The 471,895-nt window shown below is 54.7% G+C and overlaps 21 protein-coding genes, 1 long non-coding RNA gene and 2 other non-coding genes across 39 annotated transcripts; 13 read left to right on the top strand and 11 right to left on the bottom strand.

Annotated features, from left to right (window-relative positions):
* The first annotated feature begins 2,113 nt into the window (after positions 1-2,113).
* On the top strand, positions 2,114-35,344 carry DVL3 (dishevelled segment polarity protein 3). Of its 3 annotated transcripts, XM_062005548.1 has the most exons (17): positions 2,114-2,331; positions 22,593-22,662; positions 26,526-26,647; positions 27,038-27,144; positions 27,727-27,862; positions 28,127-28,220; positions 28,628-28,697; positions 28,985-29,124; positions 29,323-29,399; positions 29,824-29,891; positions 30,248-30,298; positions 30,420-30,569; positions 31,382-31,513; positions 31,757-31,924; positions 32,527-32,739; positions 32,985-33,383; positions 33,854-35,344. In XM_062005548.1, the coding sequence occupies exons 1-17, from the start codon at positions 2,165-2,167 to the stop codon at positions 33,883-33,885; spliced, it is 2,196 nt and encodes a 731-aa protein (XP_061861532.1). In that variant the 5' UTR covers positions 2,114-2,164; the 3' UTR covers positions 33,886-35,344. The 3 variants fall into 3 exon arrangements, with proteins under 3 accessions (XP_061861532.1, XP_061861533.1, XP_061861534.1); XM_062005549.1 differs by lacking the exon at positions 30,248-30,298; XM_062005550.1 differs by lacking the exon at positions 30,248-30,298 and having other exon boundaries at positions 32,985-35,344.
* A 538-nt stretch (positions 35,345-35,882) lies between these two features.
* Positions 35,883-64,393, top strand: AP2M1 (adaptor related protein complex 2 subunit mu 1). 2 transcript variants are annotated; one of them, XM_062006086.1, is made up of 11 exons: positions 35,883-35,951; positions 47,847-47,959; positions 53,298-53,563; positions 54,755-54,837; positions 58,911-59,046; positions 59,142-59,283; positions 61,320-61,439; positions 61,954-62,089; positions 62,672-62,769; positions 62,902-63,013; positions 63,293-64,393. In XM_062006086.1, exons 2-11 carry the CDS (start codon positions 47,886-47,888, stop codon positions 63,425-63,427), a joined length of 1,302 nt encoding a protein of 433 aa, XP_061862070.1. In that variant the 5' UTR covers positions 35,883-35,951; positions 47,847-47,885; the 3' UTR covers positions 63,428-64,393. The 2 variants fall into 2 exon arrangements, with proteins under 2 accessions (XP_061862070.1, XP_061862068.1); XM_062006084.1 differs by lacking the exon at positions 35,883-35,951 and adding an exon at positions 47,135-47,696.
* A 734-nt stretch (positions 64,394-65,127) lies between these two features.
* On the top strand, positions 65,128-76,672 carry ABCF3 (ATP binding cassette subfamily F member 3). Of its 2 annotated transcripts, XM_062005536.1 has the most exons (21): positions 65,128-65,367; positions 65,528-65,675; positions 65,757-65,836; positions 66,188-66,243; positions 67,955-68,052; positions 68,169-68,291; positions 69,038-69,304; positions 69,463-69,543; positions 70,191-70,250; positions 70,560-70,616; positions 70,829-70,851; positions 71,459-71,514; positions 71,663-71,863; positions 72,014-72,090; positions 72,285-72,329; positions 72,686-72,818; positions 73,573-73,661; positions 73,846-73,937; positions 74,451-74,583; positions 74,911-74,998; positions 75,781-76,672. In XM_062005536.1, the coding sequence occupies exons 1-21, from the start codon at positions 65,295-65,297 to the stop codon at positions 75,937-75,939; spliced, it is 2,139 nt and encodes a 712-aa protein (XP_061861520.1). In that variant the 5' UTR covers positions 65,128-65,294; the 3' UTR covers positions 75,940-76,672. The 2 variants fall into 2 exon arrangements, with proteins under 2 accessions (XP_061861520.1, XP_061861521.1); XM_062005537.1 differs by lacking the exon at positions 70,191-70,250.
* Positions 76,673-77,059: 387 nt separating this feature from the next.
* Positions 77,060-82,942, top strand: LOC104563054 (PHD finger protein 13). The gene is made up of 5 exons (XM_062005752.1): positions 77,060-77,285; positions 79,133-79,225; positions 79,411-80,026; positions 80,311-80,349; positions 80,446-82,942. Exons 1-5 carry the CDS (start codon positions 77,154-77,156, stop codon positions 80,670-80,672), a joined length of 1,107 nt encoding a protein of 368 aa, XP_061861736.1. The 5' UTR covers positions 77,060-77,153; the 3' UTR covers positions 80,673-82,942.
* LOC133626438 (uncharacterized) lies at positions 82,249-86,323 on the bottom strand. 2 transcript variants are annotated; one of them, XM_062005751.1, is made up of 2 exons: positions 86,123-86,323; positions 82,249-84,939 (listed from the first exon to the last, which is right to left on the bottom strand). In XM_062005751.1, the coding sequence occupies exon 2, from the start codon at positions 84,914-84,916 to the stop codon at positions 83,789-83,791; it is 1,128 nt and encodes a 375-aa protein (XP_061861735.1). In that variant the 5' UTR covers positions 84,917-84,939; positions 86,123-86,323; the 3' UTR covers positions 82,249-83,788. The 2 variants fall into 2 exon arrangements, with proteins under 2 accessions (XP_061861735.1, XP_061861734.1); XM_062005750.1 differs by lacking the exon at positions 86,123-86,323 and adding an exon at positions 85,757-85,882.
* Positions 86,324-92,694: 6,371 nt separating this feature from the next.
* VWA5B2 (von Willebrand factor A domain containing 5B2) lies at positions 92,695-100,871 on the top strand. Its single transcript, XM_062005890.1, has 21 exons — positions 92,695-92,833; positions 93,240-93,401; positions 93,708-93,933; positions 94,038-94,192; positions 94,628-94,759; positions 94,881-95,005; positions 95,127-95,303; positions 95,387-95,497; positions 95,611-95,810; positions 96,031-96,145; positions 96,220-96,405; positions 96,500-96,659; positions 96,736-97,025; positions 98,105-98,330; positions 98,423-98,767; positions 98,845-98,982; positions 99,060-99,176; positions 99,399-99,476; positions 99,665-99,734; positions 99,947-100,049; positions 100,263-100,871. Exons 1-21 carry the CDS (start codon positions 92,695-92,697, stop codon positions 100,869-100,871), a joined length of 3,864 nt encoding a protein of 1,287 aa, XP_061861874.1.
* A 339-nt stretch (positions 100,872-101,210) lies between these two features.
* On the bottom strand, positions 101,211-104,051 carry ALG3 (ALG3 alpha-1,3- mannosyltransferase). The gene is made up of 9 exons (XM_062005803.1): positions 103,904-104,051; positions 103,559-103,658; positions 103,327-103,474; positions 102,997-103,157; positions 102,772-102,892; positions 102,278-102,483; positions 102,000-102,076; positions 101,673-101,817; positions 101,211-101,584 (listed from the first exon to the last, which is right to left on the bottom strand). The coding sequence occupies exons 1-9, from the start codon at positions 104,037-104,039 to the stop codon at positions 101,395-101,397; spliced, it is 1,284 nt and encodes a 427-aa protein (XP_061861787.1). The 5' UTR covers positions 104,040-104,051; the 3' UTR covers positions 101,211-101,394.
* Positions 104,052-104,145: 94 nt separating this feature from the next.
* On the top strand, positions 104,146-108,099 carry EEF1AKMT4 (EEF1A lysine methyltransferase 4). Its single transcript, XM_062005971.1, has 3 exons — positions 104,146-104,317; positions 105,037-105,320; positions 107,526-108,099. Exons 1-3 carry the CDS (start codon positions 104,146-104,148, stop codon positions 107,826-107,828), a joined length of 759 nt encoding a protein of 252 aa, XP_061861955.1. The 3' UTR covers positions 107,829-108,099.
* An 821-nt stretch (positions 108,100-108,920) lies between these two features.
* On the bottom strand, positions 108,921-112,866 carry CAMK2N2 (calcium/calmodulin dependent protein kinase II inhibitor 2). Its single transcript, XM_062005732.1, has 2 exons — positions 112,640-112,866; positions 108,921-110,248 (listed from the first exon to the last, which is right to left on the bottom strand). Exons 1-2 carry the CDS (start codon positions 112,806-112,808, stop codon positions 110,178-110,180), a joined length of 240 nt encoding a protein of 79 aa, XP_061861716.1. The 5' UTR covers positions 112,809-112,866; the 3' UTR covers positions 108,921-110,177.
* Positions 112,867-117,973: 5,107 nt separating this feature from the next.
* On the bottom strand, positions 117,974-120,562 carry LOC133626445 (mitochondrial ubiquitin ligase activator of nfkb 1-A-like). The gene is made up of 5 exons (XM_062005817.1): positions 120,481-120,562; positions 119,994-120,132; positions 119,667-119,754; positions 119,470-119,611; positions 117,974-119,296 (listed from the first exon to the last, which is right to left on the bottom strand). The coding sequence occupies exons 2-5, from the start codon at positions 120,108-120,110 to the stop codon at positions 118,603-118,605; spliced, it is 1,041 nt and encodes a 346-aa protein (XP_061861801.1). The 5' UTR covers positions 120,111-120,132; positions 120,481-120,562; the 3' UTR covers positions 117,974-118,602.
* Positions 120,563-121,734: 1,172 nt separating this feature from the next.
* ECE2 (endothelin converting enzyme 2) lies at positions 121,735-130,008 on the bottom strand. Its single transcript, XM_062005473.1, has 19 exons — positions 129,928-130,008; positions 128,134-128,220; positions 127,607-127,751; positions 127,255-127,470; positions 127,055-127,179; positions 126,760-126,906; positions 126,617-126,682; positions 126,230-126,418; positions 125,714-125,856; positions 125,461-125,575; positions 125,093-125,203; positions 124,786-124,884; positions 124,619-124,696; positions 124,317-124,420; positions 123,838-123,948; positions 123,448-123,515; positions 122,676-122,866; positions 122,498-122,593; positions 121,735-122,409 (listed from the first exon to the last, which is right to left on the bottom strand). The coding sequence occupies exons 1-19, from the start codon at positions 129,967-129,969 to the stop codon at positions 122,233-122,235; spliced, it is 2,310 nt and encodes a 769-aa protein (XP_061861457.1). The 5' UTR covers positions 129,970-130,008; the 3' UTR covers positions 121,735-122,232.
* A 1,440-nt stretch (positions 130,009-131,448) lies between these two features.
* Positions 131,449-138,612, top strand: PSMD2 (proteasome 26S subunit ubiquitin receptor, non-ATPase 2). The gene is made up of 21 exons (XM_062005973.1): positions 131,449-131,604; positions 132,273-132,329; positions 132,736-132,900; positions 133,103-133,224; positions 133,602-133,826; positions 133,929-134,087; positions 134,375-134,519; positions 134,724-134,784; positions 135,077-135,223; positions 135,395-135,501; positions 135,849-135,976; positions 136,054-136,141; positions 136,454-136,616; positions 136,712-136,813; positions 136,899-137,044; positions 137,261-137,344; positions 137,476-137,644; positions 137,747-137,841; positions 138,005-138,131; positions 138,213-138,331; positions 138,419-138,612. The coding sequence occupies exons 1-21, from the start codon at positions 131,470-131,472 to the stop codon at positions 138,599-138,601; spliced, it is 2,727 nt and encodes a 908-aa protein (XP_061861957.1). The 5' UTR covers positions 131,449-131,469; the 3' UTR covers positions 138,602-138,612.
* Positions 138,613-139,381: 769 nt separating this feature from the next.
* On the top strand, positions 139,382-157,576 carry EIF4G1 (eukaryotic translation initiation factor 4 gamma 1). 6 transcript variants are annotated; one of them, XM_062006259.1, is made up of 33 exons: positions 139,409-139,469; positions 140,612-140,672; positions 141,917-142,025; positions 142,125-142,211; positions 143,721-143,894; positions 144,236-144,335; positions 146,080-146,192; positions 147,255-147,347; positions 147,432-147,498; positions 147,781-148,686; positions 149,747-149,835; positions 150,029-150,215; positions 150,445-150,578; positions 150,811-150,930; positions 151,123-151,296; positions 151,372-151,569; positions 151,807-151,953; positions 152,045-152,281; positions 152,358-152,462; positions 152,865-153,018; positions 153,126-153,226; positions 153,323-153,425; positions 153,538-153,640; positions 154,232-154,488; positions 154,567-154,682; positions 154,851-155,023; positions 155,194-155,319; positions 155,403-155,484; positions 155,693-155,791; positions 155,918-156,052; positions 156,134-156,215; positions 156,304-156,444; positions 156,540-157,576. In XM_062006259.1, the coding sequence occupies exons 3-33, from the start codon at positions 141,951-141,953 to the stop codon at positions 156,719-156,721; spliced, it is 4,860 nt and encodes a 1,619-aa protein (XP_061862243.1). In that variant the 5' UTR covers positions 139,409-139,469; positions 140,612-140,672; positions 141,917-141,950; the 3' UTR covers positions 156,722-157,576. The 6 variants fall into 6 exon arrangements, with proteins under 6 accessions (XP_061862239.1, XP_061862243.1, XP_061862241.1 ...); XM_062006257.1 differs by having other exon boundaries at positions 139,425-139,469; positions 150,793-150,930; positions 153,550-153,640; XM_062006254.1 differs by having other exon boundaries at positions 139,425-139,469; positions 150,793-150,930.
* On the top strand, positions 149,882-149,958 carry LOC133626546 (small nucleolar RNA SNORD66). The gene has a single exon (XR_009819619.1). It is a non-coding gene; the product is annotated as a small nucleolar RNA SNORD66 (small nucleolar RNA).
* LOC133626547 (small nucleolar RNA SNORD66) lies at positions 150,975-151,047 on the top strand. Its single transcript, XR_009819620.1, has one exon. It is a non-coding gene; the product is annotated as a small nucleolar RNA SNORD66 (small nucleolar RNA).
* Positions 157,577-160,149: 2,573 nt separating the features above from the next.
* Positions 160,150-164,322, top strand: FAM131A (family with sequence similarity 131 member A). The gene is given in 7 exon segments (XM_062006020.1): positions 160,150-160,205; positions 160,207-160,250; positions 161,830-161,954; positions 162,656-162,749; positions 163,033-163,215; positions 163,438-163,566; positions 163,865-164,322. Coding segments are annotated over 7 exon segments (1,089 nt in total).
* Positions 164,323-166,083: 1,761 nt separating this feature from the next.
* On the top strand, positions 166,084-167,579 carry LOC104553678 (heat shock protein beta-7-like). Its single transcript, XM_062006210.1, has 3 exons — positions 166,084-166,203; positions 166,881-167,032; positions 167,339-167,579. The coding sequence occupies exons 1-3, from the start codon at positions 166,086-166,088 to the stop codon at positions 167,525-167,527; spliced, it is 459 nt and encodes a 152-aa protein (XP_061862194.1). The 5' UTR covers positions 166,084-166,085; the 3' UTR covers positions 167,528-167,579.
* Positions 167,580-168,015: 436 nt separating this feature from the next.
* CLCN2 (chloride voltage-gated channel 2) lies at positions 168,016-181,639 on the bottom strand. Its single transcript, XM_062006019.1, is given in 28 exon segments — positions 168,016-168,225; positions 168,308-168,394; positions 168,468-168,572; positions 168,707-168,745; positions 170,087-170,137; positions 170,579-170,649; positions 170,717-170,822; positions 170,904-171,055; positions 171,152-171,285; positions 171,371-171,584; positions 171,789-171,899; positions 172,067-172,136; positions 172,549-172,704; positions 172,783-172,867; positions 172,951-173,052; positions 173,231-173,315; positions 173,387-173,512; positions 174,052-174,130; positions 174,240-174,317; positions 174,395-174,523; positions 175,059-175,192; positions 175,294-175,425; positions 175,816-175,972; positions 180,420-180,483; positions 180,485-180,555; positions 180,557-180,688; positions 181,056-181,261; positions 181,597-181,639. Coding segments are annotated over 28 exon segments (3,129 nt in total).
* A 1,044-nt stretch (positions 181,640-182,683) lies between these two features.
* On the bottom strand, positions 182,684-190,262 carry CHRD (chordin). Its single transcript, XM_062005783.1, has 23 exons — positions 190,127-190,262; positions 189,738-189,841; positions 189,076-189,202; positions 188,534-188,680; positions 188,334-188,451; positions 187,386-187,482; positions 187,142-187,283; positions 186,928-187,068; positions 186,347-186,429; positions 186,114-186,261; positions 185,910-186,016; positions 185,708-185,824; positions 185,455-185,611; positions 185,125-185,366; positions 184,925-185,038; positions 184,609-184,803; positions 184,429-184,522; positions 184,262-184,318; positions 184,058-184,161; positions 183,804-183,906; positions 183,530-183,684; positions 183,287-183,380; positions 182,684-183,164 (listed from the first exon to the last, which is right to left on the bottom strand). The coding sequence occupies exons 1-23, from the start codon at positions 190,242-190,244 to the stop codon at positions 183,097-183,099; spliced, it is 2,832 nt and encodes a 943-aa protein (XP_061861767.1). The 5' UTR covers positions 190,245-190,262; the 3' UTR covers positions 182,684-183,096.
* Positions 190,263-197,303: 7,041 nt separating this feature from the next.
* THPO (thrombopoietin) lies at positions 197,304-199,049 on the top strand. The gene is made up of 5 exons (XM_010205324.2): positions 197,304-197,481; positions 197,940-198,067; positions 198,157-198,243; positions 198,466-198,630; positions 198,721-199,049. The coding sequence occupies exons 1-5, from the start codon at positions 197,442-197,444 to the stop codon at positions 198,889-198,891; spliced, it is 591 nt and encodes a 196-aa protein (XP_010203626.2). The 5' UTR covers positions 197,304-197,441; the 3' UTR covers positions 198,892-199,049.
* Positions 199,050-199,384: 335 nt separating this feature from the next.
* POLR2H (RNA polymerase II, I and III subunit H) lies at positions 199,385-201,569 on the bottom strand. 2 transcript variants are annotated; one of them, XM_062005800.1, is made up of 5 exons: positions 201,441-201,569; positions 201,013-201,096; positions 200,192-200,285; positions 199,980-200,063; positions 199,385-199,855 (listed from the first exon to the last, which is right to left on the bottom strand). In XM_062005800.1, the coding sequence occupies exons 1-5, from the start codon at positions 201,511-201,513 to the stop codon at positions 199,738-199,740; spliced, it is 453 nt and encodes a 150-aa protein (XP_061861784.1). In that variant the 5' UTR covers positions 201,514-201,569; the 3' UTR covers positions 199,385-199,737. The 2 variants fall into 2 exon arrangements, with proteins under 2 accessions (XP_061861784.1, XP_061861786.1); XM_062005802.1 differs by lacking the exons at positions 199,980-200,063; positions 200,192-200,285 and having other exon boundaries at positions 199,758-199,855.
* A 21,497-nt stretch (positions 201,570-223,066) lies between these two features.
* EPHB3 (EPH receptor B3) lies at positions 223,067-250,514 on the bottom strand. Of its 3 annotated transcripts, none has more exons than XM_062005272.1 (16): positions 250,359-250,514; positions 237,095-237,159; positions 236,065-236,737; positions 228,866-229,021; positions 228,405-228,740; positions 227,472-227,596; positions 227,141-227,309; positions 226,941-227,046; positions 226,476-226,573; positions 226,171-226,293; positions 225,824-226,071; positions 225,402-225,617; positions 225,161-225,310; positions 224,885-225,078; positions 224,586-224,741; positions 223,067-224,305 (listed from the first exon to the last, which is right to left on the bottom strand). In XM_062005272.1, exons 1-16 carry the CDS (start codon positions 250,453-250,455, stop codon positions 224,197-224,199), a joined length of 3,021 nt encoding a protein of 1,006 aa, XP_061861256.1. In that variant the 5' UTR covers positions 250,456-250,514; the 3' UTR covers positions 223,067-224,196. The 3 variants fall into 3 exon arrangements, with proteins under 3 accessions (XP_061861256.1, XP_061861257.1, XP_061861259.1); XM_062005273.1 differs by having other exon boundaries at positions 226,476-226,528; XM_062005275.1 differs by lacking the exon at positions 250,359-250,514 and adding an exon at positions 237,262-237,281.
* A 114,857-nt stretch (positions 250,515-365,371) lies between these two features.
* LOC133626436 (uncharacterized) lies at positions 365,372-369,036 on the bottom strand. The gene is made up of 2 exons (XR_009819519.1): positions 367,613-369,036; positions 365,372-365,852 (listed from the first exon to the last, which is right to left on the bottom strand). It is a non-coding gene; the product is annotated as an uncharacterized LOC133626436 (long non-coding RNA).
* Positions 369,037-384,207: 15,171 nt separating this feature from the next.
* On the bottom strand, positions 384,208-405,901 carry SENP5 (SUMO specific peptidase 5). Of its 3 annotated transcripts, none has more exons than XM_062005582.1 (9): positions 405,827-405,901; positions 399,604-399,858; positions 394,524-394,671; positions 393,884-393,931; positions 391,917-391,994; positions 389,120-389,257; positions 387,358-387,441; positions 385,403-385,453; positions 384,208-385,312 (listed from the first exon to the last, which is right to left on the bottom strand). In XM_062005582.1, exons 2-9 carry the CDS (start codon positions 399,825-399,827, stop codon positions 385,202-385,204), a joined length of 882 nt encoding a protein of 293 aa, XP_061861566.1. In that variant the 5' UTR covers positions 399,828-399,858; positions 405,827-405,901; the 3' UTR covers positions 384,208-385,201. The 3 variants fall into 3 exon arrangements, with proteins under 3 accessions (XP_061861566.1, XP_010206177.1, XP_061861567.1); XM_010207875.2 differs by lacking the exon at positions 405,827-405,901 and adding an exon at positions 394,822-394,927 and having other exon boundaries at positions 398,285-399,693; XM_062005583.1 differs by lacking the exon at positions 405,827-405,901 and adding an exon at positions 394,822-394,927 and having other exon boundaries at positions 399,604-399,693.
* Positions 405,902-471,895: the final 65,994 nt, after the last annotated feature.

The raw sequence follows: 471,895 nt of genomic DNA, 5'->3' as shown, positions 1-471,895 counted from the left end.
TTACAGCTGCCTCACATCCCTAGGGGTATGTGGCACCCCCTCTCTGGGTCACATCAGCTCCCTTGGGTGCTCAGCACCTCAGAAAACAGCTCTTTTGGTAACAAAAGTGTCAAAGATGTACAGTACAGGCTCTGAGGTGCATCTACAACTGTGCTGGGAGGTGGCCAAGATAGTGGCCCTGCCAGGGAAAGACTATAATTCGTTCAGATGGGCCCAGCTTTTGAAGCAGGAAGGTGTTGCAAAAAGACTTTAAGATCATCTGTTACGGTTGACATAAGCAGCTTAAACTAAACCTTCCCTTTCCTGACCTGGATTCTGATATGCCAGCTTTTGCCCTAGAGCTCTGAGCATGAGGAAGTGACAGTCTTCCAAGAGCTTGATGTGGAAACATGGGAGAGCCTCATGCCTCTTGCAACTTGTGTTGACCTGAGGTCTCCCCATGATTGTTTTTTGTGGTGCTTGTTGTTATTTTTTAACGTCAGATTCTTCACTCAGTCTAGTAATCCTGCTCAGGTAATTGCCAGTAACACCTACAGGACTCTTTGATGCATGAGGAGGCTCTTTAGCTCACTCCTGCCTGCCAGCCTGAGGAGCTTGGCTATGTTCCCCATAAGATCTCTGGCTCCTCTTCCTACAGCAGGTGAGTCTGGTGCTGAGGGCTGGTGATTTAGCCTCATGTCCTGAGCAGGCCCATGGTGTGGTTCTTCCTCTGCGTTTACTCTTTCTAATCCAAGACGACGCAAGGCGGTTCTTGCTCTTCCTGACAGTGGGTGTTCCCCAAGCTCCATCCACCCTATTTTTGCTCTCAGCCACAGCTCCAGGAAACTGCTGATGGAGACGGTTCCTTGGTGCCCTTTTGTTGCTGGTGAGGTGTCCAGAGGGGAAGCCAGCCAGCCCAACACTGCTGTGGCACAGAGGCAAGTCCTAGGGGCTGGGGTCACAGGGCTGGTGACTAGGTAAGAGAGGGATAGGGTTCAGGGAGAGAGAGGATGAGGAAACCATGGAGCCAAGGGGTGGTTGGAGCCAATGTGCACACAGTGGCAGAGGCCACAGTATGTGGAAAGGAGAATGCTCAAGAAAAGCAGAGGAGGGAGTCTGCTTGGTGAGGAAATGAGGCTGGGGAACTTCAAGGGATCCTGTGGTATCCAATGCCTGAATATCAGGGTCAGTTGTTGGATGGTGACAAAGGTAGTGTGTTGATCTTGTGCAACAGAGTCCCTGTGGGGGATGACCAGCAGAGACAGAGTATGGGGAGTCCAAATGTGTCTGGACATGGGAGGACAGGGTGGATAGAATAGGATATGCCTCATGTTCTGTAAACTGTATTTAAGGGGCATTAGCTGTGTGGGAAGTGTGAGGAAGGCTGAGAGGTGTGTGAAAAAGGACTAGGGCTGCAGAGAAGGAAGGGAAGGCATGGGGAAGAAGTGGAGAAGCATTGAAAATGGCGGGATGCAGGGATGACCATGTGCAAAGCAGCATCAGTAGGATGAAAGCAGAAATGAGGGAGCCTGCCAGGGGTATGCCAGCTAAAGCTGGGGCTGTGGGTGTATGGGGGGTACTAGGCTGTTTATAAGCGAGTGTCAATGTAAGGATCCAAACTCCTTTCCCGGGGGTGGGGCTGTGTGTGGCCAGGGAGGTGATGAGGGTGCAGGTCCCGGGGGGCACGCAGCTCGCTGGGCGCAGCAGGGGCGGAGGTGGATGGGTGCGGGTTGAGGGGCTGATGGACGGAGGGCTCTGATATCAGTGCGCGACCCAGCTCGGCGCGGCGGGGGCCCTGGTCGAGGACGTGCCGGCTGAACCCCAGACCCGGTCCCGGTCCGTCCCGGGGTACCGGCTTCGGGCTGGGGCTGGGGCTCGGTCCGCCGCGCGGCCCCTGCGGGGCGCCGGTTCCGGTTCCGGCGGAGCCGGGGCGGCGGGCGGGCGGGGGAGGAGTCGGCGGAGCCCGAGCGTGCGCTCTGGAGCCGGGCGGCGCTGGGACCCGCAGAACAAGGGGCGCGGGGGGCCTGGGCGCGCGGAGGCCGCAGCCGGGCCGGGGCGCGGGCGGGGGGCCGGGCCGGGAGGGGCTGAGGCCGAGGCGGCGGCCGGGGGCCGCGGGCCGGGGCCGGGGCCGCGGCGGCGGGAGAGCGGCGGAGAGGCGGCGGCCGGGCGGCCGGGCCGGGGCGCCATGGCGGCGGCCGAGACGAAGATCATTTACCACCTGGACGAGCAGGAGACGCCGTACCTGGTGAAGCTGCCGATCCCGGCCGAGCGCGTCACCCTCGGCGACTTCAAGGGCCTCCTCAACCGCCCCAGCTACAAGTTCTACTTCAAGTCCATGGATGACGACTTCGGGTGAGCCCGGGCTCGGCCCGAGGACCGCCGCGGGGTGGGAGGGAGTCCCCCGAGTCCCTGGGGGGAGGGGGCGGCCTCCCTGGGGAGCCGCGGCGGGCCCCGCGCGGGCCGAGCGCTGCTGGAGGGGCTCGGGCTGCGTGTGTCGGCCCTTCCTCTCCCGCCCGGGGATGGTCCCTCCGGTGCAGCCGGGGCAGGGGCCCTTTTGGGGCTGGCGACCCGTCTCGTGCCTCGGCAGAGGAGGGGAACCCACATCCACGTTTTCCACACCCCCACTGCCCTGCCGCGGAGGGGAGCAGGGATGGTGTTCCCGTTGTGCTCGGAGTGGGGGGTAAGGCCCTTGTGTGCTCGCCATCTAGGGGCACGTGGACCCCTGGTAATCGGGAGGAGGGGAGCTGGTAATGATACCCCCCTCTTGTGCCTTCTCTGGGGCTTTTGGCCCCTGTGTGCTGCCTCTGCGAACAGCCCCCTGTACTTCTCTTCCTCTGTCGGCTCTAAGGAAAGCTTCCCCCAGCTAAATTCTCAGTGGGGAAGCTGGTGGTATCCTCTGTGCACCTTCTCTAGGGTGGCACCTCAGTATCTGCTAGAGGCATCTCAGAGGACACCATTGTCCAATCTGAGGATTATCCCCTCCCCGTGCCTGTAATGCTTGGGCAGTACCTTGCCTGAGAGAGTACCCCTCAGTGCAGCCCACCTCGGGGGCATATAGGGGTGGCACCCCCCACATATCCTTCTTGGTATTGTCATTCCCCATTTGAATGGCCTGGCCATCTCCTGCTGTGCCTGCCTGGAGATGGTGCCCCTTCCATCCGCCCTTCCCAGGGAGCAGACGTGGGGATGGTTTCATTCTCCTGCCATCCATTTTGGGGAGGGTCGTCCATCTTGGCAGCTTTGTCCTTCGCATCTCATCTTTGGGAAGAATGGGTAAAGTGAAACAGCTTTCTTCCCCCTTGCCTCCATGGAGAGGAATGAGAGCTCTCTGTGTACTGCCTGTCTCTGAGCACAGGATGTGTACAAGACCTGCTGTACTCACATATATGACCCATACTCAGTAAAAGGTGTTCTGTGTTCAGTCTCTGGGATGGGTCTGTACAGAAGAGGGTTGCAACCCTGCCTCATTGGCAGCTCTCTTCCAACATCACTATTTTCATCACTTCTTTTGTGATACACTTTGGTTCTTTCCATCATGTGTGGCTGTTTAGAGGTGAGGAGGTATATTCTGTCCCTTGTTTGCATGGCTGTACTGACTGATCTTCTGAGGATCCCTTTCTGTCTCCTACCTTTGTAAAGCTGCTGACTTTTCTGGGGCATGAAGGAACCAGTGAAGCCAGTGCTCTGTAAGAGCCTTCACCCCCACTCTGTTTTGTCCTGAGTCTTCCTACGCGTGACTGTCCTCTAGCCTTTTCGAAGACCTCTTGTTCCCACCCTGGGAATGTAGCTTCTCTTGGCTTCCACAGTGTGTGACCCTTTACCATTCCTAGTGCTTTGGTATTTGAAAGAGCTACATGATCATCCTTCCTCTGGATTTTCCCCCCCCACCCTCCCTGTGTAGATGTAGTGTTTGCAGTAGGTCTTATGTATGGAGGCTGGGACTGTAAAGAGCTTTTAGTTCTATAGTCTTCCAAGTGTCTTCTTATTGTGGCAAATAGCTCCCTAGGCTGTGATCTTGGCTCATATGCTGTGTTGAACAGGGCTGGGCCTGTTTGGGGCTTGGATAGAGATCGGTGTGGCTGCCTCAGCAGGGGTGCTTGCCCCTGTGCAGCCAAGTTATCCCAGTGCCCAGGTTCCCGTTAGCTCGGGAGGTGCCAGCTCTCAGATGAGGCTTGAAGTTTGGAGTCAATCCTTTGACCGCAGGCTGGGATGCTTTGCCTCCCTAAATTCCTCCTGGCCCAGCGGAGAGCTTTAGTCCTCAGAAGCTTCCTCCTTCTCTCTAGACAAACACAGTCTCCAGCCCTCATTTTCCATACATTTCCTCAGCAATATCAGTTGTCTGCAGATCGTTTCCTGTCCCTCAGCTGTTGAGTAGCGTTGGGTGCTACGAAACAGCTGCCTTTCCCCATCTCAGAGGGGACACGTTCATTGGTGGGAGAAGTGAATTCTCCCTGCATGCTGTTTGTAAACAAATGCCTTGGGATCCTTTGAAATGTTGTTCTTGAAGTGATTTCAAACTTGTCTTGAATGAAACATTGCCATGTGGGTGGGAGAGTGTCTGCGTAACTATAAACAAAGTTTAGTAATAAATAGCAGCATCTCATGATGGAAAGAGGGGTCTGGTGGCAGCAAAGTTCTGTACTGTGCCTTTTAATCCTCCTCTGTTTCTTTAAGGCTCCATGAGAGGAGGCAGATGGCAGATTAATGAAACTCAATGATAAAACAGCATGGAGAGTTGTTGTGGATGCTAGCAGGGAGAGAGGAGAATCACCCAGGGAGCTGTGGGAAGTTCAGTTGCATCAGAAATACATGGGGTGAAATTTTTGTTGGGAGCAATTCAGGTAGTTCTTTAAAGAGTGAACCTCTGGAAGAGAAGGTGCAGCTGAGAGGAGTCAGAGGCTGCATGTAGGTAGCCTATTCCTTGGCCAAGTCCTATATAGTTGGAGCAGCATGTGGCAAGGTCTTGTATGGAACAGAGAGGAGAAAGGCTCTCATGGTGCCACCATGGATCCCCACTGGGAAAGGTATCTTTGATCCTTTCCAGAGTGTTGGAGAATGTGCTGGTGGCAGCACTGGAGCATGGTGCAGTTCATCTGCAGCCTTGTCTCTGCAAAGCCCTGGAGCCCCACACCCCACTCACAATTACAGATTTGTAGAATTATTTGTTAGAGAAAACCTTTAAGATCATTGAGTCCAACAAAATGTTTTGTCATTCCTGGTAATGGATGTCCAGGAGAAAGCAAGCCATTGGTGTGCAGGCAGAGATGGGGATGCAAGGGCAGGAGGTACCTCAGCTGCTTGACTGTGAAAGCAATTAGTGAAAACCAGGAGGAGATTAACGATGGCTATATTCAGAAGCTGTGTCAAGGAAAGATGTTGCACTCTCATATGTGTATCCCTCTCTGTCCTTTCCCCCAAGATGCTCTCTGCCCAGCCAGGAGGATGGCCTGACTTGTGCTGACAGTTTCTGAGCTGGACTGGTTGTTTTCAGTTGGGCAGTGTCCGGAAGCGGTACCCAGAGTAAAGCCCCTCTGTGAAAGGGTGAGCTGTTAACAGTGGAGGGCTTTATGGCACTGATCAACAAGGAGGAGACCTGCAGATCTGGTGGCTCATGCTTTTTGCCTGTGATTGGACCTTTTTCAGGATCCTTGTGGCATAAGGCTTAAGTTCTCCTGTCATCTTTTGTTGGGAATGGAAGTATCTTAACTTCCAGGGTCAGCAGTCCAGTGTTTTCTGTCACCTCTGTTGCTCAGATTGAATCAGTTTCTCTTTCTTCTTTTTCCAGGCTGTGTATCTCTAGCCTGGCATTCCCTCAGCTCACCCCAGCCCCAGAGCAGTGTTACAGCCGTAGTCTTGGTGTGTGGGATTTTTCGTTCTTTTGTTTATCTTGTTAATATTTGTTTGCTCTGAGAATCAGGGCAGTGATGGAGCAGCTTCAGTGTTTACATCTCCTTGGAAATGTGAAGTGAGGCTCCCCTGGGTGGCTGTGGAGTTGTGGGGCTATGCCAGGAGTTAATCCTGGTCAAAGCACTGAGCCCCAAATTAAGAAGACCCCAGAAAGGTGTCACCTCTGGGTGGAAAGGAGGAGAAAGGAGATTTTGTGCACCCAGTCCTGGGGGTAAGAGCTTTGAGCAGCAGGAAGGCTGCAGGGTTTTGTTGCCTGATCTCCAAGGATGCAGCAGGAATCCAGCCTGAGCCCCGTGGTGCAGAGCAGGGATGCAGGGTGCAGAGACTTGTGCCCCTGTTGACTTTGTGTGTCGCTGATACTGGAACTGGAGACGTGTGGAAGAACTAAGCAGAATGATGGTGCAGGTATGGCTGTGTGTAGGTGGGCTAAGACTTTGTGTGGATGTGTGTCTGAAGTACCTTTAGCCTGCAAATTTTGCCCTCATTAAAAAAGAAAGAGATTATTTTTCTCTACAGCTTGAATCTTCAGGTAAGATCTGTGTTCTGGTCAGCAGGACAGAGCCTTAGATCAGTGCAGTTACTATGACAGCTTGTGACATCCGTGTTATCCATCAAACCACCCACAGGATTTTCACGGGCTTTTGAACAGTCTGATTTTTGTTCCTAATCTGTAAAATGGAAATTCTGACAGTGCTACTGACACTTGACATTGTGATCTTCTCAGGCAAACATTTGCGTGGATCTTAACAGGACAGAGCTCTCAGTTCCATAGAGGTGCTGCAAGAACAGGCATGGTACATCCTCCTGGGGCCCTGTGCAGTTGGGAACAGTCACATCTGTGGTAGTTTGTGGCTTGTTGGGATTTGGGTTTCAGTGACACGTAAAGTGCTGCCTCCTGCCCAAGGGTGTTGTGAGAAGTGCACCTGTCTCTGGGCAACATGGATCTTCTCAGCAGCCAGGTTGTGTGTGTATCTGCCCCAGCTGAACTCCAGGACTGATTTTTCATCTGGTAGGATGACTGGTACCGTTCTGAGGATATTCTTATATCTGTGGAAATGGGGTTTCTTTGGACTCACTTTTTGCTTGTAAGTGATACTGGTCGTTTTCTGTCAGTTGAAAGGTGTTTCCGCAGGGCTATGCTAAAGTTGAACTTTTCAAAGTGTTTTCAGTTACATGAGTGCAGTTTGTGTGTCCAGGTAAGTCTTCAGCTCATCACCTGAAGTTCCACCTCACCATTCCAAAATTCTGGAGTGCCTGAAAGTTTACATTTTGTCTGCATGTGGAGAAAGCACTTGGGTGATCGTCTTGCCCTCTCCCTCACTAGGCCACCTCTCTTTTTCCAGGCTGGAGAGCAGAAATGACCACTTCTGCTGGGGGTTAATCGCTCCCTCCCTCCCCTACTTGTTCTGCATTGCCTGGATGACACTACCAGTTTGAGGTGCAGTGGTGGGATGGTGCTACTTCTCCCACTGCTGCTGGTTTCTCTCTCTTATAGGTCTCAATTCCAATTTTAATTTCAGAGCTGTGGTGAGTGATTCCTGGGCCTCAACTGTCAAGTGAAAATTGGTATCCAACTAGCTGCTAGCCTAGTATCTAATCCAGACCTGCTTAATTATCACCTGCTCTCCAAAGACGGGTACAAGGCGATGAGGGCGATGCTCTGGAGGCAGAACAAAGCGGGCGCTGCCGGAATTCCCAGAGCAGGGGTCAGATGCCATCTGTATTTGGCAACCTCATCTCCTGCACATGTGCATGGGGAAATGCATTGATGCTCACTGAAAGGCTGAGTGATTTATTTTTATTGCAGGGTTTTTTTGAAATTGATGCCAGCAGTGACTGTCCTTCTGGCTGGAAGTGTTTGGAGCCAGGGAGGGGATCCTAAACTTAATAAGCAGTGTCAGTCCCCAAGCAGTGGTGAGCTGCTGGCATGGTTCCCACGCCTTTCCTGGCAACTCTTTGGAGCGTGAGCTGGGGGAGTTGTTTTATTTTGATTTTGGGAACTTGATTTTTTTTAAATTGGGAATTGGAAACTTTGCTGTCTGCAGAAGACCTTTCCCTGTGCCATGCCACTGGTGGAGGGTGCTTCCATGTCAGCATGGATCTCATGCAGAGAGAGGCTGGCAAGAGGTCTGTGAGCGACAGGGCCTCCAAAACTGCGTGTGACCCCTTGCACGCTCACGTCCTTTGTGATGCTCTTGTCCAAATGACAGCATTGCCCTGCCTGTGAGGTGGCCAGCACCTTTCTTCATCATCTTGCCAGTCTCTCCTTTCTATGTGGAAGGCAGCACTTAGCCATGTGAGAGGTCACAGCACCACCCCATCTCTTGTGCTCCCCGCTCCGGAGAGTGTGTGGTTCCCTGCCTGCTCACGTGAGGTATAACTGCCCCAGTTAGCAAGGGAGGTAATTTTTGCATGTAGGTTACTGAAGCCTGTGTCTCTGTCTACTGGACTGCTGAGGATTTGGCAGGGAGCTGCTAACCACTGTCTGCACTTGTGGTGGGAAGTTCCTGTAATGCTGCCCATGCTGAGGGGTGGCCCATTGACACTGGCGCTGGTCCTGGCTGTCGTGGCAGGGGTGGAGGGGGGCTGCAGCAGTGCCAGGGCCAAGGTGCAGATGGAGAGGGTTAGTTGGTGGTATTCACTCCTTCCCTGGGTTACATTGTCTGCTCCTGGCAGCGTGTGTCCTGCTGTTCAGACCCAGCTATTACTGACTCTGTAGGTGTCCAGCTTTGTCTGTTGTGGTTGGAGCTGTGCTCCGAAGGCCACATTGGATGGCAGTCATAGCCTGGTTTCTTTGCCCAGGGGTGGTGTTTGGAAAGCCAAGTTAGCCAAATCAGGCTGTAGACCAATTTCCCCAAGGCCTTGTCTGTACTATGCAAACAATGAAGCTTTACAACAGCTATTGAACTTGTTTGCAGCTAGAGCTGGTCAGGATTTTTTTTTGACTGAATGCATTTTCTCCCAAAATATGGTGTTCTGTTGGAGCCAGCATTTTGCTTGGAGAGGTATTGTTTTCCATTATGTTTTTAATGGGAATGTTTCTTAAAATTAAGCCTCTTATCATCTTTGAAAATAAAGGTCAATAAACCTTTGCTCATCCATGAGAATGCAACTGTTTTGGTGCAGTTCTGTATCTTGAAATAATCTGGAGGACTTTGCTCCTCCAAATTCCTGCACAGAGCAAAAGCCTACCTCCATATCTCAGAGACTGCCACGAAGTAAATGCACGTGCGCTGCCTGTCTGTGGTGCAGCCAATCTCCAGCAAGGCTCAGGCTCTGAGGTCGAGGCCAAATGCCATTGAAAATGCCTCACAAACCACTGTAGTCTGGGTCATGACCTGAGCGTTGTTTGTTGTTATGGGATGATAGTGGTGTCTCCAACTGCTCAGTGTTCTGATTTGTGCTGAAATACGACTTCTGAGAGTTTCATCTGAAACTTGGCCTTTCCAAAATCCCAGACCTTGGTTCACCTGCAGAAGTGAGTACTGGATCTTGTGGCCTGTGTGCTCAGAGCACTGAACCTTCAGTAAGTCCTTCTCCAACATGCTCCTGTCCTCCTTCACCTGGGCTTTCCCTACGTGGTCTCCCAGTAGGCAAAGACATTTGAGTCTGGAGCCCTGTGGCCTGAACTCTTCAAGGTAGAGGTAGTTACCCACCACTCTGTCTGAGGATGTCTGCTGCACAGATGGTTTTGGCTTCAGTCCTCTCTCAGGATAGCATTAGGCTCCCCATCTAGACTTGAAGGCTGTAAATATAGAGGTGTAGGGAGCACAGTTAAAATTCCTCAAGTCCTTTCTGAGCTCCTGGTATTTAGAAAGTGGTGGGAAGCCTCTTGCATGTCAGCAGTTACCGAACTGTTCTGAGCTGAGGGTGTGCTGTAATGAAGTGCTACTCCTTCACCCTTGACTGCATCCAAACAGATACAACAATGTTGTGGTTTAGGATGTTTAAGCTGTGTAAAAGCCAATGGAGGAGAGCCGGGCTTGCAGAACATAGCCGAGACTGCGCCTCCAGGAAATTGCCTTCATGTTGTCGCACCAGCTTTGCATCATGCACATCTGATGAGGCAGCAGTCAGGGCTGTGTGTTTTTCTTGTTTCCTATTGATTTCCTCTTCTTTCCATCCCTTGCTTGTTATTCAGAGCCTGCCCTTCTGACCTGTGCTGGCTGGATGGTGGTTTTCCAGAAGGGGGATGTGGCACCACGTGGCTTTGTTACTGTTTGTCCTGATGGTGTGGGCTTGTTAGGCAGCAGCTGGCAAGTTAAGTAAAACTTAATCCTGCTGTTGGGAATTTTTGAACCAAATCCTTTTGTGAAAGCTTTTTGGAAGGCGTTGAAGTAAGGTACAAATCTGGGAATTAGTGTAATCTCTGTGACTTTGTCTGCTTTGTCCCTCTGCTTATCTTTGTAATGCCGTGGTGGCTATAGGAGAGTATGTGAGCTCTTGGGCTGTGCGTATCACTGGCTCCAAGGACTATGTTAGCTTGCAGAGATGGAGTATTAGTATCTCCCTGAGCCCCTGCTCTGAAGCTGTTGGTTTCACTTTTTTTCCACTGCTGTGTTGTCACCACTGTAGCACTAACATTGAGCCTGTCCAGGAATGGGCTGGAATGCTCTGGAGACTGGCAGGCATAGCTGCCTGGTGCTGACCTTCCTGTGCCATGCAATCCTGTATTGCAGTGGAGGGTTGGGACTGTTGTGGTTGTTGTATCATTTATTGAAGGAGACATGCCAGAGGCATTGTTTTTTCAGTCACAGATAGCTACTGAAGGCAGCAGAAGCAGCATTTGGGTACTCTGCTCCACTAAGTCTCTGTGTGGGTTCTGCCCTCACTGGGGCATGTGTCCAAGTGTCTTGTTGGATAAAATTTGCTATCTTGCGAGAAGTGGAGGAAAAGAAGATACAGTGAGTGGTGACTGAATTTCTGCAGTGCAAGTGTGTGCTTCTGGTTCTGGCTGAAGAGGGGAAGGCTTCTCTTCACATGACTTGGAGCAGGGACCCATTTATGGGAGAGCTGGCACCGTCCACTGTGTGGGAAGATCTTTTCTCTGCTGGTTTTTGACCTGCCCCTAGGGTTTCGGAGAGGAATTTATTTGCTACGTGGCCCCTCTGATTGCTGGCAGCTGTCTCTGTGATAGGCTGGGAATTCAGGGTCTGGGTAGCAGAGACTGTGGGATTTTCCTTGTTTTCTGGTAGCTGGCAGCTCCTGCCATTTGCAGGCTCGTTCTGAGGACACTGAGCATCTGCCAGAGGGGTCTATGTTTTGGGAGCCCTGGCTCTGCATAGGTTATCATAGTGGAGGAAGTCGATGCTAGCATGTTAGCCTGGGCTTCAACTTTTTCTCTAAGAATTGCTCTGACCTACCCTGACCTGCTTGAGATTCATGGTTCTTTTGTCTCTCACTGTCTGTGAGCAAACAGCATTGTCCCCTGTACTCTGCACTGTGCCATGCTGCTGGTGCTGACAACCAGAACAGCATCAGGAGTGCGGTGACCAACCTGGCTTTGTGACCTGACAGGCTGAGCAGGGCAGGGGAGGGGTGGGAGGGAGGAGGCTGCTGCTGGGCTGATGGATGTTAGCTGGATTGACCCCAGGGCACAGCAGCTTCTCAAATTGAAGCTTTTTTCAGAAGCTGTGATGGATATGCAAACTCCATACTTCTGTTTGCAAATGGCTAACGAGCTGTCCCAGTTCGTTCAGCCCTGCCTAGCTCAACCAGTATTTTAGTGCCATTTGTAGAGACTTGCCTGTAGGCCCAGCTGAAGCTGTGCTATACTGGAAGCCGATATAGGGGCTTAATGCAGGAAGTCTTGCCATTGCATGGTGTTCATTTGAATTTTTTCTTATTGGTTTTGTAGCTCTGAGAAGGGTGAATTTTCATGGATGTAGCTGCACAGCTGAGTCCCTTACAGCAGACTCCCTAGTTGACCTGGAGCTGATAAATACACTTTTAGGTCCTGAAGGTGCAATGGATCTTCTTTTCTGACTGAAAATATTTCATTTCATCTGGGGACAAAAAGTGGCTTAGTTTGCAAAAACTCTTATGATTATTCCTGGAAGCAACAGAGGAGTTTTGGGGTGGCAACATCTGCTTCAGCTTGGGGTATGCACTGTCTGAGTTTCCTTGGGGCAGCCTTGACTTACTACAGAGGTCTGTAACATCTATACAGAGTGTGCACCTTGAGTCTGATGTGTCTAAGCTGGGTCAGACTCATGCAACACATGTCTCTGCTTCTGAACTGCCATGCAGAAACACAAGAGCCTACTACAGCAGGGGATTTTTGTGTTGCCAATGTGGAACACTAAAAATCTTTGGTGCTTTCATAGGCCATTACCTTTGGTGCAGTTGGTACCTGCACTCTCGCAATAGGAAGCTGCATGGCACACATGCTCTTCTCTGTAGCGAGATGTGGAGACTGAGTCTGGCTGTGTTACTTGTAGGGATCAGATGAGCTCCTGGTTGGCCAATACAGGGTGCTGGCACAAAGTGTTAATGGTGACTAAAGGAGTGATATTTTGTGGGAATTTGATGTTAGTAACACAGATCATTAGGAAGCTCAAAATCAGGGTCTTGTTGTAACTTGGCTTATCAGCAGATCCAGACACAGGATATGGCCATATTGCAGTAACAACATGTGATGAGTCTTTCTGGGCTACCACTGCGAGTAGTTAATGTGCATAGGGACCAGCTCACAGTTACAAAGCTCCTGGGATATGTACAGACTGCAGGTAGGTTGTGCTGCCTTCTACTGCACTACACCATCATCAAAGGACCTGGCAGTTGGCTGTGGCTTTGAGACCCTCCACAAGAACATTTCACACCACATGTAATGATGACTTCAGGATGTCTCTGACAGTTACCCAGCCTTTGGTGCAGTTGTTGGAGTTGGCAGGTGGGAAGATTTTGAGTGGTATGTGACAGGGTCAGGCCCAGGAGTTCACAGTGTCAAAGAAAAGCAGCAGCTCTCATTTGGACAAAGCACCACCCTCTTCTGAACTGTGGGGAAATGCACCCTCTTGTTGAAATGACTGCTGATGCAGGATCTGGACTGAGTTCTGTACATGGCACCTCACACAGGCTACAGACTTCAGTCAGACAGTGTTTAAAGCTGGGCTGCAGAAACAGAAAAGCCTATCTGCTTGCAGAAAACACCTTCTTTCCAGATTGAGAGTGTGGCCTGTGCTGTGTTTCAGTAAATGTGATGTTCCTTTGGTGGAGCTGTTCTCAATGGTGTCCAATGATAGGACAAGGGGCAACAAGTACAGCTGGAACAAAAGAGGTTCCAAAGAAGTACCAGGAATAATTTCTTCACTGTGAGGGTGAGGGAACACTGGAGCAGGCTGCCCAGATGAGCTGTGGAGTTTTCTCCTCTGAGGACATTCAAAACTCACCTGGATCAGTTCTAGTGTGACCTGCTCTAGGTGATCCTGCTCTGGCAGGGAGAGTGGACTGGATGAACTTTCAAGGTCCCTTCCAGCTCGTGAGATTCTGTGACTTCTAGGCAACTGATGATCTTCTGACTGCCTAGATACTGCTTTGTCCAGTGAACCACCCATCAGGTGTCAGGAGTCCTGTGGACTTTCATAAAGGAAGGAAAAATAAGTGAGTATTTTCATTACTGAGAGTAAACCAACAGCACAGTGGAGACAGTTCACATTTTTCTTGCTTCTTGGCTAATCAGATTCCTTTTAATTTACAATAATTTATTTGCTTCTGCTTTGTGGCTCTCATTCATTTTCTGGACCTCTAGTTAAGCCAGTTGTGTATCAGCACATGCTTGATTTGGTTAGGACTGGAGCATCTTTTCTCTTTCTGTTTCAGTATCTGCTCATTTGCTGGGTGATGTCTGGAGAGCAAGTTTGATTGGCCTGGTAAAGGATGCTTACTGGGACATTTCTCATTGTGTTGTTCAAGGGTTTGGCCCTGTGTCTTGAAAGGAGTTTGGTGAATATGACTATTACTAGCTGAAATAAATGAAATCAATAAAAGGCTACTAAAATGTATTCTATTTACTGTCAGTACAGGTCATTGCTTGTACCAACCCCTGTACTGACACCATTATAAGCGAGAGACCAGGTGAAACAGCTAGGGTTCCTCTGCCTTTGATTGCTATCAGCTCCTAGGTAGAAGTTGACAATTTAAACCATTGTGTTTCTCTTGAGTTCTTTCTTGCCTGCTGACAATTTCCTGAGAGTGAAGTGAGCATTTTCTGTTTTGCGAAAAATTATCCATGGCCCAAAGGTGAGGAAGGAATAGAACATGCACCTTGTCCTAGCGATGGTCAAAACCAATCATTACGAGTGTTCGGACCCTTTATTCTGTCTGTTGCCTACTGCATTTTAGGACCAGAGGGGTGTAATATCACCATTTGCCCTTTTCTCAGAGTGCTGAAATAGTCTGGGATCGAGGACAAAGTTCTTTCTTTGTCACCAGGCAGCTGTTGTGACTCTGAAAGGCTTTTCTTTGCGTGAGTCCTTCTCATTGTCTTTGGCAAATATTTTGTGGTGGAACTTTTTTTTGAGCTTTATTAACTCCCTGATGATTTTATAGGAGTTCTCTGTATGCCTCATGGGCCTAGTTAGCAGAGATATTGCTGATGGTAGCCCAGCTGGACGTGAAGAGTAGGTGTAGTTATCTAAAGCTTGTTACATTTCAAGTCCCCTTATCACTAGGTTGGAGATTGAGTTGGTTTCTTTGGGAGACTCTTGCAAAGTTGTTTGTGCTAGGAAGAGAATAATGTGAGCTGGTCAGTGTCTTGAGGGCAGGACACGTGTGGAGGCTGCTTTGGCATCTGCTGGTGCAGCTCTGTCGTTAAATTAATTGTTAATTGAAATGAGCCTCATTCTTCCTTCCCACAAACATCTGCCCTGGTCTGTGCCTTTTCAGACCTACTCTGGAGGTGGCCAGCAGAAAGGTGCTCCAAGAACAGAGGGCTGGTGCTGTGCAGAGCAGAGGGTTGGTGCTGGGCAGGGCTGCTGTGCTGGCAGCCTGGGCCAAGGGGGTGCTGGCGAGCAGACTGTGCTGTGGCAGCTCCCCACTTCCCCAGGTGTGAGTCCAAGCTTTCAGACTTTGTTTCCCACCCTCCCCCTCTTCCCGTTTTCCTCCTCTTCTCCTCTCGTTGCTCTCCCGCTGAGTTGATGCTTTTCCAGGAATGAGCTGTACTGCTGGCCCAGCACATTCCACAGCAGCAGCACTTTCTTGGCAGGAGCCTCACTTGCTGTTAAGAAAAAGCAGGACTGACTTGGCGCCCGTCAGCTGAGGGCCAGAAAAGGAAGGCCAGGTCCTGTCTTCCTCACAGTGCATGCAGAGCCTTCACGGACATGCTGCCCTCTCCCTTGGCTGTTGTGTATATGCTAACATCACACCATCCCCCCCAGCAGCCCTTGGAACCTGCTCACTGTCATCTTAGTCAGCATGAAGTCCCTGGGCATGGCAAGGGAGGCTGCTGTTTTTCTAGCCAGCCTAGAAACGGGTGAGCGATTTCTGTGGAGAGTTGCAAGGAGTTCCCTGTGGGGTCCAGACACCGTTCATAAGCTTCTTGGTAAAGTGGTGTTGTGCCCTTTGTGTTTTGCTACCAGCAGTAGCTGGATAAACTCTCTTTCCGCCTCTGCACAGTCCCACTCTGTCTGTGTTGCAGCTCTGTGTTGTGAGCTCTTCTGCTGTCTGTGTCCAGACAGTTAAGTGTTGCAGCAGGCCAAGCCTCCTCTGGTTTGCTTACTGTCTCAACATTAATATGAACCATAGCAACTGCATCAGAATTTTACCTTGTCTCATACCTGTGTATCTCTTCATCTGGGCCTCTTTGAGCCTGTTTCCTATGCTACCTTGAGTACAAGCCCAGCTTTTGGTCATTGTTACGTCTGTGGTTTTGTCTCAGTTTCCTGAAGGTCATTTCTGCAGACACTTAACCTCAAACCTTTCTTTCTCACAATGAGTCCTTGCACTTGTCTTGTATCCTTTTGTTGGGCTGTGCAAGCTCTTGGAGTTGTTCAGTAGCTGAAATTGAGCTACCAGGGCGAAGAGCCTGACTGGGCTTCTGCTGGGTGTTCCCATTTGTCCTGATTTCCAATTCAAAGAGACTGAAAGTGTCACTGAACCTTCTGGGGCCTGGAGAATGCTTCCTTTGATGATGTCTCTAAATGTCCTTCTGGGAGTTGAAAGCATCATTTGGGCAGGGCAGGATTAATTATCGTGGAGGTACCTCCTGCAGTCCCTGTGCAGCTTCCTTCCTCCGACGGTGGGTCGTGGGACAGGCCTGTTGGACTTGTTTGCAGAGCAGTGCTGCAACCAGATGGTCACTCTGGAGATCAAGATGGGAGGAGCCGTCGGGGCTCTTAGGCTTACTTTGAAATCAAAGTCTGTAGTTTTGCTTTGATAAGTGCTGCTCCTGGGCAGGCCTGTGAGGTTGGGTGGGTCGTTCCTAAATGCCATTCCTTTTCCAGTCTTTGGACTAAATGAACAAGAGGTCTGTCCTCTGTCATCTCTCGCCCAGCAATGCCTGTAGGACTGAGCACAAGTCCAGCTGGAGCCAAGCGTCTCCCAGATAGAAGGGCTGTGGTTGTCCTGGTGTATGTCCAGTGAAAGTGATTGCACATGTGTTGATGAGAGGTCCTTGGGGAAAACAATTCCCGTATTAGATATCTGTTCAGCCCATGCCTGAGCCACTGTGGGGGGAAAGCATAGCAAGCAGTGAGATGTGTGGGGAGGCTGTGGGGCAGCAGAGGTGAGCACAGTTGAGGGAGGCTGTAGAGATTAGAATCTGAAAATGAAGGAGGCTGTTCCTGTGCTTCAGCTCATGGCCCCAATGTCCCTGCTCCTGAGGAGAGTGAGTAGTAGTTTGAAATGGCTACTAAATTCTCCTCAAAGAATCTTTGTAAAGCTCCCTTGATTTATTAGGGGAGCAGAGGTGGCCTCTCCTACTCAGATGCAGAACTGTGGTATTATTGTGTTAGCAGGACAGCTGGTTTGTGCTTCTTGATTCTTAAAAAACAGCTCAGGTAATGAGTGCTGTAAGGGAGCTCACATTCACATGGAGTGCAGGGACAGACTGGAGGGCAGCAGCTGCTCTGGGGAGGAGGGCCTGACAGAGCTGAACTACTCACAGACCTGGGTTTCCTGTCAGGCCGTGCTACAGCGCAGAGGAACAGTGGAGAATACCCTGTCCAGGGGCTCAGGAGAGGAATGAAATGGGAGAACAACCATCTCTGTTTACACTCGAGAACCCTTCTTACCTCAGTGCACTGTGCAATTTGTACCTTCTGTACTTCTCCTCCTCACCCAGGAGGTAAAAATATAGTGAGGAAGACCCGAAGGGTGCCTGGGATCACGGACAGACAGCTCAAATCCTCTAATCTTGTTTGGTGTGTGCTGTTTGCCTGGAGAGCCCAAAGTCCTGCTGATACAGGTGTGTATCTTTGGTTGGGCCTGTAGCCCTTGGGGGCATTGTATCCCTATGGGAAGCACTCATGTCATGTTTGGACTTAGTCAAACAGGAATTTCCCATCTGAAATCCCAGCTCTGTCAGAGAATTGCCCCGTTCGATTTTTCTTCTGGTGACATGACTTGACAGAGTTCATCTCTGTGGCACAAGCATTTAATCTTGAAGGGAGGAGGATTTTGCTCTAGAGATAGGAGATACTTATAGTTGGATAGTAACACATGAAGGTGCTTCCTTTTACTATGCAGCATTAATCTATACAATCATTTGGCCACAAGACATCCCTGCCCTAAGGGGTATGTACTGCAGATCACATTTCTGGTGTACAACTCCCTGGAGCTTGTACTATTGGGTAGAAATGTCTCCCGATGTTTTTTGTTTGTAGGGTTGTTTTTTTCTTCTTTTGCAGGATGTAGGAGATGGGGACTGTTAAGATCAGAAGAATGACCTACCTAATCTGTCCAATTTGGGAAATTAACACTGAATTTCTCAGCTTTGCAATGTTGGGAAAAATATTTCTGTTCTGGGAGTGTATTTTCTGTCAATAATTAAAGTAAATGAAGGAAAAGTTCTTTTTCTCATCTGCTCTACTATCTTTTCATCTTTTTAGTGTGAAGTTATCACTGCTCAGCTGTCTTCTCAATCTTTGCACTTCCCCTAATAAGACTCCTTTTCATGCTGGTCATTGAGCTGTCTAACATGCTTGAGGGGTTTTGGAAGTGATCCTTCCAACTCCAGGTTCAGCTTTTCTGGTCACCACTGCATCCCATGATCTCTTCTCTCTAAGTGTCCTCACCATTGTGAGCCCATAGATAGATAAATTGGGGACAGGACTGCCAGAGACAAGCAGTGATTGCTGCTGGGCTCCAGTCTGCATCCACACCTGAGGTTCAAAACCACCTGCCAGAGCCTTTGTCTGTGCCTTTTGAATTTCTTGTTTCGCTGGGCTTGCGTTACTCCATCCAAATTCTTCTTTGGGACCTCGCTGTGGCTAGTGGGTCCTGCTCAGGAGGGACCAGAGCTGGCTGAAGCTAGAAACTCCCTTGTATCCGCAGCCTCGCCCTGGCTGGAGGCCACGGAGGGGAAGCAGTGGTGGGGAGGGAGCACAGCAGCTGCGCTGGTAACGGCTGCACAGCCCGGCCTCTCTGACACGGCACAGCCGGCTCTGAGCCTTGGGCTCTATGGCCTCCTTTCTCTCCTGTGCATGCTCTCTTGTTCCCCACCTTCCTTTCATTCCTAGGACATGACTCCGTGATATAAAATACCCTCTAATTTCCTGAGCCAGGCTGGGGCTCCCTGGAGAAAGCAGCGTCTGCCCGCCTGCCCCTCGCTCGCCTCCTCATCCTGTTCCAGGCTGCCAGCTGCTCCCTGAGGCAGGGTGCGGGAGGGGAGCTGGGAATGTGGCATCTTCCCAGGCCATGCATGGGGAGAGGGTCTACCAGCTCTTCTGGAGAAGCTGGTGGGAGGGGAGGGACAGAGCCAGGGTTGGAGCTGGGTTTTCTCCACTCCCCTCTGCTGCCGGGGCTGCCCCTTCCCCTCCCCCAGCTGCATGGGAGCAGATGTGCTGCTTGTGTCAGCTTTGGCAGCCCCCTCTGCACACCCCAGCCCGGTTCCTGTGGCAGCCAGAGCCTTGTCCCCTCCTCCTCCTCCCTGGCTTGGCCTCATGTCGAAGGGGATGGTGGTTGAATCATCCGCCCACTCGGCCTGCCTCCCCTGTAACCCTCCCTCCCTCCTTCCTCCCTCCTGCAGGTCTCTTTGTTGGAAAATTCAAGGCAGATGAGTGCTGGAGAGCGCTGGGCCTGCAGTCCAGGCACTGAGCCCGCAGCACATTGGCTGGCCCTGGGGACAGGACAGGAGAGGGGTCAGTGAGCACCCGTCTGCAGGGTGATTCTTTGTGCAAAACATCAGTGCTGAGGCTGGACCCACGCTTGCCTGGGCAAGGCTTGGGCTGCTTCTCTTAGAAAGAGCTTTTCCTGGCCATGGTTCTTGCCTATGTTGTGCCCAGCCCCCAGTAAGAGCATGGGAAAATCTGAAACCAGACTGCCCTGATGGACAGTAAACTAAAAGCAGTCCCTTTGAAATCAGCCTTGGGCAGATGTTTTCCCTGGGCTGAGGTGGTTCCTGCCAAAAAGAAAGGCTTTTAGACAACTGAGAGAGCCTGAGCTACTTCTGGGTCTGCTCTTTCAGATTCTATTGGCTGTGGGCTCTTCCCAGTGTATTCAGAGGATGGTTTTCCCTCCCTGCACATCCACAGGACAGTTTCATCTCATGGCTGCCTCCCCATGCAATTGTGGAGGAGAAACGTGGCACTGCTCACAGCTCCCCCAGAGGCTGCTTGGTTGGTGGCTTCTGACGTGAACCTGCAGTCTTGTTTGTGTGAGAAGTGCCACTTGAAGAGGGTGGTGAGAGGTGGGGGAAGGAAGGCTACAGCTCAGGGCTGAGGCTGGAGAGGAATGCAGGGCATGAATAGCTGGGACAGTGCAAGGGGTGACAGACATGAGCAGGACTGCAGAGATATTCCTGCTCGGCATGTGCTCCACTCCAGCACTATCGGTTTTTGCTTAGTAGAGTCTATATGTGTAATCTGTTGTGCTCTGGCATCTGTGTGATAAATAGTAATAAATAATGTAGTGGCTGGGGAAGGAGGGAGAAAACTGCTGCGGGGTGGAGCTGACCCCTGGGATGTCTGGGGCAGCAGCAGGGTAGTAGGAGCAATGAGGGATCAGCTTTTGGGACAGAGGGAGCTTGTTCTCCATCAGGCATTGCAGTTGAGTGTGGGGGGTGGTTCTTGGGGGTTGTTTGTGAGATAGCTCATCTGTGCTGAGTGCTTGGTCACCTTGACCTTACAAATATATCACCCTGTCCCTTCACCCACAGGCAGGGCTCTGTGTCCCTGAGCAGGCAGCGTGCAGCACTGAAAATTGGCTCTGCCTGAAGTTCTCTCTAGGAATTGGATGAAGGCCAGACTGCTGGCGACAGTATAAATGAATGCTAGTGCAGCCAGGCCAGGGGAGCGTGCGTGTGAGCTTGGAAGTGAGACAGTCACTTGCCCACGTCAGGGAGGGTTGGCATGGGCACTGAATGGGACAGGTCCTGGGGAAGACTGCCTGTGTTTGACACACATCCTGCTCTGCAGAGGCTTTGGAAAGAGGCTGGCACCGGGCATGCTGAAAAGCATGAAGCCAGCTGGGTCTTAATTTTCCTCACTGCTCCTTTCCTGCTTTTTCCTGCTGCTCCATCTGTGCAAGAGGCATTAGCGCACATCCTGGGAGTGGATTAGACTGCTCAAACTGTGACCTCCTCAATTATGCCTTCTGGGAATGGGTAGTGTTTGTCCAGTTCCTTTGCTGACTGAGTTTGCTTGCCCAAACTCTCAAGTTTGGGCAAGGATTGTGAGTGCCAGCTGCTAGCAAAGACATGGCAATGTGCTGCCTTTCACCCCGTGGGACAGTCCTTTGGTGAGAGTGCATGACACTGGAACAACCAGCACGGCCAGCAGGGTGGAGTGAGCTTGCTCCCCGGGTTCTGGTCTTCCAGCACTGTTCATTTGCCTGTTGCTGATGCCTTGTTGGCTAGCCTTTCCAGCCTGTTTTCAGCACCGGTTTGGGCAGCTGTTGGCACAGGGAGCACAGCCAGGAGCCAGCAGTACATGTTTCTGAGAGCCCCGACGTGCTGCACCTCAATGGCAGCGCCTGGGCTGCGTGGCACTCTGGGGCAATGGGGCACAGCTCCGTGTCCCACACTTGCATCTTCTTCAGTTCTCCATGAATTGGGGACTAGCATGGGGACCCTTCAGAACTGTTGATGGGATTCCACCTCTGTGTACTCTTAGTTACTTATATAATGAAAAGGAGAAGCCTTTCTCATGAGGAAAGACTGGAGCTGTTTAGCCTAGTAAAGAGAAAACTCAGCAGGGATCTCATCAACACTCATGAGTACCTAAAGGGTGGGTGTTAGGAGGATGGGGTGACACTTTTTATCTGCAGTGCCCTGTGACAGGACAAAGGGTAATGGACATAAGCTGGAACACAAAAAGTTCCACATACACAAGGAAAAACTTCTTTACTGTAAGAGTGAGGGAGCCCTGGCACAGGCTGCACAGGGAGGGTGTGAAGACTCCTTTTCTGCAGGTTTCCAAACCCACGTGGACACGTTCCTGTGTGACCTGATTGAGGGGAACCTGCTTTAGCAGGGGGTTGGGCTGGATGAGCTCTAGAGGTCCCTTCCACCTCCCACCGTTCTGTGATAATTTTTCTGGGTTTCACATTCATTCTTTTGTTCTTTTTCTGTTGGATTCTTTTTCCCTTCAAATATAATATATTCACTGTTTAGTTACTACATTGTTTTTGAAGCAGAATATATGTCAAGCTACCTTAGATATAGCTTGGAAGGGGAAATTAGTATCACAAACTACTTCTAAGATGTCTTTATATTACGTAAAAGTGCCTAAAGTATTATCATTGAGAAGGAAAGAAAATGAGCTTGTTAAAGCCTATTTTGCCCTTAAATTTGTTTTATAAAAAGTATTACTTGAAACTGATGAATTTACAAGTTGTTTTGATTGCAGGCTCACTGTGGAAAAAAAACAAAACCATTTAGGTGTCTAGTGATATTTAAAATTGAAAGAATATGTTTTCTCTCCAAAGAAAACTGCTTTTACTGTTGGGGGGGAAAAAAATTAATCATTGCTCCCTCCACTATGAAAACTTGATAATGCAGCTGTTTGTGTAACACAGGAGCATGACATTGTGGCACAACTATAAAGCTTGAAGTGATGTTGAAATATTAGGTACATCATGAAAAGGCAACAGTAACATTTGGGAAGCAGCATGTTTAATGTGTTTCACTTTCATATATTAGGAATCTCTGGCATAGGCTGTGTTTCTTTCAGGTCATTATAAAGGGGTTTAAATAATGTATTTCTTTAGAAATAAGCAGACTGGTGGGTTTCTTTAGAAGTAAGCAAGCTGATGGAAGTATGCATCTGATTTATTTTGTTTTTCTTTACACTGATTAAAATGTGATTCTGGGGCAAAACGTCTGAATGTACATGGGGAGGCCTCTTCTGCCCTTGTTTTCTCCAGCCTGACAGTCCTGGCCATGAGCATAGGAAGCTGTAGCCTGGCAGCAGGAAGGAGCTGCTAGTCCTGTCTCTGACCCTTCCCAAGTCTGGGCTGCCTGTTGCTGGGTGCAGACATCCACCTGGAAAAGTTTCCTTTTGCTCTGAAATCCTGGACCCAGTTCTGACTGCCTTCTCTCCCCTCTGCAGGGTGGTGAAAGAAGAGATCTCGGATGACAATGCCAAGCTTCCCTGCTTCAACGGCCGGGTGGTGTCATGGGTAAGGAAGCCCCTTGCTTTAGTATCTCACTGCCTGTTTCTTCCTCTCTGAAAATGACCATTTGGTTGCCTGGTGCCAAGTGAGGCACAGGGACTGCTCTGTACTGCCGATGTGCCGACTTCTAATGAAGCTCATGATCTGGATTACCATGCTCCAGTCCCTCACCTGGAGTGGGGGCTGCATGATACCAGGTCCCCCGTGCCGGGGAAGATGTGGGATGACTCTGTGGAGAGCTCACGGTAGCTGATGCCTGGCAGAGGTGGTGGCCTGGGCCTGTCTGCAGTGTAACCCGTGTGCCCCTATGGCAGGGTCACCTTCCCAAGGAAAGCCCCGCTCTGGTGACTGGCGCAAAGGGCTTAAGTGACTTTAGTGCTGGAGAAGCGGACTGGATTTGACTGCCCTGAAGACTAAAGGTACTGCCTGGGCAGCTGCAGGACAAGCTTCTCCCTCTGTGCCATGCCATGCACATGCTCTGTCCCCTGCCCGCATGCCTCTGCCCCCAAGAGGACCCTGTGTTTGTGGGAGGAGAGAGCATTCAGTCTCCATAGCCTGTCATCTTTTTTTTCCCCCTCTGCTGAGCTGCAGTTTGTGCTGATGAGTGTGTGTGCATCTACACCAGGAGCAGAACTGAGACCCAAGGCCAACAGGCAACCCCTAAACTGTGAAAATCCTCAACAAATTGGGCTAGATCAGACCTAACACCTCTTATCCCTGCACCAAACAGCTGGGCCTCTGAGAGGGTGGACAATGAAGCGACTGCTTTTTGGGAGGGAGAGTGGGGGTGCCAGGACCGGGCTGGCGGGTGCCCCGCTGCCGGGCTGGCTCCTGCTGGGATGCTGTCCAGGTTTGCTGCAGCCAGGGTGGGAGCTGCAGCCAGAGTGGGTCCTGCCCTCAGCCCACACCGGGAGGAGAGGGGGCGCTGGGCTGGTGCAGCCGGAGCCGCAGGCCCGGTGGCCACCACCAGCCTCCCTCTAGCGGTTAGCCGGCCCTTCGGCAGCCAGCCCATCCACGCCTGCTGTATCTGCCTTGAGACAGCTCCCCACCTCTCCCTTTCATGCCACCTTTTGTTTCTACCTGCCTTGGGGGGAGTCCCAGAACCCTTTCCATTGCTCTGTTCTTTTTCACGTGGCGAGCTTTAATCTGTGATCCACGCAGCGGCTGGCTTTCCTTCTGGGGCTCTCTGGTTGCTCAGTGTGAGTGGCACGAATCCGGTGTGACTTTGTCTAGCGTGACCAGGGCACTATGCTGCTGCTCTGGTGTGCTGACTCCTTGCAGGGATCTTGTGCCTGGAGTTAGCACTGCTACCAGCTCTTGTGCACAAAGTGGGGGGATGGCAGTGTCAGAGTCTTTTATGCACAGCCAAGGATCCCAGAATCGTTTAGGTTGGAAAATACCTTAAAGATCATAGAGTCCAACCCTAAACCTAACACTGCCAAGCCCACCACTAAGCCATATCCCTTTTTCTCTCTCTGCGAAGTCTCCTTGTCCATGTGTGGTTTGGGGGCTGCAGCAGGGGAGCACTTGCTTTGCTGCTTCTGCTAGACAGGCTGGAATGAGGCTGATTTAGGAACTTATTGCTAATTTCAGCTAGAGGGAAACATGGGCACTTGTATCCAAGTGAGTATTTCCTGACAGTGCAAGAGGCAAGAGAAGTGGAGGATGGTTATTGAAACCTTCTCTGGAGGAAATCCCAGCCCCAGAAGTTTTAAGAGGGAAGGCAATATCAGTTTCTCTGCTTGGGAACACTCCACTCCTCTCCTCTTCCCAGATCTATTTGATTGGCCTTGCCTTGAGATCTTCAAGCACAGACCATTTTCCTAGGCAATGACAACCCCTTCCAGCATCTTCTTCCTTGTGCTCCTGGGCAGTGGCTGCCAGAGCAGAGATGTGGCCCTCAGGGAGTGGGATGTGTCCTGGGAAGACAAGTCACTTGGGAAGGTGCCTGGAGTAGAGCTGGCCTTGTGCCTGAGGCTTGCTGAAGGGAGGGAAGCTGACATAAGTGTGAGACAAAAGCTGGTTAGACAGCTGTGAGAGCAAGAGCCACTGGGCTTGTCCTGGGGCTTGTGAGACAGGATCTGCAGCTTTTGACACCCCAGGGTGCTCTCTGCCCTGTCTGCTGCCTCAGCTGAGGCTCATTCAGGGCTGTTCTGTCTTTATGCCAGCTGCATCCCAACCTCTGTTCCCAGTGCCTCTCTGGCAGCAGACCTCTGCCCACTTGCCCTAATGATGATCTGTGGAGTCCAACCCCCCTCCCTTATCATGGTTTCCCCAGTTCTTAAAGGTAGACGGGGCACAGTTCTGTGTTTCATCAATGATGCTGGGACGCTTTCGAGGCCTATGTAAATGGGCTGTGCCTCCAGCACCTGGATTGGCATCCATCTGCTCCTGCCTCCAGGCAGATGTGGTCCCCTCAGCATCGAGCAGTACAGCTGCCTCTGCATTTACACTGAGCATTGTGGTTTGGGCAGCAGCTATCAGCTCCTTTCCAGACCATATTTCACGGTCTTTCTGCCCTGGCCCACAGTGGGTCATCCCTCACCTCTGTTAAATCAGACCTCTCCTATGATGGCTGATGGCTTGCCAGTGGATTCAAGTGCGTAGACTGAGGCTTGATTCTATCTTCATCACCTCCCCAGACTGGCTCCAGGGTGACCCGCAGCCTGTTTCATCTGGGGCAGATCAAGGCATTGGGCCCTACAGGAGAGAGACAAGCCTCTTGTGTGCCCATGTCATGCAGGAAACAGGCATGGGGCAGATGTAAAGAGCACATTGGAAGGTCCTTAAAAAGGGAAATGGATCTTCCCTTGCTTGTAAGCTGTAGCCTGTCCCTGGGGACTGGGATAGTTCCCCCTGGCCAAGGGGTAGCTCTTTTCTGGACTCTGTCACCTCTGTTTTGGGAGTCCCTGAATGTTTCTTGCAAGAAAAAAGCTTTCTGTTGCTTTTCTGCCTGGCCTGTCTCCCTCAGTGCAGGGAGAGCATAAACCTGAGTAAGGAATAATGTTAAGGAAACCACTTTGTATTGAGCTATCCTCCGTTTCATCCCACTGGTGAGTTTGTTCCTCCCAGCAGAGGCTCTGCTTCATTCCCTGAGCCCTGAAATTAGTGGTTTATCTTCCAGACAGAGACACAGATGTAAGTGTGCCTGGACTGCCCCAAAGCAGCGCTGGTATAATGTACATTGTTTTAATATGTATATATTTGACTCTTTCTTGAATTACTGCACTGAGGAAGCTGTTGAGCCTCCCAGAGGCTGGCTGGAGGCTGTGGCCAAGCCAATTAGCTGGGCACAAACTGAAAGTTTGCGAAGTACATGTGAAAGCCAGAAAAAGAGCATGTTGGAGTCTGTTTCAAAGCCAGCCTCAGCCATGAGCTCTCTTACCCCCAGCTTTCATGGGCTGGGAAGGTGAAAGTCCTGCTGGTTCCCACAGCTTGAAGGTAGAGGTGTAGAGATTCTGTCAAAACAGAGAAAAGAAATGACTGGTAACTGCCTCTTCTGATGCAACGACAGCTAGGGGAATCTACTTCTTGCTACAAGACATGTGCTAAAGGTTACTTGAGTGTACAGTTTGTGCGGCTGGTGTGTGCAGATGATGTCAGTTTCCAGTCAGGGCTGTGAGCCACCTCGACTTTGCCACTGGGTCAGGAACTCCTGAGCCACAAACAGCCGGTGTCTGGGAAGGCATTGAGAGGGAGTGTTGCTACATGCTTGGCCTGTTCCAAACCTGCTCCTGGGCATCTGCTGTTGTCCACCATCAGAGATGAGGTCCTGGGCCAGGTAGGCTTTGGGCCAGCTTGTTTGGCCACTCTTGTAAATGTTTTCCCAGTGCCTCAGCCTTTTCACTCATGCTCTCTCATGCTTCCAGCTGGTGTCTGCAGAGGGTTCCCATTCAGATGCTGGCTCGGTCTGTGCCGATAACCAAACAGAGCTGCCACCCTCCATGGAGCGCACGGGAGGAATTGGAGACTCCAGGCCCCCTTCCTTCCAGTAAGTTACCTGGACTTCTATTCTGATTTTCAAGGCAACCATAGTGATCTTACTGTAAATGCAGACCAGGAGCTGGGACACTCCTACCCAAATTGGCAGAGATCACAGCCAGACAGAGGAGAGGAGGATTGGGCTGAGTGCAGATTCAGAGTGGAGCTGCATTATCCAGCAAGCAAGGGCATGCTGAAAATAACGCAGGGAAGCTGGCAAAGAGCAGGCAGAGCTTCCCTGAGTCATAGATGTCCTATGGTTGTTCCCCACCACCTCTGCTCCTGTTCCTTCAGGAGGAGACGGATGATGGCTGGAGGCTCGTGCTGGCCAGCATAGTGGTAGAGAGAGTCTCCTTAGTAATTCCCTATTGGAGATATTTGTTCCTTTATCCCATCACAGCCCTAACACTGGGGGGAGTCGAGAAAACTTGGACAATGAGACAGAGACAGACTCGGTGGTGTCGTCGCAAAGGGAGCGACCTCGTCGGAAAGATGGGCCTGAACATGGTGAGTGTTGGTAACTTTGCAAGAACTCTGCAAGGCACAGCCAGGGCATGGCAGGGGCACCAGCTGCAGATGTGGGGTGGCTCTGTCTGCACTGCAGAGCCTTTCCAGCTCAGAATGACTATTCAGTTGTCTGAGGCCATAACCTCACGCTGGAAGCAGGAGCTAACCCCTGTGTTGAATCAGAGCTTGGTGATGAAACCTTTGGGGGCAAAGGAGATGTCTACTGTAGAAGCCACAACAGGAGGAGAGAGAAGCAGCAGCGGTTTGGTCCTCCTTAGTTGAGAAACAGAACATGCAGTAACCTTGGCACCTTGTGTTCCTCCTTGTCTGCCAAGAAACAAGCTGCAACAATCTCCCATGGCTTTAGCAACATTGTTCCTAGTAGCCCATCAGCTTCATCCCAGTCCTCAAGTAGGGTAGAAGAAGTATCTTTTCCCAGAGTAGACTCAGAGCTGGCTGGCAGTAGATAGGATTGTCTGATGGCCAGAATCATTCCAAGAAGGTTGCTGGGAGCCCTGCATGGGGTAAGGAGGTGTTTACCTATGGCCTGTCTGAAGCATACTGAACCTTGTCTTCCCACAGCACCCAGGGTGAATGGTACAGTGAAGGGGGAGCGGCGCAGAGACCTGGGCGGGTACGAGAGCTCCTCCACACTCATGAGCAGTGAGCTGGAGACCACCAGCTTCTTTGATTCAGATGAAGATGACTCCACCAGCAGGTAGGAAAGCCTTGGTACTGGAGAGCACTGTCCTCTCCCAGCACAGAGATATGTTTGGAGGGCACAGTAATCCCAGGCTGCAGGTCCTTCTTCAGACCTGCCTCTATCTCAAGTCTCACACAGCAGCCCCGCTGCTCTTATCTGTGCCCCACATGCATGTTCTGCCTCTGCAATCCTCTGTTGCCTGTGCTGTTTCTGTGACTCTCTTGCTGTCAGACCCACCAGCCTGGCAGCAGCAGAGCTGACTCGTGCTTTTGCCTCTAGGTTTAGCAGTTCGACAGAGCAAAGCAGCGCTTCCCGTCTGATGAGGAGGCACAAGCGACGCCGGCGGAAACAGAAGGCCCCACGCATCGAGCGGGTACCACAGACTGGGTGTCCTGGGAGGGCAGTGCAGGGCATGGGAGGCTGCCTGGTGGATCTCTCCACTTGGTGCTCCAAGGCTGGACAGGGATTGAGCTGTGTTTGCTGTCAGCACAGCTGAGGACAGGTGTTGTCCCAGCACTGAGAATTCATAAAGTTCCATAAACCTTCCAAAGCCAACGTAGTCTCAAGAGCTGGGAGCACAGACCTTGTCCTGGCTGTAGAGAGGTCATAAGGACTGTGGCTGATGCCCTTTGGCTCTGCAAAGCTCCCAGCATAAGGCTGGAGTTGTGGGTGGTGGCCGTGGTGCCACGGGAGAGCGGCAGCAAGCAAAAGTGGAGGGAGCTGGGGCTGGAAATGTTGCTGAGGCACAGAAGGACATCTCATCTCTTGCTCCTGTTGCAGTCATCATCGTTCAGCAGCATCACAGACTCCACCATGTCCCTGAACATCATTACAGTCACGCTGAACATGGGTGAGTGGGAGTGTGCATGGAGCCTGCAGTCCTGCGAGACTGCATGGTGGAAAGGGAACTGCGGAGGGGGCAAAGAGAACACACATGTGGAGGGGTGAAGAGATGGATTCTGTAGGAAGTGGCTTGTCTTGAACCACTGGTCTCTCAAGAGTTTATCTGCATCCCAGGAAATCTCTCTGGGACAGGAGTTCAAGTGACCATCATTAGCATGTGGTTTGTCTGAGGTTAGGGCTGCTTGAGCCTGCTGTTTTATAGTGTCTTACTTCCTTCTCTTTTCATCCCTGCAGAAAAATACAATTTCCTGGGCATTTCTATTGTGGGACAGAGCAATGAGCGTGGGGATGGAGGCATTTACATTGGCTCTATCATGAAGGGTGGTGCTGTGGCAGCTGATGGAAGGATTGAGCCAGGAGACATGCTCTTGCAGGTACTTCACACCCACATACCTCTGGTTTTGGGCCTGGGAAAACAGTAAGAAAAGACCCAGAAGCCTCCCTGTGCACTTTGGCAGACTGAAACCCAGGAAGCTGTGCTTGAAAGAGGGAAGCTGTTTCACTGCTGAGCTGAGTGGGAAGCTCAGGCTCTGGTCACATCTCTGGGACTCACCTCTTTGCGTTGTTTGCAGGTAAATGACATCAACTTTGAGAACATGAGCAACGATGATGCTGTGCGGGTGCTAAGGGAGATTGTGCACAAGCCAGGGTAAGTACTCAAGGGTGTTGCTTAGCTGCAGGGGCAGCTGTACAGTGTGTGCTTGAGGCATGTGGGTTGTGTCTTTCAGCCACCTCTGCCGGTGGCTCTGATGAAGCTTAGAACTTAGGGTTTGGATGTTAGAGTTTCACACCCAAAGCAACAATTGCAGTTAACAGAGTGGTGGTGATTTGGGATCTGTGCCCACTTTTTTTGTGGGGATACCGTGTCCCGAGGGTCATCAGCAACCCTCAGTGAGGTTGTGGTATTTTGCCTTACATGTGCCATTAAGGAAACTGTCCCTGGAGGGTAACAAGGGTGCTTCACTGGCAGCCTTTCCATGTCTTTCAGGAAAGAGCCAGCATACAGCATCTGTCCATCATGCAGAAGTGTGTGCCACTGGGCTCTTGTTCTAACTGTTGCCTTTTTGTTGCAGGCCCATCACCCTGACGGTGGCCAAGTGCTGGGACCCCAGCCCCCGGGGCTGCTTCTCATTACCCAGGAGTAAGTGGATAGCTGACCCACCCCTAATGCTGGTGCCCAGCTCACTTGAGAGCCCTGCCTTAAGCACTTAGTTGTTGTCTCGTTCCTCTCTTGTATGTGTGACTCCATGTGGCACTGAATTGGGGTTTGATGGGGTTTCAGTCCTCCTGTTAGGAGGCTGCTAAGTCCTATGCCCAGGCCAAAATGCCCACAAGCCCAGCCCTCTTTCCCACATCACGCTGGGGACGCGTTTCACTGGGGCAGGGAGGTCACTTGCTCGGGGCGCCAGAGGAAAGAGAAACCCCTCCTTGAGCTATAGGGGGATCTCTCACTCTGCACCTCTCCTGCTGACCCTCCCTCTCTTCTTTCTCTCCCAGTTGCTCCCCAGCGGATCTGGGCTGGGCCAGACTCTCCATGCTCCGATCCGGGTGAGTCCCGGCAGACGCTGGGGATGGAATGGGCTGTGCTGAGTCCCCGTCCCTCCCCAGAGGTTGATTTGATGAAGTGATCATTTCTTACAGCTACTGACTGCCTCTTTCTTCTGTGCAGGTGAGCCCATCCGGCCCATCGACCCGGCAGCCTGGGTGTCTCACACGGCAGCGATGACTGGCACCTACCCAGCGTACGGTATGAGTCCATCCATGAGCACAATCACTTCCACCAGCTCCTCCATCACCAGCTCCATCCCAGAGACTGAACGTAAGTCCTTGTGCCTCCGTGCTCCACCCACTGCACAGCTTCCTCGCCTTCACTGTGCTGTAAAGGGAGCAATACATCTGCCTGGGGACACCTGGGATGGGCGAGATCTGCCTTGGGGGGAGGCAGCTCTCACCAGACAGGCTCTTGGATCAATTGAGTTCTGCCTGAGGGAATTAATACCACCTTTTTCAGCTCTTCTGCCTAAGGAGAGTAGAAGAGCCTGAGTGCAGGTACCAATGAAAGGCTCAGAGGAGTCAGGGGCTACTGGCTAAGAGTATCGTACAAGAGGGATTCAACTTGTCCCAGGAGCAGTTGCCCTACCAGAGAGCGGATAAGGGAGGATGGAGGAGGCAACTGGGAGCAAAGACCCTTGCAGTGGGGCAGAGTCCTGCTGAGCATAGGTCTCTCTTGGTTGCTTTCTGAATGTTTTGGGCAGTTCTAGTCACAGAGCCCTTGAAGCCAGGGTCTGGCTCAGACAGGGCAAAAAGTCAGGAGGTTGTTGTAGGTTTGTGAAGAGCAGAGAATTCCCTTGCTGAGCCACATGTGCTCAGTTGGCAGCTTTTGGATCTCAGCTGCTTGGGACTGACTGGAAGAAAGGAGACTCTAGCCTGGGTTTTGTACAGAAGGAAGTGGCCGACATGTGAAGGGTAACGTGGGAAGGCTGGAAGTGAGGGTTACACAGCATGCACCCCGAGGCTGTCTGCAATGTATTGTTCCCTGGCCCATCCCTCCTGTGTGTGATGTTCCTTGTGGTCCTGTTGTCTTTTCTGTCCTCCCTCATTTCTACCTCCCTTCCTTCATCCACTCCACAGGCCTCGATGACTTTCACCTGTCCATCCACAGTGACATGGCCACCATTGTCAAAGCCATGGCCTCACCAGAGTCGGGCCTGGAGGTCCGTGACCGCATGTGGCTGAAGATCACCATCCCCAATGCTTTCATCGGTAAGAGTCTGTGCTGCCTGCAGAGGCCAGGGACTGGGTGGCCTGTTTACCAAGCAGATGCCCACGGAAGCATCTCTGCCACCATAAACTGTTGACCAGGCCAGGATCACAAATTGAATATTTGGCTTATACAGTCCCTTTTTGCCTTTTGTCCCACTTTGTCTTGGCTGAAGTGTCCTCACTGCCTCAAGGGCAACAGTCTCCCTCTCTCTTGCTGTATTTAACTGTGATGTTTGGTGGCAGGTTCGGATGTGGTGGATTGGCTCTATCACCACGTGGAGGGCTTTACAGACCGTCGTGAATCCCGCAAATATGCCAGCAATCTGCTGAAGGCTGGCTACATCCGGCATACCGTGAACAAGATCACCTTCTCAGAGCAGTGCTATTACATCTTCGGGGACCTCTGTGGAAGTATGGCGCTTGGCACGGCTGGGAGGGAGAGGATGGAGGGGTAGAGATCCTGCAGGGCCCTGCTGACAGCAAGGGGACATAGCTAGGCCACTGCCATCAGCCTGAGCCCCTAATGACCCTATTTAGAGAGTCACAAAGAATATCCCAGCTCCCTTGTTTTGCTGCTGGGATGGTGAAGTTAGAAGCAGTTGTCACCTACTATGTGATCTTCTCTCCTACGCAACCATAACAGAGTCTTAGTCTTTACTGATATTGTCTCTAGGCTCTGAACTTCCAGTGCTGGCAAGGGGAGTGCAGCTCAGGCAACCAGGTTCTGCTCAAATAATAGAGATGGGGAAAGTGTTTGACAGAGTGAGCTGTAGCTCTGGTGTGATCCTTTCCCACCAGGCTGGTCTCTGTGGCAACTCGGACTCGCACAGCCTGGCTGTCGTTCAGCCAGGAAGCACAAATGCTTGTATTGACTAGCAAGGAGAGAGCATCAGCTTCTTGTGTCTCCTTATGTACCCCATCCTTGTCCATCAGCAAGGGTGGACAGGGAGCTGCTTCATCACAGGTGGTTGTCTTTCTGCTTTAATTAACCCCTCTTTTCTACTTCTTTGCAGACATGGCTAATCTGTCTCTTCATGATCATGATGGTTCCAGCGGGGCCTCCGATCAGGACACTTTGGCCCCGCTCCCCCACCCAGGAGCCGCTCCCTGGCCTATGGCCTTCCCCTATCAGTATCCACCACCTCATCCTTACAACCCCCACCCCGGCTTCCCTGACCCAAGCTACAGCTACGGAGGGGGCAGTGCAGGCAGCCAGCACAGTGAAGGTGAGTAACAAGGGCTGGAAGATGCCTGCAGGTCAGCACAGGGGCGCAGCAGAAAAAGGCTGCTCAGGCAAGGCCTTACACGTGTGGGGAGCCAGAGCAAAAGCTATCTCAAAAGGGTTGTGGGACTTGGAGCTGAGAGGAGACTGAGCTGCAGCGTGCTGTAGTTGTGTCCTGGCTCGAGGAGCATCCCTTCTCCCTGGCTTGCCTGAGCTCTCACCTATAACCTCTCCCCGTGTGCTTCGCAGGGAGCCGGAGCAGTGGTTCCAATCGCAGCGGCAGCGAGAGGAGGAAGGAGAGAGAGAAGACCGGGGAGTCCAAGTCCGGCGGCAGCGGGAGCGAGTCGGACCACACCACGAGGAGCAGCATGCGGCGCGAGCGTGCGGCCAGCGAGCGCTCGGTGCCGGCCAGCCAGCACAGCCAGCGCAGCCAGCACTCCCTGGCTCACAGCATCCGCAGCCACCACAGCCAGCAGTCCTACGGGCCGCCCGGCCTCCCCCCTCTCTTCAGCCCCCCCATGTTGCTGATGCCTCCACCGCCTTCAGCCATGGGCCCCCCCGGGGCGCCGCCGGGCCGTGACCTGGCCTCTGTGCCCCCCGAACTGACGGCCAGTAGACAGTCCTTCCGAATGGCCATGGGCAACCCCAGTGAGTTCTTTGTGGATGTAATGTGAAGCGCCCGTCCCCTGTCTGTCTGCTGCCCCTCCTCTCCCCCTCCATCCCCGTCGTTTGTCTCCTAGGACCAGCCCTGGCTTCACCCCTTGTTTTATGGGATTTATTTTTTGGTTGGTTGTTTTTGGTTTTTTTTTTGGTCTTGATAACGAAAAGAGAAAAAAAAAAAAGGGAAAAAAATAATAAATGGAACTAAACCTTGATTCTAATCCCTCCTCGAGCGGGGTGGACGGGCCTGGCAGGCCTGCTGGGTGCTGCCAACCCATCCCGCCACCAGACTTGTTCTTGCCAATGGTAATTCCCTCCTGCCGTCCTCTCTAACCCCATTAATCCGCACCCGTCCCAGCGCCCTGTGCTGCCTGCCCGTGTGTTGCTGCTGCCTCGGTCCTTCCACCCTAAATATCTCTTCTTTCTTTTCACCCTTTTGTGTTTCTTCTATCAAGCAGCAAAGAATTACGGGGTGTTTGACTTTCTCTGAGCCTGCCGCCCGTGGGGGGGAGAGCTGGAGCATGGCGTGGCCCGACAGGAGGACACGGAGCTCCCAGGGCGCTGGGCACGCATGGCGCTGAAGATGGCTGCTTTCCTCTCCCTTGTGGAAGATGCCCTGCCCTTCCCGCAGCCCTGGGAGGGGAGCAGGGACCAGCCTTATCTATGCGTTTTAAATCCCATTGTAGTTGCCTTTTGGCTAAATGCATGAATGTTCCAGGGCTTCAGTGCCTCCAGAGAGGGGAGAGATGCTGCCACTTCCCTCTCCCGCCTCTCACCCCCACCTATTGGGCCAAATCTGAGCCTGACACTGCCCCAGGGCGGGAGCCCCCTTCACTTTGCCCAAGCCACAAGTTTCAGGGCTGGGGCTGTACCTCTATTCATCCCAGAGCAGCAGTGAGTGCCAGGGTCTTGTGCGACTCGGGGCCCTGCACATACCCTTGGATACTGGGGGAGGGTTTAAGGGTAGAGTTCTACTCCCTCTGTCCTGCTCTTTGCCCTCCTGGCTGTGACACGTTGCTGCCTGTCCTGTTTCTAAGGGCTGTCTAGTGCCTGGGGGCTGGTGGTGGCAGCTGTGGCCTTCTCCCTCCTGCTGCCATGTTGCTGCTCAGTTGTGGAGTATTTTCAAGGGTCTGGATGGAGTTAGGAGGTGAGGGAGAGGCACAACTGTTTCACACTTTTGGGAAATTGTTCTTGCCCTATGAAGGGCCCCAGTCTCTGTCCCCCTGTGCCCAGCACCACGTGTGCTGCTGACCTGTCTGCTGGGATGGACGAGGCTGTGGGACGAAGCTGGGACAGCCCCACTCCCTCTGCCTGTGCATGATGCGTGGCAGCAACACTGAGCCCTCGGGGGAGGAAGGCTGCAGCCTTAAGTGTTGTCCCTGGTTTCAGTGCCTGCAGATGGGCTAGGACAGTTGAGTCCATTTGCTCTGGTGCTCCCTGCCCTTTTTCCTTCATCCTCTGTTTACTTGGAGACATGCCTCGGGCTGGGGGCAGCCCCCTTCCCCCTGCCCAGGGCCAAGCACGGTACAGACACTCGACCTTGCTCCCAGGGGTGCTGGTTCCCCGGTGCCCTTTTCTCCTCCCACACCGTGGCTTTCTCTGCAAGCATCACCTCCCTTTGTCTGTCTTGTTTGCAGTTTTTATACGCTGGAGATGAAATGTATTTTGCTCCTCCGGGGTCAGTGATGTTCCTGTGACCCCTCTGCCAGCTCTCACGTGCCTCCCTAAAGCCTCTCCTTTCCCTCTGCCTGCCTCAGTCCGCCTGCCCCATGCCCACTCTCTGCCATCCTCCTGTCTCATCTTGGCACCAGGAAGCTGCTGCCTGTCCCCCTCCTCTCCTGCGGCCACGGAGCAGCCTCCCTGGCCACTGCTCACACCCTTCCCCTTCCCTGCCAGCTGGGTTTTATAAAAATGAAACCAATCTCCTTGTTTTTATTTATAAACATAGTTTTATTGGACTCCTGCCTTGTGTTGGGTTTTTTTTTCAGCTTCCTTTTCCGCTCTCCTGCTTCTTGCTCCGCAGCAAGATCCCAGGGGGAGGAGGGCAGCCTGTGCCGGGATGCGCCGCCCGTTTTCCACCTGCCTCTTCCCGGCGTGGCAAGGGCTGCTGTGGGTGCCTCCACTGGGGTGCAAGGCTCCGGCTCCCCTCGCTCTCTGGTGCGGGCTCTCTGTGCTCCCCGGGGCTTCCATTACCACCAGCCGCAGTGGAGTGAGCGCCGGCCGCGGCTGTAGCGGCAGGGGCCGGCCTGGCGCTGGGTGCAGCGGGGCGAGGACGGGGCCAGCCGCCCCGGGGAGCAGCCCGGTGGATTCGGCCCCCACGGGGCGTGGAGAGCAGCCCGTGCCCCGCGGGCGGCCCGGGCCGGGGGAGGCGAGGCCTGGCGCGCTGTCCCGCCCGCGCCGTCCCCGCGCCCGCCCCTCCCGGCAGGCCCCGCGCGGGCGGGGCGGGGCGGCGCATGCGCGGCGGCGGCGCTGCAGTGGTAGGGGGGGCGCGGGGGAAGGGGGGGCGGCGGCCGCCATCTTGGGCGCTGGGCAGCGAGCGGCGGCGGGCAGCGGCAGGTGAGGTGCCCGGGGCCGCGCTCCCGCTCCGCGGCTTGGGCTGTGCGGCCGGTTGTCTTCTCCAGCCGGCATCGTGCTGCGGGACTCGCTCTGCGGCCTCGCCTGGGCGGCGGCCTCGCCGCCGCGGGTGGCGGCTCCCTCGGCGCCGGCCGGGGGTGGGGGTCCGCGGGCCTACCCCGCGGGGTGCGGCGGAGCCCTGACAGGAGGGCAGCGATGAGGCCGGGTCCTCCCGAGCTGCGCTCGAGGAGGGGCGCGGGAGTGCCCCCCGCAGCCGGGCTGTCCTCTGCGGAGCCGTGTGGGAGGGAAGCGGGGCTCCCCAGGGAGAGCTTTTCCTCAGCCCGCTGTGAGGGAGTGCTGGGCGACCCCAGCTCCTCACCCGCTCACACGTTGCTTGAGGTTGAGAGGGTTTATTAATTGGTTCGGTTCATTAACTATCTGTCTAGAACGGCTGGGGCGGCAGTCCAGTGGTGCTGAACCGGGTCAGGGTGGGGACAGAGTCAAGCTGTGTGTGGTACCGGCCGCCTACGGAAGGCCTGCGCCGAAGTGCTGGGTCAGCCTGAGCAAAGGTCTTGTGGTTGGATTGGGCCGGAACTTCTCCTAAAATTACTTGCCTGTGCGACTGATACAAATGTGAATTAGCTGGGTCGTGTCTTGCACCCTTTAGCTTCCTCCCAAGAAAACCTGCTGAGGTAGAACATAGTGCTACTGATGCTAAACTGTGCTTGTTCTGAGGCTTAAAATGGGCTGTAATCCAACAGCTCTTCTAGATGCATTTCCATTCTTCCCTGGGCTAGGTTTTTGGCTTCAGTAAAGCTGCAGGAAATGCAGCCTGTTTATCGCCTAGTGCAGTTGACTTCTCTCCCCACTAGGAAATGACTTGGTTTAGATCTAGTCTTCTCTCTATAAGGGGTGTGATTCCAGGATCTGTTTTCAGTTTGCTTTAGTATGACAAAGCTGCTGTCAAGTTTTAGCCTTGGGCTGCCAAAATCTGAGCCTGGAACTTTCCCAGATAGGTGAGTCTTGATGGCTTCTGTGGCTTGGAAGCCTGAGTATTGCAGGTTTCTGATTGCTCGTGTGGTGTCTTGTCAGGCAATACTGGCTTGAATGCTATCAGAGCTGTAGCTGCTCTTTCTTTCCCGTGGCAAAAGCTGTACTTGTCTCTTTGAATTTTGCTTGCAGGGACAATCTGTAATCTGACATGGTGCTGCTGAGCTGCCCACTTCCATATTTTCCCTGTCAGAAGGGAATCATCATTTTTTTTCTGTAGGAACTGCCATGTTAGTGACATCTAGTGACAAGGATACCTGACATTCTTGTGGCCTGTGAACTGGCCGTTTTCTTCCAGGGAGAGTACTTGAGATATCCTTGAAGGGCATTATGGCCGGTGTTCTCCTCTTCCTGAGAGAGCACAGTTCTGGCCTTCAAAGAGTTGAGTTTTGAAGCTGTGAAGGATTACATCTTGGGCTCTTTCAAGCAGAGATGACTGGAAATGCACTCTGGTTTGATAGTATCTCGTTTTTGATGGAATGGGAACAATCACTAAACAAAATAGTCTTTGTAAAGGAACTTCCTGTGAGCCTGGTTAAACTTTCCTTGTCTTATTCCTGCATCAAAAAGGAATAAAGCCAAGACTGTCTTTTGCAGCATGACATCTTGCACTATGAGTTTATACTAGTAAAGGCCATTAGAGTATTTGAAAGCTGTTCTGGAGGTTAACTGGTGCGTGGACAGAGGTACAGCCTAGGGTGCCAAAATACAATTGGTCTTTTTGGCAGAGTCAGCTGCTTTTCCTTCCTGAATGTCTTACAGAGTCAAAAGTAACTAGCAAGCCATACATTATTTTGATCTCGTTAGGAGTTTTGGCAGCTCAGCTAAAAGCTTGCAGGCTGAGGCACAGAATTGAGATACAGTTATCTGCTCCACAGCAATAGTAGAAAGAGAAGCCCTGGCAAGTCAAGGCACTCAGACCATTCCTGATCTGCAGAATATAAGCTCTTACTCAGAGTGCAGTCTGTGCCTGTAACCTCTTCTGTCAGAACGTGAATAAAATGCAAGTCACTGTTCAGGTTCTTAGCTCAAGAGTGAAAAATTAGTTGAAGTTGTTTCAAACTGACTTTAAGACTTTTAAGCCGTGGAAGAGTGTGTTGGAGCTGTTCAGGTAAGACTGGACTCGAAACAAGGTAGAGACATGAGTTAAATACTGTTTCTGTGATGTTTTACCAGAGTAAGGGAGCTTCTTGGTTTCCCTGTGTCAGTATTTAGCTGCTGTTACTCTTTAGAGTGGCTGCTTTGCAATATGGCACACAGAAGTAGACTGTAGGAGGAGAACCTGGTTGAACCTACTTCTCTTCCTGCCCACTGGTTATGGGGATTTATGGGATTTGGTTTAAAATAGTAACAGTTTCTCTGAAACTGATGGGTTTATCTCAGTAGCTCTTTAGCTCACGATATTCCTCTTAATTTAATTATGCAGCTCACCTTCCCTAGGATGAAGTGATTTTAGCTACTGTTGTTTAAAACCAAGTGCAGTCCCCGGCCTCTTGGAACGTGGTTAATACAGCCCTGTAAGTGAAGCTTAAATGATGGGGTGATGACATCCTTGGAAGCCATGAGCCTTTTGGTTTGGTAATGGTCAGTACTAGCCCAAACTGATTGGTTTTCTGAATTGCTCCAGTTTTTCAGAGTAGCCTGATTAATCCCCCTCCTGCTTCAACTGTTGTCACTTGTCCAAGACCATACTGATTTCTGGAATGCAGAAATTGTGACTGTTTACTCTCATCCCTCTAGGTGAAGGCTGCAGTGCCTCTCCTTGTTCCTCCTGCATGAGAACTCTGGCAGCTAATGTATCTTGACCTGCTTAGTTAGATAAGCACATTAATGCACAGAAGTCTTATTTACTCTTAAGTCAGAACCCAAACTTTCTTTTAATAGAATACTAAATTAAATGGGTTGGTTGCTTTACAGCAGCTTATTAGCTGACTTGGGATTGCTGTTTCCTAGTTGTGCTGTGTAGATTAGAGAAATGAGCATTACTGTTTTCATTCAAACTAAGGGTTGTCTGTGCTGTGGGAAGCTGCAGGCCTCTTGATGGGAGTGACAAAGCCCAGAGTAGCTGGCTCTTGGGCTGACTACTGATCATCTTGTGTTATTCATACTCTCTGCTTGATGGCATGGGAAACTTAACACATCCAGCAGCTTGTCTCACAGTGGGGCTGTGGCCAAAATGGCTTTGTGGGTGAGCAGGAGTCCCCTCAGCTCAGCTGGTTAGGTCTCACTGGCTTGCTCTGTCAGGGGCCAAGCTGAAGGCAACCAGCAGAACATCTCATGTACTTATTTTCACCGCTTCTTAGTGCCAGGCTCTTTTCTGGAGAGGTATATCTGTAGTGAGAATAGCACTTGTGCAGCTGGTGTAGTGAAGAAATACAACCAATCCCAGAGGTGTGCTCTGAAATCAATGGATAAATGCCCTCAGTGCTATTGGGGTGCTGCTGACACTCACCAGATCCTGAGGCGGCTGCTGCTTGGCTGGTAACGTGAAACTGTAGTGTTAGTGGCAGGGTGAGGACTCCTGTCCCTGCAGCTACTGTGTTACCACAGCACCTCTGAAGAGAGAACATGGGGGATTTTCTGAGCAGACCTGCCATGAGGGTAGCTATGCCTGGCTCAAGAGTTCAGCAGATTCTGCCTGTACTGAACTTGGAGAAACTAGTGTGGGAGGATACAGACAACTGCCTTTGCTCTTTCTTGAGGCAAAAATATCAATATACGCCAAAAGCTTATGGTGGCTCCAGTACTGTTGGGCTTGTAGGCACATTGCTAATGACACATCTCCTCCAGACAGTACCTTGTTCTCTTAGAGCTAGAACAAGCAACTCTTGCCTGACTGTGAAGCTGCAGTTACTGCAGAAAACTGGCTAACAAGTCACGATTCCTCCTAAGCAGACAATTTTAGATGATTCTTTGTTTTGTTTTCATTTGTGCAAACTCAGTCACAGAAGGCAGACAACTGTGTTCCAATCTGGGGTGTAGGTTGAAGCTAGCCCTGTTCATGCTGGTGCAGGGAAGGATTCATGGTTTACGTGATGTCACCTGAAAGACTTCAGCTTGTGGGACAAATGTACTGGAGAAAATCACTCGTTTGAACATCAGTATGTCTGGGATTTAGTCTAGAATTCAGCTTTGTCTTTCAGACTTTCATGACTGTGGTACTGCAGTGGTTACTGCAGTGTAACTGATGTGATGCCGTGGCTTCTCAAGGAGAGAGACCATGGAAGGCAAATGCACTGCACAAAGACTGGAGAGTTGGGGAGTTAGCTGTGGTGTTTCTGGAAAAGTTGTTGTAGGTACAGACCTCCACAGAGGAAACAGATTGTGCTTGTTAGCCTTGTAGTTCTTTACAAAAGCTCAGTGCTGTACATTGTTCACTTTTCCAGAGTTGTTCTAGGTCAGAATCCACAACAAGGCACTAGGCTTGTACATGCTGCAGGAGGGAGCTGCCAAATCTTCAGTTGCTAAATGTAGGTTTAGTCTATCATTTAGCCAAGTAGCTCCAAGTTCAGCCACTTGATGCTTCGTTGAATAAGTGAAGCTACTGACAGCCCAGCAACAAGATCCTGCTGCCCTAGCCCAAACTCCTGATTGCACCGAGGTGTTCAACGTGTGGCACAATGTAGACCTAAAAGGGCAAAGTCTGACTGCTTTTTGAGAATCACCTGTCTTGAGGTCAGACTTAGTAAACAGAGCATTTTCTGTCTGTGACAGAATCAGTGGACAAAAGCAGCTTTTGAGATACTATACTTTATTGCATCTTTATCTTTCTCTGGACTGCCTTGGTTATGGTATGCAGCTGATCTGCTGCAGACTGGCTTCTGGGGCTTCATCTAATATGTCCTGATGGTGTGAGAGGGGGATACTCCTTAATGCACGTTCACTGAAATAAGTATGTTTGATTCTTTTCTATGGGATGCCTGTTACCATGTCAGTCATTCTAAGTCCAGCTAATCCTGGTGCTTTTCCTTTATGTAACTACTGAAATGTGTTCAAATCCTCACCCTAGCATTCAATTTATAGGTGTTGTTCTTCTGTGTCTATCTGTCGTAACTTTGCTACACTTGCAACATTATATAAAGGTCTATCTTAATGCTTTCATTTTTCACCTGAGTGAAAAGACATCCTGGAAAGGCATTTCCATGTAGCCTTAACTCCTAGTGGGTTTATAAGCACATGTAAGTATGTAGTGTGTCTGATGCTCTTCATGATTCTTTCCCTTTCTGTTTATGGGTTGAAAAAGAAGTATATGGGAATGAGTACTTGGCAGCAGAGTAGGAAGAGTAACTGGCCTTAGGTATTTGTGGGAGCAGCATTCAAATGTTAGATCTCACTCGTGCCCCAGCAGCTAACTGCTTGAAGAATGCAAAGTGTGTTGGGAAAGGACTGTTGTTCCTAAATTAAGGTGCTTAGTCACAAGCTGGTGTGAATTCAGCATACATGTAGACCTTCTCTGTACCTTAACTAGAATAAATCCATCCATACTGTAAACTAGAGAAGAGGGCTGTAGCTAGCAGTGTGGAGCAGGCTGCCATATGTTCAAGCCCATGAAACATAAGGAGCAGAGCTGCAAAGCTCTGAAAATGCAGTTGATGGACCATTAACCCAAAGGCTTCAGCTGAAGTCATCTTGGTTTCCAGGCACATTGAAGAAGCAATGGGCTTTTCTCGTCAACTGTGCCTTGCTATTAGCCTGAGGAAACTCAAAAACAGTGTAGGGCGAGCTCCCTAGAAAAGGCTGACTGAGGAGAGGAGCAGAGTGAGTCACTGAAAGCTGATTGAGCAATGCTGGGAAGCTTTCTGAGTCAGGTCTCATGCACAGTGAGCAGATGAACCCATCTCCTGTGGTGGATTTCTTATTCTGGGGCCTTCTGATTCCAGCAGCTGTGAGTCACTGAATGTCAGTCTCAAATTAATTAGAGCCTTGTTCCCTGAAGTTCTTAACCATTAAAGATGTGGGAAAGATCATACCAAGCCTGAACTACACCACTAAAAACCTCATTCTGGTTGCAATGTAACCTTGAAATAGTTGGAACAAGTATCTCTACTGAAACACAAATGAGGAACAAAACAAAGCAGGCTTATTTTCACTGCAGCCACTTCAAGCAGAGCCATTGTCATCTTAAAGAGCCATTCTTCTTGCTAAGCTTTAAGCAACTTTATTTTCTATGCTGCCCTTTGTGTAGCTTTCCCCTCATCTGTTTATACATCTCGGGGCTAGTCATTCCACCTCTTGAGTTTCCAGCTGTGTGGACCTTCCCTCCTGGAAGTAACTGTAGTGGGGAGGGATCACTCTGCTCTGGTGTCTGGGTGGCATGTAATTCAAGGCTTGAGCCAAAGACTGGGATGTTGTCAGTGTTCCCTGAACTTCCATCATGGGCAAACTTGGAGAAGGCTGGGTGAGAGAAGAGCACTGCATCAAACCAGACTTGCTGCAGGCTGTATCGGTGCCCTTGTGCTGTCCGCTTGTGATGCTTGGAACTCTTCAAGATGCTGTACTGCAGAAGTCAAGCAGTGGAAGGAAGAGCTGCTTATAATTGCATTCAATACCTTGTGTGCATGAGACCTCTTTGATCCCTGATGTCATTAGATGGGAGGGCAGCAAGAGATTTATATCACGTGTGTGTCCTTCAGCTGCCACAGAAACCTGGTGGGTAGCTGGGACAGTTGGGTTAGTCATCTACAGGTTTTCCTTGTTTTCACCGTCCTTAGCCTATGTGGCTTTGTTTGGTACCTGGCAACAGTTTGCATTTTATCTGACTCGTGTCAGACAACTGGCACACATGAATTCAGGTTGAATCTCTAGAGCTCTACATCTGTGAGTCTTTTTCAGGCTCTAGGAGAATCCATAAATGGTATGGAGACAAGCTGCTACTGCATGTGAAGTAATGCTAGTGCATCTCCCTCAGGTTTTTGTGCTGGTAGGCTGCCATTGTGAAACAGCCTGGCAGAATGGTCCTGATCCTGCAGCTAAACCTGGAGTAAGTGAAACTACTGCCTCCGGTTGTAACCAGGGGTTCATGTAGCAGAGCCAATCCCTTTAAGCAAGTTGCTTAATGTTGAGTTGCATTACTGGTGTAGCATGGCTAGTACCTGGCACCTGGTTGGTGGCCAATCTCTCTGCATGCTGTGAGGTTGTAGCAAAGAGCAATCCTGGTCAGTAGTCATGGCAGCAGAGGAGGTGTAGATGTGAGGGTGTTCAGAGTAGTAAAGGCAAAGCAGATCAAGAACAGCGTAGAGGTGCAGTGATGGGGCTATGAAATGACACACTGAATTCAAGGTACATAAATGTCCAGTGGTGCATACAACAGGGAGGTGGATTAGGGAGCAAAGGCAATTTGGGCTTCACCTCTAATGCAGTTAATCACCTGAAAGACCAAATTCGATGTGTTCTGGAGTTATGATAGATGAATAAATGGTGACTTCTTGCTGAGTGGTGGCTTAAACGTAAGTCAAATACTGAGAACTTTCTAGGAAAAGATCAAAGCAGGACGTGTGTGATTGTTGTTTTGTCTATATCATGGTTTGCTTACATTTTAAATACCTTGTGCAGTTTTGTGCTATTTCTAGAAGGAAAATGTGTAGAGGAAGGAACTGAGAAAGACCAAAGCATAAATAAATTTCTGTGTGAAGAGCAACTGAGGAAGGTGGGAACGTTTCTGGGAAAGGGGTGATGAAGGCAGTGGAGAAGATCTGCAAGATCCTGAGTGAGCTGCAGATAGAGTGGAGGGGTTAAGTTCTTCATTGCCCCTTCCTGCACTTGATCTGGAGGCCATTCAACAAAGTTGGGAGAAGGAAGAGAAAAGAGGATGTTTTATACAGGAGTTATAAAACTGTAGACTGGGGTGGGTTTTTTTGTCATTCGTGACTGTCTGCAGAGATTCTAGAGGAAACTGGGCAAATACTTTAAAGAGATCCATTGTAAAATAAACAAGCCATTACAGGGGAATCTCCTGGAGAGTGTTTGTTCTTGACCTGTCCTTACTGTTCTCTGACTGCCCTTTCAATGTGGGAGACTAACAGCTTTGCAGTGTGAGCAGCAGGGCTCTGCACCACACAGGTGAAGCTCTGTAGGTTGGGAGCCAACTGTGTGTGGAAAGCTCAGAGCTTGAACCCTGCTCCTGCAATATCTGTATAAGGAAGAAGCCTGGCATTTTTTGCACTGACAAAGAGTTTTTTAAGGACTAAAAGCACATGAATCATGCTGTATCTGCTCTCCATCCAGTGTGTTCTTACCAACATAGCAGATAAGCAAGTACTTCACTCTGCTGCCTAGTACTGTGATGCAATTAAAAATGCTGGTGTTTTTGCCTGTAACTTCCGTGAAGCTATTAAAGAATATGTCCTAACCTAATGAGTGAGAAACAATAGCCTCGTTATCTCAATCAACATTCAAAGTTTGCAGAACTCCTAAGACAACTAAGCTTTTCATTTCTCACACAAAACTTGGTCAGCAGTCATCTACGTGTTGTACAGTATCATAGCGAATATGCAGATCAAGGCTTTTCCGGGAAGTGATTGGCTTGTCATGCTAGCAGGATGCTTTGTCTTGTCTATGCTGTGTGTCTGATTCTGTTGCCCATTGAAGCAGGTGTTTCCTTTGTGCTAAAAATAGGGAAACAACTTAAGCAGCATTAAAACCCAAGAGGGAGATTATATCTTCTTTTTAAGACTGGGATGTGCTTTCTAGGAATCTTCTGGAAAGGGCTTGTGGGATTGGTATGATCCAGCTTTGACCAGTTGCATAAGCTTCCAGGAAACTATTCTATACAACATAAGTCTTAAAGAGGATGCAGGAACTATTCTTCACCTTTGATAGCAATACTCCATATCCAAATGTGGAAGCCAGCACTGTAGCAGTCTGAGAAAACATCCTTGCTCTTATCTGGAGTGAAAAAATAATGAGGAAGGAATTTCCTAGGGCAGACAACACGTTGCTTTCATTGTAGTAATGGTTGCTTTTTTTTTTTTAACTCCTTTGGTCTGTGTGAGTGACCTTTCAAATGTTAACTGAATTACAGCTTCAGCATCTGCCAGACTTATTGGGCAACTGTATTCAAACAGGTGTTCTTAGTGTTTTGTGTTCTAGCCTTGCCCTGCATGCTACCTTCTGGGGGCATCCTGCATGCCTGTTGGGGCCATGTGTGTTTCACATAAATAGCCATGGGTAGAGCCACCCCCTTACATTTGAGAACTTGGTTTTATTCTGTTGAACTACAGGATTGATCTATCTTCTGGTGTGGGGCTGTTGGCCTTACTACCAGCTGCACTGTGTAGCCTCAGTTCCCCTACATGGGATGGGGAGCAGCTACAGAAGGCTATTCCTAGTCTGTAACTGCATGAGAGTCTAAGACTGTGTGCTGCCTCTGTCTTAAAATTGATTACAGAGTCTTATCCTTGAAGTAAATGAAATACTTGTATCTTCAAATTATAAAGTGTCACTAATGGGCATGGAAGAAAAATATTCTGGAAAACTTTTTTCTGTGCTAGATGGACACTTCAAACATAGAAAATGTTGATGATGGTGCCACTTGAAGCCACTGATGTGTGGCAGGAGACAGCCTGTTAATAGCCACAGACAACCAACCAACAGAATGTCAGAGCAAAGGCCAGGAAGCTCACTGTTGAGCTTTGAAAAAACTGCTTATCTGTGTCTTTCACTATTTTCACTTAACAACTGACTTTTTGAATCTTTTATTTCCTTTCAATGAGCAGGAGCAGCCATCTGGTAGCTGAAGACCCATACCAGAGAAGTATGTGTGCTAGTACTCAGAGGACTTGTTAGGTGTAGCTAAAAATGTTGGTGGAAAGACTTGTGACATTTAAAGTTTCTATTCCATCTTTCTGAAATTAAAAGTAGTGGCTGCATGATGTATAAACCTTGTTGTAGCACAGAACTGGCATCAGCAGTAGTTTCTTCCAGTGGGCAGCTACTTTAGTTTCTTGAACATAACTTCTAGAGCATGTGTTACTATTAATACTCCCAGCTTCTACCCTGGAAGTCCTTTGTCCCTCTTGTTTATGCATTACTTTTGTTTGTGTGGTTTTTTTCCTGACCTTGATGTGGTCTGAGGCTGGGTCACTGTAGCTTCGTTTTTGTTTTGTTCCTCAGCAAACACATATCACTTCACTGTCAGCAGTTGTCTGTAGGTTCACCTCTCCCTATCCTTTCCTCCCACCCCAGCCAAGTGGGTGTAGGCTAACTCACTCACACAGGGCTGTGGAGATGGCTGGTTATCTTATTCTCTGCAGTGCCAAAGATGAGAAGTGCCTATGCAGTTGTCTCAAGACCAGTCACGAGGCTTGTCCTGTCGCATTTGTAACACTCTTCCCTGCGCTAAGCCAGCTGAGCAGTTGCTAGAGTGGATATTGTGACTTGAACCTGAATGACTGCAGGAATGGGATCTGGTGAAGTACCTGTGTATTTTAAAGAAAAAGTCTTCTGCCTAAGAGATGTAGCTCTTTTCAAAACAATCTTCCTGTGAAGAAAGAGAAAATTAGCAGTTTAAGAGGTTAACTTCTGAGGCACTAGCCCCTAATTAAGGGGTTGTGGCTGAGATCTCCCTCTCCAATGGCGTGTTGTGGTCCAGCTGCTCTCAGTCTGGGCTCTGAAGTGTTGCTCAGTACTACTGCTAGGGATCAGCAAAGGCTGTAACACTGTGTAAATACTGTGTAAAAGCAGCAATAAACCACCTTGTACTTGCTGCTAAGAACCCTCTGCTGTACAGTGATAGGACTGGTGACATCTCAAACTCTTGTATGAGCTGCATGCAAAAAGACTTAACTACTGATTGCATCTGACTTGTACCTCGGTCACTGGGGAAATAAATACTATGTAGTTGAAATAAAGGGTCCTTTGATTTGCTTGCAGTTCCAGGCCTGTGTTTTTTACCCTTGCATTCACCAGATATGTACTGCTAATACTGGAGGCTTGATTCATCCACACTGATGAATGGAATGAGAAGTAAGCCTGCATCTATTTCAGTGCTAACTTTAAGCTTCAGTCATAGCTACAAATTGCAGTCAGATTCAGAGCCTCGTGTGTTACAGGATGCATGGTAGCTGCAGGTACTTGTGTCAGACAAGCTCAGGAAGTTGCCTAGCTGGGCCTCTGTTGGGATTCCTTTAGTGGCTCCTTAACTCTGGAACAAAGCTGTTCGTTCCCAATGGGTTTCTTTGTTGTATCCTTGTTAAAGTGTGCTTCTGAGGGGCAGTTCTGCAGCAAACATGAGGGAATGCACATCTGGAGAGACTGGCACGTAGCTAGGCCATAGGTCTGTTGTGGTACATGCGGTCTGTACTGTGCATTGGCAACATGCATTTTTACATATAAAATCCCAGCAGATCTAAAAGTATAATCTGTAACCACAGCAATAAGACTCTTTCTCTACTCTCCAAAGTAAAACACTATTTCTAGTAGTACTTTATAAGTAAGGACCTCTGTATTTTCCTGCTCAGGATGTAAGCATGGGTCAGGCAGTCACTTCCAGCATCTGAGCAGCTCCTGAGTCTCTAGCTGCTGTGCTGGGCCTCAGCCATGCACTAGCTTGGCCAACTATGGCAAGATGCATGAGGTGAAGTAGTCCACATCATCAGAATATTTCTGAGCGTGCCCTGCACTTATCCCTCCTTGCAACCTGCTGCTGTACTACACTCCTGTGGCATCAAGATGTGTGCTCTCGGGTCCTCACCACCGCAGGTACAGTAAGAATTATGTTGTGGTTGTGGTTGAGGGTGTGTGTGACAAAAGGTGCCTGCCATGGCTAATAGCCAGCAAATGTCAAAGCCTGTGCCTGCTCTACTGCTTGTGGCCATGCAGCCTACTGATACATGCCTTCTCTTGCTTCAGGTCTTAAGCAACATGGGAAGAGAAGACTAAAGTTCCATCATGATCGGAGGCTTATTCATCTATAATCACAAAGGAGAGGTTTTAATCTCTCGAGTCTACCGGGATGACATTGGGTAAGTGTTTCTGTTGCATCCCTGGTCTTTGCTTTTCTGTCTTTTTGGTGCAGACAACAACCCAGAGCTGCTTTGTTCTGCATTAGCTGTGCATGCATGTAAGACTGCAACTCAACGTGCTGCTCTAGGCTTAGTTCAGAAAACAAAAAAAGAGTTTAAGACTTGGTCACCTACAGATGGGAGTAAAGGATGCTGTGCAGGAAAACCTGGGACTTTGTCTTAGGTAACAGATCTGTCTGTTACTCCAAATTATTGGGCAGCGTGGACTGGCACTGCAGGAGCCTTCCAGCTTCAGCATAAGCAGTAAAACCTTATGGGATCAATCATGTGGGAACTGTCTGCCACACACTATAGCCAGGGCTCTGAATTGGTTTCAAACACAGATGTCTAGCATCAGGTGCAGGCATGGAGAAGACTATCTGTGGTCTTGCAAACTTAAGTCTGCAAACAGGCTCATGGTTGTACACTTAAAGCTGGCATCTGTCCCCCAACTTTATATGGCAGCCTTGTATGTGAAAAGCTTAAATTCCTTGAGTAACTAAAGTTGTGAGAAACACTGAAAGCTGTCAGTATATTGTAGGTGTCTTGTTGCACTTCACAGAAGTGTGATGATGCTCACTTAGACTGGATCTGTATGATTCTTAGGCTGCTAGTTTCCAGAAAGTACCTTACTAAAAAAAGTCGTGGCAGTGGATAGTGCTATAACAAACCTCATGCCGAGTGCTGATGCTTGGGCTGAAAACCTTAAGTGGCTTTCTTGTACAAAACCTTCCTTGTGGGTTTTCACTAGTGTTAGGCATTAGGTGGATGTTAGTAACTGAAGTTAAAATATAGCTAATGTAAACAGGGCTGTGGTAGCTGTTAATTCAAAGCTCAGTGAGACAGATCCTTCTGACCAGTTCAGGAATAAACAGTTTGTACCAAGTCTTCCCAGTGACCAACACAGGATATGCTGGGAAAGAACTTGTTGCCATAAATTCGAAGCAAAATCTCAAGCCAGTCTGCCTTCAGATTGCTCTGGTCTAAAGATTGTGTCCCTTCTGGTAATGGATTGTCCAGTGGAGGTTAGAAGTTGAGGTAGAACTAGTAGCTGCTAGTCAAACCTTACACTCCTTGGGTGAGAGAGTAGCAATCAATGGAGTCTCTGTTATAACACTTCACCCAGTGACTTTCTTGGCTTGTTCCAAGTCAACTAAGGCAAAGTAGCAGTTCTAAAGTTGACTTTGTAATTCCAGGACTTCCACACAGAGCTGAGCCAAGGAAGCATTGTGTTTCCGAAGCAGAAAGCTACCAACTACAAAGTTTTTCCTCTCCTGTACTGTAGTAACTCATTTAAGACTTGAATATTTGTTACCTGAAGCTCTTCAGAGCAATTCATATGCCAGATCTAACTTTGTGAATTTCACCTGAGGAATAGGTATCTATTCATCTATCTAGACAGTGACTGAGTCAAGCTGATCTGCCTCATAGATAAATTTTGAGAATATGTTGAGAAGGGAGGACTACAGACACTTACTGCAGTTTCTGGCAGAAGTGTTTTCTTTTGTTCCTTACAAACTGAAAGCACTTAAAGGTAGCATTGTGCTCAAACTCATGTTTATTCAAGAAGACCTTTAAAGTGCATTCTGGCTTTGGAGATCTAAACTGGAGAGGGAAGTAGTTATTTTTAATGTAGTGATCCTCTATTGCTTTTTATCTTGGCTCATTCCTCTTAGAGTGACTTGTGTTCAATATGTGATAAGTACTTTCTGCTGGCTGCCCAGGCAAAACTAGAAAATGGGATTTCCTGCCTGATCCTATCTTTAATTTTTCATTTGGCAGAAGGTGCCAAAAAGATTCTAATGTTTTCTCAAAGACTTGAGGAGCTGGTGTTCCCTTGAGTGAAATCTTCCATCAAGTTCCTGTGAAAGTATCGGTCTTGTGACTTGCATGGAGCTAGTGCTGGCCATTAACCCAGCTTGCTCCCCAAGGTGTTGGATTAGTTCTGAAACAAGTTGTCAGACCTTGTTTGGAATTTTTAGACCTGTAACCTTATAAAAGAAGTTGTCTTAAAATGGTTACGTCTCATCTTGTAGTGTAATCAAGTAACTGAGAATCTTGCCATTTCCTGATTTGAACATTGGCATCAATACCAGGTCTACCTAAAAGCTTTTAGCATCCTAACCTTTAGAGAGAGGTAGGGAAAGGAATAGCCTTGATACTGTAGCTTGTACTTGGGTCTGTAGGACTTCTGTCTCTAACCAGCCAGGTAATACAGTGCTAGAACACTGTATGGTTCTTAATTCACTAATGATAGATCTGAAGTGCTGAGCGTTGAGCCCATCCAGCTTGCTGGGAGCTAGGTTGAATGGGAAGTGAGCATAGCTGCTGCATCTCTTCATGAGTGAGTGACCCTTAAGACTCCTTGGTCTTGGCACTTGCCTTTGTCATTCTACAACCTGAACCTACTTGTTGGGAGAGATTAAAGGTTGTCTGTGGTTATGAGAACCCCTCACCTTTCACAGTTCAAGGCTCTAAATAAGCACATGCTAGCTCAAATGTTAATGAGCAAAGTGACCATCAACCAAGAAGCTCTTCACTTGACTTCATCAAAGGCAGAAGTACCAGAAAACTTGAACTTTCTTTGCTTGCTACTTAGAATGGCTTTAGTGCATGTAGTGCATCTGTCCATACAGCAGCTAGCTGCATGCATAAGCAGCCCCTTTAAAAAGCAAAGCATTATGTATTTAATTCAGAATACCATAGAGGGCTCTACTGTTATCTTCAAGTGCCTTGTTCTTCAGTGACATAGTCATTGGGAGAACCATCCTGCATCTAATAATGTAGCTAATTAATAAAAATAAGCTATTTGAAATTAAGCAGCTTACATGACAAACTGCATGCACTTTAAATGTAACAGGCATTTGGGTTCTGAGCTTTAATACATCACTTCAGCTTCATGGCTCTTGATCCTTAAGGAAAAAGTGCAAGCTGGATAGAGCAGTGTCTGAATCTGCAGGACATGCCCTGTCTCTCCAGATGTGCTCCAGCTCTATCGACCTTGCTGTTATTTCCTGTTGGCTGGACCAAGCCAGAAAGCATCAGTCCCAACAGCTTCAAAGTAGAAGTGCTGCCATAGAAATGCCCCCGTAGACTTGCAGCCCTGTTCTGAGGCGGGCTGGGAAGAAGATATGATACCCATCAGTCCCCGGGCAATGCCTCAGATTGTGGCTTTGGGGTTTTTCTTATCCAAGGCCTGCTACACGTGTTAGCAGCGCAGTCTGGGTATCACTGATGTGATACAGATGTAGCTCATCTGGACTGAATGCCCAGTTAGCCCTCAAGTTCAGCCAGACACGAGTCTGTCCACGCTGGCAGCCTGACCACGGCACGTCAGTGTTGGGCCTTGTGAGGGCTTCATTGCTGCCACAGCTTGTTACTGTCCATCCAATACCACCTTGGCCTTTTGTGCCCAGGGATAGGGGGAGGGGGTACTGTTTGGTCTCTTCTTATCTCTTTGGATTCATTGTGCCTTGTGTGTGTGTTTCTAACCCTTTCTCTTGTTGCTGTCACTCCTCCTTTCTCCGCTGGCGCCATTTCTGTCCATCCCATCTCATTGGCTGCTGTAGCAATAGGTAAGAGACGCGTGGTAGGCCACGACTGGCACTGCACGATGGGCGACTGCTGTGTTAGAAAAGCTTCACCAACCTGAGGCTTCTCCTCTAGCGTGCACCAGTCTGATTGCTGGTTCTAGTACTAGTTCTAGTGGGTTAGTACTTGAGGCTGGGAGGGCTAGTGCTCCAGAACGAGCTGAGCTTCCCTTGCAAGGCTTAGTGGTGGGGAAGAATGGGGCTTTTAGATATTATTGTATAGTAGATTGAATTACTTTCTTATGGAAAAACAAAGGCAGAAATTAAATACTGCTTTAACACAAACCTTCTAGAGCAATAAAACCTCAGAAGTATTTGAAGGCCAGAATTTTGCTTATGGGGGAGGGTGTTTACTGATGAGGCTTCTGCACTTGTGCCCAGACCTTCAAGGAGCAAACACCTGCTGTTGTGGCATATGTTCCTTTGAATAGCCTTTGTGTGCTAACTTGGAACTGTCTGCTGGATTGTTGACAACTCTCAGTGCTTCTGAGCATTTGTACACCTGTATCCTTGCTTGTGAGGATGTTGTTAGTCTGCTCTCAAACATGGTTCTGCATAATCAGTACCGTGGCCTTGATGCTGCAGTCAGAAGACTCTCTGTTCTCTGAAGTGTCTGAGAGTATGAGGAATAAAGCACAACTAGATGAGTCTTCACTCGGTGTGTGGACTATTGCTTTGAGTCTTTTTCTTGTCATATGAAGCACTCGGTCTTCCTTCCTGTCTTCTTAGGACCGATGAACTTTAACTGAATTTGGGTAGTTAATCCTGACTTGTAGCTGTGGGATAGGGGAACTCTAATGTGGAAGAGCTGGCATCCAGAATGCCACTCGGACATCCCTGCTTACCCAGCAGGGATTTGTTCCCTGTCACTAGTGTACAGACAATTTGGATTAAAGATGACAGCAGCTAGTAGAAGCTTGCACAGCTTTTCAGCCTTGTGCAGAACTTCTTTAGCATAAATGATACTGGACCATCCGAGTGCATGTAATGCAGTGCAACTGGCACATTGCACTGTGGGGACCCTAAGTCCATGTGCAGGAGATCTGTTCTGAAGCCTGGCAGGCTTGAGAGGGCAGGACATGTGTAACTGGAAAGCCGTAAATATTCCTAGTCCTGCTTGCTGCTTGGAGCCCGCCCTCCGTGGTGCCTGGGGTAAGGAGGTGAGGTGGGTCTGAGAAATAAAACTACTTTTTGTGATGTACCTGGGCACTGACTTGATGGGGTTTTTTTCTCTGTGGTACATCAACAAATACCTTGGGAGACAACAGCTTGCTGTGGGGCAAGAGTGTGAAGGCCTGGGCATGCAGAGTAGACAGTAACTAGGTGTTTGGTCAAAACTGGGTTTTCCTTTGAGCCATAAGCTGCTACCATGTTTGTTCCCAGCTATGGCCATCAATCAGGAGAGCTAGCAAAATTAACCAAAGGGAAAGTTCCTTTGCCATGCCTCCAGAGAGAGGTTGGCTTCTCCTTCTGACTACAGCCGCACTGTAATCCAAAGCACCTTAGAGGCCAGTAGCTCTCCGTCCCTCCTTTAGTTTGTGTGGAATTTACCGTCTAACTCTGCTCAGAGCCTTCGCTTGCCCCTCTTAGAGACATCCCCAGGCGCCCTCCGCAGCGAGCTCGGTGTGTGAGCGGCGGCAGAGCAGCGCCGCGCAGACGGCCCGTTGCCACGTGCGGGGCACTGATGTGTCTGTGGCGCTGCCCCGCAGGCGCAACGCCGTGGACGCCTTCCGCGTCAATGTCATCCACGCACGGCAGCAGGTGCGCTCGCCCGTCACCAACATCGCCCGCACCAGCTTCTTCCACGTCAAGCGCTCCAACATCTGGCTGGCTGCCGTCACCAAGCAGAATGTCAACGCTGCCATGGTGTTCGAGTTCCTCTACAAGATGTGCGACGTGATGACTGCCTATTTCGGGAAGATCAGCGAGGAGAACATAAAGAACAACTTTGTGCTGATCTATGAGCTGCTGGATGGTGAGATGTTTCTCTCGGCTGCTGTGTGATGTTGCACTCGGTCATTCTAAAACACTTCCCTTAGTTTGATCTAGTAATAATCCTTGAGGTATTTTTGACATGCGTGACTGAGTTCAAAAGTCCTTATTCTGCTTTCTAATGCAGGTGGATAACACCCCAAGCCTGTAGCCTTCTGTTGGTCATGGCTCACCTCAGTGAAGTGTGCAGAGCTCTGTGCTTCTAGAAATTAGGCAGCTGATACTGGACCCCAACTTCAGTATAAAGAGAGCTACCATCAGCATCTCTAAGGCCAGCCATCCCACCTAGTGCCCAGGTGGCTCTAGTCCTACCTCCCACACTGATACAGCTCCAAATTTCACCACAGAATAATAAAGTGTCTCTTCAGCTGCACGTGATATCAGCCTGCCTGCAGACATTGCCCTTGAACTGGCTATGTTTTACATAACATGACCACTTTGTATTAGTTATACTTCATTTTGTTTTGCAGACAAAGCACCACACATGTGTCCTGGGATTCTTAGCCAAGGATCACAGTGACTGGTGGTTCCTCTGTTTCTCTGCTTTGGTCAGCCACTGCTGTCCCTAGTAGGCACAGTGAGATCAAAACCTGCCCATGTGGTGTTACTCAATATTCATGTTAGTGGTCTCTTCTCTCCTCTAGATCACTTATGGGTTGTTCCCTTTGTCTTTGAGGAGAGTGGATGTTAAACGCACTGTCTGTAGTTAACACCTGTTTGTCTCCAGCACTGATCATCCTGCAGTGACACTACTCTACTGTTGGGTTTTTTTGTAGGTTTTGATTTTTATTACATCTTTTCATAAGGAAATGCTGCAAAGATAGATTGTTCTGCTGTTAGATGAGCCCTTCTTACCTGCTCATGGATGTTATTGTTAAAACTCCTCAGTGTGCTCTGTGCACATGACTAAATTAGTTGATATTTAGTCCTGAAGTGCAGTTGTATTTAAAAACATGCAAATTCATCAGTTGGGCAGCTTTCCATCACCCTCCCTCTCTAAAATATTGCACAGGGAAGTCAAAATTTAGCAAGGCTGTCTCTTTTTTGTTACCCGGAAATGTAATGTGTAAGCAGTGTCTGTACATTAATTGGTACTCTCCGTGTAGGAATGGTTAGCAGGGTTGGCGTGGTTTATACCTTGCAGCTCAGATAACCTTCTTTTACCCTTCCGTAGAAATCCTGGACTTTGGCTATCCTCAGAACTCTGAAACAGGGGCCCTGAAGACTTTCATCACTCAGCAAGGCATCAAGAGTCAGGTAAGCAGAGGAATTTGGGGTACAGCACTGCTCTGCTGGTTCATTTTCTGTAAGCCTGTTCAGGAGAGTGTGGTCTTAATTAACAATTAACCATTTGACCTGTGCTGAGTGGAGGTACCTGAGTAGATTGAGGACACCCTGGCAAGGATGTAGCTCAGTGGCATCTCCTCCTTGTCTCTGCACTTGTGTGACCTCATGTTACCTGGTGCATGGTAAGATGTGGGAGAAAGGGCCCTGAGCTAGGATAATGCCAGTCCCTTGCATGTAAATGGCTGCTGGCTTCAGGCTCTGCTTTGTGTCAGCTCCGGACAGAGGATAAACAAATCTACCTGCTGAACCAGAAATAGCTCTTCTGTGTGTGACTCTTGCTGAGCAAGTCTGTTCTCCACCAGCCTTCGGTGCTTTGAGCTGCCAGGCTTCCATGCCTGCCATGCAATGAAATATTCTTCAGCATTGTGAGTCTTGCTGTCAGTCAGAAAGCTGATGTTAATTCTATTGCTGTCTGTAACATCTTTGCAGATCAGCATCAGTACAGTGTGAGCATTCTCTTGTTGGAGGTCAGAATCTCTCTACTGTGCATTTGGCACAGAGTTAACCCCTGCCACAAAGTTTATGTGGAGGCAGAAGTAGAAGGTAAAGGGCACCTGAGGAAAAAGACACTCAAACTGACTGTTCTTAGGAATGAGTTTTTAAACTAGCTCTAATCCTGCTCCAGACTAATCTCTCAATACCAGGCTTCCCATCTTGGATAGCTTATGCTCAACCTATGAAACAGACAGTGACTGTAAGAGTCCTTTACTCATGTCCTCATGAGGACAATATTGTTTACCTTGTCTAACACAGCTATGCAGGCTTGCCTCTGTGTAGCAGGCAAGTCAGAAAGAACTGTAGGGATCTGTTTATGTTGAAGCTGTACACAGCAAGTATCTGGGTAAAGCTTCAGCCCCAAGGTACAAACAGGAGCCCAGTGCTAAACAAGAGGCTGCCTACTAACTGCTCTTGTTCAGGATAAGCAGAGGTTGATGTCTCTAGAGGCTCTGTTTTAACTCCATTCATCTGCACTGACTTCCTAAGAACTCCTTTTTAAACTTATAATTTACTAGTAGCAGGAGTAGATGCACCTTAGTAAGGAGGTGAGAGAGAAGCTGCCCCTGAGTAACACATTTCCTGCTGGAACAGCAGCGTTTTGCAAGAGGGCATGCATGTATCAGTGGCCAGATGTGAGTGCATCCGGCCTGTCCCCATCCCAAGCCCCAGTGTAAATCACTCTGGCCTTCTGCAGCCTGACATTTTGGGCAGTCAGCACTCAAGATAGCTGAGTCAGCTCCTGTTCCTAGGGAAATTCAAAACTAACCGCCACCCTCACTTCCTTCCCTAACTTTTTTTGCTTCTGTTTGTTTTAACAAACTCCTGTGCTGCTGTTGTGCAAACCACTGTTGTGCATCTTCATTCAACAGCAGGTTTAGAACTTCCCTTACAAAGAGGAGTTTGGACTTCAGCTTAGATAAGTAAGCAGTTATTTTGCTCTGTGTTGGAGTTTTGTGCAGCCCAGTTAAAAAAGCAGAAGTAATCCTTTCCAAGCACAGGGTGGCAAGGGCAGCAATTGAAACTGCTTGCCATATTTCCTTTTCTGCTCACTGCTCTGGTACATCTAGCCTCCAACTCCTCCTTCACTTAAAAGCCAGCTTCTAGCAGCTACCTTGGACCAAAATCTGGGGCTGGGTGGCCTGTCCCTTGTGTTCCCTTAGCCCTGCGTAGTCCCTGATGTGCTTTCCTTGGACTGAGGAGTCCTACTGAATTTAAGGAGCAAAATGCCCTGATGTCAGACCTTCCGAACAAGAATTTGAGGCATGCTGAGCTGCCACACTCCGAATGCCCACTCTGTATGGCTACAGTGGTCTTTCTAGGGCTGATGATCCTGGAACAGGATCGAGTTTCTGGTTTTATTTTGGAAAGTGGGTCTGATACTGCTGTGTGGCTTGCCAAGGGAAGTACCCCTGCCCTCTGGGAATGGGGTGATGTGGCACACAGGTTTTAAAAGGTGATGATGTGCAACATGGTTTCATTTCCAGTGCCTGCTGCTCAAATAGCCAGACTGCAGGCTGTGCTGGCATCCTGTATCAGAACTGATGCAGACATTGGCTCCGGCAGCAGCTAATCGAGCTTTTACAGCTTGAGGTGAAGCTGTGCTCCATGTACTTGGTTCTCACCCTTGAGATGCAGTCTGCATCTGTCCAGACTTCATTAACTAGATGAATGCTGACATTTTCTTCCCCTCCTTTTGGGGAGTGTGAGTTGGCCAACTCTTAGTTACAATGTTTCCCCAAACCTTAGAGATACTTTAGTATAAAATGCTAGTGTTTCTTTTTGAAAGTGAGGCGAAGGCTGCCACCAGCAGCAGGGGTCTGTGAAACCTGAAGGTAGCTGTCTGCTTTTCACCTAGTCACCGTGCTGGCAGCTCAGTGCAACAAGTTGGATATTCCTGTCCTGTTTTAGCTGTCTCATTTGTTCAGCTCAGGGAAGCTCCCAGACCTTAGAAGTTTTCAGACCTGGGTGCCTTCAGTCCTTCTGTTAGGGAAGACTCATGCTGCTGCTGGGTGATCTTGGCTTCATTGTTCCCCAGGCATCTGCTTCCAGACCCATCCAGTCACTTTCTGTAGCAACCAGTAGAGAGAGGCTCATGGCACTGATGCTGCTGCAGGAGACAGGAATGTCAGCACATCAGCACTGTCCCTTTGGAGGACAGAGAATGGGGTATTATATCTACATGTGCCTCCTGTTCCTCTGAAGTCTGAACAAATTATTGAACAAGGCAGGTAAGGAGGCTTTCCCTAAGTGGGACAGACAAGGGAGATACTTAGTACTGCACTGAGCACTTCCTGAGGCAGTTCCCAGGGGAGTATTAAACTCGGTCTCTTAGATGTTACAATAAGGGCTCTGCTTGCTGAAGGAGTGACCGTGTCTGTGGCAAGAGCACGTGTGCAACCAGACCACTGCTGATTTAAAGCTGAGATCAGGTACTGCCACCCTGTGGGCCCAGTGCAAGGCAGTTGCCACAGGACCCACTTCTGTCTTCTGCTGTCGTGGTGGAAGAGGCAGAATTGACATGGATATAACTTTATACAGGACCTAGACTGAAGAGTGCCTGATACTTCCCATAGTCTGGGCATCTGTGCCATGATAAACATCCAGGGCTTGCTTTAGGAACTGCAATGTGTAGGAACATTCCTGGGAGTGGTATTTGGCCTGTCTGTCACCCCCTCTCCCCTGCCTTATATTCGGGTGGTGCAGAATGATTCTGAAAAGCCATTTCACTGCTAAGAGTGCTGGTTTTCCTGAGAGGAGCTAAAGGTCAAAGCCCCTCATCTTATTTGTGCTCATTAACTATTAACTAATTAAGAATTAATGATGAGCTGGCCTGCTTTATTCCTGTCCTGAGGTAGCCTTAAGCCTAACCTGCCTCTTTCTCCCTTCCTCCCTTTTCTTACAATTGACCTGCTTGCCTGTTAACCCTTTGTGCACCACACTTGCTGCTATACATCTACTTCTTGGCTTTCTGCGTGTGACTGGATCCCGCCTGTAGCATCAGGTAGGAAACCTCCCTGTGCCTCTCAGTGCAATCCTTAAGGGCTTTTGGGAGGCTCAGAGCCTGGGTGCTGTTAGATGCATCTTAGGTTGGGGTTGATATATAACTCAGTCACTGCAGTCATTAAGCAGTCCCTGGGGACTAGCTGTCCTTGGCCTAAGGGTTTCACATTGGATATGGGTGTGACCTGGCCTGTCAGCTGCTTCTCTGCTTAACAGGGATTGATGTGACAGTCTGGGACGTGATTTGAATGTCATAAATGGAAGAACCTTTGCTGCTGTCATTACAACCAATTTTTGGTTGGCCATAGGGTTTGCTGTGTTGAGGAAAGGTTGACCAGATCATGGGAGGTGTGACAACACCTGTATCTAAGTGTCACAAGCAGTTGTGTGGAATAGACAGCAAGGGATTGCTCTTAAATTTTAGGGCAAGGTTTTTTAGTCTTTCAGTTCATCTAGAGACCTAAGATGCGCTTTCTTCCCTTCAGACTAAGGAAGAGCAGTCCCAGATCACCAGCCAGGTGACTGGACAGATTGGATGGAGACGTGAAGGGATCAAATATCGCCGCAATGAACTCTTTCTTGATGTACTGGAGAGTGTGAACCTCTTGATGTCCCCCCAGGGTAAGTAGGAGATGTTGAGCTGGCATCTTTTTTCCCTTCAAGATTTAAGTGGGGACTTGCTTAAGTGTTCTGAACTGCACTCTTCTCTACACCAGGTCAGGTTTTGAGTGCCCACGTCTCTGGCAGAGTGGTGATGAAGAGTTATCTGAGTGGGATGCCAGAGTGCAAGTTTGGAATGAACGACAAGATTGTCATCGAAAAACAGGGCAAAGGGACTGCAGATGAAACAGGGAAAAGGTGAGGAGTATTGGGCTGAAAGCCACTTGCCACCAGTGGCCCTTATGAAAGGGCAGTGCTCAATAGCTTTTCTGAACAGACCAACAAGGTTGTTCTCTTCCCTTCAGGTATTTCCTCTGAGTAGGTCAGTTGCTGTGTACGTTCCCAGCCTGAGGGCCTCAATGCAGAGGGATTCTCTACAGCTTTCCAAGTATTAAGATTCCACACAGTGTGACGTGTGGAGTTCTTGCAACTGGAAATGCTTCCCCAGGATAGACTCTTTTTTTCCCCAAATGTTTGTCTCCAGCAGTTCTAGTCAGTGCAAAGTCTCCTTGGTAGGATGCAGTAGTGCCCCCAAGGAACAGTGAAGGAAGCCCTCTGACTGTAGGCTGCTCCACCTGGCCTGTTCCCAGTATAACACTGAGTGAGCCTCTCCTGCTGACATACAGGTGGTCAGTGGCCATGTGGGTTGGAGACTCATCCCTCCCAGGAGCCCAGCTGTACCTCAGTCGGGACCCATATTGAAGCAGAAAACAGATCTTTTTCCTCTTCCAGCCTTCCTGTTTGGGGTGAAGAGATAGAAGCAAAGGGACTGCCACTTTTCTCTCACTAACCATTTGCAACTCAACTATGTTTCTCTTGGTTGTTTGTTTTTTTGCTGACCCCCAGTGAATTGGGAAGGTAGATAATCTGCTTCAGCTGTATGTGCACTCTGCTCTCCCTCTGTCTCTTGCTTCCTATGTCTTGTGCATGTAACTTGGGTCTTGGACACTTTCCATGATGGTTCCTGTAAACGGAGCTGAGCTGCTATTTGCCTGTTCTCTCAGAACCAAGCCAAGAGCTATCCCATCACTGTCACCTTTAAGCCATCTTCCCTGAATCCAACTAGCAAAATGGATGAGCTTCAGGTGGCTGCCCAGTGAGAATGTCCTCTAGTGAAAATGTCATCTGCATAAACCTCTGAAAAGTCAGTAACGCTGTCCCAAACTGAGTAACGCTGCCTGAGACTTGGAGCAGTAGGCAGCAGGGTTTTCCCAGCAGTTTTCCAAAGAACTAGTCAGCTAACACTGACTGTGACCTGGGCAACAGACCAGGAAAAACCAGTCCCCACTTAGGAAGCACAGAGTACACCAGTGGGTTGTGTCACTTAACAGCTGGTCGGTATGGGGTCAGTCTGTGTCCCGTTTGTACAGGTGATGACGGTTCCCAGGCCAGCAGAACCTGCCCCTAGTGCTTGCACTGACTGGGCACACGTGCACAGCTGCCCTGTTGCTCCCAGCAGTTGTGGCAGTCTGGGTATTGCAGTGCTAAACTGCTGCACCTTCCCTATGCTACTGCCTCCTCATTTTCTGGTCCCTCTTGGAAGCTGAGAGCCCTTGGCTGACCTCAGGACCTGTAGCAAGGTCGACATTCTCAGCCAGTAGAACTCAGCACAAGGTCAGTGCTGGCAGGTGAGGCTGATGCACCTGGGTGGGCAGATGTGTAGATTTCTAGGAGTGATAAAGACTTCAGTGGCATGATATTGAGGTCTTTGGCAAATGGGTTTGGAATCAAACCGCCTGCTAGGCAGTGTGGAAATGAACAGCTGGCAAGAGACTTCTGAAGAGGAGGCCCCCAAACCTGGCATCTGCTGGCTGTGTGGCAGTGGGATAGCTTTGTGGGCAGGAAAGTGTCTTCTCTCCTTTGAACTGTGCTGTGAGGAGACTTGGGCTAGCAGAATTGCCTTTGCAGTAGCGAGGTGCTGCTGGCAGGCAGGCCCAAGCATCGTGTCGCTGGCTGTGACAGAGGGATGCTCCTCTAATCTCTCTTCTCTTTGGGGAGAGGAGGGAGAGATTTTTTTTCAAACCAGCTTCTTGAAATAACGATTTGTGTGGTGGCAAAACAAAGTCTGAGCCCAGAGGTTGCTGCTCCCTAAACCTCTCCCTGCCTCCCCATTCCCTGGACACCTGCGATGGCAACATGCTCTGTAGAGTAGTTCCTGCCTGGGCAGCCTTGGACAGCGCCAGGATCCCAGGGCTGCAGCTGGCGCTTGTTTAACCATGTCTCGTGTTTTTTAGCGGCAAACAGTCGATCGCCATCGATGACTGCACCTTCCACCAGTGCGTGAGGCTCAGCAAGTTTGATTCCGAGAGGAGCATCAGCTTCATTCCACCTGATGGAGAGTTTGAGCTCATGAGGTACTGTGCTGGGGGATGAGCAGGCTGCTGCTGGCATCTGCTGCTGCTGCAGTAGTGTCACTGCTCTTGGGCAGGCTTGCAGCCCTCGGGCACCCAACGAACAAGCAGTTGTCACCTTTCCAGAGTGGAGTCTGCAGGATGTCCTACAAATCCTACTGTTAGAAATGTGGTAGAAGCCCAGCTGCGTGGTTTTCTTTGTCACATCCATAGGGTTGGGTGTGGGTTTCCTTACCCTTTAGCTCGCTCTGTCTGGGTTTTTTAGTGCCTAAAACTGGTGTCCTTGAACAGGGCCTTGGCAGGAACCAGATATAAAACCTGGGTCTCAAGAAACCATCACTTCCCTATGACAGCACAGATCTTACTGCTGCATCCTTCTGGGATGGCTCCCTTTCTGGCCACTGTTTGTAAGCTGTTGCCAGCATGCAGAGGCTCCTTCTTTAGGAAAGTGGTACGATTTGAGACTGTGAGGGAGTTAACTCCTCCTCAGAGCTGGCTGTTGCTTCCCTTCCTGCAGATACCGCACCACTAAGGACATCATCCTTCCCTTCCGTGTCATCCCCCTGGTGCGGGAGGTGGGTCGGACCAAGCTGGAAGTGAAAGTGGTGATCAAATCAAATTTCAAACCTTCTTTGCTGGCCCAGAAGATAGAGGTAAGATAATAAAAACCTATGGTCTCTAGTGGCAGGGAGGTGGAAGTTGTTTTCAGTTGCACAGCCACCTTGGCAACTGAAAGCAACTGTTCACTTCATGTCTTGGCCACTGTGAAGGGTTTGAATTGTCCTGTCTGCATGACCTGACAGTATGTCAGCCAGCAGGCTATGAGGTGTGTAAGAGAGTCTAGGGGTGGCTTTGCAGCTTAGTCCCCTTCTGGAAAAGGCTTATTGCTGCCTTAAGGCTGGGCTCTCTAGAGCCTGGTGCAAGCAGACCTCTCAGACTGGTCTGGCATTCCTCCTGAGTTCATCTGCCAACTCTAGGCAGGTTTCCTGCAGCCTGGGGTGACATGTCCTGTTCCTCACCGACTGTTGTGGATGTGAAAATGTGTTTGAGCCTTTACTTCAAAGCAAGAAACCAGAGAGCTAGGCTAGAATGCCTTTTGGTAACTGATGTTCTCTGGGCCCTGAGATGGGAGGGAAAAGGCCAAGGGATCCAGGGCAAGTGTTCTTCCCCTGAGACTACCCAGAGTGCCCAGGCTGTGGCCTCCTTCCCCCTGCTCACCAGACTCTGCCCTCCAGGTCCGGATCCCAACACCCCTCAACACCAGTGGAGTGCAAGTCATCTGTATGAAAGGGAAGGCAAAATACAAGGCCAGTGAGAATGCCATTGTCTGGAAGTAAGTGAGGGTGTTGAGTCTGGGGTGCTGCAGGAGGCAGAGTGGGCTCAGGGCTCCTCTCTGCCCTGAGCACATGTAGCAAAGGGGAGAATGAACTTGGGCACCTTCTCACTTCTGGGCTGTGTCTGACAGGATAAAACGCATGGCTGGCATGAAGGAATCCCAGATCAGCGCGGAGATTGAGCTGCTGCCCACCAACGACAAGAAGAAGTGGGCTCGGCCCCCCATCTCCATGAACTTTGAGGTGAGTCCCTGTCTGCCAGGCAGGGTGCAGGTAACTGTAGAGAAGCTTTGTTGCCCGCCTGCCCTCACTGGAACTGCACAGTTTGAATGATCCTTGTCCCAAGCTGACGTGTGACTCTTCCGTTCCCTTTGCCACCTGGCTGCCCTTGTGTTGGGAAAAGCCCAGAGCCTGTCACCGTGTGTGTAGGGAACAGTAGCCCAGAGTTCCTCTGGCATTTGTGCATATGGAGAGCATCTTACCCCTCTGTTCCAACTCTGCTGCTTTTCCCTTTCTCTGCAGGTCCCATTTGCACCCTCTGGGCTGAAGGTGCGCTACCTGAAAGTCTTTGAGCCAAAGCTGAACTACAGTGACCACGATGTGATAAAATGGGTGAGGTACATCGGCAGGAGCGGGATCTATGAGACCAGATGCTAGCCCCAGCGGGCTGGCGGGCTCCCTCTTCTCCAAGCCATCCTCCGCCTCTCCTCAGTCTTCAACTACATTCAGAGAAAACATCTGCCTGGCCCCTGTATGCAGAGTGAAAGGCCCTGTGGCTCAGCTCGGGAGCAGACTCGCCTGCCTGTGCTCAGTTACCACCCACGCTGCAGATGAAGTTGGGAGCCCCGTCGCGCGCAGGGGTGCAGTCAGCCTCCTGCTCCCCGTCCCAGGGTGGGGAAGGGCTAGTCTAACTCCCATCCTCTCGTGATCTTTCTAGGGAACGTCCACCATTAAACTCCTCTTCTGTTGGTGTCTCACTACTTGCATCATATCCTAGTATTTTGGAAGTTCTTGTGCATATGTACTCTTAGAATAGACCTAAACATAGACTGGACAAATCTGAGTTGAAGTTACCCTGGCTTCTGTACTAGCTATTGCTGTTGTGGTAGATGTTGCTGGCCAGTCCGAGATGCCTGGGGTGGTGAGTTGGTCGGGCCTCCACCAGAGCAGATGGTGGGGCTCACCAGATCTCACCACCTATTTCTTGCAAAATCGTCAGTATAGAGTCCTGCCGTGGGAAGGTTTGTGACCAAAAAGGATGAGGGTTTAGGCTCTTTGCTGGTGTGTATGTGGGTGGCGCAGCATTCCGGGTCCTTGGAGCACTTACCCCCACCCACTGCTGGCTTGAGCCAGTCTGTCCTTTCCAAACCGGTTGGAAACATGGCCCCTGTGTCCCAGGGAGTGCGGGTCAGCTGAGCTCTGTCAGGATGTGCACAGGGTCTGTCCTCGGGGAATCTAAAATGCCCCTGCCCCAGCCTGCCCTCTCCACACTTCCACCCAACGCTTCTGGGCCATAGGAACGCTGCTGCTACCCACAACCCTGCTTCTGGTAGTGTGGTCTCCATTTTGTACACTTCGTGATTTGTCCAGCTCTGACTCTAATAAAGTATGTAGAACGGAGAAGGCTCCCTGTGCTGCTGTTGGACTTGGGCTGTGTTCTGGGCCTGTGCCGAGCATCTGGGGGCTGCCTGGGGCTGAGCAGCCGAGAACAAGTGCTGTGTTTGTTTCCAGCAGCTGCTGCAGCTCCCTGGGGAAAGGAGGATGCTGTGGGGACTGGCTCCCCAGTACCTGCAGCTGGGCTGTCTTGATCCTGCTTTCTCTGCAGGTATCCTGGCTTTTCTGCCTAACCCTTGCCTAAGCTGAGCTTTGGTGGCTCTTTGCAGCAGCTGGAGAAAAGGACTGTTTTGCCTGTTGCCTTTTGGAGGCAATGCAGCTGAAGGGTGCCAGGTCTAGGACCTGCAATGTGAGCAGCACTGGGCGTTCTATTAGGGTAAGACAGCCCCAGCACCCGAGAAGAAAAACCCTTGAAGATCTATTTTTAGAAAGCTTCGACAACCCAAACCCCACACCCGCTCTCGGAGCTGTCAAAAAGTTTCCGCGCTGCATTTACACCCGAGTTACAGGGTTACCGCGATTGGTCAGCGATTAGCATACGATTATAATAACGGTTTACGTTATGATTTGCTACCTGGGCGCTGCCACGTGCCGCGGCGAGCGGCCCCACCGGGGCAACGGCCCCTACCGGGGCCGTTGCCCCGGGGGGGGCCGCTCGCCGCGGCACGTGGCAGCGCCGTCCCCGGTCCCGCACTGCGCACGCGCTGCCCCCGCCCCGCTCCGTCCCGGCCCCGTCCTGCGCTTCCCGGCGGTCCCCTCGCGTATGGCGGCCTCCCGCCTCCTTCCCGGCAGCCCCGTCCTTCCGTGCCTCGGCTCCCACCGGGCTCGCTGAGGCTCGGCGACAGCAGCGGTCCCCCGCACCGCGGGTGCCGGGGGTGGGGAGGGGGCAGCGCTTTTACACGCCTCCGATATGGCTTCCTGCGCCGACATCCTCCGCAGCGAATTCCCGGACTTGGACGGCGAAGTCTTCGCTTACGTGACGGGTGAGAGGGGCTTTCGCCCTTCCCGGTCGGCTCGGCAGCGCGATGTCGCGATAGCCTTCCCGCTGTCGCGATAGGCGGCCGCGCCCGGGTGTCGGCTGGGTGTTGGGGGGCGGGAGGGTGCCCCCTGTCGGTGAGCGCGACCGGCGGCGTGTGCCCGCAGGGATCCTGCACGGCAGCGGGGCCGACTTCGAGTCGGTGGACGAGCTGGTGGAGGCGGTGGGAGAGCTGCTGCGGGAGGTGTCGCAGGACGCCAAGGACGACGGCGCCATCCGGGAGATCTGCCAGCGCCTCTTCAACACCCTCCAGCTGTAAGGGTCGCCCCCCTCAAGCCTTCCTCACCCTTCTCACCCCCATCCCCTCACCCTCCTCCTCCTCCTCCTCTCTTGCAGGGAGGAGGGCCAAGCCCAGCGCTGCAGCCAGGTGCTGCTGGACGCCCCGATCCAGCTCTCCCAGATCACCGATGGATACAGTGAGTAGAGGCTGTGGGGAACCCCTGCACACGCCTGTCACCCGCACAGCTCCTGCCCCGCCATCGCCAGGGCGCCACAAGGGCAGACCTGGGGCATTGAGCCTGCACACGCCTGCCCTTGGGGACCGTGGCCCCTGTGCATCTCGGGCTCCCCCTCGCAGATGCAGCCCCTCTTTCTCTTCCTACTGCTGGGCTGTGGCTGCCTGCAGGGTGAGCTGGGGTGGAAGGAGATGAGCCACTCTCTGGTCCCTTCATCCTCCTGGGAGAGGGAACAGCAGTGCCTGGTCACAGGCAGCACTCTGTGGAGCTCCCCTGGAGCACATCCTCACCAGCCCGACCGTCTCCTTACAGCTGATGCCAGCGTGGACCTGCTGCCGGGGCTGTTGCTGAAGAGAGGCCAGACCTCGGTAAGTGAAGGGGCTGTGCCTTCATTCCTAAACCAGCAGGCCCAGTGGGAGCAGAAGATGCGTGGGGCTGCAGCCTCCTGCCCTGCTCTGCTCACCTGCCCCTCAGAGAGCAGAGGACAGGCACCCAGCCTGGTCAGAGGCGCAGCTGCAGGGCGACTGCTCCTCCTTCCCAGGTTCTCTGTGGGTTGGGAAACTCTTGACCTTGGTCTGGTAAAGAGGCTCAACAGGAGTGAGCAGCTCTGTTTTGCCACAATGTAATGAGCTTCAAAGCCTGGTTGGTACAGTGGTTGGTGGTGCTCAGACCACAGCTTCTCTGACTTTCATGGGGACCTTTGGCTTCTACAGCACAACCTTCCATTGAGAAACAGGATGTACCAGGATGACATCTTGCCATATTCAGTGAGAGAGAAAATCCTGGCTAAAGGCTGGAGGTTGGGATGTTTCAGATGGGGAGATAGCAGGGAGCAGCTCTTTTCCAGAGAGCTGCTGCAGGGAGGTCATAAGCCCAGCTTTAGCAGTGGCTGTGGGTTGTGGTGACAGGAGAAAGAGGAGCGTGAGCAGAGAAGTGTGGAAGCAGTTATGGCCCAAGGAGGAAAGGGGAACACCTTTACCTTTATGACTGCTCAGGAGCAACTTGGCTTGCTCCCTGCTTTGGCTGTGCCCAAATTTGAGTACAGGGGAGGAGTGGTTGTGCACTGCAAAGTGAGGACAGCGGTTGCTGTACAGGCTGGGCAGTCTCTGCCAGGCTGGTCTCTTGTGGAGCCCTCCCTTCCTGGGGTAACATTGAGGGTCAGAACTCCTCACTTGGAGGCCGAGACCTAATGTGTTCCCTGCATGTCTGAATGGGCGTCTTAAGTGAAAGCTGACAGCTGTTGCTGGGTTTTGGCACTGGAGATGCTGCTGGGTTCACTCTCTGGCTCTCCTGTCCACAACTTGGACAGAAAACTTGGAGACAATTCAGGGGAAGCCTGGGGAGGCCTCCCAAGTTTTGGAGGACATGTCTTACAGGGAGATCAAGGGAGTTTACAGAGTGACTCGACCTGTCTGTGGGTATGCAGTCACAGCTCCAGTGACAAGACACCCTTCAGTCTGGTGTGCAGGTCTGTAACGTGCTCCGGTGCCTGCAGAGTTGCCTAGAAATATCCCAAAGTGTTCTCGATGAGAAACAAAGATTTGACTTGACACAGGGGTAAGCTGGGGTGGGCTGAGAGCCTGCCCTAGACCAAAGGCCAGGTTAAAGAAAACACTTGTCTCCTCCTTGCCTTCAGGTTTAGTTAAATGCATTTTGTCCGTGTTGTGGTTGATCTGCTGTGTAAGCCGAGTTTGTTCTGGGCTGGCTCCAGTGTAACGTGTCGGGAAGGGAAGCGCCACGTGGGCCGGGGCCAGGGAGGGTGCAGGGGTAGCTGGTTGCTGCTGTTGAGGGACTTGGTTGATCAAGGTCCCTGGGATGACAGACACTGCCCGTTTGTTAGGGTCAACTGAACTCTCAGCCTGGCTGAGGCTGAACTGTTGTGGATGAGCTGCTGATTTAGGAGTTCATTCCTGAAGTGATTTCCTGGCCTGATTGGCTTCCTCAAAATGCACTCGAATCTGTCCCAGTTCCCCTGCCCTACCTCCCTCCCTTCCAGACATTGATCTCTTTTCTCCTGGAGTTGGGCTTTTGGGACTTTTCCTGAAGATCCTCCTTTAAACTCGCTGCTTTGTGCCCCAGATGGTGAATGCCAAGAAACTGGAGAAGGCAGAAGCCAGGCTGAAAGCCAAGCAGGATAAGAGGATGGAGCGGGATTCCTTGAAGTCATCTGGCCCTCTGTGAGTATGGAAGGTGCCTCAAACGTCCCTGTCTCATCTTGCTGAGCATGGCTGGGATCTGGCTGTACCAGAGCTTTTCTCTTGAGCCCCCTTCTCTGTTTTCTGGGTGCCTGCAGGGTCCTTGAGGAGGCATCTGCCAGCCAAGCTGCCAGCAAGAAGGAGACTCGCATGGAGTCATCAGGCAAGAACAAGTCGTATGATGTGCGCATCGAGAACTTCGATGTGTCCTTCGGTGAGCGGTGAGTGCACGGGGAAAGTGGGACACAACCCCCTGGAGTTTTGGGCCATGGGGCATTGAGACTGGATTGGAGAGTGGCTGGGAAATTACAGAGGCTACAGGAAAGGTCTGAGGGCAAGGTGGGTGTCTGACTCAGTTGGCTTTCATACAGTCACAGAGTCGTGGGGACTGGAAGAGAGGGACCTCTAGAGCTCATCCAGCCCAACCCCCTGCTAAAGCAGGTTCTCCTCAGTCAGGTCACACAGGAACGTGTCCAGGTGGGTTTGGAAACCCCCAGAGAAGGAGCCTCCACACCCTCCCTGGGCAGCCTGTGCCAGGGCTCCCTCATTTCAGCAGCAAAGAAGTTTTTCCTTGTTTAGGTGGAACTTTTTGTGTTCCAGCTCATGCCCATTACCCCTTGTCCTGTCACTGGGCACTGCAGAAAAAAGTGTCACCCCATCCTCCTGACACCCACCCTTTAGGTACTTGTCAGTGTTGATGAGGTCTCCCCCAGGTTCCACAGCCTTTCCTCATAAGAAGGGTGCTCCAATCCCCTGATCATCTTTGGAGCCCTGCACTGGCCTCTCTCTAAGGAGTTGCCTGTCCCTCTTGAGCTGGGGAGCCCAGAACTGGCTGCTCTGGGCAGGAGCAGTTAGTGATGGCTGCTTGGCTCCAGCACAGCCCGAGATACGCTGGGGGCAGGTGACAGCCGGTTCTCCCCGTCCATGGGGCATTCTGAGCGGGTACCAGCCCGTCCTCTTGCTTTAGCGTCCTGCTGGCGGGAGCAGACCTGAACCTGGCGTTCGGCCGGCGCTACGGGCTGGTGGGCAGGAACGGGCTGGGGAAGACCACGCTGCTGAAGATGGTGGCCAGCCGGAGCCTGCGCATCCCCGCGCACATCAGCATCCTGCACGTGGAGCAGGAGGTGGCGGGGGACGAGACGCCGGCGCTGCAGAGCGTGCTGGAGTGCGACACGGCGCGCGAGGCCCTGCTGCGCGAGGAGAGGCAGCTGGCGGCCCGGCTCAGCAACGGCAGGTGAGGCGCTGAGCGCCAGGGCTCCTCTGGGGCCTCTCCCTTCAGAGCAAGGGCTCTGGCAGAGCTGGGCTGCGTCGTGCCTGCTTTAGTCCTGCCTCCCCCCGCGCTCAAAGCCGGACCCTGCGCCATCCCACACACCCCTCTTTGTCCTGCGCCAGGGGAGAAGGGACAGAAGGTGCCAGGCTGTCGGAGATCTACGCAAAGCTGGAGGAGATTGAGGCAGACAAGGCCCCAGCAAGGTGAGACTGCCCTGTGGGCTCTCCTGTCTGTTGGCATGGCTCGAGTTGGGCAGCGATATGTGGCGTGGAAGATGGTACTGTGACCCTGTGATCCAGCATGTGGGTACGAAGGACTTTCCCTGCTGCTCTTGCCTCCTCCTGCCACAGCTCTGCTGGGTTAGGAGCAGTAAGGCTTCCTCTTAAAACTGGAGGGATGCTTTTTTGCCTCAAATGGCTTGCACTGTTGCTGCTGCTCCTCTTGGCCCTCCCTAGGTTCCTGGTGTCTGGGGCATGTTTCTGGGATGGTGGTGGCCGGGACTCTCTTCCTGGCCAAAATGCTGAAAACTTCTTGCAAACCTCCTGGGGCTCCCTGTGGATGCTGTGCCCAGCTGGCTGCATCTCCCAGCCAAGCACTGCTCTTGGGTGTGCAGGGAACACTTCCTGCACCAGAACAGCTTTAAACCGTGCAGCAGACCCTTGGTGGCTGTGGGTCCGAGACCTCGGGCTGTGGGGATGCCATGGGGTGCTGTAGGGATGCCACGGGGTGCTGTGGGGATGCCATGGGATGCTGTGGGGATGCCATGGGGTGCTGTAGGGATGCCATGGGGTGCTGTGGGGATGCCATGGGATGCTGTAGCTGCATTCCAGTTCTCTCCCCTTTCCCCCAGGGCGTCCGTCATTCTCGCTGGGCTGGGCTTTAATGCAAAGATGCAACAACAGACAACCAAGTAAGTCTCCAAGCTCTGGGCATGGGACAGAAATGGGTCTGGGGAGATGTTGTTCCTTAGAAAACCCCCAGGCAAAAGAGAGCCCTGTGGGAGAGTGAGGGCTTATTATTGCCCATTTGATGTGGTCTCCTGCCCTGGGGGTGCCAACCCACCTGCTTGCTGGGCTGTGGATCTTGCCCTGTACCCAAGATCTCCTCAGGGATAAGCTGTCTCTGGGTGACAGCAGAGCTGGAAGGGCTGCAGGGAGCCTGGCAAGTAGGCAAAGGCAGCGGTGTTCTGTGTTAACTCTGCAACCTCTTCTCTCCTCAGAGAGTTTTCCGGAGGCTGGAGGATGAGATTGGCCTTAGCCAGAGCCCTGTTTGCCAGGTTGGTGTCCTGATCTTCATACCATGGGCTTAGCTCTCCTTGCTGGGAGGTGCAGGGATGCTGCCTGGGGGTCCTCTTGACTCAGGCTTTCAGGGTGGGGAGCACTGGAGGTGTCACAGCTCTTTGTGTATAGCGAAACATATTTGTGTATAGCTTTGCACTGTCTCTCCACTCATTTTTCCCTTCTGATACCTGTGTCTTGTTCCATCTAGGCCAGATCTCCTTCTGCTGGATGGTAAGTCGATACTGCAAGTCCCCTCTGACACCACTGCTGGGCCTGCCCGTGCCCTTGCCAGGGCTGGGATCATGCCGTGGCCTTTAGCTGCCTGCTCAAAATAGCCCTGTGTGATGGGGCAGGGCTGACAGGGCTGCTGGTGCCTCCCTGGCACGGGGGGCAGGGCTGCTGATGCCTCCCTGGCATGGCAGGCAGGGCTGGCAGTGCTGCTGGTGCCTCCCTGGCATGGCAGGCAGGGCTGCTGATGCCTCCCTGGCACGGCAGGCAGGGCTGGCAGTGCTGCAGGCAGTCTGCTGGAGCGGCTGTTTTCACTGTGCTCAGCAGAGCCCTGCCCTGTGCCCCAGCCGGGTGGTCTGCGTGCCATCCTGCCCCAAGCTGTCCCTGTCACACGCCCCGGCTGCCAGCCCTTCAGCGCAGGGGCTGACCCTGTGGCCAGGAGGTGCCCAGCTTGGCGGGGGGATCTGGGTGAGATGCTGCTGCTGTGTGTTGGGGTCTGGGTACTGGTGTGGAATGCGAGGAGTGTCCCTGTTGAGCCTCGGCCCCTGTGCCCACACCCCATCAAACCCATGAGCCCTCCTGACCTTTGTGCCTCTTTCCCTTCCCTCAGAGCCAACAAACATGCTGGACGTGAGGGCTATTTTGTGGCTGGAGACCTACCTGCAGGTAGGAAGCGGCAGGAGGCCCTGAGACAGAGTGAGAGCTAGGGATGGAGACATCCCTCAGGCTCGTGTCTCACCTCACTGGGCAGTGGGACCGAGCACTGGGCTCTGGCTTGATGGTGCTCAGGCCTCCCTCTCGCTGTCTCCTCCAGACCTGGCAGTCGACCATCCTCGTGGTGTCCCACGACAGGAACTTCCTGAACGCGGTGGCCACGGACATCATCCACCTGCACTCGCAGCGCCTGGACACCTACCGCGGGGACTTCGAGAACTTCATGAAGATCAAGGAGGAGCGGCTGAAGAACCAGCAGCGGGAGTATGAAGCGCAGCAGCAGTACCGAGAGCACATCCAGGTACTGGGAGAAGCCGGTAATGCCGGGGCACACTTCTGCCAGCCTCGTCCCTTCCTTCTAGACGCAGGGATGTGGCTGCGTTGCTGCAGGAGGTTTGGCATCAGAGGCTGAAGGGGACCTTGGGCTCTCTGATGCTTTTCTCTCTTGTAGGTTTTCATCGACCGCTTTCGCTACAATGCCAACCGGGCATCCCAAGTGCAGAGCAAGCTCAAGCTGCTGGAGAAGCTGTGAGTGCCTGTCCTGCTTCTCTCTGGAGGTGGGGAAGGCACAGAGGTTCCCAGGCTGCCTGGGAGATCCAGGGGTAGTTTGGGCTTTGGCTAGAATGAAGTGTCGCAGAGCTGGAGACTCTTCCTGGGTTTCTGGTGTGGGAACCAGATGCCCAATGCAAGGCACTTTAGTTATGTGTCTCCTCTTCTTGCAGGCCAGAGCTGAAACCCGTGGACAAGGAGTCTGAGGTGATCATGAAGTAAGTGTCTCCTGAGCCTTTGTTTGAAGGGTGCTTGGCTCTGTTTGCGACATGAGCTCCTCCTGGGTCCTGTCCCGACTGGGACAACCAACCCTTCCTGCAGGAGAGCCTTACTCTGACAGGGGGCCCAGACAGGCCCCTGTGACCAGTCCAGGTTCCTTTTTGGGACCAAGGCTCTAGATCCATGCCCCCTTATTGTGACCATCCTTCCTGGAGGCCCTGCGTGGTAGGGAAGCCTTCCTTGCCACCTGGAGGGCTTCAGAGGAGCAGGGAGTTGGTGCCTCTGGGAGTTGGTGTTGCTGGGAGCAGGGTCTCTGAAGTTTCTGGCCATCCCTCATCTCTTCCTGCCCTCCCAGGTTCCCTGATGGCTTTGAGAAGTTCTCCCCCCCAATCCTGCAGCTGGATGAAGTAGACTTCTATTATGACCCAAGTCACTACATCTTCCGTTCCCTCTCTGTCTCTGCTGACCTCGAGTCCCGCATCTGTGTGGTACGTGGGCCTGTGGACTAACACGGAGGCCCCTGCTCAGAGCAGGGACAGCTTTCATGTCAGGTCAGGTTGCTCAGGTCCTTACTCAGTTGAATTCTGGGAATTGTAGAGGCACTTTGGTTGGAAAACACCTTTAAGATCATCAGCCCCGACCACTCCCCTCACACTGCCATCACTAACCCATGTCCCTCAGCACCTCATCTCTGCATCTTTTGAATATCTCCAGGGACAGGGACTCCACCTCCCTGGGCAGCCTGGGACTGTGTTTAGATCTCCAGTGAGGACTCTTTCTCCCATTCCTCTGAGTCCCAGTGCAGCTTTTGATCATATTAATTTTGAGGAACATTGGAACGTTTTTCCTAACACCAGTTAGATTTTGTGGCTTGTGACCCTTCCCTTCATCCTTCCACAGGCGCCTCAGAGAAGAGACCCTGGGTCCATCTTCTCTGTAACTTGCCATTAGCTAAGGGCAGCAATGTGTGCTGGGGCTCCTGCCACATGGGATGGGGCAGCAGAGATGCTGTGTGCTTGCAGACGAGGCTGGGGAGGAAACATCCCCTGGCATGGCTGCCTGTGCCGCTCATCAGTGGTAGAAGTGCAGCTTCCAGGCAGCTGGAGTTGCTGGTTAGACTCTCACCTTGCCCTGCTCTGCTGTGGGATCATCCAAGAGAGATGAAATTCCCTGATCACTGTGCCCCTCTCCAAAGCACCTTCCTGGGTTTCACACTCTCCAATGCTGCTGCTGCTTCTCTAGGTTGGAGAAAACGGAGCTGGCAAGTCGACCATGCTAAAGATCTTAATGGGAGAGCTGGCACCAGTCAGAGGGATCAGACATGCTCACAGGTACCTGGTTGGAAGGGCTGAGGGACTGGGAGGAATGGTGCAGCTGGAAGGCTGCTGGGCTGCTCAGGTGGTGGGAGTGAGCCCTGCACACCCATGCACAAGCCATCCTTCTTGTAGCTGCAGTTGTGAGCACCGTGGTTGCAGGGCCTGGTACCAGCTCCTCATCTCTCTTCTCACTCTGCAGAAACCTAAAGATCGGTTATTTCAGCCAGCACCATGTGGATCAACTGGACTTGAACATCAGTGCTGTAGAGTTACTGGCAAGGAAGTTCCCAGGTGAGTTTTGGAGATCTCAGGAGATCTGGGCCACTGAGGTCTCCTTTGGAGCAGCACTGATGTGTCCCCTGGCCCTGGGCAGAAGGCTCTGTCATGTCAGTGCTTAAGGGACGCCACTTGCTCTGGGTTAACTCCCCACCCCGGCTGTGAGAAGCAGGGGAAGCTGGCTGGCTGCAGGCCTCAGGCCTCCGGGACAGAGGAGCCACTTTCCTGCTGGGCACAGGATGAGTGCCAGCATCCTCTTCCCCAGCCACCAGAACTCTCATCTCCCTTCTCCACCACTGGACCTTGCGGTGCCAGTGCCGGGGAACCGGGAGCAGCGTCTCTGGGAGCCAGTCACCAGCCCACAGCCCCCGCTTATGTCTGTCGGGTTTTCCCTGCAAACCTCCTGCTTGGCAGGGAATTGCCTGGCAGTGGCTACTGAATTCTCTCCCTTGCCGTGCCAGCCTGGCACAGACTGCCCAGCCTCATGATCACCCGTGTGCCATAGCCGTGTCGTGACACATCCCGCAGGGAAGACGGAGGAGGAGTACCGGCACCAGCTGGGCAGCTACGGCGTGTCGGGGGAGCTGGCCGTGCGGCCCGTGGCCAGCCTGTCTGGAGGCCAGAAGAGTCGTGTGGCCTTCGCCCAGATGACAATGTCCTGGTAATTCTCTCCCAGGTGCTGTTTGGTTTTGTCTGGCTCCATCCCTGGAGCCTTCCCCAGGACAACGGTGGGCACCCGCAGACTTTCCGCTGCCCCGTCCTTGGGACTTTGGTGGGGAGGGAGGTTGTCACTGTGGGGATCTGTGTGGAAGGAAGGAGGGGGCTTCTCCCCCTGCTTTGGGCTCACAGGGATAAGAGGAGATGCTGCTCTGGGAGCCAGGCCCGTGTCAGTGGCTGTGGCTGAAGCAGCAGTGTGGTGGAGGTTGCTGGGGTATGGGCGCAGCCCAGGCCTGTTCCAGCACATGCTCAGGGCTGCCTTCTCTTCCAGCCCAAACTTCTACATCCTGGATGAGCCAACAAACCACCTGGACATGGAGACCATCGAGGCACTGGCAAAGGCACTGAATAAGTTCCGGGTAAGGTTCCCTTGGCAAGATCTCCTGTTTTTCTGACGCTTCCTGCAGCCTCCAGCTCAAGTTACCTGGTATCTCAGCCAGAGGTGGCTGGTTGAATACCAGTGGGGGCTTCTCCAGGACAGAATTTGGGAAGTTGGTGACATTTCTGCCTTAGTTGTCCATCCTGGTGGTTTGTCTCACTGGCTTTGGCTACGAGTGGCTGGGAGAGGCAGCAGCAGCCCATAGAGCACCTTGTGCCCCATCTTGAGCAGTCACTTACACCCCATGACTTCTCAGGTGCTGCATGCAGCACTCAGCCCTGCCTCAGGGCCACGCCACGTTTCACAGCTGATGTCCAAAGACTCAGCCTCCAGATACCGCTGCGATCAGCCTGGTTCCTGCTGTTTCACGGTTGCTCACGTTGGGGCAGTTTTCCTGTCAGAAGCTTAACTGGGGTTGCTTGGGGCCTTGCCTGGACGCCTTTTGACTGTCAGTGGCTCTACCTGGAATCTCCATCCTCGAAGTTGTGGGAGACATGGAGAGCCAGGTACAGACCCTGCGCTTGCCTTCCGAGAGGAGAGGCTAAATACGGTACTGCTGCGTGAGCTGCCTCCAAAGGTGATCTGTCTGGCCTCCTGAAGGAAGGAAAGGCTGGGACTAGGTCCCTGCCTGTGAAACTTCAGTTTCTCCTGGAGCAGATGGAAACTTGAGGGCCTATGTCCAGGGGTACAGGACAGGATCTCCATGCCCCCAGCCCTGAGCCCCCGCTAAGTTCCCTCTCTCCCCTCCTTGTGTGTTGGCAGGGTGGCATAATCCTGGTGTCCCACGACGAGCGCTTCATCCGCCTGGTGTGCCAGGAGCTGTGGGTGTGTGAGAAGGCCACCGTCACCCGCATCGAGGGTGGCTTTGACCAGTACAGAGACATCCTGAAGGAGCAGTTCCGGAAGGAGGGCTTCCTATGAGGGAGGCGGGAGCCGGACTGTGCCGGAGGCGGGAGCGCGGAGCTCAGCCGCCTCGGCCTCCATCCCAACTGTGCCTGGCAGAGTGCCGAGGATGCTTCTGCCCACATGGACCTTCAGCCGTGCCCTCCAGCTGCCCCCTGACCTGCTGTCCGCTCCGGGGGCCGGGCGGGAGGACAGCGAGCAGCAGGAGCCCGGCACTGTGTGTGGCCCAGGGCCTCTGCTGCTGGCCAGGGCTGTGCCCGCTGCCGGGCACGCTGGAGCGACTGTGCCTGGAGCTAGTGCTCTGCCACGACGAGGGAAGGAGGTGTCCCGACACAGCACCCCCCCTCGTCCTGACACCTCCCCCCTTTAACTCCGTGCTCTGGAGGGCAGGGGAGGAGCTGTTCTCCATGTTTCTTTGCTTCCCTCTCTGCCCCTTTCTTTTTAACTGGCTGAACACTAGTCCGGCTCCATCACATACCATCGTCCCCTCTGCTGCCCTGGAGGGAAATGAGGCCTTTGCTGCTAAAAGTGACCCCCGCCTCTTCCCCCAGCCCCTGGAAGCTGGGGCTCGCTTGGTCTGGAGTGCTGAGGGAGGAAGAGCCTGTCTCTGCCCAGGCCCCACTCCTCTCCCTGCACTGTGCCGGTGCCACCTCACCTCGCTGCCCGCCTTCCCGTGCAAACCGGCCCCGGGGGGCTGCCCAGCACCCCTCCATGCCCGCCTGCACTGAGGTTTGCAGTGTAAATAAACGCAGGACACAGCGGGTGCAGCGCTGGCCTTTCCTTGGGGAATATGGGGTGAGGGGGGATGGGGGTCCTTGTCCCCCCGGGGGCCACGGAGCCGGGGCATGGCCGGTGATGGGTGGTGGCTCAGGGTTGCGGTTTGGGGGTCTACAAGGAGGCGGGGCTGACGGGCAGCGGGAGGAGCGGCAGCCCGGGGCCCCGGGCGGGGAGTGCCCGGCGCTGTGGCGGTGCCGGCGGCCGGCCGCGTCCCGGGGCTGTGCCAGCCCTCCCCGTGCACCCGCGCCGGTGGAGGCGGACACCCCCCCCCCCGCCCCGCATCGGGGCGCGAGGCCCCGCCCCCGCCTTCCCCGCCACCAGGTGGTCCCGCCCCTGCGGCCGGGGCGGCGCTCGAGCCTCGCTGCGACCGGCGGCGGGCACCCACCGCACCGCACCGCGCCGGTCAGGGCCGCAGCGCACCGCGCAGCGTACGGCAGGGCGGGCTCGGCGGCGGTATGAGCGCCGGCGGGGAGGCGGCAGGTGAGGGCCGCGAGGCCGCCGCCCCCGGAGCACCGTTCCCCCGCGGCGGGCCGCGCTCAGCGGGGAGCAGCCCAGTGCCCAGCCCCGGCTCCCCCGGGCCCGAGGAGGTGAGCGGGGCGGCCGGCGAGGGGCCAAGAGGCTATGTGCGGGTGCTCGGGGCCATCACGAGTTGCGGGGGTGCCCGCGGAGGGGGAGAGGGAGGAGGTCGCCCGTGAGTGTCGGCGCGGGGGGTGCTCGTGTGTGTGTGTGTGTGTGTGTGTGTGTGTGTGTGTGTGTGTGTGTGCGCGCAAGCGGGGGAAAAGATCCTCTGCGCGCGGCCGGCGGGGGGGGGTCGCGTGGCGGGGAGGGGGTCGTGTGTGTGTGCACTGGGGGGAGGGTCGTGTGTCGAGGACGGCTTTGCGGGAGGGAGCGCGGGGGGTGCTCTGTGTGTGCTTGAGGGGGAGCGCTCTGTGTGTGGGGTGTGTGTGCGCGGGAGGGGGGGAGGCTCCGTGTGTGTGTTTGCGTGTGCCCGCGGGGGGGTGGCTCTGTGCGTGTGCCCGCGGCTGTGGGGGGTGTGTGCGCTCCTGGGGTGGGGGGTGGCTCTGCGTGTGGCTGTGGGGGCTGTGTGTGTGCTCCTGGGGTGGGGGGTGGCTCTGTGCGTGTGGCTGTGGGGGGTGTCTGTGTGTGCTCCCGGGGGGGTAGCTCTGTGCGTGTGCCCGCGGCTGTGGGGGGTGTGTGTGTGTGCTCCTGGGCGGGGGGGGTCTGGCTCTGTGTGTGTGCCCGTGGCCGTGGGGGGTGTCTGGGGGGGGAGGGGGCCGGCTGGCTCTGTGTGTGTGCCACAGGGGGAAAAGTCTGCGTGTGCCCCGGGGGGGGTCGGTTCCGTGTGTCCGCGGGTGTGGGGGTCTGTGTGTGTGTGTGCCCGTGTGTGGGGGGGTCGGTGCGTGCGCCCGCGGGGAGGGTTGCGTGTGTGCGAGGAGCCCTCGGGGGCAGCGGCACGGGCGGGGGATGGTGCACGGGGGCGGCGGCGGCCGGGGACCTGCGTGGCCCGGCTGTGCCGCGGCGTGTCCGTGCCGGAGCGGGCCCCGGGTGCCGGGCTGCGCGTGAGCGGGGGGAGGCGGGGGTGTTGTGTGCCGGTTCCGGGGGTGGGGGTCCCGTGCCGGGGCGAGTGTTTGCTCTCGCAGAGAATGTCCGTGGGGGGGGGGATGGGGTCGCCCCCCGCCCCCGGCGGCCGCTCGGGGCAGGACCGGGAGCGCGGCGCCATCTTGGGAGCCATCAGGTGCCCGGCGCGGGGACGGGCGGCGGCCGGGGCTCCCCCCCCTCCGCTCCTCTCCGCTGCCGTTCCCGGCGGGCCGAGGCTGCTTTACCGCGGGGGGAGCCGTGCGGCCGGGCCGCAGGGTCTCCGCTCGGTGCCCTGGGCGGCGGTGAGGGGGGTGTCCGCTCCTCCGGCCCTGGCTCGCGGGGCACCGCGCCGGGCTGGCTCCGCCGCCCGCCCCCGGCTCTTCCCGGCGGTCCCGCCCCCGGCGCCGCGGCTCCCAGCGCTCCGTCGGTGGGACGGTGTCCCGAGCGGCGCCGGACGCTTCCGGGAGCCGCCGGGGAAGCCCAAATCGCCGGGTGCCCTCCCAGCCCGGGCGTCTTCTCTCTCTCTGCTCCTGAATCGGCGGGCCGTGGGCGGCCGTCCCCGGCACCGGAGCTCCCGAGCCTCTGACTCACTCCTGGCAGGGCGGCTGCTCTGCTCTCTGGCTGTCCCACCGTGTCGTCATTGTGTGTGTCCCTCCATCCCCCCCGCAGGGATCTGGGTTTTAAGGGCCCAGATGATGCAGATGGGTTGCAGGAAGGATGGATGTTTGAGTGACCTATATATTAGGTGCTTGTATAAGTGCCTGTCGGGCCAGGGCTGGCTGCCAGGGTCAGCTATGGTACTCGGCTCAGGTAGGGGTGTCCAGGAAGTTTAATTGACACATGGTGTTTGTTACAGCCGTTGCAGAAACGACAGAGAACTGTGGAGGATTTCAACCAGTTCTGCACCTTCGTTTTGGCCTACGCAGGCTACATCCCCTACCCTGAAGAGGTAAGTGGGCTTGTGGGATGTTCTTGTACAGAAAGGCTGCTTCCTCCTGAGTGCCCCACCACGTGTAGACTCAGCTCCTAATTCTTCTCCTGCAGAGTCATTCTCCTCCCCCAGCCCCTTTCTCCTTACCCTGAACGTCTGTGTTGACATCTCCTGTGCTAGCCCCACATCTTTCCCTCTTGCAGAATGAGCCCTGGACCCATGGAGGCAGCATGAGTCCCCAGAACAGCACAGGGAGCACTCAGGACAGTGATAGCTGGGCCTCGTCCCACTCCTCTGACTGCCACGTCCCAACAGACAACGGGAGGAGCAGGAATGCCATGGCCAGGGGGGCTGTGGACAACAGCCTGCTCATGAGCTGCCCTGCCTTCCCCACTGGCTTCTACGACATCCGGCCCCAGCAAACCAAACGGAAGAAACCGCCAGCAAAGAAACTCATTTTGGAGCAGGAGGTGGAGAAGAGGGTGCCTCTGAGCGCTAGGAAGGGCTTTGGGGCAGAGCAGGATGAGGTGAAGGAGCTGGCCGCGCTGAAGGGACAGATGCCTCCCATGAAAGAGCAGCTCTTGGAGCCTTCCCTCAACCCAGCTGGGGACCCCCAGCCCAACTCCCTCCTGGAGGAGCTAATGAAGGAGGAGAAGGACTGGATGCATGGAGTGCAGGAGACTGAGAAACCATCAGATGATGATCCTCAGCTAAAGGAGCACGACCCCTGCTCCGGAGGGAGGAAAAGCCCCAGTTCTTGTAGTACTTTGGACCAAAGCGAAGGGGAAGATGCAAGCAGAGGGAGCTCCCAGCTTAGCGGTGAGTGTCTGAGGGAGTGCAGAGTTGTGCTGCAGACAGTGCTGAATGTTGTCCCTCCCTCATCTTGAGCCACCCATGGCCCGAGCCTCTCCCAGCAAGGGGAGTAGCATGGGGGTCTGGGAGCAAGGAGGAGCAGAGGGCCGGGAGCTGGCTTGCCCCTTGGTAACTGTTCTGCAGAGCAAGCAGCGCAGACCTGAAATGTGGCTGAGGAGGGCTGTAGGGCCTCACTGCTCATCTCCTCTTTGTTTTTTTTCTCTCTCCCCCCGACCCTTTTGCAACTTCAGGAGTCGAATTCTCAGCAGCTCCCAACACCAAAGCAGAAGGTGAGTGTGGGCTGAGCCATTTGCCACCCGTGGGGCTGGCTGGGCCGGAGGCAGCCGGTAAGGCGGTTTCTGACCGGTGTCTCTCTCCCCGACCAGACGACGACGCCTGGGATCTGATCACCTGCTTCTGCCTGAAGCCCTTCGCAGGAAGGCCCATGATTGAGTGTAACGAGTGCGCTACCTGGATCCACCTCTCTTGTGCCAAGATCCGCAAATCCAACGTGCCTGAGGTTTTCATCTGCCAGCGGTGCCGTGACGCCAAGCAGGAGATCCGCCGCTCGAACCGAGCTCGGACGGTGCCCCGCAAGCGCTTCTGTGACTGAAGCTCCTGCAGAGCAGGGAGCCCGGGGGTCCTCTTTTTAAACTGAAGACTGTAGCCCGGTTTGGCTAGACAATCAATGCACAGTAATGGCAGGGGAGGGGTGGGGCCTGACTGTCCCCCTTCCACTTCTGACTCCTGGAAGCTGCCACGCGTGTCCTCCCTGGGGATGGCGTTGGCCACGGAGATGGGTTAGCCCAGAGGTGTGGGGGGGAGAGGAGAGTGGTCCAGCCGTGCACTAGGTCGCTCGGAAACATCTCTGTCCTCACGTCAATCTGGCTCAGTGCCTTTCCCCCAGGGCAGCCGAGGAGAATCTAGGCCAAGTAGTGTTTCTGTAGTGTGGTGGAAGCTTACACTTACCCCGAGATGTGACTCCCCTTCCTCCTTTTTCCTCACCATTTTCCTTTCCTTGCCTCAGACTTTTGGGTGGGCTGTGACGGCAGAGCCCCGGTGACCCAAGTTCTCCTCCAGCAGGTCGGTGCAGCCCAGCCGAGCTCCCTCCGTGTCGTGTGCCGCTCTCTGGGGCATCAGGGGAAGGGACGTGGGTGCTGCTGACACCCAAAGCAGGCTGAGGCTCTGCATCGTGGGGGTGCTGGTGGAGCTGTCCATCTCTATCTCATCAGCCTTGTAGGCTGCACAGGGGAGGTCCTTCCCCTGGCTCGTGGTGCTCCTGATTTCATTTGCTGTGCCCTCAGCTCCAGGACAGTTCTGTTGGGTCAGGAGCAGCAAAGGCATCCTCTGGTAGGTGATTGCAAAGGCTGTTCTTGGTGAGCAGCCCTCCTTGGCTCATGTTCTCCAGATGCACTGAGGTCTCCTGTGTAAAGGAGGGGTGAGATTCCTGGTAGGAGACTGTTGTGGCATTATTTGATTTAATGCACTGTGCAGCCATTCACTCACTCACTCCTCCCACTGTTGGTGGGATGGAGAATTGGGGAAAAGAAACAACAAAAAACAGGTAAAACTTGTAGGATAAGAACTGTTTAATAATTGAAATAATAATGAAAAGGAGGATAACAAAATGAGAGATAAGTAAAACCTAAAACAGACAATGATGCACAATGCAGTTGCTCACCACCTGCTGGCCAGTCCCCCAAGCAGTGATCAGCCCCTCCCAGCCCACTCCCCAGTTTCTGTACTGGGAATGACATTCGGTGGTATGGAATAGCCCTTTGGCTAGTTCGGGTCAGCCGTCCTGGCCATGCTCCCTCCCAGCTTCTTGTGCACCTCCTTACAGGCAGATCATGGGAGACTGAAAAGTCCTTGACTTAGGATAAGTGCTACTTAGCAACAACTAAAACACCAGTGCATTATCAATGTTTTTCTCCTTCTAAATCCAAAACATGGTGCTGTACCAGCTACTAGGAAGAACATTAACTCTGTCGCAGCCGAAACCAGGATGGACACTGAAGGTATTGTCAGCTGGGGGGCAAGGCTGGGAGCCCTTTGACAGGGGAAGAGAGTGCTCTGGTTAACCTTCCTGTATTTTCCACCTCTGGAATAACAGAAGCTTGTACTCTGTGGCTGCAGGCCTGTCTGGTGGAGCACCTGCTTCAGCACCAGCTGGGTGTTGAGACTGAGCTTGGATGGAGCCAGGAGCTGGGAGGGCCTTTCTTCCCAGCACTCTCTCCATTGCAGAAGTTGGTGTTCGTTTCCTGGACACGTAGGGTAAAACCTACTGCCTTGTCAAGAGCAGGCCCTGAGCCCCTTCTGCTATGCAACTGCTGCTCCAGACACACAGGATGTGCCCTCTCCAGGCCCCGCTTCAGTTTGGCAGTGGAAGGCTTTTCCCCACACTCCATGTCCCCAGTGTGTATGTGTGTGATACGATGGGGCCCTGCGTGCACTAACCATTGGATCCCACCTCCTCCTCACAGCCCCTCCAAAGAGCCTGGCCCACGTGCCTTCTGCACTTTCCCTGGGGGCTGCAGACCCTGCTTCTGGCCCAAGGACCCCTGGCTCGGTCCGTGGGGTGGGGGAGCAGGACAGCCCCCACTTGCCAGTCCCTATGACTTTTCTTAACCGGGTTCTTTCCTACTTGCACATCTGGTTACTGTGGGACCACAGCTGCGGGAGGGTTTGGGGCAGCCCTTGTCACTCAGCAGCCCCCAGGCTCGTCCCTGTGCCTCTCTCCTCCTGTGGAAAGCCTGGGCCCCAAAAGTGCTTTATGTTTTTATAGTTACTTTGTATTGATATGTAAAATAGCAAATTCTGGTCCTTGCCCTGTGGAGTGTGGCTGGAGTCTTATGTATATAATAAAGTACTTTTGCCATAATGGTGGTGGCTTTGGAGTAGTTCAGTGGCCTTGGGTCTCCTGTCGCTCTGGGACCCCAGTGCTCCCCTTCTGAGGAGGGGACCTGGTGGGTGAATCTCACACAACCCTTCTCCCTTCCACCACAAGAGCACAGAACACAAGGGCCACTGTGTCTTGCATTTAAGAGAGAGATGTCCACCTTCCTGCCCTGCCAAGGGGCTCTACAGGAACATCTTCTGGGCTTGGGAACAACCTCTTCAATGGGCAGAGTCTTCCCAAGGCTTCAGCCAACTAGTCATGAGCCTCAGGGGTTACTCCAAAGAAGGAGTAGGTCTGATGGCTTGGTGAGGAAGGGTGTCCCATGCACCCTCACTACAATTCTTAAGGCACATCAGTACTTGGCTCAAAGGCTGTGTTTTGCTCTTGGACTCTGACAAGCCTGCCCTGGCTCTGTCTCCACTCTGGAGTGCAGTTGTGATTTAGTCCTGAGAGTAGTAGCTGAGGTGCCAAAGGATCCAGTTGTCTTGACAAGCTAAGTCTGTTATTCCAGCACAGAGGTATCAGTGGCTCCCCCCGCAGATCCAGCGTGCCTGCATCCATCAGGCAGTGCTGCTGGGCCAAATTGGGGACAGACACAGTGAGGGGGGGAGGAACCAAGTGGCTTGGGCAGGAGCCCCTTGCTGTTTGTGGGGCCTTTACCAAGGCAGGGTTGTGCTGGTACAGTGGGTCAGTCCCGAGGCAGCTGCATCAGGGCAGAGGCAGTGAACAGTCCAAGAAGAGCAGCCAAACCAAGCGGAATTCCTATGCTAGGGGACTGAAGCTGGCTCTGTGCAGCTGAGCGAGCATCCAGGCGAGTGAGGCCAGGGAGTCTACTCCTCCTTGGCCCAGACAGAGCTGCCTGCCTTCCCCTCCAGGTGGGGAATCACCGCCTGGGTGTAAAACTTCTCCAGCTTGGGCACCGTCTGCCCCCAGAACTGGGAGTCAAACTCCACGGGGACCACAGCCGTCTCCTTGGTGGTATGCACCACAAAGTCGGCGTGCTGCAAGCCAGCAGCCGCCAGCTGGCACTGGACCTGGGTGAAGTAGGCATGATTCTTCTTCAGGGTGTAAGAGCCCCTGTCTACCTCCAGACAGAAGTCCTTGTCCTTGCAGGCCTCACTCACCGTCTTGTTCCTGTGTTTGTAGGGGCACTTCACCTCCAGCAGCCCCAGGGCCTTCCCCGTGGCCTCCTCCGTGATGATGCCGTCCGGGCTGGCGGCAAGCCACTCCTTGTCCGGGTGAATGAAGAGGCCACACTCCTCCACCCGCACCGGCTTGCCCACGGCCCGCGACTTCAGCTGCTCGTAGGCCCGCACGGCTGCCTTCTCGTTGCGGACCCCCCAGGACATGGCTGGCGTCTGCACCTGGGGGCTGGAGCCCACCACTGCTTTCAGGTAGGACTGGGGCACCTCGGACGTCTTGCCGTTGGCAAACTTGCTGTTGGCAATCTTGGGGGCCACGGAGGCTGTGATGCGGTTCTCACGCCACTCGTACCACTTGGGGTTGGTCCGCTGGCCCCGGGTCTCCTTCTCTACCCACGGGATGTCCTGGCTGCTCACAGGGCACAGGAATCGGCTCCAGGCCCCGCTCGGGTCAGCCTCAGGCTGCTGCTTCTGCTGACTGCGGTCAGGTCTGGCGGCTCCTCTGGCATCAGGCAGCTTCTTCTGGGTTCCAGAGCGACTCCTGGCAGACGCTGTGCGTTGCTGGTCCCCTGCATCTCCTTGTGCCCCACGGGATGCTGTGGATTTCGGCTGAGAGCAGCCTGGCTTTGCCCCTCGCCTCGGGCTGGGGCCGGCAGCCCCAGCAGCCGGAGCGCTCCGGGATCGGCTGCCCGTGGCCGCAGCCTTGGCGCGGGTGGCTGAGGCAGAAGGTGGTGGCGCGGCAGGGGAGGTTTTGGGGGCAGCTGTAGCTGGCTGAGGGGATGGTCCGCTGGTGGGTTCCTTCCTGGGTCTCCCCATTGCTGCTGTCAGGGGGTCTCACGCTGTGGGTATTGAACAAAATCAAACTCATTTCCCAAAACACAAGTTTCCCTTTCTCTGGTCTTCCCTGCGCAGGGCAGCTCACGCCTGGGGTGGTGGGGGGAACCATGGTGACAGATCGGCCGGCTCAGCGGTGCTGGAGTGGCCGACCTCGCCCCCAGCGCGCACCCTGCGTGCGGTCGGGACCAGGTGGGGGGACAGCAGGGTGTCCCCGGGGCCACCTCCGCAGGGCCCGTCACCCGGCCAGCCTGGGAGCTGGAAACGCGTGGGAACACCCGCGCAGCACCGGCTCGGCCGGGACCCCCGCGCCGTGGCGCCGCGGGCTCCCCCCGCAGCGCCGCCGCCGCCCCGGAAGCGCGTCCCGCCCGCACCACGTGCCCGCGGGGGCGGCCCCGGGACGCGGCGGGCGGGGGTCCGGCCGAGCCCCCGCCGGTCCCCGCTAGAGGGAAGCAGCCGCCCGGCCAGGGACCTGCCCGGACATGTCCGCTCCCCGGCCCGCCACCCCGTTACCCGCTCCCCGCGCTGCCCTCAGCCCCGACAGCGTTTTCCCGTGGGCTGGAGACAAGCCCCTGCAGCTCCCTCCGCGCCCTGCCCGCCCCCCATTCCTTTCACCCCGGCTCTTTCGGGACGGTTTCTCCAACAGCTCCCTTTCTCCCGGCCCCTTCTCCCCCGCCCAACTCCTCGGTGGGGCTCCAGCCCCGCGTACCCCAGCGCTGCCCGCGGGCGGGGGGCGAGCCCGCCAGGGAATCGGGCCAGCGCTGCCCGGCACCCAGCCCCCAGCTCAGCCCCTCGGGCTGCCGTGCGAAGGGACAGGCTGACCTGACGCGACTCCGCCGTGCCGCTGAGCCCCGCGGTCGCTGCCGGCACCGTGGCGGCCGCAGCCGATCCGCGCCGGCAGGGCCGCGGGAGACGGCCGGCAGCGGGCAGCCGGAGCGATGAGTCGCGGCCTGCGGCACGCCGCGGCCCGGCCGTGCTGCCGTGCGCGGAGAGCCCGGCGCTCGGAGCCTCGCCCGCTGTGCAGGAAGCAGAGAGGCGGGCGTCAGCAGCGGGGCGAGTTTCGGTTCCTGAAACCCGGCCAGTTTCGCTTCCAGCAGCGAGCCCGCTGCCTCGGCGAAAGCTGCGCGGAGGCGGCCGCTGGGTAAACCCACCTGCCCCGTGCCCACCCCACGGCTGCCCCGTGCCTACCCCACCGCTGCCCCGGCTGTTTTCAGCTGTGGAAATGAAACGCGGCGGCTATCAGCGCTCGTTCGAGGTCTGTGTCAGAGCCACACACGCTTCCAGCCCCACTTGCCTTCGCCAGCATCCTGGGAGGTTCTTGGTTAAGTCTGGGCAGGAGTGCTGGCGGCTTTCCCAGCTCATCTCCCCCGGGGTCCCTGATGTCTCCAGGAGCCGTCTCTATCTCTGCAAGGTTTCATTTCCTGCTGCCTTCTCCCTCCAGCCCCTCTGTACCTCCCTGCAGCCGAGCAGGCCAATACTGGACAGGTTAAACCAATGTGTGCCCCATTTTGACCAAAACCAACACTGGCGTTCCCTTCCTCCTCCATGGCTACCCCTCCTCCGGATCTGGTTTCATTCATGCCGATTTAGGAGCAGCAGACAGCTGAACAGTTCACTTCTGCCCCTCTCCCTGCAGACAGAGCCCCTGCCTGGATCTGCTGAGCGCAGTCACTCCCAGCCTGACACCAACCTGTTATCTCCTCAGGCTTCAGGTTATTTCCTCCCATAGCACTAAATCATCTTATCAGTGACTGAGAACCCGAGAGTATCTGTAAGAGCTCTCTGTGTCCCTGCTCCCTCCAGGCAGCCCTATCTCTGGGTGATAATTCAACTCAATCAAGCCAGGACAAGGTACAGGTGATTGGGGGATAAATACCCGGAAGGTGCCAGCAGCTGCTGGTGTGGGCTGTATGGGGTCCTGAATGGCAGCTGGGACTGTGTTTGCAGGGTTTAACACATGCCTTAGCTCTGCTGAAAGGCAACGCTGAGCACTCGGGGCTCTGTCTGTGGCTGTGATGTGCAGAGTGAGGACACGCATGCCTGTTGTCTGACGTGAGTGTGAGCGCTGTATGGAGCGAGATGGAGCCCGGCTGCATCTCCCAAGACTGGTGGGGCTGGGGGAGGCTCAGCCACATTGCCAGTGCTGCTGGGGGGGGGGGCTCAGCTGTGTCCCCAGTGCTGCTCATGCCGGGGTTATTCACCTGCTGTTATGCTGGGTCCACAGATGGTGCCTGACGCTGTGGGCTGGCAGAGCCCCATCCCCCTGGCTGCTGGCACCCACCCAGCGCTCGCATTTGGATGCTTTTCTTCACCTCAGCTTGGCCTAGAAACAATATCTCAGGGAAAAATCAAAGCTTGCGGGTTTTTCTTCCTGGGGCTGGAGCAGCTGCGGCGCTCACGGTGAGGATGGGAGCGGGAGGCCCGTGCCCACTGCAGGCTGCGTGGATGTGCGGCGGCGCGCGCCCTGCCTCTGGCAGCCCGCTGAGCTGGCATGTCAGGGGGTGATATATGGGTTAGCATCCTTTCCCCGCGGTCATAAATGACAGGGAAGGAGAGCAGCTGCATGCTTTAGCTCTCCTCTCTCTGTGCAGCACAAGGAGGCGAAGCGGCATGCCGTGGGGCATCTTGCACGAGGAGAGGGAATGGCTCGGCGTACTCTTGCGGGCACCCCAGGGACACACAGAGTGCCTCTCGGCCAGATAATTGTGTGGGCTGAAGCGCAGGGTGAGGGGTCGTGAGGGAGGAGCGTGCCTCGTGCTACCACATGCAGCAAAGGGTGTCTTCTGCTGAGATTTTCTTCCTTTGCTCCTGCCATCAACTATGAAGCCCGCGCTGAGCAGCTGAAGCTGTAGTGACACGTGAGTCAGCTTAGAGGTGAGATCTGTTGGGGAGATGGGATGATACTGCTCTGCCAGGCCTCGTTGCTCTGGCACTGCTCCAAACTCACCTGCCTGTGCCTGTGTGGCAGGGCTGGCTCCGGGGTCAGTGGGACTGCGGCAGTGGGGATGGTGGTGCAGGGGAGAGGGTGGCTTCCCTCTGCTCGCTCTATAAAAAGAGCTGCAGGGGCACAGCTCTATCTATAGCACAGTGAGGGAGCTCCTGGGGAGAAGCAGGGCAGGGACGAACCTCACGTCTGTGGGGTTTCTCTGGGCCTGCTGGGGAATGCCGGGCTGGCAGCAGCGCATGAGGGATTCCCAGCGTGGCCCGGGCTCTGAGATCTCCCTGCCAGCAGACGTGTCCTGGCTCTGCTGGGACGTCCTGACCATCTGCACCCTCCTCAAGGGGCCTTGTTGTCACCAAAGGCTGGACTCTTCCCAGATGCCCCCTCTTTCCTGCCCTTCAGGACTGGGATTTCACTGCAGCACGTGGAGGCTAATGAGGACGGTCCTGGGGGGACCCCAAGGGCATCTGGGTTTGAGGTGAGTGCTCAGCATCTGCCCATGTCCAGTCCTCTTGTTGTGGTCTCAGGGAAGCTGAGACCTTTCTTAGTGAAGCTGGTTGTGACACTTGTGGTCCACAGTATTTGTACTGGAGAGTTCATCTGGCTGATGGGGGAGTGTGTTTTGCCTCATGCTTTGTTTGGGGGGAGACACATGGGACGGCTACATGTCCCAGACAGCCAAACCCCATGTTTGTGGGTGCCACAGCATCACCCTGAGGTCTCACCAACACCTAAGTTTGTCTGGCCATCACATGCTGTGGGTGCTGAGCTGCCCACAGCAGTGGGCTCTGCTCTTGGCCAGTGCCTGTCACTCTCCAGGGGTGTTGGTTGTCCCCTGAGACCCCCAGCGCCATCCGTGAGAGCATCCTCAGCCCTCCCCGAGGCGGAGGTACCAGGGAGTGTGTCTCTTTAATGAGGCTGGGCTTGGAGCAGCTCTGCTGCTGGCACAGAGAGTGAGGGACAGAGCGAGGGCGGTGAAGGAGCCAGTGCCAGAGAGGGAGCCTGCAGCAGGGAGAGGCGGGGTAAGACCTGCTCATCCCCCCTGGGTACTGCAGCCCCCCAGCCAGAGGGGCAGGGAAACCCACCCCCAGGGCAGAGAACTCTGCAGAGGGCAGGGACCCAGCAGGAGCTGAGCTGAGCCTGCAACCCCTGTGTCATCCTCCTCCTCATTCTCCTCCAGGTAAGGGCCAGGGCGGCAGGGCGGGGGGAGCCTGGGACCCTGCGGGTCTCCTGCAATTTCTGGGTGCCCCAGCGCCACACACTTGCTGTCAGGGCAGCCCCAAGTCGTGGGAGGGGTGTGAGGTGGGAGATGAGACAGCAGGGCCACAAAAGTGCTGAAATCACTGTCTGGCATGGACCTGACAGGGCTGGCTCTCAGAACTGCTGGGAACATGCCCCAGGGCATCAGCAAATGGTCCCTGGCCCACACCATGAATGTCCTGTGGCCAGAGGAGCAGTGAGACCCTTCTGCAGGGCTGCTGGGTTGTGATGTGCCTGGGACATTTTGGGGGAGGGAGGGAGGTGTCTGTATTAGGGTGCATGGAGAGCAAGTGACTCCTGTTCCCTGTCCCAGGGCTGGGCTCTTTCAGAGTGTTTTTCAGTGGTTTTAGTGGCCCTGGGGAGGTGGGAGCAGCAGCCCAGGTGCTGAGTGCAGTGGTCTGGGATGCGGTGTGTGTGCTGGGGCGTGTGTGCACGTGCAGGGGTGCAGCACACTCTCCTCTCTTTTTCAACTCCCCAGTGGATGAAGCAGCAGTGCCAGCCAGGAGACTGCCCCACAGGCTGGAGGCTCAGGCCAGGGGCAACCATCCCCTTCCCCTGCAGCTGCCAGGGAAGTCCCTTTCCCCTCTGCTCCTCCTCTGTGGGCTTTGCAAAGAATCGTGCCCCGTGAGCCCAGGGCAGCAGCAGCGTTGTCTCCTGTCTCCACGGCCTCCTCCCTGCTCCAGGAGCAGGGATAGATCCTGCTGTCCTGCCCTTGTGCCCTGTCCCAGCAGAGAGATGCAGAGGTGTCCCATGGGAAAGGGAAGTGAGGGAAAGAGGGGTAACACAGCAGGAGTGATTCCTCTTTGCTCTGGGTGCTGCCGTGGAGGCTTGGGCTCCTGTCCTTCCATTCTTCTCTTGTACTGGCCTGTGTATCTGTCAGCAGTGGAAATTTCCTCTGGGTTTACCTGTGCTGGGCTTGGTCTCAGCCTACCCCAGCACTGTGCTGCACCCCAGCACTGTGCTGCACCCTGATGCTGTTGCTGCAGCAAGTGAAACTCTTGACAACTTTGCAGCGGCTGAGGAGGGTCTGCTGGGCTCAGACACCTGGCTTGCTGCAACCAGAAAACTCACCCCGCCCACGGGTGAGAAGCCTCAAGTTATTCTGACCTAGAGAAGAGAGAGCTCCTCCTCGCCTTCACTGAGGGCTTTTTGCCACCTCCGGCCCCGCTCTGACTGCGGCCCCCTCCGTGCTGGGAATGCTGCTGGTTAAACCAGCTCCTGCAGGCAGCAGGTGGGAAGGGAGGCAGAGGAGGGGGCTGCAAAGGCACGGGTGGCCATGGCAGGGGTGGGGAGGAGGCCAGGGACGTGTTGGCGATGCCACGCTGGCACCTGAGGACAATTTGCTGCCTCGGGAGGATGCAGAGGCCGGGATGAGGACCATCACGTCTGGTTTTATTCATTACCACGAGGCTTAGCGCAGCCGGCACGAAGCGTGACAGGGCCAGATGGGGCCTGTTTACTCTGCGAGGGTAAATGGAAAGAGAAGTGATAAAAAGCAGCCGGGATGGCTTCTGCAGTAAGTCCCTGGTAAACAAGCTGGCAGTGCCCTGGCCAGCGGGCAGCACGGCAAATAGCAGCCACGTTGCTGAGCATTGAGCCAGCTGCCTTGGGAACAAATGGAAGGGCTTTGGGGTGAAATCCGTCTTGAATGGCTCAGTGTGGCTGGGCTGGGGGAGTCCTGACCCCCCGGAGTGTCACTGGGTGCTGTGGTCAGGGCAGGACCTGGCTGGTGACGATCCCAGTGGTGGTGTGACTGGTGTGGAGGAAAACGGGGCTGTGCAGGGCCCCTGTGAGGCGTGGGGTGTTGGCAGAGCAGTCTGAGGGGCCTCAGCAGCGGGTGCTGCATCCTGCACCCAGGGTGGAGGGTTGGTGATGGATGGTGGGGGAATGGTTGGGTGCCAGCATATCCCTGTGATGCTGATTGAGGAGGTAATAAGTCCAGCATAATGGACTTATTTTCCTGGGCTGCAGCCACGTTGCTAATGCACTTGTGCACTTCTCAGGAGCTCTCTGCCCTGTGCCAGCCACGGGCTCAGTCCTGGCTGCCCTGAGGATGTGGCCCATCTCCACTGTCAGGGATGCTCTGGGAGAGGCACTCTGTGAACGCGTGCAGAGCGCATCCCGAGCCTCCTGTTGCTGTACAAGCTGTTCTGGGGACTAAGGCCACTGGAGTGGGGGGACCAGATGGTTCACTTGTACCTGTCCTTGTCCTCACCCCAGGCACATCACACGCTGGAGCAGCAGCACACGGTGTGACGCGGGGGCCTCGCTGCTGCTGGGTCACAGGCACTGGGGAGGGCAGGGGCTCCACAGCTCAGACAGGGAGCTGCTGGAGAGAGGCCAGTGCAGGGCCATCAAGATGATCAGGGGACTGGAGCATCTTCTTTATGAGGAAAGGCTGCGGGAACCGGAGCTGTTTAGTCAGTAGAAGACTGATGAGAGACCTCATCAACTTTGGTGTTCAGAGGAGGGAGCCGTGGCACAGGCTGCCCAGGGAGCGTGTGGAGTCTCCTTCTCTGGAGGTTTCCAAACCCACCTGGACACGTTCCTGTGCGACCTGATCGAGGGGAACCTGCTGTAGCAGGGGGGGTGGGCTGGATGATCTCTAGAGGTCCCTTCTAACCTCGACCATTCTGTGATACAGTGCAGAGGTGCAGACCCACACCTGGAGTGGGACCCATGCAGAGGCAGGGCTAAGGCTGACATGAATATTTTACATGAATATTTGATGGCATGTGGTGGGCTGTAGGTAGACAGATGCCTTGGCTCCAAGCAGTCACTCAGGATGCTGCCCCTGGCTGGTTTTCCCAAGGGGAAGAGACATGTGGGGTGGCATGGTGTCCTGGCTGGAAGGCATCCCCAGACACCTCTCTTCCTGCTGCTGGAGGGTGGGATGCTGGCCACATCCCTCTCTTGCCCTGAGGTAGAGAGCATCGTTCCCTGAGCCAGGCTTCCCCCTGCAGCGCCTTCCTCTCTGTGCTGCTCTTCAGTGCAGCACTGACCTTGTTGTTAATTATTAAACCCCCAGCAAACAGTGCTCGCTGCTTTGTCCTAGTTACACTATGGGCTTCTCACCCTTTTTTTTTTTTTACCCTGGTAACCCCTGCAGCAGATGCTCCTCTCCCATCCAGTGCAGGAGATGATCTGGGCAGGCTCTGGAGCCTCTCAGCTGCTGGGGGTTGCTGAGGGATGGGCTGCGTGTGGTTGGCTGTGCCTGTCCTGCCTAGGAGTCCCTGCTTGTAGGTAACTGCTGCTGCCCTGGGAGTTGTTTTGCTGCCTGGCAGACAGGTTCATTTACCTGTGATGTGGAAGAGCTCTCTGTGGGCTCCTATGGCTCCAGACCAAGTTTGCAGGTGGGCTGGGGTCTGAGCAGAGGCTTGGGTACAGGCCTATGTGCTTTATGGGTAGTGCAGAGCAGCATCCCTGGGATGAGGAGGGCTGGAGAACCTGTTTCCCCCTTTCAGGCTGGGCAGCTGGAAGCAGTTTGCACAAGCCCCTTCCCGGCAGACCCTCCCCCAGTGCCTGCTCCCCTCTGTCCACAGCTACCTGTTGAGGGACCATGCCAGGCCTGTACTCCCTCTCGTCCTGGGAGTCTCTGCCCTTGAAGAGCTCCAGGGTGAAGGCTTGTGCCAACGGGTACTCCCTGAGCATCACCGCTCACCTCGTGTACACCAATCCCTCCCAGGAGCCTGTGGAAGGTAAGGTGGAGCTGTCGGGGCTTGCAGGGACCTGGGTTCCCTGCACAGCCCCATAAAAGCCCCTGTGCTGGAGAGCATCCCTCCTTCAGCCCACATGTAACCCAGTCCCCAAACTTCACTTGGTTAGGGGTGCCCCCACCACCACTGACACGCAGCAGTGCCCTGCGGCAGGAAAAGAGGGAGGCAGAGAAAAAAACCCATTCCCACTGCTGAGGGAGAGGGAGTTTCCATCCTCCCTTCCAGCCCCTGGGCTAGGGAGGCTCCACATGCTTCCTGTGTGTTGCCCTGCTCTTGTGCATGTAAATTGCTCTGAGTCAGACAGCTCAGAGCGGTGCTGCCGTGGGCCATGCTGTGCCACAGCACTGCCCGTGCCGGGATCTGCCTCTGAGCTCTCTCCTGCCCACAGGCATCTTCATCTACCCACTGGAGGAGTCAGAGGTGGTGGCTGGCTTTGAGGCAGCGGTGGGCAGCCGGCGAGTGACCTTCCACGTCCAGAACCGGCACCGGGCGCAGGACTGCTGCCTGCAGTGCGGGCCCAATGCCGGGCGGCCGCGCCGCTGCACCGCCGGTAAGTGCCGGGGGGCTGGGGGCTTCTGGAGCCCTCCTGGCCAGGAGGCTCAGAGCCAGCAGGGCTGAGGGGTGGGGGGATACGAGGGGCTGAGAGCCCCTGCCAGGCCACCCTGGTACCTTGGAGAGGTCTCTGGGGCTGGAGATCTCAGCCTCCCCTTGCCTCTCCCTCCACCTCTCCTGAGGGCTTTACCCATCCCCTGTTACACCTGCACTCATCTCCTTTGAGACTAATTAACACAATTAACACCCTCTCCCTCCACTCTCACCTGCTCCACTGACCCCTCACCATTCCTCCCCGGCCCAGGCCACCTTGTCCTGGACGAAGATGTGGAGCATTCCACGTTCATCATCGTCACAGGCACGCTGTGCCCTGCGGAGAGCCTGGCGGTCACGCTGCGCACGGCACAGGAGCTGCCCACACTGCCCGACGGGGCCCTGCGCCTCCTCCTGCCTCCCCTCCTCACGCCCCGCGTCCCCGCCGACCCCGAGGCTGAGCCGGCAAGCTTGTGTGACGACAGGTTGGCTCTATGGTGATTTTCATGGCTTCCTCAGTCTCCACTGTCCCGGGGGGAGGACGTTGATGCTGGGTGAGCAGGGAGCAGGGCGGGAGCCATCACTGCCTCTCCCCTCACAGCCCCACCAGCTGTTTCGGGGGGCCAGGGGCCCGCAGCCAGCCACCCCCCACAGTGCCTGTGGAGAACGTGGACATCTTTCGGGGACGGCCCTGCAACCCTTTTCCTTACGAATTTGCCTTCGAGCTGCTGGTGAAGGGCCCGTGCCTGCTGGCAGGTATGGGGGGTGGCTCTGGCACTGTGGGTTCATTGGGCAAAACCTCCCCAAAATATGAGCAGTGTCCTCCCAGGATGGTGTCCCACCAATCCCTCCATTTTTCTAGGAAGACGCAAGTCCCCTTCCCCAGGCATCCTCTTGCACTCCCTACATGCAAAGAAGGGGTTTCCCCATCCCACCCCCGGGGCTGGAACATCCCCAAGTCATGTGTAGCTCTGGGTCAGCAACCGCCTCCCCCAGGGAGATGCGATGGATGGGGGAGATGCAATGGACGGGCAAGGAAGGGATGTGGGTTGGTGGGGACGTGCTCCCCGCCACTGGCCCAGTTAATGCCATTAGAGCTGGCAGGAAGCAGCCACCACCATGCAGCCCTGTGGGTGGAGGAGCTGAGGCAAAAGGTGTGAGGGGCTGTCCCAGTGTGACCTCCTCACGCAGGGCTGGAGAGCCCGTCCCACGCCCTGCGAGCTGACGCCGAGCCCTGGGCGAGCTCTGCGGCCACCACCTGTGTCACCCTGGCCGAGCCCCACCGCTACGACAGGGACCTGGAGATCATCCTCTACCCCTGCGGTGAGTGAGGACCCTGCTCTCGGCAGGTTTGGGGCAGATGGGGCATTGCCCCAAAAGCATCCAGAGCATCCCCCAGGCTCCTGTGGCACAGGATGGCTCCAAACACGCCTGTGTCCCCCAGAGCCCCACCACCCGCACCTGGTGATGGAGGTCGGCACCATGACGTACCCCGAGTACGAGGCTCACGTCCGGAGCCGCCAGGATTTCACGCGGATTGCCAGGAAGGACGGCAGCGGTGACAGACAGGTGACAGGGCACAGCCGCTGCTGGCCTGGCCGGGAGGAGGGGGAGACGGGGGTGGGATGGGGATGAGTGTGAGCGAGGGCCTGAGGGGTGTGAGCAGGCCCCTGGCACACCTGGCTTGCAGGTGGCTTTCGTGCAGAAGCGTTTCCACAAAGACATCTTCCCCAACCCTGTGCTGATGCTGAACTTCTGCCCGGCGCCGGAGGCCATCCCCGGGGACCTGCAGAGCGTCACCCGTGAGATCCTCTTCCTCGTCGACCGCAGCAGCACCATGAGCGGCCCCGACCTTGACAAGGTCAAGGTGAGGCACGGCCGCGGGGCCAGGGCTGCTCTCTGGGGGGGCCGGTCCTTAGCACCCCTCTGCAGCCCCCACTGTCACCTCAGGAGGCTTTGCTGGTGGCCCTGAGGAGTCTTCCATCGGGGACATTGCTCAACATGGCCAGCTTCGGTGCGGACATCCAGCCGCTCTTCCCATCCAGCCGCCTCTGCAGCAATGTGAGTGCCGCCACGCAAAGCTCCCCCCGGCCCCTCTCCATCCCCCTCCCCACTCCCTGCCGGGGGGCCAGCGATCCGGGGACCGCTGCGAGCCCGGCTCTCCATGCGGGCAGGAGACGCTGCAGCGTGCCTGCCAGCACCTCGGTGGGCTACAGGCAGAGGAGGGGAGCACCAACCTGCTGGCAGCGCTGGGCTGGGCGCTGGCGCAGCCCCCCCACCACGGCTACCCCCGCCAGCTCTTCCTCTTCACCGCAGCGGCGGGCAACGCGGGCAGGATCCTGCGGCTGGTGCGCAGGCATGCCAGCACCCTCAGGTATGGCCCCAGCGCTGCAGGCATGGGGCTCTCCACGTCCCCTGGGCCCTTCCCGCCGCTTCCTCCTTCTGCAGCCCCAAATCTCACCTCCACCACCCCCATCACATCCCCCACCAGCTTGGCTTCCCCTGGGGCACCGCAACCTGGCACGCAGCTGGGGCAGCATCTCTAGCCGGGGTAGCATCCCCCTGGCACGGCCCAGCCTGGCTCTCTCCTGCAGGTGCTTCAGCTTCGGCATGGGCCCGCGGGCGTGCCGGCGGCTGCTGCAGGGCATGGCCAAGCTGAGCCACGGCCGCGCCGAGTTCCTGAGCCCAGCCGAGCGGCTGCAGCCCAAGGTAACGCCCGGGCGCGGACGGGACGGCACGGCACCCGCTGTGGTGTGTGACACGGGTCCCTCTCCCCACCCCAGCTGATCAGGTCCCTGAAGAAGGCGATCGAGCCGGCTGTCAGCGACATCACCATCGACTGGTATGTCCCCGACAGCATGGAGGCTCTGCTCTCGCCCACCGAGCTCCCGGCCCTCTACCCCGGCGACCGCCTCGTCAGCTACTGCGTCCTCTACAGCATCGCCCGCTTCCGCGACAAGCGGCCGCCGGTACCCTGGCGGGGGTCGGGGGGGACAGCACGTACCCGCTGTCGGGGCTTCTCCCCGCCGACGGGGGCTGACGGCTGCCACCTCTCTCTGCCAGGGCCGGGAAGGGGCTCACCGGGGCTCTCGGGGCTCAGCTTTCCCCTCCCAGGAGGAGGTGCCCAGCCCTGGGGAGAGCCGCCAGCCACCCCACAGCGCCCCGGGCTCTGGGGACGCCTCCCTGGAGCTCTCCGTCGGGGGCACGGAGGTGTCGGAGCGCAGTGAGTGGGGCGAGCTGGGGGCGGGGGGCAGGCGTGGGGGCCAGGGGCTGACGGCGTGTGTGTGCTCGCCGGGCAGGTGCGGAGCCCGTTTCGGGGGGAGACATCTGGAAGCGGATTTACCAGCCCTCCTACATCCAAGAGCAGTACATCCTGACACACTGCTCCGTCAGCACCGACCGCAGCCGGGGGCTGCTCTCCCGCAGCTCCACCAGCAGCGAGTCCACCGGCTCCCGAGACGTGGCCCCTGAGGGCGGCTCCTCGGGCCCTGGCGCCGATGCCACCTCCCAGCAGGGCCAGAAGAGCTTGTCCCTCTGCGAGTCCTCCACCAAGTCTGCCCCACTGCCCTCCACCCTAGCTGGCACCAAGGTAAGGATGCCAACGAGGTGCACAGGCTCGCACATGAGGGGCTGCTCCTGGCTTAGCCAGGGTCTCGCTGCCTCATTGTGCCTGGGTGTGTGGCTGCTGGGCTGTAAACAAGTGTTGTAGCCTCGATTTTAAGCAAGGATCAGCTGTGGGTGCCATGAGGAGGCTCTTCAGGGGGTTTTGCCCTACTGGAACAGAGCAGCTGGGGACCAAGCAGATGGTCCCCCAGCTTCCCGGGCCAGTAGTCAGCTGGGTGGCTAGCAGCCCCCCTCGCCAGCTCAGCTCCTTGTTGACTTCTCAGCCGGCATCAGGTAAGGAGCCTGCCAAGCTGGAGAGGAGAGAGGGGGCTGGCTTGAGCTCCTGTCTGGCTCCTTCAGCCCTCAGCCAACGCCATCAGACACTTTGTTAGCAAAGAAGCCAGAGCAACACGGCCTGTACTTGGGTTGAAAACCCAGGCACGTGGCTGGGATGGGGAGCCGCAGCTCCTCTGGTGCTGACAGCCCTGAGGCCGGGTGAGGACACTGTCCCCTGGCTCCAGGACATGCTCCTTCCCCATGGTACGGGCTCAGTAACCTGTTCCCACTTCACAGCAGCACAGCTGGTGGCCTTTGCTGCCGAAATGTCAAGCATAAGTGATTTCCCTGCAGCGTAAATGATCCCTGCTGCCGGGGCGAGAGGCGGCGCGGGCGCTGCTTCCCGACATAGCTTTGAGGTGTGGGGCCACCACTGTGTGGTGGGGACTGCACCCCCCTGTAACATCATCCAGCCTCAGCAGCTGTGCTGAGCTCTCCCGTCCCTGCACACATACACGTCTCCGCCAGCTCCTCCTGCCTGGGCGCAGCCTGAGTCATCCCCGGGGCTGTTTGCAAACTCCCTTCTCGGTGCCATTGGTCCTTCCCACGTGTGACAGGAGCCTGGCAAGCATTGCCCATCGCCCTGGGAGGCTGCCGGGTGCCAGCCCCACGGGGCTGGGCCTCAGCCAGCGGCTCGGGGTTGGCTGCAGGTGGCCCGTCCCGGCTCAGCGCGGTCCAGGCTGAGTGCCGCTGCCTTGGCCGGGCTCCCGTCAGCCTCCCCCGGTGCAGGTGCCGGCGGCCCTGAGCACGGAGGAGCTGGCGCAGCGGAAGACGACGCTGGCCCGTGCCGCGCTAGCTGGCCGCAGCTTTTCCTCGCCACATGGGGAGCTGGACGCCCACCGGCTCCGACGGGCGCTGGAGAAGGTGTCGCAGAAGAGGAACCAGTCCCTAGAGGCGCGGCTGGACGAGCTGGGACCCCAGGGACGGCGGCTGCAGCCCAGCGCGGTGGAATCGAGTGTGTGCTGGCTCTGGGGAATGAGGGCAGGGGGAATGGAGCCTAATTGCTAAACCCCCTAATTGCTAAACCTCTGTCTTGCCGTTGCCCAGATAACCTCCTCTCGCCCACCCACCTGGACTGGGACATGCTGGTGGAGCCTTCCTACCTCTTCAGCTCCTCGCCTGCGCCCGAGACGGTGCCACCCAGCCTGGGGGCCGCCAGCTTGCCCCTGCGCTGCCAGGTGGTGATCCACGCGCTGCGTGCCGGCAGGCCCGTGTCCTGGGAGGTGACGGCATCGCTGGAACCGCTGCTGCAGCCCCGGGAGGGGTCAGGCAGGGAAGCCCCCCCACGCCGGACGGGCAAGGCCTGGGACAAGCCCCTGCACCGCTTGGCAGCGCGTTCTGTCGTCCGCGACAACGAGAACGCAGCGCAGCGTGAAGCCGAGCTGGAGCAGGGTGGGTGCTGGTGCGTGTCCTCCCCTCCCTGGCACAGTCCTGGCACCCCCAGCCTGTAACAGCCTCCCTCCGGGCAGGTTTCTCCCGCCGGTTCCGCCTGAAAGCTGTGCAAACCAGCAAAGCCTGCAATGTGCCTTCTCTCTACACCCGCCTGGTGCCCGTGGATGGGGTCACGCAGGCGGCTCTGCCCCTGGCCCCCGAGCTGTGGGGCACAGGTATGGCTGCAGCGCCCGGCGAGCTGGGGAGGGGGCATTGAGGGCACGAGGGGGCTGAGGTGTCACTGTCCTTGCAGCTGGCTCAGCCAGCCGACGAGCCCCCGCAGCAGGGAACTGGCAGCACCGGAGCTCCTCGGCGGGTCTGGCCCTGCAGCGGGATGTAGAGGAGCAGGATGAGGCCCTTGTCACTGCAGGTACCAATCCACAGGCCCTTACACCTGCTTATGGTCCCCAAGGACCTGTCTGGGGCCTCAGGGGACCCTCAGCTCATGGCCACAGGAGGCTGCAGTGGTGTGGGGATGCCTCTTCCCCAGCATACCCACCGGGCGGGGAAGGGGGGGGCATGGATGGCATGGCAGCCCCTGGCAGCTACAGCCCATGAGGGTCCTGAGAGCCCAGGGACATCTCTCTTGCAGGGCGAGATGAGACCCCCGGGTCTCCAGCCAGCATCTCCTCCCCTACATCTGGCTGGGAAAAGCAGAACTGCTCCAATGGTGCGTCCAGGGTGGGGAGGGGGCTAAGGGCTGGGGGTAGGGGGATGCCTCCCTCAGCACCCTGTCGCTGGCAGCTGAGAGCTGTAGCATCTCCTGTGCCCTTGCTGCCCAGGCAGGTGCTCAGGCACGGGCTGCACCTTTGGGTGCATCGTGCCTCCCCCATGCTCAGCTCTGCCTGCCCCTTGCAGGTCCTCCAACCAGCCCCTCCACCACCTCCATGGGCTCCCAAAAATCCACAGAGAGCATCATTGGCTCCAGGTGAGGCTGCGGGGTGGGAGGCCGGGAGGGCTCACATGTTGTGAGGTGAGGGGGAAAGTGCCACTTCTGGGGGGCTGCAGCTCCCAAGCCCCATGACTGCTTCTAAGGCGAGGAGGGCTGTGGTGCTCCAGCCCCTTCCCTGCAGCAGGCTGGGCCGCAGCTGCCCCTGGGGCCTTGCCCCAGCCCCGGTAAGTGGCCCGTTTGCCTCGCAGGTTCAACCTGAGCCGGCGCCGGGGGCTGGCGCTGCGCCCACCCTGCCTCAGCCCCGGCAGCGAGCGCTCCAGCACCTGCGCCAGCCACGACTACCTGCCGCTGGTAAGGACCCCCGGGCCCAGCACCACCTTCCCCCCAGCGCGGCGGGCGCCTGCACAGCCCCGCGGGGCTTCGCTGCCTTTGCGGGGGACGGCGGGGGATGCGCAGTCCCGATGGGACACGTCCCCACGGACGTTCCTGCAGGACCCCCCCACTTGCAGGAGGCGGCGGTGGGTCCGTGCCCCCGCAGCCACCCCCCTCTCTCTCTCCCCGCAGGTGCAGCTGCAGCAAGCCCAGGGCCCCTTCCAGCTCACCGAGAGCTTCTCCGAAGTGGTGCAGATCCCCCTGGACCGCCTGCGCCGGGCCTCCCCGTACGCCTCCCACCGCGCCAGCCTCAGCCCCACCTCCCCGGGGGCGAGGAGCAGCCCCGAGGCCCAGGCTGGGGGCCAGGAGGGCGAGGAGCCCCCCGCAGCCCCCCTGCCCGACTCGCCCCCGTCCCGCAGCACGTGCTCCGAGGTGGCCAGCTCGGCCGCGTGGGCACAGGCCGACAGTGGGCACGGCTCCGAGTCCGACACCGGCGCCCACTCCGCCGCCCCCTCCGAGGCCGGTGCCAGCTGGCACGACGTGGGGCCGGAGGACCTGGAGAGTGCCAGCTGGGCCACGGCCGTGGCCTTGGCGTGGCTGGAGCACCGCTGCGCCGGCTTCTTCGAGGAGTGGGAGCTGGTGGCGGCCAAGGCGGACGCGTGGCTGCGGGCGCAGCGCCTGCCCGAGGGGGTGGCCGTGGGCTGCCTCAAAGGGGCTGCCCGGCACTTGTTCCTGCTCCTGCGGCACTGGGACGAGAACATTAAGCTGAACATGCTCTGCTACAACCCCGGCAACGTCTGACGCGGCCGCGGGGGCCAATAAAGGCGCCTGGCTCCGCCTCGCCTGCACCCGCCTCTCTCACGGGCAGGGAGCCTCGGGCTGTGCTGCGGCTCAGCCCCTTCCCAGCCCCCTCCCCTGGCAGGGAGTGGACCGGGGTACTCGACAGAGCCGTCGAGTGAGGGAGGGAGCCTTGGGTAGCATCAAGGTGATGCAAACCTCGAGGCAAAGTGCTTTTGCACATCCTCTGTCTTAACCTGAGGCCGGAGGCTGCTCTGCGGCCCCAAGGGCCAGGAGGGGAGGGAAGGGAGCTGCCCCTGCAGCAGCTCTGCCTCCCCAACTGCCCAGACACCATCACCAGGCTCCTGGGGCATAGAAGGCCACACAAAGCCCCCTTTATTGGTGAAGTCCTGCCTGTTGGGAGGTCGCCCTTGCACAGTTCCAGAGCTCCTGGACCTCCTGGCATCCTGGGACAACCTGGCACCAGGGTGGGAAAAAGGAAGGGTAGTCCCAGAGGCCAGTTCCCATCTTCTGGCTCCCCACACGCTCACTGGGTCTTCCTGGAGATGGCTGTGGGCTTCCTGCTCGGTTGGGAGGGATGTAGCACTGGCAGGGGAGCCGTGCCAGACCAGAGCTGGAGCAGGATGAGTCCATGGCAGATATGGAGGGAGAGTGAGCTGCAGATGGTGGAGGGGTAGGTGTTCCAACAGAGCTCAATCACACCCAGCAGCAGCACCCTGCAGGAGGGAAAGCAGGGGGTCAGCATGGGAGCGGGGCACAGCAGCCCCCCCAGCAGCCCCCGGGCTCCTCCCCAGCAGCACGCACTTGGGCATGTGGGCCAGCTTGGTGGTGGGGGTGCACCAGAGTAAGTAGGGCAGCGTGTGGAAGTACCAGACGTAGAACTGGTAGTGGAGGGAGCGGCTGCAGCAGAGGCCCAGGAAGTTGGAGGAGAAGAGGACGAAGACGATCTGTGCACTGGCGTTAAGGGACAGAGGTGGGAGGGGCGGCCCCACACCCCCTCCCCGCCGCGCCACACAGCTCCTCCCCGTCCTGAGAGCACCGCGGGACCAGGAGCCTGTCCAGCCTGAGCCCAATGTCTGCTCTGCCCTGCCTTCCCTCCTCCTCCTCCCCGCCCACCCGGCCAAAGGATATTGTTGACTGTCAAGGGAGGAGGAGGCGGTTTCCTTTCAGCGGGGTCCCTCAGCAGAGAAAAGATGCTCTCTTCGGACCTGAGGGAGAAACACAAACCTCAATCTCAGCTACACAAAGTCTCTCCCACCCCAACCTTCCCCTCTGAGCCACATTGTCTGGGCAGCACGCTCCCCAAAACCCAGCAGTACCTCCCTCCCCTTCACTGCAACCCCGGAACTGCAGGGGCAGGGGGGGTCACAGACCACGGGATCGGTGCTGGTGAGGAAGCCAGGTCTCACCTGCACCAGCGGCGCGCTGCAAAGAGCCCCAGGCCGGCCAGGTGAGCCAGCAGCAGTGCGACGTGGAAAGCCCGGCTCTGGAAAACCTCTTCTGGCAGGAAGCGCCAGTTCACCGTCCATTTGAACTGGAACTGGCGGCCCAGGTCAAAGGAGCGAGTCAGGTACCCCACAGGGTTGACCAGCAGGAAGGGCAGCCCCAGCACCACCTGCCAGAGACACATCAGCACCCTGGCAGCAGCCGCCAGCCACCTCTGCCATCCTTGCCACCTCTTGGGAACCTCAGCACTGTGTGGGGTGACAGGGATCACTGGCCATAGACCGGAGCCCCACAAACTATTTATCAGCCTCCAGCTCACTGTGTGGGGCCAACTCAGATGCTGATGCCTCTGTACACCCACCCCGAGGGCTCCAGCCCCCAGGACAGCCAGGCAGGGTGCTGTGGTGCCTGCTACCCACTGCCGATGGCACCGGGGCTGATACCAACAGAGACCCACCTGGAGCAGCGCACAGATGCAGAGCTTGGGGATACAGCCCAGGAGCCCGAATCGTTGGAGGAGGAGGAACAGCAGTCCAGGTGCAAAGAGCAGGATGTTCATCTTCACAGACACAGCCAGGCTGAGCGGAAAGCCACGTTACCTCCCTGCCTCGCTAGAGCTCAGGCAGCATGCCATGGTCAGCATACCAGGGTCAAGGGCCCCCACATACCCCTAGACCCTCACCTGAAGAGGAGGCAGCCCCAGGACCAGCAGTCCTCCAGGAAGAGGTTGATGGCGAGGAAGAGGATGACCATGGCGACCGGGTCATTAAAGAGCCGCAGGACAAAGATGGAGTGGATGCGGTAGGAGGCACAGCACATGAAGAAGAACACATACGGGGGAACCTTGGAGGGGACAGAGAGACAGGAGGACAGTCAGCAGCCTGGTCCACATCTCCTGCTGCCACCAAGCCTCTCCAGCCCGCAGCCCCCTGACCCTGCCGTCCTGCCCAGCCCCTTTCAGCAGGGTGGACAGGCCCCGAGGTGGGCAGTGAGCCCCCCGGCTCCGGAGTACCTTGTTGGTTCGGCAGTAGATGCGGAAGACGAGGAGGAGGTTGAGGAGGTAGAGGCCAGCAAAGAGGTACTGGGCCAGGCGGATGTCGGCTCCGCGGCCTGTGGCGTGGTACAGCCCCAGGAAGATGTAGACAAAGCCAGCGGGGTAGCTGCGGGGAGACGGGAGTGAGGGGCCGGGTCCCCCCATCCCCCCGCGACGCCCCAGGCAGGGGCAGCTCGGCCGTGTCACTCACACCAGCGGCCCCGTGCCACCCTGCAGCCGCGTGTAGTCGAGGGTCCCGTTGGCGAAGCCCTCCACCTCCTCCATGTAGGCCTTCCAGTCGATCTCGGTGTCTGCGGGCGGCGGGAAGGGGTCAGGCGGGGACACGCGCACGCTGCGGGGAGGCTCCCGCCCCCCGCCCCCGCAGCCCTGCCCCGTGCCCCCCGCCGCCACTCCGGCCCCGGGATGCTGCCCCCGCTCCAGGCCCGGAGCGGCCCCGCCAGCGGGATCCCGCCCCCTCCCCCCCCCGCTCCGGGCGACGAGCCGTTCCTGCCCTCGGGACCTCCCCTCGCCGCCCCGGGCAGCCCCCGGCACTCACAGGGGACCCTGCGGATGACCCAGAGGTTGAGGCCGCCCTCGGCCAGGCAGAGGCAGGCGGCCACCAGCGGGGTGTAGCGCGGCTCCAGCAGCACGGCGCGCCGCTCCCGCCACGCCCGCCGCAGCCCCGCCGCCATGGCCGCCCCGGGCCGCTCCGCGCCGCTGTTTCCGGCCGGAGCGCTTTAGGCCGAGGCACCGGCTGCAGCCGGAAGCCGCACGTGGGCGCGCGGTGCCCGCCCCGGCATGGAGCGGCGGCGCGCGCCCGCCGCCAACCGCCGATACCGGCAGCGCCGCTTCTGGGACGCGCTGTACCGGCAGGAGGGCGCCGAGCCCCGCGAGTGGCTGGGGGGGCTGTCCCGCTTCCTGCCGCAGCTGCGGGCCGAGCTGCGCCCCGGGGACCGCATCCTCGTCCTCGGTACGGTGCGCGGGGCGGCGCGGGCGGCAGGGGGCAGTGCGGCACTGGGCCGCTACCGGGGCATCGCGGCGGGGGGTAGGGCCGCCGGTAATCCCACCCGCGGGATCAGGCGGGTGTAATCACCGATCCTGTTAACGGATCAGCCGCCGCCAGCTGCGCGCCACAGCCCCCAGATCCGCCCGGCCCCCCCCGCGGCCCCGACCGCCGCGGAGCCCCGACCGGGCCGGGAAGAGGGAAGGAGGGAGCTTCTCCCCATGCCCGGGCACCGCGTCCTGCTGGGGCCGGCTCGGCGCCGGCGCCAGCTGGGGAGGGGGCTGTTCCACTCAGCCCCGCGTCTGTCCCTCCCTCCCTTTGGCTTAAGCCCCCTCGGATGCCACATGCTGCCCTAATTTGCCGCTGGCCCCCTCCCTTCTCCCAGGAGGCTCTTGGGGAGTCCAGTCTCCCCACGGGAGAGGGCTGGGGACCCCCCTCCTAACCCCCTGCCCCCCCCCCCCATTGCCTCCAGCATCCCACCCCGGGGTGGGGGGACACGAGGCGGGGGGCCTGCCCTTCACCCCACCTTCCCACGGGGCCGGAGGCCCCAGCATCCCTCTCTTAGGAAGGAGGTGGTTAAGATCTCCCTAATTAGCCTCGAGGTGACAACCCCTCCTGGCTTTGAAGAGAGGGGGTTGTGGTGGGGGTGCCCACCCCCAGCCCGCCCTGAGCCGTGCCCCACACAGGCTGCGGCAACAGCGCCCTGAGCCACGACCTGCACGAGCTGGGCTACACCGACGTGACCAGCATCGACTTCTCGGGCGCCTGCATCGCGGCGCAGCGCGCCCGCTACGCACACTGCCCCGGCCTGCGCTGGGCACGCATGGACATGCGCGCCCTCGCCTTCCCCGACGCCGCCTTCGACGTGGTGCTGGAGAAGGGAACCCTCGATGTCCTCATGGTGGAGGAGACCGACCCCTGGCACGTCTCGCCCCGCGCGGCTGCCGAGATGCGCCGGGTGCTGATGGAGGTACGGGAGGGAGTGGGCAGAGGGTGGACTCTGTCCCCACGTTTGGGGTGGGTGAAGGGCTAAAGTGTTCCCTCGCTCCCCCTGCTTCCCTGGGGGTGCCCTGGCCAGTGCCGCTGCCCCCTCCCCTACCCTGCAAGGGGGCACCCGGGGGGCTCCCAGCACCCTTGGGGTTCTAGGCCCCCTCCTCTCCCACCCCATCGCCTTCTCCCCCTGAGGCAGATGGAGCAGGGGCAGCTGGGACACTCTCTGCACCATCCATATGAAAGGGTGAGTAACGGGGCGTGAGTGGCTGTAGGGACACCCGAGGGGACCTGAGGCGGGCAGGGGGTGGTGTTGCCCGCCCAGGCCGAGGTGGGGACTGCAAGGCTGACCCAAGCTCTGGCTCCCCTCCGCCTCCAGCTTCGATCTCATTACCCGGGGTCCCCATCGCCGTCTGCTCCGCGGTTGCCATGGCAACCCCCGTCAGCATCGACAGTTGCCACGGGGACAGGCAATGCCTCGGGGCCCCGATTAATTGGCGGTGGTTGAGGCGAGGGCCAGACTGAACCTTCCCCGGGGGGACAGGGGGGCCCTTGGCAGCCTCCCCCGCCCCGCAGCAACAACTGCAGGGATAATTAACTGCCTTGGGTGCAGAGCAGGGTGCTGGGAGGGGGCTGGTGGGTGTTGACCCCCACTAAGCCTGAGAAGGAGCAGGACCCTGGGGCTGCCCCTGCCATCCAGGCTGTGCCCTGCAGGCACTGCTGCCTGTCCTTGTCATTTGGCCAACGATGAGGATTTAGTTCATTTCTCTTTTTTTTTCCCTTTTTAATCCCCCTGCTCAATCCCTGCCCCCCCCAGCACTGCTGGGCACCGGCCTGTGCCCGCGGCCGCTCCGCTGTCCTCGACCCTGGGGGCATCTGTGGGACCTTCCCATGCACTTGCTGGTCCCATCACAGGGGTCTGGCTCCCCCTCCTCATGGCAGGGGCTTGGGGTTTTCACAGCCTCTGTCTCCCTGTCCCTGGCTCGGGGGGGTACGTCAGGCCCCGCCAGATGCACAATGCCTGTGGAGGTGCCTTGAGGACGTCCCTGTGCCAGTGATCCAGGGGCAATGGTGGGGGGGAGCAGCCCCCTGTGCCCCCTCCCTGTGCTGGCTGTGGAGTGGGATTCCTGTGCCTGTCTCTAGGCAACGGCTGTCAGAGCTCTGTTAAGGAGGGATGGGCTGTGGGATGCCTGGCAGGCTCCAGCCGGAGGGAGATCCCTGCCTGCCCCCAGCCCTGGGGACCCCCGCCTGTCACTTGAGAAGCGGTGGAGTCTTTCCAGGAAGGATGCATCTGGTGCTTTGCAGGAGACCCGGGAAGGAGGAGGATACAGGGACCTGCCTTCCCCTTCTCCTGACAAAAGACTAATATGATTTGGTACAAAAACCATTGCTGTGGTGGGGAAGACACACACACACACACACACACACACACGGGCTGCCTGTCCCATCTTCATCCCAGGCCCCTGCCAGCGCTGAGCCCTGGAGCTTCCCAAGGGGATTCAACCAGAGCTTGGGGAACGGCCCCCTTGGCTCCCTGCCCTCTCCCCTGCCACAGGGGCTCTCTGTCTTTGCCAGGGGTCTGTGGGTGTTCAGGCTGCTGGGGGGCTGGCTGCCCTCCCTGCCCCTGGGCACTGCCTTTGCATGCTGAGCACGCGAGCGCTGGCCGTAAAAGCCTTTTGACATTGGATAAAGCCAAGCAAGAAAATTGATGTTCTTTTCCATCCTGTTAGCGGGGGCTTAGTGCGAGCGGGGAGAAAGTGGTGATTAAAAGGGTCGAATCCTTTCTTATCCAAACCCCTGCTCCCTCCCTCCACCCACACCTTGGATGCTGGAGAATGGCATGAGGAGGTGCCCAGAGGAGGGGTGAGTGGGACGGGGGGGCCTGTCAGGAGGGCCTGTGCCCAGGAGGGTGAGGATTTCCCCTGTGTCAGGATTGAGTCTCTGTGCTGTGTGTTCCTCACTGCCCCCAGGCTTGGGGCAGACGGGGATCTCTGGGCTGGCGTGGGTGTCTCTGGGGTGGGGGGAGAAGTTTGGCCGGGAGATTTGGGCGTGTAATGGGAGATGCTGTGGGCAGGGAGTCTGGCTGGTGGCCATGGATCTCCCTGGGGACGGAGCTGTCCCTGCCAGAGCGGGTGAACCTCACCCTGTACCCCCCTCCCCCATCCGGGGGCTTCTCCTGCCGCAGGTGAGCCGGGTGCTGCGCCCTGGGGGCCGCTTCATCTCCATCACGTTTGCGCAGCCCCACTTCCGCAAGCCCCACTACGCGCAGGAGGCGTTCGGCTGGTCCCTGCGCCACGCTGCCTGCGCGGGCCCCGACGCCGGCACCTTCCACTATTTCCTCTACGTCATGCACAAGGGGCAGCCCCTGGACCCCCCCGACCTGGCCCTGGGGCTCCGGCTGCTGCAGCCTCCCCCACCCCCCGCCCCGCCGCCGCCTGCCGCCCCCCTGGATGACGACGAGGACTATCTCTTTGCCATCCAGCTGTGACCCGGGGGGGGGGCTTCCCCATCCTCCCCCCACCCAATAAAGCCTTAAGCTGCTCCACCCTCACAGGTTGGGGCTGGAGAACCAGCGCATCCCCCTACAAGCAGCCTGGTGATGTGAGTGAGAAGAGGCGAGGGAAGGGGGTTGGGGGGTGCTTGGCCTCGTCCTGAGGGGCAGTGGGTGCTTCTGTGCTCCCTCCCAGCCCCACATTCGCATGGGCTCTGGGCTCTGCGGCCAGCAAGGAAACCAAGGCAGGTTTAATTCCACCTGTCCCTGTCCCCCCTAGCCCTGCCACTCGCCCCTGGCATGGGCAGCTGAGCTGGGTACAGATTGGGTGTGCCTTGGGAGGGACGATGCCTGCTTCCTCCCCCATCCTGCACCAGGACCCCTGGCCCAGCCCCCTCGGGCATGGGAGTGTACAAGGGCGCTATGTCCTTGTCACCCCTCAACCCCACCTGGGCAACGCAGGAGGGAGCTGGGGGCACGTCTGCCCCTGTGTCCTCTCCATCTCCATCCCTGCTCCTGGCCATGATGACAGCCCCAGCGTGCCACACACACAGCTAAGATCTGCCTGGGGCTGGTGGCACAGGGACATGCATGGGACAGGGCTGGGACAGGCATGCCACGCGTGTAAAACAGGGCTGGGACAGGCATGCCACGTGTGGGACAGGGCTGGGACAGGCATGCCACATGTGTAAAACAGGGCTGGGACAGGCATGCCACGCGTGGGACAGGGCTGGGACAGGCACGCCGCTGAGGGCCAGGGCGGGTGCATGCACAGTACCAGGAGTGTCCTCAGGGGCTGTATGGGCACCAAACTTCCCCCTCCCCCAGCTGAGCAGCGGCAGGGGGCACAGAGGGGACCCCTCCCCAGAGGGCTGGCGGGGACACACGGCAGAGGCGCGAGCTGCCGGCTGCTATTTCTGGCGGAAGGCGTAAGTGGGTCAGCCGGTGGCTCCCCCCGCGCCGGGAGCCGCCGAAGGACTCCGGGGTCACCCCCCCCCCGGCCCCACTGTGCCACCCCATCCCACGGGCATCCCACAAACCAGCCGGCGCCCTGAGGGACAGAAAGGAGCAGGCTGCTGCCGGCCTCGCCTCGGTACATGAATGTATTTTATTCATCGCATTTGGTTCACCAGTACAGTGAAAAATGGCATTTCAATTTACAATGGATCATCCGTAGAACATCATGACACAAGTATCTCCTTTTTTTTTTTTTCCTTTTCTTTTTTTTTTCTGTTTTTTTTCTCGGTTTTGTTTTTTGGTTGTTGTTGTTGCTGTTGTCGTGGGGTTGGGGTTTGGGGTTTTTTTGCGTCGTCTCCATAAATGCCACTCGTAGGTTATTGAAAAAGATGACGAGTTTCTCATGCACATCAGAACCCCCCGAGAAGCTTCTTAAAAAATAAAATTAACTTAAAGTACAAAATTAAAAACAACGACTCAGGCCTGTCCCTGCCCTCCCCCTTCCCCCCCACCAGCCTCTGGAGCGAGGGGCAGGCCCGGGACCCCCCTCCGGCACCCGCAGCCGCCCCGCTGGGCTCTGCCCCGGGAGGGCTCTCCGGCAGCCCACATTGCTGCCAACCCCTCCGGCCAGACCTGCTGATGGCCTGGGGAGGGGGGGTCAGGCCGAGGGTCCCCTCTCCCCTCCCCACGCCTTTGGCTTTCCTGACGCTCCCTCCATCACTCTCACAGCCCCCTCTCCCCCTTTTTATGGGTTTCTTTTTTCCCCCCTCCCCTTGGTTTGTTTTTTTATTTCTTCTTTTTTTGTCTTTTTTTTTTCTTATGGAAAAAAATATGAACCGTTTGGTTGGTTGGTTTGGTTTCTTTCCTCCCCGATGCGGTTACTTCGACATCTCAACGTCAGCAGATCGTTTTTAACAAAGATTCGGATATAAAAATACAAATATGAGGAGTTTTCTGTTTAAAAAGAAGCGTGTGCCGGAGTGGTGGGGCTGACCCTCGGCCCCAGGACCGGGTGCCCGGGCCACCAAGCTCATGCAAAAAACGATGGAGCAAAAAATGTCTCTGGACAGCAGCGCTTCCCCCCCCGGCTCGTGCGGCCGCGGCCGCCCCGGGATTCGGGGACCCCCCCTGCCAAGGAGGGGAGGGGGGGTCTTTGCCCAGGGCGGGGGGCTCGGTGGGTTCTCCCACCCCCGGGGGAGGCGGAGGGGTAAAGTGCATGGCGCGGGGGGGGGGCGGTGGTGGTGGCGGCCGCAGAGCTCCCCCCCTCCCCGGGCCGGGGTCGGGAGGGGGCACTGGCACGGCCTTCCCCCCCCTCCTCGTCGGCGGTCCAGCCAGCATGCAGGGCCGGGAGCAGGGCTCGGCCCGCGGGTCCTGGCGACGGGTCCCGGCTTACACCCCCGGCGGCGACTTCTCCGTCATGCCCTTGAGCACCTCGTCTATCCGGTCATCCTCGATCACCACTGCGGGGACAGGCGGGGGGCGCGTGGGTGCGGGGACGCGGCCGCACGTTGTCCCCCAGCCCCGCATCGCGCCCCGCTCGCCACCCCGGGAGGGATCGAGATGCTCCCCCCGCAGGCGCTGCGGGTGCAGGGGGAGGCAATGGGGCGGGGGGAGGTGGCGGGGAGGGGGATCGCCCCCCCATCCCTGCCCGACTGGGGTCGAGGCAGCCAGCCGGCCGCCTCTGGATGGGGCGGTTTGGGAAGAGGGGGCAGCAGCAGACCAGGAAGGACCCCCCCCTCCTCTCTGCGGCAGGCGCTGATGAGAGCAACAGGACTGGAATGGGTAATGACCCAGCGGGGGGAGGGGGGCACCGCCAGCTCGGCGGGGGTGGCAGCCAGACCCCCGTCAGCATCACCCGCTGTGCAGGACACCCCCCCCCCATATATCGGCATCAGCTCCGGGGGAGACACAGCCCCCTGTCAGTGTGGCGGGCTGCATGGAGCCCCACATCAGCATCAGCCAGCTCCCTTCATCAGCATCACCCCCACCACAGTCCCCTGTCAGCATCACCCACTGGGCAGCCCCCCACCAATAGGCATCACTAGACAGACATCCCCCCCTCCCATCAGGAGGGTACACAAACACATCCCCCCCATCACCACCGAGGCTGGAAGAGACCCCCTTCCCCTGCCAACATCACTACCAGGGTGGCCAGAAGCCCCCCTCACCACCCCGGGGGTGGATTGGCCAGTCGCCCCCCCTCAGCTCCATCACCAGCATCACTGGGAGAGAAACAGACACCCACCACCACCGAGGGAGAACCAGTCCCCCCCATCATCCCCAGCGGGGGTCTGCTGGACCCAGCCACCACAACTGCAAAGGGGGAACGGGGGGGGCAGGCACTGGTTTGTCCCCTCTCAGGGTTGGGAGGGATTTTGCTGGGGGGGGGGGGGGAGGGGGCTCTGTTTCCCCTCGATTTTGCCCCTGCAGCTCAAGGGGCAGGGGGTTTGCCCATGGAGGTATCCCAGGCAGGGGGGAGGGGCAGGGGGGTTGCTACATGGAAGGTTGAGGCTGTTCTCAGGGGTCCCCAAGGCATCGGGAGGATGGATGGTGACAGATCAGGGTGCAGGGAAGGGGGCATTTCTTTGGGTGCCGATGGAAGCAGGGGAGCTGCTGATGGGGGGCTCTGCGGCAGGCTGTAAAGTGGGGGGGGGAGGAACAACATAGGTTCATGGAGTCCTGGGGGGGACAATAAACCGGGGGGGCTTGGAGGGGTGTTTGTTCATCAGCATCACCAGCGACTGCTGATGGGGGACTCTGCGGCAAGCAGGAATGTGGAGGGAGGGAGAAAGGGAGAGAGGGTTTTGGGGCTGGGGGAGCTTCTCCTGGGGATGCTGGGGGGAGGGTGCTTGTAGGGAATGGGGGGGGGGGGGCAGTCTGAGGGGACATGGAGGCAATCCCAGGGGTCCTGAGGAGCAGTTCCAGGGGGTCCTGGAGACACTTGCAGAGGTGCTGGGGGGCAGCCCCAGGGATGCTTTAGGACAGTTCCACAGGCAGTCCCAGGGATGCTGCAGGGTAGTCCCGGGGGGAGCCCCGGGCTGCGGGGAGTGTGGGGCAGTGCTGGGGGGCACAGTGCTGGTGTCTGGAGCTGCAGACAGGGGGAGGGGGGGCCTGTGGTTTTGGGGCAGTGCCGGGTGCCAGTCGCAGAGCTCAGGGTCCCGGGGATGTTGGGGGGCAGTGCTGGGGATGATATGGGGCAGCGCTGGCTATGGGGCAGTGCCAGGGGTGCCGGGGCACAGTACCGGGGATGGAAGGCAGAGACAGTGCCGCAGGGACGCTGTGGGGCAGCGCCGGGGGTGTCACAGCAGCACTGCCGGTACCGGGGATGCTGTGGGGCAGTGCCGGGGATGTCACAGCCAGCGCCGCCGGTACCGGGGATGCTGTGGGGCAGTACCGGGGATGTCACAGCCAGCGCTGCCGGTACCGGGGATGCTGTGAGGCAGTGCCGGGGATGCTGTGGGGCAGCGCCCGGGATGTCACGGCCAGTGCCGGCTGCAGGGCAGTGCCGCAGGTGCAGCGGCAGAGCCGGGAGCTGCAGGGCAGATCCGAGGGACGCCATGGGGCAGAGCCGGGGATGCAGGCAGATCCGGGGAGAATGCTGTGGGGCGGCGCTGGGGACGCGAAAGCCAGCGCCGAGGATGTCGGGGGACAGCGCCGGGGATCCCGCAAGGCAGATCCGGGGGGTCCCGGGGCAGAGCCGGTGATGCACAGACAGATCCCGGGGGTCCCGGTTATGCCGTGGGGCACCGCCGGGGGCCGCCGGAGCCAGTGTCGGGGCTGCCGGGGGAAACGCCGCGGCAGATTGCGGGGGGGTCCCGCGGGCCGAGGCGCGGGGGGGGGTCGGGCGGTACCTCTCTTGGCGCGGCCGATCTGTCCCAGCTTGGGGGGCCGCTTGCCCTGGTTGCCCCCGAAGAAGGCGTTGGTGTCCTGCAGGCGGCAGCTGAAGGGCAGCTCCCCCGCCTCGGGCTCGGTGCCGTAGCGGCCCACCTTGTCCTCGCCGTAGGGCAGCACCTGCGACATGGCGGGGCCGAGCGGGCCGAGCCGCGCCGCGCCGAGCCGGGAGCCGGTCTGCGGCGGCGGCGGCGGCGGCGGGGAGGAAACCCGGGCGGAAGGATGAAGTCATGCATCCGGGGGGAGCGGGGACCCCCCCGGCGGGGGGCGGCTCCGGAGCGCCGCGGCCCGGCCCGCCACGGCCGGGACAGGGACAGGGACCCCCGCCCATGGTGCCTGGCGGCCGCCCGGCTGGGATGGGGACATCCCCCACCTCGCACCCCCCCGCAACCGCAGCCCCAGCGCAGGGTGTTTCTCCTCGGCAGAGCCTTGCCGGGGCGCTCGCCCCGATTCGGGGGTGCCCCCAAACACCGGGAAGCCCCTGTGGAGCTGGGAGCCCTCGGCACTGCTGCGTACCCCCGGCTCAGGCAGCCGAGGACCACCAGACACACAAAGTGATATCAAAGGGACTCCCCATCGCCCTACACCAGTACCCAGACCCCTCTGCACCCAGCTACCAACATCCCAGAGCCCACCAGGCTGAAGCCCCCTAGAACCCTCAGGCTGGGTCCCACCTCGGGTCTTCACAGCCAGGTTGTCCCCACCCTCAACTCTTGCCCAGCACCCGTCCAGGTACTCCCTCTCATAGCCCCCCACAATGATGGAGACCGTACTTGGAGCCACCTAATCCTACCCCAGCTCCTGCCAGTCCTCCTGGCCCCCCGTGTGTGGGTCCCTGCACATATGTTTGCACCTGTGTGCAGGTGCCCATGAGCATGGTCCATGTGGAGACCGTGCCCTAGGACACTCATTGGCTCATGGTTTGGCCCTTCTCTGGGGGCTCTCTGCGAACAACGGGCCATCCCCTGTGGGGACCCCTCATGGGGCAGCAAGGAGAGACCTGTGAGAGTGACCCCAGTATTGCCACTGTTAGTGTTCTCTCTGGCCCAGACCCAGCCTGACCCTTTCTACTACCAGGCTAGTGACTGCACTAATTGTTATCAGTGCCCTAAGCAGCCCAACCTGCAACTCCACTCCTGCTCACCTGGGGCTGGGGGAGCTTATTAAAACTCAGGCTGGGGCAGCTGCTTCTTGCCTGAGCTCTGGGTGCAGCCCTGGGCCCTGGATCTGAGACTGATGCTGGTTGAAGATGATGATGGCAGTGGTGGTAGCAGTGGCTGGTTGGAGAGGACCACCTTGTCACGGAGTAGCCCTGTTCCTGCTGTTCCCTTGCATCCAGGCCACACTGCTCACGTGGGTGTGCTGCCTTGCACAGCCCCATACCAGCTTCATGAGATTCTCCCTCTGGGGAAGTGTTTACAGACAGCCCTGTGGTCCATCTCTCCACACCAGCATCCCCATGGCCTGAGATCCTGTTTAAAGGTACTGCAGAAGAGCATCAGCTGGGCTGGTCCATGCAAGATGGCAGGTACTTCTATTTTGGGAAGGCTCAGCCCTGCCTTTCCCTTTGTGCCTGGCTCTGCAGCACGCTGGTCCTTCTTCCCCGTTCCAGCGCAGGGCTGGGGCAGTGGTGCCCGCTCTCCTGGCAGGCAGTGCCTTTATTCCTGCCTTTGCCGGGGAACCAGCTTGAACTTTTTCATGTGATGGCTTCTGCTCCTGCAAAAAGCGCCCGGGGAAAATAGGCAAGAGGCCCACGCTGAGATGTGGCCTGCTTTTCCCATCGCCCAGCCCACGTGCCACTGCCCGTGGGCAGGGACAGGCCGTGGCACGCGCGGGGCCGGGGGCAGTGAGGAGAGGAGCAGATGGGCTGTGTGGGATGCAAGTGGGGCTGGTGCTGCAGTCAGGGAGGATTTCCAGCCTGGTGGGCTCCTGGGGAGAGGCTTGAGAGGGGTCACCCCGGGAATGGCTCTGCTTGTCCCACATCTGTGCCTAGTATCTGTGCCCTTGCACCCAGGGGTGCTGCCTGGCCTGGCTGCGGGGTGAGGGGTGGGCTCTGTGGGGCTGGCTGGGGTTTGGGGGGCTGGGAGGGCCGGGTTCCTGCCGGCACAGCTGGGCTGTAGGTGGGACAGGGCAGCTCTGGCTCTGTGCACTGTATCTCCTTGGGACATCGCCGGTTTCTGGCTGCCCACGGGTGCAGCGCGTTCTGTGTCCCCGGGGGAGAAGGTACCAGGGGCCTGACTGTGGGTAAGGGGCGTGCAGGGGGACCCCACCCCCACCCTCTGCCAGCGCAGCTCGCACATCCCTGCAGCGATCGGGACTGCGCGTCCTTCCCCGGTCTCTCATCTCGCCTCCCTTATCCGCCTTTTAGCAGCCACTTAATCTTCTTTCTCGCTTCCTTTGCAGCCTTTTGTCCGACACAAAAGCAGCTCCAGCGAGAAGAAGGGAGCAGGAAGCGGGCGGTTCTTCCTGCCCTGCCTCCTTAAACCTGTGCCACAGCCGCGGGAGCTGCGACACCGGGGAGGTGATGCGAGGGCTGGGGGCCAGCCGCGACCCCCGGGGGTGGGTATGGGGCCGGGCAGCGGGCACACAGCCCCACAGCTGGATGCTGCCTCAGCCCTGCACCCTGGATGGGGATTCAGGGACCGGCTCTATGTGCTGTGAGGGAGGTGAGGGGTTTCCCTGCAGGCACTGGTGCTTTGAGTGATTTTACAGTGAAGAAACACCCTGTGTGTGTGTGTGTGTGTGTCGGCATGGAGTCATAGTTTCATTTTGGTTCGAAAAGACCTTTAAGATCAAGTCTAACCACTCATCTCACACTGCCATCACTAACCCCTGTCCCTCAGCACTTCATCTATCCATCTTTTAAGTCTTTCCAGGGATGGGGCCTCCCCCACCTCCCTGGGCAGCCTGGGACAGTGTCTGACGACCCTTTCAGTGACAAAGTTCTTCCTAATCTCCAATCTAAACCTTCCCTGGTGCAACTTGGGGCTGTTTCCTCTTGTCCTGTCGTTCTTTACACCCGACTCCCACCTCACTACAACTCCCTTTCAGGTGGCCTTGGCATGTCCAGTGGGAACTGGCTGGACTGACAGCACTTGGTGGTCCCCAAGGGCTGGAATGGCTTTGGTGGCCCAACAGGCAGCAGCTGGACAACGAGAGGCTGGGAAGAGACAGAGGCACCAGCCACCAGACGTGGGGCTTTCTCTGCAGCAGCTGTGGGAGTCCAAGGCCAGTGGCCTGGGACTGGAGGCTGTGGAGGCGTCCCTGGGGGCTAGCTCAGGGGCCTCCATCTGTGCTGCTTCCAGCCCTGCCAAGAAACGTGAAATGCCACTTCTGCTCGGTGGCGGTGTCAGGCGTGGCCCGGGTGGCCTCACTGAGTGCCAGCTCCCTGCTGTCAGTGCTGCTCCCCCACTGGCACTCCCAAAGGCCACTGGCTAGGTCGGGGCTGTGCCCATCCGTGGCTATTGCCCCTGGTCCCTGGTAGGTGCAGCCAGGGCAGGGATGGCGCTGTGATGCTGCCTGTGCCACGGCCAGGCAGCCCCTGCGCACGGGCACTTTGGGTCAGTGGGACACGCAGCTGGGCCGGGCGCAGGGCAGAGGGCACGGCCATGCCCGCCCACAGCCGTGCCAGCCCTCGTCACGGCAGCGAGGGGCTGTCGGGCGCCAGGCAGCCAGCTCAGCGGCTGTGCCGCGGCGAGCCCGGACTGAGTGTGCCACAGCAGCAGCTTCCCGGCCCTGCGGCTGCTGATGCGGGAGGCAGGACCAGGAAGGTGTCCCCAGGGGCACTGTGGCTCCCCCGGGGAGGCAGGGCTCAAGCCCTCAGAGGACAGTGGGGACAGGCAGCGAGCAGCTTGTCACTGGTGAGATGAGTTTGTCTGCCTCAGCACACAGCCCAGTTTTGGGAGGAGGGGGCTCCCGAGGGGACTTTGAGGGTGAGGCTGGGTGGGTGCAAGGGGAGGGTGGCACTGTCCCCCTGCCTCACACGAGCTGCCCGGGGCACAGCCGCGGTCCCAGCGATGCCAGGGCTGCATCTGAGCTCCATCCTGGCTGTCACTACATCTCTGGTCACCATGACAACAGACGGGGAGGCAGGTGGGGGCGGGGTGGCAGGCCAGAGGGGGGCTGGTGGGGGCTGTGGGCATCGGCTGGCACCCACGGGGGCCCTGTGGGGCACCGGTGGGGGGCGGCAGCTGTCAGGATGGCAGGGCCCCTCCTGGGACCCGCGGGTGGGAGGGATGTGGGCTGAGCTCCCCACTGAAAATCTCGAGGGGGGTGGGGGGGACATGGGGCGCTTCCAGGGGTGCGGGCGCTGCGGCACTTCGGTTTGGCACAGCAGGGCTCTGGCTCGCGGTGAGCTGCGCGGGTGAGTCACGCTGCTGCCCGCAGAGGTGCCAGGCAGGGCACCGCGGGGGCTGGTGGCCTCCTCTGGGGGGGCCGAGAGCCGCGAGGGGGGCACAGGGCAGGGACATGGCCCAGGATGCACTCCCCGTGTCGGCACCCTCCCCGTGTGCCGGCAGCGCCGGGAATGTGCCCCCTGCCCCCGCGTGGCTGCGGGTCCCTCTGACCGTTCCTGTCCTCGGCTGGCTGCCAGGGAACGAGGCGAGCAGTCTGCGGGAGCACGGGCACCCCCCGCCCTCCCCAGCCCACGTGCCCACTCGTGCCAGCAGCTCTTGGCACACGGCGAGTATGTTCCTGGCAGCCCGGCCCGCTCCCATCTGGTATTTATCTCCTTCCCGAAATCCCTCCTGCTGCGGGGGGGAAGCCCGGTGCCGCGGAGGGGGGCACCCGGCCCCACTGCTCACTCTGCAGCGTGGCACTCGCTGTCCTGGCACGGGGCTGGAAGACGGGTGAGTGCAGGGGGAGGAAGGGGCCACCTCCACTCCAACAACCCATCGCCTCCCAGCCCCAAACCGGCACTAGTGGGGGAGCTGCTGTCCTGGGGAGGGGGGCACTTCCCCTCCCACCCCTAAAACAATGCTGTCTGGATGCCCCCCCCTTCCCCCCCCACCCCAAATGGTGGGTGCCCCAAAGCCGCAGGAGCCAGCAGAGCCCGTGGGTTGCCCGGGTAACTGCAGCCAGGCAGTGATGGGGGGCGGTCCAGGGGAGTGGTTGCCATGGAGACCGGAGGAGTGCGATCGCCTTGGCAACAAGTCTCTTCCTCCCCCCCGATACCCCCCCGCTGCGGCGGGGGTCCCCAGCTCGATCCACCATCAGCGTCTGCCTGGGGCAGCTCCCCGTGCCGCTGCCAGCCTAGGGGCCAGCACCCCGGCGCAAAGGAAGAGGCGAGGCCCAGCTCAGCTCATCGGCTTTATCACTCCACACGCCATCGCAGCTCCCCGGGCCGGGGGGCGGGCAGGAAAGCTGAGCACAGCGGGGCCGGGCCTGGGCTGGCTCCGGGAGAGCAGAAAGGGACAGAGCCACACTGTCCCCCTCCCCGGGAGGCAGAGGGGCATTCTGCACTGCTGCCAGCCCCTGGCTGTCCCCACACGCCCTGGGCAGTGGATTGTTGGCACCAAGGTGTGTTACTGCAGTGGCCCGGCAGGGGCTCGGGGCTCAGTCAGCCCGCTGCATCCCGCCAGCCCCTGGTTTTTGGCCCTGCCATCCTCCACATAAAGCCACACGCTGGCAAAGCAAAACAAGAAAGTCCTCTGTGGCTTCTGGAGAGGGAAAGAGGCCTGGTTCACCTGGTGTGGGCCTGGGGGCTCAGCTCCTTGGCACAGGCACTATGTTTCCAAGGCTTCATCTTCAGGGGAGAGGCCCCACTCTGGCAGACAGAGAATGAGGAGGCTCTACCTTCCCCCTGCCTCCCAAAACCAGGTGAGTGGGCACACCAGAACCCCTCCCTCCACACAGGAAGCCCAGAGCTGAGCCTCTGGCTCCAGGCCCAGCTGTGTCTGCGCCGTGCCCTCCCCGGGCAGCCCGCTCAGGCCTGGTAGAGCGGCACCACGCGGTCGATGTGCCCGCGGCAGATGGGGCAGAGGCGGGTGGGCAGCGCCTGGAAGCAGCTGAAGCAGCAGCAGATGTGGCCACAGCCCAAGAGGACGCACTCGCGGGGCCGCGTCAGGCAGATCACGCAGCAGCCCTCGGGCTCCTCGGCCTCGGGCTCTTCGCTGCTGGCTGTCTCCTCCTTGTCCCCAGGTGCCCGTGCCTGGCAGCAGGCGCGGTGCAGGACGTGCAGGAGCAGGGCCAGGCCCGCCACAGCACACAACACGGCCGCCCCCCGCCACAGCCTGCCCACCGCCTCCAGCTCTGCCAGCTCCTCCTGCCAGTCCCCCTGGCACAGCAAGTACTCGGCGCCGTGGGCCGGTGGCTGGAGGTGCAGCGAGCCGTCGGGGTGCAGGGCCAGCTCCCCGATGCCCGTCAGCCCAGCGCCCACCCGCAGCATCTCCTCCGTCTCCAGGATGCCCTTGGGCTTCTCCCCGCTCAGGTAGTGGCCCAGGAGGTCTCCGAAACCGTGTGCCGGCTGCTGGAAGCGCTCGTACACGGTCTCCAGTGGCAGGCGGGCGGCCTGCAGCGGGCTCTCCACGCTCACCCGTGCTGCCGCCACGCCGCCCGCCGGGGCCAGCACGAAGGGCACGCTGTACACCTGCTCTGACAGCACCCGCTCACTCTCGCTCCTGCAGGCGAGAGGACAGCGCTGGCACAAGGGCAATGCAGAGAGACCCCCAGCTCCCGGTGCTGAGCTGGCGTCCTCTAAGGCGGCCGTCTCCCGCCTCCCAGCTAGCCCCAGAGACAGGGAGTCTGGACCCATAGTGAGAGCCCACCCCTGCTGTTCCCTCCCATCGCTCACCAGCTCCGGGCCAAGCTGTTCCAGATGAGGCGATGCTCCTTCAGCAGCAGTCTCTGGATCACGCCCTGCAGCCCCTCATGGTAGTGGCTGGTCAGCGCAGCCTTGGCCGGCAGCACGATGCCTAAGGACCGATGCAGCAGGGCTGAAGGAGGAGTGCCCGGCCCCTGTTCCCGTGTGGGGCCACAGCATCTCCTTACCTTCCAGGGCCACATAAGGCAGGCATCCCCCATCAGCTGCAGACACCAGTGCTGGTAGATCATCATCAACCTGGAGCTTTGGGGCCTCCTGAAAGAGCAGGGATTCGGTGTGAACAGGGGCAGGGGCTGAGGCTGACTCAGTCATGGCTTTGTGAGGATCTCTGGTGGGATGTGACCTGCTTGGTCCTGAGCACTGTGACATTGGTAGAGGATGCAGCAGGCTGCAGCCATCAGTGAGATGCACCCAAAGCAAAGGCTCTGGGCCAGGCAGCACAGGGCAGCAGGGAAGGGACAGTGGGCAGGAGAGCACCTGACGGACAGAGCTACCTGTATGTGTGCCGCGGCTCTGGCTTTCCTCCTGTACAGGTAGTAGAAGAGGCCGGAGAAGGCGAGGCTGGAGCCCAGGCACAGCAGCTCGGCGGGCGTGATGGGTGGCATGTCCATGGTGCCAGGCCCCAGCGGCACCCTGCAAGAAGAGCACGATGCTGGGGACAGGGCTCTGTGTGTGGATGCCCCGGTTCCTCTGTCCCCACGGCAGGGACACTTCACAGCCCCCGGCTCCAGGGCGCGGCCGCCCGACGGCCAAGTCCGCCCGTGGCCCCGGCCCGGGGCCCTCAGCTCCAGCCCCCGCAGCCGACGCAGCCCGGCCCGGCCCGGCCTGGGGCCAGGGGTGCCCCGCCCTGCGCCTAGGCCCGGGCCGAAGCCCGGCACCCGTGCCCCAGCCCGGGCCCTGCGCCCAGGCTCCCACCGAGGCCCAGCCCCCTAGCCCAGTCCGTGCCCCAGCGCTGTGGCCCGGCCCGACCCCGCCGCTCACTTCGGCCCGGCTCGGCCCCGCTGCCCCCCGCAGCCCCAGGCCCAGACGCCGGCCTCGCCGCGCTGCCCGCTGGGAGATGGAGTGCGGCCCCGGAACTACCGCTCCCGCCGGGCGCCGCGCCCGCCGCTGCCGGGACTACAACTCCCAGCGGCCTGTGCGCCACCCCCAGCGGCCGTGCCGGCGGGTCCCGGTGCAGCGGCGGTGTGGGGGGAACAGCCCCGTACGGGGCTGCGGCGCGGCGCGGGGGCAGGTCCCGGTTGGAGCCCTGCCGAGGCGGTCCGCCACCCCCGCCCGCGGGCAATGGGACCACTGGGCCGGGGAAAGAGGCTCCTACCCACTGGGGCCGGGGCTGCGGGGCTGCCCCAGCCCGGCTCCTGCCTTCCCCCCGCCCCAGCCTCCTCCCGGCCGCCCCCGGCGTCCCTCCGGCTCCCGGCCCGGCGCTGGGGAGTGACCCGCCACCCGACCCTGCCCGGGATGCCGGCCCTGCGCCTGCCGCTCTTTCCCCGCACCTCTGCGTCCCTCCCTCCGGCCCTCAGGACATCTCCCCGCGCTCCCCTCCCTTGTCCAGAGGGATGTTCCATCTCCCACAGCCGCCGCCTGTTGAGTCACTGCCTCCGACATCCCACCTCACCCCGACATCCCACCTCTGCCCCTCACCCCGACATCCCACCTCACCCCGACATCCCACCTCTGCCCCTCACCCCGACATCCCACCTCACCCCGACATTCCACCTCTGCCCCTCACCCCGACATCCCACCTCACCCCGACATCCCACCTCTGCCCCTCACCCCGACATCCCACCTCACCCCGACATTCCACCTCTGCCCCTCACCCCGACATCCCACCTCACCCCGACATCCCACCTCTGCCCCTCACCCCGACATCCCACCTCTGCCCCTCACCCCGACATCCCACCTCACCCCGACATCCCACCTCTGCCCCTCACCCTGACATCCCACCTCACCCCGACATCCCACCTCTCCCCTCACCCTGACATCCCACCTCTGCCCCTCACCCCGACATCCCACTTCACCCTGACATCCCTCCTCTGCCCCTCATCCCGACATCCCACCTCTCCCCTCACCCCGACATCCCACCTCTCCCCGCACCGTCCCGCCGCGAAGGACCCGGCGCCGCCGGAGTACGTGGAAATTGCTTTTAATCGTTAAATAAATTCAGCGACAGCCACCCGCAGCTGAAGGCACGAGAGTCCCCGCTGCCGCCCGCTGGTCCCAGCAGAGGTGGACGGGGAAGCCAAGCCGGATCGCGGCGCGGGAGGGGGACGAGCGGAGCCGGGTGGTCGCCAGCCTCCATCTCCGACAGGCTGGGGGGCTGGAGCAGGGGGTGGGCTCGGCTCTAGCGCTCTCCCTGGGACCCCTCCGACCTGCCCGCCCAGGGGGGGGATGTGGCGCTGGGGGTGCCGAGCCGTGCCAATCTCTATCACGTCAGCGTTGAGGGGCAGAGCTGCGTTTTGGGGGTGCTACAGCTTCTCTGCCGGCCGTGCCGGGCCCCAGTGCTGTAGACGGGGGCTGCGGTGGGTGCCCGGCGCGGGGACGTGTGTGCTGGGGAGGGGGGCGGAGGTGGGGGCGAGGCGGCGTGCGGTGTGTGCACGGGGAGGAGACTGCAACAGAGGGTGACCCTGCGGGTGGCCCCACTCTCTGCCCGCGGGCCAGCTCTGGCAGCCGGCAAGGGCTGGGGGTGGGGGACGCAGCAGAGCGACGTCTCCTCTGTCCCCAGCACCCTCCCCATCCCTACCACACCTCACAGTGCTTGCCAGGGTTCATGGGGGAGCCCAGGGGGCAGCCGAAATGTTCAACAAAGTCCCGGGAGTTGCTGAGGGTGCCGATGACGCGGTATCTGTCAGGGCTGTGGGGGTCAGTCACCAGCCCTTCGTGGGAGCTCTCGGGTGTCCGGACGGAGCACCACACCTGCCAGAGCCAGAGCAGCCTCAGGGCCCTGCCCTCAGGTGGGGCTGTGGGATGGCCCTGGGGGGCTGGGGAACCCACCATCCCATACCTGTGCAAAGCCCACGAAGAAGAGCTGATGGTTGGTGAGCCCCAGGGCTGGTAGGCGCTTCTCCTCCCCGTTCTTCTGCAGCCAGGACTTGTACGCCTGTGGGAGAGGTGTCCTGAAGCCCTGGGGATGGACCAAGAGACATGGGGGGGCCACTTCCCCCGGGGACTGCAGCACTCACGTTGTAGGCTGCCTTGAGGCCACCGTTGTCGGCGATGTTCTCGCCCAGCGTCTGCTGGCCATTGACCTTCTCGCGGTGGACGGTGTAGCGGCCATACTGCTCCATCATGCAGGCCGTCCGGTTCTTGAAGGCTTCCAGGGAGGAGTTCTGCCACCATGGCCGCAGGTTGCCCTCCTTGTCATATTCCCTCCCTGCAGGACCGAGTGGCAGGGTGGGACCGGGTCCGCTGCCCCCCTGCAGACCCCTGAAGCGGGGCGGGGTGTGGTAGGGACAGCCCCAGGGGACACCAGGAGCACCTGGTGCCTTGGGGAGACAGTGTCCCCCAGCCTCTGCTCTGGGCGGGCTGTGGCTGCTGCTCAGCCGGGCTCTCGTGTCCCCAGCCATCCCTGGGGGCACTCCTGCTGTCCCACACTGGAATTGTCACTTCAAATTCCCCCATTGACCCCATCTCAGCTCCGGGGCTGCAGTGAAGGCGCAAAGCAGAGCGGATGCAAGAGGGACCCACCCCGTGCCCCGAGGGGAGGAGGATGTGGAGGGGCCGGGGCTGCAGACACCATGTCCTCACCAAGCAGATGGAGCGAAAGCTGCACAGAGAAGCCGGGGGGAGGTGTCGGCGCGTGCCACCTGGGGAGACAGGACGATAGAAGGGGGGCAGCCAGAGGGGGCACGAGCACGCATGATGCGATGGATGGCGAAGCGGGACCCCTGCGTGCCCGCCACACCCCGTCCCCACGCCGAGGGCAGGGCTGGGAGGGGGCTGGTCAGTGCTCACCTTGATCGTCGAAGGCGTGGGTCAGCTCATGCCCCATCACCACGCCGATGCCGCCAAAATTAAGGGCTCTGTGGGACCATAGGAGTATGGGAGCTAGGTGAGTGCAGGGAGTTAAAGCCCACCCCTGGCCCAGACACCCTCTCTGCAGCCTGGGCACTCTGTCCATGTCCGAGGCACCTGCTGAGACTCTATTCTGTAGGCACTCAGCTGGGAACGAGTCTGGCTGGGGACAAGTGGCTGTCATGGCTGCAAGATGGAAAGCCTTGAGGGACCCTCGAGCCCCAGCAGGGCTTTGTTTCGTGACTGCAGGGGTCTCTGTGGGGTGCTGGCCCTGACCCAGCCCATGTCCCCACCCCAAAGAGATGCCCCCTGTCCCCATGCCAGGCTCACTTGGGGTGGTTGCGGGCATAGAAGGGAGCCTGCAGGATGCCAGCAGGGAAGACGATCCCGTTCTTGGTGGGCAGGTAGTAGGCATTGACGGTCTGCGGGGTCATGCTCCACCTGTGGCAGGTTGGTGGGACAGGCGACAGGTGGGGATGTGTCCCCTCTGTCCCCCTGCCCCTTCACCCTCTTGTGCTGCGTCCCACCGAGGGTTTCCTGTGCTTCCCTGTGCAGGGCTGGCACTGTGACCCCCTGCCCTGTGACCCTGTCCTGGGGACAAGCCAGAACCACCCGGGGTGACACACAGCACTGTGCTACCTCATGGGGGGACCTTCTCCCCAGAGAGCTGCTGCCACCCAGGCCCTGCTGGGGACAGTGCTGTGACACCAGACACATCCCCTGCACTGCTGCCACCCAGGCCCTGCTGGGGACAGTGCTGCGACACCAGACATATCCCTTGCCCCACTCCCAGGACCTCCCCCTCTTACTGGTCACGGTTGGGGGGCTTCCGGAGCTGATCAGCCATCACTTTGGCAGAGAAATTGTAGAAGTTGAGCATGTTCTGGAAGAAGGAGTCCTCCGAGACCTCATACTGGTGAGGAAGAGGAGGGATGAGGGAGGGGTCTATTGTGGTGTTTCCCCCACCCTGGCCAGGATGTGCTTGGTACTATGAAACACCCTGTCCCAAATGGGCCCCCCAAAGAGGGACACTGCCCCACCACAGGAACCCTCAGGGCTTGGTGTAAGCAGGGACCAGACCCCCTCCCCAGCCATCCAGGTGCCCCCCTACCCCATCATAAACATCGTCCAGCTCCTTGTTGTCCAAGATGAAGTCAGGGAAGCCGATCATGTCGTAGATGGCGTCTGCCTGCATGGGAAAGGCCGGGAAGTCAGATGGGGTGTGTGTGCTTACAGGGATGGGGGAGGTCTCCCACCTACTGCCCTCCTCATGGTCACCTTCTCCTTTGCAGCCTGCCTGGTTTTCTCATCCATCCAGTCCAGCTGGTCCAAGGACATCTCAAAGGCCGTCCGGATCTCGCTGATCATCTCCTCAGCCTGGGGAGAGGAAGGAATGAAGCCCCTCTGCCCCCTGCAGCACCTCAGGCAGGGACAGGGTGGGCAGGGTGCGACTTCCCCGGGGCTGGAGGTCCCATTTCCCTGCTCCCCACCTTCCAGCCCTGAGGTTTGGGTGGGAAAGGGTGTGTGTGGGGGGTGGCTCCTGCGGATGATGATGCAGAGGGGATGGGGGCAGAAGTGTCCTCACAATGGCCTTGCTGTCCCGGTCGAAGGTGGCTTTGACAAAGAGGGAGCCCAGGGCAAAGCCCAGTGTGTCATCCGTGTTGGAGATGCAGGTTTGCCAGCGGGGCGTACAGGACTGTGGGAGCAAGATGGGGGTCTGTGAGACCCTTGGTCCCCTCCTTCCCCTTCCCCCCGCTCAGCTGTGCCTCTTCCCCAGCGGAAAGATGCTCAGCAGCTTAACTCCCATCCCAAAAGTTGATCCCTGTGATCCTTCTGCAGCGTCCAGGACTCAGCATCCCAAGGGCATCCCAAGGGTATCCCAAGGGCAGAGGTGGCCCCGGGCTGCTTGTAGGCTGTGGACAGATGGGGCTGGTCCCACAGCTCCCCTGTTACCTTCCTGGTGCCATAGAGTGTTTCCAGCAGCCTCTCCTGGGCTGTCTCAAAGCGCTGATCCAGACTGGAGGCCGTTTTCTGCACCAGGTTCCAGATCAGGTAGTTGTTCAGGATGCTGCGGGGACAGAGAGCCTGCAGCTCACCCCAATGCATGGGGATGCGTCAGCCTCTGGGCCACTGCCGAGCCCAAAACACGTCAATGCCACGGAGCTGCTCCAGAGGGGGCAAGGCCGGGGGCTTGTGGACCCCTCACCTCCGGTCGGTGCTGTTGATGAGATCAGAGACCTGCTGGAGGTAGGTGTCTCCATACACCACCACGGGCTCCGTGTCTGCCAGCTCCAGCGGGGCCAGGGCGTAGGACAGGTAATCCAGCCAGTCAATGGTGGGTGCCAGGGCCTGCAGGGAACGTGAACGTGGGGCACCTGGGTGCTTGGCATGGCTCTGAGGGGGCTGTGCTCCCCAGGAAGGTCCCTCACCACACCACATCCCTTCTCTGCCCCTGGGCACCCTTCCCTGCTGCTCTCAATGCTGCAGGACAAGGAGGGGACACCAGGACCCTCCCGTGTGGGGTAGCAGCTCCCTCCGAATCCTAATGACTGGGCAGATGAGTACCTCACTCCAGCACCCAACACACGTCCCAGAAGGGATGGGGCTGCCAGGGGTGTCCTGGGGAGGGGTAGCAGCGAGCGTGGACCCCTCAGTGTCCTGCTGGACAACCCCCCTTCGTTCCCCCAGAAGGTTTTCCCAGGCTGTTGTGGGCTGTGCCCACCTGAAGCTCAGCGATGCTCATCTTGTGGTAGATCTTCTCATCGTCCCTCCGCTCGGCCTGGGGCACGGTGATGTTGGCCAGCTGGGTTTCGAAGTCCAGCACCTGCTGCATCTGGAGGCGTGTGGGCTCCGGGACCCCCCCCAGCAGCGTGCCCAGCTCCACCATGTAGTCCAGGTACGCTGCCAGGACCTGGTGGGACCCCGAGCCCAGGCTCAGTGCTGGCTGCAGCTTGTCCCACCTCCCCTGGGCGTTCCACCCTGCTGCCTGGCCACCGTCCCACATGGCGAGCAGGGTGCGGGTGCCAGCTGTGCCCCAGCGCTGCTCGTGCCCCATTGCCGTGGGGTGGCCCCGGCTGCTGCCAGCAGCGTGCCCGCTGCCCAGCCTCACCCTCTCGTTGGCGGTCCTGTTCAGGTAGTAATCCCGGGATGGGAGGAAGAGCCCCGACTGGTCTACCTGGGGGGCAGAGAAAGGAGCGTGGGCTGCCCGCTGCTCCCCTGGTGCCTGCTGCCCCTCGGTGCCAAGGTGCCAACCTGGATGATGTTGCTGTTGGAGCTCTTGGAGTCTGCACCCACGTACACTGTGAAGAAGGGGGTTGCCCGATACGTGCCCGACACCATCTTGAGGACCTCCATGAAGCTGGTCTGGTTCCAGGAGCCAGTGATATTCCACCCCCCAATCTGCCGACAGATGAACCCGGCACCTCAAGGAGGGATGAGGTCCATCCTCCAGAGCTGCCTCCCCTTGCTCTGGTTACATGAAGAGCCCAGTGGAGGACATGATGGGCTGAGCCCGGACAGCTCAGCTCACGTGTGGGTGGCTGCCCACCTTGTCGATGAGCTCCATGAGAGGCTGGGAGCCCAGCTCCTCTATCCTCTGCTCCTTGAGGCAGGACAGGTAGTACCGCTGGGTCTTCCTCTCTGCCTCGCTGCTGGAGTTGAAGGTGGTGTTCTCTGCGGGAGGCTGTGGGTCAGCCCCAGGGATGCCAGGGCTCTGCCTCTCGCTGCTGTGACCCCCCCAGTGCCCACCTAGGAGATGCTTCATGATGGCCTGGTTCTGGTCCCAGATGCTGTTGAAGGTGCTCCATTTGGAGCGCCCGTTGGGGAGTGGGTTCCTCTTGATCCAGCCCCCACACGAGTACTGGTAGAAATCTTGGCATGGGTCCATCTCTGCGTCCAGAGCCTCCAGGATCTTGCTGGCCACTCGGACACAGGCATCCGTCAGGCAGGTGCTGTGAGAGGGATCTGGCAGGAAAGGCATGCCTGGGGCTGTGCTGAGGGCAACTGAGGCACGGAGCAGGAGCCCCGGGGCTGACCTGTCCCCCCCCCCATCCTGCCATGTCCCCCCAGGGTGCAGCGATGCCTCCATGCCCCTCCCTACCTCTGCGATACTGGATGGCCAGGGCGATGACGGCGATGCCGAGCAGCAGGGCCAGGGAGATGGTGACGGCGCAGAGCAGCAGCTCCAGCTGGCTGCGGGCAGCCAGGCGGCTCAGCAGCGGCCCTGGCCCCTTCCGAAACCCCACCTGGGTGGGAGCAGGACGTGCCATCGCACCTCAGGGACACCAAACCTCATCGCTCCCCCTTCCCTCCCCTACTGCTCCCCGGTGCCTGGGTCAGCTGCACGAGCTGGTGGGGACCTCCACGGGTGCCCAGGGCACCAGCCCTAACGAACCAGTCGTGGGTCCTGGCGGCCCTCCCAGCTGTAAGGAAGGATGATGGCCCAGGCACACACTCTGCCGCATTTTGGCTGCCTCCCAGCACATCCCTGGGGACAGCCAGGGCTGGCTGGGTTCCCAGTCCGCTTCCCACTGCCCTTCCGGCTTCAGGCAGGCTCTGGCTGAGGGTGACGAAGGGGGCTGGGGAGGATGGAGAGGGAAAGGATGGCAGGGTCCGGGGAGATCTCACCTCCACGCTGTCAGGAGAGGCGCTGCTGTCCCCCGCTGGCTCCGGCCCCTCATCGTCCTGCAGCGTGGCACGCTTGTAATCGGGCATCTGCTGAGAGAAGGAGCGGGCTGAGACGAGGGCACTGGGGTGGCTGCACCCCCACCCTGCTGTGCCCTCCAGCTCTCACAGCAGCAGCTGGCATCCACTCAGAAGGTGCACTTAGGAGGACGGGCAGCCCCTGGACCCCCTTGGTGCACCTGGGCCTGCCCCAGAGGCTGGGGACAGCCCCGGGTGGCCCCACGGAGCACGGGGAGAACTGCTGGCAGGGGGCTCAGGGGCCTGTGCTGGAGCATCCCTCTGTGTCGCCATGGCAGCTGTAGCATCAGCCCTGCTGACAGGTGCCACATCGCCACGGAGACGTGGTCCGTGTTACCAGGCAACCGTTGCCTAGTGCTGCTGCCTCACCCCTCCTCTCCCGCCTGGAACTTTCCATGCAGATGTGCACTGGTCCGAAACATCTGGAAGCGGCTCCTGCCTCATCCTGGCCCCAGGGGTGCCCGGGGTGCAGGGATGAGCTCCTGCAGGCACAGCATTGCAGAGGGAGCAGAGGTGCTACATGGGATGCCAGGCAGACCAGGACCCCCTCACCCCTGGCCTTGCAGGACAGCCTGGCAAGGGCTGCTTGCACCAACCCAGCTGCAAGGGCTGCCAAAGACTCATCCAAGAGGGAGGTGGTGGAGCTGAGCCAGCAGCTGGAAGACAAAGCTGGAGGCATTGGTGGAAGAGAATCAGTAATGCTGCTGGTCACGAGCCATCCTTAGGCTTCAGAGTTAACGCCTGGGTGGTTTGCAGCTCGCCAGATGGTGCTGCAGACTCTGGTGGATGACCTGGGGCTGCCTGCAGAGCTAGTGTTGGGGGCCAGGAAGGAGCCAAGGTGGGAAGGATGATGGGCAGGGGGTGAAGCAGAGCAAGTTCCCCATACCCAGCTCTGCCCAGTGCCACACTGCTGGCAGAGGGAAGGAGCTTCTCCAGGAGGTGGCATGGCAGGAAGGCATGAGGCTGGGATCGATAGTTGGCAGGAGCCCCCCCAGTGGGTGGGTTCCCAGGAGCCACGGGTATTAGGAGGGATGGTTTGGCATTCTGCAGAAGCTTGGCCAGCCGGGCACCCCCCACTGACTGAGGTCCCTTCCAACCCTTAAGATTCTGTGTGACATGCTCCTCTCACCTCCCAGATGGTCCTCACTTTCCTGGACACCAGCCAGCAGCAACCCCTCCCCAGCATCTCCTGGCACCCTTGAGGAATGAACGGGACCCGGTCCCGGGGCTCCTCCCACCCCCTCTGTGGGGCTCAGACCAGTGAGGACTGTCCTCTCTGTTCCATCCAGGGCTCATGCCTTGGGGGCCCCCCTCCATGCAGTGTCACTGTACCCCAGGTGGGCTCCGTGCCGACAATGCAGGGTCTGTGGGGCTGTCTCTGAACCACTCCAGCCCCCTCTGCCCATCCCCAGGCAGGCCTTTGGGGTTTTTTCCTCTCCCTTCTTCCCCCCACAGTGGGGGATGGGAACCACGCAGCTCCTTCAGCCCCGACCCCGCGCAGCCCCCTGCATCCCTCAGGCTCTTTTCTCCCTGTCTATCCCGGGTCCTCCCCCAGCCCTTCCTCTCGCAGCCTCCCAGCCCTTCCAGCTCCTCGTGCCCTCCAGCCCCTGGCTGCTGCCCCGGTCCCCTCCTGTCCCCCGAGTCACCCCCTCTGCCCCCCGTCCCCACCCCTCGTCCTGCCACCCTCCCCGCCCGTTGCCCTCTGCCCTGGGCACTCACGGCGTGTCCGATCTCCTGGAGGGCCACGTTCATCCTGGCCATCCCGGGCCGCCTCCCGCCTAGCTCCGCTCCCCGCCCGGGCCGCGCCGGGCCCCCGCCGCCGCCGCAGCGCCGCCTGCCTCCGCCGCCGCCATGGCCCGCACCGGGCGCCGCGCCGCCGGCAGCAGCGGGACCGGGACCCGCAGGGACGGGACCGCGCCGGAGGGATGATGGAGCTGCGGGGCTGGCACCGGCAGGGCGCGGCCCGCGGGCACCGGGCGGGGGCGGGAGGGGCCGGCGCCCCGGGGGGTGGCTGGAGAGGCGGCAGCGATGCACAGCCCGGTCGCACCGCTGCAACCGGCCCGGCCCCGCCAACAAGGTGACCGCTGTGCACACGGGAGGAGCCCCGCGCCGGAGTTGCACCGGGAGCCGCACCGGCACCGGGAGACGCACCGGCACCGGGAGCCGCACCGGCACCCTCGCCAGCGAGGGAGGCACATCGGCACCGGTACCCACACTCCCTCCGGCACCGGTACCGTGACCAGCACTCGGGCTCACACAACAGGCACCGGCACACTGATGTATGTACCAGCGCCGTGCTTCAGCACCCGGAGATGCATACCGACGCTACACGGCACCGGTACCGGCACTGGGCTACACGCTCAGCTGGATGCACCCGCGCTGACTGACACTCTGCCCCGGTACCCCGAGGTCACCCGCAGGTCCGTGCCACCGAGCACGCTGTGACACGGCTGCAGACACACGGGTGTGCACAGCCACAGTCGCCGCCGCGCTGCTGGGTGAGGAGGAGGCCGCAGCTGCACGCACGGCCTCACACCCCGTGCCATCTCCCAGCTCTGTGTGACCACATCCTCGGGACAGGGTGCCACTGCAACTCACGCACCCGGTGCCCAGGGTGCGGCCGGGGCGCGCAGAGTGTGCGGGTGCCTGGGTGCAGGTAGCCGGGTAGGTTCCCCCTCCCCCTGGGGTGGAGGTGTGCAGCAGCAATGTGGGTGCCCGGGTATGCACAGCAGTCACGCCTCGAAAAGCATCGACGGCAGATGCCTGGCACCGCAGCCGCGACTCGGAGGGTCGTCGGGAGCACAGCCCCGGGTGCTGCCCGGCGGACGACACACGGTGCCCCGCGGGGCTGGGCGAGGCAGTGCGGGGGGCATGTGTGCGCAGGAAGGGGAGATGTTGTGTGCAGGAAGGGGAGATGTGTGCGCAGACACAGCTGTAGCGGGCACAGGGGTGCCCGCGGGTGTCCGTGGCGTGCCGGCTCTCCACAGAGCCTGTCTGCCCCGGGCACGATCCCGTCCCTTGTCGGGGTCGGGTGCCAGGGGTGGTGGAGCCCCGCGCTGCCGGGCGGTGCCGGAGCCCCGGGCCGCACCGTCCCCCGTCCCCCGCCGCTCGCCGGTGCCGGTGCCGCGGCCACGCGCGCACCCAACCCGGCGCCGTCCCGGCGCGCGGCGGTGTCGTCACGGCGGGGGCGGGCGGCGATTGGCGGCGGCGGAGCGGCGGCGCTTGCGCAGGCGCAGGGCGGCGGGTGGCGGCGGAGCGGCCATGGACGCGGGCGGCGGCGGCGGACAGAGCCGGGTGCAGGGCGGCCCCGGGGCGGGCGGCGACGAGAAGCCCACCCCGCCCTGGGGTCGGGACCGCCGGGAGCCTCCCGCGGGGCCCGAGAAGGAGCAGGAGCTGGTGAGCACCGCCGCGCCGCGGCCCGGCCGCTGAGTCACGGCCCGGCCGCGCTCGGCGTCACCCGTGCGGCGGGACGTCACCGCACGTCACCGGGGCGGACGGTGCCCCTCGGGGGGGGCTCCCGTGACGTGGCCGGGACTCCCTGCGGTGGGGCGCGTGACGTCACGGAGGCGAGGGCTCCCTCCGGAGAGGGGCCGTGGCGGCGGGGGGATGCCCCGAGACGCGGCCGAGGGCTCCCTGCCCTGCGGGGGTGTGTGATGGGGTGCGGGGAACGTCACCGGAGCAGGGTGAGGGGAGCCGCGGGGTGACGGGGGTGAATGTGGGACAGCAGAGGCTATGGAGGGGTCCTCCCTTTCGTCGGGGAGGTGGGTCTCCGTGGGGCAGCGAGGGGCTGCCTCTGGGTGGGAGGGCTGCTGTCCCCACAGTGCCCCTCTCTGTGGGGGTGTTTCTGTAGGGCACGGGGTAGTGGTGGAAGGAGTGATCCCGGGGGGGTGGGACGTATCTTAAATAGTGACCCCCAGCAGCACAGGGGCAGGATGGTGCCCTGGTGAGGGGGATCTCTGTGTCCCAGTCTCCCTGCAGCTGGGGTGACACCTCCGGCCCTGTCACATGGGAGGTTTCTGTGCTGGGTGCCCTCAAACTCTGCTTTTTCTGGGGTGTTTTGGCAGTCAGAGGAAGACAAGCAGCTGCAGGATGAGCTGGAGATGCTGGTGGAACGCCTGGGGGTAAGTCTGTGCTGTGCCCCTCGGTGAGGAGCTGGGGAGGAGCAGAGCCCCAAATGGGACTTGCATCCGTCTATCCCTAGTTTGTGGTTGTTCCTTGTGCAGTGGAGATGGGGAGAGGAGGTTCACTTTGAGTGGAGCCTCTCCTTTTCCACTGTGGGCCATCCCCCAGCCCTGATACCTGTCTGACCTCTGTCCGCTGCACTCTCCTTCTTGTGGGGTAGCCATCTACCGTGCTGTGCTGTCCCTCCGCAGCCTTTGGGCTGAATGAGGCAGTCCAGGGCAGGGACATTGCTCTGCTCACAGCCATAGATGTCTTTGAGGAGGGCTGATGGAGTGGTGGTGGCACAAGAACCAGCCCCCTGTTCCCTGACACAGTAACCAGCAGCTCCTCTGCTTCCCTCTGCAGGAAAAAGATACGTCCCTGTACCGCCCAGCTCTGGAGGAGCTGAGGAGGCAGATCCGCTCTTCCACCACCTCCATGACCTCCGTTCCCAAACCCCTCAAGTTCCTAAGGCCCCATTACGGCAAACTGAAGGAGATCTATGAGAACATGGCTCCAGGAGAGAACAAGGTAAAGGCTTTTGGCCTTACTGTCTCACATGGCTGGGGGAATGGTGCTGGGGCAGGTGATGGCAGAGCCCTCTGGACCCCATGTTCTAATACCAGGTTTGTGCCTGTGATGGCTCATGAGCACAGGGAGGGTGTTGTGTCCCTGGCTGCCCCTGCTGTCCCATGCCCTTTGTGTGTCTGAGCCCCCAGCACTCTCTCCCCAGCGCTTTGCAGCAGACATCATTTCTGTTCTGGCCATGACCATGAGCGGGGAGCGTGAGTGCCTGAAGTACCGGCTGGTGGGTTCCCAGGAGGAGCTGGCATCTTGGGGGCACGAATACGTCAGGTAAGCCTGTGTGGGTGCAGGGCTGGAGAAGGACAAGGGCTCGGGGGTATTTCCCTGGACTCTTTGACTAGCCCTCCTTGGGAGGTGTTGTGACTTGCTGGGCTTATGCCAAGCTGCCCCTGTCACGTCTGCAAGTGTGTTGCCTCATTCTGTCTTCACAGTGATTTAGCGGCTGCAGAGATCTTGCTGCTGTGGCTTCTCTAATTTCTGCTCTTAACCCTATTCTATTCCCTGAGCTTGTCTTCCATAAACTCTAATGGGAATGTGTAGCCTCTGTAAACAGTCCATAACCTTGGCTAACTGGTAGCAGCTGCTCCCCATCTTTGGGGCTGGGTGAAGCTGGTTTCTGTGGCAGTGATGTCTCTTTGTCCTTGCAGGCATCTGGCAGGAGAGGTGGCCAAGGAGTGGCAGGAGATTGATGAGGCTGACAAGGCTCAGAGGGACACACTCCTCACCCTGGTCAAGGAGATTGTCCCCTACAACATGGCCCACAACGCAGAGCATGAGGCCTGTGACCTGCTCATGGAGATCGAGCAGATGGACATGCTGGAGAAGTACATTGATGACAATGCCTACTCCAAAGTGTGCCTCTACCTGACAAGGTAGGGACCTCAGCAGTCTCAGGTGCTGGAAGAGGCCTGGTCCCTGGTGTGCCGAGGCTGTCTGACACAGTTGTCACCCTCGTGTCTGTTTCTTCCTTTGAGCTGTGTGAGCTATGTCCCGGAGCCCGAGAACTCAGCTCTCCTGCGCTGTGCCCTGGGCATCTTCCGCAAGTTCAACCGCTACCCTGAAGCCCTGCGCCTGGCTCTGATGCTCAATGACGTGGAGCTGGTGGAAGACATCTTCACTTCCTGCAAAGATGTGTAAGAGAGAGACTTGTTCCCCACCCTCTGGGGCTTTTGCACATTGTGGTGGGGCACGACTTCCCATCTGGGCAGAGTTGGGTTGGAGCCTGCAGCCACCGGAGGTCTCTGGGGGTTCGAACTGAGACTCTTGTCCCTGAAATCAAGATGGGCAAGAGCGGGCCATCTCTGGGCTGCTCTTGTGTGCCCCTGGAGCAGGGAAGATTGGCTTACCATTACATGCATGTGCGTTTGTGCTGAAGCTGTCTGAGGTTTGGGCACGTGTGAAACCTCTTCCCTTTGTTCAGCGTTGTCCAGAAGCAGATGGCTTTTATGCTGGGCCGCCACGGGGTCTTCCTGGAGCTGAATGAGGATGTGGAGGAGTACGAGGACCTGACCGAGATCATGTCCAATGTCCAGCTCAACAGCAACTTTCTGGCCTTGGCCAGAGAGGTGAGTGCCCCAAGCTACTAAAAAAGCCCTGGACTGCCCCAAGCTGTGGCTGCCTCAGCTGCTGAGCTCTGTGGCAAGATCTGGGAAGAGATTCTTCGTCCCTGCACGCTTGGCCAGGCACCTCCTGGAGAGGCTGCCATTGTAGGGCAGCTGCCTTGGGATGTGCTGGCTGGGAGATAACTCCCTTCTGCCTTGTCTCTGCAGCTGGACATCATGGAGCCCAAAGTGCCAGATGACATTTACAAAACCCACCTGGAAAATAACCGTAAGGGCTTGTGTTAATGGCCTCTGCTGTCCTTGTCTGTGGGGAATTCCTGGGCCTGCAAGGCACCCTGGGGGCCAGCACAGTCAGCTGTGTGTCCTGAGGTGGGCAGGTGGTCTGCCCACTGTCTCTGTCCTGATGTGAAGCAGACCCAGCTGGCTGCTGTGGATTCGGGCTTCTCCTTTCTGCTGGTGGTGGGACAGGTCCTTGTGCCACCACGGCGTGGGATGGCTGCACGGTGGAGGGCTGGCGGGGTTTCTCTTGCTGCCTGGCTCACCCTGACACCATTCCCCAGGGTTTGGGGGAAGCGGTTCACAAGTGGACTCAGCTCGGATGAATTTGGCCTCCTCCTTTGTGAACGGCTTCGTGAACGCTGCGTTCGGGCAGGACAAGCTGCTGACGGATGATGGCAATAAATGGTTGTACAAGAACAAGGACCATGGTGAGGGAGCTAGCTGGGCAGGGGCTGGAGGTGTCCTGGCCGTGGGGTTGCTGCCTTGTCCCTTTTGGGGGGCTGCAGAGCACGGCCGCCCTATGTCCTTGTCCGCCACCTGCCCCAGGTGGGGGACATCGATTCGTGGCTGAAGTGGGCCCTTCTCCCCTGGGACTGCAGGGATGCTGAGTGCTGCAGCCTCGCTGGGCACGATACTGCTGTGGGACGTGGATGGGGGGCTCACGCAGATCGACAAGTACCTCTACTCCTCAGAGGATTACATCAAGGTTGGTGGCACTGATCCTGGCGTGGGCTCCGTGGCTCTGTGGGGCATCTGGGCATGTGGCTGGCTCAGGGAATGGGTGACCTTGCCTTGGTCTGCTGTGTGGCTCAGCTCCTTCCCTGCATCCCAGGTTGCTGAGCAGATCTCCCCAAGGTGGGGAGCTCTTGGGGATCTTTTGGGTCCCCTTGTCACAGAGCTATGAGCTTTGGACTGCTCAGAGTGGCATTGCTCACTTGGTGCCAACTTGCTCATCACGGGGAGCAGATGTAATGTATGGGGTAACGTTAGTCACTGGCTGGCAGGGAGCTTGTACATTGATGGCCTGTTTGTCATGGTGCTTTTGCCTTGCAGTCTGGAGCCCTCTTGGCTTGTGGCATTGTCAACGCAGGGGTGAGGAATGAATGTGACCCTGCCCTGGCTCTCCTGTCCGACTATGTCCTCCACAACAGCAACACTATGAGGATTGGAGCCATTTTTGGGTAAGGGCTTGGGCCCAGCCTCTCCGTGCTGCCTGATGGTGCAGTTCCCTCCTCATGCTCCCCTGGGCTCTCCACAGGCTGGGGCTGGCATATGCGGGTTCCAACCGGGAGGATGTCCTGACTTTGCTGCTACCTGTGATGGGAGACTCCAAGTCCAGCATGGAGGTAGGGAGCGAGGCAGGTTTTACCTGGCGTTCTTACTTCCCTGCCTGGTCCCCTGCAGCCCCTGGGAATAGGGGCTCTTAGTGCTGTTCTGGAAGAGTGTGACCCTGTTTTCCCTATTTGGGCTGCTCTCGGGATTGCAGCAGATGTGGGAGGGTAGGAAGCCATCAGGTCTCCCAGTAGTCCAGATTTGTGCATGAAGCAGGGACTGAGGGGAGCCAATGCTCTGTCAGGCTGCACATTCCCTGCCCTGAGTTGTGGCCCAGCCCACTGTGCTGTCCCCAGGTGTGACAGGCACCTTTCCTCCTTCACCAGGTGGCTGGTGTGACCGCCCTGGCCTGTGGAATGATTTCGGTGGGCTCTTGCAATGGGGATGTCACCTCAACCATCCTCCAGACCATCATGGAGAAATCTGAGACGGAGCTGAAGGACACGTATGCCCGGTGGCTGCCGCTCGGCCTGGGCTTGAACCACTTGGGTAAGGCTGGGCAGTGCCACCAGCTTAGGGCTTGGGGAAAGGGGTGGGAGTGTCTCTCCGCTGTTGTCCTCTAACCACTGCACCTTTCTTGTCAGGGAAGGGAGAGGCAATTGAGGCCATCTTGGCAGCACTGGAGGTGGTGTCGGAGCCGTTCCGCAGCTTTGCCAACACACTGGTGGACATCTGTGCCTATGCAGGTGAGTTAGGCTGATGGAGGCTGGGGAGGCAGGAGTGAGTCTGGGCCCTCCACCTGCTGATCGTGGCCCTCTGCTCTTACCCCAGGCTCGGGGAATGTCCTGAAGGTACAACAGCTCCTCCACATCTGCAGTGAGCACTTCGACTCTAAGGAGAAAGAGGAGGACAAGGACAAAAAGGACAAGAAAGAGAAGGAGAAGAAAGAGAGCTCAGCTGACATGGGGGCTCACCAGGTAGGGAAAAGAGGGCTGGGATCTGTGTTCCTGGGGCCAGAGCTGGCTTTGTGGGTGTGCCCAAGGCACTTGTGGGATCAGAGCTGGAGAAAAAGGGCTCCTAGCAGCAACCCATGATCTCCCTGTCCTTGACTCAGGGCGGGCACAGAGGCCATTAGAACTTGGGTTTCTGGCTGGGTGCTCCCTGCCCAGCACTCAGTGCCTGTGTCCCCACAGGGTGTAGCAGTGCTGGGGATCGCGCTCATTGCCATGGGCGAGGAGATTGGCGCCGAGATGGCCCTGCGCACCTTTGGCCACCTGGTGAGTGAAATGGGAAGGGAAAACACAGAGCTGGGCAGGGACCTGGGCATGGAGGCCAGGTCTTGCCTCTCATTTCTGTAGACCTCCCTGCCCCCGGTAAGCTGGGTCTAACACACCTCCCCTCTGTGCAGCTACGGTATGGGGAGCCCACCCTCCGCCGAGCTGTGCCCCTGGCCCTGGCCCTGATCTCAGTCTCCAACCCCCGGCTTAACATCCTTGACACCCTCAGCAAGTTCTCCCATGATGCTGACCCCGAAGTCTCCTACAACTCCATCTTTGCCATGGGCATGGTGGGCAGCGGTAAGCTCTCTAGGGGACAGCCTGGTTTGGGGCTGGTGTAAGGGGAAGGTGGGAGACCCGAGCCATGTACCCTGCTCTCTACCTGCACCCCCTCTTCCCCAGGTACCAACAATGCCCGTCTGGCAGCGATGCTGCGGCAGCTCGCCCAGTACCATGCCAAGGACCCCAACAACCTCTTCATGGTGCGGTTAGCCCAGGTGATGATGTGGTGTGTGGCAGGAAAGGGGCAGGCTGGGGCCGCTGCTCCCCTGCGCGTGGGAGGGGAGTGGTGACCCAGGGCCATCGCCCTACTGATAGGCAGGGCTGGGAGGTCCTAGGCATTGTCTTACGTCTCTCATGTGCTTTTCTCTGCCACACCAGGGCCTGACCCACCTGGGCAAAGGAACCCTCACCCTGTGCCCCTACCACAGCGATCGCCAGCTCATGAGCCAGGTGGCTGTGGCTGGGCTGCTGACTGTCCTCGTGTCCTTCCTGGATGTGCGCAACAGTGAGTACTGCAGGCTCGGCTCCCCCAGCCCTGCTGTCCCCCGTGGTGGCCGTTGCTCAGCCCGATTTCTCTCTCCTCTAGTTATCCTGGGCAAGTCCCACTATGTTCTCTACGGCCTCGTTGCTGCCATGCAGCCCCGCATGCTAGTCACCTTCGATGAGGAGCTGCGGCCTCTACCCGTGTCGGTTCGGGTCGGACAGGTAAGGAAGGGGCCAGCCAGAGCTGGGGACGGGGTGCTCCGGCGTCCCTTGCCTTACCTTGGCATTTACCTTGCCCTTCCCTTGCAGGCTGTGGATGTGGTGGGCCAGGCGGGCAAGCCCAAAACCATCACCGGCTTCCAGACTCACACGACACCGGTCCTGCTGGCCCACGGTGAGCGGGCCGAGCTGGCCACGGAGGAGCACGTGCCTGTGACACCCATCCTGGAGGGATTTGTTATCCTACGCAAGAACCCCAACTATGACATTTGAGCCGGGGGGGGCTGGGGGTGGGAAGGGGGCTTGGGAGGGGAATACCTTAGTTTATTTGTTTGTTTTTGTTACCGAGAGTCAAGGAAATAAACTATGTGGAGACTCAAGTGCTGCCCTTCTTGTGCTGGGGCTGGGGGCTGGGCTGGGAGTCCCCCAAGGGGGCCTGCTGCCTGTGGGGGCTGGGCATGCTGTGGGCCCCCAGAAGCAGGGGCTGAACACAGAGTTGGGTGGTGCCACAGGTGTTCCTGCTCCTCTGTGGAGGCTCTTCCCGAGGTGGGACGGCTTTCCTGGGGGGTGCTCAAGTGGTGACTGCGGGGCTGCAGCTGCCTCTCCCACGGCGTGGTGCGCTGGGCTCTACCCTGGTCTGTTCCTAAGACAGGCACGGTCGTGCCCTGCCTGGGGGAGCTGTCGGAGGCTGCAGCCGGGCGCGCGTGGGGTGCTGGATGGAGACTGGAAGGGACACAGAGTGCTGAGTCCCAACGGGAGGAGGATGGGCTCAGGCTCAGCGGAGAGGGCCCGGTGCTGGGGGGTGCAGGATGAGGGCCCGTGTCGGCGCGGGTGCCAGGTGCGGGAGGCGCCGGTGCCGGTGCCGGCACGTGCTGCCGCGCGGGGCGGGGCGGGGCGGGGTCCCGCCGGCAGGGGGCGTTCCGCGCCGCCTCCCGCCCCGCCCCGTCACGTGACAGCGGCGGCGGCAGGGGCGCGGCGCCGGCGTCACGTGCCGCCGGGCGGCTTCCTGCGTCCCGCCCCCGCGCGCCCCTCCCCCGCGGCGGCGCGCGGCCCCGCCCCTGCGCGCGGCGCGGCTCCGGAAATGGTCGTGCTGCGCTGCGCTGCGGCTGCGTCGGGCCGCGCGCGCTGAAGGAGACTGAAGGTAACGGGCGGGGGCGGGGCGGGCGCGCGCCGCGGGGGGGCGAGCGGGGGGGGGGAGGGGGGGGGGTGTACCGGTACCGGGCCGCGCGCCGCCTCGCCGGGCCTCGCGCCGCCGGGCCTCCGCCGCGCCGCCGCCACCACGTGGGCGCCGCCCCGCCGCCGCCGCCGGCCGCTTTCCCTACGCTCCGCTGCCCTACCGCCGCCTTTCCCCATTCTCCGTCCCGCTCCGCTCCCCGCCGGGACCGCACCGGTCCTGCCGCACCCGGTGGTCCCGCGCGCGCCGCCCAGCGCCCACGTGCCGGCCGGTGCGCCCCGCCGCCGCCGCCGCGCACGTGCTCCCGCCGCCGCGCCCGCCTAGGCCCGCCGCCGCACGTGGTGCGTGCCCCGCCGCCCCCACCCCACCCGCCCGCGCCGGTTGCCGGCGGGGCCGCGGGCCATGGCGGCGGCCGGCAGTGACACGTGTCCTTGGCAGAGGCCGCCGCCGCCGCCGCGGGGGAGGGCGCGGGGGGGGGAAGGTGGGAGGAGGGGAGCGAGGGCGCCGGATGCCGCCCCGGGCCCCCCGCCGCCCCGGCTCCCCCCTACCGGCGGCCTCCCCCCCGCCTCCCCCTCCCGCCGCCAAGATGGTGCCGGCGCCTCGGGCCTGTTGGCCGTCCCGGGACTGAGCCCTCCGCGCCGGGCGGCCGGGCCGCCGCCTCGGCCTGGGGGTGAGGCCGGGCTCGGGCCTGGCGGGACCGGCTGCTCCTGGGCCGGCGCCGCGGCCTAGGCCGGCCCCGCGCCGCCGGGGACACCCGCTCTCCCCCGGCGGGCGGCCGGCGAGTCAGCCGCCGCCGAGGCCTGCCTCCTGGCCCCCGGCTCGGACGGAGCCCCGCCGCCTCGACTCGGGCAGAGACCCCGCGCCCCGGCTGCGGGCCCAGCGCAGGCCGCGGGCCCGGCCCATCCCAGCGCGGGGGAGGCAGCGGCCGCGGCGGCTCCTCCTGTTACAAAACCCCCAAGCGCTTCCCCATCCCAGCCCCCGGGACGGGGCCTGCCTCAGCCCGGGCAGCACCGGGCTAGCCGGGGAGGGGGCGGTGCAGGCTCGGGGTGGTGCCCCCCCCGGAGGAGCCAGGGCTGATCTCTCTCTCCCCCATTCCTCCTCTTTCCAAGTCAGTCGGATGAACGGTCTCTGCAGGCCCGCTCAGCCGGCCCAGGTTTTTCCCGCGGGGGGGTGAGTATCCTGCTCGCTCCCGGTCCTCCAGGTGGTGGGGGCCTGGGCTGTCCCCGGGTGTCCCTTTCCCCTCTGTGACACGCTACTCCTTCCTCCCCCTCTTTTTTTGTTTTGAGTGACTGATGCCAAGGCCCAGCTCAGATGACCCAGGCCACCATGTCCCGTGGCTGGGCAGGGTAGTGCTCTGGTGTTTAGGTGGCTGGGGGGTGCAGCCCAGCCTCTGCCCCCTCGGAAACCCCAGCAGGACCCATCTTTACTGCCAGGACCCCTGTGATGGGGTAGCACAGTCCTAGGGGGGGGGTCTGGGCACCCCGTGCCCCGGGTGGGCCGGCATGGCCTGGTGTTGGTAGAACGTGCCTGGCAGCGTCCCACAGCGGGGCCGGGGGCCGGCGGTGCTGACGCAGTCTCGGGTCAAGTTACAGGAGGTACCGTGGCTGCTCCCTCGGGTGCCCTGGCCGGCAGCAGGCTTGCTGGGTGCCATGGGGTGCAGGGGAACCCATCGGGCTGCATGGTGGGGGGCACTGCCTCTCTTTCCTGCCCCGGTGGCCTTTGCACTGGGGCGGGGAGAGCGGCACCGGCTGCCAAGTCTCTCCCAGGACAGCTGTGAGGGTGCTGGTGCTGGCAGGGGGCTGTGGGTTCCCCCAGGCAGGGGGCAGGAGCGTCGGCAGCGCAGGGAGATGCGGGAGCTGCTCCCTGCCCTCCCCGGGAGGCGTTTGCGGGTACGCCGGGGACCCGGCACCGCCGGCAGGAACAGGTTTGGCCGGCCAGGGGAAGCTCTTAGTAGGTCAGCTGGGGTGGAGCTGGGCATGGCTGACGCCAGAGTGCCTCTGGCCCACCCAGCCCCCTGGAATTGGTGGTGGTGGTGGTGGCCTGGGTGCTGGTGGCAGGTCACGGGCACCAGTACCTGCTTGTGTGGGGCACCTGGCTGGGTTCTGCGGGGTCACCTCAGGAGAGGCAGCCTTGCTGATGGGTGCAGCTGGGTTTGGGCAGCAAGAGACTTCTTTTTGCAAGGTGCACGGCCCTGCCCAGGCTGGGTATCCTGGTGGTGGTCATACTCTCCCTGTTCCCCAGCGGAGTGGGAACGGGTGGTTGGGAGTCCATGCCCTGGTGTCATACCATCCATGGGGCAGGACCGGTGTCTGGCTTTGTGCAGATCCACTGTTTGGGGGCTGTATGTGGACAGGAGACTTATGCCCGGGGTGCTGCCTGCCTCCGGCTTACGCCTGCTGTCCCTTTCCCTGCAGATAGCGAGGGGATCCTTATGCACAACCCCATGAAATGAACAAAGCTCCACAGCCCACAGGAGGAGCCCCGACAGCCCCACACCCTGCCCCTTCTCCCGGACTGCCGCAGGTAAGCGGCTCCTGTGGGGTGGGGGGATGCCCAGTTTTGCCTCCCCAGTGTAGGCTGGGGACGGCGGTGCCATCTCTTCCCCTCCCTGCCTCCCTCCAGCCGACGTTCCCACCTGGTCAGACGGCACCTGTGGTTTTTAACCCGGCACCGACCTCACAAATGAATACGCCTTCTCAGCCGCGCCAGGTAAGGGCTTTGCCTGGGGTTGGAGGGGGCGATGCAGGGGGATCCAGCAGCTTTCTGTCTGCTGGCTGAGCAGCCCCCACTGCTGCGGGGAATGGGGGCATGAGGAGCCCCATGGTGCCCCTCAGGGCTGCCCTGCGCCTGCGATCCGCATCGTGACTGTTGCCGGGGGACCTCCAGGCTCGGGGGGCACATGCCTCCAGCTGGGGATGCCCACCAAGTGACTGCTCTTCTCTCCTTCCTCCCCTGCCCCAAACCTCCCTCTCGCCCTCTCTCAGTTTCCAGCAGGGCCTCGGGCTATTCACCAGCAGGTACTAACCCGCTCCCCCCAGCCCGCATGCTGAGCTCCCTGCCCTGACACTGCACAGAAACACACGCCCGGGGCACGAAGGGGCTGGGGAGCACCTGGGGAACAGGCTGGTTTGGCAAAAAGGGAGACACCCGTTTGATTTTGGCAGGGGGAGGTGGTTTCCCTGCAGTGTCTCCCCAGTTTCCTCCTTGCATGAAGCCTGCAGCATGTGGCTGTGCCTGTGCTAACCCCAGCCCAGGCTGGTGCTTCTGCCTGTGTCCTTCCTCATTCTCTTCTTCTTCCCCACCTTGTGGGAGTCTATCAAGGCCCTGTGGTGCCCTGCAAAGCTCTGGACCTCCATCAGCCCTCTTGTGTGGAGGTGCTGCTGGGCACAGATCTGGTGACGTCCCCGGCTGTGCTGCCTGGGAGCCCCTCAAACCCTTCCCTGCCCCTTTGGGAGGTCCCTACAGGGGACCTTGGTATATTTGGGATGTGGGCACTGGACAAAAGGGCTCCTCAGCCTCCCGTCCCCTCCTCTGCCAGCCACCCTGCATCCAAGCCCTCCTCCCAATGCGGATAATTCCTGTCTCTCTCTTTCCCCTTTTCCCTCTATACGCGTGCGCTTGCTATCAGGGAGGATTCAGGTCTCTTCAGGTAACGCTTTCTCCTTGCCCCGGGTTGTGTGTATGGACCTTTCCTTGCCCACTCGCTGCTGGGCTTGAGCTGCTGCTCCCAGGGACACCTCTCCCGGCAGCAGAGAAGCTGTGCTGGGCTGGGCTTGGCTGCCTGGTGTGGGCCAGGGTTTCCATGGCTGGCCTTGCACGTCCCGGCCCCGGCGTGGCTCGGCACTGCGGGACTACAGGTCCCAGCATTCCATGCGAGCGCCGGGAAGCCGAGCGAGGGACGCTGGGACCGGCTGCCGCCGAGCTGCGTGTGGCCGTGGCCGGCCCCGGGCGCTGGAGCTGCCGGGCCCCCTCGGGCTGGGAGGGGGCCGTGCCGGGCATGAGCTGGGTCGGGTGGACCCAGGTGGGCCCGCAGGTGCGTGGGGATGGGGTGGTGCTGGGATTGGGGGGTGGCACCTCCGGGGAGCGTGGGGTGGGAGGAGGGGGCGTTGCATCCTGGGAGGGGGGGGTCTCCCTGCTGCTTGCGCCGGTGCCGGTGGCGATGCCGTGTTGTGCCTGACGCCGTGCTGCACCTGATGCCGTGCCCCGTCTCTCCCCAAGCATTTCTACCAGAACAGGGCGCAGCCTCCCACCAGCGCGTCCCGTGTGCAGACTAACACGACGGCCCGCCCCGGCCCCCCTGCCCATGTGTACCCAGCTGCTTCCCAGGTGATGATGATACCCTCCCAGATATCCTACACACCTTCCCAAGGAGCCTATTACATTCCCGGACAGGTGAGGCCGTGCCCCAGGCTCTGCGGGAGGGGGCTGGGATGGGTGCTGGTGGGTGGTGTTGCCTGGGATTGGAGCCCAGGTCTGTTTTGGGAGGGTGGAGGGGGTCCCTCAGGCTCTCTGAGCACCCACCGATTTGAGCAGGGTCTTGTCCCGGGGTCTCTTGCTGATTCCCCTTGCCAGCAGTCCCCCAAGGTAGCTGATGCCCGCTTTGTCTGTGTCCTGCTCCCTGCCCTGGCGTCCATCTGGTTCACAGACAGGTTTTGGGGTACATCTGCAGTTCAAGAGTATATCCCCATCCCAAAGGGGAAGTAACTGACCTTTCTTCTTCTCCCTCGTTGCAGGGTCGCTCCACGTACGTTGTCCCAACCCAACAGTACCCGGTCCAGCCTGGTGCCCCTAGTTTTTACCCTGGAGCCAGCCCCACAGAGTTTGGGACTTACGGTACAGATTGGGGGGGATTGCTGTGCTCCCCTCTGCTCTTCCAGCCCCAACACTGCTCCCTTTACTTTGGTCCCCTGCCTCTTCCCCTCCCTCTGTGCCCTACCCTCAGTAGCTGAGAACAGACCTTCTGCCAGTTCTGCAGGACCCTCTCATTACAGACTGAGTTGGGGCGGAAAGGGTGTTTCCTGTCCCCCAGCAGCACCAAGGGCTGTGTATTGTGTCCCGCCAGTCCCTCCACCCCTGCTCTTTTCCAAATCAGGGCTGTTTAATGTTTAACTCTCCTGGCAGGTGACCTGGACAGACTTTATCCCCTGCTCCCCTTCCCTGGCCACCAAAGTGGGGAGCAGTTTTGTACTTGCTGCCCCTGCTGCCCCTGCAGCTCCCTGAGGAGCTGGGGCCGCTCCGTGCCTGCCCTCTCTCGGTGCTGGGGAGCGATGTGAGCAGCCCCCCTTTCTCCCCCCCACTTGCATGTGGCCACCCCGGCTGTGACTATATTTAGGCTTGGTCGGTCCTGGGAGGCCCGGCAGACACAGAAATGTGAGCCGAGGCCCCTGGCCTGGCCCCGGCACCGCAGCAAAGCGTAAGCAGGGCAGAGATGGGCTTCTCCTGAGCCAGGTACGTGCCCGTCCTCCCTCCCTCTTGTCCCGGGGCCCAGTTGGCCCCTTGGAGGAGGGAGGTGGCCCCTGGCAGTGGCCAGCTCCTGGGCCAGGGCATGGCCAGTCATTTGTGACTGGCACTGGGGTGTTCCCTGGGCGTCTGCAGGGTCCTGGGATGGGTTTGCCCCCAGCCTCTGTTTTGGGACTATAGCTGTTCCTAGGGGCAGTGTGCCCCATGCCCACCAGACATGGTGGCTGGCCTGGCGTGGCATCCGCTTTGATGGGCCAGATGAACCAGCCCTCCTGGTCCCTAGGGCTGGGCAGCATGGAGTCTTCCTTGCTTGTGCCTGACCCATCTCATGGTATGAGGCCAATCCTGTTCCCCTGCATCTCCCTTGGGCAGGGGTCGGGGTCCCTGGCTCAAGGATGAGGCAATCATCAGTGCACCTTGCGCAAATTCCAGACTCAGCACAGCTGGGGAGGTGTCGAAGCTGGAGGAGGTCAGGGCCTAGCTGTGCGTGTCCCCCCTCCTGCGCCTGGCTCACTGAGGCACCGCTCTGGGGGTGATGCTGGCAGATGTCCTGGGAGGAGCAGAGTGCCTCAGGGGCCGTGCCAGCTCTGGATGGGGTCTAGCTCTGCCTCCAGCCCACTGCACAGCTCCCTCCTCTGCGCTGGGCTTGCTGGAGACTCGGCCTGCGTCCGCGTCTGAGCCCCTCGGCCTGGGTGTGAATGGAGGGCGCGGACAGGGCAGCGCGGTGCCGCCCTTGGGCTGCTGCTGGCCCTGGGGAGATAAGGGCGAGGGCAGGAAGGCGGCCGCCCGCGGAGCCGGGCTGCCGGTGCCTGCCATGGCCGATCGTGCCGGCAGGGCTGGCGGTGGCGTGGAGCCGGCGGTGGGCACGGCGGGCGCCCGCGGGGCCCGGCTGGGCGTGGGGGTGGCGCGGGGACGCTCTGCTTCACAGGGAAGGAATTTGGTCAGGCCTGTCGGGCGGGTTGGGACGATCCAGGCCGGATGCAATGGGGGTTCGCCACAGAGCAGCACGAGCTCCCCAGGCTCCTGACAGACCCCTCTCCTTGGGCTACCGAGGGGTCCCCAGCACGGGCATCGAGGATCTGCGCTGGCCGGTCTGACGTGGTCTTGTCTCCCTCAGCGGGTGCTTATTACCCAGCGCAGGGGGTGCAGCAGTTCCCGGCGGGGGTCCCCACCGCCCAGGTCATTGTGAGCCAGCAGCCGCCCATCCCCCCGAAACGAGAGCGGAAGACGGTAAGGAGGGAGCTGTGGAGGAGGGAGCCATCACCTCCGGGCACAGAGGGGCCGGTGCCAGCCCCGCTGCCCCCCGGCGTGCGGCATGGGCCGTGGTGCAGCACACCGGGGAAGGGGAGGCGGCAGCGGTGGCGTGGGGCCACGTCTTCCCCTCAGGCTGGGGTCTGGGTGAGGGGCCCGGGCGACCTTGGGCGTCCCGGCGGGCAGGGATGTGCTGAGTCACGGCTCCCGGGGGGCGGGGGTGCCGTGGCTGCCAACTGCTGTCTGCTCCCGGAGATGCCGGCGCTCGGAGGCCTCACACGGGGCCTATTTATAGCGGGGAGCCGGGCGGCTGCCGGCACAGCCCTGCAGCAGGGGGCAGGGGCTGGCACCGGGCTGGGAGCAATGCTGCCATTTCCTCAGCAAAGGAGCCTCGATGCCCCTTGGGCTCTGATCTAGCTGTCGTTGAAGCAGATCGTGTTTGGAGGTGGGGAGAACGACCCATGGTAGTGGTGTTCCCCTTGCCAGTATCCCAGACCCCTGTGTCCTGTCCCCCCACAACCCAGCAGAGTGTCTCTTGGCTCTGGCTGCACCCCCAGGGCCACTGAGGCTGCGGGCATATAAGGGGTGGTACAGAGCATGCCACAACTCTTTGTGTGCCGAGACCAGTCTCCCATGCTGTCCCTGAGGCAGAGTGGGGTCCCCACCCACACCCCTGTGCTGGTGTGGGGATGCTTTAGGATCGTTGGAGATGGGCACTGGCCTAGGGACACGCTGCTAGCCCTTGTTGTCTGTCACCATGGCTTGCAAGGCTTGCCCTGCCCCACGCTGTCCATGCCCATCAGGCAGCAGGACAGGTTGGTGTCTGTGGGCTGCTGTGCCCCATGGAGAGGGGAGGTGACACCTTCCCCTCCCCGAGCTTCATGTGGCCAGGGCAGGCACAGTGCTGAATGAGCCTCTTGCCTCTCCTCTTGGAGAAGGAGATGTTCTGGGGATGTTAGACCCAGGGAAAGGAGATGGCCTGTGTGTTGTGTCCATCACCTTCCTGACAGCTTCTCTTTCTCTGTCCTAACCCATGGGCAGATCCGGATACGAGACCCTAACCAAGGCGGCAAAGACATCACTGAAGAAATCATGTCTGGAGCAAGGACCTCATCCACACCCACCCCTCCACAGGTAAGGAGACCGCCAGATTCCCTGCTCAGGGCACTGGGATGTGCATGGGGCCCCGCTGAACTCCCTCTTTGTCCCCCCCTGCAGGCTGGAAGCAGTTTGGAGCCCCAGGCCAATGGAGAGACCCCCCATGTAGCAGTTATTGTCCGGCCAGGTAAGTGCCATGCCAGCAGTATGTGTTGCCAGCTGGCACGTTTCCTTGGTTCACCTGGGGCTCGTGGGGTTAAATGCATTTCCTGTGTACCATGGGACCTATGTCTCTGTGTTGGGGCCAGTGGCTGGCTGCTCATCCCATCTCTTCACTGGTCATTGGAGGACCTTTGTTGTCACCCATTTGTGATCCTTGTGCCAGCTGAGGGATGTTGGGGGTGACAAGGGGCAGGTTGTGGTGAGCAGGGGATCGGAGAGCCCTCCATTAACGCTACCTGCCTTGCAGATGACCGCCCGAAGCCCGCGCTGGTGGTGAGCAAGCCCGTCTCCCTGGAGCCCAGCAAGTCAACGTCCCCGTCACCTCCCCCTCCCCTCATCCCCGAGGTGGAGCCCGTGGTGCTCCCAACCGTGACGCTGGTGCCAATGGAGCCTCCCGTGGACACGGACACTAAAGCGGAGCTGGGCGAGGCGCCGCCCGACACACACAAGACGTTAAGCGCCGACACTACAGTGCCAGGGGCTGCGGAGCCGGCCCTCGGGCCCGCGCCCGACATGAACACGGTGGCCGTGGAGGAGGAGGAGGAGGAAGAGGTCACCATTCCCCTCCCAGAGCCCACCCCGCAGGCACCTGTGCCCCCTGAGACACTGCCGGTGCCCGTTGTCCCCCTGATGCCAGCCGTGCCCGTGGTACCGGCTGCGCCGTCGCCACCACCTGTTGCGCCACTGGCCCCCGAAGCATCCGCCAAACCTGCCTCCCCCAGCCCCCCGCCGCCCCGGGAAGAGCCCTGCCCCGAGCCCGCCGTTGAGCCCGCCGCCGAGGCTGCTGCCGAGCCCAACGGTGTCTTAGAGGAGGTGCCTGAGCCGGTCCCTGAGGCACCCGTGTGCCAGCCGGTGCCGGTGCTGGTGCCCGCACCAGTGCCTGTGCCCACCCTGGACTCCCCCATCGCCCAACCTGAAGAGCTGCCCCTACCCAATGGGGTGGAGGGCACCAACAAAACAGAGCTGAGTGAGGAGCAGCTCGAGTCAGACATCAGCCCCATCTCGGAGCCTGAGGAGCCAGCCCAGCCCGGCACCCCTGCCTCCCCTCCGGCAGAGGAGGAGGAGGAGGAGAGCGAAGGCCCTGGCGAGGCCCAGGAGCGGAGCTCAAGCCCGACCCCTGCCCCTTCGCAGACCTCGGAGGCGACCGCGCAAGGTTGGGGCTGCTGGGCTGGGGCTGCGAGGTGCCCTGGGGTGGGTGCTTGGGCATGAGGGGTTGCCTGGGTACAGTGCCAGGCACAGGGTGTGAGCAGGTGTCAGAGGACAGAGCTGCGAGACACAGGACACATGGGTGTAGGGTGTTGGCAGGGTCGAGGTGCCTGTGGATGGTGAGGTGGGTGGTCATGTCTGGGGAGTGCCACTGCATGGAGGTGGGTGTAGAGCTGGGTGTGTGGGGGTGCCATGAGAAAAGTGTGTTTTGTGTGGGGTTGTAGAGTGGGGGTGTCTGGGGGCTGTCACCAGCCCTGCATGTGGAGGGGTGGCAGGGCAGATGGGAACTGTGGGACTGTAGCTCTGTAGGGCACCCTGTGTGCAGGTACAGAGGGATGCCCGGGAAAAGCAGGATGCCCTGGGATGGACTGGGGTGAAGATACATCTCTCTTCTTTAAGCACCCTGCAGAGGAGCGTGGGGATTGCACGTTCACATGCAGCACCCTGTGCAGAGATACAGGGGGGGCTATAGGAGGATGACCTGGGGCCAGATGTGCTTCTAAGGTGCCTCTCTGTTGGGTGGTGTGTTGAGATGCCAGGGAGGGGAATGTATATGGGGGGAGAGTGTGTTCAGGGGTGTCCCCATAAGGGCTGCTCTGCAGAGGCGTTTGGGTGCTTTCAGGCATCCCCTGAGGAGGATGAGGAGCACTGTGCTGGGGAGGAGGTGTGGATGGGGAGCTTTGGAGAGGCACAGGGTAAAAGGAGGTCTAGCAGCTGGATGAGGGAGAGGTGCCACTGTGTAAGATGTATTCTGGAGTGCATACTTAATGAGTGGGATGCCTTGGTAGGCTGTGTGTAGGATCTGTGAGTCTGCAGCTGCCCAGGTGGATAGATGGCACATTTGGGGCCAGGGTCTGTGCTGGGGTGACAGGACCCTGTTCCTCTGGCTCCCCATGGCCCCATCCTGAAGCTCAACTGGTGTTACTGAGGCCTAGCTGGTGTTCCCCAGCTGGTATTGGGGTACACAGGAGGATTCCTGTCCTTCACCTCTTTACCTCTCCTCCCAGTCGCCGTGTCAGTGCCAAAGAAGAAGCGAAGGATGAAGGAGCTGAACAAGAAGGAAGCAGTAGGCGATTTGCTGGATGCCTTTAAAGAGGTGAGCGTCCCAGGGGTGTCGGGGGTATCACCCTGTGTTCCGCCTCCTCCTGTGATGAACTCTGCTTTGTGCCATCGTGTCTGGGCCACTGATGCTCTGTGATGGTAATGAGGATCTGAGGGGGGTCGGCTGCTTGTCTGTGGGACAGAGGGGGCAGGGCCGGGGGTGACCATCCCTGTCCCTCCCGACACAGTCTCAGATCAGTGACAGTGCCTCAGAGGTGGAGAACAAACCCCCTGCATCTGCCCCGGCCCACGAAGTGGAGGACACAGCCTCTGCCCGGCCCCAGGAGGAGTCGGAGGAGACGTGGGAGGAGAAGGAGGACAAGCTGGCCCCAGAGAAGGGCAAGGCTGCTGACCAGAAGTACCGCTACAAGGAAGGTGAGCCATGCCTTGCTCTAGCTGTCCTAAACCTCACACTCACACTGTTTTGTCCCCAGGCCTGACACAGGGTAGGGGACAGAGGGCCCAGTATGAGAGTCCTGGCAGGAGAAAGCACTAGGTCTCTTCCCAGCTTGCTAGTCCCTGGGTGGGCCCAGACCTGCCACGTCTCGAGGTGGAGGATACAGGATAGCTTACATCAGGGTCTGCCTCTTGCCTCCCACTGCAGAGCAATGGAAGCCACTGAACCCTGAAGAGAAGAAGCGATATGACCGAGAGTTCTTGCTGGGCTTTCAGTTCATCTTTGCCAGCATGCAGAAACCTGAGGGGCTGCCCCAGATCACAGAAGTGGTGCTGGACAAGGTTGGTGCGGCCCTGGAAGAGAGGGGAGTGTGGGTGATGTCAGGGCAGGGACTTCCCTGCTGGGCTCAAGGTCCTGTTGCAGCATCTGCCATGAGCCTCGAGCCTGGGGTCGGTGTTGGGGAGCACCTCTGGGGCCTTCTTTCCAGTTCTTTGTCCCGGCGCTGAGGCTGGGGGATAGATCCGTCCCGCTCCTCTGCCCCCCGGGCATCCTCAGCCCTGTGTACCTTTGCAGGCCAACAAGACCCCGCTGCGGGCACTCGACCCCATCCGCCTCAGCGGCATGAACTGCAGCCCCGACTTCACCCCCTCCTTTGCCAACCTTGGCCGGCCCGTCATGGGCAACCGAGGCCTGGTGAGTATCCTCTGGCTTCAGCCACACCACTCCCCTTTGCCTCTCTGTGATGATCAAGCCTTCGAGCCGCTGTGTCTGGGCCACTGATGTCCGTGATGGAGCTGAGGATCTGAGCAGGCGTTTGGGGCCCCCCCAGCAGCCGGCCCGGCTGGTCCCACGGCAGAGAGCTGAGTTTCTTCTCCCCCGTGTCAGCCCTCAGGGATGGGTCCCCGCCGCTCCCAGCAGAACCAGAGGAAGGAGCCCCGGAAAATCATTGCCACTGTGTCCCTCAACGAGGATGTTAAGCTGAACAAGGCCGAGAAGGCCTGGAAACCCAGCAGCAAGCGTGCCTCTGAGGAGGAGGACCCTGAGAACATCAAGACGCAGGTGGGAGCGCGGGCGGGTGGATGGGGGGGGCGGAGGGGAGGTGCCTGGCTCTCACTGACCCCGCTGCCCTCACAGGAGCTGTTCCGCCGCGTCCGCAGCATCCTCAACAAGCTGACGCCCCAGATGTTCCAGCAGCTGATGAAGCAGGTGATGGAGTTGTCCATCGACACGGAGGAGCGGCTCAAGGGTGTCATCGACCTCGTCTTCGAGAAGGCCATCTCAGAGCCAAACTTCTCTGTTGCCTATGCTAACATGTGCCGTTGCCTTATGGGGGTGAGCAGGAGCTGGGGGGTGTGCTGCCAACCTGACGGGGGGGAACAGGCCTTGACAGAGCTCAGGGGGAGGTGGGTAAACAAGGGTGTGTGGATGGAGGACCGAGTCCTTAGCAAGACGTCTCAAGGGTGTAGGGTGGCTTTTCCCTGGTTTGAGCAGCTCCTGGGCCTCAGCTGACCAGCTTTTGGAAGGAGATATGACTCATGCTCCTTGCCTGGGTCGTACCTCTCCCTGCAGCTCAAAGTGCCCACAACAGACAAGCCCACGGTGACTGTGAACTTCCGCAAGCTGCTGCTCAACCGCTGCCAGAAGGAGTTTGAGAAGGACAAGGACGACGACGAGATCTTTGAGAAGCGGCAGAAGGAGATGGACGATGCCAGCGCTGTGAGTTGGGGTGGGAGGCTGTGTCAGAGGCCTGGCATGGGCATCCTTGAGGCTCCGGGCTCTGAGCTGCCCTGCTGTGCCCTCCCCACAGCCCGAGGAGAAGGCACGCATGAAGGACGAGCTGGAGGAGGCGCGGGACAAGGCCCGCCGGAGATCCCTGGGCAACATCAAGTTTATTGGAGAGCTGTTCAAGCTGAAGATGTTGACAGAGGCCATCATGCATGACTGTGTGGTGAAGCTGCTCAAAAATCATGATGAGGAGTCTCTTGAGTGCCTTTGCCGCCTGCTCACCACCATTGGCAAGGACTTGGACTTTGAGAAGGCCAAGGTACCCCCTGCCCAGCCTTGCCTTGCCCTGCCTTTGCCTTTGGGAGGGATGTGACCATGACTCTGTCCCTCTGTAGCCCAGGATGGACCAGTACTTCAATCAGATGGAGAAGATCATCAAAGAGAAGAAGACATCATCCCGAATCCGTTTCATGCTGCAAGATGTGATTGACCTCAGACGGGTAAGATGCTGCCTTGCTTTTGCCCAGGGACTGTCCTCTGGCCTCTGCTTGGTCCTGTGGAGCTGCTGGCCTGTGTTCTCTGAGTGCCAGCAGTCCCTATGTCCTTGGGATGGGAGAGCTGGGTACGGAAGCTGTGGCTGGCCCCAGAGACACCATGCTAGCCCTCAGCCCTTGGTTAGTGTGGTAGCGGCAGTGGGCACACAGTAACTGGCAGCTGTTTAATGCAGGGGGGCTCCAGAAACCGAGCCCTTTTGTGCCAAAAGCTGCCACAGCACATGGGAAGCTGTTGTGGCCAAGGCAGGAGACCTGCCTGAGGATGGGGTGGCTGGGATGGGGGAATGTCTCTGCCCCCATCTTTCAGCCAGCTCAGTCTCCTCTTCCCTCCTCCACTCCCCTCTGCAGAATAGCTGGGTGCCGCGACGAGGAGACCAGGGCCCCAAAACCATTGACCAGATCCACAAGGAAGCGGAGATGGAGGAGCATCGGGAACACATCAAAGTGCAGCAGCTCATGTCAAAGGACAAGAGGAGAGGGCCCTCCGGACCATCGTCCAGCAGTGAGTGCCCAGGCTTGGGGGCTCCTGGTGCTGTCTGGGGTGGGTTTCTCCTGCTGGGTACGACTCGAGGCTGGGTCATGCCTTATGCCTGTCCTCCTCTTGCCCAGGCGGGCGTGGGAGCCTGGTGGCAGATGATGGCTGGAACACGGTGCCCATCAGCAAGGGCAACCGGCCTATTGACACCATCCGGCTCACGAAGATCACCAAGGTGAGGCTGGGGGGGCCAGTCCAGGTAGCTGAGCTGGCTGCCCAGACTCTGCCCAGGCAGGGAATTGACAGCTGTCTCTTTCCTCTCCATCTGTAGCCTGGATCCATCGACTCCAACAACCAGCTCTTTGCACCGGGCGGGCGGCTGAGCTGGGGCAAAGGCAGCAGCGGAGGGTCTGGGGCGAAGCCTGCAGATTCAGGTGGGCAGCGTGGGGTGGACTGGGTGCCCCTGGCGGGAGGGGGGATCCTTCCCTGGCAGTTCCTGTCCTGGGGAGGTGCCGAGCTCTGAAGCTCCCCTCTTTTCACGCCCAGCATCTGATTCAGGGCGACCAGCCACCAGCACCTTGAACCGCTTCTCGGCGCTCCAGCAGTCAACTCCGGCAGAGAGCGTGGAGTCCCTGCGCGTGGTGCAGAGGTGAGGGCCAGCCCTGCCCTGGGGTGGGGGGAGCTGCACCCTGGGGAGGTCCCTCCCTGAACTGGACACCTGGGTCTGGGCTGGAATCATCACCCAGCTCAGGATAGGGCCTTGGAATTGGTGGCCAGTCCTCGTGGCCAAGAATGATGACCTCACCTTGGGCTTCTTACCTGCTATTCACTTGGGGACCACACGTGGGTGCTGGGGCTGGTCTGGGGGTCCCAGGACCAAAGGGACAATGATGGGCTGGAGGGAGTCCCATGGAATTTGGAGCAGGAGGTCACTGAGGAGAGTTGAAGTTGGATTTGGTCAAGAGAAGAGGAAAACAAAGGGGGATCTCACCATAGTCTGCAGTACAGCGAAGGTGTGGGCTGTGTGAGGCCGAGCTGCGGCTCAGTTGTGCCAAGGCACAGGGAAAGGCAGAGGGCATGAGCTGGAACAGGGAGGAGTATTTTGACAGTGGTCAAAAGTGCTAGAAGATATCCTGACAGGGACTGGGATTGGAGTGATGCAGTCTCAGCTGGCAGAGCTCTGTAGGCCAGGCTCAGGGTGAGTGCTGACAGGCTCTTACAGTGTCTCTCTTCCACCCAGGAGCAGCTCCAGCCGCGACAGGTCAGAGAAGGCTGGGGACAGAGGGGAGCGGGAGTCGCGGTCGGAGAAGGGCAGCGACCGCCTGGAGCGGCCTGACCGGGGGGAGCGGGCAGACAGGAACAGGTCTGCCGTCACCAAGAGGAGCTTCAGCAAAGAGACGGAGGACAGGAGCCGAGAGAGGGAGAAGCAGGGCGGCCCCGAGGCTGTGCGCAAGGCTGCCAGCATGAGTGAGGAACGGGACAGGAGCAGAGAGAGCGGTGAGTGGGGCAGGAGCAGTGTCCTGGGGCTCTGCCTGTGACCCGGGGCCCTGCTTGATCCCTGTTCTTTCCCTGCAGTTAAACAAGAGCCAACACCTCCCGCAGCATCCCCCAAGCCCATGCTGTCAGAAGAGGAGCTGGAGAAGAAATCCAAGGCGATCATAGAGGAATACCTGCACATCAATGACATGAAGGTGAGAGGAGGGGGTGGCCAAATCTGGCACCATCTGCCCCCCATAGCCACCATCCTGTCCTCTAGGCAGTAGCTCTCTTGGGGCAGGGTCCTGGCAGTGCCTAGATGAGGAAGTGGGGAGCTGGGGCTGGCCCTGGGACAGGGCTGAACCTCCTTTTTTCCCCCACAGGAGGCCCTGCAGTGTGTGCAGGAGCTGGGCAGCCCCTCCTCGCTCTACATCTTTGTACAGAACGGCATCGAGTCCACGCTGGAGAGGAGCACCATCTCCCGTGAGCACATGGGGGTTCTACTGTGCCAGCTGGTGAAGGCAGGCACGCTCTCCAAGGAGCAGTACTATAAAGGGTGAGGAAACAGGGCAGCCTGACCTCCAGCTGTTACTTGCCTGGCTTTGAACCCAGCCCTGCCTTAAGCAGGGCTCTGCCCTGCTTAAGCAGGGCTCGTCACCGGGAGCTCTGGAGGGTCCTGCTGGCCGGGGGCTGCCAGCTGCCAACAGCCCCTCTCTGCCCTGGCAGGCTGCGAGAGATCCTGGAGATTGCAGAAGACATGGAGATCGACATCCCACACATCTGGCTGTACCTGGCTGAGCTCATCACCCCCATCCTGCAGGAGGAAGGCATCCCCATGGCCGAGCTGTTTAGGTGAGGGCAGTGCTCCTCCCTGGGACTGCCCTAGGGGGCTCCTGGGGGGCAGGTATGTCAACTGGCTCTCTTGTACCCTGCAGGGAAATAACGAAGCCCCTGGTGCCTATCGGGAAGGCCCCTACGCTGCTGGTCGAGGTGCTGGGCTTGTTATGCAAGGGCATGGTGAGTGCCTGGGGCTCGTGTAGCTGCTGGCCACTGCCTCGGGGACTGCCAGCCTGCTCAGGGGGGTCAAGTTGGCACGTGGGGATTGAACCCCTCTGTCACACACCTTGCTGTGTCTGGGTTGTGGGGGTGGCATGAGCAAGCTGCAGTATCCCCCTCCCTGGAGATGAAGGGTAGGGGGTGCTGATGCTGACTGACTGTCTTGCAGAGCCAGAAGACCGCAGGCAAGCTGTGGCGGGATGGGGGCCTGAGCTGGAAGGAATTCCTGCCTGAGGACCAGGATGTCAACAAATTTGTCACAGAGCAGGTGGGAGCTCGATGGCAGTGAGAGGCAGAGGGGGTTTGTGGGGGAACCTGGGAGGGGGTCCCACTGCCTGGAGCGTGGTGTTCCCCCACACTGCCCTGAACAACTGGTCTCTGCCTGCCCCCCCAGAAGTTGGAGTACACAATGGGGGACAGCTCGGACACGCCGAGCCGCAAGGAGCTGACCTCAGAGGAGCTGTGCAAGCAGATGGACAAACTGCTGAAGGAGAACCCCAACAACCAAAGAATACACGACTGGATCGAGGTGAGGTTGTGGGCACAGCACCTGTGGGGCTGGGGGCTCCTTCCCTGCTCCCCACCTAACAGGCCTCCTCCCCTCCTCTAGGCTAACCTGAGTGAGCAGCAGGTCTCGTCCAACACGTTTATCAGGGCCCTGATGACATCCGTGTGCCACTCGGCCATTGTCTGTGAGTAGTGGGGGAGAGGCAGGGGTTGGGGGCTCCCCCTGCCCCCCCAGGCCCCTCTCACCCCCCCCTTCCTCCCCATCCCCTGCAGTTGAGAACCCGTACCGCGTGGACACCCTGGTGATCCGGAACCACGCCAAGCTGCTGCAGAAGTACCTGCGGGACGAGCAGAAGGAGCTGCAGGCGCTCTATGCCCTGCAGGCCTTGGTGGTGAAGCTGGACCAGCCTCCCAGTGAGTGTGGTGGGATGGGGGACTGAGGAGAGGGCTGCCAGGTGCAGGGCAATGAGGCCAGGGAATGAGGCTCCTTTTTGTCCCCCCACCACCAGACCTCCTGCGGATGTTCTTTGATGCCCTTTACGACGAGGATGTCATCAAGGAGGAGGCTTTCTACAAGTGGGAGTCCAGCAAGGACCCAGCCGAGCAGCAGGGCAAAGGGGTGGCTCTCAAATCCGTGACAGCCTTTTTCACCTGGCTTCGGGAAGCTGAGGATGAGTCGGACAACAACTGAGCAACTGTGAGGAAGAGGAGGAGGAGGAGGAAGGGGAGGGAGAGAGAGCAGAGTCCCTGGGGGAGCAACTCCATCCCCTCCCACCCATGGCCCCCCTGGACTTGCTGACACCAGGGCCAAAGGACCTGCTGTGCCCCCCTGTAGCCCCTCTCTTCAGTTCTCCTCCTCCTCCCCCTCCTCCCCTGGGCCCGGTTCTGCGTGCAAGGCTTGTACCTGTGTGTCATGCTGAGACTAACAGCACGGGGCTGGGGGCGGCTGTGGCCGTGGGTCCCCTGGGGCCCCTCCTCTCCCCTCTCCCAGCACAGACACACTAGGTCTCGGGCAGTGGGGCAGAGCACCCCAGACACATGTCAGGGGGAGGGGGGAGGGGATGGGGATATATCTCTCCCCTCCTCTCCCCCCTCCTCTTCTTCCTCCCCACTTCTTGCTGAAATATAGAGAGATTATATATATATAAACTTATTAAATTTGGTTTGGGGACAGGAGCGTGATTTCTCCCCCTCCCCTGTCCTCTCTCTGTTCCTCCATCACTGCCTGGACCCTCCCTCCCCCACCTCCCATGGGTTTTTATGTTAAATCTAAATCATTCCCCCTCCAGCTTCTGCTCTGACACCCGGGGAAGGGTGCCGGGGAGGAGGGGGGTGGGGGGTGGGGTTGACCCCCTTCTCTCTGGGCCAGGCTCAGTCCTCTCCTCCCCTCTCCCCCAAGTCCCCATCTTCCTCCCAAACGTTTGAGGCCACGATTGGGCAGCGCCGGGGCGGCCCCATCCGCGTCCCCTGTATTTATAGAGTGCCGGATGTGTCGGAGCCGCACGTGTAATTATTAAAGCAAGGATTCAATTACTGGTCACGTCAATTTGTAAATAATCTTTTCTTTTTTTTTTTTTGCTTTATTTTTTTTTCTTTATGGAGTATTTAATTGAAGATTTAAAGGCATCTTTTCACCTTAAAACTGGAAATAAAAGAACATTGCTAAATAATGCCCCGTGTGCCGCTGTTGCCGCCCCCACCCCCCACCCCATCCCACGTCCCTGGTGCCTGGGCTGGTGTGGGGGTGCCAGCCTCCAGCCCTGGCAGGGGACAGACTCCCCTGCAGCTCAAGGTAGGTATGTACCCCCCTCCTCAGGGCTGGGAGGGTGGCTGGGATGGACACCAGGTCGGTGGTAGAGCAGAGCCCCGCTGTTCCTCTTTCCTATGGGCCCAGGAGTTGGTAGGACCTGGGCAGGAGCTACAGCTTGGGGCTTCCCTCTTGGTGGGGAGATTTTTTGCTGTCACCCTATCTTGGCTGGCAGGTGGAGATGGGGCACCATGGCTGTGGCTTGGCTGGGGCTGGAGCCTGCCCCCCTCTCAGTGGCACTGGCTGTGCCTCTTGCTGAGTCACCCTGGCCATGGCCCAGAGGGTACAGAATAATTAACCAGAGGCTGTTCCCCAGATTAGAGGCTGATCTGTCTGAGCTGCAGCCCTGGCAGAGCTGATGCTGGGAAGTAGTTGGCAGGGAATGGACAGCAGGGCCTTGGGGTGGGGCCGGTCCCCCTTTCCTGGGAGTAAATGAGTAAAGAGGGAGGGCCTTGGGCTGCTCCAGGGCTCTGCTTGCCAAGGAGGGGGTTGCAGCCTGGCAGTGCCCTCCTGTGCCTGTCTGTGCCAGGGAAAAGGTGCTGCAGTATTAATTGCCATTATTAGGTTTCAGAATGAACAGACAGCTTTGGCTGCACATTAACCCCTCAGCCTGGCACCCATCCGGGTACAAATCTACTCAGGGGGAGGTCAGATCTCATCCTAAAGCCTGCACCTGCCTCTCTCCAACCCTGTGTGCTGAGGCAGGACCCGTAGCCCCTTGGAATGGGGAAGGGGGCTGGCTCTGGCAGCATCTGTCACTCTGAGTGTGGGGGAGGCTGGGCCAGTGCCCTGGAGGTGGGCAGCGTGGGGCTGGGGAGACTGTGTCCAGGGGCCCTGTCTGTGTCCTGTCCCTGTGCAGGGGAGCTGTGTCGGTGTGGGGGGCTGTGCTGAGGGGCTCTGTCCATGTCCAGGGAAGCTGTGTCGGTGTGGGGGGCTGTGCCGAGGGGCTCTGTCCGTGTCCAAGGGAGCTGTGTCGGTGTGGGGGGCTGTGCCGAGGGGCTCTGTCCGTGTCCAGGGGAGCTGTGTCGGTGTGGGGGGCTGTGCCGAGGGGCTCTGTCCGTGTCCAGGGGAGCTGTGTCGGTGTGGGGGGCTGTGCTGAGGGGCTCTGTCCATGTCCAGGGAAGCTGTGTCGGTGTGGGGGGCTGTGCCGAGGGGCTCTGTCCGTGTCCAAGGGAGCTGTGTCGGTGTGGGGGGCTGTGCCGAGGGGCTCTGTCCGTGTCCAGGGGAGCTGTGTCGGTGTGGGGGGCTGTGCCGAGGGGCTCTGTCCGTGTCCAGGGGAGCTGTGTCGGTGTGGGGGGCTGTGCCGAGGGGCTCTGTCCGTGTCCAGGGGGGCTGTGTCGGTGTGGGGGGCTGTGCCGAGGGGCTCTGTCCGTGTCCAGGGGGGCTGTGTCGGTGTGGGGGGCTGTGTCGGTGTGGGGGGCTGTGCCGAGGGGCTCTGTCCGTGTCCAGGGGGGCTGTGTCGGTGTGGGGGGCTGTGTCGGTGTGGGGGGCTGTGCCGAGGGGCTCTGTCCGTGTCCAGGGGAGCTGTGTCGGTGTGGAGGGCTGTTCCGAGGGGCTCTGTCTGTGTCCAGGGGAGCTGTGTCGGTGTGGGGGGCTGTGTCGGTGTGGGGGGCTGTGTCGGTGTGGGGGGCTGTGCTGAGGGGCTCTGTCCGTGTCCAGGGGAGCTGTGTCGGTGTGGGGGGCTGTGTCGGTGTGGGGGGCTGTGCTGAGGGGCTCTGTCCGTGTCCAGGGGAGCTGTGTCAGTGTGGGGGGCTGTGTCGGTGTGGAGGGCTGTTCCGAGGGGCCCGTCCGGTGCCCCCGCGGGGTTGGGGGGGCGGCGCTGTCCGCGGTGCTGGCCCGACGCTCTCCGCGCTGTCCGGCCTTCCTCTCCTCCCCCTCCTCCTCAGCCCCCTCCTCTTCCTCCGTCCATCCTCCTCCTCTCCGCGCCCCCCTCCTCTTCCTCCGTCCCCCTCTTCCTCTTCCTTCATCCTCCCCAGCTGTCTTCACCCCCCTTCTCTCCGCATCTCACCTTTCTCCCAGCCCCCTTCTCCCTCCCCTATCCTCCCCTTCCTTCTTTCCTCATCCTTCATCTCCCCTTCCTCTTCCCCAGCCTTTCTCCCACCTTTCCGTCCTCCTCCTCTTCCTCCCCATCTCCATCCCCCCCCCGCTCCCGCCTCCCCCTCTCCCTCCTCTTCCTCCCCCAGCAGTGACGTCTCTGGACGTGCTGCTCCCCGGCCCGGCGCAGGCAGCGCTCGGGGCTCCGGCGGCGCTCGGGGCCCGGCCCGGCCCGGGAGCAGCCCTCGGTGGGTCGCGGGCGCTGCCCGGGGCCGCCGATGCGGCCGGGGGGCGATGCGGACGGCGCGGAGCCGGCGGTAGTGCCCGCACCGGGTCCCCCCCGGGAGCATGGGCTGCATCGGCTCCAAAACCACCATCGGTGGGTGAGCGGCACCGGGCGGGCACCGGGGAGGAGGGGGTCAGGGCAGGGACGGCATCACGGGCCGCGGGGGGATGCAGGAAGGGTGTCGGGGCTAGGGGGAATGGGAGATGTGGGGTGGGGGGGCTGCGATGGGGGGAGCTGAGGGAGTCAGGGAATGGAGAGGTGGTGTGTGGGGTGTTCTATGGGGCACTTGAGGAAATGAGAGATATGGGGAGGTGGGCACAGGATTGCGGGAGGGGGGGTACGGGAAGCCTGAGGGCTGGCTCTGGAGGAGCTGAGTGCACACAGGGGGTGGGGGCGATGGATGGATGGATGGACAGATGGATGGGGGCTGAGGGCCTGGGGATGCTGCTCTGGGGCAGCCCAGGGGGAGCGGGGGGATATGGGGGTGAGGATGGATAGGGATTTGGATGATTGGAGGGGCTGGAGTTCAGCTTTTGGGGGAATTGGGAGAGGGTGAGGGGGTGGGGAGGGAGCGTGGGATTGCTGGTCAAAGGCCTGGAAGGGTATGGGGGTGCTATGTGGGGGACAGGGGTGTTTGGGGGCTATTGAAGGGGCTATGGGAGCTGGCAGGGATGTGCTCCAGGGTGGGGTGTCGCAGGTGTGCTGTGGGGGTGTCACAGATGTCCTGGGGGTGCTGCAGGGAGGATGGGGGCTGTGGTTATGATTCGAAGGTGTTCTGGGGGCTGGGGCTGTGATCTGGGGGTGTGCTGGGGGCCGGGCCAGCGCTGGGGGTGTTGCAGACACTCGGGAGGGGGGGGTCTAGGGTTTTATTGGGAGGAGCAGGCAGGGGTGTTGATGTTGGGGCATCACCACGGGATGCCTCCGTCCACAGCCGGGGGAGTGGCGATGCTGTCGGCAGTTTCTCAGCAACCAGGGCTATCCCCAGATGAGGGCTGTGGGGAGCACTGCCTGGCCCCCCACATCTCACCTCGCTGCTGGTTTTACATCAGCTGGGGCCACCTTGGTGCAGGGGGAATGAGACGCCTTGGGGACATCCTGTCCCGGCTCCTTGAGGTGCTGGTCTGACCCGGGCCCCACAGTGACAGGGTACCCCCAGTGCCCGAGGGAGTGGGGACCCTTGCCTTTGAGGGGGCTGGTGCAGGAGATCAGGCTGCTGTGGCGAAGGATGAGTGTGAGTGCTTTTATCACCTCATCTCTTTTTGCTCCATTCCCTCCTGTCCCAGAGATGGGGACCTGGGGAGGGGGATACTGAAGATGGTGGAGGAGCACCAGCCACCACAGCCCAGCTCAGCGCCTCCTCCCTCCATGCACCCAGCGCCTGGCCCAGTCCGTTCCCTCCAGCCTGGTCCAGCTGCCCCCACCTCCCCGAAACAGCTGCCAGGCCGGGCCGGGCGCCCAGTGCCCGGTGCCAGGCTGGAGCCGTGCGTTACCGCTGACACAGGTGGAAGGACTGCCCGGCCATGAGTCACCCGTGCCGCAGCACCTGGCCGTGCTGGAGCACCCCTGCAACGAGTTGTGTCTGGTCTCAAAGCGGGCCAAAAGCTGATGGGGGTGGTGAGGGAACTGCCGGGGGGGATGGAGGTGCTGACGTCGGCCACGGCTCTTCCCTCAGTGGCCGTGGACACGACGCTGTGTGTGGAGTGGAAGGAGGTGAAAGCGCTGTCGCCGCTGAGTGCCACCCACCCGCTGCCCCGCCTGGTGCGCCAGGCCTCCTTCGACAGCCAGGACTTCCTCCAGGTACCGCCGTGCCCATGTGCCGCGACCCACGACGGGACAGCCGGCCTGGCTGTGCCCGGGGGTGTGTGGGGCTCTGTTGCCTGCCACCCCGCCAGCTTGCAGCCGGCTCTGGGGCTGCTCTGACGTCAGCTGCGAGCCGGGCTGTATCCTGGGAGAAATCAGTCCACGGTGCCTTGTTGCCATGGCAATGCAATTTGTTGCGCGCCTCCAAATCCTGCATCGCTTCCCCCGTGGCTGTGGGCTCTGGGCCTGGCGTGGCCGGGACACGGCGGACGGGGACAGGCAGTGGGAGGTGTGAGGGAGTGGGCACTGGGGAGCCTGGCCATGGGGGCCTTGCACATGCGTGTGTGTGTGTGCATGTGTGTCTCTGTGTGTGTGCATACGCTGGGGAGGACACTTGGTGGCAGCAGCAAGGACAGGACAAGCACACACGTGTATATGTGCGTGTGTGTGCACGGGACATGCACCATGGAGTGTGCACGGTGAGCACACATGTGCATGCAGGGAGCTCCATGTGTGCATGGCGAGGAGCACACACGTGTGAGCGCGTGTGTGTGCCTGTAACACACACATGTACATAGACACTCCTGCCCCGTGGGGTGGGCACCGAGCGGGGCTCAGCCCCCTCCCAGGGCAGTGGGCCTGTGGGTGGGAGCAGTGTCAGGAGTCGGGGGCCACAACCTCCCTGCCCGCTCTGCCAGGTCCATGTTGAGGACACTGTCGAGATGCTGCCCAAGTCGCGGCGTGCGCTGACCATCCAGGAGATCGCTGCCCTGGCCCGCTCCTCGCTGCACGGTAACCGCCCACCTGGCTCGCGATACGGGCTGCCCGGGGGGGATGCTCGGGGAAGGGAATGCTCTCCTGATGGTTGAGGGAGCTGGGCCTCGGGGAGATAAGGGCGTTGTAGTCACCCTTCTGGGGTTTGTGGGGGCTCACAATATCCCTGGGGTACCCAAGAGGTGTGGAGGTGCAAGATCTCAAGATCTTGAGGAAGGAGGTGCCGGATCCCAAGGGCACAGTGTCTGTGGAGGGGACTCAGGGTGCCCAGAGGGAGCTGACACAGGGGCCCATCTCGCAGGCATCTCGCAGGTGGTGAAGGAGCACGTGACGAAGCCGACGGCCATGGCGCAGGGCCGTGTCGCCCACCTCATCGAGTGGAAGGGCTGGTGTAAGCCGGTGGAGCCACCTGCCGCCTTGGAGAGCGCTTTCAGCTCCTACTGCCACCTGAGTGAGGGCGAGCAGGAGGCACGCTTCGCTGCCGGTGGGCACCATGCAGGGCACCATGCAGGGCACAGCAGGGGCGGGCTGTCCACCCATCCACCCACCTGTCCACCTGTCTGTCCACCCGTCTGTCCACCCACCCACCCATCCATTATTGCAAACATCCATTGGTGCCCTGGCACTCTGGACACAGAGGGGCCGGGGCAGAGGGATTTGGAGGTGCTTCCTGGGGTGTGTGTGACCCGTGCCTGTCCCATGCCAGGCGTGGCGGAGCAGTTTGCCATCGCTGAGGCCAAGCTGCGAGCCTGGTCCTCGGTGGATGGGGACGACTCCAACGATGAGTCCTACGACGAGGACTTCATGCCCTCCACGGAGAGTTCCCAGCCCACTGGTAAGCCCACAGGGAGCGGGCACCCATCAGTCCTGGTGCCAAGGGTTGAAGGAGCAAGGTGCCCAATGTCAGGCCACATTCCCCACCTGGCCACCTCTTTACGGGGCAGCGCCACAGTGTATTTTGCTTTTCCTTTGATGGTCACCAGTGCCACGCATAAAATAATTTGTTAGAAAAAGGGGGTGTGGGGCCTGGCATGGGGCAGCTCCCATCCTGTGGGGTATGGAGCTGGGAGGCAGCTGGAAGCCCCCAGTGCCACCAGCCCCGGGCTGATCCCAGGCATTCCGCTTTCCCCCAGTGCTGCCCGGCACGGTGCCCACCGGCGCGCTGCTGCGAGACCTGCTGCAGGGCCACCTGTGCCAGCTGGGCGTGCGGCACGGCTCCTGCGAGCCCGAGAGCGACTCCTCGCACACCCTTTCTCCTGAGACCCTCTGCTCCAGCCTCTGCAGCCTGGAGATGGTGTCCCCCTCTGAACTCACTGCCAAACTACTGGGCTCCCTGGGGGGTGAGGACCTCCTGCTGCCCAAGCTGCCCCCCCCGGCCAGCCAAAGTGCCTTGCGGGGCCTGGCACGGCTCCGGTGCCAGGACTCCCTCTACACCATGTCCTACGCCGACGCCTGCCTCTCACCCGCCGAGGAAGAGGTGGTGCTGAGCAAGGATTTCCCACTCCACCGGAAAATCTCCGATGTCGCCTCCTCTGGGGTGGCGTCGCTGGAGGAGGAGGAGGAGGAGGAGGAGGAGGCTGAAGAGCCCTGATGCCCCTCCGGGGTGCCCTGCCTCTCCCGGTGGGGGTCCAGCCTCCCCCCACTGCCACCCTCTGGCAGGACCCCACGCTGGGCAGGGGCCCTGCCGCTGCTCCCCCTCGCTAGCCGAGTGCAGGGGGGTAGTTTCAGGGGCTGCTGCAGCCCCTCCTGGCCAGTATGGTCCCCCCTCACCATGCCCTCACCCTGCTTGGCCACATCGTTGCCCTCCTGGATGTTTTGCATGAAAGCGGGGAAAGGGGCACAGGGAAGGGCTCCGGGGGACTCCCCGCCCTGATGCCCAGATGTGCCCCCCAAAACTGTCAGAACTGAATCAGTGGGGCTGGTTGTTCGCATGTTCCCCCCTGAACTGCCCCGGACTCCCGTTTTGGGCACAGCCTTCTCCCCATTGGCATGGCTGAACCTCTCCGAGCATCCCACGATGCCCCCGCCCCGTGCCCAGCAGCCTCGACTCAGGGTGGCAGGGGGAGGACTTGGGGAGCCGTGGGAGGGCTTTTCCCCTTGTCCCCGGACAGCTTTTATCGGACCGAGTTTTAAACTGTGAACTGCTGCCTCGGGGGCTGGTGGAGGGAAGGTGTGGGGGGGCCGGGGGTGACCCGCGGTGCTGGGGGGGTTTCTATTTTTTTGTACGTGTGTGGGGTCGGCACGGGGAGGCTGCGGGGCCGGGATGGGCATGGACCCCCGGGCTGGGGGCCACCAGCGACAGCATCCCCTAAGTCAGTACCGTGGTGGGGGTATCGGCCAGGCCGGGGCCCCCTCGAGTGTGCCGTGGGCAACGTGGGGTGGAGAGAGGGCAGAGGAGGCGAGACCGAGGTCTCTGTCTCCGACTCACTCACCCCAGCAGGGAACTAAGTGCCTACACGAAGGGCGACCAGCGCCCCGGGCCAACCGGGGATGGCACCCCCGCTCGGGGCCTCACCCCGGGGCCATGTCGGGGGTCCAGGCACGCCGTTTCGGGGGGAGGAAAACCAGTTTTTGCCAACGCTTGCGCCCCTCTTCCCGCATGGCACGTGTTCTCGTGGGGCCACTTGCCCGCTGCATGCTGCTCCTCGCCCACCCTGCCCATGGCCCCCCGCGCCCGCTCCGCTCCCACGCACCCTCCCGCATCAGCCTCCGCCTGGCACGGCACCCCTTGTCCCTCTCCGCCGGAGGCTGCCCGGTGCGGGGCTGGCTGCCCTCTCCCTGCATGGCCAAGTTGTGAGAGGGGGAGGTCTATGTGTGCGGGCCAGCAGACCTGATGCCACGCCGATGGGCTCCCTGCCACCCCCACCACCCCCCTCCTTTTCAGGGACAGCAGATGCTCCCCTCGGCGCCGGGATGGGCTGGGGGGGTACGGGAGTGCCTGCGGAGTAGGGGGAGCTTTGCTCTGCATGTGTGCGTGTGTGTGCGTGTGCGTGTGTGTGTGTGTGTTCACACCTGGGAGCGGCTGTGCATGTGCACACGTGTGCTGACCCCACACCCCGCGGGGTACCCACAGCCCCGCACACCCCGCTCCATCCCGCCAGGTCTCCAATAAATCCATCGTGAGAGTGCTGCACCGGGCAACTCTTCTTGTGGGTGCGGGAGGGGGCAGCGGGGGGTGACGGGCGGCCAGTGGCAGTGACGTGTCCCCTGCCGGGGCCCTGAGTGCTGCCGGTGAGGCCTCGGCCCTTATCTAGCATTCCTGGCGCCGGGTGCCTAATTATGGGCATCTGGCAGTGGCAGCAGCCGGCCCCCTCCCCACGGCCGGGCCCGCGGGGGGCACAGGCGGCAGGAGCCATGGCCGGCACGTACCGCAGCGGGGCCTACGGCCAAGGGCAGGCTGAGCCCCACTTCGAGGGTGAGCGGCGGCACAATCCCTTCGGGACACGGGCACACGAGGCCTTCGGGTACCCAGGTACTGGGGGTGTGGGGGTGGGGGGGCCTCCCCGGCAATGGTTCTGCTTGCACACAGCACGGGACCCCCAGCTGCTCCCGGGTGCCCTCTGGACTGGCTTCTTGTCCTCCTGCCAAGTCCCTTTGTGCCTCCCCATCCCGCTGAGGTCAACGATACCCTCAGTGTCCCCAGATCTACTGTGCCCCCACCTCTTTCCTCCTCAGACCCTTCTGAGCCTCCCAGTATCCGCAGCCCTCCCCTGCCACATCCTTTCCCATCCCTGAGACCTTCCTGGCTGCCCTTGTTCTCAGCCTCGCTATGCCCCAAACCCCTCGATGCCCCTCATAGCACCCCACTTTCCTGTACACCCCTAGAGCTCACCAGTGCTCTCCCAAAACTCCTCCCTCAGACTTTCCTGATCATCTTCTGTGTCCCCTGCCTGCTGTCCCCAGGTACCCTCAGACAACCCAACAGTGCTTCCTGCTACCCCTAGACACCCACCCCCGACTGCCCAGTATCTCCCATACCCCTGGGACCTCCAGGTCCTCCTGCAACCTCCCAGCACTCCCAACACCCCCAAACCCCCAGTGCCACCACAGCACCACTCCCTCCACCCAGTCACCAGCTTCTTGCACCCCACCATGCCCCTGCTCCTGGGTGTCCTGCCCCCATGCCTGGCAGCCCACTGATGCCCACAGGATCCCCGAGTGCCGTGTACCCCTGCAGCCTGGGCACCTGGGTGCGTGCCCAAGGTGACACCTACCAGGTGGTGGCTGATGTCAGCCAGTTTGACCCCCCCGACATCGTGGTGACCACCTCCAACTGCCACGTCGCCATCCAGGCTGAGAAGGTGAGAGTCGTGGGGGTGCAGCATTCCCACCCCCTGGCTGTGGAGCGATGGGGGTCTGCCCCATGGCACCCCCTCCATGGGGGGAGGGGAGCACTGGAAATGGCCCCTGTTGGCACTATGGTAACTGGGAATTACACCTGAGTCACCAGGGAACTGGGACATGACCTGTTGAGCTCCCAGCTGGAGCTGAAGTGACTGGGAGCTGCTCCATCACTAGCACCAGGGTAACTGGGAATGTGTTGTGGAATGCCATGCCATGCCATGCCATGCCATGCCAGTTCCCACTGCCTTGGTGCTTCCCCATAGGTGGCAGAGGATGGCACTGTCTGCGACACTTTCACCCACAAGTACAAGCTGCCTGAGGACACAGACCCGCTGTCAGTGAGCTGTGCCCTCACCAAGACTGGCATGCTGGTGATCACGGCCCAGCGCCGTGCCAGCACCCGCCCCGGTGAGCCCCTGCATCCGCTGTACCGCAGCGAGGCCACGCTGTGAGTGGCTTCTTGCCCAAAGTGATGCCAATCCTGGCACTGTGGCGGGGCTTGGCCAGTGCCCACTGGCTGTGCCCCCTCCCCACCTCCAGCTCCTCAGTGCTCTGGCTCCATTTATAAAGTCCTTTAATTAAATTAATATAAAAATCTCTGTATTTACACAGAAGGGGTGCACAGCAGAGAGGCGACAGGACATCCCCCTTCCCAGCCATGAGGTGCTGAGGAAGGGGACAGTGCCCACTTGGGTCTCTGTGGGCACCCTGACCTGATGCCCCTGTGATACCCATTCGTGGGTGGAGGGTGAGGCCAGTGGCCGTGTCAGGGGGCACCGGGATCTGGCGGGGTGCAGAGGTAGCAAAGTGGGAAGCCCCAAGAGCCGGCAGGGAGGTGGGAGGCACAGGAGCAGGCAGCAGCACTGGATTGAGGGTGCCCACCCCGATGCCAAGCCCTGCAGCGCGCGGGGACGGGGACGCCCCGCCTCGCCAGGCGCCCTCACGGAGACACCTTGGGGGTGTCGTCGGGGTCGTTGCCCGCGGGACTGGCCTCGCGGGGCATGGAGTGGTGCTGGTGGCGGTCCCAGAGCTGGTGCAGGGCTGTGGTGTCGGGCTCGCCTGCGCTTGTCGTGCTGTCGCGGAAGCTGGCAAGCGGTGGGCGCACCTTCACCCCCTTGGCCGTCAGCGAGCCCTCGATGGCCTTGCGCAGCTGCGGGCACCCCGAATGCATGGGCAGGCAGCTCCGCGTGCCCATGTGCCCCATGCTCCTCAAAGCCCACCCTCCCGCTCACCTCCTTGAGGGACACCATGCCCACCAGGCGCCCAATGCTGGTGACGTACGCGTGGTCCAGGCCCAGCAGCGAGAAGATGGTGTGGGTCTGCGGGACGAGGGGGCTGAGCTGGGGGACGGGGGTGGGGTGGGGACAGGGGGCCGATGGCACACGGGCGCACCTTGTGCAGTGAGGTGTGTTCCACCAGCTGGAAGGGTGCGGGGTCGATCTTGGCACTACTGAAGTCCACCGGCTCCTCCAGCTGCTGCTCCTCCCACTCCAGGATCTGAGCCAGGGGGGTGTCATGGGGCAGGGTGAGGGGGTGCAGCCCTCCCATCCCAGGGTGCTGGCGATCCCGTCGGGATCTCCTGCGTCCCCATGGGCGGGGGGGGTGCTGCCCGCCCCTGATCACTCCCTCACCTCTGCTGGGGTCATCCTGTTCCCCAGATCCATCTCCTCCTGAGGAAAACGCAGCTGTGAGTGGGCGGCGGGTGATGGGCAGTGCACAAAGGTGTGAGTAGGCAGAGGGTGATGGGCAGTGCGCAGGGGTGTGAGCAGGTGATGGGCAGTGCGCGGGGTGTGAGTGGGTGACAAGCAGCGGGTGAGGGGCAGCGGGCGATGGGCAGTGCGCAGGGCTGTGAGCGGGGGCAGGCAGTGGGTAGTGCGCAGGGTGTGAGTGGTTGACAGGCAGCGGGTGACGGGCAGTGCGCAGGGTGTGAGTGGTTGACAGGCAGCGGGTGACGGGCAGTGCGCAGGGTATGAGTGGTTGACAGGCAGTGGGTGGAGGGCAGTGCACCGGCTGTGAGCAGGTGATGGGCAACGGGCAGTGCACACAGTGTGAGCAGGTGATGGGCAGCGGGTGGTGGGCAGTGCACAGGCTGTGAGTAGGTGACAGGCAGTGGGTGGCAGGCAGTGAGCAGGCTGTGAGCAGGTGATGGGCAGCGGGCAGTGCGCAGGGTGTGAGTGGTTGACAGGCAGCGGGTAGTGGTCAGTGCACCAGCTGTGAGCAGGTGATGGGCAGTGGGCTGTGCACAGGCTGTGAGCAGGTGATGGGCAGCGGGTAGTGGGCAGTGCACCAGCTGTGAGCAGGTGATGGGCAGCGGGCTGTGCACAGGCTGTGAGCAGGTGATGGGCAGTGGGTGGCAGGCAGTGCACAGGCTGTGAGCAGGTGATGGGCAGCAGGCTGTGCGCAGGCTGTGAGCAGGTGATGGGCAGCGGGCTGTGCGCAGGCTGTGAGCAGGTGATGGGCAGTGGGTGGCAGGCAGTGCACAGGCTGTGAGCAGGTGATGGGCAGCGGGCTGTGCGCAGGCTGTGAGCAGGTGATGGGCAGCGGGCTGTGCGCAGGCTGTGAGCAGGTGATGGGCAGCAGGCTGTGCGCAGGCAGCGGGGTGCCACGGGGTGCAGGCAGCACATGGGCTGGGTGCGCATGGGGCAAGGTGATTGGTTGAAAGGAAGTAGGTCACATAATGATTGGCCAAAGTGAGAGAAGCCAGGCTTGTGGTTGGTGCAGAGCATGCACGCTGCGCTGTGATTGGATGGGCAAGGCCGGGCAGATCCCGCGGCTGTGATGGGCGGGAGAGTGGGATCACGCTGTGATTCGCCGGGAAGGCTGGGGTTGGGCGGACGCACACCGTGATTGGCTGAGCAGAATCGGGGCAGCCTGAGATTGGCTGCACACGCAGGCTAAAGATGATTGGCCAAGCAGAATCTCGCCAGGCCCTTGATTGGTTCAGAGAATCCATGCTGGGCTCCAATTGGCTAAGAGGAGCTGTGCCCAGCCTGGGATTGGCTGCAGCTTACCGCGATGGAAATGCGGACACGCTTGGCATTGTGAGAGGCCGAGCCCGGCGCCTGGCACGGCGGGAGAACGGCGTTAGGGCGCGGGCACGGGCAGCGCGGGCGGGTGTGGGTGGGCAGGAACAAGCACGGGGGGCACGGGCAGGCAGGGGTGGGAAAGGATGGAAAGGGTTGGGCAGAGATGGGACAAGAACGGGCAGGGAAGGGGTGGGCAGGGATGGGCAAGGGTCTGGCACAGAGGGGAAAGGATGGAAAGGGATGTGGAGGGACGGGCAGGGATGGGAAGGAGTGGGCAGGAAGGGACAGGGATGGTGAACGGGATGGGATAGAGATGGGCAGCGGTGGGCAGGGCAGGGGTGGGAGGAGGTGGTCAGAGACGGGCAGGAGTGGCTGGGAAGGTGCAGGGATGGGCAGGTGTAGGGAGGGATGGGCAGGGGATCAGTGAGGGGAAAGAGTGGCAGAGGGCAGAGGGGCCTGGGGAGCACCGGCACTCACCTCGGTGGGCTCCGCGGCGTTGGCACAGAACAGGCTCTTGAGGGCGATGGTGGTGTGGTCGGTGGTGCCAGCTGTGGGCAGGCAGCGTTGTGAACGGAGAGGGGGGCAGCGGGGCTGGGGATCCGGGCACACACTCACCTGGGGGGCTGTCAGCCGGGCTGCTGGGCATCCGCTTCAGCGCTGGCTTGAGGGGCTTGCGGAGGGCATGGCGGGCAGCGGGTGTTGAGGAGGCCTCCGTGCTGATCTGTGGGGAACGGGGCTCATGAGGGGGCGGTGAGGGGAGGCTGCACAGGCCGGGCACCCCCCAGGGCAGCTGTCCCCTCACCTGGAAGCGGATGGCGGCGTCAGAGAGCCGGTGCCCATCCTCAGGCGTTGCTTTGTGCCGCAGGGCCTGGAGCCGGCGCCGGGCGCTGAGCTGGTGGCTGAGCAGGGCCCCAACCTGCGCCCGCTCGATGGAGCCCAGCAGGATCATGGACTCTGCCGGCGGCAGCAAGCGCCCGCGTTGGCTCCCACACCGGCCCCCACTGCCCACCCCTCACCGTGCCCCCGGGCAGCCCCCTGCCTGCCACTCACCGCTCGATTCCACCAGTGGCAGGCTCTTCAGCTTGGTGCCCTGCAGCACCCGCTGCAGCTCGCGGTACTTGCAGTTGAGGGTGATGTAGCGGATGTCCCGCACCATGATGTCCTCCACACGCACGTTGTATTTCCTGCCCGGGGCAGGGAGCGGTGCCCTCAGAGCGATGCCACCCACCCCCTCCCCTTCTCTGCCTGGGGCCGGGGCTGCACACTCACTCGTGGTGGCCCCAGCCCAGCTCAGGGAGGTAGGGCAGCTTCTTGATGCGGATAATGCTGTCATAGAGGGAGGGCTGGAGGCTCTGGGCCACGGCGTTGGCCAGGATGACGGCAATCATGACGGGCAGGATGTGCGAGATCTGCCCCGTCAGCTCGAAGACGATGACGGCCGTGGACACCGTGTGGGTGACGGCACCCGACAGCGCAGCCGCCCCTGCGGGAGACACAGCCCTCGGGTGCTGGGTGCCCGTCCCTGGGGCATCCCCCACACCCCAGCCCTTGGCACCTCCTGGGACACCCCCCCCATGGCAATGTCACCCCCAGTCCCTGGAGACATCGTCCCCTCAGCCCTGGGGAACCCACTAGAGCACTTCCAAGCGATGCCCCCCGCAGTGCCCCCAGTGCCCCCAGTGCTTACCCACCACGGCGTAGCCCCCTGGCACGATGCGGTAGGTGTTGCTGTCGGTGTGGATGCCGTCAGGGAACCAGGCTGCCATGCTCTCACCCACCAGCCGCCCAAAGGCTGCCCCTGTGCACAGAAAGGGGCTGCCGGCGGGCATAGGGGCTCTCCCAGCTCCCAACTCGCCTCCCCAACTGCTCCCTCACATCCTCTCTCCTGCAGCAGTGCTGCTGGGGAAAGGGACACCTGGGGACACCACCAAGCTCCTCCCGCCACCACGGAGCTTGGGCTCTCACCAATGACGAAGACTGGCATGAAGGCTCCACAGGGCACTGGGATGGTAGTGGCCAGGGCTGACATCCAGAACTGTGTGGGGGATGCAGACACACATTAGTTGTCTCCTGCAGCCCAGCTCTGCCTCCTGCCCCACAGGCAGCTGCCAGGGAGCAGCATGTGGGCTCTGCACCATGCCACGGGGCAGCCTCACTCCTCCCAGGGGCATGTAGCCAGCACCTCCTTGGTGGCACCTGGGAGCAGCCAGGCAGCACGTCACTGGTGGCGCTTGGTGACACCTGGCCAGCACTTCCATGGTGGCACCTTGGATCCCAGCCAAGATCTCTTTGATGGCATGTTGACAGCACCCAGCCAACACCTTGGTGGCCCCTGGGAGCAGCCAGCCAGTGCCACCTTGCTGGCAACCTCCCTGGTGGCAGCCAGGAGCCCCTCTCCAGAGCATTCCAGCGGCACCCCAGCGCTGGTAGGGGTGGGAGACACTTACCTTCATGAGGATGAACACAACAAGGGTGACAAAGATGTTGGAGCGAGGGTGTCGCCAGGCCTCCAGGATGCCCAAGTACTCGAACTCGTCGCTGAGCCCCTGCGTGGCCCACGTCTGGTTGTCGAAGAGTGTCACCAGGGTGTCCTTCTGTGTGAGCTGGCAATGGGGCAGGGGTCAGGCGGGGCTGGTGCTGACCCCAGGGTAGGGAGCGGTGTGCCAGCCTACGGCAGGTACCTGGCCAGCCATGAACTGTCCGAAGCCAGGTGGGAAGGTCAGTGTGGAGATGAACAGGGTCACCAGGGCAGGGAAGAGCAGGCGTCTGGCAGGGTGACATGGGCCGGAGGTGACACTGCTGCAGCCCCCGCACCACCGCCCCCATGCCAGAGACCCCTGGGCACCTACTTCTTCATGAGGAAGCGGTTGATAGTCTTCTGGCGACGCATGAACTGCACGATCTTGCGGTTGAGGTAGACGAAGAGAGCACCTCCAAAGCCACTGGCGATCCTGGAGAGACCCACGTGTCATGCTGCTCCCAGCGTCATGCCACCGCCACTATCACTGCCACTGCCACTGCCTCCACTGCCACCACTGCCACTACCACCACTGCCATCACAGCCGCCCCCATCCCCTCAGCATGGCCACTGGTGCTGGGGGGGCCGTGGGCCGGGGCGCCGGCACTCACCCGATGACGGCGAAGGCGGGCAGCTCCTGCAGGTCGAAGGGGAAGTCGACACGGAAGCGGGTTTTGAACAGCGCCGTGATGGTCTCTGCGGGACGGGGAGGGGGTCAGTGGGGCAGGGCCAGGGCACCCCTGTGCCCCCCAGCCCACCACAGGCACCTTCGTCCTTGTTCCAGACGGCAAGGACACGGAAGATGAAGGCGCTGAAGGTGGCGGCAAAGAAGCCGCGCCAGTAGTTGCGGACGGCGAAGAAGGTGGAGGTGACCTCGATGCTGAAGAGGACGCCTGGCACCGGGGACAAGCACAAGAGGGAGGCGGCGAAACCCAGGCGGGCCCTGGCGTGCCGCCCACCCCAAGCCCACAGCCTGGATGGCCCCACAATCACACTATGGGGTGGTGAAAGGGGCTCCCTGGCAAAGCGGGCGGCTGGTGTCGCCATCCGCACGGAGCAGCACGAGCGAGAGGGCAGCGCGGGGATATGAGTAGAAATGTGGCGGATGGACAAGGATGGAGGGACAGACAGACAGGACAGAGTGGCAGGCAGAGGGCAAGGAAAGAGTTAGACATGTCACCAACCTACGGGCAGGGCTCAGCGGGGCTGGAGCAGGGGCTCCCTGGAGCGCAGGGCAGCAGGGGAGAGGACGAGAGCAGATGTTACACCTCTGGGACGATGGTGCCCACTCCTCCCTTCCCCCTCCCTGCCAAGCAGCACTACCCTCTCCCATGCCAGCCGTCCTGGGGTCCTGCTCGCTTTGCCTCACTGGCTGGAGCCCTGTGCCCAGGCAGGGGGTGCGTGGGAGTGCAGGGGCCCAGGCTGACCCTACCTCCGATGGGAGCAGCAAAGCAGCAGCCCACACCGACCGCGCAGGCGGCCGCCAACATCTCGATGTTCCTGGCCTCATTCTGCAGGCAAGTCAGCTGTGAGTGGGCACCGCTCCTCCCATGCTGGGCATTGCCAAGCCTGCTGGGGGGCACAGGCAGTGCCCCCGTGGAACCAGCCCACCCTGCTCACCTTGTAGATGCCCCCAAAGAGGGAGAGGAAGCGGCAGAGCAGGGCAGCACACATGCTGGCGATGTGGACAAAGGGACCCTGCAGGAACAGCCAGAGGGCTGAAAAAAGTGCCCCTTAGAGCCCCCTGCCTGCCCTGGCCTGGGAAATGGCCTCACCTCTTTGCCCAGAGGCATGCCGCTGCCCAGGGCACATGTCAGCCCGATCACCTTGGCCACGAAGGTCTTGAAGGTGAGGTATTCCTTGAGCACAACACCGCGCAGGATGGTCTTCATCTCGGGGGATCCCTGAGCCTGGCAACCACAGGGACAGTGCTGACACACAGCCGTGGAGGAGACATTGAGGACCTCCTGCCCCATAGTTTTGGGGGGGATCCTTGGTGCTCTGCAACACCCCACTGCCATAGGCAGACCCCAGAGACATCTCTGCCCCCAGTACAGACAGCAGGAAGAGCCCCAGAGCCATGTAGGGACAGCTGAACTTGTAGCCCTGTGGGGAGACCAATTCTGCAGCCAATCACAGCCCCTCTGAAGACCATTCTGTAGCCCTTAGAGGAACCTCAGCCCCACAGCTCAGGAGGACACCCACCCCACAGACCCTTTGAAGCCCATGTCCCTTGGAGGAACCCTAGGACCCCCAACCTTCCAGCCCAGGAGGTCATCCAACACATAGCTTGCAGGAGATCCTCTGAAGACCAGTCTGTAGCCCTTGGAAGATCTCCAAGACCCTCAACCCCATAACCCGGGAGGACACCCAGACAGTCCCATCCCACAGCCCTGGGGAGAGGACACCCCGTTTAGGTGCAGGCAGCCCCCTTGGTGCCCTACCCACAGCCTGGGGGGCGAGGATCTGGGTGAATCCAGCCGAGAAAGTGATGAGCACGGTGGGGTAGGTGACCCAGGCCAGGTACTGCAGCAGCACGTTGCTGTCCAGGCCCCCATACATCCACTTCTGGGCTGTGGGCACAGGCAGCCAGGTGAGTCATAGGTGGCAGGGGGCATGGCACAGCTACCTCGTGCCCCACCATGACCGCAGCATCCCACCAGTGCCCATTCACCTTGGAGGCAGGTGGCGATGGCAAAGTCCATGGCCCAGCTGACCAGAGCCATGACCAGTCCCAGGAGGATGAGGAAGACCCAGTCCTCGCCCACTTTTGAGATGAGGAAGCGCCGGCATTGCAAGGCACAGACTGCGGGCACAAGCACAGGCTCAGGGGCACAGGGACACAGGCGGCAGATGCACTGGGCAGTATGGGGGGCAGAACAGCAGGCGCCGGCTCACACGGTGCTGCCAGGCAGGTGCCTTCTGCCAGCACGGCCCCCCTGGCATGGCCCCAGGCACAGGAGCTGGAGGCCCTCGCTCCCTGCGGCAGCATCCAGCTATTTTGGGCCATTGTGTCCCCGCTGCCCAGCGGGCAGGTGCCATTGTCCTCAGCACCGGTGTCCCATGACAGCCAGAGAAACCCTACCCGCTGTCACTGTGCAGGGTGGGCAGTCGTGCCCAGACCAAGTGCCGCTGTGGGGCCGTGCCCACCGCAGTGCCCCCTCTGCCCCATGTCCCCATCCCTGGTGCCCCTTACCACGGCAAGGGGCACAGCGGCCCTGGGTGTACTCCAGCAGCTCGGAGGGGCGGCGGGGGCGGGGAGTGTCCCCCTCCTCCTGCCCCTGCTGCAGCCGCAGCCGGGCTGCCTCGTCCTTGGCAAAGGTGCCCAAGTCCTGCGTGTAGCGGCCATACATCTGCGGGACAAGGAGTGGGGGGGATGTCACAGGGGGTGGGCACTCCTCCAGCTCAGGAGAGGAAATCGAGGCAAAGGGAGCAGTGGGCACGTGACGTGGTCTCCCAGCACTGGGATGAGGACAGGTGGCCATGGCATCCCCAGGGGAAGGGGCAGTGGTGACTGGGGCCCCCGGCTGCCAGCCCGGATATGGGAAGGAGCCAGGCTGATAAGGAGTGCTGGGATCGATGGCACCACCAGTATCAGGGCCCTGCCCTGCCCAGGCATCGGGCTGGGCTGGCAGAGGGTGGAGAAGGGCCAGTGGCCGTGGGAGCACAGCCAGGCTGGCCAGGAGTCTGAGGGCTGGTATTAGGGTGTGGTACCGCCCCTTGGCAGCAAGAAAAGCAGAGCTGGGGTACCCTCTGGAGGTAGCCTGGGCCGGCCACATGTGGCATGAGCTGGCCAGTCTCAGCCACACAGGAGGGAAGCAGGGGGCAGGGCATACCCCTGGTCCCAGGGGAGAGGAGGGCACAAGAAGGGGGTTTGGGGAGCAAGCAAGAGGCAATCCATGTAAGGGACATGCCCTCCTCCTTGGGTGCCTCCTGCCTGGTCGTGGCACGTGGCTCGACCCTGGCAGAGGGGTGGCCCTGGCAGTGCCCCCCATGCCGGCCAGGAGCTCTTTGTGCCCGTCCTCCCCGCTGAGCCGGGGGCATTTGTCCCGCGCTGGCGGGCACTGCCAAGGACTCAGTTGCTTGGTTTCCGCCTCGTTCCCTCCAGCACGACTTGAATGCCAAGCGACAGAGGTTGGCTCGGCACAAAGGGAGGCTTCAGGGCCGCGGGGGCCCTGCCAGGCTCCCACGTCGGGGCGACGTGAGCACCATGCCGATGGCGTGCCCACCCGCCGGGCTGTGCCAGTACAGCGCGTGGCCGCCCCGCCGGGGCACAGTCGCCCTCCTCCCCGGCACGCCTCGTGCCGGCGCCCGGCGAAGGGGCAACGCCACGGGTGGGCATCGCGCTTGGCACGCGGGCGGCCCGGCCCCGGCTGCCGGCCGCGGTGCCCACCGCGCTCGCCTGGGCCCCGTTCACAACCCCTGGCCCGCTGGCACGTGCCAGCTCCCCGTGGGGACGGCGCGAAGGTGTGTTTCTCACGGGGCATCGCTCCTGCCCAGGTCTCTTTGGCAGGGAGCAGAAAGCAGCCAGAGCGGCGCCGGGTGGATTCTCTGCTGTCTAATACCTAGGTTGTGCTCGGCAGCGGGAAGGAGGGTGGGAAGGCAGGCGCAGGGTGGGGGGGGGGGGGGGGGGACGGACGACATTCATTCCATCGCTGACCCCCTCCTGGCACAGATTTCTCCCCGAACTCCTGCTGAGCTGGGGCTCAGCGGCTCGTTTCGGGCCGGAGGTGCCGGCACGGCCGCCCTGGGGGGCCGCATCCTGCCCGGCTGCCGGTGGAGGGTCCCAGCCCCGCACGGGTCGGCGCTCAAAGGCTCCCCCGGGAAGAGATCGTTTCCTTTGGAAGATGAATAGGCACCCTGAGGAGTCCTGTCCCTCTGCCAAGTGTTTGCCTGCCCCAGCCCCACTGCTGCCCCACGTCTGGCCGCGGCCGGGACAGGGGCACCCCCAGGCTGAGTGCCCCCCGAAATGGCTCCGTGCCCACCTCCTGGGGCTCAGCCTTCAGGATGCTGGGGCACCTGGTGCAATGACCAGCCCTCAGGGACCCATCCCGGTTGGGAGGAGGAAGGATTTTGCTCCCCTTTGCTCTCCATTTGCAGCCAACCCACTTGCAACAACGGAGATGCGAGCGAGGGCACCGTGCCATCCTGCTGCCCCCCCGTGCCACCTCTCTGCCCCGAGCCATGGCCCCGCAGACCCCAGGGGTGCCCGAGCCCTGGCAGCCTCTGCTCCTGCAGCCCCGGGCAGGGCTGTGGGGCCGCGGAGACGGCCACGGGTGGGCTCTGTCCTTCCTCCTCCTCCTCCTCCTCCTCCTCCTCCTCCTCCCGCGCGAGTTATTTTTCCACAAAGGCCTTTTGAAACACAAACAGCCCCGGGACTCCGGCCTCCGCCGCGAAGCAGCTGAACAATCACAGTGCCGGGCGCGCAGGGAGCGGGCACGGGGCCGGGGGGGCTGGCGGGGGGCACGCGGGGACACGGGCATCGGCCAGAGCTGCCGCGTCGGACCCGGGCTCCTGCATGAGGGCAGCGGCCGTGCCGCAGCCCCCGGCAGTGCCTGTCTGTGGTGCCCGCCGTGCCCGGGGGATGCTGTGCCCGGGGCGGGCGCTGGCATCTGTCATGGCCGTGTCCCCGTGCCACCCTGTCCCATAGCACCGAGCTTGCCTGGTAGCGGTGCCCACCTCTGCACGGCCGATGCCAGCCGACTTCCCCCCCCACACACCACGATCCCGAGGAGGACATTTAAACGTGGGGGGAGCTGGGGGGTCCCGCAGGCTGGCAGCGGGCAGGCGGGGCCGGGAGGTGTCACGCTGCCCGTCTTAGCCGGGCTCTAATCGCCCTGAGCGGCTCCACAGTGAACAAGGGCAGTTTGTCAAACTTAATCCCTCCTTCTCGTGGGGCCCTTTGCTCCCTGCCATGGCAGCCTGGCATGCGGGGGGCAGTGGGGCTGCCATGCAGTCCGGCATCCTTGGCACAGCAAGGGGTTCTCACGGGCACCTGCCCTGCGTGGGGTCCCCTGGGAGGAACACGGTGGCCTGGGGAGACCTTTGGGGCTGGGGCTGTGCCAGCCTCCCGCAGCCCCATGGCCATGGCACCTCAGGGCTGCTGAAATACGACACACAGTTTGGGGACAGGGCTGTTCGGGCACAGCCTTGCAGCCTGACTGCGATGCCTCGGCTGTGGGCATGGGCAGCAAGAGCTGTCCCTAGGGCTGTCCGTCTCAGACCAGCCTATGCCAGGCTCTGGCAGGATCCTGACCCTCCAAGCAGGTGCTGACAGGAGCTGGTGGTGGCTCAGATGCACCGGGAAGGGCTGGGCACCCCTCCTGCCTGGCATGTGCCCAGGCAGCTCCCAAAAGCCAAGTGTGAGGCTGTGGGACAGGAGCTCATACCCAGCCTCACCCACGAGCCCCAGGGGATTTCACAAGCCTCACCAAAGCCTAGAGGCCATGGGGATGGGCAGCTTGGGGCTCCCAGGGCACAGGTGCCACCCTGCCCTGAGGAAAGGAGGGCAAAGTCTGCCGGTACCACGCAAGGCTGCCCTGATGCCAGCCCAGCATGACTCTCCGCTCCTGTGCTGGCCACAGGTTCCTCCGCCCTGCTGTGCCTGGCTGGGCTGGCCTCTCTGCCACCGGCCAGCATGTGCCACCATGTGCCACCACGGGCACAGCACTGAGGGGCAGACTGGGTCTGGGGGAAGGGGCAGCTCACATCAGACGCTGCCGTGCAGCCCTGCTTGTGCCCCTGGCTGCTCCCCAGCTCAGCCCTGCCAAGGAGAGCACCACGGGGCCAATAAGACCGTGGGGATGCTGGCAGAGACAGGGCTCCCATGGCCGGCAAGTGCCCTGCAGCCACCCAGCAGTGATAGGGAAAGGGCAGCATAGGGTGGGCACTGAGGGACACCCCCAGACAAGGGCTTTAGGTGCTTGGAAAGCTGGTGTCGAGGGTGCTCGGCACAGCAGTGCCCTGATGCTGCCCCATGCCCATGTGTCGGATGGGCAAGCCTCAGCAGGGCTGGCCCTGCTCACAGCAACTGGCTCTGGCTCTCAGCAAACACGGGCAGTCGTGGGCATGGGCACCCTGCAGTGGCTCAGCCCCCACCGCCTGGCCCACCCACCAGCCCTGCCTGTCTGTATGCCTTTGCCAGGGCAAAGTACCGCTTTGCTGAGCTGTCCTGGGCACCATCCCAGGTGCAGGCCGTGGAGAGGCACCTTTGCCCAGGATGTCAGAGGGCTGGGGGCAGCGGAGGGCACATGGCAGCGGTGAGGCTGTCACAGAGGGGACAGAGTGGTAAACAGGGCTAAGGTTGCAGGTGGGGGAGATACGCTATCTTGGAGGCAGAGGGCTGTGGGCACAGTACACGGAGTGAAGGGTGCCTGGGCAGTGCCTTTGAGGTGGGCATCACCTGCCCAATGGTGAGGGGTCATTTTAGAGGGGTGAGAGGGAATGGGGTGTGTGCAAAAGTCCTGTCCTGGGGAGGGGGGCTCAACTGGGCTCCTCCATTACTGTAGGGGGCTATGGGGTGTCACTCCTGCCCCCCCTGCAGTGCCCTGCTCAGCCACAGCCTGGAAATGGCACCCCAAACCAGGTACCCCAAATCGGGTGCCTCAAACCGCATACCCCAAACAGGGCACGTCAAACCAGGCACGGGGGAGCTCAGCAGCACTAATCACCGTGAATGGGGTCAGCACCTCCAAACCGCTCACACCCACCAGGTAATTCGCCGCGCCAGGTGCCCCTCGGGTGCCCGATGCCCCCCGGGTGTCTGGTGCCCGGAGCCCCCCCGTTGCCGGCCGCACTCACCAGAGTTTGCTCATACTGCAGCGCCCGTTGCGCCTCGCTGTCGGAGGCCATGGTGCTCCTGCTGGTGCCGGTGCCGGTGCCCGCGGCGGCGGCGGCTCCTCCCGGGCCGTGCGGGGCGGGCCCGGGGCAGTGCCCGGAGGGAGGGACCGGCCGCGCTCCGCCTCCGCCCGCAGCGCCCGGCACCGGCAGCCAGCTCCCGGCGGCGGGCAGGGGCTGGGGGGCCGGCGCGGGACGGGATGGGCCCTTCCACCCCTGGGCTGTGCCCATAGCTGAGCATGGGTGCAGGGGGGTGTGTGGGGCTGGTAAAAGCGGGCGGGGGGTGCCCGCGGATACAGCTCCCCGTGGGAGACATTGCTCCTTCTTCCCACGCAGAAGGGGCTGGTGTGGGGCTGGCACTGCCACTGGGCCCTGTGCCCACGGGGTTTCTCCCCGGCGGGATGTGGGCAGAGGGGATCGTGCTGGGAGCAGCCAGCCCCCAGGCTCATGGCCATGCCTGGCTAGGGGGCAGATTTGTGGGAGCACAGTGCCCGAAGGCTTGCCATTGAGGGCACAGGGGGACCCTTAGATGCCCACAGGTGGCAGGGTCCCCAGCGCTGAGGGGGGGTCCCCTAAAGCTGGTGGGGAGCACATCCTTACCGTGGTGTTGCTCAGCGTCCCAGGCCCGCCAGCCCCAGGGAAGGGAGGTGGGCTCCACTCTTCGCTGCCAAAGGCGCTGGGCAGCAGGGGCTCAGCCCTCTCCAGAGGGGTACACGGGCAGAACTTGGCACCGGCAATCCTCGGGCAAGGCGCTCCGGCATGGCAGGCTGGCTGCTGGCACCTCTGCTCGCTGCCGCCACAGGCAGCTGGGGCAAATGGCAGGGGCAAACTCGCCCTCCTCTCTGGGGCACAGCGTGGCACTTGTGTGGCAAGAACTGGGTGCAGGGAGAGAGGGAGCCGTGGCACTGCTGTGCTGGCACTGAGGGACTGGGAATGGGCTAGTTCTCACCGCCTGGGTGCCACCCTCTGCTTTGACGTTGGCACCCCCAAGGGTGGGTAATGATGGCCAGGCTGGGGGCTGGGATATGCCCTGCGCCAGCTGGGGAAGGTTCATCGCCGGACACGAACCGGTTTGTGGCAGGGAGGAGGTAAAATGGGCTGCCCGCTCATTGTGTCCCTGGGCACGGAGCTCCCTCCTCACTCGTCAGCTCCTGGCACTGCCCCATGGCAGCCAGCGTGTTCATCCGGAGGGGCAGTCCCGTGCCAGGACACACGCTCTGCCCGCTGCCACCCGTGTGCCCAACTGCAGGCCACCAGCACACTGCAAGACCACTGTGGGTGCTGTCACCCAAGTGGCACGGGCACCCACAGAGGCATGGGCATGCATGGGGCAGGACAGGCGGCTCAGCACCTAGGGTTCTGTGCCAGTCTGACATGACCCAGCACCATCCCTCTCTTGCTCTACCACTACCCTAGTGTCACCTCTAGTGCAGTCCCAGTGCAGGTGGACACTGTCCCACTATGGCAGTGGTGTGCCAGGATGCTTCCATGCTCTCCCAGTAGAGTCCACTGTCACTTCCCTTACAGCTCTCGCACCACTCCGGTATAGCCCAGTATAGCTCTGGTGCTGTCCCAGCCCTCCCAGTACAGCACAGGCATGTCCCCAGAATTGCCCCAGTCCCTCACACTGAAGACCAAAGGGCTAGTGGCAGCACTGGGGCTTCCATGAGTCGTGGGAGCTCTGTGAGGCCTCAGTCCAGTGCAGCTGGACTGGGGTAACTGGAAGAGTGTTGTCCCAGAGCCTGTGCCAGTCTTCCCTGGCACCAGTACGGGTGGCTGTGTGGCACACCCAGCCGGTGGCACTTGGCTAGCTGTGGGTTCTGTGGGCGGGCATATCTGTGGGTGGCACCTGGTCTAAGGCCCTGTCTATGTGCCACCATGGAGGTGCTGGGGACACAGTTCTGCTGTCTCTCTGCTGGTGGGCATCGTCCCCAGGTGCTGCACCCATAGCCCCTGCCATGGGTATAGCCAGGGCTGGCAGTGTGGCCCCAGCCATGGGCACTGGACCCTGCTATGGTCCTGTCCAGTGTCACTCTACAAGTACTACCCCATGGCCTCTATCCTGGTACTGTCTCCGAGGCCCCATGCCCCCAGCTCTCCCCTTAGCATACAACCCCCAAACTCAACAAGGCCAGAGCCTCCAACTCCCCCTGTTGCTGGGGGGGCTGCAGGGCACAGCCCTGCTCCTGTGAGGAAGAGACGGGGAGGCAGGTGGGCAATAGCTCTGGGTTTAATAAATATATCGGGACCCCCATCCACAGGCACCATAAATTATGTGACGAGCCCAGCTGAGCCGAGGTGGGCACAGCAAGATGGGGGCTGGAGGGATTTTACACTATGTACAAGGTGGGCACGATGCCCACCGCACGCGCCCACGGGCCAGGGGGGCTCGGAGCAGGAGGGCAACGGGTGCCCTGGGCTCCGGCAGCCTGGCCGCTGCCTGCTGGCAGGAGCGGGCAGGGCAGCCCGGGCACCGTGGCCACACCGAGACGGGGTGCCCAGGCTGGGCGCCTGGCCGCCTTCACTCTGCCGTGCTCCTCTGTGCCCCCACGCTGGGGGGCTGGGCGGCGGGGCACCCCCAGCCGCCCGGCCCGGCTGCACCGTCGCCCGGCTGCGCTCCGCTCCGGGCAGCCCTCGCTGCTCAGCGGCTCCACGCCTCCGGGCCGCCGGCCGACACCTTCTCCCGCACGTCCGGGGGCACGTCTGGGGCTGTGCGGGGAAAGAGGCGCTGAGAGACGGGCGGAGCGGGTGCCAGGAGGGTGCTGGGGTCGGTCCCGGACTCGGTTTGGGCTCAAGGGGGCGGGGGAGGTCGGGGGAGCCCTGGCACTCACGGCGGCACTTGGCGCAGCACGGGTTGTCCCTCCTGGCAGGGCTGGCGCAGGCGGCCGGCGGGCACTCCTGGCGCTGGCAGTGCGTCTCCCCCGACTGCGGGGCGGAAAGCGGGGCTCAGCACGGGGGTGGGGGGCTGAGCACGGCCGGCGGGGGGTGGCAGCTCCCCGGGGTACGGTAGGTCCCCGGAGTGCCCCCTCAGGCTGCTCTCCCACCCGTCCCGGCACGCGTCCCGGCACACTCACCACACACCAGCACAGGATACACTTCATTTCGCCGAAGGGTGGCACGGAGGGGTGCCAGCTCTCGTTGTTGAGGTACCAGCGGCGCCCGAAGCGGCACGCCCGCGGCCCGTCCGCCTGCATGCTGTCGGCCAGCTCGGGGATGCTCCTCTCCGGGGCTGCGGGGGAGGGCACGGGGAAGGGGCGGCACGCAGCCGGGCACCGGCGGCGGCGGCACCGGGGGGCGCAGGGGCCGGGGGGGTGGCGCCGGGAGAGCAGGGGGCGGGGGAGCCGGTACCTGGGCACTGCTTGCAGCAGTCGGAGGGGCTGGCGCGCACGGGGTTGGCGCAGGTGAGCCGCGGGCACTGCACCTTCTCACAGTGCACTTCGCCCGTGGTGCCCTGTGGGGAGCGCAGGGGGCTCGGCAGGGGGGGCACGAGGCACGGGTCCCCCTCCCGGGCTTGAGCTACAGTGCCCGGCAGCTCAGGGCAGCCAGCATGGGTGCTGGGGCAGGGTGGAGGTCTGGAGGGGAGAATTAGGAGCTACACTCACTTTGCAGGTGCAAATGGCACATTTGATGAGGCCAAAGGGGGGCACGACAGGGTGCCAGCGTGTGCCAGAGCCTCGCCATGTCTTGTCCCCGTCAAAGTAGCAGCCTGGGAAAGGAGAAGGAGGGGGAGTACAGCCCCCGTAGGGGAAGGTGGGGAGGCCAGGGGAGCAGACCTGGCCCCTCAGCCCATGCCTGCTGGGACTCACCCTCGCTACTATCCCGTGCCTTTTCCAGCTTCAGCTCCTCCTGCTCCATCTTCTTGTCTGCAAGGAAAAGAGGGAGGTGCAGAGGCTCAGAGTGGGATCTTCCCCTACTCATGGGGAATCCCCCTGCTCCCCTGGCCCCCTGCCTGGGAACCCTGGCCCCCAAGTACCCTCGCAGATTGGGCAGCAGAGATCCTCAGGGTGCACCTGGCGGGTACAGTTGAGGGGCTGGCACAGGATGGGGTCACAGATCACCGTGCGCTTCTGGGGGTGAGAGGGACAGGGCTCATTACAGGTGTGCGCTGCTGGTGGGTGCTGCTCTCCAGCTTGCTCCCCACCCCGGGCCATGCCTGGCAGCTGCAGATGGAGCATTTCTTGTCATAGTCAGGTGCCCAGCGGGTGCCATGTGCCCGGTGCTGCCCCTCGAAGAAGCAGGAGTTGGGGTCCTTCTGCAGCTGCTCCAGGTCCTTGCTCTTGAGGCCCTGCTCAGCCTCCTCTGGGGCCAGGCGGGTCCCTCCTGCGTGGCACTGGTTGGGGATGTGCACCTGGATGGGGGCATGGAGCAGGAGGGTTGGCACCAGCAGGGACCCAGCTTCCCCTACTCAGGGCTGGTGGAGGGGGCAACCATGACCACAGCACATCCCACGTGGGGCTGCTGGGACCTACCCGTCCCCGCATCTCGCCATGGGGATGGGCTTTGGTGCTGACTTGCAGGAAAGCGGTGCCCTGGGCCAGGTGCTGCAGCAGGTCGGTATCCAGGTCCTTCACCACCCCCTGAGCCTGTCAGGGTGAGATCAGCACCGGGGTGGGTGTGAGGGCTGGCCCGGTGCCCACTGTGGGACATCCTGAGTGGGTGCCCCCCTCACCTCGGTGCTGTAGAAACCCTTGAGCAGGCGCTTGTGCTGGTGGGGCCGGGCGCCCAGCTCGCCCAGCTCGGCCACTCCGTGCAGGTGGGCGCTCACGGTGCCGTCGGTCGGGCGGCCCAGCCCCGCCACCGAGATCTCGTAATGCAGGTGACAGTGCTCGTCCAGTGAGAGCCAGGCATGGCCCCCGGCCCCGCTGCTCACCGGGGGGGACACCAGCTGCCCCGCCAGCGCCACAGGCATCTCTGCACACAGACAGGGGCCATGAGAGGGGGCGGGAGGGAGCTGTGCCCCGCTGTCCCCCCTCTCCACCTCTGGTGCTCCCCAAGGTACCTGTGTAGCGGGCAAGCAGCCCGCTGTAGGGCAGGGAGATGATCTGGCCCCGCAGCTCACCCTCAGCCCAGTCCTTGGTGGCCACGTTGAGGAAGAGCTCGTTCTGCAGCAGCATGTGGGCATCGCGGGCGCTGGGGCTCTGCCAGGCACCTTGTGCCTGCCGCCAGTAGGACACCATGGGGTTTGGGACAAGGTCTCAAAGTGCCATTCCCCACCCAGTGCCATTCCCCACCCAGTGCCACCCAGCACTCACCAGCCCGTCCCTGTAGCTGGGTGTCATGTCGAACAGGACATTCCTCTTGCTCTTCCGCCGGGGTTTGGTCTCCAGCGTGATGCTCACCACCTCGCTGGCAGTGCCTACAACCTGCACCTACAAGAAGGGTGCTGAGGGGCAGCACCAGTGGGGAAGACACCCCTAGGGACCCCTGGGAGAGAGATCTGTGCCCCTCACTTACCTGGTACTCCAGGGTGCCATTCTCATGAAGTGCCAGCTTGGCCGAGCCCACGGCCCCTGTCTTGGTGGGCAGCAACGCGTCTGCTCCACACAGCACACTCTGGATGGCTTCAGCCCGGGGAGAGAGGCACGAGAGGGGGGAGAGGTTGGCATGGGGAAGCACAGCCACCCCCCCTGCACCCCGGGGTGCCCGGCGTGTGCTCACTGTCACAGCTGCGGCGGGTGGTGATGGTGCCCATGAGCTGGCGCGCATGCCGCCCCTCTGTCTCAGCCATGATGCGGAGCTGCCCCTGCACCAGCCACTGCAGCTCGTGGGCAGACAGCTCGCTCAGCACCTCTGCGAAGTCGGGGTCCTGCCAGGGAGGGCACGGTGCCACAGCTCAGCCCAGCACAGCGGGCGCTGCGGCTGGCGAGGCACGGGGGGAGCGACGGCTTTACCTCCGCAGTGATGTTGGCATGGATCTCCCGCAGCGTCTGGTCCTGGTGCAGGATGCGGACCCGCAGGGGCACCCGGGGTGATTCTGGCCATGGCACAGAGGGTTGGACTCGCTGGACCAGAGTTCTGTGAGCACCAGCCCTCTGCCTCCCAAACCCACCCATGTGCCTACCGCTCCCAAAACCCCTGCACCCAATCCCTCACTCTCTTGCCAGCTGCCAGTCCCATCCTGTGTGCCCACACACTGTTCCCCACTGCACCCCCAAATCCCTGCACAACCCACATCCCAAACTGGCACACTGGCCCCCACAGCCTATGAGCCGTCCAGCATCCTCTCACCCCACACCCCCCTGGAGGTACACATCCCTCTCCCATCCTTGCACACTCCAACCAGTGCAACAACCCCTGAGCACGCCCCCATCCCATGCCATGCACAGCCCCTATACCCACAAACCCAGCCCATGCTCCAATGCCCACCCCACAGATGCTGACCTATGCATGCTGAGCCACCCAGCTGCCCTCTCGCCCTACACAGTTCCCTGGGCAGTGCCAGGCTCCGTGGGATGCTCGTGCCCACCCTCACCCCCAGAGCCAGGCTCCAGCAGCCCCCGGGCCATGAGGATGAAGTGCAGGTTGTTCTCAGTGTCGCTCAGCGTCAGCATGGCCATGCCCCCAGCGCCCAGGTGTCCAGGGTCTGACGAGGTCAGGATGGCACCAAAAGTCTCTATGTGAGGAGAGGGGCCGTGAGGGGCATCGTGGGGGCACCTGCTGGGCGGGCATGCGGGAGCCAGACTCACCTGCAAAGAGTGCCCGGTGCTTGAGGATGTGCCCGTGGACCTCTCCGGATGGCTGTGCCCGTGTGATGAGGGACACGCGGAGCTGCTCCCCACGCAGAAGCTGCACATTGGCCTTGGACACTGTCCTCCACATCCCGCAGAGCTACAGGAGAGGGCAAGGATGGGCAGGGGCTGGGGGCCACTGCAGGCCCGGGAAAGGGAGAAAGGGAGGCCGTGCCCCCCATAGCCCCCCTATCCCTCTCACCATGCCGTCCTCGGGGGCAGCGCTCTTCTGCACGGGGTGTTCGAAAAGCACATTGCCCTCAGGGTCACTGAAACGCACCCGGCTCGGTCGCCCCAGCCTGTGGGCACCCAGGGAGTGAGCAAGGACCCCCTGCCCGGCCCCCCACCTCCTGGCACTGCTCAGCACCGGGCACAGGGGTGTGTTGGAGAGGGCACAAGGGGGTCACTCAATGATTTGGGGTGGGAAAGAGAAGGGTGATGTCCCCCTGGAGTGTGAGCTGCAGTCCCAGTGGGCACTGGCTCGGCACGGGTGCTCTGGGCTCCCCTACCCCAGGGCAGTGCCAAAGTGGCACTGAGCAGGCAGGGGGATCTCTGCTGGGAGAGTCGACAGGGCAGGACCCGCCGGGAGCCAAGCGCTCGGGCCTGGCTGTAAATAAGGAGCATTTTCGGCTCCGTTTGGCTCCCTCGGTTGGAGCTGGAAATTAGTCACCACTTTACTATGCAAAGGGGCCTGGAAGCGAGGAAGAGCAGAAGGAACTGGAGCGGGAAGGAGGGAGGGAGGGAGAGCAGAGGCTCCGCCAGTGGCGGGCATCCGGGGAGGGCAGGGCGAGGACGGGGGACCCCGGCGCAGCGCCCGCCGGTGCCCGCTGGTGCCAGCCCGGCGCCTGTGTCCCGCTGTACCCACGTCCCCCACGCAGCCCTGGAGCCGTTCCCGCGCCTTCCCGCTCCAGACCTGGAGGGAAGGGGCGAGGCCGCCCCGGCGCCGCGGCTGTGCCGCAATCCCGGCTGTTCCCCCGGGCTGCACCCCCAGCACATCTCCCCCTCCAAATCTCTCACCCTGCCGATGCCAGGCTGTGGCAGCACGGCGGGTGGGGGGCATGGGAGGGGAAATGGAAGCACGAGCACTGCAGCATCCCCCCGCCTTTCCCAAGGGGGTGCCCGCGATGCCAGCCTGCGGGGCGCGACTCACCGCTCGTAGCTGATGGAGAAGAGCAGGTAGGAGCGCAGCAGGGTGAAGCGAGCCTTGGCCACCGCGCTCGACGTGGGGTGCCAGGGCTCCGGGCCACTCGTCAGCAAGGCCACGAACTCTGGGGAGGGGATGCCAATGGTGGTGGGGGAGCACGGGAGAGTGCCCAGCCCCGCAGTGGCCCGTCCGGGCGGGCAGCTCACCTGTGCGGGCATCGTCACGGGCCAGTCCCTCGGAGCTGAGGTAGGAGCGGTCATTGTAGGCTTTGTCCAGGTCGTCACCCTTGTCCTGGAAGTACTCAAAGGTGTCGAAGTGGGGTGCAGCACTTTTCTCCGGGGGGCTCGGCAAGGCTGGCATGGGGTAGGCACAAAGGGAAGACCGTTGCACCAGGCTGCTCGTGCCCAAGAGCTGGGGGCAGTAATTAGTCCTCCCTCTCCCAAGGTAGACTGCGAAGTGCCCTGTGAGTCCCTGTGGGACCCTGTGTGGGGGGCAGGGGCCATGCTGGGCACAGGCAGGGGGACAGGTAGGGTGTTTAGCCCTGTGCACCCTCTCTGCACCCTCCCAGGGATGGCTGTGCTCACCCGGGCTTCCCCCTGCCCAGTACCTCATGGCAGCCAGAGGGCACTGGCAACCTCGGTAACAAAGCCAGCAGCCCTTTTTGGGGAGCATGTGCCCCCTCTTCCCACCCCCACGCGGGACCCTGTGTGCGGGGGGCTCCCCGCAGGGCAGTGCCCGCCGGCCTCACCTTTGGGGCAGGTGTGGCAGCAGTGCCCGGGCAGCAGCGTGGCCCGAGGGCAGGCGGGCACGGGGCAGTCCTGCTTCATGTTCTTGCAGTTCACTTTCCCCGCTGGCTTCCCTCGGCGGTTCCGCTGCTGCGAGGGGCGTGAAGAGCCCGGGAGAGCCGTGCCAAAGTGAGCCAAGGCTTACCAAGCTGTGCCAAAGCGTGCCAAGGTGCTCTGCCCCCCGGCATAGCCTGGCTCCCCCGATCCCGGCCCATCTGGAGCCCTCCCAAGCAGCCCGGACACCTTGCACAGCCCCCAGCTGCCTGTACGGCAGCCAAGGCTGGGCCCCCTCCCCACGGCCCCCAGCCGCCTGCCCAGCTGTGTGCGGCCCCGCCAGCCCCGGCCTCGGGGGGCTGCTCGGAGCCGGGGAGGGGGGAAGGGGGGACCCGGGGGCCATTCCCGAGGAGAGGGAGGAAGAATGAAGCCTAATCTTTTAAACCCTCCTTCTCCTCCCCGCTGCTGCGGCGGGGGGACCGCACACATCCAGGTGTCCGGCTGGCTGGAGGGACCCGAGGGGGGTGTGTTTGGAATGAAGGGGTCGGACTCCCCCCCTGCCAGCCCCCTCCCTAGCGGTGCCGGATCCTGGGGGATGCCCTGGGGGTGGGGGGGCTGCGGGGGCACTCACCGGCTCGCAGTGGCAGATGACGCAGCGCATGACCCCGAAGGGCTCCCCCAGGTCCGGGTGCCACGTCTCCTCCAGGGCATAGAATTGCCCCCCGAAAGCGCAACCTGCGGAGACGCCCCCCCGACCCCATCCCACCCACCGCCGGAGCTCCAGTCAGCTCCGGGCCGCGGGCACCCCCCTGCCTCAGCCCCGGCCGCTCCCGCCGCCGGTGCCAGTCCCGGGGGGGCGGGATGCGGGGCCCAAGAAGGTGGGGGGGGGGGGCTGTGGGGTTGAAGGACGGAGGTGCGGGTGGCAGGGACGGGAGCGCACGAAGCGGGGGTGCGGCAGCGGCTGGGATAGGACGGGGGGTGCCCGGAGGGAGGGGAGGAGGAAGGGGGTATCGCTCCTACCTGCCACCCCCCCGGCGGGCAGCGGGTCCGTGTCGGGCCGGATGGGCAGGGCGAGCTTGGGGCGGGCGGCGCGGCCGGGCAACAGCAGGGCGAGCAGCAGGAGCAGCGCGGCGAGCATGGTGCCGGCCGGCCGGGGCAGGCAGGCGGCCGGGGGCGGGGAGGGGGGGCCGGGCGCTGCCGGTCGCTGCCGCCGCCTCTGCCCGGCCGCCGGCTCCGGCTCCGCTTTATAGGCGGCGGCATGGGCAAGCGGGAGCTGCGAGCCCTGTGCAAACAAAGGCCCCGCTAATGAGGCGCAGGCAGCGGCCGGGCGGGGGGGGGGGGGACGCGCCCCCGCCGCGCTCCGACACCCCTCAACGCCCCCCCCCCTCCGCCCCCCGGGCCCCGCCGCCCCCCGCCGGGCACGGGCAGGCCCGCGGCACCCCGGGGCACGCAGCTGCTCTACCGGGCGTGAGGGACCGCCGGGCGCGGGGTGTCCTCTGGATCCCCCCCATGCGTTGTCTCCACCCCTCGGGTATGGGGACCCCCGGGCGCACAGCATCCCCGCCTGAGTGCCAGCCCCAAGGTGTGGGGTACCCGAGCGATGCCTTCATCACATGCCATCCCTCGGGCTGGGCGTCTTGGGGATACCCCCACTCCCCCCCAGTCCAGACAACATGCAGCGGGACGCAGGGCATTGTGGCGACACCACCACCACCCTCCACATCCCTTTCCCGGAGCTTGGGGTGCTCCTGGGCACTGGACATCCTGGATACACCCTCATCCTTGTACCTCTCCAGGACATGAGCCCCCTCGCCTCCCCAGGGAGTCCCCCACCCACATAAGTTTCCCCGGGAATAAGGCATTCAAATATCCTCCTCTATCCATGTACTCTCTCCTGGCGTGGAGCATTTCCTGGGCACGGGGCATCCCTGTCCACGCAGCCCACCTTCAGGCATGAGCCCTCCCAGGTCGTCCCCCCTCCCAGCGCCGCACATCCTGGGGACTCCTACATCCATGCAGCCCCCTCCCAGGCTACTTGCCACCCCACAACATGGGGCACTGCAGGGACCGGCCATCCACACAGTCCCTTGTGGGGGACACACCTCTCGCCCACAGCCAGCCCTTCCCAAGGACATACCGATCCTCCATCCACTCAGAACTCCTAGGCATTTACCCCCAAAGCATGTCCCCAGCTCCCCCCTAATCCACATTTCACTCTGCAAAGTTGCACACACCCCACATTGTGTGCCCCTGACACCCACGAATCTCTCTGGCTGCTGCCCACCCTGAGTAGATGAAGGCTCCAGAGTGGGACCACTGGCTCCTACACACCAGTGCCAGTGGCTGCAGGGGCACAGGAGCCCGGGTGACTGGATTCCCAAGCCGGGGGAGAGGAAGGGGCAGCCATGGAGGAGGCTGAGAGCAGCACCCAGCAGTCCCGCCCTTCACCCATGTGTGCCCAGGCTGGTGAGGGTGGTGGCAGTGGGCAGTGAGCAGAGACCATGGAAATGCATCATCCAGCTGGGGAAACTGAGGCACGTATCACGGGGAGGGGGGCTGGAGGGGAGGGGCTGCCAGCGGGGATGGGGTGCCACTCGTGTCCCTTGGCATCCCCACCGAGGGTGGCAGGGAGGGGTGGTGGGTGCGTGGCAGGCGGGCTCCCGTGCAGGGGAAGGCGGGTGGGAAGGGGAGGAGGGGGAAGCGCTGGGCTGCCAAAATCAACTCCGGGCGGTACAAACACCCGGCCAGCTGTGCGGTGTAGCCAGGGAAACACGGCACAGCTGGAGCACAACAGGCCCCTGCCTCCCCAGAAGGCTCCTCCTGGGCCTCCCCGTAGCCCGGCGAGCGGCTGGGGGGGCTGCAGCCCACCGCCCCATGCCCTCGATGCCAGCCCACGGGGCATTGCCCATCCCTGACTTGCCCACGGCCGCCCCAGCCCGTCCCCTGCCCTGGTCTGGCGCGTGTCCCCACGCAGCGGGCACTTCTCCCGGGGCACAGGGGCTTGGCCGTGCCAGGGCCTTGCCCAGTGGAAGGAGTTGGAGCTGGCGGCAAGGGCAGGATGGCATGCTGGCATCACCAGGGCTGGGACAGTGCCAGGGCCCTGGGCATCCCCTGGACACACCCCATGCCCGAAGCTCTGCTCCTTGCATGCATGTTCTGCAAGCGGGGACCATGCCCGGCAGCATGGCACCCCCCAGCCTAGTGCCCTCCCTGCTGTCCCTGGCAGTGCCACCAACCTGTCCCCTCTCTCTCCCAGTGTCCCCACTGTCCCCGGGTCCTGCAGCACGGCGGGCAGCGGCAGGCTGGGGTCTGCACGGCTATGCCAGTATCCCCACGCCATGCCCGCTGTGGTGCGGCAGCAGCCCTCAGCGGTGGCAGGATGAGAGCAGGGAGGAGGCAGGCAATGGCTCCCGGCTGCCACGCCGGTGCCAGGAATCCGGTGCTGGCTCCGCACACCCAGAGCTCGTCACAGCCTCCCAGCTCAGCCGTGGGATGCAGGGAAGCAGCCGGGGATGCTCCCTCCCCTTTCCTGGGAAGAGGAAGCAGAGACAAGGAACTCACCTGGCCACAGCCCTGGGCACAGGGGAAACTGAGGCACGGGGTGGCAGCATGGATGGATGGGAGCCAGGTTGAAGGCTGGCATGGGGCCTGGTGAGGCAGGAGGGTGCTGGGCATTCCTGCCCAAGGTGGGGGCATTGCCACTGCAGTGGGGGCATGTGGGCAGGGAGGGCACAGATATCCCAGCTGTGCCCAGGCATGCCTCACCCCCAGCCCAGGCTGCCCTGGAAACGTGCCCTAAGCCAAAGGGCAGAGCACGGCTTCAGTGCCTCAGGGATCTCTGTGCCGCTGGGGAGGGGGTGGCACTGGGAACGGGCCCCAGTCCCACCAGCTGCTTCCCAGCACCCACACATGTGTGCCGGCAGCGCCCTACACAAAGGCAGGAGCCAGGCCTGGCGTGGGCACAGCCCCAACAGGGCTACGGGCTGCGGGCAGCTGCAGCTGCATGGGGCCGGAGCCGGCCGGCCGCTGGCAACCCCGGGCACCCTGCCGGGCACCCGCATCCATCCAGCACCCTGAGCCAGAGCAGGCGCCCGGCGCAGCCCCAGGCGGAGAGGTGGTGGCCCTGTGGGGTGGGACGCCCCGATGCCGCCCTCCAAAGCAGCCTGCTGTGCCAACGAGGCATCGTGGGCACGTGCCCTGTCCAGCGGTGAGGGTCCCGCAGAGGGTCCCGGAGGGCCGCGGTGCCGAGGCCGTGGCGTGCCTGGCGTGGGGGTGTCAGGGCAGGCTCTGCCAGCGTTCCTGCCCCACGCAGCTCCCTATTGTCTGGCCTCATTAGCTGCTGCCTGCTCACGGCTTTGAACATGAGCTGGGCTCGGGGCGGCAGGAAGGAGCCTCTGCTCCCCAGGGATGGGGGTGAAGCGAAACCGTATGCCCTGGCCCCCCATCCCACGGCCTCCCACCGCCTCCCAGGCACCCCAACCCCCTCTCCTCATCCCCGTGCCAGGCGTGAGTCTGGAGCCGAGATGGCACAGGGGCAGCCCCTCTCTCCAAAAAGCCCCCCCTTGCCTGCCCCGCCTTGGTGCGGGGCGCAGGGAGCCCGTGGCCTCCCCAAAGCTTTGTGCTTCCCCGTGACTAATCCCCCCCCGGGCTCGCACACACGCGGCAGGGCGGGGGGGGGGCGGGGGGGCTGTCGTAATGGGTGGAAATATCTCATAATTCACGTTGGACACGGGGATTACAGCTGTTCCGGCAATATTTGCACAACTGGTAGGCGGCTTGCAGGGCTGGGCTGCCCCAGATGAGGGCCAGGGGGGTCTGGGGATGGGAGGACATTTTGGGGTTGGCAGATTTGGGGCAGAGGATGCAGCTTTCAGGGTGGGGGGTGATGGAAGGGGGAGCAAAGTGGCTGTTTTCTCTCTGCAGGCACGTGGAGTTTATTACTGAGAGCGTGTTGCGGCCTGGCAGGGTTGGCTGGGGCTCCCACCTCCAGCCTGGTCCACCACGGTGGGCACAGCTCCGGGAGTGGGATGGGGATCCCACAGCATCCTCTGCCCCACCAAGCAGATCCCAGCCGTGCCTCGGGGCACGGTGCCCGCTCCCAGCACCCTATCAATGCCATAGAGTTCCCTGCTTATAGGAGCACCCAAAGGCGCCTGTGTGACCCTGGCCCCAAGTGTCCCTTCCTCAAGGGCCCTGCATGGTGAGGGAGCGGGAGGAAGGCGGGGGGCATGCAGGGCATGGAGGGCCGTATTTGGCATGGGGATTAGCAAGCTCCCAGAGTGATGGTGGTCTCCCCCTCTTCCCACCGGACATGCAGGCAAATATTTGTGCCCAGACTTCGCAGGACAGCGAGAAGGAATTTCATTCTTGCGCCCACCTGCGGCTTGGCTGCCTGGCATTAACCCCTTCACTGCCTCATGGGATGGAGGGAGTGACGCCCTCCTGGGACCCCCCCGTGCCTCCTATGGGGTGGGGAGCTGGGTCGAGGAGCAGGATGGGGAAAGGGAGCCCTGCTACAGGGCAGCGCTGGAGGGTTTGCCCGTGGGCATCCTCTGGGCAGCACCCTGGGCTTTGTACCAGGGTGCCGGGCAGTGCATTGCCTGCCAGTTTGGGAAAGGTGGGGAGAACCCTGCCAGCCTTCACCCCCCACGCTGTGACATCCTGGCCGAGGTGCCCCTTGCAAGCCCGTTGGCCCAGCAGCACCAGGGTGTGTTTCTGAGGTGGGCTGTGGGGAGCAGAGCAGGGTGCTGAAGCCAGTGTGGAGCAAGACTTGCCCACGGATGTTTATTGGTGATTTTCAAATGTAAGAACAGGCCCGGAGGGGTTAGTGGGCACCCAGCTCCTGGGGGCTGCCCGTGCTCAGGGAGGGGGCCAACCTGGACAGAGGGTCCCCCACTGCCTGGCACCCCCAGAGCCCCGCTGTGCTCCTTTCCCTGGCCCTGGGGCCAGCTGTGCCCTGAGCAAACGGGGCTGTTTGCTCACGCCGGATTAGCCGCTCTCTTTGTTCCTTTGACTTTCTCCTCCCTTTATGATGGACTCTTTTATGGGGGCTTCAAAGTAGGGACCAGGACCCCCCCTTCCTGCCCCTGGAAGCTCAGGTTTGCTTCCCATCCCCCGCCTTCCCCCACCCTGCACTGACATCCTGGAGATGCCCACGGAGAACATCTGGGTGGCCTGAGGGGACTGCAGCTGTGCCACCCATCCACGGTGTCCCCCTCTTTCCCCCTCCCCTCCACTATTGCCTGGCACCTCCGGCTGCTCTTGACACCTCGGCGAAGTGGGTGCGAACGGTTGCCCTCCTCCCTGCCCTCCCCCCAGCAGGATTCCCGGCACTTTGCACCCTGTAAGGAGAGGTGGGAAACTTGGCACCAGGATCCGGCCAGCTGCACAGCCCCTCGGCCCCCGACCGGCTTCCTGCCCCCTGGCACGAGCAGCGAATGCTGTTGCATTGCCCTTTCCAGCAGCAGAATACCAGGCTGCCCACAGGCGTGGGCTCCCATGGCCCACCAGCTTCTGGCACGGCTCAAAGGGAGCGTTTTGGAGTGAAGGGACTAGTTCAGACACCTTGAGGTGCCTCAGTGCCTGCTGGGGTCAAGCATACCTCTGGTTTCCAGCTGCCTTCTGGTTCCCCTTGATGGGTTCGTTTGGTTCGTGATGAGGGCGAGTAGGGAGCACGGCCACCGCAGCTCTCCAGCCTGGCACGGGCAGCAGCTTTGCATGCAGGGAGGCATGAGGACCTGGGCACGGCAGGGACTGGCGTGGGGGGCGGTGGCGGGAGCAAGGCCAGCACCGGCAGAGGGGCTGAGGGAGCTGACAGTCGCGTTTGCAGCTTGTCACGTCCGCAGAGACAGGGCACGGCCATGCAAGGGAAGCCTGGAGGTGTTTGACCCCGCTGCTGCGTCTCCCATGTCTCCTGCGTCTCACAGCCGCGCCCCGGGCGACTTGGACCGTGGCCTCACCCCCTGGAACAGTGGCACCCGCTGAACCCCACCGGCCGGGCACCCCACAACCTGCAAGGTGGGCTGCCAGGGGCTGAGCGGGACACAGGGCAGGCGAGCGGGGCCGTGATGTTTACTTGGACTGCTGTCACCCAGCCAGGCGCTGCCGGGAATCGCCGGCTGCAGGGACAGGGTGGGAGCGTGCAGGAGTGGGGCTGCGAGCAGGAAGCACAAGGGTTGTGGGGAGACCAAGGGTGAGAGGATGTGAGCTTGGGGAGGGTGTCCCCACTAAAGGGAAGCGGCCCCAGGGGTTATCGGAGTGTGTGCCCCGATCTGTGCCGCAGGAAGCGTGTGTGTGTGCACAGGTCTGAGTGTGCACAGGGTGGGTGTGTACACGTGTGCCAGACAGACACACACGTGCAAGTACATAGGGATGTGGGGCTGTGCCCTCCTGGCAGCCAGACTAGGTGGCAGCTGGCTTTACCTGGGGAGGTGTCACAGCCATGCCAGGCCCTGGTGCTGGACACACCTCCAGTGTTTCTTCTACCCAGGGAAGGGACATCCCCACCTTGCCCCAGCAAACAATGCACCAGGTAAAACAGCCCCAGGGAGTTCTTGGCAGTCCAGTCCTCCCGTGCTCCATCACCCTCCCCAGCTCGGAGGGGTCCCTGTGCACTGCTGTCACATCTGGCATCTCCACCTCTATGAGCCATCTCTGAGTGGCAGATGCAGGGATTGGAGCTCACCTCTGAGTGAGGGTCACTGGGGTTGGGGCCCACCTCTGGGTGAGGGTCAAGAGGGATGAGGTCCACCTCTGGGAAGGGGTAACTGCTTGGTTTCAACCTCTGGCTGAAGCTGACCAGGGATGGTGTCCATCACGCATCTGGGTGAGGGTTTCCGGTGCCCTTCCTGCCTGGCTGCCACCGTCAGGAGCAGGGTCCTGGCAGGGCTAGCGGTGCTGCAGCCACCCTGCGTGCCACCACCGCTGCCATCTCTTCTGGCAGGTCTGCCTTCACTCCCTGGACGGGCACAGCCGAGGCGGCGACCGCTGGGCACTCAGGCCCCGGGGCAGGTGAGCAGCCCCGGCGGGTGCCTGGGGACGCCCTTCCAGCGCCTGAGCCAAGGGAGGAAGCGGCCGGAGGCAGGAAGCCGTCCCCCGGGCCCAGGGCCCCCGCTACGGTTTTGCTCGAAGGTCATCGGCGACACAACAGGAAATCGCGCTGCCTCGGCTGGGCGGCCGGGCCGGGGCCGCAGCACCGCGTCGCGCCGTCCCGGGGCTGCTCCCGGCCCCCGGCCCCCCGTCCCGGCTGGGCAGCTCGCGGGGGGCCCGCGGCACTGCTGCCCTCCATGGAAGGGGGACGGGAGCCGGGGAGCAGCCGCTGGCCCCAGGGTGGAAGATGCAGGGCCGAAGCCCCCAGCTGAGCATGGAGCTGAACAGTGAGTGTGCGGCTGACGGGGGACAGGAGCGAGCAGGAAGGGCTCCACACCCGGCCCCGGGAGACAGGCTGCGCCCAGGGCTCTGGGGACAGGTGGAGTGCCGAGCTGGGCGGCCGGGCAGGTGGATGCAGAGAGATGCCCATTGCCAGCATGGGCACACACCGAGCACAGGGGTGTGCGGGGCGGCAGTGTGGCAGAGGGCAGCACAGGCAGGCGAGCTGCAAGACTGTGCAGCCCCTTGGCATACACCACTGGCCTTTTAGCACGGTGGGGAAACCTCAGCTCTCCCCAGTGAGCACTGGGCCCCTGCGCTGACTGACCCCAGGGCAGTGCCAGGCAGTCCTCAGGTCCCCGAGACCTCCCCCTGCACCTCCAGGCCCCACTCAGCTGCGGCAGGGGGTTTCACTGCAGGTATGGCCCTGGGCAGGAGTTGCTCAAGGTAACCCCATCTCACCCAGGACTGCTCCTCCTCACATCCTTTCTCCTGAATATGGAAGAGGGTCACGCCAGCCCAACCCGGCTGGTCTGTGACAACAGACTCATCCAGAAGTACATCGGGGAAGCCAAGGACATGGAGAAGAGAGTGGTGAGGAGACAGTTCTACCCGAAAACTACATGACCAGGGACAAACACAGCTCCTGCTAATCTCACCTTGGCATCTCTTCTGCCCCCCAGGACCAGTGCCAGGCCCTGCCTATGCTCAGCTGCCCCGTGGTCCTGCCCTTGGTGGACTTCAGCCTCCAGCAGTGGAAATCTCAATCGGTGAGAGGGGCTGGGAGGATGGTGCTGGCACCAGGGCACACATGGGGCTGGAGAAGGAGCCTCCAGGGATAGCACAGGCATCCGAAATACTGAAGGACATGTCTGTGGGCATACTTAGCAACACAGAGGTGGGGAAAGAAGGGTCGGATCCATCCAGACCTAGGGCGGGCAGAGGAACACATCAGGCCCGGGGCACAGCCCACTCTCTGCCTGCTCCCCTAGAACGAGAGCAAGCGGCAGGAGATCCTCTGCGACCTGTCCCTGCTGGTGGCTGCAGTGGCCGGGGCACAGAGGCAGGTGCCCCACGAGTGTGGGAACAGGCAGCTGAGCCAGCTTTACCGACACGCCAGCTCCTTCCTCCTGCTCCTGCAGACCTTCAGCTGGGAGGTGAGGCCTCCCCAGCCCAAGCCGGGCTGCCCTGCTGCAGGTGCCAGCTGGGCTGCATGTGATGGCTTTGTCACCCCTGTCACCTCTCAGGCAGGGCCCTGGGAGCCAGGCTGCTCCCCACGCTCCGTGGAGCAGATGCACGTCAGCGGCATCTTCCTCACCTACCGGCAGCTGGTGCAGGGCAAGCTGCGCTTCTTCTTCCACCACCTGGCCAAGGACTTGTGCACACGAGGCCAGGGGGGTGGCAGAGAGCCTCGCTGAGGCCTCGCCCCCGGCCCCAGGTCAGAGCAATCCTGCTGGGCAAGCTGTGCTCTGGGAAAGGGTTGGCTCCTGTTACTCCAGCCACCTCCGAGGCAGGCGGCAGCAGCACCCCGCACCAGCTGGCACAGGCCGTGCTCCCACGCGGGCAGGCACCTCTACTGTGAATGCTTTACTATTAAAGAGCTATTTTTCTAAAGGGCTGTGTCCTCCTTTCCCCACCCCCCACCCTGCTGTGGGAGGCCGCTGTGCGAGGCAGCCCCTCGGGAAACAGCTCCCTCCCGCGGCCACTGACAGCTCTGCAGGACCCAAGGGCTCTGTCAGGCAGCAGGACAGCAGCTCCCATCCCTCACCCACCTGTCCCTGCCCAGCCCCAGCACAATCCCTGCCAGGGGAGGTGACAGAGTCCGGGGCAGGTCTGGGCTGCCCATCCTTTGCCCTGCGCAGGGGTACCCGCTCCCCACCAGCCTCGACTCCCAGCCAGCAGAGACAGACCTAGAAAACACATCTCAGTTTAATAAAGAACAAGGCCAGCCTGGTTCTGGGAGCAGCACCCAGTCCCGGGGCTGACAGGTAGCCATCCTACCACAGAGCCAGGGCTGTACCCACTTCTGATGTCCGGGCAGGCAGGACCACAGAGCACCCAGCATGGTCTCTAGTCAGTCATTGGGCACCTCTCCTCATGAGAGGGGGCTGTGGGTCCCAGCAGGAGTCAGGAGAGGCCAGGATGAGAAAGGGAGACTGGCCCTTCCTCCCCCAGCGTGGGTGCTGGGACAGGATTCGGGGTCAGAGGGCTGGTGTTTGCTGTCCAGGAGGTCTCTGGGGCAGCCCGTGGAGGTGGGAGGTGTCCTAGAAGGCCAACTTCTTCATCAGCAGGTAAACTCGAGAGTCCACTTCAAAGCCATGCAGGTTGTTTGCATCCCCCTGCAGCCGCATGAGCAGTCCCCCGTAGGACACGTAGGCAGAGCTGGGGCGGGAGCAGAGGGGCAGTGAGCCAGAGCAGCCCCCAGGAGCCCTGGGCTGTAAGCTTGGGGCCTACCCCACACCAAACCAGGGCAGCAGTGCCCCCCAGCCCGCCCACAGGCACTCACAGGCGCGTGGCTGCCTCCGTGGAGGTCTCATCCCCCTCGATCCGGTACACCTTGCCATACATCACGTACTCAAACTGGTCTGCCCTGGAACAGGACGGGGAACTCAGAGAAAAGCCAAACCCGGGGGTTCCCCAGCTGAGTGTCCTTTGGGAGGAGGTACCCCACAGGCACTTGAACTTCTCCCTCAGCCCCTGCCCCATGGGTCCCGGTACCTGGAGGGCCTGTCGTCTGTGGGGTTGTACTCGCCATCATCCAGCGTGCCGTCCTCGTACAAGGTGCTGGCGATGACCAGGCGGAATTTGTCCCCTGCAGGAGAGGTCAGAGGGGCACTGAGAAGGGGGAGGGAACTGCCAGAGCAGCAGCTGCCACAGCAGATCTTGGGGTGGGAGTAAGGAGCGGTCCCAGTGGGTTTGGCACAAACCCCATTCCTGCCTTCAGGCCTTCAAGGGGATGGGGGGAAACAGGAGGTCACAGTGGCTCCTCTGTCTCCCCATTCCCTACAGACACTAGTCACTGCCACAAAGGGAGACCAGAGCCACCATGACACCACTTCTGGTGTTTTCCTGAGACACAGCAGGAGATGCATGGGGAGAGTCCTAGAGAGCTTGGCTGGATGCTGGGAAGGTACACAAGACCCTGCAGCACCAGATCCAGCCCCTTTACATTTCCTTGAGGGCAAGATACCCTTTTCCACATGTTTAGCATATTTAGCTACGGAAGCTTATTTCAAAAGGTCTCCCTTAAAGCTTGGTGGCCACCAGCTGAGGCAGTTTCCTTAGCCAGCATCTCCAGCCAGAGATAAGCACAAGCAAATACAGAGTGGGGAGAAACAGAACTCAGTTCAGCCCCAGCACAGAGAGTGCCCAGTGCCTCCTGTGACCCAAGGACAGCACCAGGGCCTGAGCAAGTCTGAGACTGCACATCCCTTGTCGACAGCAACCACAGTCTCCCTCCACCCAGCACCACTAGGCACCTCTCTAACCTCACTCACCCAAGCTGGCAGTGGCTCAGGCCTGGCAGCCTGCTGGCTTACCGAGGTCCACGGGGTAGATCTGGATGTTCACGTCCAGGATGAGGTCCATCTTGAAGGACTCGCTCTCACAGTGCAGGCGGGACACTGGGGAGAGCAGCAGTGTCAGCGACAAGTGCAGGGAAGCTCGCCAGGGCCTAGGTGGGAGCAGGGTCCCGGGGCCGGGGAGTTCGTGTTCCCAGCCCAGGCAACTGGAGGCGAAGCGGCGGCCGGGGTTCGGAGCTGCGTGCCGGAGCCGGGGCGCTGAGCGAGGCGTGCGCGGGGAGCGCGGCAGGGGGAGGGCTGGAGCGTCCCGGGCGCCGCGGAGAGGCTGAGGGAGCGGGGCGGGTGCCAGGCGATGGCGCCGGGCCGGGGCACGGGGGCCAGCGCTGGCGGGAGGGGCACGGACGGGTGACGGGGGGCGGCGGGAAGGCGGCGCCCTCGGGACTCACCACGGTCGAACTTCTTCCCCTCGGGGTCGATGTCCTTCACGTCGAAGATGTCCTCGAACAGGATCCCGGCCATGGCGCCGGCGCCGCGCCGCTTCCGCCGGCCAGCCGCGCGCCTCCGCGGCCCGGAAGTGGCCTCTCGGGTGGGCGGGGCGATCCCCGCGCCTGCGCGCTGCTGCCGCCCGCCGCAGGGCTCCGCGCGGTCCTAGCGCCCGCCGGTCCCGAGACGGCCCTCCCTTCCCCTCCCGCCGCGCTGGGCATCGCGGTGTGGGGGTCACTGCAGCGGGGGTGCACTGCAGAGGGGGTGCACAGCAGTGGGAAGTGCATTGCCGGGGGAGTGCACTGCAGCGGGGGTACACAGCAGTGGGGGTGCACAGCAGTGTGGGGGTCACTGCAGCGGGGGTGCACTGCAGAGGGGGTGCATAGCAGTGGGAGGTGCATTGCCGGGGGAGTGCACTGCAGCAGGGGTGCACAGCAGTGGGGAGGTCACTGCAGCGGGGGTGCACAGCAGTGGGGGTGCACAGCAGTGGGGAGGTCACTGCAGCGGGGGTGCACTGCAGCGGGGTGCACAGCAGTGGGGGTGCACAGCAGTGGGGTGCACAGCAATGGGGGTGCACAGCAGTGGGGTGGCGGTGCATTGCCAGGGGTGCTGCATTGCCGGGGCGGTTGCGCTGCAGAGGGAAAGCACACCGTGTTGAGGGCCCGCCAGCGTCCCCGGCGTGGCTGTCCCCGGAGGATCCCGCAGAGCCTGTCGTGGTGGCGGTGGGAGGGGGGGGATAAAGGGGTTGGACCCCTCGGGGGACAGTTCCGGAGGGGTGGGGAGGGGGCCTGCCCGGCCGGCCAGTACCGGCAGAGGGAGCTGCGAGGCCGCGGATGGCACCGCGCGGAGCCGCGCACGCCACGACGTCGCCCGCGGCAACGAACGGGCCCCGGCCAGCGACCCACGCGTGGGGAGGTCCGAGCTGCCCCATGGAGACGTCGCAACCCGCGTGTCCCGTAGTCCCCACTCCCTCTCGCCCTCGTCTCGAGGCGTAGAGCGGCTTTCCCCGAGCCTCCCGGCTGGGCATCGGTGCCGTGAGCTGCGCAGACTCAGCCAGCGACGGGGCCCGGGGGCTTCAGCCCCCGCCAGCTCCTTCCTCCTCCCACGCCACACACGCAGGGGAGGGACGGGACAGGTGACGACCGTCACCCGTGTCCTGCCGATGAACCATGAGGGAGCGCGGGGCGGTCTCGCACGTCGGGGGGCCACGGGGCGCTCGCTCGCCTGGCATCTGCTCGGGAGCCGCCGGCGCGGGGTCGAGAGTTCATCCTTGAGCCCCCCCCAGCCCCCAAATGCCACCGCCAGTCTGCATTAACTGATTCTTCCCTGGCTCGGGTGAGATGGGGCAGCGAAGACCCTGGGCCCCGTTGGGCACGGGGTGTCCGCCCGGACGCGACACGGAGATGGGCACGGAGTACAGGGCAAATGTAGGGGACGGAGCAGGGGAAGGCGGGTGGCACCACGCTATGTGTGTGGCACATGCCAGCAGCTCGCTGGGGCCCGCGGTGCTGTGCCGGCGGATCTCTATGGGACGTGGGTCCCAGTGGGTGGCCTCAGTGCCCGCAGGGAGGTGGCAGCGCGGTGACACAGCCCACGCTGTCCCTGGGAGCCCCACAGCTCCGGGGGCTCGGCGGCACTCGGAGCCGAGGTGCTCCTGCCCGTCACGAGATGTCTGTGGTACCCAGAGCCACCCAGGTGTGACCTCTCCACGGCATGACCCCCCCCGTGACACAGTGCCAGCGCATGACACGCAGCGGGGGCGCTGGCGTGCGGGGGTCGTGCTGTGCCGGGGGGCCCTTGAGGGGATGTGCGGGCGGTTCACGACGGGGTCACCCCGCCGCGGTGGCACTCAGCGGGGACAGCCTTAATGCGCTGCGACGTAACCGCAGCTCCTTCTAATGATCGTCTGGGCGGATGACCCCCCCTCCCCAGACCCGCGTCCCCTCCCCACGCTGCCCACCCGGGCTTTGGAAGGCAGGCACAAACCTCCATGCCTGAGTGCGGAGCCCATGCCCTGGCACCCCGCGCGGTGCAGAGGGTGAGGTGTGGACAACCCCTGATCTCCCTGACAGCCCGCACCCCGCAGTGCCCCTTCCCGTTGCGGGGCTGGGCTGCGGGGGGCCCGGGGCTGTGCGCATTGCCAGCGGGTGGCAGCAGCACACCGAGCATTGGCAGAGCACCCCCGGGGCCGTGCTGCGTGGGGGACTCCGACCCCGGCCAGACTCACCAGTCTGGCCAGTTGCCCCCTCCAGCATCCCTAGGATGACATCTTAGTGGGATGTGACCCACTAGGCACGGACCAGACATCTGGGGAAGGGTGGCACGGGACCCAGGGCTGTTTCTTGGGGAGGGGCCAGTGTGCCAGCCCCTCCATGCTCAGTAGTAACCCCAGGGAACTCAATGTGATTCAGGCTGGAGGGGGGCCTGGCACGCCTGTGCCTCCCCCTTGGACGCTCTCAGTGCCACAGCTGACTGACATCAAAGGCTTATCCCACCCGTTTGTCCTTGGCTGCCCCCGCTGAGAGCTGGCACAGGGGGTGCGGGCGGGCAGGCAGCTGGGGCCCGTGCTCGCCAGTCGGCCAGGCAGCCCCCGGGATGCTGCTGCCCGCAGCCCCCGCCAGCCGGCACTGCCGTCTGTCTCCCTGCCCTTGCGGGACCGGGGCACAGCTGAGCCCCGACCCCGGGTGCGGGTGGGCACGGCCCCGTGCGGGGGTCCTGGGCACACAGCCACCTGCAAGGCCAGCTGGTTGGGGAGGGGAGGGAAAGGTTTCCAGCTGCCCCCCAGAAGCCATGGGGCTGGGGTGGCAGCCTGGCATGGCCCCAAAATGCTGGACACTGGCTCTGTGACATGGCCACAGTGCCAAGCCGCCACCTCAACTGCAAGCTCAGGCAGCCTATGGGGCAGGATCATCCAGGGGGTGTCTGGCCCTGGTGTGAATCTGTCTGGGGTTGGCAGAGGATGGGGCACCATGCTTTCCCCTGCACTACATCCCCATCTGCCCTGGCTGTGCCCATGTGCCTGCTGCCTCGCTGACCCTGTGCCACGCTGTACCATGCTGTGCTGTGCTGTGACACATGTGAGTGGGTAACCAGAGAGACCCATGTGTCTGCTTAATGCCAGTCCCGTGCTGTAGGGGCAAGCACAGTCCTGGTGTAGGTGGCCGGAGTGGGTTGGCACTGCCTCTGGTGCCGTTGCCTCGGGAGTGCCTGTTTGCCAGCCAGGTGCCTGGCGTCACCTCCTTATCTGGGATTAAACAAACCTCCCCCAGATCCGGCGCCAGGTGCTGCCCCTGTGCCGGTGGGACCAGCCTTACCCTAGGGTCTCCCCATGCCTGCTGCCTGCAACACCCATGCTGGATTGTTGGGGGGCACCCAGGCCATGAGTCTCTGGGGTGAAGAGCCCCCCAAAAGCTGAGCCTGGGCTCCCATCTGGTTGTGCTGTGGTCCCTGCGGTCTCTATGAATCGGTGCAGCCAGGGCAGGCATACCCCAGTGGGGAGAGATACCCAGCCAATGCCTCCAGAGCAGGGCACAGTGGGCACCGTCTCTGCCCCTCACCTTGGGGGATCCCTAAAATCTCTCAGCACAGGGGGGGCTCACTGGGGGGGTCTGCCTTCCCCACTGTGGCCACTCTGGTGCCTGTACCCCTCGTGTGGCATAGCCTGGCCGCTCTGGTGCCCACGGTGCCAGGCTGCCCAGAGTGGGGGTGCAGCCCTCCCTCCATTAACCACTTGGCTCTTATCTCCTACCAATAAACTCACAGCCTCCGCTCCTTTCCTTTGAGAGGCGGCCAGGTCTCCCTCTGCGGGCGGCCTTTGAGGACCTGCCGCCAGCCATCGCCGGGTGGGCTGCCTCCAGATGCCTTTGCTGGGCACAGGGATGGGGTTTTGGGCACTGCACTGGTGAGGGGGTACTGGGGACAAATTCCAGCACTGCAAAATGGACCTGAGGGTAAATGCAGAGGAGCAGTGGGTCTGGAAACCCGCCTGGACCCATGCCCATACCCACTGCTGCAACCCTGTCTGTACCACCACACATACCCCTTGCCTGCTGCCATGCCCCTGCATGCCACCCTGCCTGTGCCCCTTGCTCCCACCCCTAGCTTGCAGCGCTGCTGGAACTCCTGCCCGCTGCCCGCTTTGGGGTGCCCGGGCTGCCGGCCGGTGCTTCAGAGGCGGCGGCCGCCCCTGTTATCTGCTGGCACAAAGGAGCCGAGGCGCTGCCGCCGTTATGGGAGCAAACAAGGGCAGGGTGAGGCCTGGAGGCTGGGAAACGGCCGGCACCTGTGGGCACCCGCGCTGGTGGCATCACTGAGAGGGACAGGGTGGCACTGTCCCCATGCCCAGGGATCCCCCCTGTGCACCCTGATGCTGGGGAGCCAAGGCCGTGCGGGCTGCCCAGGGCAGTGGTGCCCACCAGAGTGTGTTGCACACACGTGTGCTCTCCCACCAGCTCCGTGAGTGCCCCCATGAGGTGCAGCGGCCTGGCCTCGAGGTGTCCATCCCTGCACCCCACTGAGTCAGTCCCTGCTTGGGCTGGGGGTTGAGCAGGAAGAGACAAAGTCAAGATGAAGCTGTTAAAGAGCTTGTCTGTCACTAGGGCAGCAATTACCAGGCTGGGAATGAGGGGATGATGGTGGTGCCATGGCTGGGGGAGGGTCGCCAGCATGGGGGTGACTAGGGGGTTGTCACCATGTCTCAACAGCTTCCCCATCACTATCCACTACTGGCCCCTGCAGGGACCAGCCAGCCCTGTCTGTTGAGGAAGAAGACAGAGGGGATCAAGGAGTGGTGGGGCGCTGGGATCTCAGGGGAAGCAGGGATTAACCCCTTCCCCCCAAGCTGAGTCCCAGGAGATAAAAATGAGCATCTGGGGAAATAAACCCCAACCACAGTCCCTGCCTGGCACATGGGCCGTCACCAGTGTCACCAGCTGGCTGTTCTCTGCATGGAGCCACCCCAGCCAAGCCTCACCAGGTGACCACCCCTGGGTGATTTTTTTGGGAACCCCATCTGAGCCCCGCTGAGCACAGCCACCCTGACTGAGCTGTCAGGTGACCACTCTGTGGTGGTTGTTTGGCCTCCCCACCTGAGCATGCCAGGGTGGTTGTTTGGCCACCCTGGCCAAGCCTCACTAAGAGACCACCTGGGGTAGTCATTAGGCTACCATGGAGGAGTTTTGCTGGGCAACCACCCCTGGGGTCATCCTTTAGCCACCCTGGGTGACTGTCACCAGGTGGTACCCTGGGACGGTCATTTTGGCCATCCCACTTGGGCCTTTCTGACTGACCACCTCAGGCTGGTCAGTGTGGCTGAAGCTCTCATCAACCATCAATAGTCACCTGGCAAGCTTCATCCTGGGTAGCCAAATGACCACCCCAGCCTGCCAGCCTGCAAGGTTCAGCTGTGGTGGCTGGTTGACCAGTCCAGGGTGAGCAGCTGATTCTGGGATGGGAGTCATTAGGCTGAGGGGCTGAGCTGATGGTGATCAAGTTCCTGCTGGGTGAGGCTGACATCACTTTTTCCACCACAGCCCCAGGGGGTGGAAAGGCCATCTCCCCCAGCTGTCATCTCGCCTGCCTGTCCCTGCGATGGCTGTTAGTGGCACTGAGCCCCAGGATGGCCCTGAGGGCTGCTGTAGCCAGGGCTGGCAGCCTGTTCCCTCAGTGGTGGCCTGGGGCTCCACACTGGGCATGGGCAGCGTTGGGCAGCTGCCCGCCATGCCACTGCCAGAGCTGCCAACAGAACCCACTGGAGCCAGAGCGAGGGCTGGGATCAGAGTGGGGGATTTTGCAAGGCTCCGAGTTTTGGAAGACAACAGATTAAGGAGAGGTGAGGATCAGCTAAATTGGAAGCAGAGGCAGGTGTCTCCTCTGTGCCCAAACCCACTCCCCTGCCAGGCCAGGGTGCCTCCATGGGGTCCCTGTGGCCCCTGCTGCTGGTCAAGTGGCAGGGCTGGTCAGGGCAGACTCTTCCCTCCACTCAGGGTCTTGGCCGTATGTCAGCAGCCTCCAGGTGTTGCTGCCTCCCCCTTCCATTTCCCTGCCTGTCCCTTCAGCGCTCCCAGTGTCCTCTCTCCCTGTCCTCCACTTCCCCAGCACCCCATGTCCCCACCTGCATCCTGGCTGTGTCCCCTGTGAGCCACGAGGCTGCTGCTGCCAAAACAAGTAGTCCCCAAATAAGCTTTCTCCTGAGGCCTCATAAATCTGAGCAAAGCATCACATTGTGGAGGGCAGTCCAGCAGCCCTCTTTGCTGGTGGGATGCCATGCCCACTCCCCAAACCTCCACCCTGGCACCCCAGGAGGATTTGGGGTTGCATTGCCATCCCGATAGCATCAGGTCTTGGGGCAGTCCAGCTCACTGGAGATCATATCACCAGTAATGAACAACATCTGGGTATGGGGGCTGGGGACAGAGGGGACAGAGAGGAAGAAGGGGACAGCCCTGTCCCCCTCCAGCAGCCAGGCACATCTCTGGGGGAATTGGGCAGCACCAGATGCCTGTTTTGGGGTGACACCTCCATAATAGGACCCTCCGTCCCATTTGTGACCGGATCCCAGTGGGTCTCAGCCAGGCTGTGGCAGTGCAGTGGGGAGGGGACACCAGGCCAGGGTAGCCTGGGGGTCCCTGAGGAGGAGGGGGCTGCGGTGAGGAAGGCCGGGTGTGGGTAACAGCGTCCTGCTGCTGCAGCCCCCCCGGCGCCCCCGGCCCCCTCCCACCACCGCTTCCTGCGCAGGCGGCCCGGGGAGGCGATGAAAGCAGCCCCAGCAGATGTTTCTGGCTTGTTTTCATCTCGTTAACCGTTTCCTCTTTTATTATGGGATAAATTATTAATTGTTCAGCGCGAGGAAGAAAGGAAAGAGAAATCCTGACGGAGGAGCCGCGGGCCTCGGGGAGGGCAGTGGGCAGGGGCTGGCACAGCCCAGGGCAAGGCGAGGGCAGGGGGGGAATCTGAGGTCCCTGGGGTGGAAGCAGTCACTTGCAGTGCCACCAACCCCCTGCATCCTGCCCCCAAAAAAGTGGGGCAATGTGGGGTGCTGGGGGCTCTCCAGGAGCGGGGCACGGGTGGGCTGCACAGGGGCTGCTGGCACCAGGCCTCCATCAGCAGCTGGTGGAAGTAACCGGGGCAGACAGGGTGATGGTGAGGCTGAGAACCCAGACCACAGGGGACCCAGAGTACCGGGCACCCGTCCAAAGACCCCCCAACCTCTCCTTCCTGCTCACTCTGTCTCTCAGAGGGCTGAGAACATACACACTTGCTCCACCTCCCAGGATGGGGCTCAGCCCCAGCCCTGCTGCTCCCCCCACAGCTCCCTGACCCCTGCACCCCTGAAATATTCATGGCCCGTGATGATGGGTTAATTTAATTGCCCTGATGAGGAGCTGAATAATTTACGCTTTTTGTGAGCAGGTTGAGACACATCATTAGCAGCTGATCTCTGAGCAGCCAGGGGAAGCAGCTGAGCCCCCACCCCACGGCTCAGGGACACCAGGTGGGCGATGGGGACCCAAAAGTACCCCCATCCTGTTGTCCCCGTGGCTGGGTGGCAAGTGGGGAGGTCCCAAGAACCAAGCCCCCTTCCCACCCCCTGGCTCCTGGCACTGCGGGGGCAGGCGGGCCCCAGCCCGGCGGGCTCCGAGGCACAGCCTCTCTCCATCCCCAGCGCTGCTGCTTTGGTCGGCGGCCAGCGCCGATGGCTGGGATGAAATACGGCGGGGAGAAGGGGCCCACGAGCTCCGGATTCCTGAGATAAGGGGGACAGGCGGGACAGGGACCTTTATTTACATTTTTTCCTTGAAATTTCAGCCTCTCTTTGGTGAGACCCCATCCGGCTGCCATAAAGATAAGAGGGACTGGCAAGGGGGCTGTTAGGAGTCAGGATGTGCTCAGGGGGGCTTATTCTCCCCCATACCCCAGTGTTTGCCCCAATCCATGCACTCTGTGTGGGTGAGGGGCACAGCCGAGCATCGAAGGACTGGCTCCTTCCCCATCAAAATCCACATTTCTTCCTTTGCACTGTGGTGAGGGGGGCTTGATCCACTCCATCCCCTCAGCCCCAGGGGGCAGAGGGAAAGCTATGTTTCCTGCCAGCTTACCCTCTCCTCAGCAGCGAAGGTAAAGCCCAGGGTAACACTGCTGTGATGGCCACGCCAGGAAATTTCGGGCCAGAGGCCGTGGCTGAGGTGGGGGCTGCAGTCAGCTGCCCGAGAACGCCTGGATTTCCTCCCGGCACTGCCCAGCATCCGGCTCAGGGAAGGGCTGCAGTGTGGGGGCTCCCCAGCTGCAGCCCCCTGAACCCCAGCAGGAACAGCCCCAGCTGCCCCAAGGCCCTGGAGGGTACAGAGGAACCCTGTGGGGTCTGGTACTCCAGCAGTGCCAGGGCCTCCAGGCTGTGCCCCTTGGGCAGTGCAGGGAAGGGCTGCTGTGACCTGCAGGTGCCTCCTGCACCTGGAGCCCCGCGGGTCCTGCTCCTGCTGCCACCCCACACACAGTGCTGGACCCCACGGGGTCACCCAGGGGAGGCTCCCTGGGAGGTCGGGCACCGCTGGGGCCAGGGGGCACAGCTGAGAGCTGCTGCAGCCACCGCTGATGCCAGAGCACACTGGGGGGGTGCATGATGGTATCCCCACACCTTTGTTCACACAGACAGTCACATATACACCCCCCTGCACGTGTGCAGCACTGACATCCCACACACAGACACACACCCCTCAACCTGTGCAGGCACAGACAGGCTCATACCTCTGTGTTTGCACACACGTGCACCTCTGCACACCCCTGCACACGTATATGAACAGGCAGTGTTCACACTAGCAGACATGGCAGTGTGCACATATACACTTGCACACACACACACACACACACACACACACACACACACACACACACACAGAGTCCCTCTGCCGCCCGGGGTGCTGGTGGGTGCTCCCCACGCAGCCGCTGCCCCCCTCCAGCTGCCCTCGGGAGTTTAAGAGCGCAGAGGAATGTTAAATGCATTGACCCGTGACCCGGGGCTGCCTGAGAGGGGAAGCCAGACCCCGGGCTGCCCCAGCCGGATGGGGCCAGAGACTGGGGGGCATGCTGAGCCATCGAAGCCCTGCAGTGGGCAAGGGGGAGCATCCTGCTTTGCCCCACTTTTCCTGCTGCCTTCATCACCATCAAGGGTCACCCCGAAACCTTGCTGCCCGCGGCACTCATGGCTTGGGGACACCGCAGCTGAGTGCCCACACCGTGCAGGGGGTGCTCAGGATGCCCCCGCCATGCCCTCTGCAAGGGGTCCCAGGCCTGTTCCCCGCTGCTGGCCGGCTGCCTTGGCCCCTGCCTGGCGCGTGAGGGGCTGCGGGAATGGCGCTGTAATTAAAAACGCAATTAAGCGCTGCCACTTAGCAGAAAAGTCATCCAGTTTGAGGATAATTATCTGACAATGTAACAAGTTGCCCAACATTAATCAGGCACTGATCTGCTCCGGCAGCTGCGCTCCCTGCGCCGGCCGCTCCCTCACTGGCATCCTTCAGGAGACAGTGATAAATCAGGCCCTTTCCAGGGCCATGGGCCGGCACGTCAACCCCTGCCTGCAGCTGGGGGGTTTGGGGTGCTAAAGCAGCATCCTCCCTGCCCAGACCTGGGGTGTTTCTCTCCTGCCTATGGAGGCTGAGAGCCACCCAGGGCTGTGAAGCTGTTCCCAGAGGGTCAATCCTCACCCCAAGGTCAGGGGCTGGTGGAGAACCCCTGAAAGGAGACCTCTGGAGGGGTCTGGCTGTGCCTGAGGGAGAAGCCCTAGGCAGTAGGCTGCCTGTTCTTCAATGCTGAGGGGCAGCCAGCACCCCGTGCCCCCCCTCCCCAGGGGAGGGGCTGGAAAAGGGTTTCCTGGCGTTTAGGAGACACGGGGTGGGATGGGGGCACACCAGCTGAGCCCACCACTGATGTGAAGAAATTATATTCCTGGCTCATATTTGCCCGTGTCGATGAAGTCTTCGCACTGGAATAATAACGACTCTGAAGCAGAGGCTGGTCCTCCCACTGTATCCCCCCCAGCATGTCCCTGGGACCCTCCCCATGCCAGGGCAGCTCCAGCCCTTACACCATCCTAGATGCCTTCCCAGTGCTGTGCCCTGGCTTGGGTGCTGAGGGGTCCAGTGCCAGCGGGACTCCTTGGTGCCACATTTCCCTCCCTGTCCTAGTGATGGGCCCTTTTGCCCCAAATTTGCTGCCACAGTCAACACGGCAGTAAACGTGTTTGCAACTGGATCCTCCCATGCTCCTTTCTGGCAGCCCCGGGCTCTGCCTGTCCCTGTCCCCATCCCTATCCCTGTCCCAGCCTGCCCGTTTCTGGGGAGGATCCAGCCCTGTACAGCTCCAACTTCTAAGAGCCAGAGATAAAAGCGGAGCTCCTTGCCTTTGTTTGGGCTCTGGCCGGCGTGGGCCGGGGAGGGGGAACCCGCCAGAAAGAAACCAGCAGCTTAACACATTCACTTCGCCCCTAATTTGCCGGTTCTGCCACAAAATCCCATTACAAAGGGCTTAGTGGCTGTGCCCAGGAAGAGGTCACCGCCGGGGGCCCCCGAGGAGATTTACGAGCCACAAAAAGCACGAGAAAAGAGCAGCCCCGGCTTCCCCGAGCGCTGCCCGGCGTGGCAAGGGACGGGCGCCCTGTCCCCTGCCCGTCCCCTCCACCCTGCACCTGGCAGCGAGGCAGAGCAGTTTCCAAGGCGCAGATGGGTTAATCCACCTTTACAGCAGCTCCCAAAGCAAATAAATCTCGGCTCGGCATTGATCTGGGAGCGTTGAGCAGGGCCATAAAGCACTGCTGGTAGCTAACGGGCAGTGCCTGAGTGCCAGCCGTGCCGCACCGGGCCGGCTCCTGGCGACTGCGCGGGGATGTGCCTGCGGTGGCCTCCCAAAACGCAGAGGGGACGGGGTGACCCCACCACTGGGTACTCGGGGAGGCTGCTGGGAGCCGTGGGGAGCCCAGAGCCACTGGGCATCCCTGTGCTGTGGGCACTGGCTGTGCCAGGCTGCCTGTCAGCCCTGGGCACGTCGCTTAGCTGAGGTTGGGGCATTTGGGGAGCCCGAGGGCATGGCTGCAGTTGGTGTGTGTGGGTGTGCAAGGGCAGTTGAAGCCAGGGTGGGTGTGCACACCTCTGAGCATGAACAGACATGGGAACCCTTGGTGGGTTTTGCAGGGCCCAGGAAAGCTCAGCTCAGCAGCTATCCCGTGGGAGAGAGGCACACAGACTGGCATGGAGTGCTGATGGTGCAGGTGTGACCCCAGACGGGGCGAGGGCACGGCTGCGCACTTGGCACCGTTTTTGCCAGGCTGTGGCACACCAGCTGAGCTGTGAGCGAGACGCTCCAACGCTGAAAGGAGCGGGTGAGCGCCCGGGCGGGATGGAAATGAGTCCCTGGGGGTCCTCTCGGCACAAAGGCTCCTGCTGGGGTGGGCCGAGACCTTCCCAGCCCCTCGCCACAATGTTTGCAAATACCGGAGGCCACTTACGGCGAGGCCGCTGGCGGGGGAGGGCGAGGGGGGCTCCTGGCAGTCCCCTCCAGCCATGGGCTCCCAGAGCACCGCAGGCCTGGGCATGGAGCCTGGCCCCAGGCCTGGCAGTGCCCCATAGATGCCCCATGGCACTCCAGATGGTGGGGCGAGGCGGGCAGGGGCTGCCCATGGCCTTTGTGGGCAGCTCCGGCGCGGGAGCCAGGGGAGCAGGGAGCGGTGGGCAGGAATGTCCCCGCTCAATGCCCACCATGCCGGGGCTGACAGGCCTGAAATCGGGCTGTCACATCCCGTCTGGGCAGCCCTTCACCTCCGTTTGTGGGGGCCTTGTTCGGCTCCAGCCGCATTCAGCCAACACAAACACGGCACTTAACCCTTCGGCTCCCACTGTCCCAGGGTGTGGGGCCGGATGGCGCCGGGCAACATGTCAGGCACCACCGGGATGTGCCGCTGCCATCCTGCTGCAGCATCCACAGGGATGAGGTGGGATGCCCCATGGGGCCAGGCTCTCTGTAAGGCTCTCCCCAGGACCCCACAAAGGATGCCCTGAGCTGAGACCCACTGCCCGCCTCAGGCTGGAGGAGCTCACACCAACACCTGCGACACATCACGCTCCTCCACTGCCACCCACCTCCAGACCCCACGGCCATCCCAGAGCCCTTCCCACCCCCCTGCGGGGACACCCACCCAGCAGCAGCCCCGGCCACTGATGAAAGAGGGAGCGGGGAGCCTTTCCTTTGACACAATTAAGCAGCCCGGGGTCCCAGCGCCTCGGCTCGCCGCAGTGTGTTAAATTAATGTAGCAGAAAAAATCATTATGCGGGGACACAGATGGAAGTGACCAAGCAGAAAATGCGATGTGCAGCGGCGGAGGACCCCTCTTACCCGTGTAAACACCACGGGGAAGGACAGGTTTCCCAGCTCCCAGGCGAGGAGGTGACTGCAGCCTGCTGGGGGGCTTCCCCCCACGGCTTGCTTCTGGGGCAGAGCCCGGATGAGGCAGATGTGGGGGTCCCCGGTGGGTGAGGCGAGCGGATGGTGGGACCCCCCGGGCTGTGGCTAACCCGGGTGTGGATGGTGAGCGGGGCTGTGCGTGTGGCCGGACCTCTGCTCACAATTACCATGTCATTATGTGCCAGCACAGCCATGGCTAACGGAGCAGAAAAGTGGCCCCTGCTCAGCAACAGCAGAGAAGGGGGTGAGGGGGTCCTGGGGGAGCCCACGGGAGCACCCAGATACATGTGTGGATGCACCCACTCAACACGTGCCCCCCAGGGCGCTCACTCTCTGAGCACCACCAACACTTCCTGAGTGCATACCCCCATCTATCCTGCTTTTGTGGTCCCAAGGGATCTGCACCCAACCTGGGGACACCCTCAGCCCCCAAGGGAGCTGCCTCAGAGAGGGTTTCTTCTCACTGGAGAGTTAAGCCCAGAGCAGACAAGGCCCTGGGCCTCGGCACTGAGCTACATAGCGAGCACTGAGAGCTGTGGGGCTGCTTCCTGAGACCTTGCACACTAGTAACCCCAAATATTGAACAAAGGCAGGCTGGAGGGTCCTCATGCCAGGACCCAGCATGGGGCACAGTTGGTTACAAAGGGGATGGAAAGGTGCTGAGCATGCAGGCAACATGGGATGTGATGCCATCAAGACAAACATCCTCTCCCACCAGATTCTACTCACCGCTTGGACAGGACCTGGGGCCTCCTAGTTTCCAAACCAGGGGTGGTTTGTAGGGCTCGGGCTGCCTCTGCACAGGAGCTGTTGCAGAGGCTCCCCTCACTGTCCCTAGACAGCCCAACTCCCCTTCTGGCTGAGCAGACCTTACATTCTAGGGCTTCCTTCAGCCCAAATTTCCCCCCAGCTGGTTGCTCTGTGGTAAACAAGGATGAGTTACACATGTGCCCTTGTTTGCTGGAAGCTCTTCCCTTGCCACCTCCTTCTGGGACTCAAGGTGGTAGGACTTGGGGACAGATAGGGGGTCAAGGGGGCGGCCGGGGGCTGCCAGGGGTTATCGTGCTGGGGCAGTGTGTGATGATAACCAGAGCTCCCTCCTGTCACCACCGTGGGGTGTGAGAGTGGGATGGGGACAGGGACGGTCCTTAAACCCCACCACTCACCTCAGGGCCACCCCAGGATGGTGGGTACCCACTCCCCACTGCCTCCCCAGCTGCCTTTGTTTCCACGGGGCCACGTTCCCACCCGCCCAATATTCATGTGGGCCCCTTCCCTCCCCAGGGGGCTGCTAATCCCCCCCCGAAACGGGCCGGGGGATTGTTGACCAAGCTGCCATATCCCTTGAACAAGCAAGCCTGGGCCCGCAGCTGCCGCCGGATTAAGAGACACCCTTTCACTGCCGTAGCCCCCGCGCCAAAGCCCCCTGCCGCCCCCCGACTGCCCTGGCCCCCCTCACACAGTGCTCGGGGAGGAGCAAGCCTAAGGGGTGGTTGCTTGGGCCTCCCCTGCAGTGAGAGCTCACAGGTTCAGCGTGGTTCTCCTGGCACCCCAAGTGCCTGATGTGCCAGGCCTGGCTGTTTGCTGTGCTGGCGATGGTGGGGCAGGAGAGGCCAGCAGCGTGCAGCCGGAGGGTGGCACCGGCGCTGGCATCCGTGGCAATGCAGCCTGTTCCCTCCCTGCCGCCACCAGCCATGGCACGGGCAGAGCCGGGCACGGCGATGGCAGAGGGTGAGGAGCAGCTCTCACGCTCCGGAATTGTGGGTCATCGGAATTAGATTAATTAGCGTGTGCTAATGGAAGCTAATTAGCACCCGGCCTTGCTGATGCAGAGCTTGCTAAGCCAGGCACCTGACCCATGCCCTGCTGCCTCAGTTTACCCACCTACAGCATGGGTGAGCCCAGCACCCGGCTCTCTGTGATGCCAGGGGAGAACAAACCGACAGGGAGGTCTGGTGGCAGGGACAGGGGCCCAGCTGCCTGCCGGGCTGTTAGCGAGGAGGCCCCGCCAAGTGCCCCTGGCCAGGGCAGCCGCTGGCTATCTCCTTATCTCAAGAGCTCGTTCTGGGTCGGGGTGGGCACGTCTGCACGTAGAAGTAGGTGTTGCTGGATGCCCCAAGCCACCCTGCCCTGAGCACCCAGGGATGTCTCAAGGGAGTGGAAAAGGGTGGGAAGGGCAAAGCACTGTGCCTCTGCGGGGAAGGACAGCCCTTGGCAAGGGGAGGCGAGCACCCATGGGTGCTATAGGTGTACCCAGAGAGATGACAGAAAACCTTTTGGCTCCACTGACAAGCCCCCAGAACCCCACAGCCCTGTTCGTCCTGGTTAAGTGCACAGGACAGATGAAGGGTCCTCAAGAGTCCCCAAGGAGCTGGCTGAGATGTTCACTGTCTCCAGAGTGCATTTTAGGGGGGGCAAATGCCCTGTCCCTCCCTTGCAGGGACCCCCTGAGTCCCACAGCTGCCTCAGCAGTGGTGCTGAGCCCCTGTCAAGCTGCCTGGGGGATCGTGGACTTGAGGGGAAAAGCCCTTTCCCCAAACTGTGTCCATCCCAGCTGCCCCTGGACAACCCTTGCCTCCAGGTGACATGTGGCCTTTGCTGGAGACACCAGCTCGAGAGTGAGCTCTGCTCCTGAAGCAGCTGGTGCAATGGCTGCCATCCCCTGGGAGGTGGGCTTGATCCTCCCCAGTCCTGCAGGGACGTCCTGGGGGCTACACCAGCAGCTCATCCCAGCTCCATGGGACATGGAGGTTTGCCCACTGCTGGCATTTTGGGTCATTTTTGGAGCACTTGGGGACATTTTGGGGCCAGCCAAGGGGGTGGCATGTGGAGAAAGGTCGCTTCAGAAATTGCAAATGCCAGCACAAGCCGTCCTGCCTTCGATGCGAGTGGCAAGTGTGAAGTTAAGAGATAAAGAGGGAATTAGGAGATAAAGTCTGCGTAATCCCAGTTGCTCCATGCAATTAAAATGAGCTTCACCCCGCTGTAATTGGCTGGAAGCTGCCTGCCAGTGTCAGTGCGAGCCGCAGCATCGGGCGGCAGGCACGGCGGATTGGCCGCGCCGCCACACCGGCTCATCTGCCCACCGGGAGAGCCCTGGCACGAGCAGCTGCACGTCAGGAGATGAGGGTGGAAAGCCTGGCACAGAGGATTAGCTCCTGGCCTGCTCCGCCACCAGCCCGAGCTTCCCTGGGAAGGCTTTCCTCGCACCCTGGCTGCGCCCTGCCTGAGCCCGCTGCTCGGAGGAAGAGTGTACTCAGAGCAGTGAGATTTGGTTGTTCCTCATTGGTGTGACCCCTTGGTGGGCACCATCTCTCCCCCCTCCATCACATCCCTGCCCTAGCGCCCAGTTCCCCCCACACCAGAGGGTCTCTGCACAAGACCATCCCAAACAGCATTTACAGCTGCTGGTATTAAGCAGGAAAAAAACCCCTGAGTGCAGATTAAAAGGACACTGATGAAATGCCAGGAGAAGAATTACAGCCCTAATAAACCACTGCCTTCTGCTGGGGGTGGGCGATGGGGAGGGGGGGTTTACGAGGCCATTTAAACTGCACTGTCAGAAAGGTGTATTAAAGCCATAAAGGCCCCGCTGCCTCTGCTGTCCCCTGGATGCCAGAGCACGGCTGCGGCCATAAATCCACCTGCTCACAGCCTGGGGCAAGGGGCCCAAAGCCCCCCATCCCTGGGAAAAGCCGGGAGAAGCAGCGAGGCCCCCTTGGCCGGGGTCTCGGAGGATGACGTCAGCCCTGGCGTGAGATAAACGCGGGCGCTGGGCCGGCGCAGCTCCTGGGGACGGGATTATCTCGGTGCGGAGGCTGAGCCGGGCCTCGTCCATCACCCATCGCCCACCCTCCGGCAGCGTGGGAAGGGGAGCCCGTGCCCCTGGTGCCTGGGCCCGAGGGTCATGGGGACGTGGGCTGGGACCATCAGGCTTGCAGAGACAGGCCCAGACGTGCTGTGCTGTGGATCTATCACCTGAGTCCTTGTCCCCATGAGCCCCAGAGCTGGGGCTCTCGCCCATCCCTGTGCAGCACCGGGGCTTTGTTTGCACAGGGCTGATGACTCTGGCTCAAACACCTCGGTGCTCCCGCCCCGTGCCTGGCTCATCCTCCCAGTCCCCTTCCTGCAAGGCTCAGCTGTGGATGGAAACACAGGAGCTTTTCACCTCCCTCCCCTCTGCCAGTGGCTCCTGTGCGGTGGCACTGCAGGACAGGGCTGGGGCTTGGGGCCGGGGCTAGGGCCAAGGATGGGGCCAGGGCTGGAAGGTGCTTTCCAGCACAAGCCACCCAGCACAACGTGAGTCATGGCCCCTGGGATGGGTCATGGTTTCAGCTTCCTTCTCCCGGGGTGCAGCCCTGGCTCCCTGCCTGGGTGACGATGGGGACAGCAGAAGGGGGAAACCTGCACCGAGAGAGGTGGCAGAGGCTGAGCTGCCCTGGAGGGTAGTGACATGGTGCATCCATCGCTCAGGGCACCAGCATGGGGCTGCTGGGGTTGTGGAGGTGTGCTGGGGGTTAGTGGGGCTCCCCAAGAGCGGGCAGGGCCCAGTAGGCGAGTAGGTTGAGTGGTGGTGTTACAAATCTGCTGGGAAGAAAACGTTGAGGTTTTATACTTTCTGTAACAGTGGGTGACTCCCCATATTCCATGGTGGGAGTTTGTGCTCACCTCCTCCACTGTCCTAGTTTGGGGGCCCTCAGCCCCTGTCACTTCCCACATGGGCTCATTAGCAAGTTCAGAGGGAGGAAACCCTTTAATGGCACAAAGTGACTGCAGGCTGCGGGGAGCACATGGGGAGCTGAGCCCAAACCCTCACGCTGAGCAGGGCCTGCTGCTTTTCCCTTTCCCTTTGAACTTCCCCATCTGCCCGGAGCTGCGGTTCCCCTGAGCATAGACAGGGGCAGCTGGGGCACAGAGGGGTGCAGCACCCAGACCCCCTACCCTGCGCTGTGCCCACCCCCTCCTCGACCTCAGCAGCCTCAGGGCAGCTCCTGTGTTCCAGCGTCTGGCTCTTGCACAGGGATGGGTCACTGGAGTTTGGGTTTTGCCGGGCTCCTGGTCACACCGTGCCCAGGCAAAGAGGTGTGGAGGGGGTGCTGCCAAGGGTCTGACGAGCACCGGGCTGGCGGGTGAAGTGCGTGTGCCGGGAGGTGGCCCACGGCTGCTGTGACTCAGCCGGCCTCGGCAGAGGTGGGGTAGCGATACTGAAGCTAAAAAAAACCCGTCCAAGCACCGGGGAGAGGAAATTTCTCATTAGCCAGAAATGTGTGGCTGAACCTGTCTGACACCCGGGGAGGCCCCTGGCCCCCGGCGCTGATACCGGGCACAGCTTCGAGGGAGATCAAAGCGGGAGCGGAGGCAGTAACGGGGGTCAGCAGCTGACTGAGCTGTGGCTGTGGAGGGGAGCAGCGCAGGGGGGAAGGGGTCTCCCCGTTTTCCCCCAGTGCTGCTCTAGGAGAGGCCAGGTTTGGGTGGCAGGAGGGGCTGGGTGGGCAGCAGCACAGGGCATGGGCAGCGGTACCCGTTGCAGGAGTGGTCTGTGTGGACCAGTCCCCGGGGGTGATGGTCAGTGAAACACGGGCGAGGCAATATAACAGGGGCATCTTGTAGCAGCCCCTCTGCTGCCCCCATTTCCAAAGGAGGCATTTCCAGCCTCTCCCCAACAGCACATCACGTCAAGCCACTTGTCTTGTTGAATAGCCCAAAGCCGCTTCTCGCCTCCTGGCCCAGCGTCGGGCTGGGCTGTGCTCCTCGAACATGGCAGGCAGGCGCGGGGTGATTGATGCGGGTGCGATGGCTTTGAGGGCTGCCAAAGAAGATGTCAGCTCCCAGGCATCCGGGGGAGAGCTGCCTCCTGCTCCCCGAGGCAGCCCCCCAGCCCCCGGATTCCCTTTTTGGGAGCATCCCGAGCTGGCAGGCAGCTCCTGGGCAGCACTTGAGAGGCTCTCGTCCCCCATGGTCCCTGTGTGGGGACACTCAGCCCTGCCTGGCAGCGGCGGGGAGGACAGGCACCATGTGCAAGCCTCCCACTAGCTACCAAAGGAGACTGGAAGGAAGGAGTGGGAAGAAAATGATTAAAACAATTTATCTCTCTCTTTTTTTCCCCTTTAATAATAACCCCCCTCTCTGGGAAAAAGGCGCGCGGGGTCCTGGCATGGGAACAGAGTCTGGGCACGCTCTGAAACATCACCAGTAAATAATCTTAACGGGAAACAGAAGGAGCAGCGCCGGGGTGTTCGTGGGTGTCTCACGGCTCTCTGCGAGCATGGGAAAACCCGCCGGGTCCCGTCCCTCGCTCTGCGGGGACAGCCCCTCCCGGCCCCGAAGCAACGACCCGCCGGGCCGGCGGCCGCCCGCTCCCCGGCCGGGCACGGGTGCGGGTGCGGGTGCGGGTGCGGGATGCGGCTCAGCCCTGGGCGCGGGGCGGCAGCGGGGCAGAGGCGCCGGGGAGGTCATGGGGGTGCCCGTGTCCCCGTGCCCCGGGTCGGCCTGCCGGGTCGCGGCCGTGCCGAACCGTGCCGAGATCCCTTCCAGCTGTGCCGGCCCCAGGCGGCTGACGGGGCTGCGGGATCCGTTCCCTGCCAAATCGCCGAGGTGTCAGCCAAGAGTTAGCAGGGAAAATGCCAAGCAGCCGGCGAGCCGGCCAGCAACATCATCCCCAGCCTTCTTCCTCCTCCTCCGCTGCTGCGGAGAGCCTCCCGCCAGACCCCCGACCCCCCTCCCAGCCCCCGCCACCCCATCTCGCCGTGTGCCTTCGCCCAGCCGTGCCCCCGGGACCTCCCACCTCCGCTTCCAGCGTGTTCCCCCTCCCGGCCCCTCCACCTGGGGCATTCGTCCCCCTCCTCTGGGTCTGTCTGGAAAGGGACAGTCCTCTCTCTCCGAACTTTCCAGCTCTCTGCAGAGCGGGAACAATCGTAGCCTTTGTCTTCTCTTAATCTCCTGGTTAGGAATTAAAAGGGGGGAAAAAACCCAGCAGCACAAAAGACTCTTTTGCATGGGCTGGGAGGGGGGGAAGCGCAGGGTGCAGGCAGGGTTTGCCTTCCCCCCGCCCCAGCCTGGCCACCATACTCCCTCCCAGGGCTACCTCGAGCTTTCCCCATCCTCACTGCCCCAGGACACCCCCGCAACGGCACCTAAGGGCTGGCGGCTCCTCGGGCAGCATCACCTGCTCTCCTCAGTCCCCCCAAGCTCCTGCCCCCCCGGCTGCCCTGAGAGGTGGTGGGGAGAATCTCGGGGAGGCTCAGGCTGGGCTCGCACCCATTCGGGGCCACATCCCTCCTGCTCATTGCCAGGGTGCTCATTGCCATGACCCGCTTTTACACGCACAAATGGCCAAACACACCCGCTCCCACCCCGTGCAGGTCTCCCTGCCACGCAGAGTCCCCCAAGAACCATGCAGGCACTGCAGACCTCTGTAAAATTCCTTAAATAATTTAATTGAAAAAAAAAGTCTTTCTGTTAGAAAATATTTTTACAAACACACACTGGCCTGGATTTCCCTCAGCTCGCTGCTGCTCTGCACCGCTGCTCTCCTTGCACCTCGGGAGGCAGCTTTCCCCCTCTACCCCCGCGATACAAGGGAAGGTGGCAGGTACAGCACGTGAAGAGCTGCTGGGTGCAGCCCTGGGTGCAAGGAGGCAGTGTGGGGGGGCTGAGGCTGGGAGGAGAGCCACAGGGATGCTGCATCCTGCCCCGTGCACGGCAGTCACAGAAAAGGCTGGGAGAAGGGACTTCTTGTGCGTTTGCTGTTTAAAATGAGATCCCTGGCCCAAACCAAAGCTAGGCCTGGATGGAGAGTTGAGGTGGGGATGGCTGGGAATGCACAGGGGCTGGTGAGACTCCAAATCTCATAGTACCAGGGTTAGGAGAGCGTGGTGGGGCAGCCCATGAGCCCCACAGCGCTTCCAGCCCGTGGAGCTGAAGGGGTTAGGAAGCCCAAAACAGGCTCTGACATCTATTTGGCCACCTGCTCTTGAAGGTCCCCCAAAGTCAGGTTGCTTTGCCTGACCCAGGAGAAGCGGTAAGGCTGCCCAGCACTGCTGTTTGAGGTTCTACTATGGCAGGGGCTGGGCAGCAGCCAGGATGGGGAACAAGACAGGGTAGGCAGGGCTGGGAGACCCCAGTGAAGCGGGGCAGCACCCCTTGTGCATCCACGCAGGAGGGACAGTGGGACAGCAGGATCCTGTTCCCCGGCGCAGGGCCTGCTGCCAGCCACCCTCCTGGCCTTGTTTACCCTTCCCTTGGGAAGTGGACAGGGTTAATGAGAAATTCAAGGGTAGGCTGAATTTCAAAGAAAGGGGAAAACCAGCACCTGCTGGGTCAGCCTGGGGAAGAGGGGAGAGGAACAAGCGAGCATAGGGGGAGCACAGGGGAGCACTCACACTTCAGGGAGCTCCCGCTTGTGTCTCTACTCCTCTGGCAAAGCAGCCCTGCAAGCGAGGTGCACTGCAGCCAAGGGGGTGTCAGGTCCTGACACCCTCCCGAGCACGAGCAACCCCAGGTCCCCATCAGCTACCAGGAAGAAATCTTCCCTGGGCTGAGAGCATGGGGACTCCCAGGGACAGCAGCCCCTAGGGTGTTACCTTGATGCCCGCACCTGACTCAGCAGCTGCCCTTTTGAGGCAAGGAGGAGCAAGGCTGGTGATTCAGGGGTGATGCTGGTGGCTGTTGGAACACTCCTGCCCAGGACTCTGCCAGGGGAGAGCAGAGGACCCCCAATCTTTGAAGCCCCGGAGGTGTGGGGAGCTACTGGCAGTGGGATGGGCAGCAAGTCCCAGCTGCTCCCCGCTTGTCTTTTGTGCACTGAGGTGGTTCCAGCTTGATTTGAGGAAAGGGATGGTGAGGGGTGGAAAAAGATGAGCATCTCTGAGAGCATGAGATGGAGTTTCACAGTTGGCTCTGCCCTGGCACTTGTAAGCTCCACCCTACACACCCTGCAGGGTGCCCAGGCACTGCAGCATGGCTACAGCAGCGCTGCCCGGGCAGGACTACCTGAATACGTGACAGCAAGAGAAGGGCGAGCAGAAAGGAGCACAGAGCCAGCCTGTGGCCGGCCAAGAGGAGGAGGAGCCGGCGCCCGGTGGGCAGCGGCAGCCGGGCACAGCCAGTGAGAGCGCGGTCGAGCAAAGGAAACTCCGGTAAAATTCTTATTGCCTTTATTCTGCCCATTGCCTCACACAGTCCTGCCGGCCAGCACACACCCACGCACGCATGCACACACTCACGCACACTCAGGCACGCTGGGGAGTCTCCCCCTCGGCTTGGAGGAACCAGGCTGCAGTGAATCCTCAGGGAAAGGTGAGTGAGTCTTTTGGCAGCAATCACAGCGTGTGTCAGGAGCGGGGCGGCTGCGCCGGCGGCACCCGCTCCTTCTGCATAAAAGAGGAGGCCGGGGGAGGCGGGGCTCGGGCTCGGCTCGGCCCCTGCTCCCCGGCCCTCGGGGGAGCGCGGCTGCCGTCGGTCCGGGGGCGCAGGGTCCCTGTGCAAACGTGCTGACGGCCTCGCTCTGCAGTCCAGAGCCGGCCGGGAGAACCAAGAGGGTAAGAGATGCGGAGCCGGGCGCCTGGTCCCCCTCCCTCCTCTTTCTGCTCCCTCTTAATATATATCTTTTTTTTTTCCTTTTTTTTTTTTTGTTTTTTTGCCTAACTCCCTGCATAGTAAATCTCACGGGGTTCTGGCGTGCAAAGCCAAGAAAGAGAGCGAAGCCTTCCCTTGGGACACGTTCCAGTGCAGACCCTCGGGCGGAGGGGCCGCCAGGGCTAGAGGAGAGGAGTGATTGTCTGGGGCGACGGCCCCGGCCCTGTCGCTGGCTCGGGCTCCCCCGGCTGCTTCCACGCGGGGACCAGACTTGGGGAAGGCTTCGGACGTGTCTGATAGACTCAGCGGACGGGTCAACAGTCTGTGGCCTCGGGGAGGGGAGTGAAGACTTTAGGGGGAAAACAGGGTGAAAAGAAATCCAAGAAGCAGAACAACTCTTCAAACCGATGAGCACCGAGACAGGGCGGGAAGCGGGATGTGCCATCTCTGTCCGATAATCCATCTTCAATATGAAGATGCGTTGCTGCCTCGCCGCTCCAGGACACGGGCCGAAAAGCTGGGCTCCCTCTCGGCACGAGTGCCTCTGCTCCAGGGAAGGGCGGCCCGGCCCTGGCCACCGTCCGAGGCAGAGGAGCGCCGTGTGAAGGGGGGGTCGGGAAGCCGGGCTGCACCGCACACTGAACCCGGGTGGCAGGTTCCCTCGGTCCGTTCCAATACAGAGTCCCCTGTGGTCAAACCTGCACCGGGAGCGTCTGGTTCATCTGCAGCCTCATGTCCTGAATGCTGCTCAGGATCTTCTTCTGGTGCCCTGCTAACGTCACCCCTATCCTCAGCAGGTCTCTGCAAAGAGAAGGTGAAGCCTCAGCCCCCTGCCAGCAGCAACATCAGCACCCTGGATCTGCCTCATCTAGCTGCTGCCAAGTAACCCATCCATCCTCATTACAGCCCTCTGCCAGCCTCCCGTGTCCCTCTAACCACAGGGGAACAGACGTTGAATCCCAGAACTTAACTCCCTTGGTAACCATCCATCCCTCTCTTCCCCCCTGGCCCCAGAGAGGGAGAGACTATGTGCAGCAGCCCCAGTCTCAGCTTTCTGCCTCCCTTGCAAGCTGGGACTTACTCTGCAGTCATCTGTGCCACCAGGTCAAAGGAGGCAAAGCCGGCATTGACAAAGTTCTCCTTGTACCGTCCCATCTTGATGGCATCCAGCCAGTCTCCCACAGTGGTGAAGGTGGTGTAATCCGGCACGGTGCGGTCCAGGAGCGGCTGCGAGATGCTAAAGGGCAAGAGAGCCACCGGTCACAGCGAGCAGGGCACAGAGAGGTGTCACTGGAAATGGGGAAGCTCTCTTACCCCTGCCCTCCCACATCTCTAGTCCCACCCAGCCCAGCGTTCCCCAGGCCCGGGGAGGCCACTGACCCCGACTGGACGCTGGCGATGACTTTGAGGCTGGCGGCGTTGCGGATCAGCTTGTCCAGCGTGTTGACGATCTGTGCAAACTTGGGCCGCAGGTTGCGGTCCCGTACCCAGCAGTCCAGCATCAGCTGGTGCAGCGCCGTGGGGCAGTCCATGGGGGGTGGCAGGCGGTAATCCTGCTCCACCGCGTTGATCACCTGCAGAGAGACGCCCCGGGAGACAGGCTGTGAGCCACCCGCACTCCCACGGGCAGCCCGCAGCTCCCCGGGCAGCACTTACGTCCTGGTTGGACATGTCCCAGTAGGGCCGCTCCCCGTAGGACATCACTTCCCACATGACGATGCCGTAGCTCCACACGTCGCTGGCTGACGTGAACTTGCGGTAGGCGATGGCCTCAGGAGCCGTCCACCTGATCGGGATCTTGCCCCCCTGCAGAGATACACAGCTCTGTGGTGTAGCACATACCCGGGGTGGCTCCCCCCAATCCCAGATCGGTGGGTCCCCCACGAGGGTCCCATACCAGGGAGCTGGTGTAGGTGGGGTCGGCCGGGTCGTCCTCCAGAAAGCGAGAGAGCCCAAAGTCGGACACTTTGCAGACCAAGTTGCTGTTGACCAGGATGTTGCGGGCAGCCAGATCCCGGTGCACGTAGTTCATCTCCGAAAGGTACTTCATGCCGGCGGCGATGCCCCGCAGCATTCCCACCAGCTGGATGACCGTGAACTGCCCGTCGTTCAGCTGCAGGAGGAGAGATCAAGGGGTTTGCGATACCCCAAATGGAGTGGGGAAGGATCTCAATGTGCTACCACCACCTTCCTCCTCCTCTTCTACTCCCCCATGATGTCTATGCACAGCTTAGCCCTGGGGATCCCCTGGAGGGCTCGGAGCTGCTGTCCCCCCAGTGCTGCAGGCCCGGCCCAGGGCAGGAGGGGATGGATGCTTACCCGGAGGAAGGAGTCGAGCGCACAGTTCTCCATGAACTCTGTGATGATCATGACGGGGCGGCTCTTGGTCACCACCCCTTCCAGGTGGATGATGTTGGGGTGGTCGAACTGGCCCATGATGCTGGCCTCGCTCAGGAAGTCCCGCCGCTGCCGCTCGGTGTAGCCCACCTTCAGCGTCTTGATGGCCACGAAGATCTCGCGGCGGCCAGGCAGCTTCAGGCGCCCGCGGCACACCTCGCCGAACTCCCCTGCGGTGGGTGAGGGCAGAAGAGGGTGGCACGGTGAGCCATGTGGCAGGCTGAGAGGCACTGGTCTCAGCAGCTGCTGTGCCCAGCCCCGGGACTTGCCTGCTCCAATGACCTCCTCGATTTTGACACAGGAGATGTCGATCTCTTTGGCAAATTCCCGGACGGCTTCATTGGGGTCCTCGTAGGTGAAGGGGTCAATGTAGACCTTCACCCCAGGGGCGACTACAAGGGCAGAGGAGTCATCACCAGGAGGGACACAACACGGGTGACAGATACCACGCCAGCTTTGCCGGCTGCCAGCCCACCCATCCCAGTTGGCCAGCAAAAGCCACCCCTGGGCTTGCGCATGGGGCAGGAGCTGGGGGAGGGCAGGCGGGGCCCATTTCCTGGGCTGTCACACTCACCATATTGCTGCAGCTTCTCTGTGTACTCGGGATCTGTGCTGTTGCGCTGCTTCCTGCCCAAAGGAGACGAGAGGAGGTGTTCAGTAACCATCCCTTTCCTGATGGGGCAAAGACATTCACTGCCAGCTTCCAAATCCCAGCACTGACAGCCTACGCCAGAGTTTCCCCTCCGGCAGCCCGCATGCAGAGCCATCTCTGCGCCTGAGGTGCGCTGGGAGAAGATGGCCTAGTTGTGCAGAGAGGATGGCAGGAGCCTGGGCAGAGCCCAGGATGGTGCTGGGGAGACAATGATGCGCAGTCTTTCCCCAGGACCTGTGATCTGGTACCCACATGCGGCAGGTCCAGGCCTTCACCCTGAGACTGGAGCTGCCAGAGCTCTACTCACAGGCAACGGGCAAAACTCTGGGGCAGACAGGAGCAACCCCAAAAGCCAGTTCTGAACCCCTGTTCCCGCAAATCCAGTACCTGAAGCAGACGATAGCGATGATCACGACGACGATGACAAACAGCAGCCCTGCAGTGGCTGAGCCCACGATGAGAGGCAGCTCCTGGAAAGTCTTGCCGGTGGAGCCTGATGGAGGCAAAGGCAGGACCCAAAGTCAAGAAGGGGAAGGAGCAGGGGTAGGAGGGCTGTGGGCCGGAGGCAGCACAGTGCCAGTACCTACCGTCCTCAGCAGTTGTCTGGAACTCAGTGGGCAGGCTGTAGCGGCCGTACCCCGCCACGGTGCGTGCCCGGACCTGCACCATGTACCGAGCGTTGGCCTTCAGCCCGTCCAGCCGCACAGAGTTCTTCTGGCTGGTGACAGTGTTGGCGATGCCATCGCTCTGGCCTTGCTGTACGAGAGACATGTGGGTGTCACCTCTGAGAAGTAATTCCCCCTTTGCTGGCTCCCACATCCCTTGGGCACCGCCTCTGCAGGGACCCCTTTGACACAGTGCTGAGGGCCAGTCAGAAGGGCTGGGGGAGGGGAAAGGCTGCTCTGCCTCCTGCTTTACCTTCTCAGAGTACTTGATCTCATAGTCAAGAATGATGCCGTTGGGTCTTTCTGGGGGAGTCCACGACAATGTCATGCTGTTGCCGGTGCTGCTGTGCAGGTGCATCGTGGGCACAGCCGATGGGGCTGGGAAGGAGGGAAAGGGAGGAATGAGCCATCTGTGCCTGACTCCCCCCTCCACCATCCCACATCCAGGGGAGAGATTCTCTGCCTTGGACCTGCTTGGATAATCTTGGTGGAAAGGCATGGAGAAGTCTTGAGACTGGCAACCCACAGGTCTCTGTGGGGAGGGGTGATTTCAATGTCTCACAACAAAGGTGACAAAGGACCGAGGGAGCCTCAGAAATCTCAGTAGAGCTAACGCTTCACCCTGTGCCTAGCTGCAAACTCCTCTGGGGAAGGGCCCTGCCAGCCCAAACCAGGACTCACTCCCCTCGCCAGGAGCTCCGTGCTCCACCCCACTGGTGAGACCTGTGAAATCAGATCAGAGCACAGTGGCTGGAGATTACCAGCACGCTGGAGCTAGGCCAGCACGGAAGGAAGGAGGGAACAGCCAAGCACTCGGCTGGCTGTGAAGGTTTGTGCTGCTGCTGAGCCTTCTCAGGCCCATGGGGGAGAAATCTGATTTCCTTCCTCCTCCCTTCGCAGCAGGCACATCTCTGGGGTAGGTCTAGGAGATCCAGAGCTCTCTGGAGCAGCTGCCAACCCTGCCCTTCTCCGCTCACACGCTTTCTGATCTCATCTCCTCCAGGGACACGCGTTCAATGGAGAGGAGAACTTACCCAGGGGATTAGATGCGGGCACGGGGAGCCAGTAATGTGGCAGCACAAAGGACTGCAGCCTCTGAGGCTGTCAGCAAGAAACCCCGGCTCTGCTCCTCTCTGCTCTGCGGCGCAGAGCCAGCCCCTGCTCTCCCGCAGCTCCACTCACTCACCTGCCTGGTTGGTGGTGATGTTGACAGAGGCGAAATGGGGAGGGTAGGGGCTCTTGCTGGAGATGCCGTTCACGGCCTGGATCTCGAAGGTGTACTGGGTGTGGGCCATCAAGTTGCTGATGTAGATGCGGCGCTCAGTGAGGCCGAGCTGGCGAGGCACGAACTCCACGTTGTCGTCGCAGCGGGTGCAGAGGCGCCGCTCCACGCGGCACTTCTTGCAGATGACGTTGTAGAGCAGGTCATCCCGCCCGCCCGCATCCTGCGGCTCGCTCCATTCCAGCACCAGTGACGTCTCGTTCACGTTGGAGATGACGCTGCGCGGGGCAGAGGGGACGCCTGCGGGAGGAGGGGGGGGTCAGGGACCGCACGAGTCACCTCCGGCACAGGCACAGGCGCTCCCCCCGCCCCAGGCGCAGAGCCTGGCTGCCTGCGCCTCCCCTCTCGGCCGGGGCAGGACTCACTGGTGCAGGCGCTGTCTGCAGGGTCCGTGTCTGATCGGAAAAAGCCATTTCGACACGTGCAGACTGTCGCTGCTCCGGAGGTGGTCCGGCTGTTGGGAGGGCAGGGAGAGCAGGGACCCTCCCCCTGCTTGGACTTGAAGGTTCCTGGGCCACATGCTAGAGGAAGGGAAAACAGCCCCAAGTTATAAAGTGCACCCAGAAAACATCCATCATCCCCCTCCAGGCCCAGCAGATCCTTCCTTGATGCCTTGCCAAACCTCCCATCAGCGGCTGTACTCCAGCAGCCGAGCCAGGGCAGATGGAGGTGGGAAGAGCTGGTTGCCACCAGCAGTATGGGAATCAGGGCAGGTCCTTCATGTTCCCAGTTTTGCTGCTTTTCTGTTTGGCTCCCAGGCCCAGCACCCTCTATAGGATCAGCAATCCATTCTCGGAGGAAATAGGGCTGGGAAGGAAAGGGATCCCTCAGGTCTGCCCACAGCAGCCCCTATGAGAGGCCTCTCCTGCCCAAAATGCAGCCACTCAGCCCCAAATCTTCAGTCTCTGGCTCTTCAGCCACTTCTGAGCCCCGGGGCGGTGGCACCTCCCGAGGCAGGCTCAAGTGGAGTGCTGAGTGAGATTAAAACATTCCTGCAGGTCCTTGTTTAAAGAGCATTGCTGCCACCTCCCAGTCCTGCTTCCGATCAGGCTCCTTCAAGGAGCCACAAGTCCCGAGATCCGGCCCGGCCGGCACCACGGCGTGCTCAGGCCTAACAAGGGTCATGTGAAGGGATGAAAGGCACTTGGGGTGAGAGGCAGAGCCACCTCAGGGACAGCCTGCACTTTGGAACAGCTCGATTTATTGCAGTGCTGCCCAAGGAAGCGGGTCCTGTGCTCTGCGTTCACAGGTGAAGGTGGCGGCCAGAGACTCACCAGTGCTTTGGCATCACCATTTGCCGCAGCTGAGGTGGCACCAGCAGCCTCGGAGGAGGCCGCATCCTCCTGGCTCGGCTGGGCTTAGGGCAGCTCCTGAGGGTGCGGAACCCTCCAGGCAGCCCTGTCCCACCTCCCTCATCTGTCACACATCACCCTGTAAACAGGAGGAGGTTTCCGGGTGCTTCACTGGGCTGTGGCAAGCGGAAGTTTCCTGCCATGAGGCATCTCTCAGCAGCCTCGGTGGAAGTTTTCTCAGCAGCCCCATGCGTGGGGTGTGGAGTGCTGCTGAGTCACACACTGCCGGGCTGGCCCCACACACGGCTCTGGGCTGCTGTCCTGGCCCCCCAGCTTGCCCAGGCACCAAGCACCAGCAGCCCCAGGGGAGAAACCCTGTTCCACCACGGTGCTACTGGGCACTTGGCAGCACCAAGTGCTGCCTCAGAGGAGGACCATTCCAGTCCCCCTGCCTGGATGGGCTGCAGGAGCTGCTTCCTGCTCCCAGGGCATGAGCCTTCTGGCAAGGAGACTTGTCTTTGGTCAAAACAGGATTGACCGCATGGCTTGACTTGCTCCAGCTCCTTGACCTGAGTTCACCCAGCCTCTGGGCCTTCCCTTTGGAAATGAAAGCCCATCCCAACTGTGCAGGCTGGAGGGCAAAGGAGTGTGCAGATTGGCTGCTCTGTGAGTGATGGGAGCTCCCAGCCAGATCCTGGGCTCCCGACCCCCCAGCCCGGGCCACTCTGCCCAGCACAAAACACAAAGAGGTGGATAGCAGATGCTCAGAAGTAGCAGAAGTGGCCTCGGCACAGGCAGAGCCACCCCAGCCAGAGCCCTGGCTGGTTCAAACTGGGTGGATGCAGATTCACACATAAGGAGCCAGATTGCTGAGGAATGAGAGATGACTGAAACCTCTTGGACAGGAACGCTCTGGGCTCAGAAAGCTGCCAAACATGCTTTGGTTATGGACAGGAGCCCAGATCCATCAGGGACATACTCTCCCCCCTGAAGTAACAGGCTCGTTGCGGGGAGAGGGATGCTGGAGCAACCAAAGCTTTGAGAAGCCAGCAGTCCAAGTGTGGCATGGTGGCTGGAGACAGTGAAGTGTTCTGCAAAGCATGCAGGAGGGATGATGGCCCTTGGCCTCCAGTCGGAGTCCAGTGGGTTGTGGGCAGGGAAGGGATGGCAGCTCCCTTGCATGGGAGAAAGGGACCAGCAGAGTTGTCCTTGGGCAGCACGGGCTCAAGGGATGAAGGTTGTTTCTTTGTATCCCCACACCATCCTGGCAGGAGGGGGATGAGCCATCCTTGCCCACTTAAGCAGGGGAAGAGCAGGAGAGGGACCAGCTTGCACTCCAGTGCTTAAGTTTCCAACTCCGCGTAATAAATCAGAGCATAAAGACCTCGGTGGCAGCGTGACAGCTCTCAGCCGCCACATTTGAAGGCTGTAACCAAGCTGAAAGCTGATCCCAGGTCCCTAGTGGATAAGCCGCTGTGTCATCTCTTCTCTGCAAGAAACTGCCTGTACAACCAGCACTGTCTCAGCCAGCACTGGGGAATGAGCCCGGGAGCTCCAGAGCGGGAACGTGACTCCGGGCAGCCGGAGCCAGGGAGCTGGGCTCCCTTCTCCACAATGAGCTTTGCATAAGCACTTTTCCTGCTGAAGCGTCCTTAAATAAAACAACAACCCTGAACCTCTGCACACAGATCACATCTCCTGGTGCTGGGCTGCAGTCACCTCCAGGGAGAACATGACAGCCACTGACAGCCACGGGATAACAGGTCAGGGAACCGAAGCGGAGCTCCCCGGGCTAGAGAGGAGCTGCTGGCTGGATGGGAGGGAGAGGCAGCCGGGCCTGACAGCAGCATCAGCTGCCCAGGGGATTTATGTGGGGAGAGGGGGGAGCAGTGCAGTAATGCAGCCCTGGGGCTGCTGCAAAACTGCCTCTATACCCTCTGCAGGGCATCACCCACCTGGCACGGTATGGCATGGCATGGTACAGCACCCACTGCCGGCCATCTGGACACTTCTGGGATCCTCATCTGTTACCCACCTCCAGGGCCCGATCCTGCCTTGCAGAGCTGCAGCACAGGGCTGGGAAGAGGACGACACTCTTCTCAAACACAATCCCCACCCTGGTGAATGAAGTCCAAGGGAGGGAGCCGAAAAAAACCACCGAAATAAAACCCTCCTGGCAGCAGCAGAGAGCAGTGACTCATCCCATAGGCAGCCACCATTGCTGCAAGGGATGCAGGCAAGCACCAGAGAACCCCAAATGCATCCCCAAAACTTGGGGGTCCCCTCCCTTGGGAGAGGGAGGGATAGCCCCACGGCACAGCTGGAAATACCAGCCCCACACTACCCTGTTTCAAGTCCTGATTGCTTTCCCATCCACACGATGCTACTCCAGCGTGGGCAGCATCATCCCAGCCATTTCTGTCCCCATAGGACCGGAAGCAGAACACTTTGGTTTAGTCTAGATAAATTAAACCAATCACATCCCTTTGTCCAGGAACCTTGTAATTTCTTTAAAGGCAGCAATGGAGTTTGCCTGGGCCGATCTGTGCTTTACAAGCCTGCATGGCTCGCGCTCTTCCCACTTTCGTAAGCAGCTGCTAATGGATTAGGGCTGTGGAAGCAACAGCCTGGCTACAGCCGAGCTGGTAACTCTCTGTTTAATTCTCTCTTAAAAGATACTTGTTTTTAAAGAAATAAATCACCCTTTGGGTAGAAATACTTCACACTAGCACAGTCCAAAGTGAATGGAGTACATTTGAAGGGAAGAGAGGGAAGGAGCCCTTAGAGGTGTGAACAGTGGCATCCAAAGAACAGGTGGGAAACCCATTTGGTTTTTTTTAAAGAAGGGGGAAAAACCCATTTCAATAAGCAAAGCTGCCTCTCAAGCCGCAGCAGGTCACAGGCAGGATGGCAGGGGCAGATTTTCTCGGCCGTGTTACAAGTAACCCATTGTGGAGCTGCCTGGCTGCAAACCGGCAGCTCTCCCCTGCCCGCGCTGCTGAGCTGCCTTTGATCTGGAAGCCCAGGCAATTAATAGCAGGCAGTTTCACTTCCTGGGTTTCATGCAGCAAGCCCGTGTTGCAATGCAAAGCTGCAAACAGTTGGCAAGTGCAATGCTTGCTTGGCATTTTTATTTTATGATTTTTTTTAATTGGGGGTGATGCTCCTATTAGTCACTGATTGCAAGGGAAATTTGTTTTCTCAAAAATGCCGGTTTTGGCCTCAGCCTGACCTGCTGTCGCCTACTGACTAGGTCAAAAACGATGGTGCCTGGTGCCATCAGAAAAGGGACATCAAAAAGGCTGAGAAACGGGTCTGAGAGTGTGGCTTCACGCTGCACACCGTGTGCACAGGTGCTTTCATGGTTTGGGTGTCCATTGGCTGCACCACACAGCCTCAGTCCCCACCCTGACCAGGACATGGGGGCACTGTGGCTGCTCTCTGAGATGCTCCCACAGAGGCCAGCCGGATCCCAAACCTCTCTGTCTTTGGGGGAAGACAGCAACACGAGGGGTCCCAACCCTGAACGTGCAGGGAGCACGTGTCCAGGAGCATTTCTGGGGAAGTGCCGTGCCCTGAGCTGCTCTGCTCCAGGAACCTCGTGGTGCCTGAAGGAATCCCACCAAAAATTCCCCTGTGCAATGTGGACAGTACCTTGACACCAAACATCCCCAACCCTTTGGGTGCTTGCAAGTCTAAAGGAGAAGGGCTGGGAGAAGGGCTGAATCCACTGTGGGGGCTGCAGGTCTCAAGTTGCAAGGAGGTGAGGGCAGGACACCCCTGTCTGTGAAGGCATGTGGGAGCCTTCATCCTCCTCCCGGGCCAGCAGCTCTTCTTCATCCTGCAAGAGCTGTCTCTGCAGCTCTGTGTGGCAAGGAGCGTGTGGGAAGCGGCACAACCCCCAGAAGGGCCGTGTGCTAATTAAATAAAGATAATGAGGCTGAGAATGAGATGCCAAATCAATGCTGTGGCAACTCAGGACTAGAGCGCCAGATACCAGCCTGGCGTATCGCATTACAAAGCATGCCAAAGAAAGTGCCTTCAGCCCCGTAGGATGAGCCCTCGGCTCCCGAGGGGACTGGGATACAAGCTGCATTGTAACAGGTCTGAATGCGAGGTCTAATCCTGGCTCTGGATGGAGATAAAGAAGGGGAGGAGGAGGAGGAGATCTTCAAAGGCCGCTGAAAGTCTGGGGAAAGGGGGAGATTTACAACAGGGCTTATCCCATCTAAGCGGTAACCGGGTATTGTTATTTATTAAAATGCCATCTGGCACTCTGAGCGCTCCTCACCCGTGCGGGGATGAGATGGGATGGGTTGGGATGGGACGCGACAGGACGGCTCGGCGGCTCCCCAGGGCGTCAGTGCCGAAACGCCGGCACTGCGGGGCGGCATCCGCGCCTCTCCCCTCGCCACGGGGGCCCAGAGCCTTCCTGGCACTGCCAAGCTGCCGAAACGGGGTAAGGGAACATCCAACCGAGAGAAGAAAAGGAAGCTGTAGCTCTGACTTTTCTCCCAGCCCTTCTTCAGCTGTTTTCACTTAAAACAGATGATCATATGCTGGAAAATGTGATCCTACAAGCACAGCACAACTTTCCCAGAGAAACGTGAGGACATGGATGCTTCAGCCCAGCAAGACGGCAGGCTGCCTGATGGAGACGTGCCCGTGGCCCTGGGATGCTGCCTCCGGCCCTGGGGAATCAGCCAGGGCGTGAGGGGAGGAAATCAAAGGCATTGAGAGAGCTGCTGGGTGTCCACCCGGGTGGGGGGATGTAGAGAGGGGACTTTGCCTCAGGCTGCAGCGATGCCCTGAGGAGCCCTCGGTCCTGCCTTGGGATGCCCCAGCTCAGCACAGCCAGGATGCTGTGCCCAAACCTCAATGGGAAAGAGCGAACACCTCCTATGGTTTAAGATCTCCCAGCCCAAGCAAGATGGAAACCAGCTCCCCAGGAGTGTGGACCCCAGAGCACACTTTGAAGTGTGGGCTACTTGCCCAGCACTGGATGCCTGGTATCGGTAACCTGCTGCCCCAGGAGGTGTCAGATTGGCTGCAGCACCAATGTAGGGGGCTGGGGCCACAAGCAACCTGCCCCCAAAGGTGAGACCATGCTGGCACCAACAGTGCCCGACACTCTGGTTGCCCAGCAGAGCTGTGGCCCCACGGGGGCTGAGCTCTCGCCGACCAGCCACAGTGGCACAGCCAACAGCTACACTGCTCCCAAAGCCAACGGAGAGGCTGGCCTGGCCTGAGCCTTATGTCACCAAATAGCTGTCCCAAATCACATTGCCCCTGCCAAGAGCAAAGGGCCGGCGCCAAGCATCCTGTCATCAGCAAGCCCGAGGCACCCAACACCAGGGGCCCAGCCAGTGTCCCGCTCCCTGTGCAATGCCTCCAGCCAAGGGGAATAATGACCTCTCTGCCCTAAACCCCAGCCACCCTGGGGCAGGGTCCTGCATGCTAGAGATGGATCCCAAGGACCAAATCGTGCCAAGGGAGAGCGACATCCATCTATTCAGATTTTTCCCTATCAACACATGCAGCCTAGTGTGAAACAGCAATACCAAAGCTGCTGTGGGAGAGCATGGCAGCTGTAGGATTCACACAGGGAAGCTCTCCATCCCCAAATCTCCACGTGCAGGATGTTTTTCCCTCCTGTCCAAGCAGGAACAGGGGGCTCCAGCTCCCCTGCCTTCGTGCCTCTTCCCATCCTCCCCGCCACAAGCCCTCAGCACTGGCAGGAGGAGTGTGCACCCGGATCCCTCTGCATGGCCTCTCCCGCAGCCAGCCCAGCAGGACTGGGCTCACGCCGGTGCTGTCGAGAGCTCTGAGCAAGCAGCGTGAGATCCTGCACACCGGCAACAACTGCTCACCCCAGGCATGAGCACTGCAGGAGGCACGGATGGAGGGGAGATGCTGTCAGCAAGGGAGGCTTTGGTAATGCTCGGGGGCTGAATCCCTGCTGAGGACCATGCCTTGAGCCACGGCTGCTGGTGATGAGATGCACCCCACAAAGGTGGCACCAGCTGGCACTAACCAGACTGTCACAGCACACAGTGCACCAACCTGGACCACAAAGGCTTTAAGGGTTCCAGATACAGAGTCGAACGGCAGACCAGTCCTCTGGTACAGACCACACCACCCTGTTCCCTCCTCAGGGACATTTCCCAGCTCCCAGTCCTCCAAAATCAGACCAAGCTCACTGCAAAATTGCCTCCTCGGCATCACCACATCTGCAGTGACAAGAGCCATGGCCCGCCCCACCACACGCGTACCTTGGCACTGTGTATCCTTCATGGTGGGCTCGTATCCAGCAGCACACGTACACGCTCCCACAGGTACCATCCACTCGCCGTCGCCATTGCAGTACAGCTTCAGGGGCACAGACACCTCCACTGCGTTAGGGATGCAGGTGCCTGGCGCGATGACCAGAGAAGTGGGCTCAGCCCCTGTTAAAGTCTCCGGAAAGACAGCAAAGCCAGCAATTGTGTTGGAGCATTTCTTGTAGAAAGCCCGGACAGAGATGAGGGACATGCAGGCTCCCAGGTCCTGGAAGGCCAAGTAAAAGCCATTCTTGGAGAGAGGGCCAAAGCTGCGCACCTTGGTGTTCACACGGCCAGACTCCAGCTTGGAGAAGCTCTCGTCTGGGGCAATTGTATCCACTTTGATATAGGGGTTCTCCATCCAGAAAGGGCTGTTTGCAGAGGCAGAATCCGTATCTGACTCGTAATAGAAGAGGTTGAAGGTCTCTTTGCAGGAGCCAGGGATGTTGGGGATGCTGTTGCAGTCCCGCACTGTGAACTTCAGCTCCACGTAGACGCGCTGGACATCCTGGCGCTGGATGAACTTGGTGCGGAGCCAGTTGTTCTGGTTGGTCTCCCGCACGTTGCACACCTGGTACGTGCGGATGGGGTTCATGGCCTCGTCATAACCGCTGACTTCTTCCCACTGCGAGAGAGAGGGGAGTGGGTTAGACCCCCAGTCGCTGAGATCACCGCCACGGGCATATCATGCACAGCACGGGGTGGGGGGGAACTGGGCAACAGTCAACAGGGAAGAGCAGCAGCTGCATCTCCACCCATCCCAACCCTCCTGGTCATCAAGGTGACTAAGAGCAACCTGGGCCAGGGACCACGGCGCTCCTGCTCCACCAGTGCAGAGTCAGGAGGAGATGGATAAGCACTAGAGGGAAGGGCGAAGATGCAGCCAGCTCCACAAAGGAGCTGGCGAGCAGCCCTGGCTCCCGTGGGACCAGGGCCAGTCGTGCCCTTTGGAGGTCAGGACCTGAGCTGGCTCCAGACTTACCCCTGTCTCTGGATGAGTTGTCCATGCCAACTCAGAGGTCACCCACTTCGTGTCCATCAGGGTCTCTGGAGAAAGAGTGAGGAGAAAAAGAAGTAATTGGAGATGAAGGCCAAGATTAGAAGGAAAAAAAGCCCGGAGGAGTGGGGGAGAGGAGTGCCAAGCCTGACATTTCTGCAGAAAACAGCAACTTGGGGGGTGAGATGTGGTGGGAGGAGAGGGGAGCAGCACAGACAGACTCCAGATTTCTCATCTTCCGTCAGGAGAACAGGAAGAGCAAAGCGTCCCCGGAGAGCCACACCAGAGCAGGGGAGCGGCAGCACGCAGAGCTAGCCAGGTGGCGAGGGGGCAACAGGGCTGGGCCGGACCCCCGGCCACCTGCCCTGCCAGCCGTGCCTCCTGGCCAGCGCAGGGGGTGCCAGGGGACAGAGGCCGGGTGTCCCCCCCTCCCGGCTTTGGCAAGGAACGTATTTACTGTGGCTGGGGTTGAAAGGGCCCGTTCCCATGACAGGGCGGTGCGGGCCAGGCAGGTTTATCCAGAGGAGGAGGGACGGCAGGCTGCTCTCCCAGAGACGCCCCACATCACTCATTTTACAAGAGGGGAGAAGAATTTGACCGTCTGGCCAACATTCCTGGAGCAGACTACAAGACAAACCACCCCGGCAGCATTCCCCAAACAGCCCCAGCCCCAGCCTTGGGGGAGCGAGACGCTTGTCTGGGAAGAGCTGCAATCGCAGGCAGCTGTCCCTAATCCCGGGCAGAGCCCGCGTGAGCACCACGCGCAGACTCGGGGAGCCAAATGCGAGGACGAGAACGACGATGTGTGCTGGGGTTGCTGCCAACAGCCCCTCCATGGGCTGCTGACTCTGCGGCCCCTGCTCTAGGGATGGTCCCATGGGCTGTTTGGAGTGGAGCAGGCACTCCTGGAGTCCTCTAGCCCCTCTCCTGCCCAGCAGGGTTTTGGGGCAAGGGGAGGGCAATAGCCCTCTGCAGACCCAAACAAGGTCCAGGACTAGCTCTGAAACACCTCACCATGAAGGGCATCCCCCTCTCATGGCCCCATCCCCGACCCCGCACAGCTCCCCAGTGACTGTCCATCCATCTGTCCATGCATCCCTCAGTCCATCCAGCCCCAAGATACAGGGCAAGGAGCCACGGCTCTCCAGCCCCCAGACCTGGAAGTGGCCTGGATGTCACTTGCTCTCAACAGTCAGGACATAGGACGTGCCAGGACAGCTCGGCCATACCAGGCACTACAGCTCAGCCCCAGAAGTGAGAGGCAGTTTCAGCTTTTTTCTCTCCACCCCAGGAAAACCACAGGCTGACCCAGCGAGGAAGCGTGGAGGAGGAAGGAAACATTCACGTGTCACAGGGTTTTGGACAAAGCCTGGCTGGAGGTAAACACCTTCCGCCCACCTCCCATCCCAGGGGATCTGCCAGCAGCTCCCCAGCCAGCACCCATGGACAGGACAGTTTGCCAGCATCCCAGCACGGCTGGCGAGTCTGCTTCTTGCCCAGGCTGTGTGTGTGGAGCAAACACAGTCCTAACATGGGCTGGTGGCACTGTTTGAGGACACAGTACCAGGATCAGAGCGAGAAAGACCCCTCCACCCTGCCAGCTCCCTGGTTGAGAAAGAGTTGGGGAGAGGCACCTGCAACAGGAAGGACAAACCAATGCCAGCTTTTCTTTGCAAACAGAAGTGCAGAGGTGGTTATTGGGCAGTGGTTATCTGCTGCTTCTCAAAAACACAAACTAGGGGTATGCAGCAAAAATAAAAGGAGAGAAGGAAGAAGTCCTTCACCAAGTGGGTAATGCAGGGGGGACTCGTGACAGGGATACCAGGAGGGGTTAGGCACAGGATGTGCAGGACAGGTCTGGGCACCCATGGGGCAGCCTCTGCCCCATCCCAAGAGATTCCTACCTAGGGCATGCAGCAAACTGTCATCCCTCTCCCCTCCCCATAGCACCAGCTACGGACCACTGGCAGTAGCCCAAGCGCAGTTCCACACCGCCCAAGACCTCCCCAAGACGCTGCTGTGCTGCCCAGACCCCTGCAGTGGGGTGGCTCCCAGGGCTGGCAGCCAGTGCCAGACCACGGGAGCAGGTTGCAGAGTGGGGCTGCCTGCACCTCTCTGAGGGACAGACCCTGTGCTGGCTGCCCTAATAAGGGCACAGCAGTGCTGTGTGAGGGCCCCGTGCACCGCACTATCGGCAGAGCGGAGCCAAGCGTGTGCTCGGCGCCGACAGTGTGCCGGGCTGCCAAGTCCCAGTGCAAGGACCCCACATGGTCTGGCCAGAGAAGGATCCTGCTGCCGGTGCAGGCAGCTGAAGGGGGTGTTTCTGCAGGAGGGAAAGTCGGGCCAGGGACATAGGGGTTGAGGTGGCAGGGTGCATCCATGAGCATCCCTGCTTCTGGGGCCAGAATGGAGCTTTGTTACCCAAACCCACCTAGGGTGTGCAAGAACTGCCCTGCATTGCCAGTAGCCCCCACACAGGCAGCCCTTGCCATGTTGGCGCAGTCCCAGGACAGGGCATGTGGGCAGCCATCCCCTCCAGCAGCAGCCTGCCCCAGGAGCGTTGGCCTGGGGCAGAGACGCGTCTCGGACAGGAGGCTTGCTGCCTGCATCCTAATTTGGCAGCGTCTGCCAGCTGACCGGCACAAGAGGGGAAAAAATCTGACAGAGCCAAGCCAGTCGCTGGCGTGAGAGCCACGTAAACCACACAGACAGAGCAGAGGGAGGGGAAATAATAAAAAGAAAATCACTGAGCGACTCAGCTGAAGGAAACGGGCCGAGTGTGGAGGGCAGCAGGGGTTTCCTGCAGCCACGGGAGCAAGCACGGCCACGTGGGGCCAGGGGAGCTCCCCAGTCCTCGCAGCCCAGCCTGCCCCTGCGAAGGTCAGGGCTGTTCCCATGGGCTGCTGTGCTGCATGGGCTGCGGGCTGTGGCATCATGCTGAGCCCTGCCGGTCGCAGCCCAGCTGCAGCAACTGCTCTCTGCCCTTAAAGCTGCTGCAGAGATCTCGTGGCAGCCTGGCACTCAACCCATGTCCATCCTCCAGCAAACACCGGGGTGTCCGAAGCACCGGCTCCCCAAGGAGCAAGGGCGTGTGCTAGCATCCAGGCAAACACTGGGCTTCAGTGCTTTGGGAGCAGCTGGCTACTCTTTCCCTCTGGCACACAGCACCAGAGGTGGGCTCAGAGGTAGCACCGGTTGTTTCCCGTCTCAGTTCAGGTTTGCAGGCACTTCAGAGAGACGTGAGCAGTGTCAGGACTGGCTGAGCTGCGAGTCAAAGCCACCTCAATCCTGTGTGCACCACAGCAAGAGTGTCATCCCATTAGTCAATGGGAAATTGGCTCCCAATTTCACCAGCTTGGGGAAGTCACCCTAAGGCTTTCTTTATCATTGTCTGCAGCGCTGGGGAGTTGTCCTCTCCTCATCTTCAGTGGGGCAAAGGCAGGAGTCTCGCTATGCACAGTGAGTACAGAACATGGTCAATCCCATGTAAAAGCAGGATTTCCATGGCAGGATGAGATCCCAGGGCAGGGAAAGAGCCCCACTCCTTGGACAAGGCTGTGAGCATCGCTCCAGCTGCCTCCTCCTCACCCTGCAGAAATCTCCTCCTAGGCACATCCCAAGCTGCAAAGACCAAGGGTCTCCCATCAGCAGCCCTCCTGTCACCTCCACAGAGTCCCCAGCAGCTCTCTGTGTGTTTGAAGCCCTGGCGAGGACCCATCTGGAGCCAGGGACCTCTTCCTCCCCACGCAGGGGCTGAGGAATGCGGTGTGCATGGTCTGAGGCCAGTGAAAATGTTTGAACTCCCCCCGTAAGAGGCCCAGAGAGCCTGTCTCGCACTGCTGAGCGGCAGTGATGGCTGAGCCAGAAAGGGGGAGAAAAAAGTTAAATCAAGATTCTTTCAAGATGAAGCTGCTGGGGAAGACTCAATCGTCTCCACCAACCGGCTCTGATTCGAACGCTCTCGCCTTTGAACACAAGGACTGACAGTGTTTATTGGGATGCGCTGGCAAGGTAGGGTGCCAGCTCCTCGCCCCACTGAGGAGAAGGCAGCTCGCACAAGTCCAGAGCATCCTGGAAGAAGGCAAGGGAGGAAAGTTAGTAAAGACACCCACGCAGCCTTGCCGCAAACAGAGGAACCTGTTCTGCAACGTGCCCATGCTCTCTGGGAGCCATGCGCAGCGTGGTACCATGTCTGCGGGAGCGTGGCATGGGGTGAGCGTTTGCCCCATGCTGGGCTCCTGCAGCCCCATTTGCCCCAAGACACAGCTTGGCTTCCACCGTGGTGGCTGCTCACGGTGGTGCCAGATGCCTCCTCCCCTCGCTGCCGTGCTGTGATCCTCTGGAAGGAAAGGAGGCTTGTTTAGGGATGCACATTGAATCTTGGTGGCTGCCTGATAGTTAAAAAGCCACCAAAAGGGGCATCTCCCTGCGTATTTTAATTTCCTCCTCAGTTTTGAAGATAATTACGGCAGGAGCAAGCGGCCTTGTGCGCTCCCCATTCAAGCACCTATCGGAACAATTAATCCCTGCACCGTTCTGAGCAGCGGCACAAAGGGCCTTTGGTGTAAGGTCCTTTATCTGGGAACAAAGAGCTGCCTGTGGGAGAGAACCTGAGGTTGCACTTTTCCCGCTGATGAGCGTTTCTGTACACAAAAGCCCAGCCACGCAGAGTGCCCTGTGCACATGTTAGGTCTGGGAGACCCCACCATACATTCTCCTGGAGTGTACCGCCCACCTGGATCCCTCCTCCTCCTCCGAGGAGAAGGACTCTTCCCCACTAAATGGAAGGTCCTTCCAGTTAGACCCCAGCCAAACCCCATGGTCATCCAGCTTCTGGGTAGCAAATGGCCCTGCTCCAGGGCCAGGGGACTCCACACCTGCCTGCAAGGGAAAAACACTCCCATCCTGCTCAGCCTAAGGCAAACCACGAGCTCGATGGATGAAGCATCCCACAGACCAGGGCTATTGTGGGCACGGGAGGTTGCGTGCCAGGAAGTTTTGGCTCTCAGCAACCCCTCATGCCTGAGATGCTCTGTGGGGAAGGGAGGCCCTTGCTGATGCAACCAAGAGCCAGAAGAGCAGCAAGAGAGGGGGTTAGGGCACCCGTGGGTCTGGCAGCACCTAGAGCAGGCTGGGGGTTTCCATGGCAGAGGTGCCAGGCATGGTGTTTGGGAGCCTGGCAAAGGTGCTGGCAGACGTTGTCTCCCAGCTCCCTCTGCAGGGAACAGGGCTGGCAGCAGTGCTGACATGCTGCACGGCCCACGCAGCCTCATCCTCCCCAGGGAATCCCATCTCTCCTGGGGACCCTTCCTGCACGCTCGGCTGCCCAAGTGCCTGGTGCGAGGCTAGGGAGCTGTGTGGGCTCCCACCCTCACCCTCTGTGGCTGCTGGGCCGGGTAGACCAGGGGTGGTGCGGTTCAGCCCAAGGGAAGGGCTGGAGCTCTCCCTATCACCACCCACGCTGGGAACCCGTCCTCATGCCGAGCAGGGCGCCTGCTGCTTCCCAGCGCCGAGGGGGCAGATGTGGGGCCACCGTGGGAACTGGTCCCCATCCCTGTCCCTCTCTGGGGGTGGGTGAGGGCTCAGATCGCCCGTACCCACCACTGCGCGCTTGCCCTGGGACTGGGGCGAGCTGAGGACTTGCCAATGAACTGGGAACAAAGGGAAGAGAGGAGGAGGAAAAAAAGCAAGCAAAAAAAAAAAAAAATGGGGCCTGTATCACAGCTGTGGCCCTTCATGCCAAGGGCGTTTGGCCCATCATCAAAGAGGATCGGATTTGCTGAGGCAAATGATGACACATCCACTTCAAGCGGGGCAGGTTCTGCCTGCTGCTGGAGGCGAGCCACCAGAGTGAAGAAGTACTGTGGGCACTTAATAATAGACTCATTATTTCTGCATTATGGCAGGGCCCAGAGGCCCCAACTGAGATTAAGGCCCCTTTGTACACACCACACACGCACACACAAGGGCAGGCAGTCCCTGCCTTGAAAAGCCTGGCCAAGGATGGTCAGCACCACTGACCTGGGTACCACTGCTGGTTCTGGCACCATGGTCAGTCCTGGCCTTGCCAGCACCACGGTCAGCTTGCACCAGAACCCAAGATGTCAATTCCAAGGATGCATCCTCTACTTCCCAATCTACACCTGCACCAGAGTACAACCACCTCTCATGGGGAGCCAGTCTCATATCTCCAAACTCATCACCTGGCTGCTTCTCCCTCACAGTCCCTCCATCCGACCCCAATGCCCTGCGCCTTCTGGATGGGCCAGATCTAGCTCCCAGATGATGGGATGGAGGGGGATGGGAGCAATTCTTCCCTCCCGCCCTGCCCTGTCACCCACCCGCCAGTCACTAACTGGCTGAAGAGGGTTTTCCGGCCGCGTGCTCCTCGCCAGGAGCTGTTTCCTGATGGCTGTGAGACAGACTGAAGCATGTGAGAGGGGACAGGTGCCAGCTCTGTGAAAAGCAGATCAAGTGGCAGCGCCCGGGATGCAGGGAGGGACGAGTGTTCGTTTCCTCCCAGTCACGCACTGGGTGGCCAAGCCAGGGAGAGCAGATTTCTGCCATTTTACGAGCAGGGCTAGGCCAAGCTGGGCTCTAGCACCCACCAGCATCCACAGTGCGCCCTCCCTCCAAAGCACAGTACTCAAAGCCCAGGCCTTCTGCAGGCTAGCAGGCTCCTGCCTCACAATTGCACACCAAGGACACGTGCAGTCCGCTGCCTGAGTCCTGCCAGGTCCCGCTGCCAGGCCCCAGTCCTGTAGAAAGGCCATACTAATGCTGGGAGAGGACGTGAGCCAGCTGCCTGAGTCCAGCCCTGCACTGCAATTACCGTTCTATTAATATCGTGGGGATTTCGGATGTCAGTGTGCCACGCTGGGGTCAGCTCAACCAGGGAAGAGCTGCCATCCCTGGCCACGTGGTGCATGCACCCCAGTGCTTGCTACTTTGGCTCACCCAGAGGGAAAAGTTGCTCTCGGTCTGCCAGGCTGAGGGCAAGGGGAATGGACAGCGCCCATGGACAGCCTCTCAGCCCCGCATGCTGCCAGGCATATTGCTAGCCTCAAAATGACTGCTGCCTGCTTGAGACGGGCACATCCTTGCTTGGCCCAAGGGAGAGAGCTGCACGCTAGGGCTCCCTACCACAGGGACAATGTGACCAGCCACACTGGGCAGGCAGGAGAGATTTATAGGTCACCATCCTCAGCAGGAATGGCCACGCAGCCGCCCTTCACTGCCACAGAAATAACTCATCTGATCGGAAGACACCAGACCTGCTCGAGCCATGAATGCCATCAACCAGGACGTAGGCAGCAAGTCAGCCCACAAAGCCGCCCTCATTTCCAGGTCCTGTTGTGATGGAGACACTCCTGCCACTTCCCTCTGTGGCCCCATCACCCTGTGGCTGTGGCCTCATGGGGCAGATAGCCCGAAAAGGGCCCGAGCCGAGCTGGCAGGGATGGATGGAGAACCCAGAAGTCCCTAGGGGAAGGAAGAGAAGATGGTCGGTGCTGCAGGTCTGCCTCCGCAGGGCAACCATTTGCGTCAGGCTGAGATCCAAAAGGCCCCTCTCCCCCCTCCAGGTCCATTTTTTTCCAGGTTGTACTTTTGGAAAGGGCCCAGGGAAGGAGTAATGATATTAAAAAAAAATAATAAAAGAAAAAAAAATATCAAACCAACAACCCCATCTCCTCCCCCTAAAAAGGTTACTCGCCCCACAGACGGGGCGGCTCAGCTGCCAAGCTCCATCCCATCCCGGCAGTGAGGAGCAGGAGTTTCTGCCAAGATCTCCCTCCTCTCTCCTGCCTGGGGCAGTTACCCAAATCTCCACGCTGCTCTCCACTCGCTTCCTCGGCTCTCCTGGAGCACCGAGCCCATCTGGAACTGCTTAAACCCAAATATCACCCCCCCCTCCCCCTTCCCACCTCCCCCACCCCCGAAGTCAGATTCTTCCAGAGTTAAAACAAGCACAGAGTCAGGAGGGGGTGCCGGGCCGGGCTGGCTCGCTCCTTCATTTCAGTTTAATTTCTGGGGAACTAGAATAAATCTGTTCCTGGCGATCGTTCAAGCCCTGCACATTTTTCTCATTAATAAAAAAAGGCCTTGGATCGCACGCCGTGTGTGCGTGCGCGCCCGCCGAGTGCCCCCCTCCCCGCTCGCCCCGCGGGGTCCCTCCTGCGCCCCAGCCCTCGCCGGGCAGGCGGCTGAGCACCCAAGGGACAAGCAGGACTGGTCGGGGCTTCCCTCCCCAGGACAGGGACGGGTTTTGACAGCCCTGTGTGATGGCCACACCTCCGAGAGCAACAGGGAGGCTGAAATCCTTCCCCTCTCTCCACAGCTGCCAAGGGGCAGGAAAGCCCTGGGGGAGGGCTCCCCTGGGAGAGGGCATCCCTACTCCTTTCCTCTAGCACTGCGGTCTACAGGGCCCCGGGGGCATTCCTGGGGAGGGGGCTGGGAAACAGGTGTTTGTCAACAGCTCCTGCCACATGCGTGAGAAACACCAGACCCCAGCAGCGTGGAGCTTAGCGGTGGGCAAAAATAAATTAAAAAAGCCCCCCCCCCCTCCCCAGCCTCCCCCAGGCTGGGACCCCCGGCTGGCACGCGCGGCCACGCGCAGGGAGAGCGGCCATGGGGCTGGCGCGCGGCCCAGCCACCCCACGCCTGTCTCTTCCCAAGATGGCTCCCTTTCCTCTTCAGAGGGGCGGCCATGCGAAGCCGGCTCTGGGCTCAGCTCCCTCCCACCTCGGGGAGCATGGGCTGGAGGGCTTGGCTGCACTGAGGGGGAAGCGAGAGCCAGGGGAGGGGCTGTGGCCTCTGTGGAAATGGTGGCCTTGCAGGCAGGGGACACAGCTCTGCTCTCAAGCTCAGCCCCACAAGGCCTCGATGGCCCTACAAGGACTCCACAGCCGTGGCAATGGCAAGTAATTGCGAAGACCAAGCATGAGAAGACAAGGGCTCACTGAGAGCCCCGGGCCTGGCCGTCTGCAGGCAGGCCGCCCACCCGCCCTACAAAATGGCTCCTGTTAGGCTTCCCTTGGAGCCTGCACTGGGCTCAGCTTTGTGCGGGGACAGCCCGTGCCCCGCCAGCAGTCCCGCCCCAGCCAGCGCACAGGACTGGTTTTTGAGCAACAACAGGAAAAAAAACAAACCAAAACCAAGCCCAACAAAAAACCAAAACACAAATTCAAATGGGACTGTTCCCAGGCAGGTGGGAGTGCCACTGCCAAAGGCTGCCTGGCCCTCAAGATGGCAGCCTGTCCCCAGGGCTGCGCCTGGCTCCCTGCAAGGAGCTTCCTGACCATGGAGGGGGCACCCTCATCCCCATCACCCCCCAAAATGTGATGGCTGAGGAACACGCCCAAACCAGAAACAATGCCAACTCCTTATGGCTTCAATCCAGGGGAAGCTCAGGGCGACGGCAGCCATTGGCTCCACTGCAGCCCACAGAGACAGTCTTCTTATCCCGGGGTTCTCCTGAGGGGAGGCTGGCACCCACTCCACCACCACCTCTGCCGCCCGGGAACGGGGATCCCGACCCCAGGGCCGCCCCAGCACCCTTCCCCCAGCGCAGCTCCCAGGCAGAGACGCTTAATCCCGACAAACCAGTTTGACTCAGCACAACAAGAACAGCTACAATTTTAAAAACATGCAAGTCTGTGATTCAGATTGCTCGGGCTGTTTTAATTAAACACCAAGCTCCCCTGCTCCAGTGGCAGCAGCAAACGGCTCACGGAAAGAAAATGCAACAAACTGGTTTCCCCAAATATCTCTTGCAGTAAGTCATCACAACAAAACAAGGAGTTTCGGTTCATTCCTTAAAAACCAGAGGCCGCTATTCCCAATCGCCAGGGCTGGGCAGACACGGCCCCGAAGCCCCTCCAGCTGAGCCACACACCGGGGGGAGAAACGCAGGGCTGCAAACGGATCCCAGTACCGCAAGTTTTCCCTCTCCGCATGCTCTGCTTGACACAAAGAAAAGCCCTTCTCCTCCCCGCCTCGGGAGCACGGACAGGGCGGGTTTCCTCAAGCAGAGCTTTTAGGGAGGAATGGGAGATTTAATGAATCCCGTGAACGCTGCGGAGCCCCACAACCCGCTTTCCCTCGTAGCCCTATCCCAAGTGTCAATAAAACAGCGGGGCTAACTTCTCCCCCATCACCCTGCTGAGAAACATGCCATTTCAGTGAAAAGTAATTAAACAGAAAGCAAATCTCCCTGCCAAGAAAATACCTGGCAGTTCCAGTACACGGGTCAATTAAATAGGGGTTTGCCGGTGCAGAAAGAAGAGTATTCTGCCTGCGTAACACCCAGCTGGGGTCTGGGAGCTGCCAACGGGCAGAATTCAGACGAGGAAAGTCCCCCCTAGAAATCCACCTGCTTAGAGGGAGTTTGGGTGTTTTGCTAGAGCCTGAGTTGGCTCCAGGCTACGCACAACAACGCTGTGCCTCTACATGGGGGCTTGCGGAAGAACACGTGGGAAACCCCAACTTCAAACAGAGTCCTGTGCTGCTCAGGACAGGAGCTGCCTGGGAGAGCAGTTCTTTGGGAGAATATGTCCTGGTCCCAGCCCACCCGCAGCCCTGAGGAGATGGGCAGACCAAGCCTGTGGCCCTCCAAGCTCTCCTGGGGCCACGGTGTTTTGAAGTCTGGGGTCTTATTCCTGGACACCCGCAAGGGCCTTGAACGCAGCGCATTCCCTACACTGTTTCACCATGTCTGCTCCCCACAGAGCCTCTGCTCCCACAGCCCTGCTGGGACGAACTCCTCGGCTCCAACCCCTGCACCAGAGAAAGGATCCGCTGTTGCCCCTGGATAGAGCATTCCTTCTGCAGCCGGCCTGGGGACTGCTGAACCGGAGAAGAAAAACACATTGTGACTTCAAACAGACCCAGCGCACTTACAGGATCTGGAGAGAAACCATTTTCTCCTCAGCAGCACAAAGCCCTCACTGAGCTGCTGCCGAGCGTGGCTTTTCCCCTCCACCCCCATGGGGCCTTGTAAAGAAACTCAACTCCCTGCCACCCCCCCCCCGGGAACGGGCAGTGCCGTCCAACCCCGAAGCCCCCTGCCCTCCCAGTCGGGCACCAGCTGCAAGCTCAGCCCCTCTGAGGGGATGGCAAGGTGGCCAGGTCTGGGGACCGCTCGCAGCCGCTGTCGCCTGCAGAACGTGCGCACAGATTTATGGCCACGCCAGATTTACGATCGGCACTAAAATACCCAGCTGAATGCGCACGCCAGATTTACAGTAACCGCTCCAACGCGCCGGTCCCCATCAGGAAGCAGCATCGCGAGTGTCCAGAAATGTCCAGTGCAGCAGAAGTGTGGGAGCTCACCAACACCACAGCGAGCAACAGCTTCCTAACACTGGGCAAGGCTGAAACCTCTTATGGCCCAGCTACAACTTTCCCTCCAGCTCAGACAAGAATGAAGGGGAGGGAAAAAAAAAATCTAAAGGAAATCCCATGGGGAATCGGGGCCAGCCCTCAAAATGCTGGGCGGCTGCCAGCCAGCCCCAAAGCGGTCCCATCGAGCTGCACCCAGCTGGGCCCTGACCTCCTCGGGTGGCGTGTTCGGCCCCTCACCCCTCTGCACGCTTGGGAATCTGAGCAAATCCAGCGACTCCTCATCAGGAACTGTTTTATTTTCTTTCCATCCGGCTCTTCACACCGTTCCATCCCCAGACGGCAGCAGGGGAGAGCCCGGGGTTCCCTGCCTCCCCAGGCGATGCCCGCCGGTGCTGCCAGCCCCCACGCCAGCTTGCTTTCCCCGTGTTCTCAAATCACTGATGGGAAGTGGGTTCTGAGGGGTTGCCTGCAGGCGTGGGGCCCTGCCAGGCTCCCTGCTCCACAGCTTCACCTTCCTGCACTTCTCCAACTGCCAGGGCTCCCCAGGGCTGGGTGCTCGGGAGCCTCCATCCCGAGAGGGCTGGGTGCAGGCAGGCAGAATTCTCCCTTCCGCTCCTGCTGTTCAGCCCAGAGCTCACGGACCGAGCAGGCCCACGGCTCCGTTTCCTACAGCGTACAGAGCAGAATGTTTTTTTAAAACTGTTTTCCCCTTTAAAGGAAAAAAAAAAAAAAATTAAAAATCGCAAGCAGGAAGGATGAAAAGAAACATGAGCCACAAGCACCCCTAAACTTTCTACAAAGCCCTGAGCTGGAGGAAACGTATCTCCGTGGTACGAAAAGGCTCATGCCCACGATCACCCTGCGCTGCCGCAGCACATACCCCGCGAGTGATGGCCGCGGCAGCCCGAGCGCAAAACTGCCTCCGAGAACACAAAAGCCCCCACGGAGGCACCAACCGCTCCTCTGCGCCCGGGGTTTCTCCCTTCCCTCCCCAGCCTCCTCCAGCGGCTCCGGCAGCGGGCTCGGTTACCGGACACCGGAGCGTCGCCGCCCCCGGCCAGAGCCGCGCACACTTTGTGCCGAGACAAAAACCCGCCCGGGCCCCCTTCTCGTCCTCGGTGCTTCCTCTCCCGCCCCGGGATCCCCCGGTCCCCCAGCGGGACCAGGGGCCGATTTTCTCGCTCAAATCCATGTCGGAGACGGGGAAGGAACGAGATAGGGCTGCCTCACGGACCGGGATTCACCCTCCAAGAACGAGACAATTAACCTTTTTATCCCCAACTCCACCGGGGTGCGGGGGCTTGCCCTCCTCCCCGCTTTCTCTTCCCCGGCGCGGCGAGCCGCGGAGCGTGGCCCCCGGTCGGGGATGGCTGCGGCACGCGCGGCCGCCCGCCGCGGCGGTCCCCCGCCGGAGCCTCGGGGGTTAAGGCAGCGGGCGCGGCGAGCCCTGCCGGGGAACGGACGGAGCCGGACGCGGCACACGGACACTCCTCCGGCGGCCCCACCAGTTCTGGCACGCCGCGAGCTTCCACTGAAAGAAATATTAATTTTCCAGCCCTCTCGGTCGTGGCGAAAAGCCTCGGAACGTGAACCGAGTGTCCAACGAGGCGCCGTTCCCCGCCATCGCTGCCAGCGGCCGCCGACCGCGGCTGCCGTGCCGGGCTCGGTTCCACGGGGCGTTGACTCTGAAACCTACTGAGGGCGGCGAAGCGCCGGGAGCGGAGCCGGGGCGCGCTGCGGCGGCGAGCTCCGCGCGAGGACAACGAGGCGCCCGCGACGCGACGGGTCGAGCCGGCGACGGCCGCCGCCGAGGCCCGGGACACCCCGGTGGGTGCGGGTGCGTGTGCGCGCGCGGTCGCACGGGCCCCGGTGCGGCGGAGCGGGCACACGCCCGCCCGGTACTCACCCTCCAGAGCGCGGCGGCCACCGGGGAGCAGCAGGAGCAGCAGGAGGGGAAGCAGCGGCGGCGGCGGCGGGGGGGCCCCCGGGCGTGCCGCGGCCATAGCGGGGGGCGGTGCGGGCGGCCCCGCCGGGCAGTCCCGAGCTCGGCGCCACGCGCGGCTCCTCTCGCCGCCGCGCCACGCTCGCGCTCTGGCGCCGCCGCCGCCGCTGCCGCCGCTGAGCCGCGCGGGGCGGGGCCGGCGCGCCAATCGGCCCGCCCCTGGCAACCCGGCGCCGCGGGCGTCGGCGAGCGCGGCGCCCATTGGCCGGCGCTGCGAGCGGGGGCGGAGCCTCCGCGGAAAGATGAATTGGAAGGGGCGGGCGCTGCCCGGCGCGCCCCCGCTGGCCCCGCCCCCGGCGCGGGAGGCGCAGGGCGGGGAGCGCGCCCCACCCAGCGGCCGCCCGTGGAACTGGGCTCTTAAAGGGGCCGCGCTCACGGCCTGCCCGCAGCCCCAGGCCCGCCCTGCCCTGCCCCCCACCGAGCGCGATTGAGCGCCTCAGCATCTCGCTCAGTGTGTCTGTGTCCGCGTGTGTGTGTTGATGGCCCCGTGGTCACCCTGTGTGTCCCACCACTGGCAGCTCGGTTTACCTGTGCCACCCATTGCCTTCCATCCTCTACAGTCCCATCCCATCGTCTCGCACATTCCACACTGTACCGTCTCACCTCACTCCATCCCAATCCTGTCCCATCACATTCCATCCCACCCCATCCCTGTCACACCATGATTCCGACCACTGGGACAGGGCTGAGAGCTGAGATCCAAAGTGACACCATGCAGAAAGCACCCTGCAGTGACCTCTCAGCACTCCTGTCTCCCATACTGAGGGTGTCTCCACTTTGTGAGAGATAGTGTTGGCTACAGGACGTGCAGCTGCAGCCTGTAAGAGACACAGTCTTCTCCTCATTCTCTCCCCTCCATTGCCATGGGGAGGTTTTGAGGCACTGTGTGTGACAGACTCTCTCCCTCACAGTGGTGCTCACCACTGTCCTCATAGGTGAAGCCACAGCTGGAGCCAGTGCAACATCCTTTGGGACAGATCCCCCACTATACTGGGCATGGGACCTGTCCCGGCCCTCTGTGCTGCACCACAAGTCTCCTCCTTGGATGCTTAGAGAGACTGGGCTTGGGCTTAGCAAAACCCTTCAAGTCCCTGCTTTTGGGGCATGTTGATACCCCTGGTCCCCAGGGCGACTGGGAGCATTGTTAGGTCTGGGGTAGGGAGTGCATGACTATGTGCCTCTCCCCAGGCAGCCTTGCCCCGGTGCAGCCATCTGGGCTGCCTCAGCCGCCTGCCATCTGCAAACGGCACCTCATTGCAGCGTTTCCCGCCCCAGAAACCTGCCCCAGAAAATCCCTCACTGTGCAGCTCTGGTCCCAGCCTCACACCAGAGCAATGGAGCAGCCACGAGCCCACACTGCTGCCTACCTTCCCCCAGAGTGGGAATTTGGGACGTTGTCAGGGCTGGATGTAGTCAGACTTTCTGCTGTGCAGATGGATGCAGAACGGACCCATATCACCTCCTTCTGCTTCACAAACCCACTCTGGTCATGGCTGGGCGTTTTCCTTCCTTCTCCCAGAAGGATTCAGTTTCCCAAGCCCTGGCCAGAGAGGTCAACATGGCTCTGTCTGGGTAGCTGAAAATTTGGAGGTTCCTGATGCAGGAATGCTGGAATTCCCTGGGAGCTGCCGGAGGCTGGCCAGGATGCTGTGCTTGGGGGCTGCCACAGCACCCCAGCACCTCTGGGCACAGCTCCCACAGGGAAAAGCCCTGCTTGAGAGAGCCAATGTGCTAATTTAAGATAGGATGTAACATATGGCTGTGATAAATCTCTGCAAAGGACAGGAGTAGCAGCAAGTGGTGTGTTGTGCTCTCCAGGTAAAAAGGAAGTGGCTGGGGAGCAAAGCAGCAGAAAGAGGGTTCCCCCAGTGGAAAATACCAAAGTTTGAGCAAAGAAACAGAACTTGTGGGTTGGGATATGCTGTCACTTGAGCTGATGAGCAGCAGAGAAGCGAGTGATGAGGTGAGCACCATTAGCACATACGTGGGGGTACAGTGGGAGAACACTGAGGCACCCAGAAACTCCACCAAGGGTCAGGCTTGGGGTGGGAAGACTTGCTGTCTGCCCACGAAGTCACTCCCAGGAAATCCATCCTGCTGGAGACAGTGTACCAACACCCCCAGCCAGAGCCTGCCTGGCTTAGGGAGATGCACAAACCTCGTTTATTCTGCGATTCCAGAGGTCTGAGCTACCCAAGCACAAAATTTCTGAACGGAGCACATGGGGAAATTGCTTATTCACACTTGAATAACTCAAAAATGGCTGAACCAATTTTACTTAAACTTTCCCCAAGAATTCCCCTTGGAGCAAAGCCATGCCTGGCAAATTTCATTCCGAAAGGAATTTATTTCAGAAAAGGATGAGAAACTGGAGCAAGGAGCAGGGGGGAGGATGCTCCATATAATCTCCTCTCTCCCCACATGCTGTAATTAATGACCCCCCCCTCCTTGCTCCTGCTGGGCTGGTGCTGGCAGCTGTCCTCTCCCCAGGGCCTCCCGCGTCCTGGGTGCAGGCAGGCACAGCGCTGTGGTCCCAGCTGGAGGCTGAGGGTTTTGGGGAGTGGAGCAGGTAGCTGGCTGGAGCCCCGAGTCACTGCCTGGGTGTCACGGCCGGCAGGCGGCCTGGGGCACAGTGCTGGCAGGGCTCTGGTGTCTGCACAATAGGAAATAACTGTGGTAACTGTGGTATTTGCTGGCAGAGGCTGGCTCTGTAACACCAACCCTGCTGCTTGTGCAGGGACTCGGTGCTCAGGACAGTGCTGCTGTGGTCTCCCAGGGATGAGATGACATTTCGGCTGGAGGACATGCACATGTGTAGAAACATAGGCATCTCCTGGCCCTGTAGTGTTCCCTGCACACATGCACCCAGCACCACCCTCCACTGACACCTCCCAGGGTGACAGCTGGAGCTGGACAGGGCTGTATTAGGGCCCGTGTTGGCATGACGTGGGCAAAGGTGGGCTGAGAGGTAATGTGGGGTGTGCAGGGTAGCATGCCTGCAGCACTGACCTGAGAGAGTGATGCTCAGCCCTCGAACCTGAAAAGCGATGCTGCAGTGCCCATGGTGTCCCTGGGAGGCATTCCCACGCAGACTGGGAGCAGCAGGACGGCAGGACCTGCTGAAAAGAGATGAAAGGAAAAGCCTGAAAAGGTAGTAACAGCCATGGGCTTTCAGAGCAAAAACCTCCCAGCCCAGCTCTCTCTCCATGAGAAATTTCCCGCCCAGAGGGACCATCCCTCTGGAGCAAGCCTGACTTTCCTCACTTCCAAACGCAACCCTGACATGCTCCAGTGATGGGTTAACACCACATGGGCCCAGGCGTGGTGTACGTCAGCCTACGGCCATGCAGGCGGGTGCCCCCATGCACTCTGCCTGCTGCCCCAGCTACTCACCCTGGCCTCCCTGGCATGCAGCAGCCATAGCTGCAGCTTAATGAGAAGGTGATTAGGGAACAATTATTTCTGTTTTCTCAGAAGATCTAAGGGGCATCAAATGAAATTACCCAGCAAGAGTTTTAAAACAAACAGAAGGGAGTGCACGGCTGGCCAGGCAGCCAGCCAGGAGATAGGTATGGGGATGTGTCTTTGAAGGGTGGCACTGAGTGGACGGGAGAATAAAACTCTGCAAAAGAGGACTCCATAGCCTGCTCACCGTGAGTGCAGCTGTGCCAGGGCTGTGGGGAGCTGGTGTGGGGGGATCCCCTGTGTTTCTGGGCTGGGTACCACTGCAGCGGGGCCGCTGTGGCATCTCCATATCCCCTGTCCAAGGACAGTAGTCAGAGTGGCAATACCCAAGTGGGCACCTGGGGCAGATATGTGGTTTCTGGAGGGTCCCTTGTGCCATCACCAGCACAAAGTGGGCCCAGGAGTCCCTGTCACCCTGTTCCCAGGGCGGGGAGTGCTGCCGCGTGCCAGCTCACCCCGCCGGCGCGTTTCCCGCCGGGTCAGTGCTGGCTCCAGCCTGTCTCCTTCCCAGGCTCCCCATGTGCTCGCCCCTCCGGGCACTCCTCCCCATGCTGCCGGGTGCTTGGTGCTGGCAGCAGGATCGGGGTGACTGGCAACACCCGTGCCAGCCCTGCTGGGCCCCAGCGAGGCGGCCTTCTCCTGCCGCTCCTGGTCCCCACTTCAAAACCCTCTCCTGTCCCACCCACATCCACCACCCCTCACCTCTGGCAGCTTCAGGATGCAGTTAAACACTTCAGCACTTAAAATTTCAGGTGCTAATTGCTTAGTAATGAAAACTTTAATCACAGGGCAATTAAAACCTTAAGTAGCTGTGGGAGATCCATTCCATGTCAACAAAAAAGGAGTGCTGTCACTGCTGTGGCACCACCCTGGCACTGAGTGGTATGTCACAGCCCGGAGAGCCCAGCCTGCAGTCCCCGCTGCCCCCTGCTCTGGGGATCTGGGGAGCCCCCTGCTTCCCATGCTGAGTGGGAGGTGGCCAAGGAATGATCAGCTCCTGCCGTAAAACTTAAAACCCAGCTAATTTTGGATTAAGTGCCATATGAAAGGGTTTTGTTATTTTAAATCTTCTACTTTCCAAATTCCCAGGATTAAAATTCTCTGCATTTATTTTAACCACATAACATTTGCAGACAAATCACTTCTCCCAGTGCAAAGTTTGAAGGAGGCTTAGGATGTAAGGCCCAGCCACAAGCTTCGGGGTGGAATCGCTGCAAACACTTGCCTGTGGCCACCAGCCCTGTTTGCTGGCACCCGCTAGCAGGAGAGCTTGGCCACCATTTCTGCAGGGGAAAAGGGTCCAGTCTCCTGGGTGCTGGAGCCCTGAGAGGCAATATGAGGAGGAAGGGTGGCTGGAAACCTGGTTCCTGAGTTGATTCCTGCACTGGGGATGAGCCCTTGGGAAAAAATCTATTGAGGTTTCTGTTTTTGCAGAGCTGGCCCTGTCAGACTGCTGCAGGATGCACGTTGCAACCATGCTGATACTGTCCAGATGACACTGTCCACTTCTGTATTAGTCCTTTCTCATCAGATGCTGGCAGATGCTACACAAAAAAACCCCACAATAAAAGCCCCACAGTGTTTGTGCCCTGTTTCCCCTGCTCAACAGCCCCCTGGTCCCACAGGGAAGGAGGCGCCCAGCCCCGCGCAGCTGCAGCTCTGCCAGGCTCGCACTGGGGAGGCAGGGGAGAAAGGCTCCAGGGCTGGGGGGACGAGTCTCAGTCCCAGCTGCTGGGAGGTGTGGGAAACATGGGTGCCTGCGGGCAGTGAACTGCCCCCCACTCTTTATCAAAAGCAGCATCGGTGTCTGGCTAATGTCACTGTCCTGTGTGCTTCCCAGCTGGGAGGTCTGTTTCCTCCCGCCGCCTCCCATCGCCCCTTCCCCTCGCCGCCTCCTGGCCCCCCGGCGGGATGGGGCATGGGGGGATGGGGCACAGAGGGCTGGAGGAGGGCAAAGCAAAGACGTCAGTCAGTGATACTCCGTGGTGGGGGCCTTTCCCAGCCCAGTACCCGCTCAGACACCTTTGCTGACCAGGCAATTGGCAGTGTGGCCCCATTAGTGACATTTTAGTGGGCTGCAGCTGAAATGATGGTGCAAATGCTCTTTGCATGCCCAGCCCAGAGCTGGGGGCAGCCCGGTGCCCAGCTTAGTCACAGGAAGCAGATGCCCTCCAAACACAGAAGATTTAGGGGCTGAATCCTGCCCTGGCCCCAGCCTGACCCCACAGAGCCATTCTTAAGTGGATGTTAGTGACCCCCAAGCAGGGTGACAGGATATTTGGGGTTCACGGTCATATTGGAAGCATGAAGAGATGCTCAGCAGACTTTCCTGCCTGCAAAAAGCCAAGAAGCCTCACTTAACACTGCACACCCCGTGGAGTCGGTCACTCTCTGGACTGAACATGCAGGCCCTGACACCTTGTCCCGCTGGGGTGCCTGGGAGCAGCTGGGAGTGGTGGGGGCCAGTGGGCACACTGAAGCTGTGGCAGGGCCAAGTCCTGAGCCTGGATTCTGCCTGCCCAGTCCTCCTGGTGCTGTGGGCCAGGAGCAGCCCTCAGAGCAGGAGGGCTTTCCTAGACTCCAAACCCAAGCTTTGACATCCTCCAGCCTCAGGGTACCCTGGTCCTGCCTCCCAGCCCACCTGGAGCATCCCTTGCCCAAAGCCAACTCTGGATCCTGCGCTTCCTGTCGCCATGGCAACCCCCATCCTTGCCGGGTTGCCATGGCTCCCCGGCCCCCAGCCGCAGCCGCATCTTCAGCATGGAGAAGACCCAGTGTTTTGGGTCCTCAGGCTGCCACCATGGGGGATGCTGCGTGAAGCCTGGAAACAGAGGGACTGGCTGGAGTCAGGAGGAGAGTGGCTGCATGTTGATATCTCCACATCACCGTTCTACCATGTGAGAATATGCTCTGGGACCACCCAGGACCTTGAGGGGCTGGAGGGGATGAGGTCCCTCAGGAGCATCACTGATGGCAAGGAAGTGGCATACCTTCAAGGGCCACCCTCACGCTGTCCAAGCCTGTCTCCTTCCCCCCAGGGTTTCTTCGCTTGGCACAGCTGCCCTGGCTCCGCAGGGCTGTGTTGGTGGGAAGACAGACAGGTGCCGAAGCCCTTTGGTGTGGCTGCATGATGGCAACATCAACAGCACCAAGTACGCGTGGCCACCCTCTTGGGCCTCCTGTGGGCTCTTGCCCACTGTCCCCTTGATACACAGTCCCATCCATTGTCAACACCCCGCCAGGCACTCGGGGAAACCTTGGCACGGGACTCCCGTTGCTGCACTTGCCATACCGGGGTTACGGCTGTGCTTGGCAGCAGCGTGTGAGCCCGCCAGGCTCTGAGCTATAGCCGTGCTAAACAAACACAGCCACCGTGAGAAAAAGGCAGCCAAGAATAAATAGTCAAACAAAATAATAAGCTGGAGGAATAAACAAAGTGGGGACGTGCCCAGGCACAGCACAAGCCTCCGACGTAGTGCTTCCAAACCAGGCTGCAGCCCAGCCCGGTGCCCCGAGGGTGATGGAGCTCAGCCCGCTGGCAGCCTGGGCTGGCTGCACCCCCCCACCCCCGGCTGCAGGGATCCCCCCAGCCGCCGCCACGCCACATTCCTGGGGTGCCCTAGGAGCGGGGTGCAAACGCCCTGAGAGAGGTTCCAGGCAGCGCCTGGCCTGCCCAGGATTGGCATCCACTGCCCTGGTGCTCAGCTCCCAGTTCTTCACCAGTTTTGCTGTAGCCTTTTCCCACACTAACTGGGATCAAGGGAGCTGCATGACCCCCATCTTCTCTCTCTCCGCCACTGCTTGGGAGGTTTCATGGTTTAAAATGTTTGCTGCGAAGCAGATGATGGGAGGATGGGAAAGGGGTCTGCAGTTGAGGGGGCTGGCAGGGGCCTCCCGGGTCGTGATACAGTGGGGGGACCCACCATCAGGCTGCAAAGCTGGGGTTCAGACCCAGGGCTGGTCGCCAGGATGAGGTTTGAGTGGTGGTGGTGCAGGGGGTCAGTGAAGAACCTGCAAAGTCAGTGCTTCCCTGGGAAAAGCCACAGCACTGGACATTGGTGGTAGTGAGGGAGAGGGCAGCTCAAAGGACTTGGGGTGTAACATGCTGTCCCTGTCACCACAAACCTCCTTTAAACCTCTCCGCAGGGCCCTGACACTTCACCCCACTCCCTCTCCAGCTGGCAGCCAGCGGCAAGCAGCTGGCGAACAAAGGAACATGGTTTAAAGTAGCCAGTTATTTTAAGAGCCTGCACTGGCAGTAACAGGCAAAAAATAGAAAGAAAATCAGAATAAGTGACAAAAGAGCATTCCCCAATACATACTTTCGCAGCAGTGCTTCCATGCATTCGGTGTAAAAATCTGTTACAGGCAAAAAAAAAAGATGTCAATGAAAGGAGAAGGGCTGCAAAGCCCATCAGCACAGCAGCTGTGTCCCGGCGGGGCGGGACAGCCGTGCCCCCGCGCTGCCAGCGGCCGATGTGGACTGTGCACGTAAACTTCTCATCTGCAGGTTTCCCTTGGCTTTTGCAGCCTGGAAGTGAGAGCACAAAACAAATTGCTGGTATGCCGTGCTGTTCTCCAGCGGCTGGGCAGACGGAGCTGCCGGGGCCCAGGCACAGCCCAGCTTGCCCCAGGAGCCAGTGACGGCAGAGCTGCAGCTTTGGCTTGGCCCGGACATCCTTTGTGTCCTCTGGCACAATTTTGCTGAGATTTCTAAGCAAGCTTTGTTTGATCTTTGCCTCCACACGTCTGGAGGAGCAGCCTAGCTTCTCCCTTTCTGTGGCAGGATGCTTTCCCATGCCGCTCAGCAGTGCAGCTCCAGGGACTCATCTTGCTGTGAAGAGATTGGCAACAGAAGATTAATCCCCTTGTGAGCACTATATTCCTAAAGAGAGCCTGTCACGGTGCAGGCACATACCAGCTGGGATGCTGGCCATCCTGGTTCTCCTGATGTGGGAAATGCCCCCAAAGCTGGCAGCAGCATGGACTTCTGCTGAAAGCATTTCTACGTACCTTTACTTCAGCAAAAATCCCCCGAGGAGGGGTAGAGGAATGTGGGATGTGTTGCTCCACCATACTCCAGGGTGCCAGGGCCAGTTTGGCGGGCCTGTGGCTGGATGACCGTGGCATGCCCCTGCCTGCCACCTCCGCAGGAGCCTGGTGGGATGGGGAGGAGCAGGGTGAGGAGGGAGGACCTGCCTGCCCCACAGCAGCCAGGGAGAGCAGACAGGCAGAGTGACGCAGCTGGGACTGCACTAAGTGCTTGGGCAACTCAAATGTCCCTGGGCTGAGAGCTGATGGCCCTGCTGCAGGAGGGACCTGCTGGCTTCTGGCAGACAGATGAATCTGGACCCCTTGGACACCATGCAGGGCAGGGGAGGTTGCCACAGTTCGGCTGGGGGCCAGGCGTGATCCCCAAATCAGCTGCTCCCTACCAGAAAGCAATGGCTCCTGACCCAGCCAGGTACTGCCTCTTCCCCTTGCCCAGGATGCTGTGACATATCCCTGAAGCCCTCAGGACAGCACAGTTTTCTTCCTCCTAAGTGCTTACTGGGCCCTGAAACACCACAAAAAACATCCCTCGCTGAGCTGCTGGGATGCCATCAGGCTGGGCCAGCAGGAACAGCCCCAATCACCTCTTGCTAGGGTCCCAAACTGCCCCACACTCGGCACCGTTCTCACCCACAGTGGGGATGGAGCCATAGGAATCAGGGCTGGGGGCCAGGGAGGGGACACTGACTCCAACCTTCTTCCTTGGCACCCACAGAGACCCCTGAGTGATACTCTGAACGTAAAGGTCAGGCTGGAGGAGTGGTGGGCACAGGCCCCAGGACAAGCAGCACCCACTCACACTGTTTGGGGCAAGGACCCCCGGTGTGTTAATGCCTCCTCAGCCAGGGGCTCGGCAGGTGCAGCCACGGGTGCCCCACGTTCCCCTCCTGGTTCCTGGACTCCATCAGAGCATTCAGGGGGAGGTCAAGCGTTTTTCTTCTTTCTCTCCCCCCTCCCTTTCCAAGATGAAGAATTTAATTTTAGTTTTTACAGCTCCTTCTAGGTGGATAAATCCCTTCCTGGCGAGTCCAAGCCCTGGAAAATCTTGTGAATCTAACGCTGGCCCTTCTGGCAGCCACTGCAGCAATTCCTGTTTCTCTCCAGCCGCACTCTGTAAAGTTTTATAGTTTCCTGGTTGTAGCTGCAAGGCCTCAGCCGTGCCGAGGAGGGTGGTGGGGGGAGAGCCCGGCACTCAGGAAACTTGAGCCCAGAGAGGTGAAGCAGGGAGCTGTGACCAGGGGGGAAGTGCCAGGGAGCCAGGGAGCTGCCAGGTCCCTCCCCAGGTCCCCCAGGGCAGGGAACTCCTGCGTGTGGGGTGGCACAGTCCTGCACGTGGGGACTTGGTCAACTGCAGCCATCACCCTGTGCCAAGGCGGATCTGGGCAGCTCTGCCTGTGTGCCATGGGCAATGGTGGGGAGACGCCATCCATCCCTTGGTGGGGGGCACATGGCTGGGAGTGGGCAGAGCCGCCGGTGCCACAGCCCCAGCAGATGTGAGTGGGGCCCCGCGGTAAGACCCAGTGCTCCTCTGAGACAGCTCCCTAATGAAAATCAGCTTTATATCTGCCTCATATCTATCAGCTCAGTGCTGCTCCACCCCTGGGGGGGATGAGGAACGTGGATGGCAAGCAATGCCACAGCACTGCCCAGCCCCTTCCTCATCCCCATCGGCCACATGACATGCTGGAGTCTCCATCCCTAGAGATATTTGTGACCTGATCTAGGTGAACCTGCTTCTGCAGGGGGGTTGGACTAGATGATCTCTAAAGGTCCCTTCCAATCCCTACCATTCTGTGAGTCTACAAGGGCCTGAGAAATATGGTTTAGTTTAGTGATGGGCCTGGCAACGTGAGGTGAGTGGTTGGACTCGATGATCTTAAAGGTCTTTTCCAACCGTAATATTTCTGTGATTCTTTGATCGCTGGAGGAGTAACGCTGCAGGCAGGAAAGCAAGGCATGGAGGTGTTCTAAGCTTCATCTTAGTGTAAAATGGGGCACTTCACTGGCCAAGTGATAGGGGAACCCTCTTTGCTCACTTGCTGTACCTCTGGCTTGGCAGTAGCAGCAGACGCACAGAGCTGTGCTCCCCATGGTGATCTGCTCCCCTGGGGGCTGCAGGCATCTGTGCACAGGGCAGCTGAAGCACCACACCACCAAACCTCTTGATTTTCTTTCTGAGCCTTACCTGTATTTGGCAAGTTGTGATGGAAAATCCGGTGCACAGCGAGGTCAAGGGTGAGAGAAGCAGTCTGGCAGCTGTGGGAGGCAGTGAGAAGCCTCTGCTAAATGCACTGCTGAGGCAAAAAATGATGGCTGATGTTAGGCTGTATTAGAGAAGCCGTGAGAGAGATGAGTACCAATATTGTAATGCCATCAGCTCTGTTAATGCTTATGCTCTGCCTTTGAACACTAAAGTCACCGTGCTCAGCTCTGGCTGCTTTGTCGCCAAAAGGATACTGTAAAAATAGCCCAGAGAGAAGCAGAGAGCGTGATGGGCAGGAAGGTGATTTCTGGAGGAAAAGAGAGAGGATTAGTGTAGAGAGGAGAGGAAGGAGAGAGATGTGACAGCAGTAAGTAGCCTCCTGCGCCAGCCCGGTGCCCTACCACCGGGTCACTTAGGGCTGCGAAGGCATCACATGAACCAGGACATTGCAACTGGGATAAGGAGGACTGGGTGGGAAACAGCATTTCCTCTGCTGACCCTGCACAGGGGCTTTCCCACAACCTCTCTGGTCACCCAGCAGCAGGGGACTAGAGGGTGTGTGTGGGTGCTGGGGCACCCATGGGTGCTGGGACAGGCTGTGGCACAAGGAGGACCCGGGGATGGGAGTGCTCTTGAGTGCATGTTGAGTGGGGAAATCTCTCAAACCTTCCTGCAGCAGCCGGACTGGGACGTTCCTGTCCCCTCCACCAGTGCCGTGTCGCCGAGGGACATCACGGGTCACCGACAGCACAGAGACCTGTCTCACACTTCGCACCCTTCCCAGGAACAAGGGGCCCGGGGCAGGCGGCGAGGGGGGCTGTAAACTCTGCATTACCACTAATTAAGCACTTGGCTGTCACCGAGGCTTCCCAACACGCCTCTTTCTCTGACACTTTTACTGTTTGGGGAAATGGCGTCTCGGGTCTTTGATGAACTCGCTATGAAGTTGAAAGGAGCTCGTGGCATGGTGCCAGGGCCCGTCGCAATTGTCTCTCAGGCTGGGGATGGGAAATGACCCATTTATAAAAAGTGAGGTGATAAATTAGACCTGGGAAATGGCAGCCAGGGATAAAAGGCAGGATGGGCCAAACCAGCCGCCGGATGCTCCTGCGTGGCCCAGCCCCAGTGAGCACAGATACAGCTGAGCTGGGGGAAACCTTGCCCCGTCAGTCCCTGCTTCAGTGAGGGCAAGAGTTGGCAGGGAAAGTGGCAGACAGTGGGCAGGGAGGACTCCAGTGGGAGGATATAAGAGGATATTTTTGGGGTGAAGCAGGTTCAAAAGCTGGAAAGCCAGGGAAGAGGCAATGAAGAGGAAAATGCCCCACTCTTGGGCTGTGAGGAGGAGCAGCCGCAGTAGGTGTCCTGCCATGATCACAGCTATCAGAGCCCCTGTGTATTGCCAAAGTACCACCTGGACACTGGGGGAGGCATAGGGACAGATGGCAGCAAGGAAGCCAGGAATCCCTTCTGTCCCTGTGTAGGGACTCCTCACACTCCACCCAAACAGACCCTTAAGTTAAAAGGGGGCCAAGTCCACCCTTTGGGTCAGGGTGAGTCATGGGGGTCTACAAATTCATTTTATGCAACTTGAGCCAACGCTGTGAGAGACTCTCAGGCTCTCCACATCCCAAGCAAGTGAAGGTGTGACCGTACTGATGCCCAAGCTCTGAAGTCACCACCTGTAGCTACATCCCCAGCCACCTTTGAGGTGCTCCCTGCCCCCTGCATCCGCCCTTGTCCTACCTCTCTCTGGCCATGAGCCATGGCTCCGCACCGGCGCTGGAAAAGCAGCTGAGGGACTGCACTGCACGATCACTCCAAGTTAGCTCAGGGCAACTCCTGGAAGGCACCTGGTTCCCTACAGCTCCAGTGCCTGACATAAGGGAGCTGGTACTGCAGGAAGGCAGCAGCAGCTGTACCTGTCCCCATCCCTGCCCCCTACAGTGTGACAATGCTGAGGGACCCAGTATGGGTCAGGAGGCCACCAGTTCTGGCGGCAGCTTTTTTGCAGTGGGCTCTCTAGGAAGGCTAATGACTGCCAATTAGTGCTTGTCAGGCCTGGCTGCCAGCTGGGAGGCCCAATGCAGCAGGTGATGGGCTTTGCCATGGAGCTGGAGGGGAAGTCCCTGGATTTTACACATCCACACACAATACAGACACTTGTTGGCTGGCTGTGGATGGCCTAGCCTTTGTGTGTGCCAGCAGCTCAACCTTGCACAGAGGCAGTAGCACCCGTGCAGGGCTTGAACTGTTGCTGCTCAGGAGGGTTTTGTCAAGGTTGCCCCGGTCTCAAAGATGCTGCTTCTCATCCTTCCTTGGGCTTCACCTCTCACCACAGCACAGGTGCCCAGAGGGACCAGCCTCTTCTCTAGAGTGGCACAGGAGCAGGTCTCAGTGTCACCCTGTCCTCGAAGGAGCGCAGCCCTGCACATCTCCAGGGAGGAGCTGAGGAAGATGCTGCTGCCTGACCCCAAGGGCTCTGCAGGACAGCCTGCTTGGGCTTTCCCTCTGTAGGAGACAGCATCTATATCCCACCCTCTGTATCCCCCTAAAACCCTCCATCTGCCTTTTAGGGCTATCCCCTGTGCTCCTGCCCTTTGCCCCACATTTTCATGGCTGCTGTACTGCCACATCCCAAATACATTTGAGCCTTAATTATTTGTAACACTATATATGTGTGTGTGTGTCTGAGTGTATGTATACATATATATTCATCTTATCCTCCCTGCATTGTGTTTCTCATTAATTATTCACATCTCATGAAATAGGAATGAAAACAGATTGCACGATGCTGGCCAGAGTCTGGCAGGAGGGAAATCAGCCCAAGGATTTCCTGCACTCACTGCTGGCCTCGGGCGTGAAATCCTTTGCCCCGGGGCACAGGTGACCTAGTGGGGTCCCCTGCTGAGCATCACAGCACCCAGGGAAAGGGACTCAGGCTGGAGAAAGGCTGTGGGAGCCCCTCTGCCATGTGGGTGGGGGATGCAGAGCTCTCCCACCCCCAGTGAGCTCCCACTGTGCTGCCAGACCCACTCCAGCCCCCAGCCGTTGGGTTTCATTACGTGTTTTTGACTGAAAGATATCCCTTCCCCACGGAGGGACGTGCTGACTGCGATGGAGTCACATCCTAACCTCGTCTGCCATAGACTAAATAGAGAGGGCCTGCCCCAGCCTCCCACTCTAAAGAAGTTTCCCATATTCCTAAGCCTTCTCCAGTTCTTTCACGTACTTTCTTGAGCCAGGATGCAGCATCTGCTCCTGATCTCACCTGCTGGATACAAAGCTGGGCACATCCTTCTCCTTTTCCTCACCTTTTCTCCTCGGGCATGCCCTGGGGTCACTGCCCTACACAGACAGCCACTGCTGCTTCTGCGTCACCCAAATAGCACTTGCTTTTTAAAATAGCTCTTTTTTTTTCTTCTTCTGTCCTTTGTTATTTAAAAATCTGCTGAATATGCTTGATCTTTCCCACTTTTAAGGGGTTATCAGGAAGAGAGAATGGAAGCAGGTCCCTGTCTGTGCCCTGTTAGTCTCTCACCACACCACCCCGTGCCCATCACCCTCGCCCTCTGCTCCTCCCCGTGCTGGCAGAGCCGTGTTGATTTAAGCAGAGACACTGCAATATTTCCACCGCTTTGCTGTCTGCTCTCTGCCTATTGTAATCTTTTCTTTGCTCTTTTGACCATCAGCATATATTGAATAAGAGCTCTTAATTGAGCTGTCTTCATTGACACGTTGGGCTTGTACTTAGTGGCTGTAATTAATTTAGGACAATATATGTGAATTATCTTGATTAGTCTATCCAAGATGCATCATCTCGCTCGGGCTCATGGTGAATGTCATATATCTTCATGCAGCCCTTTCCCACAGCAGTGGAGTCCTTCAGCCTTAACTAATCTAAATATGTCACGTTCTTGCTAACACGCTGCCTTCTCCACACCATTACTGACCGTCACAAACCACACCGATGCTAACGCTCAGCAGCCTGCCTGGCCCTCCGCTAACCTCCTGCCACGGGGAGCAGGCACTCTGTTCCCACAGCCTGCAGGTAGAAACCAGGGCCTGGGAGGTGCCTGTAGAGATGCTGAGATAGGGGTGGCTTTGTGCAGTGGGTGCTACTGAGGGCTTTCTCACCTCCCTGTTGAGTTGGCCAATGGAGAAACCAGCCTTTGAAAGCTTCAGCTGGGTCTCTGCTGTGGGCTGTGCTATGGCCAGCACACAAACGTTGAGATGCATGGCCATGTTTGCATTTCTTTGTTGTCTTTTTGTTGGTCTTCCACGACCAGGGAAATGTGATGGTGGTGCATCCGCTCAGCCCTGCTCCTGTTGTCTCCCTTGCCTCTCCAAAGCCATGTTTTGGCTAAGTCTTTTCACACTCACCACTTGCTCCCTGCAGAAAGCCCTTCCTGGGGCTCTCCTGGGAGTGCTGAGTGATGTCAGAGCCTGTTTTCAGGCACGGCAGGCGATCCCTCGCTCCGGTGGGAATGCTGGCATGCCTCCGGAGCCACCACCGGTAGGACTGGTTATGCTTATGGGGACATGTAGTGGCTCGACCTGGAGAAGGGCTGGTGCTGGCTCCAGGGCAGGCCCTTTTTTAGAAGCGGTGTGCATCACCCCTGAGACCTCCTTTGATAGTTGTACTACAAACAAACACACAAACAAACCAACCAACCCTTCAGATATCACTCAGGCAGAGAAATACAATTACAGGGCTCAGGTTTCCAGCATCAACCTCCCCCTGGCGCTTTGGAGAGCCCTGAAACCGGCAACTGCTTAACTCTGCACCCATTTGCAGGTCTCTGAATTTCCCAAAGGCTGCAGAGGTATTACCCAGTGCAACAGCGCACCGAGATGGAGGAACCTCGGCGTCCTCAGGGACGGCTGATCCCCAGGCAGCAGGGAGCTGCGGCACACAAACCTCGGCACGCCGGCAGCCTGACCTTGCCCAAACAACCACACGCTGCAGGATCCTGTTTGGGACAGACAGAGCAAGACAGGGGAGATGTTTAGGCTAAGTCCTCGGTATTTAGCCGTTGGAATTTAACCCCGCTGGTTCTGATTATGGCTCAAGAAGTTCAGTTTCCATCCCAGACCACCGGTTTTGCCCACTTAAGAGCAGTCGGTATCACCTCTGACCCCCCGGCAAGCTTTATTGCTGCAGCCCGTGAGGAAGCAGCCGCATCGGCTGCCTCGTAAAGCCCAGGGCTGGGGAGTGCTGGTCCCAGCAAATAAAACCCTCGCAGATGCCCTCAGCCCCTGTGCACTCCCTGGGGTCCCCCAGGGCCACCCAGCATCACTGACCTCATCACAGGGTCCCCTGCGGGCACATGGCAGAGGGAAGGGCGGCAGGCGGGCTGAGCCACTCAGTAGTGTGGCAACTGGTCCCTGGGGGAGGTTCCTGCAGGGACAGCGTGTCCCTTCTCCCATGGGGACAATCCTCACTGGAACAGGGCTGGAATGGCACTTGCTCACAGCCATGAGAGAGCCTTTCCATGTCTCATGTGGTTGATGCATGGGGGATGTCGCACTCCTCATCTTCTCCCTGGCCCTTGGCTGAATTACTGACACCCAGCAGGGGTGTGAGAAGGCCCAGCCCCAGAAGCAGCACACCCCTTCCCTGCTTTGACGGTCCCTCATCTCAGGAGATGCTCACTTGCAGCCTTATTGGGGGCATGTGGGCAACAGAGAGGAGCAGCCCCATTCCATCGAGTCTCTTTCCTACTGCCTGATGAACTGAGGACTGGGAAGGTGGTCCCAAATGGTCCTCAGCCCCACTGGGGTCTTTCTTCTGTGTCCTGAGGCTTGCTTAGCCCTGTCCCAGCTGCTCTTCTCCTCAGAGCTTCTCCTAGGCATATGTGGTCCCAGGTGCTGTCTGTCCCTGGGTACTTAGCTCAGGGGTTTCTCCCACTGTCCTGGGACTTCAGTGAGAGCATCACAGCCAGCACCCAACCCACTCCCAGCACACAGGACACCATGAGCCTCTCCAGCATCTCCTCCTCTGTGCCCAGATATTCCCAGCTGCATCTGCTCCTCCTGCCATAGCCTGGGGGTCAGGGACTGGCACTGGTGGCTCCTTGGCTCCTGTCTCCGGTCACCCTTGTCCTGGTTGCAATGGTGCTGGAGATCCTCATCTCGACAAGCTTAAGGAAGACCTCCAGGAGCCTTCCTGTTTCTGTGCAGTGAACCAGGGCTTGGGATTTGTTTTGGAATCTGTCCCAGGGGAGGCTTTTTGGCTTGAGGTTGGTTTGTTTTCCCTCAGATGGGTGAGGTATGCCTGGTTTGGACTCCTTGGTCCTTCCCAGAGTGGCTTTGGGTTTCTCCCAGGATGGTGAATAAAGTGCATCGAGACAAAACCGCACACCCAGCCTGGCTTGCAGGTCCCCTCCAAGGTGCCATACACAGCCAGCAGCCTCCAGGAGAGATGAAGCTCACATTGCTAACATACACAGTAAGTAAATTAAGAAAAGGTAGTCTTCCAGCTCTCCTCACACCTCATACAGCACCACAAAAAGGGCACCTACCTGCAGTTCCCTTTTTCCAGGCCATCCCTGGAGATGGTGCCTGGTGCTGACCCCCTGCATGCTTCCTAGCACCCAATGCTGCCCTAAATAGGGTGTGATAGCCCTGATTCACTGCAGCTGCCATCCCCACCCCACTGGGGTGAGGAGGCTGCATCTTTCCCTGAATGAGAGCCAGGGGATAGAGACATCTTGGGGTGATTGAGGAAGGAGGCAAACCCACTGGCTGCTACCCAAAGCCCCCTCGGGATGCTCAGTGCCTGGACTGCACCCTCCATCCTCATCTCACAGCTTGTTAGGAGGAAGGCTGTTTTGCCATGAGAGTCTTTTTTTGTTTTCAGAGGAGAAAAGAGATAATTTAGTCTGAGCTGGAGTTCCCCACTTCCAAACCACTGCATGTACACAACAGGGATATGTGGGGGCAGAGCTGACCCCAGAGACACTCTCCTCAGGGCCACATTGCTGATGCTGATGCTCAAGACACTTCAAACAGCACAGGCCAAAGCCCCTGAGAGCAGACTGCCTCAGGGCTGCTGGCGCCGGCCCCAGACGGGTTCCTTGGGTCCAAGGAGGGCTGTGAGCACTCGCCTCTCTATTTACATTACCAGGAATGCACAAAACAGGGGGGCACAGGCTGAGAGGGGGGGTATTGGCTGATTGTTCCCAGGATCCCCTTGTCAGAAACCCTCCCTTCTCCGTTAGTGTCTCTTGATATATGGCTTGCATTAGGGGATGAAAGTGAGGCATAGCTTGGGGTTTTGGCACGACAAACCCCATTAAACTCTCTCTGGGAAAATGAGTCCAAAAAAGCATTTTGGGGGGTTGAGTCCCCGACAGAGCTGTGAGCGGCATTTACCCAGCACCTCTGCCAGCCCAGCCTGAGAACCCAGCCAGAGCAAGAGAGGGCAGGGTGCTGTGGGCACTGGGTGCTAGCTAGGAGATACAGGATCCTTCTTCTCTTGCTACCCCTCAGAACCCATCATCCTGCTGGGGAACCTCAAAGTGCTGCCAGAAGCAGGGCAGCTGGGCCCAGCCCTCCCAGGGGTGCTGGTCCCAAATCCTGGCACCCCTCTGCCACGTGGTAATTTGGGGCTGGGTGGAGGAATCGTAAGGCCAGGGGTCTTCCCTGCTCTTCCAAAGCTGCTTTTCAGGAGGGGATAGGGACAAACTCTTCCCCACCATGGCAGCCTGACCTGGGGGTCACCCCATGGCCTCCTCCCTGGAGTGCTCCATGGGCAGCAGGACGCACCCTCCTGGCACCACACTTCCCTGACTGCTCTGCATTTCCTCAGGGACAGCAGGACAAACCAGAGGGGACTCAGATCAGCCTCTCTGGGGAGCGCTGGGGGCCTCAGTCTGTCGCTGCCCAGAGATCGGGTGGAGCAGGAGTGAGCCGCAATGGGGGAGGGTAGTGGGGGTTCTTATGGCCTAAGCTGCTGGGTGAAATCCTCCTCTTCCTCCCCAGCAGCCAAGGAATCAAAGCCAGGTAGGGAAGAGGGAGTGTCAGTGCAGCCATAAGCGCCCTGGCCCCTTTGCCTGTTGTTCCCAGCCTGGGGGAGCCCAGGCAGCACAGACACCTGCCTGCACCTTCCAGCCCTACAAAGGCCACTCTGCAGGTGATCTGCTCCAGGGCGAGGGGAGGGGGCTGCCCAAAACTTTCCATCACCTGGTGAGGGAGCAGGAAAATCCCCACAGAGGCTGAGGCAGGAGTCAAAGCAGTGGTGGGGACAGCTGAGCACTGGGGAATGGAGAAGACAGTCCCCTCCACAGCCAGCTCCTCTGCCTCCTCCAGCCCTCCTCGCCCTCCCCATCCATGCTGCTCTCCATAATGAGAGGTCACATGAATCCCTAAGTGCCAATTGTGCAGAAGCTGGAACATGCCTGACCACAGATCCCAAAAGCAACTAAACAGGAGGGGTGGGAAGAAGGGTAGTGAGGAGTAGCAGGCACCTCTTTTTGCCCACCTGCCCCCACCCCTGGTTTCCATATGAAGGGACCAGGAATTTCCTCGAGACCAGGAACAATGGGCAAAAGCAGAGCAGGGTGGGAGGCAGTACAGCAGCTGCTGTGGTGAGCATCACAAAAAGCCTCTGGCTGCTGCCACACTGGGCTCCCAAGGCCCCTTCCTGGAGGAAAAGGCGGGGATCCTGGCCCCAGCCCCTCAGCGCTTCCCATGTTCCATGGATCCAGGGACAGCAGCCCAGGACAGGCAGCCCAAAGGCACCTGGGGACTGTGACTGACACTTGGGTTGCCATCCTGTGGGATATCAAGCCCTTGTCTTCCGTGGGCTGCCATCCCAGGCAGGGTGACGGCACATGGCGCCCATGGCATGCTCAGCCTAGGCCCTGGAGGGGAGGGGGCAGCCCTCAGGAATGAGAAGCCAGGCCCTGGAAGATGGCCAGCTCTCTTTTAATTAACCTGAGCGAGCCAGAGCTTAAGTTTCTGAGCCAAGCTGAAGTCTCCCTGTCAGGAAAAGCCTGCAGTACCTGGCAGTAATTTAATAACTCTCATTTTGAGCTCTCTAATAGCAGTGCTGTGGAATGGCTCCAAACCCGCTGCTCTCCCTGCCTTTCCACAATCAAGTTACCTTTATTGCTTTATAGCAACATTAACAGAGATACCAGTGTTAATGCCCCACCTCAAACTCAGATGGCAGGGGTCTGGCACGGGCCAGAGGAAACCTGGCAGCACGTGGTGGGGCCTGGCTGGCTGACTCCTGGCACCTACCCCAGACCCCAGCCAGGGGAACATGCTGCTGTACCCCGGGGCTGAGCAGGTGGAGGGGTGAGCTGTCAGACCTCAGGGATGATGGCTCAGAGGTACCCCAGAATGCCAGTCCTTGGGGGTGGCCAGCTGGGCAGCACACACCATCACCCTGGGACTCAGCCCTTTTTGGAGAGATGGTTGCTTCGCTGCAGGGGTACAGGATCCAGCCCTTTCCCAGTCACCACAGGAGCTGGCAGGATCCATGGTGGACATGGCACCAGCCCTCTCACCCCAGCAGGCTCATTCCCTGCCCCACAACAGGAGCTGGAGTGTCCTGTGGGCAGGGTCTGCCTGCGTATCTCTGTCAGGGCTGCACCAACCTAGAGGAGAGCTGCATGGCTTGATGCACTTCAGAAATACTCCTCCCCCAGGGAAGGCAGGATGCCTTTCACCCTTCGAACTCACATGCAGGAGGAAGACAGGAGGAGCAGATAGGCAACAAGTGCCTCTTTCTCTTCCATCCCAAACCTCACTGCTATCAGTGAAACATCCAGTCTCACGGCTGGAGGCATGTGAGTTATTTACAGGAGCCCCTGCTCCTCCATCACTCCTCGGGCTTCCCCTGGCTTTGGTCTTCCCCAGCTGAACCCTATCACCCTGTGGCTGATGCTTTGGAAGGGTCCCCTTGGCACCCCCAGCTCTGCTGCAGGCTGGTGACACGGCCTTTGTTCTCACAGAGCACGTTGGCAGGGGCTGCTTCCTCTTCACTTAACAGAAAGCATTTCCTAAAACACAGCCCTGATGCAGGGGAGTACTGCAAGGTGTGTGTGGGATCACCTTGCCTTCCTTGGTCTCCCCTCAGCTGTGGAGAGAGGCTCACTAGCCCAGGTGGCAAGTGGCAGGTTTGCCACCTCTGCCATGAGCACCAGGCTGCAGTGGGGAGGAAGAAGGAGCTGGTGTGCAGTGTCTTGGGCACCTCCAAGCCTTTGTCATGCCATGAGCAGAGTGGAGTGCTAGCATGGACGAGGCACAGGTCACAGCACCACATCTTCTGCGGGAGAAGGACTATGTGGCCCCTGGCATAGCAGCTAACAGAGCAGCACTGCTCCAGTTTGTGAGACTGGAGAGAGCTGCTGGTGGGACATGGACAACCTGCAGTGGCAGGGAGAGGATGGGCTGCCCATGGGGACAGGCTGGGGCAGCGAGGGCTCCCAGACCAGTCGTGCTTTCCTCCTGCATCTCCCAGTTTCTCCCCAAGCTGGAGGAGTGGAGCTGAGTGTCAGTCTGTGTGCAGAGCTGCTGCTAATACCTTCTTTGCTATTTTTAGCTCAGCAGCCTCGTGCTGTTGGTTTCAGCGTATTTTTTTTCCCCCTCCCAGTAAATTCCAAATCTTTTCCCTCTTTCACCTTCTATTCCGGGATGCTGCCTGCACCATTCGGCTTTGATCTGCACTGATGCCAAGTGTGTTTTGAAACTCTAAGTATAGCACATCCCTTGAATTTCTCTTATCTAGAAAAGCAGTAATATCCTCAAAAAGCTTCAGCAGGCTGGTTAAAAACCTGACATCACATGGCTCAGTCCACACTGGCTACTCCTCAGCCTGGTTCCCAGGCATCCTCCCCTCCAGAGCATTCTGTGGGCTCATGACCTGGCCTGTGCTTTGCTGGTGCTGTCTCAAAGTTGCTGTCAATCTTATTTTACAGCTCAGAGGGTGAAAAGGGCACCTGAAAACACAGAAGGCCAATACTTCCTTTTATTTTCTCCTTTTTTTTCCCTCTCCCACTTATGCCTGAATTCACTCCCTACTTTTGCATCTGTAAAATGACTGCAGATAAAATAACAGTATTTAGGACTCCAAAATAACCAGCTTTGCAAGGTGGGCAGGTAACCAGAGAGCCAAACACAGTGGCTTGCGACTTGCAGCGGATTGCAAGGGCAAAGATCTGAAGGCTGCTCTTCAACCCGTCCCCAAAATGTCTAAGTGCTCCATACACAAATGCTGTAACAAATTAATCTCAGATGCTCCCCTTGGTATAATTAGACAGGATTTAGAATGGCAGAGCCAGCAAATTGCTACAATTTACGTGAAGTCCCTTCCCAGAACTCTGCGTTCGCCACAGCTGAAGAGTCATTCACAGGTTGGACGCTCAGGCTCAGTCCTTCGGGCCACTCTGCTGGGGAAAGCCAGGAGCTTTGCACCATTCAGCCCCAGATTTGGTCGCTGGATGGGGCCCTGATGCCCACTCCTTGAGATGCCCTTTAGGGTGTGAGGTATTGGTGGGAACTAGCAGTGCTGATGAAACTCAATATAACCCGTGAAAGACCCCTACAGCATCTGGAGCCAGAGCGCTAGGAAGCACCAACCTTGTGAGCAAAACCCTTTCCTCCTTTTTCCAACACACAGTATGAATTAAAACACACACACACAAAAAAGAAGAAAAAAAAAAAGAAATTAAAAGAGCCCTCATTCCCTCGTTCTCATTAGAAGATAAAACCGATCTGGCCTCAGCCAAGCGCTGGCAGCGGCGGGCGTGTGAGCGGTGCGACTCTGCTCCAAAGTGGAACCAGCCCCCAGCCCCATGCTTCAGGAAACATCTCATCCAGAGAACCTCGTATTTTTCCCACAAACTCCCCTCGAGCTGTAAAGCACATCTGGATAATTTTAGGCAGAAAGGGATTTTCCCAGAAAGTTGGAGGGGGAGGATGGGGGAGGAGGAGGGGATGGTTATGTTTGGAAACCTCTTTTAAGCACGGAGACCCCATCGCGGCTGCGGCATCGTGGGGCGATGCAGAGCAGTGCGGTGCAGCACGGCGGCTGTTGCACCAGCATGGAGAAATGTCTCTGGCAGCAACTTGTGGCTGCGGGTGGGTTTTGTTCCCTGCAGCTGAGTTTTGGGGTGTGATGCTGCTTCACCTCCCTTGGCTGCCCTGGGATGAAGCAGGGACCTGGTAACATCCTCCGGAGACTTGGTCCAGTGGCTCTGGACATGACATTGCTCAAAAGCAATGGAAAGGCAAAAAAAAAAAGCCATTTTGAACAGACAAAAGTGGCCTGAAGGCCTCAGGGCCCAGCCAAGCGTTGCTCAGAGGGGCTGGGGTTGAGGGTAAGAGGAGGCAGCTCATCAAGGCCTTATTAGCACAGGAACTGCCGAGTGCGAATTAACGTGCCTGACTCCGGCGCGTCCCAGTCGTACGGTGAGCACCGCGTGTAGCCACGCTGAGCAGTTTAATCAACTCAGAAAGCAATTTGTTCTCTCTCTGTTTATAACCTTGACAAGCTAGAGGACTATTTTTAAGCACACTGGCAAAGGCGATTCCCAGCCGGGTGGTAGCTGGCAGGCAGTCCCCTGCCAGCCCCTCACCGCAGCCTTGGGGCATCTGCCCAGTGCTGAGCAGGCAAAACCCTTCCCCAAGCTCCAATCCCTTTGCACACCCAGGTGAGTGGCATCTTGCCGTGGGCACGGCCCATTGCCCTGGGCCAATGTGATGCTCTGATGCCATTGCCCTGGGGACACATGCTCACCCCATTTTCTTTGGGTTGTGAAGGTCAGAGGAGGTGAGGTGGGCACAAAGCTCACTAACTGAGCAAGAACCACTCAGTATCTCCCCTGAGGGTGGTTGAGTAATTGAGGGGAATTGTTGTAGTGTCATTGCCCTACCTAATCCCTTCTGCCTGGATAAGGCTGTCCCTGGGAAGGGAAGGAAGCAGGAGACGGTGCCGTGGCACAGCAGAGCCTCTCTCCCCCTGTGGCACGCACCCCACTGCCCAGCCTACTCGTTCACCTCTTGCACCTGATCTCCTTGTGAAGAAGGGCAGATGTTTTGCTGGGCATGGTGCCCACTGTGCAGAGTTCCCAAGGTCACCCATGCACTGATGCCAGTGCAGCAACCCACCTTTCAGCCAGGGCATCTCCCTCTCTCCCCGCCGCAGCATCTCTCTCCTGCCAAAACACTGGCCAGGTTTTTCTTGCAAAGCCTCCTTCCTTCCAGAGGCCAACCAGACCCACACAGTGAGAGAAGAGAGACCTGGAAACCTGAGAGCAGACACAGCTGCCTCCTGTGCTCCCTGTCCTCGGGCGCTGGGCCGTGTTTGCTTTGGCCTGCTGCTGCCCCAGCAGCTGCTCAGATGTGCTGCTGATAACACGATTAGCAGCTAATTGGTTAATGCTTTCCCAGTGAGCAGGATGAGGCCATCTCCCCCACCTCGACCACCCTGGTCCTCTCAGTCCCAGAGGTGCTGGGTGCTCTCATGGACAATGCTCCCATGCACGTTTTCCCCTGGCTGGGAGCTGGAGAGGACCTGGGGAGAGGGACTTGTTCCCCAGTGACTGTATGGTTCAGCGCCTGCTCTTCCAGCTGATTTAAAGCAATGCCCAAGTTTATAGAGAATTAGCCAGACTAAGGAACATTATTTTTCTTTATTAGGTTAAAGGGTAAGCAAATACAATCAATCTTGTCACGTATCACAAGATGTCAGCAACTTCCCACCTCAGCCAGAAAATTACCGGCTCCTAAGCGGGTTGTGGAATTACGCTCAGAACCGCAGAAAACAAATATATACACGGGCATTCTAATGAAAACACTGAAGGTCACTGCACCAGATCATCATCACAAATAGGTTACTTCTGAGCTCATTTAGTCAACAGCCAAACCCAGGCTGTGGAGGAATCCCCACTTGGGAGCTGCTGCCCGGCCCCAGCCCTGCACCAGCCAGGCTCAGCCGCAGCACCTTGGCCTATCTTGCACTGCCTCAGCCCAAGCTCAGTTTGGTTTCTTAATTTAACTGCTTCCTAACTCAGTTGTGCTTTTCCCCACCCTTCCCTTGCTGTTGCTGGTGCAGATAACCTTGCCGAGCTCCTCTGGGAGATTTACCAGCAGGAGGGAGCCTGTTAACTGATCTGAGCTCCAGAGTCGCTAATCAAAGCTAATGAATTAACCAAGCGGGTGTTGGTTTCCAATCTGAACCTTTGGGAGGAGGGCCAGGATCTCCTCTTCCCTCCACCCATCTCCTCCATGCCGCTGTGGTCCCGTGCCCTGGCAGCATAAGGTGCTCCTCACTCCCATTGCTCTGTGCTCAGCCACACCTGGCTGGGGGCCAGCTGGGAGCGAGGCAAGAGCAGAGCCCATTCGAGCTGAGAAAACAAAAAGAATCATTGTAATAGTGGCTGGTAAGACCCCGAGCTGCTCGCCAAGATCACGAGCTGCTCAGAGAGCCCGAAGAGCAGCAAGGCTGGAAATCAGCTGGCGAGCACAGGGCTGCCCTCAGCAGTGGTGGGGCAGAGGGCAGGGGACACGGAGAGGCGAGGAGGAGCATGGAGCTGAAGGCTTTCCTGCCTGGCAGGATGAGGGATGTGGCCCAGCAGGGCCAGTCTCACCGGTGCAGGCACCATGCCATGAAGGAAGCTGTGTGTGTCGGCTGGCGCTGCCGGAGGGCTGCTGCTGCCCTGCCCCAGCCATAACCCTGCTTGCCCCACGCTCAGTGCCGCAGGGGCGGCTGCACAATGCTTTATCCAGTACCACGTTGTTTCTGTTGTTAAACACAAATGGGTGCTCTGTTTGGGGAACATGGCACAAGACCGAATCACTCCCTTGGCAGCACTGGGCTGGGTCTCATTGGCAGCTCTAAGGATCCAGCTCTGCTGTGCCCACACATCAGAGGCAAATCCAAAAGCAATAATGTTAGGTGACACTCAGCAATGGCCCTCAGCCTGAAGGCAGCAGGAGGAGGGGACAGCCCAGGTAAGCTCAGCTGTCCTCATGCAGGGAAGGGACATATCCCACTCCAGAGCAGTGCACTCTTCAAGAGCCGGTGTGCAGGGCTGGTGATGATGGCAATGCTGCCTCTGCCACTGTGGTGTTGTGGCTGAGCTGGCTGGTGCCAAGGTGGAGCAGGATCAAGCCTTGCCCCAGAGATGCTTGTGGGAATGTGGTCTTGGATGTACATCCTTCCTGGAGATGGCTTGCACACAAGCTGGCAGTGCCCAGTGTCCCCAGGCAGGTCACTGTGTCTGCGTCTGCCTGCAGAGCCGTGCTGCAAGCTCTGTGTCACCGCCATCACCCACAGGCAGGCACCATGTCTCCCAGCCTGCAGGCAGCAGCGTTTCCCAGCAGCTACTCCCCAAACCTGCCTGAACCCTGGGGGTCACGCAGGCAGTTTGAGCCCTGGCTGGCCGAGCCACTGCTGCACATCAAGCCCCGGCCAGCACCAAGACTGTGGTGACAGGTTCCATAGAACCCGCCTGTGCAGGCTGATGCATGGCAGTGCCAAGGCTGCCTCGCTGGCTGCCTGCTGCCTCCCTACCAGAGCATTTTCCTTGCTCCAGAAAGGGATGGTAGTTGCCCTGCCTGCCCAGGGCTCCTCTGGCAGAGGTGGGAGCTCTGGCACAGTGTTGGTGAATTGCAGGGACACGGCAGCAGCTCTGAGCTGTGGGCACAGCCCTATGTTGCTGAGGTTGCCTAACATGCCACTTGCCTGGCTGCTGTGGACTGGCGGCCACTGGGCACACGCTGAGGCTGGCCAGGGCCTGCAGTAGGGTGCTGGCCTTGTCCCCTGCATCACCATTGCTCACTGCCCGTCACCCACTGGCAGCTCAGGTGTGCCAAGTCCAGGGCAGGTGTGTGCACCAGCAGCACATGGTCACACCGAGCAGCGTGCCAGGAGGAGCTGAAACGTGTGCAGGCACAGGCACATGCGGTGTGTAGTTCCCTTCATAGAATCACAGAATGGTGGGGGTTGGAAGGGACCTCTAGAGATCACCCAGCCCAATTCCCAGCTAAAGCAGCTTCCCCTTGATCAGGTCACACAGGAATGTGTCCAGGTGCTCTTGAAAATCTCCAGAGGAGCCTCCACACCCTCCCTGGGCAGCCTGTGCCAGGGCTCACTCACCTCAACACCAAAGAAGTTTTCCCTTGTGTTTAAGTGGAACTTTTTGTGTCCCAGCTTATGTCCATTACCCCTTGTCCTGTCACTGGGTACTGCAGAAAAAGTGTCATCCCATCCTCCTCACACCCACCCTTTAGGTACTTATCAGTCTTCTCTGGGCTGAACAGCTCCAAGTCCTGTAGCCTTTCCTCATAAGAAAGATGTTCCAGTCCCCTGATCACCTTGGTAGCCCTCAGACCCCTAGCATCACACCAGACTCCTCCACCTCAGCCCAGTGCTTTCAGTTGAACTCAAATACCCTTAAAAAAAAGCTAATAACAAAGGTCAGCATGTCTTTTTCAGCAGGGCAGAGGGACGTGTGCATGGACAAAGGATGTGAGCATGGACAGGGAGTGCGATGAGCTGTCTGTGCCCGGCACCGCGGGCACCCTGCGCTCGCAGCTGTGGCTGCTGCCTCTGCACAGGGGTAGGCAGCCCCAGCCCGCCCTGATTTATCTCCCCTCCAAATTGTGAATGAACGAACTTTCTCCCAGAAAAAATAACAATCGCTCGAAAGTTATTTTAGGGCTGGTCTCGGTCGCTGGAGTTTCCGCGCCTGCCGAGGCCCATCACATTGTTTTCTGCTGCTTTGCTTGGCACGGCCCCAATTCAGGGTTCAGAAGTTATTACTATAAAAGTCAAATTGCTTTGGGGGGGGGGGGGTTGGGAGGCTAGAGGAGGCAGGGTCGAAGGAGAGAGAGGGGATGGGATTCCTGGAAAGTCTCCAGCTGGGGATAATTGGAGCTGTGAGGGGTTGGACTGGTCCTCACTGTGCCCAGGGAGCCTTCACCTGGCCTGTGGCCAGCTGGAACTGGGGCAAGGAAGAGGGCTGGGGTGCTGCAGCTGCATCCCCCTGGCAAGTTGGGTGCTGGAGGGACCCCTTGACTCTCCTTGTCATCTCTTGGAGAGCCCCTGCCCATCCTCCTCACACCCCTTCAATTTGCCCTTGCCGCCATTTAACACTGGTAATTTCCCCATCCTCAGCAGTAATTACTTCCCTGCCTTGGCACCGAGAATTGCTTTAATCTCTGAGGCATTAATGTTTTATTTCCCTTCTAAAGCTTCCTCTTTCAGTGTTTCCCGCTACAACTCTCAGTAAATTTTGGCCATCCCTGAAAGCAAATGCCCTGCCCCTTCACACCAGGCACCACACTTGGTTGCAGTAAAGCTGGTGTCAAGTTGTCAGCCCCCATCCCACACTGAGCAGATTCTCTCTCCATCCTGCAGGCCTGTTCCCCACCCCCTCTGCAGCCAGAACTTGCCTTTGACCTTCCCCAGCACAGCGGGACAGGAGCAGCTCATGTGAACGGGACCTCGGGGAGGACAAGACACAGTCCACCTCTGTGACCCTGTGGGACTGTGCCCTGGCTGCTGTTTCCCACATCCTAAACTTGATGCTGTATATTTTCTCTTTTTACATGATTTCTGTGAAAGAGTTATGCTGAGGCATCCATGCAACCTCATTAGGATTCAGTTTGCTCTCTCCTTCCTGCCAGGCTGCCTTATTTTTATAATTCCCATTATTTAGGCCTGACCTTACAGCAATGACCAGCATCCTCCTGGCAGAGGGGGCCCTGCTGTGCCAGCCCCTCTGACCTGCCCCACAGTGACCTTCCCTGGGGCTCCTCTCCCCTAAAACTGGCACCTCGAATCCACTGCGACACGTGGTGCTGGGGATCCGTGGCAAACGCCCCACAGCCAGGGCTCCCAGGCTGGGAGCAGGCAGGAACACAGCCAGTAGAGAAGATGTGGCTCAGCTTTGATACGAGCAGCTCGTACGCCTGGAGCAAAATCATCAAATGCAGGTACGTCCTCGGCAAAACAGCTGGGCAGAGCTGGGCAGCAAAGCTTTGGGGGAGAGGAAGCAGCAATAGGAGTTACCTGGCAGTGGGACAGAGCAGCAGATGTGACCTGCAGAGCACTTCAGAGAGGAGATTTTCATGGCATCACTGCCAGGAAGAGCCTAGAGCTGCTCTCTGAGTTTTGGTCCTGCTGGTGCTGCAGCTCGGTTCAGCCACCCTGGCATGGGACACATACCCAGCCCCTGCCTTCCCTGTCGCCTGCTGGGGTGAGGGAATGCTGTGCCTCTCCTGATGCTCAGCATAAGCAAATGTAAAAGCATTAACCACGTGTAAAGAAAAATGTGAGGAAAAGAGCAAGCAGGGTGAGCCTCAGCTGCTGTGGCAGCTGGGAGACGGGCAGGGCACCCTGCCCCACACCACAGACTCTCTGCCCCATGGGATGTGGGAAAGCCCCTGCCCAGGGCTGAGAGGCTGGTGTTCCACACATGCAGCTCCCCTGTGCAACCTCCCGGGCATAGCTGCTGGGGAAAGGCAGCTTAAAAGCCAGCAGCAAGCATCCCCTGGGTTGCAGCAAGCATTCCCAGGGCTGCATTCAGCTGGGCTGGTGGGTGAGGTGGGCTCCCGGCTCCTACAGATGCTTTTTCCACCTAACTCTCCCTTTTAATCCCCGACTGACAGCCCGTACTACCCCGGCAGCCCCTCCACCACCCCTCTCCCATGACAGGCCTTCACCAGGCAAGGCTGGCTCTGTTCCTAACAGATCCGGCAGCTGCCGCTCGCGCTGAGCCGGGGTTCGGTTTCCCCATGCTGAGTGTGCTGCAGCGCAAGAGCCGGGGCTGCAGAGCCAGAACTGAGGCTGCAGAGCCAGAGCTGGGGCTGCAGAGCCAGAGCTGGGGTTGAAGAGCCAGAACCGAGGCTGCAGAGCCAGAGCCAGGGCTGCAGAGCCAGAGCTGGCGCTGCAGAGCCAGAGCCGGGGCCGCAGAGCCAGAGCCAAGGCTGCAGAGCCAGAGCTGGGGTCGAAGAGTCAGAGCCGAGGCTGCAGAGCCAGAGCCGGGGCCGCAGAGTGAGAGTCGAGGCTGCAGAGCCAGAGCCGGGGCCGCAGAGTGAGAGTCGAGGCTGCAGAGCCAGAGCCGGGGCCGCAGAGTGAGAGTCGAGGCTGCAGAGCCAGAGCTGGGGCCGCAGAGCCAGAGCCGGGGCTGCAGAGCCAGAGCCGGGGCCGCAGAGTGAGAGTCGAGGCTGCAGAGCCAGAGCCGGGGCTGCAGAGCCAGAGCCGGGGCTGCAGAGCCAGAGCTCAGGCCGAAGAGCCAGAGCCGGGGCTGCAGAGCCAGAGCCGGGGCTGGCCGCTCCGCTGGTCCTGGCATGGCCGCCTGCCTGTGGCCTCATCCTGCCCGTGCCCTGGCCGGCACCCCCCGCCGGCACCCCAGCAAGGGGAAGGAAGAAATAGAGTCGCAGGAATCAGATTGTGAACTGAGTCGTATCACATGCGGAAGAGCCCGGGGGAAGGGGCTTCCAGGGCTATTTGCGCCCAACGAAAGTTGCAATTAATTTGCAAAGGAAGTAGCTCGACATTAAGAAACCCTCCGGGCAGAACCCGGACTCGGGGACACATATCACATTATTTTCTCGTTTAAAAACCATCGCGGTGGTGAAGGAGGCTGCTCCCCCCGGGCTGGCGCTAGCGGGGAGCCGGGGGTGGGGGTGTCTGGGGAAGGGGGGAGGCAGCGCCGGAGGGGCAGGCATGTTTGGAGAGAGAGAGGGAGCAGAAATTAACCTTGGAAAGCATTCAAATTAGACTGTGTAATAAGAGACCCACTTCTCTGGGTAAATTTGTTAGGATTAGGGCTCACTGAGCTGTTGAGGAGAATTCGGTGTGGCTCGGAGCCAGGGCGAAATGAAGCTCCTGGCTTGGGCGGCTGCGGGAAAGTCCAGGCTAATGGGCTTTGGTTCAAACTTTGATAGGAAAAAAATCCAGGAACAAAGGCACTAATTCTTCCCAAAGCCCCAAAATCTCAGTTTATACATTTCTGTTTATGTTCATTCATAATAGATATACACAGCTGTTCTTATCATTCATATTCAAATTCCATATGCATCCTTAGCAGTTAGTACTCCTGCCTCAAAACCAAAGAAAAGGAAAAAAACAGCAATGTGGAAGATTAAAAAAACCTCAAAACCAACCTGCCTTGGGGTGGGAATTCTCCCAGTATCTGTGTCTGAGTTCAGGTTTGCACTGGGGTCCAGCCTTTGGGCAGGAGAGGAACCCACTGCCAGCCTGGGCTGGACATTTAGGGGCTTATTTGAGGCTGAGCTCCCTCTGCCCTATGGAGGAAGGTGACTGCTTGGGGTTCACCGAGCACCGTTGCTCCCGGCACCCACCAGCCAGGGCACGGCTTCCTCTGGCTGCGCTCCACAGACCACAGAGGAGTGGACCAACCTGACCTGCTCCCCAGGGCTGGGGCAGCTGTGCTTACACCACCCTGGGTGACTAGAAGGAAACTTTTCCAAATTCACTGGCTTTACGTTTAAAAAAATAATTACATAATTGTGCTTTTCTTTTATTTGGTCTCTTCTTTTAGAAAAGTTTCTCTGTCTCACGTTCTGATGAACCTTTCCTTGCTTTCTTTTAAACTCCTCCGTGGACTCCAGGCTAAGGAACAAAAAGAAGGCCTTTAAATCTGGATATCTTACAGAATATTTGCATCTTTAGACCTTACTCCTTGATCCCTAGAAGTTGTTCTTACCGACAGGTATAGTGCTCTTGAGTAAAGCTCATTAGTAAGAGCTAGCCGCTAGAATGAGAAGCAGGAACACAGATAGCACAGATACTTAGTTTTGTCACTAGGTTTCAGAGTTAATCCTGCTTGAGAAGTTCCTTTGACTCCGAGCTGTTGTTCTGCACATCCAGGGTGGCTAGAGACGCTGCTATTGATTCTCGGGATTATGAGGGGATGGCTGAGTCTTCATCTCTCAGTGACCTGTGGTACTCCACTGAGGAGAGCAGGAGCAGCATTAGTGCAACGGGTTTGCTGCAACAGTCCCTGACCTTCCTGCCTCTCCCCTCTGTGCCAGGCCCATGGGAGACATGGGCTCATCCGTCCCCGTGGCAGGGACGAGGTGCGAGTGGCCGCAGACAGCTCTCGCCCTGATCCCAGGGCTGGGATGGGGGTGATGTGTCCTGAGGAGCAGTTTGCTGCTGCCATATTTACATTCCAGCCTAAATTGGCTTCTTCTCTTGTCTCTCCTCTTGTCTCATCCCCATCCCCGTCCCCTCCTGCTGTGTGTTTCCCCAACTGCCACAGCCCTTCCGTCTGGTTGAAATATTCTTTAATTGGGAGCTCATGTATTCCAGCTGCAGCATCAGCCTGGGGACAGGGGACCACTCCAGCTCGCCCAGCCAGGGACCCTGTGCACCTCTACATGCGGTGCCCCAGCATGGTCCTTAGTGCCCATGGGCTGGACAGGGAGGTATCAACACCTACCTCCTCCTCACCCTCGGCCCGAAGCCGCTTTGCTCCCATCACCCAGGGAACTGATTTAACATCTGGTTGGGACACATCTCACAGGAACATCACCCCATGCAGACGTGTCCCATGCTCACAGTTCCCTGTGTGTTTGGGTGCCTGTGAGATGTGAAGGGAGCCTTCATACCAAGGCCAAAGGACCCCCTTTGGGCTGCAGGAGGGGAGGCTGCAAGAGTGAGCAGCAGGCTCACCCAGACGTCTTTCATTTAATGAACAAACACACAAAGACCTGGAAGCAATAAATCCAGAGCCTGGACTACAAATCCAAACATGGCTGCAGCTCCCCCTTGGAATGGAGGAGCAACAGGGAGAGGGCAGACACAGAGTCAGCTAGGGAGCACAGGCATTGTGTCCCTTCCTGCAACCACCCCTGGCAGTGGGGCTGTGTGCTCAGTAGCCAAGTGGCTTTAATGGGGCCTAATCTGGGTGCACTGGCCAAAAAGCATTCCTAAAAAGCTCTCTGTGCTGGTTCTTTCAGGCTGTCAGTCACTGTGCCCGAGGGATGCACAGAACATCCTTGGAAGCAGCCTGGATTGGCAGGTCCCAGGGAGAGCAGCTACCTCTTGCCCTCCTGGGAACAGCAGGAGCAGAGTCTGGGGGTGGAGTGGGGGTGGGGGGAGGATGCACACCCTGTAGGTCCCTGGCATGGCCACACTGGAGGCGCCAGACCCACCTTCCCCCTTCCAAAGCTGGGGCCACGTGTGCCTTACCAGCAGGGTGTCAGGCTACTGCCCCAACATAGGGCTGCCTGTGGGTGCTGCTGTGGGATGGGGCTGCCCCTAGCTGCTCTGCCCCGCATTCCCCACCTCCCAGTGCCCCACAGAACCGCTGGGATCTGCCATATCCCACTACTGTGGGCTCCCCTCAGCTCTCTCCACCCGGGCTCTCTCCCACTCCCTTGCACGGGGAGCTGTGCTTCCTGCTGTTCTGGCCCCGCAGAGACCCTTGGACTCATCTCCACCTTCCCACACAGCAGGGCCTGCCGTTGGGATCCCCAGGCTCTGGGGATTGCCCCAAGCAGACACAGCTCACTTTAAGAAGCGTGGATTCCTGTGCAGAAGGAGACATCCCACCCAGAGCCCTGGGGAGTCCTGCTCACACTGGGATGGAGACCAAGGGAGGACGAGGCTGGAGGTGCAACAGCTCAACTGATGGGCAGCTATGGGTTCCCTGACCAAGCCTCCACCTCCCCATGGCCACCCTGCAGCAGTCCCAGCTTTCCCCACAACCACTCTGGGTGCTAGGGAAGGCTGAGCACCCCCTCACCTCCCTCCCAGGACCCCTCTCACCTGGCTGCCAGCCTGCCTGGAGCACCTGGGCATCTCCCCTCCCTGCCGGTGAAGCCACAGCACACTGGAGCCGCCACCATCTTCCAGCGCTCAGGCAAACTGCTATTTGTAAAGGCAAGGTGAAAACATCAAATCAAATGGATGAGTCAGAGGAGAAGTTCAAAAAAGGGGAGCACAGGGAGGGGCAGAAGCAGGATCTCCCCTCCCACCCGCAGCCAGCACACCTCTGCTCCTCAGCAGCCCAGCACCGCTCGGGAGTGCAGGGGGATCTGGCAGCACCCAGTGTGAGTGGAGATGGCTCCTGATAAGCTGACGTGTGAACTCCCAGGTTTAAATTAACTAATGACTTCAGATGCTGCCGATAGTCTGCAGGGGATGGGGAGGAGTGATTTATGGGGGAAGATTAAGCAGACTAATTAGGCCAGCTTCACCGCTTAGGAGTTTCCCAGCCAGGCGGGGGCTGTGCCAGGGAGAACCTGCTGTGCCCCAGCCTGGTGGGAAGGGGTGGGGAGCAGCCCCAGCCTCCCACGGCCACAGGCATGCTGGCAGTCTCCTCACCCAGGAGCATCGCTGCCACATGCACTAGCAGAGGGGATCCCCCCCTGCACCCCAGCCCTCACCCACAGCTGCCCACTGTTGGGTGCAAACATGGGAGGCCTGTGGGCTGTCCCCCTGCTGCGGGCCTTGCGCTTCCCCTTGCTCCCCAGCCAGCACGGGGGGCTGGGCCTCTGCTCAGCCCACGCCAGGCTGCTTTATGGCCTCTGTAAATCACAGCCTGGCTTCCTACCCGAGCTAAGCACCTCTAGTCTCCTAGGTGCTTTTCCTATTAGCGGATGTTTTTTATTGTTCCTAGACAACAGCCTGCTGCTGCTAAAACACAGTCAGGGCACGTGTGCGGCTCTGCCCTGCTCTTACCTGCTGCGGGGGCACAGGGAAGGACATGCCCACCACCCACCCTCCCCTTGTGATGCTCCCCACAATCACCATGCACAGCGGGTAGCAGGCACAGCAGCTGCTAGGTCTCTGTGAGGAGTACAAAGTCAACAGGACTCGTAACAAAGCTCTTCCAAATCCCAGTGACATACCCCCCAAGAACCAATGATTTCCAGTGGCTGGGAAGTGCTGAGCTCAGCCCCGTGCTGCTCTGACTCACCGCTCTCACGTGTCACAAGTTGCTGTGGTCTCAGCCAGGAGAGCTTTTTATCACGTTATGGGAAAGCACTTGCAGTTTCCTTTTCCAGGAGCCCTGGATATAATAAAAAGGCCTCCTCAGGCTTCAAAGCAGGAGGATTTTCACTGCTTCCCGGGCTGAGAACAAAGCACTATTGAGCATGGCCGGCAGTTTGTTGTCTCTGTCCCTTGATGTGCATCAAGTATCCCATCCTCAGGGCTTCAGCAGCAGCATGGAGGGCTGAGTTCACAGGGATGGACACTGGTTCATCTTGCCCTTGCACTGGACCAGGAGCAATCTGAGATTAGTTTGCCCTCCTTGAATCACCCAGATTTCATCATGAGCTACCAGGGTGGCCGTGGGCAAGGCAGAAGGAGTGCTGGTGGCCTGACCCGGGGGCTGGCATCACCTCCCCACGTGCCTGCGAGACAGAGGGCGGCTGCCACAGTGAGTAACGCTGCGTTCAGCAGGGATTGTGTGCATGACTGTGTAAATAACACAGTTAGAGTTACCATGAAACCGGCTGTTTCCATGTTAAAATGGGAATTTAATAGAGTGACAAGCAGGAGCTGCGGGGGATGCTGCGCTGGCTTCCTCCAGGAGCCCACCCGAGCCGCAGCTTAACAGTGGGGCACTAGCCCCCTGTCCTGCTCGGAGCTCAGCCCTTGAGTGATGCTTGTCTGGAGCTGTGCAGGGGTGTGGGGGCTTCCTGCTCCTGGCCCCGGCGTGCCTGTGGGAGCCACAGCCCCGCTCACAGCCCACTGCTCCCGCCACGCGCCAGCGACAAACAGGCAGCCGGGGATGTTTCCCAGACCTCTTTGGAGAAACAGAATTTGGTTGTCTCTGCTCTCGGCGTGGGGCTCCTGGGGCTTTTTTCTGCCTATGGCTGAGTCTGGAGTGGGATGCCTGGAGCCCTTTGTCACCAGCACATGAGAACTGGCTGTGGAGGGCTCTATCTGGCATGGTGCCACCAGGCCCATCGCTGGAAATGGGGTTTTGGGGGCAGGAGCTGCTGCTGTCCCCTCGGCCCCTCCTCTCCCTCGTGCAATGCAAAGATCTGTGCAGATCTGTGCTGTGGTGCTCCTGTCTGCTCCCCATGTCCTGTGCTACCAGCCCACACTCCAGTCCTACCACCTTGCCCCACTGCCCTGGGAAACAAAAGGCCTCGAGTTTGCATGGAGCCAGAGGCAGGAAAGTTCACATGGAAAAGAAAGAAAGAAAAAAAAAAAGGAATGAAAAAAAACTTCTCAGAGGAAGCAGTCTGCACTGTGCTGCTGCAGCAAGGCCACGCTGCTGCGGCCACCCCTGACCTGCCCCAGCAATGCACAGCGTCCTTGGCAAGCAATTACTCACTGCACAGTGTTTTTGTTTCCCCAAACCATTAATGAATTATTTAGGCATCTCTAGGAATTACAGGCAGGATGAGCAACTGCTGCTCATCCAGGGCTGTAAGCGTGGGCTGCTTAGCACCTGCTGGGGAGCAGCTCTTGGGAAGAGCATCCCCTTGCCCATGGCACTTGGCCTGCCCAAGCACAGCCACAGCTGGGCAAAGTACCACCACCTCTCCCTGCAAAGGCTATCACACCAGGAGCATGAGCTTTTCTCCTGAGATGGAAGAGTGAAGTTCACCTGCTCTGTTTCTGCCACCTCCCCCCAAGCCTTTTCCTCCCCGCTCCTCCCCCTCCCTGCAACGTGCTCCAGGCACCTGCCTAGTGCCAAAACCATTGAGGAGGAATTCGGCACTGATTTGTAATGCGTGAAGGTAATCCGCTGCTGGAACAAACCACCACATCACATCATGGGCTAACCTTGGCTATCTGCTAACGAACACAGGGCTGAGATATGTAAAAGCTGTGAAGAAAGCCCAGGCCATGGTTAACAGCACCAAAACTTGAGGTGTTTCATCGACTCAGCCCAGCTTCCCCAAGCAAGGTACTACTCAGCATACCATGCCAGGGTTAATGGGTGTGAGCTGAAGGCTCCTGAGCCTAGGCAAGCTCTTGGTGGGTGAGAAGATTTTCCCAACTACTCCAAATAGCATCTTTAATCCTACTTGCAGATAAACAGAAGTTCACAAATCCTTTCATAAAATCACCCTTCCCTGCTAGGAAGGCAGACGGTGAGGATGGACTGCTGCTGCTTCTGTGCTGGGTAAGGCTTCTGAGGTGCTCTCCTCAGGCCTGTCCAGCGCCTGGTTACTGAAGGGTGTGAGTTCTAACGGGACAGCTGAGAAGCTGGTGCTGGCAGGGCTGCAGAGCTCTCTGCCCCAGAGCTAAGGAAGAAGGTCGTGTCTTAAAGCCAGAATGCCTAGTAAAATATGGGAAGTCCTGCTCCTGGCTTTCCCCTTCCTGTCGGTACAGCCACCAGGTTGCTGGTGCCAGGAGAGACACTGTGCCCATGGGACAACAGAGGAGCCCCTGGGGCTTTCAGCCATCCATAAAACACTCTCATCTCTTCCTTCTCTCTCCCCTCACTGTGCTCTCACACCGAGTTTACAATCTCCACCACAAACCCATCCTTGGTCTCATCCTGGCCAGCCTCCAGGCTGCACAGAGGCCCTGGTGGGGGTCAGCCTCACTGGCTACCAGGGACCACCTCTCTCTCCCCTCTGGCCTCAGCATCCCTCCCAGTGGTCCCAAGTCTGGTTGGCCACAGGTCTTTCCCAACACTTTGCCCTCTCCCCTTTCCCCAGCTCAGCGCCCTGTGTGGTTTCTGTAACCAACAATGGCTTGCACCACTCCCAGCCTCTACCTGATGGAAGGAAGCCTGCAGTCACTTGCAACACCCTTCTCAGACCTGGGGATCATCACCAGCCTCCCCTTCTTCCAGCATCTGAATAATTTCCAAATCCTCTTTCTCATGGCTTTGCAGCTGCCTAATGTCTCTACTGTACTGACCCCAGCCTGTCGAGTTCACTGCACACCCAGTCAGTGGGCAGTGCCTCCTTCTGTCTCCTTCTCCATGGGAAGACAGGGTATTCCGAGACAAAAGTTTTCATCTTTTCCCACCTTTTCTAGTGTTTCCTGCTCCAGGGCAGCCCCTGTTACCACTTCACCACTCTTACAGCCCCTTGCTACTGCAGTGGCAACATCTGCAGTGGTGAATCCCATGCCCAGGGACACCCCATGAGCCTGGTACACCCCTGGCCTGAGGCATCCACTTTAACCTCTGCCAATAGGTGGGGCAGAAAGAGCTGAGGGGTGTGGGCAAAGATGGAGCAGTGAGCCTGAGGCTGGATACCAATGCCTGGGTGCTCAACCTCTGTGATTCCCACAGGACAGTCCCTTCCACGGGGAAAGCAGTGCTCTCCATTTGTCTGCTGCTCAGTTTGGCTGAGCACCTCACCCAGGCTTGATGGTTTGGTCAATTAGACCTTTTCAGAGCGCCACAGCTTCCTCCTCACTGGTCCCTCTGATGTCTCAGCGATGAAAGCAGAGATGAGACTTGGAGGGAGGGACCCCCTGTAAGCGAGAGGGAGTCCACAGACATCACAGTATCTCCGGCCTCCCCTCCTTCGTCCCCAGCCCCGCTGTGCGCCATGCGGCTTGCGCCTGCGGCAGGGCCTCAAACTAGAGAAACACTCCCTTTTTGGTCAGGGCTGATCTCCTCATGTTTATTTCCCTTTGCCGCGAGAACAATTTCCCCTTCCCACCCAGGGAGCGGTGGCCCTTCGCCGTACGGAACGCGGCCGTGGGGATGGGGCTGGCCCTTCCCCGCGCCCCGAGCCAGGGCCGCGCGGCTGCCTCTCCTCTGCCAGCACGCAGCACACGCCGGGCCTGCAGGAAACATATGTCACTGGTTAAACACATCGTGAAAGCTTCAATCACTTCCTTCTGGCGGAGCTAGCCTGAATTCGTACCAGCAGCCTGCGGCTCCTGCACCTCTTCCTGTGAGCGGGACTGGCCCTCGCCTCCGTGGGGTTCTCCCCTGCTTGGTGCTCCTCTCACCCCATGGAGACGGGGCAGCCCTCTGCAGAGCTGTGAAATACAATCTAGGAAGATAAAGTGGTTCTTGTCAGCGCCTTATTATCTCTCTAAGATGCTCCCCGCTGCCTGCAAACCCAGCCCTCAGGTATCTCGGGGATGGACTGGCCATGCCCAGGCTCCTTCCAGCAAATAAAGTGCCGAGCCTTACACACAGCTGCTGCCAGAGCCCAGTAACAGCCTTGCTAGTCCCCAACCCCTCACTGACCCCTGGGGAATACCCAGATTTGCCTATCCTGGGGAGCTTCATGCAAAGCTTTCTCAGAGCGTCTCTGTGGATCAGCAGCATTTCCTGGAGCAATCTGCTCCGGAGGGATTTTAATCACACTGTCTCCTGCTCCACTGATGGGGTTATGAAAACTCCCAATGCCATTAAAGCAGATGGCCCTGCCTTTCCCCCCCTCCTCCATCCCCTGCAGCCAGGGGTCTGGAGCTGCCCGGCCAGGACGTCTGCCCAGGCAGGTCCCTCCTCCTGCAGACGAGAGTAGGTGTCAGTGAGATGATGCATCATCATCGCAGCCTCTCCGCCATTACACTCAGCTTTCTCCCGTGGGCTGGAAGTTGCTTTTTTTGGAAGAGGCAAGCAGGAAAGCTCACGTGGGCTTTGGTGATGAGACTGGCAACTGACATTGTCTGAGCCTGGCAGCAGGGAGAAGCTGCTGGGCCAGGCCAGACTGGCTATGGGTGCTGTGGTGATGGCAGACCGAGTGCTAAAGAACTTCCCTGGCTCCTCTGCCACCACCCTGCCTTGCCCAGGGCTACCACACCTCCCTCTCCACCTCCCTGCAGCGTGGCCTCCAGCCACCTCCACAGCACCACTCCCCCTGGATGGAGAGCAGCACTTGACAATAACATCTTCCTTATGTGCCTGAAACAGGCGCCAAAATCCCAGGCCTTTCCTGGGATTGCATTTCAGTGGAATCCCCACACCCTCACAAAAGGGCAGAGTAAGACAACAGTGTTATTTCTGCAAATGCAAACACCCAGAGAGATCCCTGCCTGAGCCAGGCACCGGAGATGAAGGCAGGCAGGCTGGTTGCAGCTCCCTGAGCTCTGCTCACCAAGACATCACCTCTTGTAACAACCAGTTTGCTTGGGACGGTTCTCCTGCCTCCCCACTTCGATACAGCATCAGTCCCAGCACTGCACCGTTGAGAGCACCCACTCATCATCTCCAGCTCCTCACTGAGGGATCATGTCTGGAGATCTGGCTCTCCCTCCATATCAACTCTGTGCTACCATTTTCCTTAGCTTCTGCACAACAGCAGCTAGCTGGGTTGTCCCCTCTCCTTGTGAAGGACAAAGACTAAAGCCCTTGGTCTCACCAGTGCGATCTGTCTGGGTGCCTCTGTCCCAGAGCAGTGGAGGTAGTGAGTAGGAGTGGGCAGTGAGTCTGCATCTCCTCTTCCCCTCAAAATTGGTGCAACTTGCACAAACTACCTGTTGACCTAGGAACTTGAGCCCAGTAGGTAAGAGGTGCTGCAGCGGGGAGGTGTCTCCCAAGCACTGGAAATAAGAGGGAGCAGATGAAGTGGAGTGAAGGTGTGTTGTTCCTCAGGAGCACTGATCAGGGTGTTAGCAGCCCCAGTTCTCTTAGTACTGGCAAATTCAGTCCCAGTGGAGTGGTGCATCCTGCCAGCTTATTAACAAAGGGAGTACACACAGAAACCTCCCTCGCCACCCCTGCGAGTTGCCTCTGGGATGCTCTCCTCACCCAGCTGCTTTCTAACATCCCCCATGCAGCCCCAGCCTCACGTGAAGGATGGGAACCACCAAGGCTCTGCCAGCTCCCACACCTACCCCAGGCGAGAGGCAGCATGGCTGCAGCCCTCTTCTGCTCCTGCACACCCATCCCCAACCCCAAACTCCTTGGATGGGGTTTGCCTCCCGCCCACGTCTGATGCTTCGTTGGCTGCCGAGTGAGCGCTGCGGAGGTGTCTGGCTGTGTCCCAGCAGGAAGGGTTTGGTGGAGGATCGTGCCAAGGCACAAGGCAGTTCATCTGGCCAGTTCCTGCCTCCTTGATCAGTGATCCTGACGAACACATGCCTTTTCTCCACTTCATCTGCTCCCTCTTATTTCCAGTGCTCGGGAGACAACTCCCCACCAGAGCGCCTCTTATCTCCTGGGGTTGAGTTCCTGGCTGCACTGGTAGTTTGTACTAATTACACCAACTTTAAGGTGAAGAAAAGATGCAGATTCACTACCTATACACAGTTACATGCTCTAGGATCTCAAACCACATAGCTCCTCATGGTTGTAAATGACTCCCGTTGCTGCTTCCCAGCCCGTGTTTCCAAAAGACTTTCCAGGATGGACCCTCCATCCCTCCCCATCTGCCCCCAGCTCTAGACCCTGGAATTTACCAACACTTAAAAATATTTTATGCATCCATGTAAAATCACACACATTTAAAGCCAGTTAAGGCCTGAATTATGTTTTAAGATGTTGTCCAATTTGTAAGCACCATAAAAACCTGAAATAAGTTATCTTAGAAATAACCACAGGGAAATTACAGTCCCGACTTGCAGCTGAGGAGGCCATGACCCAGGTCTATGAGCAAACAGCTCTCCCTGCGACTAACACAGGCAACGAGCAGGAGGGCTGCCAGGGCTTGCGGGGGCTGTATTTCAGCCATCAAATTTGCCATAACCCTGGGCAGTTTTAGAGCAATCGTTACTTAGTTCACCTCCTGCCACAAGAGCTTGGTTTTTCTCTGAGCACACACTTGTCACCAGCATAGGCAGAGGTGAGTCATCCTGTGGGTTCAGCAGCAGTGAGGGATGAGATGAGGAGCCCAAGGAGGTGGGTGCCAAGACCATCCACTGCCCTGGACCTGTTTGGGAGCATGAAGGCAAGCAGTTTGAGGTGATAGGTTTGGTTTGGGGTTTTTTTTCTCCCCCAAATATTACTCAGTGAGCCATGCAGGGCAGGATCTTGCCCATGCAAAATTTTGCTGCCAAGTCCTACTAGGGCTCAGTCTTATTCATTCCATCTCATTGCATTCTACCAGCATAGGGAGAGGTTGGGAAGGGGGCTGTAGCCCCTCAGCAGCACGAAGCATCAGCCAGTAAACAGAAAGGCTGCTGGCTCCCAAATCTTCTCCAATTCATCTCTGCAAAGGAACATTTCCCTCTGCTACACGACTGTTTTCTCCATCTTGCTTCCTTTCCAGCAAGCACCCTGCTATGTTTTGATTTTTCTCTGTGGACCCTAGTTTTTGTTGCTAGCTTCCAGAGAGGGAGAGGCACCTTTGAAGCAGAATGCACTCACTTTCCTCAACACAGGGACACCTGACTGAGCTCTTGACTACCATGAAGGCCTGTCTGGGCCATCAGCTTTCCACCACATTCGTGCAGGGGTGAACTAAAGGTGGGTCATAAAACTAAGCCTCCTAGAATAAGACATGGATGCCCATGGGTGAGCCAGCCCCGGCACGGTGGGAGCAACCGGCTGCCTTCCCTGCATTTTGCACTCTCCATCTGTCTCCAATGCAAGGCAGGAGCCCAGCTTAGAAACCCGCTGATTCTTTCCAGAGCTGCAAAATGAAGCTTTTTCATCCCAAGGACGTGGGCTGCTCTGCATGCTGCCCTCCTGCCTCCCTAAACTCCAACCAGATTTCATGCTGAGCCTTCAAAGGAAAGGAGCCGGAGCAGCATCCCTGGCAGGCGGCACCATGGGGACCAGCCAGCCGAGCCTCTCAGGGATCCTGGGAGGAACCAGGGGGCCACAGGTTCTCAGGGCAGGGTGGCAGGTTCCCATGACAGAAAGGTGTTAACGAAGGCTGACCAAGCTGGCTGCAGCTCAGCTGCTGGCAGGGAATCAGAGAGTCCAGGTCTGTCTTGCTGCCAGGTTATCAGTGGATCCATCAAGTGATGCCTGCAAGACGCCAAATCTCTCAGCTCTCCCATATGGATGCCATCCACGCTGAGCCATTTCCTGCCTAATCGGTATCAGCTCCATTCCTCCCTGCCCAATATTGTTCTTTACAGCCTGCTGCAACTCTACAAATATTTTTACAGCAGGTAAAAAAAGAGGCCCTGAGCACATCCACCCCCTAAACCTCCCCCGGGGATGCTCGCTGGGCACCACTGCAGTGACAACTGGGATACCATCCTCAGGATCTAACATCGCTTTGCACTCTGAATTTTCACCGTGGCTCTGCGCACACCCCGGCAGGTGCTAGAGGCCTCACGGGTACCCAGGAACAGAGGGTGACACAGGGCTGGATGGGACCTACCCTGGGTAGTCTTGGCCAGGGTGTGCCTTATTTACCTGCAGAGAGGAGTTTACCTTCTGAAGGTTTCTGTGCCTGATAGCCTGGGATTATTTTGGCTTTCATGTGGTCTCTAATGAAAGGGAGTCTGGAACAGATGCAGATTTGAAAGAAAATAGGAGGAGGAGGAAATTTCTTAGCATAGGGTTTCGGTTCCCCTGCCTATAAACAGTGCTGACAGCGAGAGGCGGCTGTGATAAACACCGAGATAAGAGCCCAGCTAGACGGGTAATTTGGCACGAAAGGTTTGTCTGGTGAAGCTTGGGCAGAAGTCGCCACACGCTGTTTAAAAAACACAAAACCTCAAGCCCTGGCCAGGGTGGGCGGCTGTGCCAGGGAATTCCCCCGGCTGCTCCGGCACGGGGTACCCTGGCAGGACGGGGGTTGTTTACCCCGTTGTTAAGCGTGGCTGGTTTTCCTGCCTGGCAGCTGCCCAGGGCTGCTGCGGGAACTCCAGGCAGAGGGGCTGCTCTTGGGGAAGGTACTTGACATTCCCTCCACTGCCCCAAAATCTTCTTGCTTCCTCATCTGATGAGCTGTCACATATTCTTAGAGTTAAATGTCTTCACCAGCACGTGCTATTTGGGGAAATAATTCCTCCTGTTTAAAGATTCATGGATATTGCTCTTGGAGAAAAAAAGAGCGGTTTCCCCCTTCTTTGTGGTCAGAAATCGCCGTGGGGCAGGATTGTTTCTGATAGCAATAAATAGCGTCCTGGCCCTGGGATCATCCCACCAGCAGTACTATTCCCAGGGTCCCAGGTGAAGGCAGCGTAAATCCTAAAGCCTTGAATGAAGAGCGTAAATGCTTTAAGGCAGGAGCAGCACATATAAATTGTGCAGAACTTTATAAACCCCCAGGAAATACAGCCCCTGCCGCGCGAGTGGCGGAATCCTCTCACAAGAGGCAGGATGATTCATGGGAGCAAAGAAGCATGAATCACGTGGTGAAGGCCAAACAGGTTCCTACTCTGCACCTTTCCTGCAGAGACGGCCCGACTTGGCCTGGATCTTATCGGCCCCATCCTCCTCCCTCGGCACTGGCGCGTGACTCGACTTGCCGGCATCGCCGGGCCACGGTGGGAAGAGCCAGGGCAGGCAAAGGCATTGCAGAAGAGCTGAGGAGGGTTTCTTTTAAACCAGCTGGTGCCTAGCAGGAATGGCAGGGAGATGCTATTATTTTCAGGTGATAACAATGAAATATTTCTACAAAGAGCGATGCCAAAGGAGCAGAGATTCTACGAGTCCATTCTGCACAAAGCTTCTGGAGTTGAAAGGGAAACACCCAAAGGCTCTGACAGCTCTCACTCGCTGAGTGACCTGGCTGCTAACAAAAGAGCCAGAGAGGGAAATGGTCTGATCTCTGGCAGGCGTAGACACACGTCTCTTTTTAAGGCTACAGAATTGAATCGGTGGTTGGAGATGAAGGTGATCATAAGAAGCTGAATTTTAAAACCCATAAATTAACTAAGTAAGAGGGGGGCGAGCTGTCCTGGCATCCTGAAAAGAAGTTCATGCCTCTAATCTGCTAGGATGCTTTCTCCCATCATCAGGAGGGCGAAGTAAGGAGAACTACTTGACATAATGTGTTTGGGATTTCAAAGCTCTTTGACAAGGTCCCTTACGAGAGGCTATTAAAGGAATTAAAATGCTTGCAAAGCAAATGGAAAAAGTAACTCTAATGGTTGGAAACGGAGACACAAACCAGCGTATATTAACGAGGGCTACCTTGCAGAAGGCTACAGAACTCACAGGGAGGCTCCCCAAGTTTTTGTGTTTGTACTGCTGGTTAAAGAGATGCCTTAATGATCTGGAAAAAGGGAATGAGAAATATCGTAAGAAAAATCTGGCAGAGGACCCGAATTGCACAGAGCGTTCAGAACAAGAGAAGACTACGGGGAACTTCAAACGGTCCGAAGAGAGCTTGATGGATGGGCCAGTCAATGGCGGATGAAATCCAAAGTAGACAAATGCATAGTCATGCACGCTGCGAGGAACAGGCCCCACTAATTCAAACAAAATGTTGAAGCGCAAGGGAGCGGGAGAGATAACAGGGGAAACGCTCTGGTGCCAATACCTCCATCAATAGCACCCCTTCAGCCAGGATGGCATGCTCGGCCCCGACTGCTTTGCACTTTTAAGCTGCTCTTTCCCCTGGCAGGAGCCACACAAGCCCTGGGGGATTGTGCCCATAATAGGTACTGGGGCCAGTGCAGACGGAGAAGTTCCATCAGGTGAGGCCGGGCACCTCCTCCAACAGGAAATGCTGAGCAAGAGCCTGATTTTGGGCATTGGAATTTCCCCAGTTTGGATATTGGGATTGCCCCTGAAGGACCCTTCCAATTGCCCAGAGGAAGAGCCCAGCAAGACCTGTCAGCTATTTATCTGGCCAACTAACCTCCAGCCAGCAAGTTAAGGTGAATCCCCACACTTCCCTCCCCGGGGAGCAGTCGTCCCAGAGGACAACTGCTCTGAAAGGGCCCAGGAAGGTGGGAATTCCCACACAGAGCCCAGATCTGACAGGATCAGGCAGTCTGGCAAAATCCACTGTGCCTGACCCTGATGCTATCTCTTTCCTGGAACAGGGGTTGTTACTTGTTTGCTTAGCTGAGGTGGTCCTGGCCTCACCCCACTCCTCTTGGTACTTCTGAAACCAGCACAGAGAAGCCAGGGCTGGACTTCACAATAACTGGTCAACAATAACTCGTCCCATCAGCGGGTGCCAGAAAGTTATAAAGATCTACAGTGCCTTTGAAACAGATACAGATGTTGAAGGGCAGTTACTGAGAGGTGCAGGATAGGTGGGGGGCCAGGGGCCAGATGCCAGCAGGGTCCTGCAGGTGTCCCAGTGGGCATCACAGTTTTGCCACTTCAAAGATACCAGGTTTTGGTCAGGGCTTTGCTGCATAGCCCTGCCCCAGTGGTGGCTTTGACAAGTTCACCCTTGCAGACTGGGGGTGGGAGGGTGGGGAGGTGGATGTAAAGCCCGAAGAATCACAGTTGGACAGTCTGGGGTGAGGAAGGATCTCATAAGGAGCAGATGGGGAAGGTATGGTGGAAACAATACTGAGGAGGCAATGTGTACACATGGAGGAGTGGGCATGGGGGTGGGGGTGCTTGTCACTGCAGAGGAGAGTGAGCAAAGGTGCCCAAAGTGCCCCCCCAGGTTTTTCAGCTACTCACAGCTTTGTCAATGGATACTTTTCCACAAATAAATTCAATATTTATTTCCAACAAGTGGCTGTTGGGAAGTAAAGGAAGGAAAGACACATTGAATAATTGCACAACCCTCAAGAAAAGCCATAAATTATCCAGCTCTATCTGTCACTATAATTTCCAGCCAAAGTCCTAATGAATCTTTCTCAACAATAGTGTAAGGACAGGTCTGAAAGTGTATTGAACCGTCTAAGCACTTGGGTAAGCAAAGTGGAGACATTAATAACCTCCATGAGACAGCCCACACTGCAGCAGGGATGGAGTGTCTCTGGCCACCTTTGCTCCACGGCCTCTGCCATGGCTGCTGCTGCCCTGGCACAAAGTGAGGGTGGCTCTAGGGGTCACTAGCCCAAAAGAGCAACAGGAGGCTTAAATGGTTCAGGGGGTTTGATAATTATAGGCATGGAGACTCGGCAGCAGAAAGGCATCACTAATAGAAACCACTGCCTGAGGCAGGTCTGTTTATGGGCAGCAGAGAGGTGACAGCTTTGCTGCTTGGCCCTGTAGTTTTGACCCACAAAGCAATGGAATACAAGAGGTTTGTCCACACATATGAACCATTTCTCACCTATAGGCTTCAGTCCAGCACGTTAACGTAAGGGCAGATAAAAAATATGAGCAATCTTTTGCCAGACAATAACAAAATAAAGTAAAAATTCCTTCTGTTAACTGCCTCTCCAAGAAGTGTTTCTTAAATACATCTTTTTGCTTTTTCTCCTGCAACTCTTCTAGCAACTGTCATAAGAGAAGGTTAAAAAAATAATAAAAATAAAGTACTCTGTCAGTTGCAGGTGAGGTGGGCAAACCCCAGCTCTCACCGGGCTTATACGCACCCCAGCACACCAGTTGCCATGGGCTGCTGGGGCCAGGGCAGCCAACACCTCCTGTCTGTCAGACAGACCCTTTCCAGAGCTGCCAAGCACTGGGCTACGAGTCCAGTCGTGCTCCCAAGTCCCCAGTATGCCGTATGCTTTCACTTCACGTTTCACTTTTGCACTTCAAATGCTATTCCCACAGTGAAGATTTACTGCTGCTGGGTTTGCAGGCAGCCCACTGCTGCATATCACGTAATGCCATCTCCAATCGGCCTGCACGGCTCTCTCCAGTGCTTACAGGACCCCCATTACTCTGATATCCGAGTACTTCACAAACCTTAATGGATTTAAGCCTGCAACCTCCAGCTGAAGCAGGGAAGAGTTATTACTCCTGTTTACAGAGAGGGAACCACGGCACGGCAGGGCTGGCTTGCCCAAATCCGTGGTGAAATCTGTAGCGAACCAGGGCGAGGAGATGTGGTTTCTTGTCTCCTGGATTAGCATCCTAATGCTGAATCCATGGTTCCCTTCCCGTTCCCATGAATGGCCCTCCTCCACGGGGATTTTGGCTGTTAACTGCCTGCCCAGCAACGTCAGACCTTTAAAGAGAGAGGGAAGTGTCCCAGCCTTGCTCCTGTGGGAGACAATGGGCCAGCTCTCAGGACCCTGGGGGGGTGTAGCTGGGGAAGGGGCATCCCATGGGAGTCTGTAGCCACCCAGGAGCAGACAGATTAACGTTTCAACTTGGCTTGGTGTGACATTTCCATCTGGTTTGACAAACTAAACATTTGAGTTTGCAAATGTCAAAGTATTTCCATCAAAAATGTCGGTAGCAAAGTCTGACATTTCTTAATCTTTTTTTTGTTCCTGTTTTGTGAACATTTTTGATATTTCAACTTTGTCTTGATTTGAGAGGGAAAATACTGCAATTTTTGACTGGTTTAAGTGACGACAAATCTTTAACCCAAGCCATTAGCTGGGTCCTGTGAGCTATTCCTGCTGGGAACAGACATCAGTGGTGGCACCAGGCAGTCCGGGCTGTTTTACAGAGCGGGTCCAAAGTCACACAGCCCAGAGCATGCCAGGAAGCATGTGGCTGAAGTTCCTTGCTCCAGGCTCCAAGCCACATCCAAACAGTCCTTCACCTCCAAATTCTTGCTCAGCTTTTTCATGGGATCACACTGAACTCCATCTCCAGGGGCCTGGGCAAAGGGCTTTCCACTATCTCCCAGTGCATTAGTGGAAGAAGGAGCAGGAAAGTCAACGTGAAAGAGCACGTACCATACAGAAATCTATAGTCAGCTGCATTTTGATACAGTCCCCAAAGTACCTAATTATGCAGCTCAGATTTCTCCCTGTTCCTCATTCCAGTGATAGCTCACCCTGAATCTTTATCAGGCCTTTGGGCTTCGCAGACATAAAGGAGACGTTTGTCTCTCCCATCTTCCCAGCAGGATGAGAGGGCAGAGGTAGAAGGGTGACATACTGCTCTTGTCAGGTTTGCAGAAAGCAGTGTCAGGGAGCAGGCTTCTAAGTGCATATGACACCTAAATAAATGCCTGGCTTCCCCACCGTGTTCAGGCTCTGCTGGGGAGGGATGGTGTGGAGCCAAGCAGACAGCTGCAGCAGAACAGGAACACGCTCTGAGGGGGTCTTAGAGGGATTTGGGAGAGGGAGAGTGTGCATGACAATTGCATCAGAGTGAGAGCTAATTGCCAAGATTAACAGGCTCCAACAAGTGAAGGGTGAGCACTTGAAGTAAGAAGTGTCAACTGAGATGTGAGCATTACCCACAGAGCCAAGCAGGGCTGACGTGGAGAGGGGCAGAGCTATTTTGGAGAGGCAAGTGGGCTACACAGCCCCATCTATTCCCTGTTCCCAGGGGGCAAGCAGAGGGACTGAGTGTCCAACTAGCTCTAAGGCACACCAGGGAGGATGACTTTGGGTCATAAGGCTCCAGGTGGGCAGATATAAGGCAGCCACGTGCCCTCACTGCAGGGGTTTGCATATCAGTGATTTCCCTAAGATGAAGCCAAGGACAGGCAGGAGCTCTGCCAAGATGCCACTGGTTGTTGTCCATCTCATGTCTTCACCGTTACATCCCAAGAAAGACACAGAAATGCTATTTGAAATTATGAACTGTTGACCTAACTAAAGTGGCTCAAGCCACCAGGAGGGAGCAGACAGCGGGGTTCAGGCGGATGCCTGCTTGGAAAACTAGGGCAAGCTGCAAGAAAAAGAAATAAAACCAGCCAGTTCTGATGCTCAGCCAACCCAGGGACACATTAACTGCACAGCTGGGGAGAATTGTGAGGTGGCTGGACGAATTGGACAGCTCATGAGATGAATGAACACCATGGCTGGGAGAACTCATTGGTGTTTAAATTAAATGAGGATGGACACAGAGATACTCTGGCTTTGACAGAAACACCTGGGACTGCCTACCTAGCGCAAGGCAGAGGCTGAGGATGGTGGTGCACTGCAAGAGGAGATGAACTGCACATGGGAGAGGGGAAGAAATACCACCACTGCCTCTGTGGCAGTGAGGAGGGATCACAGAATAGTGGGGGTTGGAAGAGACTCCTAGAGATCATCTAGTCCAAATCCCCCGTTAAAGCAGGTCCACGTAGATCAGGTCACACAGGAACACACCCAGGCAGGTTTGGAAACCTCTAGAGAAGGAGACTCCACACCCTCCCTGGGCAGCCTGTGCCAGGGCTCCCTCACCCTTACAGTAAAGAAGTTTTTCCTTCAGTTTAAGTGGATGGCCAGGGTGAGGGCTGCAGCCCAAGTCCAGAAGCAGCTTTGCAACAAGATGTTGCCAAGATGAGAGAGGAGTTGGACAAGAACTACCTGGGAGCACAAGGCAGGTTGCAGAGCACACACTGGCCTTGCAAAGGCAAAGCTGCAGCAAAAGGATCCAAGGGAAATGCTGAGATACAGAAGCATACGATACAGAAACCCAAAGGAGAAGCTTCAGGGAGTGTCTTGTCCCCCAAACAGGGGTGATGGGAGTGAAGAAGGTGTCTAGCCCTGCACCAAGCTCCCAAGCATCATTTTAAGACACAGGCTGTCCTGGCATATGCCGTAAGTTGCCGATACCACAGAGGGGTCATGAGAGCTGATCATGAAAGACCTTGCAGAAGGATGGTGCCTGCATGAATTTGCACCTCTGGGCTCCAGATGTGGGGCACACAGAGCCCTGCCAGACTGGGGCTCTCCTGCCTAACCCCCCCCCCCCCCCCCCCCCCAAGAAAAAGAGAGGGACGAGTCAAAAAGGCAGGGATGCTGGGGAGGAGGATGATGTGACTCACACCAAGTCTCTCAGGAAGTCAGCACGGGAGCCGGGAGCAAGGCCTTGTTTCCCCAGCTGGCTGGCAGCACGGTACAAAGCAACCCCCCTCCCTCCTCACCAGTACGTCCCTTCAAACCAGGTTTGGGGCAGGCATGATTCATGGACTAAAGAGAGATAAACTTCTAACAAATATTATTTGCAAACATATCATTCAGGCAGCCCTGTTTCTAGGTTACGCAGCTGACAATTTTGTAATGCAGAAAGGGAAAAAAGATCAAAACCAGCCGACATGTCAAGGAACATAAGCCACAGAAGACAAAACACAGGGGGCGGGAAAAAAAAAACCAGACTGGTTTTCAAAGAGGAAAAAGAAAAAAAAAGGTTAAACCATGGGGTGCCCAGAGATCTCCACCAGAAACAGGCCTGTCTCCCTCTCTCCCAGGGCTGGGGAAATGGGTTAATGGAGGGTAGGGAATGCAGTGTGGGGCTGGAGATGGACCCTATCCTGGCTGGGCCCCAGCACAGAGGAGAGCGCTGTTTAACTATCACTTGATGTGGGGATGTCCTGGGCTGTTTGTACACAATAAATGGTTTGAATGCAGCTGAGGTGAAAAGAAAAACACCTGAACATCACTGCAGATAATCCCCCACATGTGTCTGTGCATCATGCAGCAGCATTCAAAATCCAGATAAAACATTAAGGAACATATAAAGGGTGGGATAGAAAACATTATTATATAAACCTGTCTTCGCATCAAGACTGGGGGGCCTCTCCAAAAAGATACACTTCAGCCAAACAAATTACAGAGCTCGGTACGGGGATAACCGGATGAAGTTTAATGGCCTGTAATACGCAGGAGGTCAGGCTAAGTGAGCCAATAGTTTCTCCTGGCCTTAAAGCCTATGAATGTATGAATAAATCAAGGGAATACTTGTTTAGTTCCAGTCTCCTGGACTGCAAAAATATGATGCTGTGGGAGGAGAGGGAAACTAGAGACAGGCAACGGAAGCAGCACGGGAAGGTGAAGGGGGATGAGGGGGGCCCGGACAAACCCAAAAGCCACCAATTAAGATGCTGGGTTTTGCACAGTGTGTGACCAACCTTGGAACTGGTGGCTGGGAGAAATTGCTGAAGTGATTTGCAGAAGTAAGGGGACAGCAGGTAAGGAGTGGTGGTTGCTGGGGCTGGAGGGAACATCTGCCTTGGGCCAGGATCAGCCATGCAGGCCCTGAGACTCGGCGGGAGATGTAAGGTGGAAGCATGAGGCATTAGAAGAGGCAACGTGACTCCTTGTCCCCTAATGCCTGCACATGGAAAAAGAAGTCCTACTGCCAAATACTGCATCCTTGGGTGGGTTGGGGCTGAGAAACCATAGAATATAGTCAGTGAGAAAAGGGGCAGCACCAGAACCATGGAGGTGAAGCAGGTCAAGCCACAGGGATGGCAGCTGATGGTTGGAATAAGTTAGAGCTGATAAAATGTTGCGGGGAATACGAAGGGCTTTTAAAGACATCAGGGAAAAGAAGTGCTAGTGAAACAGAAGGATAATAATAAATGAGAAAGGGGCTGGAAGGAACGAAGAGCTTTAAAATGGCTGTTGCTGAATTGCTTTTTTAAATTGCTCTTTAAGGCGATAACTAAAGAGAAGAGGCATGGTCAATTAGGAAGTAATGAAGACCTTGTAAATACACTTACTGATAAAAAGCATGTAAGGGAACGCTTGACAAACCCAACAGACACAAATCAGCCGGGGCGAGCAACATGCGTTGTGAATCATTAAGGGAATTTGCTAAGGAACTTAGCTAGCCTCTGCCACTTCAAACCCCACCATCAGCAACAGAAACAAACCCACAGTCAGCCAAATTCCGAGCTGGCGTAACAAATCGATGGAGGGCTCGGGGGGGGGATATGGGGACTGGCAGGGAAGGAAACAAACACAAAGCAAAATTAAAAAGAAACACAACAAAAACGGGGGACTAGAAAAGGAGACTGACAATTAGTAGCCAGGAAATTTGTTTCATCCACCAGGCAAAGAACGCCACAAAAATCGGGGATTAAGGAAAAGCCATTTGCCTGCTCCCAGAGGAGAGCAAAGCCACGAGCGATGCAGAGGAAGAATTTATTAAGGACGAACCGTGGCGGTCAAAACCAACCGGTATTTTACAGGAGATCACACCCTCTCTAGAGCCAGGGACTGGCTGATGAAGCCTAGCAGGACACAGTGCATTTTACCCCTTGCCTCAGAGATCTTGGAGGAATTAATTGGCTTGTAAGCACAGCCAGCCCAGGAGCCTGCGTGGCAGCTGGCTTGGGAACCAGCGCTAGGCCCGGGCTTGTTGGGGTGAGCATTAATGATCAAGAAGATAAATGACAAAGTAATTGCATTTGCAGATGATGCCTAATTAGGTCACACTGTGAATAGAAATAACACAACAGGAGCCATGATGGTTTGAAATACGGGTGGAACCGGGTGAGTGATGGTCCCGGAAGGGTTGAGATCTCGGGGGAAGAAGGTGTCCTCAACACAGGTGGTGGGGACAAGCTGGGAGACAGCCCCAGGACAAGAGGCGAGTGAAAGCAGCAGCTTAGGTGGGGTTTCTCAGTGCATCTGTTCTGCACTCAGTGCTCTGACAAACCACTGGCTTGGAAGGGTTTTCCCAGGCATTTTGCAGCACAAGGAGGTGTCTTGCCTAAAGGTTCTGGTGCAGAAAGGGTAGATTTGGGGACCAAGAGAAAGTTGATCCCTTGACTCCAGGGGGCTGGTGCACTGGCTGCCTCCTGAGGTACGTTGAGGGCTGGTCAGATGCCCGAGGGAAATCACATATCTGCCTTGAGAAAGGGCATACAGATTTATCCAGTGTGGGAGGAAACCCCCTCTCGCCAATCTTCAAATAGGTCTGGGAGAAATAAAAGCAAGGAGCCCCATCAGACCGGGTGTTATTTGGGAGAGCTGTCAGAGCGCTCGCTCCCGGGGCATCTCTGCTTCTCATCCGCCTGATGGAAGCTGACGTTGTGTGAACCTTTCTGAGCAAACCCAAATTATTTTAATTTCTAAATCCAAACAGCTCCAATTATATCATTTCCCCCGTGCAAAACTGGGTAATACTCTCCCTCTGTTTGCCTGGTAGGGCTATGGCAGCCCAGAGCACCAGCAGTGTCAGGAGTCGGAGGTGGGGGAAAGGAGAGGTGGAGGGCTTGGGACTGGTTTGGGGGAACAAGAGCTCCTACTCTCCCATGGCAGGCTCTGGGTGGATTTCACTTTAAGAATGAGCAACAAACAATTTGATAGTTACAGAAATAGAGGGGGGAAGAAAAACATGTTGAGGAAACATTTCCTAAAGAGCTCTGATTAACTAATTAACTGAGTTTCTTCATATACCAGCCTTTGCCTCAAAGCTTCAGTGCCATCCATTTGCAGAGAGTATATGCACTAACACTTAACATATCATAATTGTAATTATACACCTCCAGCTGCCTTTGGTAATTTTTTTCCTCCCATGAGCAGTCTTCCCCCTTTTCTCTAGGGCTGCCACAGCACTGTCTTCCCCACCATTATTTTAACCACAGCCTGGGCAGGGCAAGCAGAGCGAAGCCTGGACGAAGCTCCTGCTTTTCACCCCCAGCCTCTCCTGGCTTTTTTGACCTCCACCCCCAAACTGCATTGTCTTCAGCATCACATCTTTCTCCTCTTTCCCTTACTACCTGCTCCTCCCTTTCTCCCTATGCTATTTTTAACAGCCTCAAGTTCTCTGCTTCCAGCAGCTCACAAAGCCTCTTGTCTGCTTGAGCCATGCACAAATCCAGGCATATCCCCTTCTGTACACTCGCTCTCAGTTCCCCAAACCAGCACAGAGCTTCTGCTGAGCCACCCCCAGCCCCTCTGGCGCCACAGAGCCCGAGCAAACCTGGTCTGCCATGGACAAGACATCCTGGAGCTGTCACACACAGAGGATGCTGACCCACCTCTACCATCCATCCCTCAGCCCCGCACTCCCTGCCTTTTAGCACCTCTGGTCCTGCTCCAGCATCACCTGGAGGCAGCAGCACCTGAGTCCCCCCACCTGCACACAGTTGGGGGTATGGCAGGGGCTCATTTATTCCCACCTGGAAGCCCTTTGCTCTGGGAACCAGACTTTTCCAGCACTATCTCTCTCCTAGGCTCCACTGGAGTTAGCTGGAGCACCCAAACACCTCCCCCCCCACCCCAAGCCCCTCCATTTCTGCTTTAAATTCCCAGCCCCTTATCATATTACAAAGTAACCAGGGCGCCTTTGTGCTTCTCTAAACTTAAACACCTTTTATTCTCATTAAAGAGGTCTGTGCCTCTCTCCTGCTTCTCTATCTCCCAGTTAAAAGCTAATTAATGACCATTGACTTCCCCAGCAGATGTTCTCGCTTCGGCGCTGGTCGGAAACACCGGGATTTGCGAACCGCAGGGCTCCGGCATGGAGAAGCGAAGACCAGGGCACGTGGGCCAGCAGGGAGAGCAGCTCTTCCCAGCCAGCCCTGCTTCTGAAAAGGGAGAGAAAGTGGCTGTTTATGAGAAAGGCACTGGTTGTTTTTCTTGGAAAGAAGCAAAATCCTCAGATAGGGCTAAAATCCTGATTCCACAGAAAATTAAGCAGTGTGGATTTCAGTTGGGTCTGGTCAGAGGTTTATTTCCCCTCTACAAGAAACCTCTCATAAATCACTTCTCTCTCTAAGGACTTTTCAAAGCGGTGATGCAAAACAGAACTGCACTGTCCGCGAAAGGATAACCGGCCCCAGTGAGCACTGGGGAAGTGAGAAGGGGTGGGCAGTCATCTCCACGGTCCCAACAAGCACTGGGGAAGGGGTGGGCAGCTATCTCCATGGCCCCAGTGAGCACTGGGGAAGCTAGAAGGGGTGGGCAGCCATCTCCGTGGCCCCACTACCCTGCTGCTGCCATGCTCCCTACCACCCTGCATCCCTCCACCTGCCTCTGTGGCTCACAAAATGCTAGGAAAGGGTGAGTGGAGATGAAGTGAGTGTTGGCAAGAGGAGATGTGTGTCAGAGATGGACCAGGGAGGACGATTTGGCAGCATGCTGTGTGCTCCGTGGCAGGAAAAGGGCAACAGCAGTTGCTGAGGCGGGTACCGTTGCCATGGGGTGTTACAGATGTCGGGGGGGTATAGGCATTTCAGTGGTCATGGGCATCCCGACAGGCATCCCAGAAGGTGTTCCCATGAGATAGGCATCCTAGAAGGCATTGACACTCCTGCAGCACCCTCAGTGTAGAGTGGAACACAGGGTTACCAAGCCCCTGCCAACAGTGTACAAGTGGAAGACACCTTCTGCAAAACTGCTGCAGAAAACCCTGCAGAGCAGCGAAGCTCCTGGGCTAACAGCCGTGCAAATCCCCCTGATGATTACAGTGACTTTCTAATATCGACAGAAACCTCTGTGCTAATGAAATGCACTGAAGTTAAGCAGCCGTGGAAATGCCAGTGTGAAGGAGAAAGGCCACCAAACAGGCACTAATGGAAACCCAAATCCCCAGAACTAACAGGCCACGCTTGGAGGAGGGGGCAGGGAGCAGGGGTCTCCTGTGCGATTGTCCCTGGACAGTAGTGTGACCTTCTCCAGCATCAACTGCTTGGTGCCATCATCCCCAGAGGAGAGAGACTGCTGGGTGAGGGCATTAGCAGATGAATCAGAGCACTGGGGGTAGAAGCTATCAAGATATGGAGGAGTTTATCCCTTTGGATGTCAGCTCTGGCACTGTTGAGGTGCTTTTCCTTTGCAGGGGGCCTCCAGTGAGGCTGGGAAGAGCTGACTGTGGAGTGGGCACCTACTGAACACAGCCCTGCCTGGCCTTGACAGACTGTTTCCCATCGAGCTGCGGGTAGAAAATGGGATTTCAGCTTTTCCTTTTCATGGTAAATGTTTCTGATTCTGCAGGCTGATGTGTTCACCTCTTGAGTTAATAGGCAATAAGCAAAGCGGTGTCGTTCTTGTTAAGGAGACAGAAAGGGCTCCATTTAAATGCAATGTGCAGGGTGACATAAGCTGGGCTGGGAGAATAGCCCATGTCTCCCTGCAGTGGTTTGGGGAACCAGGTAGGGCTGTTTGCATTTTCTCCAACAGCAGAGACAGGCTGGGCACATGGCTGGAATACACCAGTGCCAAAAATAGGGCCTTTTGTCATCTTCCCATCAGTGCTTCCAGCGTTTGAATCAACAGTGACTTCAGACTCAGTTCCCCCAGCCCATGCCCTCCCTGGCTGTCAGGACAGACATCCTCTCCCAGCCCCACTCTGCCCTGCTTTCCTCTGCTCCCTCCAGCATTGCAAGGAATTCTGACTTGCATCTTGCCTGAGAGGCAAGAAATAGGGGCTGAACCCCTTCAAATGCCGTCCATCTCCCCCCACAGGCTACAAGGTTCCGGTAGTGCAGGAAAACCTGAGTGCCAGGTGCTGGTAGTATATTTGCTGTCGAATGCTTACTGGGAATTACATTAAAAACCTCATGTTAAGATGAGGGTAAAGGCACCCGGGCTGGCAGCAGGAACACTCTCAGACTAACTACAAAAAAAACATTGCTGATAGGGCCCACTCTTTAAATAACAAGTGTTGGATTCTTCTTGCTTGATAAAATTGCATTTAAAGGAGAAATTACAAAAGCTTTGTGGCTCCTTTGATCTTTTGTAAGGTTCCTTTCCAGTGCAGGGGAGAGATAGTGGCTCAGGGAGGAGGGGAAGCGTCCTGAGTGGAGGGAGGTCCTCAGTGGGGCCACTGCTGGCCAGGCTCTCCTTGCCTGGAGATATCCCTCAGCCATGTGAAGAGTGCTGCTGGCCACCACAGCCATGTTCCCAGAGCCCAGAATTGCTACTGCCATGTTCCTGGCCCCTGGGACAGACTGATGAAAAGGGAAGAGAAATCCTGGGGGCGAGGCTGTGACCAGGGGGTTTGCTGGCCATTACGCATGATGTCCCCGTTATCTTGGAGAGAACCTTGCTTCTTGCTCTTCAAAGTTAACAAGGAGCAAAATTTGAGTCCCAGCCCTGCCCCCAGCCACGGCATGGTGTTTGTGTGATGGGAACGGGGCAGCATACATGGAGGCTGGCTTGCCACTGCCCAAGGTGGTGCTGGCATCACCACACACCTCCCTGGTGATGCCAGGACTTTTCTGGCAGAGCCACTGCTGAGGACACACAAGGTTGCCACTAAAAGCCTTCTCATTGCCGTGGCACCTGGGGGACTGGTGTCCCTACAGCCATGCATGTCCTTTGGCTTAAACCAAAGCCCTGGCAGTCAAAACTGTTTTTCTTTTCTGTCTTTATACCGAAGGACAGAATGTGTAGGGGAGGGAACGGCAGCTGGGTGTATTCTAATGAACTCTGATTTTCTAGCAAAGCCTTTAATAGTATCTCTGTCTTGTGGTATCTTGCTTGAAAAATTAATTCAAATTGGTTTGGGTATAAGCCTTTTCACAGGGGCTGGGAACAAGCTGAAGGATCTGAAACAAAAGGGAACAATAATATCTTGAGCTGGAAGCCGCTGTTCAGACCCAGCAAGGATTGGTGTTAGGCCTAGTTTTATCTAACACCTTCAATTAATTATCTAGTAGAGGGAACAAACAGCACCTTAATTAAATCTTCAGATGACATTACAGTGAAAAGGTGTTAGACACCAGCAGGGACGTGCAAAGGGGATGGGGAAGGCAGCGGTGCAGTGAGGAGAGAGCCAGGCAGACTCATCCGTGCTGCTTGGATTCAGGATGTGGGGCAAACTGGGGTCTCCTGGCACCCCTTTCCCCCCCTCTGTCTCGTGCTGCATCTGTGGAGGTGAATGGTGTGTGCTCAGCCTGCCAGCTCTGGCCCCCGCATCCTATTACTCCCAGATTCCCATCACTGCCCTCACAGTCATGCCAGCTCCATCCACGCTGGACTGTGGAGGACTCGCACCTCTTTGAGCAGCTTTGAAGCTGCCTTCTGGGCTGGGTCTGCTCCGAAGAAAGCCAAAACCCTTAAAACAAGATGTTTTATGTGGTGGAAGCCAAGTGAACTTAGGAGAGGTGCAGTCGTGGTCTTAACTGGAAATGCTAGGTATATTAACAAAGAAACGGAGCAAAGAAAGTTCTGGACAGAAAGTTAATTAACTAAAACTCGAACTTCCAGAGGAAGTTACATAAACATTTGAGTGAAAAAAAATAAACACACAGAATGTTTCCAAGAGAATTAAGAAGAGCTATAACTATTTGAGCCTAGAAATGAGAAGCTAATATTGTGAACATAAAGATTTAAGTTCCTTTGCAGTTCATACATTTTATAACAGAAATCCAGACATCTAAAAACCAAAATAAAACACTCCAATAACAATCATAACTCTGACTCTCTCTTTTTCTTCTTTCCTGGCACCCAGACAATGGCTCAGAAATGCTTCTCATAACTTGAGCTTGGTGCCGGAAGTGACTTCTAAAAAGTGGGATGATTAAGCAAGAGTAACGTGTTATTTTAGAAATTACATCCTCGCCATAACAGGCTGGAGAAGGATGTCGGGTGGCTGTGGGCTGGGCCTGCTGCTCGACATGCAGTGGCACCCTCAGCCCCGAAGCCATCGGCACCCGTGGGGGGGAGGTTGCCAGCGGGTGGCTGTGTATTCATGCTTCACCTTCGGAAAGAGGTAGTCTTTAAATTGCATTTAACTCCCAGCTGCTCTGCTGCTGGGGAGGGCGGAGGTCAAAGCAAGGCTGCTCCTGGCAGGCTGATTGATTCATGCTGCAAGGAGCAGGGCTGTGGTGCTCTGGGATGACAAGCACTGACATCTCCCCGTGCCTTATTCTGCTGCACCGAGACTGTTTTTTTTGCATCTCATAACATGCATCAGATGTTTTTGGTGCTGTGTGGCTAATAAACCAGCAACTGCCAGTTCTCACTCCCCTGCTTATTTAGTGCTGGGGCTATTGTTCCTCCTTTACATCTCAGGGTTTATTTTCCCCTACAGTTTAAATTAGCTTTAACTTCAGGTGGACACCAGGCTTTTCTCCAGGAAAAAAAAAAAATCCATCCCACGAGCAGCCAGATCTAACTACGTCTTGCAAGCACCTCTAAATATTTAATGGAGAGAGGCTGTCAGGGTTGCAGGGGAGAGGCTCTGATCTGTGCTCATTCATAGTTTAGCACATCCTCCGCCTCCTCCCACCTTCACAAGCGATTGTGCCTGAGCTCAAACACACACACACCTTCCTTATGCTGAAAACATGTCGGCAGCTTCCCGCGAGGAACCAGGCCAGCTGGGGCTGCCAGCCTGGCTGCCTCATCCCATCTTGGGGTAGAGGAGCAGGAGGAGAACCGCTGCCTCCAATTAATCCTGAGCAAAGTCCCAGCACAGCCAGAGAGAGCTCAGATTTATCTCCTGGCTGCCTGACTTGGCTCCTCTCCCCCAAAACATTTGGCAGCGGCGGCTGAGACACAGCGGCTGGTGGAAACCCACAAGGGTCCTCTGGGGCTCGAGCCGCTTCAAGGAACCTGCTGAGGGTCACCGTGTGGGGACCGGACCCTCAGGATGCCCCAGGGTAGGAAGTGCCTGCCCTGCCATGCTGTGCTCCTACAGCCTGGTGCCTCCTTGCCCCATGCCTCTTGTCTGTGGCCAGCAGCACCGCCGGTCACCGTGGGCACACAGGAGTGCAGCCCCGGCTGGGACCCAAGCCAGAGCTCGGGCAGAAATGCTGCAGGGAAGGCAACCTGCAGCCAGTGCCTAACAGAAAGGACGAACTGGCTGGTTAAAGAGGTGTGAAAATAACATTTTGTTGGGTTGTTATGTTTTGTTTTGTTTTGTTTTGTTTCCCCAGTCCTATTAAAAGAAGTGATTGGTGAAATCCCTGCAGCCAGGGCAGAGCCAGCCACGCTGGCAGATGCCTCCAACCTTAATGCAAGGATGGAGGCAAGCGGTGCCTGGGAGCGAAGCCGAGGTGCTTCTTAACCTTGGAGGTGACCCATCTGCCCAGGCAGCTTTCTCCCACCCCGCTGCGTGGGCACAGAGGGATAAAAGGATTCATGCCGCCAGCACAGAGCAGTAAGTCATGCTGAAAAAAGAAAAGGAGGAGCAGCAAGGGCAGAGGAAGATCGAAAAAGGGATGGAATAAACCCTGCGAAGAGGGAAAGGTGAAGGAGCATTTGGGTCCAGTGCTGCCCGGGGAGGCTGAGCAGCCTGAGCAAGCCCACACCCTCCGCTGTTCGATTCCCCTGTGCCAAGAGGAACAGGATATTGCACATCGTTTGTAAATAAACCCCCAGCATCAAAGGAACCGTCATCTCCGGCCCCGTGCACCCATCCTGCCCACGGCGCTGGGGGAACATAGCAGCAGTCCTGCGGATGGAGCACAGGCAGGCACTAGAGGTTTTGGAGCTCTGTTCATCTGCTGCACGTCAAGGCGGGTTACCAAGGCATCCAGAAAAGGGACATGTTGAGGGAGTGGGTAAAGAGCCCCTGTCCCTATCCCTGCATCCCTGAGCAGTGGTCACAAGCTCCCTTGAGGGGTGCTGAGCTTCCCTGAGGGGTTATGGCTTCATGAGACCCTCCACAGGGTGACGACCCGGGGTGAGACCTGGCTTGTGGGTGCTGCATGCCCTCCTCATGGCCCTCCTGCCACTGCCTCTGCCCTGGCGCACGAACCCGCCAGGGAATAAGAGCTGCCTCGGCTCTCCGACTTCAAAGCTGTGAGGGGAACATAATGATGTGCGAAACGCTGAGCTGCCAGCTCCCCGTGGCTGGCCCCACGTTTCCTTTGGAGTAAATAATGCTGTCTAACGAGAGGGTTTAATTGTGTCACGCTAATTCCACGTGAAAGGAGACAAGATTGAGGATGTGCGCAGTCACGGTGGGTGCAGGACCCCAGCCCCTGGTGTGTCCCCGGCCTCGCAGTGGCCTGGTCACAGCAGCGCTGCCATGGGATGTTCAGCCTGAGTGTGAGCAGCAGCGACCGCTCCAGAGGCATCGGGGTGACTGTTGCAGCTGCCTTGTGCAGACAGCTCAGCTGCTCCAGGGCATCCTGGGGTGCACATGGGTGGGTGGCAGAGAGATGCTGGGTGCTGGGCAGTTCAAGGGAGCAAGGGAAGGTGCTACCACACACTATGATCCTTAGCTCATGCCATGAGGGTCCATGCATGGGGCTGGGGTGCTGTGAGCTCTTCCAGCCTGGGAAGCTGTGGAGTGAAGCCACAGCTCTGGCAGCGTGGAGGAGACTGTCCATGACCTGAGTTTGTCCAGGCTCCACGGCACTCCTACACGAGTCTTTGATTGCAGTGGCTCAGGGAAATATGTTGGTTGGCTTTGCCTGCCACTGAAGCCGTCTGCCAATACTCCAAGGCCAACCCAGGAGATGGCTGCAAGCGAATGCCAGCTGTGGAGCTGGGAAGCCCTGGCAGCAGGACATGCCATGCCCAGGGCACAGTCATGTTCCCTGTGATGAGCCAGGCTGCTGACAGGCTGAGTGGGGCCATGAGCACCTCCTGGCTCCCACTTTGCAGGGCCAGGCTCACTTTTGCTGGAGCAGCTCACATCCAACCTGGTTTCATCCCCTTCTAGTTCTTAAATTGAACTGAGAGGACAAAGAACATGACGAGGAGAAATGTGTACAATGGGTAAACCAGTCCCCCCGTGAGCCCAAGTCTGGTGACTGGATGTATGAGGTGATGGTCCCCAGTTGCCATCCCCACGGCACAGGGGCTGGTCTGGCAGCAGGCCCCGCTGCCCTGTGCAGGCACATGTTGCCGTACTCCCGGGGGGGTTCGTGGCTGCTCTTCCTCCTGTAGAGTAGCATTTTCTTATTGTCTCCAGGCAGCCTGACCCTGCACTCCACACCAGGGCTCCTGGCCCCCCGAGCCCCCAAGGCATGACTTCAACCATAGGGCACGTGTGTCGAGCAGCCAAGAAGCCAACACCTGGGCTCATGGTGTGCCTGGCTGCCCCGGCCACTGTGGGCTCTTTCCAGGACATAAACCCTTGTTTTTCAAGGCTGTTTTCTCACCAGATGAATGAAATAAACCAATGATTAAAAGGAAAAGTAGGAAAATAAATTGCACCATGTGCAGTCGTTTGGACACCCCAGATGGCTTGTCAGCAGGGTTTGACTTTCAGGTCTACAGCACAGATGGCTACCTCTGAAGCTGAGGGAAGAGCTGTTACCCACCGTGTGTGGCAGCCCCTGACCCTCATGGTACTTCTCCTCAGAGACTGGGGGCCATGGTTCAGCCCCATGGCAGCCCTGGGGTCTCGGCTCCGTTTGCATGACTGTGACACTGGATGGGTGCCACTGTGCCAATGCTCTCGCCTGCTGCCTCTCAAGCAGGTCTGTTTGCACTGGGTGATGCCAAAACACTTCAAGAAGAAACTCAGCTAGGCACCACGCCAAGGGCAGGATGCAAGGGCTGACCTCAGGCAGGGAGCACGGTGCCAATGAGGGGACATAGTGTGTGGGGGAGGCCAGGGCAGGTCAGGGCAGCTCAGCGGCCACGCTTGCCCCTCAATCCCACGCAGTGGTGCCGGGCAGCCTGCCTCTCCTTCGGGAGCCTGTGGCCCTCAGAGCTCCCTCCCTCCTTCTCCTCACAGATATATGGCGTAATTTGGAGCAGCAGTGCCTTGGAGCAGGGGTTGCATCAGTCTCTGCCTGGAACTGCCAGACACGTCGGTGTGGTGGCATCGGCACATAAGAGTAGCAATAATCATTAGCATGGGGACCGAGGGGACTCTGAGCTGGCAGTGATGGAGCATTTCCATTAGGAGCCCCACGCTGCTCCATTACGATGGTGTTAGCAGGAGCACTGCTGCTGCCGTGGCAGCCGTGGGAGTGGGAGAGGATGTGACTGCCATGTGTGGGGCAGCTAAACCTCCCTGCTCTGTCCCCAGCCAGGAGGCAGTGGCAATGTTCACAGCATCACCCGAGTCCCGTCCCCCATCACTGATGGGTCATCCTGTTGCACAGAGTGGTCTGTCCTGATGTTTTGGTATTTGGTTTTGTTTCCTTTTTCTTTTTTTTTTACTCCCAGCTCTCTGGTTTTTATCGTAAAGCTCCAAACTTTCCCCTTCACTTCGCTGCGTGCAACAACATTTCCAACCCTCCCCTCCTTGGAGACTCTTGAAGGCTCCAGGAAGAGGGAGGTTTGCAATAAACAGATGGGAAATAGGGAAAATAGTCAAACAAAGAGAGGAATGAGAAGGAGAAGAGAACAAGGTGCAGATTCCTGGCCACTGCAGCGGGAGGGGGAAGCGGGAGGATTATTACGTTAGGAGCAGCTTCAAACTCCCAATTCTCAGGGCACAAAACCTGCACAATTTAAAGTAGTCAAAACAAACCCTTTGCCGCTATTTATACTTGAGCTGCCTGCAGGCGGCAAAACCTTGACTCCATATTCCAGGCCTAATAGATTCCAGGTGCTTTCCAATAAACTCCCCTCCTCCAGAGAGAAGCCTGAATAAGCTCCTGGCACCTTTCGGTCCTTCGCCCCCTTGGTGAGGCCAGAGGGAAGAGGCTGGCCCTGGAGGTGACTGGCCCAGCAGCCCCTGCAGTGCAGTGAGGCATCTCCTGCCTCCGTTGCTGGGGCTAGAAATGCAGCTGCGAGCCAGGGCTGCTGCTGCAAGGGGGGCTGTCCTTACTGAGTGGCGTGGGGCAGGTATGGGAGTTACCTCACTGGAGCTGGGTGGGCTCCCATGGGGGGCACCCCCAAGTGCGAGTGGGGAGCGGGTGTTGCATGGGACCAGCAATAGGCTGGGAGATGGGGGCTGCAGAAGGGGAAGCTATTCATGCTCGCTACATCCCCATCTCCCCTTCCCCATGTGGATGTGGTTCATCATGGGAGCTCTGCTATTGCCAGCTGTGGAGGGGTCCAGCTTAGCTGCAATGCCCCATGGTGCAGTCCTTGAGTGCAGCTCCAGCACCTTCAGCCACCCACACTCTGAGTCTCTGCCATGGTAACACCTTGACGTGGTGCTGAGCACAGAGTGGCCCAGAGAACACCAAGGCAGCCCAGGGACAGAACATCTACTTGTCCCTTTGCCTGCAGCCCTGCTCCTGGAGGATGCTTAGCTCCTGAGGAGCTGGAAACTCTCTGTTTTGAAGCAGCCAAAGAAGTGGTAAGACACGGTCAGCGTCAGACAGCTTGGCTGTGACAAGCACCTGGCACAGGCTGTGTGTTTCCCTCTGCTTTCCTGCTGTTCTCCAGAGGGTGGTGGGCACAGCCCCTTCACCCTCCCAGCCCACTGCAGCTCTGCTGGCAACATGTTTTACAGCTCAGCTGCTATTCCCTATGGGCTGAGTGCGGTTTGTTTGCAGCTCCCCAGGAAAAGGAGCAGGCCAGGCTGAAAACAAGGCATGCTTCAGAAATGACTTGTGTGGGATGAAGTCTAACCCCGGGTGCCTTATCAGATTTACCCTGCTCTCTGGCAGGAGGGCACTGGGACACAGGTATGGGCAGGCTGAGCCATGGAGACACGCTGCAAATGCTGCTCCTACCCCCTTCATCTCTAAAGAAATGTGAGCAAAAGAGCTGGGAACTGGTTTTATTTTATTCATGTTTCAGAGCCAGAGGAGGCCACAGGCATTAGCACTGCATTGCACGTGGCAGAGAAAACCCCCCATCAGTTCCTTTGCCATGTGTAGGAAATTAGACCTCACATCTGAGCAACACCCACAGTTTTAAGGACCCCATACCTGAGGAACCCGCAGCATCCTCTTGCCGCAGTGGTTAATTCCTGTCCCAAATAAATATTTGTGCCTCACTTTTTTTTTTCCTCCTTTGAAACCTCCATCTGTGGCATCCTGCTTTACCTGCTAAGCTGGAGAAGCCACTGCTATCAGATATCTTCCCCTGGTGCAGCTCAGGTCTCCTCTCCTTTGATCAGCTGATTGGGATCCTTAAATTTCTCACGGTAAGCAGGTCTTGCAGCTCAGCCTCGCCACGTATCTCTGCCTGTTTCTGATCTTGTTACTGTTTTCCAATAGGTTTTGCAGGAATGAGGTCACCAAAATGGGACCCCTCTGCTCTCATGCTTACCCCTGAGGCAGCAGCCACAGGCAGCACGTGTGGCACTGCCATCATCCCTGTGGGCAGCAGTCCCTGCTCTGCAGCAGCCCCTGTGCTCAGAGACTGGCCAAACACAAGCCAGGGCTGGAGCAGAAGCCTCAGCACCCTCCAGCAGTGCTTGTGCTGGCGAGGCTGTGAGTCTGCTCCTGTAACAAGCCAAGGTGGTGGTTGTATTTAGGGTCAGGTTAGATTTACCTCTTTTTACAGGTCAAAGGAGCAGATTTGCAGCCAAGTGGGGTCAGCAGCACTCAGGGCTGCTTGTGAGGGATGGGACAGGGTCAGTGCATGAGGCTGGTGCTTATGGCAGAGAAACCATCCCCTCTCCTGAGAAGGAAAGGGGAAGAGCTGAGCCCTTGGAGTCATTTGAAATGAAATGACTGAAAAGAAAGCCTGGCAGTAAAGACAAAGGGTTTTCAGGCACAATGCTGGCATTTTGGCCTAATGACTGATTAATCTAAAGCGGAGTCTCGTTACAGATTCATGGGTGTCGATGGGATCAGATTGTTAATTCCAGCATCCACTGGCCGTGATTAGCAATCCAAAGCAGCAGAGCCTGTGGGGGAAAAGGATTAAAGGCTCAAGCCAGGAAGAGGGAGCAAGACAGCAGGGAAATGGGAAGGCATTGTCAGGGAAAAAGTAGTGGGAGGAGGGTCAGGGAAACCATTATCCCTTCGAGAAGAGGAATACGGGGTGGTCACCAAAACAGCTGCTGTTGCAGTCCCAGGACTGAGTTGCTCTGCAGTGGTGAGAAAGCATCTCCTCATCAGGAATGAAGATCAGCAAACAGCCTCAGGGAATTTTGACTGTATCCCAGCTGTGCTCAGGGTGACCACACTGAAAGAGAGACCCCGATAATAGAACTGGCAGGAAACATTACCCCTCGCCACCAGCAAAACTCCTGGAGTCCCTGAGGAGACACTCAGTAGGTGTCAAGTGCCACCCAACCAAAATCCTGCCAGGACCATGGTCTTCTTCCAGGACCAAGACACTTCTTCCATCTGCCAGGCAGAGAGGGTCTGAAGGGTCCTTGGAAGAGCAGGCTCAGCCCTATACCATCTTGTCTGCAAGCAAACTGGGCCGTGTGGTGTAAATGAATGTCCTGGTACACGGGAGTAATTTTGCTGTCACCTTTCTCAGGAGCTTGACCTATGGCCATGGTGCTCTTTGTTGCACAGCACTGCTCAAGCAGCTCTCTGTGCAACGGGGCAGCCCCTGGGATGCCTCTGATGGGCCCTCATGGGCTGTCAGCACACAAAGGAGAGCGCGGCATAGCCGTGTCCTGTCCGGGCTGTGTGACAGCAGCATTGGGCTGACCCAGAGCAGACCCCGGCCCCAAAACCAGAGGCAGAAGCGCTTGTCTGGGTCCAGCATTGCCAGTCAGAGAAGGCAGACATAAGAGCAATTGCCATCTGCTCTTCAGCTGTCGGATATCAACTGATTAATTTTGCCTGGGATTAATTAAGACACAGCCAGCGACCGCTGTGCAGACGGAGGGGGCCGCGGTGACCTCCCTGCGTCAGGCAGCGGTGGGAAGCCGGGGTCAGCGACCTCCTCACTGGACACAGCCACTGCCAGGTCGAGACCTGACCCCTGAGCACTGACCCCGGCGGGGCAGGGTGGCATGAGCCCGGTGTCTGTCCAGGGCCAAGGCTCACTCTGCCAGGAGCGGCGTGTGGGAGCGTGGCTGCTTCTGGTGGGTTTCCCTCCACCCCGGGGATGGTTTTATGGCAAATTGTTTTGCAAGGTTCTGTGGCAGTGGGCTCTGCTGCCCAGCTGGGATGGCTGCACGCAGGGAGATGTCTTGAATGAAAGCACTGAGGTTTAGGCAGACTTGGTGGCAAGCTGACCTCAGAGATAGTGAGAGGCAACTGGCTGAGCAAAAGCTGTAGCAGGATGTGCTGTGCTGGCACACGCACTCCATGGCAGAAGCGCAGGGGAAACCCCGTGAGCTCAGTGCTCTCAGTGCTGATGTTCCCCTCTCAGCCTCCACAGGAAGATGCAGCAGATGCTCCCTGAGGAGTGGTGGGTCCCAGCAGACCTTCCTGCCAAGAGGGGTGAGGATGGCCATGGCAGCCAGCCCTGGGGCCACACCGTGGCAAAGCTGGAGCTGCTTTCCCCCTGGGTGCAGCCAGCCCAGCCAGGAGCTCACCCAGCCTGCTTCTCTGCCTCTGCCTCGGCTGCGAGGGGGTGGATAATGACAGGCTGCTGTTTCATGTGGATGCAAACACCTGAGAGCTGCTCAGGGATGGAATCTGGAAGATGAATCACTGTGAAAGCCGGTCCAGCAGTCCCCAGGAGGAGCTAAACTCCTAGGTGGTGTTTCACAGGCACAGGGGGTTCAAGTGACCATTGAGGATGAATATGACATGCACCTTCGCTGTACTCCCAGCAGATGTGTCCTCACACCTACTGACAGAGAACTCCCCAGCCCCCACCTCTGATGGAGCTGGAAAGCACAAGGGGCGCTGCTGTCTCCTGACCAAAAAGCTGAAGGTTGTAGCAGCAAACCCAGGCTGCTAGAGATCAACCCATTGCAGCCCCCCAGGACCCCCCGGACTCCCGTTTCTCTCCTGGAATCATCCTGCAGAGCAGCCTGGCTCGTGTTCATAGCCATCCCAGGCGAGACCCTTGTCCCTCTCCGAAAACCTCCCAGCACAACAACTTGGAGCAAAGTCAGAGGAAAGAAACTGTCTCCCAGGCCCCTGGCACTTGGTCTCAAGGGATGTGCATCAAAAGTGGTTACAGGAAAATGAGTTTCATGGCACCAGCCAAGGCGTGGATGCTTGGAACCACTCTGGTGGGAGCAGCCCCATCAAACTGCAACTGGAGTCAGGATACGATCCCACTTCCCCTCCCCAACACTGTGCCCAGCTGCAAGAGGACACCAACCAGCATGTGTCAGTCCCTGGACTGTTCCCCAGAGCAGGTAAGGGGGCAGAGGGCCTGCACTGCCGGTGGTCCCTGGGCCAGTGGGCAGGCGCTGCACAGGGTGGCAGCGAGGGCTATCGCTTACAGGAGGCGGGTGCACAGGGTGTCTTGGGGCTCGCCGGCTCCTCTGCAGAGCCACCACAGCATAGGAAGGAGAAAAGGAAAAGGGGGGACAGAAAGGAAAAAAAATCCCCACTGTAGGGAAGATTTGCTCTGACTCCACAGCTGGGGCATTACCACCGCTATTGCAAGAGAGCCCTGTCAGAGTTTTACAAAGAAAAACTACCAGGAGAAATACATAACCTTTTCTTAACATCAGCAGCTCAATTAACTAATGACAGCAAAGCATTCTCCAGTGTCACCAGCCCCGCTCGCCGTGAGGAGGTGGGGGCGACGGGGGCCGCCATGTATTTATACAGCTGCGCCCGGCCTTTGGCTGCGGCTGGCTACTTACTTTTTATCTCTGGCAGGATCTCTCCTGCCTCTCGCACGCCTGCGCACACACATGCTTTCTAGAAGCGAGCTCCACTCTGCATGAGAAGGTTAACAAATACCAGACTGCCTCTAAAAATACCTCCCCAATCGATGCCGAGCATACGCCAGCCCAAAGTGCCAAAAGCTGCGAGAAGAGATGTTTGTTCCCTGCAGGATAACCCCTTCCCATCTCCCCTCCGTGCTGGTGGGAGCTCTGGATCTGTCCTGGCTGCCTATCCGCTCGTCCCCACCTGAACACCTCTAAAAGGCTGATCTCTCTCCTTCCACTCCCACAAATGCTTCCCATATTAAATCATTTGTCTGTGCCGATTGATTCAATATTGAGACGCAACTTGTAGCCACTTGTATCTAAATAGAATCTAAATTGTTATTACGGCTCTTTAGTCGCGGCTTCTTCAGCGTCGCTCCTCGTCTTGCCAGCTCCACTCCGCTCTAATTGCCTTCAGCGCACTGAAAACATGAACGTGTACAATTTGCAGGGAAAAAATTATCATCACATCTCCTTTCAGATCTTGCTAAATGCTGTTGTGTTTATTCATTCACCCTGCGATTGCTCCGGGGGGCAGATAGCAGCAGGCAGGCTAATAACAGGCAGATAGCGTGCACTTCTGAGCAGAGGCCAAGAGGAGCATTAAAAAAGAGGGAAATCCATTGCTGCACATGCCTCAGGGACAGCCCCCAGGGCTCAGTGGCTCCGGGTACCCTCAAGCACCAGCCGGCTCCATCCCACCTGCAGCACACCAGGGCCAGCTGCTCTGGGGGCACTGGAACCCTCCCTAGCATCGGCTGTGTTGGGCACTGGACGCTACAGAGCCACAAATCATCTGGTGATGAGGAAACAGAGGCAGGGAGGGCAGGTGACACAGGGAGTGCTGCTCCTGTATAGCAGTACAAGGCAAGTTCTCCCCCAGTGCTGAGCCAGGGTGGCACTGTCCTTTCTGAACGGCTCTTTCTGGGGGGAAGGCTGCAGAAACACTCAAGGTGTCCCCTCCCTCCAGGGAGCAGAGCTTGTTGGCACAGCCTGCCATCCCTCCTGCCAGTGCTTGGCAAGTGTCACGGTGCTGGGCAGCTCTGGCAGCAGCCCCACGGAGGGGGCATGGGCACAAGCTGGCCATAAATCACACGCCACGTGTGAGTCCCTCGGCTCTGACCTCGGCGGGGTGAGATTAATGGACTATCCGTTTAACCCCACTAGCCCTTAACTAGCCGTGAAGCGCAGGAACAGCTCACCAGCGGCACCGGCGGGAGCAGCCCCGCTCTGTGGGTGGCTGGTGTGGACAGCATGAAGAGCCCTTATTTTTCGGAGGGAAGCTGCCTGGGAAAGTCATTCTCTCTGAGCAGGGGGGAGCAGCCCTGCCCCTTCGCAGGACATTTTTCATAATTACAAGGAAGAGTTCAGTCACAACGGCTCAACACAGCTGCAATTAATACCTAGCTCATTGCTGGCTTTTGCAGCCAGTCTCTGCTCCACCTTCCGATAGGGAGACAGGCAGAGGTAAGGGCATCTGCCCTGGGCAGTGTTTCCCATGCTCACTGCATAAGCTATGTGCCAGGAGCCCGGGCAGACAGGTAGTGCCAGCCTCTCTGGGGGGGTCCATGCAGAGCCCTGTGTGGTGGGGGTGAAGGCATCCAGCTTTTGTGGAAGCAACAGGAAGGAAATGTGTGTAGCTTTGTCCCCACGCCCCAGTAGCAAGGGACAGCCACCTTCCCACTGCCCTTTCCTCTCTTCTGATGGCTGCTCATCTTCTGTTGCCCAGTATCATCGCTGAGTGGGTTTGGTGTTTCCCACCGGTTTACCTCCTGGCCGCTCTGCCAGTGTATCTCTGGCCCTGGCAGCACCCAGCCATAGGGTGTCTTTGCACTACAGGGGGAGGTTTTGCAGCAGAACAAAGACCCTGAGGCAAAGCCAAGACACCTTTGCAACTCCTGGCTCTGTGTTGTGGCATAGCCCCCCTGAAACAAGGAGCTGCTCTGCGTCTCCAGCCCCAGCATGGCCCCTGTCTCCTTCCACCATCAATCCACCCTGCACACCTGCATTATCCCACGGCACAAGAGGTACCAGATACCCCAGGGCAGTGTACCACGGCATTTTGCCCATTTTCAGCCTCCCCTGGCTCATCTCGTGGTCCTCTGACACCTTCTGAAACCTGTTTGGGGTTTTTGAGACAACTGCTTTTCGGCTGCAAACACTGCAGGAGGCGAATGCAATGTCATCATCAGTGTTAAGAACCGAGTGCTGCTCCCAGTTGAGGAAGGCAGAGGTGCTGTACTTTGTGCTCTGTTCTACTTTCCTCTCCAGTCTCAGGAAGATCTGGAGGGTGATGGTCACCCAGCAGCATGGCACTGCTGGAGGCTGTGAGCGCCAGCTCCCCTCTGCATGAGGCAGCTGAGAATGAGTGCAGGAGTCAGATGTCCCCAAAGCATCAGTGCTCACTCTTTCAATATTGTTATACAGGAAAATGGAGAGTAAATACAAATGAATTCAATATTAACTGTGTGAGATAGGATGCTGTATATTCACGCCGTTAAGTAAAAGAAAGTAAATGGAAATCTTTATCACTATAGACTGCTGAATATTAATAGTTATTGTTTGAGTCACTGCAGCGTGGAAAAGTCAATTATAACCTAAGTGTAAAGATGTCCTGAATTATAGATAAACTAGGCAAGGAAAGAGGCAAATCTTCACCACACAATGCAAAAACCATGATGGAAGAAGAAACAAATGCGATAAGAACTTTAAAACAGTGGCTGTCAAAATGCACCCAACCATTCTTTATATTAGGCAATACTGTGTATACACTGAGGTCTGGAAAGGGTTAAATGCCTGCATGTTAAAACTTGCTTGATTTCTGCAGCCTACACAGAGACACAGGTAAGGGAGGGGAACTAACATGTTTGCTTCTTCAGCAACAAAGCCCCAGTTTTCCAAATAGCTCAGCCCCCACTTGGGGCTGGGGTTTTCCAGCACCCTTTCAAGGACCAAAATAAATGGTCATGTTTCCTAGTGTTTTCAAGAACTGAGAGCTAGAAATGTGAGGGCACGTGCCTTGGTGGTGGCTGTCATGCCCCAAGCACCTGAGGAGGCCTTGCCCTTGACCCCTGCCAAGAGCACCATCCCTCTGTTCTTGCTCAGGCAGACACCGCCTTTGAGATATTGACAATCACTGACTGCGAGGCTGGGAGGTGAAACAAAGCTGCTGCAGCCCCAGTTCCTCCTCAAAGTCACACTCTTGACATCATTTCTGGCAGTGAAAAAATTAAGATACATGTCACGAGCACACTCCTAAGATCCCGAGGAGGCCTGGAAGGGGCTTGCTGCACCCCACGTCCCTTTCTGATGAGGAAATCACTCCTTTCTTTCATTTAATTCCAAAAGAAATGGATATGTGTCCCTGGGAGGTGACTCCGCTTTCTTTAGGGACAGCCTAAAGCTGGCTGAGGTCTGACGAGGTTGGTGTGACATGGAGCTCTGCACAGCGTGCTAGGTAGGAGGGGTTGCCATTCCTCACTCACCCCAGCACTGCTCCAGCTGTGAACGAGAGAGATCCCTTTGCCATCATTTCCCATGTCAGTCCCTGGCAGCGTGCAGGCACAGAAGGAGGTCATACCTTCCCTCTGTGTCTGCCATTATCCCAGTCTGCCTCTCTGATGGCAGTGCTCTTGGCTGGTGCCCTCCAGCCCTGCAGTTCTATTATTCAACCACTTTTCCAACCTGAATTTCCATAGCCACAAGCAAGCCTTTTGCTGGACACGTGGCCCAGAAAGCTCAGATGCCTTTGTGGCAGGATAGAGGATGAGCCACGCGATCCCTGGGCCCTCGAAGGGCCAATATCATCCCAAACAGAGGTTTCTAAATCACATTAGCTCCACACGTCATTACTCCCAGGCAGTGCCAAGTGACCCCTTTTAGCAGGAATAATAACAGCAGATTTCTAGAACGAGAAGGTTTAACCCAATACCAAAGGTGACGTGCTTCCTCTTCAGTAATTAATCCATCCTGCTCCCACCCCTAGCTAACGCCGTGTCATTATTGTGCAATCTGGATCCTTCAAACAAGTATCTCTGCAGGTTGGCAGCTCTCACTGGCAGCGTTTATCCCTGGAGAGAAGCGCTGGAGTTTATTGTACTGCTGTTCACAGCTGAGAACTGCTTCCCTGGAGGAGAGGAGAGGAGAGGAGAGGAGAGGAGAGGAGAGGAGAGGAGAGGAGAGGAGAGGAGAGGAGAGGAGAGGAGAGGAGAGGCTCTTCCTCTGCCCAGGGCATGAGCTGAGCAGGGCAAGCTGTGCCACCTTCATGCTGGGACTTGCCATGCTAATCCCAGTACAAAATTACAGGCTCTCCCCACTCCTCCATCCAGAGGTGCTGGGTGCCCGGCTGCACATCCTGCCAGCAGTGATGAGGGACTCGAGGCCATTTATGTTTTTGTCTGCAGCATCAATGAGGCAAAGCTCTATCTCTGGACGGAGAGAGCCAGAGATGTGGTGGGTAGAAATGAGGAGCATTCCCCCTGCCAGCCTCAGCCCTGCTCTCCAGGAGCCTCCCACAAGCCAGCAGCCATGGCCACTAAGCCCTCGCTGTCCTCCCGTCACCATCCTCTCCTCAGATCTGCCTGCACATACCAAACCCCACTGCTGAGATTGCACAACTATTTCCATTAGAAGCCATAATTAGGGTCACAAACTATTTCTATTATAACCCTGCTTTACTCACTCGGAGCTGCTTGAAAAATTCTCCTTTTGCTCTCATTTTTTCCATGCTCTAAGCCCAGAGGCAAATTGGGAGTTAATGCTTAAATTAAGCCTATTGAGGAGCATCAGAGAAACGGGAGAAGCACACCGTCCTTCTCCTGCCACTGCTCTGGAAAGAGCCCATGCCGGAGCAGGGCCCTCCCTGCATCTGAGCACACGAGAAAGCTGATTAGTATTAAGCTGATTAATATGGGACTATTGTTTAGAGATACCCCACAGAGTATTTATATTAACTCCACCCCAGCGCCTCGCTGTGACCCCTTTGCACCGTGCTCACCCGCAGATGTTACTGGAGCCTGGATATTAAAACCATTTCAAAACAACGACATTTTGGCCACAGCCAAGATCAGAGTGGCGGCGGCCGCTGGGCCCAGGCCCCTGCCCGTGCCGTGAGCTGACGTCTTTGCTCCGCACAGTTAACCATCCGCAGCCAAAAGATGAACCAGCACAGAAACAATGCGGTCTCAAAGCAGGCCTAAGTGTTTCGGTCTGGCAGATCACCCGCTGCAGGTCCTTCAGGGCTATGGGGCGGGAGGAGAGCTGGAGGAAGGTTACTGTCATCGGGAGCAGATATTTGGGGAGATCCTATCGCATCTGCTCTCTGCAGAGACACGGGGGTTGTTGCAATTAGCGTAATTTCCTTTAGGAATCTAAGAAAACACCAGTTCTCCAAATCTGCTGAAATTCCTACCCTTCCAGAAAGGCAGGTTAGCAGCAGCCAGCCGGCACCTCCAAACCACCTCTGCTCACAGACAGAATTTGTGACTCATTAAGGCAACAAATATGAACAAGATCAATATCACCTTCTCGAACAACTCCAGGTATCATTGGCTCAGAAAAAAATCATCTGATTTGAGCTTTGGGAGAGGAGAAACATGCTCTGGGGCAAGACCCTGCAGGTATTCTGCCAGTACTGGGCAGAGAGGCAAAGAAGAGTTGATGTAAAGGTTTTTTGGAGAAGGTCTCTATTTCAAGGGTAGTTTCTCGACATAGAGAGGCTGCTCAGGGGTGTCAGGTTCTGTGCAGGGACCAGGAGCCAAGCAGCCTGGTCTTATGTGCATTAATCGCCTCCGTCTGCTCGCCATACGGGCTGCCACGGTGGCTCCGGCGGGGACAGGAATGCTTTTGTTAGCCCAGCAGCCTTGGCAGCCAGGAGGGATGGCTGGAAAGCAAAGCGGGCACTTAACGAGCCGCATCCTTCCATTATAATTAAAGCGAGACCCAGAAATCAAAGCTGTTATCTGCCTGCCCACACGACAGGCTGCCCTCGGTCACTGCCAAGGCGGGGTCTGAGCAGGCCCATGGGATCTCTGTCTGGGGGAGGGCTGTGGATGCAGGCCAGGGCTGTGGCCAGCCCCCAGCCCCCAGCACCAGCTGGTTTAATTTACAGGTAACCCATCTCCAGCCCCTGAGAGTGGCTGCAGGGCCGAGAGAGACCTCCGGCTGTCAGAGATCAATAGTGACAAGCTCTCCCCTTTTTCCTCTCAAGACTTTGGATGCAGGGTCACCTTCAGCTGGGAGGAAAGCGGTGGATTTTGGTAGCAGTTCCTTGAATAAGAGGTGTGAGCCTGGCTGCTCACTTGCTGCCTCATCACCCGCCACAGCAGGGCAGTGGGGCAAGCACAAGGGATGGGGCTGAGTTTTACCTTGCTCTGGGTGGGTAGCAGTAGTCTGGGTGCTCAAGGGCAGCTTCACAGAAAATTTTCACCCTGATAGCCTCAGAAGTTGCATGTACAAGCATGGGATGAGGGGAGAGTGGAATTAGCAGGGAGGACCACCTTGCCCAGCATCCCAGGCCATCCTGGGCAATCAGCACAGCATGCCCACAGCGTGAGGGAAGGCTGTGAGACCTGGGGCTGTTTAGCTTAGAAACCAGAAGACTGAGGGAGGACCTCATCAACACTGATAAGTACCTAAAGGGTGGGTGTCAGGAGGATGGGGTGACACTTTTTTCTGCAGTGCCCAGTGACAGGACAAGGGGTAAAGGACATAGGCTGGAGCACAAAAAGTTCCACTTAAACACAAGGAAAAACTTCTTTAGTGTTGAGGTGAGGGAGCCATGGCACAGGCTGCCCAGGGGTGTTGTGGAGCCTCTTCCTCTGGAGGTTTCCAAACTCACTTGGATATGTTCCCATGTGACTGGATCGAGGGGAACCTGTTTCAGCAGGGCGTTGGACTGGATGATCTCTACAGGTCACTTCCGACCCCAACCATTCTGTGATTCTACGATTCCATCCCCCTCCCCGCCAGGCCAGGATGGCTCCTTGCACTGGGCTGGCGTCTCTGTGGCTGCTGTTACAGAGGCCAGAGGCATCAGGACCCTTATTGTTGGATCAATGTCTAATGGCCATGCTGGGGGGAACAGCCGAGCTGGGGACTGAGGGGTGAAAGGGCAATGACTGATTCACAAACCACCCAGCCACCAGAACAAAATTCCCCTTCTAACAAGGCATGGAGCAAACAAATTATCTTTGTTGTTACGAAATCTGTAAGCACTTATCGTTATAATTACCATCTGTGGTTTTGCCATTCAGGTAAAGTAGCAGCAGCAGCTCTGATATGGGTTAGGCTGAGCCCCGCAAGCTGCTAATCAAAACCAACCCATTTGCCTTTAGGTTGAAGATGATGTCAAACTTGATTGAACGTCCACCTTTGATGGCTTTACCTGAGACCTAACAACATCTGTGTCCTACTCACAGTAGCTCTGAAAGGTGATACGTGTGGAAGAGAGAAGCCGCCTGCCATCCGCACCCAGAAAGGGAGCAGCGAGCTCCCACCAAAACATCACAGCTTCAGGAATCAATAAAACACAATTTAAAAAAAAGCAAGAGAAGTGTAAACAACAGAGACCAAAGCCCAAAGAGCTGGTCAGAAGATTTATATGCAGCTTAGTTCAAATTTCTGTAATCTATTTAAATTAATAACCACGTCCCATGCTAAATTGCTTCCAGAGACCAGCAGCTTTGGAGGGTGAGCTCAGAGGAGGACCTGACCATGGGCTCAGCAATGTGGTGCAACTCATCCTCTGAGGGCTGAAGCTCAGGTGTGCAATAGCCTGGACACGGTGGTGAGTTGGATCGGTCTCCCCTGGCCACTGCCCAGCGCCTCCCTGCAGAGAAAGGCACTGGGAAGCAGGTTTGGGGTTGTTATACCCCATGATTTGTTGTGCTTGGTCAAGGTGGGGATGAGAGCATCCTTCCATGCCCAGACCTCACCTGTGCCATGCCCAGCTGAGAGCAGCAACCAGCAGCATGAGGGAGCCTGGTCCCACTGGGAAGGCTCCTCACTGTGCCATGCATCTCAGTGCTACCCAGGCTTGCCCAACATTTTCCATTTTAACATCTTCCCTCAATTCCTTATAACCATGCCAGCATTTAGCTGGAGGTTTCAAAAAGAAGAAAATCCCCTGGAGCTGGGAACACAACCTGGGCCAGGAAGATTTCAGTCAATGTGCTGAATGAGGTCCTGGAAAACAAAGATGGCCAAATGGAGAAATTCTTGCAGCAGCTTCACGGGGAAGCTCAAATGCCTCCGTGTTTGTGGCAGAGAGATGAATTTCCCTGGGGTGCCGCAGCAATTTTCCCAGTGATAATTCTTCCAAGTTGTGCAATATTTTAAGCTTCTGAAACTCCCGGGTCGCCCCTGCCGAGTGAGGAGCTCGTGTTTGCTGACTGGCAACTCCGAGGATTTATCCCAATCCCAAACTGGGGATGTGGGCAGGGGGAGCTGAGCTCTTGCTGCACTTGCACCTCACAGCAGCCAAGGGGACTCACCTTGCCTGGTGCAAACTCTCCCATTCCAGGCAGGAAGCAAAGGGAAAGGGAGGAATGTACTGAAATCAGTCTGAGGGAGGGCTCAGGCTGTGAGGGGGAAGGCAGGTGGGGGCAGGAGGGGTGCTGCAGAAGTGCTTGGGCTGGATCACAGGATCCTCAGCCTCTCACAGCACGAAGGCAAGGCCATTTGTCAAATACCACCTCTTACTGGTGCTAGGAAGAAATACTTAACTCCCCGTGGGTGAAATGCCTGATGTCAGCACATACAACTTGCATGGAATGGAGTAGTGTCAGACTACCAAGATCAAAACCTGCACCCAGCTTTCACCCTGCATCTGCAAGCTCTCAGGAAGAAAGGTGCTCACAAAAATAACAATTTAGAAAGGCAGAAGGCTTCTCCTCCTTCTCTCCACCACACACTTGGTATCTCCACACAGAACCCTGCCTGAGCAGGGTTTGATTTTAACACATTCTCCCTACCACATCCCACCTCTGGCAGAAACCAAACCCTGGGAATGAGAGTCCCAAAAGCAGAAAGCAGGAAAATCTCCTGGAAACCATTACACAACCCAGCACTGTTACGACATGTCTGAGGGATAATAAACAAGGTGCTTGACATACCAGCAATACCATCCTTTTGCCCTGCGTCACTGCCACCCACTTGCTAGAGACTCTTCTTGTCTGTCCCCAAACCTCTCCTGAGCCTCAAGAGCCAGGCTGAAATCCTGCCTCAATGCTATCATGGTCACCCAACCCCAAGAAACCCCATCCTCAGAGGGAGGTAACGGCTCTGGGTAAATGCTGTTGTGTGTGGATTTATTTTGTAGCGTAGCCTACTCATTGGGGTGAGACAACTGCTGAGATTTTACTGATATCATTTCTGTCTTGTTGCAAATGGTAGAAGACCCTTCCCTGCACCTTGCCTGCTCTGGGGAGCGTGGAGTCAAATATAGTGCCTGCAAAACTCTACACCCCACAGCATCTCTCTCCCTATGGCCTGGGAGTACAAAACAACTTCTCTCTGAGGACAGAGAGGTTACCCCCTCCCAACACAGCTGCTCTAAATAAACCACGTCCCACAGACTATCATCTGAGGGCAATATTTTAACCACAAACTATTATTAGTTATCTTTTATAGAGACAGGCAGATGCGGGAGGCACTTTACAGTGAGTCATGACTGTGTAAGTTATGGCTGGGGGGATCAAGGTGCTCAGTGGCACTGAGAACTGACATTACTCTTCGGTGTTACCTGGAAATCTCCTGCACAGAACCTTCCTTCAGTTTCTCTCTGCTCTCCCCTCAGCCTTTTAAGAAGCCCTTACACTAGGCACAGCTTCTCCTCTTGCTTCTCACTGGCACTCTCTGGAAGGAGCTCTCCAGCCCCAGCCACTCCCCAGCTTTGGTGGCCATCACCTCAGGAAGGATCGGGTCCTGGAGCCCCCAGAGGAACAGGCAGCTCACAGGCAGCAGCCTGCCAGCTTTGCAGTCCTTTTCCAGGCACCGCCATCCCTGGCGATATGGAATGCTGCAACTTCCCAAACCAAATGTGCAGCAAAGTGGGTGGGCACTGACCTGTCATGCCAGGCTGGATGGCGAAACCAGCCTCTGGGCATCTCAGCTGAGGTGAAGCAGGGTGAGCAGATGCTTCAGCATCCTGGCCTGTTGCTGGTACCAGTTCACTTGGGGAAGGGAGGTTTTGGGATGAATGGATGGTCTGGCAGCCAGCCCTGTGCCAGTCACATTCCATCTTCCACAGTCCCAGACACTGGCAAGTTTGGTCCTGGAAATACTTGTAAAATGTGGGCAACATTTTTAATAACTTCCACATGACATTAAAAAAAAACCCAAACAAACCCAAGAAAACCCATAACCAACAGTGTCAACATTTCCCTTAAATTAGTATGCTAATGCCAAACTGCAGCCAGCGGCAGACAATGGTGGATTTACAGCAGAGGCACGAGGTGAAGCACCCAAACCCCTGGGTTTTGATCCCAGCTCTGCTGCAGACTCACCTGCATTGAAGGGCATGTCTGTGCTCACATCCCCACCACCCTATGCCTCAGTTTCCCCAACCAAAACAGGAGAAGAGAGGCCCGGAAGTCTGTCCATAATACCCACCAAGAGCTGGTGGAGAGATGAGCAAGGAAAAAGCATATTATTGATGAACTACCCAGTGATGTGTGCAAGCTCAAGCAAAAGCCACACTGGCAGCAAGATGTCTGGGAGAAAGCCAGCACCACCATGCACAGGTCCTGGGCTCAGTCAGGGTCTGATGCCTTATGAGGGACTCTAGGAGGCTGCAGAAAGCTGTCTGGAGAGATAATTCCTAGTGCTTGCACCTGGACAAGAGGAGCTATTTCAGTCTCCTTTATCAGCCTGGAGAAAATCACGCGAGCAGCAGAGTCTCCTTCATGGCTTCCCCAGCCTCGTTACCGCTGATCAGCTCTGCCTGGTGCTTGTTCAACATGCAACATTCCTCTCTGGCCAATACACACAGCATCCCTCCCGGCCCTGAAGGACCAGGGGAGGAAGATACTCAGTCAAGCTCATCCCGAGGGGCTCAGCCTCTCTCGCAGACATTTGCTCTACTGAGCAATGGGGGATAAGGTTCAATCCCCAAATAGGATCCTCCAGGGAGCAATCAGGAAAAGGCTTATGTGCTCAGCCTCTGACACTGGGTGTCCAAAATCCCACAGTGCAAACACCACCATCCCTTTTCCTCCCTGAGGCTTTTCACACCACACACCTCCTTGCACATTATGGCAGTGCCACAAGCCACTGTCCCCCTGGTCACTAAAACCATGCTGAGGGATGAGTGCAGCCGACAGCTCCGGGGTGGAGCAAGACAGACTCAGGTCTTTCACCCCACTGTTCTCCCACCTTCTACAGGGTCTGACTGCAGTCCTGGAATGGTGCAGTGCACCCTGCCACGATGGCTTTCTCCTGCTCAGGGAGTGTTTACTGGAGATAACGTGATGGTGCTGCTGGGCTCCCAGACCCCAAGATTTGCACGACTGACAACTTGCGTTTGGGAAGGACAATTTGCATTTGGGAATGACAATTTACATTCAGGAATGGCAACACTTTGCTATTTCCAATATTTTGGTACTGTAAAGCAAGCACATCTGACGTGGAGTCATTAATATGTAATAAATGCAATCACTTTGACAGCCGCAGTTTTTCAGCAGAGAATGACTCTTCTGAACAGATTTTCAACACAAACAAGCTTTTTCCTGGCAGCTGCCAGAAACCAGGGTTTTAAGAGGCTTCACTGCCTCACAAGACTTCAGGAGTGCCTTTGCCAAGGAGACATCCGCCCTCAGACCTCTACAAAAGCACAAGCGAGTCCCACAGCGCTCGGGGGGCACAACTGGGATGGAAGGCAGCATGGTGGGAGCATATAGATGGGTGAGCAGGCTTGGAGGGGAGGGGGTTTTCACTCCACAGACCCCTCTATGTGGGCCGGTGGCCTTGGGAAAAAGGAGTCTTGTAGCCTGGGTGGCACCACTCCCCAGCCTGGGCATCCAGTGGGATTGTGCTTGGGATGCTGCTGCAGGGTTGGATCTTTATTCCTTGGCTTCTTTTTTCCATTCCAGAGACCTGCATTGAGTCTGTGGGCTGACACTGGTTTTCAGTGCAGACATCAGACAGCGCAGCTCTTCCCGCATCAGCTCACACCTGCTCTGCAAAGCTGCTCTCCATCCAACACACACAGCCTGTTTGCAAGCTATGTGTATGTTTGCGTAACCTCAGGGTTTTTTTGGCCGGAAACCAGGCTTTGGGGAGGATTTCTCAGGCTTTCAAAACCCATCGTGGTGCCGGGGCTGTGAGTACATGTACTCTAACCACACAATGTGACGGGCAAGGGGAAGGAGCGGCAGCTGCAGGAAGGAAAGATGGGTCCATCCAAGCTGCAAAAGCAGACTTTTTGGGATCACACCTTGCTTCCCCCTCCCCCCGATCCCTGGAGATATTTCCTTTCAAACATCATAAAAAGGTATTGGGTATTCTTTCAAAGATACCCAGGAGAGTGAGCAGAAGGAAAGGCAGCCTGCACTGCGACCCTGCGGATAACTGATTGCTTTGCTCATTTTGGTCTGATCCAGAACAAATATGTTTCATTTTTCCAATGAGCTGGCTTAAAAAAAAAAAAATACAGTCCCTTTATTTCCAGTTTACTTCGAGCTTGTTTTGTTTTTTAAAAAAATTTGTTTTATTCCCTTTTTAACGCAGGGCAATTGCAGAACAAAATGCCAAAATAGAGGCTTGAAAAATAACTCTTTAGGGTTTTCTTACTCTTGTCAATACAATTTTCCCCGCTCAGTCTGATTTCACAAATCATTTCAATCACTTTGAAACGCCTGGTTTTTTTTTGGCCCTTTCTCTGCTCCCTGCATCCATCCTGCCCAGCTGCGGTGCCCAGCGCAGCCCCGCACAGCATCCCCCGCGCAGGATGCTCCCTCCCCTCCGCGCCGGGGCCGCGCCGCCTGCTCGCCTCCACGCCGTTTCCCTGGCGAAAGACGCTTCAGACTAACGCCGAGACGCCGTTTGCCAAAATATTTGACAACACGAAGCGCTGCCTGGCCCGGCGCCAGCAGCCCCGTTTGAAAAGTGAAATTCGGCATGCTCCAGCCCCGGGAGCTGTTCCCACGCAGCCGGGAAGGGCGACGGCAGCACCCGCGGATGGGGATGAGAATGTGGCAGAGGGCCCATCGTCTTCCCATTTCAACCCTGGTTGAGGATGAGCATCCCAACAGCCCCTGGAGCCGTGGGAGGCAGGCTGAACCTCTCCTGCTCAAGACGACAGGGTTGGGGTGCTGCAAGCAGCTGAGCACCCTCTGGCAGGCACGGGGAGCTTGCCTGAGACAGGAGATGGCTATGGGGTAGCCTTCCCTCCTCCAGCACAGCTCCCAGCTGCAAACCCACCCTGACTGCCAGGTCCCAGGGGCTCTGGCACAGCCTGCAGCTGAGCTGCAGTGGGATGGGCGAACAAGCCCTCGCTGAATGCCAACGTTTTCCCCTCACACCTCGGAGGTGGCTCAGGAGGGCTGTGCCAGGCTGTCAAATGGTCCTGGCACTGCACCATTCACTGATCCCCGTTCAGGAGCTGTGTGCCATATGCCCTCCTCTTTCACAGGACACCTACTTGCCAGAAACGATGGCTTGGGTGAGAAGGAGAGCTTGTCAAGCAGCACGGCTGCCACAGGGCAGGAAAACCCTCTGACCTCGCTAGGAAAGGGTAGAAGTGGCCTAAAGTCTCTGTGGCAGCAAGGCAGGAGAAAGGCCAGGGCACAGTCATTCTGCTTCTCTTGTTTGTGACTTGGTCAAGATTTAATGGTGGGTAAATCTGTCGCATGGACCTCATCTTTCCCCTTGCACTGTAAAGTGCTGAGCACACATCAGGGTGCTGTAAAACTAACTCATAATAAAAAATAAGGTCTTCCAGGATGGAAGACTAACACATTATCCTCAGCACAGGGAGAAGCGTGATACAGGTAAGCAATATATTTGGGAGGCATTGCTGCCTTACCCACACTTTCTCCTCCCGCCCTCGCTGTAGGGTGTTGGGGACGCTTTGGGTGCTCTCCTGCTCTGTTCAGGCTGCCGTCCTTCACTCACAGCCCCCGTGGGATGCCCAGAGCCACAGCAGCTGCACAGGGAGCTGCTGCCCATCGCCCTCCCCCCGCCCCAGACTCTGCTCTTGGAGTGGCCAGGGTTTGTTTGCAACCCAAATGATCCTGCCTTCATTTGCATCACTTCGCCTTTGCGCCAGAAAGAGAACAACGAAATTAAAGAGCAAAGCACCGTAGTAAATAAAAAGCTCAGAGCGTCTCGTAGCACTCCCGGCAGCAGTAACACATGTCCAGGAACTCCAAATCCCGGCACAGAAAGACGGCGCTTCTGGAAAGAGGTAGCAGAAAGTCTTCTCTGAGGTCCCCGAAGCATAAATCCCCAATTTGAGGTATGAAGTAGAGCATTAAGATGGGGGGAAAAAAAAGCCAAAAAAAAAAGCCTGACCCTTTGCCAGCATGCTGATGTTCATGAAAGGAATGAATATCTGGAAGGAGAGCGGCTGCTATTGCTGGAATAACACAATCACAAAGGAACACACCGCAAAGAATTACACTGGAACTAAGAGGGGTGGGCGCTGACTCTGTACGCAATTAGGCACAGCTACGAGGCAGGGAAACACACATTCTTCTGGAAGCATTGCACATCTCCGTGGCACAGAAACCACCTCCTGGACAGCAGGATAAAGTTTGAATAAAAAAAATGACAAAAAGGAAAGAAAAAAGGGAAGAGAAATCTGCAGCATCATAACCGAAATCACAGATCAATGTGTTTGCCCTAGGAAATGAACAGATACAAATCAAGACTCGGCAGCTGAAGGAGTCTCCAAAACAAAGCAGAAACAGCTCAAAAGGGAAAGAACAAAACTGAGAGAGAGAGGGAGGGGAGAGGGCTCTGGAGCAGACACCATCAATCTGCACATGTGGAGAAGGAGTCAGAAGCGGTACCTGCCTCCGACCAGCAAAGGCTGCACATGTAAAGAGGGAGGACAAACAGCCCTGAGAAAATACAGATGATTTGCTTCCAAGGGCTTTCTCTTGCCAAAATTTACAGGCCTGCAGTTCTCAGTTAATAGATGGAGCTCCCCTTAGAGCTTCTCATGGAAGAGGCTGAAATGAAAACCACCCCCTCCCCGAGGGAGAGGTGGGTCAGATCCAACAGCCTGTGCAAATGTGTTCTGCATCATCTCTGCTGGGACAGAACCCTGGACACCTCATCACATGCCCTGAGATAACGAGCTATGTGGAAGTGGGAATGTGGATTTTTAAATTAAAAAATGAAGAAGAAATCACCTAGCACAAAGGGATCCCCAGCAGCAGAGCACAGAGGAAATCTCAGCCTCCTGGCGTGCCCCGGGTGTGTGTGGGGAGGGTTGCCTCATCCCCCCAGGAGCCCCCCTGCCTGACCACTGGTGCATCCTGTGGGATTTCTGTGCCTCATCTGCCTGCGGGGTGGAGAGGATAAATCCATTAGTGCTGTGTATGTTGGGCTGTGCCTCGCCGCAACACAGAGCGGCACACGCCACAATTCACCTGAGGCTTTAGCCTTCCAGCTTCCCTCCCCAGCAAAGTGGTTTCACTGACTATATTAAAAGGAGGGAAAAAGGGGGAATAAATCTATTGGCACAGAGAGCTGCTCACATTTTCCTTGGGTTCCCACTGAAAAGAGGAGGGAAGGCAGAGCGCTTCCAGACTCCCTGGGGCACCTTCCACGGGGCGATGCTGTGCCGGGCGGGCAGGGGCCATGGCCAGTGGGCACTGTGTCTGCTGCAGCTTGGCATGTGCTGCCAGTTTGGAGGGTGCACCCACAGCCAGCAGCTACCACAAACACACTGTAAGCAATAACTCTGCCTGGATGGAGATGCTCTCCCAGACCTGCATAGCTTGGCAAGCAGCAAATGACATGATGATACAAAGAGGGACCCGCAACAGCTATTAAACACAATAGGCAGCAAACTCCTCCATCGATATTCTGGACACACAAACTAACTCTTGCCATAAATCACTCTCCATAACACAGAGAATACAACCTTTGCAGAATTGGCCTGTTGTTGTGCATCTCGACAGGCAGGTGTTAAATGCAAACCGTTTAATTAACACAATTACATATTTGCAGTTCACTTGCATCAGCCCCATGCTCCCAAACATCCGAGGCAGGATGCAGCAGGGCCTCAGCACCATGCAGGGCCCCAGCAGATGCAAAGTGGCCATGAAAAACCAAGCAAGGCAGTATGAAGGAGCAAGGAGACCAAAAACAGAGCAAAGCCCAGCTGGCCCATCAGCCAGCCTGCAAACAGAGTGTGAAGGGACTGATCCTGCCCCTTGCACACTCAGACCCTCCTATCGCCTCCAGCCTTCCTAACCTCCTCTGCCAGCCCTCTCTCCTCTGTATCTGATGAGCTGCTGAGCTGGAGAGAGGAAAGACAGAGTGATCTTCACTGTTGGCTCCTAGGGGACAAGGTGGCCATAAAGGTGGTTGATTCACCAGGCCAAAGGCAGGAGAGCTCTCACTGAATCAGGAATATACAGCATTGTACCACTGGGAAAGACCCAGTGTAACCCAGGAGCAAAACCAGCACGAGGGACCTGAGGGCACGTCACGCAGTAAAGGCACAAGCAACCACATATACAGTATGGTACGTGCATATTTAATGTATTTGCTTGGCAGATGGAATAACTTTGTTAACAGACTATTTAAATTCCTGAGGGGGTACCTGCAACTATTAGAAATTGATTTTATGAGCCTGTTATACAAACATTACTCTTCAAGGTCTAAAGCATATTGAAATTCTTCCTGTTCTCCCTCAAACAGATGGTGCTAGGAATTTTTCTGAACCTACTCATATCCATAAATACTACCCGCCAATCCCTCCTGCAAGACAGAAACGATCCTAATTAGAACGGTGAGCCCTCACCATCTTTTCCTCATTTCACAGTTACTATAAAAACGCTCCAGAATAGGATGGTTTTGGCAAACTCCTCCTCAGGCGAGCAACCGTGAGTATTCCTCTACGTTTGTCATGATTAGAGTAAGAAAAAGCTTTGGTGCTGTTCACCAGCCCTGGAAACAAGGCAGAGCGGGTGCGTGGGATGGCAGCGGGAGCAGGCGGCGTCTTCCTGGGCTGCGGGAACAGAGGGTGAGAGCTGGGTAGGGATGGAGATGCGATGCTGACCCCAGGCTCAGGAACACACCTGGTGCTTCACAGCACACCACATTGCTGAGAAATTTGTGTGTGTGTGGGGGGGGGAAATCCACTATGACAGATTAAAGGACTTGAAGGATTGATAACTAAGGAAAAATTGAAAGAACTCAATCTGTCAAGCTTGACTAGGCATCAGCCAGGAGCAGGCACTGGGGTCAAGGAGCTCACTGGGGAGCCATGGGAGCCCAGGGTGTTTGCACATCTCCAGGAGCTGCCTTGCAGGCCATTGTAAACAAGGGGGAAGGGATCAGATGCAGGTTTGCAGTGTAGACGCAGCCCTGAGCCCCTTTGGGTGCCACAGCTGGCTCAGGGGATGTTCAACCAGAAATGAAACCTTGCTCACCAAGAGATCTTTCAGGGCTGGCAACAGATTCATTTAATCAAGCGGCCAGATTTGTTGCAGGATGAAATTAATTTTGTTCTGGGTAGAAGTGGAGGTAGTTGAGAGAGATGAGGGCTCCTATTCACAGAGAGAAACAATAGAGGGTGTGATAAGGTGCCCAGCCTCGCAGCATGAATAGCAAAACCCTGCAGCTCACATAGGCCACCGGATATTTTTTTTCTCATGCTGCCATTCATGACCAAGCCCCAGCTCAACCACGGTCATAAAGAGCATTCACTGAATGGAAAAAAAATCATTAAAAGTTGTGGTCTCTTCCTGGACAACTCAGTAACAGCAAGTGCCAGCTACGTTTGTGGAATAAATTGCTTGCAGGGAATAGTTTTTACTAGCTCTAAATGGGATGAAATTAAGTGTAGGGGGATGAATGCCAAGTACCGCAAAACTGTTCCTGGGTGTGATGGGGGGAGCAGCCTCGGCAGGCTGACCTCAATGAAAAGCTGTGTCCAGGCCCTGGTACCCAACTCTGCCTCCCCCACTCCCACTATCCCGATTTGGGGCTGCCTGGTCTGGATCTGGCACTTCCAGGTCTCAGCAGCAGAGGGCAGGGGCTGGCCACAGAGCCAGCAACTACGCTGGACAAGAGGTCAAGAGTCTTTGGGAGCCCCTGAAGGCCCCTCAACAGCTTGGCAGAATATTTGCCAGCTTGTCTCCCCACCAGTCCCAGCCCAGTGTGAAGACAGCAATGGATTGCTTGGATTTTGGAAGATGAGGGAGCTCAGCTGCCTAACCAAATCCTGATGTTTTCTCTGTTCCCCAGCCACAGTGACCCTCCCCAGGCTCCCAGTCCCCAGTCCAGCCTCAGCACTGCCTTCCAGCCCCTTCCTCTGCCCTGAGCCTGAGGGTCCCCAAGGGAAGCACCACTGCACCAAAAGCAGAGGCAGACACCACACCAGTAACAGATAAAGTTTTCCAACCAGTTATTTTCTAGGGCTTCAAGGCAGGGAAGAGAAGAGGTTCTTATCAAAGAAGAGAAAAAGCAAAAATCCCCAAATGCTTGGTTTATTCCATCTCCTGTCTTGTCTGGTTGTCTCAAAGCAGGGGCTGTGGCAGGCTGAGGGCTGGTACCTATCAAGTAGCTGTTGTAAGGATATTTTACAAACTTCATACACCATAGAGGAGAAAGCAGGGTTTCTTTTTCCCTTTAACAGCTGTTAAAGCAGAGAGCAGTTCAGGGCAGGATGCCTGCAGAGCCCCTGGCACCCTGAGCAGGGATCCCCGTGCCTCAGTAGAGCAGTAACTGAAGGACTCTCCAGTCTCTTCCTGGCCAAACCTCAGCCCCATCAGCACCTCCAGGACAGGAACACACTAAGTGAAGTACCTGCAAGTGTTCTCCAAGCTTTGGCCCCTGGTGAAAGGCATCTGTGTGGCTCAAAGGGAGCAACTTGCCCTGGGGCAATGGTGTGTAGCAAATTGCCACAGACAGGAGACTGTAATGGAACCCAGCAGCAGCAAAGAGAGCCAGCATCGTTCTTGGCTGAATGCACAAACACCCTGTGCCATGGAGCAGGGAGGAGACAAACCCTCTGGAGGTGACACGTCAGTCCAGGCACCCCACTGCAGGGAAGGGAAGCTCAAGAGAGGACCAGGCAAATCAGCCTCAAGATCTTGAGGACCGAAAGTAAGAGGAGCACAGCAGCGCTGATCCAGTGCCACCCTGCCTTCTATGGCCAGTTTGCAGGAACAGGGACTGGGAGTCCCTTGGGAAGCAGCTGGAGGAGGATGTGTGCGAAGGAGGGTCAGAAGACCTTGAGGTGACAGCTCACCTTGACTCATTTTGGGCTTTTTGACTGGACGTGGGTCCTGGCTGCCTTTCAGGGCCACGGAGTATCTTGGAGCACCCACACAACCTAAGTAGCCAAGGCAAGGAATTTGGACAGCTAGAGAGCTTCATAGAGTATCTCAGATGTCCTTGATGCAAGGATTTCAGTGGTTTCATATCCAAGAAGCACCTCCCTTCACAAAATCAATTAACCACCGGTCACATCATGCCCAGATAAAAATCAGGCTGAAATTGTGAGTCTTGCTGCCCATCCCCAAATCTTACTTCTTCCTTGGCTGGAACAAGACCCCAACAGCAGGAGGTTCCTACCTGCAGCCACCTCCGTGCGCCTCTGAGCCAGGATTGCCCCATGGCTGGGGGACACTGATGGGAGATGCTATGAAAACTCAGGATAAAAGAACAGCTCTGTATCTAAAAAAACTTCCAAGGAATCAGGCTGAGTGGCGAGGGACATTCTGTGTAGGAGATCGTGGAGCTGAGAAAAGCACCCAGGTGCTTCCTTGCCAGCCCCGTAGAACAGGGAGGTGAGTGCTGAGCATTTCCAACACGCTGCCACGGCAATTACAGAATCAGCCAAATGGTTAAAGAGGCTGGAGGGTTTGATTTAAATAAATAATAATAATAATTTAGCTTCCAAATTGCTCCCACATTGAGGTGCTTCAGGCTTCGTGCAATGTAATAAAAACCATCTCAAAAAAATACCCCCCAAAACAACAAAAGCATGCTAAAATGTTATCAGACAAACACTACTCATTAAAATTAACAATTAAAACAAATTAGAAAGGCTCCACTGACACGGAGGGAGAGGAACAGCATCCAAACGAGGAGAAATGCCTGCTAATTTTTAGTCACTGATAAGTAAAAGAATGGTCTCATTTAGTACTGATTACCTAGAATTATTTAATTTTACTTAAAATTATTCAATTTTTGGTCTAAGTTACCTAGCAATTTTTAATTACCGATACATAATGCGATGACAAATGACTCCTATTTGCTCTGTCTGCACAGAAGCGTGCAAGAAATCAATAGGCATTTCTGGCGAATTCTTAAGCGACTGGATGAAATGACAGGAATGTTTTCCCATTAGCGCGAATTGCTGAGCCCCAGCCCGGGATGAGCTCCGGGGCCGGGCACGGGGTGAGAGAGGAGGAGAAGGCAGAGCGGCTCTAAGGCGGGGAGACCCGGAGGGGAGTCCCAGAGCACAGTGCAGGACAGGCGGCTTTCGGGAAGCGATGGGGTCGGGAGAAGGCACCAGCCCCCCTCCCCGCCCCCGCTCAGGAAAGCGGCGTTCGGTCCATTTTTAGCAGGGAGCAGCCTCAGCCACAGACTCTTGGCTGCCTCATTGATTTTTTTTTCCCCCCCTTCCTAATGGAAACAACCTGCAGGACTGAAAATATTTGCAAACTGCTCAGGTCAAAAAAGGGAGCAGCAATAACAACAGGGGCGGAAAGGAGGCTCTTCCAGGGCAGAGTCGTGCTGTGCCCCCATCCCAGTGTCTACGTAGGGTGTTTTGTTTTCCCTGGGCACGATGCCTGTCCTTATGGGGTTTTTTTTTTTACCCGCAAGAGCATTTCCTAGGTAGTTGCCCCTCGTGGACCAGCTTTGTTAAAGAGATGAAGGTGGAAAGGGTCAGAGGAGTGAGGAACCGTCTCTGTCCTTAATTTGCACATGGCTTTAAACGGCCAAAAAACCCTCCACGTTACCTCTCATCACCTACTGGAGAGCTCATGCCTCGTGTCATTGCCAGGCCTGCTCAGGCAGTGCCGCGAGGAAGGATTAGAGCTCAAAACTATCTTGATAAATCGGAGACAGAGCCAGGAAAAACAAGAGGGTGTTCACCAAGGCAAGTGCAAGGTTCAACCGAGCAAATACAGGGCAGAGAGGGGAAGCCTAAATAAATACAGGGAGAAGCTGGCAAGGCAGCTGCTCTGCAGGAGGGAGACGGGGGATGCACCAGATCACAGGCTGAACGCGAGGCAGGAGTGTTGTACTGCAGCAAATATAAAATATTGAAAAAGGAGCAAAGTTGAGAGATGTAGAAAGAACATCTCACCTCCAGCACCCTCCCCAGCCCTGGCACAGTCTTGCCTGTGAATATCCCCGGTTTGGGTGAAGCCGTCTGACAGAGGTGGGAAATAAAGGACGAGATCACAGCCAAGGGCAGCAGATCCTGCCAGAGAGCTGCAAAGCTGTTCGGAGTGGCTGGGGCCGGCCCCCTCCTGGGAGAGAGGCCAGAGGAAGATGCCCAGACCCCTTGGGTGAAGAGATGCTGCAGGGAGGAAGGGGCTTGTTTGTGCTGAGAGAGAAACAACGGGCTGAAGCTGCAGGGAGGAGAAACTCAGTTTGGATGCAACACTCTCAGCAGCAAAAGTCCATGAGGAAACCCATCTTCACCCTGGAGGGGCTGAGAAACCTCTACAGGCAGCTGCGTCTGAGCTGGAACCTTGGGGCCCCTCGGAGTCCCGAGAGCTACCGCTGCTCCACAAGAGCCTGAGAAAGGGATGGTACATCCCCGCCTCGTCGTCCCCCCAGCACATCCCTCCCTGCCAGGACAGCTCGACTACTGGAGTGTTTGCAGTGGTCGTTCCTAGATTCATATTTTTTTAAATGAAAGAAATAGCTGTGAAACACTTGATAAAAATCTATAGCTCTCCCCACTGGCTTGTGGATAGAGTCACACGACTGTTCACATTGGAAATTCAATTCCAATCAGTGTATTGGCAGGAAAGGATTAGGGTCAGTGCCAAAACGTGCTCAACCTGGCCAGGGTTTTCCTGAGGCTCAGCATGATCCACCAGCTGCTCTCTACCTGTCGAGGGCCCATCTCGGGAGCCCGCTGCTGGAAAAGCTCCACGTGGGGCTCAGCTCATGCTAGCACCCCGTGATGTGCCCCATCCAGGGTGTAGGAACATTCCTCAGTGATGCCTCCACATGCCCGGGCTGTGCCCGCCTCCCTCCTTCCCTGCAACACTCCCATGCTTGGCTGCCTGGAGGTCAGCGAGCCTTGAGGCGACTGCTCTGTTCCTCTGCTGCACAAGCAATGGGGCCTGGTGAGGAAAACCTTCAACACTCCTTCAAACACTGTCTTCCAATAGCCCAGCCCCTCACCCCAGAATCACCCCCACCTCTTGCAAGGAGCAGCCCCTTTATCAAGAGCCATAGCGATCATCTAAAACATGGTAACCAGGATTCTGCACATAGTGGGGGCTCTGGGAGTGGAGAGGGGCTTCAGCCCATTGTTTCTGTCTTAGTACAGACAAGCCCCTTCCTCCCTGCAGTATCTCTCCACCCAAAGGGTCTCCACTGTGCACAAAATCCTGGTAACTGTGTGTTAGATGGTCACTATGGATCTTAAGGAGGTCTTCTAGCAGTTGTGGGGCATTGCCCCATCAAGTCTCCCAGTGGCAGCCCAAGCTGCTCAAGACCTCCAGCACACAGCTTGGTGGTCAAGGCACAGAGTTGCCTTTGGGCATGTGATGGATGGCCCGGGGAGCACCGTGCCAGGCGAAGTCAGTACAGCACAGCACATCTCATTGGGTTCAGTCACCTCACTGCAAAGGAGGTATCGGAAATAGAGTCAGGAGTGGAAGATTTCAAGCCATTGGGTTTTTTAGGAGCCTGGAGATAAAGCTGAATAAAAATGAGTAAGGTAGAGGCATTACCCACAGGGCCTTATCTGATCTGGCATCCAAACCTGCTATTGCCTCCACTTCCCTATCTTGAGGAGTTTTTTAAATGTGCAGAGCTACAAATCACCCCCTTCCAGTTTAAGTGTCAAATTAAATCAAGACAAACGTTCCCCTGTTCCACATTTCCTTTGGTCCTTGGCTAAGCCTTGCAGCCCTTTCCCAAACCTCCACCTCCCACAACCTGGCACAACCCCAAGCCTTTGCCTTGGGAGACATCTTCAGCCTGAACTTCCCATCCCTCTGGCGTGCCGAGCTGCTCTGCCGCCAGCCCCTCTTTTCAGCAGGGAAGTTGCTGAAGACTTTTTGCAACAGGAGGTTTGCTGTCAAGCTCTTCCAGTCACTGGCTTTAAGTCCATTACCAGAAAATGTCAGGCAAAAAACAGAGCTTGTCTGGGCACCCAGCTCACTCTGTATCAGGGATGGCCACTTGTAGGTGTGACAGAGAAAGCTCTACCAGGGCAGATGGCTAAATCCAAAGACTGAAAGCTAAAAACTGATAAGAAACTCATTTTTACACCAGCACATGATTAATGTGTGGAACTCATTGCTGTAAGATACAACGAGGCAGAGAGTTTTGTAAGATTTTAAAGAAGATCTGACATTTATGCAGTTAATAGAAGTTTCTGTAGCTCCATGAGTCAAGGTAGATAAAAGGAAGATGCCTGGAGGGGAGATAAGGCCATGTGCTTCGGAGCATAAGCTAATGACTAATAGCAAAAGACAAAGAAGAAAGCACCCCGGGAGGCTGGGTTTTTCCTGTGTACCAGGTGTTTGCTTGTACCTTCTCTGAAGGTCCTGGCACATGTTACTGCAAGATCGGATACGCGACGAGCTGCATCCTGGGCTTGCCCCAGGACAGCAACTCCCCTGCTCCTAAATTTCTATGTTTTGTTTTGGTTTTAAATTAGACCCAGATCTCTTAAAGCCTTGAGAAGCCTCTACCATTAATCCTACTGACACACAACCTGGCCACATGCACTGGAAATCATTGCTCAGGGGTTGGCAGGGCTCCAGACAGAGGGGACCGTGCTGACTCACAGGGGCCCCAGGGATGCTGATGCTGCGGGCAGGTATCAAGGATGTCAGCTTAGCTGCGCCTGCTCTGGTGGCCACCCCCCACCCAGCAACACATTGCACAGAAAGATTTTGTCTGAGCAAGAGTGTGATGCTGCTCAGACTCTGTTAGCTGCTGGAAAGACATGGGTGCTGCTGGTGGGACGGATGGGTGCATTGCTGGCCCTGTCTCCACACAGCAGGCCACAGACCTGTGTGCACTCAGGTTCCCTCATTTTAGTGGTAGCTGCAAAGCACAAGGCCAACATGGTACAGCTCAGGAGGTGCAGCGGGGACTCACCAGCCTCTCCTCCACACCAGAGGTAGGAAAGAGAGCAGATATCCCAGGCTGGAGACAAATCACAGGCACAACTGTGCAAATATGCTCATTCTGAGCCTGGTGGCACAGGGTCATTGTGTGTGCTCACAGCCATGTGCCCCCAATCCCATCCCATCCAGTGCACAGCACCACAGTCACATATCTGCCTCCTGCCTGCACAGGCTGTGCTGCTTCATCCTGTCCCTTTTTAAGCATCTTGCATCTGTGTACATACATCCAGAATAGTTACTGGGCACCTGACAGCATGGCTTTGTGCCTTGGTCCAACATCTCTTACCTTTGTTGAATTTACATGATCTCAGCCTAACCCTCCTTTGTTTTGCTCACAGGCTTTGCCCTGCCTTTCACCACACAGAGCTCTTTACACGGCTACTGTCCTCCAAGATACAGATGTTTAGATCCCAGTACCCAACCCCTTCCCTTCCATCCCTTCATTCAATCACTATTCCAATGCACAGCTCTGGGACCATTAACACCACCTGGGGGCCTTACCTTGAGGTTTAGGGGCCCAAAAGCTCCGTATCTCCAGTTCAACCATTTGCACACAGAAGTAGACCCCTTCTCTGTGACTACTCCATTGCTGATAGGCACCTCTCTCAGCTGCAAGACAGACATGGAGATGAGACCACTGGAGGCTGTTGATTTCTTGCATTTTGCCTTGTAAATGCCCCCTCTCCAGGCTTATTGCTTTCTAAAGGTACCAAAGCCATTGTGTTTCTCCAACATGAGTTATAAAGGCCTTTCCATTTCCACCCCAAAGTGCTCATTGCTAAGCCTCTCACCTGGCAGACCTCCACTCTTCACTCCCACACCTCCTCAAAAACACTTGTAGAGGGGCTGAAAGTTGGCCCCACACAAGCTCTTACACATCCCACCCTGTGCCATGGCCCTTCCCCGTGGCAAAGCTCCCAGAGCCTTGACTGGCCTCTTCACACCTTCCTGCTCCTTTTCACATTTGCCCCAAAACCCTGCTGCCAAGTGTGTTTGCTCAGACCCACCACATTCTTTGCCTTTGTTACAAGCCATGGCTACTTACCCACATCCACTTTTGCCTTGTAGTGGGTGGCTTAACCCACCCTCCAACCCCACACTGCCTTTCTTCCCCTGCTCAGCACAGCCAGAGTCCTCATGCTTACCCTGCCAGGGGGGCTGCTCCCACCACAGTTCCTGGGCAGGGCTGACCTCCCCCAAGACTCTCTGGGCAGGGCTGGCCTCCCTGAGCCCCGCTGGGCAGCGGGCAAGTTCAACTGTAGCACTCCTAGTCCAGACAAAGACATGCATGCCCTGCTCTGACCTCCTCCTCCTGGTGCTCACCACCCCACACGCTCATTTGTGTCTCTCCCTGTGATAGTCTGTCATTTACTGACAGTGCTTCAGCCTCCCTCATTTTAGAGCCAGGGAATCTCCAGGGAAAAAGAGCTTTCTTTGAATTACATATGTATATGCATGCAAAAGGCCTGGTCAGGGTGCCTGAGATGAGCAGGCACTGGCTCCAACTCACCATTGCTTCATTCCATCAGTTGCACAGCCACAGATCAGCACCAAGCCTGCGTTGCCAAGAGCTCTGAACACAAGAGAAGAGTGAGACCCTAAAACGCTCTGCAGGAAGCCACCTGCACCCACAACCACTAGGGAAGCCCCTGCCATCCTTCGTTGGTCTTTAAAAAGGCTCAGCTGGTGCCTCCCTGCCAAGCACCAGCTGTGAGGGGCTGGCAGCCTCTTAGCATCCCCGCAGGTCTGCAGCAGGTGGGTGCCATTTGCTCAGTCCTGCTTTAGCAGAAAGTTCTAGCTGTGAGTAGTGCTCCAGCGTTTGTTACAAAGCACCTCTATGCTCCTCCCCTCCCACCTTTTTTTCCCCCCAAATTAAAAGCAAAGTATTTGCTTAAAGCAGCATTGAGCAGAGGGCTGTGGTAGCTGCTGTCCCTGCTGCCTGCAGCCCTAGCTGAGCCGTGCCCATGGCCTTGCTGCCATCTTCAGGGCATCTCCCACTGGCTCCCGCACGCCTGGGGTCCTGGCTGGCTCTGTGGGAGGCCATTCCTCGCGGTGGCTCCTCTGAGACCAAAAGCTGAGGGGAAAAAAGCCAACAGGCAGGTTCTGGAGGACTTTCCACAGCACGATCCAAGAATTAAAAAAAGCTAAACAGATTTTACATATTAAGGCTACAACCCTTTAGTGCGACATTAAAGACTGTTTACATAAGAGGCCGTGGATGTTACACTGGGAGGTTTTCCCTTCCACAGATCCTCTGAGCAGTGATGGCAAAAGACTGCGACCAGCAAAAAGACTGCTGCAGCCAAAACTGCTCGTTATCCGCTGAAAGCAGAGGCCTGCCAGCGCGGTGGTGATGGGCAGCCTGTCCCTGCATCCTGCCTGCAGATACTTTCTTGCTCCCCAGGGCAGCCCTGGGACCATCACCAGCAAGTCACTGCCCTTACAGTTATTTACAGAGCCAGGGCCAAGAGGCAACCTGGAAGCGCATCCATAAATCCTATCCCATGCCATTATCCCAACGTGGCAGCGCCTGACCTTTCCCTCCTCCCTCACAGCTTCTCTCCTCTAGGTACCTCTTGGAAAAGATGAAGGAATTAGGGATTAACAGAGAAAAATATTTCACCTAATCAAAAAATTGATATAATCAGGAGTGCTCGTTTCAAGCCCAGAAACCTGATGGGCTTTAAAGCTTCAAATTTAGCCTCCTGACCGCAGGGAGCCGTTCCCGCTCCTCGGTTGGAGGGGAAAAGAGAGCTCATGCCTTCTGCTAAATCCAGATAACCCCCTTCATCTTCCGCGGCGGATCTGAGCCGCGGTTCCTGGAGTGGCGACAGGCGCTGGGGAGTCCAGGCCTCACCTCCAGCCCGCTCCGGGGCCACCTGTACCGGTGCCGGTGCGGCCGCGCCAGCCCTGTGCTGCCTCCCGAGCCTGTGCTGTGGTTTCCTCCCATCCCAGACGGCGCTCCTGGAGCTCTATCTCCGATTCATTACGCTAATTGGGAGGAACCGGAAAGCCAGACTCCAGGTCAGCAGATTTTTGCTGGGGGAAAAAAATAGAAAGGAGCTGTTTTGGCTCTCTCTAGCCAAGCTTCATGCTGCAAGAAACTGCAAGGAACCCCAGTGGGGCTGAAAGAACCGTTTTGCCCCAGTTTTTGGATTGCTCTGCTCTGTCCAGGCCTGTACCCGCCTTGGACCCGGGGATGTCTCTCATGGTTTTCAAAAGTTACGACCACCTGAAATTGTGTTGAGATGAGAATAGCAGCTTTCATTAATGTGTAACACGTCCCCTGTGTGCTCAAAAAGCTCAGCAAGGCGAAGAAAAATTAAAAGTCATAATGTATTTCTTTATTCTTATTGATTTTTAAGCCTATCTCGTTCTGGGGACCTGGCTCGTAATTTTGGAGCGCTTGTGGGATAGTATAAGTTCCTGAGGCCTCACGGTAGGATTGTACAAAGACTTTTCCTTGTGTTTTATTTCTCGGTAACCTTGCTAGCTAAACCCAGCCTTGTGGAGAAGAGTCTTTAATATGCAGGCTGACAAAAACAATGACTTTTTAGTATTATGCTGTAAACCACCTCACGGGGCCACAGCACTGGAGTTGATGTGGGCAAGCTGGCCAGGGCAGATCTCTGTCTGAGCATGGGCAGCGGCCACCTCACCCCTGGGCTTCCCTGCTTTTCCTTGGCTGCTATTGCACCATCCTGGGATAAACAGCAGAAAGCTGGGAGCGCCAGGGTGCTCTGGCATCTCCTGGTGTTCTTGTGGAGGCTGGGCTAGCTGAGCAGGGCATGCTATGAGCCCAGAGGCTCCTTGGGCACATCCTTGCTCGGGATAGTTGTGCTTTAATCAATGCTCCGGGATCTTTCCCTCGGCCACCCGGGGTGGGGGAGAGGGGATTTTAACGCTAAACACATTAGCGTGCGAGATTGGAAGGTAACGTGTCCTCCCGGGGCCACGGAGCACCGGAAAGGAGCCTGGGTTTCATTTGCACAAAGCGTGCAGTGGGAATTTCCCTAATCAAATAAAAAGAAAATGAAAAACTCACTCTCTCCAAAAGTTTAATTCTCTTAATTACATTAATTGGAGAAACATAGGAGCCTCCTTTGAGTGCTTTTCTTCACTGTGGAAGGGCTGCAGGAAAGGGCTTCTTTTGCACGGTGATGTGGGCTGACCCCGAGCTGCCTGGCAGGATGGGATGGAGGAGGCACAGCAGGGATGCCTTGTGGTCATCCTTGCTCCAAAAACGGGGTTCCTCTGGCTGTCGTCTGCTCCAAATTCTCATCAGGTGTCCAAAGGGAGATGGGGAGCGAACCAAAGGCCGGGTTGCAGTGTGGCTCACATCTCCAAGGTGTTTTGGTGGCTGGGAAGCGGCATGTGGTCCTGGTGAGGGCTGCACCATGGACTGAGATTGTGTACCAGCCACCTGTGTGGCCTGGCCCCCCATCACTAGCACACAGGCTCCTTTAATATGTCTGCAGGGAAAATGGAGAGGTGACATCATGGCGAGCAACAGTGAAGAGCGAGGAACTGCCTCTGCCCTGCTCTGCACAGCCATGGCCTCCCAACAACCCCCTGAGGTTCAGCTCCTTTAAAAGGCTTTAACCCCTTTTCTACCAGAAGGAATGGGAGAACTTGCAAAATTATCTGCCACAGCACTGGATGTGTGTGCTGCCTGTCCCCAGTGCTGGCCATCCTGAGCCAAGAAAGATGCTCACAAGATGCCTTTGCCAGTGAGAACCAGTCTCCTCCAGCCAGGAGGCGACAAGAGGCAACAGTGTAAATACATAAAAAAATAACTGCAAATGTGTATTTACCAGCCCTGCTTGGAAATCAGTGCCCCTGAGAAATCTGGGAGGAAAAGGGGTTTTGAACTTGAACCTACACAAGGCTTAGGTTAGAGAGTAGTCCACCCCCAGACCTTCTGCCTCCTGGCTTGCTTTAGGAAAACAAACACTAAAGCAGGAACATGCATTGCTCTGCTCTTGGGCAAAATGCCTTCTTCAAAAGGTCGCAATTCAGGATTCCTGGGGCACCTGAAGGGCCCTGTGGAGGGTGAGTGTTTGGGTGAGCTGGGGAAAACCGAGCTGGGTCAGACGGCAGCAGCCCCTCCTGCACGCCAGCTCCCTGGAGGTCGGCCAGAGGCCTTCTCCCTACTGACACTGCAGCAGGAAAGGTGACTCTAGAACTATAATTTAAATATATAATGGGAAAAATCTGTGTTTGCTGTATGCTCTCTCCAAAAAAAAAAAAATTAAAAAAATAGGGAAAAAAATGGACACAGACAGGTCATTTGGTTGAATGCTTTCATTTGGGGGAAAGAAAGGAAGAGAGGAGAGGAGAGGAGAGGAGAGGAGAGGAGAGGAGAGGAAAAAGAAAAGAAAAGAAAAGAAAAGAAAAGAAAAGAAAAGAAAAGAAAAGAAAAGAAAAGAAAAGAAAAGAAAAGAAAAGAAAAGAAAAGAAAAGAAAAGAAAAGAAAAGAAAAGAAAAGAAAAGAAAAGAAAAGAAAAGAAAAGAAAAGAAAAGAAAGAAAAGAAAAGAAAAGAGAAGAGAGAAAAGAGAAGAGAAGAGAAGAGAAGAGAAAAGAAAAGAAAAGAAAAGAAAAGAAAAGAAAAGAAAAGAAAAGAAAAGAAAAGAAAAGAAAAGAGCCAACTTTGTAGGGAGTTCACATCTGGAAAATTCCATCTGAAATGACATAAGTTATGAGCAATTGAAGATTGGGATTAGAAAGGAACTGAGCACAAAACCTCTCTCCTGCTTGTGGGTCCCATCGCCTGCACAGGAGTGGCAGTCAGGTTAGGGCCTGGGGAGGGGAGAAGAGGGAACCTGCTGGGTCACCAGCCCTGCCTGAGGGTGCTGGTAGAGCAGGAGAGCAGGGTGGAGCTGGGTAGCTCCAGAACCTTCCCCTTATGCTGTGAGTAGCAGCTAAGACCTGTTCTAAGGAGATGTAAATTACTTGCAGCAAACCCCTTCACCTCAAACACCTCCTGTTCTCTTCTACCATCTCAGGGCAAGGTTTGAGGCTATGGCTCAACCTCAGGCTTCATGCAAAGCTGAACCTATTGAACTCTCGCTATTTCATGCTGCCTTAGCTGAGCTGGGGCAGCTTTGTGCCAGAATTCTCCTCAGTGAATTTACTCCTGGCTTGTGGTGGGTCAAGCTGTGCCAAGAAATGCACAGGTGCAAATGAAATCAGTGTACCTGGCGCGGGGGTGGCGGGGGGTTTCTGCGGAAGGGTTTGCAGAGCTTTTACCAGATTTGCTTCAAAGCCAAGCGAAGCTGAAGCGCTGCAACTTCCATCTCCAACCAGCCAGGCCTCAGCAGAGTGCACAGCTGCACCTCCCCAGTGAGGGCTGGGGATGCAGCAGGAGCAGCCCCCTCCATGTCCCTGCTCCCAGGGCACTGGGGATGCCTCTTGCATGTCACAGACCTCCGAGCGCACTGGCAACTCCGTTGGCCCTGGCTTTATCCCCGCTAATGCAGAGCATGAGGCAGCCCTGGACAGGCAGCAACAACCCTGAGCTGAGCTCTCCCAGGGCACTACAGGATGCTGTGGCTGCATCCATGGTAATTACTAAACTGGTGCTAGACAGTAGGAGGTTGTTAGCATAACTTTGGGCTGGGCTTGGTAGCTCTGCTAAACGTGGCTTGGGGTGGTGCAGGGCAGAGACCCTTCCCATTTGTCCTATCTGGGATGCTATACTGTGAGAGTTTGGTGCCCTGGGGCACCATGGTCTGTGCTCCTCAGCTTCATCAGCTTCTCCAGACACACTGTGGAAAACAGCCAGAAGGCATCCAAGTCTCTGCATCTGATCCACTCAGACCGGTACCTACACCACGTATAGCTGGTATAGCTTCAGAGGATGCTATTCAGCTGCCCAAATGCAGCATTTCCAGCTGAGGTGGGTGTCAATGCTGCTTTCACAGCCCCTTCACAGGAATTAGCTTGCCTGCAACACTATGCCCTAAGGCAGAAAGATACCCATGGTAAGAGTTATCCGGTTCCCAGGCCCTGACAGGACAAGGAGTGGAGATGCTGTGTGTCAAGCAAGGGTGCAGAGACCTCAGCTGAGAGACAGCTCTTGGTCTGGGAGTCAATGAGCCCAGCCACAGCCTATCCCCAATTTATTCTACGATTATCTACGTTATTTATGGGCACACAGACACGGCCTCGACAGTGGGATGGGACATTGCACCACCCCAGCAGCGTTGTGCACCCCCTGGATCAGCCCCAAGAGGCCAGGGGAGGAGGGAATCCATGGACAGCATCACCCTCCCTTAGTGAGGACTGAGAGAAAGGCAGGACCAGTGGTGTTATTTTACTTAATTTATGACTAAATGCCCCCAGAAGAGTTTAGCCCTTATTACCGAGATATAATGGCCTATTAAGGGAGCAGCATTCCCTGGAAAGCAGCCCAGTGTCAGTGACTCCTTATTGCGATAAGGACTTAATAATCACACGTGGGGTGAGGACAGGAGGAAGCCCACAGCCTGCCCACAGCCGCAGCCCAGGGCTCCTGCCCGCCTGGGGAAGGAGGAGGGGGTGGGAAGCCCCACTGGGGACTCTGCTGATTGAGGAGGAAACCCCTGTGCTTGTAAATCTGTAATTCCTCACTAAATGCTTCGGAACAACAACAAACGTAAAGTAGTGTCAGAAACCTCTCGTTTTCTTTTATGGTCAAGTCATGTCCTGAAGCCAAAGAAAGAATCCAGAGAAAAAACCCCACCTGCTTGCTCAATGCTTAGAACATGCCCATCTCCAGTGTCTTTGCAGCTTCTTCTACCTGTCTTCCATGTCACCCTGTGGGCAGGGAGGAGAGCTTGAGCCCAGAGTCTCTCCCAGCCTTGTGATCAATTAATTTGGAATGGAGCTTCCAGAAGAAAGGACAACTCCCCTGCCCACCCCCATTTCTCAGCACATTGCTCCTAAGTGTGATGATCTTTTTTGCTTCTGGGTTTGTTATTGAACAGGGAACATTTTCTCAGCAAAATGTAAGGCTGAGCGATAAGGACTGGGCAGGAACTGATAGAGACTTTGCAGATCGAATATGATGTTGTTTATTTGACTATGATGTATATTTAAAGGTCTCAGTTACAATTGGCCCCAGGCAATCTCTAATGAGCAGCAGCTGCCTGGACTCTCATTAGCTTTAATGACATCTTCTCAGTACATTTTTCTTGGGGTAAGACCTTGTCCTCTCTACGGTTGTGCACACACTAAAACCAAGAGACATCTCACCCTAAAAGGGCAGCCAACTCAAAACAGTGGAGCAATGATAAATGATGCAAGTGCCCAGAAGAGACAAACCTTTCCTGGAAGAGTCATTGTTTATTTAAGGCAAACTAAATGTAATTTACTTTGGCACGCCTTAGAATTAGACCGGGAGGTATTTGCACGGAGGCTCAAAAACTCGCTAACAAAGTCAGCGTGTGTGTGTGTGCGGCGGCGGCAAAGATCAATTTGCAATTTCCCTGAGTTTTTGCCATTCGTCTTACTCAATGGACAACCATCCTCCTTCCCGAGAGCCACTTTCTGAGGCAAGAAAGCAGCAAGAAAAAAGCCTGGCTTAGCGGAGGAGGTGAGAGGAGCAAACACAAGCCCCAGTGTTAGGCAGCAGCTCCCCGGTCCTGCACCGGGCTCCTGCCCATTGATCCTGCCCCTCTGTGAGGAGCCCTGGCCTCTTTTTTTCATTTGCTCCGGGTATGTCTTCTGGTGCTCTGCCCCTACCGCCAGCAGAGGCCTTATCCGACTTCCATCTTTTCTTCAGAGAATTGAGGGAGCAGTCATTAATCATCCGAGCTGTCCCCTCTGTGGGAGCACAATGGCCTTCTTTATCCTGCACTTCAACAGCCCTGACATGTACAATAACAATCAGCCTTGATGTATTTGTATTGCACCAAAGAGACTTACTCAAAAGATTCTTTTGCAACATTTCGGGTCGTCCTTAGAATGTGTTGGTTTGTTGTCAGGCGAGCGGTACCGGTGGTATCGGGGATGGATACGGGTTTCCAGGTAGCGGCCCAGCATCTCACAAACATTTGTCTGGCTGCGCTGCTCACCCAGCTCCTCTGGGCAGCTGAGGTACAGCTGGTTGTTTTGGGGAAGGTGATACGTGCTTTCAGGGGGTGGTTTTCCATGCTGACTGTTTTCTCAGGGAATCTTTCTACTGGGGAAATTTGGCTGCTTCTCGCTGAAACGTGTGGAGCTTAGGAAATTCTTTTCCCCAGATGAGCGCTGCTCCCAACACGCGATGGGAAGTTAAGTCAGGGAACCCAGAGAGGAATCAGATGAAACCTATATCTTCCAACCGATGTCTTCAAACCAGTGCTGCAGCTGGGGATTTCTCCTCTATGGTGAAACCCTGTGGAAATTCACCCCCTTAAACTCCTAGCAGAGAAGCAGAAGTCTGCAGGAGCTGCTCAGAGGACTTCTCTGAGGGAGCATTTGGACCTCACCACCATCAGCACACCTGTGTACAAAGTGTCCACGGTACTTCCATGGACACGGGGTGGGAGAGGACAAGCAAGGTACCCCAACCCCTGGGCATGCGGGGAACAAGGTCAGGAAAGGGGAAGGGAAAAACAAAGGACAGCAGAAATGCAAACTAAAAAAGCGTCGAGCTACCTTTACCCATGTTTAACCAGCTGAAAGCTACATTAGGAATTTCTAAGCCCTCCTTAAATTCCTGGGCTTCAAAATGCCATTGAACTAGCAGAGGTATTTCGGGACAAGTTGCAGGAGCTCCCAAATAACCAGGGAACACTTAAAAAAATAAAGCAAGGCAGGGGTGGGGGGAAATAAAAACAGGAAACAGGTGGGATTTACTTTTCCCTTTTTGCCCCCCTCATTGCCTCAGTGCTTTTTGCCGGGCCAAGCTGTACTTCTGAAGCTCAGATTAAATAGTTTGCCTCAAAATAAAAATGCAACTGAGTTAACAAGCTCTGAGATTTAGGGAGCCGTCACTCCGGGAGATACGCGAGTAGGTCATGGGGGCATTCCTCAGCTGTCTAGACCCTGTAGCTAACTGCTTTGCCCCTTCCAACACCAGTGAAACCTAAGCCCATGGTTTATTCGCAGCCAGGCAAGCTGCTTTCGTTCAGCCGGCCTGGCAGCCAGGCTTCGATTCCGCCTCACCGAATCAAAGCCCTGGGAGCAGCCAGGGCTTAAACAGCAGTGGTTAACAGAGCAAATACTAGGACTATTTCAGATCAAGGGCCTTTCTTGAAATTGCAAACTGGTTTCAGTCCGCTGTATTGGATGAAAGGGTCAGCAAAGTGGAGCTGGGGGAGTAGCGGGAGGTGAAGCTGTCCCCGGGGCTCACAGGCTGTCCCCACAGAGCCTCTGACCTGCTCCCTGTGCTGGCAGACACGGCATCCTTGACACCAAGCACACTGTGCACACGTTGCCTTTTTGGTCTTTTCCAGGATCCTGTAGATTTTAAACACATATTTTCTGCTGGCTGCCTGCCATGGACCGTTAGGGTCTTTTTTTTTTCTTCTTCTTTTTTCTTTCTATTTCATTTTCTGACATTTTTAGAGAAGAAATGCAGGAAGGAAAAAAGGAAGCAAATCCCAAACCAGGCTGTTTTCACTGCTTACAGCACACAATGACCTGGGAAGCACAGTGCTGCCAGCGCTAGGCCCAGTACAGACAGAGCTCTGCGGTGGCAGTGGTGCAGGAGCAACACTGGGTGCTGGGAGATGTGCTCTGTGTGCTACCAGCCCCTTGGCAGCTCCAGCAGCAACAACAGGGTGGCTCACCCCTGGCCACATGGCATCGTCCCCCTGCCCCAAGCAGGAGTAGGCATTTCAAATCTGAGGATGGCATTTCAACCATGAGGAAGAAGATGGGCCAAGAGCCCCAGCAGCACTGAGAATGGGTTGAAAGGACTAATTGGCTCTTTCCTCCTGTCTGCATTGAGCTGTGGACCCAAGTGCAGATATTTCAGCTAGTGGGGACTTGCACATCAACATATCCATCCCTCCAGGTTTTGCTTTCCAGCTTTTCCCCAAACAAAGGCTCGTGCTGCTCTGCAATGAGCTCTGGCCCCAGGCTTTTTATTATTTCCAAGGTCGTATGCTCTGCAGCAGGGCTGAAAAGCAGAATTGCCTTTCTTACGCTGTTTATGTCTACCAGATACACACTACTTGCTTTTTCATTTGGATTCATTTTCTGTGCTGTCCTGAGAGAAAGGAGCAAAGCAATTTTCTATTTACTGCAAAATTCCAAGTGAGCAATTTTGTGGATCTGGAGATTGTCAGGAAGAGGTTACTGGACTGTGTACATGCAGGAGGAGGAGAGCAGAAGTGATAGGAGAAGCGCACGGAGCAGGAGAGGTGACGGCTAAAGCTTTTGCAATCCCGTCGCCGTCTCAAGAAACCTTTGCCTAAACACCCAAGACTGGTAACTATTACTGGATGTGTGAGTAATTCATAGATAATTTTTTAAGCATTTGGAAAAAAACAATGCATAATGAAAACATTACGCTATTGTCGTGCTGCTGACACTGTTGGCCAGATTCTCAGCTGCTGTGAATCATGCTCTTGCCTTTGACTTGAGCAGAATTATGCCTTATTTATCCCAGCTGAGGATCAAATGCATCGGCCAGCACTCATACCACCTTTGCTTCGCAGGTCAGAGCAAAACTCTACCTAAAAAGCTGGTAAATGTGACGATGCCTGCCCATGGCCGTGCTCTGAACTGCTGCCAAGACTGCAAAGCCCTGGCTACAGCTGGTTGCTGTTGCCTCCAGCCTAGCCCTAACGTGGTGAGCTTTATGCACATCTCCCAGGGACGGAGAAGGGCAGGCAGCTGCTTTGCTGGATCCCGAAGACAGGAGCTCTGGTCGGGCAGTGTAGGCAGCGGGCTGGGGGGCGAGTGAGAGGCGGGGAGCTGCAAAGCAGCTGGCAGGAGGGGAGGATAAACAAGGAATGGTTAGCAGTTTGTGCACACAGATTAATTTCTGTATTTTCTTAGAACTTAGAATAATTTATTGTAATTACTGTTGGCTGAGTTGTGTTTGAAGAAGGCAGTGCCGATTAAAAAGGATTTCTGAAAGATATTGAATTGGGAGGCAATTATTTTTTTAAAAAAATATGTTTAAGGATTATAAAAGTAATTACTGCCCTCAAGCCAGGATGTCTAATTATGTTAAACTGTGGCTTAAGACAGCACAACTTTCAGTCTCTTCCTTGGGTGGCTCACACAGGAGGCATGGCTGGGGCAGGGCTCAGCACGAGCAGGGACATCCCCATGGCACTGTGGCAGTGATGCAGCTCTCCTGGGGTCATGGGACAGGCACAAGGGCATGAGCGTGGGGCCACGATGGGGCAGGGAAGAAGAGGGGAATAAAGAGAAGAAGGGAAAAAAGAGGAGAAAGGTCAAAACTGGGAGAGCAATAGAACAAAATGACTGCGGGTACCAAGTGGGTATGCTCATCACTCTGGTCTTTGGGCACAAGGTAGGATGATGCCTGAGGGGAAGAGTTTGCTCTTGCTTTGGGGAACAGGCACACTGACCCCTCTGGGGCCCCTTCCTGCCCTGTGTTTCTCTGTTTTCCTCTGGGAACCCTTCATGAGCAGCAAGAGAGAAGTATGCGTTTATTTTTCAAGCTTGCCTTTTGACTCTGACTCCCCTCTGTTCTTCTGCCAACGTGTGAGAAACAAGTTCAGGTTTAAAAGGCAACCTGAAATGTGCATGCACGCACAAAACTGTTTTATTTTTATAATGCCGTGATTTATGGGCCAGCTTGGGGCAGGGTGGGATTTCACTGGTGATTTCTGAGCGTTTGAAGGTTGCCCGTAGCAGGAGAGGCAGCCAACTTCCTACGTGCCGGGGAAGTGGCCTCTGCAGGCAGGGGAGAGGGCAGCAGGGGCAGGGCTGGAGGTGGTGAGGCAGCAGCAGGGAGGAGGGCGGTTTGGTACCAGGGATGGGAGGTAAAGCAGCGAGACTGATAGGCAAAGCTGCTCCTTAGAGGTGTCTGAAGAGCTGCTGAGATCTGGACTCAGCTCGAAGGTGGGAGACACAGGGAAGGTGATTGCTCTCATAGGCTGAGCTGGATGGAGGATGGATATCGGTGCAGAAATCAAGCACTCTCCTTCCTCATCCCTTCCAGCACCCAGTACCGTCGTAGGCTCCCACGCCTGATCACACACATCAATTTTAAGTACTCAGCTGATCCCTCCTACCCCTCATCATACCCCTCATCCACCTTCTCCCCCAGGCAGCTGCAAGCCAACTGACTGTGGGCTGAGGAGGACACTCCTCCTCCAGCATGTCTCAAATTCACCCCATTTAACCCAAGCTGTCAAGTGGCATTGATCCAGAAAAGACTACTCTCAGGGGAGCAGCAGGCAGAGCAGGCTGGTGGGCAGGAGGGAGGGCCATGTCCTGCATAGTGCTGGTGAGCAGGCTGGGTGCTCAGCCCTGGTCTCAGGTGCAGGTGCAGAGCAGCAGCTGCAGCCTGGGCCCTAGCTCTGCAGCCTTGGGTTGCCCTGTGGTGAGGAGCTGCTGCCTCACAGGCACCAGGGAGTTGGCGGAGGCATGGAGGCTCTGCATGGATGAGGAATGCAGCAAGAAAGGATGGGCAATATCTGCTTTCTGGGACAAGAAAGTGCTGCACTGCCACTGAGAGCAGCAGCTAGAAAGTAAACTAGGAGCTGCCCACACCAGGAGGGAACAGCGGGGCAGTTGCCAGCATCCCACACTGACCTGGACATCTGTCAAGTGTCAGGGCTAGATTTATCTGTGGCTCAACAGCACTAGCTAGACTGAGGAAAAGGCAGTTCCAGCACAAGACTGCTTTTTTCTTTTTTCAAATATAGAAAATGGTTTATCATTATTATTGTGGTGGTGGTGGTTATTATTACTACCACTACTTTTACTTTTCGGTATGGTTCCCCGGTGTCTTTGGGTGATTTTCACCCTTGGCATATGCCAGTAGAAAGACTCAGTGGGTTTTTGTTTCCCAAGCCACACGTGGAAGTGGTTCTTGGTACTTTGGGTCCTTTGTATTCTGTGGATTATAAAAGGTCTCTCCTGTAAGGAACCTGCAAAAGGAAGAGTACTAATTATTATTAACTCTGCCAAAGCCAATAATATCCTTGAGTAATTATTGGTTTACCCAATTTTCCTGTGAGCCTACTGTGTAAATACACCATTGTGAAGAGGCTATTATTTCCTCCACGCTGCACCTTGCCATAGTGCTGATGGGCTCACGTGCCCATTGTCATCAGGGTTGTTAATTTTGGTGGGTGATCACCACCAATAACCAAATACACAATAGGAATACAAATACACACCAAATACATCTCCTGGTCCAGGTAGACCCTTTCCTCTGCTCCAACCTTACCCAATACCTCTGAACCTTCATGCCCTAGCTGGGGCCATTTGCCACCTGCATGCAAAATCCATCAGGATGCTTCCCAGAGACCATGGCCACCCCTCCAAGGCTTCCTGGGCTGGGCCAGCGACTCAGCCTGGCAGGGTCTCTGCCTTCATGTCCAGCGTCAGCCCTGACTTTCCCTGCCAGGCTGAGAGGCAGAGGCAGGGGGAGGAAGCGTGTCTCACGGCAGGAGACCTGAGCTGCTTTCCCTTTCATCACCACTCATTTATTTGGATTAGAGTCAGCTCTCTCCTGAATCCTTTGTTCGCTGTTTGTTATTCCACATGCACCCAGCGCTGCGCGTTCATCTTTATTAGCTCTAATTGCTTCCCCGTTCTAATGGGATCTTGCTATTCGCATACAATTGAAAGGAAATGTATTCATTAAAATAATTCTCCTCCTGTTTAGGGCTGGTGCTGTCAGTGCTGCTCACCGTGATTTCCTCCCTGCCCACTGCCAAGCACTGGACAGGACCAGGACACAGGCAAGGCTTCTCTAACGATTTTGTGTTAACGTGAGCCAGATGCTTCAGGCTCAGGTCCGTTTGGTCAATGCTTGTTGAGAGTGGAAAGGTCATGAAGCCACATGGCTGCTCTTTCTGTGAAGCCTGAGGAGCACATGAAGGGGTGACACGTGTGTGCTCCCATCCATGGGCAACCAGACATCTCTCCCTGCCATGCCGGGGCTGCTCTTGGCCTGCTTGCAGTCCCATGTGCCAGAGCTCCCCAGCCCTCACCTTCAAGGGGAAAGAATTATATGAGAAAGTGGCAGAGGGAGGATAAAGCCAGGGATGCTTGAGAGCCAGAGAAACCACACTAGGCAGCAGTCTCCAGTTGAAATTAATGACAAGAGATGGCTTCAGGCAGCAAACAAGCCATCTTCCTAACAGCTTGGCTTCCTCCTTGGCACTCAGACCAGCTTTTCCTCCTTATTTATTTTTCCCCACCACCACTGGTGAAACACCTTTAGGGAACACTTTAATGACCCTTCTTCCTTCTCAGCTTTCCCTCCCCTACCTGGGGTGGCTGAGGTACCATTGCCACTGTAGCTAAGCAACCTCCCCATTAGCACACATGTGGCTCAGACCAAGGCATCTCCTCACCAGTTTTAGACAATTAGCCCTTCGGTTTTTGTGTGCTGTGCCCCTCTCCTCCCCTTCCAACACCTCCAAATGGCTTGTTTCTGCAGCACTGTCCACTCAAATGAACAGATCTCCCTTTCAATGAAAAAAACAATCCCCTGCTTTATCACATTCCCAATCCCCTGTGAAAGCTGCCTTCCCTCGCCTGGCATATTTATGCCATAATTTGTTAAGGCCGTCACATAAGGCCAGGGATAGGAGACTGGCAGTTTCAGGGCTTGCAGAGCTGCTTCAGCGGAAATGGGCAGCATCTTCTCCTCCTAAGTGGTGCAGATGTGCAGGAGTTGTCCCTGCAAATGGGGCTGGCAAGGCCCTTTCCTACTGGGCCACCCCATGGGCCATATTTAAGTCACCAATGGGCTGTGTGAGCACGGGCATGGCTGTGGGCTTGGAGGGAGCATCAGCTTGGCCCAACACCACTGCCCTGGGAGAGACCCTGGCAGAGATGAGCCCTGCCAGCATCTCCCATGCTCCTGTTCCCACTCCATGTCACCTCTGTGGGGGTGGCTTTGCAACCAGCACAAAAGTTGAGCCCCCATGAGGTCCATTTTTGCTATCAGGGCATGCCATGACCCACCTCCCAAAACTCCCCTAGTGCAGACATAGCCTTTCAGTTTCCTGGAGCTCATCCTGGACTGGAGCTGGTCTGGGAGCTTCGTTTAAAATGCAAATGACTCGGGATTGCTTAACAGCAGTGGCACTAATGGGATGCAAGTTTGTGCCCGCTAATAGCATCCTGCAGTACTTCTAAAGTAAGCGTCTGCTTTGTCTCTGCATTTGTCTGTCATGGAAGAACATTACCCAGGCCCTGACTCCCATTCTATTAATATATTTGCTTAATTACGCTGTACAGAGTGAGTGCCAGGCTGGCAGACAGACTGCAGCAGCTCTGCTATCACTGGAAGTGCTCTGCTGAAGAAGACAGTGGTGACATCATGGGTGGGTGACATCAGCCCCATGACATGCTCCTGCTCTTCCATCTGCCTCTGCAAACCCTTCTGACCCTGCCTTTCCTTGCCAACCTCGGGCTTGCACAAGGTGGATGGGGGCTCCCGAGTTGCCTGCTGATAAAGAGCACTGTGTGCTCACTGACAACTCTCCCTGCACACCCTAACGCTGGCATCCAGCTGCCAGGTGCTGCCTCCTTCCCCCAGTGAGGGCTCACGGGCTATCTGCATTTGGAAAGTGCCTATCAAGTCCCAAAAGACAGTGTTAGACAGACAGTAACCATCTGCCTGCAGGTCAAGTGGCTGTGACAGGCATCCTCTGGCCACTAAGACAACAAGACGGTTTTGAGGCCATCTTTTCAGAGACACCGGCTGACGGCAGAAATTGCTACCTGCTCTGTCACTTTTTATTCATCCTTGGGATGTACTTGAGAGCTGTCAGCTCCCTGAGTCACCATGAAGCTGAATGCCTTGCCAAAGTGTGTGCTCAGGTAGCAAGAGTGTGATGAATGCTTTTGTCAGAGCCAGGAGCCTTGCGCTGGGCTGAGCTGGGGTGTTCCTCCCTGGCACAGGCAGCCTGGCTGCACACATGGGGAGAAGGGACCCCAAGGCTCCTTCCCTTCCTGCCTTCCTCCTCCCCACTGAGGTCTTTTCCTGAGCCCTTGTCTGCCTTGATACTTCACCTTGGACCCCTCTCCTCCTCTTCCTACTCCATCTCTTCTTCAGCTCCCAGACCAAAATGCCAGCCCCCTGCCTTTGCAGATGGTGCTGGTGGGCTGCTGCAGGACAACCTGATACGTAGAAATTAGTAACAAGTCAAAAAAAACCATTAAAAAACCCATAAAGAACAATAATGATATCACAGAGCTGCAAAAACAGTGGATGGCAGGAGAGATCTCCTGGCAAAGCCATCTAGGCAGCCAAAGCAGTCGTGCCTGGCTTACCAGGTTACCTCCCAGTTACCTTCCCTGTTACCAGGGGAGGTGTAAGGGGCCCCAGGCACAATCTGCTGAAGAGGGAAGCTGAGTTGAGGGCCAGAGCAGCTCCAGCATGGTGTAAGACCCACTCTTGGCCCTGAGAGTTTTTGCATTGACTTACTAGAACCAGTTCCTAGAACAACCCTGGGGCGTCTGCAAGGCCAAGGACATGCCATGCTTACTGGGAGCAGCACCTGCAGGCTTTGGGAACACATGGTGGTAGCAAGAGGATGCTTCTCCTCTCTTCCCAGCCATGGGGAAGGAGAGGAGCCAAGAAGAGAGCAGATAAGCCTTACTCCAAGGAGAGTAAAATGAGATTATTATTTTTGTGCCTCATTCTGCATATAAACCTAACACCTCCTTTGAGGCATTCCTCGAGGACTTCCCAGACCCTGACTTCATCAAGAAGGAGAAAATGTTAAAACCTAAGCCATTCCACCAGAGTGGATCTCCTGAAGCTTATAAACACTTTTGAGGTTAGAGAGGGGCAAGAGAGATGAGGAAACATGGGCCTGATCCTGCAAAGTGTAGTGGATAGAGAAACCAAGCGGTGCTGCTGAAGGGCTCTGGGGCAAACAGGGAAAAAGCTAAGTCTCTTCAGGCCAGGCCTCCTGAGGGGAGAAGGGGTCTCCAAGCCCTTTGAGGAGGGAGACCTTGGCCCTATGGGCATGGGGCACATCTCTGCAGGCATCGTGCAACCCCTGTCTGCTCTCAGTGCTTTTGAAACCTCTTCTGAAGTGCAGCAGCAGGAGAGCAGGCAGACTGTTGGACAGATGTCTTTAACCCACCCGATGGATCTGTAGCACCTCTCTGCATTCTCCAGCTGAAATAATCCCCCCACACCTTGTCAGGTTTCTGCACCAGCGACCCCACTGCTGTTTAATTAAGGTGAAGCTCCACCTTGCTGTAGAGACCTTTGCTTACCAGCAGGGTTTCCCTAAGGCCTCATCAACTGAGACACTACTCCATGCCTGCTTCTCCTGTGCTAGCAGTGCAGCTTTCCCTGGCTGCCAGGAGGAATGGGCAAACCCTGCATTTAAGGTTCCTCTGGGGGTACCTGTGCGGGATGCACCAGCACCCAGGTGCATCTGCTCACTGAATTGAGACTGGTCTTGTTATGGGAAATGATGCTTTTGGTCCAAACTCTGGCTTTGCTTTAAGCTTCATGCATCAAGATTTAGCTCTTGTATCTGCACTGGGGGCTGCAAATGGCTCTGTGGCTATTGCATGGGATGGAGCTCCAAAGTACAGAGCTCCTGAGTGCTCTGCAGCTGGAACAGCAGCCAGAATACCCAATTACTATTTTTTTATCTTCATCAAGCCTGAACAACAGCATTTGTGAAAAAATAAGTGAAGGCAATGCTCTTCCCCACTTTCAGGAGGAATGAGAGCCTATCTGCCGTAGGCTTCCAGATGTCATCTGATATTTTCTATAAAAATTGACAGTGAATCCAGCTGGCCTTGGAGACACAGTTTGAGGAGCAAATTGCCCCTTGACAGAGGCGGTCAAGGAGCAGGAGCATGGCCAAAGCGATGCTGGCACCAGCCGGACCTCTGCCCTGTGCTGGTGAGGGGGTTCAGCCCATCCCGGGGCAGGCAGTGGCAGGGCAGCCTTTTGGGAGAGGTGGGAGGAGGATGAACTGCTCCAGCTGACTGGTTCTCTGCACTCCTTGCTGCTACTGGGCCCAGTACTTCCCTGCCAATCCCCAGGATTGCAAACCACTGAGGAGCAGGGAGGGTAGCAGGACTGGCCCCACCACCGACTTTGTTTCACGTTTTCAGGAGCATAAATTGCCATGGTTACCAAAGCCTGGGTTCCTCATTAGCAACACTTACTCTTGATGTCAGATTAAGGAAGCTGTTCCCGTGCAGTGCTAGGAGGTGCTGTGGTTGTTCCAGTGCCTGTGGCCAGCACAGGCCACCACTTCACCTGCAACGTGCTGCCCAGCCGCAGGAAAGGGAACTGGTTGAGGGAACTCAGCCCCAGCGTGGCAGCGGAACCAGTGCACCGGCTGCTCTCCAGAGCCTGTCCTGCTGCGTTTCCCCCAGACTCCAATTATACCCACTGGTATCACACAGGTGCCCTGCACCCTCTGACTGAGCTGCAAGTACATGCCAGCTTTCATTTTCTCTAACACACGGTACTGGCAGCAGTGTCTTTGAAGGTATAAAATGCATCCGCTGTTCGTATCATCGCTCAGCAACAACTATGGCACATCAATGCTCCGGCCAGCGTGCCTTTCTGACCTGCTTGCTCTCCTCCTCTCCAAAGAGAAGCTATTTAAAGTATCATATTGAACAATTTCATCTGCTCATAGAGGAATTTTGAGTGTCTCTGATATCTTGCAGCACTCGGTAGTGCCAGCTGTGAAAATGCTGCCCGTGAGCTCTGTCTGCAAGGAGGGAACGATTGCAGGGGTCAGTCGCTGTCTGTCAAGTAGAGATGGACGGTGTGCCTGGGGATCTCGGATGCTGAGAGGGGGAAGAAATCAGAAACACTGGTCTCAACCAAATGTCTTGAATGACTTCAGCCTGTACATCATTACCTTGGTGATGTAATGTCATCAGGCTAATCCCTGATGTCGCATAACCTCCTGTCACTGGGACAACACTGAAAGAAAGCAAACCTGGACCAACACCTCCTCATTTACACAGACTTACCTAATCCCAGAGAAGCAAGTTAATAACATACCTTAGCTCAGTATCTGCTAGTTTTTTATTAAACTCCACACATAACTTCTATATTATTTTTGTCCTTGCCAACTCAAGCTGCCCTGCTTCAGAGCCAGCAAGAAAGGACATGCTCACAGGAGATGTTTTGTGGACAAACCTCAGGCTAAAAATTATTTCCTTTCACTATCTGATGAATTTTTATGACTAATGAAAACATTTGCTTAAAAAAAAAACAACAAAACCCAAATGAACAAAGAGCTGGGTCAGTTCCCAAGCATTTTGTGCACAGAAAAGGCTCAAAACAATTGACCAAAGGGTTTATAAGGGGTTGTTGGAGCATCTCCTCCTTGCACCCAGTGACTCCCTGGCTCTCACAGGGCCTTTCCCTCATCCATCTCAGTGCTTCCCCGTATCTGTATCACCCAGCTGTGGATGAGCAGCCTTTTCCTTACCCTGCTGTGGCTTAAAAAGCTTCTCCAGTGAGCAGAGATCTGTAAACAGAGGTATCAGTTATTCTGTCTGACCTGTGCTACAAAATTGTTTTCCTGCTCGTGAAGGAAATCTTCAGAGTGGAGCTGGGGATACACAAACGCAGCCCCATGTAGGCCATAAATAAATATATATAAGTGCACACGCTCTTTTATTTTACATGCCTGAAAGCTAGAAATAATGTCAGGTGCTCAGAAGAAAGGAAATATTTAGTTAAGAGAGAAAAGAGAGAGCTGTAAGAAGGCAAGACAAACGCTATATATTTGTTTTTTCATGGCATAAATGGAAAGCTCGTGCTTTCAGCTCTGCTGAATTATTTTATGGCCTATCTCTGGCAGAGATTGAAAAAATCTGCTCGCATCCAGCCCCTCAATTATTGTACCTCGCTCTTCGGTGTGCCAAAATGACATCTTAAGAACTGGCAGAAAGATTTGCCTCCGTGCTCTCCCTCGCGCGGGAAGGCGGCTCCGTCGCGCTCAAAGGTGTCGGGAGATTTTGCAGCTTAGGTCAAAGGATGTTAATAAAGCACTTGAGCCTCCATATGGTATTTTGGCACTAAAATGTCAGCTGCTTTTCAGACACTGTACTTTAATCATTTCAGACGGGCCCCTTTTAAATGGTTTGTTTAGTTTGCTTAGAGAATAATATTTGTTATTTGGTTTTCAGAATGACTAATAAATGAACTGTCTTTGCTCGGGGAGAATAATGCCACTTAAGCAAAACCTAGTACTGCAGTTCAGAGCTATTTAATAAGAAATACCTGTCAGTGTCAGAATATATTTACTGTGCATTAGCTTTGAAGAATTGCAGAATTAGTTTCCCCCTTGCTAAGTTTACTTTATGTAAAATGTAACACATGAACTGTGAATATGTGGACAGCAAACAGACTGTATCAATGAATTCAGCTTCCCCCGGAAAATGCTGACGCTGGCAGGAGAAACACCTCCTAACAGACACGACTGACACCATCAAAAGCGAAACGTGTGACAGCTGCCAAGGAGCAGCAGCCTCCCGCCTCCCTCTCCTTGTTTAAAAAACAAAATTAAATCCAAAAAAACATGCTGTAGTCTATTTATCCTCTTGTTTAATCTGCTGGGAAAGCATCAGCATAATTAAACGCTTTTAACCTTTTGGTTTTCACTCATAATCAGGTGGGAGCGAAGAGAAACCCTGTGCTGAAGGGGAGCAGGAGCTTCACACTGCCACGGTGCCTTTCTCGGCAGCCCCCAGCACAGCCTCCTCTGCCCAGGGTCACAGCTTCCCCCTCCTGAGTGCCCACTGGGGTGGCCCTGCTGTGGGGAAGGGCCATGGTGGCTTTCCAGCAGCTCTTCAGCCCAGAGCCGGGGCTGTGAAGGGAAAGGATCCGCTCCACATGCCACAGCCGCGGCGCTTCTATTATTCATGCGACTTGGCGCTTCCTCTCACGACGCAGGTACCGTCCTGGGCTCTCCAGCCATCTGGGGCAGCTGGCTGCGAGGCTGACGGAAGGTTGCATGAAGAAGCAAGTTATTTACTTAGAAACTGTCTCTGTGGTATCTTGACCATCTGGAAAGAATATGGAAATGAGACTTTTAGTGAGATGGAGCTTCTCAGTTGATAAATTAACCAGGCGTCTCCAGAAGCAGGCGCAACTGATAAGAGTGTGCATTGCTAAGCACGGCCCAGCTCGCACACACCTACAGAGGCGGGAGCATACGCCATTTCCCACCTTGCCAGTCACCCTCCTGCAAAGCTGCCTGGGTTTCTCGGCAAACAAAGCCCAACTTCCAGCTGTAAAATTCAGGTGCAATGAAATGAGGTGCCAGGTAGGGCTGGGTGATGGAGCTGTGCCATCAAGCTCTGCTCGCATGACCAAACCTGCCCCGTGGCGACCAAGCCCAGTCTCGCAGGGAGAGCAGGGCTGTGGGCATCCTGCCAGGGTGGCCAGGGGGGCTGGTCAGCAGGAGCCCGTCACCCCGTCACATAGAAAGGTGTGCAAGTGTGCACCCCAGCACGGTACACTTACCCACTCCCCAAACAGACAGCAGTGAGCAGGGTCCTGGCACAGTGAGGGAATAACGTGCCCAGCCTGGCACACAGGCAGGAATCTCTCAGCTCTTATGCTAGCCTCTTACTAATCAAAATATCATGCTAGGCTGGAGTGGATCTGGCTTCTTTGAGCATGAGTCATATCATTTGTTGATTGCCAGGAGAGTTCCCAGGAACTGGGGGCAGCAGGACAGAAATTACAGCAGTCCTCCAAGCACTGTAATTTGTGCTGGAGCTAGACAGCTCTCCAAACCACCCCAAGATAGGGCAATTAAGGCTGGCTTCAAGCCAGATGCAGGTTGCTGGGATCAGAGCATGGAGCCCCAAATTAAGCACTGTGAGAATGGAGCCAGGAGACTCTACAGAAGTAGTTTGTGAAATAGCAAAGTCCCTGGAACAGCCATCCTACCTTTCAAGCCTGGACAAGTCTCCAGGGAGACTTTAGAGCAGCCTTGCAGTACCTAAAGAGGCCTACAAGAAAGCCATCAGGGACTTTTTACAAGGACCTGTAGTGACAGGACAAGAAGTAATGCTTCAGATTTAAAGAGAGTGGGTTTAAGCGAGACATTAGGAAGAAGGTTTTCCCTGTGAGGGTGGTGAAGCACTAGCACAGGTTGCTCAGGGCGGCTGTGGATGCTCCATCCCTGGAAGTGTTCCAGGCCAGGTTGGATGGGGCTCAGAGCAACTTGTGTTAGTGGAAAGTGACCCTGCCCATGGAACTAGGGGATCTGTAAGGTCTTTTCCCACCCAAAGCATTCTATGATTCTGTGAAATGCAAATGCCATCTCAAGGAAAGTGGTTTGTTCTGTGAGCCTGAGTGCTGCCTTCAAACCATCTAAACAAAGAAAATTCACACAGGAATACAATCACAGAGAAAAGCCTGCGAGGCTTGGCTTGGAGCAGGTCAGTGGCACAGGGAAACACTTTCCCATGGGTTGAGTCAATGCATGTTCAGTAAAACAGTGCTTTGCACATGCAGAGGGTGAGTGTTCATCCACATGCCCCTGACGCGCCTGCTAACGCAGCTCTCCAGCTTGCTAACAAACCATAAACCTCCCCAAAAGCAGTTGGTGTGTCTGGTTCCTGTTCTCTTTTCATCATCACATCCGAAAAGCAATATCCAACAGTGGTCAGCTCCTCCATCGCCCTCTTTCTGAGCAGCCCAACAAGACTTCTCGTCTGATACGAAGGTGGGTAGGTACTCAGCAGTGCAATTATAAACTGAACTTCATATACATGAAACACCAATAAGAGAGCTAGGAAGAGCAATAGCCTACCTTGAGGTGATAACTGCCACCAGGGGTGAGGGTGTTGCTGAATTCTCAAACAATTTTTTAGCTTCCCAAAATCTCCATCCCATGGGCTCAGCAACAGCCAGGTGTCCTTCTGTCCCAGCACAGCTTCTTTGTCCCATCACCTGCAGGTTTTTAAATGAGAGCTGTGGGTAGGGTGGAGTTGGAGGCTGTATCTGGCTGTGCCCATTCTTCCTTCGTGGGCAGCAGGCAGGTGGATGCCACCAGGTCCCAGAGCCTGAGATGATGAGATACACCACAAGCTTCAGGAGCACCTTGAGGGAGCACCTCGAGCTTCCTCAGCAGAGCACCAAGCAGGGAGCGGTACCCAAGGTGACGAATTCAGACTTACCTATACAGGGCAGGGGAGTCTTCTGGCAAAGTCCTGCTGAGCCCAGGCCCTGCCAGTGTTACCAGATGAGCAGTTTCCTCCTTTAAGGCTCAGTATGATCTGAAGGTCTCCTTTGTTCTGGTATTGGCGATTGTTGTGTGCTGAGGGACAGCACGAGAATGGCAGCAGAGCATCTGTCCCTCAAGCCTGTGCTGCAGCTACAGCAGTCCATTGAAATTGCAAACAATTTTCTCTAAACACATTTTTTTTGCCTCTGCACATAGGAATGCGTCGAGCTGAGGTGTGCCCAGATGACTCAGGCAAACCCAAGGGACCTCAGAGTGGGATTTACTGGCCATAACACTATGAAAACACGTGTGCATTTTAATGTCTGGGATTCCATTTTGTTAACTGTCTGAAAAAGGTGATGTGTTACTGCTGAACTGAGATCTGAGAGATTGTCAGAAGACCTTGCATACTTTCAGTGCCAGCAGGGCTTGCAGCTGGAGCTGGCAGAGGCTCAGCCCTCTGGCTACTGAGCTGAAGGCTCTCCATGTGGACTCGTCCTCAAACTCACAGCTCACTGCAGCAAAGCAATGCAGGGGGACAAAAGCCTCCTCAGCAGAAATATCTCATGAGTCTCCATCCTGGGTCCTGTCCTCTGTCCTCTCACTGAGTAGTGACCCGGGCAGCGTGAGATTTCACTGTTGCTGGAGTTTCCCAACTGATTAAAGTTCTGGGGGCCTCATCCACCGGTGGTCTCCAGCTCCCTCTGTACCTATTAGAGCCCTCAACTTTTTCAGGAGTAGGAAAGGTCTGAGATGAGACCATCTCCCTCTTCATCCCAGGATCACAGCAGCAGCACTCGCTTTCTGAGGAACAAGGGCCCCTTTTTTTAACATACTGCTTGGGTTTAACTCCCAAGGCATTTGGAAACTCTGTAAAGGCAGCAATTAACCCGGGTTTCTAGAAAGACAGCAGAGTGTCTAATGCCTTTAAACAGCATTTCAGAGGCAGAAATGATCTTCAAAATGTTTTGACTTCCAGTTTTGAGAGAAACATTTCTTTTCTTTGAAATTAGCCTAATTAAAAGATCACAAAATTAATTAAAACACAAAATGAAACACAACGCTTTGCATCACGTCAAATGAACTGTTTCAGCACAACTTAAAATTATATCAGAGATCATTTTTTCTAATACAACCCCTCCCCCAAGCTCTGGAAAACACCAATCCAAAGAAAACCTTCCTCTCCCAAATCTGCCCGTTCCAGCTTGGAGAAGGCTACAGCTCTCCCTGCCCTGACATGTCAGGGACCGGACACTCCACTCCACGCTTGACCCTTGGCTCTCACCAAAGACACTTCTGGCTGGAAGATATTTTAAAGTGCTCCTACTTAGTGGTGGCAGCTCGTTTAAAATTAGCAGCACCCCTAATTGGGAAGCGGGGAGCTCTGCCTCGCAGAAATGCCACCGCTGGCCCCCAGCATGGCAAGGCCAGCCTGCTGCCGCTCTTGATAGCCGTCACTGTCAAAGGCAGGTTCCTGGCTACAGCTAAACTCTCTGCCTGTTTAAATATAGCAAGTCCCAAAATGTCAGGATTTCTGGAGGCAGCTGCTTTGCAGCGGTGCAGGGAAGGCAATGCTGGCTCAGGAACAGCCCCGGGTCGTGGGTCGAGTCCCTCTCACGTACCGGTGCGACACCTGAGCCTTAATTGCCTCCGCTGTGGCCTCCTCCTGCTCCCCAGCAGAGCTGCTGACACAGCCCCCTGCAGCTCTTGGCACCAGAAAATACATTTTCCTATGAGACCAAACCCTTCAGTTCACTGTAAACATCAAGAGAGTGACTTGTGATTAAGCAGTCAGGGTTTTACAGCATCCCCAGGATGTAAAGTGCTATTCAAGTGACAACTACTTTTACTGTTGTTATTTATTAGGTGGGGCTGGTCAGTGCCTGATGAGCCTCAGGTGGGCATTGTGAAAGAGGGGATCCTGCTCCATGGTCCTCCAGCTCCTTCCCCAGGCTCCTGAAGGCAAGCCTCACAAGGAGGAGGTCTTTGGCCCTGGCGAGGATGGTTAAGCCTAGACTCTTGGAGGGGTTCAGGTTGATAAACCCACAAGGCAAAACACTGACAGGCTGCTGCTGCTTCTAAGCTTGTGCCTCGAAGGGTGCACACCAAAGGAGTGGGCACTGTCAGGAACTTCTTTTAAGGGAAATGCTCCATTTTTCTCCACACACCCCGTGATCTGGCCAAGCCCAGACAACTCTGCTTGTCCCAGAGGGATGCCAGGAAGGCTGCAGCCCCCAGCTCTGGGTACCCATGCCGGGGCTTACAGCCTCAGGAGGTTCAGGTTTTACAGCTCCCCATCAGCTGCCTCTCTGTGCTGCCAGACATGGCCTCTTCTGGTGGCTGCCCAAGGGGGCTCTGCACAGAGGGAGCGAGAGGCCTGCACAGGCATTGTCCTCCCTCACTGGGCTGCGAAGGGCTGTGGCACTTGGGAAACCTCAGCTGCAGACAGTAACGTTTACAATATTGCTCGTGTGCTGCTGCGGCACTCGGGGCCGTTAAACGTGGAGGGGCTGAGACTCCCCACCTGCCCCAGGCACTGTGCCACCATGATGCCCATGCAGACATGGGTACTCACTCCTGTCCCCCTGCTTCCCCAGCCATGCAGCCTCCTCCCCAAGTGGGATGGACGCTCTGGGGGATTTGCTCTGAAGGTCACAGGATGAGTTAGGACAAAGCAAGCCCTCAGGCAGCTTCCAAGCAGTTAAGGGGCCACGCACCTGGGCTCCCCCCACTGCCTTGCTGAGGACCTCCTCCTTGAAAAAGCCAAACAAAGAGGTTCTCTGGAGTGAACAAAACCCCACATACCTCTGCCTGCCATAATGGCATTAGGGGAAGGGCGGAAAGAGATCCTAGCTCTCCTCTCACATTTAAGCATACAAAAACAAACAACAAAAAAAGGAAAAGTTGAAGCCATCTGAAAGTGCCTCCCCCTCTCCCAGAAGAGCGATAAAGGCTTTTTGGCAGAGCGAGGTGGTGTTTATTTTGGTTTGTGTTGTGTTGCTGCTCTGACCCCCTCAGCTGTTAGATGGCGAACTTGACAGCCTGATTGTTTTTACTGGACCACGCTGGAGTTTTTTGCTTTGCAAAAGTGATCTGGGAGCAGTTTGTGCTGATTGCTCCAGAGGGCTCCGGCCAGGGCCCATCGCTGTGTCCTGCGCCGTGCCCCGCGTCTCGGGCGGGACCGCAGCCGCGGCTCGGCCTGCAGCTGGTTTAAATCATCACTTTCTTCCCATTTCACTGCACAAGGCAGTGCTTGAAGATTTTCTTTTCTATTCTGCTGAAATGTGACTCTAATTAGATGATAACAAGGCTCTGACATTTTCTAATCGTAATCCTATCCGTGCAAGGGGACGTTATTAAAACGATTAAAATTATCGATAAAGGGGAGGAAGGACACTCCAGCAGAGAACATGGTGCTGGGACACCTGGGTCTGTCCCATGCCACCGCTGTCCCGGAGGACCTGCCACTCTCTAAACACTTGCTTAAGGAGCACAGCTGGAGCCTGGAGCTTCTCATCATGACCAGGACTTTAAGGAAAGGTGGTTTCGGTGACAAAAGGTGGACTCAGTCTTCAGGCAGAACAAATGAAGCACAGCTTCAGCAGACCCAAAGCTGCTAGGGAGGTAGCTGGGCCCAGCATTTTCCACACTTGTAATGTGCTCACCTACTGTGCTCAGTACAAACATTATCACTTCAGGTGATGTGGCTTTTAGCCCCTCTTTCAGGAAGGGACTCCACAGGATCAGCATGCAGGACCAGCGATTGGGTTCTCATGTGCTCATGTGAAATCCAAGTGCACCAAGTCCATGTTCATAAAGCAAGTAGTATTTTTTAAAGCCAGGCCCCTCTCTGCGGGCAAAAGTCAGAAACAGAGATGGAACGTTCCAAGGGCTAAAATTTCCACAAAGTAATGGTGAAGAGGACAAGGCTTTATCTTTGCTGCCTTTGAAACCCACAGAAGGCGATGCAGCAGTTATCTTCTCCAGACCAAGACACTGGCATGTGATATCCTACAGCCCCCCTCTCAAATCAGCCCTCAGGCCCTGCACACCCAGCTGTGTGGCACATGAGGGATATTCCAGCTGGAGCCTCCCTGGCAGCCCACAGGCATCAGGGCCAGACTTACCATCGTTTCTCTCTGTTGTCCCCAACTCTGAGTCGCTTCTGCAGGACCCTGTTGTTCTGTCTGTGGGATCTTTCTCTTTGCAGGGCTTCATGCCCAGTTCTACAGCAGCCCTGCCTGGCATGGAGGCAGGCAGCTCTGAGCCAGTTTTCTGATCTGGAAACCTCGAGGATCTCCCTTGATGTTTCCCAGAACAGCCCCAAGGCTCCTCTAATTTCCCACAGCTGCTGCACAGCAGCGCGCAGCGAGCCGGCGGCTCCAACTGGAGCATCCCCCTTGGAGGTGGCAGGGACCAGGGACGTCAGTGGCACAGCCCCAGGAGCTGGGGGATTCCTCATCCCTGGGGAAGCCCCTATGTCTGCAGAGAACAAGGCTTGTTTTGTAACACTGAAACAAAGCATTATCAACCTCAAGGGGACAGAGAAATGCAGGCAGTGAAGACCTTGGGGGAAAGGCTGCAAGCTCCACCACCAGCCCTCCCTGCTCCCTGAGGGCAGGGAAGAGGCATGGTACTCCCTATCCCAATTCACACTGTCCCTGTAGCTCACATATTCTCAAGTATAAAAAGGAGCAGAAATTTAGCAAGCAGTTGGTGACCCCCTGACTCACTGCTGGCAGCACCTGCAGCCCTTTGCAGCGTTGGCTACCTCTACCTGAGAGGTGCAAGTCCCTGGTGAGCACACTGCCAGAGACAGGCTGTTGTGGAGTTGGTACCACCAGTACACGTGACAGTACGGAGTGTTTGAGATGCCTCTCCCCAGCAGTAGTTTGCAGTAGGGTTGAACCACCAGTACACCGAGGGACAAAGACACCAGGGAGCTGCAGCGCTTGTCAAAGAGGAGAAAAGTCCTCCAGAGGTAGCAAATCATTTGTGGAGAACAATTTATTCATCCAATTTACACCTTATTTCTCTTCACAAGCAGATCATAGTCTCCATGAAATTGCTCATTGCTGGAAATTATGCAGCAAATATTTCCGGATACGTATCTCCAGCAAATTGCCTGCTGCCAGTGCTATTTCCCTACTCACAGTCAGAAACCTGAGCTGTTTTGATAGAACATACAGCTTCCAGAGCAATGGCTCGTTCCCTGTCACAGAGGCACAATGCTCTCCCAGCCTGGCACCAAAAGACAGCGCTTCTTAGCTTATAAATAAAAAGCTCACAACAGAATCAACCTTACGATACAAATATTCATGATTATGAATTTGAAAATCACTTCCTACGAATAAGCCTGCACGGTTTGCATTAAAACATGCTGCTTCAGCATCCTTCCTGCCAGTGTACATGTTTGCTAGAACAGCCACAGAGAGCAAACCCAAAAAGGTCAGGAAGGGAAAGTGAACAAATTTACGGAGAAATTCAAACACATGTTTGGTTCTGGTTTAAAAAAAAAAGAGAAAAATCTGCTGCAAATCTATAGATGGTGTGTGCCTCAGCCTTGGAGACTGCACTGTGCACAGCTCACTGTACGGGGACAGAGGTCTCAGCTAATTGAAAAACTGATTAATTTTTCCCCTCACCAACTCTGATATTTTGAAGGGTTTAATTTCTCTGAAAACGCTGATGATTTCTTTTGAAAAAAAAAAAAAAAGGAAGAGGAGAATTCATCCTGGAAATCCACTAAGGAGTTTTTAAAACTCTACCTTCTTATTTTAATAAAATGTAGTTTAGATTTTTTTTCTTTCTTTCTTGGAAATATCTTCATTAAATGGAAGAGGAACTAAAGGGCACGGTAATATAATTCACAGACGATACTAAATTAGGATATATTGTACACGGCAGCGCGGACTGAGAAATAATACAAAGGGCCTCTGAGAGATTGGAAACCTGGGCAGAAAATAAATGAGATTCAATTTGGAAAAATGCCGTCGATGCCTCTGGGGAAAATAATTTGAAACACGCGGAAACCTGGGAAGCAGGAATGGCTAACAGGGAGTTTAAAACAATAACAGAGAGCAAACCGGTCTGCAAAACATTATGGACCCCCTCTAACGCCCACTGGAGTCAGCAGAGAGGTTCATGTTAGATGCCATGAGGCCTCGGGGACGGTCACTGCCCTGCTGACGGCAGAGGCACAAACAGAAATGTGATTGAGAAGAGGCTCCTCACTGCAGTCCTGGGCAGTGTTACGCCAAAACCACACTGAGGTGAGCAGGGAGATGATCAGACAAAGGTAATTCAGTGTCTGGAAGGAATGACCAGGGTTGGGAGCTGTATCTGTACCAGCCCCTGAAAAGCTGGTCGTGGAGGAGCAGGAGGGGAGGATGCTCTATGGGACCATGAAGAAGCAGAGTGGGAGATGGGCAAGACATACACAAGCTAAATTTTGACCCACCATCTCAGAGGATGCCCCAGCAGTGGGGAGCAAAAGCACAAACAGGTTTTTGAGAGCACAGAGCTCTGCAGACACACAGTCTTGTGTGCAATCCTCCCCTGGAAAGAGGCAGGCTGAGCCCCAGGTGCTCCCCACCTAACTTGAGTGTTTCCTCTTCTCCCAGGTTTGGATTTTTAAATACAATTTCTTTTTAAAGGGCTGGGGGGTACTATTTCTCCAGGGCATTCGGAGCTCTGCTCACCTATCTTCTGTATTTCAGGAAACCATCTAAGCCTATATATTCCAGATGATAAACTCCACCTAGCAATTTTCTCCTTTTCATTAAAATTATTTACACCAGAAGAACTTAAAACAAAAATCGATTTCAGAAGAAACACGGAGGAACAGACCAAGGTCTCCTGCTTTCCGCTGCTATTTTTTAGCTTCTGAAAGGCACAAGCTACATTTATGAACTCGAGCATCACATATATATTTTAAAAGGTAACAGCACAAACACTTGTTACAGTATCCATCATTTTTTCTTGACCTTACAAAAAATACAGCTCGTGAGGTAACAGCATTTCTGACATTTTGAAGCTGTTTTCTTTCACCTTTGGAACAGAAATAAAATCTTTAAACATTTTGTTGGAAGAGTTTTCAGAAGGGTGGCTTTGGAGACACATAACTGAATGCAGTATTTTAGTTCAGGTAAGGTTGAAAGCATGCAAGACTTCCCACCAACATTAAAACATTCTAATTTTAATTCTAATAAGAGTTATTGTTTCTTCAGAGCATTTAAAATTAAATGCAACTGTTCTGTTGCCCAGATGAAATCTCTGGTGCTGGAAGGGGCTGAGGATGATTTTGATGGTCTTTCTCAGAGCCATTCACAGGTTCCTGGAGATGTTCATCTCAAATCAGAGGGAACTTGTTTACTCTTTTCTAGGACTATTGATTCTCAGACACATCTCTGAGACAGCTTCTATCTAGTTCTCACAAGAGGGGTCCTTAAGAATGAAAGATTTGGACATATGACTGGCTCTTGAAGTCCCTGGGAAACACCAGAGAGGAGGATGGAAAAGGCATTCTCCTGCACAGCAGGACTGCCACAACACAAGGGCTCTCTACTCCGCAGTGAGCTTCAGCCAGCAAATGTCGAAACCTTCAGCTGAGGGCAAAAGAGAAACGAGGTGGTCTTGGGAACTGTGCCATGTACAGCACAACCACCATTTCACAGCCTTCACTGTCTTCTCCCAGGTCATTGGCAACTAGATTTTTTTAAAAAAAGGCCAACTTCAGGTGATTTGAATCAAACATTCACTTGTCAGTTTAAAAAAGCAACCTGTTTCTATAGCTGAATGCAACAGCACACACCAAGGCAAACACCAGAGGACAATCTGTTACCTACATAAACAGGATGCTCTGCCTTTGCTCCTTTGGCATTGCAGTTTCAGAGATGTGGGATTTTTAATAGGTTACAAACACAGAAAGCAGCATCCTTAACTTCATAATACAGCTCACATTTTGGATACTTAAGTGTGTTGTGTCCCACACTAAAACACCTCGTCAGTCTTTGGACTGGAACGAAGGATGAATTTATGTACTTCAATGTATAGATCTACACATTTTGTCACACAGAAAGTTCATCTCCTAATGCTATCAGTTTCCAGTCCAGCTACCAAGTGTAGGGTGAGGTGACCTTCACCCAGCTCAGCCCAGAAAGAACTGGTAAACCAGAGTCTTCCTGTCCTTGCTTATCCAGCCAAGTTGGATCCACCATGAAAGGACAAGAGCCACAACTTCAAGAATTTCAGAGGAAAAAAACCCCACACAAGCCATTTCAAAGAGCTGTAGGTAGTAAACCAGTAAATGCAAGCTGTTGGTCTCTCTTAAATGACTTTTGGAAATCATCTCCAAGGAAATCATCAGGCCCTGGCCACCTGATGAAAGATGTAATCGTCCTGTTGTGACCAGAATCTGTCATATTCATTACCTTTTACTCAATCACTTAGAAATGCAAAACGGGGTTTGACAAGCTTCTTTTCTGTATTTAACCAGTTTTAAAAGGATATTGTTTATTTTAACTGCATACCATTCTTCATCCAAGTGCAGTTCAACAAAATCCAAGTAAAAAAAAAACATCTAAAGGTTACATTCACCTTTTAAAAAGTGAAAAGGCCAGTTTTGAATGCAAAATGCAAAAATTGAACTATGTAATTGTTTAAATGAGCATCCCTTTACCATATCATCCTCCCTAGAAAGAAGCAGCGCCGTACTTAATGGAAGCTGCTATATTTGGTTACAAATCATGTTTTAGCAATTATACTACACAGCAAGAATGAACATCTCTGTAGTTTTTAATAAAATACAAATGAGAAACAGGATCTTCAATTTACATTTATTTTTATCTTGCTCCTTCGTGAAAAGTCATGTTCAAAAACTGCTTTGTCTTGCCTTTTCATCAGAGCAAAGTTGGACTATGCTTGAGCCCAGTGCAGCTCCAGGGTCAGATGAGACATGACTGTCCTGCCCCGCTCAGAGCTGAGCTGCAGCAGGAGATCTGAACTCAGATGTTACACCTCCATGGTCTGCAAGGGAATGAGAGCATCAACACAGCAAGCTGAGAGGTACTCCTGAAATTTAAAGCTAGAAGGTACTTGTGTAATGTCTGGGAAGCAGGACGAGCACCTCTCTGGGGGGGCAGCCCTTGCTCTTGCCAGGCCTCATGGCCATCACCGCTGTGGGTTCGGCAGCTCTCGTCTGGCACGTTCCAGCCCCTTTGGCCTGGCATCTACGCAGGCAAGAGCTGTACCTTAGAAACCTTGCCCTCTTCCTTCTTGATGTGTCCCATGGATGAACCAAGTATTCCTGGTACTAAAATGGGCCTGTGAAAGCAAAATTCCTCTCCTCATTTTAAAGCCAACCAAAGCCTCCAGTTATTTCCCACTGACAACAGACAGGCATCTGAAATCCACTGTGCTTCAGCCCTTAATTGACTGATCTGATCATTAATGCTAAAAGGAGCAGGAGGGAAGAAGGCAGGAAAAGGCAGAAGGATGTAAGATACAGGGCTGCCTGGGAAACAAATGAACATATGAACAGGGAGGGTGTGGAGTCTCCTTCTCTGGAGGTTTTCAAACCTGTCTGGACACGGTCCTGTGCGACCTGACTGAGGGGAACTGGCTTTACTGGGGGTTTGGACTGGATGATCTCTGGAGGTCCCTTCAAACTCCTACCATTCTGCGATTCTACGATATTTCCATCAAAACTCCCAAGTGATGGTAGTAGCTCAGTACCATCTGAGCACCTTGCTCTCCTGCTGCCTCCATGGCTCATCAGATGTCAGCAGAGATCCCCATCTCAGCACACTTGGCTCTTGCTCTAGGACAGACAAGACTCCATCGAGCCCACTCCAGCTGCCCTGTGCAGCAAGGATGTTTCTTTCCATTTTTTTTTTTAGTAAAGATGACAAACCAAGTCAATAACTCATAGAGGACAATGACTGATGCATTTGAGACCATGGAGCTGGCTGCCCACAGCAATGTTGGGATGTTCAGTTTGAAGTTTCCCAAGCCAAGGCCTTCCTTAGGCCCAGACATTCAACAACCAGGACAAGGACGCTGTAGGTCTATCAACCTGAGAAGTCCCATCAGCAAAGCAGTTGGAATAAAGAGGATACAAGGGCAAAGCGATCGTGCTGCAGTTCACTTTCTGTCCACCGTGTGGATTAGCATAATTAATGAAGTATTTGGAAGCTTTTAGACTAGGAAGCAATGCCACCTAGTGAACGGGATGGCATGTGACAGATGAGGGACAGCTCTGAAGGTTGGTCCCGAGGTGGGGTGTCAATGCAGAAAGCTCCCACTCGGCAGCCAAATTGAGCAGTACACCTATATGGCATCTGTGCAACCAGGTAGCCCACCATCTGCCCCCCTCCTCTCACCAGCAACACAAACACAAGTTCAAAGACATTTTAACCAATGAATTATTTAAAGAAAAATGCATTTTCAGGAGGCCCTGAATTTAAATTTCCTTCAACAAGACCTTTTAAAGCTGGAAAATATACAGCTCAAAAAAATGATAGATGGCTTTAAAATTAGAGATCACATATATGGGAATTTATAAAGGTATTGCAGAGAAAAAGCAGCACTGAATGTTACTAAATTTAGGGATAAAGCCTGAGCAGACAGTAGCAATTAAATAAAAATTCCAAAAAATTCATGGCCCAGAGGCTGTCAGTGTTTGGCAGTGGCTGACAGGCACAGCACAGCCCCAACTGCCTAAGAGGGCAACCAGTTCCCATTCCTGCTTTGAATCATTTTCCATTAAAAGATCCCAATTGTAAGCCAGTCAGACTCTCCACACAAGATATTTGATGCAGCAGATTTTTTGAGGGCTTTTTTTTTCCCCTTCCCCAAACGAATTCCTGGTTTTGTTTAGTTATTTGCAAAGCCATGTCAAGTTATAAGCACATGACCACAAATCAGACAGAAGTTGCTACTGATGTGGTTTCTCCCCCCCTACCCCACCCCGAGCATTTGCCATGGTAATAGAGAGTCATAAAAGTAACAGTCATGATCTATGGTAGGGCAGCAGCCCGATCACACTAAAGACTTGTGGTATGCAAGACTTCTCTACCAAAAAATGTTTTGGCCAATTTGTAAAATTGATGGGACTCTGGAGTAATCGTGCTGGAGCCAAACACTTACATGTTTGATAGAGAGGGATTTTCAGTGGATTTGATGGCGGCTGGAAGGGGGGTGGGGGTGCGTTTGGGTTCACAGACACATTCTTTTTGCAAGTGCGGTGCAGACTTTGCTGAGAAACGTGTGAGAAGACAACGACCAACGTGGCAGGCAGGCGACACGCAACCAGAAGCCAGGATGGCTTGGGCGATCCAGGAGCAGGGGCTGCAGCCCGCAGCAGCACACACGGATCTGATGGGCCTTGCGTGACATCTGGTGGTCAGAAAGTACCCGGGGAGGAACCATCTGACATGATGCACCCAGGGTACCTCCACAGCCACAGGCAAGGCCACAAACTACAGCACTGCCAAGAACTTCACCGGGACCTCAATGTTCAGATTCTTCTGTATGTTGTAGTAAAATGATCAAATAGTGATTTTGGGAACTGAACCTGTGCATTTTCTGTTCTCCAAATAGCACTGATCCTCTGAACCTACATCTCAGTCCCTCCCTAAAGACTAGGCATCCTGCCTGGTGACAAGCAGATATCTACAAGGATCTTATGTGGACATAAATTTAAGGCACTGCATCTCATTAACCTAACGTTTTTCAGCATCTTTCAGCTACATTTATGTTCTACAGGAAAACACTGTTCATCTGCAATGTGACCCACCAGAGGACAAACCAGAATCCTGCAAAGAATCGAGCTCTGAAGTCTCTTTCTGCCCATTAATAGCAGCATTTAAGGATTGCTGCCTTGTACTAATTGTGTGAGAAGTGGAAGCTTTTTGCTAGGCAAAACTGAAAGCAGATCTCCAAAGATAAGTTTTGTGAATGAGAAGGGAATATATATACTGGAGATAAACCTTAATATTTCTCTATACTTCCGACTTCTTTAAAAACAAGAAAACCCTCAACCCTAAAACCCCAAAGCAGCCAGGAGCTGAAAGGTGAGCTGGAATCGACTAGAAGGCTCTGTAAGAGCCCTCAGGCAGTCCTGGTGTTCGCAGTGGAGCAGAAGCATGAGTCTCTGCTTTTGAAAAAGCTGGAGTTGTCAGAGATGCTGAAGATAAATTGTCAGGCCATGACTGTCCCAAACAAACATGATGCTCAACTGGATGTTGGGATGGGAGCTTTCTCCTTTGCCCAATGGATTTTTGATCCCTTTTTTCCTCTTGGCCACTTCCCAAAGCTGCCTGAAAATAGCCCCAGATAACCTAAGCATGAGGTAAGGTCTGCAACCTCAAGAACATGCTGCATTAGGGAAGATGAGTTGCCAGCAATGCTGGAATCAAACACAAAGATTAAGAACTCATCAGAATTTCAGGCAGGAGCTGTTGCTGCTTCACAAACGCTCTGCTTACTTGTGGTGGAAGACAACAAATCAGCTGATTTCTCAAGATATCTCACTCAGTTTGCAACAGTTTTTAGCTCTATAGTTTGTAATATTACATGCTCTGAAAACAAAATTCAATCCTCAAATCCTTCTAGCTGGTTACTCATAAAATCCATTAAGTTCAGGCACAAGCAAACCAGACTCATCTCTTTCCCTCCTAGTGCCTATTACATATAAATAGTAATTATTGTTCCTGGCAAGGCTCTAGTGTCTCTTATGTCTCTACTTTAATGATCTGATTTCTTAGCACTTTCCACTGAAGAATATATTTAACAATCATAAGCAATATATATTAACATCCATGTTTCCTCCTCCATGATGGGATTTTAAAATTATGAATGTAATAAAGACAATGATGTTGCCAGTCTCATGATTAATTGCTTAAAGAGACATTGGGTAAGCCTTCATTCCCTCCGTTATCACAAATTCACAAGCTGTACAGCTTCATAAAATTCAGGAAAGACAAGATTTAACTCTGTTGTTACGTAGCTAAATCATCAAGCAACACAAGAAGGGCATTAACTTAGTTTGATCTAGAAAAGCAACTTAAATCCTACCTGTTCTGTTGACAGATCTGTGTTTTTTAAATGCCACATTAGTAGGAAGTGCCTAAAGCAAGACTTCCACCCTCATTTATGCAGTATGTGACATCTCCAATCTCATATGTTGTCACAGCTCAAACCACAGTAAGTGGTGCTCGGTTCCGGTGCCACGGAACAGAGAGCATCATTAGCACACAGTTCAGAGTTATTGAACTAATCAACTCAAGAGGCTTCTCCTAATAACACAGAGCCCAAAACAAGCTGCTACAAACACTCCCTCAACCATCACATCAGTTGATTTTAAAATTAACATGAAACCAAACCGCTGAAAGAAAATAAGGTTTATGTAGAAGTCGATTTTATGACTTCACCGCGACGTGGGCTTCACTGGATGCATCAACACACCCATGAAACACAGTTGTTGCTCAGTGGAGTTGATTCTACATCACTTCCCAAGGTTTACACCTTCACACTGACTTGAGTAAATGCTACAGCAGATAATGCCAATCACAACTCAGAGAAAACAAAGGCAGGTTAAGCATTACACTAGACACTCAACACAAGCCAGCAACTCTTTGCAAGTCTGTCTGGCTCAGTGATGAGCCCACGTGAAACATTCAGAATATCACCTTCACACTCAAGAGGGGCTGGTAAGGATGGAGTAGCAGCACATGAGGGAGCACAAAGGTCCAGCCTTTACTCTGCATGTATCCAACAGCTTAGCAAAAGCCATTTCTCTACTCACCTTGCAGAATCAAGGCCACATTTTGCCTTTTTTTTTTTTTTGATTTATATCAGCTGCACAGTAATTTTAAACTATAGATTCAAGCAAACAAAATGGAATCTAATCATTTATTTCCAATTGTGTTTAAGGTTTATTACAACTCAGGTAGCTTAAATTTGTCATGCGTGAGATGGAGGCTTCACCAGTTCTGGGACTATTTGTATAAATCAGCACAGTGAGACAATCTCTTTGGAACAAGTCATGAAATTTAAGCATCAGCCAAACCAGTTCAGAGAGATTTATGAAATTCTGAAGATCACATTAATGGAATTGCCAACAGCCATAACTACATCCACATAAATGTGCCTCTCATAATAAAAACACTCTATGCAGTTCTGAATGTTTTAAGAACGGGTAAAATGACTACAGATTATGGAGTCCATCTCCTTTAAGGCATCAAAGACATTCTCAAGGAGGAGTTAATTAGTCCAGTTTCACAGGATACACCATTACAGAGCCTGAGATTCTGCCTGCCTGTGATTAATTTCAACCCTGCACCAACATACTTTGCTTACATTAGCTCTGTTTTCAATTTCCTCTCTTTTTTTTTTCTCAGAGGCCTTTCACTGGTGTATTTGTAGCTGGAGAATCAAGTGCAACTCTGCTATACTGCCCCATAACCAAATGGAACACTTGTTAGCAAGCCTCTAGATGACAAGAAAGCACATAAGAAGTGCTTTCCAACGTGCATCTTTCCCCATCCTGTTCTCCAATTCACAAAGCAGCAGATTCAAATATAAACCTCCTCCCCTCAAATGATCTGGTACACATATGCACTTGCTTCAAAGATCTGTGCTCCCATAAAACACAATTCACAGAAATACCATCCTTTTGCTGATGCCACAGATAAAGGGATCACGATTAAAACACCTCCCAGTCTCCTGCAGAAGAAGATGAATTTCTACCAGCCAGTAGCACTCATCAGGTTTCAGGAAAGGACTACCTGTGTTCCAGTGCTCCAACATGTTCCCATGCAATGAAAAACATTCATCAATGAGGCAACTGCCACAAAAAACACAAAGGGCTTCCTTGGAGGCACTGAATCTTCCAGGCTGCTACACTGTCACAGCAGACCTTTCAAGCTTCCTTACCAAATAGCTTCAGTTCTGAAAAGAAAGGCATCTTGCTTATGCAGCTCCCTTGCTGCGTTTCACCAGCCTTCTGCAGGGAGCCTGGCTTGAGGATATAGCTTCACCTGCACCCACCCAAGACTGGCACTGCTTTCAACTCTCCTCCTGGCCACCTAATTCTCCCTGTTCATTCATGCTGGCATACACAATGAAAAGCTACACTGAGGTGAGAACACCTCCAGGTTAAGAGCAACCTTTGCTCTGAGTTTGCTTTAACCTGGGTCAGTTCAGCTGTCTCTGCTGCACGGCAGCATTTGGCTGTTCACACGACAGTAGTGCAGGGGGAAGGTAAGAAAGGCAGCACTGGCTTACATGTTCCACTCTAGCACATGAGAAACTACAGCCCAAATTTTAGTCTTCATGAAAGTCACAGATACTTGCACCACGAAGCTGCTGCTGTTTGTACCAGTAACACTTCAGGGAAACACAAAGAAACCGTGTGCTGTGGGGTCCTCTGCACCATATGATGGGCACATGCACGTTTAGCCAGTCAGGTCTGAAGGTTCCTCTTTTAAATCATCTAAGCAAGTGCTTAAGGCCTTCCTTATCTTGCTAAATTAAGCCAGTCCTTGCCAGCTGCCAACAAGAGGAAGTGGGAACAAGGAAAGATACAGCAGGACCTCCTTCTCTAGCACAACACAGCACACACACGTTTCCATCTCCCAGCCTGTGCCTGCTTGGCACTCCCTCACTTCTCCCTCCTGTAATCTAGGAGGGATTTGCACCTGGCTTAGCTCAAGCCTGAATTAATTTGCAAGACAGGGAAGTCAAAGTGCTTTTCCTCCATCAGAAGTTGGGGCTACAGACAGACACAAAGTGAAGCTGTGAAACAGATGATGTTTAGCATTGAAAATAATTTTTCTCTGGGCTCATGGTTTTATCTGGCAGAAAAACACAGCTAAGACATTTGCTGGTGTAGCAGTCCCACACAATAGTCTCTTCAAAATAACTCTCTTCAGCAAGCAGCACATCATAGTTTACAAATCAAGGCAAAACCTCCAAAGTCTCAAGATCCACAGCTCTCACTTATCCCTGCCCAGTGCAGCAACATGGCAAAAAAGGGCAGTGCTGGACTCAGCCTCCTGTCCCTCTGGAGCAGAACAACATCACCTTGTGTTTGAACAGCACCCACCCCAATGCTTTTATTCAGCGGTGCTACCGAACGCAAACAAAACCAGGGATGGTTGAGACAATCAAACAGCTGATGCAGCAGAAATGAATTAATTTATATTTGAACAAAGGCAAAAGCCAAAAGGAGGTTAAACACGACAAGCTTGAAGGGAGTTCATCTGAAGACAGAGCTGAAGGGAGAGATGTCGAAATGGTACATTTCACTGCATACCGTGGACCCGGAAAGTGAGTCAAAGCCATCTGAGATTTCAACAGTTACAGCCAAGGAGCTTATCTTAGTATTTAAGCTGTGACTCTTCGGGGCCAACTTTATAATTCTTCTTAATACACACATCATGGAGACTTCTGCAGCATACAGGAACATACCATCAATCTGACTGACTGACCACCTTTGTACTTTTTATTATACAGACAAGTGCTGAAGCTCTATTTGTGCAAAGGCTGCTTTTTGTCTATAGGGACAGGCTGATAGTGACAGCTGGATAAATAGTAACAGAACAAACTTTATTAGCAACTTCAACTACTTAAAAAAGGGGTCTCCACAAATTAAATCTGTAGCTGGGTTTAGCCAACCTAAAAAGTGGTAATTCAGTATTATACAGCCACAACAGGGACAATGGAACTATCAAACATGTTCTAGCTGTTCTTTTTATGGCATTGATTTTTGTACATTCAAAGCATTATTGCGTCAGAAAACACATCATGCATCTTTATGTTTCCAGACAAAAATCACCTGTATTTGTCATTTCTAGCTACATCTCAAAGGTGCACCAAATCTACAGTTTGATGGTTTTAGTTGCATGCTTTGCCTATATGCATGCTGAGATAATAAATATTAAATACAGGAAAGAACATAAGAGAACCAAACTGACATAAGGAATATTTTACGGCAGCTCTGTTGAAGTTCTGCCAGTTAAAGAGCTCGTCAAAAAATTGAGGTAACAACAGTGGCCACACCACTCAGCTGAGAAACACTCAAAATTCATGGAAGTTTTCAGAAATTCAAGTACACAAACACCAGCTGCAACTTGTCAGAAGTGCCAGAGAAATTAGGTTGGCTGCATTTTATTAGTCTATTAGCTGGCATTCACACAGCTCCTTGTAAATCCTTTTTCTCACTCGGGGCATATCTTCCTGGGAGAACTGAAAAGGCTGGTCTAAGGCGAGGCACTTGCAGTACTGAGGAAAAGGAAAAGGCTTGATTGAAAAAAAGGACATTTACTATATGAACAAGATAGGCCACTGGTTTTTTAAAAGCAGTACTCTTACCTGGAGCACAAAAACCCCACAGTCACTGTCATTTTTCTGTTGTGGAATGCACTAAAAGGAGAATAAAACAAACCACAAGAAGAGATATGTTAGATCTTTACATGTCCTTTTATTCTCTAAAGTCCTGTTTAAAGTCCAAAAGGAGATTTGGCAAAACAATCAGGTGTCTCCTTCGCAGAGCTAGCCGTTATTCAGCACTAGAAACTAGAGTTGTAATTACTTATTCTGATCCCAGCTTTTGCAAGGTGACACTTAACACCTTGTTAGAATAACACTTAACATTTAGAAAAATATATAGCATAAGATGGAAAACAAATCACCAATCTTTCTTTCAAGTTTATTTTCTTTTAGTGGCCTACACAGAACGGCTTCTCGATTAGTTTAAATAAATGTTTGTACAGCATTATCTGCATTACACAGGACCAAACTACATCAGCAAAGTCACACAGGCCTAAAGCAAGATTATTCTCAGAATCCATGCTACAAGCAGTGGTTTCCCCTCACATCACACCACAGGGTCTCAATGAATATGAAGAGTCCTACACGGGCAGATGACAGGACTGAGCAAGGTAGTCCCTAATGAGAACTGTCAACCTTTATTAATTTCTTCAAACACACTCAATTTTGATATGTGAAGCTAAAAAGTTCCCCTCACTACTGCTGCTATGTCCGTGGCACTTGTCACTTTTCTTTGTCAACTCCCAGCTCTCCTATGTCACAGAATGCACGAGGACAAACTCGTGACTGCACAGGATGTGCATGTGTGCAGAGAGGAATCACTTTATCACTGTATCAGCATCTAAAAATAAAGCTGTGCAAGGGAGGAGCTGTTGGGAGTATGTCTAGTGTGCAATGACCTGTTTTATATCTTTAGATCCATTATGGGATGGCCATGCAAATCACATATTCCCTCATTTACACTACACACAAGTTATTCCCTTTTATTGTTGCCAGGCTTTGTTTACTTGTGATCAAATGCAATGTAACACAAGCAGCCCTGAAGACCAAAGCCCTCTATCCACAGCAAAGTATAGATAGCAGCAGCATCAGCCTGTTCCCTTTCTCACCAAACCCCATCTGTTTGGCATAGTTCAGAACAGTCCTTCTGGGAGAAGTGAGGAAGCTGAGTCTCCAGCTCATTCAAACTTTGACCTCATGCCAACATGGGCATCAGCTACGTGTTTTACTCCATGGATATTTAACTGTCCAGAGACTAGGCCCAGATAACCAAGCAACTTGCAGGAAGTATTTAAAGATCTGTTGGGAGATGAATGAGTGGCAGAGCTCTAATTCCCATGTGCCACCACCTGGGTCTCTCCTAGCACCCTCCACAGGGTCAGCATAAATCAATCTCTCGCTTGTGCAAATATAGGGGCTTAGAAGTGTCGTGGTTGGACACAGCAGACAGGTGAACACAACACAGCCGTTCACTCACTGCCCACTCACTGTTCACTCTGGAGGAGAGAACTGGGAGCAAAAAAATTCCAATTTGTGAGTTGAGATAGACAGCTTAATAGAACAAAAAAGGAAAGGATAACAATAGTAGAATTAGAACATACAAAACAAGTGCTGCACAGTGCAATTGCTCTCCATCTGCTTCCTGAGCAGCAACCCCCTGCCAGCTTTCCCTCTAGTTTATATACTGAGCATGACATCACATGGTGCGGAATATCCCTTTGGACATTTTGGGTCAGCTATCCTGGCTGTCTCCTCCCAGCCTCTTCAAGCAAGGCATGAGAAGCTGAAAAGTTCTTGACTCAGTGTGAACACTACTTAGCATCTACTAAAACGTCAGTGTGTTAGCAACATTATTCTCACTTGAAATCCAAACCACATCACCATACCAGCAACTAGGAAGAAAATTAACTCTTGTCTCTGTTTTGGCTGGAATAGAAGCAGTTTCTTAAAATCTCCCAGAAAAATTGGACTCCAGGGCTCAAAGTGCTGCCATTTACCTTTGTCACAGCAGTCTGCCAACCCTGAAGAAACTCGGGGCGATTCTTCTCTTTTGCTTCAGTCAGCAAATACTTCCGAATGTTCTTAAAAAGGAAGGGAAAAGAAAAAAAAATAGTATTATTCACCAGCTGAAAAACAGGAGACAGACATTGACATCTTGACTGATACGCTTTTGACAATGAGGACAAACTTCGAGTAAGCTTTAAGTATTAGGAGCTGAGCTGAGATCTTGAGGTAAAGAAATGAACTCTGGTGGGTACCGTGCCTTCTACCATTTAACGTCCGTCAAGGGGAGCTTTACCACCCCTCAGCCCTACCATGCACTGGTATACTTAATACTAGACCTGCTGTGGTACTCAGGCACAGAGTCAGACCTGCATAGACACACAGTGCAGTCTAGCAGGTGTTCTCTCCTGCCTCACTTGACTGACACCAAGACCTTTACGTTCAACAGGATAGCATCTTCCTGTCTCAATCTCAATACAAAATGCTTCGAGTTCTGCACCTAATCAACAAAGCTCCAGGGAGAGTTTTAGTGACATTCAGGAAAAAATAGTCTGACACAAGCAAAAAAAAGGAAGCAAGATAAATGAGCCCATGGTCTTGGGTTAAGAAAATCCTTCTACTTCTCTGTAAACAGGCTGACGGTTTGCAACACAATTTAAACAGGCTCCAGCACACTAACATTCACCTTAGCTGGTGGGAGTGGAGTTTTGGGTATTGTCCTCTCCTTTCCTTACAAAGGGCAGGAATAAAAGTGTCTCATGTATGTGAGACATTTTGGTGAAAATGCCTTGCCTGCAGAGGGATGGGAGAGGCCAGTACATGGCAAGACTGCAGGAGAGACCACAGGGCTCTGGAGGGACCCCTAGTTTACCCTGCAAGTTCAGAAGCTGATGAGCATAAGGCCTCTTGCTCCCAGAACAAACATTCGCTCCATCCTCAGCAAATGCCAGCAGGAAACTAGTATCTCCATTCAGAAGTCCTAGCTTGGAATTCTCCTGGGTACAATAATTGCTACTCTTTTGTAAGCCAACAACTACACACAGTTAAAAGTAGAGGGTTTTTGCATCTAGCAAGCAATTAAGTTGGCAAAATTAGCTTTTGTAAGAAGGTCATTACAATTTGCTAGTGCCAGCAAAAATTTCCTGGCTGCTCTTTACTAGAAAGACTGATAATTTAACTCCAGCGTTCGGGCTGCAGCTTCGAAAGGTTGCTGGGTTATAATCAGAGGCACACACTCGTATCAATGCAGAGAAGAGGAAAAAGGCTACACACTGTTAATAATTCAGTAACATGTAAACCCCACTGGGCAACACACTACAGCATCTTCAGTCCTGTTCTCTCACCGAGGCAACCTCTCCCAAAAAAGACCTCAATTTATCATTTCCTAAACACAAGTCCCTTAACAGCTGAAAGAGCTGCCTTCACTCTCCTTCTGGTTGGTCTGCTTCCCTATGGCACTTGGCTTTGAGCCCCTGCTTTTTGTGGGAGTGACAAGAGAGGGCCACAAAAGGTGTTCCCATTACATGGTCAGGCTAATTAGGCAATAGCCAAGCTGACCTCAACTCCCAGCATCAGTGTGACCCTCGAGGTCTGTGCTTCAGACTCCTCAGCAGGACAAGCTGATTCTCATTTCATACATGGAGAGACAATGACAGACACGCTGCATTTAAAGTTTAAGGCTGAAGAGAAAAAGGAAGGTGGGGGTGGTATTTAAGAAAACAGTTCAAACTTTGCAGACAGAGTTGTCACTCTTACCTCTACACAAAACTTAAAATGAATGCCTTGGGAATCATAAAATGAAATAATTCGATTGGGGATGTTCACAGTAATGAGGGACCAGTGGACTTCCAGGTGAATAGGAATTAACAACAGAGTCTTTTTGAACAAGTCCACCTGGCAAGAACAACAATATACATTAGAGACAATTCCATGGGCAGAACACAGCAAAGCAAGAAATTAATCTTATCTGAGCCTCCTCTCTGACAGCCCACAACTGAAGTTTTCTTTTGCCCCCTCTGGTCTTTCATCACCTTTCCTCATGTTTATCTCATACACGACTTGTTAGCAGGCACGAAAACACAGTTACAGCCCAGAAAATGGCTAAGGAGCATTGTACAGTACTAGAATTAGTCACCATTGTATTTGTGGCAAAATCCTACTCACATTGCACTTCAACATCTGTGTCAAAGTGGGATTTCTCAAGTAATGATGACAATACAACCAAGCCTTCATTTGAATTAGCTATGTATCTTCAGTAATGACACTCCTACAGCATAAGCACCAGTGATTTCTATCTGAGCTGCCTCATAGATAGGTGATAGATGAAGCAGTTGTGATTATAAATACCCCACAAAACCGGCAAGCTGGTGTAGCCTGACTCCCTCTGCCATAACACAGGCTTTGAGCTGTGTCAGAGGAAAGCAGAGGAGTGGTGCACAATGCTTTGTTGAGCAAAGGAAAGGAAGGAGTGAAGGCAGAGCAGATTCATCCTTTCATGAACTTCACTTCGTAGCAGATGTACTGTGGTCACAGGCAAGCAAATGAGGGAGAAGGTCTTAAAGTACAGAACAAGTAGATCAGATACAACACCCCCGGTGTATGTGTGGCAGACGAGCCCTTATGCTTTTGGAAGCCAGCCAAGCCAGAGCCCTTCATGATCTTCCTTCTCCCGGTTCTTCTCAAAATGGATGTCTAATTGCTGGGTTCTTGGTGGCACAGTCCAGAAAATAAGTAAAAATAGAATATTGAACTAAAGGAACTCATCCTGTGGGAAGATATCTACGCTTTTTTTTTTAAGCACCGTGCAGTTTGAACAGTACATAATTGCTGCACTACTGGTAAAGGCAGGTCATTTGAAGGAAAGAAAAATGTATTTTTTGGGCAAGAGTGGGAAGCTGAAGACACAAAAAGGTCTGAGCATTCACAGCAGTTGTCAGCTGAGCCTCACTCACAACAGGACTTAGATTGTCACAAGCACCAACGATCCCTGCTCCCACCTGCAGAAACTGCTTCCTGACCAGATTACAGCACACTCCCTATATAACAATCCATCACTCTTGGAGAGAAGGAAACAGATGTCAGCCAGCAGCAAGCTGAGCCCACAAAGGAAATCCAGACTAAGATAAATGAACTACATCTTCTGGGATGTCCAGTAAATAGCAGAGCCATGCTAAACTCAAGGGTGCTCATGTGACCCTAGTTGTGATATGGCTGCAAGTGAACAAACCTGTACCAGGAGAGTGGAAAGAGGCAGGAAGAGTCTTTAGTTAAGACCTAATGCACAGAAAGAATGGTGACAACTCAGATTCTCTTCACCAAGACAGTACAGAGTCACCTAGCTGGCAGGACAGTGGATGAGAGCAGAGTGCCAACCCACTCAGTGGCCAGAGGGTATAGACACCAACAGGAGCCCTGAACCCACTGCAGTTAGACGCAGAAGAGCGTCTGGGCTCTGTCCTCCTGTATCTCGGGAGAGCACATTTATAAAACCTGGTACAATACTCTAGTGTTCTTAAAAAGCAGAAACAACTTCCCCTAAACTGCATACTGCAGGATGAAGAGTCTACTGAATCTTCCCAATAGAAACTGTTCAGGTCTTATTCTTACTTTAGAGATTCTTCAGCAGCTTAAGTGTAAATGTCTAAACAACTGTCCTGTTCTCATCTAGTCTCTCTCAGGAGCAACAAGAATATAGATTTTGCTTCAGAATCTACCTACACTTTTGGGTTTTTTTGCAAAACTTGAGTTGCTTGAGAAAAAGATCATGTCTTAAAAAAAATAATCTGGGAATATTAAGCACCAATATTCAGTCTCTCTTTTAAAGAGGTTTTAATAAATCATACTAATAGATCTTATATTGGGATAATGAGTTCATCTCTGGCGTTTCACAGATGTGTGCTATTTAAGTGCTTCTGCAGAAAGATCATACATTCAAACACAGTCCTTGATTAGTCTTGCCTCATCTCCCATATTAGAAAGGACCAATATTCACAGAAAAAAACAGGAGAGCACTACTCTTTGTATTAAATACCTTGGAAAATAACCCAGCCCATGATCTGGTATGGGTTCTGGAAAGCAATGGGAATTTTGTTCTTGTAATGCAAACAAGGGCTTGGCTTATGAACTATGGGTCTCCAATTTCTGCTTTCTAGTACCTGTCTGTGTTACTCAGGAGTAAGAATTTGATTTTCTCAAACAATCCCAGTTTGAGATAAAATGAAAGAGCAGAATTAAGTCTGCTTTCCTGTAGATTAGAGTACCTGGCACTGTCAGGAGCAGGAAGAGACATTTCTTGCAGCTAAATTAACAGCTTGCACAAACACGCGCAAAGAAGATAACCTACCACTGAAGATGAAGCCCTTCAAAGTACATTTTCACAACATAACCATAATGTCTTGAAAAGGGACACCCTACTGCTTTTCTTAACCCTTCCCCACTTTTTACAGCTCCCTCTCAAATCTATCCTCTGAACACACTGTAACCCAGTTTCAAGTTTGTGATTCAACCCAGTCCCAAAGAACCAGAGCACCGGTGACACAGAGTTAAAAGGTACCTTTTTAGTCCATCGTTTTACACCATTATAGCCTTTGGTTACGAGCTGTCTATGAAAAAAGCTGTTAAAGAAATGAACCTAAAAAAGAGAGAGAGGAGGAATGAGCACAGAAATCTTCATGCACAGCCATTCCCCTTCCCCCAGGATAATTTATACAAAACATTGTAATGAGGCAATATTTAATGCAGGTTTAGATACAGAAACCCAGTAGGGACAAACATAGGCTTTGCCCAGTCTAAACTAGTGCTGTTCTACAGCAAGTAAATAAGTCTTATTTCCCCATAATATATGATGTGAGCCACTGCAGCATTTATATTTATACTTTTGTACCTCCAGGCATATCATATTTAATTTTTTTTGTTGGGGGCTGACTTAGGAGAAAAACACCAGGATAAGCAGTTATAGTTTTTGTGATTCTTTACAGGGATTAAGGAAGAGAATACTGGACTGGCAAAGTGGGAGTGGGGGAGAAGGGTTTAGTTGCTGGAAGCTCTGAGACTCTCCCCCAACCATTAATCACAACAGTTATGAGATTTAATGCAACAACATGGTCATTTGTATTCAACTACTATGACCAGCTCTGGACAACAACAACATTCTGCTATTTAAAAGCATTTTAAAGTTATACCACATCCATTTTGTAACTAAACTCCCACATTTATGGGGAAAAAAAGCAGGCTTACATTAACCAAAAAGTTATTTAGCTCCAGGTTAACATTCCTATTCCCTATGCTTATCTTCTTGCAATTACAGGAACAGATTAATACCAATGGAAATCTGCAACATCTGTTTTTAATAATTCTGCTGCATAGAGGTGGTAGAAGGCTTGAGTTATTACTTGAAAATAGTTAGAAAATTCAGCATCTGAAAACACAGTCTAGCACCCATTAGCTATGCCAACAGACTTCAAAACCACTTTCTGAGGTACCAGCACAAAATCTCCCATGAGATTTTCAATTATGCACTATGAAGAAACAGCAGACACAAGCAAACAGATAAAATCTCCAATACCACAACCCTAGCACACACTGGGGAAACACAGCGAATACTAATGAAGAATCACCATCACCACCAATCAAAGCAACAATGCTCTGTCTTCAGAGCTTGAAGATTTTAAAGAGTTACATTCTGCAGAACTCATCTGAAAATGGCTTTGTTTGCTTCTTCCTTTGTGGTCTCACCTGAAAATTGTTCAGCTCTACCAGTACACAGATGGCTCTTTATAATTGCCACTGCTGCAAATTTAGTCACAGGAGGGGGATGTTGCTTTCTTGATTATTTTTTTTCCTTTCTTTTTTTTCCAACTGCCACCAACACTTAAGGTATTGCAGTTGGAAAGAAGTAAGCATTCTGTTTGAGGATGCACAAACTAAACAGAGTCCTGCAGAGTCAATACTGCTGAGGAACCAAGCAGCTCTGCATCAATTCCCATTCACCAGGCAGGCAGCTGACACAGTTTGAGCTGTTACGGCCCCCACAGCTGCGAGGTGGGCGGGCGGGTGAGTGTAAGCAGCACATGTGCATGGTTCAGATGCTACCATTCATGGTTTGGCATCTCAGCAGAAATCCATCTTTACCAGAATTTTCAGCTGAAACACTGCTGAGCAAGGGCATGGCTAAAGCACTTGAGAAGCAGAGATAGGCAGAGACAGAAACTCTCCAAGGAAGAGAATGGGATGTGGGGAACTCAGAGCACCTGGCTTCTGCAGGTCCATCAGGAACATTAGGCTATCACAGAGACTTTCTGTAAAGCTAATCCAGTAAGTTTCTGAAACAAGAGCAACAGCACTGAAAACTGTATTTTAGCACAGGAAATGAAGAGAATTTGAGCAGCAGATAGCAACAAATTGTAATGGAACCACTCAGAGCATCATTGAGCTGAATCTTGACTCTGAAATATTCAGTGTTTCACCCTTCCCTTTCAACCTCTATATTAGGTACATTTGCATAATAACAAAACCCCTCACCTTTTCAGGGACTGCATCCATAATGAGTTCACCATACATGTTAATTATCTGTAAGAGTTAGTAAATATTTGAATATGTACAGAATAATTTCATAAGCCCCAAATTCACAAGTTCCCATAAAACGTAGGACACTTCAAACAGCAAGAAGGAGGTGAGCAATCACAGTAACATTTTGCTGTAGTCTGAAGGACAAGTAATAGTGGTCAGCCTGCAGAGCGACTGTAACTGGCTGCTTGTAATTGCCTCAATCTGAAATGCAGCTTATTTCAATTTAAGCCTCCTGGTGCATGACCTGGGCACTGCAGCCGCCTTGGTTTTTTGGCTGTGGGCCACAACCTGCTGCTTTACTCTGCTGTTCTTGTCATCTGCTCAAGCCTGGGGATAGGGAACCCATATTTTCTCAAAGTAATGTGACTATTTCCTTAAAAAGAAACAGTTTAGCTGTGACACCTCCTGTTTCCCAGGCACGTAACCACTATTACTACGCCCCCCACTACAAAAGCTGCTCACCACCTCTTTTACTTCAAGTGTAAAGTAAGGATAGTCCACCTCTAACTTAACAGAAGGTGAACAACTGATATCCTAACATAAATGGGCTAAAAAGGGGTAAGGAAGCATACAAATAGCAAGCATCTCTGACCTGGTCATTCAGCCAGTTCTGGCCTTCCAGTGTAGCTAAATCATCCATATCTAGCATGTGCTTATTATAGAAGACCCGGAAATTGCAAGTGGAGGTTTTTGGATGTTTTTCCCGATACTTCATGATTTCCCTGGTGATAAAAGGTTTTCTAAAAACAAGATTTAAAAGGTAGAAAATAAATAAAGTCAAGGTCATGTCAAATGGACTTCTGTTGTGTTAGGTCTTAGAGGTGGGACGTGCAATAGCAATGCAAGCAATTTGTCCTTTACAAAGTCTAGAATTTGATACTGCTACACACCTATGGGAGAAATCTTCATTAAAGACTTCTTTTAATCTTCCCATGACATCTTTTTCACAGAGTGGTACTAAACTGCCATATTTCTTCATAACTTCGTCTAGGAATCCTTTAAATACACCAGAAAAATGAAAGGGCAAACATATAAAATCTTTCTGAGTTCGCTTGTCCAATAAAGCAGTTGTTCCTTCCAAGTACAAGCAGTAATCATTCAGTACCCAACACACAGCACCACACATGGCAACTATATATTTAGGAAAGCTAAGCTCAAATTGGCAACATTAAATAAAAGCGGGGGCAAGGGAAGGAGGACAAAAATAAAAAAAGCAGGACTCTGATCACTCAGCTTTAAAGGAAAACATCAGACCTCATTCTTGCAGATTACACACATATCCACATCAAATTAACTACAACAGCGCTACGAGGAGAATCCATCCTCCTGCCTAGCATCTTAAATCATTTTGCTGCAATATGAAAGCCATCAGTTTCTGCAATACCCAGTGTCTTGTCTTTACAGTATGCAGAATTACTCCCCTCAAATGTAAGCAGCCTTGGCTGGCAGTGTTTACAGTCAGTTCAGTTCCTCTGCTGCAACGTTAGTGAATGGAAAAGACAGCAGCAAATTTAACTCATTTACCCCTGTACCCCAGGGATGGCATTTAAGGTGACACGGAGAGCCACGTCAGCCTGGGAAAGCACTGGGCAACCATAACACCAGAAACAAAATATATTAATTAGTAAATAACAAAGAGATGAATGCTGGAGGACCTTTTAAAACCTAGGAAACAGATTTCTTTTTCTCAGACACAAGACTGGAACACTGGAGACATAAATCCCACCCAAGCATCCAAAACCACTTTTGAGAATAAAAGAGAATGGAAAAGAGGATTTCAACATTTGCTTGTGAACAAGAGAAAAAAGACCAAGTCATCCAGCTTTCTGAAAATCCACTTTCGAATGCAGCAGAAAACACACGTACAGAAAGCTGAATCTGAGATCAGAATCCAAGGAAACTGCTCTAAGCCCAACTACAGGACTCTTCTTAGGCCTGGGTGTGATGGCAGAGAGCATCACCGGACAGTGCAGTGTATGTTGGGCTCTCTGCCTACACAGGCTTTAACAATACTCACTGGGTTTCCAAGATCAGGATGGGAGGAAGCAAGATGAGAGAAACATTTGACAGAAAATTGTGCCAGAAGAACATCAGTAAGAAAAGAGTAAAAAGAAGAAAAGAGACCAAGAACAAAACATAAAGAGCTAAGAAAAGCAGTGAAGTTAGAGCAAGAAGTACACCTGGATGTGTGACAGAAGGAAGGGAGGATGGAAGAGTAAGATCAGGGAACAAGGAGGCATTCTTCATGGGAAGGTAACCTTCCTAGCAACTCTGCCACACACTCGCCTAACAAACGGTATCCCTTACACCTCAGTAGACTGTGACAGGGAGGATATTTCTCACTCTGGCCTGAAATCTAGAAAGATGATGCATGGGGGTTAGAAGTGTACCCTACTCTCTTTTAATATATGAATTTTTTAAACACTTTTTATTCCTACACAGAGGAAGGATTGTTCTCTTAGTCACAAGCAACAGCAGCAGAGCTCCAGGAGACCTCTAACTAGACTCTGACCTCACTTAGGCTCGTGTAACTAAATAACTCAAGGAGGAAAATACAAAGTTCAGAACTGGTGCAAGATCAGACACCCATCACCAACAGCATTTAGCTGTTTGATACCTAATAGCACATCAGAATGTACTAAATATCGCAGCCCATTAACATCTGAGTTCAGCTGCTGCAGAGAAATTCAAAACCTGAGAGCATCCCTAACACTTACACCTCCTTCAGACATCTACTCCAGAAACTCTTTCCAGGTTAATAGTATCATTTAGGGCGCAGTTAATGATTAACACTCCTAAATACACTAGAACTCGTGTACATAGTTATACCAAAATACATTTTTTTCTTTTACAGCTTTCCAGCTGAGAAAACTCAGAAGTGCCATAACATCAGTATGAGCATGTGTGTAGTGTTGACTTGGCTTCAATCCTCCGGGAGAAACCTTCAACTCTGAAGAAAATGGAAATGGGTCTCACCTACTTTCATGCAGAACTAGGGAAGAATTCTCTTACAGTGGTCAAGTGTGGGAAGTTCTGTGCATTTGCTGCCTGTTTTTTTCATTTTTTTAAGATATTCAGGCCTTTAGCAAACAGGAACATGACTGCCTATCAAATCATAACACTTCAACCTTTGCCACCCTGGTACCATCTTAGTTCTGGCCCATTATTGAAGGACTACATGCTTTTTCTGCTGGACAAACTCTAAAACTCCATTGCAGAAGTGGTCTGCTCACTGTGGCACCACAGTTTCTCTCAATTTCTCACACAGCACCTAGTCCTTGCTGGACCACGTAAAGCCAGTCAGACAAAGCCATCCCATGCTAACTTGCAGATACGGATGTGGAAAGCTAAAGCATCTTTTGAGGTTCAACTTCTCCTTTTTCACGTTTTGCTTTAAAGAATAAATTGTAAAACTGAAGGATAAAAAGGTGGGCAGAAAAATGAGAGCATGTAAAACTTCAAACGATTCCCTTAACACTTGTTGACACCAGCTGCAGGTTTATGGAAACCTATGAAGCCAGTTTCTCCAAAGGAAGACTTCTGTTATCAGAGCACCACTAAACTTGAACATTACATTAATGGTACTAGATGGCACAACCTGTTAGCTTACTGCTCCTTACTATATATATAGAATGCTGCTATACATAAATGAGACACCAGTTACTATTTTTACCGTGTTCCTCTCTAAAGAGGCTATCAAATACTGCATGCTCAGGAGTGAGTGAAAAAGTTCCAAAGCCTTTTGATGAACATTTGTGACTATTAGTCTTGCCTTATTAAAAATACTGTGTAATAAGATTCATTTAGCCCACTTTATGAAAAATCATAGTGAAAACTAAGTGATGATGAAAATTATTTGCCTATTAAAACCTGAGATTCATGAAGTGATTTAGTTTCAGTCTAAGACAGCAAGAGAAGAGAAGGCTGGAAGCAAGCGTTAGAATACTAAGGATTTTCAAAACTCAAGTCATGAGTAATAACTGTCAACCATTTAAAAGACTGGAAGTTTAACCCTGTATCATCTTCTGAAACCACAGGATAAAAGACATTTAAAATGTCTATCAACAATTTTCCACAAAGATTCCAATTAAATACATCATATTCTACAAAACAAAAGCAACAGAGGCACCATTCAACTATCCCCCAAAATAGCTTGTTAGATAAGCATTGATTTGTCCTTCCTTAATGCAGCTCTCCTCTTTGCAGCCTCATTTCATTGTTATGCTAAGCACCCTTTACAATTCACAATAAGAAACCATTTTAATAAAGGAATTAGTGCAACATGTCAACTCCACAGTACATCCACCAGTGTTCAGGAACTCCTGGAAGCCCTAAGATATGTAAAAGGTATACCACAAAGCCACGTTGCCAAGTGCTCATCAGCCACCCGGGAAGTTTTCTGACTGTTCCTTTTGCCTCCCTTTCGAGTTTCTGATTTCAGTCCTGTGCTTTCTGGTGAAGGCTCCTCAAGAGGACTTTTACAGTAAGGGTGATCTAGTAACTTTGCACTACAAACATCCAGGTTTAAGGAATCTTCTACTTCCATTTGGCTAGAGCTGTCCTCATTTTGCGCTAGCTCCATGGATAAAGGTCCATTTGCAACATTATCATTGACATCAGAGTTCTGCAAGGAGGATTGCAACAGCATCATTCCATCTACACCCATAACCTCATTAGATTCTGCATCACTTTGACCGGAAACAGTAACTTCTTTTCCTGTCATGGAGATGAAAACGTCAGAGCAACAGTCCTCTGCCAGGGCCCCATTGGCCTCTGCCTTGTGCAAGGTCTCTGGAGAAGCTCTAGCAGGCAGTTCTGGCGGGACAGCCTCCACACTGCCATCCTGTCCTCTGGGTTCTGGCTCCTCAGAACACAGGTCAGCACATGGCAATGCATCCTGCCCATGGCACATCTTGGGCACACACATTTTGTTCTCCTCACCCAAAGAGCCGGGTGTATTATTGTTCATATCTGATAAGCTGCACCGCTTCCAAAGACGGTTACTTTTAGATTTCCAGTAGGAAAGCCAATTACAAAATCCACTTTCAAAATCCCGCTGAAGAGTCTCTTGATGGTCCCTTGCAACCTTCTCCACCCACCTTGGTTTGATTTTTCTCAATTTGCAGGTTTTGCCTCTTGCTCGAAGTTCCAGGGATTTTATAATTCTACACCGAAACCTAACCATAGAAAGTTTCTTATGCATCATAAATAAAAATCTCTTTTTTACAGTATGACGATTAAATTTGGACCTCTTTATAGTTGTCAAGGGGCCACAAGTTCCATTCCACTCCTTTTGAAACAGCATTTCCTTTTATAGTTGTTTAAAACTACTAGGACTGTGTTGCCCTCACCATTATTGCATTCCTCCCTACGACATACAAAACCACCTTTCTCTAGGGGTAAGGCAGCACCATGCAGCACACCACATGAGACATAACAGGTACTGCCAGAGACTCTAGTAAGAACAGCGACAGTTTCAAATTCTTCATTCAAGGGATCTTCACTCTGAAAGGATTCATTGTTGAGCTTTCTTACTGCTCCTCCAGACAGGCTTTTGGCTTTGCGAAAGGGACAGGATCTTTTTGCTCTCAGTAGTTTTGTAAAGAAAGCTGTATGGTTCAGCAGTAGGTTTTGGATAGGTTTCTGCATTTAGAGACACATCAGGAGCTCACCTGCTCTGGAGCTCAAGTGTTTTCCTTCTGCACTGCAGAGTTCTGTGCAGTGTGTTGTGACTTAGGCTCACAATTAACTGAGCACTCTGTCGTCTCCTCTTAGCTAGGAAAAATTGCTTTTGGAAGCAGGATTTCCCAAACTCTCCAAAGCCACTGGTCCATCTTCTAGACTGGGCCAGCAACTGACTTCTTTTCCAAAGCAAATGTCTTCTCTGTTTTTTCATTTTTCTGCTGCATTATGGTCTTGAAAAACAGCTGAAAGAATAAGGGAAATGAATTCAGTTATCTGAACTGTAACATAATAGCAAAACACTAAGGCACATTCCTCAGGCAACATGCCTATCTAAAATTCCACCCACCCTCCTAACACAGTCCCACATTCCCTAAGACCTTCTCACTTGCACCAAAAGGGAAAAGACGCAATAGCTGCAATGGTTTGGTGTGTAAACAGGCTCTTCTCATTTACCTTCCCTTGAGGTAAAGCAATAAACAGGTAATCCCCACCCAGCCCACACTCCCTATATGTAATTTTTGACTCTCAAGTCTGAGGTTAAATCTCTCTCAATGCCTACATCTTACAGCAAGTGTGGTTAACTAGCTTGCCTCAAAAGGCTTCTAAAAAACCAAAACTTTGAAGTCCAAATTAGCCAACAAGTGTGTGCAAGAAGCTGATTCCATCAGCACTGTGCAAAGTGAATGCTTATTCTTGTGCAAGGAATGTTAGCAGGCACTCTGAAGACACTTCATATGCTCACACAAATTCTTCCCTTAAAGGAACAGCAATGCACTGACTTCCACAAATTTTGACTCTGACTAAATAAAGAATGACACACCTTACTCTGAAGTGGTTACTCTATATCTACAGCAACAGCTTACTCTGCTACACCACCAGGATCAGCATCTATTATCAGTGTTTACAGTAACAAAGTAATACCAATACACAACACCAGTTAGTCACCTTAAAAATTCTTTTCTCCCCTAAAAACTTGCATCTATAACTGTGCAATAAGGATATATAGGACTACACAAGAGCGTAAAGCCTGACAGAAATATTTAGTCATCTTTGCTACATAAATAAAAATAGTAACTCAAAAGTAAAAGAATCCAAAAACACAAGGGGAAGGCATCAGCTGCACGTACAATGCAGGATGTTTCACAGAAGGTGTCTCAGCCCCAAGTCCCTCACACCCTCTATTTTACAAGTTTGTATTTTGCTCAAACTCAGAAATGGACTTTCCCCACTCCAGCAGTCGCATCCAACTGCCTCTGACTTACAGACTATGATAACAATGTGTCAGCCACATCTGTCCCAAGCCTTACACATAGGCAGCACCTAGCTGAAAACAAAGGAGCCTAAAAATGGAAATGAAACATTAACAATTGGACTTCAAAGGCAAATATGAATGCTAGACACCTGCAAAAATAAGTATTTAAAGTCTGACTTGAGAGGGTCTTCTGCATTTTTCACTCTAGTCATCTTAGACATAAACAGCAGGTGGCATTTTTTAATATTTCTTTTATTTTTCTTTTGTGGAGCAGTGGGAAGGAAATAGAGAGAAGATGAAAAAATATCATTTAGCACTCAAGTCCCACCATACAGCAAATAGCCCAGAGTTTACTACCTACAATCTAAACAGAAACCTGTCTACCTCTACTGACAGAGATGTGCAAGACAGTTCAGCTTAACAGTACAAGCACTGCAACAGGTTCTAGCTCTTTTGCAAGCCTCTACCAGTCACCACACGTCTCAGTTACCATAAAAATCAGGACATAACACCTCATCATGCCAACTTTCTCATACTTGCTCTTCTAGCACTTACCTACTGCTCTACACTACATGCAGTTGATGCCTACTTTAACACTACAAACTCAACGAGTCTGCCTGTTGCGTATGGTACCTACAAAACCTTCCTAGAGTGACCCCAGGAAACAGGACAACTTATTCCAGCCACACCTCCATCCGGGTAAGAGAGACCAACCCTGCAAAATCACAGTGTTCTCAAGAGCCACACATGCAAGGGGCTGCTTGTGTAGTCAGCCTTGTGTAGTCTAGAAAGAGCACAGCACATGAAGGTGATAGTTTCACTGCTTCTCAGCATCTCAGCAATAGGTGCCCAGTAACTGTTCAATGCACCTGTCAGCTTTTAGGAGCCCTCCTGAAGGATTTGGAGTCATTGTTTTTCTCTTTGCTCTCTCATAGCAAAGTCCAAAAGGAAGCATCCCCTCTGTGGGCATTGCTTCAGATGTGGGGGAAGGCTGGGCAACCGCTGGCTTTCTGAACAGCCATGGATTACGCAGGAGGCTGAAGCGCATACAGCTGCCACTGTTTCACCCTTAGCAGACTGAATACAGTGGGAAAAATACCGAACAAGATTCTAGCAAAGATAAGTCTTGACAATAAAAAGAACCTGAGGCAAATCTGAATTGAGTTTCAGTTTCAACGCAGTCAATTGCAACAGCTCATTGCACATTAATGTCACGAAATACAGCTTGTTGGAGTACAACAAAGGAAGATGTCAGGAAAGCTACTCTATCCACCTGTTCTTCTGCTTAATTTTTAACTTAAATCATTAAAAAATGTTTTACATCATAACTTACAGGATTAAAAAAGACTTCATGTTTGCCTGTGATGCATGCACCAGTTTCTTCAACTTGAAAGTTTTTACTGTATGTAAAAGTTTCTCCTTAAAATGGAAAGTCTGACTAAGTCATTTAATCCAAGCAAACCTTTCCTGCCCTTCCCTCTCCCTTTTCAAATATAATCAATTTTGAGTCTGGATCCCTTTAAAGCAAAGGTCTCCAAGGAGCAGTTAATCTCAGTTCTAGGAGCTGAAACAGTTCACTCTTCTAATAGCAGGATTACTTAAGAGTGACAAAAGATAATCCATACACAAATATTTAATTAAAGGTGTTGCATGAAGAACTTATTTTCCATCAGTGCTACATGAGTATTGCTAGTTTTACTTGGCAACATAAATCAGCAAGGTGAAAAAACAGCTTAAAAAGTGTGTTGCTAGAAAAGGAAATGAGCAATGGAAGATCAAAAACAGAGCAAGCACCACCCAAAGTTTAAGAACCTGAAGAGAAAGTCACTTCTTCACACCATACACTGACACAGATAAAAATCTCTGAAGCTGAGGAACTTGCACCATTAAAAGAGACATTTGGCTAGCATAAGCCGTATCTCCACTGCACAGGGATGCTGTCAAGACAACACCAGCAAAATCTTAAACCCAGAAAAACCCAAGATGTACACCTCACAAAGACCATAAGTGAAAGAATTGTCCTGTCATTGGTCCTCACCCCTTCAGCTGTGTTTGACATATCTGCAAAAGATTAAATATTATAATCTCTTTTGCGCTGGACAAAGAATACCCCAAACTGTTACAGCTCTGCACTAATGGCAGATTCTGGTTACGAATTTGTTCTGTACTATAAGTTTTTAAAAACCTATCTGGGAGCCACTCAGCTTTCAGAAAAGAGACTTATCCCAGGGGCTCTGGTAAGTTACATGCAAGCCTGACTTTGTATCAACTTGACATAAAGCTGGCCTAAAATTAACTGAACACCTACACAGGCCCTTGACCCTTTACTGAGTAACAAACTCAGCATAGACAATGCTATGGTCTCCTTAGAGAAATTGCCAGCTCACTGCATTTGCAGCTAACGTGGTTGCAGCTTATGTCACCCTCAGTGAAATAAAGTACCGGAAAAAGACACGACACATACATATCTTACTAAAGGTTTCTAGCTGACTCCCGAAGCGTCAGACCACAGAAACCTTTTGTCCATGCAGGCACAGGACAAACCCACAGCATTGCAGCAGCACAGCTACCTCATCCTGAGAGGACCACAAGCTATCTAGGACTGTGTCTGCATGGCCAGCAGAACAAGAGCCCCATGCAGCTGCTAATTCAAATACCTCTCACTTGCTAATTCTTAGCCTCTCCAGAATGCTCAGATTTTAATATTGCTGTTCAAAATGTAAAAGCAGCTTGTTTTGAAGAGCATCAGTAATGTAAATAAAGCAAACAGCCTTGGGAGTGTGGCCTTGTGTGGGCACGAGTAATTCCCACATCACCTCCTCTCGTGGGAACCAGCAATCCTTGCAATACCCAGTTAACCCAGCCTTTCCCAGTGGAGATTTGGGGCAGAAGCTCAAGGACAGAAGATAAGCAGGGAAGGGAAACGGGCCTGAGGTTAGATGTGCTATGCAAGAAGATGCTCTCCCTCCCCCAACCGGAATCCTAAACTGGAGAGAGAGAGGAAGCTGGGAAAGGGTGGCTCTCTTCAAACCACAGTGTAGCCAGAACTCAGCTGGTACAGTCAGGAAGTCTGAAGCAATTCAATTAGCACATGCAGAAGTAATGCAGCTTCACAGCACTGGGAACTATCTTCTCTTTGCTTTATTTTCTGACCTACCCAGCTCAGTTCTGTGAACTGCTAACTAAAGGTTCTGCCCCAGAGGTGAAACAAGGCCTAGGGAAACACACTGCAATGAAACATAATGTATTAACACATGACCACACAGAAATGGCTCAAGTCCAAAGATACCAACTCATGGGATCTCAGCAGGACACGCGGCTGATGACCTCAGCTATCACACTGCAAGGCTTAGACTCTCACAGTTTCTTTGGTCTCCTCCCTTCTCTCAACTAGTACTTTTGGGAACTAACTCACAGCCTCATCCAGTTGCCTACACATCTGCTAAATTTATTTCTGGTAAGATGATTATAATTTACTTTGGAAACATCCTCCTTTAGGCTAATCTAGATTAGTAGAGATATGTGCATCAGATAAAATAGCATTTAAGGGAAATACTGTCACAAATCAGAGTGATGAAAGAATACTTTCTGGATTAAAGAACTCAAAAGTTACTTTTGTACAAATAAGGCATATGGACATAAGCAATTTTTCATCTTCAGGCTTTGGATTGATTTTAATGAAGCTTTTTTAATGAACTCCAGCTTTGTCCTTTCCTTCCTGAATACCTCTGCAAGGCAGACATACAGAAGTAGCTGAACCCCAGTGAAGGGAAGAGAAACTGAAATTTCAGTCAAGGCTCTTGCACATGTCTGGGATCAAGGGTCTCCCTGACGTTTTCTGAAGGTCTTCCTTAAGAGATGGGTGTATTTTCACAAGTATTGAACACATAATCCTCCTGCAGCTCTGAACAAAGATGACTTCTCTACTTGTGTTAGTGACACACACATAAGTAAGTCAAGGTAAGGCTTTTAGCAAAGACAGTTTGCTTCTCTTCTGAGCTAGAAGTCTGGGCTAGAACAAATTTTGTTCAGAGACAGCTGTAGGGAGAGCATGTTTGTTAAACCTAGTCATCACCTGAGGAACGCAGCTCTGCTGAACAGTGGTTTAGCACCTTAACTGTGGCAGCAGCCCCTGTGACAGCCACCCCTGCTGAGCTCCCTGTCCCTGCCTGACCAGCACAGCCCAGTTTGGGAGAGCCCAGGGAAGGGAGGACAAACAGCCCTGAAGCAGATAAGCTCTGTGCTTACACAGCAAAGAGGCCAGCGGTATCTGTGAGCAAAAGACAACTCGGGGATTGAGTGGGGCCGAGAGCCCAATGATGGAAAAAAAAGAAAATTCTCTTGCACCAACTGAAAATGCCTTTCTACAGCTGCACAGATACATCGACGCCCTGACTCTCCCACCCCTGCACTCATGGAGGGTCTACCCGTGCTCCCCATCAGAGACTGTCACTGAACGGCTCCGCACCGCCGCAGGACCTGTCCATGCTCCCGTTAGCCCACTCAAACCCCCATGGCAGCGCCAGGAGCCAAGAACTAGCACTCGCCCCGGCACCTACGGCGGGCAGGAGAGGTGTCAGGAAGGCGGAGAGGGCCGGGCGGCAGCGCAGAGCCAACTGGCGCCCCGCGGCCTCCGCCCGCCCGCCCGCGGCTCCGCGCTGACCGCGTTCGGACCCCCGCGCTCCCGGCCCCGCTGCTCTCCAGCCACCGCGGGCGGGACGATCCCGGGGGAGAGAAGTCCGAGCGCTGCCGCAGGGAGCTGCGGGCTGGCACTGACTCCTGCTGCCCCGGCCCGCCCGGCGGGACCAGCCGGAGCCGCCCGACAGCGAGGGCCCGGCGGCCGCTGGCCAAGCCGCGCTGCCGCACACTACGCGGGGCCGAGCACAGAGCGGGCTGGGGCCGGAGCCTGGGCCGCCCGCCGCCGGGGTCCCCGCGGGGCCCTCCGCCCCCCACCTCACCTCTGCCCGCCGGCGCCGCCCGGCCCATCCCGGCCACCGCCAGGGCCGCGCTCCGCCCCCGCCGCACGCCGGGCCGGCCCGGAGCGCGCTGCGCCGGCGCCGCCGCGTCAGCCCTGCGACGGGCGGGGGGCAGCGGCCGGAGGGCAGCGCGCCTGCGCCCGCCCGGGGAGAGGGGCCGCGGCGGCGGCGGCCGGCGGGGCAGGGCCTGCGCTGCCCGGCCCTCTCGGCTCCCATCCGGCCCGTCTGTTCCGGGAGGCCCGAGCGAGGCGGCTCGGGGGTGCGGGAAGGCGGCGCGGGCTGTCACTCGGCAGCGGCTCTGCGCGTCCCCCGGCGCTCCTCCGGCTGAGGGCGAGCTCTCGGCATGGGGCCCGCAGGCTGCGGCTGCCAGCTCCCCCGCTGCACACCAGCAGTGGCCGCCGAAATGAGGAATTTGAAAATCAACTCGACTTCTTAAAATAAACCATTACTTAATATCTCGATATATGGAGGTGTTTCTAAAAGACCCAAATTAAAATATACTGTTGTTATTCCTGCCTCAGCAATCTGGCAACGCTCCTTCTCAGAGAATCACAGAATGGTGGGGGTTGGAAGGGACCTCTAGAGATCATCCAGCCCAACCCCCTGCTAAAGCAGGTTCCTCCCGATCAGATCACACAGGAACGTGTTGAGATGGTTTTGAAAACCTCCAGAGACAGAGACTCCACACTGTCTCTGGGCAGCCTGTACCAGGGCTCCCTCACTCTCACAATAAGTTTTTCCTCATCTTGAAGTGGAACTTACTGTGTTCCAGCTTGTGCCTGTTACCCCTTGCCCTGTCATTGGACTCTTAGGAAAAATGACTGGCCCCATCTTCCTGACACCAGCCCTTTAGGTATTGATAAGCATTCTGCAAGTCAAGCTACAGGCAGGGCTTTCGTGGGTTGCAGGCTTGGGGTGGGAGGGTTTGTTTTTCAGTGTGCTGCCTTTTATGAGTCATTTAACATCTTTGTGCCACAGTTCTGCCTGAAGCAGAGGCCAATGTAACTGCTGTGCTGGGTTGTACAGAGGCAAAATTAAAAAAGGAAGCGCTCCAAAACCATTGCGTTTTTGTTGCTGGGTGGAGAAAGGTTACATTTCCTCTCACTGGGTAGCCCCTGTGAGGAGAGGCTGAAGGAATTTCTCCAAATTAAAAAAAAAAGTCAGTGAAGTAAGGAAGATTGGGGAACAACCATGATGCATCGTTTTTGCTACAGCTTTGCACGAGGTGAACTACTTTGTGATCATGCAGTATCCATTATGTTGTGCATTCCTCCAGGAATTGCAGTATCCAGGCATGGGTTGTGAAATGCAATAACAAAGAAACAACAACAAAAAAAAGAGGGGATAAAGAAGACAATGGGGTCATGCAGCAAACAAAATGTCAAAGTCTTTGCCAAACTGAGAGTTGCTGGGTTTTATTTGTTTGTTTGAAAAAAGTCCAGCCCAGCTCTCTCATTAAATACAGTGCTTTCCTAAGCAACCGTTTGTTCTTCCTGTACAGTAAATCCAGCCAAAGATGGGCTAAGCAGTTTCAGAGCAGCAGGATGAGTCCTCTGGCCTTTATGAAACACACAGTAAACGTGCACAAGGCAGTACTCAGGCCGTGAAGTTAAAACAGAAATATAATAAATGGAAAGAGGATTCCTCCCCCAATCCATCAGAGTGCTGCAGTGCTCTCTGTGTGTAACAGCACCTCTGCACTCAAATCAAGCCCTGACCCAGGCCATCATTACTACAGTCAACACCAGGCACTGGAGACACATAAATGGGAGCCCAAGTTCACGAGATCCTCTTTAAAAAATCATGATTAGACTTTCAAAATGTGGAGTTTTATGAGCTTTCTGGTTTTGCCTGTGAGGATCAGCCTTATCACACCTTCATGCTTCCTCTCTGTCCAGAAGGGATAGTAGCAGGTCTTTAAAAAGTGGAAGCTGAAATTCTCAGATGAGTAAGATGCCTGTAAACACTGAGGCTTTATGGAATGCATGAAAGACACGAGACTTGTGAAAAGTAACAGATAAATAAATAAATAAATAACAGACTTGGCAGTGCTGACAGAAAGGACTGAATACCAACTGCATTACTGTAACATTTTTGTGGCCAAACTTGCAGCCTCAGTGTTTTAATGATGGCAGCCTTTGCTGCATTTAACAGAAGCCTGGATTTGATTCTTTCAGAATAAAAGGGCTTTTCAATGCTTTGTAAAAGCACTTTCCTGACTTCATTGATCGCTGACACAAACACCAGAACTAAATCTCCTACATCTTGAGCTAAAGCAACAATCCCATTAATTTGGACAGCAGTGAGCTTGTACAGGAAGCAGTTGCTGGAAGAGGACGTGTAGCATGAGCTGAACCAGTTGGCTTCTCTGTATCTCATGTCGCGAGACAAGCGTGGGGCCAGGGTAAATCTCCATGTAACCATGTTTTATTTGGAGGCTGCTAACAGCCAGTCTGAATTCACAAAAGAATGCGAGTAGCCACATCAGGAAACACAGCAAAAGATTATTCAAACTGGCAGGGTTTAAGAAGGAAAATGAAATTTGTTCTTTGTTGTCTCTGCCTATTTTTCCACTTCTGAATAGAAACAGAAATAAGGACTGCACCGAAGAGCTTTCACGTTTCTTCACATAGCTTGAAGTTGTGATGTAAAGGCTCTACTAGCAGAAATATCTGTACATCTCAGCAAATACTTGTCAATAAATACGTTGAAAGGATTGTTAAATTGCAACAAAGTAAAAAAGGTTTTAAAAAGGTACCTTCACAGCAGGTGAACTGTATCCTGGATGCAACCACAGACAATGGAGTATGGCTACTCTTTGACCCATGCTTCAGGAAGTTTGACATTTCTCTGGGTCATAAGAAACTTCATGAGCTTAATCCTTCTATAGCACAGCAATACAAAGGATGGGAAGGAAGCAATAATGCAACAGAGATACCCAGACTCCTCTGTGAGGAAACATCCCCACTACATAATCTTGCCTCTGTCCTTTCATCCCCTGCCCAGTTACTGAATAGAGACTCCATCAGTTGGGGCAGCTCTGCCTCTGCTGCCAACCTTCCTGGGACCACCCCGCATGCTCACACTCTACTGTGACTGGGGTCCCTCCACCCCTACCAGCTCAGTTTGTCCTCCCAGCTCAGGACAAGTGCACAGCAGCTCCTGAAGAGGAGGCCACTTCTGCAGGTCTCAGAATCGACTCTACTAAAATTTGAACATTGGCTTTATCTCACAGTGAAGAAAAAGTGGCATTTCTTCTTCTGTCAAACTCAATGGACTCGGTGAAGATTAAGCCTTACATCACTACAACTACGTAAATAGTCACAAACCTCATTGAAGAGGTTGCCAATTTTCCACATGCTCGTCTCACTACATAACAGTTAGCCCAGAGCAAGGGCTAGAAATATAACGTATGCAGCAAAGTTTGAATTGGATCTGCAAAGTGACTTGATTTAAAAAAAGAGAAACCCCTAAACATTTTAAAAGCAGACTTCTCATAGCTTGTTTAGTGCTATGGCTGCTCCATGGCATGCACATTTCATCCAAGGCAACTCCTGGCAGAAGTGGCAGTGAGAGGACCTCTGACATTTCCATCACTGCAGGGCAAGGTTTTAAATTCATCCTCTATGATATAACCCAATTATATAAATACAGGCAGTGCTTTTAAAGTACAAAACCACTACTACTTGCACATTTACTCAACTGTATTTAAAATATCTGTACTTTCGTAATTACAACATTGACAATCATTTCAGATGGGAGACTAATTTTCCTGAGGGAGAGAAGATGCTCAGAGATTGAGCATGATACGAATTAACGTCAACATTCTGCTTCACCACAAACTCCTGGAGTGAACCCCCATGTATCTTGTGTTTCAGGACAATACTTGATCCCAGAGCAGCCACCGGCAGTTGCTGCTTGGAGGCCGTTACCCCTCTAGCTGCGGCTGCAGGGCAGAAAATACTTCTCTTCCCTGTCCACTTTGCATGCAATTCAGAGTAACTTGGGCCACCCTCACCAGTGGGTTAAGTGAAGATACCCAGTGCTGTGCTGAGGGATGAAGAGCCACACAGCTCATCAACTGTGCTGTGGCACTGGTGACTGCTTGGGACCAGTAAAGTCCCTCCCAAGCAATTCTTGCTGCTTGCAAAATAGACAAATCTGAGTGCTTCTCAGCTTTCACTCCACGGGTACCGACAGGGCTGCTTCCCTGTGCTGCGGGCGTGCTTTGAAAATGAACAGATTGAGGCAACAGGGCCCAGATATAACTGTAAAAGGAACTGTGGAAGTGAAGGAAAGGCACCCCTAACATAGTGTTTAGCTTTGGACTTGGTGTGGTGGTTTAACCCTGGCTGGGTGCCAGATGGCCACCTTCTATCACTTCTGCTTCTAAACTGGACATGGGAGAGAGAATTATGACAGGCTCACCAGTCGAGATAAGGACAAGGATGTCACTCAGCAATTAGCGTCACAGGCAAAACTGGGGAGAATTGTTTGACTTATTAATGAACAATCAAAACAGAGTAGGGAAATGGGAAATACCACCTGAATCTTAAAACACTTTCCCCCAAATCTCCCTTCTTCCTGAGTTTCAACCTTCTCCCAGCCACTTCTCCAATGTGGGTCCTTCCTATGGGCTGCTATTGTTCACAAACTGCCCCAATGTGGGTCATCCACAGAGAAAACAGTCCTTCAGGAACAGGCTGCTCCAGTGTGGGTCCCACCCCAGGGTCATAAATTCTGACAACGGACCTGGTCTGGTGTCGGCTCCTCTGTCCATAGGTTTGCAGATCCTGCCAGGAACTTGCTCCAGTGTGGGCTTCTCACAGGGTCACAGCCTCAATTGGGCATCCACCTGCTCTGGTGTGGGGTCCTCCCCAGGCTGTGGATGGATCTCTGCTCCACCATGGACCTCCAGGAGCTGCAGGGACAGCTGCCTCACCATGGGCTGCACCACAAGCCACAGGAGAATCTCTCTTCTAGTGCTTGGATGCTTCCTCCCCTCTTTCTCCACTGACCTTGGCGTCTGCGGAGATGTTCTCACATTCTCACTCCCTTCTGCTGCTGCAATTTCACATCTGCACATCAACTTCTTCCTTTTCTCAAATACATTATATCCAGAGGTGTTACCTCAATCACTAATTAGCTCAGCCTGAGTCAGCAACATGTCCATCTGAGTGACACTGGCCATATCAGATACGGGGGAAGCTTCTAACAGCTCTTTCTTTTTAAAGAAGCCACCTCTATAACCCCTCTGCTACTAAAACCTGCCCACACAAAGCCACTACCCTTGGATAGTCCATAATTATATCCTGCTGTACATCTGCACAGGCCAGAGCTTGCTGGGGCCATGCATTGGCTATATTTAAACTAGCTGTTCCGGGTACCATGGCCAGTGTGTGGTATCGCTGCCGTGCAGGCTGCAGAGCCCACTTGTGAAATCAAGGAAATACAAAGGTGACTACATGCTGCCATGCTCTTTAACACACCAGGGCTGCTACTCAGCTTGGTAGTTTAAAGCTATTTCTAGGTAGAAGTTTATTTAGGCAGTGAAACCAGATGGGGAAGTTTCTTGCCTCCAGTCAGTATTTTACTGTACTCTGTTTTCCCTTCCATTGTCCCTGCAGTTGTGCCAATGCCACTGTCTGTGAAGCTCACTGGAAACTGAAGTCTTGACTTTATCCCCATGAAGAAATAAAAAAAAGAAAAAAAGCAGCAATATCCAACAGATTAACAGTTTTTTTTTTTCTCTGGAGTTGTACAGGCACCACTGGAGACAGGGGCAGGCTGAAGCAGTCAAGGCTGGAAGGGTAGGCAGGAATCCAGTCAGCCACCAGCAAAAATGTTCATGGAACCACAGGCTCAGAATAGATTTGCCCAGTCACTGCTCTTGTAGTGAACAACAACCCTTAAACACACATAAATGATGCTAGTCCAAATGGCATTACAGAAAGGATAAATACGGTCTCTTCTTTTCCAGACTGCCAATATTCTTCATGAAAACATGTTGGTTGTGTTCTCACTAACTGTGACGCAGTCGGGGCAAGATCTGGAAGAAGGCTGTCTCCTGGAAGCACTGCTGATGCTTGCTGTCCTACTGGTACATTTTGTCTTTTGCTTGGCAGCCAAATATGGGACTTTCTTTTGATACTGTGTTGCCTTTCACTTAGATTGTGAGGGGTTGTTTCGTCAGAAACAAAAGAGTGAAATATAGTAAGGAATGAATTAGAAGCAGGACTAAGCTGTCATTGCAATTCTTAGAAGTTTTAAAAAAGAGAGGTAAAAACCTCCTGCAGCAGAGATCTGATTATCAGCTTCCCCAAATGATACCATTAGTGTAGTTGCCAGACTCCTTCTGAAGCAGTATATGACCACAGTCATTGCAGCACCAGAATCATACACAGAGAAGGATGCAGAATGTGCAGTGTAGGGCAGAAATGAGGATGTTACAGGCAGTGAAAGTCTTCTTTATCAGGAGAGGCTGGAGAAGCTGAGACCATCTTCAGAGAGAAAGGAGAGTGCTGGAGGGGCCTTCCTACATATTTTCAGATCAGTGAAAGAGAACCATGTTTATGCATTTTCTTTTTCCTGGGAGAATCAGCTAGGGGAAAGTAAGATTAAATGGGGAGTTCAAAATGAATTAGCCAAAGATGTCAGCCTTTCCCAGTGTCCTGTCAAGACATTCATGCAATATCATAATGGAGCTGGTCTGCTATATCTAAGGCTTTTGAAACATAATTAACTTTGCTTTTAGAAACATAATGAACTTTGCTTTTCAAATTAGAACTGACAAATAAAATAACTTATTCATCTCTACTCAAAAATTACTCCAAGGAAAGAAAGTCCAGGCAAATTGTTTGGAGACTTGGCACTTCTGGAAAGTATTTGTGATGGCAAGTTTGTTATTCAGACATGTGTCCATTTTCTGAGTTGAAGTTACAAGCAAATAGAGAATATCCCAACCCAAACTAAAGGCCATTCCAGCTTAGGAACTTTCATCTCATAGAGATGGGCATGGTTTGATTTAGGTGTTTCAAGAGATGCAGCAGAAGACCGGGACTTACTGTCAGCCTCTGCTTCAGAGATTGAGTTCAATTTGTGTCCTTGAAATTTTGAAAAGCTAAGCATATAGCATCCTGAGCACATGGGGAGATCCAGAAGTGTTTAGAAAACTCCTGCTTCTTTGCAGTCCTTGTAGGAGCTACAGAAAAGCCACATACCACTGCCAGAAGAGCTAAACCTCTTTAACCTCTTCCACATAAGTGTCTTTAAAACAAATGTAAACTTTCATATAAGCAGTCAAATGAGAGATTCTTGTGCAAGGCTGAGCCTTAGCTGAATAATTAACCTTATTATCTTGAAGCCTCAGTTGCTTGCATCTGAAAGGTATTCAGTGTGGCTGGCCCAAGGCTGGTGACTGTAAGCACTTGAACTTCAAACTGATAAATGTTGAAGGTTTAAGCACATGGATTATTTCTAATGTCAAAGACTATAAAGGGAAAACAGAGTTCATTAAAGGATTTTATATAATCTTTCAGTATACAAAAAACCCCAACCACAAAAACTTAACCAAAGCAAAACCTGTACAATGTTACAGGAGTTATACTAGCTCCAAGAAACATCAAAGATCCTACTGTGCTGAAATTTATTGTAACATTAACCAAAATTGACTATGTAAAAAGGCAACAACCAGTCCAATCTTGCTACCAGGGTTTCTTCTGAAATGAACAGCAAAGCACATGCCCCTCCAGTGGCAAGTCATCCCGTCTAGATTAGAAGAGGAATCTTCAAGTGAAGAAGCCACTCCTCCATTCATTACAGACAGACCCAGACAGCTCCTACAAGTTAAAGTTGAGGGAGATTAATCCTATCTTCAGTGAAGAAGAGTTTCTTCCCTGACTAACTTGTCATCAAAGACAATGGAGAGACATCCCAGTCCAGGCTTGACAGCTTCTAGAGCAGGGATGTGATATGAGACCGCAGGTGGTAACCTCTGGATCCAGAAGATACCATCTATGGCAGATGTTTACCCTCATGTACAGTGCAGTCACTGGAAGAGCCCAGTGAAACTCTGTGGCCAGGCAATTCCCTTCTTAAAAAGTTGTTCTTCTCTATCCTTACAATGAATATTTTCTTGCATTATGAAAACATGATGTCTATTGTTTCAAACAAAATCCTGACTCATCCTTATTTGACCTAGTTGAGATTTTTAGTAGTTACATTTCTGCATTGCAGTACTTCAATACATACCTGCAATAACGTTATAAAGATCAGGGGCTCAGCTTGCTTGAAGAAAGATACCTGTAAATATTCCTGGAGACTTTTATGGACAGTGATCCAAATTTTGCACTCTCTACTTTTCTCTGGATGGGATGGAAAGATGTTTGTTTGAAGCATTTTAGATTATTGTTTTAACTGTTATTTCACAGAATCATAGAATAGTAGGGTTGGAAGGGACCTTTAGAGATTATCCAGTCCAACCCCCCTGCAGAAGCAGGTCAATCTAGATCAAATTGCATAGGAATATGTCCAGGCGGGTCTTGAAGACCTCCAAGGAAGGAGCCTCCACAATCCCTCTGGGCAGCCTGTGCCAGGGCTCCCTCATCCTCACTGAAATAGTTTTTTCTTATATTTAAATGGAATGTTTTGTGTTCCAGCTTCATCCCATTACCTCTTGTCCTGTTACCATAGAAAAAATGATGTCCCAACCTCCTGACACCCACCATTTAGATATTTGTAAATGTTAATAAGATCACCCCTTAGTCTCCTCTTCTCTAAACAGCCCCAGTTCCCGCAGCCTTTCCTCATAAGAAAGATCATCTTGGTGGCCCTGCGCTTAGCTCTTATTTGTGATTCACAAGATAATGTGATATAGAATCCTATAAAATGTGTTTAATTGGCTTAAGAAGAGTCAAGCACTGATCACAGACAGCTAACATGTTAAATTTGAATAAATTTGGGTTAATTCACAAGATGACAAAATCCAAACTACTCCAGATTCACCACAGTGACCCGAGGGCCTAATATCTGCTCAATAAAGATTTTTACAGTTACTAAAGTTCTGTCTGTTGAGCAATTATACATCTGCAGTTCTAGAGGACATTCTTCATTTTCTCCAGATTCTACTGAAGTATAAATAAATGAAAGAAATAAGCAAATGAAAGACTTGAGCATCCTAGCAAAATACACAAATAGCTAATTGTGCAGCCCTAAAAGATTCACTGCCATAACGTATTCAATAAACTATAAGAGGAATTTCCCATTGCAGTCAAACAAAATATATTCAGAGAGATTTTTAGATAGGCTGCAATTAATATAACTTTCAGAAGGTCTTACTAATCTCTGTGAGGCCAGATCAGCTGAGGCAGCCTGTTGATTGACTGCAGTGATTTTTGTCCAGTTCATAGTTAATTGATAGTTCCTACTTTCAGTTACTGTCTAAACCTCATGACTGAAGTTTTCCTTGGGTAGAGGTCTTGGCTGCTAGAAAGTGGCAGGCAGTTCCCCAGGCTTCTGCGCCGCTTTCTTGGCCAGGTGATGGCAGTCTGATTGAGAATAACAGGTCAAATGGTGCAGACAACAGTGGGAACTGTGGTGGTTTTTGGGCAGGAGAACCCCAAAATAAAATAATGCCAGCACTAGAAATTGTAACTCCAATCTTATGTAATTCAGCTGGTCTTTAGCATAGGTTGAACTGTTTTGTAGTAGTAGTAAAATAATTTACTCCTGTTGATCTGTCAAGGCAAGCATATTCACAGAACCACAGAATGGTGGGGGTTTCAAGGGACTTTTATAGATCATCCAGTCCAACCTCCTGCTAAAGTAGGTTCACCTTGATCAGGTCACACAGGAATGTGTCCAGGAGGGTCTGGAAACCTCCAGAGAAGGAGACTCCACACCCTCTCCGGGCAGCCTGTGCCAGGGCTCCCTCACCTGACCAGGAAAGAAGTTTTTCCTTACGTTTTATTGGAACTCATGTTTCAGTTTATGTCCATTACCCCTAGTCCTGTTGCTGGAGACAACAGAAAAAAGTGTCACCCCATCCTCTTTAATACATGCCTTTTAAATACTTGTGGTTAATGAAGTCCTACCTTACTCTTCTCCAGGCTGAACAGTCCCAGGTCCTGCAGCCTTTCCTCAAAAGGAAGATGCTCCAGTCCCCTAATTGTCTTGGTTGCCCTGTGCTGAACTCTCTCCAGAAGTTCCCTGTCCCTCTTGAGCTGGGGAGCCCAAAACTGGACACAGGACTCCAGATGAGGCCTCACCAGGGCAGAGTAGAGGGGGAGGAGAACCTCCTTTCACCTGCCACGGTCTTAATAGACCAGAGAATGCCATTGGCCTTCTTGACCACAAGGGAATATTGCTGGCTCACGTTTAACTTATTATCAACCAGGACTCTCAGCTCTCTACAGAGCTGTTCTCCAGCAGGTCAATCCCCAGACTGTACTGGTGCATGGGGTTGTTCCTCCTCAGATGCAGGACTCTACACTTGTCCTTGTTGAACCTCATGAGGTTCCTCTCTGCCCAACTCTCAAGCTGGTTCAGATCCCACTGAATGGCAGCACAGCCTTCTGGTCTTCGGATGAGATAATTCAGGTAATATCTTCTTTGTCTGCCTCCTAGCTGTGCTCTCTGGGCTGTATTTACATATAGCCAAGCTTTAACTAGCTGATGCCTTCAAAATCCAAGTCCAAGTCTCTGTTAAAACTTGTCCCTTTCACTCTGAAGCTGGATGCGTTGCAGAGTCTCTGGGAAGAATAAGACCTTGACTGCTGGAAGTTTTCAAACTATGCATGCCTTTGATCCCTTTCACAATATGCAAAAAGTACTAAAATTCTCCCTTGGATTTCATTACACATAAAAGGACATGAAAGTGCAATTATTCCTTACTCATCAACAACTACCCACCAGCCCTAGCTCCAAGCTAGACCATTCTGGCTACTTCAAAAAATGAGTTTGAAATTTCCATTTCCAGATTGCCCTGGCAGGTATAACTGTGACTTTGCAAACAGCTACAGCTGTGTGTGCTAATTGCTTTCCTCTAAATTATTTATGAGACACTTTTGACTGATGAGATTTCTCACAACAGCATGTGCTAACTGTTGGCAGTGGGCTCCTGAACTAGTGGGAACTCCATCACCTGCCGAGGTGCAGAGAAGCCAGCTGTTAGCAGGCACTGCGTCCCTGGCAGCATCTGCACTCAACTGTGAGGTCCAGCTCTACCTGCTTTCATCTCCTTTTCCAGTAACTGCATTATATCTGCACATAACACACACCCTTTACTTTTGGGATTAGATCAGAGAATACTGGAGACTGCCTGATTTAGATAAGGCAGAATATAGGGTGTCAATGACCTGTGGAACACAATCCATTTCACTAAAAAGGGCTTTTCAAACTCTGGTCCCAGATGCAGTAGGAGGTCTGTAAAATGTAGTTAGGAAGCTGGGAATCAATAGGCTTAAATTCACCACATAGGAGGTAGCAGCTTTACCACAAAACTTTTACAAGATACAGAAACTGAAAAAGAATGGAAAACATGACTATAGACGGTGCAAAATATTTATCACGAGCCACCACTTTACCATTGCTTTTTCCAGGAGGGCTTATCACTGCTGTCCAGCTGAAAACTACTTAAAAAGCTATGGCTAAAGGTAACCATAAGCCCTGTCAGTTAAATAAAGAAACTGGTGTTCCAGGGACCAGCAAATTATGCCTGTATTTTTCTTTTTCTTTTCCTTCTCAGGTATGAATAACTGATAAAGTAGTCAGAACCAGGTTAGCTAGAAGAAAACTTCATGTCTTGAGTTGCAGCAGCTTGACAAGGAGCAGCCAGAGGAATGAAGCAAAGCAGCCTGTTAGAATTACTGCTCAGCATTGGCGGTTTTATTACCTTCCCGGGAGGCTATAAAGGTTGCTGTGTGAGTAACCAGTGTGACATCTTCATGATTTTCACAGCTGTGTTTAAGAGCAAAATTTAAACAGGATTACCAGCCAAATAGTAGATGAAATTGTGTGCAGAACCTTTTCCTAAGCAGTGTTTTTACCCGCCCGTCCCACAAATTTTAAACAATTTGAATGAACCTTGTGCTCATTTGTTCTGAATATGCTAGAAGATTCACAATGGTTTCTGTACAAAAGTCTACTGACTCCGCAGATAAGAGCTCAGAAAGTGGGGGTGGCAGAGGCTGTGTTGAGAGTGACAAACAGAAGCTAGAAGTGAGCTGGTATTTCAGAGCCAGGTCGGATGTGCCTGAGTCACTCTGCTCAGTGGAGCAGAGATATAACCTGAGTTGCCGTGGAAGATGTGCAGAGGATGTCACAAGGCCAGGAGGAGGAAGGCAGGGCAGAATGTGCAGTTGTGCTAAAAGCAGCCAGAAGGTTCATTTCTTGATTCTCTTTCTCTCGTGCAGTAGAGATGGCCCTCTGGCCATGTCCTGTTCAGTAGGGGGCACTTGAAACAAATGTCCTGGCTTCCAAGCCTGCTCCTTCAAAGATGGGCCACATGGACTCCTTGTACTTCATGCCTAGTGGTAAGGAAATGGGTCTCCTATGGAAAAAGAAGAGTAAGGAGAGAGGAAGCAGATATTCTTAGCCACCCATCACAGATGCAAAAAGAGACAGGACAGAAGGTATCTGTCTGGATCTGACACAGACTAACAGCATGGTACAGGTAAGGCTAGGAAGTCATTCATGCCTCATTTCTTCCACCTGTAAATTATTCCTCCCCCTTCATCCCCCCAGACACATCATTATGATTGCTCAATTAATTAGCAGTTTAAAAGAGCTCTGAGACAGTCAGATGGAAGAGAAGGATTTTTTTTTTGTATTTATGCTTCTCCAAAGTTGCAGGCATAAACACTGAACTTTGTAAGTCCTCTGTTGCTGCTGAGGAATTACCTCCAGTTTATGGATGGGAAATTAAACCATGGAAATGCTAAAATACCCATTATGAACAGCTTCAAGTTCCAAGATCCCACTTTCTGAGTGCTCAGCTACGTACAAACACAGCTTGATTTTTACTCCCTGTCCTGAATGTGAACAGCCACAAGTGAAAGCATTCACCCACTGAAGATCTTGTGCTCGGGATCTCAAATCAGGTGCCTCAAAAATTAATACACCCTAGAAAGCCTAAATGGAAACTTACCTAAGAAAAAGTGAAGGGAGGCAGCACGCTCAGGTGCTCTGTCCACCACATTATGGCACATGGCAGATGTGTGCTGGCTGGAGCTTCAGAGGAGCTTCATGCCACTGAGGGACCAGAGCAGTTGATCAGACTTCTGGGAGCATCTATCACATGGCTCTCCACCACAGCTATTTCTAATGAATGTATTGTGGGAGAGAGAGAGTTTCCCTGAACAAAACAATTAAAACTCTCACATAAAAATCAAATGGTGAAAGGAAACATGCCCGTTCTGGACTACTATTATTTTAAACAGAAAACCCAAGTTCCTGTCAAAAATAAGAGAATAGACAATCTCCAGCCAGCTTTAATGGCAAGATCTTTTGAAATACTCAACCATCTGTCACAGCAGGAGTGCTTGTTGTTCAGCCCTTCTGAAAAAATTGGCCCTTCTTTGGGAACATGATGCTTTTGAAACTCCACTTGTAGGCCCCTCCTAGGAACTCACTTCTTCCATGGAAGGTCCTGCCCTTTTTGTGTCTACCAGTATTGTCCTCAGTGCAGTGGAACCTGCCAGAAAAGCAGGTAGAGATGGGCTGAAAGTGCAAAACTGGAAAATTGCTCTGACTTAGCCCTAAATCGAAGGACAAATGGGTGTGATAACTCCAGAACTAACTGTACTTTCATTAAATATTTCCTGTTAAAAAACCTTGCAAACATATTTTAGTAGATTTCCAAATGTGTGTAGCTCATGAAAATTGCTCACTGAATACTCTTTTTTCCTGTAGAAAGATTTATTTTCCTTTGTCTATGATACTTTCAGTCCTTTGTCTTCCCTTTCTCATAGTTGTTGACACCTTGTCCCCGGTAAAGCAGAGGTAACAAAGGACTCCAGTCACTCACCAGTGTATGAACTGCTTCTTGCTCATGGACCACAATTTGGGCTGACAAAACATCTTCCAAATAAGCCTGTCTGGGGGTTAATAAAATCTGCTATACAGACAGGGAAATCCTGCAGCAGGTGTGTCATCTCATATGCTGGGACCAGACAAACAGAGATGATATGATGCACAGCACTACATTAAAAAACAAATATGATCCCACTGTAAACACCTACATCTGGAACCTTCAATGATTCTCCTTCATGGAACAAATATTTTAAAGCAATAATCTGAAGACAGCCCAGTGAAGTGGAGCACTAACCTGGATATCTTATTAATATTTACAAATATCTAAATGGTGGGTGTCAGGAGGTTGGGACATCCCTTTTATCTGTTGTAGCTAGCAACAGGACAAGGGGTAATGGGATGAGACTGGAACACAAATAGTTCCATTTAAATATAAGAAAAAACTATTTCACTGTGAGGGTGATGGAGCCCTGGCCCAGGCTGCCCAGAGGGGTTGTGGAGTCTCCCTCCTTGGAGGTCTTCAAGACCTGCCTGGACATGTTTCTAGGCAACCTGATCTAGGTGGACCTGCTTCTGCAGGTGGGTTGTACTAGATGATCTTTAAAGGTCCCTACCAGTCTATGATTCTATGATATCTCCCCTTTCTTCTGCTATAAATGTGTTAGAAGAACACGCTACTGGTCTCCATTTTAACAAATGCTGCTGGTGGCACTCTGGGATACAGACAGAAACCTTGTTGCTTTCAGTGGAGCAAAACTTCCAACAAATCGATGAGATATATAGGAACACTCTATTTCAAAAGTGGGTGAAGAGGCTTTGAAGTTACATTAATACCTCCAGATGAAGGGACACACAGTCCCTCCTGCTGCAAAGGGAACTCCAGTTAAATTTTGGCTACATGGACGTCGACAGCAAAATTCCCACCAGTTTCACTGTGAACAAGACTTCAGGCCATAAATCTATTCTGTGGAGGGTTTCCTACCAAATGTTTGAAAGTTATTTTTTACAAAGGGGAAAAAAAGAGTCAATTGTTTCACTGTATTTTCTTTAAAAAGCCATAACCAAACATTTCATTTTAGATTGGGATAAATCTCAATTAAAAAAACTACCATTTAAAAAACCCACATGTCTTCACGAAGCAGTGGAAGTGTATCGACTGACACATTCTGATGCTGCACTGACACACAATAGCTTGATAATGACAGGCAATGTGTTTTGAACTTTCCTTCTCCACAAAGCAAAAAAAAAAATTCAGCATATGAAGGTTCTTCTCCACTCTCTCACCTCCCAAGTTTGGATAGAAATACATATGGTAATATTTCAATTTTTCAGGTATTTTTTCGCATCGACACTGGCCACAACCTGGCACAGCCATACCAAAGTTAACAAGTTACTCTGGAGTAATGAAGCATAATTTGAAACAGAATTTGGCCTGAAGAGACCAACAAAACCTTCCCCTTGGCTCTGCTCATTCCGTTTGAGGAAGAACCCAGCGGAAGGGAGGCAGTCAGTGTGACGGCCAGTTTTGCAGAGTTCATGAAATTCTTGGGAGACATGACCCCAGTTCTCTGGCTCATGAATTTCCAAAAGAGGACTCTATTGAAAACAATCCTCTCCAGAACCCCAAGATCTTCACCCTTAACCTTTCTGAGTTGCCAAAAATATTCAGCTTTTTATACAACAAATACAGCAAACTTCCATTTGCTACAGAATAACAATCTCAGAAGCTAGTGAAACATTATAAATGAACAGCCAAGACCCTGTTCAGCAAGACTGAAGCCATAGGAATTGAAAAGAACTTCAGCACTTGCTGAAGTTTAAGCACAAGCTGAAATGCATGGCTGAATAGGAATGGCCTGAGGAATTATGCAAATGATTAGATGAATCCGGGTCCAAATATGAATGCCTTTAGAAGATAGAGAAGCAAGCAGGGCAATTTAATCATTTTTATCTCTTTACCAAGAATGCACAAGTTCTTACAGCTAATATTACAGCATCTTCTGCTGCTGCCGGAAGCCAAATGACCTATTCTTTAACAGTCAAGCTCTCCTCATTTTCAAACTGAAGATTAGTCCATTTATGCTGAACAGTGGCACAGAATGACAATTTCATAACACATAGATTGAGTGCTATTCCACTCACATATTACATTATCTTGCCCTTTCTTCCACTGCACTTCCAGTGGCAATTGACTATCATGGTAATAAGGTGGTGCTGCTCCTGATCTTCAGTTGTATACTTCTGAGATGCTGACAATTCATTAGATAATGCCACAGAGTGGCCAACTGGACCTGAACTCGATTCTGAACACAAAAAAACCATCATGGAGACATAATTTATTCATATTAACAGTCTGCATTAAAGTTACCATGCAATCTGGGCACTTTCTTAAAATGCAGTGTAAAATGAGCCCTCAGCAATAGCACTGAAAAGGGCAGCCAGCACCTCCCAGCAGTCTATCAGCACTGTCCATAAGTGATCCCATAAACATGAAGGCTGATTGCGAAAATGCTTCTGCATGTGACTAGTCCTTACATCTGCAAATACTCTCACAGGCATGAGCATTTTCAGGATCAGATCCTACAGTTGTACTGCTAACAGACAATGCAGTAAGTGTCAAACACAGATTCCAGTTTGCCCTCCTTGCAGAAATATCAGTGAGTCAGTAATATAAGCTCTGAGAACATCACCATAGAGAACTAATGCTTTACAGCAGGATATCATGATCACAAACTAAAGAAAGTGTGTATTTCCCTGTGATCTGTGCAGAAGTACATTGGAGAAAGTGGAAAGCAATTAATAGATTCTGTTACCAAAAAGAGGATTGTTGGTAATTACAGTACAATTGCCACAGGAAGATATACGAAAGATCTCACTGAGAAAACATCCCAATTTATACTGCACAGCTCCAGGGATTGCTTGCTAACAAAATACAGAGTATTTTACTTCTAGGTCACTGATTTCAGTCTGTCCTCGAAGTAGAAAATGGCTGAAAGTTAACGCCAGCTGACAGGGGTATGAAACCAGTAGGGTGGATCTCAGCTCACTTCCTAGTAGACTGGAGTACACAACCCAAATATTTGTCATCTGTGAAACTAGAAAAGCTAAAAATTCAGGCTATGATTCAATAATACAGTAAGTCCAGCTGTAGGACTCTTAGGAGAAGGAGCTGATGTGACATACAGAATTGTATTCCAGCTTGTCTGAAACCTTTTAACAGGTTTACTGTGTGCAAACAGGTGCAAAGGCAGATTGGTTATAGTTATGCATCAGGAAGAAAAATCCAGGTTGTGTGTGCCAACCACTTCAATAGAAATATAGGTATGTGCCCACAGCTCATTGAGATCCAAATTGTCTGGTATCAAGGGTCACCAAATCACGGCTTCCAAGCTTCCTCTGTCAGTGACAGCAGGTGCAGGCTGCATAGGAGCAGGCACATCAGGACTATACTGTTTTATTGCTACTGGTCACTCTCTGGACTGGAGACAAATGAAGGTGCTGTCTACACCTCTGTCTGGCCTGTAAAAGGGTGGAGGGTGCCAGATGGTTAGCAAGTCACCCAGGACACATAAAGCCACACAGGCATTAAATAGCATAAATAGCGAGGCATTAAATGACACCATTCCTGCTGGCACCACATCCCTGCTCATCAGTGCTCCATTCATTTGAGCACTTTAAAGAGAGCAGGGAAACAGGAGATTAGAAAGATGTGCTGCTGCCTTTGATAAGCCTCAAAATAGGAGCAACGTTTGTGTTAATCCTGTGGCAGTAATATAGAGAAAGGCACGATTAGCTGCAGTTGCAGGAACAGCCTAGTGCAATCTGTTTTCCCAGTGAATTCCTCCATGGAAAGATGGGTCACAGGGCACACCTGCAAAGTGCATCCAGGCATTTGGATCTGCACTGTGTCCAGAGCCTGTCCTCCAACAGATGGTTGGCCAAAGGATTTCTTCTCCTTTTATTTTATTTTGGTTTTGTTTATTTCCTGAGCACACAGGAGCAGAGCAAGCCCTCCTGCCAACAGTGTAGTGAATTCAGAGCATTCAGTAATGAAGGGGTGACCTTGATTAGTATCTAATGAGCAGAAACCGGTTGCTTTTCTGCACGTAATGAAGTAGAAAAGTTCTGCTATCGTCTGCCAGCATTCTTGATGCTGCTCTGAGGAATGGTGTTGGATATGCTGTCCATGCAGGCTCTACTTCTGGCACTAGCTAATCCTTGGTCCCTCCACACATGTGCTATCTCCTGCTTCACTACAAGATGAAGACTATATATTGCCTTTTACAATAACATGCTATTTTTAATCAGCAGCACAAGTGTCAAGGCAGCTCCACCTGATTTGTACCTTCAGATAGAAAATGTAGACAGCTCTGGTTTAGACTGCTTTATTTCTTGTTTCCTTAAAAATTATTATATTCTGTAAGTAGTATCTGTCCCTCATTGCTCATGGCAATGGAGGGGAATGAACATCCCTGGCAGGTAAGAAATTCTGGATCCACTGGTGTCAAGGAAAAATATCATCACCGAATGTTTCCCTTAGAACCATACACCCTTGGGAAAGAAGCCAAAAGAGGTTGGATTAGCTGGTGTGAAAGCTTGCAAGATCAGCTGTGGCTTGGAAAGGCAATACCATCATACAGATGCCTCTGAAAATAGAGAGGAATTAATATCGTCATTGAACATATCAAGTCTAGGGACAAGGAAACATGAACAGTATTGCTGTAATTTGCTGGTAATAAAAAAATCAGGCTGATAAGTGATAGGGGACAAAAAGTGGTACCTCTTTTCTACTGGTTAATAAGAAACAGTGCTAGTGAGAAGGCTACAGTCCCTTTACCCTCAGCCACATTTCACTGGAACTGCAGAGAAAATCACCCCATTCAGACCACACTATGCATTACCAGAGGCCAAGAGGAACAGAGACTGTGAACTGGAGGTATCAGTACAGAAACAGAATAAACCAAGGAGTTGACACTTTATTTAAAAACCCAGGACACTTTCAGGGCAAAGTCTTCCCTGGGGCATGGGAGCGGGGTAAAGTCTATTCTTTGAAAGGAGGAAAATGCACAGCTTATGGAAAGGAAGGTGGGAGTCACAGACCTGACAGCCAAAAGCATACAGGGCTTGCATTGCATACAGCAGGGAGGGGTGTTGCAAATGGGAGAAAAGACTGCACTCTTCAAAAGGTTTCTGAACCCAGAAAGCTACGGCTAGCACTGCCATAAGGTACTCTGGGAGCTCCCTCTCTTCCATTTCAGGTTTTACCTGGATTTTAAGCTGTTAGCATTAAAAAAGAAGGAAAAAAAGTTAAAATGTTTTTAATTTTCAAGAAAAGCAGCAACTGCTTTAAAGCTGAAAAATCTGTTAAAACTTGCCTGTGGTGTCCTGTCTGTGTGCTAGCTTTCCTTAGGGACACATTTGCCTCTGCATAATTATCTATTTTAATTATATGATGCTATAGGGTATATGATACTGTATGGACAGGAAAAAGATAAGGAGATAAAGATGGGGCCAAAAAATAGAGCTACCACATTTTGATCAGCAAAAATGACTGTTACCATGTGGTCAGGTGCATAGGATGGGAAAGGGACAGTCGTATGAAATAAGTTACTTCGATCTTCAAGTCCCCAAAATAAATCCCTTCACTCCTGTGTGAGGCAAATTCTCTCTCTTCACTGTCCCACATCTCAAACCCAGTATGATTTCCTGCTCCAGACTATGGCAATGCTCTTCAAACCAGAGCTTCTATCTTCTCCCCACTGCGATCCCAAGTCTCTGCTATTTCAGAAGCCTCCACCTCACACCAAACCCCTCCTATTCCAACCCAGGATCTCACCATTTCTCCATCTTTCCATTATCATTTATACAGAAGTAAACATTATCTATACAAAAGAGATCAGGAAATCTTGGCATCTGAAGAACCCCAGATCACTCTTTTCACAGAATCGCAGAATCATAGAATGGTGGGGGTTGGAAGAGACCTCTAATGATCAGGGAATATGGCCTGTCCACAACCAGAGCTCTGAGCAGCACATGCTCTTTATCATACCAAACCAGAGTCATGACTGCATCACTTCCTGACAGATGCATCCTTTCTTTTCTCTTGCTTTCCTTTGTCAGCAACTGTTGTGCTCTCCTTGCGTGTCTCCAGAGACCCACAGCGACAGTGGTATGTATAGTGGCAACATATATATGTTAGCCATTTCCCAGTGAGTGATCTTTCTTAGCTGTTCTGGCACCTGTAATATTATGCAGATGTAGTGATGGATTCTTAAGCCTCTTTCTGGAGGTGAATCCAAGCAAATGACAGTAGCAATGAAGGTATGGGGTCCCACCTGAGCCTCTCAGAGGCACCAAGAGGTGAGGAACCTACCAGAAAAACAGAGCAAGTCACAAGGATGAGTTTGCAAAAACAAAAATAACTCTAGCAGAAAGACATAGCCAATGACCTGAGTAGGCTAAAGCAGCTGCCAGGAAGCTCATCTTCCCAAGGTTTAGTTCTAACTGTCAACCTAGCACATCCTAGCACTGTAAGTCAGTTAGACAATGTCTGGATTTGTGACTTTAAAAGTTATGTTACAGCTTTAGACAGGCTTGGGTGGAAAGGAGTTTGCAAACCTGGAGCTGCAAGGGCTCAAACTTTAGTACAGACTGAGATCATCTAAGCTTTGTCTCTTGAGCATGCTTGAACTTTGTTGTAACTATAAGAAAAAAGATGCACAGAGCAGAGTTTAGCAGCTTGAAAAAAATATGTTGTGGGTCACTTACAATTTCATAAAGAATGATTTAATGCCACCAAGGTGAAAAGATGATCCTGCAAAAGGGTAAAATATATTAAACTGGGAAAACAGTGCTAATATACTCCATAAAGAAAATACTTTGCAATTACCAACAGACAGGATGTGGATAAGCAGTTTTCAAGAGGAAAGCCCCTCTATCTCATTAAACAGCTGCTTCACTCCTGCTTTTTTTCCCCGTTCAACTCTTCACCTTTAATCTGCAATACTCAGCTATGCTGCATACACCAAGAATGCAAAGCTGACAAGCACAGGAGAGCCTCCCTTATCAGCTTAGGATAAAAGCAAGAGATCGAAAGGATGGATTGTGTGTGATTTTTCATTGCAGGCTGGTAGATGTGCCCATTGCAGACAGGCTAAAGATTTGGAGACCTGAAGAATTATTTTTCTTTAGAAATTTGGAATATTGGTAGAAAATAACAGGTGAACTTCCACATGCCACCAAGCTGTATGATGGCAGGAGCTCTGGGCAAGCTGGGGCTGCTGCTGCTCCTCCTCGCAGAGGACAGAGCACTCCTGGAGCTGGCCGATGATGACAACAAGGTACAAAGCAGTGAGGCCCCTCTCCCCACAGGGATGCCAAAAAAAAAGGTACCTGTGGGTATAAAGTCTGCAGTAATACACAACCAAGGGAAGTTTTCTCCTAATCACAGTGACTGCCTTGTGGCCTGTAGGAAGAGGATTTCAGAGGATTTTTCCTGAGGACAGCGGGTGAGCCACCATGCCAGGCTCATGCCTGCAGGAGCAGTGCAGAGTCTCCCAAGCTCGGTCTCTTCCTTGCTGTCTGAAAAAAGCTCCTGAGAACAGACAAGACAGCTTGGTCAGGGCCTTCCTTATCCTGCCCTTCCTGCTGTGATCACAGGGAGCTCCCACTCTAGCCCTCTGATGGGTTGGCAGCCTCTATAATTTAGAGTAGCTGTGATTTATGGCTTGGACAGAGCCCCTACTTAGGGAGTACAAAGGTAAGGCTGGCCTGACCAGTATAGCTGTGTTGTCACTGGCCCTTTATATCGATCAAATGAGTGATGGAAGTGAAGAATTCAATTGTGTTTGCTGTCTGTAACTATCAGCTCAGGGACAGAGGGCTGGGGGAGAGGCAGGGATTTAATTACCACTCACACCCAGGACTGGCAGCCAAGAGTGTGATGATGACACTGTATATTGACGGGGGGCGGGAGGGGGAATTGCTCTTGGCCAGGTCCCTCTGCACCTCCTCTCTCAGTGAAGAAGGAAACAAAAAACAATGAGGAAATTTTCTGAATGCTTCATCCTGTATTAATCACGTACCATATCTTCTCTTCATCTAGTCTGTAAGGGAATGTCTCAGGCACTGGAATAAGAGAAATGAAGGGAAGTTTACAGTTGCCTAAATCAGAGGGAAAGAGGTGTTTGTGGCACGCAGCATGTTGCAGCTCCCACTAGAAATTAATGGGCAGATTTCCAACAAGTAATAGGGAGCTGAATCCAAACACACTACTCAGTGAAAGGCTTGAACAACCTTTAATCAGACTCCTAATTGGTCTTTCCGTCTGTTTCAACATTTGTCATTTGAGGAAACCAACAGCAGTTCTCAAATGAGCTTTTTAAAGCAACATCCAGGACAGAATCAGGTCTCTTTGAAAAGGGACAGTTCTAAATCCAGTCATAAATGTTTAATATTATTATCTGCCAAATTTGGCAAATGGTTTTAGTGAAGACCTGTATTTATCAAATTGCCACCTTCAAGACAAATACTTATGGAGAATGCATTATGTTCAGTCTGCCTAGACCTTATTCTGCTAATGAGGGCAAGCCCCATCTTTTCCAAAACATCACTTTTAAAACAATGGTCCAATTTTTCCATTACAGCCATGGGTGCCTTGTACTGACTGAGTAGCTGTCATTTAGATTCCTCCTATCAACTCTGAATTCCCTTTCATCTTGGGTCTGTGTTATGTGATGGCAGCCCAGAGCAATGACCTATGGCTATGCTTGACTTCTTATCTCATGACATGTGGACTAACTTACAAATGCAGATAATTAGTTAAAGATGTTTCATGACAAATTAAGCTAATGGAATTGTAATGGTTAAATTAATGTCTTGGGGTCGGTTTTAAGGTCCCTTGTCAGGGGTGATAGTTCAGAACAAAATCTGTCAGACTCTGGGAAGTATCTTGTTTCTTTTAATAAAGTGCTTCTTTTGCATGTGAAAAGCCAAGGACACAACTGCTGAGATAGGGCCTGGTCCAAGGGAAACAATCTGGTTGGCAGTTTCTGGATAAGGCAGTCTCCCCAGTCCTGCCCCCAAACTTTGTCCTGTAGGCAAGATACACAGTGGAGCGGAGCGGCAGGCATGAAGGATCAAAGCACAGAGCTTTGCACTGCTATAAGCACTAATCTCTCACTCTCCCTTGCACCTTTCAACAGAAAATTTCATCTGACATCTTTCTTCAGGGAGGAAGTTAATTTTGCAAAATCAAACAGTCCAACATAAATTAAACAGATAAATCATGTCCTGGTCTCTGCATCCTTCCTCGAGGAGCAGCCTTCAAGGCTCTCCCTCTAGGCATTTCTAACAATAGAGCTGCTTGTTAATTCTCACACAATGCTAAGGACAAATGGGACAGGAAGAGATAACAAAATGGAAAACATCATTCTGCAGTTTTGTCAGTCCCTGGCATGTCTATGTCTTCAGCACTGCATGAAATTTTAGTCATGCCATCTCAAAAAGGTATAGTAGAGTGAAGAGAAGCAGCAAGAACATCAGACGTACCAAGTGATGTCTGTAACTGAAGAGACTTTTCATAGACAAGGACTCATTTTCTTATCAGACAGACAGCTGAACCTGTATGTGACTGAGGTATTTAGGATGGAGTGGAATGAGAAAGCAAACAGAGAGCAATTACTCTTTGCTCCTTATAACAAAAAAGAAACCTTTTTTTTTACATGGTGGATAGTTGAACATGGAGGTCACTGATGTAGAGTTCAAAGGAATAAGTGAGTTTAAATAATTAGATAAATTCATCAACAGTCACTACTTGCAGTAGTTCAGATACAGCCTGTAGCTCAAAATGGCTTCTATATCAACACCAGGAGCTGGAAAGACATATCAGAAAAAGACTCTTTTCTCGGTGCTCCCTTTTATGCTCTTTTCTTATGCTTCTTGTACTGCACTCTGAGACAGGACACCAGGCTGGACAGGACTTTGCTCAGCCTCAACAGAGCCCTTATCATCACCTGATGTGGGGTCACTCCTCTTTGCAGACAACTAGTTAGTGGCAAAGTTAATGCTACTTCCCTTCAAAGGCAGCCCTGACCTCTGATGGCCATCTAAAGGAACAGCTTGATGTTCCCTTGTTCAAGCTGTCCCTTGTTCCAGCAGTGGGCAGGGGTGCATGGGTGGAAGTACATGTACATACACATGTGACTGGGAATCAGATGAGGTCCCTAATCACACAGCCTCCATTTTAAACTCCAAGCATATGCTTTGATCTTTCCTCTTCCAACATAAACACAGAGCAGAGTACACATTTAGCTAGACATTGCCTGTTGAAACAAGCTGCACTGCTGCCTGCCTGGGCAGAAAACAAGACAGCGAATGACACAAGACAGCTGTTAGCTACACTGCTGGATCCACACTCTTTGGACACAATGCAAAAGTCACAGTGCAAGAACCTCTACAGAACAGATAGAGTAAGGTGTGTGTCTGTGTTCAGGTATGTTCAGATTCCAGAGCCAGTCCAGGCAGCTCTGTCAGGCATGGGACCCTCCATGGCTGTTTACTTCTTGAAACTGGGATCAGGCTCTTGAATCAAGCTTAAACAAGCATCCAAAGCAAACCCATGGTAAGAGTGGAGTTTGGCACCATCTACTTGGTCTTCTGCCTTTTAGTCAAAGAGTGCCCTTCCCAATCCCATACTGACAGCTGGCTGTGTGAGGTGAAGGCCAATGGTGTGTACCCTCCTGATGTGTGCTATTGGCACAGGTGCCCCGACACCTGGCTGAATCTTGGGTCAGCCCTGGAACACACCTTTCTTATGGTCATGTCTCCTTCCCGGAGAGTTTACACACTCTCCTTTAGATACACACTCTCCTTTAGTTTACAGGGGAGTAAACCACACATCTTTCTCTACATTTTGTGAGTTCTAGTAGCCAAGGGAAGAGAAATTAGCCTAGGCTTAAGGGCAGTGCATTACCAGCCTAAAGTACAGATGAAATGAGTCAACTCTGGTTCCATTTAGGAGCCATGGTGCTGGAATTCCTGCTATGGCAGCTCTGGAGCTCTCAATGGATCAGACAAAATGGTGTTGTCATCGCTTCTTTTCTTTCCACTCTGGAAGCCGCAACTCAGAGGGAAAACCGAAGGCACCCAGTCAGTACCCAGTGGGGACAGCTTGGGATGGGGACATCATCCCGGCATACACACTTGTGGAGTAACAAGCCAGACCTTTGTGCTTAAAAAGAACATTTAAATTATCAGATGATATGTCAGATTCATGTCAGAATCTGATATATTTTCAGATTCATGACAAAAACTGCAAGAATAGAGAATTTAGGTATTTAATATGGATGTGAGATAGCAGTTATGACAGGAGGAATAAGCCAAGACAAACAAACATCCGCTTGGTGCCTTGACTGTCTGTATCTTTCATTTCCCTAATTCCTGGCACATGTCATTCATACCATTTTCATATGCACATCAAGATAAAATAACAGAGTCAAATGCAAGAGTTTTCCTCCACAGACAAAACTAGGAAAGTCCTTTAATAGAACCATGCAGAATTCATTAAATTGTGCATCCTTGTAGATATGCATGCACATTCTTTTATATCACTTCATGTACATGAAATAGTAACAAGTAGGAAACATAAAAACATAAAATGAGAACCTCATGTTATTACTGCACTACAGTTCTTGTTCTTTATGTGAGAGCTTTTAGCATTAATAGCTAGAGGAGCACACACACAACTCACACTGAGTTTTGAGAGAACCAATTAAGTTCTGCTGGTTTCTGTTACAGAGATAGGACTGTTTGGGCCTTGAACATAAGGCAATTGGAAGTTAATAATAATTTATCTTTAACATAAGAAAGAGAAAATACTTCCCAGTAGTGAAACAATAACAGCTATTAACTCTGTAGAGCATATACGTATTACTTTGAAAAGTCGGTATGTTGGGAAGATATTTCAGCCTCAAGTATCCTCATAAGACACTGACATACTTAAGCTGTATTTTGCAACATGTTTATAAGGTTAATGCTTGACATTTGTTTCAGTAGTATTATTATGAAGTGGTAGAAGTATGGTGTTATAAAATATTATTATTATGGAATACACATAACCAATGGATATAATATAAGAATAAATTTGAAAGGTGGATAATATATCTACTGTAATATTCATCTTCAATCTTGCTTTGAGAGAAACAGAAAGCAAGGCTATTCAAGAGTTTGCCTTTGTTAGAGTACTTAATTAATACTAGTAATAAAAGACAATAAACACTTATCTTGTTTGCTTCCACTTCACAAAGATATTTCCTAAGAGTTCTTTGATATTTCCATGTAGGACAAAGCTAATCAGAATCGTAGAATCAAAGAAATTCTGGTTGAAGAAGACCTCTGGAGATCCCCAGTTGAACCTCTCATTTAAAGCAGGACTACTGCCAAACCAGATTGGGTCAGCCACGGCTTCGCCTGACAGTATCTTCAAAATATACAAAGATGGAGATTTCAGTGGCTTTGAGTGTCCTGTTCCAGTGCTAAATCACCCTCCTGATGAAGAAATCAAACATGACAAAGTTTACTGAAAGTTACAGTAGCTTTTAAAAGACCAATGAAGGTCAGCTACAGTTTGGTTTTATGAAAGAAACTATTCTTCCCTTTTGTCTGCTAACTCTCACAGAGTAAAACCTAATTAAAGGATAGTATTTAACTGGCTTATCTCTATTTTGTCTCCAAACACACAACACAAAAATATTTTGATCTCTCACCAGTGAATATATCCTCAAAAGCAGCTTCTGATAGGAAGTGTTCTTAGTTGTATGTGATGGAAGAACCGAGGTGAATAGAAACTGTGTATTCAGTTACACAGGACATCTGAATGTCATCCTGTGTAACCGAGTTAACCACAGGATCACTTTATTCTTACTTAGTCTTCCTTTCTCACAAGCTGCCACAAATATAAGATACAAAAGGTTGAAACGATCCTCTGAGGGCAGCATCAGTCATGGCAGCATTTGCCAGGATCTGAAATTTAGACTTTCTTCTGCTTTACTACTTAAAAAAAGAGACATACTTTATAATGACTTACAAGTATGGAGGTCACCAGGATCTCAGTCTCCCACCCTTTGACCTCATCTTCACTAAGATGAATCTTGCAGTTCTTCCTGGAGAATGTAAAACACATCACAGTCAAGACCACAGTCAAGCTGAGGCCAATTGTATGAAGTTTAACAAGGCCAAGTGCTGGGTCCTGCAACAGCTGGCTAAAAATGAGCCAGCAGTGTGCCCAGGTGGCCTAGAAGGCTGATGGCATCCTGGCTTGTATCAGAAACAGCGTAATCAGCAGGACCAGCAAAGTGATTGTTGCCCTGTACTTGGCACTGATGAGGCCCTACCACAAATACTGTGTTCAGTTCTCAGCCTCTCACTACAAGAAAGACTCTTAGGTGCTGGAATGTATCCAGAGACAGGTAACAAAGCTGATGAAGGGTCTGGAGAACAAGTGTGATGAGGAGCAGCTGAGGGAACTCAAGTTGTTTAGTCTGGAGAAAAGGGGGCTGAGGGGACACCTGATCTCTTTTTACGAGTGCTGGAAAGGAGGTTGTAGTGACTTGGAGGCTGATCTCTTCTCCCAAGTAATGAATGACAGAACAAGAGGGAATGGCCTCAAGTTGCATCTGGAGAGGTTGAGATTCGAGGTTAGGAAGATCTTTTTTACTGAGAGGGTTGTTAAACACTGTCCCAGGCTGCCCAAGGCAGTGGTAGGAGTCACCATCCCTGGAGATACTTATAAGCTGTGTAGATAAGATGCTGAGGGACATGGTTTAGTGGTGGGCTTGACTGGTTAGGGGTTGGACTTGATGATCTTAAAAGTCTTTTCCAACCAAAATAATTCTATGGTTCTATGATACAGTCACTAACTGACACATTCTGACAGCAGGTTTCTATAAGTTTTCAAAGATGCCACCGAAGCCTTTAGGAATTTTTCGGTCTTTAAGGTGACATCTAAAAATGACAGGCAGCTGATGGGAGTGAAAATACAGCAGTAGGGGTAGCAAAAGCAGGACTTGGTGTCTATATTTACACTCTGAAATGAACCCATTGGAATGTCATTGAGAATCTTACCTGAAAAGCAAAAGAACAGCCATCTCCCCATGCTCACTTCTTATCATTGTGTTTCCTGTCATTGTTGTGCTGCAGTGTCAGCTCATGCTGCAGTAGGAATCAACTTCATGGAACCAGGATTTACTCCTGAGAGTGGGACCACTCAAGCCCGTGCAGACATGCTGTTTTGTGCCTGCAAACCTTCTTTGCCTTCATCTTGAGAGAGATAGCTGAAAGATGTTGAATCCCATTACTATCTCTAAACACACAGTCCCCTGTTAGACAAGACCATGCAGTGCCCCTTTTACTGCAGCAATGTAAACATTTACCAAGAGAAGACAGGGAAATATGATCTGACACAGGAAGATTAAGCTACACAGGTTTTTCACAGGAAGCCAAGTTCTTTAGCTGTCAGATAGAAGCCACAGAGTGATGCCTATTGTTTCTTAAAGACTAATTACTTCTGATTGCTTCCGAGTACACTAATTTGTCTTGATCCAGAATGACAGTATAACCCACAGCAGTGGATAACTGCATTACTTTACCTGTGTACAGGTTTTCTGGAGTATACCCACACTGGGTTGAGCAGTGTTTCTTTTTGCCAGGACATTGTACATCCACTTTGCAGCTCTGTACCTAGGCAGAAATAAAACCTACTACCTTGCTTCATGTGGGACAGTGGCGAGAAGGGATCTCAGAAACTCCTGGCTGATCAGAGATGGGGCTGGCTCCACGCACAGCAGCACTATTACTGAAAGATGAAGCAGAGCTGACTAGAAACAGCCAGTTTCTGGAAAGGAACAACTAAACTTAGATGAATGGATAAAATATGAGTGGAATGCAATTACCAACTTTCTAATCTGCTCTTACGCTTTTGTATTCTTATATACATTATATATACTACTCCCTGAATCTATTCATCCATCTCTGAAAAGCCTTTTGCTGACTTCATCCAAAGAAATTATTTCCAGCAGTTCAAGGGCAGCAGGAGAGACAGTGAAAACTTGCTACTTCACAAAATCATTGGAAATGTCAGAATACACCCTAGACCCCAGTCTGAGTCCTTTTCCTCAGGACTGACTTTGCTAGGTCACGCTTTTACACTCCTGTTGCAGGGCAGGAGGAACTTCAGAGAATCCTGCTTTGTCAATACTTTGCACCTGTGGTGCAGTCAAATAAGGAAAGGGGGAAGTTTTGCAAACTGAAACCTGAACAAAACACACAGCTTAGGTCACTCAGTTTTGTTGTCATTATTTTTTAACATTTTATTTCTCTTTTATTTTTTTCATTTACATTTTCTGATCTCTGTTTTCTTAAAACTAAAAAATAGAAAGTGACTTCAACTGAAATAAAAAAATGAAGATTTCAGGTTAGAAATTTCAAAACATGTTGTCACATATATCCTGCAGAAAGCAGTTCCATGCTTTGGCTGAGTTAGAAGAACAGTGGAAAAGAATCCTGGTTTATGAATCATTTCAATTTTGACAAATTGAGATTTTGCTGAGGGAAGAAAATAGCAAATGAAAAAAGCTCAATAAAGAATCCCTGATCGGCCCTCAACAAAAGTTCACCTGGGGTGTCATCTCGTGATATTTTCTATTTGCAGAAAGAACAGTTCTATAGTTAGTCACTGTAGTTTATAGTCATTGAGTCTAGTCAGTCAGAAGCTGCCTAGGACTTGTAAGTCAAAAGCACAGAGCTGTAGTGAGGGGCCACAGAGCTGACCATTAGGATACTAAATGTCATCTATCTGCCAGCAATTCAAAAGGCAGTGAGCAAGCATTGCACTATCTGATTTTCCACCCTCCTGGCATCCCTCAGATTCTCCTTATGCCACTTCATGAGCCATAGCAGCTCCCTGCTGCTATTCACATTTTTCTGACACTTTTCTGAACAGTTCTGATCTTAAAATATCTTCTTTGCAGTGCGTACAGTGAAGAGGCTGCAACACTTATTGCAGATTAATTGCAACCAGAGAAAAACAACATTCACCCTACATTACCTCTGTGGAAATAAAGTTATTAATATTTAAGATTTGAGAAGTCTAGCTAAGAAGTTTAGCCTGCCTAAAAGAACATTCACTTAGACTAAAAGCTAACAGCCTGTTCCCAAGTCCCCACTTCTGAGTTAAGATAATACTGGGTGTACCACTTCCATAGGATTCACCAAGAACCATCTCACCATATGGTCATATTATTTACTCTTTGATTCCTTCTTAGAATTGTGGCAATTAGCAAACTATTTAAGGAGTCTATCCCTCCAGGAAATGGATACCTGGCTTTGTTTGCTTTGAAGTGATCAGTTTCTTCAGCTGTTTGTTTGTTTGTTGTTGTTTATTTACATGAAATAGTATATAAGATGGGTCTCTGTAATTACTTGGCAGAGAATGAGTAAGCAGAGGGGGAGATGCTGTCCAAATATTCTCTCACTATGATCACAGTTAGTACAACTTCTGTCTGACCTCTCCTAAGTTGTACTGATGTTATTATGCTCTTGAGGTCCCTGGATTCTCCAGAACCTCTTACATGGGAGCACATCCCACTGTGCTCTACCTGGTCACAGACACTGCAAAGGGAGACAAAAACTCATGAGAAGTGCAAGGACTAAGCATCTGAGAGCTGCAGAGCGGGCTGGATGTCAGTATGTGAGGCAGTAAGACCTAGAGCTCTCATTGGTGGCAAATTCACTTCAGCAAATAACAGGGACTTGGAAAAGCAAGACCTAGGAAGGATTTACATAGCTGATGGGCAAAATAAATGCCACAGAGATCAGGTAATGGTCATGGCCATTTATTCCTTCCTCAAACATCCAGAGCTCCTACCGCCTGCAGCACAGCTCAGGAGACCATCCTCTGAAGTCAGAGCAAGCTTGAGCACCAGCTATAACTGGAACAGGAGCAGGTCTGATGGTTCAGCACATACCTGGTTCTTTATCATCTATCATCATGTCACAGCCATGCACCTCAGTACAGCCCGCAACAGAGTAAAATGTCAGCTTCCTATGCTCCCTAAATGCCCAAAGTGCAGGGAAGCAGAGAAAAGAGCCCTATGACTTGTACAGATTTTTGAGTTATCAAGTTATCTCCCTGTATATGAACACTTTGAGTGTCACCAGACCAAGTCCTAATTATGGTCCACACAAGCACCTGTCCAATGTACAGCATCCATGGTATAGCACTTTAAAAGAAAGAGTATTTCAGAGTAACTTCACTTATTTAGTCTGAAGACATTGCTACAGTAGCAAAGAAGGTCAGTTCATGAAAGCATAAAAGCAACCTCATGTATAATTTTTAACAAGACTCTACTGATCTAATTCTGTCTGTAACTAGAACATGAGACTTGATTTTCCACTGGACATTAATTGAAGGAGTTTTCTGAATTTAAAAACAATAAAGACCCAAATACAATCAGTTCTTAAAACACTCAACAGAAAATAAAGAAAAAGTTAAAAATAAATGTGTATTTCTTCCAGAAATTTGAATTATGCATTGTGAAATAAAATAAATAACATAATAAAGGTCTTTCCTCATTTGTGTGGGCTTCATGATAAAAAGAGCTGATAAGTAAGCCAAGATAAAAAGCTCAAGAGAATGCTAGAGTTTGGAAGCCTTCTTTTGTGTTATAGAAGCAATAAAGTAATAAATCAGTATTAACATAAACACATTTACTCCTCCAAAGACGTTAATTGTTTCATATTATCAATAAATATGTAACATTATTGATGGTGTTTTCTTTTCTTAAATCAACCTTGAAGTCGTTCTATCGATTTCAACTGAGTTCTCAAAGAACGGCTCAGATCTACTATAACCATTTAAATATATAACTCTGGAAAGCACCTTTCCATAAGATCTGTGACACTAGTTGCCATTATTCAGTGTTTCCAAGTACAGTTCCACCATAAAAATTATTTACCGGCTTCTTACACTGCAGTTTATCACAACCTTCATTATTCCCTATAGGAGTTGCACTAAATCACCCAGCTGACAGCTCAGGCGATCCAGTTCTCTGACTGCTGGTGCTTCTGAAATAATCAAGGCCCAAACTGCCTTCTATAAAGCTTCCATTTAATCAGTGCTGACATGCACCTTAGATTGCACTGCAGAAGGTGCCAGGAGTGCCTCTGGGGTTTTGTGGCTTATCACCAAGAAGACAGCCCGTTCTTCTGCTGGCAGGTCACGGTGATGAACCTGGCCATTCACATGAAAATCACAGACTAGCAAGGGGACTTGCTTTACCTGCCAAATCTGCCTGCAGCACTGTAATTTTGACCCAAGTATCCAAGGGGTGGGAAGTGATGTTATTATGTTTCACTAGAAGGGACCAACAGGAGCAGAAAACCCTTTGCAGGGCTGGCCAGGTGGCAGGCAGGGCCAGGTACTGCAGCGGAGTCCTTGCCTGCACTTCACGTGTCTGGGCATAAGACTGTCTTGGGCAAAGGCTGGCTATTTTCCTTCTGACAACAGCAGTGTCAGCGGAAATGAGTTTTCTTCCAGACATAGTTTATGCAGTATGGGAAACTAGTTTGAAGTATATTGGCAGAAGATTATGATTATTCCGCCAATATAAACCGTGTCTCCACTTGGGAGCCCTGTCCCAAGTGCTCAACCAGTCAAGAAGCCCTGTGGACAGACTGACATGGGTAACAAAGAAACTGCCTTGCTCTCAGTGGCGCTACCAGGGATTTATCCTGGTAAAACTGTGAAATGGATACTGGCCCTCTGCTCATTCTTTGGCACTTGAACAGTATTCTGAAGAACCACAAGAGTTAGTGCTATAATAGTGAGCCATAAAAACAGACAGAAAATGTAAACACATCTGTCCCCATGTCCCATAAAAATTAATGACATTGCACTAAGGAAATACTTTCTAAAGGTTCCAGGCAAGAAAAAAAAATCAAATTCTTTGAATGATTAAAAAGAAAGAGTGAAATTTTCCCACAAAAGACAAAACTTAAAGCGAAATGATTTTGTCAAGAATCCAATTTTCCGCTGAAAGGCATGAGAGACTATCCCTTAATAATAATAATAACAGCCACCACTGCCAGCACACTGCAGATGAAGCAATGAAGCAAGAAAATGGCATGTTCTCTAACAGAACAAAAAGAATAAGCAGCATTGCCCCAGACACCACGCTCATATCAGTTTTTGATCTCGCTAGAGCAGTGTTTCCTGCTCGAGTTCTACAGCTGACATGGAGCACTGCAGGCTGCTTTTCAACACCTTCACACTTGCTACTCTCACTCAGAAAACTGTCAAGAGGGAAACCACCACAAACTGCAGCAGGATGAATTTTAATTCCAGTTTTCATGAATTTACGTCAGAAAACAGAGAAGGACTGGTGGAAGGAAGCTTATCTGTTTGAGAAGTTACTGTCAGAAGAAAATAAGATGGAGCAGGAAAAGTCACTTCTTCCAGCTCTTGTGCAGAGGGGCTGCAGTTTGCCGCAGAGAAAATGATCAAAAACAAATACAGAAATCAAGATATATAAGTCTTTGGGAAACAGAAACACATGTGCAGCAAAATACACAAGGTTTGGGAGAGAAGATGGGGCATAAGAAGGAAATGTCTCTTCATCATGCGTGTTCCGGTGTAGCTGAGCTGCCAGGCAAAAGGCAGAACTGAAAAAGACTGCAGGGCTCAAAAGTCCTGAGATGAACTGCAAAGAAGAACTGATCGACTTGTGGGACTCTGAGTAACGCCCATGGTGGTGAAGAAACAGAGGCAGGAAATACAGATGTTTTGTTAGTTTTTGAGGTTTTTTTCTTTTTCTTTTGGTGTAGATTCATGTATTTTTGTGCTACCAGGTACAAATCAATTGTGCTTTAAAACCCTGTGCAAAGCTGTTGCATTCTGTGCAGGTACACACTCTTGTGTTCATAAACTGAAAAGTTCTGAGAGTCCTCCTGTTGGAGTCTGGGAAAATTTGTGCTGGAGTGTAAAGAGAAACCTCATAGCAGAGCTGAGCACAGACTCTTCAGAGCACACGCTGAACACCCACGGTGGCTAAAATGTCAAGCCTCTCCCAGAACAGCCTAGGAGAGGTTTGAGGAAGGGGAGCTCTGCCAGTGCTTTGTGGGTGGGACAGAAGCTTCTGAATATTTGAAGTGCATGAACATTTAAGCAGGCTTGACTGATAAAAAACCCTTCCAGATTATGCACCAGGAAGACTACACTAGAATCTGGCAGGTGCCAGGCAACCATGAATGAATGTGGGTGATGCTGGTGCAGTGGCTTAGCTCATCATATGGACATGAAGGATGGGGATCACAAGGTAGCTGATGGGTTTTTCTATCTGGTTTGAAGACTGTAGCAGGAAGTTCTTGACACAACTATTGGATCATTTTCCAACCTCTGTCCATTTTCTATGACATAACTGCTTGCCTTGTTGCTTCCTACAAAATTCAGATTTATGCAGCCTTTTCACCTGTTTCAACTGTTGATGTTAATATATTGGTGACTCTGTCTCTTCAGAGTATCCTGGACTCCAATCCAGCTCTGTCTAAAAACAATAGGTACTCCTTCAGTTGTGCCACAAGGCACTGGGATGAGCTGAAAGTGAAGCAAAGAGGTAAATCACTTGGTGAGTCTGCTTTTAAAAATGCCTTCTAATCAAGAGAGGGGCAAAATTGTATCTCAGCATTACAGTATAATTTGGGAAGAGTCCTGCAGTGTGGTCTCTAAAGGTAGGTCTCTGCAGCAAATAGACTTCTACAGAAAATCCACATACAATTAAAGACCTGAGTGTTCAGAGGCAGATAATCAGAAGTGGCAAGGAGCCATAATTCCTCCTGAAACCAGTGGAATTTATGGATGGAACTGAGGAAGCACTCTATCCACAGGAGAACTTGCTAACAATAAATCAGCAGCAAGTGTTGCAATTACTGCCCCATGCAGTGTGATGCCTTGCTTGATGCTCCTTCCACAGCAAAAAAATTCTATTGATGGTACTTCTCACAGTGGCACTGGAAAAAAACAAACAAAACCAACTTCACAGCAGTTTTGGCACAGGGAAAGATCCAGACAGCTGCCAGTCTGCACTTCAATACAAAATCCTGACCAGGAGGAAAATGACTCATGCAAAGTCTGGAGCAAGACATGGTATAACCCTTTCATATGGCCCCAGACACAATTATAATTCCTCCCATCAGCTCTTCCTGCTGACATCAGCTTTCACATTGGTTTGCCCTAATAATTAGAATAGTTCTTAGAACTTAACCAGAACATCATTGTTCTCATGGAAAACACCCTGTTGCTCCTGTGATGGGAAATAGCTTCTTTCCTTTTGAAAATGTTATTGCTGATCTGGCTAGGCCAGGCTCCAAGTCTAAGTGAAGTTTCAGTGGGCTTTTACAACACTGGCTTCACATCAGCATCTCCTACTGCTTCTGAAATCAGCCCGAGAAAATGAGCCTTTGTAGGGAGCAGGGAGAAATTTGTCAGAAAAACAGGAGCAGCCTGGACTACACACTGGAAGAAGGATAGGAGGGGGAAAAGCCTTCTCGCACTGTCCTCTCTGCCCCAAGTCCTACTCCTTGTCTCCATCTTGTTGGGAAAGGAGGAACTCTGGTGCCACAGCAAACCCATGCAAAGGTGACAATGGCCACAGAGGCAGCCATGGAGAGAGGAAGAAAGGAGTTAACTAATGTCACAAGACAGTGTGAGCTGCTCCTGGGGTTCGTTGCGTGGCAGAGAGGTGAGGGTGCGTAGCACCAGCTAACAGATGTCTGGTAGTACTGCTCCAAGGGAGCTCTGGCATGGGAAGACAGCCTATCAGGAATGGTCCCTATTTGCCAGAGGCTGCCAGGAGATAATCCTGCAATCTCAGCCCACACTTGTGGGAATTAATTGGGTCAGACTTCTCTGGGAAATCCCATCTCCCACTCTCCTTACATTGTCTCCATGTTTCCTTTTCGAGATTTCAATCATAGGAGGCACTGTGACTGCTCAGATAGACCCAAGAGGGTAAGATGCTGTTTAGATACAGAGAAGGTAAGATGTGGCCCTTACCTGGGCCTGGTGGTGTGGACATAGCTCCCTTCACCCAAAGCTGCTGTGGTCAAACTGTGTTTGACTCAGGCAGGGATGGGATTTGGTTCTGTGCCTTCATGAGCAGGGTTTTAGTGCCAGGAGCCTGCGTGAGCTTCCAGCAGATACAACAGTGTCTGTCAGTTAACTGTCCCATTTACTTTTGCATGATATTAGAGGGATTTGGAGACTGGAGCTCTCAGCTTTAAGATGGTAATAACCTTTTTGCAGCTTAAAATAACGAACAGTAAACCCAGTAGAGGATACAGTTTAACAGTAAACCAGCTTAAACTCAGTATGTTTAATTTGCTTTTCTCACTATCCAACATATCAGCTTGGGAGAGCTGAAAGCATCTTAGAATAATTTGAAGAGCGAGAATTTTCTGGAAGGATATTTGCCTGAAAATAGATTTCTGACTCCTGGGCTATAGCAGTATTACAAAACCACTCACTTTGCACGCCGACCTTCTGCTGTCACCAAGGAATTGTTGTTAGTTTTCATTTTAAGGGCTCAATTTTAGATTCTTCCAGCCACATAATCAGCACTCCCCTATTCCAGCTATTCCACTGGAAGAGTTACTCAGACCACATTACAGATTATATATATCCAGATACATGCAATACTGCTCTACAAAGGCAAGATGGTGAAAGAAGGAACATCAGCCAAACTGTGGAGCAGCCCAGCCGTGCACTGCCTTAGCAGACAATTTCAGGTGCAGTTACATACTGTTTTCTTCAAGAGTGAAATCATCCGTGACTACTTATTACTGCCTCTGCACTGGGGTTTGCTGCCAGCAGAGATGATTGCTTGAGGGATTGTGCTCTGTCACTGAAGTGAGCCAGGGATGGGAACTCCTCAAGCTAGCATTGGTGACAGATATTTTATGCTGCAGAGCTATGGCCTTAGATTCATGTGACATTACACAACATGGCTTTATGTGTCTGTCTGCAGGAGGAAATGCATTTCCAACTTGTGCTAACATTGGAATGAGTCCTGCACCTGGAGAAGAGTAATCCCATGCACCAGTACAGGCTGGGGGTGAACCACTGGAGAGCAGCTCTGCAAAGAGAGACCTGGGAGTCCTGATTGATAACAAACTGAACATGGCCAGCAATGTGCCCTTGTGGTCAAGAAGGCCAGTGGCATCCTGGGATGCATCAAGAAGAGTGTGGCCAACAGATTGAGGGAGTTTCTCCTTCCCCTCTCCTCTCTACCCTTCTGAGGCCTCATCTGGAGTCCTGTGTCCATTTCTGCCTCAGCTCAAGAGGGACAGGGGACTTCTGGAGTGAGTCCAGTGCAGGGCCACCAAGATGATAAGGGGATTGGAGCGTTTTTCTTATGAGAAAAGGCTGCATGACCTGGGACTGTTTATCTTGGAGAAGAGGAGACTGAATGAGGAACTCATTCAGTCCTTACAAGTATTTAAAATGTGTATGTCAAAGGGATGGGGCAACACTTTTTTTCTATTCTAGTTATAGGACTAGGGGTAACGGACAAAAGCTGGAAAAACTATAAGGAAACATAAGGAAAAACTATTTTACTGTAAGGGTGAGGAAGCCCTGGCACAGGCTGCTCAGGGAGAGTGTGGAGTGTCCTTCTCTGGAGATTTTCAAAACCTGCCTGGACACATCCTTGTGTGACCTGATTGAGGGGAACCTGCTTTAGCAGGGGGGTTGGACTAGGGGATCTTCATACGTTCCTTCCAACCCCGACCATCCTGTGATTCTGTGACTTTTCCCTTTTTGCTAGTACCACTGTAGGTTGTTCTATCAACAATTTGTTTTGCCTGCACTAGAGTCTTAGCAACCCAGCTGGTGTGTAACAACCACTTTTTTTCTTCCACATCACGACTACTAGCCTCATCCTATGGCCAAAAATAAAGTAAGATTAATTCCAGATAAGAAGCTAGAGTTGCTATTGCTTACTCCAGTGTTACTGGAGCTTTAATCTCTCTGAGAAGCTGAGGTGAGTTTTAATTGAATGCACATAAGAATACACGAATGCTAATCGTACCCAGAAATATAAAGTCAAACTGAATTTCAGGGGCACACAGGCAGCAGGTTTTAGCCCTCCATGTGGACAGATGAATAGTTTGATGCATTGTTCCTGGGAATTGTGTGCTTGTTCTGATGAGGGCTGAGAAGAAGGATTCCTTGCTGGGCTGCTTAACACAGCAACAATCCCAATAGTGAGTCATCACAATAAACAACATTCTTCAAAGTGAAGTATAGTTTCCCATTGTGAACACAAATTTGGCTTTTCATTTGCTCAAGATATCAGAAAGGGAAAAAAATGTAATTCTTATGAAGTGCAGAAGTAGTAGCAGTTGCCTGTAACTCAGCACCAAGGGGATCAAATCACTCTACAACTATCTCTCACAGTCTTCCTGCTGTGAAGATGATTATGTCTCGATGCAGAAACTGAGGCATAGGTGATTGATATGCTTAAGGCTACATAGTGGGCCAGCAGCAGAACACAGGAGCTCACCACCACCCGTGTCAGTGAGGCTGAGTTGTTACTCTGGGATGTTGAGCAGATATGCTCTTTGGAAATTGATGAGTGGTTACTGTTTCCAGCTACCTGCCACTGGTCTGCCACCAGATCAGCAGGCTGTCAGGACATATAGCCTCTTAAGGGCTGAGCTTTTAAGCATTCTGAATCCCTATCAATCAAAACAAGACAGGTTTACTTGAGATGGCTTAAGTAATAGCTCTTTGCTAACCCAGAGGATTTTGTCAGAAGGAACTTAAGGACTCTCTTCTGAACATCTCTGCAAACAATCTGAGGATGTGATAGCATCTGGCAGGAGGACACTGACAAAAAACAGGGGGAGGAGGAAAGACTAGGAAACAATGACCCTTTTTTAAAAAGTATGATTGGATTCAGGGATGGATACCTGATCCTGGCTTATCACAGTAGCTGACCCGAATCACCTGGCAAAAGAGGTCTCACAGAAGAAAAGAAAGTTTTTTTGAGCACTTACCTAAGAACACCTCCTGTGGCCCACACACCAGGTCAAAATTTTGTCACACTAAACAAAGACAACACAGTTAATTAAGTTAGTAATTTTTTTCAGGGGAGAAAAATATCCAGAAGTGCCATCTCTGAGCTTCATTTCAATCTAAATTCAGACAAACCTCTCCCACATCAGAAGAAAGTCCACATAACTTTTCACTGTTTGAAATTTACACCTCAGTTTAACCATCTGTGTTTTTCCCACACAGAAAAAGCCTTAGTTATCCTGTAGACACCATATATTTTGCAACAATTGACACCGTCTCCCACTACAAAAGCAGCACTGATAAGTAGATGTGGACACAGTTCTAGCTTTGATTCTCACTGTGCCATGGGTAAAAGCATTGATCAATTAGTATCAATTAAAACCAAAAAACTCCAAAATAATATCCCATGTAAACATTTCAGGAATCTTTGCTGTGTTTTCCTAACACTGATGTTAGTCAAGAATAACTCAGTGAGAAAACTGCATAATGGTGAACAGAATCGGGCCTTTGGTCAGGATGGAAAAGGTTGTTGCTCTGCTGAGGCATCAGTGAGGTTTTATCCAAGGTCAGGAGTTTTAGCAAGTGTAAAACTGACCCCAGTCATTCTGCTAGATAAAGCTGGCTAACCAAGACGAGGAAGGAATTTGTGATGTCTCCAGGGGCTGCTCAGACTGGCATGGAGCAGAGGGGTTCTGATGCCCAGCTGCTCGAGTGCTCCAAGTTTGGTTTGCTCCTTGGATGACCATGGAGGATTTTCAGGGCTACTTCTGGAAGACTGAAGGGTGAAAGTGTCACACAGACATTGAAAAGATTTGGAGAGCTGCAGCAATTAAAGCTGCCTTTCCTCGACGACTGGGAGAGCAAAGGGTTGTCATAGCTCTGGGAGCACAGCCTGGGGTAGCTCTGATGTCCTGCTGTTGCCAGTCCCTCCAAGGAGATTCACTCTATCAAAGGGGCCAGAAAGCTACACTGTGTACTGAAGAGAGCCAACATTTCACCTGATGTGAATAGCTGTGGTAGCATGAAAGGTAGCCCCTTCACATCCTTCTTTGGAGTTCAATCCCAGGGAGAACTTCCAGAGCCATGTTTATAGGATAAAAAGATTGATTTAAGTGTGAGTTGTCTATATATCAGAGTTCATATGAGGACATCTAGAATCTCTAGTCTGCAGAAAATCCTCTGTCTTAGGGGATGGTTCCTAACTCTACTGAAAGCATTTCAATCACTGACTTCATCTCTCAGCCACGTTAGCCCAGTCCAAGGCCCAGTCCCACAGGTTGCTACTCAATCAATACCACTATTGATTTCATCAGGAGCACTGTCTGCAGCAGATCAAATGCTAAGGAGTTCACAAGTTGCCAGGCTGATAAAGAGTTTCTTCATGAAAGAGTGGCTCTCTTTATTGGAGAAAATGGCTCAGAGATATTAACTGTTAGTGAGCTAAACGGAGTAGAGATCCAGATGGTGCATCTGGTGTAAAAAACAGTTGTTTATTTGACCAATGTGTTGCAGCAATAGGATGGAGGGGAAACCCCTAAGTGACATCAGGAGGTTGTAAGTGGGTAGGCAGCAACCAGTGTAGTTTTGCTATCCTCTTCTCACCTGCAGTTTTTCCACTTGTACCAGTTCAGAGCTTAATTTTATATTCCATTCTGGCCTGAATCCTGCAAATCCTGGCACCCAAGAGTACTCTCACTGAGCACTGAGACATCACAGCAGGCATCCAGCTAATAAAGCAGAAAATGTTTTCAGCAGCAGACCTTGAACTAGAAAGCATCCATTCCACCATCCTTTCAGTATGATGCATGCATTAAAAATAATCACTATTACACTTGTACAAGAAGAACTGAAAAGTCTTCCTCAAATTGTAGCTACTTACCTCTCAGGCTAAAAATGTGGCAGTGGGGAACTGATTCCTCATCTCATGTTTTGTACACTCTCAATCTCATTGGTGTTGAAGTGTTCATTTTTAACAAATTCCTAAAGGATAAGAGAGTCATTAAGACTGCCATCAACCTCAACCAGTTTCAATTTCAGTATTTTTAAAATGATGAGAGGCTGTTTTTCTTTTGTTTCAAGGATTTCTCTTACCCCGTCTTAGGCTTTGAGTCCTTTGGGGAAGGGATGAGTCCTCTGAAAAGTTTGAAAAGTACATACTGATTTCAGACAGCAGTTGCAATGAGTATCATTGACTCTGGGATATTTCTGAACCTTGATTAATCTTTCCACTGTAATGATCTTTTCAAATTATTCATAAGTCTAAAGTATATTTAATGCCAGTAATATTTAACTGATTTGAAATGCATAGTTATGCTTTTTCTCCTTTTAAATGTATTTTATGCCTAATAAATGGTTCTGTGGGATTTATAAAAATCAAGGACAACTCACATTTTCACAATACAGAAGCCTTGATCTTATGCTGATTTGCACAAGTTTATGATTGATTATGGAGTGAAATGCTGGTGTCACACAAGCCAATGGTAAAACTTTCCTGAAGCTCTGTGCCACACAGAGCATGTCTCTCTGTAACACTGAAGGTCTCATATATAGCACTGCATGCAGTAGGAGAATGAGATATTTAGAATAAATATGTTTTGTTATTTAATACACTTATACTAGTATTAATAATATTTTATAGCTTAATTGCATTCTGCATCCCAGGAGGTCAGAGCACCTCCTGCTCACATTTCTGAAATAAGCTGCACAGGATGTTTACAGCACAGATACTCTCCCTCCTCTTCAGGGGAAGAAACTGAAGCTACAGAGGGGTTAAGCAGCTTGTCTAAGCTGCTACAAAGGAAGTTTGGAATATGATGTTCAGACATACAAAATATTGCCAGTGGCTTGTAATGTGTAATTTCTGAGAATTACAGTTTTGGAGAGGCCCAAAAAACATCGTCAGGGATCAGATTGGGGGAAATGTTCAAGAACATATCTTTAAAGCATAGAATCATAGAATCATTTTGGTTGGAAAAGATCTTCGAGTCCAACCACTAAACTCACCCTGCCAAACCCATCACTAAACCATGTCCCTCTGCATGAGTCAGAGGAGCACTGTGATTACAAATCCTCCAAGATGTGCAGACAACACTGAGTTTCAGAGTCAGTGGATACCTTCTGAAAGCTCTGGTGCAAAGCAACTAGGCATTCCACAGAAAAATGAATGATCTGATGGAGTAAGAACAGCCTTTTGCATTGTTTGTCATTCTAAAAATACTTAGCTTATACGTCATGTGCACTGCGAAAAAAAAGAGTTCCAGTGTTCCTGAGAATATTTTGAAGAGACAGTAAGCCTCATAGACTTTCTGCAATTGTTTCCTTAATGTCTAAACCCATTTAGTAAAACACAAGTTTCACTTTAGGCATGGCTCAACAACATCCAAAACCTTCACGTAAAAGCGCTTACGTACAGTCTTTTACTCTTTACTGCACTGAGGCTAATTTCAGCTCACAAGACACAGCCTCCACTGAAATCAGTTTATTTCTTGCATTCTGTGGCATAGAAAGTGATGAAGAAAAAGAGAGGATCTCCTACAGTTTTTTATAGGACAGTTTTAAACGAATTTATTAGTATCCTTAAACACGAGTTCAATATATTAAAAAACCCAATATAGTCTTTCTTTAAAATAGTTCCAATTCCTTTTGTAGAAAGGCCTGGCTGAAAGATGCTCTCCAACATTAAAATAAACAACTGCTTCACCAGACTAGCAAATTGTATGAGATTCACAGTGTAAATCTCTGAATGCTCTGTTATAGCTGCATGCTGCATTTACACCCCACATCTGAAGGCTCACAGCCTGAGCCAGCAGCGTGCTGCATTCCACCCATAAATGGCTTTAAAAGCCAAAGCTCATGTCTTGAACAGCACCTGGCAAGGAGCTGTGAGATAATGCAGTCTACAGAGCTTCAGCACAATAACCCCCATGCAGGATACTCAGAAAACCAAGCAAACACCTAATTCTGCTTATGCTGACATTTCCACACACCACATTACCTACTTTCTTGAGATGGTAGTTCCAATGAGCATAACAACATCCACATCCCAAAGACACGGGTTAAGTGTATCTGAGAGCACTGTAAGCTGTGAGTCTTCATCAAAACAGCAGAAATCACCTTGTTCTTTTCCTCATTTTGTAGCAATTCTTTTGGAGATTTTTTCTTTCTATTGATTTCCTTGGAGTGTCCTTAAGGTTCCTTTAAACTTCAAAATTACTAGGGAAATTCAGGGTTGCTAACATTACTCTGTAAGTTAGGAATCTGAGGGAGTTCATTCTCTGTGCTGGCAAGCCTTCAAACTATCTTGATTTTATCAGCTATAATTCATGTTTTGTTCACAGGACAAGCTTGTTTCTTTTGTATTATTTGAGTCATCTCTGGAAAAAATCACCTCTCACTAAAATGTAATAAAATACGAGAAGAGATTATGACTTATTAAATTAAGCCAAAGCATACACTGTATTTTGTATAGTACTGTCCCTGGAGGGAAAGCGAATACATTTTCAAATGAACTCTGCTTCCAATTAAGCAGGAAAACAAGTACCTAAATTTTCAAAAGAGCCCAACACACAAGGTGCACCATGAACACAGAGTACCGAAAATCTTAGCCCATAAGCAGCACAACAGAAACTGCTGGGTGCTGACAGCTTCAGCCAAGACTGTGAGCTGTGCAATATGCTACTTGTGATATTTTTCTCCAATCCTCCCTCTATAAACTCTGCTTGCTCTGCATGTATTTTGCTACATGGGTGAATCTGGAAGAAATGGTAAAGCATTTTTCATAGGCATTTTAATTCAGACCTATAAACAGCTTAAGATGAAAATGACCTTCTGCCTGTTGGATGTGTGCCTTGCACTGCCATGGGTCACTCATTTCAATGATTTGCAACATTAAACCCTCCACCATTGGAACAAACAAGGGCTTTAGTCAATGGGTTTAACAGTAGCAGGATCAGACAGGTATTTACTTTCAGGCTCACGGGAAAATGAAATAAGATAAACTCGCTGTATCCGTTAAGCATGCAGTGTCCCATTATTGATAACCTTTAAAAATTATGTCAAATATAAATGGCATGGGAGATGACTCAGCTGCTACTAGACTTTCAGAGAAGATGGATTGTCAGTGTCTCCATACAGGAGATTTCTTTACACCTACTTCTTGCTGAAGACACTGGCTCTAGTCATGGAAGCAAAGATTTTTCTCTCCAAAGCTGGCTTTGCTAATAATAAGTGTGAAATAAGGATATTTCTCAAGGGGATTTTCTAAATTTAAAATGCATTCTGCTTCTTAACACCTCCTATCCTACTGAGTGCTTTAGCCTACCACAGTCTAAGTACAGTAATTAAGTGCAAGTGTAATTGTTACATCTGTCTATGGCAGGACAAAAGTAACTGTCAGGAGCTGACACTTCTCCATACTGTCCTGCTTCCAGCCTGTAAGTCACGGTTGTGGAGCCAAATTATTCCTCCTGTTTCCCACCCAGTTCCACTCCAGCATATTTAACTTGACTAGTGGTACTGTGACAAATGTTAGTTACACTCCATCTGACTCTCAGTTAAAAAAAAGCAGGAATATGCCACATTTCTCATTACACAACCACAACAAAATCTCAACCAGTCCCACTGATATTTAAATTCCTTGATCCTTTTAGTTGTAATATTGGTTGAGAGGAGACAGAATGATGCCTGAACATTTGGCTTCCTTATGGATTTTGCATCTTCTATTCACTCCTATGCAAAGCAATGGCCACATCTACACCTTAAAAATAAAACCATCATCCAGATTCTTTGACACTATGTATGCTGATCTGTTTCAGCTCAGTAGCTTTATTTTCTCAATTTTTATATGGAGAGAGAGACTGTAGCATATAGCTGGGAATGATTTTCAAGGAGTAAATAGTAGGGCTGGGAATTAATCACAGCGCATTGGAGACAGGCCACTAATCTGCCCTTCTCTGTCTTCAGTAGCTCTGCAGGGCTGTCCCTTTGCCATGCTGGTGGCTTCTTCCAGCCCCTTGGCTGCACTGCAGATAAGGCTTTGCCAGCCCAACTAGGGGAAAGCATCACCTTACAGCTTGCCAGTATCTGCAGATCCCTGGGTTTAAGGATGGGGAGATGGGGCTTGTAACATCAGCAAGGAGTGCACGTAGCCTGATCCCATGTCCATACGGAGCATCCAGTGTTTTGGGTAGCAGGCTGGTGGGCAACTGAAGGGTAGAGATGGCCCAGTGCTAGAGGGACTGCAAGCAATAATGAAGCCCAGGGCTGAAGAGGTGAGGAGGGTGGCATGGCTGGGTGCAAATGAAGCAAGTGGCTCTCCCCAAACAACCTCATCCTTAGCTGGGCAAGGTCCTCACTGCCTTCTCCTTACCCTGTTTTTCAGCCTCCTTTTGCTTCCAACACCTATTGGACCCTCATACCTTGCAGGTTGACACAGAAGGGCAGTGTGTAGGGGTGAGTCTGCTGGAGACAGTGCTAAGTTCTGCAAGAGACACCAAGTCCTGGGAGCTGGGTGCTGAGGGCAGAGCTGGCTTCAACTGCTGCTGGCTGCAAGACACTTTGGTCCCTGTAGGAGCCAGAGACAGGGTCTGAGTTTCTTTCCTGACCTGGCCGAAGTTGGACCATTAGCTTTCCTGTTCCCTGTCATGTCACAAGGGCTGGCAGAGGGACAGGGCTTTTCCCCTGTTCTGCAAAACCCTCCATTTGGAAGGCACAAAGCAGGCTGGCCCACCTCAGTGCTCTCAGCAGACCTTTCCCCGTGGGCACCTTGGGAAGCACTGCTACCAGCAATACTGGCATTTGTGCCCTCCACTTTGTTTCAGGAATCCTGAAATGATCCTGCTTAATGAATCTCAGTGGTAGATCCGATCATCCATCCTTATTTCATTAGTTTTGCTGTTCTGAGAATGGCAGGCTGATTTTTCCTGTAGTCCTTCTGAATTTCATACATTCCTTTAACTCTCAGCATTTATTTTCCCTCTGGAGTCTGAAGTAATTTGAGAGAGCAACAAGCCACTGCACTGTTATAAGCCCCAGTTTCTCTCTCAATGTAGTCCAAACATGCTTCTTATTGTACTTCTCTAATAGAGACAGATTTCTACAAGCTGCCTGGCAGAGACTGATGATACACAAGATAGGTAATTTCTGCCCAAGAAACAAGAAACATTATTAGGCAGTGCACAGTTTAGAGCAAAACTTGCTAGGATTTGAGTAAACTTTTCTACCTTCCTGATTTTAAGGTCACAAAGACTAGAGAAAGACTACTGTTGCATGTGTACTTTACCACCAATGTGGAAGCAGCTCTTGGGTGAGATGAGCTGACACATCAGTGTGGATAAAGAAATATTGGTGAAGGTGGATTGGGTACAAGTCCTTCCTGTATAAGTGCACTGAAATCTCTAATGTTCACACAGATTACATGGACGTCACATTTAAGTCACATTTGGAAACTCCCTGCCTACCAAATTGCCTATCACTTGGTCATTAAAAGCAAAGTTCAAACACATTTTCTGTAAGTTCAGTGAAATATTGTTTCAGAGCTTTGGTGCTTTACTCAACAAAAACAATTTTCTCATTTTTAAATGCCATGCCAAGTGTTCTAACAACTGTAGCTACAGATCATGTAACTGAAAACCTTCCTAATGTGAGCTTGAGAATTTTTACTAGCTCTAAAAACAGCTGGTCATGGACATACTAGTCAGAAAAGAATGCAAAACAAAACTAGTAAAAAAAGTGTTGATTGGTAGCTCTCTCACGGGTATATTTAACTATTTCTTAAGTATGTTTTGCCTGTCTGGAAGTGAGAATATTTACATTATTTATTCCACAGCTAGCTGGGAAAAAACCCCAAATACTAAATTTCTAACAAACTGCATTGGTTTCTGACAGATACTTCAGAAACTGAAACCTGGTGTATGTTCATGGACAATAAAAATATTAATTTTGACTGTTCTAGAGTGATGCAAAACTCCTTGAAATTTAATCCTAACCTCAAAAATGTTTTTGAACAGATTTCAGTGATCTGTCTTCTGTAGTTTGGTGTGTAGATGCACATGCATGTGAGTGTAAAGGTGAGGGTGCACATGTCCAGAGAGAAGACAGATCCTGACTCCATCTGTGAAGTGGATGAGCTTCCTTGTCCAGATTTTAATGGCTTTTACTCAGACTGTACCAACCTATTTACTCATACAACCTGCAGGAAACTTTCAGTGATTTCATTAGCATCTGCATTGATTGCTAGCTTTGATTTGAATTGCTAAAACTTTTAGAGACAGGTATGTGGATATAACTAATGACTAGGAACCAAAACTATATGTGCTCAGTAATCTCAGCCTCAAGAGCATTACAAAAACATGCTCAAAACATCAGTCAATAGGCATCGGCAAAGTGGCTTTTACCATGTTTGCCAATTATTGTGCACATAAATTGTGCCCCTTTTCACTGTGCAAAACTGCATCAGGCTACAGTGGCAGACAGATAAACAAAAAGATGCTTTCTGTTCTTATCACTGCCACAATAAAGAGAAGCAGATTTTTAACTTCTCAGACATTTTAATGAATAGCTGAAGGTTACTATAAAATTATGTAACAAGCTAGAAGATTGAAGCTGATATAACCCCATTCCCAAAAGGTTGGGATGGTTATAGTCAAACCATTCCTGGTCAGAACAAAACCTGGTTTTTAAGACCTTAATCTCGTTCTATTTATACTGTACATGAACTTCACTATCTGGTAGCAGTGCAGATTTTAAACCAAAACATAGCTCACCTTATCACTAAAGCAGCAGAGGAGTCTAGTGGTTCATCCTGGTTGGCAAGTATTTGATTGACCTTTCAGTGGTTGCTGAAAGGAATTGTCACATTGCAAATCTGATTGTCTCTTTTTAATCAGCCCTATGGATATGCCTAAGAGTACCTGAATGCTTGAAATCCAATAAGGAAATTGATTAGCACTAGTGACCTCTACCAAGAAAGGTCAAAGGGAAAATTCACTTTCAAATACTCATCAACTCTTAGCAAACGAGCACCAGGTCCCCACTTCCAGCTTAATGGCACCATGGAAACGGGTCCAGGTGAACTGCTACCCGTTAGAAAAATCTGTGTTAATCACACGTATAAGGATGATAGAAATGCTCCCTGGGCTCCCTCGTGCAATGAAACAATGGGACTTAATGACATTTGCAGGATCCTCTATGCAAAGGGATCCTCTTTGTTCAGACATAATTAAGATACAGAACAGAGATATCAGAAGGGTAAAAAAGTTAAGGAGTAAACCTCTATGTGGCTGTATCTCAGAAGTTTTCCACCTTGGCCTTTCATATCTTTGCAATAATTTTTCAGAGTGCTTCCCTAGTGCAGGCCAGAGAGAATTTTTTATGAACTCCTGAAAATAGATTTAAAATTCACAAAGTCTCATAACAACCACTATGCTTCCTGCCACTCTCTTATATGGTCGTTTTTCAGCTGAGAACTCAGCAAAGCTCAACAGACTGACGTATGGCCGTGACTGGGCTGCTAAACACCCTCTGATGCTGAGGAGATGATACCTCTGATGTTGAGGAGATGATATTCTATAGCCTTTGGCTTGTATGATTTTTAGTGGATTCAGATCTAAGCCTCTTTTGGCCTTTCAAATCCATCAGAAAGATATGTTACTGGAGATGCATTAGTACCATCTACTGTCAGTTAGTCAGTACTGCACCTTAAGCCCTTTGTATGTCTCCGTGCTTTTTGTGCTTCTGCTTATTTATCTTTAGAGATTATTCATTTACAATATAAAGTGAGATTAATGAAAAACAGTGGCCACTTATGCAGGTGTTGTGACACCAACGGTTAGAAAATCACTGGTGGACACACATTGCTGCAGCCAAAACTTAGTCTGCTCCTACACAGCAGGGGAAATGGAACAAATGCATCCTGATGGCTTGGGAACAACTTTCTCACCTCTCTAGCAAGTACTTACACAATAAAAACGTTCCCAACTCATGAAATGAGGAAAGAGTTATCTTTTATCACTAATTTAAACTCACTGAAAATCCAACTAGTTCTTTTATATGAGGAAATCGAGTGGCTAGGTCAGAACATTTTCTGGTAAAAATCAGCATAGCTCCAGGGACCTCTGCTCGGGTGGATCTGAGCCAATTAATGCTGCCTTGTGTACAGAGGTCTGATAAGGAAGCCTGTGCTGGGGATTAAAGTCACCAAAAAGAGCACAGACAAGGCCAGCTTTTATCTGCTGCTGTTTGTGAGCAAAGGTGAAAAGATAGTTGGTCAAGCGAATCAAACTGGGCTGAAATCCAGCTGGTTAGAAGAACCTCATGGGCTCAGACAGAGTCACTCCAGATTCAGGTCTGCACAATGGAGACTGCAATCCAGCAGTCTCAACCCTGCCACCCCATGCCGTTTGACTTTGGTACATACCCTTACCGGCACGCTTGAGTAAAACTGCTTTACCATAGGACCCACACACAGTACTTAACAGAACTTTACATCCATTTATTTTATCCATCTGTGACAGCAAATCTTGAACAAATCTTTGCCATAGATCTCAAGATTTAGCTGTTTTATCAGCATCCTCCAGCTCTCCTTTTTAAAGGATACATTGACAAATACCTAATAGTTCTGCAGTCAGTGCACATCGGCCTCCCACACAGGGGAGACAGAATTATCTCCACATTGCCATTCCTCATCTCTGCAGTTTCTCCTGGTTTTTCTTTTTTCTTTTTTTTTTCTTTAGAGCTGGGCCTCATTAGGGTTGTTTTTGCTGTAACAGGGAACCATTGCTGGACCTTCAGGGACTGGCCTGTGCCTATGGCTTCCAGATCACTGCACAATGCAAGCGCAGGCTGTGGAAGCACAGGTTAGCTGCTCTGTTTCAGATAGACAGACTGTTCAATCTGTCCGGGCTTTAGTGACTGATAATGTTTGACAGGCTGTACTGTCAAAAAAAAAGGGCTTCTTTGCTCTTACCCTGCCTCAATCTTAATTTTCCAGGAATAAAAGAGCTGCACTTCTCTAGTCTGCTCCTGTATGAGTCTGCTCCTTCTCTAGTCTGCTCTTGACTCTCTGCTCATCTTAGAAACCTTTCCCTACATTCAACTCCACTGAAGCTTGGTCCTGAGTGGGATGACCAGACCAGGGCACAGCACTGCAGGCATCATACTGGTTCGCTGGACAAAGGCATTCACATTTCCCTGGCCTACTTCTCAGGACACTCTTGGACACTGTATTTCTTTTCCAGATGCTTCATGCTAACAGTCCAGTCATCCTGAAATCAGGCTAAATGCCCATATTCTTCTGTCCCCTCATTTATGCTGCTGACGAGCTTACAGCACTACATTCTCAGCCATGTGGCTCTGCTTTTCTCTTCTTTCCTTTGTAAAGTTTCATTCCACTCTGCTACTCCACTTCTCAAGGTCACAAAGGCCCTTTATGTAGCTTTTACTAATGGTGTCCTCTAAAAGCTACCAGCAACTTGCATAAATATGTCTCTACCTGTGTGCTGAGGACATTAATGAATATATTAAAGCAGGATCAGTTTTAAGACTGATGTAAGGTATCTGGGAAACATCACTATCAGTTTTCCTTCGAGCTGATGCTTTTCCTATTTATAGTATATACTTTTGTCTCCCTCTTAGCCAGTGGAAGTGTAATATGTAAGTAACATACAGAAAGGAAACCAAGCTCTGTTTCTTCCCCAGGACAGAACTCACAGGTAAGACTCCTGCCATGGGCTGAGGTCATTAACCTCCTGGTATTTCTTATTTCCTCTACCCTTCTCTGTTCTGGCAGTCCTTTTTTTCAAGAAGCCCACGGTATCTGTCACCATATCCTTCCTTCCTCTAGAGAGGAATCTAAGGCTTTCTCCTCTCATTTCCATTTATTTATAATATTTTAATATCATTCTCCCTCAGACCTCTCTAATAAGATCAGGCTCACCCTAAGGTGTATATATACATTAATACTCCTTGCCTGCAGTTAACTCTTTCCAGGTCAGAGCAGGATGGTCCATGAGGGCACCATGAGGTCCAAATGTGAGCTGAAAGAGACTGACCGTGAACTTCTCCTTATTGCATCACAGCATGATGGTCTGAGTATTTACTAGAGAAAGAAAACACTTTGATGTTGACTTAAACGTTGTTTATTAACTTCTTCTCCATCTCCCCTGCTCCAAACTGTGCTGAAACACAGTATTTGTTCATTTAGAGAACATGTTATGTAAACTTCTGATGAAAAGTAAATATTTTTTTAAAGGAACAGGTTAGAACTGATCCAGTCTGAAACAGCTGCTATAAAGAGCAAAGAAGTTCTCTCTTTTCTGACATCATTATGTTTAGGTAGACAAATATGACAGCCATTATTACACCAGGAATATCTTTCAGGCAATCACTGGTTTTAAACCTACTGAGAAATAGAGGAATATTTAGGGCTGTGTGTCAGCCCCTCATCAGTGACATATGGTTGTATTTTTTCCATAGACTGTACTTAGAAGTCTTAATATTTGAACAAATTCAGCCTTGCGCCTAAAACATTAGTCCATATCCCAAACCTTACACAAAGATCAGGGAAAACCACAATTCCTATCACTGGCGCCCAGGAATATTGAGTGATCTTGTATGTCTTCCATGCTAATGGAGAATTTGTCACCTACAGATCTCCAGATGTCTCACCAAACAGTTATTCACCTTCACCAGTGTGGGGTTACTTCTATTTCACATGTAAAGACACTGAACCTGAAACAGCTGGTGCTTGCAACCACCATTGTAACACCAGTGACAGTCTCACTTTGTGTTGGTGATTTGCCCAGATCATCTCCAGAGATCTGTCATGAGCAAATTTTTACAATTCAGTGGCTTGACTGGTTAGATTATCCATGTTGTCTGCTGGCTGCTGTTGATTCCCTTGGGCCAGCACAGCCACACATTGGATCTCTGTTAACCCACTTCATGGTGTTAATCTGCCACAGAGCTAACCTTACTATGATGAATGATTCATTTTCTGCTGGCTTAGCTCCCTGGTTCACAGAATCACAAAATGATTGGGGTTGGAAGGGACCCCTAGAGATAATCCAGTCCATTCCCCTGCTAAAGTGAGTTCACCTCAATCAGGTTGCACAAGGACATGTCCAGGTGAGTTATGAAAACCTCAAGAAGTGGAGACTGCACACCCTCCCTGGGCATCTTGTGCCAGGGCTCCCTCATCCTCACAGGAAAAAAGTTTTTTGTCATGTTCCAGTGTAACTTTCTGTGTTCCAGCTTGTGTCCGTTATCCCTTGTCCTGTCACTAGGCACTACAGAACAAAGACTGTCTCCATCCTCTTGACATCCATCCCTTAGGAATGAATCGGCATTGATAAGATCCCCTCTCAGTCTTCTCTTCTTCAGGCTAAACAGCCCTAGGTCTCTCAGCCTTTCCTCATAAGAGATGTTCCAATCCCCCAGTTCTATTGATAGCACTCCGCTGAACTCTCTCCAGGAGTTCTCTGTCACTCTTGAACTGGGGAGCTCAGAACTGGACACAGTACTCCAGATATGACCTTACCAGAGCAGAGTAGAGAGGAAGGAGAATCTCCCTCAACCTGTTGGCCACACATCCCTTCAGGATGCCGTTGGTGTTCTTGGCCACGAGGGCACGTTGCTGGCTCATGTTTAGTTTACTGTCCACCAGAACTCCCAGATCTCTTTCCGCACAGCTTCTCTCCAGATTGTCCTGGTGCACGGAGTTGTTCCTTCCCAGATGCAGGACTCTGCACTTGTCCTTGTTGAACCTCGTGAGGTTCCTCTCTGACAACTCTCAAGCCGGTCAAGATCCTGCTGAATGGCAGCACAGCCTCTTGTGAATCAGCTGGTCCTTCCAGTTTGGTGTCATCAGTGAACTCGCTGAGGGTACACTTTGTCTCCTCATCCAGGTTGTTGATGGATATGTTGAATAAAACTAAATATCACCTCACCGCATGGTCAGATGAACAATGGAGGAATGCCAGAGAACAGTGAGCGTCTGTGACCAGGAGCAGGGATGGTCCCTCCCCTTTCCTCGACAGCTAGCAGCTACATCAGCTGGCTGGCAATGTCAACTCATGCCTTGGGGGCAGACATGGGAACTGAGCCTGCTCCATTCTCCATGCCTGCCCCATTTCCCCGACCTGTCACAGAATCACAGATGTGGCTGAGTATCTCCAGTGGACACCTGCCAGATTGCCCCGAGTTTGCTGTGGTTGGAAAGTGTTAGACATGGATCCTGGCATTAGGTCCACAGGCACAGAGCAGCGTCTGAAAAACACTTGGCAGTGGCAGTCCCTGAGCCCAGCACTTAACACTTGTTACTAGTATGGTCTACTTAATTTTCTCTCAGTGTATTCTCCACCCAAAAGAAGGTACAAAACCTTATATCCAGAATATGCCTCTCTGGGACATGTCACTTGCAGGTTTTCCAGGTTTCTGAACACTAAAATTTGTAATTGTTAGAGTGGCTGCAGTTGAAATGCACTCAAGCCCATACACAGTGCTTCCTCTAGTTCCTAGCTACTCTGAAGCAATCTGGTTTTTGTAGGCTCAGATTCTTCTGCCTTAATAGCTTCTCTTCAAAACATGGACATCTTTGTGCTCTTATTTAAGGTCTGGTTTCTTTGATTTTTGTTACACAGCAAACTTGGATTTCTGCTCTGGGAAAGCCTGTCGCTCTTTCCTACCACAAGCTTCCTGTATCTGTAAGTCTGTTATGCACTCTCTTGATATCTCTTTTGCTCTTAGTAGTTTTCCATTCTGTAGTCTCTTCAAACTTGGCTAAACTGGTTTCCCTGCTCAAGCTCTCCATTTAAATATTCATCATCCAGACACCTGAGTATAATCTTTAGCATTAACTGTCCCACATTGTCTCTAATCTGAGGGGACAGGCTATAAATCCAGCCAGTAAGTGAGAGATGTTTTAAAAAATATCTACAAAACTTCCACAGTGGCTCTTCCAACCTAATTAGTTTCAGCATAATTTAATAGGCTTTCCTATCTTTCCCTTCCACAATTCTTTTCACAGACTTCAGTGTCTGTGAAGCTTCAATTTGTGGCCTCTGAGAGAATAAGGTCATGGTTTAAGCCCATCCAGGGACAAAAGATCATGATCAGCCATGAGTACCAAGGGGTTTTGGAATGCCCTAAGGACAGGGAGGGCTCAATTGCCACTTTTAGTCCCCAGCAAAACAGGCAAGACTACTTTTGGGGAAGAAAACAGAAATTAATTTAATCCACCACAAACAAAAACCATAAACCCTGAAACATAACAAACAGGAAACAACACAGAGGGGTACAATGATGAAGAGTACAACCAGCCCTTTAAGACCACCTTCTTCCCACTCCTCGCCTCTTCCCAGCCTCAGAGCCCTGATCCCAGTGTCTTTACCTCCTCCTCCACTGAACAGCTCAGGGGGGCAGGGAATGGGTGCTTCAGTCAGTTTGTTCCTGATGGCTCCTGCCACTTGTCTGTCCTCAAGGCAGGTGGGTCCACACCAGTGACTTGTGTTCATCCCAAGGGCTGCAGATCCTCTCTGCCTCCTGTGTGTGTCTCTGGGGCTCACAGGCTCTTCAGCATGGCTGTCTCCTTACACAGTCTCCTGCCCATCCACACATTCACCCGGAGCTGCTGGTGGCTCTCAGTCCTTCCATGGCCCTCCATGGGTTTTAGGGGTACAACCTGTGCACTCGCCATGTGTTGCAGAGGGGTCTCTGGTCTGGTGCTTCTCCTTCCTTCCTCCTTCTCTGACTGTGGGGTCTGCATAGTCGCCTCCATCTTGTATCACTCTTACATCTTCTCTTCTGGCTCAGATTTCTCTTCGCAAATAATAATTGCAGAGGTGGCAGATTGGCCTGGCTGGGTTGGAGGTGGGTCTCAGACCCAGGGGATGTTCTGAGAACTGCTCACTGGGACCAGCACTGCAGCTCTCTCCCCCTGTTATCAAGCAAAAAAAGGCTCCACACAAACCTATGACATAAATATCAGAAAATCTCCAGTCCCCTATGTGCTCTACCCAAGGTATCAACTAGTCTGGCTCCTTACTCCAAAGTTTTTTCCACAGGCATTGTGGTGCTCTCCAGTTGTTTTTTGGTAAAGATAAACTGTACAGAAACAGAGTGGGATCTGAATATAGAAACAGCTGCTTCAGAAATTACCTAATGTGTGAGCACTCCTCCCCTAAATGAAGATGTATGTTCAACTCCAGCAGCAGAAAGCGTCTTTGGGCTGGAATAGGGGTGTGTTGAATCCACACACAGACTCTCAGAGAGATACACATCTTCAGGAACTATTACTTCTTCTAGATTTATTTTGGGGCAGCTTTGAGATGAGTTTCAGTTGATTTCAGAATGCAGAAGACAAGAAGCAAATATTCCTTGGAGAGAGAACTGTCTTTTCCTCATGAACACACATTGATCCTAACAACAGTATCCAGTTATGACTGCGATCTGCAGGCCCTAACAGTTTATTATTTAGCGATGCAAGAAAGGAAAGGTTTCCCTCTCTCATTAGTGTCACAATACAGAGCAGAAATTGTTCATTTCATATCGATTTAAATTTTACTTTCAGCAAAACTGAATAGAAATTATTTAATCATTCACCCTCTATTTACCTTTGATATCAAAGCAAAGTTAACATAGGCAGCTTCATGATGCATGTAAAACAAATCCCACCAGAGACCATTCCAGGATTTTAGGGGAAGTTATTTGTATCATTATTATTCTACTGGGCTGCCTGCAATTTTCAGATCAAACCCAATACATTTTCCCCTCAGTATCTGCAATGACTTCCAAAATTATGCAGATGATTATTTTATTAGCATGTACCCAGATGGTAGACTGCCAGGCGCAGTTACTGTCATTGCATCTAGCTCTCTGTAATGCAAGAATTACTAAGAAAACAGTGCACTTGGCCACTGGTTATAAAAATTAAGACCAAACCAACAGTTGCAAACTCAATTCAAACAAAATTAATAAAAGGTATGTGAGTCGTCAGACTAGTATCATTAGATGTAATGTTAACATTAGTATTTTAATTTGTCTAGCACAACACTGACTGTGGGAAACATCTGACAGGCTACTTCTGCTCCATATTGTCATTTCTCATTGACTTTATTTAAAGCCAGTTCTCTTTAAAGCAGTTCATCTTGCAGTGTACTCTATGAGTATACCTGAGACCACAGATGAGAGACAAGGACCTAACAGCAGAGCAAATTACAGTAAACAGGAAAAATTGCATATTCACTTTAAAAGATCGTTTTTGTACCATAGCAATCAGGTGCATTTGTGACATTTACCATACTATAATGACAGCAGTGTTTATTCCAAGACTATGTTTTGTATAAATGCAATGTTTGTCTCTTCCTACCTCCAAGACATTATTGCCCATATAGTTTGTAAAGCCATTTTGGATGTGAAAATCACTGAGTATAATATTACCTGTGAGGATAAAGTACCCAGTATATTGTAAGATTACTTACTGGATCAAAGCCACTGAACTGTACAGCTACAAAGAACCTCCAGAGATGAGGCTGTATGATGGGGCTGGATCAACTGTCTGGTATGCAGAGGAGTTAATGAGCTGTTTGCATCAGGCTGCTGTCTAAGTCCCAGTTGGTTTAGCACCTATCCTCACCGTGGGATCTTTTCCGTTGCTGAATACTCCCCTCCTCCTCTCCTTGCTTTGACTTCTTCGTTTGAGTGTCCATCTGTGGTTCCTCTCAGTATCTATGGACTTCAGACCAAATATGGTCTGAGGATTCCTTCCTCCATTCAGACTTGGATTTCTCTCTCTTCTCTACAGCATGTTGCCCAGTGAGCTCTGTTTTACATCCCAAACAGATCACTGGGGACGAAGGTGATGGCAGCAGCAGTCACCTGGCTTCATCTGTTGGACTGTGACAGGTTGGCAGAGAACTGTGGCAGTATTTGCTGCTTAAAAAACTGCTCCCCATCTTCTTCAGTAAGAGACAAAATGTGAGATCTAGCCCACAGGCTAGCAGCTTAACCACATGGGTTAAGGTATGCCCCGAAAGTGTGAAGGCATAATCCACAAGAGCATATCAAGGAGACAGAAATCTTAATACACCTTACATGGTTTCAGAAATCTGTTCTCTATCTTTTCAGGCCTGGATGGGAAGATTGTACTATTAGATCTGGATGATCTAGAAGCCAAGTGTTATATTAAAATCTGTGTGCCACAGGAGGCTTGTGAACACAGGTCTTTTGTTGAAATGTACTACATATGCTGTATCTGCAGATTGGGTTTAGCTTTACACCTTGATTCTTCTGGCACAGCTGTTCACATTAGGAAAGTCAAACATGATGACAGGTCTGATAGCCGGCACTGTCTGATGCAAACATGGGAAGCAGGAAGCAAAGAGAAATCAAAGAAGAAAAATGTGTCTCTCCATTAATGCACAACAGCAAACAGTCCAGCCATACTCCTGCTGAAAGGAATTTGATGTCTCGGTCAGTGCTTTGCCTAATGAGCTACCAACATCAATCTGTCATCATCTGTATTATTTGAAATGGCCTCTGCTGACATAAGGTATATTCATGTACTGGCCCTCCTGGGCACTTGAGAGTTCAAGTCCTGGCCAGTTTATACCACACTGAATGATAATGAAGGGTAACGGAATAATCATTGGCTTCCTTCTCTCAAGGGGAGGCAAGAATGTTGTTGCAGGGATCTCCCCCAGCCAAGAATGGCTTTTGACTACAGAGCAGAGAATATGATAATTCTTTGTGTACAAATAGTCTCCAGCAGTTCTTTGCAACCCTGCTTTAGCTCTCCAAAGCACATGCAGTGCATCTGTCCATCTGTTGGCATTTCCATGAGCCTGCCCCAAGTATCTGACTCTCATGAAATTGAAGGGCTGGATCAAAAGCCAAGAAAGAGATGATCACTGACAATAGTTGGGAATTTCAGGTGAAGAAATTCCCTTTCAGTGCTCTGTGTCTACCTGTTCCTATGATACATGCATAACTCTAAACATAACCTTTAACAGTACTTCAGTTGCCCTCAGGAAATTATTTCCTCTGGAAATAACCACTGAGTGAGATTTCAGATGGCAAGATTTCTGACTGATACTCAGCAGTTCTCTCAAAAATGGAACCCTTAACTTGCACCATTATACAACAGAGTAATGGAAGCTTCATAAAAAGAAAGAATTTGTGATGTAACTGAAGGCAAATGGTATCTACTGTATTCTTACTGGTGCAAAGTTAAGAAAAGATCTTGTTTCCCTTCAGAAAGTACCTGGGAGTTGCCACACCATAAGCCTAGTCAGGCCTTATGCTCCAGTGTTGCATACTTACAGCTGCAGCTGAGTTCCAGGTGAGTTATATAGGAAGATAAATAACAATGTTTCATGCTAGTATTAACAACTTCTCTGTTACAAACTCACAGGTTCCAAAATGTTAGACCTCATGTGGTCTTTTATAGCAAGTAAATATTATGTGTTTCCTTCAGCTATCCCAAGGCTTGTGTGAAGACTACAGGATGGTTCCCCCCTCCCTATGTGTACCAAAATGTAGGCAAGGCTTAGGAAGTGGCCAGCCAACACATCCATTTTCAAAGGAACATTTCACACAGGAGTCTCTTGGCAAGCAAAGAAGATAAGGCAACCCATGGAGTGGCATTGCCATGCATGCTCTTAAAGACAGATCAGACAAATACCTGACAAAATAGAAATACAACAGATAAACTTACCATTCCAGGTGGTTTTCAAACATTTTGTCTTGTGGAGTCCTAAAAACTTTTCAGTGTAACTGCAGCCCTTTATGTAAGGGGCAGCTCTTCAGACTGTGTGAGAGTTCAGAGAAGTGATAGCCTCAAGGACAAGCTCAGAAATGGCATTCTTTCTGAAGAGAGCGAGAGTGACACATCCATCAGTGACATGGCTGAATGGCTCAAAGAGATTGAGACAGTGAAGGGGACGAGGTGAGATCCAGGTGAACAGTTGAATGAGAAGGTCTGGTCTTGGCCAGAGCCTTGCAGATGAAAGAAGAAAATTGAGCTTGGTGTTGTCATGAATGGGGAATCACTTGGAGAAATGATGACATTCTCAGCAGGCTGGCACAGGGAGTAGGATCAGTGGTTGTGCTGTAGAGGAAGTTGTCATAATGGAAATAAGCATATTTGAACATTTTGAGCTATAATAACAGATAAAATAGGGATTTCAGGTATATTTGATGGATAGGAGTTTATGATGTAGACCCAGACTGATTGTGTTAAAAAAGAGAGCTCAAAAAGCCCCAAGATCCCCTTCAAGAAACAGATTGTGTGTCAGGGAAAGGGTGCTGCCACCAGCAATGAAGAGTGGAAATAATGAATGGAAAAACAGAAACCCATTGACACCAAGAATAGTCAACAAAACAACAGAGGGAATATGCCAGGGGCAAAGGCTGGGGTGCCTCGTACAAAACCTTGTGGCCTCACCAAAGTGAATCTGTGAATCTTTTACCTGTTTTACTCATAAATCCAGGAGTACAAAAGCTGCACTCTACACAGTTACGTGTACACTTTCTAACTGGCAGAATATGACATTGCTGTTAGGTTCAAAAGGTCTGGGCTGAGTGTAAACAAAGAGACAGTTCTCTTTCCTTTGGCATTACAAAACTCAACAAATTCACAAATGCATCAGGAAAAGGTGTTGATGTGCACCTTTTTATAGAAGTATGACACCGGATGGTTTTTTAATCAACCCACAATACTTTACACTCACATCTCCCTTTCTTTTAGACATTAAGTAGAAGGTCACCTGGGCACCTATGTCTGTTCAGAGTGCCTCACTTTTATTGCTCTTGACAGCCTGGAGTCCCTGTCTGCTGTGATTCTGATGTGTAAATTAAGCAAGGAAAGATGTAAGTCTAGCTGCATTGATGTCATAAAAGACATCCATATTTTATGTCTAACATGCAAAATTTCAACTTCTTAAGCAGGAATGTCTACACAATTTCTTTCAAATTGCACTGACTTGGAAAGATCCACTTGCCCTATCGCAAATGTGTTATTAATATATTGCCTCCACCCTATTAGATTCAAATGCTCCCCTCATGTTTCCTATCCCAGTTGTAGATTTTTAGCCTTGTGGCTGGAAGGCAGCATAGAGTTGGATATATGGATGATTTCGGGACATGTAGCAGTAAAAAACCTTCTTGATCATCTCCCTCACTAAAAATGATTAACTTTCTTTTAATTTAAAAAAAACCCACTTGCTTGTCAAATTATAGAAATCACACTGGGATATTGATTGAGTTTGTCATATCCTGAAGGAGTGCTCCAAGGTGAGAAAGTATATCAGTTTGCCACCCTCCCACCTGCCATTCCGTAGCCCTACCTGTAACAGCATGGACCCTCCTATCACTCATGCCAGTGAGTCTCCACGTGGAAACACATGCACTGTTTTCAAAACAGTAGCCCAGTATAAGTAGGTAACAATTTCATGTTCTGAGGCTGCCACTGCATAAGGATGAACGTGCAGCTTTTTCTGCCGTACTCAGTGGAAAAAGCACTTAAGAGTGCCAAGAGTGAAGTTCGTTTCTCACATCAAAAACATGTCATTGCAGCTGAGCATGTGAGAACACAGAGGGCACAGCAGGTTCTCCTGACACTTGCTACTAAATTTCAGGATTTAACTCAGCAAGGGAAGATAACACGTGGAGTTATCATGTGGAATTCTCCATCAAAGAGACTTAACAGCATCCTAGGACATGACAGCATCTGGACCAATTGTGCACTTAAATATTCAAACATTCATATAAGTAGAAAGAATTCATGTGACACGTTTCAATTTGCCTTTTTAAACTGGAGCCATGTGTCTGTGAGTACCCTGGTAGTGCAAGGATAGTCATTGCTTCTCATATTGAGTGGAGTTGAAATTCACTTAGGTTGACAGGCTCCTCACTGGGACAAGGAGAGGTTGGTTTGACTGCAGGGTGTCTGTTTACTCAGCATGAAATACTCTGTTTCTGCTGTCTGATTCACTGTTTGCTCACTCTGCTCAGCTCTGCAGTCTGTTCCCAGGTATCTTGCTTTATTTGTTCTAGGTTCTGATATGAAGCAATGATCATGGGGAGCACCCATGTAAGCTGGAAGCCCAGTCTATAGCATAAGGACATAAAGCCAAAAAAAAACTTGTGTAGCTGCTAATCTCCAATTTCATAGTTGCCACCTATCCATCTCCAACATAACTTTCCCACATCCATCAAATTGCACAAGCATGACACCGAGAGAACCATGACATCCCTGCAGGGCTGAGGCAAAAATATCCCACTGTGAAGAGTTGCATGGCAACATAAATAACTTTGACCTCGATGAAAGGCTAAAAAAGTATACAAATTTAGGAAGGAAGGGTGAGGGGTCTTACATACCAGGGCAATATAACACAGGGTAAGTCATACAGGGGCTTGAAAATGCTCAGCTTGGAAAACTGCTTGTTACTGATTGCTACATCAAAATGCTTCACAGAGAAAAGGCGGAAATGGGGAGGAAAATTTAAATCCGTCAAAAACTCCACTACAACAAAACATCTTATGTAATCTTCCCACTGGGAAGACAAGGAGAATAGACTTTCATGTAAGAATTGCTCGTTATGTCTCTTGGAGTACTGCTGGAAGGCACTCAAGTATTTCAGTGTCATAGACAATAGAAGAGCAAAATAGAACACGAGAGAATAGGACAGAAATAGACTTGGTTGACTTTGCTTGGGAGAGTTGGTCAAAAATTGGAATTTACATTCCAGTAAAAATTTAAGGATTCTTGAAAGCTTTTCATGCTCTCTTTTTTATTAGGAAAAAAAAAAAAATAGGAAGTGTGTTTTTTGAAAGGAAACTCCAAGAAATAAAATATCTCTGAAATAGTCAATACTAAATCTTGGAGCACAAATTTCAACCTTTTCAGTCCTCTTGAGAAGTCCAAGAATCTCTACATTTTAATGACTGGCACCTGGTTTGCCTGACTCATAGATTCCTCTAATGTTTTGAATAGATTCTTCTACCCAGTGGCATTGAAACCTTTTATAAAATTCAGTGAGTTTGTTCAGATCACAGAAGTAAAATGGAAAATGGTTATTTCCATTTTACAGCTAAAAGAAACCAGAGAATAACAGATTGAGATCAGTAAAGCTGAGTGAAAAAGAAACTCTAGCTGGGCTACCCAACCTAGAGGTTCACAAATTGGATGCCATGTTGCATATTCTATTTATCACAGTAAGAAATCTCTCAAGTGCAAGTACTGCAACAAACCATGGCACATGATCAGCCTTCTCTTAAAGACTCTTATATTTTAAAAAAATTAAAATAGCATATAATATTCTACTATTACTGCCCAGTAAAACTCTTCCAACTTCACAAGCTTTTCTGTAGCCTGAAATTTCTGGTATGGGGACACTAGGGGACTTGGACCATAGTGAAACTAAGCCAACTTACATCTGCTGAATATTTCCCCATGTAGTGGCAAGGGGCCAATAAGACTGTGCAAATGCATTAGTCTAATACGTCTTGAGGTTTTTCTCAGACCTCTATGGGTTTTCTTACACGTTATTTCTAAATGCTGATTATACTGTCATTTAAGGAAGCAATATGCTGCTGTGACAAGACCAGTCACTTTAACTATGTGACATTCTCCCTGCAGACATTTTCTTGTCTTAGTGTGCAGGTTTCTGTGTAGGTGATGGCTATATGGAAGACAGCCCTGATGTTCCAATATCTTGTGAACTCTATGATCCAAAAGTAATGCACTTAATCAAGTGTAAAGCAAGAGGTGATTAAGTTTTGCAGTACTGTACAATGCCTGACTGCTCAGAAATGCACCTTTTGATGTGGTGCAGAGAACTGGACCAGTTCTGTCTGCTTTACTGAAAAAAGACGTTTTAGTAATCTGAAAAGAGTGGCTCAGAAATCCCCATGAGTGTTTAACTTTGATCTGAAGCTTTAAAAAGATGATATTTATCTGTTTTCTTGTTTAATTTGTTTGAATTTTAAGCTCAGGAAGGTGTCTACTTGACATTGTGCAGAAGCAATCCTTTGCTTTTTTTTCAGACGAGGTTGAGCAGGGGCAGCAAGTTTCCAATCATCACTAGTTGTTCTAAGCATTCAACCAAAAAGAAAAGGGGAAAAAAGAAAACCATCAACTCACCTTTCCATTGTGGTTTATATGAATTATTAAGAACCGAGATTCAGTGGAGCCTCAGTTCTTGAGCATAGAATCAATACTATATTTTATATAACAACGGCAGTAAACCCAGTTTGTTTTACTTCCATCACGGTGAAGCCTTGTCAAGTCTCTCAGGCAACATAATTCACTAGGGCCAAAGTCTAACACTACTGACGTGAAAGGTGGATTGAGGTGGATTGAAAATTGTCTGAATGGTTGGGTCTGGAGGGTGGTGATCAGTGGCACAAAGTCTAGGTAACTAGAGGTGTACCTCAGCGGTCAGTACTGGGTCCAGTCCAGTTTAATATCTTCATTAGTGATCTGGATGTGAGGCAGAGGATGCCCCCAGCAAGTTTGTAGATGACAGAAAATTGTCAGGAGTACCTGATATCCCAGACAATCACTATGCTATCCATGGCAGGCTGGAGAAATGGATGGACAGGAATCTCTTGAAGTCCAATAAGAAGTCTGAAATCCTGCATCTGTGGAAGAATAATCCCATGCATGCTGGGCCCCCTAGCTGGAAGGCACCTTGGCAGAAAAGGACCTCAAGATCTTGGTGAGCACATGAGCCAACAAAGTGCCTATGCCGCAAAGAGGCCTAATGGTATCCCGGGCTGCACAAGGGAAAGTATAGTGTTACCAGCAGCTTTAGGGGAAGGTACTCCTTCCCCTTTTTTCATCACTGGTGAGGCCATACCTGGAATGCTGCACCCAGTTCTGGGCTTCTCAGTACTGAAGAGACATGGACTTACTGGAGAGAGTGCAGCAAAGGACCACAAAGATGATTAAGGTACTGGAGTGTCTTTCCTATGAGGAAAGGCTGAGAGAGATGGGACTGCTTAGCATAGAAAATAGAAGGCTTGGGGTAATCTTATCAATGTATACAAATACTCAAAGGGAGGGATGCAAAGAAGATGAAGCCAGGCCCTTTTCAGTGGTATCCAGTGACAGGACCAGAGACAATGAACACAAACTGAAATAGGAGGCTCTGTCTGAACACTGGGAAACATTTTTACTGTGAGGTTGACTGAGCATGGGTACAAATTGCCCAGAGAGGTTGTGGAGTCTCTCTCTGGAGATATTCTAAAGCCATCTGGACACAGTCCTGGGCAATTGTCTCTATTCTGAGGAAGGCAGTCTATTCCTGCAACTGAGTGAGGATGTTAAAATAAGGACAATTGTAACAGGCCTGCAGGGAACTGACATCACCAATCTCATGTCTAGAAGAGAATAATTAGGCAGAAGGTGAAAGGCTCATTTGCTGTATTAGTTGTAGCCAAGCTACCTGATTGCATTTTCAAATACCATTCCCAAACATAAAAACCAAACTCAAATTTATTCACATGCACCACAAGTCACCTGAAAAGTGCTATCTGCAAACATTCAGCGTTGCACTGAGCATTAAGGGTCACGTGGGCAAGTTTATACAGTCACCAAGGGGGAAAGGTCTTGAGTAAGCCTATAGAGAAACTGAGAAGAGGTCCAGGAAACTCCAAAGTATTTCCTTTTTGTCCTGACTGGTAAATGGAATACTGAGTGGCAATGGAGAGGAAGAAAGCAGATAATAAATACTGTTCACTATTTGAGGTGTTAACTTGATCTTTGAAAACAGAACCTGAAGTTGACTGAACTGAGTTATACATTATGTTTAGGAATACCTAGAGCTTGACTGCAGAAATGTTAAATATCCTCCATTATTTGCAGCTCTGAAGTGGAGGAGACATAATTTAATAAACTGAGTAATGATCACACTAAACTTAAAAATAATGGTTTAAGTCCTTGGCTAAAGCCATAATATGTTCCAGAGGTGAACAGCAATTTCAATCTGCATCTGCTGAAAGTTTACTCCAGTGTTTCATGCTGGCAAAGGAAAAAGGGAATTAAAAGATTCCAGGTCTGAAACTGAACTGGGGGTTAAAAGTAAAGAGTAAAATTTCTAAATAAATTTGCCATGATTCAAAAGATACCCACAAGGAACACTCAAAGGGTATTTTTGGGACACCAAACTTTCATCCTTTAAGTGTTATAGGCTAAAGTCAAGAAAACAAATGGTCATTCACATAACAGAGCAGATGTCAAATAACACTTGCCTTAAATAAGAGGAATAAATGAATCATGGCCAGGGTAATTTTTTTACTGCAAAAAAAGAGTTAGAGTCTTCAAATTCATCTAAAATCTGCAGCTAACTCCTGCAATCCTTGAAAATGATGATAGATATTCAGTTATTTTAATGAAAAAATTGATCTCTACTATTCTGTGGCATGACCATCACCACAAAATAGATCATAGAAACCTGCTCTGAAATCCCCATGTGAAAAACTTTGCTACTGGTTGAGCTAGTCCATCTAGCTAAGGTCATCTCAGCTTAAATTAAAGAGCTTAAATGCTGGACACATCATAGAAGCTAGATTCTGCTCCATAGAACATTTTTGTCCAGTTACTGTTTTGTAAAAATGTACACTCTGAATGTAAATATAAGCTGGGGTCCAGCACCCCTGAGCATTTGAGCAGCCAGTTTTCATCTACATTCTTCTTAAAACAATTTTATGCTCTTTAGGATCTTCTACTAAATCCTCAAATCTGTCCCACATATTCCGGAAACATTTCTGAAAGATGTCTGCTTTGCAAAATGAAATTTCAGGAACTACTGGAAATATTCAGATTATTCAGAGAAAGAAAGAGCTGATGCAAAAGGTTTAGAAACGATGTCTCATTTCCTATTCCAAATGAATTCAGTAGA

This window comes from Colius striatus, chromosome 12 (genome assembly GCF_028858725.1).
Source record: "Colius striatus isolate bColStr4 chromosome 12, bColStr4.1.hap1, whole genome shotgun sequence".
Classification (NCBI taxonomy): Eukaryota; Metazoa; Chordata; class Aves; order Coliiformes; family Coliidae; genus Colius; species Colius striatus.
This window is presented reverse-complemented; position numbering and strand designations above follow the sequence as displayed.

Excerpts from the sequence above, each read along its gene's own strand:
- DVL3 (XM_062005548.1), top strand. The coding sequence starts at position 2,165 with ATGGCGGCGGCCGAGACGAAGATCATTTACCACCTGGACGAGCAGGAG. Across the intron at positions 27,145-27,726 it reads GAAAGATGGGCCTGAACATG|CACCCAGGGTGAATGGTACA; the intron begins GTGAGTGTTGGT and ends GTCTTCCCACAG. Across the intron at positions 30,570-31,381 it reads CTCCATCCCAGAGACTGAAC|GCCTCGATGACTTTCACCTG; the intron begins GTAAGTCCTTGT and ends TCCACTCCACAG.
- AP2M1 (XM_062006086.1), top strand. The coding sequence starts at position 47,886 with ATGATCGGAGGCTTATTCATCTATAATCACAAAGGAGAGGTTTTAATC. Across the intron at positions 47,960-53,297 it reads GTCTACCGGGATGACATTGG|GCGCAACGCCGTGGACGCCT; the intron begins GTAAGTGTTTCT and ends GCTGCCCCGCAG. Across the intron at positions 59,047-59,141 it reads CCTCTTGATGTCCCCCCAGG|GTCAGGTTTTGAGTGCCCAC; the intron begins GTAAGTAGGAGA and ends TCTCTACACCAG.
- ABCF3 (XM_062005536.1), top strand. The coding sequence starts at position 65,295 with ATGGCTTCCTGCGCCGACATCCTCCGCAGCGAATTCCCGGACTTGGAC. Across the intron at positions 65,676-65,756 it reads CTCTTCAACACCCTCCAGCT|GGAGGAGGGCCAAGCCCAGC; the intron begins GTAAGGGTCGCC and ends CCTCTCTTGCAG. Across the intron at positions 71,864-72,013 it reads AGTACCGAGAGCACATCCAG|GTTTTCATCGACCGCTTTCG; the intron begins GTACTGGGAGAA and ends TCTCTCTTGTAG.
- LOC104563054 (XM_062005752.1), top strand. The coding sequence starts at position 77,154 with ATGAGCGCCGGCGGGGAGGCGGCAGGTGAGGGCCGCGAGGCCGCCGCC. Across the intron at positions 77,286-79,132 it reads GCTCCCCCGGGCCCGAGGAG|CCGTTGCAGAAACGACAGAG; the intron begins GTGAGCGGGGCG and ends TGTTTGTTACAG. Across the intron at positions 80,350-80,445 it reads TCCCAACACCAAAGCAGAAG|ACGACGACGCCTGGGATCTG; the intron begins GTGAGTGTGGGC and ends CTCCCCGACCAG.
- LOC133626438 (XM_062005751.1), bottom strand. The coding sequence starts at position 84,916 with ATGGGGAGACCCAGGAAGGAACCCACCAGCGGACCATCCCCTCAGCCA.
- VWA5B2 (XM_062005890.1), top strand. The coding sequence starts at position 92,695 with ATGCCAGGCCTGTACTCCCTCTCGTCCTGGGAGTCTCTGCCCTTGAAG. Across the intron at positions 93,934-94,037 it reads GACGACAGGTTGGCTCTATG|CCCCACCAGCTGTTTCGGGG; the intron begins GTGATTTTCATG and ends CTCCCCTCACAG. Across the intron at positions 94,193-94,627 it reads GGGCCCGTGCCTGCTGGCAG|GGCTGGAGAGCCCGTCCCAC; the intron begins GTATGGGGGGTG and ends CTCCTCACGCAG.
- ALG3 (XM_062005803.1), bottom strand. The coding sequence starts at position 104,039 with ATGGCGGCGGGGCTGCGGCGGGCGTGGCGGGAGCGGCGCGCCGTGCTG. Across the intron at positions 102,893-102,996 it reads TGGGGCTGCCTCCTCTTCAG|CCTGGCTGTGTCTGTGAAGA; the intron begins GTGAGGGTCTAG and ends CTTTCCGCTCAG. Across the intron at positions 102,484-102,771 it reads GCATCTGTGCGCTGCTCCAG|GTGGTGCTGGGGCTGCCCTT; the intron begins GTGGGTCTCTGT and ends TGTCTCTGGCAG.
- EEF1AKMT4 (XM_062005971.1), top strand. The coding sequence starts at position 104,146 with ATGGAGCGGCGGCGCGCGCCCGCCGCCAACCGCCGATACCGGCAGCGC. Across the intron at positions 104,318-105,036 it reads GGACCGCATCCTCGTCCTCG|GCTGCGGCAACAGCGCCCTG; the intron begins GTACGGTGCGCG and ends TGCCCCACACAG. Across the intron at positions 105,321-107,525 it reads TGCGCCGGGTGCTGATGGAG|GTGAGCCGGGTGCTGCGCCC; the intron begins GTACGGGAGGGA and ends CTCCTGCCGCAG.
- CAMK2N2 (XM_062005732.1), bottom strand. The coding sequence starts at position 112,808 with ATGTCGCAGGTGCTGCCCTACGGCGAGGACAAGGTGGGCCGCTACGGC. Across the intron at positions 110,249-112,639 it reads GATCGGCCGCGCCAAGAGAG|TGGTGATCGAGGATGACCGG; the intron begins GTACCGCCCGAC and ends CTGTCCCCGCAG.
- LOC133626445 (XM_062005817.1), bottom strand. The coding sequence starts at position 120,110 with ATGGACATGCCACCCATCACGCCCGCCGAGCTGCTGTGCCTGGGCTCC. Across the intron at positions 119,755-119,993 it reads GAGCCGCGGCACACATACAG|GAGGCCCCAAAGCTCCAGGT; the intron begins GTAGCTCTGTCC and ends CTGCTCTTTCAG. Across the intron at positions 119,612-119,666 it reads GCCTTATGTGGCCCTGGAAG|CCCTGCTGCATCGGTCCTTA; the intron begins GTAAGGAGATGC and ends CTCCTCCTTCAG.
- ECE2 (XM_062005473.1), bottom strand. The coding sequence starts at position 129,969 with ATGGCCAGGATGAACGTGGCCCTCCAGGAGATCGGACACGCC. Across the intron at positions 124,421-124,618 it reads TGGACGATGTTTATGATGGG|TATGAGGTCTCGGAGGACTC; the intron begins GTAGGGGGGCAC and ends CTTCCTCACCAG. Across the intron at positions 122,410-122,497 it reads TCTTCGTGGGCTTTGCACAG|GTGTGGTGCTCCGTCCGGAC; the intron begins GTATGGGATGGT and ends TGGCTCTGGCAG.
- PSMD2 (XM_062005973.1), top strand. The coding sequence starts at position 131,470 with ATGGACGCGGGCGGCGGCGGCGGACAGAGCCGGGTGCAGGGCGGCCCC. Across the intron at positions 136,142-136,453 it reads ACTCCAAGTCCAGCATGGAG|GTGGCTGGTGTGACCGCCCT; the intron begins GTAGGGAGCGAG and ends CTCCTTCACCAG. Across the intron at positions 136,814-136,898 it reads GGACATCTGTGCCTATGCAG|GCTCGGGGAATGTCCTGAAG; the intron begins GTGAGTTAGGCT and ends CTCTTACCCCAG.
- EIF4G1 (XM_062006255.1), top strand. The coding sequence starts at position 141,951 with ATGAACAAAGCTCCACAGCCCACAGGAGGAGCCCCGACAGCCCCACAC. Across the intron at positions 155,792-155,917 it reads ACAAATTTGTCACAGAGCAG|AAGTTGGAGTACACAATGGG; the intron begins GTGGGAGCTCGA and ends CTGCCCCCCCAG. Across the intron at positions 156,216-156,303 it reads GTGCCACTCGGCCATTGTCT|TTGAGAACCCGTACCGCGTG; the intron begins GTGAGTAGTGGG and ends CATCCCCTGCAG.
- LOC104553678 (XM_062006210.1), top strand. The coding sequence starts at position 166,086 with ATGGCCGGCACGTACCGCAGCGGGGCCTACGGCCAAGGGCAGGCTGAG. Across the intron at positions 166,204-166,880 it reads CGAGGCCTTCGGGTACCCAG|GATCCCCGAGTGCCGTGTAC; the intron begins GTACTGGGGGTG and ends TGATGCCCACAG. Across the intron at positions 167,033-167,338 it reads TCGCCATCCAGGCTGAGAAG|GTGGCAGAGGATGGCACTGT; the intron begins GTGAGAGTCGTG and ends GCTTCCCCATAG.
- CHRD (XM_062005783.1), bottom strand. The coding sequence starts at position 190,244 with ATGCTCGCCGCGCTGCTCCTGCTGCTCGCCCTGCTGTTGCCCGGCCGC. Across the intron at positions 187,483-188,333 it reads TTCTCCATCAGCTACGAGCG|GCTGGGGCGACCGAGCCGGG; the intron begins GTGAGTCGCGCC and ends GGGTGCCCACAG. Across the intron at positions 186,017-186,113 it reads CACCCGCCGCAGCTGTGACA|CCATCCAGAGTGTGCTGTGT; the intron begins GTGAGCACACGC and ends CCCGGGCTGAAG.
- THPO (XM_010205324.2), top strand. The coding sequence starts at position 197,442 with ATGCAGGGCCGAAGCCCCCAGCTGAGCATGGAGCTGAACA. Across the intron at positions 197,482-197,939 it reads GCTGAGCATGGAGCTGAACA|GACTGCTCCTCCTCACATCC; the intron begins GTGAGTGTGCGG and ends CATCTCACCCAG. Across the intron at positions 198,631-198,720 it reads TGCAGACCTTCAGCTGGGAG|GCAGGGCCCTGGGAGCCAGG; the intron begins GTGAGGCCTCCC and ends GTCACCTCTCAG.
- POLR2H (XM_062005800.1), bottom strand. The coding sequence starts at position 201,513 with ATGGCCGGGATCCTGTTCGAGGACATCTTCGACGTGAAGGACATCGAC. Across the intron at positions 200,286-201,012 it reads GATCTACCCCGTGGACCTCG|GGGACAAATTCCGCCTGGTC; the intron begins GTAAGCCAGCAG and ends CCTCTCCTGCAG. Across the intron at positions 199,856-199,979 it reads ACGGAGGCAGCCACGCGCCT|CTCTGCCTACGTGTCCTACG; the intron begins GTGAGTGCCTGT and ends CTCCCGCCCCAG.
- EPHB3 (XM_062005272.1), bottom strand. The coding sequence starts at position 250,455 with ATGGCCGCGGCACGCCCGGGGGCCCCCCCGCCGCCGCCGCCGCTGCTT. Across the intron at positions 228,741-228,865 it reads TGCAGACAGCGCCTGCACCA|GCGTCCCCTCTGCCCCGCGC; the intron begins GTGAGTCCTGCC and ends CTCCTCCCGCAG. Across the intron at positions 225,618-225,823 it reads CGCTCGACTCCTTCCTCCGG|CTGAACGACGGGCAGTTCAC; the intron begins GTAAGCATCCAT and ends CTCCTCCTGCAG.
- SENP5 (XM_010207875.2), bottom strand. The coding sequence starts at position 399,236 with ATGCTGTTTCAAAAGGAGTGGAATGGAACTTGTGGCCCCTTGACAACT. Across the intron at positions 389,258-391,916 it reads TAAAACGATGGACTAAAAAG|GTGGACTTGTTCAAAAAGAC; the intron begins GTACCTTTTAAC and ends TGTTCTTGCCAG. Across the intron at positions 387,442-389,119 it reads ATTTTAAGTTTTGTGTAGAG|AACATTCGGAAGTATTTGCT; the intron begins GTAAGAGTGACA and ends TTCCTTTTTAAG.